At 43.6% G+C, this 533955-nt stretch overlaps 5 protein-coding genes and 1 non-coding gene across 21 annotated transcripts; 2 read left to right on the top strand and 4 right to left on the bottom strand.

The window, feature by feature from the left end:
* Positions 1-2466: 2466 nt before the first annotated feature.
* On the top strand, positions 2467-16899 carry KIAA1191 (KIAA1191 ortholog). 5 transcript variants are annotated; one of them, XM_059060171.2, is made up of 9 exons: positions 2467-2688; positions 3775-3887; positions 4131-4217; positions 6725-6903; positions 10415-10535; positions 12669-12793; positions 14893-14999; positions 15192-15334; positions 15444-16899. In XM_059060171.2, the coding sequence occupies exons 3-9, from the start codon at positions 4190-4192 to the stop codon at positions 15650-15652; spliced, it is 912 nt and encodes a 303-aa protein (XP_058916154.1). In that variant the 5' UTR covers positions 2467-2688; positions 3775-3887; positions 4131-4189; the 3' UTR covers positions 15653-16899. The 5 variants fall into 5 exon arrangements, with proteins under 5 accessions (XP_058916154.1, XP_058916156.1, XP_066888007.1 ...); XM_059060173.2 differs by lacking the exon at positions 4131-4217; XM_067031905.1 differs by lacking the exon at positions 3775-3887 and having other exon boundaries at positions 2479-2688.
* Positions 16900-16993: 94 nt separating this feature from the next.
* Positions 16994-116446, bottom strand: SIMC1 (SUMO interacting motifs containing 1). Its single transcript, XM_059060164.2, has 10 exons — positions 116169-116446; positions 60766-62295; positions 56892-57124; positions 56056-56125; positions 50758-50912; positions 45404-45556; positions 43412-43540; positions 24673-24829; positions 24446-24530; positions 16994-17826 (listed from the first exon to the last, which is right to left on the bottom strand). Exons 1-10 carry the CDS (start codon positions 116295-116297, stop codon positions 17564-17566), a joined length of 2904 nt encoding a protein of 967 aa, XP_058916147.1. The 5' UTR covers positions 116298-116446; the 3' UTR covers positions 16994-17563.
* Positions 116447-197576: 81130 nt separating this feature from the next.
* On the top strand, positions 197577-311416 carry THOC3 (THO complex subunit 3). Of its 5 annotated transcripts, XR_010840283.1 has the most exons (8): positions 197645-197969; positions 198764-198920; positions 200360-200564; positions 203892-204053; positions 204173-204273; positions 222283-222385; positions 290032-290306; positions 311322-311416. XR_010840283.1 is itself a non-coding variant. In XM_059060167.2 (6 exons), the coding sequence occupies exons 1-6, from the start codon at positions 197703-197705 to the stop codon at positions 206871-206873; spliced, it is 1056 nt and encodes a 351-aa protein (XP_058916150.1). In that variant the 5' UTR covers positions 197577-197702; the 3' UTR covers positions 206874-207252. The 5 variants fall into 5 exon arrangements, 1 of the variants encoding a protein (XP_058916150.1); XR_010840286.1 differs by lacking the exons at positions 290032-290306; positions 311322-311416 and adding an exon at positions 263439-263646; XR_010840284.1 differs by lacking the exons at positions 290032-290306; positions 311322-311416 and adding an exon at positions 247437-250067.
* Positions 242914-243020, bottom strand: LOC131756437 (U6 spliceosomal RNA). Its single transcript, XR_009335621.1, has one exon. It is a non-coding gene; the product is annotated as a U6 spliceosomal RNA (small nuclear RNA).
* CPLX2 (complexin 2) lies at positions 291993-416353 on the bottom strand. 4 transcript variants are annotated; one of them, XM_067031903.1, is made up of 6 exons: positions 376178-376433; positions 364695-364775; positions 305507-306240; positions 297244-297362; positions 296930-297105; positions 291993-296170 (listed from the first exon to the last, which is right to left on the bottom strand). In XM_067031903.1, exons 4-6 carry the CDS (start codon positions 297272-297274, stop codon positions 295973-295975), a joined length of 405 nt encoding a protein of 134 aa, XP_066888004.1. In that variant the 5' UTR covers positions 297275-297362; positions 305507-306240; positions 364695-364775; positions 376178-376433; the 3' UTR covers positions 291993-295972. The 4 variants fall into 4 exon arrangements, with proteins under 4 accessions (XP_066888004.1, XP_066888005.1, XP_066888003.1 ...); XM_067031904.1 differs by lacking the exons at positions 305507-306240; positions 376178-376433 and adding an exon at positions 415883-416353; XM_067031902.1 differs by lacking the exon at positions 305507-306240 and having other exon boundaries at positions 376178-376440.
* Positions 416354-428360: 12007 nt separating this feature from the next.
* HRH2 (histamine receptor H2) lies at positions 428361-492868 on the bottom strand. 5 transcript variants are annotated; one of them, XR_010840282.1, is made up of 4 exons: positions 492491-492868; positions 466449-468032; positions 459536-459676; positions 444203-447018 (listed from the first exon to the last, which is right to left on the bottom strand). XR_010840282.1 is itself a non-coding variant. In XM_067031901.1 (3 exons), the coding sequence occupies exons 2-3, from the start codon at positions 467522-467524 to the stop codon at positions 428435-428437; spliced, it is 1083 nt and encodes a 360-aa protein (XP_066888002.1). In that variant the 5' UTR covers positions 467525-468032; positions 492491-492868; the 3' UTR covers positions 428361-428434. The 5 variants fall into 5 exon arrangements, 4 of the variants coding, with proteins under 4 accessions (XP_066888002.1, XP_058916148.1, XP_066888000.1 ...); XM_067031901.1 differs by lacking the exons at positions 444203-447018; positions 459536-459676 and adding an exon at positions 428361-428441; XM_059060165.2 differs by lacking the exon at positions 459536-459676.
* Between the last annotated feature and the right edge of the window lie 41087 nt (positions 492869-533955).

The following is a 533955-nucleotide window of genomic DNA, read 5'->3' as shown; positions in this document are numbered from 1 at the left end:
CTAGAGCCCATGCTCCACAATAAGAGAAGCCACCGCAATGAGAAGCCTGCGCACCGCAACGAAGAGTAGCCCCCACTCGCAGCAACTAGAGAAAGCCCGTGCACAGCAACGAAGACCCAACGCAGACCCCCCCAAAATAAAATAAATAAATAATAAACAAACAAATAAATAAAATATTAAAGAAAATTAGTTTCGTGGTAAGTGTATGCTGTAAACGTACATAAAAAGGCAACCAGATTCCCTGGTCAGCCACACAGAGACCCTTGACTGTTGTCTGCCCCCAGATAAGAACCAACAATCAGACCTCAAAGACCAACCTCCCAAGGATGCTGCCACTCTTGAGGAAATAAAGTGGCTGTGACAATTAAAAGTAGGCTTGGCTAAGAACCAAAACCAGAGGGACTTCCCTGGCCGTCCAGTGGTTAAGACTTCACCTTACAATACAGGGGGTGTGGGTTCCATCCCTGGTCTGGGAGCTGAGATCCCACATGCCTCGTGGCCAAAAAACCAAAACATAAAACAGAAGCAATATTGTAACAAATGCAATAAAGACTTTAAAACAAAGGTAGCCAAAAAACCAAAACATGAAACAGAAGCAATATTGTAACAAATGCAATAAAGACTTTAAAACAAAGAAAGAAAAAAAAAGAACCAAAACCAGAGTCAGAAAAAAGGCACAGAAAAGGCAGTGGAGGGGAACCTCTATTGCCACAAGAGATCCACCCCTGGCGCTGAGAAAAACGGCCTGAGATCAAACAGCTCTGAAGGTGCCCTTCTTGGGCCTCATGGATTCAGCTGCGACTGAATCTTCTTTAGCTATGCAACCAGACCATTTAGAAAAGTAGTTTACCTACAAAGAAGGGTTAGAAGGAAGTCCAGGCTTTAGAAGAATAAGCTCCCTAAATAAAAAATACAGCACCCATTTAAAGGGGAAAACCCGGTAAGCTTGCGAAGGCTAAAAGTTTATAGCTAGTCTGCTCTTTGGGGAAAACAGCAATTTTCTCAAACGGCTACTATCTGCCAACATCATTTCACAGCTTCAGACATCAGTATCACAAGAGTCAGGGATAAAGTTGTCTTAGTTAGAGTCAGTAACTTCCAGGAAAGCCTTCAGTTTTCATTAATTTGGGGATAAGACTGAAACAAGGTGATCCTGTCTTGCAATTTATATAAAGGTGCAAAGTGCTCTTTCCTCCCCTTCTGACTAAGATGTGATGTGTATGCTTTCCTTGTGATGGGAGAGGTCAAGGTGTCAGCTTTGTTCCCACAGAGGGCAAAAATTATGGCATATTTTAAAAGTTGCAAATTTACAAAGTAACACTTTTTTTTTGGAGAATCTATTTTAATTAATTAATTTTTGGCTGCGTTGGGTCTTCGTTGCTGCGTGCGGGCTTTCTCCAGTTACAGCAAGCAGGGGCTACTCTTTGTTGTGGTGTGCCAGCTTCTCATTGCGGTGGCTTCTCTTGTTGTGGAGCATGGGTTCTAGGTGCGCGGACTTCAGTAGTTGTGGCTCATGGGCTCTAGACAGCAGGCTCAGTAGTTGTGGCACACGGACTTATTTGCTCCACAGCATGTGGGATCTTCCTGGACCAGGGCTTGAACCCGTGTCCCCTGCATTGGCAGGCGTATTCTTAACCACTGTGCCACCAAGGAAGCCCCAAAGTAACACTTTTAACATGAAATAAAAAATCACACAGCAATGTAATTGTGCTATTTATAAGCTAATCACAGAATTTAGAAAAGACTCTAATTACTGGCATATTCAAGTTTAAAGGTGCATGAAGAAAGCCTCTCACTCCCGCCAGTAGGCCTGGCCAATGATCAAATGCTGAAATCTAAAGGTCAAACCCAGCCCCAAGCACCTATAGCCCTCTTGAAATGAGCCTTGATGGCAAGCTTTGGACATGTGGATAGATTGTTTTTCAACTTCGTTTACTTCCTCAACTTAATTGCTTTGTCATATTTGTAAACCCTTTAAGGAAAAAAGAAGTCTTCAGGGTATGACACTTGAGCTGGCAACTCTGCAAGTGTCACTTTCCTTAGTGTAAAAGGGAAATAATGTTACGACCACCTTACCTAGCAGAGGCAGGTGCTATTTGCTTCCCCTTTTGGTTCTGCTACTAGTATGAACCCTGCCTAACCTAGCTGCTCCTAGAAGAGGGTCCCTGCTCACTTCATCTCTTCTTAGTAAAAGTGCCTTCGCATCTCTCTGAGCCTCAACCTCCCCTCCGTGAAACGGGTTTGAGGGTGTCACTTTACTATGCCACCTCCATCTGCCCTCAGCCTGTCACAGACCCAGGCATAGAATACTAGTCAAGGGTAGCTTTTCGTCTGGGAGCTGGTAGTTTCCACACACGGAGCTCTGGCCCCACTAACCTGCAGTGCAGGTAAGATCCTAGGGCTTTCCCGACCATGGACTACAACTCCCAGCATGCATTGAGCAACCCCCCCAATCTCGCGTGAAATGGCTCGGCCTCTGGAGACTTTATCGGGAAGGCTGTGGGCCGGCAGGCTGTGGTCCCTCCCTGTTTGGTGTCTGGGGCCTTCTGTGTCGCTACGGGCACAGCGCCGGTCACACCATGGCTGGGGTCCCGAATGCGCCACAGCCTCTCGAGAGACGTGGGTCTTCGGAGCCTCTTTAGTGCCGGAGCTCGGGCCGCAGGCGGCTCCGCGGCGGCGGAAAAACAGGTAACCAGATGAGCCGGACCGGACCCTCCTTGGGGCTCGGTCCTCCGCCGGTAAGGAGGGGCGTGCCCCCGTCCCCTCCACCGAGGTCCTGGCCCGTGCCCTCGTGGTGCCTCTCTCCTCTCCCCTTACTCAGGCTCAGATCTTTGCCGGACCGCTCCGTGCATCTCTCGCCCCGCTTTCTGGGGTCGCCCCTTGGGGTTTCTCTGTGATGATGCCCCCGCAGCCCCGGCACCGGGCTTCGCCTCTACTTTACCAGGCCGGCCTTGTCCTGGACCCTCCATTTCTCGCCCTTACCTCTCAAGCCTCCTACTTGCCTTGCCCCGGGGAACTTTCGGCTTATGCCAGGCCCTGGCCCTAATCGTTTTAATCTTTCTTAGCCTCGCCGGGTGGAAGAGGCCGTTGAGGCAGCCCAGGCGTTTCACATTCTGGTGGCATTGTCCTGTATCTTGTGAAGGAGAAGTCAGAGCTCTGTGGGGGAGGAGGGAGGGGACGAGCACTGGGAAGTGGAAGGGGAGGTGTCTGGTCGGAATGCTGCCTGGACCCCGAGGATGGTTGACTTTGGTTTCTGCGATACTCTTTAATGAGGAACTAACGATTTTGCCTTCTGAGCTTCATCAGGGTAGAGGGGGGAGTGTAGCAAGCTGAAAAGCAAGTAACTTGGCTTTCTCGGAGCTTTGTTTGAACTCCCCTGTAAAATGGAGATGAAACTACCTGCCTTACAGATGGGCCACTTGTCTGTAACTTTGGACAAATCACTTCTGCTTTTTAGTTTCCTTTTCTTTAAATTGGGGGTAAACAATGCCTGCTTTGCAAGGGTTGCTGCAAGGGTTAAAACACAAGATAAGTGTTGTATAAAACCCTTATGAATATCAGTCAGTACTAGCAGCAAGGATTGAATTTACCCACTGTGGTTCCCTAGTCCCTTGCTGTGGGTCAGGTTATTTGGACCCTGAGCCCTAACTTATTTAAAAACGAAATGAGTATAGTATCTCTCGCAAGCTTGTTACAGGAAATACATGAAGGTACAGGAAGGTGTTTGGCAGACTCTGAAGGGCTGTGCCAATGCTGGTTGTTTGTTGTTCTCAGAACCTCTGGAATGGATGGACTCTTCCTGAGCAGCTTTGCTAACTTGCAGCAGCTGAACAATGTTCCTCATTAATATCTGTCTGTCAGCATAATCGTCACATCATTTCACTCTGGTAAGGTGACCTTTTCACAGTGTATGGTGTCTTTGTCATATCACAGGTGTTAAGATCAGTGACAGGTACAGTGAGACCTTTGACTTTATCCTTTTTTTTCTCCCTCGGCATGTTTGTCCCTCTTTTGTGCGTGTTTCAACCTTGTAACCAAGCCATAAAACTCTGTGTGCCTGTCAAAAGAACAGCATTGGAGCTATTCTTTGGTGTTCACTGTAAGAAAATGCCCTTTGTTGTTTTTATTAGGTGGCAGGGACTCAGCTCTGAATTCTGTATAGAAAAAGCACCTGGATCCCAGTCTTTCAATGGCTTCGAGACAACCAGAAGTGCCTGGTAAACTTAATTCTTTTTGGTAAAGTTATGTTTTGCCCTTAACATTTTAAGCTAGACAGAAACTACTTTTTCTGAACCACATATTAATAGTAACTCTCTGCCACCAGGAGAGTATTTAGACTTAATAGATTGGCATCATTTAAATATTATCTTACTAACCACCCAGCCAGGGTGTGAACCCAAAAATCTAACTTGAAAGAGAACAGTTATTTCACTTAAGGGTATGACAGATTTGTCACTTTCCTATGTATCAAATAAAAATTTAGAATAAGCTGCATAGTTCTTAAACCAAAATGATTAAACTCACCCCCTTTTTTTGTGAGGAGGAGATAGGAGGGTGGGAGGAATGAAAGTTTGGCAAAAAGGCACCAGCCTGATTTCAAGGCACATTGAACTTAGTCATGAAAATGCTCACTGCAACATTTAGTGAGTCCTGGGTCTGTACAGGTTGATAATTTCTGGGTTAGTGAAGTCATTGATTCCTCCTTGGACTGTTTTAGTGGCAAGGGCTAGTGATTTTTAAAATCTGAATCACTCAATTTTTGATTCTCAGTAAAGTATAGATGATAGTGCCTGTTTCTCAGGTTTGCTGTGAAGATCAAACATAAAATACATGAAAATGTGAGTTAAAAGTTAACGATGAATATACATCTACTGCCCAGAAAATTTTTTGGTCTCTATTTGTGGGAATTTGTCTCCTAGTAAATATTAGCAGACTTTATTATTATTCTTAGGAAGGCTATTGGGATGGCTCTTGGGATGAGTCTTTAAGATGTTTCTGAAATTGCTCCCGGGTTAAGTGGAGTCATAGGAGTCTCCCTTGTGTCTCCCGATAAGGATCCATCTCTAGTCTCTAACTTCATCAATTTGTGTTTTAGTTTGTCTTTCATTGTCGTTGTGATGACTGTAAACTCCCTGTAAGCATCCTGGCCGCAGGGTTGCATGCATTAGGTTAATGCTTGTTGTGTGGGGAGCATGGAGTGTTGCGTGGAGGGTGTGAGAGCTGGCTGAGATCTGTGTTCCAGCCCCCACCTCACACTTACTAGCAGGGTGTTGCTTAAGATCTATGCCTCAGTTTCCTGAGCTGGAAAAGAATATCTGCTTAATGAGGATTAGGGAAGATGAGGGATGTAAGTTCCTGGCAAGGAAGGGTACTTGGTAATTATTATTTGCTTGTGTGTTTGTTTTAATTGAGATAATTCACATACCATACAATTCAGCCATTTAAAATGAACAGTATAGTGATTTTTAGTATATTCACAAGATTGTGCAACCATCACCACTGTCTAATTCCAGAACATCTTCCTCACCCCCAAAAGAAAACCTTATCCCTTTAGCAGTCACTCTTGTGGCTCCTCCCTCCCCCCAGGTCCTGGCAACTATTAATCCTCTTAATCCTCTTTCTGTTTCTATGGATTTGTTAGTAATTGTTATTAATTAATAATAATAATGGTAACTGCTTGGCCCTCTTGTTGTTTACATGGAATGTCTTTGCTGGTTTTGGACTTATTGCCAAACAGGTTGATGTCTTAGAGAGTGTGATTATGTAATTATAGCAACAGGATAATGCCACACTGAAGGCAGGATCTGGACGTTAGTTCTGCTCTGAAAGGATCAGCAAACAAACAAAATGAACTTTGCTCCCTGGTCTGGCAGAGCTGAGTGTGCCCTTGAGGTGGGGAGCCTGCGTCACTGGGGCATTCCGCCAGTCCGTTCTGGTGGACAGGAATGGCAGGATCAGCTGGCAGTGCTTTGTGAGAACCGTTGTCAGTAGTTTCTGTGATGGAAATTGGCGCTGCCATTTAAGTCATATAGAACATTGGAAACTGTTCTAGATGCTGCTGGACAGCATATTATTTGACATATTTCTTGTCATGGTGCTCTTGTTTTCTTAGGTGAGGTAGTAAAGACAGAGGATTTGCCACCTCTGGGCCTTCATTTCTTCATGTATAAACTGGGAACAAGATTTCATGTTTTTTGTTTTGTTTTGTTTTGGCTATGCGGCTTGTGGGACTTTCGTTCCCCCAACCAGGGATTGAACCCTGGCCCTCAGCAGTGAAAGAGTGGAGTCCTAACCACTAGACTGCCAGGGAATTCCCAAGACTACATATCCTCAGTTTTGCCTGAGTTGAGAGTCTTGGGATTGCCACGGGCTTCTGTGGCCTAAAGAATACAAGCTTTGAAATCAGATTGGTTTGGGTTTTGATTCCTTACTGCACTTTGAAGGTATGTGACCTTGCTCAGGTAAATTGAAATTGAACTTTGGTTTCCTAATCCATAAAAATGGATTAGGGCTGCTGTGTGGGTTAAGTGGAGAATCCAGTGTCAGGCAGAGAGGAAGGAATTTGTAGTTACCTTACCTTGACTGGATTAGCTCTTCCAGAATGAGCTATTCTTGCTCTGTCCCAGAATAAGAGTGTTTCAGAGCTTTCCTGCCTACAGATTAATTTAAAGCTACTGGTATGTTCAGCTGATGAACCCATCCTGACAGGTGTGTCTGTTCTTAGCTCTTGAGCCTAGTGGGCCTCTAGGCAAGATGTCCCTGCCCATCGGGATGTATCGCCGGGCATTCAGCTATGATGATGCCCTCGAGGACCCTACGCCCATGACTCCTCCTCCATCGGACATGGGCAGCATCCCCTGGAAGCCAGTGATTCCAGAGCGCAAGTATCAGCACCTCGCCAAGGTATCTGACCCCGCTGACTGCCGTTGGCAGGCCCAACCCCTTTGTTCTCCTTCCTCTGCTCCAGAAGCGGTCAGCGGCTCCTGACACCCATAGAATTGGGCAGCCACCAATCCCTATATATGTTATGTTTTCTGTAGAGTTGGTAGGCCTTTTTTCCTTTTTAATTCAAAACTAGAATGGCTGTGTCTTCTACCTGAAACACAACCTCCCCATCCCCTCTCCTCCCCGTCCTCCCCACCCTCGTTTCCACAGTATTGAATCCAAGCTCCTTAGTCTTAGTCTGGCTCTGCATGGTCCAGGTCCTGTCTGCGCTCCCTCCCCTCCGAATCCACCCCCCACCCACCGTGATCCAACCATGCAAGTTACCTAAGATTTCTTGTACTTAATAGGGTATTTGATGCCTCTACGTCTTTGCTTCTCGCTGCTCCGATTGTCTGGAATGTTCACAGTCCCCATCCTATCCTCGTACTTCATCTGCCTGACAGATGGCATCCTTTAAGTCTTAGCTCAACCATCTCTTCTGTGATTTTCCTCCATTCTCCCAATAAGACTATCACCCCTCCTTTTGAGGTCTCCAGTGTACTGTGGACCCCTGTTACAATCCCTGTGTTACTTCATTGCCCTCCATTAGCTTCCTGGGGGCAGGGGCCATGTCTGATTCGTACTCCATCTACAGTATCTAGCAAAGGACTTGGCATAAAGTAGATTGCAAAAAGATGCTCATTGAGTGATTAAAAATTGGCTCTTTCCTGAACATATGCTGTGCTTTTCCTCATGCTGTTCCTCCTGCCTGAGATGCCCTTCCCCACTGCCATCCTATGTGAGAGCTGCCTCCTTTGTAAGGCCCTCCTGACATGCACACACGTACCTCGTTACACACTGATCTGCTCTCACAGCCCTTTTGTGCAGTTGGGCTTCATGGGTTCTGACATGCTTGTTGCAGGCTTGTTTCTGAAGCCTGTGCTTCCTGACTGCAGGGACTGTGTCTCTCTCGCCTCTGACTTTCCAACCACCAAGAATGCCAGAAAGGTGGTCCTCTTGCCTGAATAAGCTAGGCCCACCCAGTTCAGATGAATCCTTTTAAGCTACAGCTATAGTTTCACTGCACTTTGAGCTGTGTGACAGCTAGGTCCTGACAGCAAGTACCAGTAAGCAGCTGTCTAAGCAGACATGGGTGTGAGCCACCTAACAGTCTGTTCACCAGCTGTGAGCTTGGGCTTCACCCCTGAGCCACAGTGTCTCTGTGTGAGAGATGAAAATACTTTGTCATGGAGGTGCCATGGGGATTAAATAAAAGAGGACTGGAGGGACTTCCCTGGTGGCGCAGTGGTTGAGAGTCTGCCTGCTGATGTAGGAGACGTGGGTTTGTGCCCTGGTCTGGGAAGATCCCACATGCTGTGGGGCGTCTAGGCCCGTGAGCCATGGCCGCTGAGCCTGCGCGTCCGGAGCCTGTGCTCCATGACAGGAGAGGCCACAACAGTGGAAGGCCCGTGTACCGCAAAAAAGAATCAGTCTGCCATTGCAGTGGACACAGGTTCGAGCCCTGGTCTGGGAAGATCCCACATGCCATGGAGCAACTAAGCCCGTGTGCCACAACTACTGGGCCTGCGCTCTAGAGCCCGAGAGCCACAACTGCTGAGCCCAAGCACCTAGAGCCCGTGCTCTGCAACAAGAGAAGCCACCTCAATGGGAAGCCCGTGCACTGCAATGAAGAGTAGCCCCCGCTAGCCGCAACTAGAGAAAGCCCGCGCGCAGCAATGAAGTCCCAACACAGCCAAAAATAAATAAAATAAATAAATTTATTAAAAAAAAAAAGAGGACTGAAAGGCCTGGCACATATTCGGTGTGGAGCTGATGTTGTGACTCCTGGCTCCCGGCTTACCTTCCCTTGGCAGAGCTGTATGTGATCCTTCCTTTCTAATGAGTGTAGTGTCCCTCCCGCCCCACCCCCCACCCCTGCTGCCCCCATTAAGCTCTCAGAATAGGGTGCTCCTTGCTATGAAAGTGTCCCCTACAGCTCTGGGGGAAGTTCCCTATATCAGTTATCTACTGAAATCTGACCAAGTCAGTTGTTGAGGTGGAAACATTTTGTGTAAAAAGTACTGGCAGTACTATAGGGGGAAACGACCCCAGCAGCCTGCCTGTGATGCCAAAGCAGCAGACTCAAGGGACCGGAGCAGAAAAGAAGCAAGGCTCCTGATAGTGCTTGGGAGGGCAGCCCACCACCCTCTTCATTTATGAAGGCTGCTGCTTGCTTCTCTAAGCAAAGAATGGGCTTCCAGTTTTCTGCTCTGTCCCTGGAACAGCTGACAGTTTGGAACAACTGGCATTTCTAAGGAGAGCTCAACTTGACTCATGACATGCATTCTTTTTGTTTGTTTGTTTGTTTTTGTTTGTTTGTTTTTTGCGGTACGCGGGCCTCTCACCGCTGTGGCCTCTCCCGTTGCGGAGCACAGACTCCGGACGCGCAGGCTCAGCGGCCATGGCTCACGGGCCCAGCCGCTCCGCGGCATGTGGGATCTTCCCGGACCGGGGCACGAACCCGTGTCCCCTGCATCGGCAGGCGGACTCTCAACCACTGCGCCACCAGGGAAGCCCTACATGCATTCTTTTGTTTGTCCTAAACATCCATGCCCTAGGCATCCATGTCCCAATCGTCAGCCGTCTTCCAAGTGAGAAAGCAGAGGTTCAAGTTTTGCTCGAGTACGGTCACAGCTGAAGAGTTTAAATCCTGTTTTGTAACAGGGATACAACATTTCAATACTTCCTTCTTCTCCCCTCCTTTCTGACCATCTATCTTCTCAGTTCCTTTGGAGAAGTAGAGAACAAAGAGTAAACCCAGTCCTCTGCTTCCAGTTAGTCCTGAGCAGGGTGACAGGTGTTTAGATTAAGGAAGGCGGCATGCTCCAGCTCTCTCATGTTAAAGCTGAGGAGCTACGTAGACTTTCTGGTTTGTTTGAAAAGACCGTTATTGAACCCTTAGAACAGCGGTCCTTGAAGTGCGGTCTCAGGGACCAGCAGCATCAGCATCACTTGGTAATTTGTTAGAAACAAAATTCTTGAGCCCTACTGAATCAGCTCTGCGTTGGGGCCCAGCAGTCCGTTTAACAAGCCCTCCAGGGGATTCTGGTGCTTGGCAAAATTTGAGAACCACTTAGCGAATGCAGTGATTAATTAAGCAAAAGCAGGCGTGGTGCTTGGTACACGGTCAATGCTTAGTAATAGTTGTTTCTTCTGTATCCTTAGGGGCATAGTGTGTTTTGGACAGACATAGTCTGGAAAGATAATAGAGCTCAGAGCTTCAAATTCTGGCTCTCCCACTTTTATAAATACAGGCTATTTGTATAATGTCATATCTTTTGTCACTATGGATAATACATACCTAATTGGGTGTGGACGACCAAGCCCCCCTTCACATATTTTCTCCTGTATCTGATTACTCCCAGAGGAGTAAGTTGAGGCGTGTGACTCCCTTGTCTGGCTCAGGTGCCTCCTTGCCCCTCTTGAACAGGTGGAGGAAGGAGAGGCCAGCGTCTCATCCCGTGCCCTGCCATCGGCCATTGATGGTGCGGACAAGGTCCCCGTGGTGAAGGCTAAAGCTACCCATGTCATCATGAGTTCTCTGATCACAAGTAAGCACTCTGCGCTCTCAGAATAGAGTGAACTGGGGGTGGGGAAGAGTTTAGGCTTCCTACAACTAGCTGGGGGGGTTCTGCAGACACACTTGCCTTAACCTGTCCTAACCCAGCCCGGCAGAGGGCAGTCTGGCTGCTGAGTCATCACCAATGTTGAAGCTCCATTTAGGTGGAAGACTTGCCCAACGTTAAGCATCTCAGTTGATTTAGGTGCACTCCCGCTGCTTCGTTGCTACAGCCTTATTTTACCATATCCATCAGCGTGACCTTGGGCAAGTTACTTAACTATTGAGGCTGTTTCCTCCTCCGTGAGGTGGGGAATCTGGCCGGCAGGTGGAGGGGAGGATTAGATGGCACCAGTGCTCAGTGGCCACGAGCCGCTGCTGATACTGTCTCAAGCTCTGCTGGAGGAGGAGGCACACTGAACATCTCCCACTGCCCCTGCGCTTATTTTTTTAAATTAAATGGCTCAAAGTTGTTTCTCTTCCTGGATCTTGAGGCAAGATTGGTGCCTCAAGTGTCTTTGGTCTTAAGAATGTGTGATTTGTGGTCCTGATAAGACTGGAAACAAGAGAGCTTGAATTAAAAAAAGAAAATCTTACAAGTTAACTAAACTTGTTGGTTCCGGAGGGCCCTTCTAGTTGCTTCTAGTGGGAAGTTAACAATTACTAGATATACAGCTCTGCTTGTCAGCAGCAGCCTCTGCCAGGGGCAGGACACGTAGGGGTTCTCTTTAGTTGGCTCAGTTTTGATGTCGGAAGCCCTTGTTTATCTGCTGTGGAGGGCATCAGTTAGTCTTGGTCAATTTCTGAAGAACTCACCCAGGAACCAAAAGTCCAAACTCTTACTTGGACTTTTTCTTATTCACACATAAATGCACTGTGTGAATCAGCAATTACTGCTTGTATTTTGTAAGCTTGAGAATGTGTCCTGGCAGTGTTAGGAAGCTTAGTCATTGTTCTTTTAGAACAGTGTAACTTCTTTATTGAAAATAGAGTTTACTAACAGTATAGAACATTATAGCGCCCCAGTATTTATTACTATCACTCAGATACTTATTTGGCTTAGTCATTTCCACATATATGTGTATTTTTATATAATTGCAGATATAATAGACAAACCATTCTATCAATATTTTTTTCAATTAATATTACGATGAACTTTTCATGTTGCTGTAGTCATAAATTTTTTTAAAAAGCTGCATTTAAAATCCTGGTATTTTAAATACCAGGTACCGTATTAAGTCCTTTCCTGCTTTTAAAATTTTCAGTTGACTACCTGGCAAGACTAAAACACCTTTATACATTTAGTGTGTGTTGAGTGTGTGTGTTTCCTTTGCTTCTATTTCTGTTGGAAATAAACTAGTCCCTTAGAAGGGGAATGACTAAGTCATAAGGGACATCTGACATCTGGACTTTTGGTCCTCAGCTGCCACATTCTTGTACATGGCGGTGTATCACATAGTGTGTGTACAGATTAAGCAAAAATTCCACTGTCAGTCATTCCCAGGTGTAACTGACACTGATGACAAGATAATCGGGTCAGACAGCCCTGATAGTGAGTTGAGTCTGCCTGCTGTGCCAGGCACTGTGGTGGGCAGTTTCACACACAGGAAACATTGGATCAGTAGACCTTGGTTAGTTCAAGGCACATTCTGGTTTGGATCCAGTTGCTACTTTGGTGCCGTCTGGCCTAAATGTGGCCCATTTCTCTTTGGTGGAGATCGTAAAGAGGGTGGTGAGTATCTCTGAGGAAACTTTATATTTGGAGAACTTGCACTGTTTCTGAATGTCAGCTGCCTTCTCCATGTTGCATTTCTGAATACAAAGAAAATGTCCTAGGGTATAAATGAGAGGAAGGTAAGGAGTGTTTCCCTGGAGGTTATCAGGCTGTCCCTTTAGGAGTAACCTGCTCTTTAGCTTGGTGTAAGGGAAGGCTTCTTTCTGCTTAGGCGTCATTTGGGGCTCAGAATTCCTGCTACGATGCCTGTCTGGGAGAGCTCTCCTTCTTCTCGGTTGGCCAGTGTGTATGCCCTTGCTCCCGGGGAGAACAGTGGGTATCTGTGTTCACCTCCCCCAGTTTGTGAGGGGAGAGGGGGATGGGCATGACTGTCATCTCCTCTGTTCCCAGAACAGACCCAGGAGAGCATTCAGCGTTTTGAGCAACAGGCAGGGCTGAGAGATGCTGGCTACACACCCCACAAGGGCCTCACCACCGAGGAGACAAAGTACCTTCGAGTGGCAGAAGCACTCCACGTAAGCTTGTTTCTTAGGAACTTTTAAAAAACAAAACCCGGGGCTTCCCCGGGGCTTCCCTGGTGGCGCAGTGGTTGAGAGTCCGCCTGCCGATGCAGTGGACGCAGGTTCGTGCCCCGGTCCGGGAGGATCCCACGTGCCGCGGAGCGGCTGGGCCCGTGAGCCGTGGCCGCTGAGCCTGCGCGTCCGGAGCCTGTGCTCCGCAACGGGAGAGGCCACAGCGGTGAGAGGCCCGCGTACCGCCAAAAAATAAAAATAAAAAAAATAAAAAAATAAAAAACAAAACCCTCATCTTTCACAGCTTGAGGTGTGGCTGTGGTTTTGAAGTTACCAGCGCAGCTAGTTGGGGGTGTGGAGAGTGGTGGAAAGAGGCTTGAGGGAGGAATTTAGAGCAGGTTTAGTCCCACTTGTGGTCGCACTTTCTAGCTGAAAGCTCCCGGGCTCTTAGCCTCGTAGTTTCTGCTTATCCATCTATAAAGCTTACTGTTTCCCTTACCTCTGGTTCGGAGGGTCAGATGAGATTCTGAGCTTACACAGGTGATATGTGTGCATGTTATGAACAACAAAGCCAGTGTGGGTCACTGTGTACCAGCGTGATCGACTCTGAGGGTGAGAAATGGGAGTCAGGCAACCTCAGCAGAGGGAACGCTGGCTAGAAAGGAATGTTATGCTCTATGTTTAATTTTTAAAAAATTAAAATAAATATAGAATTGGGATGTTTTTGCTTTCATTTTAAAAATTGGAACGAATGGAGAATTTTCAGTAAGGTTAATAAAGACCAAATAATTGTATGAATAAAATAAAATAGTTTCAAATGATTTTCTTTCAGGGAATATCACTTTATACTTAATAGTGCTTTTAAGATTTATCAAGCACTCATGCTCACTTCCATCTTCTTATTAATCCTCTGACATAGATACTATTATCCATGTTTTATAAATGAAGAAACTGAGGTCCAGGGTTATGTATTTAACCAGTCACAGTACCTGAAATCAAGTCTCCTGATGCCCTATTTCCTGTTGGTTTTTCTCCGTATTCCAGAGTTGCCTGAGAATCTGGCTCCCGAAGGGGCTCACAAGGAGGATCATGATATACAATACAAGGAGGAGGAATAGTTGGGGGTTAGTGGCCTGTGGGCAGGGATATGAGACGTTGTGGATGGCTGCATTTTGTAATGAGCATCCCGGATGATGTTTGCACACTAAACTTAAAACCACTGCTGTGGTGGTTCAGGGTTGGCTTGGTGTCCAGCTTAAGCTCTCAGACAAGACAGATCCTTCCGGAGAGGGGCACTGTCAGCCTTTGACACTGAGAACTTTCCAGGGTAGGTGTCAGTCTGAATTCCATTTGCACCGTTCACCCCATATAATGGTGGAACTGAATCTGGCCCACCTTCTGCATCTTGGCTATAGGAGTAGAACATGAGGATGGCTGAAATGCCAGCTCACGTAACTTGATATGTTAAGTGTTGAGAAAATTCATCACGGTCATTTGTTTGAAGTATAGCCTGGGCTGAGCATTGGTGTACTAGACACGGAGCACTGAGACCGTATGGAAGCCTTGACCTAGGAGCAGTGAGAAGTAGGCTTGTCTCCCCTGCTAGACTGCTGGTCTGTCTGTTAGATGTCTGTTTACAATGCTGAGGGCAGCCGGAGTGACTGATTATGGGAGGGAAGGGCTGCACAGAGGGAGCGTTTAGCTGGAGGGGTTAGCGGCTGAGGCTTGGCCCTGAGAGGCTGGGGATGGCGGGGGTGTGCGCGTTAGGAGCGGCAAAGAGGGCAGTTGAGGAAGGCCCGCCACTGGGGTTCTGGCTCATCCACTTATTGGCTGGTCAATGTGGGACATTCGAAAGCTCTGGTGTGGAATTAGTACAGAGATGTTCGAGATATGCTGTAGAATGAATACTTTTTTTTAAAAGATGGAACTCTATCTAGTATGGCAGAATCAAAGGAATATCTTCCTATAATCCAAAACTATTCCACCTATTAATGTTTCCTTTTGCCTGAAGTTAGTGTGAACCAGGTTGTTTATACCCAAGCTTAGCTGTTTTGTCTTTGCTGTGATTTTTAAAAAGCCTCTCTTCTTACCCATCTGAGCAGAAACTAAAACTCCAGAGCGGAGAGATAACAAGAGAGGAGAAGCAGCCGGCCTCCACCCAGTCCACCCCAAGCAGCAGCCCTCACTCGTCCCCTAAGCAGAAGCCCAGGTGAGCCCTTCCTGCACCCCTCACCCCCTAGCAGCCATGGGCTAAAGCAAAGCTAGTGCCACGTCCAACACTGGGAGGTCAGCCTGTGGCTTCCGAGCCAGGAGGGGGAGCTGACAGTCCCTAGTCTTGGCGTGGGACAGTTCTAGAGGTGTAGGAAGAGGATGTGCTATCATTTCATTCTTTCTCTTCCAGAGGCTGGTTCACTTCTGGTTCTTCCACAGCCTTACCTGGCCCCAATCTTAGCACCATGGATTCTGGAAGCGGGGAAAAAGACAGAAGCTCGGCAGATAAATGGAGCCTCTTTGGACCAAGATCCCTCCAGAAGTCTGATTCAGGTAAGGCAGCCCCTTCACAAAAGAGAGCAGTGTGGCGGGCATTTTACCATGTATGTTGGTAGCTGCTTACTAATTTTGAAATCGTTTGCTCTGTGGTTTACTTCTGTAGGAGGTTTTGCCATCCAGGCCTACAAAGGAGCCCAGAAGCCTTCTCCAATGGAACTGATTCGCACGCAGGCCACCCGAATGCCCGAGGATCCAGCAGTGTTCAAGCCACCCAAAATGGACATTCCAGTGATAGAAGGAAAGAAACAGCTGCCGCGGGCCCACAATCTAAAACCGCGGGACTTGAATGTTCTCACACCCACTGGCTTCTAGAGCTCTTTCTGTTCCAGGGACTCTGGAGAGAGGTGTCTTGAGCCCAGCTCCCCTTTACCTTGGCTCTGACATAGGAAAAGTTTTGTTTTCTCTTTTTAAAAATCTCTCATACTGAGGCTAGAGCTAGAGACATAATTGGTTTTTGAGAAACATTAGTGCAAAGCTTGTCCTTGTGTGGAAGAAGCAATTTTGTCCTGCTTTAATTTAAAGTTAGACTAAACCTCAGCAGTGATGTATGGGGACCTCATTACCTATTTTTGTATCATTTACCCTACACAAGAACTTTGATCATTACTTACTAGGTAAATAATATGTGTTGTTCCAAAACCAAGGCTTCTTGATTCCTTTACCACTGTCCATGTGCGCATGGACAAATCACGGCACAGAGGCGTTCACTGACTAGTTTAGATGACTTTGGTCCTCTTGGCTGTGCTGGCACTGAGTGCTCCATCCTTGTCAGTTATGGGGACCCAGGATCTGTTTGAGATCTGGGTATAGTTAAGAGCCAGCCTTGGCAGGGAGCCCCTCTGTTTTCTGCTGAAACTGGAATCTCCCTGCTTTTTGGTAGACCTCATGGATCACTTTATCCTGCAGACAGTTCTTACTGTAGTACCTTTTGGGCCAGTGCTGTTGGAGGGATGCTTCTCTTTTGTGTGTCACAGAACAAACAAACACTAGCCTTACATATCCTTTGTTGCACTTTAAAGTGAGATTAATTTAACTCCCATTTGGTTGAAAACTTCCTAAGGGAGAAAATCCAGTCTACTGGTTTGGTATAGATAAATGGATGTTAAACTTTCTTAAAGGAGGCGGCAACTGCAGTTCAAGTATAGTCTTGTGGTTCATACGAAACTAGTGTCACCCTATTTTGAGTTTCTTGTTCAGGCCAGGGCCTGAAAAATTTTTTCCTGGGAGGTGGAAGAATTAAAAAATTTTCTGTATGCAATCATTTCCCCCCCAAATGAGCCTCATACCTTTATAAACACGTACCTCACTGAGGAAAGGGACGAGGGGAACCACCTTTTCATTTCTCCTCACTGTGTACATGTTCATTCATTGTCTTGAACACTGTCTGAAATTCCTGCTGTCTTGCTTTGGGCAGTATGGTGTCTACACAAGGAGCTGAGCTGACCTTCCCACAGAGATGCCCTGGAGTCTAAAATGATCAGAACAGTTAATTTATTTGTGTCTTCTGTTATGCTTGTATCTCTTAACTTGTTTTGACAATAAAAATCCTTACTACTTTCTCAGATGTGGATGGAACATTTTTTTGCTTCTGTTAAGAGTAGTTATTCCATTCTGCCTGCTCGTAGTCATGAAAGCTAAGCATGATAAACTTGGTATTTTGAAAAACCATTGCCTTTTTATTGTATGCTGTTAACATCAAATTTTTTGTAACACACTCAGTCCTTTTGTTTCTACCCCCTTCATTACATTAGATCTTAACAGACTAGCCACAAAGTCAAATTCATAGGCAATATCACAGGTCCAATATAGGATGTTCGTTTTCCATTAGGGAGAAACAAATATGTCTTTCGAAACAGGTTGTCAGTACCTTGAGTGACATAACATTGATGTCTAGAATTTGTCCAGCACACGCATTCTTTTTTCACATCTCGAAATGTTAAACATATAGTGCATATAGTATTAACCTGTTTCAAAAAAAGTATAGATAAATAATTTATTTAAAAATATATACACCTTATATATTTAAGCCATATCTGAGAACAGGCTAGGATAGGATTATTAAAAAAAAAGATATTTACTAAACAGAAAGTTATTATAGCCTACAGATAAATAAGATAGGTTTGGTCCTATAAGATTTTAAACTACTTTTTATACTTTAGAACTTCCAAGTAGTTTGAGATGGAGTTCAGGAGGTATTCTTGGTGTTCAGTGCTTAGAAGGACCTCAGGGTCTGCTCCAGGCCTGTGGAGAGGCATCTGCGTCGGGGTTCAGGTCTGCGGCATAGAAAAGCAGGAGCTTCAACAGGTGCACCTTGTCTTGGAGCTGCGGGACGAGCGGCTCCCCCAGCATGTGGACCAGGCGGCTACGGAAGGCCTCGATCTGTTTCTCCACGTCCACCACTGTGATGTCATCTCCTTGCTGGGGCTTGGGCTTAATCCTTTTGATTATTAAGTCTTTTCGATCGATCACCGAACTCCGTAAGTGCTCTGCAAGAGGGAAAAAGTCAGCGGAACTGTTCTGAACTGCTTTTTATTCCTTTATGACTTGGGAAGATGAAGTCCAATTTTGGGAGGTAGGGCCTAGGCCAAGACTTGTTGATGAGTTACTAGGATACAAGTCAAAGGGCATGTGAGTATCTGTGGTAACTCCATTTCCAGTCCTTTGTTCTTGGTTCTCTCTGGACCTCAAGTTTTATGTATTAAAAAAAAATGTATTTCAAAGTCATTTTTATTTTTTTCAGAGTAGTACATGCTTTGTTTAAGAAAATCAAATTCTACTCAAAGGCTTTTGTCCCCTGTGACCGTTCTCCCCCAGTAGCTCAGTGAAATAGAGCACATTTCCCTGCTTAAAACCCTCCAGATACTTGCCTTTGCTTTCAGAGGCCAAACTCCACATTGTTCTGTGGCCCAGCCTGCCTGCCAGTCTCCTGTAGTCCTGCTCTCCTTCTTACTACCCGGATCTTACCTCCAGTTCTTGAAACAAGCTCTTCCTGCATCGTGGCGTTTGCACTTGTTCTCTCTACCTGGACTGCTTTTCCCCTAGACCTTTGCATGCTTACCTCCTTCTCATCCTTTGGGACTCGGCTAAGAGGCCCTCCCTGACCAGAGTGAGCTGCTTCCCTCGTTTCCCCAGTGTTCCTCTTTATCACAGCACCTGATTTATTTACTGGGTGGCACTCACCAAAACGGTAATTGTTTTTGTTGGCTTGTTCACTGTCAGGCACTGTCACTGCAGCTAGAACGTCAGTCCATGAGGGCTGGGCCCAAGGCTCTGCCTCTTGACGTCACGCACTGGAAAAGGGGTGTACATCCTCATCTCTTCCATGTTCTTGCTGACCACCAGAGGATAACTAGACAACCCCAATTGTGGGACATTCTACAAAATAACTGCCCTGGACTCTTCAAAAATGTACATATTATGAGAGACAAGTAAAGGCTGGGAGCTGTGTTAGATGACAGGAGACTGAAGAGCATAACAACCAAGTACAATGTGTGATGTTTGAATCCTGGCCCAAGGCAAAACTGAACACCTATAAAGGATATTACTGGCACATATTAGATAATAATCAAGGATAAAATGAGTGGGATGTTGAATAGTGGTTATGTAGGGGAATATTCGTATTCTTAAGCTGAAGTAGTTAAGCATGAAGGATTATGACAGTGCAACTTAGTCTTAACTGGCTCAGCAAAAAAAAAGAAAAAGAAAAAAGCATATAGATGGATCAATAGATAAACCAAATGTGGCAAAATGTTAACAGCTTATGAATCAAGGTAAAGGTTATATTGGTGTGCATCGTACTATGCTTTAAACTTTTCTATAAGTCCAAAAATAAAATACTGTGGGAAAGTACAAAGGTCTAAAGGCATCTCATCCCAAATCCATAACTCAGTCCCAGCAAGGTTCTGGAAGTGTGTGGAATTGAGGGAAAGGAGCTCAAGGTCACATATAAGGCAAATGAAGTGAGAAGAGCCCTGCAGCCCTTCTGACTCCCAGGTGCGCCAGAGGCCACAACAGTATCATTTTCTCCATCTCATTTATAAAATGGGGGTAACGGCACCTTCATTAACAGGGTTATTAGAAGGACTGAACTACAGTGTCCAGAAATTTGGGAAACATAGAATAAACTGAAAAGAAAGTACAATAAATACACTGTAGAGTATCCAAAAAGTCTGGAAACATAGGAGGTGAAGCTGCCTTGAGATGTCATTACAGGGCCCTTTCAACATTCAATCAACAAACATTTACAGTGAGTACCTACTCTGTCTGTGGAACTGGGCTAGACTCTGGGGATGTAGTGGGAACAGAGCCTTGGGCCCAGCCCTCATGGACTGACGTTCTAGCTGCAGTGACAGTGCCTGACAGTGAACAAGCCAACAAAAACAATTATCGTTTTGGTGAGTGCCACCCAGTAAATAAATCAGGTGCTGTGATAAAGAGGAACACTGGGGAAACGAGGGAAGCAGCTCACTCTGGTCAGGGAGGGCCTCTTAGCCGAGTCCCAAAGGATGAGAAGGAGGTAAGCATGCAAAGGTCTAGGGGAAAAGCAGTCCAGGTAGAGAGAACAAGTGCAAACGCCACGATGCAGGAAGAGCTTGTTTCAAGAACTGGAGGTAAGATCCGGGTAGTAAGAAGGAGAGCAGGACTACAGGAGACTGGCAGGCAGGCTGGGCCACAGAACAATGTGGAGTTTGGCCTCTGAAAGCAAAGGCAAGTATCTGGAGGGTTTTAAGCAGGGAAATGTGCTCTATTTCACTGAGCTACTGGGGGAGAACGGTCACAGGGGACAAAAGCCTTTGAGTAGAATTTGATTTTCTTAAACAAAGCATGTACTACTCTGAAAAAAATAAAAATGACTTTGAAAAGATAGAATTGGCTGAATAGAGTGGGATAGGGAACATGTGAGTTAGGAGCAAGAAGAATTTGGAATTTATTAATACAGGAAATTCAAAGATGCAAAGGGCAGTGCCCACCTAACCACCATCCAAGGGGAGGAAGTCTTGGCCAGTGGACTTGAACCATTCTGGTCCAGTTGGCAAGGCCTTGGATTTTATGCTTCAGTAGAGGAGAGTTCTTACATCGGAGGTTCTTGTGATTATTGTGTGAGGTGATTTATGTAAAGGGTTTATTTGGCACAAGGCCTGGCTCAAGATATTCTGGCTGGTAGTATTATTAGTTCTTGGATCAACACTAGGATCATCTAGTATTATTTTATCATCATCATCATCACTACAGGAATCTCCAATCTACCAGTCACACTGAGCCCTTTATCTTCTCTGCAGATCTTCCATTTATGTCCACGTCAGTACTGGCAGAACCCTGGGCGTCACCCTTCAGCCTCGGTCACCCATGCCCTGTCACACTGATCTCCAAAGTGCTTTGATCCGTCACTGCCTTCCCCACTGCACCACCCACACCCTTGTCACCATTATCCCTCCCCTGACCTCTCTGGTCCTCGGCCAAACTATTTATCACACATCAGGCAGAGTGACCTGACTTAAAACCACTTTGATGGGTTCCCTTCACTCTGGAATCAAGGTGAAATTCCTTAACACGAACTCCCTAACAGGAGGGCCCTTCATGCCTGCTCCTGTCTAGTACCGTGGTCTCGTTTCGTGCTATTCCCCCCTTGCTCACTGTATCCTAGTCCTACCAGTTTGCTCTATGTTCCTTGGACTCTTTAAGCAACTTCTTGTCTCAAGGCCCTTGGACATGCTGTTTCTTCTTTCTGGGAAACTTTTCCCTCCCTACTCCCCTGGCTAACACTGGTACTTCATATCTCAGCACAAGTATCACTTCTTCAGGGAGGCCTTCCTGGGTTCCTCCATAAACAGTTCAAGTCCTGTTTTGTGCACTTGCACTTTCCTTCACAGCATTTATTTTCATTGCAATTATATGTTACTTGGGTGGTGGTTTGTTTAGGGTCAATCTCTTTACTAGACAGTTAAGCTCTAGGAGGGCAGGGGCCATGTTGGTCTCATTCATTGAAGTTTTCCCAATGAGCCAGGCACAGAGGAGGCATTCAGTAAAAATTTGTTGCCTGGATGAATGTATGAACTTAACTGATCTTGCCTGAGTCTGCTTTTCTCCCCTCTGTGGACAGGGCTCCTTGCAGGAAGGCTGTGTGTGAGACTCTCCGTGGAGTGAACAGGTGTCTGACTTCCCCATAGCCCTAAGTGGTCCAGCAGAGCGGAATTCAGGAAAAGCATGCATTTCATTCATTTAAATACTATATGTTTAAATTCCTAGAATTCATGGTTTCAAAATATGAGGTTCTAATTATTCATAAGCATCAGGAAAACTCACGGCATATGGCAATTCATAATTTTGCCGAGGCTCAGACTTGAGTTGTATGGTTGTGAAACTGGGGTGTGGGGGATTGATTCTCTCAGCCAGAGAATGTGAGCTCAGCTGACAGCCCAGCATCCACCTCTCAGTGGGGCTACTCTGCCCTCTACAGAAACATTTACAATATGTGGGGCTTCAAGATATACTTCTCCCCAGGGTCAAGGGTAGATACAAAAGTAATTTAACCATGTATAGAGAGTTTAGAAAGTGGGGGGTCGGAAATTCCTTAGAATCTCACCTTCTAATCTCACCCAGTGATTTCATAGAAAATTAATTCCTTCCAGTGTGCTTTCACCATATACAGACTTTGGCAACAGACCTGGCTCTGTATTTACTTTCCTCTCAGCCTTTGTTTTCCCATCTGTGAAAGGGGGATGGTACTCACCTTCACAGGGTTACTGGGTTAGATAAGCCAGTGCATGTGCATTTACCTATGCTCTCTTCCTCTCTTCCTCCATGCTAAGAGGTTCCCATAAACATAGGGCGAGCTTAGGCTCCCCAACCTCTTCCCTTCTTCCCCCACCCTTGGAGTTGGACAACTCCGGCCGACCTCAAAACGCACTCAACAATTGTCCTCAGCCCACTTGAAGAGGACAGAGATGACTAAGGAGCCCTCACAGTAAAATGCCTACTGACAAGGACACTGACCATTTCAGGGAACCATTCAGCTGTGTTCTTTGTAGGACTCTGTTTTCAAACTACTGGTTCTAAATATTTTTTTCTCCTTTGTAACTCCTGGTCTCCAAAGAAGCTGGAAAGGACCTGAAGGATAAAATAGCATCGGAACACACCCTGTTTATTCTTGGTCAATATACACTGGTCTGAGGCCTTCCTCTCCTTTATTCAAGGCAGAAGAATATTCTGTAATAAAAGGAGATCCCATGTCCATCTTAAATCACTATTGCCCATGTCCCAGGTGTGTTCCCTGGGACGCAAAACAGAAATGAACAAGAAGTGTTAAAGGTGAACTTTAAGCAAAACCGAGCTGCTTTAATATTAAACTTTCAGCTAGATCTCCAAAAGAAACAATTACATAAACCTCCATGAGGCATGGAATTTGCCTTTGGGGCTTTGTTCTGAGAAGGAAATGTACCTTTCTTTGAGCGTGTTAAAAAATGCACAAACCACACAATTACATGTCGTGGCCTTGACAACGCTCTCTCTTATGTTTTAGTTACAGGCGCCTGAAACAGAGAAGACCCTTGTAGCCTACTCCTGGCCAGATGACAGGCAGCTAACACTGACTGAGCACTTTCTACTTTTATCTGACGTCCACTAGCAATAAGTCTTGTCAAGTTATGTATTACCATCCCCGTTCTATAGAAGGAAGAAACTGAGGTCTAGAGACATAAAGTTAGCTGCCCAATGCAGAGGAGGTGATGGAGTTGGGATTTAAACCCAGACATTCTGTCTTAAATCCAGTGCTTTTTAAAATGTTTCTGTAACAGCTTCCTCAGTTCCAGGCCCAAGAGGGTGTAAGGACCATCTTATCTTCCCAAGTGCCATTACTGAACTAAAATCAACCTCAATATGATCATGGCAGGTAAATTATGTATGTATGTATGTATGTATGTATGTATGTATGTATGTGTGTGTGTGTGTGTATGCATTTTCCCCCCTTACTTATGGAGAATAAGTTGGACATTGTGCCCCTCAATACTTCAGAATGGATTTCCTAAGACCAAGGATATTTACTTTCATAAGCCAGGATAATTATAAAAAAATATGAAACTTAATATTAACACAATACTATTATATAATCTACTTAAAATTTACCAATTGTCCCAATAATGCACATTATAACTTCTTTGTTCCTGGTTCAGGATCCCATCCAGGATCATGTTTTACGTTTAATATTCATGTGCTTTAGTTTGTTTTTAATCTGGAACAGTTCTTCAGTCTTTCTTTGTTTTTAAGGCATTGTGACTTTTGAAAGTACAGGCCAGCTACTTTGTAAAAGCCCTTCAATCTGGGTTTGTCTGATGCTTCCTTCTGATTAGATTCAGGTCATGAATTTTTGGCAAGACCACTACGTAAGTGATGAGGTGTCCTTCTCAGGGTATCACATCAAGAGGCATGTCAGTTTTCTCCCCTGAAAACTTACAATCTTTCCTTATATAATTAATAATTACATTAGTTTCCCCAGGGACCACATTAATCCTTGGCTAATCAAATCATTCTTATTTGAAGCAGCTATTCCATCATTATCCTTGTCAATATTTGCCCCCTGAGTATTAATTAGTCTAACTTTTCCATATCCTCATGGATCACTGGCTTTGCCTGTGACTAGAGCAGAGCCACTTTCACAGACTTAAGAGTGTCTTACATCTTTTGCAAGATGTACATTTTTACTTCGCCACTGATTTGCTCTGTATTTGCATCATATTGATGGATATTAACAATGTCTGAGTCAGTGAGCAATCAACCCAACAAAGACGCTGCAGTGATAGGCCAGGGAAAGATACCAGGGCCATATCAGGTCATTACTAAATCCTTCTCATGTTAGGATGACTTTTGTTTACCTGCACAGCCTAATAATTGTGAGGACCACTGTAGTATTTGCCATAACAAAAATACTATGTGAATTCTTCTGTTTCACAGCAATGATTCCAGCTATGTCCTTCCTGTTCCTTACAGTTACACCAAGGAACAATGATTTACTGAAGCTAACAAATTAGAGTCCCTTATGTAACTTTAATTCATAATAATGTCCATTGTGAGACTCCCACACCATCTGGTTTGTGACCAAAGGCTCCTTACCTCTTAAAACGTGTTGGTAACTGGATAACAGAAACTGTAGATGCTCAACCAGTTCATCCCATGTCTGCCACTGGGTTTTATCCGACTGCAGAGATAGTAAAAGCAATTGGTAATAAATGCCTTCCTCAGTTAGAGGTTTTGTACAGTTTTCAAGTCACTTTTACATAATGCTCAAGAATTAAGGAAAAGGTGTTCTAGGCCTGGAACTGAAATAGGCAAAAATGTACCTGACACTTGAGCAGTGATGTGGAATTGTTCAGAAAATAGAGGGCCTGGGCCAGAGACAAGGGCAGGCGGGTGGGTGTCTCACAGCTGTGGAGGAATATGATTTCCAGCACTTTGCAGCGCAGAAGGTGGCTCTCCATGGTAGTAAAGAACATCTCTCTGTGTGGAGAAGAGATAGAGAGAGTTCACCATCACAATTATTGTTTCATAGAACATATACCACAATTCTCCCTGAACACTCTAACCTTTGCCCTAATCCAGAGAAAGCTAAGAAGGAATACAGTGAAGGCCTACAACATCACAAAGCTTGAGGACAGGGCAGAAATGGATTTGTTCATGAATTAGCAACTGTCAGAAGAAGGGAAAGTCTTTGATATTTGAAAAAGAATAATTTAGGACACATTAAGAATTATATCATACTGTAACCAAGAGAATTAATCATGAGATTACATATTTCTGAATGGCCATAATGTGCCAGGTACTGTTTGGCAGAAACAAGGAATAATAAGAGAAATAAAAGAGGATATTGCTCTCAAAAATCTGATAGTTGAACAGCGGCAAGAAGCATGCAACCGGAACCTACATAAAACACAGGGCAAGTGTACACGTATGCGAGGTGCCCATGGCGCTCTAGAGACACAGAGAAGAGAGCACACTTGGTCAGGGGGCTGGAAGCAGCCTTTGTATGGAGGAGATGGCACTGCTGATAGTGGTCTAGGAGTAAAGAAGACCCGAGGCAGGAGGCATTTCAGTGCAGGGATAAACATGGGTAAAAACAAAGTAAAAGTCATAGCTGGGGCACTGCAGCCTTCTTAAATTTCAAGTCTAGGACTTAAGAGTCCCAGAGGGACTCTGGCCCTTGACTTTGTCACTCTATGCAGGGCAAGGCTTGGCCAGTGAGGGTGGGTTGGAGCACATTCAGAGGCTTCTGAGCAGGAGAGCTGTAAAACGGGGGCTGTGCTTCAGGAAGGTGAATCAAACTCATTGTTCTAAAAGCAATGTCAGCTTCCAAAAAAAAAGTTATGAATCTCAGATGCACAGGGTGAATCTCTGGACTGCCTGAAGGTTTTTGCCTGAAGGTTTGTTTGGTGGTTCTTGCCAGGTCTGCTTTTCATAGCAGTTCTGAGGAATAGACGGCTCATGAGCAGATAAGGAGATGGCAGCAACAGAGCTAGCTCCAGATCTCAGAGTTCTTTCTTCTACAACTGCCCCTTTGCAGTTTTGCAACATCTGGAAAAATTGGGTGTTCTTTGTGTCACTGTCACTTATAAAAATGATAAATAAAAAAGTATTCATTTTTACTTTCTTTTTTCCCCTTTCCCTTTGCTTCCACAAGGCACATGTATTATTTGTGTAAAAGCAAGGGTAAAAAAGCAGAATAAATACTTTAAAACCTTTGCTTCTTACCATTCAAAAGTTTTTAAAAGTCTGTAATATTTGTGAAAATCCATTTTATCTCTCTCCTTTTAAAAAAATAAATAAGTATATATATATATATATATACATATATTTATTTGTTTATGGTTGTGTTGGGTCTTCTTTGCTGTGTGCGAGGTTTCTCTAGTTGCGGCGAGCGTAGGCTACTCTTCTTGGCGGTATGCAGGCTTTTCATCGCGGTGGCTTCTCTTGCTGCAGAGCACAGGCTCTAGGCACGTGGGCTTCAGTAGTTGTAGCATGTGGGCTTCAGTAGTTGTGGCATGCAGGCTCAATAGTTGTGGCTCATGGGCTCTAGAGCACAGGCTCAGTAGTTGTGGCACACGGGCTTAGTTGTTCTGTGGCATGTGGGATCTTCCCGGACCGGGGCTCGAACCTGTGTCCCCTGCATTGGCAGGCGGATTCTTAACCACTGCACCACCAGGGAAGCCCCATTTTATCTCTTTAATGTGTGTGTGTGTGTGTTTTTAAGTACGATTCTATATCTACTCTGACAAATTTTCTTTTTTAATACAAAGGACTCTAAATTATTACATTTATAAGATATTCTCCCAATTCTTTTAAAGTTTAATTTCTACTCTGTATTTGGCCTATTACTTTCACAAGACAGTTTTCCTATTTAATAACTTTAAATTTCAAACTGTATTTTCTCTTCCAATTTTTATTCCAGGGCCTGCATTTGTCCTGGTCTTATAACCCAAGATGGCAAACCCAGAAATATCCAACGGACAAGAAAGTAATTTTAATGTATTGGACATAGTAGGAAACGGAGATACAATTATCTATAGCAATTCAAATTCAAAATTTAAAAACAAGATACAGAGGAAGGCTAACATCCAGATCCAGCCTTAACAAGTATAGCTGGTATTGTATTTACTCTCCTGTTATCAATAATTATAAACCTGTACAAAATATATGAAATAACTATTTTCAGGCATTGGACAAGCTACAACAAATGACTATTATTCTTGAGAGAAAGGAAACAAAGGTGGTGAACCCCACGTTTACCCCAGATTTCTTGCTGGAGGCATTTTCTAACTAAGGCAGAGGAAAGCGTGGGTCCTAAACAGAAAGCAGTGGGCTTGTTGGGCAGAGCAAACAGAGACTGAAGTTCAGTAAAGCTGAGGTGTCAGAGAAGAGGGAGCTCAAGAAATAATGTGTAAGGGGCCCCCCTTGGCACATGGACAGGGAGAAGATCCAAAAGCCTGGGAGAGAACAGCTAGTGAGGAGCTATGAGCTGACTGGGGATTCGGGAGAGTGCCCAGTGCTGAAAGACATGGGGTTTCAATGAGCTAGATGAGAGATCTCATTGAACATGTTGGACATTCAGGTGCAAACCCAGAAAGACTAAGCTACAAGACTAGTATCTTAAGAAGGGTTGATTTAGAACACCCTTACAAATCCTACCAACAAGCCTTAAAAGGAGAAAGCTAATCTGCCAGTAAATCACTGTCTGCAAGAATGAAACTCAATACTCTTTAAAGGAAGTCAGCAAATTTCAGATTCTCAACAATGTGGCATTCATAATGTTCAGCACACAATAAAAACTTATTAGACAGGGGAAAAAGCAGGAAAATGTGATCCATAACCAGGAGCAAAATGTCCATAGAAACAGGCTAAGAGTTGATACAGATGTTGGAATTAGTAGACAAGGGCTTTAGAACAGCTATTATAAATATGTTCAAAATTAACCAACCAACCAACCAGCCGACCAACCAGCCAACCAACTAACCAAGATATATATAATCAGTGATTAGATGGGGACACTTAGCAAAGAGAAATGGACGCTATAACAATGAACCAAATGGAGACTCGAGAGCTGAAAAACACAATACCTGAAAAAAAAAATCACTGGATAGGCTTAACAACAATTGGGCACCACAAAAGAAAAGATCAGGGAGCATGAAGACTATCCAAAGTGAAAAAGAGAAAAGAAAAGACAAGTCAAAACAAAATAAAACAAAACAACAACAGTAGAAAACACCAGATCCTCAGTGTTCTGTGGAACAGTGTCAAACAGCTTAATGTATATGTACTTGAATTCCCAGAAGATGAAAGTTTGGGGCAAAAAATATAAAAAAATAATGGCCAAGATATTTCAAAAATTGATAAAAAATATCAACTCACAGATTCCAGAATCTCAATAAACCACAAGCAGGATAAAAATAAAGGAAACCACACCTAGTTACAATAATCAAATTTCTGAAAACAAAAAAAAGCAGCCAGAGAAAAAAGACACATGGCATATAAGAGAAGTAAAGTAAGAAATTCTAATGACTTCTCATCAGGAAGCCAGAAGAAAATGGAACATCTTTAAAATAAATTAAAAATACCTATCAATCTAGAACTCATATCAAGTAAAAATACCATTCATATATGAAGGTAAACTAAAAACATTTCCAGATAAACAAAATCTGAGAGAATTCATTATGGTAGGACTGCACTACAAAAAATGTTAAAAGAAGTTAAGTTCTTTAGGTGGAAGAGAAATGATACCAAATGGAACTTGGATCTTCAAGAAAGAAGAATACCCAAAATGGTAGCTATGTGGATCTGATGTGTGTTTTATTTCAGCACCACTAAGTAATTAACTCAATTCTGACACTATTTACCATAGTGTCAGATCCCACACGTTAAGGGTTCAATCCTACAAGACTGCCCTCCCACTCTCTCTTCAGATGCCAATTGGAAAGTCCAGGTTGTTGACCTGTGTGCTTCTGAACCACCTAGCTATAGATCAAAGGTTCCCAGAACCTCATCTTATGTTTGATTAATTTGTTACAGTGGCTCACAGAACTCAGAGAAACACTTTACTTACTAGATTACCAGTTTATTATAAAAGGATATAACTGAAGAACAGCCAAATGGGAGAGATGCATAAGGTATGGGGAAAGGGTGAGGCCCTTCCATGCTCTCTGGGTACATCACTCTACAGGCATCTCCACCTGTTTACCAACCTGGAAGCTCTCTGAACCCAGTCCTTTTGGGTTTTCAAGGAAACTGCATTAGATAGGCATGACTGATTAAATCATGGGCCATTGGTAATTGAACTCAACCTCCAGCCCCTGCCCCTTCCCAGGAGGTGGGGGTGGGGTGGGGGGAGGGCTGGGAGTGGAGGGTTAGAGTCCCAATCCTCTAATTACATGGTTCCCCTGGCAACCAGCTCCTATCCTTAGGTCACCAAATGCTTTCTGAAAGACCCTTCACTAACATAACAAAGATAACTTGATCACTCTTAACACTTAAAAAACTCCAAAAGAGCTCTGTGCCAGGAACAGGATGAAGATCTAATATATATATTTCTTATTACAGGTCATAATATCACAGTTAGGTAGTATAAAGACTTTCCCCCCCTCATCTCTGAATTTCTTTTAAAAACAACTAAATGAAAAAAAACAACTAAATGTTTAAAGCAAAAATATGATCCCATCCTGGAGTAAAATATATGACAACAATAGCACAGAGGATGGGAGTGGGGTAAATGGAAATACACAGTTATAAGGTTCTTACATTACATGTTATGATATAATATTAATTCAAGGCAGACTCTAGTAAGTTAAGAATGCATATTGTAATTCCAAGAGCAACCATTAAAAAAAAGTAAAACATTTGCTGAAAAACCATGTGATAAAATTCAATACCTGCTCATGATAGGAACTGAGAAAACTAGGAATAGAAGGGAACTTCTTCAACTTATTAATGAACATCTACAAAAAAACCTATAGCTGGCATCATAATTATGGTGAACTCAAATTTTAATTAATCAATAATTAATGAACTGAATGCTTTCCCCTAGATCATGAACAAAGGTGTCTGCTTTCATCACTGCTATTCAACATAGTACTGGAAGTTCTAGCCAGTGCAGTAAGGCAATAAAAGGCATATTGATTGGAAATAAAAGAAATAAAACTTCCCCTATTTGCAGATGACATGATTGTCTACACAGACAATCCTAGGGAATCTTTGGCACAAAAGCATTTTCCATAAAAGAAAAAGCTGATAAGCTGGAATTCATTAAAATTTAAAACTTGCTTTTTGAAAGACCTTGTTAAAGAGGATGAAAAGACAAACCACAGAATGGGAGAAAATATTTGCAAACTACAGATCTGAAAAAGGATTGTATCTAGAATATATAAAGACTCTTAAAAGTCAACAGTAGGAGAGCAGAGTCAAGATGGAGATGTGGGAAGACATAGAGTTAGCATCTCCCTGCAACTAGGGAGCCTGCCGGCTGCTGGTGGGGGACTCTGATGCCCAAGGAGATGGGAGGAACCCCAAAGTGAACCCGTAGGATGCAGGGGGACTGATGGGGGAGGAGAAGTGGAGGCCAGACAGGATCGGCACCCCTGAGGCCAGGGAGATCAGGAGAGGCAGGCGGGAGGGACTCTCCAGGAAGAGCGGGAGAGGAGGGAAGGCGATTGCCTGGCCCACTTGTGCCGGGGAGCCTGCTGAGCTCTCAGGCTGGTATACCCCACTCCAAATCCCCATCCAGGCTGCGTGGATCCTGGGGGCATAGGAGGGAGGCAGGGAGATCAGGAGAGGCAGTTGGGAGGAGCCATCTGGGAGGAGTGGGGGAGTAGCGGAGGGCAATTGCCCCTAGGAGGGCAATTGCCCCTATCACTCGGGTACAGGGAGCCTGCTGAGCTCCCAGGCCTGTGCTCCAAAGCCCCCTCCAGGCTGTGTAGGTCCTTGAGGGCATAGGAGGGAGGCGGGGAGATCAGGAGAGGAAGCAGGGAGGGGCCCTCCCAGACTGGAGGAGCAGGAGAGGAGAGGAGGGCGTTTGTCCCACCCACTCGAGCCCAGGAAGCCTGCTGGGCTCCCTGGTGAGGTCTCCTGCCCTCTCAGACCAGGGATGGGGGGAACGCCTGGGCCCCTTCTGTTCCTTGAGCCTAAGCCCCATCCCCCACAGCCCCCAGGGCCTGTTCCAGCCCTGTGGGTCCTGAGCATTGGCCCCACCCACCACATAAACCTTGCTCTTGCTTAGGTCTTGCCCTCTGCAGCCAAGGCCTCCTCCCCCTCCCCCCTTTTTTTTCCTTCCCCTTTTTTACTACTGTGGTATTGTTGTACCTTCTGGTTGTTGATTCATCTATATTTTCATTTTTATATTCTTCCTAACATATCTGTTAGTTTCCTAGTCTAATTTTATTTTTTACTTTGTTATTGTATTTTATTTTTTTGCCACCCCAGGCAGCTTGTGGGATCTTGGTTCATAAGCCCGTCAGGGTAAAGCTGAAGCTCCTGCAGTGGGAGTTCCGAGTCCGAACCACTGGATTAACAGAGAACCTCAGACCCCAGGGAATATTCATTGGGGTGAGGTCTCACAGAGTTCCTCATCTTAGCACCAAGACCCAGCTCTACCCAGTAGCCTACAAATCCCAGTGTTGGAAGCCTCAGGCCAAACAACCAGTAAGACAAGAACAGAGTCCCACTCATAAAAAAAAAAAAAAAAAAAGATGGCAAAATAACATGTCACAGATGAAGGAGCAAGGTAAAAACCTACAAGACCAAAATTATGAAGAGGAAATATGCAATCTACCTGAAAAAGAATTCAGAGTAATGATAGTAATGATGATTCAGAATCTCGGAAATAGAATGGAGGCACAGACTGAGAAAATACAAGAAATGTTTAACAAAGATCTAGAAGAAATAAAGAACAAACAGAGATGAACAACACAATAACTGAAATAAAAAATACAGTAGAAGGAATCAGTAACAGAATAACTGAGGCAGAAGAACGAGTAAGTGAGCTGGAAGACAAAATGGTGGAAATACCTGTTGAGGAGCAGAATAAAGAAAAAATAATGAAAAGAATTGAAGACAATCTCAGAGATCTCTGGGACAACACTAAACACACCAACATTCGAATTATAGGGGTCCCAGAAGAAGAAGAGAAAAAGAAAGGGTCTGAGAAAATATTTGAAGAGATTATAGTTGAAAACTTCCCTAACATGGGAAAGGAAAGAGTCACTTAAGTCCAGGAAGCAAAGAGAGTCCTATACAGGATAAACCCTAGGAAAAACACACCAAGACACATATTATTCAAACTAACAAAAATTAAATTCAAAGAAAAATATTTAAAGCAGCAAGGGAGAACCAAAAAATAACATACAAAGGAATCCCCATAAGGGATTTCTGATTTTTCAGCAGAAACTCTGCAGGCCAGAAGGGAGTGGCAGGATATACTTAAAGTGATGAAAGAGGAAAAACCTACAACCAAGATTACCCTACCCACCAAAGATCTCATTCAGATTCAATGGAGAAGTCAAAAGCTTTTCAGACAAGCAAAAGCTAAGAGAATTCAGCACCACCAAACCAGCTTTTCAACAAATGCTAAAGAAACTTCTCTAAGCGGGAAACAAAAGAGAAGAAAAAGACCCACAGAAACAAACCCAAAACAATTAAGAAAATAGTAATAGGAACATACATATTGATAATAACCTTGATTATTAAATGGATTAAATGCCCCAACCAAAAGACACAGACTGGCTGAATGGATACAAAAACAAGACCCATATATATGCTGCCTACAAGAGACCGACTTCACATCTAGGGACATATACAGACAGAAAGTGAAGGGATGGAAAAAGATATTCCATGCATATGGAAATAAAAAGAAAGCTGGAGTAGCAATACTCATATCAGATAAAATAGACTTTAAAAATAAAGACTGTTACAAGAGATAAGGAGGGACACTACATAATGATCAAAGGATCAATCCAAGAAGAAGATATAACAATTATAAATATATATGCACCCAGCGTAGGAGCACCTCAATACATAAGGCAAATGCTAACAACCATGAAAGGAGAAATCTACAGTAACACAATAATAGTAGGGGACTTTTACACCCCACTTACACCAATGGACAGATCATCCAAACAGAAAATAAATAAGGAAACACAAACTTTAAATGACACAATAGACCAGATCGATCTAACTGATATTTATAGAACATTCCACCCAAACGTGGCAGAATACACTTTCTTCTCAAGTGCACATGGAACATTCTCCAGGATAGATCACATCTTGGGTCACAAATCAAGCCTCGGAAAATTTAAGAAAATTGAAATCATATCAAGCATCTTTTCTGACCACATGCTATGAGAATGGAAATCAATCACAGGAAAAAAAACTGTAAAAAACACAAATACATGGAGGCTAAACAGTGCACTACTAAATAACCAAGAGATCACTGAAGAAATCAAAGAATACATAAAAAAATACATAGGAACAAATGACAATGAAAACATGACAAACCAAAACCTATGGGATGCAGCAAAAGCAGTTCTAGGAGGGAAGTTTATAGCAATACAATCTCACTTCAAGAAACAAGAAAAATCTCAAATAAACAATCTAACTCTACACTTAAAACAGCTAGAGAAAGAAGAACAAAGAAAACCCAAAGTCAGTAGAAGGAAAGAAATCATAAAGATGAGAGCAGAAATAAATGAAATAGAAATGAAGAAAACAATAGCAAAGCTCAATAAAACTAAAAGCTGGTTCTTTGAGAAGATAAACAAAATTGATAAACCCTTAGACAGGCTCATCAAGAAAAAAAGGGAGAGGACTCAAATCAATAAAATTAGAAATGAAAAAGTAGAAATCACAACTGACACTGTAGAAATACAAAGGATTATAAGAGACTACTACAAACAACTATATGCCAATAATGTGGACAACCATGAAGAAATGGACAAATTCTTGGAAAGGTACAATTTTCCAAGACTGAACCAGGAAGAATTAGAAAATATAAACAGACCTATCACAAGTAATGAAATTGAAACTGTAATTAAAAATCTTCCAACAAACAAAAGTCCAGGACCAGATGGCTTCACAGGCAAATTCTATCAAACATTTAGAGAAGAGCTAACACCGAACCTTCTCAAACTCTTCCAAAAAAAATCCTGAACAAAATACTAGTAAACAGAATCCAAAAGCACATTAAAAGGATCATACACCATGATCAAGTGGGATTTATCCCAGGGATGCAAGGATTCTTCAATATACACAAATCAATCAGTATGATACACCAAATTAACAAATTAAGGAATAAAAACCATATGATCATCTCAATAGATGCAGAAAAAGCTTTTGACAAAATTCAACACTGATTTATGATTAAAAAACTCTCCAGAAAATGGGCATAGAGGGAACCTACCTCAACATGATAAAGGCCATATATGACAAACCCACAGCAAGCATCATACTCAATGGTGAAAAACTGAAACATTTCTACTAAGATCAGGAACAAGACAAGGATGTCCACTCTCACCACTCTTATTCAACATAGTTTTGGAAGTCCTAGCCACGGCAATCAAAGAAAAAGAACAAAAGGAATACAAATTGGAAAAGAAGAAGTAAAACTGTCACTGTTTGCCGATGACATGATACTATACATAGAAAATCCTAAAGATGCCACCAGAAAACTACTAGAACTAATCAATGAACTTGGTAAGGTTGCAGGGTACAAAATTAATGCACAGAAATCTCTAGCATTCCTATACACCAACAACGAAAAATCAGAAACAGAAATTAAGGAAACACTTCAATTTACCATTGCAACAAAATGAATAAAATACCTAGGAATAAACCTGCCTAAGGAGGTGAAAGACTTGCATTCAGAAAACTATAAAACACTGATGAAAGAAATCAAAGACAACAGAAACAGATGGAGAAATATACCATGTTCTTGGATTGGAAAAATCAATATCGTGAAAATGACTATACTACCTAAAGCAATCTACAGATTCAATGCAATCCCTATCAAACTACCAATGGCATTCTTCACAGAATTAGAACAAAAAATTTTACAATTCGTATGGAAACACAAAAGACTCTGAATAGCCAAGGAATCTTGAGAAAGAAAAATGGAGTTGGAGGAATCAGGCTCCCTGACTTCAAACTATACTATACAAAGCTACAGTAATCAAGACAGTATGGTACTGGCACAAAAACAGAAATATAGATCAATGGTACAGGATAGAATGCCCATAGATAAACCCACGCACATATGGGCACCTAATTACGACAAAGGAGGCAAGAACATACAATGGAGAAAAGACATCCTCTTCAATAAGTGATGCTGAGAAAACTGGACAGCTACGTGTAAAAGAATGAAATTAGAATACTACCTAACACCATACACAAAAATAAACTCTATATGGATTAAACACTTAAACACAAGGCCAGACACTATAAAACTCTTAGAGGAAAACATAAGAAAAACACTCTTTGACATAAACCACAGCAAGATTTTTTTTGACCCATATCCTAGAGTAACGGAAATAAAAACAAAAATAAACAAATGGGACTTAAACTTAAGAGCTTTTGTACAGCAAAGGAAACCATAACCAAGACAAAAAGACAACCCTCAGAATGGGAGAAAATAATATTTGCAAATGAAACAACAGACAAAGGATTAATCTCCAAAATATACAAACAGCTCATGGAGCTCAATATGAAAAAACCCAAACAATCCGTTAAAAAATGGGTGAAAGACCTAAATAGACATTTCATACAGATGGCCAAGAGGCACATGAAAAGATGCTCAACATCACTAATTATTAGAGAAATGCAAATCAAAACTACAATGAGGTATCACCTCACGCTGGTCAGAATGGCCATTATCAAAAAATCTATAGAAACAATAAATGCTGGAAAGGGTGTGGTGAAAAGGGAATCCTCCTGCACTGTTGGTGGGAATGTAAATCGATACAACCACTATGGAAAACAGTATGCAGGTTCCTTAAAAAACTAAAAAGAGAACTACCATATGACCCAGCAATCCCACTACTGGGCATATACCTTGAGAAAACCGTAATTCAAAAAGAGACATGTACCACAATGTTCACTGCAGCACTATTTACAATAGCCAGGACATGGAACCAACCTAAATGTCCATCAACAGATGAATGGGTAAGGAAGATGTGGCACATATACACAATGCAATATTACTCAGCCATAAAAATAAATGAAATTGAGTTATTTATAGTGAGGTGGATGGGCCTAGAGTCTCTCATACAGAGTGAAGTAAGTCAGAAAGAGAAAAACAGATACCATATGCTAACACATATATATGGAAGCTAAAAAAAAAAAAGGTATTGATGAACCTAGTTGAAGGGCAGGAATAAAGAGATAGACATAGAAAATGGGCTTGAGGACATGGGGTGGAGGGTGAAGTGAGAGTAGCATTGACATATATACACTACCAAATGTAAAATAGTTGACTGGTGGGAAGCAGCAGCGTAGCACAGGGAGATGTCTTGGTGCTTTATGATGACCTAGAGGGGTGATGGGAGGGAGGCTCAACAGGGAGGGGATATGGGGACATGTGTATGCATATGGCTATTCGCTTCATTGTGCAACAGAAACTAACAAAGTATTGTGAAGTAATTATATTCCAATAAAGATCTATAAAAAAAACCAAACTCAGTAAAAAAGCAAACAATCTATTTAGAACATGAGAAAAAAATATTTTAGTGAAGATGTTATACAGATGGTATTAAGCACATGAAAAGATGTTCAACTTCATTAGCCATAAGAGAAATGAAGATGAAAATCACAATGAGAATCCACCACACACCTATCAGAATGGCTAAAATAAAAAACAGTAACAATACCAAATGCTGGCCAGGATGCAGAGAAACTGGATCACTCATATACTGCAAGGGGGAATGTAAAAACGTACAGCCACTCAAGGAAACATTTTGGAAGTTTCTTAAAAAAATTAAATAAGTAACTACTATATAATACAAAAATTGCGCTCCTTGGCATTTATTCCATAGAAATGAAGACTTAGAAATGAAGACTTACATTTATCCAAATATTTGTACATGAATGTTTATAGAAGTTTTATTCATAATAGCCCCAAACTGGAAACAAGACAGATATCCTTCAGGGGGTAAATAGTTAAAAAAAAAAATCAAAGGTACACCCACACTATGGAATACTATTCAGCAATAAAAAATAATCAACTATTGATAGATACAACAACCTGAATGGATTTCCAGAGATTTATGCTAAATGAAAAAGCCAATCCCCAAAGGTTACATACTGTATGATTCCACTTATATAATATCTTGAAACAACAAAACTATAAAAATGAAAAATAGACTAGTAGTTGCCAAGGGTTAAGAAGGGGTGGCAGTGGGAGGGTATAGTTATAAAAGGGCAAAATGAGTAATCCTTATGGCTATGGAAATGTTCTCTATCTTGGCTTCTATCATTCTTTGTTTTTATTTTTAAAAATTTAGAAAATTATTTTATTTATTTTTATTTTTGGCTGCATTGGGTCTTTGTTGCTGCACACAGGCTTTCTCTATTTGCTGTGAGTGGGGGCTACTCTTTGTTGCGGTGCGTGGGCTTCTTATCGTGGTGGCCTCTCTTGTTGCGGAGCATGGGCTCTAGGCACGCAGGCCTCAGCAGTTGTGGCATGCAGGCTCAGTAGTTGTGGCTCATGGGCTTAATTTCCCTGCAGCATGTGGGATCTTCCCGGACTGGGGCTCAAACCTGTGTCCCCTGCATTGGCAGGTGGATTCTTAACCACTGTGCCACCAAGGAAGTCCATTCTTGATATCCTGGTTGTGATACATGCACTAAAGTTTTGCAATATGTTACCATTGGGCAAAATTGTGTAAAGAGGACATGTGATCTCTCTGTATTATTCCTTACAACTGCATAAGAATCTACAACTATGTCAAAATAAAATTTTAAATTAAAAAAGTTAAAAAGCCTAGGAAAGATAAAATGGAATAAAAGAAAATAATTAGTCCAAAAGAAGGCAGAAAAGGAGGTAAAAATGAACAAAGAACAAAAGGGACAAACAGGAAACAAACAGTAAGATGACAGATGTAAAAACCAATAATTAAATTAAATGTAAATGGAACAAATAACTCCAGTTAAAAGGCAGGGATTTTCAGCTGCCTAAAAAAGCAAATCTGCCTATATACTGTTTACAATAAATATAACCTTTTTTTAAAAAAATTTTTTGTTATACTCAGAGAAGAGTTGCAAGAATAGTACAAATAATTCCCAAATACCCTTAGTACTTTTCACTCAGGTTCCCCAAGTGTTAAACATTTACCATATCTTCTTTTTCCTTCTTACTAACTCTGTCTTTCTATTTTTTTCTCTAAACGATTTGATAGTAAGTTGCAGACATGATGCCCATTTATCCCTAAATACTTGCAGTTTATAATTCCTAAAAACAAGGACATTCTCTAAGATAACCATGTACAATGATAAAAAAATCAGAAAATTAATCTTAATGCAATACTATTATATTAATCATAGACTTTAATCAGATTTTTTTTCATTGTCTTAATGATGCTATTAATAGCAAAAGAAAATCCCAGATTATGCATTGCATTCAGTTGCCTGTTTTTTTTTTTTTTTTTTTTTTGCGGTATGCGGGCCTCTCACTGTTGTGGCCTCTCCCGTTGCGGAGCACAGGCCCCGAATGCGCAGGCCCAGCGGCCATGGCTCACGGGCTTAGTTGTTCCGTGGCATGTGGGATCTTCCCGGACCAGGGCACGAACCCGTGTCTCCTGCATCAGCAGGCGGACTCTCAACCACTGCGCCACCAGGGAAGCCCAAGTTGCCTGTTTTTTAATGTCCTTTGATCTGGAACAGTTCCTCAACCTTGCTTTGTCTTTCATGACATTGACAGTTTGGAAAAGTGCAGGTCAGTTTTTTTCATAGAATGTTTCTCATTTGGGATTTCTCTGATATTTTCCCATGATTTGATTGAGGTTATGCATTTTTTGGCAAGAGGACTGCAAAAATGTTGTGTGTATCATATCAAGGGGCATATGATGTCAATTTGTCCCATTGCGGGTGTTAATTTTGATCACTTGACTATGGTAGTATCTCCACAGTAAAGTTATTATTTTTCACTTCATAATTAGTATCTCGTGAGAATATACTTTGAGATTATGCAAATATCTTGGTACTCCACAAACTTTCACAATTTTAGTACACACTCATACCTGAATTTACTCTTATTATGATGGTTGCCAAATGGCATTTTTTCCCCTAATTCATCATTTCTTCTTATATTTATTAGCTGGCTTTCTAATATAAGGAAGAGAGCCTGTTTTCTTCCTTCCTATCAGTATTAGAATCATGGATTCTTATTTTACACAACAATTTATAATGTTTTACTGTCAATATTTATTTGATACTCAAATTATCCCAGATTTAGTCAGTGGAAGCCCTTTAAGCTTCTTTTGACATGTTCTGAACATTCCTTGAACATTTCCTCACTTTTTGGAACAAGATGTTCTAGGCTTATTTTATACTTTTCTTTACCTCAGCTCTGGAATTAGTCATTTCCTTAAAGAACTCTGGTTCCTTTTAGTATAAACTAGTATTTACAAACAAAGATCTGAGTACTAGGTGTACTCATTGCTACTAGGGTGTAATTGTTTCTATGCTCTCTCAGTGGGTAAAGGTAGGAAACAGACGTATGAATTCACACACACACACACACACACACACACACACTCTCTCTCTCTCTCTCTCTCTCTCTACATATATATATGTGTGTGTATATATGTATATAAATAAAACACACTCACACATCTACATTTATTCCTATATCTATCTATATTTATTAGAAACCACAAGTTCATGTTGATACCTCCAATTCCAATCCAGCACCACAGGGTTCCTTCTATCCTTTCCCCTTTTCATATGTGTAACTCTCTTCTCTGACATTGAGAAACTTGGCTCTCATTATCCACAATACATTTATTTGTTTAATCCTAGAATATACATAAGATAGTTTTTGAATTGTTAACTCATACTTTCCGTGAAAAAGAAATTTACTAACTAGAGTTTAATATTTACTTACACTTCATTTTGTCTTTAGCCTGGGGGCGTTTAGTCCAGATACTGTGTTTTACCTTACTTGGACAGACTAGTGGTTTCCAGGGGTTGGAGAAGATGAATAGTTACCTGTAAAAGGGTAGTATAAGGGATCTTTGTGGTGATGGAACAGTTCCATATATCTTGACTGTGCTGGTGGTTATATGAAGCTACAAATGTGATAAAATTACATAGAACTACCCTCAAATGAGTGCAATCTAGGTGAAATGGATGAAATCTGAATATGTTCTGTGGATTATACCAATATCAATTTCCTTTTTGTGATACTGTTATAGTTATGCAAGATGTAATCACTAGGGGAAAGAGGGTGAAGGGTACACAGGACCCCTCTGTACTAGTTTTTGCAACTTCCTGTGAATCTATAATTATTTGAAAATAAGAAGTAAAAAAAAAAGTTGCTTGGGCTTGTCCTCCCTCCCATCCCCCACCCCATGGCCCCAATTATTCATTTAAAACACAGGTTAATTTGTGTCTGTTTGTATTGCATGTTAGGCTCCCATCTAACTTCCTTGCTGATTTATTTTTTTTTTGAGTATATAAAACATTAATATGGTTCTAAATGTCTAAAAGTTATAACTATACAGAGAAGTATATTCAGGGAAGTATTACACTACCAATACTACCATTAAGGTCATTCCAACTCCAGCTCAGCACCTTATCTGCTTTCCAGCCCATTGCCATCTATCTACCCCTGTATGTAAGTAATTTGATTAGTCTGCAGTTTATCTTAACTTGGTTTCTTTTTTTGTAAATTATTATAATCATGTATATTTAAAAATTTCTCCTTCTTAGAAAAAGATATATATATTTATTATGCATACTCTTTTGTATTTTGCTTTGTTTACTTAACAATATATTTTGGAAAACAGATCATAAATATTTTGCTCCTATTTTAAAATTTTACTTTTTTACAGCTACATCTTCACTGTGTAGATGTACCACAGATATTCAACCACTGCCCTATGTATGGGCATTTGGGTTGTATCTAGTATTTTGCAATTACAAACATGATGTTGTGAATATCCTTGTGCATATGTATTTTTATACTGTTAAAAGTGTACCTTCAGGGTAAATTCCTAGACATGAGATTGCTGGGTCAAGATGTACATGTACCTTTAATTTTGTTAGATATTGTAAAATTCCCCTCCATAAGGCTTGTACCATTCTGCAGTCCCACCAGCAATGTATGAGTACCTACCTGCTTTCTCAAATCCTCACTAATAGAGTGTTTTATAGTACTTTAAAATTTTTACTATTTAGATAGGTTAGAAATGGTACCTCAGTGTAGTTTTAATTTAAATTTCTTTAAATATGAATGAGGTTGAACATTATAACAAAATAAAATCACAGATCACCATCTCTAGTAAACATGGATGCAAAAGCCCTTAACAAAATATTAGCAAATTCAATCTGTCAATAAAAAAAGGATAACATATCACAGTCAAGTAGGGTTTTTTATTCTAGGAATGCAAGGTTGTTTTAATGTTAGGAAATTAATCAATGTAATTCATCACATCAATGGAAGAAAGGAGAAAAATTTTGACTATCTCAATAGAGGAAAAAAAATTCACAAATTTTAATAACTATTCTTCACAAAAACACTCAATATATTAGAAATAGAAGGAAGCCTCCTCAATCTGACAAGGGGCACCTATGAAACACCTACAGCTAATACTACTACTAAATGGTCAAAGACTGAATGTTTGCTCCCTAAGATCAGGCATAAGGCAAGGATGTCTGTTCCTATCACTTCTCCAACATTCTATTGAAGGTATTAGCCCATGCAATAGGGTAAGATAAAAAAGCAAAAGGCATACAGATTGGAAAGGAAGAGGTTAAACTGTTTTTATTTGCAGACAAAATATTGTGTATGTAGAAAATTCTAAGGAAACTACAGAAATATTCCTACTAGAATAAATGAATTCAGCAAGGTTGCAGGATTTCTATATGCTATCAATGAGGCACTGGAAAATGATAGGTCACATGGGTTATGCTTTTGTCAAAACTCATGGAAGGATATTTATGTAAATTAGTTTGTATCATTTAATTGCATGTAAATTATACCTAAACTTTTAAAAGTTAAAACAACCAAGATAAAAGTATATAAATTATCTTCTAGTATAATTTGGGGTGGTTGCCAATATGCCCTTTCTGAGAAAGTTTTAAAGTAGGGCCAGGTTTTATTTAAAAATTTTTTGTCTATGTTAAGCCCAAATTTGTTTACAGTTACCCATTCCTTAGATTTCCCATCTCTCACCAGAATTTGGGCATAAATGAATGAATTGTATGGGAGTTGGACCCAAATGAAATATCCCTAACAAAGTGATAGAGCAAGCATGGGATTTATGAATGTTTCCTTTTGGCTGACCACTGTAATGTATTGCCTTCTTTGAACTGACCTTGGATTTAAGAAGTCCTGGGTTTAAATCTGGATTCTGAATGTGATTAACTGTGTAAACTTGGGTTAGTTATTTAACTACTTAGAGTATTTTTCTCATTTGTTAAACAGGAATAACATTATAAAGTTTTATGAAAACATGGGATAATTAACATGACAATGACTGGAACATTGTAGGGACCCAATAAATGTTTGTCTTAATCTTAGCAGGATATTTTAATTAAATCTTTATTACAATTCTATTTGGTATGACATTTTCTTCCAATAGAGGAACCAGAACTATACAAGAATAGTCTTGGCTGTCAACTGGGAGCTTAGGGGATGGGGATGGGAAGCAGACATGGACCTGATGGAGATAATTTCCCCCAAGGGCCACCACCGTACAATGGCTTTCTCATAGTTATTTTCTGTATCAGAAACTGTTCATGAATCCATATTCATTCCAGTTTATTTTTCTTCTTTCAGATTTCTAAAATTACTGGTTCAAAGGAGGAATCACTGGCCCTAGCCAAGAGCTCTATTTCCTTTTCTCTTCCTGATGAAATGCTTTACTAATTAATGCTTAGAGAAACTGAATTCCTTATTCTTAGTATCTGGGCTCATTCTACAGGTGCAACCCTATTCATTCTTGGGTCACCTCTTTTTCCCCTAATATTGGATATGCCTATTTCAATCATCAAGACTTTAGTGAACAGTTATACCAGGCTCTGTGGCTCAGAGAAGATGGTCGTGCCTCACAGTTGAACCTTGAGAGATGAGTAAAGTTATTAGACAGATGGATAAAGTGGGAAAATTTAGGCTCCATTTAAGGTACCCTGCCTCTTCCCAAGAAATTATGCCTTAGTTGCAAATAATAATAACTGGTTGAGAACCTCTTTCTTTCAAAAGGTTAAGGAGACAGGAACTATCCCTCTACCTCTTTTTTCCTAATTTAACTACCATTTGGAATTTTCTTTTGAAATTATGTTCCCAGACCAAAACAAAAACCAAACGAACAACAACAACAAAAAACTAAGACTCACCTCTGACTCCTCTCAGGAATGTCCAGCACAAACCCAAACATCATTTCAGCAATTTTATTGGAGCTGCATGTGGGGGTCCTATCCACCTCTACGGCTATGGACAGCATCCTCTGCAGCTGGCATACAATCCTGAGTCCAGAACACAGAACACAAATGACCGGGAGGGTCTGGCAAAGAGCTACCCTACTGGCTAGGATGAGGTCCCCACCAGTGTACTAAAGGATCTTGTAAAGCACACGCTAGGGTCAGGGAGAACTACTCAAGCATCAGCATGCTTTTATTAGCAATTTTCACCTACCTGAATCCCTTTTGCCAGATCATACTATCTGAACCTCTCAGAACCTGGGGTTGAGCTGTAAAAGCAAGCTGCTTTTAAATTCAAAAAGAGAAACATACAATCTTAAGGATCTAGAGAACTTTAAGGATCACCTAACCTATAACTTCTCTATTTTACAGATGAAGAAACAGGTCCAGAATGACTAACAATTATTTGAATTTCTTTGATAGGAGAAAATACATATTTACCATATAGTCTTCTCCTGTTACTGGTTCCTTTATAATAATCTTTTACTAAGTTCAGTCTCAGAATTTCAACTGGTGAAACGTGACCCTCTCTCTCATCAGACCTAACTGTGGGAGACAGCCAGGCTGATGTGGCAGAAGGAATCTGGGCAACCTCTCAGAAAGTGAGCCTGGCCTTGAAGCTAGCCTTTTCTAACATGCAGTATTATTTGTGAGGGAAGGAAGGGCTCTGTTTTCAGAAAATCTGCAGCCAGTGACACAATAGGTGGAACAGGGACTCTGGCATCAGATTCTGGCTCAGCAATGACAAGCTGATCAATTTTTGACAAAGTATTAAACTGCTTTCAGTCTAAGTTCTCTCATCTCAAAAACGGAGAAATCATACCACCTATTTCATAAAGTTGTGCTGTTTAAGGTATCTGGCAGATAGGCACTCATTAATGGTAAACAGCAGTGCCTACTGTTGTTGTTAAGATCATGATCATTTTTAGGGGGACTCTATTTTATTCTACTAATATCTACTTACAATAAATTTATTACTATTATTATTATTATTATTATATTAGCTTTCATTTAAGGAACAGTGTCTGCTTCTCTCTTGGGTCTATATACTGAGTTCTGAGATAACCCTACTTTACGACCTTCCCCAATCTGCTCAAGCAAATACTTCATTGTTCCAAAACATTCTCCCTTTAGATACAAGATTTTCTCCTAAATTAGTTAAAACCCATAGTACTTATATGAAAATAAGTTCAATGCAACTAGATTATTATATAGAGTTGTGAATTTAGGCACAAATGCTGTATTTGAAATATCAAGTGTGACTGTCATTTTTAACATAATTGACATGGAATAGCAGGTTACTTGTGCAAGGGCAGCTCCAGCCCCCAAATCCTGGCATTTCTCAAAAAATGCCGAGACCACTTTCAATCCCATAAAAAAAATGCCAGGAATCTCTGTCCAGTGTGGTCTGAGGTAACAGGACCTGCCCTGGTCTGAGCCACTGCTGTTGTAACCTGTTGGAACCTGCAGGTTGAACTGCTCTTCTTCTTCCAGGACTGGAGGAGAGACCTAGGTCCTTGAGGACAAGAGGCTGCTGGAACACCCACTACGCATGACTCCTCTTCTGTCAGTGGACAGATGAAGTGGTGAGTAGCTGTAACCCTGTATTGTCTCTTGGAATCTAGGAAAGGGAGGGCACTGTCCTCTGGCTTTTGTTCCACTTCGGCTTTGTGAATATATATTCACTTAGTGAAGTCCTATTCATCTAGGGGGAAAGCATCTGCTTTTGTTTTACCTTTGGAATTAGGAATTTAGCCTTTAGTCAAACTAAGATAGTTTTTAGTAAAAATCAGCCCATGTTATAAGAGCTTGTTAATTTTGGGGAAACTCCTCTTAGGGGGTGGTGCTGTTCTCTAAAACAGTAAATCCCAATAGCCCCAGGAAAGATAACTTCTGCCTGCTCCTTACAGCTGATTGGTGTTCTTTGTCAGGTTAGGCTGGGGAGAAGGGTGGCTACTGCTGGACTTCAAGATTCCTGTTCCTGGAGAGGTTTGATTCTCCTTTGGGGACTGAGTTAATCTGTCTTCAGTTACTGCTTTGACCAACCACTTGATGACATCCCTGCAATGGAAAAAAGATAAGAAAGAAAAAGTTTAATTTATTTATTTTTTAAATTTTTGGCTGTGTTGGGTCTTCGGTTCTGTGCGAGGGCTTTGTCTAGTTGCAGAGAGAGGGGGGCCACTCCTCATCGCAGTGCACGGGCCTCTCACTGTCACGGCCTCTCCCGTTGCAGAGCACAGGCTCCAGATGCGCAGGCTCAGCAGTTGTGGCTCACGGGTCCAGTTGCTCCGCGGCATGTGGGATCTTCCTGGACCGGGGCATGAACCCGTGTCCCCTGCATCGGCAGACGGACTCTCAACCACTGTGCCACCAGGGAAGCCCAAGAAAAAGTTTAAACTTCTGTCATACTATATGGTGCTCAGAACAGCAACTTTAACATGGGCTCCTAGAACTCTAGATTTCCCTAAAGGCAACAGAGAGGGTCCTTAGGCTACTTTCAATATTTAAAAAGTCTAATGGAAACCCTGCATTTAATTGAAGTAAGGTTACAAAAGATAAGTAAAACATCAACATTTTTCTTTAAGTTAGAATTATTGAAAGGTATCTCCAAGGTCAAAGAGCACTATCTGTGGCTTCCTGACCAGGAACATTCCTTGACAAAGTGGAAAGTTGAACTGGATGACTTTGTTGGCTTTCTATTATTAGATGTCAGTAATTAATGCTAAAACCAAGGTTTAGAGTATGTGCAGTGGAGTCAAACCTTACGCAGGGTGTAGGCTCACAAAGTTAGTAAGGTAAAAACATCTCATATAGTCAAAATTACTTTTGATGATTACTTAGGTTACCCAGGTAAAAATGATGGATTGAATATACACATCTAATTTTGTTCCCTCCTAAAATGCCACTAATACTACAGTAAATAATTTTTAAAAAAATCCACAAAGGAGGGAAGAAAAGGAGGGCAGATAATAACAGTAAAAATATGGAAGCTGGAAGGAAAATGAAGTATATTCACAAAAATTCTACAGTAGTGGAAATGAATATGCTACAGTGGATAGGTATGGACAAATCTGAGTACTCTATAATAGTAAGTGAAATATAAAAGTACCAATTGATTACATACAGCATGATACTCTTATATACAGCTAAAAGGAACTAAAATAAAAACTTTACAGGAACACATATAGATGCAATAAAACTATATAAAAAGGAAAGGAACATGATGAACATTCAGGATGCCAATTACTTTGGGTGCAAGAGGTGCAAAAAGTGGGGGATGGGGGATGGATGTAGGTAATTGTCAAGGTCCTAGCCTTTGATTTAAAGGGTTGGGTAAGAGATGCTGATTACAAAATTCAAAGTAACCAATTAACTAAATAAATAAGGCAAATGTCATGTTTAGGTGATGTTTAATCTAAGTCTATGACTTTGGCAAAGGGATAAATTTTAACTGACTTGGCAGAATTGAGAAAGCTGAATCCTAAGCCAGCAGTAGAGAAGAGCAATCCTATTTAATCCTATTTACCAAAAAATGGAAAAAAAAAATCTTCAATAAGTGCTGCAAATGGCAGTATGAGGTTTCCATGAATTTCGGGTAAAAGTGGGTAAATTAAAATAAATATGATGGCTTGTAATCTGTTTAAGAAACTTTTAGATCTTCTCTCCCAATGCTGAAGACTACAGGTTAACTTTGTGGAGAGGTAAAACAGAGGGTCTCTGGACTGGGATACCAGGCACAGCTGGGAGGCAAAGGCATCAAAGCAAAAACAGGGGCTCTAAGTGAACTTATGCATGCTCAATGCAGAGATCCTTGCCACCTTCCCAGAACTCTCTTCCCCAAACCTGGCATCCTAGTCTTTATCCTTCATGTAGGAAATCTGAAGTCTTTTCTGGAAAACTCATCCAGCCCAAGAGGAAAGACCTAAAGACATTGACGAGGTATTTTCTAAGAAACGGGCAGCCAGTTCCACCTACAGGAAACTCAGAAGTGACAAGTCCTCACCTGTACTCAGAGCTTCCAAGAGCTTTGGAGTCACCTTTAAACGTGGATAGATTACAAAAGTTTACCAGACATCTATGGACATATTCTAATATGAGAGATAAACACCAAAAAGCCAAACCAACCCTCCTTTCTCCTCAAAAAAGCAACTTGGAGAAAACAGACATTATACACGGAACTAACAAAAACAAAAGCTATCATTAGTATAATCAAAGATATGAAAAGATACGGATCCATGAAAGAAAAAGACAAGAACAGAATACTATTTATTATTTTTAAAAAGGAACATTTAAAGAAAAAGAGCTCTTGGAAATTAAAAACATGATAACAGGAATGAAAATTCTATTTTCCAAGAATGAAGGATATGAAATGGCCCATTGAATGCCCAGCATACTAGATGAACATAGATCTAAAATAAATATATTGGGCAAAAAGAAGATTCTATAAACAGCCAGAGAGAAAAATCAAGGTACACACAAAGAATCAGTAATCAAAGTAGCTTATGGCTTCTTCATAGCAATTCTGGAAGCAAGAAGACAATCGAAGATTTCCTTTAATATTCTGTAGAAAAGATATTTCTAACCTAAATATCTATACTCACTTATCAATCAACGTGTGGGAAGATAAAGATATTTTCAGACATACAAGATCTCAAAAATTTTACTTCCCACATACCTTTCTAAGAAGCTACTGGAGACTGATCTATCAAAAACATGGGAGTAAACCAAGAAAGAGAAGATATGAAACAGAGATCCAACACTGGAAACAGGTGAAGGGAATTTTTCACATTTATGATAAAGACTGGAAAAGAGGACAACCAATCCAGATTGAAGGAGGTCAAAACGTTCCACCACAGATCTTCAAGAAGAACTTCATAAGACTAACCCAGTGTGAATAAACATCTTGATGGGATATTTAAACCAAACGGCAGAGAATCTGGGGTTGACTTCTGATATGCACAAACAATACGAGGAAACTAAAAATGAGGCAGTTATTAACTCTAAGGAAAACAAAAAAGTTATGAGTGAAAGGAAAAGTAATCACAGTTTAGTACTTGGCTCAACTCTGACTAGCACACATAGTTATAGTGATGGAAACATTGGATACTGATCTAAACAAAATTATGATATAACTCTATTAATGGCATGGGGGCTGGGAAGTGTGTGTGTGTGTGTGTGTGTGTGTGTGTGTGTGTGTGTGTATGTGTGAGAGAGAGAGAGAGAGAGAGAGAGAAAGGGAGAGAGGAGGTAGAGGAAAAAGAGCTAACTCCTCATCTTTCATGTGGGGAGTTAATAGATAATAGCTAATGAAAAATCAACAATTAGCAACACAAGCAGTTTATTTAGCCATAAAGAGGTAAAAATCCAAAGAATCACTTAAATAAAAGAGTTGAAAGTAGTTACCCCTTGGGAAAGGAAAATGTGGGTGAGGGGATCTGGGGACTAGTGTATTTCTTAAATTGTGTAGAACTAGATTACTCTTTGTATGCACAGTTAAAAAAAGAAAAGAAAATCCCTTAAGGGGTCATATGGAGACTGATTTACCATCACTTTCTTTTTAAAAACTTATCTTTGAGGTATAACTTATATAAAGTAAATTGCACACTGGTTTTTGTTTGATGAATTATTTTATTTTAAGAAGGAAATGGAAAATTTTATTTGAGCTAAGTAAGCTGAGGATTATAACCCGGGAACAGCCTCTCAGAAAGCTCTGACAACTGTCCCACCAGTTAGAGGTCAAAGCACAGTTATATACTGTTTGATGAGTTTTGATAAATACATGTACACATCCGTGTAACCACAACCTCAATCTAATAGCCAAATCTTATTGAATCAAATACAGCTGGTTTCCCCTCCAGCTGGAACTGATTTTTTTCATTGATAAAGCACAAAATTGAGTATGTGGCTTGCATTTAGAGGTTACCAATGGCTATCTTTATTTTTAAAAAATTTTTTTGTGGTACGCAGGCCTCTCACTATTGTGGCCTCTCCCATTGCAGAGCACAGGCTCCGGATGCGCAGGCTCAGTGGCCATGGCTCAAGGGCCCAGCCGCTCCACAGCATGTGGGATCTTCCCAGACCAAGGCAAGAACCCATGTCCCCTGCATCAGCAGGCGGATTCTCAACCACTGCGTCACCAGGGAAGCCCACCAATGGCTATCTTTAAACCCAAGAGTTCAGTGTTGGGTATAGTGAGAGGCTCACACAATGAAAGTGAGTAACTTGTCACTGGATTGAGTTGGGTTCATGTCTCCCATCTCCCGATCCAGTGCCTAAGCTCACAAAGCAGAATGGTCAGGAGAGTTGCTCTCACTATTTAAATTGTTATTTTTCAATTTTAAACCCAACTATGCTATCCTGTGCTCTCTGTAGTTTCTCTACTTACTGATTTTCTACCCCCTATAATCATTAACATTTAAACTTTACATAAAATGGCACATCTAGGGAAATGGATATAAGCATGCAAACTAAGGGAGAAAAAGCTGACTGTAACTTAGAGCACAATGAAACATCCCCCTTTTTAAATTAAAGGAGTTATAATAGTTAATATCCCACACTGGCCTGTGAAAACTATTCTTAACAAATATGCAAGAACATATGAGAATGTAAATGTGAGTGAAAAAAATCTCAGTGATGCTCTGAAAAAAGGAATGCTAGTGATAAACATTTCCAAAAGAAGCAAAGCTTGTAGTTCCAGGATGAAAATTCTAGTCTGAGATCCCTACCCTACAAACCACATTTCCCCTCCGTTGGTATAAGGATATGGTAGTTCCCCACTCTGAAGCTTCCAGAAGCTTTGGCCCTGATCCTACAAAAAAAAAAAGTGCTTGCTACCTTACTGTACCTTATTGTCAGCCATGTGACCTATTATCGTAATAGACTTTTCAGAAAGTAATAGTGACAAATGAGATTTATCTTGAGTTACTCAGGGGGATGGAAATAAATTTAGGTTTATAAAAGCTGTGAAAAGTTTTACACAAGTCAAGTTTTCCCCCTGGATCTCACAAGGCCGTCTGAACAATACTGAAATAGACTAAAGGAAGTCTGATGGTCTTCGGAAGAAAACCACACAAGTTATGGCATCTGACACACAGTTGGTACAGAGAGGTTTTCTTCTAGGACTGTTTATAGTTGTAATAACTATCCCTGTTATACTATCTAGCTACTAGAAAATCTCATCTACCTGATGTTCTCCGGACTTGAGTAGCTGCCCACTTACAGCCCCTCTCTCTTGTCATCCCAGGGCTCAGATGGCTGGTTACCTGACATTGTGGGGTTGCTTGTCACAGGATAGCACAGTGCTTGCAATAGATTGCTGCAGGTGCTGTCGCTGCTTCCTCAGGATCTGTTGGAAATCATCTTCCAGGGTCTGTACTACATAACGTAGAAAAAGGACTCGCCCGGGCAGATTTTGTCCCTGGGGGAGAAAAAATGAGGAGTAAGTATTTCCTCTCAATCTCCTGGATGACACTGAGCACTGGGCTCTCATAAATACTAAGTCAAGGGAAGGCCCATGAGTCAATGAGTGTGTATCTAAAAGAGAGGTTTCTGGCAGAGAGCAAGCAGTCTAGGTCATTATGAAAGAGGGCAAACAGGGCAATCCTAGAGCTTGAAGAGTCAGTCTCTTTCTTTCACTGAACCTAACTATCAGTCTCAGGATAAACCCTAAACTGTGGATATCCGAACAGAGAGACAGAAAAATGACTCTGCCAAGCTACTAGATCAAGCAACCATGATGTTTATCTCACTGCTATACTTCTAGTAAGATGAGCTGATGCATATCCTTACTGTGAAAGCAAGTCTGAGCTGGGTTTTCTGTTACAGGTGAAATGATCCTAGCTGTTGAAGCCTAACTGATGCAGGTAAAGAGCATGGGCTTTGGTGGTGCACAGACCTTATTTATTTGTTTGTTTGAAACTCAGCTCCATTCCGTATTTAACTTACCCCTCTGAGTCTCAGTGTCCTTGTGATTTATGTGGTGATAACTAACCTTACCAAAGCCAGCGTAAGTGCCTGTCACACAGCAGGTAAGCATGCACAATTCTTTGGTTTCCCTTTACTGACAAGGAAGGACTTTCTGGCCTTGTGCTATTTGTTTTCTAAATGCCTTATAGTTTTATTGTCCCTCATTTCCTGCATTATTGTCTTTAGTTGATTTTTTCATACTGAAATGTTTACATTCTTTCTCATTTCCTTTTGTGTACATTCTATAGCTACTGTCTTTGTGGTTACCATGGGGATTACATTTAACGTTCTAAAATTATAATACTTTGAATTTATACCAGCTTAACTTCAATAACACACAAAAACTCTGCTCCTTTGCAGCTCTGTTCCCACCCCTTTTAGTTGTTGAAGTCACAAAACTATATCTTCATATATTGTGTGCCCCCAAATAAACTAATAATTCTTTTAAATGCATTAATCTTTTAAATTATGTAGAAAACAAAATGTGGAGTTACAAAGTTACAATACTAGCTTTTAGATTAATACTTTAAAAATGTATTAGTGGGCTTCCCTGGTGGCGCAGTGGTTGAGAGTCCGCCTGCCGATGCAGGGGACACGGGTTCGTGCCCCGATCCGGGAAGATCCCACATGCCGCGGAGCGGCTGGGCCCGTGAGCCATGGCCGCTGAGCCTGCGTGTCCGGAGCCTGTGCTCCGCAAGGGGAGAGGCCACAACAGTGAGAGGCCCGCGTACCGCGAAAAAAAAAAAAAAAAAATGTATTAGTTACTTAATACATTATAGGAAACCTATGTGGAGTTACAAACCACTGTTACAATAATAGCTTTTATAACTGCCCATGTATTTATCTTTATTGACATCTTTATTTCTTCATATGGCTTCAAGTTACTGTTTAGTGTTTCATTTTACCCTGCAGGACTCTCTTTAGCATTTCTTGATGAGCAGGGTTAGTAGTAAATGAACTCCCTCAGCTTTTGTTTATCTGGGAATGTCTTTATTTCTCCCTCATTTTTTTTTAAACAACTTTATTGGAGCATAATTGCTTTACAATGGTGTGTTAGTTTCTGCTGTATAACAAAGTGAATCAGCTATACGTATACTTATATCCTCATATTCCCTCCCTCTTGCATCTCCCTCCCACCCTCCCTATCCCACCCCTCTAGGTGGACATATATATATGTCCATATATGTGTATATATGTCCATGCCACTCTCTCACTTCATCCCAGCTTACCTTTCTCCCTCCCCATGTCCTCAAGTCCATTCTCTACATCTGCGTCTTTATTCCTGTCCTGCCCCTAGGTTCTTCAGAGACATTTTTTTTTTAGATTCCATATATGTTAGCATACGGTATTGTTTTTCTCTTTCTAACTTACTTCACTTTATGTGACAGTCCCTAGGTCCATCTACCTCACTACAAATAACTCAATTTCATTTCTTTCTATGGGTGAGTAATATTCCATTGTATATATGTGCCACATCTTTTTTAACCATTCAACTGTTGATGGACACTTAGGTTGCTTCCATGTCCTAGCTATTATAAATAGACCTGCAATTAACATTGTGGTACATGACTCTTTTTGAATTATGGTTTTCTCAGGGTATATGCCCAGTAGTTTCTCCCTCATTTTTGAAGGACAGTTTTGCTGGATACAGGAATCTTGGTTGACTTTTATTCTTTAGCACTTTGAATATATCGCCCCACTAACTTCTGGCCTCCAGTTTCTAATGAGAAATCTCTGATAATCTTATTGACGATCTTGTATTGATGTGTCACTTCTCTCCTGCTGCTCACCCTCATTTTTGAAGGAAAATTTTGCCAGATATAGTATTATTGGTTGACAGTTCTTTTCTTTTAGAACTTTGAATACATCATCCCATTGCCTTCTGACCTGCAAGGTTTTGCTAAGAATCTGCTGAGAGTCTTATATGAACTCATTTGTATGTGATAATTCACTTTTTTTCTTGCTGCTTTCAAGAAAAACTCTTTGACTTTTGACAGTCTGATTATAATGTGTCTTGGTGTGGGGTCTCTCTGGTTTATTCTCACTGGATCTTTCTTGAATTTGTATGCCCATTTCTTTCCTCAGACTTGGAAAGTTTTGGGTTATTATTTCTTCAAAAAAGCTCTTTGCCCCTTTCTCTCTTCCCTTTCTGGGACTTCCCTAATGTATATATGGTCCATTTAATGGTGTCCCATAGTCCCTTAGGTGCTCATCAATTTTCTTCGTTCTGTTTTCTTTTTGCTCCTCTGTCTCAGTGATTTCAAATGATCTTTCTTCATGTTCATTGATTATTTTTTCTCCTGCCTGACCAAGACTATTGTTGAAGTCCTCTAGTGAAGTTTTCAATTCAGTAACTGTATTTTTCAGCCCCAGAATATATTTGATTATTTTCTACAGTTTTTAAAAATTTAGGGCTTCCCTGGTGGCGCAGTGGTTGAGAATCCACCTGCCGATGCAGGGGACATGGGTTCGCGCCCCGGTCCGGGAAGATCCCACATGTCGCGGAGCGGCTGGACCTGTGAGCCATGGCCGCTAAGCCTGCGCGTCCGGAGCCTGTGCTCCGCAACGGGAGAGGCCACAACAGTGAGAGGCCCGCCTAGCACAAAAAAAAAAAAAAAAAAAAAATTTAATATTCTCATTTTGTTCATGCATTATTTTCTTGCTTCATTTTGTTGTCTATCTGTGTTCTCTTTTAGCTCCTTGAGCAACTTTAAGATAGTTTAAAAAATTTTTTGTCAGTAAGTTGAGAAATTTGTGTTTCTTTAGGGTCAGTTTCTGTAGATTTATTTCATTCTTTTGATTGGGCCACATTTCCCTGCCTCTTTGTATGCCTTGTAATCTTCTTTTGAGATTTAAACATTTGAAAAAAACATCTTTCCCAGTCTTTATCCATTGAGTTCATGCATGGCAAGACCTTCACTAATCAGCTTGGCTAAAGGTTCTGAGACCTCTCAGACCTTTACTGGAGATGTGTTTTCTCTGAGCTTGTCTGTGTGCTTTTATCTGCCTTAATTTCCCAAGTGTCTTGCCCCTACTTCTTCTTGAAAGCCCACAGTCTCTTGCTCCCCCAGTACCTGTTTGTGGAACTGCATACTCTCTGCAGCTCTAAAACGCTGCAGTGCTCACATTTCTTTTCAGCCAGAAAACTAAGCCACTATTCTCAACAGTGATCTGAGTCAGGTAAGACAAACTATCCTCCTAACAAGCCAGAACAGTGGACTCAACGTCCACTCTTCTGTTTCCATCCCAAGGGAGGAGCCAGGGTATGGGAGATTTCCTCCTAGTTGCACTGTACTATGCTGGGTAGAGGGAGGGGCATGGACACAGAAAACACCACAAACTTTCCTACTCCTTTCAATGGAGTACCTTCTTGGTTATGCATTGGCCTGAGTACTACAACTTCTCAATTGGTCTCTAGAGTTTTCACAAAGGTATTCTGGTCCATATATTGTTGTTAACTTGCTGTCTCCATTGGGGAACAAGGGCCTGGAGCTTCCTTGTCTACTATCTTGGTGGTGTTTCCCAGATCATGCTTTCTTAAAGCCCTGTGTTTTTTTGTTCCAATCTGGAGTGATTGCTCTCTAGGTCTACTATTTGCAGTAATCTCAGGACTTCTCTTTCTTACTCTTCTGGATTAGATTTAGTGTTCCCTGGATCCTGTGTCTCCCCCTTTTTTGTTTATTTCCCTATTCTTTGTATGCATATCTTCAAGTAACCTATGAAATGGGGTATGTGGATATTTTTTCAAGTTTGTACATGTCTGGAAATGTCTTTATTCTACACTCACAGTTGACTAATAGTTTGGCTGAGTATAGAGTTCTAAGTTGACAATAATTTGTTCCATCCAAGTGCTTTTGGGTTAGCAGACAGAAAGCTGGCAATTAAGTTTAGGGATCCCTAAAGGTCAGAATGCAGACTTTTTTTCTGGAGCACCAACTCTACACTAGCTGACTTCATTTATGACAGATGGTTCAATTGATTTCTTTTAGACAATGAATCCTCTGATTTTTTGCTTGAAAGGTAGGTAACCTGGCAACTGAGTTTTCTGTACTCAAAAATAGAGAGATTGTCAGTTCCATCTATAAGCTTTCAACAGACTTACAGCTCATATCCCAGACTTACAGCTCATATCCTACTCCAACCTTCTTATATATTGTGTTTCTGAGTCCAAAATTTCTCTGCTCTAAAGGGCAGATTTCCTCCCTCTTTGGCTACAGCCCTTGCTCATGTATTCTAGCCTGTAGCTTTCTCAGCCTAGCTTCGTCAGTCATCACTCTTACATTTCCTTTAGCTCTTCCAATCTTCATTCAAATCTATTGTCTTTCCCCTTATTTTCAGTGCCATAGGTTTATACCTTTCTCTATTCATTTACTGCTATTTTAAATGGAATCTGAAAAAGGAGAGGGATAAGTGAATGTATTCAATCTTGAATGGGAAGACAGCACATACCATTTCAATAGGAATGTTTAGGTAGGGATTGGGGGGAGTAAAAGAAAGGAAAAAGGGCAAAGATGTTACTACCAGATTTACAGTCACTTTTATTTCTAGCTAAAACTTCCTCTGCAAAAGATTTATGCTTGCAATTGCTATGTTACCTCTTCCTCCATGACATAAGTGAGCAGCTTCCAGTCCCACTCCACCGTCTTGGCATTAGCTGGATGTAGCCTGAAAGTAAAGTGACATCAATTAGAATTCTGGAGAGTTTAGTGGAAGAAGGGATGGGATCTCGAAGATGACAGAAGGAAGAAGCCTCTTCTTATCCTCAGTGCTCTTGCCCACCCTTTGATACAATACCATGTCATCTGAGGGTAGTGGAACTTCATTTTTTTTTGGCTACCCAGTATCCACTTGTCTTTTGGGAAGCATTAGTACCCCAATTTTGCCTTGAAGAAATCAACTCTTTATTATTCTTAGCCCACTGGCTTTACCCACTAGGACCCTGGGATGAAGTCTGTAAAGCATGTTAATCTTGATATTCTATTCCTCAGTTCACAATGATTGGCTCAAAGATGGACTCGTGTCTTATGTTATGCCAATTAAAACCTATAAGACTCAATTTCAGAACTCTGTGTGATTATAAAGGAAGTGGACCCTCTCTTGTACTGAGTGTTGTAAAAGCTAGAGGCTGAGAAGGCTACCATGTGAAGCCTAAAAACAGCAAAACAGAGCTGAAAAATGGATCCTGGTAACCATTTTTGAACTGAATTAAGTCACATCTTATTCCTAGGTTTCTAGTAACAGGAGTCATTAAATTATCTTTTACCAGCTATTAAAGCCAGTTTGGATTGAGGTCCCTGTCACTTGCAATACAAATAATACTAATATACTAAGTCACCCTCTCTAATGGTTAGATGAATAAATCTTAGGCAAGAGAAAGTTGTGCCCTGAGTCCAGGTTCCCCAGAAGATTTGCCAAAAGCTAAGGTTCATACTGTTGAATTTTCATGAGAAGCATGTAGGCCTCCTTTAGAACATCCACAGTCTCAGAGCCACTGAGCAGGATTTTCTGGATGATGTGAGCCACAATTTCTCTGGGTGGGTAATGCTGGGGTGACACAAAGTCCATCAAAAACTGCACAGTCCCCAGGGGAAAGTTTTCTTCAATGGTGTTTGTTACCATCCTTAGTCTTCGATGAGGGATAGGTTCTAATTTTTGACCCTTGTTCTGCAGAGATAAAAAGAAATAAATTAGGATGGGTTTCTATAGACATAAAAGCAAGAGGTTCTGGAACAAGTTGAAGACAGGGAAGTTTTCCATGCATTTGAAATATTCATAATTAAAAAATTTGAGACGGGAAAGCCTTATCTAAAAAACTTCTAATGACATGGGAAAATGCTTATATTAAGTTAACAAATAAGAATACAAAGTTCTACATGTAACGTGATTTCATCTGTGTTAAAATATAGCATTAGAAAGGAAAGTACAAAAGATTTAAGAGCTAGCCTAAGTTGATTTTGGAATAAAGGTGATAAGATATTTAGGGGTAGTTATGATATTATATCAGATACTGAAACAAAGAGATGAATAAAGATGCTTTAAATATGTTTTATTGTTAGAAGAAGAATTCCATTTTGTTGATTTTTTTTGAGTCAACAAGTAAATATTAAGTTGCTTCACCCCCCCAACCCCCAAACTGTATGTATATAAAGAATGAAAGAGAATGTATGAAAAGTGGTTTTCTATTATCTGGGTGGTGAAATGATGGATGATTTTTCCTCTATATCTTCTTTTGTATTTTTCAATTTTTCTGTAATAGACACATCATCAGAAGAAAAACGAACATTAAAAAGTCTGATATAATAACAACAATAATTATAATAATAAGTTTTAACATTTAACTTATCCTCACTTAATTCTCTCAACAACTCTAAGAAATACATGTTATTGTTATTCCTATTTTATAGATAAGGAAACTGAGATTTAGAGTGAGAATTTGTCATTCAATAGATCGCAGAAGCTGGTTTCATACAGCGGTATAACTCCATAGCTACCATCTAAACTCAAACTCTCTATAAACAACAAAACCAACAATAATAAATATATTATTATTAAAACCCCCAATTATTAAAAAATTTAAAGTGTCTACACATAAAAAGGCAACCAGGAAGGAAATACACCCGATTATTAACATTAATAAATGCTGACTGATAGCATCATGGGTAATTATTTCTTAAGCAAGCATTATTTTTAAAATCTGAGAATAAGTATTAATTTTAAAACACAAGCCAAACAAAGTTTGATAGTTTATGTATAACAGAAAATCAGTGATGGCTGGAATAGCCCTTCTGGGGAGAGGGCAGTTAGCTTTCTTATGTCTCAGGACACCTGAGGGTAACCCCTGATCTCGCTGATAACTCAGAGGAGTTAAGGCTAATGGCTGGTTAGTGGCAGCATGGACATTGGCTAAGAAGTTCTTGGAAGAATTTACTGTATAGCACAGGGAATTATATCAATATCCTGTAAAAACCTATAATGGAATATAACCTGAAAAAATAATGGAATCACTTTGTTGTAAACCTGAAACTAACATAATATTGTAAATCAACTATATTTTAATAATATAGTTATATATTATTAAATATATATTTAATATAACAAATATATTTATTGGCTATAATAAGTATTATTATAGCCATCCTAGTCGATACAAAGTGGTATCCTATTGTGATTCTGATTAGTCATTAGTTCCCTAATGACTAACGATACAGAAAATCTTTGGAGAAATGTCTATTCAAATCCTTTGCCCATTACTAATATAATACTGTAAATCAACTATGCTTCAATAAAAAAAATGTACTGACCCAAAACCCCAATGAATTAGAATAGAATAGAAAATAAAGTGCATCACACTAAAAAAGAGTTCTGAGGGGAGAATGACTTAGTGAAGAAGTACTTATAAACAGCCCAAAAGTAATCAAAACACACAGAAAAGATTTACAGATGTATTCTAGATGGCTGAGATTCTTTGAGAAGGTAAGAAATAAAGATGAAGAAGAAAAAGCCGCTCTGTGTAGCCTAATTGCCACCTTGTAATCTGAGTTATGTGTACACTAAGGTGGACCTGTATCTACTGATGGCTTCTTTGGTTGTGTAGCACCTACAAAGCACTACAGCTCTGACTAGGTAAAAAACTTTCTCAAGTCCCCCAGGTGCTCAATAATGGAATGATGTATAGCCAATCAGAAGCAAACCCACAGGAAAAAAGACAACGAGCTAGTGCTGGAGAGAGTCATTCAGAAGGAGGAGGCATAAAGCCTACTAGAAGATAGAACAATTAAAACAAGAGAAAAAAATTCACTTTCTAAGGGCAAATCAATGTGAAGGCCTGACACCCACTAAGCTGGATTACGGATTGCTCCAACAGGAGAATGCACCTTTTGAATTCTTGAACAACTTTAAGCCAGTCTTCTTAATGTTGGGAATGTGGTTAGGGATAATGAAAAAAAGCTTCATGTTATGGGACTTAGCCACAATTTTTTTTTCTTACACATCTAGTTTAGTTCTTACAGATCAATGAAAACTAATGGGAAGTAGCATTCCCATTAAAATCTTAAAATTGAGCTGGAGAGGGTGTGGAGAAAAGGGAACCCTCCTACACTGTTGGTAGGAATGTAAACTGGTGCTCCCACTATGGAAAATAGTATGGAGGTTCCTCAAAAAACTAAAAATAGAGCTACCATATGTCCAGCAATCCCACTCCTGGGCATATATCTGGAAAAAGATGAAAACTCTAATTTAAAAAGATACAGGAACTCCATTGTTCATAGTAGCACTATTTACAATAGCCAAGACATGGAAACAACCCAAGTGCCCATCAACAGATGATTGGTTTAAGAAGATGTGGTACACATACACATACACACACACACACACACACACACACACACACACAGTGGAATATTACTCAGCCATAAAAAAGAATGAAATAATGCCATTTGCAGCAACATGGATGGACCTAGAGAATATCATACTAAGTGAAGTAAGTCAGACAGAGAAAGATATTATATAATATCATTTATATGTGGAATCCAAAAAAATAATACCAATGAATATATCTACAAAACAGAAACAGACTTGCAGACATAGAAAACAAACTTATGGGTACCAAAGGGGAAAGGGAGGTGGGGAAGGACAAGTTAGAAGTATGGGGTTAACAGACTCAAACTGCTATACATAAAATAGATCAGCAACAAGGATCTACTGTCTAGCACAGGGAACAATATTCAATATCTTGTAATGACGTGTAATGGAAAATAATCTGAACAAATATATAACTGAAGCACTTTGCTGTATACCTGAAACTAAAACAATATTGTAGATCAACTTCAATTAAAAAAACCTTAAAATTGAATTTCCTCCCCCCAAGTTAGAGAGTAACAATTTTGAAGGTACCAAAGTGTCATGAGTATTATTATCTCTGTGATATGGAAGCTGTAATGAGGGCACCAGGAATTGAAGAAGGAAAGGCAGAGGCATTGAGAAGTATTTGATGAAGGCCTATGATGAGCCAGACACTCCAACAGTTACTTTACATATTATCTCCTTTAATGATACTGTGAGGTATGTTCTTATCTCCATTTTATAGATAGGTAAAGTGACTTCTTCAGTGCCAGATTTTAAGTGTGGGGATGAATTTGAACCCAGATCTGATTCTACACTGAATGGTTCCACAGTGGGAGAAAGATAAAAATGTCTTAACTCAGCTGGGCCTCTCCTCTCATGCATGGACTCCTTGTAGCATACTAAGGTCATGCTAGGCCTATACAAAGGACACCTGATCCCCAGGGGAAGACATGTTAGCTCACCTCTCTTGTGTCTTTATCTGGTATTAGTGTCTGGAAGAAGAGGTGATGCACTGGAGGTCGTAAGAAGTACTTCAGTCTATGCAGGCATGGTCTGTTGTACAACCCACCTTGTGGTGTTCGTGTTTGCACCTGGGCAGATCCGGGGTTGACAGCCTCTGACAGTGATATCTCTTTTCTGGCTGGAGTTTCTGTGACAGAGAGCCAAGGAACTTTCTCTAAGGAAGTTTCAAACTGTGGAGACTGTGGGCTGGGAGAGCAGCTTGGAGAGGATGGAGCTGAGACATCCATAGGGATGTCATGGTTCTGTACATCATTTTGCGGGGAGTCAGGCCTGAGTTTTGGTAAATGAGGCAAGTCTCCAAGTGTGTGTGGCATGTCTTCTGGCAAGCATGACATGTCCCCAGGTGAATGTAGCACATCCCTTGATAAGTGTGGGACTTCTCCAGGTGAATGTGGTACACTTCCTGGTGACGGTGGCATGTCTCTTGGTGACTGTGGTACATTGGCTGGTGACTGTGACACATCTGCTGGTGACTGTAGGACATCTGCTGATGACTGTGACACATCTCTTGGTGACTGGGGCATGTCTCCTGATGACTGTGGCATGTCTCCTGATGATTGTAGCATATCTCCTGGTGACTGTGGCATGTCTTGCAGGTGTGCCACATCTTGTGGATACGTTATGTTTTGAGGTGGGCCTGGTACATCTTGAGGTAGGCCCAGTGAGTCTTGAGGTGGACACAGTGAGTCTTGAGGTGGGCTTTGTGAGTGTTGAAGTTGCCATGATGAGTCTTGAGGTGGATGTGGCATATTCTGCTGAGTGCATGGCACATTCTGAGGGCATGGCACATCTTGAGGAGGGCATGGCCCTTCTTGAGGCAGGTGAGGCAAAGTTTGTAGTTGGCACTGCATGGTTTGTGATGGGCATGACAAGGCTCGCGGTGGGCATGAGGAGGCTCGTGGTGGACATGGTGAGGCTCGCAGTGGGCATGGCAAGGCTCTCAGTGGGCATGGCAAGGCTTGTGGAGGGCAAGGCACATCTTGCTGTGGGCATGGCAAGGGTGCCCTTTGATTGCTACGGCTACCATTATTGCTTGTTGTGGGGAGGGAGTGAATATCTGAAGATAGCTGTAGGTTTGCCAAGAAGCCGAGGTCACCTTTGAATATGGTTGAGCTACAATTCGGCTCTCCTGGATAAACAGAGTCCCCATTGATGGACGTAGGGGGTTGGGGACCTTCAAATGCAGTTTCTTCCAAAAGGTCCAAATCCACAGGATTACTATTAATGATTCTCCGTGCTGCAGGCCGAGAGCTTCTGTCTATCCGCCCTTCCATCACCTCTTTGCTGGAGAGGCTGGCACATGCTTGAAGACTGGCTGGTTCTTTCTGGGAAGGAGCAATAGGTTCTAGAGTCAAGTCAAGAGTGGCAATAGGTCTATTTTCTTCCTCAGATCCTGTTAGGTCAATCACACAGAGTCCATTGCGATCCTTTGCCCTTGGTCTGGTTTCTCTAGTTAAGTCAATGAAGTCCTGTTGAAGAATTGTGAGAAGATAAGAGGTCAAGTAGGGGTCTTAGCTTTATCTAAGAGGACTTAAAGCTTAGCTTTTAAGGATAAACCTATTTTACCTTTTCACTTCACTGACAATTTATATATCTTATATAACATAAGTGTTAGTTTATTTCCTTTGGACAAAATTTTCCTGTCAAAGCTGCCAATTTCTATACCTTCTTAAATTATCCAAATGCCACAAGCACATAACAGAGGACACAGTGGGAAATGTTTTATGATCCAAGGTGGACAGGGGAGTAGTAGAGAAGATTTCAACCTTAAGTCAAAGTAAAAAGCAAACTTTGTTTGGAAAAGCAAATACACAGGATAACCTACAACAGAAGCTAAAGAAGGGAAACTAATATAAGATAATCTACTTTGTGCTAAGAATGTGTTGAGTGGTTTCACACGTCTTTAATTTTCACAATGACCCTGTCAGGAAGGCATTATCATCTCCATTATACAGATGGGGAAACTAGAGTTCAGAGGGGTTAGGTTATTTACCTATGGATTATACAGTTATGTAGCAGAGACAGACATTCAAACCCAGGCCTGTTTCCTTCTTTCCTTGTTAGGGCCTAGGAATGTACAACTTCATTCAATGTATAATCAGCCTATAGTCAGATATGGAGAAGAATACACTAAGGGTTATAAAACTAATCATTGTAAGTGTGAGCCTAAATTAATTACAAAAAAACTCCTATATTCACCCCCATTCCTTGGCAAAATGATTAGGCAGTTCACAAAGCCCGATGATGCCAGCCAGAGGTACTGTAAACAACCTCTGTGTCATGAGCCAGGAACAATATTGCTCTGCCTTCCAGGTGTCTCCTCACTTGGTTGGGTACCATTGCCACTGGTATGTCGGGTACTAATTGCTGGGCTAGCAATGCTCTTGCTGCTACTACAGCTACCGTGCTATTTCTTTTAATAGATGTGATGGTCATCACTGTCAATGGCACCAAAGCAGGACACAGGATTCTGGGTGGGTCAAGTGAGAAGCTGGCATGCATCTCATCTTGGAATAGGGATTGCTTGGTGAAACCTAATGCCTCATTCCTAAGAAGCAGCCATATAGTATCACTGCCTCTCTACTGCTAGCTGAACTAAACATAAATAGCTGCAAAGGTCTGAATTCAACTCCTATTCCATCACCAACTCCTAAAATGCAACATTACCATGTCTCTCTCACTTAAAACCCACCATATGAGCTACAGGATAAAGGGCAAATACTTTAGTAAGACTCATAAAGCCCTTCATAATTCAGCCTCTTCTTGATTACTCTTCCTCCTCATGTGTGCAAATGACACAGAACTACTTCAGATCCCCAAATATGTCATGCTTTCTCAAGTATTTCTATCTTTATGTTTGCTATGTTCTTTCTTTTGTCTGGAGTAATTATTATCCCTTTGATTGTTTGGAAGTTTCTTGTCTTTCAAGACTCAGCACAGATATCACTGCGTGCAAAAATTCTTCCAGATCACTTCTTGTCCCAAGTTAAATTATAGTTTTCTCCCTTATATCCCCAATTCATCTGTACAAACCAAAAAGGTTTATCCCAAAGAATTTGATGTTTTTAAATGATATTGAAAATGGAAATATTTTTTGTCATTTTCCAATTATTCATTACTAGTATATAGAAATGCTGTTGATTTATCTATGTACATTATCCCTGTATCCTCTAAATTCACTTACTAGTTCAAGTAACTTTTTTTGTAGATTCCTTAGGGTTTTCCATATAAGAAATCATGTCTGCAAATAGAGGAGTTTTACTTCTTCCTTTTTAATCTGCATGCCTTTTATTTCTTTTTCTTAACTATTGCAATGGCTAAGGCATCCAGTATAATTCTCAGCAGAAGTGCTGAAAGCAGACATCTGAGACTTTCATCATTAAGTATACATTAGCTGTGTTGTCTTCATAGATGCCCCATATCACGTTGAGAAAGTTCCCTTCTTCTTGTTTTCTCAGAGTTAAAAAATATATATTTATTTATTTTGGCTGCCCCGGGTCTTAGCTGCAACACACATGATCTTTGTTGTGGCATGTTTAGTTGTGGCATGCGGGCTTCTTAGTTGCAGCATGCATGTGGGATCTAGTTCCCTGACCAGGGATTGAACTCGGGCACCCTGCATTGGGAGCATGGAGTTTTACCCACTGGACCACCAGGGAAGTCCCGTTTTCTAAGAGTTTTAATCGGAAATGGTTGTTAAATTTAGTCAAATGATTTTTCTGCACCTGTTGAGATATTTTATGATTTTCCTTTGTACTATTAATATCAAAAATTATATTAATTAACTTTCTAATGTTAAATTAATCCTATGGAAAACTCCACTGGTTATGATGTATTATTTTTTTCTATATTGTTTGTTTTAATATATCAATATTTTGTTAAGAATTTTTGCATATTTATGAGGGATATTAGTTTGTAGTTTTCTATTCTGTAATTTCTTTTACTGGTTTTGCTATCAGAATAAAATTGGCCTCATAAAATGATTGGGAGCTATTCCCACCCCCTCTATTTAGGTTGTGTTGGATTGGTACCATATCTTTCTTCAATGTTTATAGAAATCACCAGTGAAGCTATCTGGGCCTGAAATTTGCTTTGTAGTTAACATTTAGTAGACATAAGGCTATTTACATTTTCTACTTCTTCTTGTGTTAGTTCTGTGACTTATGGAATTTGTTATTAAAATTATTAGCATAAAGTTGTTCACAACAGTCCTTTATTATCTTTTTAATTCTATACTCTGCATAGATTTATCCCCAATTTTATTTTTTTATTCCCAGTATTGGTCATTTGTATACTTTGCATTTTCTCCCCTGATCAGCCTAGCTAGAAGTTTATCAATTTTACTGATCTTTCGAAAGGACCAACTTTTTCATCCATTCCCTTTATTTCTATTGTTATCATTATTATTTCCTTCTATTTACTGTGGATTTAATTTGCCCTTCTTTTTCTAGTTTCTTAATGTGGAAGCTGATACCTTGATTTTCAAAATCTTTCTTTTCTAACATTAGCATTTAAAGCTAAAAATTTCCCTGTAAGTAATGCTTTAGCTTCATCCCACAATCTTTAATACACAGTCATTTTATTTTATTATTATTATTTTTTTTACACAGTCATTTTATTATCATGTAGTTCAAGATTACCTTCACCATGGTCAGAAAACAAACGCTGTAAGATTTCAATCTTTTGAAATACACTGAGACTTATTTTATGTCCTAACACATGGCCTACTTGCTGAATGTTCCTGTACACTTGAAAAAAATGTTCATTCTGCAGCTGTTGTATATAAATGCCAATTAGGTCATGGTTGCTGATAGTAGATTTTGGATCTTTGATTTTCTTCACCTTTGAGGGGATGCAGTTGTGCTATCAAGTACTGACAGAAGTGTATTAAAGTGTCCAGGGGAGAGACCTTCAAGATGTCAGAGGAGTAAGATGTGGAGCTCATCTTCCGCCCCATAAATACATCAGAAATACATCTACATGTAGAACAACTCATACAGAACACCTACTGAACGCTGGCAGAAGATCTCAGACTTCCCAAAAGGCAAGAAACTCCCCATGTACCTGGGTAGGGCAAAAGAAAAAAAGAAAAAACAGAGACAAAAGAATAGGGACAGGACCTGCACCTCTGGGAGGGAGCTATGAAGGAGGAAAAGTATCCACACACTAGGAAGCCCCCTAGGTTTCCCCTAAGAAGCCCCTCACTGGCAGAGATGGGGGGTGGGTGCGGGGGAAGCTTCAGAGCCACAGAGGAGAGTGCAGCAGCAGGGGTGCAGAGGGCAAAGTGGAGAGATTCCCGCACAGAGGATTGGTGCCAACCAGCACTCACCAGCCTGAGAGGCTTGTCTGCTCACCCGCCAGGACAGGTGGGGACTGGGAGCAGAGGCTCCAGCATAGGAGGTCAGATCCCAGGGAGAGGACTGGGGTTGGCTGCGTGAACACAGGCTGAAGGGGGCTAGTGTGCCACAGCTAGCAGGGAGGGAGTCTGGGAAAAAGTCTGGAACTGCCTAAGAGGCAAGAGACCATTGTTTCAGGGTGCACGAGGAGAGGGGATTCAGAGCACCACCTAAATGAGTTCCAGAGATAGGCGTGAGCCGCGGCTATCAGGGTGGACACCAGAGATGGTTATGAAATGCTAAGGTGGCTGCTGCAGCTACCAAGAAGCCTGTGTGCAAGCACAGGTCATTATCTACACCTCCCCTCCAGGGAGCCTGTGCAACCCACCACTGCCAGGGTCCTGTGATCCAGGGACAACTTCCCTGGGAGAACACACGGCAAGTCTCAGGCTGTTGCAACATTATGCCAGCCTCTGCTGCCGCAGGCTCACCCTGCATTCAGTACCCCTCCCTCCCCCAGGCCTGAGTGAGCCAGAGGCTCCTAATCAGCTGCTCCTTTAATCCCATCCTGTCTGGGTGGGAACAGATGCCCTCAGGCGACCTATATGCAGAGGTTGGGCCAATTCCAAAGCTGAACCCCAGCAGCTGTGCGAACAAAGAAGAGAAAGGGAAATTTCTCCCAGCAGCCTCAGGAGCACAGTATTAAATCTCCACAATCAACATGATGTACCCTGCATCTCTGGACTACCTGAATAGACAACGGATCACCCAAAATTGAGATGGTGGATTTTGGAAGCAACTGTAGACTTGGGGTTTGCTTTCTGCATCTAATTTGTTTCTGGTTTTATGTTTATCTTACTTTAGTATTTAGAGTTTACTATCATTGGTAGATTTGTTTATTGGTTTGGTTGCTCTCTTCCTTTTTAAATATATATATATTCTTTTCCTTTTTCTCTTTTCATGAGTGTGTATGTGTATGCTTCTTTGTGTGATTTTGTCTGTATAGCTTTGCTTTCACCATTTGTCCTAGGGTTCTGTCTGTCGGTTCTCTCTTTTTTTTTTTTTGTACAGTTTTTAGCACTTGTTATCATTGGTGGATTTGTTTTTTGGTTTGGTTGCTCTCTTCTTTCTTTCTTTATTACTTTTTAATATTTTTATTTTTAATAATTATTTTTTATTTCAATAACGTTATTTTATTTTATCTCTCTTTCTCTCTCTATCTCTTTCTCCCTTTTCTTCTGAGCCATGTGCCTGACAGAGTCTTGGTGCTCCAGCTGGGTGTCAGGCCTGTGCCTCTGAGGTGGGAGAGCCGAGTTCAGGACATTGGTCCACCTGGCTTGGACCTCCTGGCATCATGTAATATCAAATGGCAAAAGCTCTCCCAGAGATCTCCATCTAAACACTAAGACCCAGCTCCACTCAATGAACAGAGGGCTACAGTGCTGGACACCCTATGACAAACAACTAGCAAGACAGGAACAGGACGCCACCCATTAGCAGAGAGGCTGCTTAAAATCATAACAAGGTCACAGACACCCGAAAACACACCACTGGACATGGTCTTGCCTACCAGAAAGACAAGATCCAGCCTCATGCACCAGAACACAGGCACAAGTCCCCTCCACAAGGAAGCTTACACAACCCACTGAACCAACCTTAGCCACTGGGGGCAGACACCAAAAACAACGGGAACTACAAACCTGTAGCCTGCGAAAAGGAGACACCAAACACGGTAAGTTAAGCAAAATGAGAAGACAGAGAAACACAGCAGATGAAGGAGCAGGGTAAAAACACACCAGACCAAACAAATGAAGAGGAAATAGGCAGTCTACCTGAAAAAGAATTCAGAGTTGTGATCGTAAAGATGATCCAAAATCTTGGAAATAGAACGGAGAAAATACAAGAAACGTTTAACAAGGACCTAGAAGAACTAAAGAGCAAAAAAAGATGAACAACATAATAAATGAAATTTAAAATTCTCTAGAAGGAATCAATAGCAGAATAACTGAGGGAGAAGAATGGATAAGTGACCTGGAAGATAAAATAGAGGAAATAACTACTGCAGAGCAGAATAAAGAAAAAAGAATGAAAAGAATTGAGGACAGTCTCAGAGACCTCTGGGACAACATTAAACGCAACAATATTCAAATCATAGAGGTCCTAGAAGAATAAGAGAAAAAGAAAGGGACTGAGAAAATATTTCAAGAGATTATAGTTGAAAACTTCCCTAATATAGGAAAGGAAAGAGTCAATCAAGTCCAGGAAGCACAGAGAGTACAATACAGGATAAATCCAAGGAGAAACATGCCAAGACACATATTAATCAAAGTATCAAAAATTAAATACAAAGAAAAAATATTAAAAGCAGCAAGTGAAAAGCAACAAATAACATACAAGGGAATCCCCATAAGGTTAAAAGCTGATCTATCAGCAGAAACTCTGCAGGCCAGCAGGGAGTGGCCGGACATATTTAAAGTGATGAAAGGGAAAAACGTACAACCAAGATCACTCTACCCAGCAAGGATCTCATTCAGATCCGATGGAGAAATTAAAACCTTTACAGACAAGCAAAAGCTAAGAAAATTCAGCACCACCAAACCAGCTCTACTACAAGTGCTAAAGGAATTTCTCTAGGCAGGAAACACAAGAGAAGGAAAAGACCTCCAATAACAAACCCAAAACAATTAAGACAATGGTCATAGGAATATACATATCGATAATTACCTTAAATGTAAATGGATTAAATGCTCCCACCAAAAGACACAGACTGGCTGAATGGATACAAAAACAAGACCCATATATATGCTGTCTGCAAGAGACCCACTTCAGACCTAGGGACACATACAGACTGAAAGTGAGGGCCTGGAAAAAGATATTCCATGCAAATGGAAATCAAAGAAGCTGGAGTAGCAATTCTTGTATCAGACAAAATAGACATTAAAATAAAGAATATTACAATAGACAAAAAAGGACACTACATAATGATCAAGGGATCAGTCCAAGAAGAAGATATAACAATTGTCAATATTTATGTACCCAACATAGGAGCACCTCAATACATAAGGCTAATGCTAACAGCCATAAGAGGGGAGATCGACAGTAACACAATCATAGTAGGGGACTTTAACACCCCACTTTCACCAATGGACAGATCATCCAAAATGAAAATAAATAAGGAAACACAGCTTTAAATGATACATTAAACAAGATGGACTTAACTGATATTTATAGGACATTCTATCCAAAAACAAGAGAATACACTTTCTTCTCAAGTGCTCACGGAACATTCTCCAGGATAGATCATATATTGTGTTACAAATCAAGCCTTGGCAAATTTAAGAAAATTGAAATCATATCAAGTATCTTTTCTGACCACAACGCTATGAGACTAGATATCAATTACAGGAAAAGATCTGTAAAAAATGCAAACACGTGGAGGCTAAACAATATACTACTAAATAACCAAAAGATAACTGAAGAAATCAAAGAGGAAATAAAAAAATACCTAGAAACAAATGACAATGAAAACACAATGACCCAAAACCAAGGGGATGCAGTAAAAGCAGTTTTAAGAGGGAAATTTATAGCAATACAATCCTACCACAAGAAAAAAGAAACATCTCAAATAAACAACCTAACCTTACACCTAAAGCAATTAGAGAAAGAAGAACAAAAAAAACCCCCAAAGTTAGCAGAAGGAAAGAAGTCATAAACATCAGAAGATAAATAAATGAAAAGGTAATGAAGGAAACAATAGCAGAGATCAATAAAACAAAAAGCTGGTTCTTTGAGAAGATGAACAAAACCAATAAACCATTAGCAAGACTCATCAAGAAAAAAAGGGCGAAGACTCAAATAAATAGAATTAGAAATGAAAAAGGTGAAGTAACAACTGACACTGAAGAAATACAAAAGATCATGAGAGATTACTACAAGCAACTATATGCCAATAAAATGGACAACCTGGAAGAAATGGATAAATTCTTAGAAAAGCACAACCTTCCTAGACTGAACCAGGAAGAAACAGAAAATATAAACAAACCAATCACAAGCACTGAAATTGAGACTGTGATTAAAAATCTTCCAATAAACAAATGCCCAGGACCAGATGGCTTCAAAGGCGAATTCTATCAAACATTTAGAGAAGAGCTAACACCTATCCTCCTCAAACTCTTCCAAAATATAGCAGAGGGAGGAACATTCCCAAACTCATTTTACAAGGCCACCATCACCCTGATACAAAAGCAGACAAAGATGTCACAAAGAAAGAAAACTACCGGCTAATATCACTGATGAACATAGATGCAAAAATCCTCAACCTAATACTAGCAAACAGAATCCAACAGCACATTAAAAGGATCATACACCATGATCAACTGGGGTTCATCTCAGGAATGCAAGGATTCTTCAATATACACAAATTAATCAGTGTGATAAACCATATTAACAAATTGAAGGACAAAAACCATATGATCATCTCAATAGATGCAGAAAAATCTTTTGACAAAATTCAACACCCATTTTTGATAATAACTCTCCAGAAAGTAGGCATAGAGGGAAACTACCTCAATATAATAAAGTCCATTATATGACAAACCCACAGCCAATATCGTTCTCAATGGTGAAAAACTGAAACCGTTTCCTCTAAGATCAGGAACAAAACAAGGTTGCCCACTCTCACCACTCTTATTCAACATAGTTTTGGAAATTTTTTGCCATAGCAATCAGAGAGGAAAAAGAAATAAAAAGTATCGAAATCAGAAAAGAAGAAGTAAAACTGTCACTGTTTGCAGATGACATGATACTATACGTAGAGAATCCTAAAGATGCTACCACAAAACTACTAGAGCTAATCAATGAATTTGGTAAAGTAGCAGGATACAAAATTAATGCACAGAAATCTCTTGCATCCCTATACGCTAACCACAAAAATTCTGAAAGAGAAATTAAGGAAACACTCCCATTTACCATGCAACAAAAAGAATAAAATACCTAGGAATAAACCTACCTAAGGAGACAAAAGACCTGTATGCAGAAAATTATAAGACACTGATGAAAGAAATGAAAGATGATACAAACAGATGGAGAGATATACCATGTTTTTGGATTGGAAGAATCAACATTGTGAAAATGACTCTACTACCCAAAGCGATCTACAGATTCAATGCAATCCCTATCAAACAACCAATGGCATTTTTCACAAAACTAGAACAAAAAATTTCACAATTTGTACGGAAACACAAAATACCCCGAATAGCCAAAGCAATCATGAGACAAAAACGGAGCTGGAGGAATCAGGTTCCCAGACTTCAGAATATAGTACAAAGCTACAGTAATCAAGGCAGTATGGTACGGGTACAAAAACAGAAATATAGATCAATGGAACAGGATAGAAAGCCCAGAGATAAACCCACACACATATGGTCACCTTATTTTTAATAAAGGAGGCAACAATATACAATGGAGAAAAGACAGCCTCTTCAATGAGTGCTGCTGGGAAAACTGGACAGCTACATGTAAAAGAATGAAATTAGAACACTCCTGGAGACAGCTTAAAGATGGCGGAAGAGTAAGACGCAGAGATCTCCTTTCTCCTCACAGAGACATCAAAAATACATCTACACGTGGAACTTCTCCTATAGAACACCCACCGAACGCTGGCAGAAGACCTCAGACCTCCCAAAAGGCAAGAAACTCCCCACATACCTGGGTAGGGCAAAAGAAAAAAGAATAAACAGAGACAAAGAATAGGGACGGGACCTACACCAGTGGGAGGGAGCCGTGAAAGAGGAAAGACTCCCACACACTAGAAGCCCCTCTGCGGACGGAGACTGCGGGTGGCGGAGGGGGAAGCTCTGGAGCCGCGGAGGACAGCGCAGCCACAGGGTGCGGAGGGCAAAGCGGAGAGATTCCCGCAGAGGATTGGTGCCGACCGGCACTCACCAGCCCGAGAGGCTTGTCTGCTCCCCCACCGGAGCAGGCGGGGGCTGGGAGCTGAGGCTCGGACTTCAGTCGGATACCAGGGAAAGGTCTGGAGTTGGCAGAGTGAAAACAGCCTGAAGGTGTAGAGCACCACGGCTGGCCGGGAGGGAGTCCGGTTGAAGTCTGGAGCTGCCGAAGAGGCAAGAGACCTTTTCTTCCCTCTTTGCTTCCTGGGTGTGAGGACAGGGGATTAAGAGCACCGCGTAAAGGAGCTCGAGAAACGGGCGCGAGCTGCGGCTGTCGGCATGGACAGTAGAGACGGGTGTGGGACGCTAAGTTTGCTGCTGCTGCCACCAAGAGGCCTATGTGCGAGCACAGGTCACTCTCCACACCTCCCCTCCTGGGAGCCCGTGCAGCCCGCCACTGCCAGGGTCCCAGGATTCAGGGACAGTTTCCCCGGGAGAACGTGCGGCGCGCCTTGGGCCTGTGCAGCGTCACGTCAGCCTCTGCTGCCGCGGACTCACCCCGCACCCGTGCCACTCCCTCCCCCCAGCCTGAGTGAGCCGGAGCCCCCGAATCAACTGCTCCTTTAACCCCGTCCTGTCTGAGCGAAGGGCAGGCGCCCTCGGATGACCTACACGCAGAGGTGGGGCCAAGTCCAAAGCTGAACCCCAGGAGCTGTGCGAACAAGGAGGAGAGGGGGAGGTCTCTCCCAGCAGCCTCAAAAGCAGCGGATTAAACCTCCACAATCAACTTTAAGTGCCCTGCATCTGCGGAAAACCTGAATAGACAACGAATCATCCCAAGTTTAGGAGGTGGACTTTGGGAGCAAAATATACTATTATTTCCCACCTTTTTTCTTTTGTGAGTGTGTATGTGTGTGCTGCTGTGTGAGATTTTGTCTGTATAGCTTTGCTTTCACCATTTGTCCTAGGGTTAGACCAACCCATTTTTCTGTTTTTTTTTTAAATAGAAATTTTTCTTCTTAATAATTATTTTTTATTTTAATAACTATACTTTATCCTACTTTATTTTGTCCTCTCCCTTTCTTTCTTCCTTTCTTCCTTCCTTTCTTCCCTCCTTCCTTCCTTCCTCCCTTCTTTCCTCCCTTCCTTCCTCCCTACATCTCTTCCTTCCTCCCTTTCTTCCTCTCCACCTTCCTTCCTTCCTTGCTTTCTTCCTTCCTTCATTTCTTCCTTCCTTGCTTTTCTTTCCTTTCTATTTTTTCTCCCTTTTATTTTGAGCTGTGTGGATTAAAGGCTCTTGGCGCCCCAGCCAGGCACCAGGGCTGTGTCTCTGAGGTGGGAGAACCAACCTCAAGACACTAGTCCACAAGAGACCTCCCAGCTCCACGCAGTATCAAATGGTGAAAATCTCCCAGAGATCTCCATCTCAACACCAAGACCCAGCTTCACTCAAGGACCAGCAATGAACAGTGCTGGACACCCTATGCCCAACAAAGAGGAAGACAGGTCTACAGCCCCATCCATTAGCAGAGAGGCTGCCTAAAATCATAATAAGGCTACCAGCATCCCCAAACACACCACCAGACGTGGACCTGCCCACCAGAAAGACAAGATCCAGCCTCATCCACCAGAACAGAGGCACTAGTCCCCCCAACCAGGAAACCTACTCAACCCACTGAACCAACCTTAGCCACTGGGGACAGCCACCAAAAACAACAGGAACTACGAACCTGCTGCCTGCAAAAAGGAGACCCCAAACACAGTAAGATAAGCAAAATGAGAAGACAGAAACACAGCAGATGAAGGAGCAAGATAAAAACACCAGACCTAACAAATGAAGAGGAAATAGGCAGTCCACCTGAAAAAGAATTCAGAATAATGATAGTAAAGATGATTCAAAATCTTGGAAATAGAATAGACAAATTGCAAGAAACAGTTGACAGGGACCTAGAAGAAATAAAGAGGAAGCAAGCAACGATGACCAACACAATAAATGAAATGAAAAATACTCTAGATGGGATCAATAGCAGAATAACTGAGGCAGAAGGATGGATAAGTGACCTGGAAGATAAAATAGTGGAAATAACTACTGCAGAGCAGAAGAAAGAAAAAAGAATGAAAAGAATTGAGGAAAGTCTCAGAGACCTCTGGGACAACATTAAACGCACCAACATTCGAATTACAAGGGTCCCAGAAGAAGAAGAGAAAAAGAAAGGGACTGAGAAAATATTTGAAGAGATTATAGTTGAAAACTTCCCTAATATAGGAAAGGAAATAGTCAATCAAGTCCAGGAAGCACAGAGAGTCCCATACAGGATAAACCCAAGGATAAACACGCCAAGACACATAATAATCAAACTGTCAAAAATTAAATACAAAGAAAACATATTAAAAGCAGCAAGGGAAAAACAACAAGTAACACACAAGGGAATCCCCATAAGGTTAACATCTGATCTTTCAGCAGAAACTCGACAAGCCAGAAGGGAGTGGCAGGACATATTTAAAGTGATGAAGGAAAAAAACCTACAACCAAGATTACTCTACCCAGCAAGGATCTCATTCAGATCCGATGGAGAAATTAAAACCTTTACAGACAAGCAAAAGCTGAGAGAGTTCAGCACCACCAAACCAGCTTTACAACAAATGCTAAAGGAACTTTTCTAGGCAAGAAACACAAGAGAAGGAAAAGACCTACAAGAACAACCCAAAACAATTAAGTACATGGTAATAGGAACATACATATTGATAATTACCTTAAATGTAAATGGATTAAATGCTCCCACCAAAAGACACAGACTGGCTGAATGGATACAAAAACAAGACCCATATATATGCTGTCTACAAGAGACCCACTTCAGACCTAGGGACACATACAGACTGAAAGTGAGGGCCTGGAAAAAGATATTCCATGCAAATGGAAATCAGAAGAAAGCTGGAGTAGCAATTCTCATATCAGACAAAATGGACTTTAAAAAATATGACAAGAGACAAAGAAGGACACTACATAATGATTAAGGGATCGATCCATGAAGAAGATATAACAATTGTAAATACTTATGCACCCAACATAGGAGCACCTCAATATATAAGGCAAATACAAACAGCCATAAAAGGGGAAATCGACAGTAACACAATCATAGTAGGGGACTTTAACACCCCACTTTCACCAATGGACAGATCATCCAAAATGAAAATAAATAAGGAAACACAAGCTTTAAATGATACATTACACAGATGGACTTAATTGATATTTATAGGACATTCCATCCAAAAGCAACAGAATACACATTTTTCACAAGTGCTCATGGAACATTCTCCAGGATCGATCATATATTGGGTCACAAATCTAGCCTGGGCAAATTTAAGAAAATTGAAATCATATCAAGTATCTTTTCTGACCACAACGCTATGAGACTAGATATCAATTACACGGAAAGGTCTGTAAAAAATACAAACACATGGAGGCTAAACAATACAGTACTTAATAATGAAGTGATCACTGAAGAAATCAAAGAGGAAATCAAAAAATACTTAGAAACAAATGACAATGGAGACACGACAACCCAAAACCTATGGGATACAGCAAAAGCAGTTCTAAGAGGGAAGTTTATAGCAATACAATCCTACCTTAAGAAACAGGAAACATCTCGAATAAACAACCTAACCTTGCACCTAAAGCAATTAGAGAAAGAAGAACAAAAAAACCCCCCAATTTAGCAGAAGGAAAGAAATCATAAAGATCAGATCAGAAATAAATGAAAAAGAAATGAAGGAAACAATAGCAAAGATCAATAAAAGTAAAAGCTGGTTCTTTGAGAAGATAAATAAAATTGATAAACCATTAGCCAGACTCATCAAGAATAAAAGGGAGAAGACTCAAATCAGTAGAATTAGAAATGAAAAAGGAGATGTAACAACTGACACTGCAGAAATACAAGATTATTAGAGATTACTACAAGCAACTCTATGACAATAAAATGGACAACCTGGAAGAAATGGACAAATTCTTAGAAATGCACAACCTGCCGAGACTGAACCAGGAAGAAATAGAAAATATGAACAGACCAATCACAAGCACTGAAATTGAAACTGTGATTAAAAATCTTCCAATAAACAAAAGCCCAGGACCAGATGGCTTCACAGGCGAATTCTATCAAACATTTAGAGAAGAGCTAACACCTATCCTTCTCAAACTCTTCCAACAGATAGCAGAGGGAGGAACACTCCCAAACTCATTCTATGAGGCCACCATCACCCTGATACCAAAACCAGACAAAGACGTCACAAAGAAAGAAAACTACAGGCCAATATCACTGATGAACATAGATGCAAAATTCCTCAACAAAATATTAGCAAACAGAATCCAACAGCACATTAAAAGGATCATACACCATGATCAAGTGGCGTTTATTCCAGGAATGCAAGGATTCTTCAATATACGCAAATCAATCAACATGATATACCATATCAACAAACTGAAGGAGAAAAACCATATGATCATCTCAATAGATGCAGAGAAAGCTTTTGACAAAATTCAACACCCATTTATGATAAAAACCCTGCAGAAAGTAGGCAAAGAGGGAACTTTCCTCAACATAATAAAGGCCATATATGACAAACCCACAGCCAGCATCGTTCTCAATGGTGAAAAACTGAAACCATTTCCACTAAGATCAGGAACAAGACAAGGTTGCCCACTCTCACCACTCTTATTCAACAGTTTTGGAAGTTCTAGCCACAGTAATCAGAGAATAAAAAGAAATAAAAGGAATCCAAATAGGAAAAGAAGAAGTAAAGCTGTCACTGTTTGCAGATTACATGATACTATACATAGAGAATCCTAAGGATGCTACCAGAAAACTACTAGAGCTAATCAATGAATTTGGTAAAGTTGCAGGATACAAAATTAATGCACAGAAATCTCTGGCATTCTTATACACTAATGATGAAAAATCTGAGAGGGAAATTAAGAAAACACTCCCATTTACCATTGCAACAAAAAGAATAAAATATCTAGGAATAAACCTACCTAAGGAGACAAAAGACTTGTATGCAGAAAACTACAAGACACTGATGAAATAAATAGGTGGAGAAATATACCATGTTCTTGGATTGGAAGAATCAACATTGTGAAAATGACTCAACTACCCAAAGCAATCTACAGATTCAATGCTATCCCTATCAAATTACCAATGGCATTTTTTACAGAACTAGAAGCAAAAATTTCACAATTTGTATGGAAACACAAGACCCCGAATAGCCAAAGCAATCTTTTTTTTTTTTTTTTTTTTTTTTTTTTTTTTTTTTTTTGCGGTACGCGGGCCTCTCACTGCTGCGGCCCCTCCCGCCGCGGAGCACAGGCTCCGGACGCGCAGGCCCAGCGGCCATGGCTCACGGGCCCAGCCGCTCCGCGGCACACGGGATCCTCCCGGACCAGGGCACGAACCCGTGTCCCCTGCATCGGCAGGCGGACTCTCAACCACTGCGCCACCAGGGAAGCCCCCAAAGCAATCTTGAGAACGAAAAATGGAGCTGGAGGAATCAGGCTCCCTGACTTCAGATTCTACGACAAGGCTACAGTAATCAAGACAGTATGGTACTGGCACAAAAACAGAAATATAGATCAATGGAACAGGATAGAAAGCCCAGAGATAAACCCACACACATATGGTCACCTTATCTTTGATAAAGGAGGGAAGGATATACAGTGGAGAAAAGACAGCCTCTTCAATAAGTGGTGCTGGGAAAACTGGACAGCTTCATGTAAAAGTATGAAATTAGAACACTCCCTACCACCACACACAAAAATAAACTCAAAATGGGTTAAAGACCTAAATTTAAGGCCAGACATTATCAAACTCTTAGAGGAAAACATAGGCAGAACACTCTATGACATAAATCACAGCAAGATCCTTTTTGACCCATCTCCTAGAGAAATGGAAATAAAAACAAAAATAAACAAATGGGACCTAATGAAACTTAAAAGCTTTTGCACAGCAAAGGAAACCATAAACAAGACAAAAAGACCACTCTCACAATGGGAGAAAATACTTGCAAATGAAGCAACTGACAAAGGATTAATCTCCAAAATTTATAAGCAGCGCATGCAGTTCAATATCCAAAAAACAAACAACCAAATCCAAAAATGCACAGAAGATATAAATAGACATTTCTCCAAAGAAGATATAGATTGCCAGCAAACCCATGAAAGGATGTTCAACAAACCCATGAAAGGATGCATTGCTCAATAATTAGAGAAATGCAAATGAAAACTACGAGGTATCACCTCACACCAGTCAGAATGGCTATCATCAAAAAATCTACAAACAGTAAATGCTGGAGAGTATGTGGAGAAAAGGGAACACTCTTGCACTGTTGGTGGGAATGTAAATTGATATATCCACTATGGAGAGCAGTATGCAGGTTCCTTAAAAAACTACAAATAGAACTACCATACGACCCAGTAATCCCACTACTGGGCATATACCCTGAGAAAACCATAATTCAAAAAGAGTCATGTACCAAAATGTTCATTGCAGCTCTATTTACAATAGCCAGGACATGGAAACAATCTAAGTGTCCATCAACAGATGAATGGATAAAGATGTGGCACATATACATAATGGAATATTACTCAGTCATAAAGAGAAACAAAATTGAGTTATTTGTAGTGAGGTGGATGGTCCTAGAGTCAGTCATGCAGAGTGAAGTAAGTCAGAAGGAGAAAATCAAATACTGTATGCTAACACATATATGGAATGTAAAAACAAACAACAAAATGTTTCTGAAGAACCTAGAGGCAGGACAGGAATAAAGACGCAGGCGTAGAGAATGGACTTGAGGACATGGAGTGGGGGAAGGGTAAGCTGGGATGAAGTGAGAGAGTGGCATGGAATTATATATACTACCAAATGTAAAATAGATAGCTACTGGGAAGCAGCCACATAGCACAGGGAGATCAGCTTGGTGCTTTGTGACCACCTATAGGGGTGGGATAGGGAGGGTGGTAGGGAGAAGCAAGAGGGAGGAGATATGGGGATATATGTATATGTATAGCTCATTCACTTTGTTATAAAGTGGAAATTAACATACCATTGTAAAGCATTGATACTCCAATAAAGATGTTAAAAAAAATAGTGTCCAACTACGATTGCGGCTTTGACCATTTCTCCTTTTCGTTCAGTTAGTTTTTGCTTTGTGTGTTTTGAAATTATGTTTATTAGGTGTATATACACTTATAATTATTATACCTTCTTAATGTATTAACCCATTTATCATTATTAGGATTATCATTTATCCTCTTAGTCTCCAGCAATCCTCCTTGTACTGATGTCTATTTTCCTGTTATTAATAGAGCCACTTTAAATTTCTTATGCATACTGTTTGCATGGTGTATTTCTATCCTTCTGTTCTCCACGTACTTGTATCTTTGTATTTAAAGTGCATCTCATATAAATAGTTCAGTTGTTACTGCTTTTTTGTCTGGTCTGACAACCTCTGCCTTTTGATTCATTTTGGGGTCATTTACACTTAATTGGTGATATATTTGCTTTTATATCTATAATAATGCCATTTATTTCCTATTTTTCCTTTCCTATCTGTTCATTGTTCTTCTGTTCCTCCTTTCCCACCCCACTTTGAATTAATCACATATATTTTTTGGGATTCCATTTTAATTCCTTTATTGGTTTTCTAGCTATATTTTAAAATTATATTTTTAGTGGTTACTCAGATGATTACAGTATACAAATTCAACTAATCCAGTATACTTAGAAAAAATATTAAAATACTTAAGGTAAAAATGTAGGAACCTTAAAAAATATTCCTCTTGCCTTGTGCCCCATTCTTTTTTTGTCATATATATTTTACATATATATATTATGAACTTATCAATATAGGATAACTATTTTTATTTTCAGATATTTGTCTTTTAAGGAAAGTAATAGAAGAAAATATTTTCTTTTTACACACATATTTACAATTTCTAGTTCTCTTCATTCATTTTTGTAGATCCAAGTTTCCATTTGGTGTCATTCCCCTTCAGCTAAAATTTCTTAGTGCAGGTCTGCTAGTGACAAATTCTCTCATTTTCTCTTTATCTCAAAATGTCTTTATTTTGTCCTTTTTTAAAAAAAATTTTTGGCTGCGTTGGCTCTTTGTTGCTGCACGCAGGCTTTCTCTGGTTTCGGTGAGCAGGGGCTACTCTTTGTTGCAGTGCACGGGCTTCTCATTGTGGTGGCTTCTCTTTTTGCGGAGCATGGGCTCTAGGTGCATGGGCTTCAGTAGTTGCAGCATGCAGGCTCAGCAGTTGCAGCATGCGGGCTCAGTAATTGTGGCTTGCAGCCTCTAGAGCACAGGCTCAGTTGCTGTGGCACATGAGCTTAGTTGCTCCACTGCATGTGGGATGATCCTGGACCAGGGATCGAACCCATGTCCCTGCATTGGCAGGCGGATTCTTAACCACTGTGCCACCAGAGAAGTCCTTGTCCTTATTTTTGAAGGACAACTTTCCCATATACAGAATCCTTGGCTAAAGGTTTCTTTTTTTCCATTATTTGGATATAACTGAAATGTCAGTCCAATGTCTTTTAGCCTCCACTTTCTGATAAGAAGTCAGTTGTGTTTTGGGGTTTTTTTTGGCTGCAATTCACGGCTTGTGGGATCTTAGTTCCTCGACTGGAGAATAAACCTGTGAGCCTGGAAGTGAAACTGTGGAATCCTAACCACTGGACCACCAGGGGATTTCATTACTTGTGATTGGTCTGTTTATATTTTCTATTTCTTTCTGGTTCAGTGTTGGAAGGTTATACCTTGCTAAGAATTTGTCCATTTTTTCCAGGTTGTCCATTTTATTGGCATAGAGTTGCTTGTACTGGTCTCATAGGATGCTTTGTATTTCTGTGGTGTCTGTTGTAACTTCTCCTTTTTCATTTCTAATTTTATTGATTTGAGTCTTCTCCCTCTTTTTCTTGATGAGTCTGGCTAATGGTTTATCAATTTTGTTTATCTTCTCAAAGAACCAGCTTTTAGTTTTACTGATCTTTGCTATTGTTTTCTTTGTTTCTATTTCATTTATTTCTGCTCTGATCTTTATGATTTCTTTCCTTCTGCTAAGTTGGGGTTTTGTTTGTTCTTCTTTCTCTAGTTCCTTTAGGTGTAAGGTTAGATTGTTTATTTGAGATTTTTCTTGTTTCTTGAGGTAGGCTTTTACTGCTATAAACTTCCCTCTTAGAACTGCTTTTGCTGCATCCCACAGGTTTTGGATTGTCGTGTTTTCATTGTCATTTTTTTTTTTTTTTTTTTTTTTTTTTTTTTTTTTGCGGTACGTGGGCCTCTCACTGTTGTAGCCTTGCCCATAGCACAGCACAAGCTCAGCGGCCATGGCTCACGGGCATAGCTGCTCCATGGCATGTGGGATCTTCCTGGACTGGGGCATGAACCCATGTCCCTGCATCGGCAGGCAGACTCTCAATCACTGTGCCACCAGGGAAGCCCTCGTTGTCATTTTTTGATTTCCTCTTTGATTTCTTCAGTGATCTCTTGGTTATTTAGTAACGTATTGTTTAGCCTCCATGTGTTTGTGTTCTTTACGTTTTTTCCCGTAACTGATTTCTAATTTCATAGCGTTGTGGTCAGAAAAGATGCTTGATGTGATTTCAATTTTCTTAAATTCACTGAGGCTTGATTTGTGACCCAAGATGTGATCTATCCTGGAGAATGTTCCGTGCACACTTGAGAAGTGTAATCTGCTGTTTTTGGATGGAATGTCCTATAAATATCAATTAAACCTATCTGGTCTATTGTGTCATTTAAAGCTTGTGTTTCCTTATTAATTATCTGTTTGGATGATCTGTCCATTGGTGTGAGGTGTTAAAAGTTCCCCACTATTATTCTGTTACTGTCGATTTCCTTTTATAGCTGGTAGCAGTTGCCTTATGTATTGAGGTGCTCCTATTTGGGTACATATACATTTATTATTGTATATTTAATAATATTGTATTATTATCTTCTTCTTGGACTGATCCCTTGATCATTATGTAGTGTCCTTCCCTGTCTCTTGTAACATTCTTTATTTTAACGTCTATTTTATCTGATATGAATATTGCCACTCCAGCTTTCTTCTGATTTCCATTTGCATGGAATATCTTTTTCCATCCCCACACTTACAGTCTGTATGTGTACCTAGGTCTGAAGTGGGTCTCTTGTAGACAGCATATATATGGGTCTCGTTTTTGTATCTATTCAGCAAGCCTGTGTCTTTTGGTTGGAGCATTTAATCCATTCACGTTTAAGGTAATTATAGATATGTATGTTCCTATTACCATTTTCTTAATTGTTTTGGGTTTATTTTTGTAGGTCCTCTTCTTCTCTTGTGTTTCCCACTTAGAGAAGTTCCTTTAGCATTCGTTGTAGAGCTGGTTTGGTGGTGCTGAATTCTCTTAGCATTTGCTTGTCTGTTAAGCTTTTGATTTCTCCATCGAATCTGAATGAGATCCTTGCTGGGTAGAGTAATCTTGGCTGTAGGTTCTTCCCTTTCATCACCTTAAGTATATCATGCCACTCCCTTCTGGCTTGTAGAGTTTCTGCTGAGAAATCAGCTGTTAACCTTATGGGAGTTCCCTTGTATGTCATTTTTCCATTGCTGCTTTCAATAATCTTTGTCTTTACTTTTTGCCAATTTGATTACTATGTGTCTCGGTGTGTTTCTCCTTGGCTTTATCCTGTATGGGACTCTGGCTTCCTGGACTTGGGTGGCAATTTCCTTTCTCACATTAGAGAAATTTTTGACTATAATCTCTTTAAACATTTTCTCTGGTCCTTTCTCTCTCTCTCTCCTTCTGGGACCCCTATAATGTGAATGTTGTTGCATTTAATGCTGTTCCAGAGGTCTTTTAGGCTGTCTTCATTTCTTTTCATTCTTTTTTCTTTATTCTGTTCCGCAGTAGTGAATTCCACCATTCTGTCTTCCAGGTCACTTTCTTGTTCTTCTGCCTCAGTTATCCTGCTATTGAGTCCTTCTCGTATATTTTTCATTTCAATTACTGTACTGTTCCTGTTTGTTTGTTCTTTAATTCTTCTAGGTCTTTGTTAAACATTTCTTGAATCTTCTTGATCTTTGCCTCCATTCTTTTTCCTACGTCCTGGATCATCTGCACTATCATTATTCTGAATTCCTTTTCTGGAAGGTTGCCTATCTCCACTTCATTTATTGTTTTTCTGGGGTTTTATCTTTTTTCTTCATCTGGTACATAGCCCTCTACCTTTTCATCTTGTCTATCTTGTGAATGTGGTTTTTGTTCCATAGGCTGCAGGATTGTAGTTCTTCTTGCTTCTGCTGTCTGCTCTCTGTTGGATCAGAAGGTGGATTCTTAACCACTGGACCACCAGGGAGGTGCCCCCAAGATTCATCCATGTTGTTATTAGTATTTCATTCCTTTTTGTGGATCTGTTGTATGGCGATAGCACTGTTCTTCATTCATTCACCAGTTGATAGACATTTGGGGTGTTTCCACTTACTGGCTATTATGAATAATACTATGAACATCTGTAGACAAGTTTTTTTGTGTTTTGTGTTTTGTTTTCAGTTTTATTGGGTATATGCCTGGAAATGCAAATGCTAGGTCATCAGGTAAGTTCATGTTTGACTTTATAAGAAACTGCCAAATGTTTTCTACAGTGGCCATATTATTTTACATTACTACCAGCAATGCATGAGTGTTTCAGTTTCTCTGCATCCTTGCCAGCATTTGGAATTGACACCATCTTATTTTGGCCATTCTGATAGGAGTGTAGTGATAGCTCATTATGGTTTTAATTGCGTTTTCTTAATAGCAAATGATGTTGAACAACTTTTCATGAAAATATTTGCTGCACATATATCGTCTGTTTGTCCATATTCTAACTGGAATATTTGTTTTCTTAGTATTAAGGTTAAAGTATACTTTATTTACCTAGATAAAAGTCTTTCTGTGATATATGTTATTTGTAAATCTTTTCTCCTGGTGTATAGTTTGCCTTTTCATTTTAACAGGGTCTTTCACAGAGCAAAGTTTTAATCAATTAATTAAATTTTTACATTTTATTTTTATTTTATATTAGAGTATAATTGATTTACAATGTTGTGTTAGTTTCTGGTGTACAGTGAACTGATTCAGTTATACACATACATATATCCATTCTTTATCAGATTCTTTCCCCATACAGATTATTACAGGATAGTGAGTAGAGTTCCTTGTAGTATGCAGTAGGTCGTTTTTGATTATCTATATTTTCATAATTAATTAATTAATTTTTGGCTGAGTTGAGTCTCTGTTGCTGCGTGTGGGCTTTCTCTAATTGCGGCAAGTGGGGGCTACTGTTGATTGTGGTGTGCAGGCTTCTCATCATTGTAGTGGCTTCTCTTGTTGTGGAGCATGGGCTCTAGGCATGTGGGCTACAGTAGTTGTAGCTCACAGGCTCTAGAGTGCAGGCTCAGTAGTTGTGGCACATGGGATTAGTTGCTCCGCGGCATGTGGGATCTTCCTGAACCAGGGCTCGAATCTGTATCCCCTCCATTGGCAGGTGGATTCTTAACCACTGTGCCCCCAGGGAAGCACTGATTATCTACTTTATATATAGCAGTGTGTATATGTTAATCCCAAACTCCTAATTTATCCCTCCCCACCACCTTTCCCCTTTGATAAACGTAAGTTTGTTTTAGAAGTCTGTGAGTCTGTTTCTGTTTTGTAAATAAGTTCACGTGTAACATTTTTTAGATTCCACAAATAAGTGATATCATATGATATTTGTCTTTCTCTGTCTGACTTTACTTAGTATGATAATCTCTAGGTCCATCCATTTTCCTGCAAATGTCATTATTTCATTCTTTTTAATGGCTGAGTAATATTCCATTGTATATATGTACCACATCTCCTTTATCCATTCCTGTGTCAGTGGACCTTTAGGTTGCTTCCATGTCTTGGTTATTGTAAATAGCGGTGCAATGAACACTGGGGTGTATGCTTTTTTTTTTTTTTTTTTTTTTTTTTTTTGCGATACGCGGGCCTCTCACTGCTGTGGCCTCGCCCAGCCGCTCCGCGGCACGTGGGATCTTCCCAGACCGGGGCACAAACCCACGTCCCCTGCATCAGCAGGCGGACTCTCAACCACTGTGCCACCAGGGAAGCCCCAACATGTATCTTTTTGAAGTATAGTTTTCTCCAGATATATGCCCAGGAGTGGGATTGCTGGAACATATGGTAACTCTATATTTAGTTTTTTAAGGAACATCCATACTGTTCTCCATAATGGTTATACCAATTTACATTCCCACCAACAGAGTAGGAAGGTTCCATTTTCTCCACACCCTCTCTAGCATTTATTATTATTATTTAAATATATTTTTGGCAGCATTGGGTCTTTGTTGCTGCATGTGGTCTTTCTCTAGTTGCAGCAAGTGGGGGCTACTCTGTTGCGGTGCATGGGCTTCTCATTGTGGTGGCTTTTGTCATGGAGCACAGGCTGTAAGAGCATGGGCTTCAGTAGCTGTGGCACGCAGATCAGTAGTTGTGGCTTTTGGGCTCTAGAGTGCAGGTTCAGTAGTTGTGGCACATAGGCTTTGTTGCTCCGTGGCATGTGGCATCTTCCTGAAACAGGGCTCGAACCCATGTCCCCTGAACTGGCAGGTGGATTCTTAAGCACTGCATTAAGTCCCTGCAGCATTTATTGTTTGTAGACTTTTTGATGATGGCCATTCTGACCAGTGTGAGGTGATACCTCATTGTAGTTTTGATTTACATTTCTCTAATAATTAGTGATGTTGAGCATGTTTTCATGTGCTTTTTGGTCATTTGTATGGCTTCTTTGGAGAAATGTCTATTTAGAGCTTCTGCCAATTTTCTGATTGGGTTGTTTCTGTTTTTCATATTGAGCTGCATGAGTGGTTTGTATATTTTAGAGATTGATGCCTTGTTGGTCACTTCATTTCCAAATATTTCTCCCATTCTGTGGGTTGTCTTTTTATTTTGTTTATGGTTTCCGTTGTGCAAAAGCTTTTAAGTTTAATTAGGACCCATTTGTTTACTTTTGTTTTTATTTTCGTTACTCTAGGATGTGGATCCAAAAAGATATTGCCGTGATTTATGTCAAAGAATGCCTTGCCTATGTCTTCCTCTAAGAGTTTTATAGTATCTGGTCTTTACATTTAGGTCTTTAATCCATTTTGAGTTTATTTTTGTGTATGGTGTTAAAGAGTGTTCTAATTTAATTTCTTTACATGTAGCTGTCCAGTTTTTGCAGCACCACTTACTGAAGAGACTGTCTTTTCTCTATTGTATATCCTTGCCTCCTTTGTCATAGATTAGTTGACCATAGGTGTGTGCGTTTATTTCGGGGCTTTCTATCCTGTTCCATTGGTCTATATTTCTGTTTTTGTGCTAGTACCATATTGTCTTGATTACTGTAGCTTTGTAGTATAGTCTGAAGTCAGGGAGTCTGATTCCTCCAGCTCCATTTTTTTCCCTCAAGACTGCTTTGGCTATTCGGGGTCTTTTGTGTTTCCATACAAATTTTAAGATTTTTTGTTCTAGTTCTGTAAAAAATGCGATTGGTAATTTGATAGGGATTGCATTGAATCTGTAGATTGCTTTGGGTGGTATAATCATTTTCACAACGTTGATTCTTCCAATCCAAGAACATGGTATATCTCTCCATCTGTTTGTATCATCTTTAATTTCTTTCATCAGTGTCTTATACTTTTCTGCATACGGGTCTCTTGTCTCCTTAGGTAGGTTTATTCCTATTTTACTCTTTTTGTTGCAATGGTAAATGGGAGTATTTCCTTAATTTTTCTTTCAGATTTTTTGTGGTTAGTGTATAGGAATGCAAGAGATTTCTGTACATTAATTTTGTATCCTGCTACTTCACCAAATTCATTGATTAGCTCTAGTAGTTTTGTGGTAGCATCTTTAGGATTCTCTAGGTATAGTATTATGTCATCTGCAAACAGTGACAGTTTTACTTCTTCTTTTCTGATTTGGATACCTTTTATTTCTTTTTCTTCTCTGATTGCTGTGGCTAGAACTTCCAAAACTATGTTGAATAAGACTGGTGAGAGTGGGCAAACTTGTCTTGTTCCTGATCTTCGAGGAAATGGTTTCAGTTTTTCACCATTGAGAATGATATTGGCTGTGGGTTTGTCATATATGGCCTTTATTATATTGAGGTAGTTTCCCTCTATGCCTACTTTCTGGAGAGTTTTTATCATAACTGGGTGTTGAATTTTGTCAAAAGCCTTTTCTGCATCAATTGAGATGATCATATGGTTTTTGTCCTTCAATTTGTTAATATGGTTTATCACATTGATTGATTTGCATATATTGAAGAATCTGCATTCCTGGGATAAACCTCAGTTGATCGTGGTGTATGATCCTTTTAATGTGCTGTTGGATTCTGTTTGCTAATATTTTGGTGAGGATTTCTGCATCTATGTTCATCAATGATACTGGCCTGTAATTTTCTTTTTTGTGGTATCTTTGTCTGGTTTTGGTATCAAGGTGATGGTGGCCTCATAGAATGAGTTTGGGAGTGTTCCTTCCTGTGCAATTTTTTGGAATAGTTTCAGAAGAATAGGTGTTAACTCCTCTCCAAATGTTTGACAAAATTTGCCTGTGAAGCCATCTGGCCCTGGACTTTTGTTTGTTGGAAGTTTTAAAATCACAGTTTCAATTTCAGTGCTTGTGATTGGTCTCTTCATATTTTCATTTCTTTTTGGTTCAGTCTTGGAAGATTGTACCTTTCTAAGGATTTTTCCATTTCTTCTAGGTTGTCCATTTTATTGGCATACAGTTGTTTGTAGCAGTCTCTATGATCCTTTGCATTTCTGTGGTGTCAGCTTAACTTTTCCTTTTTCATCTCTAATTTTACTGATTTGAGCCCTCTCCCTTTTTTTCTTGATGAGTATGGCTAAAGGTTTATCAATTTTGTTTATTTTTTCAAAGAACCAGCTTTTAGTTTCATTTATCTTTTATATTGTTTTCTTCATCTCTCATTTATTTCTACTCTGATCTTTATCATTTCTTTCCTTTTGCTAACTTTGGGTTTTGTTTGTTCTCCTTTCTCTAGTCGCTTTAGGTGTAAGGTTAGGTTGTTTATTTTAGATTTTTCTTGTTTCCTGAGGTAAGATTGTATTGCTATAAACTTCCCTCTTAGAACTGTTTTCCTGCATCCCATAGGTTCTGGATCATTGTGTTTTTGCTTTCGTCTCTAGGTATTTTTTGATTTCTTCAGTGATGCTTTGGTTGTTTAGTAACATACTGTTTAGTTTTTTACAGTTTTGTGTTTGTGTTTTTTAGTTTATTTTTTCTTATAGTTGATTTCTAATCTCACGGCATTGTTGTCAGAGAAGATGCTCAATGTGATTTCAAGTTTCTTAGATTTACCAAGGCATGCTTTGTGGCCCTACATGTGATCTATCTTGGAGAATGTTTCATGTGCACTTGAGGAGAATGTGTATTTTTCTGTTTTCAGATGGAATGTTCTAGAAATATGAATTAAGTACATCTGGTCTAACGTGTCATTTAAGGCCTGTGTTTACTTATTGATTTTCAGTCTGGATGATCTGTCCATTGATGAAAATGGAGTGTTAAAGTCCCCCGCTATTATTGTGTTACTGTTGATTTCTCCCTTTATGACCATTAGTATTTGCCTTATACATTGCATTGCTCGTATGTTGTGAACACAATTGTTATATCTTATTTACAATTGTTACAACGTCTTCTTGGATCAGTCACTTGATCATTATGTTGTGTTCCTTGTCTCTTGTAAGAGTCTTTATTTTAAAGTCTATTTTGTCTGATATGAGTACTGCTTCTCCAGCTTTTCTAAAATTTCCACTTGCACGGAATACATTTTTCTTCTGCTCACTTTCAATCTGTATGTGTCCCTAGATCTGAAGTGGGTGTCTTGTAGGCAGCATACATATGGGTCTGAGTTTTGTATCCATTCAGCCAGTCTATGTCTTTTGGTTGCAGCATTTAATCCATTTACATTTAAAGTAATTATTGACATGTATGTTCTTATTGCCATTTTGTTAATTGCTTTGGATTTGTTGTTGGTATTTTTTTCTTCCTTTCCTCTTTTGTTTTCTTCTCTTGTGATTTGATGACTACCTTTAGTATTGTGTTTTTTGTGTATCTATTGTAGATTTTTGGCTTGTGGTTACCTGAAGTTTTGATATAGCAGTCTATATATATATATATACAAGATTGTTTTAAGTTGCTGGTCTCTTACAAATGCATTTCTAATATTCTGAGTTTGTACTCTCCTCTTCTCACAATTGCTGGTTTTGATATCACATTTGTGTATGGATGATTTCCTACCTTTACTGTATTACTGGTGAGCTTTTCCATTCATAATTTTCTTGTTTCTAGTTGTGGGGTTTACTTCACCTAGAGAAGTTTCTTTAGCATTTGTTGTAAGGCTGGTTTGGTGGTGCTGAACTCTTGTAGCTTTTGCTTGTCTGTAAAGCATTTGATTTGTCTGTTGAATCTGAATGAAAGCCTTGCTGGATACAGTATTCTTGGTTGTAGGAAAACCTACAACCCTTTCATCACTGTAAATATATCTGGTCTGCAGAGTTTCTCTTGAAAAATCAGCTGATAACCTTATGGGGATTCCCTTGTATGTTATTTGTTGCTTTTCCTTTGTTGCTTTTAATATTTTTTCTTTGTCTTTAATTTTGTCAATTTGATTAACGTGTGTCTTGATGTGTTCCTCCTTGGGTTTATCCTGTATGGGACTCTGCACTTCCTAGACTTGAGTGAGCATTTCGTTTCCCATGTTAGGGAAGTTTTTCAGCTATTATTGCTTCAAATATTTTCTGAGGCCCTTTCTCTATCTCTTCTTCTTGTGAGACGCCTATAATGCAAATGTTGGTGCATTTAATGTTGTCCCAGCAGTTTCTTAGACTGTCCTCATTTTTTTTCATTCTTTTTTCTTTATTCTGTTCTGCAGCAGTGTTTCCACCAATCTGTCTTCCAGCATGCTTATTCGTTCTTCTGCCTCATTTATTCTGCTGATTCCTTCTAGTGTATTTTTCATTTCAGTTATTGTGTTGTTCATCTCTGTTTGCTCTTTAAAGCTTCTAGATCTTTCTTAAACATTTTTTTGTATCCTCTCAGTCTGTGCCTCCATTCTTTTTTGAGATATTGGATCATCTTTACTATTATTACTCTGAATTCTTTTTCACGTAGATTGCCTATCTCCACTTCACTTACTTGTTCTTCTGGGGTTTTATCTTGTTCCTTCATCTGGAACATATTCCTCTGGGGTCTCATTTTCTCTAGCTTTCTGTGTTTGTTGTCTCCATTTCTCAGGCTGTAGGATTGTAGTTCTTGCTTCTGATGTCTTCCCCCTGTTTGGTGAGTTTGGCCTAGGGGCTTGTGCAGGCTGCCTGGTGGGAGAGACTGGTGCCTGCCCCCTGGTGGGTGGAGTTGGGTCTTGTCCCACTGGTGGGAAGGGCCATGTCAAGGGGTGTGTTTATAGGTGGTTGTGGGCTCAGGAAGACTTCAGGCAGCCTGTCTGCTAATGTGTGGGGCTGTGTTTCCACCCTGTTGGTAGTTAGGCCTGAGGTCTCCCAGCACTGGAGCCTGCAGGCTGATGGGTCAGGCCAGGTCTTGGTTCCAGAATGGTGACCTCCAGGAGAGCTCACACCAATGAATAACCCTGGGATCTCTGCCACCAGTGTCCTTGCCCCTGCAGTGAGCCACAGCTGACTCTTGCTTTCCCAGGGGACCCTACAAGGCCTACAGGTAGCTCTGGCCCAGGGTCCTATGGTGTCACTGCTTTGCCCTGGGTCCCAGTGCATGTGAAACCTTGTGTGTGCCCTCCAAGAATGGAGTCTCTGTTTCCCCTGGTCTTGTAGAGCTCCTGCACTCAAGCCCTGCTGGCCTTCAAAGCCAAATGTTCTGGGGGCCTTTCCTCCCAATGCCAGACCCCAAGGCTGGGGAGTCTGACATGGGGCTCAGAACTCTCACTCCTGTGGGAGAACCTCTGTGATATAATTATTTTCCACTTTTTGGTTCACCCACCAGGTAGTATATGATTGCATTGTGAAAGCACCCCTCCTACTGTCTCACTGTGGCTTCTTCTTTGTCTTTGGATGTAGAATATCTTTTTTGGCAGGTTCCAGTCTTTTTTGTCGATGGTTGTTCAGCAGTTTGTTGTGATTTTGGTGTTTTCGTGAGAGAAGGTGAGCTCAAGTCCTTCTATTCTGCCATCTTGTCTCTATTACAGGGAGTTTTTATATTAACAAGTTTTGAGATCTTCAGATTTAATCCAAGAAAGTGGATTAGAAATAGAGTAAAAAAATAAAGATAAAGTAGAAATAGTAACCTAGATGGGCAAAATGGAAGTCAGTCATTAATTCATTCAATCACTCTTTGAGGACAACTGTGTACTAACCATTATTCTAAATGCTTATAGTTGAAAAGAGATACAATCCATTACAACAAAGAAGTTACAGTTTACTGGTGGTAGGATCATGAGAAAGCAAATATTTGGCCCTTTTTCTTTTCCTTGTCCTTAGTCTAGTTTCACTTGCTCATAGGGTGATGCATATAGAGGCCTTGCACCCAGCCCTTGAGACCAGAGTTCCTCCATAGTTTTTATTTTGATGAAGCCCAATTTATCTTTTTTTTTTTCTTTTTTGGATTGTGCCTTTGGTGTAATATCTAAGGACTCTATCTAACCTCAGGTCTCAGCAATTTTCACTTATGTTTTCTTCTATAAGCTTTACATTTTAAATCCATGATCCATTTTGAGTTAATTTTGGTATAAGGTATGATATTTTTATCAAGGTTCTTTTCCTTTTTTTTTTTTTTGCTTTTGAATGTCAATTGTTCCAGCATCATTTGTCAAAAATACTATCCTTCCTCCATTAAATTGCTTCTGCATCTTCATAAAAAAATCAGTTTGCTGTACTTGTGTGGGTCTATCTCAGGACTCTATTCTATTCCATTGATCGATGTGTCAATACCACACTTTTGTGATAACAGTAGTTAAATTGTAAATATTAAAATCCAATAGTTTGATTCCTCCAACTATAGTCTCTTTTTCAAAATTGTTCTGGCTAATTTACTTCCTTTGCCTTTCCACATAAATATTAGGACAAGCTTATCTATGTTTATAAAGAACCATGTTGAGATTTTGGTAGGAATTAAGTTAAATCTATATATCAATTTGAGAGAAATGACATCTTTAGTATGTTGAGTCTTCCAGTCCATGAACACAGTATATATTTTCACTCATTCAGGTCTTCTTTCTTTCAGAAGCAGTTTGTAGTTTTCAGCATATGGATCCTATATATATTTTGTTAAATTTATATCTAAGTATCTCATTTTTGTGGATGTGATTGTAAATGATATTGTGTTTTCAATTTAGGTTTCCAAATGTTTACCGCTAGCATATAGAAATGTGATTAATTTGTGTTGACCTTGTATACAGTGACCTTGCTAACTTATAACCTCACTTATTTGTCCTAGGAGGGTTTCTCTTCCTTCCTTCCTCCCCTCCTCTTATGTTCTTTCTTGTAGATTCCTTAGGATTTTCCATGTAAACAATCATATTATCTGGAAAAAGTTACTTTTATGTCTTCCTTTACAATCCGTGTGCCTTTTATTTCCTTTTCTTGCCTTATTGTGCCAGCTAAGACTTCCAATACCATATTGAATAGGGGTGTAAAGAGCAGACATCCTTGCCTTATTCCAGAAAGCATTCAGTCTTTCATCATTAAGTATGATGTTAGTTCTAATGTTTTGTTTTGGTTTTTGTAGATGTTCTTTATTGGGCTGGGGGAAATTCCCTTCTGTTCTTAGTGTGCTGAGAGTTTGTATGATGAATAAGCAGTGAATTTTGTCAAATGTGTTTTCTGCATCAACTGATATGATCATGTGGCTTTTCTTCTTAAGATTGTTAATAGATTACATTAATTGGTTTTAAAATATTGAGCCAGGGCTTCCCTGGTGGCGCAGTGGTTGAGAATCCGCCTGCCGATGCAGGAGACACGGGTTCGTGCCCTGGTCCGGGAAGATCCCACATGCCGCGGCGCAACTGAGCCCGTGAGCCATGGCCGCTGGGCCTGTGCGTCCGGAGCCTGTGCTCCGCAACGGGAGAGGCCACAACAGTGAGAGGCCCGCATACCGCAAAAAAAAAAAAAAAAAAAAACAAAAAAAAAAAATATTGAGCCAGCCTGGAATTCCCAGAATAAATCCCACTTAATTGTGGTATATTATTCTTTTCATACATTGCTGGGTTTAATTTGCTAATATCTTGCTGAAGATTTTTATATCTATATTCACGAGGAATATTGGTCTATAGTTTTCTTTTTTTTTCTCTTTTTGTACTGTCTTTGGTTTTGATATCAAGGTAACGCTCACCTTATAAAATCAGGGGGGTAGTATTGGTTTTTATTCTGTTTTCTGAAAGTTGTGTAGAATTGGTGCTATTTCCTCTGTAAATGTTTGGTAGAATTTGCTAGTGACAATTTTGGGTCAGGATATTTCTTTTCGGAAAATTTTAAATTACTAATTCATTTTCCACAACAGTTACGGGACTATTCAATTATCTGTTTAGCCTTGGGTGAGTTTGTGATTTTGGAGGGGAATACGTCCATGTTAACTAAAGTTTCAAATTTATATGACTACAGTTGTTTGGAGTAGTATCTTATTATCATTTTAATATCTGTGCGGTCTTTAGGGATATTCCTTTTTTCATTCCTGATACTGGTAGTTTGTTTCATTTGTCATTTTTAATTTATCATTCTTGCTAGAGGTTTATCAATGTTACTGATCTTTTCAAAAGAAATCTTTTAGTTTGATTTTCTCTATTGTCTTTCTGTTATTGATGTCATTGATTTCCACTCTAATATTATTTCCTTCCTTCTGTTTGTTTGGATTTATTTTGTATGTATTTCTTTGTTTAGTTTCTTGAGGTATTAGCTTACATGACTGACTTGAGGTCTTTCTTATATATAGGCACTAAGTGCAATACATTTCCCTCTAAGAACTGCTTTAGCTGTGTCCCAAAGATTTTGATATGTTGTATTTTCATTTTAAATCAGTATAGCACCTTAAAAAAATTTCCCTTAAGATTTCTTCTTTGACCTATACATTATTTAGACATGTGTTAATTTCCAAGTGTTTGGATATTTTCCTGTTATCTTTGTGTTACTGATTTCTAGTTTGATTCCATTATGGTCAGAGGGCATACTTTTTATGATTTCAATTTTTAAAACATCTATAAGGTTTGTTTAATGACTCAAGATGTGGTCTAACTTGGTGAATGTCCCATGTGTGATAGAACAGATGTTACTGGGTGGAGTGCCAACCATCTTTTTAAAGTTTTAATCCAGGTCTTGGCCTAATGATATACTAACTAAGAATGAGAAGAGTGGCTCTGCTCTCTCATGCTAAGAAAGAAACCCTTTAGTTTTCAAATAAGTAGGACCAAACTTTGGAACCTTGGGAAATTTAAAAGTTGCAATAGACCATCAGAGTGCAAAGGATTATAGAGCAGAAGACCCTCCTTTTACACACCAGAGTTCGTGAAATCTCACACAACTCAAGATCAACTCATCTCCAAGACAGTAAGTACAGTATAGGCGCACTTACTTGGGGATTTGGTTCCAAAGAAGGCCAATAATACAAGAATACTGTCTATTTAATATTACTCTTGAAGAGAAGCCAGCATAAAGGGGTTACCACTGGCTAACACTGGATCAATTTGAACAACAAATAAATAGTACTTAAACAAATGATGCTGCAGCAACTGGACATCCATAGGCAAAAATATGAACCTCAATCTAAATCTCAGACCTTATATCAGAATTAACTCAAGACAGATTATAGACTTAAATATAAAATGTAAAACTATAAAACTTTTAGAAAAAAATAAGAGAAAATCTTTGGCCTCTAGGGCCAGGCAATGAGTTTTTAGACAGCACCAGAAACATTACATATAAAAGAAAAAAATGAGTAAGTTAAGACCTAATCAAAATTTAAAACTTTTGCTCTGTGAAAACCTGTGTGAAGAGGATGAAAAGACATGTTATAGACTGGGAGACAATATCTGCAAATCACAGACCCAACAAAGAAATAGTAACTAGAATATATAAGGAGCTCTCACAACTCAACAGTTAAAAAAAAAATTCAAGTAGAAAATGGTTTAGATATGAACAGACATTTCACTGAAGAAGATAGACAGATGGCAAATAAGCACATGGAAGGATATTCAACATCATTAGCCATTAGGGAAATACAAATTAAAATCTCAATGAGAGGGCTTCCCTGGTGGCGCAGTGGTTGGGAGTCCGCCTGCCGATGCAGGGGACACGGGTTTGTACCCCAGTCCGGGAAGATCCCACATGCCACGGAGCGGCTGGGCCCATGGGCCATGGGCGCTGGGCCTACGTGTCCGGAGCCTGTGCTCCACAACGGGAGAGGCCATAACAGTGAGAGGCCCGCGTACCACCCCCCAAAAAAAACCAAAAAAGTGTAGCCCCCACTTGCCGCAACAAGAGAAAGCCCGTGCGCAGCAACAAAGACCCAACGCTGCCAAAAATAAATAAATAAATTTATAAAATCTCAATGAGATATCACCATATAACAGAATGACTAAAATAAAAATAGTGAAAACACCAAATCCGGGTGAGGATGCAGAGAAACTGGATCACTCATACAATGCCAGTGGAACTGTGTGACTTTTTTTTTTTTAATGAAACAACTACCATAGTACCAGCAATCACACTCCTGGACATTTATACTAAAAAAATTAAAAATTCTTCATATAAAAACATGTACATGCATGTTCATAGCAGCTTTATTTGTAACAGCTAAAAACTGCAGTTATCCCCAATGTCCTTCAACAGATGCCTGGTTACACAGACTGGCACATACATACAGTGGGATACTATTCTACAAAAAGGAATGAACTATTGATACACATAATAACTTGGATGAATCTTCCAAGAATCATGATGAGTGAAAAAGCTAATCCCCAATAGTTATATAATACATTATTCTATTTGAATAACATTTTGAAAGGATAAATTTTAAATGAGGGTCAGATTAGTGGTTGCCAGAGTTTAGGGATGTGAGTGGGGTGATGGTGGTGGTGGGGGGAAGGTGAAGGGGGTTATAGAAGGGCAATATAAGGGATCCTTGTGGTATTGGATTGGTTTAATATCTTGATTGTGGTAGTAAATACAAGAACCTACAAAGGTTATAAATCTATAGAACAATACACACAAACACACAAATGAATATAAGTAAAACTGGGGAAATCTCAATAATATAAGCAAATTGTATAAATATCCAGGATGTGATATTACACTATAATTTTGCAAACTGCTACCATTGAAGAAAACTAGGCAAAGTGTACAAGGGATCTCCCTGTATTATTTCTTACAACTGTTTGTGAATCTATAATTATCTCAATAAAAACAAATAAAAAGTAGTAGAAATTATTTAACCAACTGAATAAAATAGAAATCCATTAATTCATACTAATGATAGGTAGACAGGGTGATGGGAAAGAGAAGAAAATATTCTTCTTTACAGTAGAATGCCAACTAATATAATTAGGAAATATAATGCAATCAGGAAATAGAATCACTACTTTACAACCATCATGGTAAGAATTAATTTAGGCAAGAAACATCAATGTATGCTAAAACTAAAGTATAGCAATTTCATGAGGATTAGAACACTTAATAGTTTCAGAGTGTCTCCTTACAAATTTCTTACTAATCAAGAGAAAGACAGCACCTATAAAGTAGAGAAATCTGGCTGATTCTACGTCAGTGAAGTAACCAATGTTAGCATTACCAATAATGAAACAAACAACCTAATGTTCCTCCTGATGAGATGCACTGAGAACATTACTTCTGTTTATCAAAACACAAGGAAATTGTAAGACAAGTCACAAATTAGAAGGTTGTTGGCAGTGACTGGTTTGGGAATACCATATAAAGATGAAAATGGCTAATTAAAGCCACATGCAATAACACTGCTTAATTGTATAAACATAAGATTGAGGAAAAAAGAAAGGCAAAAGAGAATAACATGCAATATGATTCTGTGATATTGGGATCTAATAAGAAATATATATTTGGTTTTTGTTTCTGGTTCCTGATACAGAGCTCCTAAAACCCTTGTAGTTTCCTTAGTGATAGAAGTAAGAGGAGCATCTTTGTTATTAATAAGCCCTTTCAACCATATCTGAGTTTGTTAATGATATGACTGATGGCTGAAAGCCCCTAGGTATTTCAGGGTTGGGGCTAGTTGCTAGAGGAACCAACCATGTAATCAGAGGGTTAGAATTTTCAGCCCCACTTCCTCAGTGTCTAGGGAAGGGAGAGGAACTCAAGATTGAGGTAATCACCAATGGCTAGTGATTTAATCAGGCATATCCACTGTCATGGAGCCTCCATAAAAATCCTAAACAGCAGGGTTTGGAGAGCTTCTGAGTTGGTGAACACATCCATGTGCCAGGAGGGTGGTGTACCCTAAATTACATGGGGACAGAAGCTTCTGCACTTGAGACCCTTCTGAACTTTGCCCTCTGTACTTCTTCATCTGGCTGTTCATTTACATCCTTTATAATAAACTTGTAACAGTAAGTAAAGTGTTTCCCTGAGTTCTGTGAGCCATTATAGCAAATTATCAAACCTTAGAAGGGGGTGGGGGGAATCCCTGATTTGTAGACAAGTTGGAAAGAAGTGAAGGTAACTTGCACTACATGCAACTGGCATCTGAAGAGGGGGGCAGTCTTGTAGGACTGAGCCCTTAACCTGTGGGTTCTGCGATGACTCCAGGTAGTGTCAGAATTGAATGAAATTGTGGGACACCCACTTGGTATCCAGAGAGTTGGAGAATTAACTCCCAATAAACATACTTGAATAAAAATTTTAAAGTCCCTGGAATAAACTTACTGGGAAATTTCAAGACCTATATTAAGAAAACTTAGATTGTCATATATATAGGCTGTTATATATGACCCTCATGGTAACCACAAAGCAAAAACCTATAGTATATACACAAAAGATAATATGAAAGGAATCTAAGCATAACACTAAAGAAAGTCATCAGACAACAGGGGAAGGGAACAAAAGAAAGAACAGAGAAGAACTACAAAACTGCCAGAAAACAATAACAACATGGTAATAAGTACATACCTATCAATAATTAAATGTAAATGGGCTAAATTCTCCAATCAAAAGATATAGAGTGGCTGAGTGGATTAAAAAAAAACCAAAACAAGACCCATCTATATGCTGCCTATAAGACTTACTTCAGATGTAAGGACACATACTGACTAAAAGTGAAGGGATGGAAAAAGATGTTCCACGCAAATGGAAACCAAAAGAAAGCTGGGGTAACTGCACTTATATCAGACAAAATAAACTTTAAAACAGACTGTAATAAAAGACAAAGAAGGGCATTACACATAACGATAAAGTGGTCAATCAAACCAGAGAATATAACATTTGTAAATATTTATGTACCCAACATAGGAGCACCTAAATATATAAAGCAAACATTAACAGATGTAATGGGAGAAACTGACAGCAATGAAAAAAATTGTGATATACTTTAATACCCCACTTACATCAATGGAAAAATCGTTCAGACAGAAAATCAATATGGAACCATTGGCCTTAAAAGACACACTAGACAAGATTAACTTAATAGATATAAACAGAACATTCCAGCCAAAAGCAGCAGAATATACATTCTTCTCTTGTGCATATGGAACATTCTCCAGGATAGGCCATATTTAACAAAATTAAGTCTCAATAAAGTTAAAAAGACTGAAATCACATCAAGCATCTTTTCTAACAACAATGGTATGAAATAAAAAATTAATTACAAGATGAAAACTGGAAAAGTCACAAATACATGGAGATTAAACAACATGCTACTGAACAGCCAATGGGTAAACAAAGAAATCAAAAGATCAATAAAAAAATACCTTGAGACAAATGAAAATGGAAATACAACTTATCAAAATCTATGGGATGCAGCAAAAGAAGTTTTAAGAAGGAAGTTGATAGTGATACAGGCTTACCTCAAGAAACAAGAAAAATCTCAAACACACAATTTAATTTTACACCTAAAGGAACTAGAAAAAGAAGAAATGAAGCCTAAAGTTAGGAGAAGGAAGGAAATAACAAAGATCAGAGTAGACAGAAATGAAATAAAGACTAAAAAGACAACAGAAAAAATCAATGAAACTAAGAGCTGATTCTTTGAAAAGATAAACAAAATTGACAAACCTTTAGCTAGACTCACCAAGAAAAAAATAGAAAGGGCTCAAATAAATAAAATCAGAAATGAAAGAGAAGTTACAACTGATATCACAGAAATACACAGGATCATAAAAGACTACTAAGAGCAATTATATGCTAAAAAATTGGACAACCTAGAAGAAATGGATAAACTCCTAGAAACATACAATCTTCCAAGACTGAATCATGAAAAAATAAAAAGTCTGAATTGACAGATTACTAATAGAGATTGAATCAGTAGTCAAAAAACTGCCCCTCACCCCAAACAAAAGTCCAGGGTCATGGCTTATTTGGTGAACTCTACCAAATATTTAAATAAGATTTAATAACTACCCTTCTCAAACTATTCCAGAATACTGAAGAGGAAGGAATTCTTCCAAACTCATTTTACAAGGTGAGAATGGCCTTGATACCAAAACCAGACAAGAATACCACAAAAAAAGAAAATTTCAGGCCAATATCACTGATGAACATAGATGCAGAAATCCTAGCAAACCGAATCCAACAATACATTAAAAGGATCATACACCATGATCAAGTGGGATTTAGTCCAGGAATGCAAGGATGGTTCACCATCCACAATTCAATTAACATGATATAGCACATTAACAAAGGATAAAAATCATGATTATATCGATAGTTGCAGAAAAAGCATTTGACAAAATTCAGCATCCATTTATGACAAAAACTCTCAATAAAGTGGATAGAGATGGAAACATACCTCAACATGGTAAAGGCCGTATATGATAAGGCCACAGCTAACATCATACTCAATGGTGAAAAGCTGAAAGCTTTTCCTCTGAGATCAGGAATAAGATAAGGATGTCCACTCTTGTCACTTTTATTCCACATAGTATTGGAAGTCTTAGCCAGAGCAATTAGGCAAGACACAGAAATAAATGGCAATATTTGTGGATAATATATAAAGTGTGATAACTCCCCCCCAAAAACTGTAAGAACTAATAAATTCAGGAAAGTTGCAGAGTACAAAATAAATATACAAAAATCTGTTGTATTTCTACACACTAACAATGAACTATCAAAAAAGAAATTAAGAAAACAATCCCATTTACAATTGTATCAAAAAGAATAGAATACCTACAAATAAAATTAACCAAGGAGGTAAAAGACCTACACACTGAAAACTATAAGACACTGATGAAAGAAATTGAAGAAAACACAAATGAATGGAAAGATGTTTCATGCTCATGGTTTGGAACAATTAATATTGTTAAAATGCCCATATTACTCAAAGCAATCTACAGATTCAATGCAATCCCCATCAAAATCCTGATGGCACATTTTACAGAAATAGAACAAAGAATCCTAAAATTTGTGTGGAACCACAAAAGACCCCAAATAGCCAAAGCAGTCTTAAGAAAGAAGAACAAAGCTGAAGGCATTGCACTCCCTGATTTCAAACTCAGTATGATTTTGGCATAAAAACAGACACATGTATCAATTTAAAAAAATAGAGATCCCAGAAACAAACCTACACACATATGGTCAATTAATTTATGAAAGAAGGTAAGACTATACAATGGGGAAGGGACAGTCTCTTTAATAAACAGTGCTAGGAAAACTAGAGAGCCACAAGCAAAAGAATGAAACTAGACTATTGATATTATCTTACACCATACACAGAAATTAACTGAAAATGGATTAGAGACCTGAATGTAAGACTCGAAACCACAGAACTCCTAAAAGAAAACATAGGTGGTAAGCTCCTTGACATTGGTCTTGGTGATTATTTTTGTATCTGATTCCAAAAGCAAAGGCAACAAAAGCAAAAATAAGTGGGACTACATCAAACTAAAAAGCTTCTGCACAGCAAATGAAACCATCAGCAAAATGAAAAGGCAACCTACTGAGAGAAAATATTTGCAAATCATGCATCTGATAAAAGAGTAATATCCAAAATATATAAAGAACTCATATAACTCAATAACAAAAAACCAAATATCTGATTAAGAAATGTGACAGAGGACCTAAATAGACATTTTCCCAGAGAAGACATATAGATGGCCAACAGACACATGAAAAGATGCTCAACATCACTAATCATCAGGGAAATGCAAATCAAAACCACAATGAACTATTACCTCAGTGGCTCTTATCAAAAAGACAGGAGATAACAAGGGTTGGTAAGGATGTAGAGAAAAGGGCACCCTTGTGCACTGTTAGTGGGAATGTAAATTGGTACAACTGCTATGGAAAACAGTATGGAAGTTCCCCCCAAAATTAAAAATAGAACTAACATGTGATCCATCCAGCAATTCTACTTCTGGGTATTTATCTGAAGAAAATGAAAACACTAATTTGAAAAGACATATGCACCACTATGTTCACTGCAGCATTAGTTGCAATAGCCAAGAAATGGAAACAACCTAAGTGTCCATTGATGGATGACCAGATAAATATGTTTTGTGTGTGTGTGTGTGTGTGTCTGTGTAGTATATATATAAATACATATATAGATATACAATAGAATACTACTCAGCCATAAAAAAGTATGAAATTTTGCCATTTGTAACAACATGGATGGACCTAGAGGGTATCATGCTAAGTGAAATAAGTCAGACAGAGAAAGACAAATACCATATGATTTCACTTATATGTGGAATCTATAAAGAAAAACAAACACACAATATGAAATTCACAGGTACAGAGAACAGAATGGTGTTTGCCAGGAGGGTTGTGAGGGTGGGCAAAATGGGTGAACAGGGTCAAGAGGTATAAACTTTCACTTATAAAATAAGTTATGGGGATGTAATGTTTAGCATAGTAATTATATCAATAATATTTTATAATATATTATATGTTATATAATATTAATAATTATAATGTATATAATAATATATCAATAATATTGTAGGGCATATTTGAAAGTTGCCAAGAGAGTAAATCTTAAAAAAATTCTCATCACAAGAAAAAAATTTTCTTTGTAACTCTGTATGGTGAATGGTGGTAACTAGATTTATTAAGGAGGTCATTTTGCAGTGTATACAAATACTGAATCATTATGTTGCACACCTGAAACTAATATAATGGTATATGTCAATTATACCTCAATAAAAAAAATGATGAGGATTTTTAGAAAATGTGACATGACACTAAAGTTCATTGATAATGTGTGAAACTTTGATTAAAAATTAAAAACTTTGTTAATTAACTAGATGGGAGGAATCCTTTCACAATGCATATGCATATCAAATCACCAAGACATACACTTAAAATATCTTACAATTTTGTCAATTATACATCAATAAAGCTAAAATTTAAAATAAATAACTTTTTTAGAAAAAGAGGAATGTGACAAAACCCAGAAAAACTCTGGAATATAATGAGCTGGGGACTAACACTACCCTAATTTTCATTGTATACCATTCTCTAGTATTTGAATTTTTTGGACTGGTACATGTAAGGTTTTTTTAAATTAATAAACTTTATTTATTTATTTATTTATTTATTTATTTATTTTTATTATTTTTTTTTGCGGTATGCGGGCCTCTCACTGTTGTGGCCTCTCCCGCTGCGGAGCACAGGCTCCGGACACGCAGGCCTAGCGGCCATGGCTCACGGGCCCAGCCGCTCCACGGCATGTGGGATCTTCCCGGACCGGGGCACGAACCCGTGTCTCCTGCATCGGCAGGTGGACTCTCAACCACTGCGCCACCAGGGAAGACCAATAAACTTTATTTTTTACAGCAATTTTAGGTTCACAGCAAAATTGAGCAGAAAGTACAGAGTGTTCCCATATATCCCCTCTCCCCACATATACACAACCTCCCCCAATATCAGCATCACGGTGGTATATTAGTTACAACTGATGAACCTACACTGACACATTATCAACACCCAAAGCCCATAGTTTACATTAAGGGTTTACTCTTGGTGCTGTATATTTTATGGGTTTTGACAAATGTATAATGACATGTATCTACTATTGTAGTATCATACAGAATAGTTTCACTGCCTGAAAAATCCCGTGCTTTGCTTATTCAGTTCTCCCTCTCCATTAACCCCTGGCAACCAGTAATCTTTTCACTGTCTCCAGTTTTCACTTTTCCAGAATGTCGCATTGTTGGAATCATACAGTATGTAGTCTTTTCAGATTACATATTACTAAGTGAAAAAAGACATTGAAGTTTACGCCAAGTATTTTCATGGCTTGATAGCTTATTTCTTTTTAGTGCTGAATAATATTCCACTGTCTGGATGTACCACAGTTTACTTATCCATTCACTTATTGAAGGACATCTTAGTTGCTTCCAAGTTTCGGCAATTATGAATGAAGCTGATATAAACAACTGTATTCGGTTTTCTGTGTGGACATAAGTTATAATTCATCTGGGTAAATACCAAGGAGCACAATTGCTGGTTTTTATGGTAAAAACACATTTAGTTTTGTAAACACCTGCCAAACTGTCTTCCAAATTTGCTGTACCATTTTGCATTTCCACCAGTAATGAGTGAGAATTCCATATTCCACATCTTCACCAGCATTTGGTGTTGTCAGTGTTTTGGATTTTGGGTAGTCTAAAACCCAAATGTAGTAATATTTCACTGTTATTTTAATTTGCAATTCTCTAATGGCATATGATGTTGAACATCTTTTCATACACTTACTTGCCATCTGTATACCTTCTTTGATGATGTGTTTATGTCCTTTGTCCATTTTTTAATCAGGTTGTTTTTTTACTTATTGTTGAGTTTTAAGAATTCTTTGCATATTTTCAAAGCAGTCGTTTATCAGATGTGTCTTTTGCAATATTTTCTTCCAGTCTGTGGCTTATCTTCTCATTCTCTTGTCTTTCACAGAGAAGTTTTTAGTAGTAGTGAAGTCCAACTTAGCAATTATTTCTTCCATAGATCATGTCCTTGGTGTTGTATCTAAAACATCACTGCCAAGCCCAAAGTCATCTGGGTTTTCTCCTATGCTATCTTCTGAGAATTTTACAGTTTTGCATCTTATGTTTAGGTCTGTGATCCATTTTGAGTTAATTTTAATGAAGGTTGTATGGTCTGTGTCTAGATTTGTTTGCATGTGAATGTCCAGTTGTTGCAGCACCGTTTGTTGAAAAGACTATCTTTTGCTCCAGTGTATTACTTTAGCTCCTTTGTCAAAGATCAGTTGACTATAGTAATGTGGGTCTATTTCTGGGCTTTTTATTCTGTTCCACTGATCTATTTGTCTATTCTTTCATCAATACCACACTGTTTTGATTACTGTAGTTTGTGGTAAGTCTTGAAGTCAGGTAGTGACAGTCCTCTGACTGTTCTTCTTCAATATTCAGTTGGCTATTGCTTCTCCATATAAACTTTAATCAGTTTACTGATATCCACAAAATAACTTGCTAGGATCTTGATTGGGAGTGCATTGAATCTACAGATCCAGTTCATAAGAACTGACATCCTGACAATATTGAGTCTTCCTTTCTATGAACATGGAAAATATCTCCATTTATTTATTTATTTCTTCTTTGATATATTTTATCAGTTTTATAGTTTTCCTCATATAGATCTTATACATGTTTCATGAGATTTATACTTAAGTATTTCATGTTTTTAGGTTTTAATGTAAATGGTAATGTTTTTAATTTCAAATTCCACTTGTTCACTGCTGTTATACAGGAAAGTGACTTTTGTAAGTTGACCTTGCATCCTACAGTCTTGCTATTATCGCTTATTAGTTTTTGTTGTTGTTGTTAATTATTTTGGATTTTTTCCTACATAGGTGATTATGACGTCTGTGAGTAAAGACAATTTTATTTCTTCTTTCTTAATCTGTATACTTTTTCTTGTCTAATAGCGTTAGTTAGGACTTCCTGTACAATGCTGAAAAGCACTGGTGAGAGAGGATGTCCTTGCCTTGTTCCTGATCTTAGTGGGAAAATTTTAAGTTTCTTACCATTAAGTATGAGAGGTTTTTTTGTAGCTGTTCTTTATCAAGGTGAGGAAGTTTCTTCTTTAATCCTAGTTTGCTGAGGTTTTTTTTTTTTTTTTTTTTTTACCATGAATAGGTGGATTTTGTCAGACGGTTTTTCTGCATCTACTAATATGATCATATGAAGAAAAAATTTCTTCTTTAGCCTGTTGATGTGGTGGATGACATTAGTTGGTTTTCAAATGTTGAACCAGATTTGAATACCTGGAATAAATTCCTCTTGGTCGTGGTGTATAATTCTTTTCATACATTGTTGGCTTCAATTGCTAATATTTTGTTAAGGGTTTTTGCATCTATGTTCAATGAGAGCTACTAGTCTGTAGTTTTCTTTTCTTGTAATGTCTTTGTCTGGTTTTAGGGTATTAGGGTAATACTGGCCTCAGAGAATGAGTTAGGAAGTATTCCCCCTGCTGCTATCTTCTGTAGAGAGCTGGTATAATTTCTTCCTTAAGTGTTTAGAAATGTTTAGTGGAATATACCAGTGAACCCATCTGAGCCTGGTGTTTTCTGATTTGGAAGGTTATTAATTATTGATTCAAGTTCTTTAATAGATATAGGTCTATTCAGATAGTCTATTCATATATCTTTTATAACAAAAATTTAAAGTTTAAAAAGTGTTGGCTATCCCCAAATTACCCTATAAATTTAATAAATTCCAAACAAAATTCCAATGGTATTTTTTAAAGGAATGAATAAGATGATTCAAACATTCCTTTGAAAGAGGAAAGGCTCAAGAATAACTTAAAGGGAAAACAAAAGAAAAATAAGGAGGCTTTGCACTACTAAATATCAAGACAACTTCAGAGCTACAGTAATTAAAATATGTAGAAAAAAGGCCCCGAATTATCTGGAAACTTAGTTTATGACACAGGTAGTTTTATACATAATTCGGTAGGCCATTCAATAGTATTAAATGAGTTAACTCATTATTTGAGAGGAGTTTTTCCTTTCAGCAAAATTCTAGACAATTGAAGTTAGACCATTACATTCGGCACAAATCTAAGAATTTTGATAATATCCAGGTTTGCCAAAGTATAAGAAAACAGGTATTCTTAAACACTGTCCACATAAGAATATATATTACATCCTTTCTGAAGTATAATTTGGTGGTTATATATCAACTAGTGATCTTAGTTGCAAGCAAAAGGATAGCTCCTAGAATCTAGAGAACCTGAGAACCAAGTTTGGAGTCTACACAGCCAAAACTGATGCTCTAAACCACAGTGCACAACTGAATATGCGATTATCACTGTCAGTGGGCACAAACACCACAGCTTCCATGGCCAGCTATACCCTGTACCCTACTGCTACATGTAATTGCCATTGCTGCTGCTGTCTCACCAAAATGGAGTCTACCTTACCCTGCTTTTTCCCATCACCAGCTTCCAATTCAAAGTCTGGAATAAGTACTTCTGACTTGTATAATCTAGGTTCTATGTCTAAGCATTAGGTGCAAGGGAGCCTGGGAATGTGAGTATCTGGCATTTCATCTTTTTTTAAGAGGAAATAGATTGTATCTCCAAGTGGGAGTTTTACAAACATAGTTCTGGGTTTCAGACACTAGGATTGCACATAGAATGACATTATGTCCACAACAGTGGTATACATTAAAATTATAAATACTTATTACTCTTTAACTCCAGAATTCCATTGTAAGGAACTTGTCCTAAAAACATATTATGACAATGCAAGAGAGTTCATCACATCATAGTCTGTAATAGCAAAAAAAAATAAAATCAGGGGCTTCCCTAGTGGCACAGTGGTCGAGAGTCCGCCTGCCAATGCAGGGGACACGGGTTTGTGCCCCGGTCCGGGAAGATCCCACATGCCGCGAAGCGGCTGGGCCTGTGGGCCATGGCCGCTGAGCCTGCACATCCGGAGCCTGTGCTCCGCAGCGGGAGAGGCCACAGCAGTGAGAGGCCTGTGAACCGAAAAAAAAAAAAAAAAAAATTAAAATCAATAAGGGACAGGTTCAGAAAAAACAAATACCATATGCTAACACATATATAGGGAATCTTTAAAAAAAAAAGGTTCTGAAGAAACTAGGGGCAGGATAGGAATAAAAGATGCAGACGTAGAGAATGGACTTGAGGACAGGGGGTGGGGGAAGGGTAAGCTGGGACAAAGTGAGAGAGTGGCATGGACTTATATATATACTACCAAATGTAAAACAGATAGCTAGCGGGAAGCAGCCACACAGCACAGGGAGATCAGCTCGGTGCTTTGTGATCACCTAGAGGGGTGTGATAGGGAGGGTGGGAGGGAGACACAAGTGGGAGGAGATATGGGGGTATATGTATAGATGATTCACTTTGTTATGCAACAGAAACTAACACAACATTGTAAAGCAATTATACTCCAATAAAGATGTTAAAATAAATAAGTAAAAATAAGGGACTGGTTAAATAAATTATGGCATTTTTTTATACGAGAATAACATGCAGCTGATAAAATATTTATTGAATGAATACTCACTGTGTGCCAGGAACCATGTTATGCACTGGGAATACCATGGTAAACAAAGTGGACAATAGTCTGAATGAGGTACCAATATATTTTTTTAATGCCTAAAATATATTAAGTGGTTTAAAAAATTACTATGACTCTGCTGGGAAAAAAATTAAACATTTAGGTATGTTTGTTTACATACACAGAGAAAAGTATTAGTTATCTCTGGAGAGCGGGAATAGACAGGGGTGCGTTCTTTCTGATGTCCTGAGTTTTGTGAACGACACAAATTGTATACCTTAAAAAAAAAAACCCAAGAACCCATTGGAGACTATAGGGTTTCCTCTGGAGTGAAGAAAATGTTCTAAAATCTAAAACAGTGGTGATTGTTAAACTACTCAGGGAATTTTATGGGCAAATTTTATGTATGGTATGGAATTATATCTTAATAAAGCTGTTAAGGGGGAACAGGGCAAGTGATCTGCAGGCTTACATGGGAGCCAACCTTGATTTAAGATCCAAATTATCAATAGTTTGACATCTGATGTTTTAAACTAAAAATGTAGGTGAATTTTGCCTTCTACTCTAAACATATCCATAGTTTTAGTTCCAAAAATCTTTAAAAAAATTAGCTTGGGATGGAATCCATTATTTATCCCCTGGCTCTCCCATTGCAGAGGGTATTTTGACATAACTTATCTCAGGAGGAAAGGATTCCTAAGAAAACCACTAATAAGAATTCTGTTTTTCCCTGAATAAATAATTAATGAGCACCTACTATGTTTGCAGCATTAAGTATGTAGCTGTGTCCAGCAGGGAACTTGCAATTTTTGGGAGAAGGGGTTGAGAAAGAGAAAGTGATTTTAAAAGTATTTTTAAAGTACATGATAGGGTTTAAAAAATAATTTTTGGATTAAAAAACACTGGTGAGTCTATTCTGATAAAAACACACATTTGAAAAATAGAATTATACTTTGCAATTTGCTTTTTTCCACTTAACTATTTCCAGCATCCCCAGAGGATGTTCCTTTGGAAACATGGTGAGAGGTTTGCAAGTTCACTCCAGGATTTTCAAGACTGACACTAGTGGTGATAAATCTGCTCTATCAGTTAGCAACTGGTTGAACCTACCTCGGTTTCCTCATCTATCAAATAGGAATAATAATAGTACCTACACCTCATAGGGTTGCAGTGAAGATTACATGAGTTAATCAGTGCAAAGCACTTAACATGGTGCCTGGCATAAATACCAGCTTTTCTTACTATGTGGTGCTCACCATGATTAACATGGTCAGTTCTATGTACCAAACAGTCACTCTGAATCAAAACACCAGCTCCTTGATGAGAAAGGCACAGGACCCAAACAAAGTGTTAAAGTTTTATTACTGCCAAGAAGGAAATGCTGTAAAATTAAACTGTGCTTCCAATTAGGAAGACAATACTATTAAGATATTCAACTCCTTTAATTAACTTATAAATCTAATGTAGTGGTTCTGAACCAGTGGCAATTTTACCCCCCACAGGAGACATTTAGCAATATCTGGAGACATTTTTGGTAGTCACAAGTGAAGGGGCTGCTGTTACTGGCTGGCATCTAGTGTGTAGAGACCAAAGATGCTACTATACATTCCACAGTGCACAGGACAGCTTCCCACAACAAAGAATTATCTGGCCCAAAGAAACCCTGATCTAATGCAATGCTTGATAAGATGATTCTAAAATTCACTTGGAGGACTAAATGGTCACAACAGGCATGAAATTTGGGGGGAAAAAAAGTGAGAAGAGGTATTTGCTTGAGTAGATACCGAAAAAAATACTATCAAACCACAAAAATAAGACAGTCAAATTCTGACACTGAGAATACACAAATCAATGAAACATAAAAGAAAACACAGAAATAGATCCAAGTGTTTAAAATCATCTGGTATAAAAAAATGTGTTTCAGATAAATGGAGAAAAATAATTATTTAAGAAATGATTTCCAGACAAATGATTAAAATCATATATTTTAAATTCTAATATCCAGAATGTTTCCCTCATACATCTGCAATGAGGATGCATCTAATAGTATATACGTTTCATGCAGTAGTTTCTTTTTTCTTGAAAAGCTGTTCTTAAACTGACAACAAGTCTTAGATTCAGTGTTGTCTTAGAAATAAGGCAATACAGTATATGGAAAATGGTAAGCATACTTCATGCTATATTCAGCATTTCAGATGAATTAAAGAAATAAATGTTAAAAATGAGATGGTCAATGAACAATAATAAGTAAATAATAGGAAAATAATCTCAGGACAGGAAATATCTTTCTAAACATAAAACAAAGAAAAAAATAAAGAAAAAAGATGTACAAATACACAAGTAAAATGTAAAACTTCATTAAATAAAACATCACTAACTACAGACTTCTAAATTTAGTGCAATCCTAATTTTAAAAGTAAAAATTATTTGGAAGTTGACCAAATGATTTTAAAGTTATCTGAAAGAATAAATATGCAAAATTAGCAAGAAAAAATTCTAAAAAAGAAGAGCTATGAAAAGTTTCCTCTGCTTATTATTAAAACAGCATGTAACAAGGTCAGAATACAAAGTCCACAAATGGACACGAAGGTTATTAGTTGATAAAGGTAATATTTCAAACCACTGGGGAAAAAGGACAGATAATTCAATAAATGATGTTGGGACAACTAGCTAACCATCTGGAGAGAAAAATATTAGATTACCATTCTATTCTTTTTTTGAAACTAATTCCAGGTGGATTAATGAAAAAAAAATATTTATAATCTTAGGAGTGAAGAAAGTCTTTCTAAGTATGACAACAAAGACAGAAATCATAAAGGAAAAGGGTGACAGAATTGACTATGTAAAAATTTAAAACCTCTGTAAAGAAAACCAAAGAAATCAAAAGTGAGGAAAAAATGTAACATGTATAACACAGGGGTAGTTTCCTAGTACAAATTTCTACAAACTGTCTGGCTTAAAACAACATCCTCTCACAATTCTGGAGGCTCAGAAGTCCAAAATCAAGGTGTCTGCAGGACCATGCTCTCTCCAAGGCTCTAGGGGTGAATCTGTTCTGGGCCCTTCTCTTAGCTTCTGGTGTCATGAGCAATCCTTTGGTGTTCCTTGATTTGCAGCTGCATAACTCCCATCGTCACATGGTGTTCTTCCTCTGTCGTCACATCTTCTTATAAGGATACTAATCATATCAGACTAAGGGTCCACCCTACTCTCTGTGATCTCATCTTCACTGATTACATCTGCAATGACTCGATTTTCAAATAAGGTCACATTCTGTAGTGGTGGTGGGGACTTCAACACATCTTTTTGGAGGACCAAATCCAACCTATAAAAAGTCTTTACTATGTGAGTAAAACTGACAAATTAGTAAACACACAAACAAACAGAAACCCAATAGGATAAGAACAGGCAATTCACGCACACACCCTATGTGTGTGTGTGTGTATATATATATATATATATATACATACATACATACATATGGAGAGAGAGAGAGAGAGATCTCCAATAAACATGCGGAGGTTGTCCAGCTCTGCTACATGCCAAGCACACACAAACTCTGATCTCCAACCTCACTAGCTGCTCCTCCTCCCCTTGCCTTCCCCAGGCCAGGCACTGTGGCATGCTCTAGGGTTAGATCCTGGATGCTCTTCCTCTTGTAGACTGTCAGCCTAGATGAACTCTTCTAGGTCAATGACTTTACAACCTATGTGCTAATGACACCAAATTAGTCAGCACTTCTCCCCTGGCTTCCAAACTCAGTACAAACCTTATATCTTGCATCTCCAGTTGGCTCTCCCACAGGCATCTTAAATTTAACAGCTTTAAAAGAGAACTCTTGAATCTTTCCTCCAACCCTGTTCCTCCCCAAGTCTTCCTCACTTCAATGACTGACACCAACTTGCATCCAGTTGTTCAGGCCAAAACCAGGGCATCATTTTTGATTTCTCCCTTTACCTCATTAACCACATCCAAGGATCAGGGTTTACTTTATAAACGCCTTCCATATCTCTCCAGTCTTCCAGTTGCACCACCTACAAAGCTACAATGATCTCTGGTCTGGACTATTACTGAAACCTCCAACACTGATCTCCCTGATCCACTTTTGTCCCCTTATAGTAAGGTGAAGCTGGTTTGTTTCAGACAGTTTCAGTGTTCGCCTGTTGCTTGATACCCAGTCCAGTTAGCAACCCCTTTCATTTGCAAAAGGATCCCCATTTGGATGATAAATTATATGGTTACCTTGCCTTACAGTCTTTTCTTCTCAAAGTAGCTAAAGTCACCTTTTAAAAGTATAAATCAGATCATGTTTTTCCCCTGCTAAAAACCCTTCAAGAATTTCTTATAACATAAGAATAAAATCCAAGCTCCTTATTGTGGTCTAGAAGGTCCTATATAACCTAGCCCACCTACTTCTCATCTCTTCCAACTCTGTCCTTCACTCACATTCTAGCCCCACTGGCCTTTTGATTCTTCCAATTAGTCGTGTCCCTTCCAACTTCCAAGCCTTTGTTTTTGCTGCACCCTTTACTGCTACTTTATTCCCCAAGATCTTCTCATAACAAATCTGTCATTTTGTTCTCTTATCAAATATTAACTCTTCAGAAAGGCCTTCTTTGAAGATACAGTAAGCCTTTGTTTTTGCTGCACTCTTTACTGCTACTTTATTCCCCAAGATCTTCTCATAACAAATCTGTCATTTTGTTCTCTTATCAAATATTAACTCTTCAGAAAGGCCTTCTTTGAAGATGCAATCTAACGTTCCCAACCCACCCAAGTTATTCTCTATTATATTGTTCACTTATTTGTTAGTTTATTGCTCTTATTTCCTCACTAGAATGTAGGTCCATTGTCATCTTGTTCACCTTTGGTACCCAAGGTCAGAGCATGTGCTCAATATGTATTTAATGAGAGAATAAATCACAACCCACAACCATAGAAAAAATTAAAATCATGACAGCTCACAGAATCTGGCTATCAAATCAGCAAATATTAAAAGAGCAAAACTTCCTTACATTTCTTCCTAACACTCTGACATTTATTTGATTGTTTATTCTTTGTCTCCCTCTGACTAAAATGAAATCTCCACAAAAACAGGGACTTGGTTTTGTTACACAGCCGTATTCTTAGCAACTACAAGAGTGCCTGGCATATAGTAAGTGTTCAATAAATATTTACATACTGAATAAATTGACAATATCTAGGGGTAGATATTGACTAGGTAGTGGAGAAAGGGGTATGGTGAAAATATAATTGGTGCACGATTTCTGTAGGAAATATGACAATATATATCAAAAACCCTCCAAAGAGGGCATACTCTTAGACTCAGCAATCTCACTTCTAAGAGGAACTTATCCTAAACAAACAAACAAACAAACATACAAAGATTATTTATGAGGAAATTTCTCACTGAGTTGTTTATAATAGAGAAAATTTAGAAATGGCAGCATAATATCTATTTATAGGAAAAGAGAAATATAATTATAAATCTGTACAATGAAATACTTTAAAAATATTGGTGATGTGTATTTATTGATGCAGAAAGAGATAACAAGTACATTAAGAGAAAAGGCAAACTGAAAACAATGAAGTATAGCAAGACTTAATTTTTGCAAAAACATGGGGATGACACATGGCTATGTATGAGTGCACACTGGTATTTACGAATAAAAGTTTAGGCAGGCATACTTCAAAATGTTAACATTGGTTATTTTTGGATAGCGAGATTAAGGGCAATTAAATTTTCTTCTATATACGTTTCTCAATTTTTTGTAATTAGGCCAACCAAAATTATCTGAATATGTTCTGCTTTTATAAGTAGGGGGGGAAAAAAGCAATAAATATTATAAAAAAACACAGACACATTTCATCAACTTACTGAAGACTAAAGCCCAGGTTAAGAGCCAGAAGTTCAGAAACATCAACTTCAGCATTGGAGATGGGTTTCTGATTTCCTGAATTCAAGCAAGTTGTTTCCCCTCAGTCAATATTTGTAAAAAAGAAAAAAAAATTACAAAACTTGTTTCTTTTATTTCATTGCTTGCCAAGGTTGAGAAACAGCACAAAGTGTAGCAAAAGCTATCATTTATGCTGGCATTTTCCTTGCATTGCTTCATTAAAAACCTTCTAATGGTCCTGCCAGGTAGGTATTAATGTTCTCAAATGCAAAAGCTGAGCGAGATAACAGAACTTGCCAAAGCTCACACAGCTGTTGAGGGGGCGGGGGGAGGCGGGGGAGTTCCATATTTAAACAGAGGTTTCTCTGACCTCAGGGCCTTGAGAAAAAGTTGGACAAAGGCGCTTTAGGCTTTATAATCTTGCGCGAGTCTCTCAATGCCTCTGATCTTTTGTGTGGTTATCCTACCACCCTTATCTAACTTGCAAGAAAGATAAAAGGAGAACCAGCCCGGAGTTTTTAGAAAGGTGGAGTAAGTCTCTGGAGAAGCGAGATTTACACTGGGTACTACTCTGGAACTTGCCCTTCATTTCTCTTCAACTCGAAAAGCTCCAAATCAAAATGCTTGGTTGGGTGGTCACAAGGGAGGGGAGGGGGGAAGTTTGAGAGTGCGCCTATGTATGTGTGTGAATGGTCACAACACACGCGACAGACTGGGATAAGGATGACACCTGGGTACCTGAAGAAGGAAGCTGACCCAGGATGAGAGAAGATGGATACCACTTGGGAGCAAAGGACAAAGTTAGTAGGAAGGACAAATTAAAGGGGGATTGAGAGAAGGAGGAATAGGAAAGAGAAGGAACTTGGACGAGATGCAGTTGGGAGTTATTCTGCAGTATTTTTTTTCTTCCACCTCTTTTCTTTCTATATTCTTTCCCTTGATTATCTTAGTCACAATTAGACCTTCAATGCTCCTTTCTGCTTAGATGATTACCAAATCTTTCCAGTCCTGACTTTTCTCCAGAGTTCAAGTCCTCTGCGGTTCAAACTGAATGCAGCATTCTCTCCACCCCAAGCCTGCTCCTACTGTATTCGCTCTCATCATCAAACAACCGTCTGAACTGCTTGCTCTCCCATTCCATCAACCATTCTTTCATCCAACAAATATTTATTGTGGCTCTCGTATGTCCCCCACACTGTCACAGCACTAGGGACATCCATTCACTTCCCAAGTTGGGTCACTTTTACCTTGAAAATCTTTTGTCTGTCCATCTCATCTAAATTCTTTACTGAAATTTATTGAGAATCCCTCTTGCTTGAACCATAGCACTATAAGTTAATTGGTTTTGCATGCCATTTATTCCACAGTGACCTGCTAGATTTAGCACTATACCTGAAGTGGCTCAGTGGAGGCTTAGGGACTACAAACAATGGGAAGGGGATTGGAGAAGCAGAAGCTAGATTTGTCTTGATACAGTATTTGCAAAGGAAGAAAGGGGTTTACAAATAACATCAGTGTGACAATTCTGTTATTTCTGGGGTGTGGCTTTGGGAGGCTGGGAAGACTATTGGAAGTCTGATGCTGGGAGTCTCCTGATAGAAAGCCTTGCCCACCTCCCATCCCTTGAGTACTCAATAGCCACTTGTTGATTATATCACCTTCTATGACAGAAGCCGCAAATGTTGTGTTCTCCATCGCATCCCCAGCTCTTAGAACATCAGGCCCATAGTAGGGGTTCAATAAATATCTGTGGAGGATTCTAGAAAGGCAGGGACCATAGATGTTTATTCACTACCTTAGGAAGGACAAAGAGCCTGAGGGAAAAAGAAATCGTGCAAGATGTTTCCCTCCTTGTTCCTTTAGAGCTTGGTAAATGTTTCCTAAGCGAAATAAACGTCCCTCTTGCACAACTCCAAAATCGGGCCCCTCGCTCGTCTGCCAGGCCCTGGAGCACGGCCACCATCTGGCCCAGGCCCCAGCTTCCCTCCCTCCCCGCCCGGGCTCCTGTTACCTCCCTGCATACATCTGTACCCACCACAAGCCAAACAATTACACGCTCCCGAGTCCCCGCCTCGAAGTCCGGGACTACCCCTAGGACCCCGTGTGCCCCCGGGCCCCCCGGCCGCCACCCCCGCCAAGGCTCAGGGAAGCGCGCGGCCCGGCCTGAGACCGCCGCCCGCTGTGGGTTACTGCACCCTCCGCACCCGGACCTCGTCCATGTGCTCGATGGCCACTCTCCAGCCTAAGCCTGCTCGGGCTTGAGTGCGGAGCCCAGGAGGCCCGGCCTCCCGACCCGGGCCCGCCGCACTCCTCAGGGTAGAACACGCCGGGAAGGCGGCAGGGCAGGAAGCAGTTGCATCTGTGAGGAGCCCACGGGCGGGCGGCGGGACCGCCGGAGCCAGCGGGTCGGGCCGAGGGTGGCCCGAGCGGAGGCGGTTCTCCGGTCGCGGCGGGGCTCGGGGAGAGGCGGCTCGCTCACTCACCACGGTCCGGCGGGGCAGCGCGCCGGTGGTCCGGGACAGGGCCCGGCGGAGCCTCCGCGCCCGGCCCGAGCGGGTCCCCCCGGAGCTCTCGGAGCCGCTGTCGTCCGAGATCACGATGAAGTCCTCCATGGCTGCGGGTCCCGGCCGAGCCAGCGCTCCGGCGGCCGGCGACCCGGGAGGCGGCAGCGGCAGCGGCAACTTCGGCTCCTGCTGCTGAGGCGGCGGCGGCGGCGGCGACGACAACCGAGGCCATCACCACGACGGCCCCGCCCCTTCCCGCCCCGTCGGCCCCCTTCCCGCCCCTCCGGAGCCCCGCCCCCTGGAGGCGGGCGGCGGGCGGCTAGCGGCCGAGTTAGGGCCGCGGTCGCGGTTTTTGACGGTGGCACTCGTTCTCCCTTACCGGAGAGAGAGAGAAAATCAAGTCGCAGCCGGCTTGGGCCTGTGTTGGGGGCGGCCGTACGGGACGCTGAGACTGTGAGGGTTTCCCCTGCTGCTTCTGACTCAAGTGTGAAGTGAGGTGTGAACAGGCCTCTCTGACCCAGACGGCCTCGACATACTCACCCGAAGAGCGTCCCCTGAGGGTGGAACCTGGCCTCGGAGTGGCGGGGCAGAGGGTGCCCCGACTGACTGAGGGTGGGTGAGCTGGCCTCTGACTGAGGGGAGAGAGGCCCCATTTCTTTCTGCACACGTGCAAGTACCTTTGTAGGATCAGTTCCTAGAAGTGGAATTTACTAGGTCGAAGGCTCTGTTTCTGTACCGATAAATGATGCCAAATTACTAAATTGTACCAGTTTGCAGTTTCACCAACAATACATGTCACTCAGGAATTTAAACTGAGATTTAGAGATTTGTTCAGTTGGTAGCAGGATCAGAGACTGAAAAAAATTCACAAAGAGAAGCGATGAAGGAGCAGACCTTATGAATATTTAGATGTTATGAATAAGCAAAAAAGATACACCCAGTGGAGGGAGAAGCGGTAGGTAGTTGGTTGTTGAGCAGGAACGTTAAAATCAGGATAGGATCTGTGTTACAATAAATGGGGTATTGACCAAATCTTGCTGCCCAGGCTCTAGCAATTTGGCAAAATGTATTAACAGAGCCAAAGGAAAATGTGTTTATCGGAAAGGGATTGGTTCCTAAAGGAATGGTTATCAGGTGCTATCTAAGCACTGCTTAGAGCAGCCATTCTCAAACTTTAGTGAGCATCAGAATCACCCAGAAGGCTTGTTAAAACACAGATTGCTGGGCCACACACCAGGGTTTCTTTTGGTCTCTGCTCTTATGATTCTAGGCAAGCTAATGTCACCTCTAGTCTAGTCAGTAGTCATAGTCTCCTATGCAGTCTTCCTGAATCTATTCTTGTCCTATTTCATTCCGTCCTCCACACGCAGCCAGAGTGCTCTTTAAGAAAGTATGTAATGAACCCCTTCAGTGGCTTCCTAATAACACTATGCCTTCGTGTGCTCAGGTTGCCATAACAAAATACCATAGACTGGTGGCTTAAACAACAGAAATTTATTTTCTCACGGTCCTGGAGGCTGGGAATTCCAAGATTAAGGTGCTGACCAATTCAGTTCCCAGTGAAGACTCTTTCCTTGGGTTGCAGATTTCTCAGTATATCTTCAAATGGCCTTTCTCCAGTGGGGTGCGTGCAGGGAGAGGGTGAGGGTGAGGATTAGTGGCCTTCTTGTAAGGGCACTAATCGTAGCATGAGGATACCCTCATGCCCTCATGCCCTAATCTAATCTAACCTTATTTACTTCCCAAAGACCGCATCTCCAGATACCATTACATTGCAGGGTTAGAGTTTCACCATATGAATTTTGGAAGAATACAAACATAACATGCTATGAACTTCTAAATATAAGGACAAATATAAATAATATGTATTTTTTGTAGATTATATTAATGTTATTTTATATAGTAAATATATGGTTACATATAGTAAATATATGATTTCACTGTAAGTAAATTTTACCTTAAAAAAAGAAATGGTAAAAAGTTCTGAGGTTTATCATATGCATGCTATAGTGTTAAGGAGTGAAGTGTAATGAAGTCTGCAAATTACTTTGAAATGCATCAAAAATAAGATGGATAAATGTATAGAAGGATAGATGTGGGTAAAGTAAATATAATAAAACATTAACATTGTCAAATACATGGTAGTTATATGGGTGTTCACTTTTACCTTTTATGTATATTTAGACGGTTTCATATTATGTTGAGAAAAAAATTAAGAAACAATTATAATTTTACCACTATTTTAAAAAATTAAACAAAAGAGATCATAATGAACCCCATGTGCCCATCATCCAGCTTCAAGAATTATCAATCTTGTTCTGTTTATATTCCCATGCACTCTCTCACCTCTACCTTCCTGAATTATTTTAAGGCAAATATCAGATATCACATTGTTTGTTCTGCAAACATTTCAGCATGTATCTTTAAAAGATAAGGAATCTACATTCATCAAATTATTGTTGAGCACATATGCTGTACTCAAGAGATACAATAGTGAACAACATAGACATGGTCTCTGATCCATGGTGCTTATAGTTTATGAGGAAGACAATAAACTAGTAAATAATTATAGATTATGATAAGTATGTAGCCAGTTTGTGAAGACTTCACTTGTGAGATATAAATATGAAGCGATTTAATTTGTTTCCCCTATAACCATTACCACTGTCTTTAGAAATTCACTTAACTCTGTTGAACGGATTCCCTTAAGAATATTCTACTCTGGTCCCATAACTGTGCAGTCACTTTCAGTAACTAATACAGTCCCATTCCAAGGATTATGACTTAGGCCTGCCCATTTAAAATCTTTAATCTCTTATTTAATTCATAAGCTCTTCCCATTCTCCTGGTGCAGGTGGACTTGTGGCTACACCAGTTCTTGGTGGAGGGAGTGGTAATGTCACTCCCTTTCTGCTTGGCTCTGCTCTTAAGTAGGGATGAGGAGGAGGGAGAAAGAATGTTCTCTGCAAGACTGTCCATGAAGAGTTATCAGTTCTTTTTCTTCTGGTTGTTGCTACTTCAGTAACAGTTCTCCCAATGTGTCAGGAGTCCGGATGCCAGCTCTCTTAACTTGGAATGGGCACATCGTTGCTCTCTGGGGCCTACCCTGTGCACTCTCTAATGTAGGAGAGGTCAATCTAAGCCCCTTCTCCCAGACATCCCCACCAGTCCCTGCCAGGGGCAATCTAACACATAGCCTTTTGTTGTTGGGGGATCCTTGTCTGGAGGGGCTTCTTGGGGAGTGCCAGCAAGGGCCTTAAGCCTCAGCCACCTTCTGTGCTCTCCAGTTGACTCACCCATGGAGAATTTACATGCATAACTCAACAAGGAAGGGAATGCAGGCAGCTCCCATCTTGGTGCTCTTCTCTTAGCACCAACTAGCTCTCTCCTCCCTTCCTTCACCACTAGGGGCATGAGGGGCTTATGCAGGGCAATAGTTCTGTGACTTTCAGACAAGTTCTCAGCTTGGGGAGTGGAGAAAGGAGTAGTTTACTGCACTTTAAACTTGTGGGAAGGGAATGGGAGAACAAGATGAATGGCCTCCATCCTCTTTAGCTAGAGAAAACCAATGGATGGTTGCCATCTACAATAAGTAATGTTCATTCATGGATATATGAACAAATTGGAAAAAAATTCAAATCTCTACTTCTGTTGCAGAATTTATGATAAAGTGATTACTATTAGTAACTGACTTTCAAGCACACAAATAGTGATAAGACTTCAGGGTTACAACAGTGTTCCGATTGTATATATCTTTCTCATCAGCCATCCTGCCTGAAACTCAGGAAATATAGGGTCCCGGGTTGTATAATATGAGTACACTTGAAAAGTTCCTGTCCTTATCTGGCAACCCAGACAGATGAATACCGCCCCGAAGTTACCTTTCTTAAAACCGTAAGTAGTGTCACTTATGTTTTCTTGGCCATCCTGTATCTGTCTTGAAATAGGCTGTTTACCCAAGACTTCCAAATTTATGATGATTTTTTTTCAGAAATTAGTATGTATGTGTATTTTTCTTTTTCCTCTGGGTGACTTATATTATTTTTTCCAGATTTATTGAAATATAATTGACATATAACATTGTGTAAGTTTTAGGTGTACAGTGTGATGTTTTTATATATGTATATATTAGGAAATGTTTGCCACAATAAGGTTAGTTAATACATCCTTTATCTCACATAATTACCATTTTGTTGTTGTTGTTATGGTGAGAACAGTAAAGCAACATTTAAGTATATAATACAGTATTATTATATATAGTCATCATGCTGTACATAGATCCCTGGAACTTATTCATCTTATAACTGAAAGTTTGTACCCTTTGACCAACATCTCCCCATTCCCCCCACCAACCCCCAGACCGTGGTAACCACCATTCTACTCTCATTTTCTCTGAGTTTGGTGTTTCTAGATTCCACGTATGAGTGAGATCATATAGTATTTGTCTTTCTCTGTATGAATTATTTCACTTAGGAAAATGCCCTCAAGGTCTAACCATATGGTCGCAAATGGTAGGATTTCTTTCTTTTTTTATGGTTGAATAATATTTGCGTGTATATATTTCAAGGTGACACTTCTTCATAGACTTACTCCCCTCAACTCATACGTAAATTGGGAGGATAATGCAGTCATTTACTCCTCAAATGGATACTCTATTTAATGAGTGCCTACTAGGTGCCAGGCACCTTATTAGGGGCTGGGGATGCAACAGTGAGCTGGACAGCCCTGGCCTCTATCCTCACAGAGCTTAGCAGTGAAGAAGGTATCCCTTGCTTGTGAACGAAGAAAACAAATCCTAATCCCTTACTTTCTTCTTCTAAAATAATTTTTAATTAAACATTTATAGTACATGAAAAAAAAATGTGCAAATGCAAATCAAAACCACAATGAGATAACATTTCACACCCATAGGGTGGCTTATTATTAGAAAAAAAAAAGGAAAAAACAAGTTTTGGCAAGGATGTGGAGAAATTGGAACCCTCGTGCATTGCTGGTAGGAATGTAAAATGGTGCAGCTGCTGGGGAGAACAGTTTGGCAGTTCCTCAAAAAGTTAGAATTACCATATGGTCCAGCAATTTGACTCCTAGGTATTTTCCCAAAAGCCTTGAGAGCAGGGACTCAAACAGATACTTATCCACCAATCTTCAGAGCATTATTCATAATAGCCAAAAGTAGAAATCACCCAAGGGTTCATCAGCAGATGAATGGTATATCCACACAATGGAATTCTATTCAGCCTTAAAAAGGATGGAAATTATGACATATGTTACACCATGGATAAAGGTTGAAGAAACTATGCTAAATATAATAAGCCAGTCACAAAGAGACAAATATTTTATGATTCTACTTATGTGAGTTACCTAGAATAGGTAAATTCATAGAGACAGAAAAATAGAATAGAGGTTATCAGGGGTTGGGGGAAGGGAAATGGGGAGTTATTTAATGGGTACAGAGTTTCTATTTGGGATGATGAAAAAGTTCTAGAAGTTGAGAGTGGTGATGGTTGCATAATATTGTGACTGTACTGTGCCACTGAATTGAACATTAAAAATGGCTGTAATGTAAATTTTAACCACAATAAAAATATGTGAATACTTTCCTTTTATTAAAAAATTCAAACATTATAGACAAGGTGGCCTCTTTGACCACCTCCTCCATCCTGATTCCGGTTCCCCTTCTTCAGTGCTGCTGTGTTTACCCCTCTAGAGATTTTTTTTTTTTTTTTAACATTTACCTATATTCATATGTACTTATTCAAAATGACATGTATTTTCAGCTTTATCCAAAAAGCATGTCTGCTTTAGTATGGAGATTTGAAACCATGATTTGCAGTAAAAATGTTCTACGCAACAGGGCTTCATTACTTATTAATGGGGACTTTTTTAGTGGATATACATCTTTAAAAGGTGTTTTTATTTTTATTTTTTTCATTGTGGCAAGTCAGTGCCTGCAGACCCACTTTTGTTTATGCTAAAGCTGTCCAGCTCAGGTTTCTCTCCTGCCCTAGGGAACACTCTGTTCCCCTTGCTGGATTCTAGGTATAAACTCCCAGTTTTGGGTCACTCCTTGATTTTGCGCTGGACTGCTTTAGTAGGCAGCCTCTCAGTGTGCATAACTTTATTTAAATCATTTTCTTATCCTTTCCCCGTTTCCATTCCAGCTTCTAGTTTGCTGAGATATCAAATAGATGTCAGAGGTTATATTAAAATTTTGTGTTACTATGTTCAAAGATGATGCATCCTCATTTTGAGAAAATTAAGGCATTTTAGAATGGTTACAAAACAGAATGTGTAATAACATTGCACTTTGATAATATCTTTCCAGACATTTCTTAATGTCAATACCCACAGGTGCCAACACACAATTTTATATAAATGGTATCATAGTATGCACATTGTACTGCAATTGGGCTTTCTTAAATTAAAAAAAAAAAGTCCTTACAGTTTTCTCTGTCAGTGAATGTAGATCTACAATATCCATTTTTTGACTCTTGATAATATTTTTAAAATAGTATGAGATTTGCTCTTATTTTATAGAAAAGCACAAAGAAGCAAACATTCTCCCATCTCTGATAGCCTATAGGGAACAGTTTGTTAAATTAAAAGAAACAAATCTATAAGATTAGAAAATTCGTGCTACGAAAAGTTACCAGATAAAAGTGAATGTTGAGAGCCACCCTCCCTTTCCTAGTTCATCTTTCCAAGGCTAAAATGCCTTTCTTAGTTTCTTGTGAATCCTTCAAACATACAAAATTATTGACATATACTTATTTCTATCTTTCTACCTCCTTTTTGTCTGTTTTTAACACAAAAGATCATAGTATACACAGTTATTTACTTTGCTTTTTCATTTAATATGTTATGGGGAAAGTTCCCTAACTGCAAGGTATAAAATATATATATTATAATATATAATATAATATAACATAATGCATATATTTCTGAGCTGCATAAAAAGTCATTTGTTAGAATGTGCCACAATTTATTTAATTAGTTCCCTATCATGGTAATTTTGGTTGTTCCTAGGGTTTTGCTTGTTTGTTTGTTGTGTGGTTTAGATTTTACTCCTAACGGTAGAACTGTGTTGCAAGAATATCTATGTACTTAAGTCTTATCAGCATATCTACAGAGAAAATCCTAAGCATTGAAGACTGGGTTAAAGGATATATGTGTTTTACATGTTGATGGAAATTACCAAATTATTATCCAGAAAGGTTGCACCAAATAACCTGCCAACAAAAGTGTTTGAGTGGGCTTCCCTGGTGGCGCAGTGGTTAAGAACCCGCCTGCCGATGCAGGGGATACGGGTTCGTGCCCCGGTCCAGGAAGATCCCACATGCCGCGGAGCGGCTGGGCCCGTGAGCCATGGCCGCTGAGCCTGTGCATCCGGAGCCTGTGCTCCGCAATGGGAGAGACCACAACAGTGAGAGGCCCACGTACCACAGAAAAAAAAAAAAAAAAAGTGTTTGAGTGCTTGTTTCTGAAACTTCCACAAGCATTGGTTATCAAAAATTTTAGTTGTTGCCAATCAAATACATTAAAATTGGTATCTTGTACTGATTTGCATTTACTTTATTATGAATGAAGTTGAGATACTTAAAAAATTTTCACTGGCCATTTGTAGTTTTTTTCTTGAAATTGTTCATACACATTCACTATTTTTTTTCTCCTGGGCTGTTCATCTTTTGCAATAGCTATCAGTAGAATTTGTATGAATACCTAATGTTTAATGAGCAAAGTATTACATTATTTTATAATTTATTCAACTACCTAATAATGAACACTTAGGATGTTTACAACATCATGCTGCAGTTTCAAGTATTCTTATACTTACATACTTATCTGGACCAAATATCTCTTTAAGTTAGATTTCTAGAAATGGAATTCCTTATTTAAAGCCAAATTCTTTGCCAAAATTTTCAAAACAATTTTCATAGTTTGATGGGGGAATGGTCCAAGTGGGAGAAAAAATGAAACAGGAACTAAATAGTTCCTCCTAATTGCAAGGGTAATCAGCTGTAAATTAGAGTTGAACTATTAGGCTGATTGATGATGTTATCATTCTAGTTGCTTTCATCAGTAAGCTTCTTAAAAATCCTAAACCTCCTTCTCTATTTGTGTGCCCAGGCCTCCTGGGAGTCTGTAAATTCTATGGAGAAAAAAAGAAATAAATTAAACTAACTTTGTAATTTTCAAGTAAACAATAGTATTTAAAAATTGTAGGGCTTCCCTGGTGGCGCAGTGGTTGAGAATCCGCCTGCCGATGCAGGGGACATGGGTTCGTGCCCCGGTCTGGGAAGATCCCACATGCCGCGGAGCGGCTGGGCCCGTGAGCCATGGCCGCTGAGCCTGCGCTCCGCAACGGGAGAGGCCACAACAGTGAGAGGCCCGTGAACCGCAAAAAATAAATAAATAAATAAATTTAAAAAATTAAAAAAAAATTAAAATTGTAAGCACATTCTGAACCATTTTATGGCCATGCCATTTTAACGTTGCCTTTACATTTCTGTTTACAGTTGTCTGAGTTGGTACATGCTATTTGAAGGAACATTTGGCATTATGGTAGTTCATTAATTTAAATTGAATGGAGGAAAGTAGTGGGAGAATTGAGTCAGTTACCTATGGCACTGGTGGACTCCTGGGGAAGCAGAGTTCAAAAGAAGCTGTGCACAAGCAATCTGTTGAATTAGAAGAATATAGGAAACTATTTGGGGGAGGATGAATTACTTAAATCCTGTCTTTGTATCTAACAATTTGTTCATTAGCAGTTAAGTGTAGTAGAAAACATAGAGTGAAGAAATTTTACATTTCTGATTTGAGTAATAATTGGATTAGGTCGCCAATTCAGACCAAATTGTATTAATGACCACAGTGCCAGCCTCAGTTTTATAGGAATTATCAGGATTTTTAATTTTAACTGAATTACAGGATTCCAGGATTACTTGGGTGGGCTGCCTTGAGTTAGTAAAGAAATGAAGTTATTAACACAATTTTGTACAATATAATTATCTGAACAGATGTTTTCTGCATTTGTATTCTTGACAGACAAAATCAAATAGACAAAAATTGGTTTGTTCTCATTTATTGACCAAATATGGATTTATTTGATTGTTATGAGGATACATATCTCTCTATATATAGATATATATACAGACAGACACACATATAAAACATTAATCTATTTTTCTTTTTTCCAATGTTACTTTCTTGAGGAAAGAAAAATCCAAGATGAAACTAACACTTAAGTTTTCCTTTGTCCTTTGTTACCACTACATTCAGTTTTACATACTCATTTGCAATGATATTATGACTAGAGTTTTGATTTCTACATTTCATTTAACATATACCATAACTATTTTTCCATGTTTTAATCTGATTTTATTCTTATTTCCCTTTGCCTTATACACTCTTTCTTGACAACGATCATGTAACCAATGTCATTTGCTCAGGTATATGAGCCCACACATTTTTCTCCATAACCATGTAAACATCTACAAATATATATAGACACATACACACACGTAAATAAATACATAAAAATATATAGAAGATTGTGAATTTGTCATTTGTTTTTACAAAAGTCAGGTCATAAACCATATATATTCCTCAGTTATATCCTTTCTTGCTTAATTCATCAGGGCAGCCCACCAGAGCAGGAGCTATAGATCCAACTTGATTTTTTAATAGCCACATAGTTATCCATATTACACACATATACATTAATTTACTCTTCCTTTATTAGTGGAAATTCAAGTTGTTTTCAAGTTTTTGTCATTACAAACAATGCCACAATAAGTATTCTCATAGATTCATGCTTAGATTGTTAGGACTAGGATTATTAGATCAAAGGATATGTACATATTTTGTTTTTAATATGTAAGGCCATATTACTTACTTTAGAAAGCTGTGTGTGGACCTTATTTGGATCTCGATTCACACAAACTATGAAAATAAATATGAGATTTGTAAAGCAGTTGGAAATTTCAACACTGACTAGATATTTCATTAAATTAAGTAATTTTTTTTATTTTATAAGATGTGATAATGGTAGAGATACAAACTGAAATATTTATGGGTGAAATACTTTCCTTCAGAAAAGTACTGGAGGGAAAGAAGTGGATGAAAGGATGGATGAAATAAGAGTGGCCATGAGTTGATAGTTGTTGAAGCTGGTATGATGGGAGCCTATTATACAATGGTCTTCTTTTATATATGTTTGAAATTTTCCATAATAATACTTTTTAAAAACTTTAACAATTCACACTGTATCTAGTGTGAATGAGAAAACCTATTTCCATACATTTCCCTTAGCACTGGGTGTTACCACTTTTTGTTTTTTAAAATCTCATGTGTGAAAAAAGGTATTTGTTGTTGTAATTTGCATTTACTTTACTATTAGTGAGGTTGATTATCTTGAGAAAGTGTAAAGCTTCCTCATTGGCAGCTAGCATCTGTGCCATGGTATTCCCAAATGAACTTACACAATACTTTCTAGAATATAAGTAATAAGATGTACACAAGGCCACTCTGGAACAAGACAGAGACAAGACCACTTTGCAACGGTAGAAACAATAAAACAGCTTGAGTGACAGCTGCTCTTTTATCAACAAAAATTTTAGCCTTGCTTTAATCCTGCTTACTAGATAAAAATTATGAAGGTATCAAGCCACTAAATTGCCCCAATTTCTTGACAACCTTCAATACGTAACTGGTTTCTACTTCTTAAACTTTTCTAGAATAATCCAGCACAAGTCCAAGTCCTGTGAGAAGTCCCTTCCAATCCTCTTGCTGAGGCCTGTAGTTTCTCTGGAGAACTTTCTCCCTTGTGGCAGCAAGGTAAATGAACCTACTTTTTTCACTATGGATTTGTTCCTGGAGGCCTTTGGTCGGTGGGCTTTAAAACAATCTTTTCAAAGTTTATTGTCCATTTGAATTTCCTCTTCTTTGGGACATTTTCCTGGTTCAGTGGGTAGTTCTGAAATTTTCCCTTTTGTTTGAGAGTCAGTCCCATTGATTATTCTAGGACCCATATGTACTACTTCTTAGTCAGAAGGGGTAAAAAATAAGGATTCTCATTCAGGTTGCATCATTCTATGTTTGATGGCATTAGCAAGAATTTTCAGGATCTTATTAATTCACCAGGAAGTCTGCTGGGAGGTGAGGTTGAAGGTAGGAGCTAAGCTGGACTTCTCTATTTACTCCAGACAATTCTGGTTGTTTTCTTGGCCACCAGTCTTGTTTGGCCAATGTTGATGGCATGTGTGTGTGTGTGTGTGTGTGTGTGTACCATTTATTGCTTGTTTCATTAGGTATTGAAAGAGAAAATTCATCATCTTAACTGAGAAGTCTGATATTTATATTAGATTTTGCTTCATATTTTTACAAGCTCTAATGTGAGATAAAAAAACATTAATACTTCTTTGTTAATTGTTCTTTTATTGATATGAAATATCACTATTTGTCCCTTTTAGTGCTTTTCATCTTGAATTCTACCATTTGTTACATTAACATTGTAACATACATAACACAATCTTTTGTTTGGTATGCTGGGAAAATATTTTGATATTTAAAGCCATGTGTCTTCATCCAATATGTAACTCTTTTTCCATTCAGATGACTAGACTCTTAGTCATCCTTTGGCATAAGGGAGATTGTCACAATAGAACCAGAGTACAAAGAGGCAATTCTTGGCTTGTGAAGTTCCTAGCTGAGGCTCAGGTATAAGATATTCTGAGCAAGTTTCTTCACCCTCATTCAGAGGAGAGAAGAGCCAAGTCCTGTTCTGTTTGCTCTATCAGTTCTGTTTCCTTAAGTGTTACTTCTCTCTTTTGTGAAGTGTAGTGTTTCTTAGTTTTTAAAAAATTTTTATTTATTTATTTATTTGGCTGCGTTGGGTCTTCATTGCTGCGAACGGGTTTTTTTCTAGTTGTGGTGAGCTGGGGCTGCTCTTTGTTGTGGTATGTGGGCTTCTCATCGCCTTGGCTTCTCTTGTTGTGGAGCATGGGCTCTAGGCATGTGGGCTTCAGCAGTTGTGGCATGCAGGCTCAGTTGTTGTGGCTCGTAGGCTCTAGAGTACAGGCTCAGTAGTTGTGGCTCATGGGCTTAGTTGCTCCGCGGCATGTGGGGTCTTCCCAGACCAAGGCTCAAACCTGTGTCCCCTGCTTTGGCAGGCGGATTTTTAACCACTGTGCCATCAGGGAAGTCCCTGTTTCTTAGTTTTGATGTTAGAGTTTCCCTCAAATGTTTTGTCATTCTTGAGTTGGGTGTTCATCTTGATTTTTGAAGTTCCCTATTAGTCTACACATGAATGCTAGATGTGTGTACCTCATCTTGTTGCCAGGAATTTTAGGAGAGTTTGAATTTGCTGCTGGATGGTCTATATATACACCAGGAAACCAGCCTGGATGGTCTATATTAGTGTCCAGTCTTCTGGGACCAGGGACAACCACATTATTACTGTGGGCACTGCAATGCCCTGCATCTCTGGCTCAGCTACTTACACTCACACTCGCTGCTCTTACCAGGAGGCAGAGGTCTCTACTGCCAGTTGCTTTGCAAAAACTGGGGAGGATTATTTTATTAGTTGCTCCAGCTAGGTCTCATTCCTATTTTCCTGTGTCTACTGCCTCTGAAGTTGGAGAACCTTCAAAGCTCTCCAGCTTTGCTTCAGTTTTCTCCACTGGACATTTTAGGTTATGATATTCTCTTTCAATCTGATGCCATTTGCTTTCCATTTTCCAGAGATTTCCTTATAATTCCAGCAGATTAATGTGATTATCAACATCATATCAGCCCTCAACATTTCTGGGTAATTCTCAGTTTGATTTCCTGCTCCCTAGAGTTATTTATTTCATATCTTTTCTATTCTCCTTAAACCTCTGACTATTCCTCTTCCTTCATACCGTCAGAAGACCTTACCGTTTACTGCAGAAAGAAAATTGAATCTATCACATGAGAACTCCCTCATCTTCCCCAAACCAAACTAAAATGCACCCATAACCACCTCTATCCTTCCTGCCCTCCTGCTGCATTAGAAATGCTGTTTCTCATCACATTTAAGGTTAATCTCTATAACTGTGTTCTGGGTCCAACTCCCTCCCATTGTCCTCAAATCCTACACTCTCAACTGCTCTTTCCCTTACCTACATATCCAATTGCTCCTTCACAACTGGGTCCTTCCCATGCACTTAAACCTTACTAAGTATGTCCCATCTTAAAAACAACCATAACCCAAACCTTCTTTTCACCTCACTTTACCCTCTAGCTCCCGTCCTATTTCTTTTCTTTCCTTTACAAACTTCCCTAGAGAGTCATCTACATTAGCAGCTTCCATTTCCTGGACTCACATTCACTTCTCAACCCACTCCTATCTAGCTTCCACCCCTCCATACTCCACAGAAATGGTGCTCCCTCAGATAATCTGACTTCTGTGGTGGTTTTAAAAGATGGCCACAAATTCTCTAATATTCTTCCTTCAAAAGGTAGAGTCTAATTCCCCTCCCCTTAAGTGTGGGTTGTACTATCTGACTTGCTGCTGATGCACAGCATACGCCAGAAGTGATGGCATATGACTTCCGAGGCTGGGTCACAGTGCGGCTTCAACCTCTCTCTCTTGGGTTGTTTGCTCTGGGGAATCCAGCTGTGAATGGGTCATCCTGGAAGGGGATCCTCCAGTCCTGTTAACTCTTCAGATGACCCCAGCCTGTCTGACATCTTGGTTATAGCCTCATGGGAGGCTGAGCCAGAAACACCCAGCTCAGCAGCTCCTGGATTCCTTACTTTCAGAAATTACATGAGTTAACAAACATTTGTTATTGTAAGCTGCTGAAGTTTAGGGTATTGTTAAACAGCAGTGGATAACTAATATAACCTCCATGCTGTTACATATAAAGAATGCTTAATGTTAGTGTCAGGAGCATTTGGCATTGTTGGCCCCTTCCTCTCTGAAACACTCTTCTCTTTGATTTCACGACACTGATGTCTGCAGCTTCTCTGACCCTTCCTTCCCAGAATCCCTTGCAGGCTCTTTCTCCTCTATAAGCAATTAAGTGTTGGGCTCCTTAAAGTTCAGTCCTAGGCTCTCTTCTTTTTTCAATCTAATCTTCCTCCTGGAGAGTTTTCACTCAGCCTCTCAGTAAATATGCAGTTGACATTCAGATTTTTTCATCTAGCGCAGACCTCTTCCCAGAACTATTCGCCTATATATCAAACTGCTTGCTCAGCATTGTCATTGATTATCCCCCAAACACCTCAGTCTCTGTACTCCAAGAACAAACTATCTTTCCCCTCAAAACTTGGTTCTTTTGGGTGGTGGGGAGATGAGTGAAATAGGTGAGGGAAATTAAGAGATACAAACTTCCAGTTACAAAATAAATTGAGTCACAGGGATGAAATGTATAGCATGAGGAATACAGTCAACAATAATATAATATCTTTGTATGGCAACAGATGGTGACTAGACTGACCATGGTGATTATTTTGTAATGTATATAAATACTGACTCACTACGTTGTGAACCAGGGACTAACTTAGTGTTGTAGGTCAATTATACTTCAAACAAACCCATAGAAAAAGAGACCAGATTTGTGGTTACCAAAGGTGAGGGGTGTGGGGAGGGGAGTTGAATGAAGGTGGTCAAAACACACAAACTTCCAGTTATAAGATAAATAAGTACTAGGGATGTAATGTACAGCATGATTAATATAATTAACACTGATATATGTTATACATGAAAGTTGTTAATAGAGTAAATCCTAAGAGTTCTCATCATAAAGAAAAAAATATATAAAAATTTTGTATGTATATGAGATAGTGAATGTTCATTAAACTTATTGTGGTAGTTATTTCATGATGTATGTAGGTCAAATCATTATGCTGTATACCTTAAACTTATACAGTGCTGTATGTCAATTATATCTCAATGAAACTGGAAGGAAAAAAATTAAAAAATAGTAATTGAAAACTAAAAATGAAAACTTGGTTCACTTTCTGTGCATCCTATTTCAGAGAATATCACCACTGCAATCATCTATCCAGTTGATTTGGGCCATCCATGTACCTCCCTCTCCCTAACTACACTTATCTAATCATTTACCAAACCTGTTGATTTTAACTCCTGTATATCTAGTAAATCTATACCATCCAAGCCATCGTTCTTTCTCACCAGGAGTATTACAGGATCCTCCAAACCTATTTCCTTAACGTCTACCCTAGGCTTGTCGCCAGTCTGTTCTCTACACTATTGCCCAAGGGATATTTTCAAATATTTTAAAAAACATGACACAAATCTGGTCATGTTTCCTTTCTGCTTAAAAGTCTTTAATGGTTTCCCATCACTGTTTGGATGAAGCCCTCAAATTCCTAATATGACCTGCTGGTCCTTTCATCCTTTTATCATAGCTTACGTCTCTAGCCTCATTGTGCCCTACTCCCCACTTGCTAAAATTCAGCCATTTTGATCTTTCAGCCCTTCTAATGTGCCATGTTCCCTCTTGCTCCAGGACCTTTGTAGGACTCTCTCTGCAATGTTTTTATCGATGGTAGAAGTCAGCATTACCATCCCTGGGTCAGGCGAGACTCCCCACACTTTCAGTCTATGTTAGATTCTTTTTTAAATCCTCCTGGAGAATTGGGGCCCTTTTCTCTAGAGCGTTACCTCAGTTAATAATTGGGCCAAGAGGTAAGACCCTTTGATTAATATGTGCCCCCACTCCTTCCCTCCGCCCTTTAAATTGTAAGTGCCACGAGAGCACTGAGAGTGCCTAACTTTGTACACTGTTACGGTTCAGTGCCTGGCACAGGGCCCAACGCCTGGTGGGCATTTAATGAACAGCATGGACTGTTCCCTAAAACTTTGGAAGGACTTGCACATAAAATTTTCTGGTCTGGTGCCTTTTTTTAAATTAAAAAAATTGGGTAAAATATGCATAACATAAAATTTGCCATCTTAACCATTTTTAAGTATACGGTTCAGTGGTATTAAATACATTCATAATATTGTGCAACCATCATTACCATTCATCTCCATAACTTTTTTTTTTTGGCCATGCCACGTGGCTTGCGGGATCTTAGTACCCTGGCCAGGGACCAGACCCAGGCCCCTTGCACTGGAAACGCGGAGTCCTAACCACTGGACAGCCAGGGAATTCCCTCCATAACTCTTTTCATCTTGTAAAACTGCATCTTTATACCCATTAAACCATAACTCTCCATTGCCTCCTCCCCCCAGCCCCTGGCACCCACCATTCTACTTAATGTCTCTATGATTTTAACTAACTATCTCATATAAGTGGAATCATACAATATTTATGACTCTTTCTGGGATTGGCTTATTTCACTTAGCCTGATATCCTCCAAGTTCATCCATTTTGTAGCATGTGTCAGAATTTCCTTCCTTTTAAAGGCTGAATAATATTTCATTGTATGTATATACTAAATTTTGCTTATCCATTCATTCGCTGATGGACACTTGAGTTGTGTCCATGTTTTAGCTATATGTTCATAACACTGCTATGAACATAGGTGTACAAATATCTTTTTGGGACCCTGCTTTTAGTTCTTCTGGGTATGTACTCAGAAGTGGAATTGCTATATCATATGGTAATACTTATTTTTTAAATTTTTTGAGGAACTGCCATAGTGTTTTTCATAGTGGCTATACCATTTTACATTCCCAGCAACAGTGCACAAGGATCCCAGTTTCTCCACATTGTTGCCAACATTTGTTATTTTCTGTTTAAAATGGTGTCTCTTAAGCACAAAAATTTTAATGTTGGTGCAGTTTATCGGATTTTTCTTTTATGGATTATGCTTTTTGTATGATATCTAAGGATTCTTTTTCTACCCCAAGATTATGAGGATTTTCTCCTTTTCTAAGAATTTTATAGTTTTAGCTCTTTTTTAGATGTTTGATTCATTTTGAGTTATTTTTTATGAACGATGTAAGTAAGGACCTAAATTCATCTTTTTGCATGTGAATATCCAATTGTTCCAACAGCATTTGTTGAAAATATTCTTTCCCCATTGAATTATTCTGGCACCTTTGTTGAAAATCAACTGACCGCAAATGTAAGAGTTATTTTTGGATTCTCAATTCTGTTCCATTGATTTATATGTCTATATTTATGCCAGTACACTGTCTTGATTTCTGTAGATTTAGAATTCATTTTGAAATTGGTAGCTGTAAGTCCTTTAACTTTGTTCTTTTTCAAAATTATTTTGAAACAATTCTATTCTAGGTCCTTTGAATTTTTATATGAATTTTAGGATCAGATTGTCAATTTCTGCAAAAAAGGCAGCTGGGATTTTGGTAGGATTGCGTTGAATCTATAGATCAATTTAGGGGAGAATTGCCATTTTACAAAGAGTGAGTCTTCTAATGCATGAACATGTAATGTCTCTCCATTTATTAAAATCTTTAATTTCTCTTAGCAATATTTTGTAGTTTTTTTTTCTTCCAGTTTCATTCAGAGATATAAGTGACATACAGCACTGTATAAGTTTAAGGTATACAACATAATGATTTGACTTAAATACATTATATGGCTCTTATGCTTTTTTTTTTGGTTGAATTTATTCCTAAGCATTTTATCTTCTTGATATTGTTGTGAATGGAGTTGTTTTCTTAATTTCATTTTTGGATTGCTCATTGTTAGTCAATAGAAGAGCCATTGATTTTTGTATATTGATCCTGTGACTTTGCTGAAATTATTTATATTCTACTATTTGTTTGTTGACCTGTGTTGTTTTGTTATTTAGTGCTGGTGTTACTAGTTCACTTGGAAGCCCATCTGCTCTGGTCCTGACAAATTTCAGTGCCGTTTCTGTTGTCAGTGATGAACTCCCAGTTGTCTGCAGACTACTCAGCCTGGCCTGGAGCCAATTCAGGGTCAGTTAGGAGGTACAGTTTTTTCATTTTATCCTGCTTTTCATCAGGGTTGAAAACACACAGCCAGGATACCTCCTAACAGTGGAAGGGCTAAGATACTGAAAGATTCAGTGGTTATAACTGAGCAGCAACCCCTCTGGCCCTGTTCCATATTTCAGAAGTCCCAAGATCTGGATCCCCTGGGGACCTGTGGATTTCTGGATCTTGTTCCAAATCCCTACTCCATCCCTGGAGGATGGGGGGCTCTGCCTATTGCTCCAAGTTTGCAGAAGGTGCCTTCTTTTGGTAAGTTATGTTTTCCTGGGGGAAGATAAAGGCTGGATACTTTTCCTGCCTTGTCTCTGACTATTTCAGATGGATTTCCTTTAGAGCTCTATTCTGCAACTAGTGGGCAGGTTTGACTCCTATCTAAGTTGATGCCAGCCTGTGGTTGTTGCTTTTCTTTTCTTTGGGGAACCCTTACTTTTTGGTCACTGGGAGCTGCTGTGACACTTGGGCAGCTTTTTGTTTGGTAATTTAGAAATTGTGCTCTCCGAGGTAAGTAGGCCAGATGGGTAACTGTGGGCCCTCCCAGGGCTGGGTATTAGCATTGCAAATTTGACTTTTCAGTTCTAGTTAGTAAGGTGACACCCAGGGAGAGAAGGAATTGTGCCAACTAAAGGAAGGTTCTTTCTTATTTATAATTTTCCCCACCAGCAGGAGGTTTTCAAAACATACATCTTCTTAGAAGGCTCTGTGCTGTCTAATCATTATCATAATTATTATAATCATAATGTGAATTTAAATTTCAGGGACAATATCAGGTGTGCATAATTTTCTTTATTTTTAATACCTCTTTTCTGTGTGTGAGATAAAACGTAAGACATTAATTTATTTATTTTTTACTTAAAATTTTGATTGAAATATAGTTGATATACAATGTTGTGTTAGTTTCAGGTATACAGCAAAGTGATTCGGTAGAATATATATATGTATATTTTACTTCACCAGCATTAGCATACATGAATTTGTCTCCTTAACACAAGTTTGTTTATGTTATGACAATCACTGCCAGGTAATGAGGGAGCAAAGGGTTTGAAAAGAAAGTGGCAGGTCTCAAGGCAAATTATTTATAAAAATATTTTACATTTTAATAACTAAAAAGTTTTTCATTATAAAGAAAAATTTTAAATACAGAAAGTAGAAGAAAAAAGAGTCACCTATGGTGTCATCATCTAGAGACCACCTGTAGTAATGTGCATTTCTTGTTCTTTTTCCTATGTATAAACCTAAACAAATATATCTCTCATGTAATTTAGGGAATTACCAAAATAATTATGCTTTGCTTTTAATAACTCCTGCCCAAAACAAAGCAGAACTTGAAAATGGAAAAATGGGAGAAGAGTATTCATTTTACAAAAGAATTCCCTCAAACTTATTTTTCAGTGTGGTTCTATTGTTTTTGGAAATGTCATGCTCTTAAAAAATTTCAAATTATACAGAAAAATAAGAGAAAGTAAAACACTTGACATTCCCCTATTTAAAATGAACTACTATTGGGATACAGCTAACCCATTGTTTAGAGATGAATTCATGGCTGTAAATGTCTATGTTGAAAAGAAGAAGGAATGCAAATCAATAACTTAATCTTCTATTTTAAAGAACTGGAAGAAGAGCAAACTTAAACCCAAAGCAAACAGAAGGAAGGAAATATTAATGAGTAGAGTAGTAGTAAATGAAATAGAAAAACAATAGAGAAAATCAAGGAAACAAAAAATTGTCAACAAAGTTGGCAAACTTTTAGCTAGACTGACCAAATGTAAAACAGAGAAGACTCAAGTTACTAAAATCAGGAATAAAAGTGGGGACATTGCTATTGACATTATAAATGAAAAGAATTATAAGGGAATTCTATGAACAACTATATGCCAACAAATTAGATTATGTAGATAAAATGGACAAATTCCTAGAAGCACAAACTACTGAAATTGTCTCAAGAAGAAATAGAAAACCTGAATAGATCTGTAACAACAAAAGGTATTGAATTAGTGATCAAAACCTGTTCACAAAGGGAAGCCCAAGACCATATGGCTTCACTGGTGATTTCTGCCAAACATTTGAAGAAGAGTTAACATCAATTCTTCATAAATTCTTCCAAAAAATTAGAAGGAGAGGGATTATATCCCAACCCTTTCTATGAGGTTAGTATTACCCTAATGCCAAAGCCAGGCACAAACCACGAGAAAACTATAGACCAATATCTCCTATGAATCTAGATGCAAAAATCTTCAGCAAAACACTAGCAAACTGAATACAGCAACATATAAAAAGATTGTATGCCATGACCAAATAGGATTTACCTCAGGAATGTAAGGTTTACTCAACATATGGAATTGAATGTAATACACATGTTAATAGAATGAAAAAAATCCACATGATCATCTCAATAACTTCAGTTAAAGCATTTGATAAAATTCAATACCCTTTTAAGATAAAGACAATAAACTAGGAATAGAAAGCAATTTCCCCAGCCCACAGATAACATCATACTTTATGGTGAAAGATGGATAGCTTTTCCCCTAAGTACAGGAACAAGACAAGAATGTTTGCTCTATTCAAAATTTTACTGGAAATTTTAGCCAAAGCAATAAGGCAAGAAAGTAATAAAAAGTGTCCAGGTTGGAAAGGAAGAAGTAAAACTATTTGCAGATGATATGATCTTTTATACAGAAAATCCTAAGGCATATACCAAAAAAAAAAAAAAGAAAGCTAATAAAGGAGTTCAGCAAGGTTGCAAGATATAAGACCAAGATACCAAAATCAGTTCTGTTTCTATATACTAGCAATGAACAATCCAAAAATCAAAACAGTTCCATTTATAGTAGTATCAAAAATAATAAAATGTGGGCTTCCCTGGTGGTGCAGTGGTTGAGAGTCCACCTGCTGATGCAGGGGATGTGGGTTCATGCCCCGGTCAGGGAAGATCCCACATGCTGTGGAGCGGCTGGGCCCTGAGCCATGGCTGCTGAGCTTGCACATCCGGAGCCTGTGCCCCGCAATGGGAGAGGCCACAACAGTGAGAGGCCCGCGTACCACAAAAAAATAAAATAAAATAAAATAAAATTCTTAGGAATAAATTAAACAGAAAAGTGTAAGACTTGTACACTGAAAACTGCACAACATTTTTTAAAGAAATTAAAGAAGAACTAAATAAAAGGAAAGACATCTTGTATTCATGGATTTGTAAGACAATATTTTTAAGATGGCAGTGATCTTCAAATTGATCCATAGATTCAATGCAATTGCTATCAAAATCCTAGTTACCTTTTTTTTGTAGAAATATACAGTGGATTCTAAAATCTATATGGAAATGCAAGGGACCCATTATAGTCAAAACAATATTGAAAAAGAAGAGCACAGAAAAAATATTTGAAATTTATGGTATGTGAATTTTATCTCAATAAGAAATATAAAGGAAAATGTTAACTACCGTTAAGAATACCATTGTGGTGAGTATTGTCCAGCCATCCAGATCCTTTATGTAACCCTGTGTTCATGTGACACAAGGGTGCTCTCCTGCTGCACTGTGACCTGCTCATCTCCCCTGCAGTATGTCTCAACTTCTCATGGCAATGGCTACTTAGCTCTACTGTCAATTTTAATCGTCATTTAAAATTCTGTTGAACATACTAGAGTATATTTAACTATTCTCAACTAATAGATGGTTTCTAATCTTTGCATATAGTAAAGAATACAGTGATGATTATCCCTTAAGTACTTTTTTTCACATGTTATCATCCTTTTGGGTAAATCATTGAAGTGGTATTGCTAGATTGAGAGGTATTTGCATTTTGTAGAGCAGTGGTCCTCAACCTTTTTGGCACCAGGGACTGGTTTCATGGAAGACGATTTTTCCATGGACGGGGGTGGGGGAGGGGTGGCGGGGGCAGGGGAAAGGGAAAGGGATGGTTCAGGCAGTAATGCGAGCGATGGCGAGCAGCAGATGAAACTTGGCTTGCTCGCCTGCCGCTCACCTCCTGCTGTGCGGCCCGGTTCTAAACAGGCCACGGACCCATACCTGTCCATGGTCCGGGGGGTGGGGACCCCTGTTGTAGAGGACCAAACCACATTGTAGAAAGTTTATTTCAATGTGTCCTTTTAGCACTGGAGCATGAGTTATGTGTTTTTCTCGTGTCATCTTTGTGCAAGTTTAATTATCTACTTCACCTAATACATGTGAAATGTGATTTAATTTACATACAACCCTTCGGGAATATATCAAATATGGACACATTACTTTTTCTAAGTAGTTCAGCATAATACCATTAATATATGATTTTTTTTCCTATAACCTAGGTTAAGAGTCAAAAAAGAAGATCCTCATAGAAGTAAAATACATGAATATCAATCACAGCCTTGTTGAATAGCATAAATAGGAGATAGTCTAAGTTCTCATTAGAAGAGGAATAGGTAAATAAGTTATACTACATCATATGAGGATACCAAAAGAATGAGGAAGAGTTATATGTATTGAGGTGTAAGGTCTGCAAGACATATAGCTGAATGAGAAGAGCAAATAGCAAATCAGTGTATATGATGTGTTCTAATTTAAACCAAAAAACACTAAAACTAAGTGTATAGAAAAATTTCTTCAAGAATATACATCAAACTTAATACATTAGGAGAATGGAGTAGAATAGAGGATGAAAGGTAAATATAATATCTTACTCTTATGTGAATTTTGTGCAGTAAGTATGTCTTCAAATATTACTTTAGGTAACAGAAACAGTATTTGCTCTTTGTAGAATATTTATATATGTTGATAGGTATAAAGAAGAAATTACCTATAGGTTCATAACTCAGAATCATTAAACATTCTAATATATTTTAATATATTTTTTCTATATATGTATTTTTATCATATAGCAGATACAATTTTGGATCCTGCTTTTTTTTTAATTAACAGCATACTATGAGTATTTTTCTACTTTAATCTCAATCATAATCCTAACATTGAAAATCAAAAGCTAAAGAAATAATATCTTGGGGAAAAATTGTATATTTTTTCAATGAGCCAAAGAAGCACAATTTTGGTTAAAAAAAAAGTCTATTTGTGAGGCAGTATGGTTTAGTGGAAAGAATTATGGCTTTGGAGGCAGATAGAACTTAGTTCAGAATGCTGGCTCTACTGCAAGGTATGACCTTAGTTAAGTCACCTATTTATTTATGTAGTGAGGTTAAAATTAATGCCTTACCAAGACACTAATTGAAGAGATCAAAGAAGACCTAAATAAATGCAGAGACATATTGTGTTCATGGATTGGAAGACTCAGTATTGTTAATTCTCCTTAAATTGACTTACTAGAGATTTAATGCAATTCAAATCCAAATCCCAGAAGGCTTCTGTGATAAACTGAATGTTTATGTCCACCCTTCCCACCCCACCCCACCGAAATTCCTAAGTTGAAACCTAATCCCTAAAGTGATGGTATTTGGAGGTGGGGCCTTTGGAAGGTGATTAAGTCATGAGGCAGACCTGTTATGAATGGGGTTAGTGTTCTTATAAAAGAGACTACAGGGAGCAGATTCCAGAGAGCAATCTTGCTCCATCTACCATATGAAGACACAGCAAGGAGACAGTTGTCTATGAACCAGGAAGCAGACTCTCATCAGACACCAAATCTGATGGTACCTTGATCTTGGACTTCCCAGCCTCCAGAACTGTGAGAAATAAACTTCTATTGTTTATAAGCCACCCAGTCTGTGGTACTCTGTTACAGCAGCCTGAACAGACTAAAACAGATTCTTTGTAGATATAGCTTACTCTAAAATTTGTATGGAAAGGAACTAGAAAGCCAAAACAATTTTGAGAAGGAACAGAGTTGGAGGACTTTTACTACCTGACTTTAAGACACACTGTAAAGCTATAGTTGTTAAGATAGTGTGATATTGGTGAAAGGATAGACATATAGACAAATCAAATACATACACAATATAAAATCTAGAAAATAAACCCTCATAAATGGGGTCAACTGACTTTTGATAAAAGTGAAATGGAAATTTTTAACACATAGTGCTGGAAAATCCAAATGCGAAAAGGTGAACGCTTACCTATACTTAATGTTGCATACAAAAACAAACTCCGATTGGATGATAGACCTAAGTGTAAAGCATAAAACCATAAAGCTCTTAGAAGAAAACATAGGAGAAAATTTTTTCCTATTGGCTTAGACAAATACTTCTTAGCTCTGACACCACTGGCATGATCCATAGAGAAAAAAGTTGATATATTAAACCTAGTCAAAAGTAAAAACTTTTGTTCTGCAAAGAACCCTGTTAAGAGAATAGAAAGCCAGCCCCATATTAGGGCACATTACACGTAAGAAAAAAGCACTTGTATCTAAAATATATAAAGAACTCTCAAAACTCAATAGCATTTAACCAAAGAGTTTTAAAAAATGGGCAAAAGATTTGAACAGATTTTTCACCATAGAGGATATAAGGATGGCAAATAAGCAACTGAAAAGATGTTCAACATCATTGGTAATAATTAAAACCACAATGAAATTTTATTATATACCCATTAGACTGGCTAAGTTAAAAAATACGGACAACACCGAGTGCTGATGAGCATGTAGAATAACTAGAACTCTCATTCATTTCTGGTAGGGCTGCAAAATGGTACTGCCACTTTAGAAAATAGCTTGGCAGTTTCTTAAACGAGGTAAACTTACATTTACCATATGGCTTAGCAATTTCACTTCTAAGGATATATCCCAGAGAAATGAAAACTTATGTTTATACAAAGATTTGTGTACATATGGGTATGTGTTTAGTATAACTCATAAGTATAAAAAATGGAAACCACTCAAATGTCTGTAGGTGAATGGATACTGGCACATCCACACAGAGGCATACTACTCAGCAAGAGGAATGAACTGTTAATGCATACAGCAACATGGATGCATTTCGATAACGTTATTTTAAGTGAAAGAACCCTTTCTCAAAAGGTTACATAATATTCCATTTGTATGACAAACTGGAAAAGGAAAAAATACCGGAACAGAGACCAGATCAGTGCTTGCCAGGAGTTAGGGTTGGGTGTTTGAATACAAAGGGTCAAGGGAATTCTTTCCCTAGTTGGAATTATCCTATGTTCTGTATGTGGTGGTGGTTACAATAATGCATGTGTGTTTAAAATCCCATAGAGCAGTACATGGAAAAAAAATTTACTTTTTGTGATTCAAAAAAACCTCTGCCTTGCTGGGTTGTCACTGGCATTCAATAAAGTCTAATCCATCTGACTCCTAAAGGATTCTCATCAAATAGTAGCTGCTGTTACTAGTGGGAGTGTAGAATTAGGGGTTTAGCATGGGCTCTTAAGTTAACCAGCCTGTGTTGAGATCCTGCTCTGCCACCTACTGGCTTTTGACCTCTTTGTGCCTCAGTGTTCCCTCTAAAATGGGGTAGTGATTGAACCTATCCTAAAGGGTTATTAAGCAGAAAATAAGATAATATAGGCAAATATGTAATGAATTTACACGTTTATTATTAACACCATTTATTGGTTTTTCTCTATTGATTTCTGTAGGAGACAACCTGGGAAAGTGCAGTGGGACTCCCTGAACTTATTGTGGGTTGACATCCCAAAGGTCTCTGCTGGCATTTGTCTTTGCTGATCAAGATGGCAAGTAGGACAGCAGTCAGAAAGCAGGAACTATGCAGCTGTTTGGGTGTCTTCATGATTATTGGTAGGATGACCTGGCATAGGGAGAAGGCCCTGGCAGAGAGAGGCCTTCCTTTGTATAATTAGTTTGTCTGTTCTCTTGAAGTTGGTGGGCATCTTAGGTGCTTGTAAATGGGCTGCCTGAGCATGTTTTCCAACAGCAGGAAATTGTGGACTTCCTCTTTCCCCAGCCTGAGGGAGGCCCCTCTTTTGAGATTGGTGGTATAGAGTTACTGTGGGCTGATTGGCTGGCTGCAATATTAGGCTCTGGTCGAGGACCTCTTGAAATTCTATCCCAGAGCTTTGAGAGAGTGGTCTTGTTAGTGCCTCTAACCTTACCTTAGGAGTGACTTTGTTGGCCTTGCTACTGCTTGGATATATCAAAATTCAGTGATGTGGGTAGGGAAGGGTAGGGATGAATGTGGAGTTTTTGAAATCTAATTTTAATTTTAAAATTAACAAAGATTTAGATATAAAAGTCTAAATTTATATATAATATGTATATATGTATATATATATAATTTGAGAATTGAGCATTTAATAAAAGTGACCAAGTTCTAGGAGCTCTAAAATTATGTTATTACAGGGAGATTTTGTGGGTTTGCATTTTTTTTTAAATCTCAGAAACAGAGTTTAAAGATTACTATAATTCTGTCATTCATGTTGTAACCAAGAATTCTGTGAAATACATGAAATATGAAATGCAGTGCATGAGCTACAGCAAGCCTTAAAAGTCATTAGTTATTTACATGTATGTGTATGTATACCTGGCCTCATTCTATAAAGGATTTCTGGGGAATTCCATGGTGGTCCAGTGGTTAGGACTCCACACTTCCACTGTAGGGGTTTGATCCCTGGTCAGGGGACAAAGATCCTGCAAGCTGTGCATGTGGCATGGCCAAAAACAATAATAACAACAACAAAGAAAAAGGATTTGTGGTGGCTTATGACAAACATTGAGAAAAGTACTAAGATATAAATAAGAAAGACAAAATCAAGATAAGACAAATATAAATTAGAATAGAAATTCAAGATTGGGTCAAGCAGAGAAATTGAAGAGAAATATGCAAAAAGTAACGGCTTGCTTAATTGAATGATTGAACTAAACATTCGGCTCTGAGCTTCCTTGGCAAGGTGAGGAAGGGCATAAGCTAACTCTTATTATTAAAAAGAAAAGCACATACCAGCTCCTTAGAGAAAGCAAAGCTTTTGTTAGCTCTTATATCCAAAAGAAATGTCTCACGTAGGAGGTTGTTACATATGAACGACATCATTTTAAGTTTTGAATTTTATTTAATTTATTTTTTTATACAACAGGTTCTTATTAGTCATCACTTTTATACCCATCAGTGTATACATGTCGATCCCAATTGCCCAATTCATCACATCACCACCCCCACCCCCACGCTGCTTTCCCCCCTTGGTGTCCATACGTTTGTTCTCTACTTCTGTGTCTCAATTTCTGCCCTGAAAAAATTGAGTTCATTTGTACCATTTTTCTAGGTTCCACATATATGCGTTAATATACAATATTTCTTTTTCACTTTCTGACTTACTCCACTCTGTATGACAGTCTCTAGATCCATCCACGTCTCAACAAATGACCCAATTTCGTTCCTTTTTATGGCTGAGTAATATTCCATTGTATATATGTACCAAATCTTCTTTATCCATTCGTCTGCTGATGGGCATTTAGGTTGCTTCCATGACCTGGCTATTGTAAATAGTGTGGCAATGAACATTGGGGTGCATGTGTCTTTTTCAATTATGGTTTTCTCTGGGTATATGCCCGTAGTGGGATTGCTGGATCATATGGTAATTCTATTTTTAGTTTTTTAAGGAACCTCCATACTGTTCTCCATAGTGGCTGTATCAGTTTACATTCCCACCAACAGTGCAAGAGGGTTCCCTTTTCTCCACACCCTCTCCAGCATTTGTTGTTTGTAGATTTTCTGATGATGCCCATTCTAACTGGTGTGAGGTGATACCTCATTGTAGTTTTGATTTGCACTTCTCTAATAAGTAGTGATGCTGAGCAGCTTTTTATGTGCTTCTTGGCCATCTGTATGTCTTCTTTGGAGAAATGTCTATTTAGGTCTTTTGCCCATTTTTGGATTGGGTTGTTTGTTTTCTTAATATTGAGCTTCATGAGCTGTTTATATATTTTGGAGACTAATCCTTTGTCCATTGATTCATTTGCAAATATTTTCTCCCATTCTGAGGGTTGTCTTTTCGTCTTGTTTATGGTTTCCTTTGCTGTGCAAAAGCTTTTAAGTTTCATTAGGTCCCATTTGTTTATTTGTGTTTTTGTTTCCATTACTCTAGGAGGTGGATCAAAAAGAGATCTTGCTGTGATTTATGTCAAAGAGTGTTCTTCCTATGTTTTCCTCTAAGAGTTTTATAGTGTCCAGTCTTACACTTAGGTCTCAAATCCATTTTGAGTTTATTTTTGTGTATGGTGTTAGGGAGTGTTCTAATTTCATTCTTTTACATGAAGCTGTCCAGTTTTCCCAGCACCACTTATTGAAGAGACTGTGTTTTCTCCATTGTATATCCTTGCCTCCTTTGTCATAGATTAGTTGACCATAGGTATGTGGGTTTATCTCTGGGCTTTCTGTCTTGTTCCATTGATCTATGTTTCTGTTTTTGTGCCAGTACCATATTGTCTTGATTACTGTAGCTTTGTAGTATAGTCTGAAGTCAGGGAGTCTGATTCCTCCAGCTCCATTTTTTTTCCCTCAAGACTGCTTTGGCTATTCAGGATCTTTTGTGTCTCCATATAAATTTTAAGATTTTTTGTTCTAGTTCTGTAAAAAATGCGATTGGTAATTTGATAGGGATTGCAATGAATCTGTAGATTGCTTTGGGTGGTATAATCATCTTCACAATACTGATTCTTCCAATCCAAGAACATGGTATATCTCTCCATCTGTTGGTGTCATCTTTAATTTCTTTAATCAGTCTTATAGTTTTCTGCATACAGATCTTTTGTCACCCTAGGTAGGCTTATTCCTAGGTATTTTATTCTTTTTGTTGCAGTAAATGGGAGTGTTTCCTTAATTTCTCTTTCAGATTTTTCATCATTAGTGTATAGGAATGAAAGAGATTTCTGTGCATTAATTTTGTATCCTGCAACTTTACCAAATTCATTGATTAGCTCTAGTAGTTTTGTGGTAGCATCTTTAGGATTCTCTATGTATAGTATCATGTCATCTGCAAACAGCTTCTGTTTCCTTATTTGTTTTCATTTTTCATGATCTGTCCATTGGTGTAAGTGAGGTGTTAAAATCCCCCACTATTACTGTGTTACTGTCGATTTCCTCTTTTATAGCTGTTAGCAGTTGCCTTATTGAGGTGCTCCTATGTTGGGTGCATATATATTTACAATTGTTATATCTTCTTCTTGGATTGATCCCTTGATCATTATGTAGTGTCCTTCCTTGTCTCTTGTAACATTCTTTATTTTAAAGTCTATTTTATCTGATAAGAGTATTGCTACTCCAGCTTTCTTTTGATTTCCATTTGCATGGAATACATTTTCCTTCCCTCACTTTCAGTCTGTATGTGTCCCTAGGTCTGAAGTGGGCCTCTTGTAGACAGCATATAGATGGGTCTTGTTTTCATATCCATTCAGCAAGCCTGTGTCTTTGGGTTGGAGCATTTAACCCATTCACGTTTAAGGTAATTATCGATATTTATGTTCCTGTGACCATTTTCTTAATTGTTTTGGGTTTGTTTTTGTAGGTCCTTTACTTCTCTTGTGTTTCCCACTTAGAGAAGTTCCTGTAGCATTTGTTGTAGAGCTGGTTTGTTGGTGATGAATTCTCTTAGCTTTTGCTTGTTTGTAAAGCTTTTGATTTCTCCATCGAATCTGAGTGAGATCCTTGCCGGATAGAGTAATCTTGGTTGTAAGTTCTTTCCATTCATCACTTTAAGTATGTCATGCCACTCCCTTCGTGCTTGTAGAGTTTCTGCTGAGAAATCAGCTGTTAACCTTATAGGGTTCCCTTGTATTTTATTTGTCATTATTTTCCCTTGCTGCTTTCAATCATTTTTCTTTGTCTTTGATTTTTGCCAATTTGATTACTATGTGTCTCAGTGTGTTTCTCCTTGGGTTTATCCTGTATGGGACTCTCTGTGCTTCCTGCACTTGGATGGCTATTTCCTCTCCCATGTTAGGGAAGTTTTCTACTATAATCTCTTCAGATATTTTCTCTGGTCCTTTCTCTCTGTCTTCTCCTTCTGGGACCCCTATAATGTGAATGTTGTTGTGTTTAATGTTGTCCCAGAGGTCTCTTAGGCTGTCTTCATTTCTTTTCATTCTTTTTTCTTTATTAATGGTGAATTCCACCATTCTGTCTTCCAGGTCACTTATCTGTTTTTCTGCCTCAGTTATTCTGCTCTTGATTCCTTCTAGTGTAGTTTTCATTTCAGTTATTATATTGTTTATCTCTGTTTGTTTGTTCTTTAATTCTTCTAGGTCTTTGTTAAACATTTCTTGCCTGTTCTCGATCTTTGCCTCCATTCTTTTTCCAAGGTCCTGGATCATCTTCACTATCATTATTCTGAATTCTTTTTCTGGAAGGTTGCCTATGTCCACTTCATTTAGTTGTTTTTCTGGGGTTTTATCTTGTTCCTTCATCTGGTACATAGCCCTCTGCCTTTTCATCTTGTCTATCTTTCTGTGAATGTTGACCAACATCATTTAAAAAAGTAGTTTGGTGTAGGGGCTTCCCTGGTGGCGCAGTGGTTAAGAATCCACCTGCCACTGCAGGGGACATGGGTTTGAGCCCTGGTTGGGGAAGATCCCACATGCCATGGAGCAACTAAGCCCATGTGCCACACCTACTGAGCCTGCACTCTAGAGCCCATGAGCCACAACTACTGAGCCCATGTGCCACAACTGCTGAAGCCCACATGCCTAGAGCCTGTGCTCTGCAACAAGAGTAGCCACCACAATGAGAAGACTGTGCACTGCAACTAAGAGTAGCCCCCGGTCACTGCAACTAGATAAAACCTGCATGCAGCAACGAAGACCCAACGCAGCCAAAAAAACCAAAAAAAGTATTTTGGTATAAAAAATAAGACAAAACTGAAACATTTCATAAGAGAAACTTTTAGAAAAGTTTGAAAAGGCAGGTAAGCAAATATAAAACAAAAATCATCCATAATCATAGCTCTATCAGATATATTTTGGTGTATATCTTTTCAGGACTTTTTCTGTACTCATATTTGCATATAAAATATGTACTAGTTTAGTTTATCTTCATAAAAATCTTCTGAGGGATAGACAAAGCAAGTATGACATGATATCATGCAAAGTACTCAATACAGTTGTTAGCAATATTGTAGGCAAAATGTAAGCAAAAAGCCAATAAGTGTTAATAGAGCATTTTCATTTATTAGGCTGGTACTTTATATAAAGTAGTGTAATAAGTACTTTATATAAGCTGCTACCTAGTTGTCACAGCAGCTTTCTCTCAAACTGGGTTATTACTATCATTTTATTGTTTCAAGGAAATTAAATAGCTCAAGGTTTTTCAGTGACAGTGTTCAGATCCAGATTCATCTAAAAGCCTATATACCTTCTATTGCAATGAGCTACTCTGTCTCTGTAAGTCTTGCCATTCTCATTTTACAGATTTACATTTTACATGGCTCTGACAATTGGCCTAAGTTAGTGAGAGATGGACCCACATGTTCAGTGTTAGATTCCTGACTTGTGCCTTCCGAGGAACAGCCCCTTCCAACTTCCCTGAAGAATGTTGCAAACCAGCTTGCTACCACTTTGTGTTGGCAGGATATTGCTCTTCAGATGCCTGGGGAGCACTTAAGAGAAAGGTCAATGAGAATAAACTTGGAAGTATTTGCAAGTATCCGTATTCTAATGTTTGCTTGTGGCTCCATTTCTGTGAATATTCCCTTGGCATTGTGACCAAATGCAAATGGTTTGGTCCAGGTATTATCTGACCTATTAACATCCCCTCCCCATCAATATGGGTTCTTTTATTTTCTCCTCTAGATGTGTGAAAAACAAAAGTAGCTAACTTTGCCACTGATCACTTAAACAGGAAGAGGTTCACTACTTTTAACTAAAAGAACAACTATAGCAATAGGAAAATTATTAATACATACATCAGTGAAGAAGGCCTGGCTTGTGGCAGCTTAGCTGATTGGCAAGATCGTGCTCCACCACCATCTTTCCTTGGCTACACAGTCCTAGATGGCTTACTGTCCAGCCCTAGAGAGCAGCTAAGAAAGAGGGTTTTGAGCTTGGGGCTCTGCCAGTGACTTGGACGCAGAACTTTATGGTTTGGTTAGTTTTCTAGTTTTTCTGGTCGCATCTGGCCATTTATTAATTGGTCAGTCCAGGCATATCCTACAGTTTCGCCTCTAAATACCAGTAAATTAGGAGGGGTGGTGAGGTCAGCAAGGGGATAGACTGGAGTTGGCCTGGAAAGGCTGAGAAAGGCTGTGCTGATGGTGCATGGCTGTGTTGACTGGCATTGCAACACAGGCATTGCAACACAGGGCTGAGAAAGAGTTATGATTATAGTATCATCCAAAGAACAGAAGGGGTCTAATGCAACCTGTTCGTTTTTGGTTGTCTTTGTTCCTAGTTTTTTTGCTGATTCCCAAAGTATGTTTGTAGCTTTGGATCTGGGAAGGATGAACTTGTTTATCATGCCAAATATTAAGTTGTGAGGTATATGTGTGTACCTTGTGGGTTATTTCCTTCACCTTAACCTGTGTGGGGATAAGGCTGTGCGGCGGAGGTCCTGGCTGAGGGCCTTGTGTGGGCAAATGGAAGGCTACGGGAGAGAGTCCTGGCCAGAGGCAGTTATATCCAACGAACCAGAAGCAGTTAGATTCAAGGAGCAGGATCAACCAAAAGCAGGCGGAACTCTCTGCAGCAGGAGACTGAAGTACGGAGTACCAGAAGAGGAGTCAGGAACTGGCCAATTCTGGGAGTCCCCAGAGTAGTGTGTGTGTGTGTGTGTGTGTGTGTGTGTGTGTGTGTGTGTGTGATGAGCTGGTTGGGGCGGGATGTGTGGGTGGGCTCAGTTTAGAATGACTAAATGTTTTCTACTCTCCAAGGATTTTAGTCACAAAAGGGACCCTGAAATGTCTACCTTCATTGGAAGGAGAAAAGCCTACAGATGGAATTAAGAGGAAAGCCCTATCTTTAGAAGGAGTAGAGCGCGTACACATGGAAGTGCAGTGCATCCTCAGGAATCCCATATGTAGGTAACGTTGCACCTTCTTCCCTCCCTCCGACACTGTGCTGCACTGGAAATAAGGCGGCTTCACACTTGAGCAGAACGGGATTTGAATCCCGGCTCCAGCAGTGATTGATCTGAACTCACTTTCCTCATTCATAAAGTGGGGATGATTATCCTCTTCTCCTTGGGTCTTTAGGAGAATTAAAAGAGATAAAGAGTTTGTGAAGCATATAGCACAGCACCTGGCACATGGAGATGCTTCATACATCCCTGCCCTGTGAGAAGGACCAAGACTCTGTTTTTTTGACCATGCCACATGGCTTGTGGGATCTTAGCTCCATGACCAGGGATTGAACCTGGGCCCTCGGCAGTGAAAGTGCCAAGTCCTAACCACTGGACTGCCAGGGAATTCCCAGGAGCAGCTTCTAATGAAAACATGGGCTGCCTGCAGAGACAGGCCATGGAGTCCACCAGCTTTCTCAGCTTTAAATGCCACAGCTGAGCTAGCCAGTTCATCATTCCAGGAGTAGGTGCTGTGCAGGGAGGAGACTTATCCATCACACCCTGGGCGTGGTGGGAGGTCCAGAGGAGAAATGTTAGATCTGCTATCTGTGGCATCTGTTGGGGCCCATGATGGATACATGCGCCTGTGAACAAGTGGAGCAGAAGCCAGGACTGTGTGTACGAACGGGGGAAGGAAGAGCAGGAGGCGGGTAAAGCTCTTGTTAGCTGAGGTTTCTGGGAAGGAATTGGATGGAGAGTAGGTGGACGCAGTGTAAGTCTTGAATATAGATGGTGTGAATATCAGGCAGAGGGCGTGGGAGAAGGCGTGCTGCGGATTGGAGCAAAGCCATGGTGGCGGCAGGGTCCTGGGATGTGGAGAGGGTCAGGTGGAATGTGAGATGAGCTTGGGGAGAAAAGGAAGGGAGGATGTCTGGATAATTTCAGTTTGGACTGGTTGGTAGTGTGGCTGGATGAGTAGGGCAGAGTCTGATAGACCTGGGTTGAAATCCCGGTTCTGGAAAAATTTGGCCAAATTACTCACCACCATTATTTTTCTTATCTTTAAAATGTACATAATAATAGTGCAACTTATGATGGCTAAGTTGACATATGTAAGGGATCTGGCACATTGTGGATGTTCAATAAATAGCAGCTTTATTGTTATATAGGTGTTAGTATTATATTTGTGTGCTTTATAAACCTTCTTACTTTATGAGGTTTTCATTGTCCTCTGGGTTAATCACACTGTGTACAAAATGGAGAGTTGCAGAGTTGTCAATAAGATAGTATAGGCTTCAAAAAAAAGTAGGTGGTAATTGGACAAAAGAATATTTAAAACTTATTTTTTTTAGTACCCATTTATGGGACTAAGACCCATTGTTAGCATTTAGGGACACTAACTTGAAAAATATTCAGACGATGATTACAAATTTACTAGCAGTTCATATGTTTGAATTTTTGCTCAAATGGAGCCATAAGCCATGATGCTTAAATGTCATAGCATCCATCACCTCAGTCTTTCACCCCGTGGGAGAAGCAGGCAGAGTGAAAATATGCCCACCTGACCAGCAGTGTCATAGCAACAAAGTCACTGAGTAGAATTTACCTGTCTGAAACATCACCATGTTCCTCTTCTGGTAATTAATTGTTTTTGAGAGGTGCTGTAGCTAAAGGGAACAGTGGTCATTGGAGCCACCTTGAGTTTGCTAAGAACAAGTTGCTAAACTCACCTTTTCCCTTCTTGGTAAAGTTACTAGAATACAGGTCAGGCAATGGTGCAGATACAGCACAGAATCTGTCAAAACATCTCAGGATGTCCTCGAGGACCAAAGGAGATCTGGGCAGGCACAAGCCAATTAGTACCTGGTCATCAACTGTACTGAGGGGGGATTAAAGTCAACTTGGAGAAAAATTTCTCTCCTGAAATGAGATATCAACATGGTGTTTGGGTTGGAGATGACCAGGCCTATGATGATTTATTGGAGATTTATGATAGACTGTGTTTCCAAAATGGCAGCAGAGGTGCTGTGTTCAACACACAGTAGAGGGGAGGCCCTTCTGCCCTCTTTGTAGAAGGAATCTTTGTTCCTTGATCAAATGTCTGAGATTCCTCTGAGTGCTGGGCCTGGTAGAAGAGAGAGAGGGGAAAATCAGATGGCTGTACTTTGGATCCATTTTATAGATGAAAACCGAGGTTCAGGGAGGTTAGAGAACTTGCCCAGGGTGCCCCAGTCAGTATATTAGTTTGAAGGTTATGTTCTTTCACATGTTATGCCCTGCATGTGGGTCCACAATCCCAACTGTTTAGGTTCAGCCCAGTCTAGATGTATCTTCACAACCACACAAACGTAAAGGGTTGGGAGTCTTTCAAGATTGTTATCCATCAAAACAGGGATCTGTCTGGAGCTTCGTGGCAAAATTGTCATGAGGCTGATGGGCAGAAACCAGAGAAGAGAAGGTTTGGCTTAGTGAACTGAAGGGAAATAACACATGAAGGGCAAGAAAATCCATTCACTGAGTCAGTTATCACCCACCCTGTGCCAGGCCTGGGCTTGGTGCTGAGGGTACAGATGTGAAGATCAGCCAGTCTCTGCCCCAGGAACCCACAGCCTGGTGTGGAGATGGTGACAATACAGTGAGTGGTTTCATAGAAGAACTTTCCCCAGATCTCATCTTCCCAGACCATGTCCTTCTCAGCATTCAGGTCTTAGTTCAGAAGGCACTCCCCTTCCCTTAAAAAAATAACAGCTTTATTATGCACATACTGTGTGATGCTGAATGATGGCCCCCAAAGATGTCTACATCCTGATCCCTGGAACTTGTGAGTATGTTACCCTGCCTGGTAAATATGACTTAGGGTGTGTGATTAAATTAATGATTTGGAGATGGAGGTATTATCCTGGATTATTCAGGTGGGTCCAGTGTAATAACAAGGGTACTCATAAGAGGGAGGCAGGAGGATGAGAGAGAAAAAAAGGAAATGTGATGTTGGAACTAGAGGTTTAAGTGACACACTTGGAAGATGCAGTAAGGGGTCAAGAGCCAGGGGATACAGGCAGACTTCAGAAGCTAGAAAAGGCAAGGAAATGGATTCCTCCCTGGGCTTCCAGAAGGAACACAGCCCTGCCAACACCTTGATTTTAGCTTTTGACCTCCAGACTGTAAAGTAATAAATTGGTGTTGTTTAAAGCCACCTGGTTGTGGTAATTTGTCAAAATAGCAATAGGAAACTAATGTGCATGCCACACAATTCATTGGATCTTCATATATTCACAAACTTGTACAACCATTACCACAATCAATTTTAGGACATTTTATCACCCTCCCCCTTGAAAAAGCTTATCCCCATTAGTGGTCACTCCTCTTTTCTGCTTATAGTTGGTCATGTGGCTTTGGTTAAGTTTCCTTACTTGTATGAGCCTCAGTTTTCTCATCTGTAAATGGAATACTACCCAATTCCAAAGGATGTAAGAATTCAGTGAGACCATGTGTGTAAGCATTTAGCACAGTGCCTGCAGCCAGCGTTCAGTATGTTGTGTTATTATTCTTGTAAGTACCAGTGAGGAGGCTGTTGCAGAAGCACAGAGGAGAGCTGAAGGAGGGGCTGGACCAGGCCAGTGGCTGAGGGGTGGAGAGGAGGGGATCTGGTTTCTCTCACATGCTCCAAGCTCTGTGATCCTCCCTCATTGGAGAACAGTTTTACCTTCTTTTAGCGCTTGGAATTCCATTAAAGCCGGCCTGCTGGTCCCTGTCTGGTCACTAGAGGGCAGTAGAGCCAAGGACACATAAGGAAGGCGGCGTTGGTGCTGGTCTGTGCGTTCAGCCTTTATTCCTGTTCTGACGCCTAATTGTGTTATTTGCGTTGGACTGTCCCCTCCCTCCCTCCTTGCTCTGTGTACTTGCTGACATTTTTTTTCCCAAACACTTCACATCTCAGGGCACCTCTGAGTCCCTATGCCATCTGTGGCTTGGGATTAGTCATGGCTGAAGCCTCTTACTTTCTGACAGCTGTGTTTATTTCTCAAGGGCCCAAGTGGCTGCAGAACATGGGGGCCTGTGCACTGCAGCTCAGCAGAGCCTAGGATGAACAACAGTTGCTCTTCTGCCAGTTCAAAACTTGGGGCCTGTTCCATCTTTCATTCGTCCTCTGCAACCCAGGGCATATTATTTTCACCCAAATCACACGGACTAAGATGGTGATGGTGGGCTGTGGTGGGTGTGATTCCCTAAAGAAAATTCAAGTGAGGTCACCAGAGGGAGGAAGAATTGATGTTTATGCAAAATGCACAGATGTCCACTACAGCTACCACATGGGAACAGAATAATCCACCAGTTAACAGTCCTGGCTTGGCATTCCAGTTCCCAGGGATGGAATCCCATTTCCACTGTTAACAAGTTGTGTGACCATGGTTGGGTCACTTCACTTGTCAGTGAGTCTGAGTGTCCCCATCCACAAAATGGGAGTGATGGTCCAGCATTGTGGGCTTCAACCAGTGTGAAAGCACACTGCAAAGGCACCAGGCAGGCACAGCACGTGTTACTACAAGTTGGTGTGGCATGAAGTCTGAAGTCTGTGATGCAGCAAATCAATTTCTGGGTATTTAATCAAAGGAAATGAAAAAGCTAACTCAAAAAAGGCATCTGTACCCCCATGTTCATTGCAGCATTATTTACAATAGCCAGGATATGGAAACAATGTAAGTGTTCATGGATGGGTGAATAGATAAAGAAATCTGGTATATATATATACACCATATATACAATATAATTCAGCCATAGAAAAGAATGAAATATTGCCATTTCCACAACATGGATAGACCTTGAGGGCATTATGCTAAATGAAATAAGTCAGATAGAGGAAGACAAACACCATATGATCTCACTTATATGAGGAATCTAAAAAATAAACCCAAAACCAAGCTTATAGATACAGAGAACAGATTGGTGGTTGCCAGAGGAAGGGGGTGGGGGAGTGGGAGAGATGGCTGAAGGTCAAAATGTACAAATTTTCAGTTATAAAATAAGTGAGTCCTGGAATGTAATGTACAGCATGGTGACTATAGTTAGCAACAGTATATTGCATATTTGAATGTTTCTGAGAGTGGATCTTAAAAGTTCATCACAAGAAAAAAAAACTGTAACTATGTATGGTGACAGATGTTAACTAGACTTATGTGGAGATTATTTTGCAATGTATACACATATTGAATCATTACGCTGTATACCTGAAATCAATATAATGTTATATTATAACATAACAATAACATATATATTATAAAATTATACATAAATAAAAGAAATAAATGAAACCTGAAGTCTCTGGATTGTTACCTGACCAGTTCCAGGGCACCTGTCCAGAGACAGGAAGCCAAACTGCCCTGGGTTCAAGTCCTCAATGTGCCACTTACTACGTTATTCTCCTCTATGAAGTGAAGATCAGCATTACTGCCTCCCAGCGTTATTGGCAGAAGTGATGAGGTGACATATAGACAGTGCCTGGCACATATTGTTCTATAACTAATGATAGATGCATTCTCAGTACAATTATTATCCCAGAGCACACCAGGAGTCCAGGAGAGACTCTGGCAGGACAGACCACATGCTCTGTGAACAAACAACCATCCTTCTGGATATTTGGCCAGCAGCCATGGGCACTGGGAGGCTTTGTGTAGCCTGGCCCTTCCTGCCTTCCTTTCAACTTGGGCTGGGTACAGGCTCATGGAGGTTCATGTTTCTCTTTTAATTACCCCTCAGGCTCTCCTCTCAGCCTGTCTTTCATTTCCACCACAGGCTTTCAGCCAGACAGTTTGAACAGAATCTCATCTGGAGTGTGTTAACTCTTCTCCCCCGTTGCTGGCAGAGATCTGGGATCAGCTCTGCATTAGGACAAACTGTAAGTAAACACACATTTGCTCTAATGTGGCCCCTCCTCCCATTCCATAGCATCATCTTATATTTGCACAGCTTCAAATCAGGGAACACAAGAGTGTTTGGAAAAGACCTTAGAAACCATTTAATCCAGTCTACCCATTTTACAGGAGAGTAAATTGAAGATGTTGAGTTGCTCATGTTCACAGATAACTTGAGGATATGAATAGAGATGGAAATCAGGTCTTCTGACTCTCAGTTCTAAACTCCACAATAACACCGTACCTCAATCTTTCACTCATTCCTTCAAAAAAAAAATGTGTTGAGCAACTAACATCTTATGACTGGTCCTTTTGTGGGCACTAGAGCAACAGCAATAAATAAGAAATGATCTGCTCTTATGCTTATGAACTCTTCGTCTATTTGTCCAACCATCCATCCATTCATCCATCCATCCATCCATCCATCCATCCATCCATCCATCCATCCATCCATTCAGTGCTTCTATTTGTTCATCCATCCATCTCCCTTTTTTCCTGTCCATCTCTCTTTCATCCCTTCATCTTCATTCTTTTGTACATTTGTTTCTGTCCATTCATTTCGCCATTCATCTCACTATCAATTTGTTGGCTAATCTATTCATCTGTTCATTTATCCCCTACCCATCCATCATCTGTTCCTGTTTCCATGAGTCTGTTTCTCTTTCAGTCCACACATTGGTCTCTTCATCCATTCACAATTTCTTGTGTCTATATGGCTCTAGGTTTTTGGCTGGTGCTCAGGACTTAGATAAGTAAGAAGCATTTGTATTCGAGTCTTTGTATGAACATATACCTTCTTGTCTCTTGGTTAAATACCTAGGATTAGAATGGCTAGATCATAGGGTAGACATTTGTTTAACTTTTTAAGAAATTGCTAAAATGTTTTTCATTTAGTTTTTACTCTTTTACATTTCTACCAGTTCCTCCACACCCTTCCCAACTTTTTGCATGGTCACACATTAAATTTTATCCATTGTAATAGGTATGGTTTTAATCTTGTTATTCCCCTAATGACAGATGCTGGTGAGCTCCTTTTCATGTGCTTATTATTTATCCATATATCATTTTGGCAAAGTGTGTGCAAATACTTTGCCCATTTAAAAATTGAATTGTTTGTTTTCTTATTATTGAGTGGTATTTTAAAAAATGTATATATATTCTGCATTGAAGTCCTTTATCAGATATAAACTTTGCAAATATTTTTTTCTCCAGCTGTGGTTTGTCTTTTCATTCTCTTAATAGTATTTTTAAAAGAGCAGAGTACATTAATTTGGGTGAACTCCATTTTATTAATTTATTCTCATATAGATCTTTCTGTATGTGTCATGTAATGAATTTTTGCCTATCATAAGGTCACAAAGATTTTCTGCTATTTTTTTCTATATGTCTTATTGTTTCAGGTTTTACTAGGTGTATGATAGATTCTGAGGTAATTTTTTTTTAATTTCTCTTTTTTTTATTGGAGTAAGTTGCTTTACAATGTTGTGTTGGCAACAGCAAAGTGAATCAGCTACACATATACATACATCCCCTGTTTTTTGGATTTCCTTCCCATTTAGGTCACCATACAGCATTGAGTAGAGTTCCCTGTGCTATACGTTCTCATTGCTTACCTATTTTGTACATAGCATCAATAGTGTATATACGTCAATCCCCATCTCCCAATTCATCCCACCCCTCCTTTCCCCCGTGGTAGCCATACATTTGTTCTCTACGTCTGCGTCTCTATTTCTGCTTTGCAAATAAGACAATCTATACCATTTTTTTAAGATTCCACATATATGTGTTAGTATATGATATTTGTTTTTTTCTTTCTGACTTACTTCACTCTGTATGACAGTCTCTAGGTCCATCCACGTCTCAACAAATGACCCAATTTTGTTCCTTTCAATGGCTGAGTAATATTCCATGGTATATATGCACCACATCTTCTTTATCCATTCCTCTATTGATGGACATTTAGGTTGCTTCCATGTCCTGGCTATTGTAAACAGCGCTGCAGTGAACATTGGGGTGCATGTGTCTTTTTGAATTATGGTTTTCTCTGGCTATATGCCCAGTAGTGGGATTGCTGGGTCATATGGTAATTCTATTTTTAGTTTTTTAAGGACTCTCCATACTGCTCTCCATAGTGGCTGTATCAATTTACATTCCCACCAACAGCACAAGAGGGTTCCCTTTCCTCACACCCTCTCCAGCATTTGTTGTTTGTAGATTTTCTGATGATGCCCATTCTGATCAGTGTGAGGTGATACCTCACTGTAGTTTTGATTTGCCTTTCTCTAACAATTAGTGATGATGAGGATCTTTTCATGTGCCTCTTGGCCATCTGTATGTCTTCTTTGGAGAAATGTCTAATTAGGCCTTCTGCCCATTTTTTGATTGGGTTTTTTGTTCTTATGATATTGAGCTGCATGAGTTGTTTGTATATTTTGGAGATTAATCCTTTGTCAGTTGCTTCATTTGCAAATATTTTCTCCCATTCTGAAGGTTGTCTTTTCGTCTTGTTTATGGTTTCCTTTGTTGTGCAAAAGCTTTTAAGTTTCACTAGGTCCCATTTGTTTATTTTTGTTTTTATTTCTATTACTCTTGTAAGTGGGTCTAAAAGGATCTTGCTGCAATTTATGTCAGAGTGTTCTGCCTATGTTTTCCTCTAAGAGTTTTATAATGTCTGGCCTTACATTTAGGTTTTTAATCCATTTTGAGTTTATTTTTGTGTATGGTGTAGGGAGTGTTCTAATTTCACTCTTTTACATGTAGCTGTCCAGTTTTCCCAACACCACTTATTGAAGAGACTGTGTTTTCTCCATTGTATATTCTTGCCTCCTTTGTCATAGAGTAGGTGACCATATGTGTGTGGGTTTATCTCTGGGCTTTCTGTCCTGTACCATTGATCTATATTTCTGTTTTTGTGCCAGTACCATACTGTCTTGATTACTGTAGCTTTGTAGGACAGTCTGAAGTCAGGGAGCCTGATTCCTCCAGCTCCATTTTTCCTTTTTTAAAAAATAATTTACTTATTATTTATTTTTGGCTGTGCCAGGTCTTAGTCATGGCATGTGGGATCTTCGTTGAGGCATGCGAGATCTTTAGTTGCAGCATGTGCTATCTTTAGTTGCAGCATGTGGGATCTTTAGTTGCAGCATGTGGGCTCTTAGTTGAGGCATGCAGATTTCTTTGTTGTGGCATAAGGACTCTTAGTTGAGGCATGCGGACTTCTTAGTTGCAGCATGCGGACTTAGTTGCGGCATGTGAACTTTTAGTTGTGGCATGCATGCTGGATCTAGTTCCCCAACCAGGGATTGAACCTGGGCACCCTGCATTGGGAGCATGGAGTCTTACCCACTGGACCACCAGGGAAGTCCCCCATTTTTCTTTTTCCAAATTGCTTTGGCTATTTGTGGTCTTTTGTGATTCCATACAAATTGTAAAGTTTTTTGTCCTAGTTCTGTGAAAAATGCCACTGGTAATTTGTTAGGGATTGCATTGAATCTGTAGATTGCTTTGGATAATAGAGTCATTTCCACAATATTGATTCTTCCAATCCAAGAACATGGTATATCTCTCCATCTGTTTGTATCATCATTGATTTCTTTCATTGGTGCCTTATTGTTTTCTGCATACGGTCTTTTGCCTCCTTAGGGAGATTTATTCCTAGGTATTTTATTCTTTTTGTTGCAGTGGTAAATGGGACTGTTTCCTTAATTTCTCTTTCTGATCTTTCATTGTTAGTGTATAGGAATGCAAGAGATTTCTGCTCATTAATTTTGTATCCTGCAACTTTACCAAATTCATTAATTAGCTCTAGTAATTTTCTGGTGGCATCTTTAGATTTTCTATGTATAGTATCATGTCATCTGTGAACAGTGACAGTTTTACTTCTTCCTACACAATTTGGATTCTTTTTTTTTTCTTTTCCTTTTTCCTTTCCAGAGTGGACATCCTTGTCTTGTTCCTGATCTTAGAGGAAATGGTTTCAGTTTTTCACCATTGAGAATGATGTTGGCTGTGGGTTTGTAATATATGGCCTTTATTATGTTGAGGTAACTCTCCTCTATACCCACTTCCTGTAGAGTTCTTATCATAAATGGGTGTTGAATTTTATTGAAAGCTTTTTCTGCATCTATTGAGATTATCATATGGTTTTTATCTTTCATTTTGTTAATATGGAGTATCACATTGATTGATTTGCGTACATTGAAGAATCCTTGCATCCCTGAGATAAATCCCACTTGATCATGCTGTATGATCTTTTTAATGTGTTGTTGGATTAGGTTTGCTAGTATTTTGTTGAGGATTTTTGTGTCTATGTTCATCAGTGATACTGGCCTGTATTTTTCTTTTTTTGTGATATCTCTGTCTGGTTTTAGTATCAGGGTGATGGTAGCTTCATAGAATGAGTTTGGGAGTGTTCCTCCTTCTGCAATTTTTGGAAGAGTTTGAGAAGGACACGTGTTAGCTCTTCTCTAAATGTTTGATAGAATTCACCTGTGAAGCCATCTGGTCCTGGACGTTTGTTTGTTGGAAGATTTTTAATCATGGTTTCAATTTTATTACTTGTGATTGGTCTGTTCATATTTTCTATTTCTTCCTGGTTCAGTCTTGGAAGGTTGTACCTTTCTATGAATTTGTCCATTTCTTCCAGGTTGTCCATTTTTTTGGCATATAGTTGGTTGTAGCTGTCTCTTATGATCCTTTGTATTTCTGTGGTGTCAGTTGTAACTTCTCCTTTTTCATTTCTAATTTTATTGATTTGAGTCCTCTCCCTTTTTTTCTTGATGAGTCTGGCTAAAGGTTTATCAATTTTGTTTATCCTCTCCAAGAACCAGCTTTTAGTTTTATTGATCTTTGCTATTGTTTTCTTAGTTTCTATTTCATTTATTTCTGATCTGATCTTTATGATTTCTTTCCTTCTACTAATTATTTTGTTCTTTTTCTAGTTGCTTTAGGTGTAAGGTTAGGTTGTTTATTTGCAATTTCTCGTATTTCTTGAGGTAGGATTGTATTGCTATAAACTGCCCTTTTAGAACTGCTTTTGTTGTATCCCATAGGTTTTGGGTTGTGTGTTTTCATTGTCATTTGTTTCTAGGTATTTTTTGATATCCTCTTTGATTTCTTCAGTGAGCTCTGGGTTATTTAGTAGCATATTGTTTAGACTACATATGTTTGTGTTTTTTACAGTTTTTTCCCTCTAATTTATTTCTAATCTCATAGCATTGTGGTTGGGAAAGATGCTTGATATGATTTCAATTTTCTTAAATTTATTGAGGCTTGATTCATGACCCAAGATGTGATCTATCCTGGAGAATGTTCCATATGCACTTGAGAAGAAAGTGTATTCTGCTGCTTTCTGATGGAATGTCCTATAAATATCAATTAAGTCTATCTGGTCTAATGTGTCATTTAAGGCTTATGTTTCATTATTAATTTTCTGTCTGGATGATCTATCCATTGGTGTAAGTGGAATGTTAAAGTCCCCCACTATTATTGTGTTACTGTAGATTTCCCCTTTTATGGCTGTTAGCATTTCCCTTATGTATTGAGGTGTTCCTATATTGGGTGCATAAACATTTACAATTGTTATATCTTCTTCTTGGATTGATCCCTTGATCATTATGCAGTGTAATAGTCTTTATTTTAAAGACTCTTGTAATAGTCTTTATTTTAAAGTCTATTTTGTCTGATATGAGTATTGCTACTCCAGCTTTCTTTTGATTTCCATTTGCATGGAATACATTTTCCTTCCCCCCACTTTCAGTCTGTATGTGTCCCTAGGTCTGAAGTGGGTCTCTTTAGACAGCATATATACGAGTCTTGTTTTTGTAAAGCCAGTTTGTGTCTTTTGGTTGGAGCATTTAATCCATTTACCTTTAAAGTACTTATCGATATATATGTTCCTATTACCATTTTCTTAATTTTTGGGTTTGTTTTTGTTGATCTTTTTCTTCTCTTGTGTTTCCTGCCTAGAGAAGTTCCTTTAGCATTTGTTGTAAAGCTGGTTTGGTGGTGCTGAATTGTCTTAGCTTTTGCTTGTCTGTAAAGCTTTTGATTTCTCCATCAAATCTTAATGAGATCCTTGCTGGGTAGTGTAATCTTGGTTGTAGGTTTTCCCCTTTCATCACTTTAAATATATCCTGCCACTCTCTTCTGGCTTATATTCTGCTGAAAAATCAGCTGATAACGTTATGGGGAGTCCCTTGTATGTTATTTGTTGCTTTTGCCTTGCTGCTTTTAATATTTTTTCTTTGTATTTAATTTTTATTAGTTTGATTAATATGTGTCTCAGCCTGTTTCTCCTTGGGTTTATCCTGTGTGGGACTTTCTGCACTTCCTGGACTTGATTGACTATTTCTCTTCCCATGTAAGGGAAGTTTTTGACTATAATCTCTTCAAATATTTTCTCAGACCCTTTCTCTTTCTCTTCTTCTTCTCCTCGGACCCCTATAATTCAAATGTTGGTGCATTTAATGTTGTCCCAGAGGTCTCTGAGACTGTCCTCATTTCTTTTCATTATTTTTTTCTTTTTTTTTTTATTCTGCTCTGTGGAAGTTATTTATAACATTCTATCTTCCAGGTCATTTACCTGTTCTTCCATCTCAGTTATTCTGCTATTGATTTCTACTAGTCAATTTTTAATTTCAGTTATTGTGTTGTTCATCACTGTTTGTTTGTTCTGTAGTTCTTCTAGGTCCTCATTAAACCTTTCTTGTATTTTCTCAGTCCATGCCTCCATTCTCTTTCCAAAATTTTGGATCATCTTTACTATCATAACTCTGAATTCTTTTTCAGGTAGACTGCCTATTTCCTCTTCATTTATTTGGTCTTGTGGGTTTTTACCTTGCTCCTTCATCTGCAACATATTTCTCTGTCTTCTCTTTTTGTCTAACTTACTGTGTTTGAGGTCTCCTTTCTGCAAGCTGCAGGGTCATTTTTCCTCTTGCTTCTTATGTCTGCTCCCAGTGGGTGAGGTTGGTCCAATGGCTTGTGTAGGCTTCCTGGTGGGAGGGACTGGTGCCTGCATTCTGGTGGGTGGATCTGCTACTTGTCCCTCTGATGGGCAGGGCCATGTCAGGTGTTGTGTTTTGGGGTGTTTGTGAGCTTAGTACAGCTTTAGGCAGCCTGTCTGCTTATGGGTGGGTTTGTGTTCCTGTCTTGGTTGTTGTTTGGCATGAGGTGTGGCAGGTGGGTGGAGCTGGGTCTTGGATTTGAGATGGAGACCTTCGGGAGAGCTATCACTGATTAATATTCCCAGGGGCTGGGAATCCTCTGGCGATCCAGCATCCTGGACTCAGCGCTCCCACTCCAGAGGCTCAGGCCTGACCCCTGGCTGGGGATCCAAGACCCCACAAGCCGCATGTCATGACAATAAAGGGATAAAAAAGGGGCAGGGAAGAAAACAAATGAAAACAAACAGAGAAACAAAACCCAAGACAAATAGCAAAGACAGAAACAAACAAACAGCAAAAAAAAAAAATCCCCACAAAAACCAAAACCCCAAATGGTAAAAGCAAAACCAACCAAACAAAAAAGAAAACAAGGAAACACACACACAGACCCAAAAGAAACAAAAACAAAACCAAAGAAAACAAAAAATAAGAGAACAACCAGACAAACAAAAGAACCCAGAAATGAAATCAAAAGATTAAAAACAAAACTAACAAAAATACAAAACACAAAACCAAAGCAAATGCAAGCTAAAGAATAAAGCAAAGAAAACAAAACAAACAAAGAAAAGTGATTGAAAAAAGGAAAAAACACAGAACAATGAAAAAGCAAAGTAGAAATAGAAACAAATAGAAATATAAAAAATATATTGAAAAAATTTAAAAAAGAAAACAAAAAGAAGAAACCCAAACAAACCAAAAATCCCCAAAAAACTAAATAAAATTTAAAATAATTTAAAAAACCGAACCCAACAACAGAAGGAATCAAAACATAATAAAAATAATAGTAATAAAAATATTTTCCTGGGGTCTCAATTGTCAGTGTTCTTGACCCCACTGTGAGCCACAGCCCACCTCCACCTCCCCAGGAGGCCCTCTAATGCCTCTAGGTTGGTCTCTGGACCCGCTTTGGGTACTGTGGGGACAGCTCAGACTCTGATCTGGCGCAACTCCCACATGTGCTTGCCCCCAAAGTCCACAGCTGCCAGAGCTAGACTGGTTTCATTTGTGGGAACACTCGGTGTCCATTCAGATATTCCATAGATGCAGGGCCTACCAAGCTGATCATGGGGATTTAATCTGTGGTTTGTGCAGCTGATGGAAAGATTTTCATTCCTCTTCCTTAGCTGCCCCACTCCTGGGGTTCAGCTGTGGTTTTAGCCCCACCTCTGAGTGTGGGCCAACCCCAGGAGTCTGCTCTGGAGGCTTCCCTGGAGCACTCAGGTCTGCCCCAGTGAAGACAGGGCACGGAGGCAGCACAGCTGCCTGGGTTACAGGAGCCACAGCAGCAACAGGTGCATGGGGAAGCCAGTGGCCGTGGGTGTGAGAGATCCAGCCCTAGTGGGAGCCTATTCTAGTGCTTGGCAGCAGGCGCGGGAGGGCCAACCCTGGTGGGACCCTTTTCTAGCACCTGGGTGGGGGGGTAGGGGCTGGCGTGTGAGGGAAGAGAGGCTGTAATGTCGGCTCCACCCTCTGCACATCATACAACAGTGGCACCTTGCTTCCATGGCAGTCCAGGTTTCCTCCACAGGCATTCCCGGTTGTAGATTTCCTCCCTCCCATTCCCTCAGGCTGTCTTCTTCTCACCCAACAGCAGTTCTCCTCCCAGGTTTGCTTTCCAATCCCCACACTCCAGCTCCTGTGCACACCAGCAGACACACATCCCAGTCCAGGGCATGCAGGGCCATGGCACAGACTGTGTAGTTCTCACTCTATCCTGTCTTTCACAGACTGGCCATTTCACCCTCCTCCAATAGCTTCAGATGCTTCCCTTCTGTCCCACCTGATTTCCCCATTGGTGAGGGGGTTTCCCTGGATGCGGGACCCTCTCCTCTGCTTCAGTTCCCCCCAGGGGCACAGGCCCTGTCCCGCTTCCTCTCCTCTTCTTTCTTCCTTCTTTCTTTCATCTACCTGGTTATGAGGGGATCTTTATTGTCCTTTCCAGTGCCCAAGGTCTTCTGCTAGTGTTCAGCCGGTGTTCTGTGAGATTTGTTCCATCTGTAGATGTATTCTTGATGCGTTTGTGGAGAAAGATGAACTCCATGTCCTCCTACTCCTCTGCCATCTTGAAAACCCCCAAGGTAATTATTGTACATGGTGCAAGGCATGGATCCAACATCGTTTTTTTGCATATGAATATCCAGTTTTTTTACCACCCTTTGCTGAAAGACTGCTTTCTCCACTGAATTGCCTTTGTACCTTTGTTAAAATTACTTGTTAATTCCTATAGCAGTGAGCACACCTAGTGCCCAGATCTTGGTTTTTAATATCATTCTTCAATAAAAGGACACAGGGCTCCTGGGCTGGTTTTAGGACTGTGGCAGGTAATATACAAGATGAACTTAGAGCATTTTGTAGCACCAGAAAGTAAGGAAGTACTGAAAAGAGACAATCCTATATTGATGGGGGTTTGTCCAAAGAACATAACAGCCAACTGACAGAGCTCCCAATGGCCAACTTGAAAAATTTAAGCAACAGTATATAAATAAAGTAGTATTGGATTATAACCCAAAATATAAAATAAATATCCATGAGCCTATACTGATATAAATGACTGAATAAATAAATGGGGGAGAAGAGAAAAATCCCTCTTGCAGAAGAATTCCAAATAATTTATGTATCTATTCCACCTTTAAGGAAGTGGAGCATAACTTCCCACTTATTAAGTGTGGGCTGTGTAGAGTGACATCTTTCTAAAGAGTATAGTATAGAAAGTTGTGGGGGGAGAGAATAATTTTACAGTGGAAAAAAGTGACAGACACTATCTCAGCCGTGTGATCAAAGTTAACTTGAACAGATAAATCATGTTGATAGTATATACCTTTGTTAGGCTATGATGAGAATGGCACTGTATCTCTAAAGTCTTCCTTCTCCAAACACATACTCCAGTCTAATTATAAAAACGTCAGGCGAATCCCAGTTGAGGGATATTCTGCAAAATACTCAACCAGTACTCCTCAAAATTGTCAGGTCGTCAAAAACAAGGAAAGTCTGAGAAAGTGTCACAGCTAAGAGGAGTCTATGGAGACAAAACAAATGTAATGTGCATAGGATACTGGAGCACAAAAAGATGTTGGTTAACACTAAGAAAGTCTGAATAAACTATGGACTTTAGTTAATAACAATGTATCAATATTGGTTCATTGATTATAACAAATATATTATACTAATGTATGATGTTAATAGTAGGGGAAACTTGATGAGGGGCATATGAGAACTTTATGTACATCTCAATTTTTCTTCTAATAATGAAGTCTATATTTAAAAATCCATTGTTTATATATATATATGGATCTCTCTATTCTGTTTTATCGCTCTATTTGCTATTTTTATAGTGATACCACATTGTTTTGATTACTACAGCTTTATAACAAGTCTTGAAATCAGATAGCATTAGCTTTCCAATTTTGTTCTTTTTCAAAGTTGTTTTGGCTACTCTAGCCTTTTTTTTTTCCATTTCATATGCACTATAGAATGAGTTTGTCAATTTTTGCAAAACAGCCTGTTGGATCTTCATTGCTATTGCACTGATCAAATTGGGGAGAATTGACATTTTATCAATATTGGGTTTTCAAATCCCTGCACTATCTCTTTTTTTTAGAATCAATTTTATTTATTTATTTTTGGTTGTGTTGGGTCTTCATTGCTGCATGCGGGCTTTCTCTAGTTGTGGTGAGCGGGGGCTACTCTTCTTTGTGGTACATTGGCTTCTCATTGTGGTGGCTTCTCTTATTGTGGAGCACAGGCTCTAGGTATGTGGGCTTCAGTAGTCGTGGCACGTGGGCTCAGTAGTTGTGGCTTATGGGCTCAGTAGTTGTGGCTTGTGGGCTCTAGAGCCCAGGCTCAGTAGTTGTTGCACATGGGCTTAGTTGCTCCATGGCATGTGGGATCTTCGTGGACCAGGGATTGAACCCATGTCCCCTGCATTGGCAGGTGGATTCTTAACCACTGCACCAGGAGGGAAGTCTCCTTGCATTATCTCTTTATTTATTTAGCTCTTTAATTTTTTTCAGCAACATTTTGTAGTTTTCAGCATACTTATCTTTCCCATCTTTTGTCAGATTTATCCCTAAGAATTTAACATTTTAAATGCTGTATAAAGAGTATTTTAATTTCAGTTCCTGGTTGTTCATTGCCAGTATATAGAAATGCAGTTGAGTTTTGTATATTGATCTTGTGTCCTGCAACCTTGCTAAACTCAGTTACTAGTTCTAGTAGCTTTTTTGTAGGTTCCAGTAAATTTTCTACATAGACAATCATATTGTCTGTGAATAAAGACAGTTTTACTCTTTCCTTTCCAATCTGTATGTCTTTTCTTTGTTTTCCTAGTCTTACTGTACCACCTAGAACTCCAATACAACATTGGATATAGTGAGAGCAGACATTTTTGTCTTGTTCCTGATTTTAGGGGTAAAGTAGCTAGTCTTTCACCGTTAAGTGTGACATTAACTGTAGGTATCCTTAGAAGCCCTTTGTCAGATTCAGGAAGTTCTCTTTAATTTCTAGTTTGCTAAAAGTTTTTATTAGGAATAAATAAATTTTGGATTTTGTTGAATGATTTTTCTGTGTTTATTGAGCCGATTATATGGCCTTTTTTTAATTTAGTTTTTTAATATGGTGAATTATACTGACTAATTTCAAATGTTAAAGCAACCCTGCATTCTTTGGATATATCTCACTTCATCATGAAGTATTATTGTTTTAAAATATTGTTGGATTTGCTGAAATTTTATTTAGAAGTTCTTGCATTTGTATTCATAAGGGATATTGGTCTGCACTGCTCCTTTAATATCTTTTTTCTTTTTTTGTGGTATGTGGGCCTCTCACTGTTGTGGCCTCTCCCACTGTGGAGCACAGGCTCCAGACACGCAGGCTCAGCAGCCATGGCTCACGGGCCCAGCCGTTCTGCGGCATGTGGGATCTTCCTGGACCGGGGCAGGAACCCATATCTCCTGCATCGGCAGGTGGACTCTCAACCAGTGTGCCAACAGGGAAGCCCTGCTCCTTTAATATCTTTGTGTGATTTGCTGTTGGAGTAATGCTTGACTCAAAGAATGAGTTTGGAAATATTTCTTCCTCTTTAATTTTCTAGAAAAGTTTATGTAGAATTAATATTATCTCTTCCTTAGATGTTTGGTAGAATTCACTGAGGAAACCATCTGGGCCAGGAGTTTTCTTTGTGGGAAGACTTTTAGCCAAAAACTCAATTTCTTTAATAGATGGGGGCTATTCTCATTATCTAATCCTTCTTAGGTGAGCTTGGGTAGGTTTTGTCTTTCAGTGAATTTGACTGTTTCATCTAAGTTGTCGCATTTTTATATAGAGTCTTTAGGGGTATCATCTCCAGTATTCCTGACAGTAGTGTGTATCTTCTCTTTTTTCCCAATTAGAATTTCTAAGGGTTTCTCAGTTTAATGGATCTTCTCAATCAGCTCTTGGTTTCATTGATTTTCTCTTTTGCCTTTCTGTTTTCTATTTTAGCAATTTCTGCTTTGATATTTAGTATTTATTTTCTCCTGCTTATTTTGGGTAAGCACTTATTTTTTCTAGTCTCTTAGGTAGAATTTGAGGTCACTCATTTGAGGCCTTGCATCTTTTCTTACTAAAGGCTTTTGGTGCTATAAATTACTCCTTAAATATTGCTTTAGTAGCATACCACAAATTTGGATATATTGTATTTTCATTCAACTTAAAAACTATCTAATTTCCATTCCTATTCCTTTATTATAACCACATGGGTTATTTAGAAGTATTTTATTTATTTTTCTAATATTTGGGGGAATTTCCCTATTTATTTATTTATTTATGCTGCGTCTTAGTTGTGGCATGCAGGATCTTTTAGTCGTGGCATGCAGACTCTTTTTAGTTGTGGCATGTGGACTTCTTAATTGCAGCATGTGGACTTCTTAGTTGCGGCATGTGGGCTTCTTAGTTGCAGCATGTGAACTCTTAGTTGTGGTATGCATGTGGGATCTATTTCCCTGACCAGGGGATTGAACCTGGGTCCCCTGCATTGGGAGTGTGGAATCTTACCCACTGGACCACCAAGGAAGTCCTTCCCTATATTGTTCTGATAATTTATTTCTAATTTGATTCCATTGTGGTCAGAGAGCATACTTTATATATTTGAATCCTTTTAAATCTATTGAGATTTGTTTCATGGCCCAGAATTTGGTACATTTGGTAATGTTTCTCATGCATTCTTCTGTTTTGGGGTGGAGTGTTCTAGAAATTTCAATTAGGTCAAGTTGGTTGATAGTGCTGTTTCAGTATTCTATATTTTGCTCATTTTCTTTATACCTGTTTTATCAATTATTGAGAGAGGGATATTGAAATATTCAGTTATTTTGTGATTTTGGCTGTTTCATCAGGCTTTTCATATATATGTGTGTGTATATATATATATATATTTAAATTAATTAATTATTTATTTTTGGCTGAGTTGGGTCTTCGTTGCTGCACATGGGCTTTCTCTAGTTGCAGCAAGCTGGGCTGCTTTTCATTGTGATGCACGGGCTTCTCATTGAGGTGGCTTCTCTTGTTGTGGAGCACAGGCTCGGCGTGTGGGCTTCAGTAGTTGTGGCTCATGGGCTCTAGAGCACAGGTTTAGTAGTTGTGGCACATGGGCTTAGTTGCTCCATGGCATGTCAGATCTTTCTGGACCAGGGATCGAACCCGTGTCCCCTGCATTGGCAGGCGGATTCTTAACCACTGTGCCACCAGGGAAGTCCCCTTCTTATATTTTGAAGCTCAGTTTTTAGATGTGTATATATTTAAGATTACTATATTCTATTGATTAATTGACCCCTTTATCATAGTCAAATGACCTTCTTTATTCCTGGTAATATTCTTAGCTCTAAAAACTATGTTGTGTGATATTAAAATAATGACTCTTTTGGACTAGTGTTAGCACAATGTATCTTTCTCCATCTTTTTATTCTGGTATGTATATTTGAAGTACATTTCTTATAAGCAGTATAAAACTGAGGTTTTTTTTATATCCAATCTGACAATCTCTGCCTTTTAATTGGGATGCTTAGACTATTTACATTTAATGCGATTATTCATATGGTTAGGACTGAGTCTACCATCTTACTACTATTTTTTTCCTATTTGTTCCATCTGTTGGTCTCTTTTTCTTTAAATGGTTGCTTTAGGGTTTATAGTATACATTTTTAACTTATCACAGTCTACCTGCAAGTGACATTATACCGTTTCATGTATAGTATAAGAATCTTACTGTATTATAGTTCCATTTTTTTCATTCTCAGATGGTATGCTATTATTGCCATATATTTTACTTATACACATATTATAATCCCCACAGTATGTTATTTTTGTTTACATAGTCAATTATCTTTTAAATATATTTGAATAATAAGAAAATAATATATTTACCTATGCAGTTGTCACTTCTGGGGCTCTTCATTCCTTTGTTAAGATCTGCATTTCCAGGGCTTCCCTGGTGGTGCAGTGGTTGAGAGTCCACCTGCTGATGCAGGGGATGCGGGTTTGTGCCCCTGTCCAGGAGGATCCCGCGTGCCGCGGAGTGGCTGGGCCTGTGAGCCACGGCCTCTGAGCCTGCGCATCTGGAGCCTGTGCTCCGCAACAGGGGAGGCTGTGGCAGTGAGAGGCCCGCGTACCACAAAAAAAAAAAAAAAAAAAAAAAGATCTGCATTTCCTTATAGTGTCATTTTGCTTCTGTCTGAAAGACTTCCTTTAGCATTTCTTATAGTACAGATCTGCTGGTACTAAATTATTTCAGCATTTCTTAGTATGATAAAGTCTTTATTTCTCTTTAGATTTGGAAAAGTATTTATAATGGGTATAGAATTCTACATTGACAGGTTTTGTTTCTTTCAGTACCCAAGGATAAGTGTCATTCACTTCTCACTTGCCTTGTTTATGATGACCAATCTGCTGTCATCTTTTTCTTTGTTTCTCTCTCTATAGTGTCTTTTTTCCCCTCTGGCTACTTTAATGTTTTTCTCTTAATTACTGATTTTGCATTATTTATTATCATGTATCTTGGTTTAGTTTTCTTCATTTCTTATGCCTGGGTTTTGTTGATCTTTCTGGATCTATAAATTTCATTGAATTTGAAAAATTTTTAGTTGTTATTTTTCTGTCCTCCTTGATACTTCCTTCAGGTACTCCATTTACATATATACAGTTGGCCTCCATATCTTTAGGTTCTGTGTCTATGGAGTCAACCAGCCATGGACTGACTGTTCAACTGTGGTTGGTTGAATCTGCAGATGCTAAATCTGTGGAAATGGAGGGACAATCGTAAGGGACTCAAGCATCCTGCAGGTGGTTCTGGAACCAATCCCCTGAGGATACTAAAGGGTGACTGTATTAGGCTCCTTGAAGTTGTCACACAGCTTGCTGATGCTCTTAAATATTTTTTCCTCTTTTTGTTTCATTTTGGATATTAAATGTTCCTATGCCTTCAAGTTCACTAATCTTTTCTTCTGTAGTGTCTAATCTGCAATTAATCCTATCTATTGTATTTTTTTGTCTTAGACATTATAGTTTTCATCTTTAGAAGTTCAATTAAAAAGTATCATCCATGTCTTTTCTTAACTTTTTGGGTCTATGGGGTATAGTTATAGTTATAATAACTATTTGATGTTCTTGTCAGCTTATTCTATCATTTTAGGGTCAATGTAGGTTGATCAATTTTTCTCCTCATTATTGGCCATATTTTCCTGCTGCTTTCTATGCTGTTAATCAGATTAGATGCCAGATATTGTGAATTCTATCTTGTTTGTTGCTAGACATTTTAGTTCTCCTATAAATATTAAGCTTTGTTTGGAAATGAAGCTAAGTTACTTAGAAAAACATTGGTCCTTTCAGGTCTTACTTTCAAAATTTGTTAGGTTAGATCAGAGCAGCATTTTTTTTTCTAGGGCTAATCATTCTCCATTACTGAGGTAAGACTTTTTTGCTTACACTACCCAGGGCCCCATGAATTATTAGGTTTTCTGGTCTGGTTGGTAGGATCAGGTAGGTACTCTTCTCAGCCCTCTGTGAACTCAGGCATTATTCTCACTCTTCCTTTTAGATAATTTCTCTCTCATCTCTCGTAGTTTCCTTACGCAGGTAAACTGATCAGTTCTCTGATGAATACCCAAGGCAGACACTCCACAGATAGCTGGAGTTTTCTTTCCAGCTTTGTCCTTTCTGTTATTCTGTCTTGTGAACACTAGCTGTCTTGGTCTCCCCAGCTTCTCAACTCTATCTCCCCACCTCCAGAAGCCTACTACTTCTCCTTGTTTTCTTCTCCCTGTACCTGGACAGTGCTCAAGGCAGTTACCTGGGGCAGTCATAGAGCTCACTTTGACTGTTTTTGGTCTTCCATGGTTCATTACCCTTATTGCCTGAGGTCCACTCTCTTGAAAACTGCTGTTTCATACTTTTTCTGTTTTTCTTTTCAATTGTGTCAGATAGGAGGTTAACTCTGTTCCATTACTCCATCTGGCTAGAAGCAGAAGTGTCCATTACCTTTTTATTCTGTTATTTTTCTTTTAAAACTCACCTTAGAAGCAATCTTCCTCTGTAACAACCAACAGCTCCAGAAAGTGTGTTCCATCATCCTATGACTGCTTTGCTTCTCAAAACAAGCCTATGAGGTGGCGTCAGATCATCCCCACTTTACGTAATGGTATGGGAACCGAGCCTCAGAGAGGTGAAGGGCCTTGTCCAAAGTCACATGGTCTATAAAGAATTAAGCCTATGTCCCTACTGCACTGTGCTGCCCTTGTTGTTCCCAGGAGGGGAAATAGAGCCACATGAAGAAAGGGTTGGCCTTGTTATATATTTTAAAGTATTTTGGGTGGGGAGGGAGATAAATAGGTGGACTCAGATAGTAATATTTTCCAGCTCACAGTGCTAATGAGCCTGGTGCTTAGAGAGGGTCAGGGGTCTCAGTGAGTGGTCTTCCTACTGCACCTGCCCCTGACTCACTTCCAAGGAAGGGAGTATGTCTTCTGTGTAATGCATCCAGCCAGAGAGGAGAATTGGGCTTTTTTCCAGAGCTGTGGAATTGGGGACCTAAAACCCTCAGGGAAAAGAGAAAGTTACTGGCCGCTCAGTGGCAGTGTGTGTGTGTGGGTGAAAGGGAGGCAGGAGCACTAGACAGCTGGGGGTGGACCTGTGGAAGCTGTGGGCTGAGGGCACTGAAGTGGGGGTTGTAGGTGCAGCCAGCTCTCGACCCCTCTCCACCCATCTCCTGGCTTGTATGATCCTCCCTGCTCCCCCCCCCTCTTATGAGTGAGAAATAAAGGTGGGGAATAAAATAATTAAGCCGTGAGTAGGTGAGGTGTTAGGGAGACAGCTTGCCAGGGTGCGCAGCACAGATGACTGGAGGGTGGGGAGGGAGGTGATGGGAGGCAAATGTGCAGATCCGAGCTCTGAGAAACTGGGTGGAGGGGGCTCAGCCTGGGTGCACAGAGTTGCAGGTGGGGACACTGGAGGGTGACACCCCAGGGACAGGTGCTTCCTGGGAAAAAGGTTATATGGTCTTTTCCTGGCCATGGGGAGGCTTTGGAATGTTCTCGGAGAATTTCTTTAAAGTGAGATTTTTCTTAGAATCTTTTAAAGCATGGAGTGGAATGGAATGATAGTTTTCACGTATTCAGTATTATTTTAGGCTCTGAACCCATTTCACATGCATCAACCCATTTCATATCACAATTATCCTATGAGGTAGGTATTATTATTTATTCCATTTCACAGGTACAGAATTCGAGGCTCAGGCAGGTGGTGGCTCACTCAAGCACCCTATAGTCTTTTTTTTAATGAGAGAGATGTGAGGTGCTAGAGCCTCACTGAACAGAACTCATGTGAGGGGGCTTCCCTCAGCTTGACAGATTTGGAGAGGGATGAGAGATGAAAACGAAGTATTGAAGACTGACACCAAATATGGTATTAGGTACTATATCATATATATTCTGGATGTTTTGACTACTCAATAGCAACTTCCCTTCCATGGGAAGCTGGAGCTTCGATTTTTATGTGAATATTCCCAATTTTTAAATGTTGGCATCTAATTAAAAACAACATGTGAGCCCCCAAAATGTTCTTGACTGCAGGTGAAAGGAGTTTTTGGTAATATAGCTCCTATGGTGTGCCAGGCTCTATGCTGGGCCAGAGGGAGCTGAGGACAAGTCAGCCTGGCCTCAGTTCTCCCAGGGCAGCCTGGTTGCAGTTTGTTGTACTGGGATTAGATCTGCATTATTCTTGAACCCCTTGGCCTGACCTGCAGAATGCTTTTTGTTTGGAAATGGAAACAATAAAGTAATTAATGGCATAATTTGTGGCACTCAGAAACTTGGGAAATGTTTCTAGGGCTTTAGTGTTTCCTGAGGGGCTTTCACTGTCCCATTTGATCCATTCTGTTAAATGAGCAATAATTCCACTTTCTGGGTGGGGCAACAAAGGCTTATAGGAAATAAGGGTCTGAGAGTCACATGAACTGGCCTGGGAGCCAGGGCTCATGAGTCTCTTTCCCCCTTGCTACACGGTGGCTCAAGTAGAGACAGGGGATGGGGACTGATGTTATTTGAACACTGGGAGTTCATACTGATCTGATTGGATCTTCCCTCAACCCTGTGAGATCAGCCTCATTCTTTGTAGCAGATTGTTCAAGGCAGTTGGATTACTTACCTGGCAGCTCAGGGCCACATTGTGAGTGTTCTAGCCAGCAAGGTGGGAGCTGTACCGTCTTTATGATCACTGCTACTATAGTCACAAGCCCTCTGAAGATTCAAGGAAAGGGAACAGACTACCTCACAATAGGGAGAGTATCCAAGACACACTGTAAGAAGAACATGAGGGATGGGAGATATGACCTTCTTTGGAAAATGTAACATGCAACAGTGTGCAAAGTTTACCTTGCACTGTGTTCTCCAAAGCAGAGGTTTCCATAAACATTATACTTGAACTTCACATTTTAAATATGTTTAACTATTTAAACATTGTAATAAATGCAACATGAATCCTCAGATATGTTCCATGCTCAATGTTAAAATCTGGAGATGGCCAGCATATTTTTTATGTTGTTAATTCAGTTGTGTGTAGGCTTTACACTAAAGTTTCTCCTCCTATCTCTGTGTAATTAGAGAAAATCCTGAAATTCCAAAGCAAGTCTTAAAATACCAGTAGCATTTCCAACTGCTATTCTTCGTGACCTGGAATTTTCTTAGTATTTCCAAAAGAAAAAAATAAAAGAACTAAATGCAGTGCTGAGGTTGAAACATGACTGCATCTGTCATCCATAATATCTAATTTCTTTTTCTTTTTGATCTATCCAAACAATATCACTGTTCTCAATGATTGACCTTATAATACGTACATGTTATAGAGTTTGCCACAGAGGCACCAAATTTGTGTCATTTTCCTTTTACTGGAAGAGGACAACTACATTTCTCAGAGTCCTTTGCATCTGAATTGAGGCAGGTGACGGATGCTGAGGACCATTAGGATATGGATGGAAGTGGTGTATGCTCTTTCTTCCCCTTCCACAGAGGCCGGGGCTTTATCAAGGCTGTATCACAAGATTGTTGGGGGGATGAGTCACTGGGGGGAATGGAAATCTGCTAAGAAGAGTTCCTTGACCTGCACTAACTGTGGCATGAGCAAGAAACAAACCTTTGTGTGTTAAGCCACTGTAATATTGAGGTGTATTTGTTATCATAGCAGATCCTGGTCTACCCTGACTGAATCAGAATCAAACTTTTGAAATAAAATTTCTAATAAAACATAGGTCTTATCTGTTCTATAAGGGTTCCATACATTATTTATTTCAAAGAAAAACAGCTCTCCTACTCTAAAAGATTTCAAAATCAGTAATGGAACCTCATGTCTGAATCTTACAGGTGGGGAACTCAAGGACCAAATAGGAGAAATACTTTTCTACAGTCACACGGCCATGGCAGGGCTAGAATCCAGCATGAGGACATCTGTAGTTTTAACTGTGTGAGAACATATGGGTGAGGAAACTTCATATCTGCTGCAATTTATTTATTTATTTATTTATTTAGGCTGTGCCGGGTCTTTGTTGCGGCATGCAGACTTCTTAGTCGTGGCATGCATGTGGGATCTAGTTCCCTGACCAGGGACTGAACCCAGGCCCCCTATATTGGGAGCGCAGAGTCTCACCCACTGGACCACCAGGGAAGTCCCTGCTGCAAATATTTTGACATAGATTAATAATGCATCAATAAAGCAACTTTTTCATAACATTTTCTGGTCAGCAGCTCTCAGGGGCATTTTCTCTCTTTATTCTCTACTCCCCAGATTGTCTCTACTCCTGAGTGTTGGAGCCTGTGTTGAAGTTCATCAGATATTCCAGGCAGGGCTTGTCTAGAAGCAGAATATACTACACCAAGGATAGTTTGAGATCAAGTGAGAATAGGACACAGAGACACTCAGAGAGAAAGTCCCTGTGAAGATGTAGACAAAGATTGGAGTTATGCTACTACAAGCCAAGGAAATTTAGAAGCTACCAGAAACTGGGAGAGGCAAGGAAATATTCTTGCCTAGAGCTTGATAGGTACTGGCCCTGCTGACACCTTGATTTCGAACTTCTGGCCTCTAGGACTGAGAAGATAAATTTGTTTTAAGCCATAAAATTTGTGGCAATTTGTTATGGCAGATCTCGGAAACTAATACAGGGTCATACATAAAACACAGCTGCCTTGTCATGAAATACAGCTTGAGGAGGCCCCAAGATCACCTTCCTCAAAGAGAGCAATGCCATGTCTGACAATATTCATGCAGATATTGACTTTATGCTCAAAGATAAATCCTACACACACTTCTTTGGGAAAAGCACCTTGCCCTCAGCTGCCACAAAGTGGTGGACCTGGGTCTGGTTGTGTGTGTGGGGGTGTGGGTATCATGGTGGAGATGACGAGAACATTCTCATTCCTCCTGCTCCTGGTTCATTCTGTCTCCCCGCCAGTAATTTTCCTTATTTCTCACTCACTCTTCTACTGTTTCCCTCATTCTCTCATTTATCCCCAGGCATATTGTGGCTTCACCTTGAACATGCCCACCATTGATATCTGTCTGGGTCATCCTTCATGGAGATCTCATTATGAGTTGAATATTTGTTCCCAAATATAACACTATAGACATTAACGATCCTTGAGTAGCAACTACCCTTTTTCTGGGTACAAGTTTCTGGCTTCTGAACAGGTGTGACACATCCCTGGAGGGAGCAGAATAAAGTGGGCAGTAAGCCCTGCGTCATGCACACCCATGGGGATCCTACCCTGACTGATCTTGCCCAAGTGCCTGTTCAGGGTGTTTTCCAGTTGCTTCTTTACTAGGTTCTCCCTTGGGTGCCTTGATAAGTCACTCTCTGAGTCATTCACCAACTCCCTCTTTCTTCTCTCTCAAAGTCAGTCCCCAAATAGTGTATTGGATAGCTTTGTGAGCCCCTTGATAGATGATCTTTTGGACCCTTCCTCAGAATATACTCTAGTTCCCATCACTAGTTTCTTCCTTATCTGGGCTCCTCACATAGAAACTTCCTGGATTCCCTAATCCAATCTTCCTGAAGTACTTGTTGCTTTAGCCCTTAAAAACAGAGGGCATTGAGTGTTGATGAGACAGGGTTCCAGGCAGGAGTAGAGGCTGGGCCTTGGGGTAGGGTAGGGGCTGATTCTGGGGAAATTGTGGGGATTCTTTAAACTGTGTTTGGTTTTTTTTTGCGGTACGTGGGCCTCTCATTGTTGTGGCCTCTCCTGTTGCGGAGCACAGGCTCCGGACGTGCAGGCTCAGCGGCCATGGCTCACGGGCCCAGCCACTCCGCGGCATGTGGGATCTTCCCGGACTGGGGCACGAACCCGTGTCCCCGGCATCGGCAGGTGGACTCTCAACCACTGCGCCACCAGGGAAGCCCACTGCATTTGGTTTTGAGGGGCAGGGGTATTAGATATTCCATTGGATAGAACAGAGATGCTAATGGGGAACAGCTACCAAAGATCGGGACTGTAGCCATCAGGGACTTGTGCCTAGTGAGGAGATTCTAGAAGACCCAGGCCCCATTTCTGTTGCACATGGTTCCCTAAACCTTTGAAAAATGAGAGCTTGTGATGACTGGGCTCAGGTTTGCCTCCAGTGCTCCAGAATAGCTGGAGGGCTGTGGTTCTTGTTCATTAGCAAGTGATTCTAAGCTATGTTCAGACTTTACAAGTAATTCCTCATTTTTTCTTTCTCCTCCCAAATTTAGAAATCCACTATCTTTAAAACTTGGATCTTCAGATGCTCCTGAAGACAGAAAAGGTGGGGAAAAAGATGCTGTGAGTCTCCAAATAATTGATTATCAGGTCTACCCAGAGGAAGTTGAAGTGAAAGAGGTTCTTGCTGGAGAACAGTGTGAGGAGGTGGGGAGGAACAAGTCCTTGGCAGATGATGGTCACCATGGGAAGGCAAAACAGGCAGGTGTCAGCAGCTCATTCTTGAGAGTGTTGACATAAAGAGGCCAACCAGTAGGTGCTAGCTGGAGATGAACTCTCTGAAATGTTCAAACTGAGAGTTGGGTGGGCTCTGGCAGTGGTAAGAGTAGGGCACTTTAGAGTGGAGGATGCCAAGTGAATGATTCAGTGGGATTCAAGGGGTGGGTCAAATTTGGTGAGATTGCTATAATGAAGCGTGTGGGGTCAGGTGAAGCCATTCTTTTCTTTACTCTGTTTACATGGAAAAACAAAACCAGAATGAACAGCTGGGAATCACACTATCCCCTCTCCAGGCAAGAGGGGATATTCACGAATAATGTGTCTTCTGCATTGAATTCATGTATCACTGTGTTCTTTCCCTGTTATTCATTTTTACAGTGGATAAAAATATTTTCTACTGATGCTTCTTTGAAAAATTCAAATTAAAAAGTATTTTTGATATGTGTTCCTCAATGATCTTTCAGTCAGGTATCTTCTGTTTAAGAAAGGTGCTTATTTTAGTACTAAAGATGCAGTTTGCTCCATCAGGTAGGATTCTTATCCCTGAGGCCAGAGCTGAGTCTTTGGCATCTCTCAGAGACTTTTATAGGATCGGCATGGCTCTGCAGATTTGCCCCAACTCAAAGGCTTGGCCCAGACACCAAGAATCCTTGTGGGAAGGTAACTGAAAAACAAGTATTGTAGGGCTCTGCTCTGCTGTGGGTATCCTGAACTTTAATTATCCAGGTTTTTCTCTGGAGCTCTCTATACAGCCCTCTAGATTTGACTGTCAGCTTTGAATAGAAGCCCTAGTTGCCACTCTACCCCTGGGCCAATCTATCCTGTTCCCTTAGGAGAATGACGATCTAATATTTCTGGAGAATTTCCACCTGAGGTATCTGTCTCTGTAAATGATTTAATAATATGGGAAAAACAGGCAAAACAAGATCAGTCTGTTCTGGAGGCTAGGTCTAGGAACCCGTAACCTGATACATTTCTCTATTTTTCACAAATAATGATAAAAATGGATTCCTCTGGAGAGAGTGGAGAAACAGAAAGAGGATCCCACATCATAGATGATATAGAAAAGTGTCTCAAAAGCTAATCTTGAGCTCAATCCTGGGGCACTAAATTTCCTCAGAAAAAGAAGAGAGATGTCTTCATCATCTGAAGCACACGTCTGCCTCAGGCGACTGGGCACTGAGCATGCTTATTAGTAGAGTTCCAGACCTGCATCACAGAGCTCTGTATGGGACAGTCACAATGGGTTCTTGAGGCTGGGGGTGGGAACACAAGAGGAGGAAGAACCCTTAGTACCTCTCCTCACACTCCAGTCTAGCAGATCCTACCACCCATCCTGGACCAACTGCATCCCCTCACCCTCCTCTGGGCTTTGTTGTTTTCCACTTCGAACCTTTCTGCATATAATAATAATAATTACCTTAGTGCAATTCTCCATTTATTCCCCATATCACCAAAGCTAGGTTCAGCTTTGATCTTACCATTTCCATAGCCTCAAAAGTCTGGAGTTTTCCCAGAAGTTTTTTGTTAATTCTCTGGGATTTACATTCTCAGAATCTCTTCTATTTTCAACTCTGGGTCTGGTTTTGCTTTGCATAAAGCCATGGTACTCAGTTTCCTCCTTCAGATTTCCCCCAAAACACAGACTCTCACAAGAAAGCTTAAGTAAGCAATGTAGTCTCTACTAAAGATATTTCATGGGTGGCAAAAAGGGAGTGTGGTGCCATGGCAAAAAAGGTTTTTTAATTTAAAAAATTGTGGTAAAATATGTATTTACCATCTTACCCATTTGTAAGTGTTCACTTAAGTGGCCTTTAGTCACATTGTTGTGCACGCATCACCAGCACCCATCTCTAAAACTTTTCATCTTGCACAGCTGAAACTCTGCATCCATTAAACAATAACATCCCAATTCTCCCCCTTTCCTCAGCCCCTGGCAACTGCCATTCTATGTTTGTCTGTATGAATTTCACGACTGCAGGAAATTTATATCAGTAGAATCATACAATATTTGTCTTTATGTGACTGGCTTATTTTCACTTAGTATATGTCTTCAGTGTTAACCCAGGTTGTAGCATGTAGAATTTCCTTTTTAAGGCAGAATAATATTCCATTGTATGTATATACCACATTCTGTTTAGCCATTTATCCTTTGATGGACACTGGGTTGCTTCCACTTTTTGGCTACTGTGAATAATGCTACTGTGAACACAGGAGTACAAATATATCTTTGAGACCCTGCTTTCAATTCTTTTGGGTATATGCCCAGAAGTAGAATTGCTGGATAATATGGTAGTTCTATTTTTAACTTTTTGAAGAAATTCCATACTGTTTTTCACAGTGGCTGTACCATTTTACATTCCTACCAACAATGCACAAGGGTTCCAATTTCTCTATATCCTCAAGAATAATGTTGTTTTCTGTTTTTCGTGGTAGTAGCCATCCTAATGAGTGTGAGGTGGTATCTTCATTGTAGGTTTGATTTGCATTTCTCTAATGATTAGTGATGTTGAGCATATTGGCCATTTGTAAATCTTCTTTGGAGAAATATCTATTCAAGTCCTTTGCTCATTTTTAAATTTGGTTGTTTATTTTGTTTGAGTTTTAGGTGTTCTCCTTATGTTCTGAATATTAATCCTTCATAAGATATACAGTGTGCAAAATTTCTCCTATTCTGTGTGTTGCCTTTTTACTCTGTTGATAATGTGTCTTTTGAGGCACAAAATTTAAAAATTTTCATGAGGTCCAATTTGTCTGTCTTTTCTTTTGTTATTGGTGCCTTCGGTGTCATATCTAAGAAATCATTTCCAAGTTTAATGTTATGAAGACTTTGCCCTATATTTTCTTCGGAGTTATAGTTTTAGGTCTTACATGTAGGCCCTTGATCTATTTTGAATTAATTTTTGTATATGGTGTTAGGTAAGGGTACAACCTCATTCTTTTGCATGTAAATATCCAGTTTTCCCAGCACCATTTGTTGAAATGACTGTCCTTTCCCTACTGAATGGTCTTGGCACCCTTATCAAAAAGCATTTGACCATACATGTGAGGGTTTATTTCTGGCCCTTCTAGTCTATTCCATTGGTCTACAAGTCTGTCTTTATGCCAATACTACAATGTTTTGATTTCTGGAGCCTTCTAGTAAGTTTTGAAATCAGGAAGTGTGAGCTCTCCAGTTTTGTTCTTCCTTTTTCAAGATTGTTTTGGCTATTTGGAGTCCCTTGATATTCCATATGAATTTTAGGATGGGATTTTCCATTTCTGTAAAAAACATTATTGGGATTTTGATAGGGATTTCATTGAATTTGTAGATCACTTTGGGTAGTACTGACATCTTAAAAATATCAAATCTTTTTATTCCATGAGCATGGGATGTTTCCATTTATTTATGTCTTCTTTAATTTCTTTCAACAATGATTTGTAGTTTTCATTGTACAAGTCTTTTGCCTTGGTTAATTCCTCAGCATTTAATCTTTTTGAAGCTATGGTAAATGGAATATTTTTGGTAATTTCCTTTTCAGATTGTTCATTGTTAACACATAAAAATGCATCTGATTTTTGTGTGTTGATTTTGTATCCTGAAACTTTGCTGAGTTCACTTATTAATTCTAACAGCTTGTGTGTTTGTGTGTGTGAATGTGTGTGTGTGCATGTGTAACCTTGAGGGTCTTCTACATATAAGATTATGTCATCTGTGAACAGAGATAATTTTACTTCTTTCTTTCCAATTTGGATGCCTTTTATTTCCTTTCCTTGCCTAAGTGGTCTGGCTAGAACTTCCAGTACTATATCTTTAATAGAAATGGTAAAGGTGGGCATCCTTGTCTTGGAAGCTTTCAGTCTTTCACCATTGAATATGATGTTTGCTGTGGGTTTTTCATAGGTGGATTTTATTATTTTGAGGTAGTTTCCTTTTATTCTTAATTGTTGAGCATTTTTAAGAGGTGTTACATTTTGTGGAATGTTTTTTCTGCATCAACTGAGATGATTCTTGTCTTTCATTCTGTTAATCTGGTGTATTACTTGATTGCTTTTCATATGTTGAAATGAATAAATACCACTTCATCATGGTATATAAGCCTGCTAGTGTGTTGTGGAATTTGGTTTGCTAGTATTTTGTTGAAGACTTTTTGTCAGTGTTCATAGGATGTTTGTCTATAGTTTTCTTTTCTTGTAGTATCTTTTTCTGGTTTGGTAGCAGAGTAATATTCGCTTCATAGAATGAGTTAGGAAGTGTTCACTCCTCTTCAGTTTTTGGAAAAATTTTGTGAAGATTGATATTATTGTTTAAATAATTGGTAGAATTTATTTTAGTGAAGTCACCAGGTCCAGGGCTTTTTTTGTTGTTGTTGTTTTTGGGAGATTTTTGATTATGGATTTAATCTCCTTATTAGTTATAGGTCTATTCAGATTTTCTATAACTTTGCAGTTTAGTTTTGGTAGGTTTTGTGTTTCTAGGAATTTGTCCATTTCATCTAGGTTATTCAATTTGTTGGTGTACAATTGCTTATAGTACTATTTTATAATCTTTTTTATTTCCATAAAAGTGGTAGTAATATGCCTACTTTCATTTCTGATTTAATAATTTGAGTCTTCTTTCCTTTTTCTTAATTAATCTAGCTGATAGTTTGTTAAATTTGTGGATCTTTTCAAAGAACCAACTTTTGCTTTAACTGGTTTTCTCTATTATTTTTCTATCCTCTATTTCATTTATCCCTGCACTAATATTTATTATTTAATTCATTCTACTAGCTTTGGGTTCAGTTTCTTCTTCTTTTTCCAGTTCCTTAAGTTGTAAAGTTAGGTTTTGGACCTGAGATCTTGTTTTTTAATGTAAGTGTTTATAGTTATCATTTCCCCCGTAGCACTGCTTTTGCTGCATCTGTAAGTTTGGGTACGTTGTATTTTTGTTTTCATTGGTCTCTATGTATTTTTAAATGTCCCTGTGATTTCTTTGACCCATTAGTTGTCTAAGAGTGTGCTGTTAATTTCCAAAAATTTGTGAATTCTCCAGTTTTACTTTTTTTTAATTAAAAAATTTATTTTAGGTTTTATTTGTTTCTGGCTGTGTTGAGTCTTTGTTACTGTGCTTGGGCTTTCTCTACTTGCGTCCAGTGGAGGCTACTCTTTGTTGCAGTGCATGGGCTTCTCATTGCGGTGGCTTCTCTTGTGGTGGCGCACAGGCTCTAGGTGCGCAGGCTTCAGTAGTTGTGGCACGTGGGCTCAGTAGTGTGGCTCATGGGCTCCAGAGCGCAGGCTCAGTAGTTGCAGCACACAGGCTTTGTTGCTCTGCAGCATGTGGGGTCTTCCTGGACCAGGGCTCAAACCTGTGTCCCCTGCACTGGCAGGCAGATTCTTAACTACTGTGCCACCAGCGAAGTCCCTCCAGTTTTACTTTTGTTATTGATTTCTAACTTCATCCCATTGTGGTTAGAGGAGTCACTTTGTATGACATCTGTCTTTAAAAATCAATTATAACTTAATTTGTGGTCTAATATATGGTCTGTCCTGGAAGATGTCCCATGTGTACTTGAGAAGAAAGTGAACGGTGTTCTTGTTGAGTAGCGTTCTGTGTATGTCTGGTAGATTTAGTTGGTCAGTTGTGTTGTTTAAGTCTTCTATTTCCTTATCTTTTGTCTGGTTGTTCATTTCATTATTGAGAGTGTGGTATTGAAGTCTCCAACTATTCATGGAAAGCTGTTCATTTCTCCCTTCAGTTCCTTCAGTTTTTTTCTTTATATATTTTGATGGTCTGTCATTAGATGCATAAATGTTTAATTGTTATGTCTTCTAGCTGTATTCTAGCTATCTATCATTTATTAATATAATGTCCTTCTTTGTCTCTTATAACCTTTTAAAAAAATTTAAAGTCTATTTTGTCTGATATTAATATAACCACCCTTGCTTTCTTCTGGTTATTATTTGAATGGACTATCTTTTTACATCCTTTCATTTTCAATGTATTTTTGTCTTTGGATCTAAAGTATCTTATAGACAGCATACAGTTGGCTCATGTATTTTTATCCATTTTGCCAATCATTTTCTTTTGATTGGAGAGTTTAATCCATTTGTATTTAAAGCAATTACTTAGAAGGAGGGATTACTTCTGTCATTGTGCTATTTATTTTCTATATGCTTTATGCCTTTTTTATCTCTCATTTCCTGCATTACTGTCTTCTTTTGTGTTTAGATGATTTTTGCAATGAAAATTTTAAATTCCTTTCTAATTTTCTTCTTTTTATTGGTTTTAAAAAATTTTTATTGGAGTATAGTTGCTTTACAATATTGTGTTAGTTTATAATGTACAGCAAAGTGAATCAGTTATATGTATACATATATCCCCTCTCTTTTGGATTTCTTTCTCATTTAGGTCACCACAGAGCACTGAGTAGAGTTCCCTGTGCTATGCAGTAGGCTCTCATTAGTTATCTATTTTATACATAGTAGTGTATATATGTCAATCCCAATCTCCCAATTCATCCCAGCCACTGCCCTTTCCCTCTTGGTATCCATACATTTGTTCTCTATGTCTGTGTCTCTATTTCTGCTTTGTAAATAAGATTGTCTATACCAATTTTTCCAGATTCCACATATATGCATTAATATACGATATTTGTTTTAAAAGAAAGTATTTTTGGTCTGAATTATTCAGCTTGGCTTTTGATGAAACTCAGCTGGATAATTAAACAAGTCTTCCTTTGACTAGTCCTATATTGGCCTAAGTTTTAGGTCTGGGATGTGAAATGTTGGCACTGGGAAAGTCAGTAAGCAGTCAAGCCCACCTCATCTGAAGGAGACTCTGGGGGTGTAAAACTTAAGGAGGCACTATTCTCAAGATGGGGTAAATACACTCAGCCCTGAGCAGTCCTCTTTAAATTTTGCGTCCTAGTCACCTCACTTGCCTCACCCTTGTTCTGGTCCTGAAACTGATGCCCCAAAAGGCCAAGTTCACCTGACTAGGTGGCATCAGAGCTGGAACTAACATAGATCCTCTAACACCTGATCTGGCACCTTCCCCATATAGTGGGCTCCCTCCAGCTTTGCCTATCCTTCTGAGGAAAGACCTTTAAAGCTAAGCAGGAAGTTTTCTGCACAGCTGGGCCAGTGGTCCTCAATCTACGTGGTATCTTAGATTTCCTGAGGGAGTTTTAAATATTCTAAGTCCCCCTCTCTGAGATTTTAAATCAGTTATTCTGGGATGGGCCCTCGAAACATTTTTGTTTATTTACTTTTTTAAAAAACATCTTTATTGGAGTATAATTGCTTTATAATGTTGTGCTAGTTTCTGCTATATAACAAAGTGAATCAGCTATATGTACACATGTATCTCCATATCCCCTCCCTCTTGTGTCTCCCTCCCACACTCCCTATCCCACCCCTCTAGATGCTCACAAAGCACCGAGCTGATCTTCCGGTGCTATGCAGCTGCTTCCCACTAGCTATCTATTATACATTTGGTAGTGTATATATGTCCATGCCACTCTCTCACTTCATCCCAGCTTACCCTTCCCCCTCCCCATGTCCTCAAGTCCATTCTCTACATCTGTGTCTTTATTACTCTTCTGCACCTAGGTTCATCAGAACTTTTTTTTTTTAGATTCCATATATATGTGTTAGCATATGGTATTTGTTTTTTGCTTTCTGACTTACTTCACCCTGTATGACAGACTCTAGGTCCATCCACCTCACTACAAATAACTCAATTTCATTTCTTTTTATGGCTGAGTAATATTCCATTGTATATATATACCACATCTTTTTTATCCATTCCTCCGTTGATGAACATTTAGGTTGCTTCCATGTCCTGGCTATTGTAAATAGTGCTGCAATGAACATTGGGGTGCAGGTATCACTTGGAATTATTGTTTTCTCTGGGTATATGCCCAGTAGTGGGATTGCTGGATCATATGGTAGTTCTATTTTTAGTTTTTTAAGAACCTCCATTATGTTCTCCATAGTGGCTGTATCAATTTACATTCCCACCAACAGTGCAAGAGTGTTCCCTTTTCTCCACACTCTCTCCAGCATTTATTGTTGGTAGATTTTTTGATGATGGCCATTCTGACCAGTGTGAGGTGATACCTCATTGTAGTTTTGATTTGCATTTCTCTAATGATTAGTGATGTTGAGCATCCTTTCATGTGTTTGTTGGCAATCTGTATATCTTCTTTGGAGAAATGTCTATTTAGGTCTTCTGCCCATTTTTGGATTTGGTTGTTCATTTTTTTGATATTGAGCTGCATGAGCTGCTTGTATATTTTGGCAATTAATCCTTTGTCAGTTGTTGTGTTTGCAAATATTTTCTCCCATTCTGAGAGTTGCCTTTTCCTCTGTTTATGGTTTCCTTTGCTGTGCAAAAGCTTTTAAGTTTCATTAGGTCCCATTTGTTTATTTTTGTTTTTATTTCCATTTCTCTAGGAGGTGGGTCAAAAAGGATCTTCCTGTGATTTATGTCATAGAGTGTTCTGCTATGTTTTCTTCTAAGAGTTTTATAGTATCTAGCCTTACATTTAGGTCTTCAATCCATTTTGAGGTTATTTTTGTGTATGGTGTTAGGAAGTGTTCTAATTTCATTCTTTTACATGTAGTTGTCCAGTTTTCCCAGCACCACTCATTGAAGAGGCTGTCTTTTCTCCATTGTATATTCTTGCCTCCTTTATCAAAGATAAGGTGACAATATGTGCATGGGTTTATCTCTCGGCTTTCTATCCTGTTCCATTGATCTATATTTCTGTTTTTGTGCCAGTACCATACTGTCTTAATTACTGTAGCTTTGTAGTATAGTCTGGGGTCAGGGAGCCTGATTCCTCCAGCTTCATTTTTCTTTCTCAAGATTGCTTTAGCTATTCCGGGTCTTTTGTGTTTCCATCCAAATTGTGAAACTTTGTGTTCTAGTTCTGTAAAAAATGACATTGGTAGTTTGATAGGGATTGTATTGAATCTGTAGATTGCTTTGGGTAGTAGAGTCATTTTCACACTGTTGATTCTTCCAATCCAAGAACATGGTATATCTCTCCATCTGTCTGTATCATCTTTAATTTCTTTCAACAGTGTCTTATAGTTTTCTGCATACAGGTCTTTTGTCTCCTTAGGTAGGTTTATTCCTAGGTATTTTATTCTTTTTGTTGCAGTGGTAAATGTGATTGTTTCCTTAATTTCTCTATCAGATTTTTTGTTGTTAGTGTATAGGAATGCAAGAGATTTCTGTGCATTAATTTTGTAACCTGCTACTTTACCAAATTCATTGATTAGCTCTAGTAGTTTTGTGGTAGCATCTTTAGGATTCTCCATGTATATTATCATGTCATCTGCAAACAGTAACAGTTTTACTTCTTCTTTTCTGATTTGGATAACTTTTATTTCTTTTTCTTCTCTGATTGCTGTGGTTAGAACTTCCAAAACTATGTTGAATAAGAGTGGTGAGAGTGGACAAACTTGTCTTGTTCCTGATCTTCGAGGAAATGGTTTCAGTTTTTCACCATTGAGAATGATATTGGCTGTGGGTTTGTCATATATGGCCCTTATTATATTGAGGTAGTTTCCCTTTATGCCTACTTTCTGGAGAGTTTTTATCATAACTGGGTGTTGAATTTTGTCAAAAGCTTTTTCTGCATCAATTGAGATGATCATATGGTTTTTGTCCTTCAATTTGTTAATATGGTTTATCACACTGATTGATTTGCATATATTGAAGAATCCTTGCATTCCTGGGATAAACCCCAGTTCATCATGATGTATGATCCTTTTAATGTGTTGTTGGATTCTGTTTGCTAGTATTTTTGTTGAGGAATTTTGCATCTATATTCATCAGTGATACTGGCCGATAGTTTTCATTTTTTGTGACATGTTTTTCTGGTTTTGGTATCAGGGTGATGGTGGCCTTGTAGAATGGGTTTGGGAGTGTTCCTCCCTCTGCTATATTTTGGATGAGTTTGAGAAGGATAGGTGTTAGCTCTACTCTAAATGTTTGATGGAATTCGGCTGTGAAACCATCTGGTCCTGGACTTTTGTTTGTTGGACGATTTTTAGTCACAGTCTCAATTTCAGTGCTTGATTGTTCTGTTTATATTTTCTGTTTCTTCCTGGTTCAGTCTTGGAAGGTTGTGCTTTTCTAAGAATTTGTTCATTTCTTCCAGGTTGTCCATTTTATTGGCATATAGTTGCTTGTAGTAATCTCTCATGATCCTTTGTATTTCTGTAGTGTCAGTTGTTACTTCTCCTTTTTCATTTCTAATTCTGTTGTTTGAGTCTTCCCCCTTTTTTGTTGATGAGTCTGGCTAATGGATTATCAATTTTGTTTATCTTTTCAAAGAACCAGCTTTTAGTTTTATTGATCTTTGCTATTGTTTCCTTCATTCCCTTTTCATTTATTTATATTCTGATGTTTATGACTTCTTTCCTTCTGCTAACTTTGGGGGGGTTTGTTCTGCTTTCTCTAATTGCTTTAGGTGTAAGGTTAGGTTGTTTGTTTGAGATTTTTCTTGTTTCTTGAGGTAGTACTGTATTGCTATAAACTTCCCTCTTAGAACTGCTTTTGCTACATCCTATAGGTTTTGTGTCATCATGTTTTTATTGTCAGTTGCTTCTAGGTATTTTTTGATTTCCTCTTTGATTTCTTCAGTGATCTCTTGGTTATTTAATAGTGTATTGTTTAGCCTCCATGTGTTTGTATTTTTTACAGTTTTTTTTCCTGTAATTGCTAGCCTCATAGCATTGCATTCAGAAAAGATACTTGATATGATTTCAATGTTCTTAAATTTACCAAGGCTTGATTTGTGACCCAGGATATGGTCTATCCTGGAGAATGTTCCATGAGCACTTGAGAAGAAAGTGTATTCTGTTGTTTTTGGATGGAATGTCCTCTAAATATCAATTAAGTCCCTCTTGTCTAATGTGTCATTTAAAGCTACTGTTTCCTTATTTATTTTCATTTTGGATGATCTGTCCATTGGTGAAAGTGGGGTCTTAAAGTCCCCTACTATTATTGTGTTACTGTTGATTTCCTCTTTTGTGGCTGTTAGCATCTGCCTTATGTATTGAGGTGCTCCTATGTTGGGTGCATAAATATTTACAATTGTTATATCTTCTTCTTGGATTGGTCCTTTGATCATTATGCAGTGTAATAGTCTTTATTTTAAAGTCTATTTTGTCTGATATGAGAATTGCTACTCCAGCTTTCTTTTGATTTCCATTTGCATGGAATATCTTTTTACATCCCCTCACTTTCAGTCTGTATGTGTCCCTAGGTCTGAAGTGGGTCTCTTGTAGACAGTATATATACAGGTCTTGTTTTTGTATGCATTCAGCCAGTCTGTGTCTTTTGTTAGGAGCATTTAATCCATTTACATTTAAGGTAATTATTGATATGTATGTTCCTACTACTCTTTTCTTAATTGTTTTGGGTTTGTTTTTGTAGGTCTTTTCCTTCTCTTGTGTTTCCTGCCTAGAGAAGTTCCTTTAGCATTTGTTGTAGAGCTGGTTTGGTGGTGCTGAATTCTATTGGCTTTTGCTTGTCTGTAAAGGTTTTAATTTCTCTGTCATATCTGAATGAGATCCTTGCTGGGTAGAGTAATCTTGTTTGTAGGTTTTCCCCTTTCATTACTTTAAATATGTCCTGCCATCCCTTTCTGGCTTGCAGCTTTTTTGCTGTAAGATCAGCTGTTAATGTTATGGGGATTCCCTTGTATGTTATTTGTTGCTTTTGCCTTGCTTCTTTTAATATTTTTCTTTGTATTTAATTTTTGATAGTTTGGTTAATATATTTCTTGGCATGTTTCTCCTTGGATTTATCTTGTATGGGACTCTCTGAAGTTCCTGGACTTGATTTACTATTTCCTTTTCCATGTTAGTGAAGTTTTCAACTCTAATCTCTTCAAATATTTTCTCAGGCCCCTTTTTTTTCTTTTTCTTCTGGGACCCCTATAATTCGAATGTTGGTGTGTTTAATGTTGTCCCAGAGGTCTCTGAGACCATCCTCGATTCTTTTTATTCTTTTTTTCTTTATTCTGCCCTGTGGCAGTTATTTCCACTATTTTATCTTCCAGGTCACTTATCCATTCTTCTGCCTCAGTTATTCTGCTATTGATTCCTTCTAAAGAATGTTAAATTTCATTTATTGTGTTGTTCATCATTGTTTGTTTGGTCTTTAGTTCTTCTAGGTCCTTGGTAAAGTTTCTTGTATGTTCTCCATTCTATTTCCAAGACTTTGGATCATCTTTAGTATCATTACTCTCAATTCTTTTTCAGGTAGACTGCCTATTTCCTCTTCATTTGTTTGGTCTGGTGGGTTTTTACCTTGCTCCTTCGTCTGTTGCATATTTCTCTGTCTTCTCATTTTGTTGAACTTACTGTGTTTGGGGTCTCCTTTTTGCAGGCTACAGGTTCATAGTTCCCCTTGTTTTTGGTGTCTGTTACCAGTGGGTAAGGTTGATTTAGTGGCTTGTGCAGGCTTCCTGGTGGAAGGGACTGGTGCCTATGTTTTGGTGGGTGGGGCTGGATCTAGTCTTTCTTGTGGGCAAGGCCATGTCTGGACGTGTGTTTTGGGGTGTCTGTGAACTTAGTATGATTTTAGGCAGCTAGTGGGTGGGGTTGCGTTCCTGTTTTGCTAGTTGTTTGGCATGAGGCGTACAGCAATGGAGCTTGCTCGCCATTGGGTGGAGCTGGGTCTTAGTGTTGAGATGGAGATCCCTGGAAGAGTGCTCACAGATAGATATTCCATGGGGCCAGGAGTTCTCTGACAGTCCCATGTCCTGAACTCGGCTCTCCCACCTCAGAGGCTCAGGCCTTACACCAGGTCGGAGCACCAAGACCCTGTTAGCCACACGGCTTTTATTCTCTTGCTTAAAGACCTCTTAGCTCATTGGCAGGTTGAGTTCCCAGGGAAGCAGAATGATGCAAAGACCAGCATGTGGGATGTTTATTGGGGAGGATCTTGGAATTAACACCTTTTATTAACCAATGGCTGGAGTCCTCTGGGCAGACAGACACAGGCACACAGCAATCTTCTCCCACACAAGCCTGGAATGGCAACAGTGTGCTGCTGCCTCTCATGCCCTTTCTGGCCCCTCACCCCATCCCTGCAGCCTCCTCCAGCTTTGGGGAACGTCTGCATGTTCTCTCCATGTGTGAGCCCCGGGCAGTTTTAATTTTCTTTCTTTCTTTTTTATTGATTTGGCATATCTTATAGCTATTTTCTTTGTGGGTACTGTGGGGATTACATTTAAAATCCTAAAGTTATAACACACTAATTTGAATTTATACCAGTTTATCCTCAATAGCATACAAAAACTTTCTCCTTTATCAGCTTCGTTCTCATCCCTTTTAGTTGTTGATGTTACAAAATTACATCTTTATACATCATATGCCCCAAAACATAAACTAATACTTCTTTTAAGTGCATTAGTCTCTTAAATTATGTAGAAAACTCTACGTGGAGTTACAAACGTTACAATATTAGCTTTTAGACTTATAATTTTAAAAAATGTACCAGTCTCTTAAATCATGTAGAAAACAAAATATGGAGTTGCAAACTATTGTTACAATAATAGCTTTTATAGTTGCCCATGTATAGATCTTTATTGAGATCTTTATTTCTTCATATGGTTTTGTGTTCTTTTCTATTGTTCTTTCCTTTCATCCTGTAGGATTTTCCTGAAAATATCTTGCAGGGAAGGTCTAGTGGTAGCAAATTCTTTCAGCTTTTGCTTATCTAGGAATGTCTTAATTTCTCCACCACTTTCAAGGACGGTTTTACTAGGTGTAGGATTCTTTGTTGACAGTTTTTTGTTTGTTTTAGCACTTTGAACATATTGGCCCTCTGTCTTCTGGCGTATAAATTTCTGACGAGAAACCTGCTTATAATCTTATTGACAATCCCTTTTATGTGATGAGTTGCTTTTCTCTTGAAGATTTCAATGATTCTCTTAAAATTTTTTTATTGAAGTATAGTTGATCTACAGTGTTTCATGTACAGCAAAGTGAATCAGTTTCATATATATATGTACTCTTTAAAAAAATTTATTTATTTATTTATTTATGGCTGCATTGGGTCTTTGTTGTTGTGTGCTGGCTTTCTCTAGTTGCAGCGAGCGGGGGCTACTCTTTGCTGTGGTGTGCAGGCTTCTCATTGTGGTTGCTTCTTTTGTTGTGGAGCATGGGCTCTAGGTGATTGGGCTTCAGTAGTTGTGGCATGCGGGCTCAGTAGCTATGGCTCGTGGGCTCTAGAGCACAGGTTCTGTAGTTGTGGTTCATGGGCTTAGCTGTTCCGTGGCATGTGGGATCTTCCTGGAGCAGGGCTTGAACCTGTGTCCCCTGCACTGGCAGGTGGATTCTTAACCACTGCGCCACCAGGGAAGCCCCTATATATGTACTCTTTTTAAAAAAGACTGTTTCCATTTAGGTTATTACAAGATATTGAATGTAGTTCCCTGTACTATACAGTAGGTCCTTGTTGTTTATCTATTTTATATATGGTAGTGTGTATCTGTTAATCCCCAATTCGTAATTTATCCCTCCCCCGCCATTTGTTTTATCCATCTTGGCATTTGAAAGTTTGATTATAATCTATCTCAGTGTGGGTGTCTTTGAGTTCATCTTACTTGGAATTTGTTGAGCTTCTTGGATATTTATCTTTCATTGAATTTGGGAAATTTCCAGTCATTATTTATTCAAATACTTTATCTGCCCCTTTATCTCTTTCTTCTCCCTCTGGTACCCTCCCCCCCCCCACCAAACAACACATACGTTGGTACACTTGATAGTGTCCCACAGGTTCCTCAGGCTCTGTTCATTTTTCTTCAATCTTTTTTCCCCCCTGTTACTCAGATTTGATAATTTCCATAATCTTATCTTCAGGTTCACCAATTCTTTCTCCTGCCTGCTCAATATTCCTTTGAATCCCTATAGTGAATTTTTCATTTCAGCTGTTGTACTTTTCAGTTCCAAAATTTCTTTTTGGTTTCTTTTTTAGGTTTTCTATATCTTTATTGATATTTCCATTTTGTTCTCATATTGTTTTCCTCTTGGCTTTGTCCATATCTTCCTTTAATTCTTCAAGCATTTTTAAGACAGTTGTTTGAAGTCTTTTTCTAGTATATCTGCTATCAGATCTTTTTAGGAACAGTTTCTATTGATGCTTCTATTTTTCTTTGAATGGGCTAACTTTTTGGTTTCTTTGTATGGCTTGTGATTTTTTTTTCTTGAAAATTGGAAAATTTGAATCTAATAATGTGGTAATTCTAGAAATCAGATCTTCCCTCTTTCCCAGGATTTTCTGGTTTTTGTCATTGTTTTTACCCATTATTTCTGTTTTTGATTGTTGTAGGCTCTCCCTGTGCAGATGATCAGCCTGAAGTATAAATAAGATCTTCTCAGGTCTTTTCTGAGTCTTTCCCTGAGCACAACATTTACATTTCAATTTTCCCTGTATATGCAGTTGTTTTAGAATGTCCTAGTCTTTTTATGTCTGGCTCCCAAAAAGGGAAAAAGAAAAATGAAAGGAGGGAAAAAAAAGGCACTGGTCTTTTAAATCCCCTGGAAGTCACTTCACCCAGAGGGGGTTGGGCTTACAACAGGCAGGGAGGGAGGTATAGGAACAATGGCTGCCTGCCTTTTTTGTCTGTACCGCTGTGATCAGAAGCAGACATCAGCAATCAGAGCACAGATCCCTGATATTTAGAGGACAGGGTCCTTTGTGCTCACCCTGACTCTAATAAGTTGTGTGCAGGTTGTTCCAGGAACACATGGCACAGCTACATGCCATGGGGCTGGAGATGGGGGATGCATACATAGCTACTACTGTGCTAAGAGCTGAAATTGAAATTAACTGGAATTTACTGTCCAAGCCTTCTCCTGGAAGTTGCAAGCCTTCAGTAATCTCCAGAGTTCCAAAACAGTTACATCAGACAGATTCTTCTAGTGCAACTGTTGTCTATGTGGGGAGACGGATTCGTGATTCTTTCTACTCTGCTGTCTTCTCAGAATCCTCCCTAAACAGTTCTCACAATAAGTAATGAGGTCACTTTTTTAGGTGGGGGGATCTGCTTTAGTTTCCAATATTACCTAGGTAATATGATAGAAATGTAATACCTTTATAATTAAAATTCTAAGCTGCTAAAATCAAGCTCTGTATCCTTTCCTTAGTTTGAGTTCCTCAATTCTCTGACCTTTGTAATGAGTCTACCTTGTCCAGGAGACCTAAACCTCTCCCACCCCATAATGGTCTTTTTGATGTGTCAGCTTGGCTAGGCTACAGTCCCCAGTTAGTCAATCAAACACTAATCTAGATACTTCCATGAAAGTATTTTATAGATGTGATCCATAATCAGTTGACTTTAAATAAAAGAGATTATTTTACATAATCTGGGTGGGCCTGAGTCAATCAGTCGAAAGGCCTTTAAGGCAGCACTCAGACTTCCCTGAGGGAACAAATCCCACCTGTGGAAAGTACCTTCAGCCAGTGCCTGAGAGTTCCAGCCTGTCCATTCTGATGGCCTGCTCTATGGATTTCAGACTTGCCTACCTAACCCCCACAGTGGTATAAAATAACTCCTTGCAATAAATCTCCATAATATATATCTTTCACAAGTTTACTTCTCTGGTTAAACTGATACACACCTATACGTTGAAGATTTGCCAGAAGTGACATGCTCCTTCCTGTTTTCTTTTGCAACAGCAGCTTCTCCAAAGTCCCCCACCAACAAAGGACTTATACTTCAAGCCCCCCTCCTTCCTTATCTACTGTTCCTTCACTGTAGGATGTCTCCCTCAGCCCCTGAAAATTCCCTCTACACATCCTGGCATTTCTGGAATTATTATTTTTGACCTGATTCTGCCCTGAATGACTCAAGTTCCTATGACACCCATATATAAAAACATCCTGCAGAGTCTGAGCAAAGATCAGCTCCTAAAGAGAATTTCTGGGTTGCAGAAGGGACTATAACAATGGTCCATCGACTATATTTTTCAAAAAATGTGAAGATCATAATAGCATGGAAATGCTGAGGAATTTTTATAGATTCAAGGAGACTAAGGAGACATGATACAGTATAAAATCCTAGACTAGATCTTGTACTGGAGGAAGAAAAATGCTCTAAGGATATTAGTGGGTAAACTGACACAATTGAAATACAGACAGTAGATTAAATTCTATTTTACTGTTCAAATTACCAAAGCTTATAACTATGCTAGGGATAGGAAACAGAATATCCTTATTCTTTGGAAATACTCATTGAAATATTTAGGTGTAAAGAATAATGTTGTATGCAACTAACTCAAACATTTAGGCAAAAGAGTAATACATGTATGTATAGACACAGCAAATGGAACAAAATGCATGGGGAATAACAGCACTGTTACTACTCTTGCAACTTTTCTGTAAATTTGTTAGTTTTTCCAAAGAAAAAGTTTTTTAAAAAATGGCCCATGCCTCTGTTCCCCTAAATTTTATCTGTCTGAGACTCTCTGACTTCAGTCTGATAGTCCCCAGAAATGTGCTATTACAACTGTCTCAGTGAAGAGCAGTGGGATACACTTATCACTACTGAGGTTCTAACATTTGTGTTTACAGCATATAGAAAAAGAACTCAGGGAAAATTAAATAAAAAACACATAACATACAAAAATATAGACTTAATACAGAAATTCAAAGAATTACATTTATAACCTAGAGGTTTCAGATACTAAGAATCAGAGTGTAGAATTTGAAGTCAGTACCTCTAATACCAGCCATGTGACCTGGAGCAGGACATTTTACCTCTTCGTTCTTCAGTGTCCTTATCTGGGACCAAGAGATATAAATTCTCAGTGTATGTAGGGAAAAAAAATATGCGAGCATATGAAGAAGATTCCTGAAAGTGAAAGCTAAGGAGGGAAAACTAGATACCAAATAATCTCCCACCCCAAGATGTCAGTGATGTCATCAATATTCTTTGGAGTCTAAAAAGCTTTGAAGTCTCCAAGAATTTCTAGTTTTAAAGGGGTAGGGAAGTGAATTCGGGAAAGAAAAGGGCCTCATTTCCTAAGGCCCCTCTCAGAACCTTGTGCTTTATATGTGGACTCAGTATTTAGGACCTTGTGACACTCTCCCATGCAGCTGGTGGAAATGTAGATTGTTAGAACTTCTTCAGGTGTTTTGGCAATATTTATTCAAATAAAAAAGTGCCTATGTGCACAATGAAGTTTGTATAGGGATGTTCACTGCAGTATTGTCCTAAAAGCAAATCATGGACACAAAATGTCCACCAAAGGGATCAGTCAAATAAACTATTATGCATCTATATCATTAAAGACTGCATCCATGAAAAGAATGAGACATATGCATATACTGAAAAGAAATGATTTCTTACAGGTGTTTACCATAGAAAACAAGTTGTGGGGCTTCCCTGGTGGCGCAGTGGTTGAGAGTCCACCTGCCGATGCAGGGGACACGGGTTCGTGCCCCGGTCCGGGAAGATCCCACATGCCGCGGAGCGGCTGGGCCCGTGAGCCATGGCCGCTGAGCCTGCGCGTCCGGAGCCTGTGCTCCGCAACGGGAGAGGCCACAACAGTGAGAGGCCCGCGTACTACAGCAAAAAAAAAAACCAAAAAAACAAGTTGTGTAAGGAATGCTACCATTTTGAGGGGTGGGGTAGGATACACACACACCTATCTACCTCTCCCAAGGAGCTTATTTACTCTTAAACTATCTCTGGAAGGCCACAAAAGAAATTAACAATATTTTTTGGAAGGTATGGGTGTGAAGTGTAGGGAATAGTCTAAAGGGCATGACACAGGCAGACATTTACTACTTTTCACTAAAAAAACCAAAAAAACAAGTTGTGTAAGGAATGCTACTAGTAGGATACACACACACCTATCTACCTCTCCCAAGGAGCTTATTTACTCTTAAACTATCTCTGGAAGGCCACAAAAGAAATTAACAATATTTTTTGGAAGGTATGGGTGTGAAGTGTAGGGAATAGTCTAAAGGGCATGACACAGGCAGACATTTACTACTTTTCACTCTGTATCTTATATATTTTTGCATATATAATTATGTGAATATAGCCCCTTCTAAAAACAAAGAATTTGTATATTTAAAAACATCACCGGGCTTCCCTGGTGGCGCAGTGGTTGAGAGTCTGCCTGCGGATGCAGGAGACACGGGTTCGTGCCCCGGTCCGGGAAGATCCCACATGCAGCGGAGCAACTGGGCCCGTGAGCCATGGCCGCTCAGCCTGCGCGACCGGAGCCTGTGCTCCGCGACGGGAGATGAGAGGCCCGCGTACCGCAAAAAAAAAAAAAAAACAACATCCCCAAACCCCTTCTCAACACCTCCACCTCTCTTTCCTCCCCCCACTCCTCCTCCCCCTCCCCCTCCCCCTCCTCCCCCTCCCCCCCTCCTCCCCCCTCCTCCCCCCTCCTCCTCCCCCCTCCTCCCCCCTCCTCCTCCCCCCTCCTCCCCCTCCTCCTCCCCCCTCCTCCCCCCTCCTCCTCCCCCTCCCCCTCCTCCCCCTCCCCCCTCCTCCCCCTTCCTCCCCCCTCCTCCCCCCTCCTCCCCCCACCCCCCTCCCCCCCTCCTCCCCCCTCCTCCTCCCGCCTCTCCTCCTCCTCCCCCCTCTCCTCCTCCTCCCCCCTCTCCTCCTCCTCCCCCCTCTCCTCCTCCTCCCCCCTCTCCTCCTCCTCCCCTCCTCCTCCTTCTTCCTCCCGCCCCCACAAACTCCTAGTCCTTTACCCGGGACAAATTCACCAGCTGATCCTTCTCCAGCAAGAAACTGAGAGCCTTCAGCTCTAAGGGAGGTGGATGACAGGTGGGGAGCAACCCTAGAAAAAAGGTGTTTCTGACTGACGGCGAACGGAGGTTTAGAAGAATTGCGTTGGTTTATTTCTTCGATTAAACAGGGATAAAATATATATATACCAAGTAGTAGGTAAGGGGAAAATAAAGACCCTAAAAACCTAACCGTTATTTGTAAAGGAAACTTAAAGTGGAACCATGACTATTTGAAAAGGCAAAGGCGGGCGCGCGCTGCAGGCTGGGACTTGTAGTCCCTTCTGGGTGGTCCACAGTGCGGCTGCGCGGAAGAGTGGGCGCTCTCCTGCGCGCATGCGTGCGGCGGCGGCGGCGGCGGCGGCGGCAGGGCAGAGTCAACCCGGTCGGTGCCCGGGAGTTCGGCATGGCGATCCCCGCGGCGTCCATGGGGCCCTCGGCGCTGGGCCAGAGCGGTCCTGGCTCGATGGCTCCCTGGTGCTCAGTGACCAGCGGCCCGACGCGCTACGTGCTCGGGATGCAGGAGCTGTTCCGCGGCCACAGCAAGACGCGCGAGTTTCCGGCGCACAGCGCCAAGGTGCACTCGGTGGCCTGGAGCTGCGACGGGCGTCGCCTGGCCTCGGGGTCCTTCGACAAGACGGCCAGCGTCTTCCTGCTGGAGAAGGACCGGTTGGTGAGCCGCTAGAGGAGGCCCAGGCTAGGGAGAAGGGCTGTGGTAAAGCGAGGTGTGGTGGCAAGGAGAGAACGGGGTAGAGGAGTGTGGAGGTGAGGAGAGGGGAGGAGGGTGAAGGGGTGTGGAGATGAGGGGCGTGTGTGATGCGAGACAGAGGAGTGTGAGGGTGAGGAGGGGGTGAACAGGCTGGGGTGGTAGGGGGTGAAAATGGGGATGATGGAGAGGAGGACTGGTGGTTAGGGGAGGTGGCGGTGTGTAGGGAGTGTAGTTGTAAGGAGGTGTGATGATGAACGGGGAGTCGCGGTGCGGGCATAGTGAAGAGCAGGGGTGAGGAGGATGGATGGATGGGCGGTGAGGAGGATGGTGGGGGTGTGGGAGAGTGGTAGGAGGAATTGTGTGGTTCGGGGGGGGCTAGGGGCAGTGGTGGTGGGCTCACTGGTGGTAAGGAGGGCCTCTCTGAAAATGATAGGGCCTCCGTGGCAATGAGCAGGTGGGTTGGGACCCCTTGGTGGCAGAGTAAGGGTAGAAAACCAGAAGGAAGGAGGAAGGCCAGGGAGAGCAAAAGAGTAAGGGCATTGATGTGGAACCCATCCTCAGAACAGTTCAGACTGATTGGGGAGGAAAGGAGGGAGGATATTGGAAAGAGTTTGGGGGAAGAGGCTTGGAAGGATTCGACTCTCTAATTACACAAACTTTTGTTGGTCACAAGATAGCTCGGTTTAAATAAGGTTAAGAAGTTACATGGGGAGGCAGGTACATATGGGTGAAGTGACATCTGTATTCTGTTCTTTTAGGTCAAAGAGAACAATTATCGGGGACATGGGGATAGTGTGGACCAGCTCTGTTGGCATCCAAGTAATCCTGATCTCTTTGTTACTGCATCTGGAGACAAAACCATTCGCATCTGGGATGTGAGGACTACAAAATGCATTGCCACTGTGAACACTAAAGGTGACCATTCAGAGAGTGGGCACTAGGAAGATAAGCCACTTATAGTCATTCAACAAGCATTTTTCAAGTATCTTCTTTGTGCATGACCCCGTAGGTATGGGACATCATGAGCTGAATAAGACAGTTTCCAGCTCCAAGGATCTTAGGGTTTAGTGCAGGGAGAGAGACATGTGTATATAAAAAAAAAATTAACGTAATATGACATGGTTATCCTATAACCGAGAGGTCTACAAAGTGGATACCCAGAATGGAAATGTTTAAGTCTGCCTGGGGGAGATAGGGAGGGCCTCACAGAATTTGAGCAAACTCTTAGGGTAGCCATATAGATTTAGTGGTCAGGGTGCATTGGGTGGGCAGCTCTAGCAGGGAACAGCATGTGCAAAGGAATGGAGAATTTGGGAAACTGCTGATAGGCTAGAATGGCTGATCTTGGAATAAATGGCTTTGATGGTCTGGGAGAAAATGACCTGGAAGTTGTGCAGTACATTTACAGACTGTTCTTCACCACATATTACCTTATAAACCTTGAGGCCCTTTATTAAATTTTATTGACTAAGATGTTATTGATTATAAGATGCATCAGTATTTTATGGACCATTAGGAAAGAAAATAAAGTTTTATTTATCATATAGTCATGATATGCCGAAAATTTTGAGATGTATCCTGATGCATTCTAAGATACATTATAGGTAATAAAGTGTGAAAAAATATGTATCTTAGAATCAGTAAAGTTGATGAAATTTTTAATTGATGTATTCAGTGTGGGCTACTGGACTTTGTTGGCAAGACTTGTACCTGGAGGTGGAATGATGTGGTTTCCCCAACTAGACAGCTGGTGATATGTGAGTGATTTAGGTGGTATATGGATGAACATTAAAAACTGATTGTGTATATATTTTAATGCCTACTAGAAAAAAAGAACTAGCTCATAGAATTTATTGCTGAAGTGAAGCTATTTAAGTAAAAATTTGGGGAGTCAATTTTAATAAAAATCTTGAATGAAGAAAAGTATAGCTGTTACATGGATAGTACAAAAATTATGAAAATGGCATGTGAATGACTGGACTTTGGGAAGTGCTGGTGTAAGTGCTGGTGTAAGAGTGCTGGTGTAAGAGAGTTAGAGGCTTTGGTGTCGAGTCTGGGTTTAGATCTTGGCTCTGTTAACTTCACAGCTTTGACACTGGCTCATTTCTTTTCCATTTTTTCATCTGTAAAATGGGGGAAAAAATGTCCCTTAGAGAAACGTGAGAACTAGAGGGGGAAATTTGTAGGTGAATGTGCTGGGCTCCCAGTTGATCTGTAAGTGGTAGTTCCCTTCTGTTGACAAGGACCTTAGTGAATGAGCTCTGGTGATAGCTCTAGTTTTTCTATGATAACAAAATAAACTTCTGGAGGATTATGGGCTAACATTATCTTGCTGATTATATGTGGGTTCCCAGGGGAGAACATCAATATCTGCTGGAGTCCCGATGGACAGACCATTGCTGTAGGCAACAAGGATGATGTGGTGACGTTCATTGATGCCAAGACACATCGTTCCAAAGCGGAGGAGCAGTTCAAGTTTGAGGTCAATGAAATCTCCTGGAACAATGACAATAACATGTTCTTCCTGACAAATGGCAATGGTTGTATCAACATACTCAGGTGAGGGGGTTCTAGCTTAAGGGACTGTCATATCTTTTTGCACTGGGTGCTGTGGTGGATACCAAGGTGAATTAGATATGAGTCTATCCTGAAGGACCCAAATGGACTAATACAGTTGACCTTTGAACAACATGGATTTGAACTGCTCAGGTCCACTTATATGTGGATTTTTTTCAAGAGCAAATATTACAGTCTACCTGATCCGGGGTTGGTTGAATCTGGGATGTGGAACCTTGGATACAGAGGAACTGTGGATACGGAGGACCAACTAAGTTATATGTAGATTTTTGACTGTGCAGAGAATTGGCACCCCTAATGTTCTTGTTCAAGGTTCAACTGTAGTAATAAAGAATTCTAACCTCTCTTGAGCACCTTTGAACAAGGCACCTTATATTTTACTGAGTCCTCAGAGAAATCCTAGGGAGTCGATGGTGTGCTTCCCATTTCACAGATGAGGATCAGGGACTCAGAGTCACTAGTCAGCTGGTGAGCACTAGAACTGGATTCACTTGGAATTATAGCTAATTCATACCCTTAAAGTCTCCACTTAAATATCACTTCCCCTCCAGGGAAGCCATCTTCACCCCCAAGGTTAGAAACTTATCTTGTGTACTTCCTGTTGGAAGCATTTCTTATTCTACATTATAATTGCATGTTTACTTCTCTGTATCTTCCATTAGACTGTAAACTCCAAGAAGGTAGGGACTGTATTTAACTTGTTTACTGTTGAATCCCTAGTGCCTAGCCCAGTATCTGCTACACAAAATTAGGATCTGTGAATATTCTCTAAATGAATGAAACTATGGAATTGAAATTGAGATCTGTCTGATTCTGTTCTTTCTGTTATCTTGGGTGAGCAATGCAAGGCAGAATGAAATAGGCTCTGTGTGAGAGGCTGGGAGTTTGCTGTAGAATCCCAAGGAAAGAAACTTATATTGATTGTGGGAGTTGGGGGTTGAAGGAGGCAGCTTCTGAGCTTGACCGTGAAAGATTAGTTGAATTTTAAGAATCAGCAAAAGGGAACTGCACAATGGACAAAACAAGTGAGAATTAGCATGATTTATTTAGAGAGTAGTTGGTAGATCAGGGTTGCTGGGAGTGGTGGCAGATAAGGCGTCTGAAGAGAGATATCCTGAAACGGGAAGATAAAGCTGAAGTATAATTTGAGACCAGGTTATTTGGGTCTGGAATTCTATGCATAGCAACTTGAACTTTATTCTGTAGGCAGTGGTTTTTTTTTTAAGCTTTTTTATTAGAAAATAAAACATATAGAAAACCACAAAATATAAATGTATAGCTTAATGAACTATTATATGCTTAACACCTGTGTAACCCCACCAGGTCAAGATATAGTACTTTGCTGGCCACCTCAGAAGTCTTGCCATGGGCTTTGTCCTTCCTAATCAAAACTCCCTCCCCCCAATACACTGTCTTGATTTTTATAATATTTCTTTGTAGTTTTAGCCACCAAGTGTGCATCTCTAGATACTCTAATTTTGCCCACTTAAAAAAGTTTGATATGCCTTTTAAGTCAGCTAAACTGCGGAGTCCCCCTCCATCCCTTTCTTTTACTTATTAGAACTTAGCTGTTGAAAAAGCAGGCTGTTAACCTGTGGAGCTTGTCCCAGTCTGGATTTTGCTGATTCCAAATGCTTGCTTATTTGTTGGAATTTAAGAGACATTTCCTCTCATCTGTTTGGTTACCCAGGAATATAGTTCATTTAGAGAAGGTAGGATAAATGCTTGATTCTTTCCTTTTGTCATTAGGTAATGAATTAGTTCTCTATCACCTCCAAAGATGATCAGCTAGGGTTTTTTAAATAAAAAAGAATCATTGTGGACTTAAGGATTTAAGCGTGGTAGAAGTGTTTCAGTTTATTGTAATCATTATCCTTATTGAAGCTCAAATTATCTTATTTTTGGCAAGTGGGATCCTCTTCAAATTGGTTCCTGAGTCTTTTTTTTTTTTGACATAATCCTATTAGTCTTCAGTTTCTTGCTTTCTGGTATGACAAGATATGCCAGGTTCATCTTGTATTTTTCCTGCCTCAATTCTTTAATCAGAAAATTCTCAGAATTCCTGGATTCTTTTACTAGAAAATAATATTGGAGCTAGGAATGTCCATATTGTTGGGTTGACTGTTTCTAGACCTTTCCAGTGGACAGAGTTAAGAAGTATATATATTGTATATACCATAAAGATAAAATACTTTGTGAATTGATACTGATAACTTCCAGTTAAAATCTCTTTCCTTCCAAACTGAGTGTTCTGGTTCTCAGAGATGCAGGGGATAATAGAATTTGAATATCCCGTGGTTGCTTATTACTTTCATCCCTTGTTACACATACAGATATTTCAGAGTAACAATACTAGCACCACCACCACCAATCTGATTGCTTAAAATAGTAAATTTTGCTTTTTGAATATGCTTTCCTCATTCTTCCTCCATTAAAAATAATAGTTAATACTATATATTGTCAGATTATACAGCTATTACATATTATACCTTAAACATATAATTTCCACAAGAAGCTACATATTTAATGCTCATTACCAGCCTGGTAAGTCTGGTACATCTCTAGTCATTGATTGTCAAAACTCATTTTCCAGTTTTGATTCCTCAGGAAGAGTTCAGGGGAACAAGATTCCCTGAGTTCATACTTATTATAGCTTATATACTTCTAAAACTTTAAGATACTTTATTATATTGTGCTTATTTATTATTATTATTATTTTTTGCGGTACGCGGGCCTCTCACTGTTGTGGCCTCTCCCGTTGAGGGGTACAGGCTCTGGATGCACAGGCTCAGCGGCCATGGCTCACGGGCCCAGCCACTCCACGGCACATGGGATCCTCCCGGACCGGGGCACGAACCCGTGTCCCCTGCATCGGCAGGCAGACTCTCAACCACTGCGCCACCTGGGAAGCCCTGTGCTTATTATTTGAACTTTTTATAATTAATAGTTTTGCTAGATTTAAAAATTTCAATTCATATATTCTTGCTGGTGTATCTTAAGTATGTTACTCCATTTTCTTTCCGCATAAAGTGTTAACTGTCAAAAAGTCTGATGGCAATCTAATTTAAAGTCCAGTAATTTTACTACCATACATCTTCATGTTGGTTAGTCTGGGTTCATATTCTCAGGTATGTGGTGTTTCAGTATATTGTTTGACATCTTTTTATTTCAGGAAAGTTGTTTTGAAATTCCAGTCTTTGATATTTGTTCTGTTGTCTTACTTCCATTTTCTTCTTAGTGTTTCCTCTTAACATCTTAGTACCATGGTCCTCTTCCCCCAGTTTGATTGCTGTCTTTCTTGTTTCTCAGCTACCCAGAGCTGAAGCCTGTGCAGTCTATCAACGCCCATCCATCCAACTGCATCTGTATCAAGTTTGACCCCATGGGGAAGTATTTTGCTACAGGAAGCGCAGATGCTTTGGTCAGCCTCTGGGATGTAGATGAGTTAGTGTGTGTTCGGTGCTTTTCCAGGTAAGCAACTCTGCCAGCACTTTCCTTGTTAGATAAATTCGTTTTATGTCATGTTGGGTGAAACTGGGCCCTTCTCTCACTGGGTTATTTTAATGTCTCCTCTGTCTACTCTGTTATAGGCTGGATTGGCCTGTGAGGACCCTCAGTTTTAGCCATGATGGGAAAATGCTGGCGTCGGCATCGGAAGATCATTTCATCGACATTGCTGAAGTAGAGACAGGTAACTATACCCTCAGTACCTTAATGAGACTCCTCTGTCTTTCATTTCTGGCCTTCAGGCCTTCTCCTGTCATGTGTTTTCATCTCTGCTCATTACTACTTTGCCAGCATTAGCATAAATGGGTATTAGCATAAATGCCAGCATTAGCACAAACTCCTTAAGGCAAGTTTGTTTATTATGACTATTGTAGTCAGGTAATGGAGGGAGCAAAGAGTTAGGAAAGAAAGGGGCAGGTCTGAAAGAGAGTGATTAAAGAAAATATTTTGCATTTTATTCAGTTTTAATTCTTCCATTATAGCAGAATTTTTAAAATACAGAAATGGAGAAGAATGAATGAATAAATAGATGGATGAATGAATGAATGAATGATCCCACCCTTTAAATACAACCTCTTTTAGCATTGCGGGATATTTCTATCTTTTGCCTATATGTGGACTTAAAAAATACATATATACATTTTATAATTTAAGAAATTATTAAAATAGATGTGATTTGTTTTAAAAAGCAACAAAACAGAACTTGAAAATAGAAAAATGAGAGGTGAGTATTCATTTTACAAAAGAATTTCTCCAGATTTATTTTTTAACGTAGCTTTATTGTTTTTGGAAATACATGATACTTTATTAAAAGAATTCAAACTATATAGAAAACTTCAAAGAAAGTAAAAAGCTTGACATTCCACGATTTAAAGAGTGCCACTCTTGATAGCATTTTGGTGAGCATTGTCCAGCCATCCAGACATGCAGCTCCTTCATGTCCCCTCGTGTTCATGTGATGGAGGAATGCTCTCCTGCTGCTCCGGGGCCCTCCCTCCTCACCTGTAGGATCTTACAGCTTTTACATGGCGGTGGCTGTTGAGCTCTACTGCTGTTTTTAATGGGATTTAGAATTCCATTGGTTATACCAGTATATACCTAAGCTACCCCACTCTTAGATGGCTTCTGGTCTTTACACCATTATAAATGATTCTTTGATGAGTACCATTTTACTTATGTAGTCATCCTTTTGGGTAAACCATTGAATTGGGATTGCTGAGTCCAAACTGCTCACATCTTGTCAGGAACCAAACTTCCTTACAGAAGGGTTATTGCAGTGTTTACTCTCAGCAGCGACGCATGCATGGAATTAAAGGCCGAAAGGGAAATGGAAGGGGAGTAGCAGCCTCCGACACCATTTTTTATGTCTGTGTAACACAGAAATTTGCTCAGACATGTGGCTACAGATTGCCAGATCCTAGCATTATGAAGAGCAGTTAACTGTCCCTGAAATAGATTACTTAAAGAAAAGAAACAACTATATACAAAGCAGAAACAGACTCACGGACATAGAAAACAAACTTATGGTTTGCTAAAGGGGAAAGGGAGTCGGGGGAGGGATAAATTAGGAGTATGGGATTAACAGATACAAAATACTCTATGTAAAATAAATAAGCAACATGGATTCACTGTGTACTGCAGGGAACTATATTCAATACCTTGTAATAACTTGTAATGGAAAGTGATCTGACAAAAAAAGAAACAAAACAAAACAAAACTAAATCACTTTGCTGTACATGCTCTACACCTGAAACTAACACAGTATTGTAAATCAACTATACTTCAATAAAAAAATCTTTTTCTTCATACACACACATATGTATATATGCATATGTGTGTATATATTTATATATATATATATATAAACAGCTTTATTCAAATACAGTTCACATACCATATAGTTGATGAGTTTGAAGTGTATAATTCAGTGTATCATGCATTTTTAAATCAGCACCACACTGTGCACGTTTTACTACATTAATCTTAACTCTAAGGTTGAAAAAAAGTTAAGCAGGACTAAAAAAAAATGGCTTTGGAAAAATTATGTTTAATTTCCACAAGTAGGAAGAAAAAATTTTTGGAAAAAGAAATCTCTTTGCAGGTCATTGTGGTTTAGTAGAAAGATCTGTGGCTTTGGAAACAGGCTGACTTCCTGTTTCTTCCTGAAACTTCCTGAAACTCTGCTGTTTCCCTTTTTTTTTTCCCTGCTGCTTCCTTGAGGTGTGACTTAACTGTTCAGTCACCTGTTTCTTTATAAAATGGAGTTTAAAATCATTACTTGCCTTGCTGGATTGTCATTATACTTTATTAAGATAAAGTATAATCCATCTGATTCATAAGGGGTGCTCAATAAACAGCTGCTGTTGTTTTTTCAGGAAGGGTGGAATTGGGTTCAGAGCACAAGCTCTTAAGTTAACTGGCCTGCGTTCACATCCTGCTCTGCCACCCACTGCCTCGTGACCCCTCTGCGCCTCAGTGTTCTCTGCAAAATAGGGTAGTAATTGTACTTATCCTATAGGGTTATTAAGCAGGTTAAATGATTTGATGTAGGTAAGTACTTAATGAGTATGGTCTCTTATTATTAATGTATTGATTGGTTTCTCTATATTGATTTTTATAGGAGACAAGCTGTGGGAGGTACAGTGTGAGTCCCCTACCTTCACCGTGGCTTGGCACCCTAAAAGGCCTCTGCTGGCATTTGCCTGTGATGACAAAGATGGCAAATATGACAGCAGTCGGGAAGCTGGAACTGTGAAACTTTTTGGGCTTCCTAATGATTCATGATAGGGGGACCTGATGTATGGAGGAAGCCCAGGCAGAGGCTTCCATTATATAGTTAGTTTGGTCTGTTCTCTTGGAGTTGGTGGGCACCTTAAGTATTTATAAATTGGTATAAATTATACAAGTCTTTTGTCAGGCTGCCCATTCCAGTTTACTTCGTATTTGTTATGGTAGCTGTTCCCGTTCCTTGCCCCCTGCAGGAGGGCTCTGCAGTGATGACACCAGCATACCTTGTCCTGTGAGGACCTCCTGTCTTTCTGCCTTTGGGGATATGGTGGACTTTGTTGGGCTTGCTTCTGCTTGCCACCGAGTTTGAAGGGGTGGGTGAGGAAGGGTGAGACGGGGATGGAGATTTTTTATAATAAAAAAGAAATACATTTACTGTTGAGAATTGAGCATTTAATAAAACTGACTTTTTAATTATGGGACTTCTAGGACTTTAAAAATTATGGTAACATTATCATTATTTTCTTATTTTTAAAAAAATTTTATTTTACTTATTTTTTTATACAGCAGGTTCTTAGTTATCCATTTTATACATATTAGTGTATACATGTCAGTCCCAATCTCCCAATTCATCACAAGACCACCCCCTGCCACTTTGCCCCTTTGGTGTCCATATGTTTGTTCTCTACATCTGTGTCTCAATTTCTGCCCTGCAAACCGGTTCATCTGTACCATATTTCTAGGTTCCACATATCTGCGTTAATATACAATATTTGTTTTTCTCTTTCTGACTTACTTCACTCTGTATGACAGTCTCTATATCCATCCACGTCTCTACAGATAACCCAATTTCATTCCTTTTTATGGCTGAGTAATATTCTATTGTATATATGTACCACATCTTCTTTATCCATTTGTCTGTCGATGGGCATTTAGGTTGCTTCCATGACCTGGCTATTGTAAATAGTGCTGCAGTGAACATTGGGGTGCATGTGTCTTTTTGAATTATGGTTTTCTCTGGCTATATGCCCAGTAGTGGGATTACTGGGTTGTATGGTAGTTCTATTTTTAGTTTTTTAAGGAACCTGCATACTGTTCTCCATAGTGGCTGTATCAAGTTACATTCCCACCAACAGTTCAAGAGGGTTCCCTTTTCTCCACACCCTCTCCAGCGTTTTGTTTTTTGTAGATTTTTGGATGATGCCCATTGTAAATAGTGTGAGGTGATAACTCATTGTAGTTTTGATTTGCATTTCTCCAGTAATTAATGATGTTGAGCAGCTTTTCATATGCTTCTTGGCCATCTGTATGTCTTCTTTGGAGAAATGTCTATTTAGGTCTTTTGCCCATTTTTGGATTGTGTTGTTTGTTTTTTTAATATTGAGCTGCATGGGCTGTTTATATATTTTGGAGATTAATCCTTTGTCTTTTGATTCATTTGCAAATATTTTCTCCCATTCTGAGGGTTGTCTTTTCGTCTTGTTTGTAGTTTCCTTTGCTGTGCAAAAGCTTTGAAGTTTCATTAGGTCCCATTTGTTTATTTTTGTTTTTATTTCCATTACTCTAGGAAGTGGATCAAAAAAGATCTTGCTGTGATTTATGTCAAAGTTCTTCCTATGTTTTCCTCTAAGAGTTTTACAGTGTCCAGTCTTACATTTAGGTCTCTAATGCATATTTTTTTCTTTTTTTTTTTGCAGTATGTTGGCCTCTCACTGTTGTGGCCTCTCCCGTTGCAGAGCACAGGCTCTGGATGCACAGGCTCAGCAGCCATGGCTCATGGGCCTAGCCGCTCCGCGGCATGCGGGATCTTCCTGGACCAGGGCATGAACCCGTGTCCCCTGCATCAGCAGGCGGACTTTCAACCACTGCGGCACCAGGGAAGGCCTCTAATGCATTTTGAGTTTAGTTTTGTGTATGGTGTTAGGGAGTATTCTAAATTCATTCTTTTACATATAGGTGTCCAGTTTTCCCCCACCACGTATTGAAGAAACTGTCTTTTATCCATTGTATATCCTTGCCTCCTTTGTCATAGATTAGTTGACCATAGGTGCATGGGTTTATCACTGGGATTTCTATCCTGTTCCGTTGATCTATGTTTCTGTTTTTGTGCCAGTACCATATTGTCTTGATTACTGTAGCTTTGTAGTATAGTCTGAAGTCAGGGAGTCTGATTCCTCCAGCTCCATTATTTTCCCTCAAGACCGCCTTAGCTATTTGGGGTCTTTTGTGTCTCCATACAAATTTTAAGATTTTTTGTTCTAGTTCTGTAAAAAATGCCATTGGTAATTTGATAGGGATTGCATTGGATCTGTAGATTCTTTTGGGTAGTATAGTCATTTTCACAATATTGATTCTTCCAATCCAAGAACATGGTATATCTCTCCATCTGTTGGTATAATCTTTAATTTCTTTCATCAGTGTCTTATCGTTTTCTGCATACAGATCTTTTTTCTCCTTAGGTAGGTTTATTCCTAGGTATTTTATTCTTTTTGTTGCAATGGTGAATGGGAGAGTTTCCTTAATTTCTCTTTCAGATTTTTCGTCATTACTGTATAAGAATGCAAGAGATTTCTGTGCATTAATTTTGTATCCTGCAAATTTACCAAATTCATTGATTAGCTCTAGTAGTTTTCTGGTGGCATCTTTAGGATTCTCTATGTATAGTATCATGTCATCTGTAAACAGTGACAGTTTTTTTACTTCTTTTCCAATTTGTATTCTTTTTTTTGAATTTTATTTATTTTTTTATACAGCAAGTTCTTATTAGTCATCAATTTTATACACATCAGTGTATGCATGTCAATCCCAATGGCCCAATTCATCACACCTCCACCCCCACACACCCAGCAAATTTGTATTCCTTTTATTTCTTTTTCTTCTCTGGCTGCCATGGCTAGGACTTCCAAAACTATGTTGAATAAAAGTGGTGAGTGGACATCTTTGTCTTGTTCCTGATCTTAGTTTTTCTCCATTGAGAATGATGTTTGCTATGGGTTTGTTGTATGTGGCCTTTATTATGTTGAGGTAGGTTCCCTCTATGCCCACTTTCTGGAGAGTTTTTATCATAAATGGGTATTGAATTTTGTCAAAAGCTTTTTCTGCATCTATTGAGATGATCATATGGTTTTTCTTCAGTTTGTTAGTATGGTGTATCACATTGATTGATTTGCATATATTGAAGAATCCTTGCATCCCTGGGATAAATCCCACTTGATCATGGTGTATGATCCTTTTAATGTCTTATTGGATTCTATTTGCTAGTATTTTGTTGAGGATTTTTGCATCTATATTAATCAGTGATATTGGTCTGTAATTTTCTTTTTTTGTAGTATCTTTGTCTGGTTTTGGTATAAGGGTGATGGTGGCCTCATAGAATGAGTTTGGGAGTGTTCTTTCCTCTGCAATTTTTTGGAAGAGTTTGAGATGGATGGGTGTTAGCTCTTCTCTAAGTGTTTGATAGAATTCACCTGTGAAGCCATCTGTTCCTGGACTTTTGTTTGTTGGAAGATTTTTAATCACAGTTTCAATTTCATTACTTGTGATTGGTCTGTTCATATTTTCTATTTCTTCCTGGTTCAGTCTTGGAAGGTTATACCTTTCTAAGAATTTGTCCATTTCTTCCAGGTTGTCCATTTCATTGGCATAGAGTTGCTTGTAGTAGTCTCTTTGGATGCTTAGTATTTTTGCAGTGTCTGTTGTAACTTCTCCTTTTTCATTTCTAATTTTAATGATTTGAGTCCTCTCCCTCTTTTTCTTGATGAGTCTGGCTAATGGTTTATCAATTTTGTTTATCTTCTCAAAGAACCAACTTTTAGTTTTATTGACCTTTGCTTTTGTTTTCTTTGTTTCTATTTCATTTATTTCTGCTCTGATCTTTATGATTTCTTTACTTCTACTAACTTTGGGCTTTGTTCTTCATTCTCTAGTTCTTTTAGGTGTAAAGTTAGACTGTTTATTTGAGGTGTTTGTTGTTTTTTGAGTTAGGATTGTATAGTTATAAACTTCCCTCTTGGAACTGCTTTTGCTGCATCCCATAGGTTTTGGATTGTTGTGTTTTAATTGTCATTTGTCTCTAGGTATTTTTTTGATATCCTCTTTGATTTCTTCAGTGATCTCTTAGCTATTTAGTAACGTATTGTTTAGCCTCCATGTGTTTGTGTTTTTTACATTTTTCCTGTAATTGATTTCTAATCTCATAGTGTTGTGGTCAGAAAAGATGCTTGATATGATTTCAGTTTTCTTAAATTTACTGAGGCTTGCTTTGTGACCCAAGATGTGGTCTGTTCTGGAGAATGTTCCATGCACACTTGAGAAGAAAGTGTAATCTGCTGTTTTTGGATGGAATGTCCTGTAAATATCAATTAAATCTATCTGGCCTGTTGTGTCATTTTAAGGTTGTGTTTTCTTATTAATTTTCTGTTTGGATGATCTGTCCATTGGTGTAAGTGAGGTGTTAAAGTCCCCCACTATTACTGTGTTACTGTCGATTTCCTCTTTTATAGCTGTTAGCAGTTGCCTTATGTATTGAGGTGCTCCTATGTTGGGTGCATATATATTTATAATTGTTATATCTTCTTGGATTGATCCCTTGTTAATTACGTAGTGTCCTTCCTTGTCTCTTGTAACATTCTTTATTTTAAAGTCTATTTTATCTGATATGAGTATTGCTATCCCAGCTTTCTTTTGATTTCCATTTGCATGGAATATCTTTTTCCATCCCCTCACTTACAGTCTGTATGTGTCCCTAGGTCTGAAGTGGGTCTCTTGTAGACAGCATATATATGGGTCTCATTTTTGTATCTACTCAGCGAGCCTGTGTCTTTTGGTTTGAGCATTTAATCCATTCACGTTTAAGGTAATTATCAATATGTATGTTCCTATTACCATTTTGTTAATTGTTTTGGGCTTGTTTTTGTAGGTCCTTTTCTTCTCTTGTGTTTCCTACTTAGAGAAGTTCCTTTAACATTTGTTGTAGAGCTGCTTTCGTGGTGCTGAATTCTCTTAGCTTTTGTTTGTCTGTAAAGCTTTTGATTTCTCCATCAAATCTGAATGAGATGCTTGCTGGGTAGAGTACTCTTGGATGTAGGTTCTTCCCTTTCATCACTTTAAATATGTCATGCCACTCCCTTCTGGCTTGTACAGTTTCTGCTGAGAAATCAGCTGTTAACCTTATGGGAGTTCCCTTGTATGTTATTTGTCATTTTTCCATTTCTGCTTTCAATAACTTTTCTTTGTCTTTAATTTTTGCCAATTTGATTACTATGCATCTTGGCGTGTTTCTCCTTGGGTTTATCCTGTATGGGACTCTCTGCTCTTTCTGGACTTGGGTGGCTATTTCCTTTCCCATGTTACGGAAGTTTTCGACTATAATCTCTTCAAATATTTTCTCGGATCCTTTATCTCTTCTCCTTCTGGGACCCCTATAATGCGAATGTTGTTGCATTTATTATTGTCCCAGAGGTCTCTTAGAGTGTCTTCATTTCTTTTCATTCTTTTTTCTTTTCTGTTCCACAGCAGTGAATTCCACCATTCTGTCTTCCAGGTCACTTATCCATTCTTCTGCCTCAGTTATTCTGCTATTGATTCCTTCTAGTATATTTTGCATTTCAGTTATTGTATTGTTCATCTCTGTTTGTTTGTCTTTAATTCTTCTAGGTCTTTGTTAAACATATCTGGCATCTTCTCAGTCTTTGCCTCCATTCTTTTTCTGAGGTCCTAGATCATCTTCACTATCATTATTCTGAGTTCTTTTTCTGGAGGGTTGCCTATCTCCATTTAGTTGGTTTTCTGGGGTTTTCTTTTGTTCCTTCATCTGGTACATAGCCCTCTGCCTTTTCATATTGTCTTGTCTTTCTGTGAATGTGGTTTTTGTTCCACAGGCTGCATGATTGTAGTTCTTCTTGCTTCTGCTGTCTGCCCTCTGGTGGATCTTTCTTATGTTATTTTAGGGAGGTGTTGTAGTTCTACATTTAAAAAGAAATTTCAGATAGAATTTAAAGTTTGTAATTCTATCATTTAATGTCCTAACCAAGAACTCTGTGAAATGCAGCATGAAATGCATGGACAGTAGCACTTTGATGACTCTGAGTCATCAGTTGTTTATGTTACATGTGTCTGGCCTCATTCTACAAAGATTTGTAGGCCACAACTTTATAATAAACATTGAGAAAAGTAGTAAAATATAAATAAATACAAAATCAGGATAGAACATGTAAATTAGAATAGGAAGTCAAGATGGGGAATTAAAATAGAAATATGCAAAGAATAAGGACCTAAATTGAATGACTGAACTAAAATGTTGGCTCTGTACTCCCTGGTGGCTAAGTGGAGAAGGGGCTAAGTCAGGTAATTCTTATTAAAATAAGCACATGGCAGCTCCTCAGGGAAGGCAAAGCTTTTATTAGCTCTGACCTCCAAAAGAAATGGCTCATATAGGGGGTTGTTACCTGTGAGCAATATCTTAATTTCATTGTATTTTAATGTATTTTGGCATTAAAAAGGAAAAACCAAATCAAAGTATACCTCAGTAAGTGATGTTTGTAGAAAATTTTGGAAAAAGCAGTTAAGCAAAAAGAGCTCATATTCCTAACACCAGGAGATAATCATTTTTGTGTATATCTTTCTAGGAATTTTCCTATGCTCTTATTTTTATATAAAAACATGTTTATCTTTATAAAAGTCTTGAAGGGTAGACAAATCAAGTATGACAAGATAGGGACTTCCCTGGCAGTCCAGTGGTTAAGACTTCTCCTTCCAATGTAGGGGGTGTAGGTTTGATCCCTGGTCCGGGAGCCAAGATCCCACATACCTCAGGGCCAAAAAACCAAAACATAAAAAAAACAGAAGCAATATTGTAACAAATTCAATAAAGACTTTAAAAATGGTCCACATCAAAAAAAAAATGACAAGATAAAGCATACATGGTACTCAGCACCATGTTTGGCAGTATATAAAACACTAACTCAATACGTGTTTTTAATTATTGGATATTCCCTGTGTGTTTGGTACTATAATGAGCACTTCACTCAATTTTTGCAATAGCCTTCTGAGGTTGGGTATTATTACCATTTTACTACCTCAGGGAGTAAAACTCAGTGTTACTCATTAAGTGACCATATTGAGATCTAGGTTTGCTTAAAGGCCCATATGCCTTCAATTGCAATGGCTATTCTATTTCCATTTGCCCTTCCCATTTTACAGATGAGTAAACCTTGGCTCTAAGAAGTTAACTCTTGGCCCAGGTTAGTGAGTGATCGATTGAGCCCCACCAGCAGGCCCAGTAGTGTTTCCTGCAGCCCAGAACAGCCTCTGCTTCCACCTTCCCTGTAGAATGGTGTTTTTAGTTGCAAACCAACTTGCCACCTCATTATGTAAGAAGTTCAGTGTTGTTCATGTCACTGGGAGTAAACTTTAGTGCATTGTTTCTTGTTTTTGCAATTATCTGTCATTCCTGTGGTTGCTGCTGTGTTTCTCTGTGTATCCCCACTTAGCGCTGGAACCACGTGCTACGGGTTTGGTCTAGATCCTTGATATTTGATCAGTTCTCTCTTCCACCCATGTGGATTTTTCCCTCTGGGTTTGTGTAAAGTAATGATCCACTCAACTTACCACTTGTACACGAAAAGATTTGATGCTTTCAGCTAGTGGGACACTTGTGGCAACAGGAAGACGCATCTCTGTGAGGGAAGAACTTCAGCTTATGGCAGACATCACTGACTGTCAAGGCCTAGCTGACACCTCTGTGCCTTGGCTTCAGAGCTGTGGAGGGGCTCGGAAGTCTGGTGCCTCCTGGAAAAATGACATATGTCCCAGATTTGGGATCCCTATGGTTTGAGTGAATTTTCTAGTTAGAGAAGGAAGAATGCCACACAGAATCGTATCTGATGATTCGGTCAGTCCAGGCAAGTGATATAGTTACTACACTAGCAAGCCAGAAGTGAAGGGTGACGTCAGCTCAGAGCTAGACTTTGGTTGGCAGGGAAAGTTGGATTTGCTGTGCTGATGACCCATTGCTGAGTTGACTAGAATGACAGATCAGGTTAAGATTATGGTGTCTCTATGCTGAGATCCTGGATTCTGTACAGCATGAGATGCAGGGAAAGATGAAACCTACCAAGTGTTAAGCTTGCGTGAGTTGTATGTGTGTGCCTTGAGGGTTGTTCCCTCCACCCTAATATGTTAGGGTAAGGCTGTGCAGAAGTGGTGGGTTGTGTGATGGTGTGTGTGTGTGTGTGTGATGGTGTGTGTGTGTGTGTGTGTGGTGGTCAGGGGGGAATGGGGAGGTTCCTGGCAGAGTGTTGGGAGGCTAGAGCAGGGAGTCCTGGTTAGACCCAAGGAGCAGGTGAAGGCAGGAACGGGCCATGCTTTCCTTGTTCAGGAGACTGAGGTGTGGAGTACCAGAGGGTGGATCAGGAAGAGGCTGATTCTAGGAGTTCCCAGAGAGAGAGAGAGAGAGAGAGAGAGAGAGAGAGAGAGTGTGTGTGTGTGTGTGTGTGTGTGTGTGAGAGAGATGGGCTGGTTGGGGGGGCTTAGTTGAGAAAGACCAGGAATAACTTCCGGGTCATTCCCCTTACACCCTTAAGCCCTTTTATCTTCAAAGGTGTTTGTTTTCTACTCTCCAAGAATTTTAGTCACGAAAGGGATCCTGAAACGTCTACCTTCGTTGGAGGGAGAAAAGCCCACAGATGGAATTAAGAGGAAAGCCCTATCTTTAGAAGGAGTAGAGCGCGTACACATGGAAGTGCAGTGCACCCTCAGGAATCCCATATGTAGGTAATGTTGCACCTTCTTTCCTGCCTCTGACACTGTTCTGCACTGGAAATAAGGCTGCTTCACACTTGAGCAGAACGGGATTTGAATCCCGGCTCCAGCAGTGATTGATCTGAACTCACTTTCCTTATCCATAAAGTGGGGATGATTAATCCTCTACTCCTTGGGTCTTTAGGAGAATTAAAAGAGATTAAAGGGTTTGTGAAGTGTCTAGCACAGCACCTGGCACATAGAGATGCTTCATACACCACTGACACGTGAGGAGGAGTAGCTTCTAATGAAAACATGGGCTGCCTGCAGAGACAGGCCATGGAGTCCACCAGCTTTCTCAGCTTTAAATGCCACAGCTGAGCTAGCCAGTTCATCATTCCAGGAGTAGGTGCTGTGCAGGGAGGAGACTTATCCATCACACCCTGGGCATGGTGGGAGGTCCAGAGGAGAAATGTTAGATCTGCTATCTGTGGCATCTGTTGGGGCCCATGATGGATACGTGTGCCTGTGAACAAGTGGAGCAGAAGCCAGGACTGTGTGTACGAACGGGGGAAGGAAGAGCAGGAGGCAGGTAAAGCTCTTGTTAGCTGAGGTTTCTGGGAAGGGATTGGATGGAGAGTAGGTGGACGCAGTGCAAGTCTTGAATATGGAGGGTGTGAATATCAGGCAGAGGGCGTGGGAGAAGGCGTGCTGCAGATTGGAGCAAAGCCAAGGTGGCGGCAGGGTCCTGGGATGTGGAGAGGGTCAGGTGGAATGTGAGATGAGCTTGGGGAGAAAAGGAAGGGAGGGTGTCTGGATAATTTCAGTTTGGACTGGTTGGTAGTGTGGCTGGATGAGTAGGGCAGAGTCTGATAGAGGTGGAAATCCTTGTTCTGCCACCACTAACTGGGAGACTTTGGTCAAATTGCTTTGCCTCCATAACTTTGGTTTGCTTATCTTTGTAATGTCCATAATGGCAGTACAGCTTATGAAGGGTAAATAAATTAGCATGTGTCAAATGCCTGGCACATTGTGGATGTTCAGTAAGTAGCTACTGTTGCTATGTAGGTGTTAATACCACATCTGTGTGCTATATAAACCCTCGTACCTAACAAAGCTTTCCTTGTCTCCTAAGCTCGTCACATTTTGTGCAAAAAAGTGGAGGTTGGATTGGCTGGAATTTGGAGAAAATGAATATTTAACACATTTTAAAAACCCATTTTGGGGGACTTTCCTCATGGTGCAGTGGTTAAGACTCCGTGCTCCCAATGCAGGGGGCCTGAGTTCGATCCCCGGTATGGGAACTAGATGCCACATGCATGCCACAACTAATAGTTTGCATTCCACAACTAAGGAGCTTGTGAGCCACAACTGGGGAGCCCGCCTGCCACAACTAAGACCCACAACCAAAAAAAAAACAAACCCATTTTTGAACTACAGCCCTTTGTTAATGTTTAGGGACACTAAGCTGAGAAGTATTCAGCCAGTGTTTGCAAATTTACTAGCAGTTCACATGTTTGAAATTGTTGCTGACATGGAACCACAAGCTGTTGAACTTCAAGGAATCCAGCATTTTTGTCTTTTATTCTTTAGGGAGAAGCAGGCAGAGCATGAAAGCATGCTCATCTGACCAGCACTGTCATAGCACAGAGTCACTGGGTAGAACTTGCCCTGACTGGAATGCAGTCGGACATCACTGGGGTCCCCGTGGATTTGCCAGGAACAAGTTGCTAAACTCATCTTGTTTCCCTTTTCCTTCTTGGTAAAGTTACTACAGGTCAGGCAATGGCACAGATACAGCAAAGAATCTGTCAAAATATCTCAGGTTGTCTTTGAGGACCAAAGGAGACAGGGCAGGGCACAGACCAATTTGTACCTGGTCATCAACTGTACCCAGAGTGGGATTAAAGTCAACTTGGAGAAAAGTTTCTTTCCTGAAATGAGATATCACCATGGGGTTCGGGTTGAAGATGGCCAGGCCTATGATGATTTACCGGGTGTTTATGATAGACTGTGTCTCCAAAATGGCAGCTGAGGTGCTGTGTTAAACATGTAGTAGAGGAGAGGCCCTCTTGTACACTTTGTAGAAAGGAATCTTTGTTGGATTGACCAAATGTCTGAGCTTCCTCTGAGTGCTGGACCTTGTACAAGGGAGTAGGAAAAATCAGACAACTGTACCTTGGACCCATTTTTACAGATGAAAACTGAGGTTCAGGGAGGTTAGGGAACTTGCCTACGGTCACTCGGTCAGTATATTAGTTTGAAGCCCATATTCTTCCACTGTGTTATACCCTGCATATGGGTCCAGCATCCCAAGTGTTTAGGTTCAGCCCAGTCTAGATGTACCTTCACAACCACACAGATGAAAAGGTTTGGGATTCTTTGAAGATTGTTATCAACATTGGGATCCGTCTGGAGCTTCATCGCATAGTTGTCATGATGCTGATGGACAGAAACCAGAGAAGACAAGATTTGGCTTAATGAACTGAAGGGAATAACACATGAAGGACAAGAAGATTCGTTCACTGAGACACTCAACATCCACCCTGTGCCACGCCTGGGCTTGGTGCTGAGGGTACATATAGCGTGTTAAAACACACATTCCTAGCTCCCATCTCCAGAGTTTTTAGTTCCCTATAAGGGGTCAGGGTTCTGAGAATTTGAGTTTCTGACATTCCTAGGGGATGCTGCTGCTGCTATTGAAGCCATTATATATAATATATATGTAGGGCCTGGCCCAGGGTGCTGCTGAGTTTAAAGTTTAGATCTTCCACATATAGTTGGCCATATGGCCTTGCCTAAGTTCTCTAACCCGTGTGAGCCTCAGTTTCCTCATCTGTAAATGGGATACTACCCAATTCCAAAGGTGGTTGTAAGAATTCAGTGAGACAATGTATGCAAGTACTTAGCACAGTGCCTGCAGTCAGCGTTCAGTAGGTTGTTTTTATTATTTTTATTAATACCAGTGAGGAGGGTGTTGCAGAAGCACAAGAGAGAGCTGAAGGAGGGGCTGGACCAAGCCAGTGGCTGAGGGGTAGAAAGGAGGCGTTCTTTCAGAGGCTCCAAGCCCTGTGTTCTTGGACTTGGCTCTAGGTTAAAACCTGCCTGCTGGTCCCTGTCTGGCCACTAGGGGGCAGTGGAGCCAAGGCTGCAAAAGGAAGGCAGAAGGGTGGCGCGGATCTGTGCATGCAGCCTTTATTCCTATCCTGAAGCCTAATTGTGTATTTATTTGCACTGCACTGTCTCCTGCCTCCTTGCTCTGTGTACTTGCTGACGTTTTTGGAAAACACTTTGCATCGCAGGGCACCTCTCAGTGGCTGCTTGTCTTGTGGCCTGGGATTAGCCATGGCTGAAGCATCCCACATTCTGGCAGCTGTGTTTATTTCTCAAGGGCACAGGCAGAGCAGAACATGGAGGGCTGTGCCCTGCAGCTCAGCAGAGCCTAGTTTGAACCGCCGTTGCTCTTCTGCCAGTTCAAAACTTGGGGCCTGTTCCATCTTGCTTTTCTCCCCCACTCCCCAGCCCTTGCCTGCACCCTTTGATCCTGTGAGTGGAGAAATAAAGGGAATTCCAAATCTTTAATCCATTTTGAAGGCTGGTAAACGGCACTGGTTGAATCATTTCAGAGATATGTGGGTGCTCTTTCAAGGTCATAGAATGTAGTGAGGGAAGGAAAAATACTGGAAGCATGTTTATAATATTAGAAGGTGTACCTTGTGCCAAGCCCTGTCCATTGATGAATTGCTTTATTCCATGAGGATCACAAAAGGTACCAGTGACAGCAGCTTGCACTTACTGACTGTGAGCCAGGCCCTGTGCTAACTGATTTTCACATATCAGCTCTTTCAACCCTAATAACTGTGCATGAGGTGTTATTCATTCTGAAGAAACTGAGACTTGGAGAACTTACAATAGGATACATGGGGCCAAAGATTGGTGCTGGTGGAAATTGAAACCAGTGTGTCTAACTCCAAAATCCAAACTCTTTCTGTCAGCAGTGTCGGGCACTGTCAATTCTACTTTTAACCCAGCTCTTTCCAGAAGTGGGGTATATAGACCTTAGGAAGGAGAAGGCCAGGCTTATGACAAAACAGCCTTTTAAGTACTCATGACCCCACAGCATAGTGGACCAGTTAAGAGCATGGATTTGGGACCAGATTGCCTGAGTTCAGATCCTGGCTCTGTCACCTACCATCTCTGTGACCTTGATTGGGCAAGTTCTTTGACATCTGAGTCTTAGTTTCCTCATTTGTAAAATGGGTATAATGATAATAGCTACCATACTATCTTGCTCTGAGGGTTAAATGAATTAATACATGTAAGTGCTTAGATCATTGCCTGGCACAAAGTAATAGCTCAGTAAGTGTTGGCTCTTATTATCATCATCATTTTTAACCATCATGCTGCAGTCACCTCTGTATTCTCAGTACCTGGCATATACTAGGGGTCGACAAATGTTTGTTGAATGAAATGAGCCCTTGGATCGAGGAAAATATTTTCTGAGCCCTGGAGGGTGCCAGGTGCTGGCTTGATACATAAATGACTCCATTTTGAACCCTGTCCTCAGGACTTCTCAGTGGAATAGGAGAGGTCAGGGTGTTAATTTACTGCACAAGGCAGATATATTCCATGGAGGTCCTGATGGAGCTGAGAGCATCTTTGGAGTGGGGAGGAGGCTGGGGGCCAGTTTCAGAGGAGTCAGGCTTTGAATTAGGCCTTGAAAGATGGTGGAGGAGAAGGATGGAAGGGTGGGGTGGGCTGGAGAATTCGGACTTCTTGGGTCCAATATGCCTCCAACTTCAACAAAGGACCATTGAATCAAGTTGGAGTCTCACTCATCCAACAAGTATTCATCAGGCGTGGTTGGAATCGGGCACTGAGATACAGTGATGGCTTTCAGACAGTCTCTGCCCTCAAGTGACCTGGGTCTAATGGGTGAACAGCCAAGGAAACAAATGAGGAAAATTTAGTCTGATGATGGACCAGTATTGACTTGGAGGCTCTTAGGCGTGAGTGAAAGACACTCGGCTCTGACTGCTTTAAGTAGAAAAGAAATTCTCGTTGGACATCTTTGGTCATATGTATTCACTGTGGCCAGAGGGGATCATCTGTCCACCCTGCATGGAGTGGGGAGAGTACAGGGCATATCAGTGCTGCCCAAATCACATGGACTGAGGTGGTGATGGTGGGTTGTGGTGGGTGTGATTCCCCAAAGAAAATTCAGATGAAGTCAACAGAGGGAGGAAGAATTGATGTTTATGCAAAATGCACAGATGTCCAGTACAGCTACCGCATGGGAACAGAATAATCCACCAGTTAACAGTCCTGGCTTGACACTCCAGTTCCCAGGGATGGAATCCCAGTTCCACCATTTACAAGTTGTGTGACCTTGACTGGGTCACTTCACTTGTCAGTCGGAGTCTCAATGTCCCCATCTACAAAATGGGAGTGATGGTCCAGCATTGTGGGCTTGAACCAGTGGGAAAGCACACTGCAAAGGCACCAGGCAGTTACCAGCATGTGTCACTGCAACTTGGTGTGGCATGAAGTCTGAAGTCTGTGATCCAGCAAATCAGCTTCTGGGTATTTAATATAAGGAAATGAAAACACTAACTCAAAAAGGCACCTGTACCCCATGTTCACTGCAGCATTTTTTACAATAGCCAAGATATGGAAACAACCTAAGTGTTCACTGATGGATGAATAGATAAAGAAATGTGGTGTATATATACACCATATATACAATATAATTCAGCCATAGAAAAGAATGAAATATGCCATTTCCACAACATGGATGGACCTTGAGGGCATTATGCTAAATGAAATAAGTCAGATAGAGGAAGACAAACACTGTATGATCTCACTTATATGAGGAATCTAAAAAATAAACCCCAAACCAAGCTTATAGATACAGAGAACAGATTGGTGGTTGCCAGAGGAAGGGGGTGGGGGAGTGGGAGAGATGGCTGAAGGTCAAAATGTACAAACTTTCAGTTATAAAATAAGTGAGTCCTGGAATGTAATGTACAGCATGGTGACTATAGTTAGCAACAGTGTATTGCATATTTGAATGTTTCTAAGAGAGTGGCTCTCAAAAGTTCATCACAAGAAAAAAATTGTAACTATGTATGGTGGCAGATGTTAACTAGACTTATTGTGAAGATCAATTTGCAATGTATACAAATATTGAATCATTATGTTTTACACCTGAAATCAATACAATGTTATATGTCAATTATACCTTAATTTTAAAAGGTAAATGAAATCTGAAGTCTCTGGATTGTTACCTGACCAATTCCAGGGCACCTGTCCAGAGACAAGCAGCCAAACCGCCCTGGGTTCAAGTCCTCAATCTGCCACTTACTACGTTATTCTCCATGAAGTAAAGATTAGTGTTACTGGGAGAAGTGATGAGGTGATATATAGACAGTGCCTGGCACATATTGTTCTATAACTAATGATAGATGCATTCTCAGTACAATTATTACCTCAGAGCACACCAGGAGTCCAGGAGAGACTCTGGCAGGACAGACCACATGCTCTGTGAACAAACAACCATCCTTCTGGATATTTGGCCAGCAGCCAAGGGCACTGGGAGGCTTTGTGCAGCCTGACACTTTCCACCTTCCTTTCAACTTGGGCTGGGTACAGGCTCATGGAGGTTCATGTTTCTCTTTTAATTACCCCTCAGGCTCTCCTCTCAGCCTGTCTTTCATTTCCACCACAGGCTTTCAGCCAGACAGTTTGAACAGAATCTCATCTGGAGTGTGTTAACTCTTCTCCCCCGTTGCTGGCAGAGATCTGGGATCAGCTCTGCATTAGGACAAACTGTAAGTAAACACACATTTGCTCTAATGTGGCCCCTCCTCCCATTCCATAGCATCATCTTATATTTGCACAGCTTCAAATCAGGGAACACAAAAGTGTTTGGAAAAGACCTTAGAAATCATTTAATCCAGTCTACCCATTTTGCAGGAGAGCAAATTGAAGATGTTAAGTTGCTCATCTTCACATAGATGACTTCAAGATATGAATAGAGATGGAAATCAGGTCTTCTGACTCTTAGTCCAAAACTTTTACCACAATAACCTGGTCCTTCAATCATTCATTCTCTCCTTCAGTAACATATATTGAATATCTATTACTATGTTCCAGACCCTATATTCTGGACACTGTGAAAATGAGTTGAATAAGAAACAATCTCTGCCCTTGTACTGCTTATGATCTCTTCATCCATCCATCCATCCATCCATCCATGCATCCTCTATTCATCTTTCCATCAGTCTACTTCTCTCTCCATCCATCCATGAATACATCTTCTTATTTCTTTATCCATTCATTTAGCCATCAATGCCTCTATAAAGCCCCAGGTCCTGGGCTGGTGCTAGGGACCAAAATAAGTAAAAATTTTGCTCTTGAGGCTTTCACCTATTGTGGAGGAAGACACATAGAAAGCTGCCTCTAAGGTATGTATAAAGGGCTCTGTTTGTACACAAAAGGAGACTTTCTGTTCTGCCTATTTCTGAGAAGGCATCATTCTGAGGGTGGAAAAAGAGCTGCACTTTGGATAGGAGTCTCCAGTAGGGAAGACAGGAAAGAAGCTTCTGGGCCAAAGGAACAACAGCAAAGGCATGAGGATGCCTGGAGGGTTTAGGAGGGAGAGGAATTCCTTTCTTCTTTTTTTTAAAATCTAGGTTATCTAATTTTCTTTAACATCTTTATTGGAGTATAATTGCTTTACAATGGTGTGTTAGTTTCTGCTTTACAACAAAGTGAATCAGTTATACATATACATATGTTCCCATATCTCTTCCCTCTTGCATCTCCCTACCTCCCTCCCTCCCTATCTCACCCCTCTAGGTGGTCACAGAGCACTGAGCTGATCTCCCTGTGCTATGTGGCTGCTTCCCACTAGCTATCCACCCTACATTTGGTAGTGTATATATGTCCATGCCACTCTCTGACATCCTCTCTTGACTATTAGCCAGCTAGTTCACTCCTAGAAGGAGTCATTTTATTTGATTATTTGATGACTCCTTCTAGGAGTGAACTGGCTGGCTAATAGTCAAGAGAGGATGTCAAAGCTTCTTTTAAAAGGACCTTGAATACCATACCTGGAGCCAGAATGTCACCCTTTGGGCATTTGGAAACCACTGCATTTTGTTTTTTGTTTTGTTTTGTTTTGTTTTTTGCATATGGATATCCAGTTGTTACAGCACCACTTGTTGAGACGGCTATCTTTTCTACACTACATTTCCTTTTCACCTTTGTCAAAAACCCATATATGCGTGGGCCAATTTCTCAGCACTCTCTGCTGTTCCTCTGATCTATGTGGCTACTTTGATGCTGATACTACACTGTCCTGATTAGTATAGGTTTATAATAATTCTTGAAATCAGGTGGTCTTAGCCCTCCAACTTTGTTCTTCTTTTTCAGAGTTGTGTGTGTGGATTCTAGCTCCTTTGCATTCCCCATATGAATTTCAGAACCAGCTAGCCTGTTTGTACAAAAAGCTTTCTGATATTTTGATGTGGATTGTGTTGAATGTATGGATCAATTTGGGGAGAACTGACATGTTAATAATATTGAGTACTCTGACCCAACAACAAGGTATACATCTAGGTTTACTATTTTTCCCTTTAGTACTTTAAATGTGTTGCCCCATAGTCTGTCTTCTTGCCTGCATTGTTGCTGATGAGAAGTCTGTGTTATTCTTATCTTTGTTCTTCTGTATGCAACATGCTTTTTCTCTCTCTGTTTTCAGATTTTCTCTTGTTTACTGGTTTTGAGCAATTTTATTATGATATGTCCTGGTGTAGTTTTCTTGCTGTTTCTAGTTCTTGGCGTTTGTTGAGCTTCTTGAATCTGTGGGCTTATATTCTCATCAAATTTAGAACATTTTGGATGTCATTTTTTTAACTATTTTTCTGTCCACCCCCTTCTTCACAAACTCCAGCTGCATATATATTAGGGCTTTTTCAGTCGTTCCATAGTTTACTAGTACTTTTTTAATTATTGAAATTTATTTTTTCTCTGTGTGTTTTAATTTCAGGCATATTTGCTTCTGCGATAACTAATTTGCTGTTAATCCCACCCAGTATATTTTTCATCTCAGACATTGTAATTTTCATCTCTAAAAATTCCCTAAAAATTGGGGTCTTTTAAAAAATATATCTTCCATGGCTCCAGTTAACGTTTTGGAATATGGAATGTTTTAAATATATAATATAATATATTATAATGTAGTATTATATTAAAATATATATTATAATGCAATTATTATACTATATTAAAATATATTAATTGTTTTAATGTCTTTGCTAATTCTAATAGCTGTGTCAATTCTAGGTTGGTTTTAATTGATTTTTCTCCTTATTTTGGGTCATATTTTCCTGCCTCTTTTCATGCCTATTAACGTCTTGTTAGATGTCAAACACTGTGAAGTTTACCTTGTTGGTTGCTGGCTATATTAATATTTCTAAAAATATTCTTGAGCTTTACTTTGGAAAGCAGCTAAATTAGTAGTTTATTTTTTGTATCTTGCTTTCAAGATTTGCTAATGGGAGCAGAGCATGTAGAGTGAAGGGTTAATCATTCCTCATTATGAAGGCAAGACTGTGAGTGTTCTACCCGGGCTCTGTAGTCTGGCTGGTAGGAACAGGTCCTCCCATCCCCATGTGAGGACTGGGACCTGTCCCTCTAATCCTCTGGATGTGCTTTCCTGGGCCTCAGGTAGTTTTCTCATGCAAGCAGTGCTTGCCTGCACTGCTCTGCACGCTGCAAAAGGCTCCAGGGACGTCCAGAGTTCTCTTTCTGGGTTCTCTCTCCTTTCGGGTATTCTGCACTGCATACTGAAGACACCCTAGTCTCTCCCAGCTCTCAGCTTTGTCTCCTCAACTCAAGTTGTTTACCAACCTCTGCCTTCCTTCCCACTCTCTGCACCAGAGCCTGGATTCTGTCTCCAGGCAGTGAGGTAGGGCAATCGTAGGGCTCACTTCATTCGTTTTCTACCTCTCACAGGAATCATTATCCCTTGTTGCCTTACGCCCACTGTCTTGAAAACTGTTGTTCCATGTTTTTTGTTTTTCAGGGGGTTTTATTTTTTGGTTGTGTCAGATGCGATAGTAAATCTGTTCCATTCTTCATCTTGCTGGAAGCAGAAGTGTCCTTTACCTTTTTATTCTATTATGTTTCTTTCAAAACCCTCCTTTGAAGCAAGCTTCCTTTGTAACAACCAACAGCTTGACAAAGTGTGTTCCCATCATCCTATGATTGCTTTGCTCCTCAAAGCAAGCCTGTGAGATGGGTGTCAGATCATCCCCATTTTACAGATAAGGGAACTGAGCCTCAGAGAGGTGAAGAAACTTGTCCAAAGTCACACAGTCTATAAAGGATTAAGCCACATCCCCGCTACACTGTGCTGCCCTTGTAGTTCCCAGGAGGGGAAAGAGACACATGAAGTAAGGCTTGGTATTGTTATATTTTTTAAAGTATTTTTGGGGAAAAGGGAATAAATAGGTGGGCTCAAGGTCACAGGACTAAAGAGCCTGGAGCAGGAGAGGGTCACGGGTTTCAGTGCGTGGTTTTCCTACAGCACCCTCCCCCAACCCACTTCAGAGAATGGGAATGTGTCTTCCAGCTAATGCATCCTGCCGGACAGAATTGGGCTTTTTGCTGGAGTTGAGGGTCTGGAATTTAGGCTGACTTTATGAGGAACCTTGGGAAGTGGAGGGGGAGGGGAAAGAGGTGGGGACTAGAGAGTACTTGTTACTCGGTGTGAAGGTGATGGGAGAGGGGTGGGGAGAAAGAGGGGGGCACCAGAGGGCCAGAGGGTGGATTATGGGAGTTGTGGGTAGAGGAGGACATGGCACCAGGGGGCAGGGACTAGTTCCAGCCAGTTCCTGAGGTCTCCTGTCTTGTGTGATTCTCCCTGCTCCCACCTTCCTAACTGAGTGAGAAATAAAGGTGGGGAATAAAATAATGAAGCCGTGAGTAGGTGAGGTGTTAGGGAGACAGCTTGCCAGGGTGGGCAGCACAGATGACTGGAGGGTGGGGAGGGAGGTGGTGGGAGGCAAATGTGCAGATCCGAGCTCGAGAAACTGGGTGGAGGGGGCTCAGCCTGGGTGTGCAGAGTTGCAGGTGGGGACACTGGAGGGTGACACACCAGGGACAGGTGCTTCCTGGGAAAAAAGTGATATGGTCTTTTCCTGGCCGTGGGGGAGGCTTTGGAACATTCTTGGACAATTTATTTTTAGTGAGATTCCCTTTTGACTGTTTTGTTTAAAAGTACGGAATGGAACGTAGTAGTTACCATTTATTAAGTGCCTATTGTATGCTCAGAACTGTTTTACATGCATCAACTCAGTTCCCATCATACACAATTACTTTCTGAGATAGGGACTGTTACTAACCCCATCTGACAGGTGAGGAATCTGAGTCTCAGGGACGTGGTGGCACACCCAAAACACCTTCTGCTCTGATCTATTTATTCTAAATGAGAGAGATGTACATGGGGAGCCAGAACTTGCTTAGACAGAACTCACCCAAGGGTTTTTGTTTTATTTTTTTCTGAGATCTCTTCAGTTTGGCAGATTTGGAGCAGGATGGGGTAGGGGTTGGGAAAGAAATAAGCTATTACAGACACACTGCCAAAGAGGAAAGGAAACCTCATGTACGTTGTCACAACAACCCTGCCTTGTAATTACCTTTGAGAGGACTCCTGTTATCTTGTCTACCCAAGCAGGTGCTGTAAATCTAGCACCCTCCCTGGCCGGGGTGGGTGTTTGTTGCCAAGCATGTATCCCATCTCTCTGGCCACAGTGATTGTGCCAAGCATGAGCATGTGACCCGAACCAGGGCGATCACTTCTTTTCCTGGGATTAAAAAAAAACTGGAGCTAACAGCCCTGTTTACCCCCTTAGTATAGTGTAACTATCATCTGAAAGACACATTCTTCACCCTGAGAACTGAAAGAATTAGACAGACATGCAGATAGAAACAGGAAAATAGGAGGTCCTATTGACATTTTTTTCCCTTTCTTTGTTCCCAAAGCCCTGATTTTCATTTAGAGAGCTATGTGGCTCTGGAAACACCAAGTGCCCCCACCGCATGACTCCAGAGGGGGCCACTTGGCCTGGATTAGGCCACTCAGCACATTCCATTCCCCCACTATAGAAATTGCCAGAGATGGGCAGTACCAAAGCTGGTTCAGTCAGAATGAATTAAGGACCTTAACTAAATGCTGGGGCACAGTTTCTCTTTCCTATTGGATAAGAACTAGGAAGCATATAGCTTCCTAGTGAGTGTCCATCTTGGGCTCAGCAAGTAAGCCAGTCCTGGGACGAGGTTGACAATTATGGAGGAGGTATGAGCAAAGACTCTGGATCTAGTTAGTGGATCAGTTCCTCCCTGAAGCCAGCCCTCCCTATGGATTCTATAGATTGGGGAGCCATAAGTCTCCTCAGTGGTTTAAGATGTCACCACAAGATTCTCAACTGACAAGTTACTCTTGGTGCTACTTGAATCCTGGTTCTAGTCAGCTCAGAAGCTGGTTCCATGGATTCTTCCCTGGCCACTGTCTTCTTAGATGAACGATTATACTTCATATTTTGCTTCTTTCTTAAAAAATTAAATTATTTAAAAACGTTTTTAATAGAAACTTAAAAACATATACAAAAGTAGACAGAATAGTATAATGCATACATTCTCAACCAGGATGAAGAGGAGGGTCAAAAGGTGGCAAAAATTGGTTCTTAGGGAGGGGATGAATAAATCTGAACTATTGCAATGTGTGGTCCTCCAAAGGGCCCTGCACATAAACAGATACACAGTACATCCTTGATACTGAAATTTCAGGGATGGAGGAGTGATTAGAAAATGTCTAAAAAGGCTTTTAGGGGGATGATAATGAAAAACTAGGTTGAGAAACACAGGCATAATGAACCATTATTTGGCTTTGATAGTTGTCAATTCATGGTTACTCTTGTTTCAATTATTCCCCTCCTGTAATATTTTGAAGCAAATCTCAGACATCATGTGATTTTATCCATAAGTATTTCAGTATGAATCTCTAAGAGATTCTAAAAAATGTAAACACATTATTATTATACTTAAAAAATTAAAAATTCTTTCTTAATATCATGAAATATCCACTCAGTGTTCACATTTCTAATTGGATATCTGCATCAGCCCCAAATCAGGATTATTATAATTAGTTGATAGATCTCTTTGGTTTATTTAACATAAGGTTCCTTGTGGTTCTCTTTCTTTTTTCTTGCAATTTATTAGTTGAAGAAACTGGGCAATTTACCTGTAGAGTTTTTCACAATCTGCATTTTGTGGATTGTGTTCTTCTGGTGTCATTTAATATGTTTCACTCTGACTTAATTTGTTAATCAGTTTGAGGTATGTTTTTTATATAGTAAACTGCACAATTTAATGTATGTAATTCTGTAATCTTTGACATATGTATATACCCTTGAAACTATTACCACAATCAAGATAGTGAACATATACCCATTGTCCCCAAAGGATATATGGGGACATATGTATGTCCTCTTGACCCTTTGTAATCACTCCCTCTTAGAAGTCTCCCTCTCCTAAGCAATACCATTCTGATTTATGTCTCTATAATTTAGCTTGTACATCCTAGAGCTTTAGATAGATAGAATCATATAGTATGTACTCTTTTGTCTGGCTTCTTTCACACAACATAATTATTTTGAGATTCATATATGTTGTTGCTTATATAGAAGGTTCATTTCCTTTTATTGTTGACTAGTGTGCCATTACATGGGTATATCACTATTTGTTTGTGGATGGCTTGTTAATGGCCATTTGCATTGTTTCCAGTTTTTGGCTATGACAAGCAAGGCTGCTGTGAACATTTGTGTATATGCCTTTGTATGGATATATATATATTTCATTTTCTCTTGAGTGGAAACAACTTTGAATGGAATGGCTGGATCATATGGTAAGTGTATGTTTAACTTCGCCAGCTTGAGGGTTCCAGTTCCTCCACATCTCCGTCAACACTTGTTATAGTCAATCTTTTTAGTTTAAGCCATTCTAAAGCATGTCTCATTGTGGTTTTAATTAACATTTTCTCTAATGACTTATGATGTAGAGCATCTCTTCATGTGCTTACTTGTCATCTGTGTATCTTCTTTGGTGAACAGTCTGTTCAAATGTCTTGCCCATGTTTTTAAAAATTGAGCTGTTTTCTTATTGTTGAGTTTTGAGGGTCCTTTATCAAATATATATTGGCAAATATTTTCTCCCTGTGTATGTATAGCTTGTTTCATTTTCTTAAAAGTGTCTTTCAAAGAGCAGAAATGTTTACTTTTGATACAGTTCAATTTACCAATTTGTTATTTTATAGATCATACTTTTGATGTCAGATCTAAGAAGTCTTTGTGTAACTCAAGGCCACAAGGATTTTTTCCTATGTTTTCTTCTAGATGTTTTGCAGTTTTAGGGTTTACATTTAGATTTATGATCCATTTTTGAGTTAATTTTTTTTTGATAAGTAAGAAGTGGATTTATTTAGAGAGATACACATTCCATAGAAGAATGCAGACCATCTCAAAAGGCAAGAGTGGCCTCAGGGCCTGGGCTCATCTGGGAAAGTGAGAGAGGCCAAGGGAGAAACACACTCCACAGACAGATTGTGGGCCATCTCAGAGGTGAGAGGCCTGAGTTAATTTTTGTAGATGGTGACAAGCATAGATACAAGTTTGTTTTTTTGCATATGGATATCCAGTTGCTCCAGCACCATTTGTTGAGAAGACTGTCTTTTCTCCATGGCATTCTTTGCATCTTTGTCAAAAACCCATGTATGTGTGGGTCAATTTCTTAACTCTATCCTCTGTTTTATTGATCTTTGTGGCTACCTTCATGCTGATACCCCACAGTCTTGATTAATGTAGCTTTATAACAATTCTTGAAATCAGATGGTCTTAGCTCTCCAACTTTGTTCTTCCTTTTCAGGTATGTGTGTGTGTGTGTGTGTGTGTGTGTGTGTGTGTGTGTGTGTGTATGTGTGTATGTGAATTCTAGCTCCTTTACATTTCCATATGACTTTTAGAATTCCTTAACCAAATTTGTACAAAAAACCTTCCTGATGTTTTCACTTGGATTGTGTTGAATATGTGGATCAAACTGGGAAGAATTGACATGTTAAAGTATTGAGTGTTCTGACCCAATAACAAGGTGTACCATTCCATTTACTTTGGTCTTTTAGAGGTTCTTCAGCAATGTTTCAGTTTTTGGTGTACAGGTCTTGTACATCTTTGGTCAGAATTTACCCTAAGTATATCACATTTTTATGCTATTTTATTTTTTATTTTCTTAGGTTTGATTTTTTTATGGTGGTAACATACACATAATATAGAATCTACCATTTTAAACATTTTAAGTGGGATTAAGTACATTCACAATGTTGTGTAACCATCACCACCATTGATTTCAAGAACTTACTCATTATCCCAGATAGGAATTATTTACTCATTAAATAATAACTCCCCATAAGCTATTTTAAATGGTATTTAAAATTTTTTATTGTTTCTGGTATATAGAAATACAATTGCTTTAGTATATTAATCTAGTGTCCTGCAGCTCTGCCTAAATCACTCATTAGTTCTAGTACATTTTTTGCAGATTTCCTTGAATTTTCCACATAGATAAATAAAGACAGTTTTACTTCTTCTTCTCCAATCTGGATGTTCTTTATGTATTATTCTTGCTTTATTGCACTGGCTACAAGCTCCACAACAGTGTTTAATAGATGTAGTGAGAGCAGATACACTTCTTTTATTCCTGATCTTAGGAGGAAAGCATTCAGTCTTTCACAATTAAGTGTGATGTTAGTTGGAGTTTTTTTCAGATGCTTTTTATTAGATTGAGTAAATTTCTTTACATTCCTACTTTTCTGAGAGTTTTTTAAAAATAAGAAATGGGTATTGAATATTTTTGAATGCTTTTTGTATCTATGTAAATGACCTATGGTTTCCATTTTTTAGTTTGTTAATATTGTGAATTACATTGACTGGTTTTTTAAGCATTAAACCAACCTTGAATTCCTGGCATAAAATCCATTTGGTCATAATATATTATCCATTTAGTATATTGTTAGATTAAAATTGCTAAAATTTGTTTAGACTCTTAAAAAACCTGTGTTTATGAGCATTATCAGTCTATAGTTTCTTTTCTCATAATGTCTTTTTCTGGTCTTGGTGTCTGGTAATGCTTGCTTCATGGAATGAATTGGAAAACATTGATCTTCTTTAATTTTTTGGAAAAGTTTGTATAGAACTGTATTTTTTTCCCTTAAATGTTTGATAACATTCACAAGTGAAGCCCTGTGGACCTACCTCCCTATGGGAGGTAGTCTCTTAACTGTTTTCTTGAGTTTTTGTGGTTGTGTCCTTCAATGAATTTGTCTATTTCATTTACGTTTTCAGATTTATTGCCATAAAATGTTCATAATATTCTCCTATCATTTCAATATTTATAGAATCTATAATAATCTCACCTTTCTCTTTTTTGACTTTGGTAAGTTTTTAAATTTATTTTTTCCCTAATCCATCTGGCTAGAAGTTATCAATTTTGTTGATCTCAAACAACTAGTTTATTATTTTATCATTTTTCTCTATTACTTTTCCATTTTGTAGATCATTGATTTCCACTCTTTATTATTTCATTTTTTCTGCTTATTTTGGGTTTAATTTCTCTTCTTATTCTAATTTTATACTAGGGGAAGTTGAAGTCACTGATTTAAAGCCTTTTTTATTTCCTAACATAGTCATTTAGTGCTATAAATTTCCCACCAAATATTGCTTTAGCAGACTTGCACAGATTTTGCTATGTTGTATTTTCATTTTCATTCAGTTCAAAATACTTTCTAAAGTCTTTTCTATTTCTTCTTTGATCCGTGGGTTACTTAGAAGTGGGATATTTAGTTTCCAAATATTTGGGGTTTTCCCAGAGATCTTTTTATAACTGATTTTTAATTTAATTCTATTTTGGTGACAAGACACACTTTTTATAGATTGATTCCCTTTAAATTTATTGAAACTTGTTTATGGCCCAGAATGTGGTCTATCTTGGGAAATGTTCCATGTGCACTTAAGAAGAATGTGTATTCTCCTGTTTTTGGATGGAATGTTCTGTAAATGTCAATCAGGTCAAGTTGTTAGTGTTGTTCAAGTCTTCTGTATTCTTGCTGATTTTCAGTCTAGCTGTTCCATTAATTATTGAGAGATTTACAATTTCTGACTAAGATTGTAGATTTGTTTATTTCTCCTTTCAGTGCTATCAGTTTTCATTTTATGTATTTTAAAACTCTGATATTAGGTACATAATTGTTTGAGGTAGTTATGTTCTTTTGATTAATTGGCTCCTTTATTATGAAATGGTATTTTGCTCTTGTAATATTCTTTGCTATGAAATCCACTTTGTCTAATATTAATATAGTCTAATATTAATATAGCCACTTCAGCTATCTTTTGACCATGTGTTAGCATGCTATATCTTTTCCTATCTTACTACTCTTAATTTACTCGTGTCTTCATATTTATTCATTTATTTTTTTAAACATCTTTATTGGAGTATAATTGCTTTACAATGGTGTGTCAGTTTCTGCTTTATAACAAAGTGAATCAGTTATACATATACATATGTCCCCATATCTCTTCCCTCTTGCAACTCCCTCCTTCCCACCCTCCTTATCTCACCCCTCTAGGTGGTCACAAAGCACTGAGCTGATCTCCCTATGCTGTGTAGCTGCTTCCCAGTAGCTATCTATTTTATGTTTGGTAGTGTATATATGTCCATGCCACTCTCTCACTTTGTCCCAGTTTACCCTTCTCCCTCCCCATATGCTCAAATCCATTCTCTAGTAGGTCTGCGTCTTTATTCCCGTCTTGCCTGTAGGTTCTTCAAGACCATTTTTTTTTTTTTTTAGATTCCATATATATGTGTCAGCATATGGTATTTGTTTTTCTCTTTCTGACTTACTTCACTCTGTATGACAGACTCTAGGCCCATCCACCTCACTACAAATAACTCAATTTCATTTCTTTTTATGTCTGAGAAATATTCCATTGTATATATGTGCCACATCTTCTTTATCCATTCATCTGTTGATGGACACTTAGGTTGCTTCCATATCCTGGCTTTTGTAAATAGAGCTACAATGAACATTTTGGTACATGACTCTTTTTGAATTATGGTTTTCTCAGGGTATATGCCCAGTAGTGGGATTGCTGGGTCATATGGTAGTTCTACTTTTAGTTTTTTAAGGAACCTCCTTACTGTTCTCCATAGTGGCTGTATCAGTTTACATTCCCACCAACAGAGCAAGAGGGTTCCCTTTTCTCCACACCCTCTCCAGCATTTATTGTTTGTAGATTTTCTGATGATGGCCATTCTGACCGGTGTGAGATGGTATCTCATTGTAGTTTTGATTTGCATTTCTCTAATGATTAATGATGTTGAGCATTCTTTCATGTGTTCGTTGGCAATCTGTATATCTTCTTTGGAGAAATGTCTATTTAGTTCTTCTGCCCATTTTTGGATTGGGTTTTTCATTTTTTTGCTATTGAGCTGCTTGTAAATTTTGGAGATTTATCCTTTGTCAGTTGCTTCATTTGCAAATATTTTCTCCCATTCTGAGCGTTGTTTTTTCATCTTGTTTATGGTTTCCTTTGCTGTGCAAAAGCTTTTAAGTTTCATTAGGTCCCATTTGTTTGTTTTTGTTTTTATTTCCATTTCTCTAGGAGGTGGGTGAAAAAGGATTTTGCTGTGATTTATGTCATAGAGCGTTCTGCCTATGTTTTCCTCTAAGAGTTTGATAGTGTCTGGCCTTACATTTAGGTCTCTAATGCATTTTGAGTTTATTTTTGTGTATGGTGTTAGGGAGTGTTCTAATTTCATTCTTTTACATGAAGCTGTCCAGTTTTCCCAACACCAATTATTGAAGAGGCTGTCTTTTCTCCACTGTATATTCTTGCCTCCTTTATCAAAGATAAGGTGACCATATGTGTGTGGGTTTATCTCTGGGTTTTCTATCCTGTTCCATTGATCTATATTTCTGTTTTTGTGCCAGTACCATACTGTCTTTTTTTTTTTTTTTTTTTTGCATTTTGCATTTTTTTTCACAACACACACACACACACACACACACACACACACACACACTGTATTTTATTTTTACAAGAGATAAATAAACTGACACCAAGCACTGTAAAGGGATGACCACAACAAAAGCAACAATGATTGCAATTACCAAACATGAAACACACTCATACTATGTCATAATATTGACATTCAGTCCAGTAATCCTCCACTGTAACAGCTCCTTTACTTTGCAGTGAAAATTGATTTGTATATTTTTTGCCTCTGAGTCCTTGTGGGATTTTTTTGTTTTATTCAAACAGAGAGTTACAAAAATTATAATCATCCTCATCAGTTCACTCAGTCCCTTGTAATTAATTTTTTTATCTTGATCTTTTGTTAACACTTTTATGGATTCATCAGTTTTCCATTAGAGTTCTGAAAATGCTTATTCATTCAGTTCAGCAGTATAGTCAGTTACCAGAAACCTGTACTTGTCAGTCTTTTCTATGAATTCCTTGAAGATGAAACCCTTTTATAGGAACATTTTTGCAAAAGCATCAGAGTACACCCAGAACTGTCTCTAAATGACAAAATACTTAAAAATGACCATGGTTAAAGATTTGATGAAAGTTCATAATAATGCAATTGAAAAGGAAATTTAGTTATTTCTGAGATATACATTTTAAAGTAATAACTAGAATTATGACATAACATTATACCAGAACATATAAGATTTTTAGAAATTTCATGTAATGTCTGAAACATTTATATTAACATATTTCCATACAAATAACCCAAAGAAAGTTTAGTATTAGTTGTTTTTTTTGTTTGTTTTTTTATACTGCAGTTTCTTATTAGGCATCAATTTTATACACATCAGTGTATACATGTCAATACCAATCGCCCACTTCATCACACCACCATCCCCACTCGACTGCTGTTTTCCTCCCTTGGTGTCCATACATTTGTTCTCTACATCTGTGTCTCAACTTCTGCCCTGCAAACTGGTTCTTCTGTACGATTTTTCTAGGTTCCACATACATGCATTAATATACAATATTTGTTTTTCTCTTTCTGACTTACTTCACTCTGTATGACAGTCTATAGATCCATCCACATCTCAACAAATGACCCAATTTTGTTCCTTTTTATGGCTGAGTAATATTCCATCACATATATGTACCACAACTTCTTTATCCATTCGTCTGTCGATGGGCATTTAGGTTGCTTCCATGACCTGCCTATTGTAAATAGTGCTGCAATGAACATTGGGGTGCATGTGTCTTTTTGAATTATGATTTTCTCTGGGTATATGCCCAGTAGTGGGATTGCTGGATTATATGGTAATTCTATTTTTAGTTTTTTAAGGAACCTGCATACTGTTCTCCATAGTGGCTGTATCAATTGACATTCTCACCAACAGTGCAAGAGGGCTCCCTTTTCTTCACACCCTCTCCAGCATTTGTCATTTGTAGATTTTCTGATGATGCCCATTCTAACTGTTGTGAGGTGATACCTCATTGTTGTTTTGATTTGCACTTCTCTAATAATTAGTGATGTTGAGCAGCTTTTCATGTGCTTCTTGGCCATCTGTATGTCTTCTTTGGAGAAATGTCTTTTTAGGTCTTCTGCCCATTTTTGGATTGGATTGCTAGCTTCTTTAATATTGAGCTGTATGGGCTGTTTATATATTTTGGAGATTAATCCTTTGTCCGTTGATTCGTTTATGAATATTTTCTCCCATTCTGAGGGATGTCTTTTCGTCTTGTTTATGTTTTCCTTTGCTGTGCAAAAGCTTTTAAGTTTTGTTAGGTCCCATTTGTTTATTTTTGTTTTTGTTTCCATTACTCTAGGAGGTGGATCAAAAAAGATCTTGCTGTGATTTATGTCAAAGTGTTCTGCCTATGTTTTCCTCTGAGAGTTTTATAGTGTCCAGTCTTACATTTAGGTCTCTAATGCATTTTGAGTTTATTTTTGTATATGGTGTTAAGAAGTGTTCTAATTTCATTCTTTTACATGTAGCTGTCCAGTTTTCCCAGCACCACTTATTGAAGAGACTGTCTTTTCTCCATTGTATATCTTTGCCTCCTTTGTCATAGATTAGTTGACCATAGGTGCATGGGTTTATCTCTGGGCTTTCTATCTTGTTCCATTAATCTGTGTTTCTGTTTTTGTGCCAGTACCATACTGTCTTGATTACTGTAGCTTTGTAGTATAGTCTGTAGTCAGGGCGCCTGATTCCTCCAGCTCTGCTTTCCTTTCTCAATATTGCTTTGGCTATTCGGGGTATTTTGTGTTTCCATACAAATTGTGAAATGTTTTTGTTCTAGTTCTGTGAAAAATGCCATTGGTAGTTTGATAGGGATTGCATTGAATCTGTAGATTGCTTTGGGTAGTATAGTCATTTTCACAATGTTGATTCTTCCAATCCAAGAACATGGTATATCTCTCCATCTATTTGTATCATCTTTAATTTCTCTCATCAGTGTCTTATAATTTTCTGCATACAGGTCTTTTGTCTCCTTAGGTAGGTTTATTCCTAGATATTTTATTCTTTTTGTTTCAGTGGTAAATGGGAGTGTTTCCTTAATTTCTCTTTCAGATTTTTCATCATTAGTGTATAAGAATGCAAGAGATTTCTGTGCATTAATTGTATCCTGCTACTTTACCAAATTCATTGATTAGCTCTAGTAGTTTCCTGGTAGCATCTTTAGGATTCTCTGTGTATAGTATCATGTCATCTGCAAACAGTGACAGCTTTACTTCTTCTTTTCCGATCTGGATTCCTCTTATTTCTTTTTCTTCTCTGATTGCTGTGGCTAAGACGTCCAAAACTATGTTGAATAATAGTGATGAGAGTAGGCAAACTTGTCTTGCTCCTGATTGTAGTGGAAATTGGTTTCAGTTTTTCACCATTGAGGACGATGTTGGCTGTGGGTTTGTCATATATGGCCTTTATTATGTTGAGGTAAATTCCCTCTATGCCTACTTTCTGGAGGGTTTTTATCATAAATTGGTGTTGAATTTTGTCAAAAGCTTTCTTTGCATCTATTGAGATGATCATATGATTCTTCTCCTTCATTTTGTTAATATGATGTATCACTTTGATTGATTTGCATATATTGAAGAATCCTTGCATTCCTGGGATAAACCCCACTTGATCATGGTGTATGATCCTTTTCACGTGCTGTTGGATTCTGTTTACTAGTATTTTGTTGAGGATTTTTGCATCTATGTTCATCAGTGATATTGGCCGGTAGTTTTCTTTCTTTGTGACATCTTTGTCTGGTTTTGGTATTAGGGTGATGGTGGCCTTGTATTCGTGTTTAAAGTGTGTTTTTTTGTAGATAGTATATATAGTCTAGTCTGTCTTTTTACAAAATGGAATCTGATAATCCCTGAATTTTAATTTTAGACCACTTACATTTAATGTTATTATTAATATGGTTACATGTGAGTGATTATTAATATGGTTACATGTGAGTTCATCATCTTGCTATTTGCGTTCTGTTTTTCATCTGTTCTTTTTTTCCCTTTTTCATTTTTGTTTTCTGACTTCTTTTGGATAAATTTTAAAATAATTCACTAATGTGAATGAATGAATTATATCATTCACATTAGTTGGCTATTAGCTATACATTTTGTTTTGTTACTTCAGTGGTTGTTTTAGGGTGTATAATACACATCTTTAACTTACCACAGTCTATCTTCAAGTACTATTACAGCACTTCATGTATAGTATAAAAAGTTTACAGTAATGTTCTTCCATTTTTTCTCTCCTATTCTTTATGTTATTATTATCATGCATCTTACTTTACTTATGTTTTAAACTCCAGAATATATTATTATTACTGTTTAAATAGTAAAATATCTATTAAGGATTTTCAAAAAATAAGAAAAAAATCTTTTGTACTTACCCATATATAGTTATCATTTCTGTTGCTCTTCATTCCTTTGTGTAGATTCAGATTTCCATCTGGTATTATTTCTCCCTGCCTAAAAGTCTTCCTTTAACTTTTCTTGTAGTGTAGGCATGCTGGGATGAATTCCTTCAGCCTTTGTCTTTAATTCATCTTAGCTTTTGAAAAATATTTTCACTGGGTATAGACAGGGTTTTCCACGAGTGCTTTAATGATGTTGCTCTGCTGTCTTCCTAATTGCCTTAATTTTGATTAGAAATCTGTGTCATCTTATATTTGTTCCTCTCAACATGACATGCCTTTTTTTCCTCTAGTTGCTTTAAATAGTTCTCTTGTTTACTGGTTTTGATAAATTTTATTATAATGTGCATTGGTGCAGTTTTCTTCAGAGGTGGTGAGTGTGTGTGGTTTGTGTGTGTGTGTGTGTGTGTGTGTGTGTGTGTGTGTGTGTGTGTGTGTTTGAGCTCTTTGAGCCTCCTGGATCTGTGGTTTTACAGTTTTTATCAAGTTTGGAAAAAATTGATTGTTGTTTCTTCAAAAATTTTTTTCCTGTTTCCTCTCACCCTCCAATCCTTTGGTGACTTAACTTATATGCATATTAGCCCTCTAGACCTATTCATGTTATCTACTTCTGTTTGAGTGAGTTAAGGTTGATTGTGTCTTTCAAGGAATTGGTGCATTTCATCTGGGTTGTCAGATTTGTGGGCACAGATTTGCTGATACTCTTAATTTTTTCCCCCTTTTCTTTCTGTGTTTTCTTTTGAGTAGTTTCTATTGCAGTGTCTTCAAGTTTACTAATCTTTTCTTCTGAAATATTTTATTTGCTGTTAATCCTATCCTGTGTGTTTTTAAAATCTCAAACATTGTAATTTTTATTTCTAGAAGTTTGACTTAGGTATTTTTTAAAATATCTTCTGTATCTCTACTTTTTGAAATGTGAAGTACAGTTGTAATAACTTGTATTATATTTCTTTGCTAATACTTTTATGTATTTCTTTTATATAACTTTTAATGTATTTATTTGTATTAGTATCAGTTCTTGGTCAGTTTTGATATATTAACTGTTCTCCTCATTATGGTTTGTGTTTTCCTGCCGCTTTGCATGTTGGGTGCTGGATATTTTTGTATACCTATAAATCTTCTTAATCTTTGATATGGAATGCAGTTACCTTACTCAGAGACAGCTTGATCTTTTTTGTTCTTGCTTTTATGATTTATTAGGAAGGTCTACAGCAATGCTTAATCTAGGATGAGTTGTTCTCCATAACTGAGGGAAGACCATTATGATTGCTCTACCTAATGCTCCATGTGAATATTTAGGCAAGAGGCATTATACCCAGCCTTTCATGATTTCCAGGCCCTGTTCATTCCCATCATTTAAAATGGTTCTTCCCACAGCAGCAGGTATTTTCCTTGTATGTATGAGCTGATCACTACTCTGTTGTGTACTTGAGGGGGATCCTCTGCATATATGTGGTGTTCTTTCTCTGGGAAGCTCTCTCTTCTCTGATACTTTAGTCTAGCAGCTCTAGCTGCCTTGGTCTCCCTGGACTGACAGTTCTATCTCCTCAACTCAGAGAGTCAGCTGGGGTTGGCTTTAGTTACCCCTTCCTGTGCCATGGCCTGGAGTCTCTCTCGATTCAAAACACAATAAGCTGGGACACTCATAGGGCTCATCTTGTTTATTTCCAGTCTCTCAGAAATCACTGTCCTTTGTCACCTGATATCCAGTGCCTTAAAAACTGTTGTTTTATATATTTTTTTCAAAATTTGTATTTAAGTTAAAATTTTTAATTGTAGTAAAATATATAACATAAAACTTGCCATCTGAACTATTTTTAAGTGTATAGTACAGTAATGTTAAGGACATTCACATCATTGTGCAACAGATCTCCAGAACTATTTATATATTGCCAAACATAAACTCGATATTTGTTAAAAAATAACTCTTCGTTCTCCCCTTCTCCCACCCCCTGATAACCATTGTTCTACTTCCCATCTCTATGAATTTGACTACTCTAAGTTCCCCATAAAAGTAAAATCATACAGTATTTGTACTTTTGTGACTGGCTTATTTCATTTAGCATAATGTCCTCTAGGTTCATCATGTTGTAGCAAGTGTCAGAATTTCTCTCCTATTTAAGGCAAAATAATATTCTATTTTATGTCTACAGTACATTTTCTTTATCCATTCATCTGTCAATGGACACTTGGGTTGTTTCTACCTTTTGGCTATTGCAAATAATGTTACTGTGAACATGAGTATACAAATATCTCCTCGAGACACTGCTTTCAATTCTTTTGGGTATATACCCAGAAGTGAAATTGCTGGATCATATGGTAGTTCTATTTTTAATTTTTAAGAAACCACAATGCTGTTTTCCATAGCAACTATACCACTTTATACTCCCACCAACAGTACACAAGGGTTCCAATTTCTCCATATTCTCACCAACATTTGTAATTTTCTATATTTTTTTATAGTAGTCATCCTAAGAGGTATGAGGTGGTATCTCATTGTGGTTTTAATTTTCATTTCCCTACTGATTAGTGATATTGAACATCTTTTCATGTGCTCATTGGCCATTTGTATATCTTCTTTGGAGAAATGTCTGTTTAAGGATATAGTTCCTCCTGTCCTCAGATTCAACCAACTGTGGATCATATAGTACTGTAGTATTTACTATTGAAAAAAAAATCTGTATAAGTGGACCTATACACTTCAAGCCTGTGTTGTTCAAATGTCAACTATTTTAGTATGCTCAGACCATGATAACAAAATACCACAGACTGGGTGGCTTAAACAGCAGAAATTTATTTTCTCACAGTTCTGGAGGCTGGAAGTCTAAGATCAAAGTGCTGGAAAATTTAGTTTCTGGTGAGGACTCTCTTCTTGACTTGTATACAGTCACCTTCTCACTGTGTCCTCACATGGCTTTTCCTCTGTGTATATCCTCTTCTTATGATACCAGTTGTATTGGATCAAGGCTCCACCTTATGACCTCATTTAACCTTAATTATTTCCATTTTAGAATATAATCACATTGGAGGTTAAGGCTTCGCATATGAATTTTGAGAGGGCACAGTTCAGTCCATAACAAAGTTTTTGTTCATTTTAAAAATGTTTTTTTTTTTAAACTGGAGTATAGCTGCTTTACAATATTGTGCTAGTTTATACCGCACAGCAAAGTTAATCAGCTCTACATTTACATATATCTCCTCTTTTTTGGATTTCCTTCTCATGTAGGTCACTACAGAGCACTGAGTAGAGTTCCCTGTGCTATACAGTAGGATCTCATTAGTTATCTATTTTATACATAGTATCAATAGTGTATATATGTCAGTCCCAATCTCCCAATTCATCCCACCCCCCTTCCCCCTTGGTATCCATACGTTTGTTCTCTGTGTCTATTTCTGCTTTGTAAATAACATCGTCTATATCAATTTTTTTCAGATTCCACCTATATGTGTTAATATATGATATTTGTTTTTCTCTTTCTGACTTACTTCACTTCGTATGACAGTCTCTAGATCCATCATGTCTCTCCAAATGACCCAATTTCGTTCCTTTTTATGGCTGAGTAATATTCCATTGTATAGATGTGCCAGATCTTCTTTATCCATTCCTCTGTTGATGGACATTTAGTTTGCTTCCATGTCCTGGCTATCATAAATAGTGCTGCAATGAACATTGGAATGCATCTGTCTTTTTGAATTATGGCTTTCTCTGGGTATATGACCAGTAGTGGGATTACTGGGTCATATGGTATTTCTATTTTTAGTTTTTTAAGGAATCTCCATACTGTTCTTCATAGTGGCTGTATCAATTTACATTCCCACCAACAATGCATGAGGGTTCCCTTTTCTCCACACCCTCTCCAGCATTTATTGTTTGTAGATTTTTTGATGGTGGCCATTCTGACTGGTGTGACGTGATACCTCATTGTAGTTTTGATTTGCATTTCTCTAATAATTAGTGATGTTGAGCATCTTTTCATGTTGGTCATCTGTGTGTCTTCTTTGGAGAAGTGTCTATTTAGGTCTTCTGCCCATTTGTTGATTGGGTTGTTTGGTTTTTTGATATTGAGCTGCATGAGCTGTTTGTATATTTTGGAGATTAATCCTTTGTCAGTTGCTTCATTTGCAAATATTTTCTCCCATTCTGAGGGTTGTCTTTTCATCTTGTTTATGGTTTCCTTTGCTGTGGAAAGGCTTTTAAGTTTAATTAGGTCCTATTTGTTTAGTTTTGTTTTTATTCCCATTCCTCTAGGAAGTCAGTCAAAAAAGATCTTGCTGTGATTTATATCAAAGAGTGTTCTGCCAAAAATATGGAAAGCTTCACAAATTTGCATGTCAGCCTTGCACAGGGGCCATGCTAGTCTTCTCTGTATCATTCCAATTTTAGTATATGTGCTGCTGAAACGAACACTAAAATGCGTTGTTTTATTTTTTGTTGTTGACATGTAGGAGTTCTTTATATATTCTGGATATTAATGTCTTGTAATATATATGATTTACAAACATTTCCTCCCATTCTGTAGGTTGCCTTTCAGTCTGCTGATTGTGTCCTTTGATGCATAGAATTTTAAACTTTTGGTGTCATTCAGTTTACCTATTTTTACTTTTGTTGCCCGTGCTTTTGGTATTATATCCAAGAAATCATTGCCAAATCCAATGTCATTAAGCTTTCCCTCTATGTTTTCTTCTAAGAGTTTCTTCCTTTTTTTAAAAAATGTGGCTATCCAATTTTACCATTTTTTTGTTGAAAAGACTGTTATTTCCCCACTGAATGATCTTGGCACCCTTGTCAAAGATTATTTGACCATATATATGAGGATTTATTTCTGGACTCTCTATTCCATTGGTCTATATGTCTGTCTTTATGCCAGTACTACACTGTTTTGATTGATTTATATTTGTAGTAAGTTTTGAAATCAGGAAGTGTGAATTCTCCACCTTGTTCTTCCTTTTCAAGATTGTTTTGACTATTTGGAACTCCTTGAGATTCTATATGAATTTTAGGATGGATTTTTCTGTTTCTATAAAAAAGTCTTTGGGATTTTGATAGAGAAGCATTGAATCTACAAATCACCATTGGTAGTATTCTTAACAATATTAAGTCTTCTAATCCATGAGCATGAGATGTCTTTACATTTTTTTGTGTCTTCTTTTGTTTCTTTGAGCAATATTTAGTAGTTTTCAGTGTACCAGTCTTTTGCCTCCTTGGTTAAATTTATTCCTATGTATTTTACTCTTCTTAATGCAATTATAAATGGAATTGTTTTTTAAATTTCCTTTTCAGAATGTTGATTGTTAATTTATTGAAATGCAACTGATTTTTGTGTGTTGATTTTGTATCCTACACCTTTGTTGAGTTCATTTACTTGTTTTGTTTACTAGTTTTCTTGTGGAATCTTTCGGCTTTCCTATGTATAAGATCATGTTATCTGTGAACAGAGATGATTTTACTTCTTCCTTTCCAATTTGGATGCCTTTTGTTTCTTTTTCTTACCTAATTGCTTTGGCTAGGATTTCTAGTACTATGTTAGAAGTGGCAAAAGTGGGCATGCTTATCTTGTTCCTGATCATAGAGGAAAATGTTTCATATATTTTTAATGTTTTGGGGGGTTGTTTTTGTTGAGAGGCCAGGCTGGGTCCTATTACTCCATCTTGTCCAGGAGCAGAAATTCTTAAAGTTTTTATTGTGAAAAATGTCAAAGATATAGAATAGTTGAAAGAATGATACAATGATTACTTATATACCTGCCATCTAGATTCAATAACTGTCAGTCTTTTTGTTGTGTGTGTATATTTATGTGTATATATGCCATGTATGTATATTTTCTGAACAATTTGAAACCAAATTGTAGAGACATCATGGCACATCACTCCTAAATACATTAGAATGAAACTCTTAAAAATAAAGAGATATTCCTGCATAATCACAGCACCATTATCACACCTAAGAATATTAAATCATTTTCTATTATCATCTGTATTAGTTATGCACTGCTGTATAACACATTACTCCAAATCATAGCAACTTAGAACAACAAACATTTATCTCACAGTTTCTGAATGTTAGAAATTTGAGAGCAGATTAGCTGGGTGATTCTGGTTCAGAGTTTCTCATGAGGTTGCAGTAAATCTGTTGGTTGAAGTCATCTCAAGACTTGAATAAAGCTGAAGGATCCACTTTCAAGCTCATTCCATGGTCTGGATGCTTCAGGTCCTAGCTTCATTGCTCTATGCATAGGCTACCTGAATGTTCTCATGGCATGTAATTAGCTTTGCCCAAAACAAGGGATCTTAGAGCGGGAGAGTGAGAAAGAATGCCCAGGATGGAAGCTGTAATCTTTTATTTATTTATTTATTTATTTATTGCAGTACATGGACTTCTCACTGTTGTGGCTTCTCCCATTGCGGAGCACAGGCTCTGGACACGCAGGCTCAGCAGCTATGGCTCACGGGCCTAGCCGCTCCATGGCATGTGGGATCTTCCCAGACTGAGGCATGAACCTGCGTCCCCTGCATTGGCAGGTGGATTCTCAACCACTGCACCACCAGGGAAGCCCGGAAGCTGTAATCTTTTATAACCTAATGGTGGCAGTGACATACCATCACTTCTGCAGTATGGTATTAGAGACCAGACCAACCCTAGCATAAGGTAGAAGGGGACTTCATTAGGGCTTCCTAATTAGGGTATGGAGGCAGGGGTCACTGTGATCCATCTTGGAGGCTGGCTACCTTATCATCTAATATCCAATCTGTATTCAAACTTCTCCATGTAGCCTATATATTTATTTTTGGCTACATTGGATCTTTGTTGCTGTGCACAGGCTTTCTCTAGTTGCGGCAAGTGGGGGCTACTCTTTGTTGCGGTGCACGGGCTTCTCATTTTGGTGGCTTCTCTTGTTGTAGAGCACGGTCTCTAGGTGCGCGGGCTTCAGTAATTGTGGCATGTGGGCTCAGTAGTTGTGATTTGCAGGCTCTAGAGCGCAGGCTTAGTAGTTGTGTCGCATGGGCTTAGTTGCTCCGCGGCATGTGGGATTTTCATGGACTAGGGCTTGAACCTGTGTCCCCTGCATTGGCAGGCGGATTCTTAACCACTGCACCACAAGGGAAGCCCTAGACTATTTTTTAAAAACCAGGATCCACTGCACTTGGTTGTCATATATCTTTAATTTTTAAAATCTAGAACATTAACTTTCTGAAGAGGCCAGGCTAGTTATCTGTCTTCCAAAATATCCCACAATTTAGGTTTGCTGATTGTTTTCTTATTTGACTTATTCCTGTCTCTCCTGTATTCCCTACAGACTGGAAGCTCAGTCTAAAGGCTTATTAGCGTCATGTTAAATAGTCTAGAAAGAAGACTTGATGGTTTAAGCTGTGCACTTCTTTCAAAAGTCCTATTATTATAATAATGGCAGGAAGTCCTACTATTAGTGGTACTAAGTTTTATCATTTGATTCCGACTTTGTCTTAAACTGACTTTCAACCAATCCACCTGTTGTAATTGCCACCTTTGTGTCCCTCTTAGAGGTACTTGGTGCCTTCAATTCATGAGTCTTTCTGGAGATTTACGGTTCTAACTGGCCACCTTCCTCCACAACTGAGGGGAAGCTGTTTCCTCTGGTCTGCTCAGACAGTTATCATCAATCCACTTTCTTTCCAGTATCCATAATTTTATTGCTGTTATTTCCTTTTCTGTTCTCTTAGTCATTGTGAGTGAATGCTCTTTAAAGCCTTCTTTATCAATCTACTATGTCAGACCAGAAGTTCATCTTTGCTCAAGCTTGTCAGCTTAGGTTTTTGTCACTTTAAGTAGAGTTCTAACCAATAAAATTATTATTTCTCTTTGCAGACAAAGGATCTGAGGCCCAGAGTGGGTATTTCACATGCTCAAAGTCACACAGCTAGTGGTTGGGGTGATGTCAGGATTGGATCTCATATTTGTCTGATTCCACAGCCATTGTTCTTCCCCAGGCCCTTCTACATACCCCACACCCAGTCCTACTGCTTCTAGCAATTAGACATTTTAGTAAATAAAAAGTTAATAAAATTTGGGGGAACTGAATTCTGGTAGCTAAACATTTATACAAAAGTCTGACAAAAATCAGAAGTCAATCTATTTTGTCCAGTAGGGGTGGGAGGTAGATAGTCCTTTACACTGACTGGAAGACTCCTGTCTGCATCTGAGGCCTCCCCTTTCCTAGAATGATGCAGTAAGTGAGCCATGGAGAATCATAGTGAAGTGTCTTAGTACCCAAAAATTCAATCTGGGAGGTTGTTATGGGCTGAATTGTGGCCTCCCCAAATCTATGTATTGAAGCCCTAACTCCTAGTACCTCAGACTGGAGATAGGGCCTTTTAAAGAGGTAATTAAGGTACAAAAAGATCATATAAGTGGACCTAATCCAATATGACCGGTATCCTTTTAAGAAAAGAAAATGAGAACACAGACAATGAGAAACACCAGACAACATGTGCACGCAGAGGGAAGACCTCACTGAGGGCTGCCATCTGCAAGCCAAGGAGAGAGGCTCAGAGGAAACCAAACCTGATGGCACTTGATCTTGAACTTCTAGCTTCCAGAACTGTGAGGAAAAAAATTTCTCTTGTTTAAGCCACACAGTCTGTGGTCTAAAACAGACGGGCAGTTGTTAATTTCTTAGCTTCCTCCTTTCATAACAGAAATATTGGTGCTGTGTTAGTCCAGGTCAATGCTATCTTTTGTAACAAACATCCCCCAAATATATAGTAGGTCACATAAAATCAAAGTTTATTTTTGTTCAAAATAGATATTTCTGATGGGTGTGCATTTCTCCTTCAATTGATGATGCAGGGACTCAGATTCCTGCCATTCTGTGACTCCACCATCTTTAAAGCTTGACCTCCAATATGCTCATCTGCATCAGGCCACAGAAGAGGAAGAATGGAAGAGGATGCAGGGAAGGGTATTATGGGTGGTGCTGGAGGTGACATGCATCACTTCTGCTCACATTCTCCTTTCACCAGAACTCAGTCACTTGGTTGCATGGAGCTGCCTGGGACATGTAGCCTAGCTATGGGACCAGGAGGAAGAAGACAAGCCTTGGGGAAAACCAACAAGTTTTTGCCACAAGTATAAGTCATAAATAATGATCCTTCCCTCATCATATTATTCCAATCAGACAGGCTACTCTGAATAATTCTTTAAGCCCATATTTTCAAATATGACTACCTGGCTCCAAGTTTTTTAGGAAACTGCCTTTAGTTCTATGGCTTCTCAGAGACCGTCTACAGAACCAAAGCAAACCAAAACCTTACATTGACTCTCATTCCATTCTTGAGTCAGGGTGGCATTTTCTGGATTCATTGACCAAGATCTATGAAGGCTTAGTGAAAAGCCTGTGAGGAAGGTCTTCTAGGCAGGCTCCATTTTAGAGACGTGGAGATGTGGAGAGGAGGTGAAGTCATGTGGTTGCACACATCAGAGTCCAGATTTGAAACCAGCTCTGATTGGCTCAGAGTCTTTGTACCAGAGTGTAGTTGCAGTGACTCTTGCTTTCAATAAGTGGGAGCCATTGTTAGAGGTTTTAATCTGTCTTCGGTTAACAGGAATTTTTGGTTGAGTCTCAATTCTGCTCTTATTATCTATCTTATTATCTATCTTATTGTCTTGTATCTCTTCTCTAAGCTTTGTGGTCTTGGGTGGGTTTCTTTGTTGTTTGGAGACTTTTTGCATGATATGGGAATGATAATACCTAACTCACAGAGCTTTCTTATGGGCTAAAGAAGATGGTACTTGTGAATGGGCTTTCTATAGTGCTCCGAGGATGTAAAACAGGGGACTTGGCTCACATGCCTGTTGATTTGAGGCTGGAGGTGGACATGTATGCAGTGTAAGAATAGGAACTGTGGGGCCTGCAGGGACTGGAGGACACGTGACAGGTACCATTGAAAGAGACAAGGGGCAGCTGCAATTCATCCCCAGCTGACTGTCTCCACATGTGGGAACTAGACCTCAGGGTGTAAATCATCTGTTTTCCAAGAGATGCCCAATACCTCAATTTGTTTATGAACTCTTTTGACTTTCAAATGTTGGCGTCTTATTAAAAAAGAAACCCTGTGAACCAAACAAGTTCTTGACTTCAAGCGAGAGGAGATTTTGGTCATGGAGCTCCTACAGTGTGCCAGGCTCTGTGCAGGAGACTAAGCAAGTCAGACTGACCCCCCCAGGGAGGCTGTAAACCAGCGGTGAGAGCAGCCTTCTGTATGGGAAGGTGGCACTATAATAGGATTTGGTGTAATGGGATTTGACCCACATTATCTTTGAGCTCCATAGCCCTAGGTCTGCAGAACACTCTTTGTAGCTGAAATTGAAACAGTATAGCAATTTGCAGCACTCGGAGGGAGTGTCTTGGGAAAAGTGTCCAGGGCTTTAGTGTTTCCTGAGGCTTTCACTATCTCACTTGATCCATTCTGTTAAATGAGTGATAATACAACTTTCCTGGTGGGGCAACCAAGGCTTATAGGAAATAAGGGTCTGAGAGTCACATGAGCTGGCCTGGCACCGAGGCCACACAGTGGCTCAGGTAGAGACTGGGGAAAGGAACGGACAAGAGTTGAACACTGGGTGTTCGTACTGAGTTGACTGGATCTTCCCTCAACCCTGTGAGATCAGCCTCATTATCCCCACTTTAGAGCAGTGACTGAGGCTCAGAGGACTGAGGTGACTCATCCAGAGACACAAGCCAGGATGCTCAGGAAAGGTACGAGAGTGTCCATGAGCTCCTTGAAGTCATCTGCAAAATATTTCATGTTTGCACTTTTGTCTGTTTCTTAGGGGAAAGGGCTAAAACCTTCAATAGATATTTGAAGGGGTCAGTGATTCTAAAATGATAAAGAGCCACTAATTTAAGCCAAGGTCTTTCTGACTCCAAGGCCTGTACCCTGAGATCCCTCCTTAAGATACTGGTTAAAAGAATATTCTTTAAAGTCCAACTGAGGGACTTCCCTGGTGGCGCAGTGGATAAGAATCTGCCTGCCAATGCAGGGGACACAGGTTCGGTCCCTGGTCCGGGAAGATCCCACATGCCATGGAGCAACTAAGCCTGTGCACCACAACTACTGAGCCTGTGCTCTAGAGCCTGCAAGCCACAACTACTGAAACCCACGTGCCACAACTACTGAGGCCCGAGCTCACCAACAAGAGAAGCCATCGCAGTGGGAAGCCTGTGCACCTCAACAAAGAGTAGCCCTCACTCTTCACAACAGGAGAAAGCCCATGCACAGCAACAAAGACCCAATGCAGCCAAAAAAAATTTTTTTTTAATTAAAAAAAAATAGTCCAACTGATATAAGCTCTGGGTCTGGGTCCCAGCTCTACCACTTACTAGCTACAAGACCTCATTTCCTCATCTGTAAGACTGGGATTCATTTATTCCAAAAATATTTTATCAAGCTTCTGAGAACACAGAAGTGAACAATGTCCCTGAGGTCATTGATCTTATATTGTGGTGAGGGTATAAAAATAGCAAACAAATAGATATATGTAAGGTGGTGCTAAGTGCTATGGAGAAAAACGAAGTGGGGTAAGGGAGTCAGGTGTGCTGTGGGGTAGGGTTGGGTAGTGGTCAGGGAAGCTCCTCTGATGACCGTCTAAGCAGAGACCTGAATGAAGGGAGTGTCACATGGCTATCGAAGGGAGAGCCTTCCATGCAAAGGGGGAAAGAATGAATTGCCACATGTGGGGGAAGATGAAGAAGTCTCTGTGGCCCACAGGATAAAGGCTGAGATCCTTAAATTGACATTCAAAGCTTTCCTCAATCTGGTCACAGGTAATTTTCTGATCCTCCTCTGGGTTTCCTTCCTCATCCCTCATGGGTTTGCTTGAGCTTTTTTCTTATTAGCCAGTTCATTAAACATACATTCATTAATACCCACTCTGTGTCAGGACCCTACGGATGCAAAGGAGCTCCCTGTCTGGTGAGGGAGGGCAATAAGGACATGGCTAATTCCTTATATGCCATGAGGCAGGGCCACCAAGGGGCTGAAGGAGCACAGGAGAAGGGGTAACTGGCTCTGACCAAGAGAGGGGAGGTCTGTATAAGACTTCAGTGCAGAGGTAACAAAAACCTATCTTCAGGGTTCAGACAGGTGAATGGGTCCAGCTAACTTGGTAGGAACTAGGGAGATCTGGACAAAAAATACACTACCTAAAGGGGGTTATTGATTGTGACTTTTCAGGAGTGTGGGTTCAATGTTGATAGAAATTACTTTTTCTTTTTTTCAATCAAAGCATAATTTACATACAGTAAAATTCATCCTTTATAGTGTATAATTGAGTTTTGACAAAAATTATACAGTTATATATCCACCACCACCACAATCAAAATATAGAACAGTTCTGTCACCCCTCAGATGTTCTCCATGACTTTTGTAATCAACCCTTCTCCCCACCCTTAGCACCAAGAAACTACTGATCTGTTTTCTGTCCCTAAAATTTTGCCTTTGTGAGAATGCCATATAAATATAATCCTAACATTTAGCCTTTTGAGCCTGGCTTCTTTCATTTAGCATAGTGTATTTAAATTATATCTGTATGGAGAGGGAGATCAAGATAGTGGAGTAGAAGGATATTGAGTTCATATCCCCCTGTGAACACATAAAAAATACATCTGTACGTGCAGCAACTCTCACTGAAAACAACTTAGAGACTGGCAGAAAGGTTCTTCAACAACTAAAGCTGTAAAGAAGGATCCACAAAGAGTTGGGTAGGAAGGGAGGAGAAGTGATAGGATTAGGACCTGCACCCCTATCAGGGAACCCAGAAGAGGAGGGGGATATCATGGACTTGGGGATCCTCCCTGGGGAGTGAGGAGTTCAAGCCACATATTGGGTACCCCAGTCCTGGAGCCTGACACCAGGAAGACGAGTCCCGTTAGCTGGTTTGAAATCAGTGGAACTTACTGGAGGGCTATACTCTGCTTGTGAAGAGCTCATGCACATGCTTGCTTACTCCAGGGAACAGTGCGGAGGAAGCAGATTGAAAACTGCCTGAGGCTCTGGCTGGTTTCCTGCAACCGCCCCAGCACGCACCCCAGCCTGCATCAGGCGTCTGCTCCTGCCACTCTTGCTCTGATGCTGCTCTCCACTGGGGCGGAGATGCTGTTGCCAAGGAGAGTGCACACACTTAAACAGAATGGATATAAAACTCTTAGAGGAAAGCATAGGCAGTACACTTTTTGACATAAATAGCAGCAAGATCTTTTTTGACCCACCTCCTAGAGGGATGGGAATAAAAACAAAAACAAACAAATAGGACCTAATTAAACTTAAAAGCTTTTCCACGGCAAAGGAAACCATAAACAAGATGAAAAGACAACCCTCAGAATGGGAGAAAATATTTGCAAATGAAGCAACTGACAAGGGAATAATCTCCAAAATATACAAACAGCTCATGCAGCTCAATATCAAAAAACCAAACAACCCAATCAACAAATGGGCAGAAGACCTAAATAGACATTTTTTCAAAAAAGGCATACAGATGGCCAACAAACACATGAAAAGATGCTCAACATCACTAATTATTAGAGAAATGCAAATCAAAACTACAATGAGGTATCACCTCACACCAGTCAGAATGGCCACCATCAAAAAAAATCTACAAAAAATAAATGCTAGAGAGGGTGTGAAGAAAAGGGAACCCTCATGCATTGTTGGTGGGAATGTAAATTGATACAGCCACTATGGAGAACAGTATGGAGGTTCCTTTAAAAATTAAAAATAAGGGGCTTCCCTGGTGGTACAGTGGTTGGGAGTCCGCCTGCCGATGCAGGGGACGCAGGTTCGTGCCCCGGTCCGGGAAGATCCCACATGCCGCCGAGCGGCTGGGCCTGTGAGCCATGGCCGCTGAGGCTGCGCATCCGGAGCCTGCGCGTCCGGAGCCTGCGCTCCACAGCGGGAGAGGCCACAACAGTGAGAGGCCCGTGTACTACAAAAAAAATAAATACATAAAAATAAAAATAAAAATACCATGTGACCCAGCAATCACACTCCTGGGCGTATACCCAGAGAAAACCATACTTCCAAAAGGTACATGCATCCCAGTGTTCATTGCAGCACTATTTATGATAGCCAAGTCATGGAAGCAACCTAAATGTCCATTAACAGAGGAATGGATAAAGAAGATGTGGTACATATATACAATGGAATATTACTCAGCCATAAAAATGAACAAAATTGTGCAATTTGCAGAGACGTAGATGGACCTAGAGACTGTCACACATAATGAAGTAAGTCAGAAAGGGAAAAACAAATATCGTATAATATCACTTATATGTGGAATCTAGAAAAATGATACAGATGAACTTATGTGCAAAGCAGAAATAGAGACACAGACATAGAAAACGGATGTATGAATACTGGGGAGGGAGGATGAATTGGGAGATTGGGATTGACATATATACACTACTATGTATAAATAGATAACTAATGAGAACCTACTGTATTGCACAGGGGACTCTACTCAATGCTCTGTGGTGACCTAAATGGGAAGGAAATACAAAAAAGAGGGGATATTTGTATATGTATAGCTGATTCACTTTGTTGTACAACAGAAATTAACATTGTGAAGCAACTATACTCCAATAAAATTTTTTTTTAAAAAATAAAGAGAATGGAGCCACCTGGGACCTGACCCAGCCTCTGAACGGGGTAAAGGCAGCCATTACCAGCATGTGCATGAAAACAACAGATTGAAAACGGTCTGGGGCTCTGACTGGCTTGCTGGGACTGTCCCAGTGCATACGCCAGCCTGCATCAGGCACTGATTCCTGTCCCTCTTGCTCTGGCACTGATCTCCACTGTGGTGGAGGCTGCCATTGTCAAGGAGAATGTGCACACTTAGAGGAAACAGAAGCAGCTCAGACTTTTCCCATAGGGCTTCTGCTCCAAAGCCTTGGGCCCTGAACCCCCCTATGATAGGGAGGTGACTGCCATTGAGCAGAGGAGAAGCTCTGGCTCATACTTGGCTATGGCTCTAGCCCCTCCATCTCCAGCCCTACCTCCCACTAAGGTGTAGCATACTTACACCTGTGGCATACTCTCCAGCATACTCCAGGAGAAGATGTGACCCATGCTCACTTCAGATACATCTCTCCCAACAAAGCCATTGGACACACACAGACTGCATAAGGATGCTCCCACACAAAGACACCCCAAGACAAGGATAGGTAATTGTTTCACCTAATTTCATAGAGCAGAGAGAAAGTCAAATGAGAAAACAGAGGAATATGTTTTCAAATGAAAGATCAGTAAAAACACCCTGAAAAAAATCCCTAATGAAACAGATAAATAAATTAGTAGATAAAGAGTTCAAAGCAATAGTAATAAGAAAGCTAACTGAACTTGGGAAAAGAATAGATGAACACAGTGAGAATTTTAACAAGGAACCAGAAAATATAAAGAAGAACCAGTCAAAGCTGAATCATACAATAACTGAGATGAAAAATACACTAGATGGAATTAACAGCAGACTAGGTGATACAGAAGAACGCATAAGTGACCTAGAAGATAGAATAATGGAAATCATCCAATCAGAACAGGAGAAAGAAAAACAAATTTTAAAAATGAGGAGAGTTTAAAGTACCTCTGAGAAAACATCAAGCATGCTAACAGCATTATATGGGTCCCAGAAGGAGAGGAGAAAGAGGAAGGGGTAGAAAAAGTATTTGATGAAATTATGGCTGAAAACTTCCTGAAGCTGAAGAAAGAAACAGATTTCCAGGTAGAGGAATCACAGAGTCCCAGACAAGATGAACCCAGAGAGACTTGCACCAAGACATGTCATAATTAAAATGGCAAAAGTTAAAGAGTGAATTTTAAAGACAACAAGAGAAAAACGAAGAGTCATATACAAGGGAACCCCCCATAAGGCTATCAGTTGATTTTTCTTCAGGAACTTTGCAGACCAGAAGGGAGTGGCATGATATATTGAAAGTGTGAAAGGGAAACGCCTACAACCTAGGATACTGTACCCAGCAAAGTTATCATTTAGAATTAAAGGAGAGGTAAGAGAACTTCTCAGACAAGCAAAAACTAAAAGAGTTCATCAATACTAAGCTGACCTTACAAGAAGTATTAAAGGGTATTCTTTAAGTGGAAAAGAAAAGGTTCAACAAGAAGTAAGAATTTATAGGAAAGGAAAATTTCACTAGTCAAGGAAAATATATAGTAAAGGCTGTGGATCAACCTCTTAAATAAGCTAGTACAAAGATTAAAAGACAAGAATTGTAAAATCAACTATAACTACAATAAACAGTTAAGGGATAGCCATGAAGATGTAAAATATGACATCAAAAACACAAAATATGGGTGAGGGGAGTAAAAAATGTAGATCTTTTAGAATGTGTTTGAACTTAAATGACTACCAGTTTAAAATAAGTAGATATAGGTCAACATACATGAACCCCATGGTAATCACAAATCAAAACCTGCAATAGATACACAAAACCTAGAGAGAAAGGAACACAAGCATAACACTAAAGAAATCATCAGACCACAAGGGAAGAGACTAAAAGAAGAAAAGAACAGAGAAGAACTACAAAGATAATCAGAAAACAAGTAACAAAATGGCAATAGATATATACCAATCAATAATCACTTTAAATGTCAGTGGAATAATGCTCCAATTAAAAGACATAGGGTGGCTGATTAGATTAAAAAACAAGATTCATCTATATAATGCTTACAGGAGACTTTCTTCAGAGCTAAAGATACAGAGAGACTGAAAGGGAGGGAATGGAAAAAGACATTCCATGCAAATGAAAATGACAAGAAAGCAGGTGTAGCAATACTCTCATCAGACAAAGTAGTCTTTAAAACAAAGTCTATAACAAAAGACTAAGAATGGCATTATATAATGATAGATAGATCATTCCAAGAAGAGGATATAACATTTATTAACATATATGCATCTAATATAGGAGTACCTCAATATGTAAAGCAGATACTAACAGACATAAAGAGAGAAATTGACAATAATACAACAGTAGGGAATTTTAACACCCCACTTACATCAATGGACAGATACCCAGACAGAAAATAAACAAGGAAACAGTGGCCTTAATTGACACATTAGATCAGTTGAACTTAATAGATATCTACAGAACTTTCCATCCCCAAACAGCAGAATACACATTCTTTCCAAGTGCACATGGTATGTTCTCCAGGAGAGGTCACATCGTAGGCCACAAAGCAAGTCTGAACAAAGTTAAGAAGATAAAAATCATATCAATGAAACTAGAAATTAATTACATGAAGAAAAATGGGAAAAACACAAACCTGTGGAGACTAAACAACATGCTACTGAAAAACCAAAAGGTCAATGATGAATTCAAAGAGGAAATCCAAAAATCTCTGGAGACAAAAGAAAGCAAAAACACAATGATCCAAAATCTATGGAACACAGCAAAAGAAGTTCTAAGAGGGTGGTTTATAGAGATATAGGCCTACCTCAAGAAACTAGAAAAATCTCAAATGACAAACCTTTTATCTAAAAGGAATTAGAACAAGAACAAACAAAGTTCAAAGTCAGCAGAAGGAAGGAAATAATAATTATCAGTGTGGAAAAAAATAAAATAGAGACAAAAAATAGAAAATATCAGTGAAACCAAGAGCTATTTTTTTAAAAAAGATAAACAAAATTGGGCTTCCCTGGTGGCGCAGTGGTTGGGAGTCCGCCTGCCGATGCAGGAGACACGGGTTCGTGCCCTGGTCCGGGAAGATCCCACATGCCGCGGAGCAGCTGGGCCCGTGAGCCATGGCCGCTGAGCCTGCGCGTCCGCAGCCTGTGCTCCGCAATGGGAGAGGCCACAACAGTGAGAGGCCCGCATACCGCAAAAAAAAAAAATAAAAAATAAAAATAAAAAATAAAAATAAATTGATGTCTTTAACCAGACTCATTAAGGAAAAAAGAGAGAGTACTCAAATAAATAGAATAAGAAATGAAAGAGGAGAAATTACAGCTGATATCACAGAGATATGAACAATCATAAGAGAATACTATGAACAGTTATATACCAAAAAATTGGACAACTTAGAAGAAATGGATAAATTCCTAGAAACATACAATCTTCCAACACTGAATCAGGAAGAAATAGATTATCTGAACAGACTGACCATTAGTAGTGAAATTGAATCAGTAATCAAAAAAACTCTCAGCAAATAAAAGTGCAGTAACAGATGGCTTCACAGTGGAATTCTACCAAACATATAAGGAAGAGTTAATATCTATCCTTCTCAAACTATTCCAAAAAGTTGAAGAGGAAGGAACACTCCCAAATTCATTCTAGGAGGCCACTATTACCCTGATACCAAAACCAGACAAAGACACCACAAGAAAAAGAAAATTATAGGCCAATATTTCCAATGACTATATATACAAACATCCTGAACAAAATATTAGCAAATCGAATTCAACAATATATAAAAAGCATCATACACCAATGCACCATGATCAAGTGGGATTTATTCCAGGGATGCAAGGATGGTTCAATATCCACAGATCAATCAATGTGATACACCACATTAATAAAACGAAGGATAAAAATCACATGATCATCTCAATAGATGCAGAAAAAGCATTTGACAAAATTCAGCATCATTCATGATAAAAACTCTCATCAAATTTGGTATAGAAGGAGCGTATCTCAACATAGTAAAGGCCATTTATGACAAACCCACAGCTAACATCATACTCAATGGTGAAATGCTGAAAGCATTCTCTTTAAAATCAGGAATGAGACAAGGATGTCCACTCTCACCATTTCTATTTAGCATAGTACTCAAAGCTCTATCCACAGCAATCAGGTAAGAAAAAGAAATAGAGGCATCCAAATTGGAAGGAGGAAGTAAAACTGTCACTATTTGCAGATGATAATATATATGTAGGAAACCTTAGTCTCCACCAAAAAATTCTTAGAACTAATAAGTGAATTCAGTAAATTTCAGGAAATGAGATTAATATACAAAAATCTGTTGCTTTTCTCTACATTAATAATGAACTATCAGAAAGAGAAAGCAAGAAAAAAATCCCATTTAAACTTGCATCAAAAAGAGTAAAGTACCTAGAAATAAACTTAACCTAGGAGGTGAAAGACATATACTCTGAAAAAATATTTAAAAACTGATGAAGGAAATTGAAGATGATACAAAGAAATAGAAACATATCATGTGTTCATGGATTGGAAGAATTAATATTGTTTAAATGTATATACTACCCAAAGGAGTCTGCAGTTTTAATGCAATCCCTATCAAAATACACATGACATTTTTCACATAACTAGAACAAATAATTCTAAAATTTATATGGAGCCATAAAAGACTGAACAGCCAAAGCAATATTGAGAAAAAAGAACAAAGCTGGAGGTATCAGCAGTCTTTAGACTATACTATAAAGCTACAGTAATCAAAACAGCATGGTACTGGCACAACATAGACACATAGGTCAATGGAAGAGAATAGAGAGCCCAGAAATAAACCCACACAAGTATGATCAATTAATCTATGATAAAGGCAAAAATATACAATGGGGAAAAGACAATCTCTTCAATACGTGGTGCTGGGAAAACTGGACAGCTACATGTAAAAGAATGAAATTAGAACATTTTCTCACACCATATACAAAATAAAACTCCAAATGGATTAAAGACCAAAATGAATTGAAGACCTAAACCATAAAACTCTTAGAAGAAAATGTAGGCAGAACACTCTTTGACATAAATTGTAGCAATATATTTTGGATCTGTCTACTCAGGCAAAGAATACAAAAGCAAAAATAAACAAATGGGACTTTATTAAACTTAAAAGCTTTTACATAGCAAAGGAAACCATCAAGAAAACAAAAGGACAACCTACTGAAGGAGAAAATATTTGCAAATTATATGACTGATAAGGAGTTAATATCCAAAATATATAAACCACTTATATAACTCAATATTAAAAAAAAAACAACCTAATTAAGAATGGGCAGAAGATCTGACATTTTTCCAAAGAAGGTGACATACAGATAGCTAATGGGCACATGAAAAGATGCTCAACATTGCTAGTCATGAGGGAAATTCAAATCAAAATTACAATGAGATTTCCCTCACACCTGTCAGAGTGGTCTGTGGGCTGTGGTCAAAAAGACCACAAATAACAAATGTTGGAGAGAATGTGGAGAGAAGGGAACCCTTACAGTACACTGTTGGTGGGAATGTAAATTGATGCAGCCACTATGGAAAACAGTATGGAAGTTACTCAAAAAACTAAAAGTAGAACTACCATATGATCCAGCAATTCCACAACTGGATATATATCCAAAGAAAATTTAAAAACTAATTTGGAAAGATATCTGCACCCCAATGTTCATAGCAGCATTATTTACAATAGTCAAGATATGGAAATAACCTAAGCATCCATCGACAGATGAATGGATAAAGGAGATGTGGTATACATATACAATGGAATATTACTCAGCCATAAAAAATAATAAATTTTGCCATTTGCAACAACGTGGATGAACCTGGAGGGTATTATGTTTAGTGAAATAAGTTAGACAGAGAAAGATAAGTACTGTATGTTAACACTTACATGTGGAATCTAAAAAATAAAACAAATGAACAACTGTAAGAAAATGGAAACACTCACACATATATAGAGAAACCTAGTGGTTGCCAGTGGGGAGAGGGTTGAGAAGAGGGGCAAGATAGGGGTTGGGGATTAAGAGGTACAAACTACTATATATGAAATAAATAATATACAAGGATATATTGTTCAGGTCAGGGAATATAGCCAATATTTTATAACTTTAAATGGAATATAATCTATAAAAATATTGAATCACTATGTTGTACACCTGAAACTAGTAAAATATTTTAAATCAACTATACTGCAATAAAAAGTTGATAAATCGTTATTTCTAAAAGCTAAAATAAATGCTAATATCTAAAAAAATGAGTCCATTTAGTGAGCAAATAAGACTATCTCTGCTAAAAACTAATGTAAAAATATTTTAATTATTGCAGTAGCAAAGAGATTCAGGAATTTAGCCTATGGCTAATAGCTGTGGATTCAAGGAAAAATCTGTTTTGCCTTGCTGTACTAGGGTAAAAAATGGTTATGCATGTGTGTTTTTATATATAAAGTGTTATGTAACCAAAAAATTATATCTCTGTGTATTACTCATTTCTTTTATTTCTGAGTAGTATCTCATTGAATGGATGTACCACAGTTTGTTTATCCATTCCGAAGTTGAGGGACATTAGGACTATTTTCCAGTTTTTGGTGATTACAAAAAAGGCACTATAAATATTTGTGTGCAAGTTTTTATTTGTGAATATGGGTTTTCATTTCACTTGGGTAAATATGTAGAAGTGAGATTGCTGGGTCACATGATAAGTGTATGTTTAATATGAGAAACTTCCAAATTGTTTTCCAAAGTGGCTGTTTGTCTCATTTTGCATTCCCACCACAAGCAATGCCTGGGTCTTCCAGTTACTTGGTATCTTTGTCAGCACCTGATATTGTCACTACTAAAAAACAAACAAACATTCAAATAGGTGTGTAGTGGTATTTCACTGTGGGTTTTTTTTTTTTTTTTTTTTTTGTGGTACGCGGGCCTCTTACGTTGTGGCCTCTCCCGTTGTGGAGCGCAGGCTCCAGACGCGCAGGCTCAGCGGCCATGGCTCACGGGCCCAGCCGCTCTGCAGCATATGGGATCTTCCTGGACCGGGGGACGAACCCGTGTCCCCTGCATCGGCAGGCAGACTCTCAACCACTGCGCCACCAGGGAAGCCCCTCACTGTGGTTTTAATTTGCATTTTGTAATGACTAATTATGTTGAGCATCTTTTCATGTGCTTATTAACCATCTGTATATCTTCTTTGGTGAATTGTCTACTCAAATATTTTGTCCGTTAAAAATTTTTTTCTCATTGCTCTGTTTTTAGAGTTGCTTCTTTGAATAACTGTTTTATTTGAAATATAATTTGCACACCATAAATTCACTCATTTAAAGTATACAATTCAATGATTTTTAGTATATTCAAAGAACTGTGTAACCATCGACACAGTCAACTTTCAGACATTTTCACCACCTCAAAAAGAAACCTCATACCTTTATCTATCACTCCCTACCCCCCATCACCAATTCTCCCTCCCTGCCCTAAGCAATCCCTAACCTACTTTCTATCTGCGTGGATTTGCCTGTTCTGGACATTTCATATAAATGGAATCATATAATCTGTGGCCTTAAAGATTTCGGGGTTCTTTACATGGTCAAGATACAAACTGTTCTAAGTCAAATATTTGATTTGCAAACATGTTCTCTCAAGTATGCAGTCTTTTAATTCTCTTAACAGTATCTTTGAAGAGCAGAAATTCTTAATTTTGATGGTGTCCAGTTTATCAACTTTTTCTTGTATTGGTCAATCTTTTAGTGTTGTAGCTACGACATCTTTGCCCAACCCATGATCACAAAGATTTTCTCATGTTTTCTTGTAGGAATTTTTTCTTCTAAAGAGAGACTAGAAATCTGTTTTTTTTGTGTGAAATATCTCAATTTGTAAGTGTTTTTAAAATAAAATATGTTGGGCTTCCCTGGTGGGGCAGTGGTTGGGAGTCCATCTGCCAATGCAGGGGACACGGGTTCGGGCCCTGGTCTGGGATGATCCCACATGCCATGGAGCAGCTGGGCCCGTGAGCCATAGCTGCTGAGCCTGCGCTCTGGAGCCAATGAGCCACAGCTAATGAGCCCACATGCCACATCTGCTGAGGCCTGGGTTCCTGGAGCCCATGCTCTGCAATGGAAGAGGCCACTGTGGTGACAGGCCCGCGCACTGCGGCGAGGAGTGGCCCCTCACTCACCGCAACTGGAAAGGGCCTGCGTGCAGCAACAAAGACCCAATGCAGCCAAAAATAAATACATAAAATAAATAAATTTATTTTAAAAATAAATAAATAATAAAATATGTGTATGGGCTAGAAAAGGACCACAGCCTTCCAGTTTTCATATATTGGGATCCTCTGCACAGTTGAAAATCAGCTTATAACTTATAGTCAACCCTATGTTTCTACAGTTCCTCTGTATCTGCAGTTTCCCATCCGTGGATTCACCCAGTGTGGATCGTGTAGTATTGTAGTATTTACTACTAAAAAAAGCCTACGTGTAAGTAGACCTCTGCAGTTCAAACCCATGCTGTTCAAGGGTCAACTGTATTGTACGCAAAATTGATTTCATTTGGCGCTTTTTTTTTTTTTTTTTTTTTTTTTTTTTGTGGTACGTGGGCCTCTCACTGTTGTGGCCTCTCCCGTTGCGGAGCACAGGCTCCGGACTCGCAGGCTCAGCGGCCATGGCTCATGGGCCCAGCCGCTCTGCAGCATGTGGGATCCTCCCAGACCGGGGCATGAACCCCCCGTGTCCCTTGCATCGGCAGGCAGACTCCCAACCACTGCACCACCAGGGAAGCCCTCATTTGGCTATTTTTGATCTGTTAAAACAGGAGTTTCATATGTTTCAACTTAATGCTCTTTGCAGGTTGTTAAATTATAGACAACTGAGTCACAGATGTCTGCATGGTACAGTGACACATCTTGGTTTGTCCTTTCACTTTTTAAAAAAATTTTTTATTTCTCTAGCCAAGTGCCTTGATTAGCCAAGGCATTCCATGACAGATGAGAAAACCAAAGCCTAATGAAGTGAAGCATCTTGCCAGAGGACAGCCAGCAGGGCTCCACTTAGGTGCATGCATTATAAATCTCACATGTCACCTGGCACTGTGTTCTCCAAAGCAGAGGCCTCCACAAATATAATACTTGAACTTCACATTTTAATTATGTTTAATTATTTAAACTTTGTAATCAATGCAACAAAACCCCTCAGATATGTTGCATGCTAAATATTAATATTTCAGAGACAACCAGCATAGTTTCTTATGCTCTCAGTTACCTGGGTTGTGTGCAAGCTTGACACTAAATTTCTCCTTCTGTCTCTGTTTGTGTAATTACAGAGAATACTGGAATTGCAAAGCAAACTTTTAAATGTCACTGGCATTTCCACCTCGTATTCCTTGCAACCTGGGATTGTCTTGATATTTACAATTTTAAAAAAGGATAGGACTTTAAAAAGTCAGTGCTGAGGGTGAAACATGACTGCATCTGTCATCCATATCAAATATCTAATTTCCTATTCTTTTTGATCCATTAAAACGTCATTGTTCTCAGTGATTGACCTTATAATAAGTAAATGTTACAGTTTGTGGCAGAGGTACCAAAAGTTTTATCATTTTCCTTTTCTTGGTAAAGGAAGATTGCATTTCCCAGAGTTCCTTGCATCTGAATTGAGGCAGATGACTGGATGCTGAGGACCACTGGGGTGTGGGTGGAAGTGGTATACACTATTTCTTCCCCTTCCACAGAGGCCAGGGCTTTAGCATGGTGGAATCGTAAGATGGTGGTGGGGAGGGATGTGAGTCACTGGCTCAGGGATATGGAAATATGCCAAGAGGCAGATTTTTGATCTATAAAAGATCAAAATCAGTGATTGAGTTTAATACCTAAATTTTACAGGTGAGGAACTAAAGGGCCAGAGAGAAGCATGACTTGTCCAGGGTCACACAGACGAGGCAAGGCTAGAATCCAGTGTAGTGACATCTGTAATTTTAGTCTCCCCTTTCTTTTAGTAATGGCAGTCAAATTTTCCCACTCTCATACTCTGGTCATATGCTTCATACAGGACTCATCCCATCCCTCATCTTATGTAATCTTCATATGCTTCATACAGGACTCATCCCATCCCTCATCTTATGTAATCTATCACTCAGGCCTCCATGATTAACTTGGTGATGGACATATGACCCAGTCTGGACCAGTCAAAACTGATTCCTGGATTTTTGCTAGAGCTGCTGGAAAATAGTCACTCTTCATGGGTTATTGAACCAACAGGGTATGTCTTGAGCTGCTGAGGGCCATCTTAGTATATCTAGGTTGAGAATGAAGGTAACACAGGGGAAAGCAGAACTGAAAGATGAAGAGAGAGAGATGAGGTTTGATGATGTTGTTTGAGCACCTGAATCCGGCCATGTCTGAAGCCCAAGCTTTTATTCATGAACCAATAAATTTCCTTTTTGTGTTTATGCCAGTTTTGATTGATTTTCTGTCAATTGCTCCTGAAATTACTATGACTTATACAAACTGTTTTGTGCTTTCTTCAGTAACGAACAGGAATTACTGTATTTTTCTATTTTACTGATATGAAAATGGAGACCCAGTCCATTTGTAATCAGGTGCTTCACGTCTCATAAGATTCAAAGCTTGTTTGCTCCCTTTTGTCTTGGGAATGCCACACACAGGCACTCTTTGTTGCTTCCAGCCCCTGCCTGGGCATGGACATACTTTATCCTGCTTCACGAGAGGTTGTTGAACACAATATCTACCACAGAGTAGGTGCCAAAACACTGTTGAACTGAAACAAAGAGAGAACACCCCCCACCAAAAAAGTCTACAAAGTGTATGAAAAGGCGGTTCACAGAAAAAACACAAATGACAAGCACACGCCTGAAAGATGTCTAACCTCACTAATAATTAAGAAATAGAAATAATAATGAGGTACCACTTTTCACCCATGAGTTTGTCAAGGAGCTAAAGGTTGCCTCATACCTGGGGATGGGCAAATAGGCACTTTCCTGAGCTGATGATGGTTGGGTAGGACAGCACAACCTTTTTGGAGGGTAATTTAACAATTCTGTTAAATGTGAGCATGCACAAGCCACTTGGTCTCCTGCTTGAAATTTATTCTACATATCAACTCCAGCAAGTATGCAAAGATGCAGGTAGAAGGACATTTCAGTACAGTATTATCTGTACTAGCAACAAACTGGAAACAAATGCCCATCAAAAGGAGACTGTGTAATGAATCACAGTATATCCAAACTACAGAATAAATTTCAGCAGCTGAGAAGCACAAGGTGGCCCTGGGTGTGTGGGTGTGGAAAGGTGTCCTGGGCATACATGTAGGCAGAGGTGAGCAGGATGTGCTGCATGATGCTATTTATGCTGAAACAAAGATGAAATCTTACCCAAGTTAAGATGAGGTTCAGTTGGCAAGCAGGATCAGAGGGTCAGGGGACTTTTAATTTCAACAGATTCACTCTTCTTTACAATTTTTTTTTTTTTGTGTGTGTGTGTGTGTGTGTGTGATACGCGGGCCTCTCACTGTTCTGGCCTTTCCCGTTGAGGAGCACAGGATCCGGACGCACAAGCTCAGCAGCCATGGCTCACGGGCCCAGCCGCTCCGCGGCATGTGGGATCTTCCCTGACCGGGGCACGAACCCGTGTCCCCTGAATCGGCAGGCAGATTCTCAACCACTGTGCCACCAGGGAAGCCCCTACAATTTGGTTTTTTTAAAATTATGATCATCTTAAAAAATGATACAAATGAACTTATTTACAAAACAGAAACAGACTCAGACTTAGAGAATGAATTTATGGATAGACTGGGAGTTTGGGATTGACATATACACACTACTATATTTAAAATAGGTAAACAAGAACCTAGTGTAAAATAAACAAACAAATAAATAACCAAAAAAATTATGAACATATATTTCCTTACAGTTTACTCATTTGAATACCTAATAATGCGTGAGGTAAAAGCATTCAAAAGGCACAAAGAGGAGGGGTACAATTTTCTGGTTTCCCTCTCCCCTACCTGATGTAGAATTAATGTATCCGCAGCATTGTATTCAGAAGGAGGAGAGGGAGCAGAAATGAGTGAGAAGGGTGGAGGGCGTTGGCTGCTACTCTATGGCCAGACGTAGCAGTGGGCTGCCCTTCCTGCAGTCTCTGTCCTTGGCTTCCTGGCGTCAGGCTTCCTGAGACACCACTGAAGCACAGGCAAAGTCCTTCAGGGATGCCCCAGTTGTGGGTCTTCCAGGTCTGGGTCCTGCACCCCAGCGCCCCAGATAGTGAGACACTGGGGTCGACTGATGCTGGCCCCTTTCCTGCCAGCTCCCTTCGGGCCAGGTCTGCCTGGCAGATGCCCAAATACTCATTAGGAGAGATGGGGCTGTAGGCAAATATTTATCCCTGTACAGCTGCAGGCTGAGCCGAGGAGGCAGGTGTGGGGCAGAGTCCTGTTTACCCAGCGCTGAGCCGGGCGGGCGCTGCCTGTTTGCTGAGCTCCCTTCCTGGCCTAGTTCAGGTGCCCGGGAGGAAGCTGGGCAGCAGAGGATGTGCCAGGCAGGGAGTTAGGGGAGCCTTCTGGCCACCAAGCCCTGCATGGGCCTCAGTATAAAAGCCTGACTCCTGAACTGGTCCACCGGGTTGTATGAGGCTGGCCTCTTCCTCTCCGCTCTCCTCTGGAGGTTCCCTAGGGGTGGGTCCTTCTTACTCACCTCTGACCCCGGCTGACTCCTGCTCATTCTTGGGTCTCCCTGGCCACCTCCCGCCCCAGAGTGGTGGCCCTCTTAGTAGTGGTTATGTTTAGCCGTTGCCATGGCCCCGCAGCTCGTGGAAATCACATATTCATTTCCCCACACATTCCTGGTTAATGTTCGTTGTCTCTGCTAGATGCCAGAAGAGCAGGGGTGGGGACAGATGTTCCCATTTCCCCAGCACCTTCCATTGGGTCTGACACCTAGTAGGTGCTCACCAAATATTTGTTAAGTGTGAGTCTGAGTGAAGCCAGGCAGAGAGAACTGCACAGCCAAAGGCATAGAGGTGGGATGGAAGGGTTGAAAGCGGCTCATGAGGAGTGAAGAGACTGGAGGCTGGAAAGTTACATGGGGGACTCTGAAAGGTCTTGAATGCCATGCCAACGCGTTTGGTTTTATCTAGTCAGAAATGGGAAATTGTTGGAAGGAAAAGGCGATGTAAATAATACAACAAATGAGGAAATGATAAACTATATCTTTCGAGTTGAGCGGTATTAATTCTGAAACTCTTATGATGGCCAACAAGGCCCTATATCCTCTGCATCACCACTGTACCCCCTTTCTTATCATTCTCCCCTCACTCACTCTAGCCACACTGGCCTTGCTATTTCTTGAACACCAAACGTATATTGCTGCCCAGAGCCTTTGCACTTGCTGTTTCCTTGGTGTGGAATGCATTTCCTTTTGATATCATGATTTACGTTCAAACTTTGTTTAAAACTCAGCCTCCAAGTCACCTTACCAGAGAAGCCTTCCATGACACTATAGACAAGAGTCTCACTCCCCACTGCCCTTATCCTGCTTTGTTTTCCTCTGTAACACTTATATCTGTTTATCTATTGTCTGTCTCCTCTACAAGGATGTTGGCTCCAAGAAGGCAGGAGTGTCATCTCTTTTGTTCACTCCTGTATTTTCTAAGACTAGAACATGTACCTTTAGGCATTATGAATGCTTGTTGAATGAATGAATGAATGAATATGTAATATTAAGCCAAGCCACCCGGGTCCTGTAATGATGCTGACCGTTGCTTCCCTGCACCTAGCCGTTTCCTGTTTCCAAAGCCCTCACACAGCCATTAGCCATTAGCTCCTTTGATTTGCACTTCAGCCAGGTGGGGAGCACTGGGCAGGGATTATTATCTGCCTCAAAAAATGATTATCTATAGCACAAAAATATCACAATCACATGGACAGAAACCAGAATGAAATGCCCGCAGGCTCATGACTTAGATAAATCAATTTTTAAAATTTGATGTGCAAGAATCGTGGCAAAGAGGAAAGAGTCTTCATTTCAAGGCTGGTCTTCCTTGCCTTTGATTCCCAGCTCGGCTGTGTACTTACTCTGTGACCTGGGACGAATCAAGTCCCTCCTCTGAGGTTTGGCTACCCCTTCTGTGAAAGGGAGACAAGATAACTTCAAATAGGTATAGTGCAGAGGCATTTGAACATGGGCATTCCCTGGGTCACACTGTCCTCTGTGCATCCTTTTTGGTAGCTGTATAATATTCCACTGAGTGGAGTCACAGGGCTTTGCTTCATCAGTTGACTATTGCTGTGTGTGGTGACAGTAGCTGCCGGTCATTGAGCGCTGGGTCCTGCTGGGTGCCAGGCTGAGCACTGCACCTTCATGAGCTCATTCACTCCCTGCAGCTCAGGTAGCTGCTGTTTACTCTCCCATTATGCAGAGGTTAAGTGGCTTGCCCGAGGCCACCTGGCCCCTAAATGTGGGAATTGGAATTGGAAGCCAAGCTGTCAAATCTAAGAGCTTTAAACTAACTGTGTTCTCCTGGGATCTTTGCTCCCATTTCTCAGATGAGGAAAATTAGACTCAGGAAGGCCAACACTTGCCCCCAGGCAACACTGGCCAGGGCTGGGATGAGGCAGAAGCCCAATCTTCTGCTCCCACCGTGGGCTCTTTTGCATCCTGGGGCAGGGCCCACATGTCTCATTCCTCCTGAACTGGGGACATTAAGTACCCAGGGAGGGAGTAGCCTTCTAGTTTATGCCCCATAACTGGCTGCAGGCTTAAGAACCTGTCTCTGGTGAGCAGAGGAAACCTGTTTCTACTCTGGAAACAACACTTCTCTCCCTTCCCCTCTCCTTTCTTCCCTTTCCCCCTCCCCTCCCCTCCCCTCCCTCTGAGAGCTCTGCACAAATTAATCAGCAGACATCCGAGGCTCCAGCTGGGACAAAGTGGGCCGGATTCATTAGCATAGAATGATATTAATATCAAAAAAATATTAACACAAATGTGGTGATTCAGGGCAGGTGCCTGCGTCGGCCTGGCTCTGAAGCTGGTGCAGCCCAAGGAACCATGGTAAGAAGCCAAAGGGAACCATGTAGATGTGGAAAACCAGGCCAGGTCCCCTGGAAGCCTGGTGGGAAGACCGGAGAAAAGCCACAGGGTCTGTTCTCTCATGCAGTCTGACTTGTCCTCCCTTCCTGCTCAGGGGGCCTCCATGATTGTGCAAAAACACACATCCAGGGAACAGAACGCCCCTTCCCCGATGGTCATCGTAACCTGGGGCCAGTTGGAGAGGTAGAGCCATGCATCCCAGACCCGCCTCCTCTCACCCCTCGCGGTGTGACCTGCAAACGGATCCATCTCTTTGGGGCTCAGTGTCTCCATCTGGACCAGGAGGTCATAACAGCTGCCTCTTAGGGCTGCTGAGAGGATGGTGACATGGATGTGCTTTGTGGGATGCGAACCAGAAAGAGGAACGGCATATTCACCTCTCCCTCCTGCTCCTCCTTCATCCTTCTTTCCTCAGCAGCGCTAAACAGCAGGACTCTTTACCTTTTAGGGAGGATAGGGCTCAAAGCAGCCCCTACAGAGAGCCTTAGACTAGAATTCTCTTTGTTTCCTAAGCTATTTAATTCTTTACCCACTCACCAATGCACTTCATTCATTCATTCACATTTACTGAGCACCTCCCATGTGCTAGCCTTGACCAGGCACTGGGGATCAAAAGGGGAATGGGACATGATTCCCACCTTGGTGGGTTCCCTAGACTAGTGGGGATGCCTGTAAGGGGAGAGATAATGGCTCTAATATAGGGTAAGGAGAGCTGTTGATTTCAGGGACTCTGCAGCCTGGATTTTCTCCAGATATTTCAAATCTACTGTCTCATGGTCCTCATTACCATGTGGCTCACCCCTGTCACATTTTTTTTTTAATTTAGGAAATGTGGCCAACGTACCTGCAGTTCTTTGGAGCTGTGGGAATGTATCAATCAGGACGGGCTGGATTGTGCTGTGACAACGGGCAGCCCCGGCCACGGGGAGCGCAGGCGAGGGGTGGCGCTCCCTGCCTGGAGCCTCCACGTGTGGTCAGGAGAGCCTGGCAGAGGAGAGGCCCAGCGGGTGTCCCTGCAATTTGAGGAGGAGTCGCCAGGCCGCCTGGGGGTGGGACCACAAGGACATCATTCATTCCAAAAGTAGTTACTGAGGACCTACGACGTGCCAGGCACAGTGCTAAGTGTGGGGATACAGTTGTGCACAAAACAGACAAATTCTTTGCCTTTGAGGAGATGACTTTCTGGTGGGAGGGGACACGGGCTGTGGAGAAAGATATAAGGCAGAGCACCGATGGTGCTCACTATTTGGTATCGGGTGGTCAGGCCGGGCCTTGGTGACAGGTTCCATCTGAGCAGAGACCAGAGGAGACAGGGAGGTGGGCCAAAAGGTGATTTAGGGGAAAACTCTGTAGGCGGAGGGTACCGTCCCTGAGGCAGAAGAAACGCATGAGGGGCCCTGGGGAAAGCCAGCCAGAGCTGCAGGGGAGGGTGGGGGTGATGCAGGGGGGAAGGGGGAGGGTGGCGGAGGGGCGTGGAGGTGGGTTCAGATCATTCCTGGCCTTTATGTCTGGCTGCTGGAAAAATACAGGACACCCAGTTAAATTTGAATTTCAGATAAACAATAAATAATTACAAATGTTTGTTTTGGCTGCCTTGGGTCTTCGTTGCTGTGTGTGGGCTTTCTCTAGCTGTGGCAAGCGGGGGCTACTCTTCATTGCAGTGCGCGGGCTTCTCATTGCGGTGGATTCTCTTGTTGTGGAGCACGGGCTCTAGGTGCATGGGTTTCAGTAGTTGTGGCTCACGGGCTCTAGAATGCAGGCTGAGTAGCTGTGGCACACGGGCTTAGTTGCTCTGCAGCATGTGGGATCTTCCCGGACCAGGGCTCGAACTTGTGTCCCCTGCATTGGCAGGTGGATTCTTAACCACTGCACCACCAGGGCAGTCCCAATAATTTTTTAATATAAGTAAGTCCCGGGAAAATTTTTCCTTTCTCTGAAATTCAAATTTAACTGCGTGTCCTGTTTTTTTTTTTTTTTTTTGCTAAATTTGGCCACCCTTACTGTGGGCCACTGTAAGACTTTAGCTTGACTCTGAGATGGAACCTGTGGGAATGTTTGGAACAGAGGAGGGACAGGACGTGTCCAGTTTTAAAAGGATACCCTGGGGGCTATGTTGTGACCAGACTGAGGTGGACAGGTGTAGAAGCCAAGGGACCTGTCGAAGGTGAGATGGGACGGCAGTGTGGAGTTGCTGAGGGCGAGTCCAGATGAGTTTGGAAGATAGAGCTGGCCCATTTGCTGATGGGTTGGTTGGGGGATGGGAGAGGAGGAGAGGAGTCAAAGGGGACTCCAGGGCTTTTGGCCTGAGCAACTGGAAACATTGAGATGATAGCAGGAGGAAGGTGGGTGCATGTGTGTGCATGTGTGTCTGTGCATGCATGAGTGTGCATTTGTGTGCATATGTGTTGAGTGGGTGTGTGTGCATGTTTGGACACGTTGTTGAGATGCCTACTTGACAACCAAGGTGAGACATCAAGTTAAGAGGTTGGACTCATGGGCGTGGCATGCAGGAGAAGATGCCATTCATTTGTCACCAGCATAGGTATCATTCAAGGCCATGCCCTTGACTGAAATCACTGAGGCGTACTGTAGACAGAAGCGACCCTACAACAGGCACCTGCAAAGGCCTGGAGGCTTGAGAGTCTGGGGTGCGCTCGGGGCACTGGGAGGGGTTGAGCACTGATGGCTGGGCCAAGTTGGGGAAAATGAGGTTGGCATGGTCTCGAGGACCAGAAGCCAGGGAGGGTTCTAATCAGGAGATCACTGTGGTCAGACCTGTGTGTTACAGGGAGGGACCTTTTCGGGGCAGGACAGAGCTGGACAGAGGGGCCGGAGGGCAGTGAGGAGACTGGGGTGCCAGCCCTGGCAAGAAGTGGTGAGGCCTGACCCAGGAGAGCAGCTGGGGGGCTGCAGAAGCGAGGGCTGGCTTGTTGGGACTGAAGGGGCGGGGTGGCAGGCTGGATGTGGGGAGTAGGAAGATGTGTGTCCAGAGCCTTGGGGTGCTGTCACAGGGATGTGGGGGGCAGGAAGGGGAGCACAGAACCTCCCCCCTCCCCAGCACCCCATGGCCCCTGTGCTTGTTAGCAAGGAACACTCCTCAGAGGGAACATGTGTGCTGTTATTTTTAGGTTGATTATCCACATGTCTTGAAGCATTTGTTTGCCAGTCCTGGGTAAACAAAAGCCATTTGTCAAAATGAGATGTTCTAGCCTCTCCGCCCCTCCGCAGGCCAGTTGCCCGCTGTGAATTCCTGTTGCATCAGCAGTGAGGCTAATTAGCTCCTCCGCTTCACGGAGAGGTGTCTGCCTGCCAGGAGCCGTGCAAACCTGGAAGCTCCACAATATTGATGGTGCATCCTTATTGGAGTTGAGGAAACTGAGCCTGAACATCTGCCCTCCCCCAACCCCTGAGTGGGACTCAGCAATACCACCAGTCACCATGCAGCAGCTTAGGTAATCAGACTGACATTCCTAGTATGGAGCCCAAATCTGGATGCTGTGAATTCCATGAAGAGGCCTATTCGGTGTCTCCCCTTCTGGCTGCTGCACGTGTGGACTTTTTGGGTCTCTGGATAAAAGAGACCTGATGCTCTAGAGGAAGGAGCACCGGCTTTGGGCCAGGACGGCAGTCCTGCCGTGTGTCTCTGCCGCTCGAGTTCAGGGAATGACCTTGGGCTGGTCTCTGTGATGCAGCATGCAGGGGGGTTGTTAGGCAATGCTCTTGTGATCAATGTCTTTGGAAGGGAGGACAGACACAGGACTGGGAAAAAGGGGATGCCGACCTATGATACCATCTCGATGGAAGCTCAGAGGGAGTTCTGAGGACAGGATGGAGTTTCAGGGGTCCTGAGTTGAGGCAAAAGTGCTGGGCCTTTGCACCTGTGTGTCGATCGGTCATTGCATGTAGGTCCCCCCACCCTGAGAATGAAGTGGGAGGGGCTGACAACCATCTGCCAGTGGCTGCCCACTGCCGGGTGATAAGTCCTCTATCCCTGCAGGGAGACCTCGGAGGTACCTGAAAGAGCCCGCTGCAGGCCAGTCCTGGACAACTTCTGGGAGATGCTCCTCTGGGGGGGAATTTGAAGGGAGAGGCTAGTAGATGAACTACAGCTCCCTCGCTGAAGCTTTTGTGGTCTCAGGGCTGCAACTGACACTCCTCAGCAGCCCCCTCCACTAACCCTCACTCTCAGGTCTCATCTCTGCAGGGACTGAGACCCTAGTCAGCCTGCTCTTTGCAGGCTGGGGTGGCTGCACCTGTCAATCTACTGTCCAAATGGACAAGGAAGCACCAAGGGGACTACCTAGGTGTCAACATATTCTTCCTTGTCCCCAGATGTGACTGCCTTCTGATGACCAAGATCAGTTGCTCTGGCCAGGATGGGGACTCCTCTTCTTGCTTGCTGGTCCCCTGACACAAGGAGCCTGAAGTGCCAAAGAGGCAGCTGTAGCTTACAGTTTAAGGGACTCTTGCTGTGTCCACTGGCAGAAGTGTCCTCCCTTTGGAAACGAGGGTGTCCAAACCCACAGAACTCAGAGCTGAGGGATGGAGAGCACAGATTCCCTAAGTGGGTCACTGGGAGTGATGGGAAGTAGGGCCTCTTTGGCCTCCACCCCTTGGTTCTTAGACCCATGTGTCCTACCCACAGGGGATGCAGTATTATACAAGGGATTTGATTTAAAGTGATACTGCATCTCGGAGGATGGTGCCAAAGCCTCATGAAGTATTGTCTTTGAGTTGGCTTTTCCGCTGCGTCCACGCTGTTACACTGCTCCATCTGGCCGCAGCTTTTGGGTGGTGGTGTGTGTGATGTTACCTGTGGATCCCATGGTCGTGGGCCAGCCCACTCCCACAACTCCCAGGTTATCGCTGTTAAGGTGGGTTGTTTGGTCTGATGTGATGTTACGTGGGTTCACGTGCCACTGGATCAAATATTTCATAAGCCCTTGGGTAGAGAGCCGTGGGCAGGAAAGACAAGTCTATGCCTGAAACATATCTCTATTCCTGGTCTTTCCAGAGTGGAGGGGTCCAAGGTAGTCATTTGCCACATACTGACCCAAACCAATCTAGGGTTTTGTCCTCCTCTTTAGCTGGTGGCACAAGATCCCTGATATGGTGGTTTATGAGAACTGAGGGTGCTGGTACAATAGTGGTGGATGACAGGGGTCTTTCTACCTGTTGTATAGCTTGCCGTGAACTCAAACCCTGCTCATGTTCAGTTCATTATGTGCCCACTTTCTGAGTTGGTGGGTCTGACAGACCCAGCTCATGAGGGGCAGTTCTGGCCACGTGATCACTTGGTGTCTCATGATTGGGTGCCCTGTTTTTCGGGAGCACACTATGACCTGTTTTTCAAAAGGTGTATAAGTCTTTGCTATAAATTATACATTTGCTTAAAAGTCCCTAAGGTCTCCATTGTGGTTCTCTCCTTGGAGTTTGCCATACTTCATGTGGCAGCCTTTCCTATATGCTAAGTTGGATGGCCCAAGCAATAAGGCTGAAGATACCAGCAGCTGGAAACTTCTGTGAAGTACTTTCTTGCTCTGGGCCTTGGCAGCCCTTCATGTCACTGGCATATAGGATTGGAGCAGTACTCCCAGCTAATGGAATATGCTGTTGCCTCCAGACACATCCATCAGGTGTTGTATTTTCTTCGTTATGATGGGAGACAAAAGGTGAAATAATTTGTCTTTATTGTGGAGGTATACCCCAGTATTTACCAGACCACTAGATTCCCAGAAATTTTACTGATGTGGTGGGCCCCTGGATCTTTATTAGTTTTCTTTCTCACCCTCTGGCCTCCAGTATGCTGGCACCTCTTGTTCATCAGCCCTGTCAGCATGATGTGGTCTGTGTAATGGATCAATGTGACATTCTGCAGCATGGCTGAATGGTCCTGATCTCCTTGGACCACGAGGACAGAGCCCTGGTGAAAGTAGTGAATGTGTATTGTCATCTGTTCCTTGTAAATGTGTACTCTTCCTGACTCTCTTTCTTGATTGGGATAGAAGAGAATGCATTTAGCAAATGAATGGCTTCATAATCTGTACCCGAGTTCATATTAATCTGCTCTAGCAGCCACGTCACACCTGGCAAGGCACCTGCAATTGGGAATGCCACTTTTTGCATTTCTGGTAGTCTATGGTTTCCACGGGGGCCAGACCGGTGAGTTACATGGAATGAAGATAAGAATTACTACCCTGCATCCTTTAGATCTTTTTGAATGGCACTAATCTTTGTCATCCCCTGGGGATGAGATACTGTTTTTGATTTACTCTTTTAGCCAGAAGGGGCAGTTCCCATCATGACAGCTCTTACCTCATAGGATAAGAAGGGGGTGTGTGCCAATTACTAAATATGTCTCTTCTAATTTTGCATTTGGAGACCATTGCGGGGGGATGCAGTTGGACCTGTTGTGAGCTGGTCCTGGGCTAGAACTCCATTTATCACCTGGCCACCTTAGTAGGGAGCATGATGATGCTTAGTTTCCCAGGTATCAGTGTGAATTTCAGTTCTGTGTCCAACTGTCCTAGAAATTCTTGGGTAAACCTTTTCCCCAACATTCAGTTATCTGAGTAACTTTGGGGAAGGACTGGGGTCCTTCCTCCTGGGGACATGGGCTTTCTTTCAGCTGATGGGTTCCAGGTCCAAAAATCTGCTCAGGTGTGAAACTGGGGAAAGGATTATTATTTTTTATTGGGGTGACTATTGTCAGCCTCCTGACCACCCATCCCTGATTTTTTTTGAAGTTGCAGATGTACCCTTGTTGGCTGCCCATCTGTGTTGCCCTAGGGATGCCGTGTTCTAGTAACGCCATAAATCTCTGCAGGCCAGGCTCCCCTGTCTGCCTCTCTACCTTAACACTCCTCACAAAATTGCCTCTTCCTGCCTTTGGATAGCTTCTCTTTTTGCAGGTTCCTATCATCCCCATCACTGTGAGCAAGCCCAGTTATGTAACAGCATCACCTATCACCAGCCCCATCCTACACGGAAGAGCCATCATAGAACTTCCAAGTGATGCAGGAGGTCTCTCACCAGCACACTCCTCACAACCTGGCTGAGCAGTGTGTCCTCTGGGTACCGGGTGTAACACCAGCCTCTGGAGGTGGGGCGGGGTTTCCAGTCTTACATAGTACATCTCCTCTGGCGTGCCCACTTCTCTGAGCCTTTCAATCCCTTCTTCCCCCATCTGCCATGGCACTTCTCATGGCCACTACTTCTTCCGTGCTTCTAGGAGCCATCGCAGTAGTGAGTGTGTATCATCTTCTGGGGGACTTGTGAGGGTGTTAAATCTGCGTCCTGGGAGAGGGCTCCCAAATTGATAAACACTCCCTTTATCCAACCTTATGGTCTGGCCCTCTTTTTTTTTTTTTTTCAGTACATCGGCCTCTCACTGTTGTGGCTTCTCCTGTTGCGGAGCACAGGCTCCGGACGCGCAGGCTCAGCGGCCATGGCTCACGGGCCCAGCCGCTCCGCGGCACGTGGGATCCTCCCAGACTGGGGCACGAACCCGTGTCCCCTGCATCGGCAGGCGGACTCTCAACCACTGCGCCACCAGGGAAGCCCAGGTCTGGGCCTCTTGATCAAACACCCTTTGTCCAAATCCTCCTTTGAGGTATAATGCCTATCTTTCCATATCAGGCCCAACATGCCCAGGGCTAGTTTCTGTTGTGACTTAACCCTAATTACTGGCCCAATGGCAGCAGGAGAAGTGGGGAGGATCCTGAGTGTGGACATGGCTTCTGCAGTCTTTGAGAAAGGAGGGAGTGCTAGCCCCCAGTGGGGTGTTGGATGGGAGCGGGTGGGAGGGGCAGGCCCTCTGCAGGCTTAGAGGGTTCAGGGGAATCTGAAGAATCAGTTCAGATGTCCCGATCCCATGTGTCATGGCTCCACTCTTTCCTAACTGGGACTCTGACTTTGGCATAGCAGACCTACCTTGGCTGAAGTCAAACATTCTTTGGAACCTGAGATAAGTTTTCACTTTCTCTGTTCTGCTGTTGAGGGAGATGACAGTCTTTCTAAATGCCAGTAGAAGGGCCTCTGGCTTTCCCATTTAGCTTAAAAAAAATTTTTTTTTAACGTCTTTATTGGAGTATAATTGCTTTACAACGGTGTGTTAGTTTCTGCTTTAAAACAAAGTGAATCAGCTATACATATACACATGTCTCCATATCTCTTCCCTCTTGCATCTCCCTCCCTCCCACCCTCCCTATCCCACCCCTCTAGGTGGTCACAATGCACCGAGATGATCTCCCTGTGCTATGCGGCTGCTTCTCACTAGCTATCTATTTTACGTTTGGTAATGTATATATGGAATCTAAGAAAAAAAAAAAGGTCATGAAGAACCTAGGGGTAAGACAGGAATAAAGACACAGACCTACTAGAGAATGGACTTGAGGATATAGGAAGGGGGAAGGGTAAGCTGTGACAAAGTGAGAGAGTGGCATGGATATATATATACTCCCATTTAGCTTTTAATTTCTGATTAACCACACTGTGCTCTTTGTTATCTTTTTCCAGATCAATTGGGTTTAACAGCCACCCATTTCAATTGTCCTAATAATTACTGTTTCCACCATATTTCTCAAATGTATCACACCAGTTAATGAATTCTCTTTCCCAGGCTGCCATCTTAATTTATCACCCAGGCCAGAGGCTATCTGTGGGGCGGGTTGGCGCTGCCAGCTGGGTAGCAGGTGATTCAGCTCTGAACTCTCATCCCAGTGTCTGCTTTCCTGACCCACTTTTGGTACCAACTGTATGTAACAACTTGGGCTCTCCAAAAGCAGATTCTGTGACAGAATTCAGTATGTAGGATATTTAATTAGAATTATTCTTAGAATCAACACCTGCGGAAGGGAAGGGACAGACGCAGGATTGGGCAGAGAGGGAAGTCGGGTTGCCATACTCTGCCAATCAAAGCCTCAGCTGACCCTGGGGTGAGTTCTGTAGGTGGTATGTGCTGAATACCTTTAGAGCTGTCTTGAGTTGGGGCAAAAGGGCCTGCCTTTTATACCCCCATGTTGATCAGTCACTGGATGTGGGAAGCCCTGGGAACAGGGTGTCACCTTAGGTGAGAAGACCCTCTTCTGAGGCAATCCCTGAAGGTGCTGATAGCTGAAGGCTGTCTGATGGTAGCACTTTCTGCAGCTGGAGTAATAGGTCCTTTATTCTCAAAGGGGTACCTGAGTATTCTATCACAGTATCCACCCCAAGGAGTTCACTTATTTGTAAAATAAAGATGAAAAAGTCCTTAGCTGGTGTTTGGCTAATTGATAAGGACTCTGTAAAATATCCCATACCTTATAGGTGGTTATTTGAGGATATTTACAAATGATAAAACTTCAACTCAAAATAATTTAAGTAATAAAAGACATGCACTGTTCACATAATTAGGAAGATGGCATAGACTTCAGGAATGGATGGATCCAGGAGCTCAAAGGATGTTATCAGGATGGGTCTTAATCTCTCTTCCACACTCACATACCTGTCTCTCCATCTCAAAGTCCTGATTTCCTCTGTGTTGGCTTCAGTCTGAGGCAGTCTGGCCTTGTGGAGCTACAGATGGCCCCCAACAGCTCCAGGCCCACATCCTGCCAGTTCGGCAACATTGGCAGTCAAACACCCCCACCCCCATCCCACCCAGTGATGAATAGTTCTAGGGTAAATCCCAGAGCCGACACGCATTGGCCGGGCCTGGGTCATGTGCCCATCCCTAGAGCTAGGGGGATGAGGGCAGCCCCTCTCGACGGGAAGTTGGGGAGAGGAGGTTTCCCAAAGGAAAACTGAGAAACTGTGAGCAAAATAAAAGGGAGATGTTAGTTAAAAACAAAAACATAAACAGGTATCCATGCCCTCTCCACCTGGGAAGATCTTTTTCATTCTATCTAGAGGATGAAGGGCATCCGACTGGTCTTGCTTATGTAGGGGCTTGTGCTGAGTCCAAGAATGTCTCACATGGGAAACGTGTGTGTGGCTGCCTGGCCCACTCGCCATGATTCTGGGAAATATCAGGCTGGATCCAGGGGACTGAGGCTGAATGCGGGTGGATTGAGAGGCCACCTCCAACTCCAATTTGTCTCTAAATCATTCTTTCTGACAGTCTGGCATCCTATTCAGTACACATTTTTTAGCATCTGCTTTTCCTAGCCCCAGTGCTGAGCCCTGGTGGGGGTGGCTGATGGCCCCTCTCCAGTGAGAGGCCAGGGGTGGTTGAGGAGCCAGCCCCATTGTGTTCACGGGACAAGGTAGCACAGAACTGGATGGCTGAGGGGAGTCAGGCCCAGGAGCCCCGAGCCTACCTTGCCCTTGGGTATGCTCTCTTTGGCTGGCAAATGTTTTAAAACATGTATTTACATTACCATTACTGTATTATTTCATCAAACGTACTATAATACTGATTGCAAGGTGTGCTTCTATTTGATGTGTCATTAAGGAAGAAAAGCTCACAAACGCTGACATACCAGCAATTGCAAGATGAACCCCAACTTCAGTGATTTTACCATGTGAAAATATGTGCTGTATTGATGAAATACAGTAATTACCAACATTTAAAAATGGGTCTATTTTGCATTAAACTCCTGTATTCTGTTTTCTTCTGAATAATTGCAAACTCCAGTAATGCAGGGCCCACATCTTTGCATGGCAACAGTCAGCTGGAGATGAGTGGGGCTTTCCTCTTTTGATATTTAACAATTTTTATTTGTTTATTTTAAATAGACAATACATTCTTAGAGTTATGAAATCAAAACAGTACAAAACAGAATAGAATGAAAAGTCTAAACTCCCACACCTGTCACCATCCACTGTTCTCAACCCCTCACCACAAATAAAGCCTTGTATTAGATTCTCGTGTATCCTTCCAGTTTTGTTAAAGGAATACATACAATAAGAATTAGATATTCTTTTGACTCTCATTTATAATAGGTTCTGCCTTTGCTTTAGATCACTTAATAATGTATCCAGCAGATATTTCCAAATCTGTAGAGAGACGCTGGCCACCCACAGGGACCGGTTCTCCATAACTGAAGTCTCCCTGCCACTAGCTTTCTTCTTTACATACCCAGTGGGCCCCTGGGGCATTAGAGTTCACTATCCTCAGTCTGTCCTGAGAACACTCAGTGAATGTCAGGGCCAAGCAGGTTGGGAGAAAAATGGCTAGATAAACAGGAGTTTTTCTTGGTGGTCAGCATGTGCGTGGATGTTTCCGTCTGGTGTAGAGGCTCTAGGGTGAGTGGATAGGGATGCAGGGATGCACAAGGTCCAGGAGTTCAGAGTCTTGTTGGAGATGGGGAGAGGAGAATAGAATGAAGCAAAATGGACAATGATACAACCAGAATGGAGGGTATGATCATGGGTAAGTTAATTAAACTCTGAGTTTCTGATGTCTTATTTGCAAAATAGGGATATTTTAGTCCCCATCCTTTAGGATTATTGTGCAGGTTACATGCAACAGCACAATGCATGGCATATAGTAAGCACTCAATACGTATTATCTCTGTGCAGGCAGAGTGGAGGGAATGATAAGACTGCTTGGAGGTGACAATAAGTGGGGTTTTGAAGGCTAAGTAGGAGTTCACAAGGTGGACATAGTACATTCTAACCAAAGAAATAGTATGGGGTCTCCTGGCTTGCCTTCAGGTATTAACTCCATTTCAAGAAGAATATAACTGCCTCTCATACAGAAGATGTGGCCTACCCGAGGTTAAGCACGCAGGAATGCAGAGCTGGATCCCACACCCAGTTCTGTCTGACACTGAGCCTGATGGTCAATGCTCATTTCAAAATGTGAGTGCTGTCACTCCCAAGACTCATTCATGTTGCAACTCAGAGTTTATAAGTTTGGTTGCTGTGGGATGTGGGGAGGCCTTGCTCTCTGAAGGAAGGGAAATTGCCTTAAGGGCTCGAACCAGTGTCTCTCACCTTAGCTCAGCTCTGAGCTCCTCTATGTGAGCTGCCCTCCCAGGCAGGTTTTCCTCAATAGGTGGTAAATGGCTGCTGGCAGCTCAAGGCTCTTACTGGGCCAGCTCAGCCACAGCACAGGAGAGATGGAGCCTCTTTCCTGGTGGTTCCAGGTAAAGCCCCAGGTAGGGTTCTCACTGGTCAGACCTGGGTCACAGGCCATTGCCAAGTCAATCATTGTGCCTAGGGGAATGGGGCAGACACTGGTCAGACACGGGTCACATGACCACCCCTGAACCAATCAAATGGCCAGAGGGTGTGGCCCTCTCACAGATCAGATCTGGGCATCCAGAACTACAGGAGCTGAGCGTGCAGGAGGAGTGGTTCTCCAAAGTAACATTGGGGTCCTGCACCCAGAGGAAGGGGAGATGACTTGCAAGCAAACTTAGTGGGAATTCCTCACAGAACCCCAGGGGAGCTCACAGACTGGTTTGTGGAGACAGACCTGTCCATGGGTCTCGTATGACCCAGGCTGAGGGAAGTTGGGTGGTCAGGAAAGCCCTTGAAGTCCCTTAGGGAAGGTAATCAGGGTCCCGGCAGCACACCTGGGGGTACCATAGCCCTTGCTAGTGTACTGGCACGGTCACAGTCAGCCCCGTGGATGGGGTGGGTAGCATCCTATTTCCTCCCCACACTGTCCGGATTATAGTTTGGAGTAAGGAGGTTTAATGGAAGGATCTGAGCTTCTATGACCTCTGGACCTAACCATCGACTCCGCCTGATGAAGCCCTCCAGGGATTTGCAGTTGTAAAGCAAGAGGAGGAAAAGGGCTTTCCGAATTAGCACCAACCCCTAGAGGGATGGGAACCAGCCTAGGGGAAGCCAGAGAGGGGAGTCCAGTCCCGAAGCATCCAATGACCCTTTGTACAGAGAAACCTATGTTTCCAGGGCAACAGCCACATCCTGATTGGACAGCTGACCTTGCCACAGAGTGCAATTTGAAACATTCTGGCATATAATTTATTGCAAACATTCTGTGCCCCAGGCCCTGTGTCAAGTGTTTTACATATATGACCTCCTTTCATCCGTCCTGCATAGAGGGGTATCATTGTCCCCATTTTACATACTAGAGATCCAAGGCTCCAAGAAGTTAGGAAGCTTCTCCCAAAGTCACACACTGGGAGGCAGAGACATCCATTTAATGTCCAAGCCCTGGATCTTCCAAGCTGGGACTCCTTAGGTGCTGGGGGCCAAAGACCCATTTATAGCCCAATGCCCCCAGAAACGTGGCAGGTGAGCTGTGCTGCCTGTTTCCTGAAGCCAGGCAGCAAATATTCTGAGGACACTCAAGCATGAGGCAGGGACTTTCTGGCTCCAGGATCCCCTGCCCCAGACAGTTTCCTCATTTTGAGGCCTCTCCTGGAGCCTGGAGCTCCCTTTGTCACTAAAGCCTGGCAATTTGGGGCCCAGATAGAGACCCCCAGGCCTGAGTGCTTCAGTGGGCAAGTGGGAGGTTTGACAGGAGGGGTGGTAGTAGGCTGGGGCTCAGAGCCTCAGGCCAGGGAGGAGGCGGGAGACAGCTTCATTAGTCTGTCCCCAGGGGACTTGGCAGCCAGTGATTAAATGCTCGCTAAGATGGAGAGCTTGGTGGAGGAGGGAAGAAAGCATCCGTGGGAGTTGTGGGAGGTAGGATGAGGTTGCCTCTGCCTCTGTCCAGACCAGGGAACCCCTTCTTCTCATTATATGAGAGTAAGGCTGAGGTTGGGGGTTCTCCAGCCTCTAAACCTGTCACCATGGTACCAGCACTTCCTTGGCAGCAGGGATGGTGTCCTGAGCATACTTGGATGCAGGCCGGGAGGTGGATTGACCCCAGATCTGGACCCTAGGCCTCTCCAAGGTGCACTGCCATCCTGTGGGCTCCTTGGCTGCCATGATGGCTGGGCTGGGGGCTGTAGTGTCCACTGGACTCTCAGTCCCTGTCCCACCTGTCTCTGAGCATCCTGCCAATTCTCTTTGTAGTCTTGAGGCGTCTTCCTGCTCCCATATTGTAGAGAACTCTGTTAAGTGACTGAGTTGCCCAGGCCTCTGCTTGCTCCCTTCCCACAATTCCCTTGGGCTGTTGGCTTGTAGGGCCTTGAAGTTCATCTGTGCTGACTCAAATGTCCCCCTGCCACCTCAGACTCTGCTGAGCAGCTGCCTCCTGGACATCTCCTGGGGCTACTTCCAGGTTCCACTGACTCTACCTCTTATCATCAACCCTTTCAAGCCTGCTCTGCCTCTGTGGCACCCCATCCTGGAGAAGGGCTCGCATTAGAGCAGACAAAGAAATGCAGAGTCATTCCTAACTCCATTCCTTCCTGGACCTGCCATCAGCAAGCCACACATAGCCTGTTCCATTCTTCATTAGCTCTCCAGTGTCTCCTTCTCTGATCCCTTCCCCATGGCTGTGCCCTAGTTCACACACCCTTCCTTCTTTCCTGGAGTGTCCACGTTGGTCTCTGAGCCTCTGGTTGATCCTCCATGCCACCTGTCCATATCTGTCTCCTGCTTAAAATTCTCAGTGGCTCCCCACACTTGTGGATTAAGTCTATATTCATCCTGGCATTCTGGGCTCTATATGGCCCAGCCCCTAGTGCAGCCTCTGCTTCCATACCCCTCCAACCCTTTGAATACTCCAGGTCCCACTATGTGCCATGTTTCCTCACACTCTGAGCCTTTGATTCTGCTGTTCCATCTGCCAGGAATGCCTTTTCCTGCTAAGCTTTTGACTCCTCCAGGAAATGCTCTGAGCATGTCCCTTCTCCCAATCTTCAGCAGGTTTAGGTGCCTCTACTGTGAGGTCTCGTAGCATCCACACACTTCTTCATCATGGCATTCAGCACTGCCCATCAGAGTTGACTACAGATATGTCCCCTGCCCCCTGCTGGGCTGCGGGGGCCTGGAAGGCTGGGGTCAAGTGTCTGGTTGGTCTTGCTGTTCCCAGCATCCAGCTTAGAGTCAGGCGTATGGTAAATGCTCAACCAGGGCTACAGGAAGACATGGAATGTTGACCAATCTCTCTAATGCAACATCAGGGTCCTTTGATGTGTGTATTAGTTTCCTATCACCCCAAACTTAGTGGCTTAAACAACACACATTTATTCTCCTACAGTTCTGGAGATCAGAAATCCAATGGGGCTCAGCCTTACTGGGCCAACATCAAAATGTGGACAGGGCTAGGTTCCTTCTGGATGCCCTAGGGGAGAATCCATTTCCTTGCCTTTCCCAGAGTCTAGGACCTTTTCCGCTTTCCTTGGCTTGTGGTCACTTTCTTCACCTTCAAAGCCAGTAATGTTAGGCTGAGTCTTTCTCATGCTACTGTGTCTCTGGTTCTCCCTTCTGCCTCCCTCTTCTTTAAGGACCCTGGTGATTACATTGAGCCCAACTGGATAATCCAGGATTATCTCCCATTTTCAGGTCAGATCATTAGCAATCTTAATTTCACCTGCAGGATTAATTCTTCTTTGCTGTCTAAAGTAACAACATATTCACAGGTTCCAGGATGTGGACATCTTTTGGGGGGAGCACTGTTCTGCCCCTCACAATGTGGAGGAAGGGAGAAGCAGTACCATGTGCATTTACGGGCCATGCTCTGTGGAACTCTAAGAGTTGGGGAGACCAAGAGCAAAGGGCAGGTGGGGTCAGAAAGCAGGTGATTTGATGCAGATAAGAGAGTTGCTGGGAGAGCCAGAAAGGGATTCCTGTCTGTAGTGGTCGGGCTTGCAAGTAACAGAACCCCAACCCAAACTGGTTTTAAGCACAAGGGGTATTTATTGACTCATGAAGCTAAAAAAGAAGCATAGGTAGGAATTCCTCTAGATATGGCTTGGTAGGGGGTCAGAGGGTATCCCCGCAACTCCATTTCTCTTCATCTCTCAAATCTCCTCTCCATCCCATGATGGCTTAGTCCTCAGCCCACATGAGATGACCACACGGCAGCAGTCACTCCTGCCCCGTAGTCCCCAGGTTCAAGTGTACCAGAGAAGCTGCCGGGTCTCAGCCTTGCCTTGCCTGGCTCCTGAGTCTAGCCCACAACTGATCACAGGGCCATGGGAATACTTGGTACTGCGTGGATTGGATTTGACCAAAATCCTGGGTAGAGAACAGGGGAAAAGTGGGGTCCCAAAGGAAATTCCGGGAGCTGTTTTACCAGATGAGTGATACTCCCTACTCTCTGTGAGGGAGGGAGGACAGAGAGAGCACTGGATTGAGAGGAGGCCTGGGTTCCCATTCTGGTTCTGCTGTGGACTCACTGTGTGACCTTGAGCAAGTTACTTATTAACTTCTCTGGACCTGGCTGTAAAATGAGGGGGTGAGGTGGGATGCTCTCTAAGGGACCATCCAGCATCAACAACCTTACCACTTGGGGGCCTTTCCCACCTGTTTAGTCCATCTGTTTTCTTGTGCCTCTAGATTCTAGTAGTAAGAATCCTTAGAAAACCCGGTGGGTTTTTTGTAGGGAAAGTTTCGGAGAGTAGGGCTAAGTCTGGGGTCAGTAGCAGGGCTAGAGAGGCTTAATTTTCCACATGAAGTACTGGGTTCATGGAAGAATTTGGGGCCTGAACAAATGGCCAGGGACTACTAAGATTTAGGGCTTGTCTGCCACTGGGGTTAAACCTCAGCCTGTGTCTGGTGTCAGAGCTTAGTGTGTGGCCAGGGTTGGGGTCATTGTGAGCGTTGGGTTCAATTATAGCTGAGGTGGAGACTCTGTCTGGGTTTGGCTGAGGGTCAGAAGCTGGTCAGCAGTAGACAGGGTAGCTGCTATAAGCTGGTGTGTGGGTGACCCAGGTGTCATACAAAGGTGACGTTGGCCACATGTCACCTTTCAAGCATTTATTCTCATCTAGCATATTATATATTTTCCTTATTCTTTTGTTTCTTATCTGCCTCTTTGACCAGAATATCAACTCCATGAGGGCCGTAACTTTGTCCCTTGTGGTGTCTCCAGCTGCTAGAACAGTGCCTGGCACATTGTAGGTGCTCAATAAACAACTGGCGAGTGACTGAATGAATGTGGAGGGACATGCATCTAGGTGAAGCCACTGCTGTGTGCATGAGACTTGCAGTTCCCCCAACTCTGCTGCCCATTAGAACCACGAGGAGAACTTATAAGAACCCCAATATCCAGGGTGCACCCCTTACCAATTGGATCAGAATGTCTGGAGGACTGAGCCAGGCACTGGCATTTTTTTAAGGATCCCCAGGTAGTTGCACTTTCTGCAAAATTTGAGAGCCATTCACTGCATTAGACCACATGCAGCGTGGATGTGTGTGTGTGAGGGGGTGGGGCGGGGGGTACATGCCTCCTTGTGAGGACACACACAAGCAGCCCGAACACAGGCAGGAGGAGGGAGGGGGACCAGAGACGAGCTGCAGTGAGGCTCAGGTTCTGGGTGGTAGGATGGAGACTTTTTGTCCTAGATCTCTATCACAGTCTCCCGACACCCGCCTTGTAGGTGATTACTTTGCTATCACAGAATGGATTTTGGCTGCGAGTCAAGAAGAGCTCTCGCTTCCCAGCTAAATGATGGCAAATCAATTTGAGGTCTCGGCTGGAGCTTCTGATTAGGGCTGGCACCAGGGAGCCTCTGGCTGTCAGAGCCACTGCAGGGCTCAGCTAGGCCTTTGGGAGGAGGTGACAGGCAAGACCCAGGGGGCAGCCTTGGGGTCCACGAGCCCAATCTTCTCTTGGGGGGCAGGGGAAGCCTAGATGGGGCTGCTGTCCAGATCTGGGAGTGCAATCTCCATTTATTTAAAGTAATAATATTGGAAGAATTAGTCATCATTTATTGAGAACTTGTTATGTGCTGGGTATTTTAATACATTTGTTGCAATTGCTGGGCAGTGCAGATATTATTATCTTTTTGTATGGAAGCCCTGAGGGGTAAAATAATGTGCTCAAGGTTAAATGACTTCAACATTACAAGCCAGGCTTGAAACCAGGACTGAAGGGAAAAATCCAAATGTTTGTTCACAGTGCTTTGCTATGTGTTGGTGTGTGTCTGGACTCTGAGCTCCAGTGACCATGAAAGATTCAGGTTGGAAAAGCAGTGCCTAGTCCAGTGTTTGGCCATGGGGAGGCCCTTGGGAAGAGTTTGCTGAGTGGATGGGTAAATGAAGGAGTGTTGGTTGACTGCCGGCTGAAGGTGGGCTGGGGTATGCATTGTGAAGTAGGCATCCTTCAAGATGCACACACCACCTCCCCACCCCAGCCTCCAATGATCTTTCCTCCTGGTACCCATGTCCTGTGTAGTGTCCTCCCACATTGAATCAGAGCTAGTTTGTGTGACCAACAGAATATTGAAGAAGTGATGGTGGGTGACTTCTGAGGCTAGGTCATGAAAGACGTTGCAGCTTCCACCTTGCTCTCATGGATTACTCACTCTGGGGGAGGCTGGCTGCCATATTGTGAAGACACTCAAGAAGCCCTCAGGAGAGGTCCACCTGGAAAGGGAGCCTCCTGCCAGCAGCCAGCACCAGCTTGCCAGCAATGTGACGGAGCCATCTTGGAGGTGGTTCTTCCAGCCCCAGTCAAGACTTCAAATGAGACTGCAGCCCCAGCTGACATCTTGACTGCAGTTTCACTGGAGACCTCAATCCAGAGCTACCCAGCCAAGCCACTCCAGAATTACTGACCCACAGAAACTGTGAGAGAAAAGAAATGTTCATTGCTTTAACCACTAAGTTTGGGGTAATCTGTTATGCAAATTACCCATATTGCTAAGTGTCTTTTGAGCTGAAGAGAGCTTCCTGGAAAAGACAGTTACTCCCTTCTGCCTCCCTTCTCACTTGTGACCCTTGCCTCTCAGATTGTCTTGTGTTACAGTGAAAAGACATGAGACAGATTTGGTTTTAAATCCAGGCTTCCCAATTTACTTTTTGGATGACTTGAGATTTTTTATGGAATTAATTCTTCTCCTTCTCCTTTCCATGTCATTTCCCTCCTTTCCTCTCCTTATTTCCTCTTCTTATTTGTCTTCATCAGTCTGCCCATAGTAATAGTAGCATTTTGTAGTAATGGCTGTCACTTTTTAGGTACCTGCTACATGCCAGGCACTGTACCAGGGGACCTACAGACATTATTTTATTTAATTCCCTCAGAATTACCTCCTGGTGGTGGTAATGGGGTTAAGCATTATTATACTCAATATATATATATTTTTAAAAAGATAAGGAAACCAAAGTTCAGACAAATTGAGCCATCTGCCCAAGACCAGACAGAAAGAATCAGGATTCAAAGCCATGTTTGTCTGAAAAACCAAAGCCTATGCCTATTCCCATTATAAGCCTCTACTTCTGAGCCTCAGTGTTCTCATGAGTAAAATGGGCATAATCCTGACCTCAGAGATTCCTGTCAGGATGAGCAGAGGTGGTGCCTTTAAAGCAATCAGCCCTGTGGATGGCATGTAGCAGGGGCTTAGTAAGTGGAAGCTCCCTCCCCATGCCCCCTTGAACTTTAAGGTAGGCTGCCTTGACCCTTCTGTAGACAAGGTCATGCCAAGAGCCTCTTACTATGAGAGCAGTGGGGAGTTAATGTGGCTGGAGACCACTGGGCCTGTCCCAGGACAGGATGGATACCCTGGACCTGGTGTCCAAGGAGGTGGTAATATTAGCCCTAGCCCCACCCACTCAGCCTGTACCATGTGCCTGTACTACTCAGCTCTGTGCTTGGAGTGGGGAAGGGCCCTGCCCGAGCTCACACAGAGAGGAAGGAAGGGCAGGAGTCTGCATTCATAGCCAGGGCACTATGGAGAGGCCAGTGTGTAGAGACAGCTCCAGCTGGAGGATACCAGCTAAGAAAACATTGCCCTTGGAGGGTATCGAATCACCTCTCAGATCAGGCAAGAAACCCCAATTAATTACAAGTGCTAAGTGAGTGGTCTAGAAGCAGAGTTTTGCAGTCAATTAATGGGATGCCGAGGAGGCTTCATTAACCCCCTGCCTCCTGGCAGCTGTCAGTTTTGGAGAAAGAAGGGACCTGTCCCACTGTAAGGAGCTCTCCCACACTACGGGGAATGCAAGCAGAGTGCCCTCTACCAGAGATGGCACAGGAGGGACTCCTGAGTTCCATGGGAGGATGGATTTGACTTTAAATCCTCTTCCCATTCCAGGTTTCTTGATTTCGTGTAACTTTGATCCCTGTGGTGAAGTAAATGGTCAAAACGTCACCCCATTTGAGGGCTATCCCACTGAGCACATGGTCTGTGCTTCTCCTGCCCTCCAGACTCCCTACTGGACTCTCCGCAGGCGCCTCAAACCCAGAAGCCCTAGACCAAAGTCATTATCTTCCTCCAAATCTATCTCCTACCAATGTTCTAGATCTTGGAGAATAGAACCACACAATATGGAGACACAGGCATTGGCTTACACCCCTCCTTCCTCCATACCCCTCACATCCAATCCTCAAGTCCTGATAATTTGCCCTCCTATATGGCCTTCTGATCTGCCCACTTCTCCGCCCTCCTTTGCCACTGCCTGAGGTCAGTCCTCACCATCTCTGACCTCGACATTGCACCAGCTCCTCCCTGGGCTCCCAGTTCATCCTCCTCACAGCCCGAATGACCTTCCTCGACCTGCACATCTGATCGTGTCACACTTTGCTCAAGACCTTCAGGAAGAGCCCAAGCTCCACTGTGTGATATCCCCCCCAGCCCCCACCCCAGTGGACATCCCCAGGCTCTCAGCTTTTCACCAAGAACTCAAGTTCCTGCAGACATCCCCCACCTCTTCCTCCCCTACTCCCACCACCCATGTCAGACTATGCCAGCTCCTCTGCCTTGAGTGCCCTCCTTCTCTACCAGGTTGACTCCTCTTCATTTAAGACTCATCTCAGATGCCACCTCTTCCAGGGTGCCTTCCTCAAGTGCCCCGAGTTTGCCTGTATCACTGCACATGGTGAGATGGGTAACTGGTCTGTTTACTTGCCTGGGTAGATTCCTGGATGGAAGGGGCTGTTGAGTGGTATTCTTGGTGCCTAGTACAGTGCCTAGCAAGTGGTAGGAACTCAGTAAGTATGATTTAACTGACTTTTAGGAGAAGACATTCAGGACCCAAAGTGAGAGGATGCTGGCATTTCCCACCAGGGCACTTTGAGGTGCTACTGAGTGTAAAGGAGAAGAGACGGGGACAGCAAGGAATCATCTGAGTGCCTGGGGCTCAGTTGTTTACTGAGGAGGGACCTGGACCTTGGGAGGACAGTGGTTAGCATGCTGGTGGAGCACACAGATGGACTCCCAGGGAAGCCTGAAGCCCTCATCAGCCCTTTTTCTCCAATTCCCAGCCTAGGAAGACCCTTGGAGCCCAACCTCCAGCTCCGGGAATGGCCTCAGTCTTGCAGAAGCCCTAGGGGAGCCTGCCCAGCTCAGAGACACTTCCGCCACCATCTGGGCCTGAAGAGGTTTGAGGTCTGGCTCCACTGAGGCCCTGCTCAACTCCTATTCCTTTGTAAGGAAGGAGTTGCCTCAGCCTCTCTGGGGGCAGACTCTAAGATGGCCCCAGCGATCCCTGTCCTAGTATTTGCACCCTCGTGTAATCTTCTCCCTGTAACTGTAGTTGGGGCCTGTGACTTTTAACCAATAGAATATGGCAAAGGTGATGGTCTTTCACTTCCAGGATCAGGTTACATAACACTTCTATCTTACTAACCAATGCTCTCTATTGCCTTTCTGGTTTACACGCTTCGATGAAACAGGTGTGATGTTGTGAGCTGCCCTAATGGAGGGGCAAACATGGCAAAGAATGGAGGACAGCCTCTGGACAACAGCCAGCCAGGAGATGAGGCCCTCAATCCAACAGGAACTAAATCTCGCCAGCAAACACATAAGCTTGGAAGTGGTCCTTGCTCAGCTGAACCTTCAGATGAGACCTCAGCCCTGGCCTGCACCTTGACTGCAGCCTGGTTAGAGATCTTGAAGCAGAGGACCCAGCCCAACTGTTCTTGGACACCTGGCCCACAGAAACTGTGAGGTAATAAACTTGTGTTGTTTTATGCCACTAAGTTTGTGGTCATTTGTTATGCAGCAGTAGATAAATAACTAATGCAGCCTCCCATTGCACACTCCAAGAGTCCAGGGGACATGCTACCCCCATAGTGGACTAGCCCAGGATCCTGGGAGGATCTGGTAGAACAGGCAAGAGAGGTGATGTCAGTGCATAGAAGAGGGAGGGGTCCGGTTTTCCTCTCTTGCACTGTTCAGTAAGTGCAGAGAGCTAAGGGAAAAGTGGCTGTGGCCACCAAGTAAAGGAGATGGAGATTGATCATGTGGCTGAGTCAGCACTGGGGTTCCTGAGCACCCAGTGTAGGCTAGATTCTGTGGTAGATGCTGGGAGGCATTGGGGTACCAGCCAGCTCTGCCCTTATAGAGTTCCCAAGTTAGTGAGAGAGATGTGCAGGGACCTCAATTAGAGCAGAATTTGCACAGTGCCTCCATTCATTGAATGCTTGGCACATGGTGCTAAGAGCATGCGGGCAGCACCCCATCCATTCCTCACAACCACAGTGGAGGGCAGAGCAATTCTTATCCCATTTTGCTCACAAGAAAACACTCACAGGGGTTACATGGCTTCTTCAAGATCACTCTGCTAGGTGACAGAACCCACCAGCAAACCCACTGCTGTCTGAGCATTCAGCCATCATGCTCTGTGTTGTGCGAACGCAGCAACAAACTCTGCTGTGGACAGGGGGACAGGGCTATGTCAGGGTGGGCTTCACGCAGCAGGTGACATTGGAGCTGGATCTTGAGAAGTTGGGAGTACACCAGAAAGGGGAAGAGTACCTTTCATTTCAGGCAGGGAGGACAGAATAGGCAAACACAAAACAGCATGGTATGTGTGGGGACTGGGGGAGCTTGGAGCAGAGTTAGGTGGGCTTGGACCTAGCCAGCTGGGGTCATATCACACAGGCCCTTTTTGACAATTTTGATGTTGTCCTATAAGCCATTGAAGGGTGTTGGGCAGGGAAGTGGCATGGTTAAGTTTGAATTTTAGATAAGTCTTTTAGGTGGGGTGGGGTGGTGGGGAGAGGATGGGTGGAAGGAAAGAGATACAGGCTAGGAGAGCAGTGTGTGGGGAGTGAGAGGTGCCTATGCAAGCAGAGAGAAGAGGCCTAGTTTAAGGCATGGTGATGGTGGGGGGCAGCCGAGTGTAATCTATTCTTCTTTGACTCCTCAACAAGGTCTGGGATGTGTCTGTGTCCAGGAACAATGCATCCTCTCTCTGTGTCCCCAGACTCCTGCACACAGACTAGCAGAGGTAGGAACTCCATCAATGTTGGAGGGACAACCAATGACAGACCTTTGCCTACCCATGTGACTTGACTCTGTGCCAGGATGCCACACTCACGGGGTTTGGGGGAAGGGTGGCCAGAGACAGGTTGTGGGGTGTTACAATCAGGCTGGACTACCAGTTACTGGGATTGTCAGTTGGCTTTGAAGGGCAGGACGTGAGTGGCCCTGAATCTCTGGGGCCAGTCCTAACTCTAGCCTTGGCTGGTTTCTGGGGTCATTGCCAGAGTGTCCTGGCCAGAAGCAAGGGTAAAACTGAAGGTTTTCTGGGACCTTTTGAGCTCTGTGGGTTGACCCCCCTCCTCTCAGCTGGCATCCCATGTAGCTCTGGCAGTGCCGATGGACAGAAGAGGACAGACAGACCGAGAGCTGCTGTACAAGGTCTTTTCTTTGTTGTCATGGTTGGTTTGGTACATCTTAGCATCTGCGTCATACAAAGGGGGAGCAACAGCCATGGCTTTTGGTCAGGTGCAGGGGGGCATGGGGGTTGCCCCTCCCCTCCCCCCAGGCACTGACACATTTAAAGGAAGCAGAGCAACAAGGACACAGCACAGTGGGAAATGGATTCCCACACGCAAGCAGGATGGTCGTCCTCACCTGGGTCTCACTAGGACCCCCATCCCCACCCGAGGGCCAGCAGGAGCACCTCTCATTCTCTTTCCAGTGAAGAGGGTGGGGCACAGGAGTGGGGAGGAGAGCAGGGGACTTGTGGGGGGAGTCATGTCCTCAGGCTTGAGAGATGTCCCGTCATCTGAGCCAGTCTGACCCCCAGCCCCCTGTGCAGTCAAGGGTTTAAGGAACCTAGAAGGATGGAGCAGTTGGGTAGTGGTGGTGGGCAACCCTGCTGGCTGGGTGCCAGGAGCTCCCGGGGCTGGTGGTTCACCCCATTTTACTCTAGCTCTGAGCCTTTGAGGAGGTTGCTTTGTCCACCAGCTGTCCCACCTGAGAGGGTCCTGGGCTGAAGAACTTCTGTTCTGTTTCTATTTCCCTTTCTCTCTCTCTGGCTCTCTCCCTCTCTCACAGCTGGGAGGGTCTCTTGACCTCCTGCTTGCCTTTGGAGGAGACCCCCTTGTAGTTAAGGACACTTTCTGGACCTGGAGCAGAGGATGTACCTGTGTGGAAATTCTGGACATTGCCAGTGCCTAGCACAGGAGATCCAGAGAAGCACTTCCCTTCTCTCTGGTGGTCAGCTCCCAGGCACACAGCACAGCAGTGGCCGTCCCTGGCAAGCGGGCATTTTGTTCTGTCTTCACCCACATGCAATGATTGTTTCTTCCTGTTCTCCTAGCTGGGGGATGTCTCCCTTGTATGTTGTGTGTGCGCATGCTGAATTCTGGGGCCACTCCCTCCCTGCCCCACCACCTAAGTGTGTCACATGCACACTGCCCCATTTGTGTGTGACACATTCTTCCCCCTCCCGTCAGTGGGCCTTATACACCTCCCACCCCAGGTACTTCATGTGACCATCCCTTCCCTGCTAGAGCACCTCACAAATATTTTGTGCTCCCACAAGTGTGTTTGCACATGACATCCTCTCGGGGCCACAGATTAGCCTTTCTCCACAATAAGGTCTGTGTCAGGAATGATGGTCATCATGTTCCCCTGGACTTAAGAGTTATGGTGGTATGCCCCAGGCAGAAATTCTCCCCCTGTCCCTGCCTCCAGGAAAACCTCCAGTCGTCCTGCTCAGAAGCAGGCTGGAGGAGTCTAAAGGAGTCCAGGATGTGCACCAGACTAAGCCAGCCAGCCTGGAAGGCACTGTCATATGGGAAAAGCCCTGAGCCTGCTCTGGGGGTGCAGAGGGGCTGTGAAGACTGTGAGGGATGCCGCTTGGGGATCTGGGGTTCCTCAGGCCTGCCTGGGATGTCTTGCATGGCTAGGTTCCCCTGCTCATCTGAAGCTCCTTGGGCCTTGGTCTTCACTGTCCCTCTGGCACTCTCAGTGCCCTGGCACCACCTTTGAGGTCTGCAGGCCCCTGTCAAGAGGGAGACCTTTCTGAACACTTGGGATTAACCCCTGTGTCCAGGTAGGACCTACACACAGGGTCTGGGGAGGCCTGGGGCCCAGGACTGGGCCCTGCCTGTTTCTGCCCCAGGACCCCAGGGCTCCTGAGAATGACCATCCTGCCCAGGATAACAGATACAAACAGACAAGCAGACAACAGGGGTGCAAGGTGGCTCCCCATCACAGAAACAGGCACAGACACAGACACAGGCCCCCTGGGGGGACGGGACACAGGGGCACAGGGGAGGGGATGTGGGCGGGGGAGAAGGGCAAGTCCAGGGAGCTGGAGCTGCTGAGGCCCTGCTCCCCAAAGAAGGGACAGACCAGGGGACTTTTCTAGTTCTCTAAACATATGGATTGTTTTGTCTCATCTTTAAAGTATTGCAGTCTAACTGATATGGCTTTAACTATTGGAAACAGACAGAGAAGACCCATGTCTCTCTCTGAAATAAAAGCATAAATTCACTAAAATGGAAAACCTGCAGAATGCAAACTGGGGCCAATGGGGCAGGGGCTTCGGGGCAGGCAAGTCGCCCCATCCCTGTCCCCTGCTTTTGGGGTAGGCCCTGGTGGGGGCCCAGCATGGCTTCTTGGTGCACTGCCTGGGTCTGTCCCAGTGGACTTCTGAGGACTTCAGGCAGGAACCCCCCAAGGGCAGGAGGACTCTCGGCCAAGGACAAGGTCTCCTCTTGGATGTGGCCATCTGTGACTAGTGGTTTGGGGGCCAAGAGGGGTCATCTTACCTATGTTCCTTCTCCCCAAGCACACGTCCTGCACACAGCCTTTTCAGAGCCAAACAAATGCACACAACAGTCTCAGCATATCTGACAACTCTCTCAAACACATACCTCTACAACATCTAACACATTCTCATCACTCCTGACATACATGCTATTTTTGAAAACAAATGCAGATACTAGCTAACACATGAAAGCTCTAACACACATATGAGATGGTTAGTACACACATATGACACAATCTCAACTCATACATACCACCTCAAACAAGCATACATACACAAGGCTGCCTAACATACATCACACAGGGATGATGACTAACACACACACACAATCTCAAGACACTCTAATCATAGGCTTATATGTATAATCTCTGGACATACAATTGCTGATGCAGTCTCTGCCATGCACATTCATGCATGCCTGGACAAATGCTTTCCTCTCTCATTTGCTCCATGGCTTCCCAGTTCTCACACAACTTACTGAGAAGGAGACCTTGACAATTTGGGGTGAGGGGAACAAATGCCAGTCTTACACATCCCAGAGGAGAGTTTGGTCTTGGCCAATAGATGAAAGAACAGATGCCTTCTGTCAACTGGGAACTGGCTTTTCCCAAAAAGTTTGGGGCTTTGGCCAGGAAGGGTCCTCCTATGGACCGTGGGGCCCTGGAAGCACATGAACAGGACAAGGTGAGGAAGAGGGGTGGATAAGAATGGGGGCAGCTTGGCTGCACCAATGGGGGAGTCCCATGGCATGGGCCATTGCTGCCCAATGGCTCCAAGTATTTTCTGGGGGGCCTGGGCAGCCCCTTGGCTGGGCAAGCTGGGCCCAGCCTGGCAGTGGGGCTCCAGGACCTAAGTGGAGTTGGGGGGAGAAACAAGGGGCTGCCCTACCCTGGGGCCCCTCCATAGATGAGTTAAAGTCCATAGAGGATCCATTTGGAGGGACTGGCTTGGCAGGGGCTAGGCCTCTTCAGGTGGGGGTTGGGAGAGGAATGCTCCTAGACTGGGTATCATCAGAGGGAGGAAAGAAGGAGAGCCCCAGCCTCCTGCCCAGACCCAGGTCTGGCCAGAACAGAAGAGGCCAGCCTCAGGCTAGGCCCTAAAAGGACAGACTTACCCTGACTCCCTTCCTCAGAGCCAGGCCACTCAACGCCCCTGCCCTGACCTGGAGGCCCACTGGGGTTTAGAGGCCGAAGGTCAGCATGCTGGGCAGGGCTGGAATGTGTCATTACTTTGGCTGGCTGGGGACAGTGGTCCTCCTGGCAGTGGGGCGCATGAAGGAATGTATGGGGATTACCACACTGGCACAGACCTTAGGCTTCTGGAGGGGGCCCCCAGTGCTTCCTGCACTGGGTTCAATACCCCCTGCTGGAGAAAAGCTGTCTTCTTCATTTTAAGCAACTTGGGAGTGAGGTGGAGGCTGGATACCCTGGGATGAAGGGAGTGTGAAGAGTGCTGAGGGGGAGGAGCCCCTGGCCAGGGAAGGGGGACAGAGGCCAACTGAGGTTTTCCCCTTCAGAACTGAGACTTGAATGAATAAAAAGAAAAGAAAAAACCAAAACAAAAAAATAGTAACAAGTGGAGTGGGGATATGGTGGGAGGGCCGGTTACTTCTTGAACATGTCCTGCAGTGGCCCGGGCAGGTATTTGAGCACCGTGTCCAGGATGCTCTCCTCCTCCTCCTCCTCCTCGTCCCCGCAGCCTGCCGGGATGGCCTTCTTGGGCCGGGTCAGGCTCCCTTCGCAGGGCTGCTCCAGGGCTGCCTTCTCCTCAGCCTCCTTCTCCTCCTTCTTCTTCAGCCCATACTGGGGAGGGGAAGGGTGGAGAGGAGCATGAACAGGGCAAGGAGAGAGCTGGATCTCAAGGTCATGCACATGTGGCTGAGGCAGCTCATGGGAACTCCCTGTGAGCCCATGGGTCCTCTCATCTGTAAAATGGGGATAAGGGCACCTTCCTTGTGGGATTGTGCTCGTTTTCAGTTGGTATTCAATAAAAGAGAGATGGTGCATGGGGTTTCCTTTAAAATTAATACCTGCCCACATAATTTCTTGGCTCTTTTGAAATCCTCCAAGATCTGAAAACTGAATGTTCTCCCACATGCTTTGGGCCAAATTTTGGTGACAAAACTTGACTTGAACTGATGGAAGGCTACTTATAGCCTTGATTTATTGCAGTGTGAGCAGACAAGTATTGAACTGTTTGGCATAGGGTGGCAGCTGGAAAATCACTGGGAGTGACACATAACAGTGCTCAGGGCACTATAGTACTTTCCAAAAATCCCCAAATTCTGGGTTCCAAACTTGTCTGGTCTCCAGGATTTCGGGTACAAGGTTGTGGACCTGTAGCAGCAAACATTAGGGAGCACATACTATATCCACTACCTTTTTAAATCCCCATAACGGTCCTTGAGGGAGGTGTTCCTTGACACGCATTTTTCTGATGAAAAGAGTGAGACTCAGAGAGAACTAGGTCTAAGGTGACAGCTGGGGTTTAAGGGAGCCCGAGGTTTTGGGAGACCCTTTTAACCCCCTACATTCCAGGATGGGCAAGAGGGTGGTGCTGACCTTGTCTCGTATCTGCTGCCGGACCTTCTCACGCTCAGCCTCCATGCGTGCGTGCTTGGCTTTGCGCTCCTCTTCTTGCTGCCGCAGTGCCTCCTGCCGCTCCTCCTCCTTCTTCTGTGCGTCAGGGTCCTTCTCCTCCTCTCCGCCCAGCATCTTCCCCATGTCCTTGGTGGCCCCTGTGGGGGATGGGTTGGGGAGGAAGAGGACAGGGTCATGGAGGCAAGGCTGGGGATGGGGGGGCCTGGTGTGCTGAGGCCCCTCCCACCTGGGTCTGGACTGGGTAGTGGGCATGGGGTGCAGGGCTAGGGCCTCACCTCCAAGGGCCTGCTTCATGACGAAGTCCATGCCTACAACTCTGTTTAGTGTGCCCTAGCCAGCAGCCAAATTTGCATGCAGCACTTCAGGCAGGCCTGGCTTGGGGAGATGTGGCAACCTGCAAAAAGAAGAGTTGGGGGTTAGATGGGAGAAGCTTCTGCACGGGCAGGGCAGTGGAGTTGGTCAAACGACTGGTCACCCTGGTTCAGGCATCAGGTACCATCAGCCAGAGGCCAAGACCCAGTGCCTGGTACTGCACGGAAAGGGATGGAAAAGGGCTGTTTCCTGAGCACTTGTTATGTGTCAGGCACATATGTACTGCCAAATGGCTTCTGATCCCTACTTTAAAACCTTCATCTTGACCATGTTGCTTTAATTTGATCAAAGCCAGGAATGTTGGAAAAAGCCCGGAATTTAGATAGAGGCAGAGCTGGGTTCTAATGCCACCCTAACTCCTTATTTGCCACGTGACTTCCACGCAACTTATCCAATCTCCTTGATCCCCAGTTTTCTCCTCTATAAGATAGAGATGGCCATGCCTCCTTTCTCAGGGATACTGTGGAGACTGGAGGGAATTCCAGCCTGGGCCACTGCATCAAGCCCTAGAAGGAGTGAGCTTGCACTCAGGGCCCCAGCAAATAAGAGGTAGGTGAAAAACTGAAAACAGCCAGCTTACATGAACATATCCAGACTTCTGAAATTAGACAGATGGAGAAATAAGTTATTTTTATTGCATAATACATGTAAGTTTTATGTTTTATAGCTTAATATTGATTTTTATTTTGAATTACACAGAGGGGGTTGGAGACACAATAATCTTCTTGGGGCTAAGGGCCTTTAAAGTACCAAGCACTGGGCCTCATAACCACTCAGCTTATGTTTGTCCTCCTTTACCTCTCCCTAAATCACCGACTTTCAGTTTTTATTATATTTTTATTGTTATTTTTTTGCCTCAGAAGATTTTCTCCAAACAAAATCTTAATGGGAATATCAATATGCAAAATACATAAAAATGGAACTGTTCCAACCATAGTGGGAGGGGAAGGGTAGTGGGCCTGGAGCCTCCCTCTATATTTGGCCTCCTTCTTACCCCATTCTTCTCGCATCCCTGAGAATTTGAACCCAGATGCTCTAACTCTTAGAGACTTCCTTTTTATTTTAAACATTCAGTTTCACTGGTGCTTTCATAGGCAAAGCCACCGCAAATCCTTTTCAGGTATGGAGGGGGATATCCATGGGGATGGGGATATAACAGCCAAAGTGTCATGTACCTTGATGGTCAACTTGGGCCAGGCCTACTCCCCCAGGTCCTTCATACTACATAGACTTGGGGTCTTTTTGATTTGGTAGGAGGATAAAGGGGTCCTGGGAAATGGTGGCAGAGGAGTCAGGCTGGATATTGCAACCAAGTTGAGTTCAAGGTCACTGGCTATTCATTGATGATGGATTTTCCTCATTTCTTTCAAAATGAGAAAACATATTGGCAGACTGAGATCTTTTCATACCATGGGGCCTGAGAGTTTGAGGACTTCCACATGATCAGATCACCTGATAGGTTGTTTTGAGGAAAGTCATGATAGAGTAGAAGACCATCCACAGGGACTTTGGTGTCAGACACACCTGGTTTGAAATCTTGGCCCCAATCCTCACTGGCTGTGACTCCCTGGGAAAGCTTCAGTTTGCTCCCTACAAAATGAGGGAGTATTAAGTCTACCCTGTACTGATGTTTGAAGGGGAAGAGAAGATACTGGTCAGGTGCCTGATGTGTAGCAGGTGCTAGTTAATGTCAGCCATTGCTGACTGCATGTTTATGAGGACATGCCAGAAAGGAACAGGATTTCCAGGAAATGCAGAAGGAACCACCCTGATCTCAAATTCTGAGTTTGAAGGTGGCTCAGCTCAGTCAATCAAGATATTTTTATTTGACTAAAAACGTTGTAAAGAGACAGCATTTCTAAGAACAGGAAAAGAATAATAGCCAAATGATTTCAGGAACTCTTGTGTTCCTCCGCTGTGTTTACATTTAGCTGAAGAAATTGCCAGGTGGTGGTGGAGGATGCAGGACTCTAATTTGAGATGCTTCAAATTGGTCCACAGGGCACCTAACTTACTGCTCTGGCAAGTGTCTCTCCTGAACCAGATGATCTTCTGGGCCCTTTTCCCAGCTCTTCTTCTGAAGCAGTTCTGCAGCATTTGAACTGCTAGCCACCCCACTGTATCCTCCAACCTCTCTCCTTTCTTGCTTCTGTGACTCAGTTCTTTCCTCTCCCCCATCTCCCACTGCTCCTTCTCCCCTCCCTTCCTTTGCTGCTGCTTTTTTTCCTCTTGCCTCTTCAGAAGTGTGTTCTCCAGGACTCTGACCTCAGTCCTTATCTCCTTTTCATCTCTAATCTTTCCCTGGGAGAACTCACCCTTTCCAGGGGTTTTATGACCGCTAACACTGATGACAGCTAGATGTCTTATCTGAGCACCAGACCCCTATATTCATTCATCTAATAAGTATTAGTTGAGCACCTACTATGTGTCAGGCAGTGTGTTAGGCACTGGGGATATAACAGTGAACATGACAGACAAAGTCCTGTGCTCATCCAGATTACATTCTGGGAGTGTGTGTACTGTGAGTGTGTGTGTGAAACAGGCAATAAATAAGTCAAGAAATACACTTACCTCCCTCTTGCCTGCCTCCCCCTGGATGTCCCACGGCACCACTCAAACTCAACATGCCACTAGCTATCTATTTTACGTTTGGTAGTGTATATATGTCCATGCCACTCTCTCACTTTGTCACAGCTTACCCTTCCCCATCCCCATATCCTCAAGTCCATTCTCTAGTAGGTCTGTGTCTTTATTCCCATCTTACCCTTAGGTTCTTCATGACCTTTTTTTTTCTTAGATTCCATATATATGTGTTAGCATATGGTATTTGTTTTTCTCCTTCTGACTTACTTCACTCTGTGTGACAGACTCTAGGTCCATCCACCTCACTACAAATAACTCAATTTCCTTTCTTTTTATGGCTGAGTAATATTCCATTGTATATATGTGCCACATCTTCTTTATCCATTCATCTGATGATGGACACTTAGGTTACTTCCATCTCCTGGCTATTGTAAATAGAGCTGCAATAAAATAGATAGCTAGTGAGAGGCAGCCGCATAGCACAGAGAGATCAGCTCAGTGCTTTGTGACCACCTAGAGGGGTGGGATAGGGAGGGTGGGAGGGAGAGAGATGCAAGAGGGAAGAGATATGGGAACATATGTCTATGTATAACTGATTCACTTTGTTGTAAAGCAGAAACTAACACACCATTGTAAAGCAATTATATTCCAATAAAGATGTTAAAAAAAAGCAAAAACAAAAACTCAACATACCACCTCTCTGTCACCAAACCACCTCCTTCTCCAGACTCCTCTGCTTCCTGTATTCATTCAGAAAACTTTGATCACCAACCCCAAGCCCCTGCATGCAAAGTAATCTACTCAAGGGCTGAGTCTTCTCCATGTTTACATCCTGTCACTCCAGGTGCCTCTTACTCCCAGCCTGCTGGGATTACTTAGCCAAACTTCTTGGGTCTCCCAAGGTCCTGCTGCTGACTCCCAGCACGGCCCTTTTAGGTGCTAAGCAATTTCTTCACCCTGTCCTAACCGATTTCTTAATGCCCAACCTACTCCTACCCCATCCCTCTCAGCAGGTGATTTCCTTCTCACTTTATGTAGTGTGGTGCAGCGAAGGCTCGTGAGTTCTGCTGTCAGGCACATCTGACTCAGATCCTGAATCTGCTGCTTTTTAGCTGCATGATAGTGAGTAGTTGACTTAACCTCTCTGAGTCTCGTTCTTCTTTATAGAGCGAGGATTATAATACCATTTTGAAGGCTTAGAAATAATCTATGAAATGTATTTTGCATGTGATGCGGGCTCAGTAAATGGTTGTTATCATTATCAAAACAATGAACTCCCCTCCTAACTCCCAAGGAAGAGGTCTCCCTCCTTCCGCCTGAAGCCAATCCATCTGCCTGAGCTCCAGATTTTCCCTCTTTACACCTTCTCCTTGATCCATTTTTTACTCCCCCTTTCTCACACCTTCAATCTCTTCTCCATACATCTCTTTTATCCCCTTCCTTCTCCAGCTCCTGCTCTGAACCCTATCTTTCTCTTAATCTCTGCCCTCTAGCTTCATGATCAAGTAGTTTTCACTTGGTGTCATCACTTCCTCACCTCCTAGTCAAACCCTTTGGTCCTGTGAGATCGGAGAGTTGCAGCCCCTGCACTGCTGCTGAAGCTTCCATAATCAGAGTTACCAGAGTCCTCCTAATCACCAGACCCAGGAATGTTTTCACAGCCCTCCTTCTCCTCCTTCTCCATCCCTCTGTAGTATCAGATGCTGAGGAAGACCCCTTACCTCCCTCTCACCCACCCTGCTTTTTCTCAGCCTTCTTGAATTTCCTGAATTCCATGACACAGCACTCTTGTGGCCATCATCTTTCTTCTCAGATGGTCTTCTTTCTATCTTTTGTTGACTCCCCCTCCCACTGTCTACCTGGGAAATCTCACCTACCCTTATTGGTTTATGCTCTTCTTCAGTCACAGACCTCTCACTCTCTCTGTCCCCAAACCTGCACATTTAACTCTTTGCTGGATATTCTTAAATTCATTCTATCCAAAGATCAATGTCATCATTTCCTCCCCTCCCCACCAACCACCTTTTCCTTCAGCATTCCTTCTTCCAATTGCCTCAGTGGAAAACTCCACAGTCAGGGAATTCTTCATTCATTCATTCATTCATTCACTCACACTACAAATTTTCTCTGGGCATCTACTCTCTGCCAGGCATTGTTCTGAGTGCTGGGGCTGTGGCAGGGAACAAGGGAGTCATAGCATTTGTTCTCACAGCATTCAGTCAGCTGGGGAGGTAGACGCTGGACAAAAACCACACAAGGAATTGGCAAGTTATAATTGGGACGGGGTGCTGAGGAAGAAGCCCAGAGATTATAGCTCCACAGTGTTTCCTGCATCCACACATCCCCTCTCCTATGGCTGCTAATGCCTTGGTTCAGGGCCTCAAGGTTCTGAATTTTTGCATAACCTCTAACTCTGTCCCTCCCCTACCTTACATCTATCCTCCACAAGGCTGTCCGATTAATCTTCCTAAAGGGCAGATCTGCTCATGCAAACACATCCTGCAGTGGCTCCCCATGGCCTGGTTAAACCAACTAGAGTCCGTGTGCTGACCTTCAAGTCCTGCAGAGTCTAACATCTGCCTCCTCACCATTCATTTCCCATCCCTTGTACGTGGCTCTTTATCAGCTATACCTCCACACATATTCTTTCCAAAAACTCCTGGGTATCTATTCATGCTATTTCTACATCCTTGGAACCTCTTAACCTCATCTCTGCCAGTTCAGTTCCTGGCCCCACTACTTACTAAGTGACCTTGAGCAAATGACTTAATCTTTTCTCATCTGCAAGATGGAGACAATGACGTCTATACCCAATGCATGTTGTAAGCATTAAATGAAATAATGCAAATGTGATCAGCCCAGCATTTGGCACATAGTAGGTGCTCAGTACATACTCGCTGTCATTGTCATCACCATCATCATCAGCAGCAGCAGCATTAATTTTCAAAGGTCCACTTCATACATCACTCCTCCCATGAAATCTCTCCTCGGTGAGATGTGATGGAGTGTTCCTCCTCTGAGACCCATGGCACTTTCTAGGGCAGCCCTGCCTGCCTCCAGCTCATGCACTCTGTCCAGCTATGTGTCTTTCCCTTCCCAGTCACTCCGAACTCTTCCCAGGGCAGGGCTTGTATCTTGTGCTTTCTCCTGTCCCAGCATCTACAACATCTCTTAGCTCAGGGTAGAGCCTCAGGACATATTTGCTGGATTGAATTTAATGTGTGTCAGCGAGTATGCTCCTGCGTGTCTAACTCTGAACTTAGGCATCGTTGTGATTCTGCGTGAGCGTGTGTGCAGGCGTGTGTGTAGATATTTTGCCATATGCCTGTAGGTCCAGCAGGTTGCGTGCAGTTGAGGATTTTGGCCAGACCGCCAGGAGGCGCTCCTCAGCGGGTCTGCGGGAAGACTTGGTCTGTCCCTGCACGGGAAGGGTGGTGGTGGTGCTGGTGGTAGTGGGGACGTTAGGCTGGGGGAGGGGACACAAGGAGGGGTGGGGGAGGGGTGCTACTGCAGCACCAGGCTTCCTTGCCTTTAGCGTGCCCGGGATGCGCCTTCGGCTTCCCCTCTCAGGCTCCCTCCTAACCCATCCTAACCCGAAGGCAGCTGAGGCACTTCCTCAGGCTTGGCCATCAGAGCCCCAGGTGGTTTTCAGGACTGGACCCCGCCATCTGACAAGCAGACTCGGGCACCTGCAGGGTTTGTCCTTGTGGCTGTTTATCTGTTGTCTTTTTTTTTTTTTTTTAATAGCTCATGTCCAGGCCATATTCACTGCAAGTCAGTTCAACACTCATTTGCCTTTTGAGGGGGACCCTAGGCTAATTGCGGTGCAGTGACAGGGGATGTCCCTCTACTCCCCCCACCCCCCATGCCTCTAGAAGGGAGAAGCACTGGGGGAGGGAAAGGAGCAGTGGAGGATGGGAGTGGGTAAGGAACTGGCTCCTGCAGAAAAGCGGAAGCGGGGTTTCGTATTCTCCCGGCAGAAGAGGGGGACAGGAATCCTGGCGTCCCTCTATCGGTTCCCCCACCGAGATCAACGTAGCCGGCAGTTCTGCCTCGAGCTCACGGTTGGCCACTGACAGCACCCCTCCCCCCCAACACTTAGAGCTCCAACCTTCAAGACCTGGCCTGGTCTCAAACTTTGCTGAGGGAGGGGGCAGAGCGGGGCCGGCGAGGGCGTAGAACTGATCGTTCCTAATGACCCCAGGCAGCTGACAGGTGCAGCCCAAACCTCGGCTCCTCCTCCTCCCATGACAAATAGAGTCCTCTTGGTCCCCCACCCCCAGTCAACATTTAGGTTCTCCTCCTCTGCACCTTCGGTTTGTCCGCCCCACTCCCGCCGCCCTCTGACTCACTCCGGTACCCGAACTGTACCCCTCAGGGGCGGCTCCCTCTCCCTAGGCGAAGAGGGCCCTGGCAGGCTCCAGGTTAACCACAACCTGAAGTAGCTTAGATCGACGTCCCCCCATCCCTACCCCAAGAGCTCGAAGTTGTTCTCTAGGTTCAGACTTGAGTCTCCCGCCGCCCTCGGGGCGGTCCTGGCTCCCCGGGAGCCGGGCAGCTTCGTTGGGGCTTCTGCCCGAGGGTCTCCAGCTCGGGGGCCCACCCCTCCTTCCCAGTTGGCTTCCGCTTCCCTCCCTCCCCTCCGCCTGCTCGCTTCCCCCTTGCGGGGAGCTGTCCTTTCAGCACCACGGAGAGCGCGCCCTGGAGAGTCCCTGCTGCTGCCGCGCAGCCTCCCTTTCTCGCGCCCGGGCAGTCTTGGGGAGCTGTGCCCCCGAAAACCATACCCTGCAGCTTCCCGGGCTGCGCGGCGGCCTGGAGGCGAGAACCCAGACCCTGTTGCCCACAGCCCGGCTCCGCCCTCCCGGCCCGTGGCCAGCACCGACCTGGAGGTCCTCGCAAACGTCTGAGCCACTGCAGGGCTCCGGCCGAACTCCACGAGGCGGTTCCTCCTGCTATTCCAGCTTCCTCTGCCGCCTCGTGCAACTCCGCCCGGTGAGCTGGGGCCGCGGCTATTGCCTCGGGTGGCTGCCGGAGGCGCCCTCCAATCGCGCCCGTCAGCCAGACCCTGACGCTCTACCTCTCCCCTTCCAGATGGGAAATTCAAATCTCTCTCTCTCTCTCTCTCTCTCTCTCTCTCTCTCTCTCTCTCTCTCTCTCTCTCTCTCTCGGTCTCTCCCTCCCTCCCCCCTCCCTCCCCCCTCTCCTCTTCCTCCTCCTTTCTCCCCATTTCTCTCCTCCCTCCCCCTCCCTCCCTTTCTCCGTCTCTCCCTCCCTCCCTCCCTATTTCCCTCTCTCCCTCTTCCGCCTCCCCCCTCCGTTTCCCTTTCCCTTCCTCCCTCCTTTCCCCTCTCTTGAAAAAAAAAAAATCTCCACTCCCTTTCCTCCTCCACCTTTTCTTGTATCTTCTCCTCCAGACACCCCCAGCAATCACCCCTGCAGCTGCGTATCCTGGCCACAGCTCTTAGGACCGAAAGCTTGCTGCTTCAATGTTCCGAGGGGCAGTGCGGGTCAGAGGATGGAGGGAGGGTTTTGGTTTTTTTTTAAAAAGCAGAAATACAAGATCGGCCGCTCAGGAAAGCCCACCTTGATTCCTCCAGGCAGAACTGATCACATTCTCCTCAGAGCTCCTGCCACCCTCAGGCATACCCCTGTTTCAGGGTCCCCTGTTCCTCTGTTTGCATGCCTCTTGCTTGTGAGCTCCTACAGGATGACAGGACCACCGTCAGATCATCTTTGCAGCCCCTCAGTATCCTGTCCTTCCACATGAGCACTCAGAAAACATTGATGCATCATGTGGGTAAGGCCTTCCTAGGGGGTAAGGAACATTCCACGTGGACCCAGAGGGAGAAGACTGCTGTAAAATTGCTGTGGACCTTGGGCGAGTCACTTGCAAGGCCCTTCTAGATCTGATATCCTGTGAAGAATAGGGAATTCTTTGGCAAAACTTATTCTAGAAGGCCATTTTTTCTCTCCTTTGCCCTGGGAAGAAAGGGGACCACCAAGAGGCAGGGCAACATCTACCCCTCACCCCAGCCTTCCCTCCTCTGTTCACACTCATTTTTCATTTCATGACTCTCTCCTAATGAGCCTCTCCATTCTGATTGCCATCTTTTTGGCTCTAAAATGCTTCCTTTAATCCAGCCCAATGTGTAGGAAAATGGCTTCAGGGAGGAGGAGCCTTGCACCAGGCCTTTGAAAGATTTGCAGGAGTTTATGCATCAATCAGGGGTTATGTCAGAGTGGAGATGACTCCTGCTTCTGTAAGGCGATGGCTTCCTTCCAAGAAGGGATCGGCAAGAGCTGCAGAAGGACAGGATCTGAGAAAGGAAGGAGGCATGATTTTATTCCAACAAGGGGGGACTATTCCTTTATACATGTTCACAGCAGAGGTCTCAAAATGGGGGACTCCCCACAAATCAGAAGCCATTGGTGGACCCACCTTCCTCATCTAGAGAGTCACCTTCTGAAGCTCATCTCTGTTTTCCCCTTACAGGCTGTGGGGCTGGGTGTAAGGGAGTCCCTTCCTTTATGGCTGAGTTTTCCATTCTGTGTTGTGTTGGCCTGTCAGCTCATTTTTAATTTTCCTTCCCTTTCCAGAGGCAGACACTAATGGAAGGGGAAGAGGGGAGGCTGTTTGATTAGAGTGACTTAGAATTGCCACTAATGCCTGAGGGGAGTTCTGGGAAGGGAGATCTGACATCCTGTCATTTCAAGAGTCATAGTCCTCCTCTTTCCTCCTCCCTCCTCTTCCCTGTTCTCCTAGAACAGAAGCTCAGTGAGTGGGACCTGGCTGGCAGCACTCTAGTTACAATTGGGGTTTTTCCACAATGGGCATTGCCTTTGACATGGATGTTGACTAAGCTGGGCTAAAAATCCAACTTAGACTTCAGAAAAATACTAAGCTCAGTTCTGGACACAACACTTTAAGATGGACTTTAGTAGGCTCAAGTATGGTTAGAAAAGAAGGAAGTGGTTTGGTGGTGGGTGTCTGGAAATCGAGTTCAATGAGGGATGCTGGAAGGATTTAAGGATGTTTTACCTGGAGGAGAGAATGCTGAAGGGGGATTAGCCCTTGAAGGACTGACAAGACTTGTTCAATTTGTAATTCCAGCATTTAGCATGGTGCCTGGCAAAGCAGGAGCTAAAGAAAGCTTGTTGAATGAATAAATGACCATTGCAAGGAAAGAAAAGTACTACTGTTTTTACTAGTGTTGAAGACAGAATTGGGGCAATGGAGGAAAGGTAAAGGAAGGCAGACAGAAGCTCTAAGAGGAAGAACCTTCTACCAGCTGGAGCTGTCCTACCATAGTAAGGACTGCTTCATGTAAGATGCTGAGTTCCCTACCCCTGGAAGATGGCAGTTGGGTGGTAAGTGACAGCTAAAGCACCCTTTGAACCCCAGTTTCTATGAGCCTATTAAGAACTGCATGAGCTGACATGAGTCATGTCTAGCTGCAGAAAATCTTACTGGTGAATAAAAGGACAGCTCAGTCATGTTTTGGTGGCTTTATCCTTTGAACAATTAGGGTATGACATGAGCCACTGACGCTTCCTGTCAAAAAAGGTGGTGAAAAGATGAATACTTGTTCCTGTTCAATGTTACCAGCCTGGACATGGTTCCCAAATACTGTTTTATAACTGCAGAAATGTTGCTAAATATTATAAACATTTCTTACTGATTATAATATTACTAATCATACAACTATCAGGCCTCCATTATGTCTCAGGTGCTCACTTTGGTGCTTTGCATAAATTACATTGTCTCCTTTAGTTCACATAAACCCCTATTTTCAAGATGGGGAAGGCAAGGCCCAGGGAGATACAGTGAGTCTTTGGCAGATCCAGGATTCCAGCCCATGTCTGCATGACACCGAGCTCTGGGGTCCTTCCACCAGGCTGGGCTGCTTCTCTTCTGACACATCCCACAGCCTATGGAAATGTAACTTTTACTCTGCTGATATATTTTTTTACATTGACATTTATCATCTTCCCTGTTCTCCAGTTTCTCACTTGAAAAAAAAAAAAACCTGCCATGAATTCACACTCAGATTGGGGTCTTCATGTCATGTGGGTTGTCAGCATTTCCTTCATCTCCTGCATCTCTAATCCAGCCTGCTGCAAGTCCCCGCCCTCCATGTTGAGCCTTGGTCCTTGCAGACCCTGCTTTGTAGACAGCTTCTAAGACTCACCTGGTAAAATATGAATGTGGCTCTGCTTAAGGTGTCTTACCCTGGCTGGTGCTGAATTTCCACTTTTATTGATGAGCGCTGTGGGCTGGGGCAGGGGGCCAGATTTGAACAGATTTTGAAAATGATACGTACATGCCTTGAATGTTCACTAAGAAGCCAGTCAAGAGAGCTAAAGTCAGTGCTTTGTGTGAGGATTGAGTGTGTGAGGAATGACAACTGTCACAGACTATAAATGTGATCAGTGAGCATGGCTCTTGTCCAAAGGTCAGCCCATTTCTTCCCTGCAGCTGCCTCCATCCAAAGGGCACGCTGGCTGCCATGTGGGAGATGAGGAAGAGCTTGCTGGCTGGCCCTGACCTCAACTAGGAGTTGAGCTGGTCAGTGCAGAGAGACATCTGAATGCTCCAGATGCTGACTCCACATCCTGTCATTCTAGCTTGAGCCTGCAGGGGCAGAGTTGGTCTTGGTTTGTGGGGGTGGCTGTGTGCCAGAGGCAGAAACAGAACTATGGGGGTGGTGCAGAGGGAAGGGCTCTAGACCACCTTGCTCATCTGATGAGTGCCTCCCCTCTTGTCACTAAAAAGGCTATGGTGCCATCAGTGTCAGGTTGTGAGGTCAGGGTCCCAGTCTCTCTCCTTCAACATGCAGTGACACAGTGTAAAGGCAAACCACTGGTGTTCAAAGGTGACTTTGTGTGTGTGCCACCTCTGGGGGCCGTGCAGGTGGGAGTGGGCAGCATCTGTGTGGAGGGATACAGGTTCTAGTAGGGCAAATGTGGGTGTGACACCATGTGACTCTCAGTGTGTGGTGGTGTATCCCTCCCGATATGAAGTGACTCTGGTGTGAGTGTGTTATTGGGTGTAGAGCTAAGTAGGTTGTTGTTACAGTGGAATATGTTAATGGCGTTGTGTGATGGTTTGGGTGTAAGGCATGGGTACTATATGCAGCTCTGCAGGTTGTGCAGTGTACAACCACAGAGGGTGCCATTTACTTAGACTGTGCCAGATGCAAAAATTCTGGGGACATAGCACCATTTCTGTGTAGTAGTGTATATCCTAAGTGTTGCTGTCAATGAGAGATGACACATAGTGTGTTAGCATCAATTTGAAATGGTGCCATCATTAGTGGTAAGGGTGCAGGTATAAGTGTGTCACAATGGGCTGGCACATGTGTCACTGTCACTGTGTGGGGCAGAAGGGGTTTGTATGCGCAGCCAGAAGTGTGTCATCACCACTGTGCAGACATACAGGCTAAATGTATCACCAAGACTTACTGACCCTTTCTTTTCCATTCTCCGCCCCCCCGACCCCGCCAGAGAAATGCTTGGTAACCCAACCTGCCCCATCTGGGAAGCTGGAGAACTTTGGATTCTCCATTCTCCACTTTTGTTTTCAGAAAGAGGGTCCCAGGTTCCTCATCTGAATCCTGATTCATTGGTGGTACATGGAGTGTATATGGGAACCTCCTGAGGAAACCCTCTCTATTCCAGACCCAACTCAGAGCCCCTCCCCAGCCCAGCATCTGCCTACAAGCTCCTTAGAGGTCCTCTGCTACCCTTCATCCCATCCCTACCCTCCAAGATCCAAGCACTCATTAGCATGTCAAGGCAGTCCTCTTTCAGCCCACACACTGTACCCTGCGATATCCCCACACAGTTAGCTCCCTCTCAGCCTGAGTTTTCCTGAAACCTTACATTTTCATGTCTGCCAAACCAGTCTGCAGTTCCCCTACCATCCGACACAGGCATGGGGAGGATGTTTTGGGGATAAATCCTTCCTCCCTTGCTACTGGTTCTTTTTCGAGCTCTCTGCTGTGATTTCTGCCTCCCTCCTCCAATCTCAGCCCTTCCAACTCTCCAGGACATGGTTGGATCTCCCTGTCCATCTGGAATTCCTCCTGATGACCCCAGATGCTCATGTCACCCCAGAGCCAGCCAATGCACCTCACCAAGCCTCTTCATTTGAGTCCTAGCACTGGACTTGCTCAGGCAAATCGGTGCATCAACGTTTCCTCTGTGCCTTCAGGAAATCCCCCTTCTAGAATGTCCCTCCAACCTCATGACACTTGGTCTTTTTTCCCCCTTCCCCATGTGAAACACTTGCTCAGAAAGATAGTCTATACACCTTGGAATCTTGTCCTTACGCATATGGAAACAGAGTAAGAGCTCCAGAATGCTAGAATCATAAGCAAAAGACCATTTTAGAATCACATTTAGAATCACAGAATCTAGAATGACAGGCTCTCTAAACACTGTATGTCCAAGAGTGACCCCCTCCTACTCAGATCCACTGGGGTTGGGGGAACATGTTAAAAAGATTGCAGACTCTTGGGGCTCATTCCACGTGGATAGACCAAAATCTTGGAGATGGGAGCCCAGAAATTTGCATTGGTTACCAAGACCCCAGGTGTTTTGGATACACCCACTAGTTGAAAAACCCTTGTCTTGGGTCAATAGAATCTGAGAATCATAGGACCCTGGTCTTGTAGGAAAAAATACTTAATCATGGAATCATATACTATTTTAGGACTAATAGAAGTTTAGATTCAACTAATTATACACATTCACTCACAACTTTAGAATCTTAAATCCTATGAATCTTAACGTCTAGAATTGTGGAGTTAGAAGTGATCCTGCCGTGTAATTTTGTTCCTGTTCTAGGAAGAACTTTTCTTTTTTGGTCTTGCCGCACCTTTTGGAATGGAAGGTTTTTTCCCTTGTCCCTTGCAGGGCTGCCTCCATGGAGTTGCCTACATTTGTGAAGATAAATGTTCTTTCCATCTCAGTGCAAAGGCAGCCAGCAGAACCCCTGCATTTATGGAGCAAGTAAGCTGGAAATGACTTCTACTTTCCATTTAAGACCAGCACATCCTGGCCCACAAAACCGATTTTGCTCTTTAATAAAGTGAATCTGAGGGGACAATATTGCTGTTTTACTAAAGCAGGCATAGCTGAGGAACATGGACAACAAATTTTAATAAGCTCATGGAGGTTCTGGTCAAGGAAATGAAAGACAGAAAGTGCCAAGAGGCAGCAGAATTCTGTCTTGGAGATTGACAGGCATGCACGTGGGGTGCGTGCGTGCATGCGTGTGTGTGCGTGCGTGCGTGTGTGTGTGTGTGTGTCTGGGGAGGAGTTGAGTGAAGGGAGGAGATGAAACATGCATAAAAAGTCAGCACTGAAAAGGTATATTTCTGGTCATCTAATCCAGTGTCTTCAACTTACAAATGAAGAAACAGAAGCCCAGAAATGGGAAGGGACTTTCTCAATGCCACACAGCAAGTTAATGAAACTCCTAATTCCTGGGTAAGTGTTCCTTCCCAGTTGTAACTCAGCATTACATTCTTAAAACACATCCGGTATGCCAAGCACTGTTCTAGGGATGCTATAGATCTCAGCCCTTTCAGCTCATGACAATCCTATGTGGTAGATCTCCTTTCACTCAAATCTTCATTTATCAAACATGTGTGGCAAGCCTATGACACACCGGGCACTGTCCTAGGCAGACAAAGATGTATAAGAACTTTCGGAGTTTCTCTTCCCCCTCTTTATTCCACAGTAAGAGAGGAGAATACTCCACAGAGAGATAACACATGGACCAATTCACACACTCAAGATCCTTTCAGATCAGTGCCTCTGATTTGAAGCACTCAGGAGTGAGTGGGGAGAGATACCCACCAACAGTCAATGATAATACAACACACTAAGTGCTATCCTAGTGAAGAGGCAGCTCTGAGGAGGAGAATCAAAAACACACAGCTTGTAAGCCAGATGGGATTGGAAGTCCAAAGCAGGGAAGGGACAGGGAGGTTGGCTCTGGGGCTGCCAGAGTCATCTCAGAGGCACTGTGGAGGAGACAGCAATGAGCTCTGGTCACACAGAGACATGGGTGAAATCTTAGCAGCTCTCTGCCCCTTCCAGATAGTGTGGTTTTTCTCTGAGACTCAGCTTCCTCCTCAGTGAAATGGGTCAATGATCCCAACCGACCAGGGTGATTGTGAGGCTCAGATAAAACAATGTTTAGGGAATCACAGCACAATCTCAGCAAGTGTTAATCCTCTTTCCCTCCAACACCTGAGCAAGGCGGGGATTCTGGAGTTTGGGGCTGTGCGATCATTAGACAAAGCCTACTTTTATGATCTTTTTGCCAGAGAACTCTGCCTCCTGAGTCCCCTGAGTTCATTTAAGTTGGAGTGAGAAAGAAGAATTTGAAGTTTAGAGGAAACTAGGGGTGGGCGATGTTTCTTCTACTTCCTTACCCCCTCTTTGGGCTTCCTCCCTTCCTCTCCACCACACAGGGGACTGGAGTATCATGTCCCCAAATAGGAATCGCCTGAAGGAAGTCCAGAGGGAGCTTAGATTCCGGCCTGAGAACAAGAGGACTTTTTTCTACCCACAAATCTAAAAATGGCTGGTCTGTGCCACTCAACCTCCCGTTGTTTCTTTCTGGCAGAAAAAAACAAAATAAAACAAAACCACCTTTTATTTGGCAAACAAACAAGGTGTTGGAGAGGTGCTGGGAAGATGAAACCAGGGAAAAGCTGAAAGGTTTGAAGAGGAAGGAATTTTCATCTACTGAGCCTCTCACTGTGGTAGGTGATTCATATCTTTATCTGATTTGATCCCTACACCAACACGTCCCTTACCCTAAATGTCATCATCTCCACTTTATATTCAGACAGCGATATTCACACTCAGAGAGGTTAAGGGCTTTGTTCAGGGTAACACAGCTGAGAAGTGGCGGCATCAGCAGCTTTGGAACTTGGTATGTCTCTACAGGTGGCCACATTCTTAGAGGGGGATTAGGTGGGTTGCTGGCAGCCAAGCCGGGATCTGCAGCTTTGGGGCAACTGGTCCCAGAGTGTAGGTGACCCTGCTAGGGCACCTATATGGGGACCTTGCCACAAGCTGGTCCTTAATGGGGCTGGGTGTTCCAAGTCTGAGGTGATCAAAAGTGATGGTGGCTGTAGGTCAGGGCCCTGGAACTCTGCCCTAAGGATTTAAATTAAAAAAATCCCTCTCTGTCACAGTCCTTTGCTCATTTCCATTTAGTTCGCTTCAACCTGACTCTTTTTTTTTTTTTCCCCCCTCTCACTGCTGGGACCTCTCCCGTTGCCGAGCTCCAGAAGCGCAGGCTCAGCGGCCACGGCTCACGGGCCCAGCCGCTCCGCGGCATGTGGGGTCTTCCCAGACCGTGGCACGAACCCGTGTCCCCTGCATTGGCAGGCAGACTGTCAACCACTGCGCTACCAGGGAAGCCGTCAAGCTGACTCTTAACACCAGCCATCTAACCATGGCTCCTGCTTCTGCTCTTGCCTTCAGATTGACTTTCTAACTGGTTTCCACATCTGTAGGAGAATCATAGCTTTCTAAAACACGGGTCCAATTGCATCACTCTCCTCCTTGAAACACATGGTGGTCACAGCTTATTTTGCCACCTTAGCACCCACTCCCTCCTGTGGCGTCAGCTTTGGAGGAGCCAACCTGTGTATTTCATTTGGAGCCATGGATGGGTCACATGACCTGGGCTAAGCCAATCAGCACTTAGGTCTCCCTGGTTCTCCAGATCAGTTCAGGGGTAGTCACATGACCCAAATCAGACCAGTCAGGGCCAGAGAGACTCAATTCTGGGACTTCTGTTTGAGCTAAGGAAAATGGACTCTCTTTTTAGCTTCACTGGGCTATGAATTGGGTTTCCCAGGAGCTACCATACAGAGCCTCAGAATGGGGAGAGCAAGTAGAGCCAAGAAAGGGAGAGGGAGAAACCCTAGCCTGGTGACATTGTTTCCACCTTGGATCAAGCTGTGCCTACAGCTCTCCTAGGTCTTGTCATTTTTATGAGCCAATAACCACTCCTTCCATTTTGTTGTCCTTAAAGCTGCTTTAAGTGGCTTTAGTTTTGTCTTTTCTCACAAGCAAAAGGATCTTAACTGACACAAAAAGAAAGTGCAAATCCTTTATATTGGCCCTTAAGGCCCTCCAGGACCAGAACCAGAACCGCTCTCTCCAATTCCATTAATAGCCACCTATGCTCCATCATGCTGCCACCTGGTGTTTCTGCACCTTTGCCCATACTGGTGGCTCCCAGAGGAGCTTTGCCTGCTCTGTTTTACTTTGACCATCATGGCTCAGCTAAAGTATAAAGGAATCCCTTCTGGGAAGCAGGGCTGAGTCAGGGGTGTCCTATATGCTCCCACATGGACCTCTCATTGTAGCACCATTGAAACGAAATTTTACACTTGACATTGGCTTTGTTGTCTGACTTTCTCCCTAGATTTTGAATCCTTTGAGGAAGGGGACTCACTGAACATGAGGAATTCATTCACTCAGCAAATATGTTCTAAGCTTCTACTACAGGTCAGGGACTCCTCTAGGTCCTGGGGATACAATGGAGAGAAAAACCCCTGCAAATTTCTGTCTTGTGTGATGGGTGAAGCAGATGCTGCTCCAGGAAACACACAGGGAGCTGGGTTGTTTCAGAAGGTGGTAGGGCTATGATGTAGTAAGACAAGGGGAGGTCTGCTCCTGTTTCTGAGCTCAGAGCCTAGAGGAGGACCAGGCTCAAAGCAGGCCCTCAGGAAGTGGTCTTTTCATGAATGAATACAGAACATCCTGAGACGCCCTGGTGCCCCTCAGTCTTCCTTTATGATGACCACTCAGAACGCTACCAGAACCTCTTTATTAGTGATTTATTCCCCACTTCCAGCCTACACCCCCTCTGGGGGTGTAGGTGGGGATCACAGCTATATAAATGACATTTTTTGTATGTGTGACACTCACTTTCCCAATGGGAGTTAAACAAAGCAACATTCTCAGTGACTTCATGGTGCGGCTCCATCCGTGTCTTGGTCTAGCGTCAGCAAGCAGTGTGCTCCTCTGCCTGACTTAGATCAAGGCTCTGCTTGGCCTTCATCTTTCCAGGCCTCACTCTGTCGTCTCCCTCCACAATCCTGTCCCCAGCCCTTTGATCATCTCTGTGACTCTCCTCTGGGCTTTATCTGGCTCCATTAAGATGATGAAACTTCTTCCTGCTGTGTCACTCCTGTGCTCAGAAACCTTTAATGACTCACTATTGCCTACAGCAAGTCCAGACCCATGAGGGCCTCCCTTGGTCTGCCTTCTACCTCCTCTGCCAGCCTGTTTACCATGATTCCTCTCCTACAGAGCACTCACTGTTCTGGTGCACTCCACGCCTCTGATGTTCATTTTGTTCCTCTATTAATTTATACATCCTTGGTTGTCTCCTCCTACTGGAGTGTAAGCTGCTTGAGGGCGAGGACTGTGTCTTGCTCATCCCTGAATCTCCAACATCAAACAGTGAACTTCCTCACTGTGGATGCTCAATGACTATTTCCAGAGGCAAAACTTGTGCATTGCATAGCCCTACCTTCTGGGGGTTGAAATGGTCGTGGGCCTTAAGGTCCCCATCTCAGGTCCGGGAACTTGGAGACCTAGGCTCCTTCCTGGGCCACAGACCACAATTATAGTGCTGGCATCCTCCTTTAAATCTTGTACTTGCATCCCCCCTTTTTTTTGCATTTCTTTGTCCATACCCCAAGATTTCCTTCCATGCTTTGGCCCCATCACTATGGTATTTTGTCATTGGGATGTTTTTGGTGTTATTTGCTGTGCTGACACACATTTTGGCCTGTTTAGTAACTCTTTGGCATCTCTTTCTCCCCCGCTTTTAGGCATTATGGTCTGGGTGGGGCTGACTCCACATCCCACTTCCATGGGTGAGCGTTAGACCCACAGCTGGCCAATCAGATGACTATTAGCTCTGGACACTGTGATTAGCTCAGGTTTGGCACGTGACACAAGTTAAGCCAATGAGAGTTAGCCCTAGGACTTTAGCTGAAACCAATGAGAAATAGGCTTTCTATTTCTATGGGATTTGTAAGGCTGGCAGAAAGTGGGACTGAGCAGCTGGACCTTTTTGTCACCACCCAGAGAGAGCCTGCTTGAGGGCGATGCCAACACAGGGTAGAGCAGAGCCAAGAGAAGGGAAGGAGACAAATTCCTGATGACAGTGTTTGAGTGTCCAGATCCCAATGTGCTTTTAAGCATCACCTGCTCATGTACTTTTCCATTATGTGACCAGTAAATACCATCTTTCTACTTAAGTTGCTTTGAATGAGGTTTCTACCTTTGTCAACTGCGAAAGACCTGCTGGAATCTGTAACGTTGGAGCTGTATGTCCCCTCCTTCAGAAAACTTCTAATCAAGCAGGCTCTGACCCTGAAAGGACCCTCTGTTTAATATTCTCACATTCCAAAAAGGAGCGGATCATCCTGGTCCCAGTTTTCTGTTTCTATGACACCGCCTCACCTGTGCAACAAGGTCCCCACGGTAATGTTGACTTAAGTGAGAGAAGGAGCTCACATTGTGGGTCCTTGCTCAAAACTTTGCCAAAGCTCAAACTTCATATCCACAGATCCCAGTTCATACATCCACATCCCCTCAAACATGCACATATTTTTGGCCAAGAGCTCTGCAATTTCACCCTTGAGTGGCATCAGCATTCTTGGGTGGGTGCCATCCCTTTCTGGTGATTTGTCTGCATCTCGTTTGTCAATTGGAGTTGGAACATTTGTCCGACAGAGCAGTGCCTTTGGCACCTCTACTTCCAAAAAGCAATTTGGGAGCAAGAATTTCCCTGAGGTTCTCCTTAGTCAAGTCTGAGGCCGAGGCTCTCTCAGATGTTCCGGATTTCTCCTTTTCATCTCTGAGCTCTCTCCCAGAACTGTGATCATTGAGCATCTTGCCGGTCTTTTATCTGACCTCTTTCCATTTGATGGATTTGAAAGACCTCTGATTCTTGTTCCCACAGTCCTTCTCAGGGTGACTTTTAGGGTGTCTTTGGACTGCATCATTTCAAGGCCTCACTGCCCTGGGTAAGCTTCCTGATTCTAAGTCATCAGTTTTTAAAGGTTTTCCAAAAGATGCCCTTTTCCTTGCAATGCCTCTAGGACATCTCTCTTTAGCTTGTTGTTTTATTTTGTTTTGTTTCTGACTGTAATGGTCAGACCACACTGGGATGTGGCTGGAAGAGGGAGATACTATGCAAGGTTGATGAGGCTCATGGAGGGCTCTACCATCTTGATGATGCCACCAACTGAATATGCGGCTTCCAGGGTCACTGTGGCAGGAAGGGAGAGCTGGAGTATCACAGAGGTCCCCACGGCCCCAGCTGGGAAGTCATCTTGTGGGCTAGCTCCTGGTTGCTCCTCTAGATCCATTCTTCCCCTCCCCACCCAGCTCTGGGCCCAGGAGGCTCATTGATATGGACCAATCAACAGGCTCCCTTTGCCCTTGGGCTTCTGGTTGGGTTTTATCAATGGGAGTTACTGGCAGGGATTAGAGGCCGGAAAAGAGCAAAATGAGAGTGTCCCTTGGCTGAAGGCCACTGCTTCTGTTAAGCGATCCTTTCCACATATGTACCCTCTCCAGGCTTGGCAACTATTCCCTCCTTGCCCTTCAGGCTTAGAGGTGGTGATGGCTACCCACCAAAGCTGGCCCCGGGGAGTTGCACTGTCCCTGTGGGACCTTCCTGTCCTCCCCGCACCTTCATGAAGCTCTCCTCAAATGGCCTACGTGAAGTGTTCCCTGTTTCTGGCCAGTATTCTCACTGCTATCAACACTTCTGCTCACCATTCATTGGCCAAACCTAGTACCTTGGACTCACTTCAAGGAACTGGGAAGTGTGGTGCTACTTGTGCTTGTGGATAGAGGTAAGCAGGGTGTGGGTGTGCTCTGGCCACCTCCAACTCAGGCACACAGCTCCCAGGCCTTGGCATGGAGCATTCTGGGATCCTGGTAAGTGAGTTCCCACACCTCTTAGGGAGTACTGCCCTTCACATCATCTCTCCCAGGGCATGGCAGCATGGAAGGAACTGGGTTCTTATCCCGACTGTGGACTTTGGGCAAGTCAACCTCAGTCAACCTCCCTCTCTCCTGCAGCAACCCACACTGCATCCTGTAAATAACTGCATGTTCCCAACACCTCTCCTCCTTCTCCTTGGAAACCTGCTCTCTCTTTGGATTTGGGCTGCCGCTTGTTAGATTCCCGGCATGGTTCAGTGCTGAGTGTGGCGGAAGCTGCGACGTTGCGTCTCAAGGCCTGGAGCAGGGCCCCCGGTTTCTTCCTTCACTAGCTGTGTGACCTTGGGCAAGTCACTTCACCTCTCTGAGCCTCAGTTTCCTCACCTGAAGCTTGGGGCAGGGGATGGTAACTAGTGTCGTGATGGAGGTTAATTGAGGACCTGTAAACAAGGGTCCAGCTGAGTGTGGGACATGCTCAGCGTGCTTTGTGAAAGTAAGTTTCCTCTTTTCTTCCTACTCTCATCAGTTTTTCCTCCTAGACGTTTCAGGGAGGGGATGGCAGCGTCCTTACACTGGGACACCTGCAGGATCAGGCAGGTGACAGACAGGGGATGCTGCTAAACCCCTTGGAAATGGGCTGGGAAGAAGCTGGCTTCCTGAGCAGACCTCCACAGAGACTGTAACCTGGGGGTAGGCTGGTCACTGGGAGGACATGGGTGGTCCAGGGGTCTCTGATGCCTCCTCCTAAGAGCTCCCTCCAACTCAGGGCTGGCCGCAGACCCCACCAGACTGCAGTATCTACTCAGATTTCCTGCTGCCCCAAAGTTTCATATTTCCATCTAATTTCACCAAGTGGAAGGGAGAAGTTGAATGTGGCCTTTCACTGTCTTTTGGTGGATGTTCTGGAAGAGGTGAGAAGGGGCTTTACCTGTGGAGAGGTATAAATCAACATGACCCCTGAGGTTCAGACCCTGTGGAATGATGGTAATAATAGGAGCTAACCTGACTGAGCTACAGTGTGCTAGCCGCCATTCCACATACTTTACACATACTACCTTGTTTATGCTGCACAACAACCTTATGAGGTATTACTGTTATGCCCATTTCACAGATGAGGAAAGAGGCAGAGAGAGGACACGAAACTCGTCAAGGTCATGCAGATGGAAGGTGCCATTCAGCATCTGCATCCAACCTATCTGGTCCTGGAGTCTGTACTCCCCTCTCTGCTCTTCTGGGACCAGGATGTCTGCCTGGGAGATGGGGCTCATTCTATGGCTGGTTCAGGCTGAGGAGACACTGAGTAATTATTGAGCACTGTCAGTGTGTCACCGACTGCTGCAGCATGGCCACCCTGTGTCTCTGTTTATTTGCTATGGTAGACATGGGCTATCTTAGCTTGTCCTGTAGCTTTGATTCCGTTCAGCATCTTAGCATTCCTTTGAGGATCCACCCTTCTCTTGTTCTCTGGCCATGTGGTTTGAATGGAGTCCTCCTGTCCTCTTTCCCTCAAGCTCTAGGGATTGGTACATAACCCAAGCATAGGATTTAGGGATGGATATGTGACTCAAGATGGTCCAGGGACACTCAGTCCTGAAGTTTGTTTTGGAAATATTAGAAAAATTCTCCTCTGTTGGAGTTACTGAGCTGAGAAAATGTAAGCCTGGAGCTTCAGGGTCTTGGTGCAGAAAGAGCCTGCCTAAGGGAGAAGCCAAGCCAGAGAGAAACAGAACTGACAGAGAGAGAGAGAGAGAGAGAGAGAGAGAGAGAGAGAGAGAGCTCTCATGATATTGCATGACTCCTGGATCTAGCCCTTCCTGAAATCCTCAAACCACCCTTGAATTGTTCAGTTACATGAACTAATACAGTCCTTTTTTGCCCTTAAACAACTTTAATTTTTCTATCATTTTCTGTCTCTAAAATTGGATTGACTGGCATTGTGCTAACTACTCCATGTATGTTATTACATTTAATCCAATGATGTAGTTGGCATGGTGCCCATTATGCAGATGAAGGAACTGAGGCTCAGGGAGATTTATTTTATTGGCTTAGGTGTCACAGCTAGTACGTGGCAGAGCTGGGATTAGGCCCCAGGCATTTTGACTCTAAACTGCACCTTGATCACTTTGCCTTATGGTAGAAGGCTGGTTTTACCCCCTAAATATCTCTTGTAATCTCTACTCTCCAGGTCTCATCCAACTGCCCTCCCCACTTCTCCTCTGATCCCCTTTAATCCCCACTTCCTCTGGGAAAGAAGCCTTCCCCATCTACACCCTCAGACTAAGCTCTGTTTCCTGGTAGAAATTTTTATGGCACAATGTACTTGTTCTTCTTAGCTCCACTGAACTTCAATAATGATTTGTTCCAGGTTTATCTCTTCTACTGGGTGGGGGTCCCACGGGGGCAGAGATGATGTCTGTTTGGCCATTGCTGCAGTGTCGATGCCTGGCACAGTGCCTGGCCCGTGGAGGGCACCTGGTAAATGTTTACTGAATAAATGAATTGTGCAATTTTTTTCACTCTCACTGTGGCCGTGGATCATTGTGCACCTGTTTGACTGCAGTGATGTATCATTCTGACATTGCAAAATTCACTCGCTCTGCTCTATTATAGGGTACCTGTGATTTTGGATGCTTACTTATCTTTGTGTACATACTAGACAGTGCGTCCTTTGAAAACTGGGGCAGTGTCTCTGACCATCATCCCTCGAATAGTAGTAATAATAATAACAACAACAATACAAGGAATAATACTAATAATGAGCACTTACTATCTACTAGGCACAGCCCTGAGGCTTTAACATGCATTGTCTCATTTAATCCTTACATCAACTGTATGTGTATACTATTATGACCCCACTATACTTAAGGGCAAACTAAAGCTCAGAGAAGTTATACGGCCTCTTTTGCTTCTCTAGTTTGAGTTGAGGTTAGGTCTCATGCAATCAAAAGAGCACTTGTTCTCCTAGTGACTTTAATGGGGGAATGTGGGCTGGGTTGGAAAACAGCAAGAGTAGCAGAAAGGCTGAAGTGGAGCTAAAAGGTCAACCCAGCAGATGGAGGCCTGGCTGTGCCCTCTTGAAAGGAAAAGCATCTTCACTGTGAAGGTCTAGAGAGGGATGAGCAGTGAGTTGAGAGGGAGACTCTGAGGGCAGGGAAGTGAGGGTGGGGGGAAGGCTCAGGTGTGCCGTAGTAATTGCACCAGTCTAAGCTGGAGAACCTGGATTCCTCCCCTGGCCCCAGCACTTCCTGGCTGTGTGACCTGGGGCAAGGCACTGCACCTCTCTGAGCCCACATTGCAGGGCTGATGCCGGCCTTGACATAACATCTGGAAATCGCCTAGCCAGTGCCTAACACAAAATAACAGAATAACCATGTATGGGGTGCAAGCCACGTGCCAGGGCTTCTATAAATTCTTCACCTGGCTGAATTCAGGTGACCCTCCCAAGAACCCTAGGAAGTGGACCCTGTGACGATCCCATTCTGCAGAAGAGGGGCTGGGCCGGCAGTGCAGCCACTTGCTCAGGGTCACCCAGCACGGGCGAGTCAGCTGGACCTAAGCTCTGGCTGTGTGTTTCCAGAACCTCTCTTTACCACTCTGCTCTCTTCAAGAAGGTTGAACTTGGATCTCGGTGGGAGAAGGGGTCAGGTGGACAGTTGCTTGCTTTGTACTTTTGCCTCTTTGAAGTTCCAAGTTTCTCTTTTCATGGTTCTTCCCTTGAGGGCCAATTTCCCTTCTCCCCAGTGCATCTCGGGGGCAGCAGACAGACATCTGTCAGCAAACCTGCGCTGGCCTGTGCTGGCACTGGGGCCCAGGACAAAGAAGGACAAAGAAGACCTCATGCTCAGCGGGAGGAGGGGTGCTGGAGCCGGTTTCTCAGGGGTCCCACCAGTGAGTTCTGATGACACCGTGTGGAGCTGGTGCCAGGCCCGGCCCAGAGGTGAGGAGCCCGCCTGTGCCAGCCTCTCTCCCTGGAGTAGAACCTTCACGGGTTAGTCACATCTACATACCACCTCTGCTATTTACTTAACATCACTCTCTAATTCCACTCACTTGCAAAAATAAAACCCTTCATTACATTTATTTTAAAAGGAAACCTCATCTTGCCTCTTCACACCGGAAAACCAGTGCCACTTGCAGAGGGGTAATAGTACACATACACGCAACGAAAAGGAACCATGTGTGGGCGTCCAGCTCTGTCCAGCTCTGTGCTCTGGGGGCCTGGAGCTGCCTGAGTCTGAGGTCAATGAAAGGGAGGGGCTGATATAGGAGAGTTGTAAAGACTCAGCCTGAGACTGTCTCACAGGCTCAATAGAAACATTGAAAGAGAACTGCAAAGGAGAAATAAACTCAGTGAAGGACTTGTTCTTTAAACTGGTACCTACCGAAGTACCTGCAGTCACTGAGGGACCCAGACTTCCATGCCATGGAAAACACCGGCAGACACCTTAACCAGCCACCCTGCTTCCTCTGGAACACACGCGCTTCCCCTCCGTCCTGAGCCCTCCTTGGCCTCAGCTCCTGCAGCACCGAGGAAGCAAAGACCTTGCAGCACGGTTGCCGGATGCAAGACCCCAGGTTGAAACTGCTTTCCTTATAGCCAACCAGGAAGGCACTTTGTCTCTCTGATCCTCAGTTTCCCCATCCAGAAAATGGGGATAACAATTCCTATTTCCAGGACTGTTTGGGTGATTAAAATGAGATGCTCTCTGTTGGAGTGACTTTGCATGGTGCCCATCACATTGAACAGGGACTCAGGTGACATGCCTTCCTGCCCTTTGATCTTGATCCAGTGAAATTTAGAAACTATGCAGCCACCTTTGCCTCAATTCCTCTCCCAGGCTCTTTCTTTTCACCAGAGACTCTGACAGCCTTGGACTCAGATCTTATCTCCTTCATCCCCTGCAGGGTCAGGTCACCTCTCTGAGTCTCAGTTTGCTCATCTTTAAAATGGGAACAAGAGCAGCCACCTCATCAAGTTGGTGTATGGGCAAGAAAACACTGTCACTGGCAAAGTTTTGTACGTGTGGAAAGACTTATTTTTATGATTTGGGACCCCCTGGGATGGGGGGCGGGTTGTTGGAGTGTTCCTGAGGTTGGACTGCCCATACCCATGGGGGAAATTATCTGAGTTTGATCCCACACAAAAGACTTCCTGAGTTCATGACAGGCAGAGAGCTGATGCCTCTGTTGAGGGGAATGTCGTGAGCTCCAGCTGAGGCAGCTTCTGTTTTTAGCTGGAACCGTTGCTGCTGAGTTCCCACCCCCATCCCCCCATGTGGGAAAAAGGAACGTGGTGCAGAAATAGCCCGTCCCAGGGGCTGCCCATGAGAAGGGCTTATTTTGACTCAGGATGCTGTAGAAGCTGTGGCAGTCTTGTCAAAATACATCTGCCTCTTCCCGAGCGGCCCATGGATCCTCAGACTTGTGCCAGGACCGAAGCGCGGCTGCCAGACGGGCACATCTGGAACCGGGCCCCTGGGAGCTAAGGACAGGCCTTTCTTTGCTCCCAACAATAACCACCTCCCAAGCACCAGAAGTAAAAAATAGATATCTGTCAGTGGCATGAAGGAACCCACCTGGGTCTCGAGGTTTATTTATCTCAGTGACCCCCGTGGCTTGTACAGGGCCTGGCAGGGCCTGGGAAGTGGATGAAGGAGAGTCAACAGGCTTTCCTCTGTGGACCTCGCAGAGGAAGCTAAAAATGGGAGTTGTTATACCCATTTCACAGGTGGGAAACCTGAGGCCTAGGCCATGAAGTGTCTTCTTGTGATGAGATCTCACTCCAGCCCTGTGTTTCCTCTTCTCCAAACCTTCCTCTGCACCATGAACTGCTCTTGTCTCTGCCAAGGGTGCCCTTCCTCCTCTTACGATGGCTCATGACCCAGGACACATGCCTCCTTCTCTGGGCAGAGTTGGTCCCTGCCCCATCGGAACTTTGTGCAGGCTGCCAGGTAGCTCTTATTTGCCTGTCTGGTGACTCTGCATAGCCACTCATCTCAGAGAGGGCAGAGTCCCCTCTGTGGCACTGGGCTGAGCCTGGCCTGCCCAGGATGGGCCTGACAAATGTTTACTGAGGGAATGAATGGCGTTGGAGTGTTTCATCCAGGGGCTCCCCACTTAAACCACAGGGGGTTGACTGAGTACTCAGTTATGGAAGAGAGGATGTAGGACCTCCTTCCGGCTCCCTAACCTGAGGGTAGCTTCAGGGAGACAAGAAAACAGGCTCATGGCTTTAGAGTGGTACAGCCACCAACCCACAGGCTCTTCGCATGCAAGGTGCCTCAAACTGGACTCCTTCATCTCCCATCAGAATTGTCATAGGTGGCAGCTCTGCCATCTCCCTGGTTCCTCAAGCCCAAAGCCTTGGTCAGCGTGAATGTCCAGGTCCAAGTCCGGACTACTCACCCCATGCCATCTCTTGCCTCCCTCCATCCATCCATCCATCCCTCCCTGTGAATTCCTCAGGCCTTATCAGCTCCCCCTGCACCACGGCCCAGCCTCCTAAGGTGTTTCCTCACCTCTGCCTGACTCCCTCAGCATCATTTTCATTCACATCCCTTTCGTGAGGCTGACTCATAGCTCCTCTGTGGGCTCGGCTCTGACCACGCAGAGCTGACCCTGCTCGAAACAGTTGGCAACTCACTCCTTTCTCCACTGGCATTTTTCAAGTGGATTGTGCAGGTGTTAACAGGGGTTCTGTGAGTAAGGCAGCCCTTGGGAAAGTGGGTTGGGACTGCTGGGCTAAATGAAGTCAAACAGATTTTTCCCTGCAGGAATTTTCAGGGCCTTTGAGGTGCTATTTGGATTATGATTCTCAGAGAGGTGGCATAGCGTGTGGCATTTCTAGAGCTTATTTGATCATGGACCTTTTCAGTGTGGAACGTCAAGGCAAGGGGTGTTTTGGGGCACGTGCTTTGGGAAATGCTGCTGTGTTGGCTGGAGCCTAAGTGCCTTGCCTTGGTGGTCAAGGTCCTCCACAGCACAACCCAAGCCTACCTTTCCAACTGCTGCTCTGGCCCAGTCCACTAACATCCAGAAAATTCCAGCCAAAGAGAACCTCCGGATGTTCCTTGTGCCTCTGCTGTGGCTTCCTTGCCTCTGTCTGCTACCCACTCGTCCACCTGCTGGGTCACTCTTTCCATCCATCCAGACCCGCCTTTTCTTCAAGGCCCAGCCCAAATGTCAGCTCTGCCCAAGTCTTCCCGAGTGATGCAGCATGGGAGACCTCTCGCCCACCTCTGGCCCCATGGCAGCAAATCTTTCTGCCCTTATCATTCTGAGTGTGACGTTATTATAGGGAAATCTTTGGATCCCCTCGAATTTTTGCTTAAAAAAAATATGCAAACTTGAGTTTTTTATTCAGCATCAGTGCAGTTCTCTCATGATGAGTATCTGATGTATCTTTTTTTTTTTTTTTTTTTTTTTTTGTGGTATGTGGGCCTCTCACTGTTGTGGCCTCTCCCATTGCGGAGCACAGGCTCTGGACGCTGCTCCGCGGCACGTGGGATCCTCCCGGACCGGGGCACGAACCCGTGTCCCCTGCATCGGCAGGCGGACTCTCAACCACTGCGCCACCAGGGAAGCCTTCTGACGTATCTTACTGCGGTGGTTGTGGCCGCTGCATAGACAGTGCATCCCCCAAGGGTAACATGTGTGTATGTGGGGCGCTGGGAATCCCTGATTCATGTGGCAAATGGAAGGCATGCAAAGCCACGCTTCTGATGCTCAGAGTCACAGGTTCATGCCCCCTAAAGGGATGATTTTATTAATAGTCCAGGAGGGGCTAACGTTTACTGAGAGGGCACTACAGGGCACTGTAGTTGGTGCTTTACACATGTCACGTCACCTAATGGCCAGAATGGTGCCAGGAGGGAGCTCCCAGGAGGAGTGGAGACGTCGAGTGGTTGAGGGACCTGCACGAGGTACACAGTTGGAAAGAGATAACGCGGAGACGTGAACCCGGCCCAGGGCAGCACCAAAGCCCGGCTTCTCCTATAAGGTCTCCAATCGGGACCCACGTCACAGGACTCCTCCTCCAGGAGCCTTCCCTCATCTCACAGATCAGGCTCCCCACACTCAGCCAGAGCCTCTGCTCATGTGTTATCTCCCACACCAGGCTGGGAGCCCCTCAAGGTCAAGTCTTCTTTGTCTTTGCACCTCCAACCTCTAGAATGGGGTTAGTCTGCATGGCATGAGGTCGTGTGCATGAGGTGAGGGATAAATATGTCCAGGCCTAAGGAAGATTCTGGGCTTTTGTGGGAATAGTCCTAGGAAGATATAGGCTGAGGTCCGTTGCTCTGAAACTCACCATCATGCATTCCTATGGAATCAGCAAGTCCACCCTTCCCCTCTGGCTCAAGGGTGGCTGGCCTGCCCGATGACTAAGAACATCACCTCGAGCTGCATACAGCCAACTGGAGGTGGCTAGTGGCATCGGACAGCTCAGCCCTATCCAAACGAGCAAACTGACTAACTGGTATTCTCTGTTGGTACCTGCTGAAACGTGGATGTGGTTACAGCATGCACAGCAACACTGGTTGGCATTAAAACACACCAACACAGTCTTCCTGGTATGCGGAGGAATCCTGAGAAAATGCAAATTAGATCATTGCCTGCCTCTGTTTAAAACCTTCCATTAGCAGCCGCATGGCACAGGGAGATCAGCTCGGTGCTTTGTGACCACCTAGAGGGGCGGGATAGGGAGGGTGGGAGGGAGGGAGGTTCAAGAGGGAAGAGATATGGGAACATATGTCTATGTATAACTGATTCACTTTGTTGTAAAGCAGAAACTAACACACCATTGTAAAGCAATTATGCTCCAATAAAGATGTTAAAACAAACAAACAAACAAAAAACCCTCCATTAGCTTGGAACAAAACCACCGTTTCCAGCTCTCCAAGACCCCATGTGAGTGGGCCCTCTTCTCTCTGACTGCTTGCCACCACTGTCCCCTCGCTAGCTCCACTGCAGTCATACAGACTCTTTGTCTTCCTTGGGCTGCCAAGCTTGGTGCTGCCCCAGGACTTTTGCACTTGCTGTTCCTTCTGCCTAGGACATCTTTCCCCCACATCCTTACCTGGTTGCCTCCTTCTAGGTATTCATATTTGTCTCAAACATCGCCTCCTTAAAGAGACTGCCCCTCTTTTACTCTATCTAAATTCTATTTAAATGAGAATGTCACTTCCTATCTCTGTTTAATGGTCTTCATGGCACCTGCCAGTGTCTGAAATGATTTTATCTTTATTTGTTTTAGTACATTTGTTTATGTGTTTGCTTGTCTCTCCAGCTAGAATAAAATCTCCACGAGGGCAGGAACCTCATCCGTTCTGTTCGCTGCTGTGTCCCGCCGCCTGTATCACCCACTGTCGACACGAGGACAATCAGGAGACAGCGGGGCAGTTTAGAATGTGGACTCTGGGGCTGACAGCCAGGGTGCAAATCCCAGCCCTGCCATTTACTGGCAGATGACATCCCCACTTTATAGATGAGGAAACTGAGGCATGAGGAGGTTGAGTAACCTGTACCCAAAGCACCCAGGTAGCCCTGGGTAGGGGTCATGGGCCCCATTAGCTGAGGGGCCTGGACAGCATGAGGTAGAAGCTGGTGGTCTGGGGAGTTTGAAGCCTGTGTCCTTACCCTGCTGCCTGTGGCCCCCTTGAGTCACAGCCTCCTTTACCCACCGTCCACCTTGTCACCAGGCCACTACTAAGTGACCAGAACCTCTGCACCAGGCTGGACTGCTGTCCCAGCTCCCTAGCTGGACTTTGGTCCCTCTAGTACCCTCACCCCCAGCCCCAGATCTGATCAGTGGCACCCCACTGAACAGAAGCTCTCAGGAGCTCCTCCCTACTTTCCACATAAAATCCTACCTCTTCCACACGGTGGACAAGGATCTCTGCCATCTGGTCCCTGTGACCCTCTAGGATCTTACACTACACCCCACCACCTCTCCTTTAGTTACACTGAACTACCTACAATTTCCTGAAAACACCCCATTCAATCTTGCCTCTGTGTCTGGGCACCTGCCTCTCCCTTTGCCTGGGACGCCTTTGTCACCTGGCTCTTACACCCCTGGACGACTCAACTCAGCACCACTTCATCAGGGCACACTTCCTGACCAATGGGCATATCAGCCCATCAACAGCAATCTGTCCATTCTGTCTTTGGGCCCTGACACTCCTCCCTCTTCCTTGCCCATCTCTGTACCTGGCTCCTGTGGCCCCCAGCTCTCCAAGCAGGCTTGGTGGGCTCCGGGGAGCCTTCCTGAGTTCGCCGGCTGGATGAGGCACCCCTGTCTCTTGCAGCCGGCTGTGTGTCTCCATTGCGCACTTACTATCCTGCAGCTTCCTACATCTACCACTGGACTATGGGTTGTTTGAGGGCAGGGATCTGTCTAAATGTCGCTTGGTCTCCAGGACCATACCCAGGACCTGGCACTAAGCAAGCACTGAAGACAGTTTGTTGAATGAATAAGCAGTGATCATTAGATCATCAGCCCTGTGAGGCAGCTGCCAGGTGGGGGCTGGAAGCAGCACCGACAGCACCACTGGCCAGAAAGCTCATTGACAGCAAGAAGACCTCAGCCTCCCAGGGCACCGCCATCCACGGGGATGGGAGGTCCCAGTCAGGGCCAGCAGCACCCTCTCCTCCACGGTGGTTGCCTGTGCCCTTCTCTTTCCCCTGCTGACGAGTGGGACCTGGGGAAGCCAGGCTTAACTCCGTCATGATTGGTACCAAGTAATGGGGCCCGTCTGGGTCTGGGCAACTTTTGTATCTGCTGGCTTGTGCCCCTCCTGTGGTGGAGGGCCTCAGGGTGAGCAAGGCTTCCCAGTCTGTCTAACCCTGCCCTGGACTGAGGTGAGGACAGAGAATGCCTATCTGAGGCTCCGACAGGTTTCCAGGTACTGGCCCATTTTCCCCCGGAGTCTCTGTGACTCTGCGTGGAGGGGCACTGGACTCGGTGTCCTATTGCCCTGCGTTCAAATCCCAGCTCCCCAGCTTCAGCTGCAGCTCTGAGCTGGACCGACATGGGAAAAGGTGATGTGCAAGAAAGTGCTTTATCATTGCCAAGGGGCTAATGCAGCTCAGAAGTGGAGCCAGTTGGAGTTTCCGTGGAGCATGCCCTCGGCCCTGGGGCCATAAATGCAATCTGGGTGGGAGAAGAGGAAGCCCCCTGCCCTAGCCCTGCTTCTCAAACTGCCTCGGATGCTGGAGGGCTGCGAGAGAGGGGGGCCTCATTTATACGCATTTTCCAGGCACAAATGCCGCTCGCACTCCTCCACACAGCTCTTCCAATCAAACCTGTGCTGTGTTGCCAGAAGAATCTTCCTAAAATACTCACATCATATCACTCCCCTGCTCAGAAGCTTCCTGCGGTGGTCCCACGTTGCCTAGGATGAGCCCATCTCCTCCGCCGGCACCCAAAGCCCCCTCCAGCCCCGCATCTCTCTGTTTCTGTACTCAGGGTCCTGTCTGGAGTCTCCTTTTGTTTCTCTAGATTCATCTCAATGTCCCCCAAGATAAGAAGTACCGTCCCCATGTTGTACACAAGGAAGATGAGGCTCAGAGAGGTGGACTGATTTGCTTTGCCCTTTCTATCTCTTGGGAGCTGGAAGATCCCTCAGAGATCATTAAATCCACCCTGTTTTCCTTTTGCAGATGAGGGAGTTGAGCTTCAGAGGAGGGAATGCCCTGCCCAAGGTCACACAGTTAGAGGTGGGCAGAGAAGCCTGGAGCTTGAGTCTTCGGGCTCCTCACGCAGCCCTGTGGCCTGGTTACACCGTCGCAGGGCTGACCGATGCTCCCTTGAGCCCCTGAGAACCCAAGGGGTGGAGAATTGGTGTGTCGTGCTTGTCCTGTAGAGTCACAGATTGGGATTCTGGGGGCACAGAATGGCTTGTGCTGGGCCCTGTACCCACCCCTGGGGAGGACTGGCCTGGCACCAGGCTGAGGTGGGCATGGGGTGTGGTCAGCAGTGAGTAGCTGCAAGGCAAGCCTCAAAGGGAAGGGAGGAGAAAGACACAGGAGCCACGTGGCAGGAGGATTGCTGTCCATGATTAAAGTCTGGTCCCAGTGATTTTAGGAGGGGGAGGGGTGGGCGAGGAGACGGGCCATTGTATCACTCAGACTGAAGAGGATGTAGCCACAAGTGGCTCCCTTCACCTGTGACTCGGACCACCCATTCCGAGTTCTCTCCCCGTCCTGGGGTCCTGAGAAGATCTCTGGCCTTAGAGGGTCAAAGTCACCCTTCTGTCGGTGCAAGTCATGCCTCTGTCACTTGACAACCACGTATGGTCACATGGTCATACAACCATGTGACCTTGGACATACATCTATCCATTCATCCCACAAATATTTCCTGGGCTCTCATTCTGTGCCAGGCAGTGTGTCAGGCCCTACCGGTGAGAGCCTTGCCCTTAGGAGTCTCTCAGATTAGCAGGGGCAACAGACAATGCCTAAACAAACAAAAGTCAAGGTAATTTCAGACAGTGATATATGCTCTGAAGAAAATTAACACAGGGGTGTGGGGAGGGGCCGTGAGAAGGGTTATTCTAGAGAGATCAGCCCTCCTTGAGGAGGTGACATTTGCACGATGTGATAATCTGCCAAGAGGAGGAAAAGGCAGGTGCAAAGGCCCTGGGGCAGGAATGAGCTTGGTGCTTTGGAGCAGTAGACAGAAGACCAGTGTGGCTGGAGCTGGGGTAGTAGGGGGAGAGTTGGGGAAACAAGCCATGAGAAGCCAGCAAGGGCCTGGCCATGCAAGGCCAGGAGGGTCCCAGAGAGGACTGTGGATTTTAGTGTGAGAGTAGTGGATCCCTGTAGGGTTATAAGCAGGGGAGGGACAGGTTTGATTGCCTTTTAAGGAGAATTCTCTGGCTTCTGTGTGGAGAACAGTTCAGGGCAGGGGCCTGAAAGCGAGGAGGTGGGTTAGAAGGCTGTTGCTGTTTCCTGGGAGAGACAGACAGTGAAGGTGTTGAGAAATGTTTGGCCTCTTAAGATTTATGGTCCAGAAAAGGGATCTGCTATTGCCTCTCACATGGGGTGGTTAACAAGTTAAAATGAGAAAACATTCAGGAGAGTGAGCCACTGGTGTGAATCTGCAGCCACACACAGTCATGGGCGCTGGCAAGGCCTCCGGGAGTCACAGGTCAGGTTTGCCTGGGGTTTCCCTCTCTAAGAACTGATCATTTTAGGGGATGTTTTAGGCAGAAGGGTGTCTGGAAGCTCACAACAGACACAAGCTCACCTTGTCTCTGTGTCTGTGCCAGTCTCTTCCATCTTTCCCCAGGGGCTCCTGCATTGAAACAATGTTTAGGGTATAATCCAGCCCCCAAATAGAGACTCATCTTCTCAGCACCTGCAGCTGATAAACACCCCATTTGGTCGTCCTCAATGTCCTACATAATGTGGTCCCTTCTGTCCTCTGTAAATGAACTTTTCTACTCCCCCTTTTATATTCATTCACTTTATTTCAGCCTCATGGGGTATCATTCCATTTCTCCAAGTATGACAACTTCATGCCTGCCTCAGGGCCTTTGCATTTGCTGTTCTCTCTGCTTGAGCTGTTCTCCTTTTTCATCACATGGCTGGTGGCTTCTCATTCACCTGGCAAGACAATTTCAGGCCAACCCCTCAGAGGCGGTCTCTGATTTTTCCTACCAAACAAGCTACCATCCTAGTCATGGGTGATAATTTGTCTATTTTATTTTTCAAGAAGCACTTATTGTCAAATGGGACCATCATCTGCGTGCTTGTGGACAGTCTTCTTCCACTAGACCGGAGCCCCTTGGGGCAGGCCTTTGTCTGGCTCTGGTGGCCTCCGTAACCCCAGTGCCTAGTACATAGCAGCAGCTTAATAAAGGTTTGTTGAATGAATAAATGACCAATTCTGTGAGAGAGACACTCACTTTCCTGATGAAGAAAACAGAAGCTTCTTGCCTTTCTGAGCACCCCATTTCTTTCTTTTTTTTTTTTTTTGAGCAGCAGATATTTTATTTCATGTTAAAGAAAATTCAAAATAAGAAATCTTTTTTTATATGACCCAGGATTATCTGAGTACCTGTATAATCTGACTTAAAAAAAAAATTACAGGAATTTTTTGTTTGGTTATTATTAATTCACTATTTTCTTTTTTAAAAATTGAAGTATATTTACAATGTTGTGTTAGTTTCTGGTGTACAATAAAGTAATTGAGTTATACATATATAAATATTCTTTTTTAAAAATTAACTAATTTTTATCTTTGGCTGCTTTGGGTCTCCGTTGCTGCACGTGGGCTTTCTCTAGTAGAGCGGCGAGCGGGGGCTACTCTTCTTCGTGGTGCATGGGCTTCTCATTGCAGTGGCTTCTCCTGTTGCAGAGCATGGGATCTAGGCACGCAGGCTTCAGTAGTTGTGGCACGTGGGCTCTAGAGCGTAGGATCAGTAGTTGTGGTGCACGGGCTTAGTTGCTCCGTGGCAAGTGGGATCTTCCCGGACCAGGGATTGAACCCATGTGCCCTACATTGGCAGGCGGATTCTTAACCACTGCGCAACCAGAGAAGTCCCTATATATACATATTCTTTTCCATACTCTTTTCCATTATGGTTTATTACAGGATAGTAAATATAGTTGCCTGTGCTTGGACCTTGTTATTTATCTTGGGCACCCCCATTTCTATTGGTGCTCCTTCCCCACCCCCACTGCCGCCTTCCCACTAAGATTTAAAATTGTGACACCACCATTGGCTATGTTGTTGCTCCTTGCCCCGCCCGGACCTCCAGCTGGCCACTAATAACTGCCATTTGGACAGTGCTTTCAGTCTGCAAAACTCTCCCAAGATAGCACTGCACGTAAACCCACACCTCCTTTTAACAAGGCTCATTAACCTTGTCCTACAGACAAGGAAACCGAGGGCAAGAGCGATGCTGACTGTGCCACACCAGGCAAGACCTCAAGGGAGGACACAGTAAAACAGACCTCTTGTGTGAGGAGCAGTGAATGGAGATCTCAGGGATAGAGGGCGGGTGGAGCCCTCTGTTGCTCTGTGTTTCCTGCAAACCCTCTCATTGCTGGTTTGCCCAGAGGCGCCCTATAATTTTGAAGGGTTATTGCTGGGCCCTGCAGAGGCAGCCACCCCCGTCTTGCTCTCTTGATCTCTCATTAACCCCTTGCTGGTGAGGAGTGACCTCCTTCTTCCCCTTAAAGACTTCTTCAATTCTTTAGGTGACAGATTTAGGCAGGGAAACCTGAGTGCCTTCATTACAAAAATGTGAACAGACAGGAGGTGGCATGTGTGCTGTAGTGAGGATGTGTGTGCACATGCATGTGTGTGCCTGGGTGTGTGCTTGTGTAGGTGCGCATGACTCTATAAGTGCATGTGTGTGACAGTACACAGTAAGCACGTATGTGTGTGTGTGTGTGTGTGTGTGAGAGAGAGAGAGAGAGAGAGAGAGAGAGAGAGAGAGAGAGAGAGGGCAGGACAGAGAGAGAGAACACAGTGTATGCTCCTGGAGGCCACTGTTTACAGTTCAGGGCTTATCTGGCTGATACTCTAGGGCCTCATCAGGAGCCGAGGAAGGTCAGGCTGTCATAGAGATATGTACCTCTGAGCTTGGCGCCTCCTCCCAAAGCTCCCGAGAAAGGCAGAGATGGAGAGGGAGACTTGGAGGAGGCTGTGAGCCAGGGCTGGCTTGTCGTCCGTCTGACCAGCTGCCCCTGCCCGACTGACTCAGAGACTGCCTGCCAGACAGTGATGCTATCTGCCCAGCCCATTGACCTCCCCGGTCGCTGGCTGGCTGACCCTGCTGGGCTGGCAACTCGCCTCTCTCAGCAGCCCATTCTCTGGGAAGCCCGGTTCAGTCATAGCTCAGCCTGTGGGCTTTTTGCTGTTTGGAGCTATGACTCCTGATTCCCTGAATGCAATAAGGAGAAGGGTCTTTAGACCTTCAGACCTACTGTTTCCCCAGGGCCTCTGGCCCTCATTTCTGGGGTCTCTGGTCTTACTTTCCTCAGTTTCCTCCTCTGTGAAATGGTTGTCACAAGTCAGATGTACAGTGAGAGAGTCTAAGAAAGGCAGAGCTAGCAGATGCCTGGGCTCGGAAAAGCTGCCTCAATCCCCAGAAGGCCAGAGCCACGCTGGGGCACTGCAGAGCCATCTGGCAATTGCAGGTGGGCAAGCAGGGCCACTGAGGCCAAGGGCCAAGAGGGGCCAGAGGAGCAGAGCTGGGGAACGAGGGAGCACCGACCCCACGGCCATCCTTCCATACACACTGAGTGTTGGAAGAGATGTCAGGTCGGCAGGATGCCTTGTGGCTTCCCATGAACTTGGGGAGGAAGACAGTCAGGTCATGGGGGTCCCTTTGTGACAGCAGCTGAGAGGGGAACGCAGAGGAAGAGCTTAAGGTTTGGAGTCAGGCTTTGTCCAGATCTCTGTGACCTTGAGAAGGTCCCATCCCTTCTCTTGGTTTCCTTTTCCGTAAGCTGAGGTAATAACAGCTTCTTGGCTGTATTGTTGGGAGCATTGATTCATTGAACATGGATATGTATGTGAAGTGCCTAGCACATATAGGTGCTAAATAAGCAGCAACTGTGGGGGTGGTCGAGGAAATGACGACGAGGGGCACAGGAGGCCTGCTTCTCTCGATTGTAATGTGGCCCTGTGGTGCCATCCTGCAAGGCAGCCCCAGCATCGTCCCCTCTGGGCAGCCTGCACGGCCACTTCCCCCCCCCCCCCAGCTCCCAGAATGCCCTGTGTCCCCTCCTTCCCACCACTTCCTGTGAGACAATTATTATCAGTTTGGACCTCTATCTTCTCCATAATTCCCCGAGCTCCTGGAAAGGGGAGAAAAGTGGAGGAATGCCTGTGGCTGACTGAAAGGTGTGGATCTGTCTGCTGCACTGAGCAGTGAGCACTGGAAGGGCAAGGTCAAGGGGAAGGTCATCAAATTTATTCAGCTCCTACTAGGTGTTCTACCTACTTCATCTCATTTCTCACTAAAACCTTGCAAGGTAGGTATCATACCCCCATTTTGCTGATGAGAAAGTTGAGGCTCAGAGAGAAGGGAGACTAGTCTGAGGTCACTCACAGCTGGGCAGGAGGGGACCTGGATTCTCACTCAGTCTGTGCTTCTAATCACCATGCCATTCCGGTCTAAGGCAAAGAAGGGAGCCCCCTTGACAGCCCACACCATGCCCCTGAGGCACCATGGCTCTTGGACGTGTCTGAGAGCCACCTCTGCAGTAGAGGTGCCCTTGTGTCCCTGCTGAGCCGGGACCTCAATCCTCTGGTGCTGCAAGGGGCAGAGGTGGGGTTGGGAGGAGGAGGCTTGGAGTACCTGGAAGCTAGGGATCAGAAGTCGGGGTTTTGTCTGAAGCAGGAACAGACAGGCACACAGCGTTTCCATGCCCCAGTTGTTTCCACCTGTAGGTTCAGGCTGTGTGTTCCTGGTGTGTGTCTCCTGTGTGTATGTGCCGTCTCCATGCATGTATGTGACTGCTCCCTGGGCGGTCCTCTGTGTGTCACTGTGTTTGTACCAACATAAACACGTGGGTAAGCCTATGTGCACCTGCTGGGGGTTTCCACAAGGCATGCACCTGTGTAGCCATGGGTTCTGACTGTACGTCTGAGTGTTTGTATCCGTGTAAAACTTTGCAGTTTGGGGGTTATGTTTGGCCATGTGGGGGGCTGGGGCATAGGGTGAGAAGCTTTCCAAGGCATGGGGACTCCCAGCAGCCACTGTCTGAGTCTCATCGTCCCCCTCAAGCTCTCTGCTTCTTGAATCATTCATACGATAAAATGCAATACTTTCCTCATCTCTACCTTCAAACAACCTCTCTAGTTAGAGAGTCCTCAGTTCGAGTCCCAGCTCTACCATCTGCAGTGCGGGAGGCTGGTAAGTTACCCACTTTCCCAGGCCCTGGTTTCCTCTGTCAAACTGTAGTGACGACCAGAGATGACACCCTTGTGTCTAGAGCAGAGGAGGTTCTTTGAGCTCAACGTGCTATAGAAAGAAGTCTTGTCACACCACGTGTGTGGAAGCAGGGGATATTTCTGAGACATCATTGCAAGATAATCTCCTTGCTTCCTGGCCACGCTCAACCTTCTCTCTGGCACCAACTAGAAAGAAGTGGCGAGACCCTCTCAGCCCTGCTGTGTCTCGGAATAACTGCACATCTTGTCATTGGGACAGCATGGCTTGTGCGGGCTTTCTCGATTTAGCCCTGCCATGAATTGTGCTGATTTTTCACCCTGCATGGAAGGTTAGACATTAAGCTCTTAAACTAAAGAGAGAGGCATCTCCTATTTTTAAATGAATGGAATACACAGAATTTTTGAAGTTACAGCCTTGATAAATTAAGGTGGGAGTTTGTTTTGCGGATCTTATGACCTTCTCAAGTAGGGTTCACCTGGTGGTGAAGTTGGACATTGTAACCCAGCTCTATTCTATCTTGTTAAATACTCAGGAGAAAAGATTCAGACTAAAATATGTTTTTTGTGTGCCTCCACTGAGCCAAGCACTGCTCTGGGTTTGTCTCCATGTGGTATCATTCTTCTGGTCAGATGGCAACCCCATTTTATAGACGAAGCAACCAGCCTGCTAGGGGTCATTTGCTGTTAAGCGATAGAGTCTGAATTTAAGTCCTGGTCTCCTGACTGCAAGTCATCTCCACAAAGATGGTTATTTTTCAACCTCTTTTAAAGAAATGGAATCCTTTTTTCAGATAAATTTGAAAATAGATAAGAAGTTTGGAATGCAGCTGTGCTGGCTGGGGTGATGGGGGGCCTGGAGACCCCTGCATGGGTCCCTTCTCACCCCTGAGTTAGCCCCCAAGGCCTCTTGTGGAATATTGGGGTTTCAAAGAACACAGCTGGAAAACCACGTGGCCCCAGCCTCTGACTCCACAAGAAAGGCCTGGCTCTGGAAGCCCTGGGGAAGTGTAAAGGTGACTGATAAAAGAGGGGAGATGTGGAAAATGCTAGAAGCAGCCATCTCCTACCTGGGAACGTGAGGGTGGAGAGCTGCTGTTGCCCTGGATTTCCCAGGATACGTTAGGGTGTTCCCAACCACAACAAAATTCCTGGACCCATGATTCTGTCCACTGTGGCCACTGCCTCCAGTTTGGAAACATATCTCTTATTTCTTGACGAACGTTGCAAGAAAAATAGGAGTCACTTTGAAACAGGAGGGAAAGGGACAAGGCACAGTATTTAAAAGAATGACATAGCCCTTGAGGATACGACATAAACTGGTTAGAACAAACTAGGTCCAAGATGGTGGAAGATTCAACTTCCAGTGGACCTTGAGCCTCATTATATGCTCATTGTAATACATTAGCATATGCAAAATGCCACACCCACCGGCATCATGACAGTTCTGGGGCCAACCATAAAAGGCCAAAAAGTGGACGGTGGCCCAATTCCTGGAAATCTCCACCCCTTCTCCAAAACAGTTGGAACAATCCTCCCACTTATTAGCCTATGAAATTACCCAGCCCATAAAAACTAACCACCCTGTAGTTCAGGGCCGCTATCGCCTTTTGAGAGGGACGGCATTCTGTCCATGGAATGTGTATCTCTCTAAATAAATCCACTTCTTACCTATCACTTTGTCTCTCACTAACTTTTCTATGGCAAGACATAAAGAAGCTGAGCTTCAGTAAGTTCTGACACCAGGTGAGCAATTTTAATTAAAAAACAGTGGGTTCAAGTTCCAGTCTTGGCTGGGTTCAAATCCCATCTGAGTTGTGCAGTTTCAACTTTATCACCCAGAAAAATTTTGAGGTGTATCATGGTTTTAAAAATGCATTGACAAATTGTTTCCTAACAACTTCACTATCACCAGCTATAATTATCTTGCTTGATCTGTCTCCCCAGCCAGACTGTGGGCCATGAGTGAGCAGGAACCTTGACTGTCACGTTCAGTGTGGACTCCCAGGGCCTGGCCTGTGGCTGGCATTTGGTGGGTGCTCACTAAACATTGGTGAATGACTGACTGAAACAAAAGGGAACATTATTCCCATTTTACAGATAAAGAAACCACAGCTCAGAGAGGTTAATGGGCTGCCTGTGATTAAGCAGCTGGTAGACAGCCAAGCCAATTTGGATCCAGCTTCGGCTTTATTGTTAGCTGTGGAGCAACAATGAATTGGATGAATTTATTCACCCACCCCCGTCCTGCTGAGTAGAGATGGAGGTTCACTCTTGCCCAGTGAGCCCTGAAGCCACCCTCCAGCCTCCTGGTCCAGGTCCCATCAGCCTGTCTGACGAATGGGGACATACAGACAGAATTTCTCTGGGGCCTGGGGCGGATTAATCAGCAATTAGCGTGCAGAACATTTTCCAGACAAATGTTAAGTATTATTAGTATTTAAATTTAGTTTCATCTTCCCCTGCATCCCGACAAAAGGGAACAGATGGCCCTGCCTCCAGGTGGAGAGGGGGAGGGCGGGGCTGCTCTGCACGCGAGAAGTTTTCAGCTCTCTGCCTTCCAATTAGCCCCTGCCTGATGTGGGAGCCCAGGGCATCGCGCTGTGGGTAGCAGGGAGGTCTTTCTTCTAAAAGCTGAGCAAAGGTCATGGGAAAGCAGGGCTTGGGGTCTGAATTTTCCCTCCTAGCTGCCTGACCTTGGCCAGGTCAAAGCTCCTCTCCAAGCCTCAGAACAATGCTATCTGCTTTGCAGGTTTGGAGTGGGGAGTGAATGAGACCCATCGTGAAAAAGCGCTGGCTCTGGCACTTGGGCCCTGTAGGCACACAATGAACCATGGTCCCCTTCTCCTCGACTCCTTTAGGACCCCAAGCTTGGGTCTGGTTTCCTCTGGAGAGGTTTTCTGAGAATTGAAAAACCCTGGGACATGATATCTTGGAGATCTGAACACAATCTATGGCTCCACAACTTTTGGGTTCTCCTCCAGCCTGGACCATGTTCCTTATCTGTAAAATGGGCATGACGCTGGCATCTGCTCTTCTGCCTTGCAGGATGGAGATCAGCTGAGACAGTGGCTTCGTGAACTCTAAAGGGCGGTACATATGGGAATGATTGCTACTGTTTGCTTCCTGTTTTCTGCCCCAGGTCTCTGTCTTTCGGGCTGTGAAGGACAGTAGTAGGAGGTAGGAGGCTTGGACAAAATCCACATGTAACTCACCCTGGCTGAATCCCACTTCTGGGCTACATCTCTCTACCTGCCCTATTCATTTAGGAGAACAGAACCCAGAACACAAGTGTTCACAAGTGGGCTGTGGTTTCCAAGTTGCAGGAGAATGATCTGAGCAGGAAAACCAGTGCAGCCAAGAAGGCTGTACCATTCAAGTTTTCCTCGGGGCTAGAAAAGATGCCTGAAATATCTGGGGTGCAGAGGGACCCACAGGGCAGACTGGTGATGTGCAGTGAGAATGGGCTTTAGAGATACCAGGACTCAAATCTAGAATCTTCCTCTTCTAATATCTGGGCCCCTAGGTATGGGGTCTCCAAGCCTCCATTTCGTGATCTGTAAAATGGGAACGATAATACCCTCCTAGAAGGGCCACAGCAAGGATCAAATTAAATGAGAGAAAATATGGAACCCAAAGCTGGAATGCCTCATGGGATGACTCTGAGCTTTCTCAAAAAAGAATAGAAAGGGAAAGAAGTTGTCATTTGGTACATTGTCTTTACCTACCATTATCTTTACCTCCCTATCTCCTGTGCCCCTTCTGATAACAGCCCCTTGCTATATTCTCTAGGGAACTACCATAGCCCTGCTGTCCACCCAAGTCTAGCCCATCAGATCACTGCATTCCTCTAGTTTAGGGAGGCCATGTGACCGAAACCAAGCCAATCTGAATGAAACCTAGGACTTTTGTGGACACTATGAGGAAAGAGGTCCTGCCTTTCCAGCTGACTTGGAGCTGACGGAAAAACACTTGGTATTAATGGCAATATTTTGCAACCTGAATTCTTGTTTTGGGCTGCACCAGGCTCTGACAATTGTTATATGATCTAAACTTATGTGTCATGGTTTTGTGTTTTTACTTTTTAAAAAAATCAACAGGGCTTCCCTGGTGGCGCAGTGGTTGAGAGTCCGCCTGACGATGCAGGGGACACGGGTTCGTGCCCTGGGCCGGGAAGATTCCCACATGCCGTGGAGCGGCTAGGCCCGTGAGCCTGCGCGTCTGGACATAATATAGTTAACTTCGATCTTATCTCAAAGCGGATATGCCCTGCTTAATTTTCAACTTCTTCTTTCACTCTGTGGCGTCCCAGATTGACCCCTTGGTCCTGCCTCCTGGTCTTTGCCTATGTTGTTGCCTCTACCTGGAACTCTCTTCCCAGACCCTGCCCTAGCTTATGTACTGGGATGTCACCTCTGCAAAACTTTTTTTTATTTCCCAGGCTGAGCTAGCTGACTGTCCTGGCTACCCTCAACCCCTGTGCCTTCCCCCACCCAAGCACAAATAATATTATTTTGAACTTGTCTATGTCTATCTCTGTCACAGATGGTGAAGTCCTTGAGGGCAGACCCTTCATATGCTCAGTTCATTGTTAGGTTCCAGCTCTGAGCACAGAGGCTGGCACATGGGCCCTTGATAGAGATACTTGTTGAATGAATGAACATTTATCGCTATTCATGACCACATGAATAGATCCCATTTTATAGATCACGGCAATAATAACACGTACATGTGCATACCTCTGAACAGTTTACAAGCAGTTTTCACATGCATTGTCTCATCTGACTCTTCAGAGAATTCTGTGTAGTTGGTGTCATTGCCTGATTTTATATTTGTGTAGACACTGGGGCCCAGAGGGGTGTAATGACTTGCCAAGCTATGTAAGTAGCAAAAATGCCTTTGAAAGGCGGGTCTTCCTGGCTCCAGACCCAGCGATTCCCCCTCCATCTCAGTTACATGCCAAGATGCTGTTGGTTTGGAAAAAGTTTTAGGATTTACCCCTAAGTGAAATCTTGTGCTGAAACTGTGGCCAGTGAGGGTGCTCCAGGGAGGAGTGCTGATCTGTGATGGGGGCTGGAGCCAGGTACACTGCAGAAGCCTGGGCTTCTAGGTTTGATGAGTCCACAGCTCACCAGGAAAGGAGACATGATACAGGAAAACTGGAGCAGGCACCAGAAGGCAGGCAGCAGCCCAGCCCAGGGTCTGAGTAGGGTTTCCAAAGAAGGGGATGGCTATGCCAGGGTGGGGTACAGACAGTCCCCTCCAGTATGGGGACCAACTGACTTTGGAGGTGGAATCAGCTATCCCCTCTTTGGTCTCCCATCCCCACCCCAGATTCTTGTTGCCAAACCCTTTCAGACCACACCCATCTAAGGAATGTTAAACCAAGGCTTCTAAGAGACCACGGGGTTGAACTTGGGCTTTGGGGCTAGAAGCTTTGTTCTATCCCTTACCATTCCTTCCTATTCCCATTTGCCTGCCTCACTTTGACTCATCCTCAGGTCTCAGTTTAGATGTCCCCTCCTCCAGGAAGCCTTCCCTAATTCTTCATGTTGGAAAAGGAGTCCCTCATGTGCTCCTATGTTTCCCCTCCATGCTTATTTTTATCACAGGCTTGAGCACCCTAGAGTCTCATTGTGTCTTCATGTTTCTTGACTGTGATTATTTGAGGGTGAGGGCTGTGTTTTGTTCACCTCCACATAGGCAGAGCTTCTCATCTATGAAATGGTGGTGGCAAATCCTAATCACAGGGCAGATTGTGAAGTTTCAGTCATAAAAAAGATTTTGAAAACCCGCAAAGCATTATGGCTGACATGCAGTCTAGTCATTTTTTTCTTAGCTAATGTTATGGAGAGCTTACTCCAAGTAAGCAGAATGCTGAGAGTTTCTTGTGTGTGGCCTTACTGGGTCCTCTCAGTGCGTACTTCCTTTCTTGGTCTAAGAAGTGAAGAGTTCTGGGCAGAGATGCTTTCTTAGAAGGCATGGAAGACTAGGAGGTCCAGCCATGTCCCCTGAGTCCTCCCCCTGTACTCTGACTTCAAAACTGCTGCGCCCACATTGGCTCCTTGGAGGGGGCATGTTCAATCCCACTTTCTTTGAGCCCAAGGGCAAGCAAGCCCCCTACTGCCCGGGGCCCTACTGCTGACTTAAGTGGCACTTCCAAAAGTGAAACAGGAGGGAAGGGGGCAGGGCACAGCCTTTAAAAGAATAACATTGCTATAGGACATGACAAAAACTGGTTAGAACTAACTAGATCCAAGATGGCAGAAGATTTGACTTCCAGTGGGCCTTGAGCCTCATTATATGCTCATTGTAATACATTAGCATAAGCTAAGTGACACACCCACCATGTGTGTCACTGCCATGACAGTTCTGAGGTCGACCATCAGAGATCAGAAAGTGGGTGGTGGCCCAATTCCTAGAACTCCCTGCCCCATCCCCCAAATAGTTGGAATACTCCTCCCACTCATTAGCATATGAAATTATCCACCCCTATAAAAACTGACAACCCCATACCCTGGTACCACTCTCACCTTCTGAGATGGCCCACACTCTGTCTGTGTTTCTCTCTAAATAAATCCACTTCTTACCTATCATTTTGTCTCTCACTGAATTCTTTCTGCGACGAGACGTCAAGAACCTGAGCTTCATTAAGTCCTGAGACCAGGTGCATGATGTCAATTAAAAGACCGTGGGTTCAAGTCCCAATCTGGGTTTAGGCTGGGTTCGAGTCCCAGTGCATGGGTTCAAGTCCCAGTCTGAGTTGCACAGTTTCAAAAGGAACATAGCTGAAAGCTTACGGGACCCAGTAAAGAGATGGCTGCAAATGAAAGAACAGCAGAAACAGCAGTTTCCAAAGCCCATGTTCCTCGTTATGCAGGCAGTCAGCTGGGCCTGGCAGAAAGAACCCAGACTCTAGAGTCCCACAGACCTGGCTTGACTTTGCACACTATGCGCAACCTCAAATAAATCATTTCATCTCTCTGAGCCTCAACTTTCTTTTAGAGAAATGGGGCCATCAGGACCTAAGTTTCTGTGTTGTTGTGGGGACTCAACAACACAGCATAGCGAGGCCCTCAGTGAGCTTCCTTCCTTTTCCACATGGTCTTCTCATCCCTTACTGCACTGAGCACAGGACCAAGCACATAGAAAATAAGGAGCTGCGGTTCGTTGACTGTTAACTACTCCCATCTCCTGCTCTTAGAGACTGGGACTGTGCTCAATTCCCATCTGTATCTCCCATACCACTTTCAGGGCCAGGTACTTTTTGGTGCCCAGGACACGTTTGCTGAAGGAATGAGTAAGTTCCAGATGGTGGAGATAACAGGAACAGAGACAAGAGACATGGAGGGCAGACTAATCAGATGGTTAGCGTAGACCAGGAAGGAGCTGGATCCTGCTAGAATAAAGTATCAGGAAGTAGATAAGATACCTGTGCGTAAGCTGTGCCCCAAGCTTGGAATGCCCGTTCTCTTCAATGTCTGACATACTTGCTGACATACCACATTGTCCCAATGTCACCTCCTCACTAGCTTTGTTCAACCCTCTGGGCTGAATCACTTGCCCTTGTCTCTGTGCAGAATCCTTCAGGAATCTGTTCATGCCTCAAGTAAGCACTTGTAACTTCAGGTCATAGTTTTGGGTTTACCTGCCTGACCCCCTGCAGACTCCTTGAGGGCAGGCCCCATCCAGCCTCTCTTGGCATCTCTCAGGGTTCAGTAGCCAGTCGCTCAGCTCAAGCTCTTTCCCCACAGCAAAGGTGTATTATACTAGTGAATGTTCTACTCAGAGCCCGGAATAGATGTACTTGTGTCTGGGTACCTCTTCCTTCTCGGCAGCCAATTCAAAGCCCAGTGGAGATGATGGACTCAGTTGGCCCTTACTTGCATGGAGGCAGGGAGGGAGGAGCTGTTGACCTTGGAAATGAAGCATGTATGGAGTGTCTGGGTAGATGGGTTTTGACAGCCAAGAAAGGACCCGGGTTCCAGTCCTCTCTGCTGCTGCCTGACCTCAGGAAAGTCCCTTCCCTTCTCTGAACTTTGATTTCTCCTTTTGTGACTTGAAGGGTGGGGAAGAAGTGACTGAGCTCTAGAGATAGCTTATGTTCCTCCAGCATCTAAAGTTATATATATTTACCTCCTGGGCTTCCTGGAGACTGACAGACACACATAAGCACTCATTTGTATACACACCTACACACAGAAACAAACAGACACAGCCTACTCAGACACACATACACACAGTGACATCAACATACTGATCTTCAGAAGCACAGAGACACCCATGTGCCTAAATGTCACACTTGCACAGGACACAGAGACACCACCCTCAGAGACACAAGACCTGACTTTACAGTACTCAACAGACACAAAACCTCATTGACACCTACGAGTGTGTGAGCACATGCCCACTTCCTTTGGGGAATCTAAGGCCCCTTCCAGCTGGTAGGGTGGGGGTGATTTGAATTTGACACACATCTCTTCCCCTGGCAGGTGACATGTCCCCCTTCCCTCTCTCCCAGGCCTGGGCCAGGTGGAGGAGCTGCCGGCCTCTTGGCTGATCAGTGAGCAGGATAAATGTCGCTCCTGGCCAACAGGAGTGAGGATAGGGTTGGGGACCCCTCTCCCAGGTTACTGCCTACGGATGCTGCTTTTAAAAATAGCTTCCTGCTCTTTCCAGGAAAGCTCTGGGGCATAAGGGCTCCAGAGACTGGATTTTATTTGTTCCTCGCCTGCCTGTGGCGCTGTGTGCAAAGGTACACCCAAGAGACCTCCGGCATGTCTGCCCAGTCTTCCTGGTCACGCCCTGTGGCAAAGAGGCAAAGGCTGAGGGTGTTTGGATGGCTGGGGGGTAGGGTGTGCTTCACGGTTAAACTTCGCCTTCCTGGAGGAAGGCCACTGGCTCAGCGGCCCTGGGTGGGCCGTCACGCACCTCCTGGGGGCAGCATGACGTAGTGGTTTATACCTGGGTTCTGCCCACTCCCTGGCTTTGTGACATGGGGCAAATCACCTCTCTCTCTCATGAGCTGTGAAAATTAAGCCACAGCATATAGGTCCAGTCCTTTCTCCCCTGTTTGGTTGCTTCCCTCGCCACTTCACTCCCCGCCGAGGCTCTGAATTATCTCTGTGGGTTCTGGGCAGTCAACATCAGAGTGTTAAGGGTCTGGGCCTCATTCGCAGCACTGTGCCTTCCTGACCGTGTGCCCTTGGGCATAAGATGCAGCCTCTCATTTCTTCATCTGTACAGAGGGACCTCTATTGTCCACGTCTCAGGGTCATCTCAGGGTGGACAGGCCTTGGAAAATACTCTGTCAGCCTGTATATGGCCCGAAGACATCATCCCCATCCAGATGGAGACCTGGGAGTGAGGAGACTTTGGACCATGGAATCCTAGAATGTTAGTGTTGGAGGGACTAAGTCGGCCCAGAGAAGGCAAGTGGCCGCTCCAAAAGGCCCAGCAGAATTCAGAGGGCAGGTGTTGCTCCAGGCCCAACTAATCCTCACCATCCTTTGGCAAACACTGACAGTGGGATTTGAGGTTCTGATCTGTCTCTTACCAACTCTCCTGGCAAAGGGGCACTTTCCTAGGAGGAGCTGATGCCTCCTTCTGGAGGGTGAGCTTATGAGCATCCTTGGGGAGGGAACATGGTGCGGGGACAGGTGGGCCTCGTCCGGTGCCCTCTCCACTGCTTATTTGCTGGCTGGCCTCTGACAGTTGGCAGCTTTGCTGAGTTTCAGATTCCCAACAAACTGGGGAGAGTAATGCCTCCCTTGCCGGGCTGTCGTAAAAATCAAACGAGAGAAGACTTAAGACGGCTCATGAAAAGACAGAATGAACGTTCCACCTCCATGATGTTGATTTCTGCATCAGCCTCTGCTGTCCTTTACCTGACCGGGTGGGGCAAGGCCAACGCCCAAGATTGTCTGTGGATTGAGGGTCAATCCTGGGACAGAGAGATGCTGCAGTGCTAGAGGCCAAGTCAGGTGTATTGGGGTTGCATCCTGCCCCAGTGGCTGGTTTCCTTCCCCAGACCTGCCTGTCCCCGTGGCTATGAATCACAGCATTTCTAGGAACAGAAGCTGCCTCACACCAGTAGGTTTGCTGGCCTGCTTTTCTCAGGCACTAGGAGCCTTGGAATATACATGGAACAGAAACTGCCTGAGTGTGCAGAGGCAGATGTGACGATAAGGGGTTATCTAGGTCACTGAAGCTCAGAGAGGGGCAGGGCCTCACCCAAGGCCACACAGCAAGACAATGACTGAGCTAGAACTCAACCCATGGTTCAGGAATCTCCCGGTTGGAAGAGGTTGAGATCATTTTGTTCAACTTCCCATCCAAAAGTCCCTGCTTACATGACTCCAGGGATGAGGAGCTCACTACCTTATATGGCAGCTTATTCATTTTGTGATGGGTGTGGTCCTTAGATATTTCTCATTCACATTAGCTAAAAATTTTTTCCCAATCACTTGAACCTCTGCCCTCAGGATCAACATGCATTACTTCCACAGGTAGCTACTTGACAATAGAGATCACATACCACCAGTATTATGTTGTCTGGACTCCAGTTTTGCCCCTGTTCTAACAGGACAGACCTTTATCCTCTTAGTCCATGAAGGGACCACACACCTTCTCAGGGCTCATATTCAGATTTCCAAAGAAAAAAGTCATGAAAACACCAGAGGCTGCCTCCATGAGGATGTTCAATAAATGTAATAACAATTAGATTTTTTTTTTATTAGTGAAGACAAAATTGACTCAGAAGTAAAAGGGGAATTTTAAAGGTCTTTTCAATTTGTGATTTTCATGTGAGGCAGTTAATCTAAAAGCAAATAAAAGCATCCAAGTGCCAGAAAAAATATGCAGTGAAATGTAATTTTTGGAGGGTAAGTCTGACTCTACTGAATTATCAGAGAACTATACCTAAAATAGACTATGAACTCCCTGGGGAAGAGTCTGAGTCTTTCCATCACTTAGAGCTGGCCAGGACACACAGGAAGCCAATAACTACATGAATGAATAGTTTCAGTTGGTTGTTATTTTGAATGTGCAAAAGGTCAAGTGCATCTCCTTGCTCATTCATCTCCTAGACCTTAGAGATGTATTGAGCAGGCCTGGGTACAAGACCATAATATGGATGCCAAACTCTGGAAAGCATTGTGGCCCTTCTGGATAGCTCCAGGCCTCTATGGAAAGGAGATCAAGAGGATAGCTGGTGGTTTTGTATTCTAAGCATCCATTTCCCTTTTTTTCAGTAAGGAACCTCCATTTCCTTTGGGGGAGCTTTCCTTCCCCAACCTCCTTCCACGTGGTTTAGGTGGGCTGAGCCCCCAGCCTGAGACTCCAGTAGACGGCACTTGACCAGGGTTTGGCCAATCTTCTTTGGCCATTCTTCTGGGCTACAGTGATTGGTTCAAGGATGGGCATGTGACCCATAAGAGGCCAATGAGACCCAGCTCTGGAACTTTTGTTGGAGCTGTTGGGAAGCCTCCTTCTATGGCAGGTTGCTAAGCTAGTGGGATCTAAGTCTGGAGCTGCAGGGGAGCTGAACACAGAGGAAAGCAGGGCCAAGATGTGGAGAGAAACTGAGCTCTGCTCTCATCATTTGAGTTGCCTGATTCAGTTGTGGTGGAAACCAATCATCCCTTGAACTTCTCATCTCATATGCCAATAAATTGCCCTTTTTGCTAAAGTCACTTTTTTTTCTTTTGTCTTTTTTTTTGATGTGGACTGTTTTTAAAGTCTTTATTGAATTTGTTACCATATTGCTTCTGTTTTATGTTTTGGTTTTTTGGCCCTGAGGCATGTGGGATCTTGGCTCCCTGACCAGGGATCAAATCCACACCCCCTGCATTGGAAGGCAAAGTCTTAACCACTGGACCTCCAGGGAAGTCCCCTTTTTTCTTTTTTAAGTTAATAAACTTTATTTTTTAGAGCACTTTTAGGTTCACAACAAAATTGAATGGAGAGGATTGAGTTCCCATATACTCCCTGCCCCACACATGCACAGCCTCCTTCATTATCAGCATCCCCCACCACAGTGGTACATTTGTTACAATAGATGACCCTACATTGACACATCATTGTCACCCAACATCCATAGTTTACGTTAGGGTTCACTCATGGTGTTGTACATTCTATGGGTTTTGACAAATGTATAAAGACATGTATCCACTATTATAATATAAACAGAATGAATACACTGTCCTATATATTCTTCATGCTTTGCCTATTCATCCCCCCTTCCCCCTAACCACTGGAAACCACTAATCTTTTTACTGTCTCCATAGTTTCATTTTTCCCAGAATGTCATATGGTAGGAATCATATAGTAGCTAAAGTCACATTGAATTGAGTTTCTTTCACTTGAAACTGGAAGTGTGTTGACCAGTAGGAGAGTACAAGTGGTAAACTTCCTTTTCAGTTTTGGAAAACAGCTGACAGAAAGCCATCCTTCTCCAAGCTTCCCTGGGAACCTGAGTTGGCCTGGACAATGGTTGGCGAAGCAAAGTAGAAGGGCAGGTAGAGTCCAAAAAGTAGGCCCCCTTCCTGAGAGATTCCTTCTTGTCTTTCATCCCCACATCCAATTGGCCATCAAATTCAATCCATTCACCCACCACAAAACCTCTCCAGCCTAGTTCAAGGCCCCTCTGATTTTTGCATAACTGTCACTCGTGTTTTGGTACATCTGCCTCCGGTTTTGTTCTTGTGAATCTTTTTTCTACAAATAAAGAGATCTTTCTTAGATGTTAGTCTGACCATGGACACTCTTGTGCAATGGCTTTCCATGACCAAAGCCTGGAGTCCACTGGTAATGGCATTCAAGACCTTTCACTGTCTGACCCAACCAAGCCTTTCTTTTGTCCATCCCCTTCCATTTGTTCAACCTAGAATCCTCCTTAAAATGCTTTCACATGGTCCTATCTTTCCATCTGTCCCACTGTCTGAAGTTGCCTTTTTTTTGTGTGTGTGTGGTATGCGGGCCTCTCACTGTTGTGGCCTCTCCCTTTGCGGAGCGCAGGCTCCAGACGCACAGGCTCAGCGGCCATGGCTCACGGGCCCAGCCGCTCTGTGGCATGTGGGATCTTCCCGGACCGGGGCACGAACCCGCGTCCCCTGCATCGGCAGGCGGATTCTCAACCACTGCGCCACCAGGGAAGCCCCTGAAGTTGCCTTTTATACCAGGTTCAGCATAAAGGTCGATCTTTATTCTGAGCTTCAGAAGCTTCCCCACGCTTCTCTCCCCACTCAAGTCAGCCGCACGCATTCCTGGGCTCCCACACCCTGCACATACTTCTATCACAATCCATAAATTGCCTGGTGGTCCTAGCTTGTCTTGGTGTCCATCTCTCCATCTAGGCTGGGAGCTCCTTCAGGGCAGAGCCAGGTCCCATTCATCCCTGAGTCCTCAACACCCAGCTCACTCCTGGCACAGGGAGGAGCCTCACAAACCTCTGATACATTGCATAATGCCCAAGGAATTCTTAGTGTTCCATCCTACTTATCATGTTTCTTGAACTTTATCATTTAAAACCATTTCAGGGTGGGAGGGACGGACGAGGGAGTCAATAACTCAACCTCTACCTTGTCCAGGGGAACAATTATGACAGGTCCGGGAGGTCACCCTCTTCACCTTTATTAGACTGCCTTGGGGAATAAATGGGGTTTCCAGGAGGGTAGGGGGCATTTTTAAGACATCTCGACCTGATGTCCCAAAACCAGACGTGGAAACAGATGGCGATGACCAGAGGAGCATTCACACAGGAGGGAGAGAGCCTAGTTCTACCCTTGGCTCTTGTCTTAGAATTATTGAACCAGAAGAGGACAGTACATTTAATTGATAACAGAGAGAGAACAGGGCAATGCTTTCCTAATCCCCAGCCCAGAAGATCCCCAAAGACATAAGCAATCATATCTCTCACCCTGGCTTCTGCCAACTCGGAGGATTTTTAACAAAAAAAAAGGGAGGAGGAAGGGAGAGGAGGCCATTTCCAAATGCTGTACCCCAAGCTCTGTGCTGGAATCTTGAACCCTCATCATCTTTTCTTACTTTCCACAATCACCCAAGGAATAAGATGCTATCCTATTTCCCCAGGTAAGGAAATGGAGGCTCAGAGAGGTAGATCATTAGCCAAATACACATGGCTGGTAAGTGGTGAGCAGAACTTCAGATCCAATCTGAATGACTGCCTCGTTTCCCCCTAGCCAGGCCAGTGAGGCAGAAAGAGTGTGAGTTTCACAGTCAGTGGACGAACCTACTGGAATACTGATCTTTCACTTTCCAGCCAAGCGGATTATGCAACCCACAGAGCCGCTTCGCTTCCATGCTCAGTTTCATCATATGCACAACGGGGCATGGTAATCCCACCTCTCAGGACCATTGTGTGAGAACAAAGTAGGAGAATATACCTACTGGGTTAAGCGCATAGTAGGGGTGCAGTGAAGGTGCTGGCTATGGGGCTTTCTCCCCCTGCCATCTTTCCTTTCAGATCCCTATCTCATTGCCAAGTTCTAAGCCAGCTGAAACTGGAGAGGTCGGGCCTCAGCCTCCAGTTCCCACTGATCCTGTGACCTCAGGCAAGTCCATTCACCTTTCTGGGTCTGTTTTCTCTTCTGTGAAATAAGAGTGCTGGGCAGAATCCCCGTTCCCCAGTCTAGGGTTTTCCAAAGACAGTAATGAATGGGGGATGGGGAGAGAAGGCATTTTTCCAGCAGCAAGGTGGGCCTGGCTAACAATGTTGTCGTATTTCTTAGCTTTGGGTTGGAGTGATACCACCTCGTGACTTACCTCTCGCTGAACAAAACTCTGAGTGGCAATTAAGTGTGTTGGATTAATAAAAAATGGGGGAAATGAATTAATCATGACTTAAATGCAGTGTGTTTGGGAAACAGAATCTTTAAAAACTCAAATCTACTGGGACCAGGAGGGGTTAAAAAAAAGTGTCCTTGATGGTGACAGGTTGAGGACCCCTGGGGTAGATGTCTGGGGTAGAGGTCTGTGGGGCTGGGGTCTGTGGGTGCTGCCGCTAGGGACCAGAGACTTGGTCCCTTTAAGGCTCTTCTCCCCTCCACCAAACCCCAGGCCTTGTGGAGGAGGACATGCATTATTGAAAGCGCATTTCAATACCTATTCACTCTCCTCCTCCTCCTGTGGGTGGCAATCACAGTTTACATAATCTGTCTCTCTGTCCTCCCAGGCAGCTGCTCCCTTCTGGCTGAGCGGTTTGAGGAGGGGGAGGGAGGGGAGAAAGGAGAGATGTTAATTCTGTGCTGCCACTTCAAGTAGTGGCCGGCTTGCCTTGGAATGAAGGAATGAGAGCAGACATTGACACCACACAGCCCTGAGTTCTAGTGTCACTTATGTGATGTGTGACCTTGGATGCACCATTTGCCTCCTCTCTGGTGATCTTGATCCACTTCCGTGGCCTCCATGACAGTCTCCATGCTAATAGCTCTCAAACCTCTATTTCCAGCCCAGACCTCTCTCCTGAACTCCAACTTCATCTGTCAACAGCTTGAGGGACATCTCTTTGTGCTCACAGGCAGCCTAGGCTTAGCACATCCTAAAATGGTCTTACCAGTTTTCTCCTAAACCATTCATTCATTCATCCATCTAACCAATCATCTATCCATCCATCCTCTCATCCATCCACCCATCCATTCATCCAACCACTCGTTCATTTATTCCCTTCAACCGTCCATCCATTATTCATTCATCTAACCATCTAATCATCCATCCATCATATTACATTCAACCACTCATCCATCCATCCATCCACCGTTTACTAAGTGTCTAACATTTGTCAACATGAGGGCTACAGCAAGACTGGCACCGTGTTTTTCTTCCCAATACTTAGAGTACTGTGAAGGAGACAGACAAGTAAATAGAAAGTTATAATAAATGTGATGAGCATGATGATAAGGGAAGTGTAAGGTGCTGCAGGAGCACAGGGGTGGTGGTGGTGGTGGTGGTACCCAATACAGCCTTGGGGGATCAGAGAAGACTTTTTGGAGGAGATGACAACTAGGCTGAGACCTGAGAGATAAGAAGGAGTAAATCTTCTTTTCCTCTGTGTTCTTTGTCTCTATTACCTAAGTGAATTGACACCCTGTACCCATTACCCCTCCTACTTGTAACAGTGTTACAGCATCTCTTGGGAGGACCTACTCCCTTCCCACTTGTGGTCCTTATGGATTGGGTGGGAGGATCACGTCATCACCAGCTCCAGGGGTCAGCATGTGACCCAGCCCTGGCTATAGGTATGGGTTAGGAATCGGTTCACTTAGATTCAATCCCAGAACTTTGCCGGAACCATTGGGAATGGGGTATCCTATTTCCATTGGAGTCACTCAGCTGGTGGAAGGGTTGTTGCTGTGTTGCCAACTCTGAGGGGGAATGCCTGCTTGAGAGTGATGCCAATGTACTGGAGAGCAGAATCGGGAGATGTAGAAAGAGTCTTGAGGTCATCATTTGAAACCTAGATCCAGGTGTGCCTGATGCAAGCCTTGTCAGACTTTTCTTTTGTTTTACTTTAAGCCATTTTGAGTTGGGTTTCTGTAGCTTGCAGTCAGAAGAGCCCTCATTAATAGTAAAGAGCCTCATTAACAGTAGGAAAGCATTTTCACATCCTTTGTCTTATTTGATTTTCACAACAGCCCTAGGAGGCTGTTTACAAATGATGAAATGAAAGCTCAGAATGTTGAGTCAGTGAGACTCAGACCTGGGTCTTTCAGACACAAAGTCCATACTATATTCAGGATTCCTTGGAGATTAAATAATAAGGATGCCGGAGAGTAGGATTTTGATTTGAGAGGAGAGGGAACTGAGCAACTAGTCTGTGGGAGATGACCTTCCTCCCCATGGTCAGCCTACTTTCCATGGCATGACCATGTTTTAAGGTCTGACTAAAAAGTCACCTCCTCCATGAAGTCCCCAGGAACCCCTCTCCTTGATGCTCTTCAGCTCCCATCAGTGTCTCCTTTATAACATCGGTCACTTTCAGTCTCCCCATTTCACTTATTAAAGCACATGACTCATCTCCCTTCCAGGGAAGTCTGTGCTTTACTCATCTTTGATTAGACCCAAGCTCCTTGTTCCATGCCTGGCACCCAGCAGGGGCTCAATGCATTTTTAAAAAATCAGTATTTGCAGTAAATTAATGCCCAGATAAGCAGTACATTTAGGATGTGAATTAGAGTGACAGGGAGATAGAGGGGAAAATTGAAATGAGACAGAGACAAACACACAGAGAAAGAATGAGTCAGTGAAAGGGTAAAAGACAGAGAGAAGGGACAGCCTGAGAAGGAGAGATGGAGAGAGAGTCCTGGGTGTGGAGATCTGGGAGGGTCTGCTGGCCTTGACTGGGGCTCAGTTGGCCTTACCTCTGTTGCTTTGTTGGGGGATCCATCTGGAAAGGACTCAGTTGGCTCTGAATCCAGTAGAGTTGGCGGGATAAATCTATGGGATGGGTAGGGAAAAGCTGGTGGATCGAGAAAGAGTTCCTGTGACCCCTCTCCCTGCCGCTGGGGGACAGGAGAGGCAGAGGATTGTGAGGAGCAGGCAGGTTCGGTAATGAGGGAGGGAAGGGGGCAAAGTAGTTGGGGGTCAGCAGCAGCTAGGACCTCCTGGTGCTACATGTAAGGACCTCCCCCCAGTGGTGGCTGCGGTGTGACCCTTCCCTCCAGGAGTTGAGTTTGGAGCCGAAACCAGAGCAGGGCATACCGTTGCAGGCAGCAGGCCTGTGACTTTCCCCACTCTGCTCTGGGACTGAGTGGTTACCCAGCTGGCCTTCTCCATCAAAGCTTCCCCTTCCCATCTCCAAGGCCCTGGGCACCATCTGAAGCGATCCTATTTACCGTATCCATCTGCTTTTTATTATCCATCTCTCCTCCTGCAGGGGAAACTACCTGAGGAGAGACACCTTGTGGGTGCCCCAGTGCCTAGCACGGTGCCTGGAATGCTCACTATGAATGGAAGGACAGGCAGGATGGCACTGCGTGGCGTGTGTGTGGTGGGGTGGGAGGGTTGCTTAGAGGTGGCATTGACAAAACACTTTACCAAACAAAGCTCCCCAAATAAAGGCGTCTGGGCTCTGAGATGAGAGCCCTTGAGAAGAGAAAGGCCCTTCTAGGGCTAACTGTGTGGCTGTCAGCCTGAGTGTGGGCAGCTGTGGGGAGATGGAGCTCCTGGAGGGAGGGACACTCTTCCTGCCCCTGCTACACCTGTTCTCCAGCAGTGAGGAAACTCTCCAGGGGCCAGCTGTGGCTGCATGAGACAAAAGGATGCTCCCCCTCCTAATCAGGGAGGCAGGAGCCAAAAGGACTGGGCTCTGGGCAGGATGGGGAGCTCCACCCCCAGTCCTGGAAGGGTCAAGGGAAGGAACAAGCATATGTCACCTTAACCAGGGGCCACCTTGTGCCAGTCAGGGAGTTGGCTCTCTGACTCCTCTCCACAAGGCTCTGAGGAAGGGATTACTGAAACAGACAAAAGCCTCAGACCCAGGGAGGTAAAATGACTGGTCTTGGGCCACACAGTGAGCAGTGGCTGGCCGGGATCTGACGCAGGTTGGCCTGATTCCTCCCTTCACATTACTGGGCATCCAACACAATATTGGGGTTGGCGGGCACTAGGCTTCTGATGACTGCTCATCTCTGCTGGACTTTTGGGGAGATGTGAGGGGGAAGGAAGAGCGGAAAGGGACAGAGAATTTTCTCTTGTGGGAAATTAGTGAGATAGATGTCTTTGTAATTGTTTCTTTACCTTTTTTTCTGTTTCTTTCTATTCTATTTTTTTCCCACAGCTTCCTGTTCTGGTCTGAGACTGTTGAGGAAATGAACTGAGGGTCTGAGGCCACCACTGTGAGATCTTGGGCAAGTCATGCCCCTCTGTAAGCCCAGTCACCTCATCTGTGAGATGTTGATAACAATTTTGACCTCTCAAGGAGGCTATGAGCATTTAAAGAGGCAGAGGAAGTAGAGGAAGCCCAGCACCTAAGTGAGATGCCATTGGTATTAGCCAGAGGTTCCAGAGAACCTACTTCTACTATACCAGTTGCCCCACTTGGCCACCCGAGATGACTTTCTGAAATGAAATGTAGACTTTGTCTCTCCCCTCCCAGGGACTTGAACAAATACTTAGGAAAGATGATGTCCAAATGGGCAGTAAGCATATGAAAAGGTATTCAACCTCACTAATCATCAGAGAAATGCAAATTACATCCACCATTTTAACCATGTATGATCACCAGAATGGTTAAAATGGAAAAGCCAGAAAACGTCAAATGTTGGTGAGGATATAGAGCTACTGGAACTTTCATACAGTATAGTAGGGAGTGTAAATTGGGACTACCATTTTGGAAAAAACATTTGTTCTCCCCTGGGAACCTGCATCCCCTATGATGCATTGATTCTACTCCTTGGCATAAACCCAACAGAAATGTATATAAATGTTCATCCAAAGACATGTACAAGAATCCTCATGGTAGCACTTTTCATAAGAGTCCCAAGCTGAACACAACCCCAGTGTCCATCAGCACTAGAATGATGAATGGATTTTGGCACAGATGCACAATGGAATAAAATTTAGCAATGAGAATGAACACCATGAAGGAATGCAACATGATACAACAATAGGAAAGAATCTCAACCATAATGTTGATTGAAAGAAGTCAGACAAAAACACTGCATGATTTCATTTACATGAAGTTCAAAAACAAGTCAACTAATCAATGTGATTAGAAGTCATGATGGTGGTTCCTTTGGGAGGACGCTGACTGGGAGGGGAGCAAAAAGGGCTTTGTGTAATGCTGGTAAGTTTCTGCTTCTTGGTTGGTTACAGGGGTATGTTCACTTTGTGAAAATTTATTGAGCTGTAAATATATGATATGACCACTTTTATGAATGTAAATTGTATTTCAATAACAATTTTCTGCAAACCCTCCCACTTTTCCTTGGCTCCCTCCTGGTCCGGGGCAGGGTCTCAGCTCTGTGGCTGTCACTGAAGGCGGTCTGCTGCCTGCTCTGGCCACCCCATCATCACTCTTTGCCTTAAGTAATAAAGGACAGTGGGTAGGTCTTTCCATAGGCCAACCTGTTTCTCATCTTTGTGTCTTTGCCCTTGTTGCCCCTTTGCCTGGCATCCTTTCTCCCCATTTTTGTCCACCTCTTCATCCTTTCCTAAACACCCCATCCCCAGGTGGGCTAGGTACCCTTCCTCTGAGCTCTCACAGTCTCCGCCCCACACTTCTCTTTATCTCAGCAACCCCCATATGGTTTTAATAATATTATCACATGCCTGCCCCACTTCCCGAAGATCAGGGCCAATGGCTGATTCATGTCTCTGACCCCGGTGCTCAGCATGGGGCCTACCTCTGTGGACAAACAGTAAATGTTTGCAGAATAAATTATTTTGGAGCACTTATTCTGAGTTCCTATTTGCTCCCCTGCAGCTTCCCTCATCTCATCTCAGGCTGGATCCCCATCATTGCCCTGTGACAGTCTTCCAGAGACTTTCTTCTCTGGAATCCTGTCTCCCATGTGATGGGTTTCTGTGTCCTCTCTCTGTAAACAGGAAATGGACACATATTCCCCTACTCTGAGCCCCTCACTGCCTTCATTCTCACCACACTCAATTTCCCCAGATAGCTCCTGGGGGCCGAGGCAGTGATAAGTCATCCAGAGACGGGAGTTAGGCCAGGCACCTTTCCCTCAAACTCTAGTCCCCAGGGACATCATATCCTCTCATGACAAACACCATTGGAGTGGTTCAAAAATGGAGCAGGATGCTTGGGGGTTGTGGGCAGGGGGTTGGTGTATAGTGAGCTTCTTGTCACCAGAGACATGCAAATGGGAACAGGCTGACTGCACTCAGGAGTGCTATTGGTGGGAGGTTAGATTCAGTCCCTCCAACCCAGTGGGGAAAACGAAATGATGTCAGTTGAGGTACTACTGAGCACCAGGCCCCTTACACGTGTAACCTCATAGACTGTGCACAGCTGTTCTGGGAGGAAGGTGCTATTGTCCCCATTTTAGAGATGATGAAACTGAGGTTCAGAGAAGTGAAGAGTCTTGCTAGGAGTTTGACTTATTAGGAAAGAGCTGGAATTTGAACCCAGGTCTTTCTGGTTCCCAAGCTTGCTCTCTTTCTAGAGCATGTCTACCATTTTGTGATTCCATTCCAAGGAAACATCTGCGGATGCATTGTGCCCAGCCTGTAGAAGGCATGATGTGTGCCTCTGAGCCTCTGGGTGTGCCTACTGACTCACCCTGGCTGAGTTTCTGGCCAAGGGTGACAGCGAAGGTCGGGATTCTTGAATGCATTGGCATTTAATCACAAAAGAGAGACCCTCTGAGCAGCTGCAATCATTCCCAGGCCCTCATGGATCTCAAATGAGATACCAAAGAGCCAATGTGATTTCACTATAAATGGTTTGCTCATTGTCATTTGACCCCTATTTTCCATCAGTTTGATTTTCTTTTCCGGGTGTTTAATGATTGGAAGAAGTGAGAAAATGTAGAAAGCTCAATTAATGAAATTCTCTCCCTACTTCTTTCCTACTTTTCTGGATGTCACAAATTAAAAGGTTCTTCCATGCGCTGACTGTAAGAGTTCCACTGTTTCCTGTGAATGATGGGCCCTGGCTGTGTTCCACACATATTTCCAGGCCCTTATAGTGAGACAGGTCATGGGACTAGTTCTGGCCAATGGCTGTGAAGAGAGCCAATGAATGTCACTTCTAGGCTGAGGTATACAAGAGTGGATGTGAGTTCTCCCTGGCTCTCTTCTCCTGCTCCCTAATGATGGAGCTAGCCTGGATCTCTGAGTCACCGTTTGGAAGGAAGCTGCCTGGAGAGCTGCTGCTCCCACAGCAGACTTCACATGAGAGAGAAACAAGCCTTTGCTGTATTAAGCCACAGAGATTCCAGGAGTGATTTCTTACCATTGAAAAACCTAGCCACCTTGACAAATGCAGTCCCCATAGCTCCCCCTTCAGCAATGCCACAGCACCTTGTATGTGTCAGGCACTGTGCTGGGAAGAGACATAAGACATGGTGGGTGTCCTCATCCTTGAGGAGACAGCAGATGAAAACAAATGAATTTTTATAATGCAGAGTGTCAGTACTGTGACAGGAAAAAATAAAGGGTCTATAGGTGGCTCAAGAAAGGGTAGCAAGGTAGAGGGAGGGGCAAGTCACAGAAGGCTTCCCAGCTGAGAAGTGACTTCTTAGTTGGGTTGTAGTGGATGAACAGAAGTTAGTCCAATGGCCACAAACTGGTGGTTTATACTGTTTGGTCAGCACAATATTTAAAATGTTTTTCTGGTAGTTACCAATATTTAAAAAGGAGGAATCTCATGAAATTCTGGATTTGGGGCTTCACTTAAAAAAATCAGGATATTAATCAACACTGGGTGGGTCCATGTACTTGAATGGCGACAACTGGCTGGAGCTGGCAGTGACATCCCCTTTAGACAGGCACGCATATTCCAGGTCACCTCAGTTACTTTCATGCATTTGTTCTCTGCCAGCCAGCAGACAGTTGGGCCTGCAACCCCTGGGTGAGCAATTCTCATTAGACTTTCTCAGCCCAGCAGATCCTTTTTGGCTATAAAAAGGCTGAAGACCCATGGACCAGGCTTGTCCAGCCACTTCCCTTTCGCAGACCATGAGAGGATCCAGGAGCCCCTAGCGAAGCATGAGAGGCCCCTGCCTCAGCTGACTACTGGCCCCAGAGTGGGATGGACCCTGGTCCAGCCAAAGGTGGGAGAAAGGAAGCCCCAGTCATGATCCCAGAGAGTCATGTCCAGGGGATCACATAGCCTGCACCTCCCTGCCTCTTCCCAGATCCTTATAGTAGACATTTGTTGGTTTTGGCTGCTCAGAATCCATTCCTCTTCCTTTTAGTAACAGCTCCTTGATTTTCTTTCTGGGAACCACCCCTTCCTCAGTGTTCAAACTTGGAGGGAATCAAATTAAGCCTCCATGCTCTCTATTGGCCAAGAGGAGGACAAAGGACACATGCCAGTCTAGCTGGTTCTCAGCCTGGGGCTGTGAATCACGAGAAGACTGAGGCAAAGAGGAAAAAACAGATGTGGCTGATGTATCCCAAAGAGGAACTTTGAAAAAAAAAATGGCCTCAGTTCCTGCTCCCAAACTCCTGGTCTGTTCTGGTTCCTCTCCTTTTCTGAGCCTGACCACCAGCCTGCCTTTTGATTCTGGGTGCTATGTGGTAACCTTTTGAAAACCCCTGCTTCTGCTTGAATGGGGCAGATTTGGTTTCTGTTGCTTGCTACCAACACACCCTAACTCATACACAGCCCCTCTCAAAGGCTGGTGTGACTAGTCTGTGTTCACACCAGATTCTGTGGAGTCAGACCTTGCCTGTTCCTGATCCTCAGCTCCTTCCTCCCTCCCTCTCTGCTGGAACCACTGGCTCATCCTCTGCAGGCCCAACCTCACTGGAAACCAGAGGCCTGGGATCTCTTCCAGACCCACCCTCTGGGGGCAGATCTGACTATACTGACTGCTGGCCTGTGGCTGCCCTGGTCCCTGGACCTCCAGCTCATTCTGGGAGCTCAGGGTCTGGGAGCCCAGCAATCTGACTCTTTCTTAGGATGGGGCCTTGTTTGCCCTCCCCAGGACAAAACTTGCCCCAAAGCTTGTGGCTGCGTCGGGAGACATCCTGCTTGTGGGCCCAGCATGGGCTCTCTAGAGCTGTGCCTCTGCCAGGATGGATTTCCTCTTGGTCAAGGACCACCTTTATCTGTTTCTATGTATATATCCTGCTTGTCCTATTATTCACTTTATACTGAACACTCACTTTTTGACCTTTAATACATATATTTGAAAAGGGAACATGAGATCATTCTCATGAACAGAACACCTGTATCGTGTTCTATACATGGAAGGTAATGATAAAAATAAATACATGGAAAATACAACATTGTTATTCATTTTTAGCTACTCTTGCCACCTGAAGGCTGGGCTTCTGTGTTGAAAAGGAAGATCAGCAAGTATTAGAGAGGCCTCAAGGAGATGCTAACCTCCAACTGAGACTTTCTCCTTGATGGAATCAACCAAAAAAGGAAGTAACTCTCTCCCACTGGTATTTGACTTGTTCCTGAATAACTCTTCAAGTGATCTCATGGACCACTCATGGTTGGTGTCTGTGGATGATGCTTCAGCAGCCTCTGCCTGCTTCAAGATCCTGTGGCCAGCTGGCTGCCACGACCTGACCACTGCTCCCCTCCTGGACTTGACCACTGCTGTCTGCCCCAAATTGACCACTGCTACCTGCCCCATGCCCACCACACACTGTATTCCAGACTGACCAGGCCTGGGCATCTACTATGCCACAGTGGATGAGCTTGATTCTAGGCTCAGCCATCCTAGCAAGTTAAAATGGAGAGAAGGGTATAAGAACTAAACTTTTTGAGCCCTTCCTTAATGACGGACACTGTGAGAGGTGTTTTACATAGGTTATCTCAATTTTTCCCACATTTCAGTGATTCATGTACCACCTTCATGATTTCTGCTGTATTAGTACTATTCATTTACTTAGTGCTTTTCTTTAAATCGATTTGCCTTTCAAAAAGCACAGACTTTTATTTTAAAAGGAAATGCTATATTATTTCCATAAATCATGGAGTCTAATGTGCTGCTTATGTTTTTCTAACATGCATCAATTGTGAGCTATTAAAATAATAAATGTTCATCCATATACCACCTAAAACTATTGTGCACACCATCAATCACACACATGCCAGCCTTTGGGAAATACTGTAGCATCTTAGTTAATGCTCACACATCGCTGGAAGGATGGTTTATAGATGAGAATGTGGAGGCTCAAAGGGGTCCCCTCCTGAAGTCCCATAGGTGGAAAGGCTTGGGGCTGAGATTTGAATGCAGACAGCCTAACTCCAGATGTCTAGGCTATTTCAACACTAGTGCTTTCCAAATGCATTTTTTCAACCCAAAGATTTCTTTAAAAATGAAAATGTGTGTGGAAAATCCAATACATAAAAGAGATAAAATTGCAACTTTTAAATTTAAACGGGATTGTTTGGGGGGAACTTCTCTTGTTCAAACTCATCCTATGATGGCCCCTGAGAGCCTGTCTCAGAAGTCTGGGACTCTGGGGAACATTATTTTAAACCTGCACTCCACCACCCTGTCTTGACTCGATTTAGTCCAATTTTCCCTGTAAGCCACATTGCTGAGGGGCAACTTTTGAATCTATGCTATCTTTCCTGGCTAGACATCCTTACTTTGGACTTTTGCCACCTTGAAATCTTGAAATTTTCCATCTTTCCCTCTTGAAATCTTCCACTGGCATTGTAAGCCTTACTCTGACCTAATTATTCATTCACTGAACACTGATGTCTAACCTGTACCCAGAGTTTTTGGCACAGGGAGGACTGAGAAGAATAGATCTAGTGCCTCTGATGGGTTCCCAAGCTAGTGTGGGAGATGGATACACACGGACACAGCTGAATACAATAAAGGTTTGAGCAGCCACTGCTCACCTGAATCTCATTTAAACCCTCCGTTCTTTTTTCTCTGGAATGCCTGGTTGTATCCTGTGATGGGCAGTGACTGAGATGGAGTCAGCAAAGTGAGCCCCAGTGGTGCTGACTGACCTCAGTATTGTGATGCCACAGGTCTTGTCTGATTCCCCACTATGGTTCCTGGATCACTGTTCCCTTTAGCAACCACTATCTGATGAATGTCTAGAGTTAGAATCATACCTCACTCAGACCCCTAAGCCCTCACTCCAACAGGAGGACCAGTTTATGACTGTGCTAGCATCTGCTAGTATGGGGCTCTGTCTAACTCCTGGCCTCTGCCTGCCTTCTTCCCTCATGGTGGAGTTTATTTGACCCCCTCAAACTAGAGGCCATCTCCCACTGAAGTGGGTACCCCCAAAGGTCCTTCATTTGCCAGGAAGAGATGAATCTGTTGTCCTAAAAATATGGAAAGATCCCCACAGAGTTCCAATAAGTTTTAAAGATTCCTAAAGGAAATTCAGCCTTATGGTGTCCCTTGACCAAGCCAAGACTGCTACACTTTTCTCTCAGTCTTGGCTCTGGTCCTGGTCCTCTCTGAGATGCCTTCATCTTTGGAAGGCTCTGAATGTTCCCAGAACATCACAAGGGTCTCCCCTGTGCTGTGGGACCAGGTCTAATTTAAGCTCGAGTTCTAGGAAGCTTCTCCCTTGGTAGATCCTAGAGTTGGGTCCATTAGCAAACTCAAAACACTCAAGTTAATTCAAGTCAAGTCAACAAGTCAATTCTACTCAGCTCAACTCAGCCCAACTCAATGCATATTTACTGCATATCTCTTTGTCTATTCCTTATTACCCTGAGCCAGGCTCTGGTTTGGGTAAAGTTAGAATCTGACAATTAACGAGGCACAGCATTTATTCTCAAGGGGTTTTCTATTTTGAACCTAGATTTAACACTCAAATTTTCCCCGAGCTGAGAGAATCCCTTCCACAAGGGACCACAGAAAGAACATCCCTTTCTGGCTTGGAGACAGCAGCTTACTCCCTGGGGTCTGTTTCACAAGACTTCTCAAACTACTCTCCTGAACTTCTCTGACTTCAAGACTTCAGACTGCAGCATTAGTTGGTCTCTCACCCTTCAGGATATGACAAGTCATAAGGGTCCTGAGTAATTCATTCATTCACAAACATATTGAGCACTTATATGTATGTGCAAGATACCTTACAGACATTATATCATTCAATTCTCACAGCAATCACTATGGATGCAGAACCATTAAGAGGTCAGCTAGGATGTAACCCAAGCCTAATTCCAAAGCCCAGGCCCCTTCCATCTCATCCCACTGTCTCTTAGAACAACTGAATAGAATCCATAATAATGGATAGAGATCACCATAATAACAGATAAAGATGGATAATAATATCCATATCTCTATCCATAATAATGGATAGAGATCACTTTAACAAACACATTCTATAGGGAGGGAAAGAGTAGATTAATGAATATTTTATGTAAGGCGAAATCCCATTTGACCAGTTTAGCAGAATTCTTTCAGAAGTGAACTATATACGGAGATAAAGGGTGACTTTCACAAAAAGCCTTTGTTAAGTTTCCATCCCAAAGCCTGTTAATAAAATTGATTCATTATAGAATTGGGCAGAGATGGGTGGTGAGTGGGAGGGAGTCTATTTTTGCATGGATAGAGAACTGGCTTAGAGAAAAGAAAGAGAGGGTGTAGATAAATGGGTGCTTTTTCAAATAGAGAACTAGGGTTCCCCAGGAATTGGTACTGTGTTTAGTTTTATATAACACCCAGCGCACAAGCTTTGAGAAACTAGTGTGTGCAGGTCCTGCATTAAGCATGGGGGATACCCAAACAAGCCAGACTCAGCTCCGCTCCTAGAAGAGCCCAGGGAAGGTAGTGCTCAGGGACAGCTCCAAGCTTACAGAGAACAGAAGCTCCTGAGGGGCTGAAATGGCATGACACTGGAGAGAAACTAAAGAAGGTTGCTGGGGGTTGGGAGAGAGCCCCAGATAGCAATCAGAAAATTTGAGATCTGGGACCAGATCTGCTATTGGCTTGTGTGTGACACTAAACAACTTCTTTCCCTCTCTAAGTCTCAGTTTTCTCTCCTATACAATTAAGAAATTGGACTAGATGATCTTAAAGGGTGTGGGGTTCTGGATGAAGGACAATGACTTGAAATAGGATCTGATTATGAGAAAGTCTTCATATACTGTGGCCAAAATATCTCCTTCTGTCCCTGAACTGTGATGGGAGACCACTCTCTCTCTCTGTCTCTCTTATTTGTGAACAGTGAGGATGAGGCAAAGAGCCATGAGGTCTGTGATGCTGGGGCTCTGAGCCCAGCCTGGAATCCCTCAGTGGCATTCTCTGCGAGTGACTCAGCATCATAAATAGCTCCCATCTGGATGAGCAACGATATCTATAGCGATCGGGCGATCTCTATATCCACACACACTCTCTCTGTGCAAATATGTGGCTCACTGTATGCTAAATACGAGGTGGCCTGGAGACGTTCCTCCTCTTAAAAGACTATTTGGTATGAAACTCAAGACTGTTTATTTAAAGAAACAAGTTTACAACTATGCACGTTGGATTACTGGTAGTGGGTGGTGGGGAAGAGGCGATGTGGACGGATGAAGGGATGCTGGGTGTGATCCAAGCTTGGGGGCCACCTAGAAGAGTAACCAAGGCTGACTGGTCCACCTTTCATCTTTTTGTCTGCAGCGGGGTGGGGGGGTAATGAGCATCACACTTGAGATGTTTGAGATCCTGGGGTAGGGGTGCGGAAGAGAATGTTGAGCTCATCAATGCAGAAAGCCACAGCTCAGCAGAAAAGCATAGGAACTGGGAGTGAGAGGAGAATGAGCTTCCAGCCCTGCTCTGCCCTGCCATTGATCTTGGGCAATTCATTAATTCACTCATTCGTTCATCGAACAAATACCAACCACCTACAAGGTGCATAGACCTCTTGGGGATAGAGACAAGAAAAATTGGGTTGGAATTCAGGCTTAGCCACCTTCCAGCTGTATGTCTTCGGGCAAGTTGTTTCCCCTCTCTGTGCTTCAGTTTCCTCATCAGTAAACTGGGCATCCATCCCTCAGGTCTTTTGGGGAGCATCATTGAATAAGGTAGCACGCACAGGGAAGGGTTTCTCTGTTGTAACACCAGCTAACGCCGTTCTAACAAGTTGCCAGATTGACCCCTCTCATTCCCACTTAGGAGTGCTCTTGGCGACTGCAAAGGGGAAGTGATATCATGGCCCCCTTCTCCAGGAGTGAGGGGCGCTCTGAACACTGCCCATGGGTGTGACCCTGGGTGGTACCCTTACCTTTGCCTCCTGGCCGAGCTCTGATGGGGGAGCCTTCAGTTACTGAGCAGAACAGGTAGCATGCCAGAGACGTACAACTTCCTGGGGGAAGAAGAGAGGGTGTTAAGGGCTGAGGGGATAGAGCTGCGGGGGGAGTGGCTTCCTGAACCCCAGACCCCCTGAGGGCATGCCCTCGACTCTGTTGAGGCCACACTGATCCTCTGGATTCCAGCCAAGGGCTGGGCAGGATGGGGCCCTGCTTGGCATGAGACCCAACCCCTGGGCCCACCTCACCTACTCCTGACAGCAGTTGCCAATCTTGGTCACTGGTTCAGGCAATGCTTCTATGGTACCACTGACCACACTGTTTTCTGCCTTAACTGTGATCTCTGACTGGTGTCAATGGATGAGATTTACTGTCAGTCATATCTGGGTTTGAATTCTTCTTTTGGGGAAATCCATTACATTCCTTGAGCCTCAATTTCCTCATGTATAAAATGGGGCTACTAATAGCACCAGCCTCATAATTAAGCACCATCTAAGTGCGTGTTATTATTATTGGTGGTGGTGTTAAATAAGATAATGTCTGTGAAGATTTCTATTATATGGTAGCCTCTCAAATCCTAGTTACCGTCCTCTGCTTTCTCCTAGGTGGCACCAAGCATTCCGGAAAAGGCAATGGGTACCCAGTAAATATTTGTGGACCGAGCAGTGCTTGACAAATTTGCTACATTTGCTTTCACACAGTTAGGAAGAATGAGGTCAGTGTTTCACTCGCATTTTATACATGAGAACACAAGTGCTGAGAGGGGAAATGATCTGCTCAGTTTCCCACGGGGGTGAGTGTGGAGCCAGATGAGCACCCACAGCCCCACTCTTTCTACCCTGCTGCAGTCAGCTCCTCTCCTGGCTGGACGCCAAGGCCTCAGAAACTGCAGGGACCTGCAATGTTTTCTCGGGGACCTGAGCACCACCTGTCACCTCCGCCTCGAATATTTCCTCTTCCTTCCATAACCATGGTCTTGCTCACTGTGACTCACGAGGTGGAGATCCCAATCTCATCAGCGGAGGTGGGGACTGGGGCTTTGCCCCAGGTCAGGGATTCCAACAGATCAGCTGCCTCAAGGTCCTTTACATTACTGGTGGTCTTCTGGGACCACCCTGGGTGACACAGCACCTAACCCCTCGGGCTCAACTGCTCCGTAACACAATGCTTCACCTCCGCCCCCCAATCCCTCTACTAAGATAGGAGATCAGTGAGGCAGGGCTCCACTGCTGGTTCCCCGGAGTCTGGCACTTAGCAGGACTTGACAAGTATCTGTTGAGTGAGTGAATGAATGAGTACATAAGAGGCTGAATGACTGTGCCAGGCCATGTTCTAAATGCTGGTGACACAGCAGTGGAAAGGGCAGGCGTGCTCCCTGCTCTGAGGGAGCTGACAGTATTTGAATTTAAAGTTAGCAACTGGATTGGAATCAGGGCAGAGTGACTGTTTCCAGACAGGCAATGGGGGGAGGTGGGGAGGAAGAGGGTATGCAGGTGGAGCCTGCTGGCTACCAGGAACATCCCTGAGCAAATGGCAGCCTCCCTGGGCTCAGGCAAGGGCCTGCGTACTGTCAGGAGGCTGACCTTCACTGGCAGTTTGGGATTAGCAGATGCAAACTATTTCATTTAGAATGGATACACAACAAGGTCCTACTGTATAGCACAGGGAACTCTATCCAATCGCCTGGGATAAACCATAATGGAAAAGAATATAAAAAGGAATGTATATATGTGTATAACTGAGTCACTTTGCTGTACAGCAGAAATTAACACAACATTGTAAATCAACTATACTTCAATTAAAAAAAAAAGGCAAGGAAAGAAAGGTAGATGTTGCAATTAAGTATTTCGTGTCTACCTACTGCTGAGTCCCAAAGAGCTAGTATGTTGCCTGGCACATAGTAGGTACTTAATAAATTTTGTTCAGTGAATGAGCATGTTGGAATGACACAGGTCTAGGGGCTTGTGGGAGTCAAGAGTGTTAACTATCAGAATTATTACGACTTACACTTGAATGGGGCTTTGCTCTTTCTGGAGCCCTTTCAAGCCGTGGTGATTATTCGCACTGAGCAGGTGAGGGACCCATGTGGCATACGTTCACGAGTGAGCCCTTTGTGCTGGCGCTAGTGGTATTGACGTAAACAACAGCACAGTGACAGCAGTTTCAGTGTACTTGTGTTGTGTTAAGCTCTTCACATCCAAAATCTCTAATACTCCATTAGCCTAGCAAGGCCAGCGTCATAATCCCCATCACACAGAGGAGGGCACAGAGGCTCAGAGAAGTCTTGATTTTGCACAGTTGGAACATGGGTTAACTCTAGGAGTGAGATGTAAAAACCTCTTAGCCTAATGGGGACGCAAACAGGAAAGTGGATAGTTAAAATATGATGTGACACCCAGCTGAAGGTGGGTTGGCCAGAGGTGCCTCACTGCCAGGAAGCAGCAGGATGGGCTTCTCTGAGAGGGTGAGTCTGGAGCTGAGGTTTAGAGGAGAGTGGAACAGGACGGGTCTCCCAGGTGGAGGGAACAGCATCTGCAAAGGCGTGGAGTGAGCATGGTCTACCCAGGCACTTGGAGGATTAGGTTTGGCCAGAGCCTTGGGGAAAAAGATGAGGCTGGGTGTTTGTTGGGACGAGTTTTGGGGTCTAAATTTAGCAGGGTGTGGGCTTCACCCCAAGCGTGATGGAGGGCACTGCAGGGCTTGGCATTGTGCTCTAGAGAGCTCCTTCTGGAGCCAGAGTTGACAGGGTTAAGGGGCATGGGAGGAGTAAGCCCCAGGACTTGTGTTTGATGAGGTACAGGATAAAGGGAGAAACGACCTGGCCTCCTGGCTTGGGTGGTGTGTCGAGGGTAGAGATGAGGGGTTGTCTGTGAGAGTCAACCCTGCCATTGGCTGACCCACCCTGTAGAGTTAGAGGTCCTCCCCCAGCTCCAAGAAGAGCACTGTCAGGTCTTGGTCTCTGGCCCAGCACCAGCCCCAGCTGAGCCCTCCTCTGCCACCTGACTGCTCCCAAATTCTGTCCTAGCAACTTTGCAGGCTTCACCTTGGCAACTCCAGCCTCTGTACTCTCGTCCTCTGATTGGGCTGGAGTGGTAGGAGCTGGGACACCTCCTGTCCACTAGACCTGCCCAGGGAACTAGCCCTGCCCCCCTGGCCGCCAGCACACTTGGGTTAATCAGGTGGAGGCAGGCCTATCAGATGAGGGACGTGGGTCTGGATATTGGACAGGACCCTGGACTGGGAACCTTGTGAGCTGGGTTCTGACCCCAGAGCTGGTGCTCTGTCGGAGTGACCTGGGTCAAGGCTCTTCCCTTCCCTGGGCCTTAGTTTTCCCTTTGGTAAAATAAGGAGATTGGACAGCACCATCTCTAGAGTCTAATCTTGTCTTATTCCAGTTATTCTAGTTTTTAATCTTTTCCATGGTTATTGGTTGGATGCTCTGTTGCTGGCATGGATTTTAGTGTTAGACTCCAGGGATTTAAATCCTGGTTTACATGGACAAGTCACTGCACACTTCTGAGCCTAGATTATTTTCCTCTGTAAAGTAAATAAATCTCATGCTACCTCACCCAAAAGGGCTGAGAGTCAGGTGAAGTGGTATGAATGAAAGTACTTTGTAAATGGCAAAGAGCTATACAAATGTTACCTATCTCATCTCATGAGCTGTGCGCAGTAATGGCATATTGAACCCCACTTTCCTCCCCCTCCCACCACCAGCAACAGGAGCAAGCATTTAGTGAACACCTACTGTGTGCCAAGCATTGTTCTGGTCTTCAGCACGACAATCATTAAGATACTTGCTATTATTATTCCCATTTTCCAGGTAAATGGAGGGCCTACATGGTTATGTATGGAAGGAGCTCAGCCAGACTCCCTGGCTTCAAAACTTGACCGTTTAAAATTTAACGAGGTGACCACATCAGGATCTCTTCTCTCCATCTTGGGATTTTCCTCTTGCCTGAAGTCAGGGTCTACTCAGGGTCTGGTGGGTAGAGGAGCAGCCCTATCATTTATTGAGCACCTTCCATGTGCCAAGAATTGACCACCTTCTCAGGCTTTCAGGAGTATGCCAATCCCCTGGGAGTCTTGTTAAAATGCAGATTCTGATTCAGTGGGTCTGGGAAGCAGCTGCCATTCTCCATTCCTAATAAGCTCCCAGGAGATGCTGACTTTTCTGGTCTGTGGACCACACTTTGAATAGTTAGATCCTAGAGGACTTTAAATATTATCTTATTGAATCCTGGGGACCAGGTCTTATTGGCCCCAGGGTCACAGACGGGGAACCGGAGGCTTGAGAGGCAATGTGCCTTACTCAGGGTCCCACCACGTACAAGGCATGGGTTTGAACTGCTTGACATTATGTAGTGCCCTGGGGTTGTAGGCCTAGCATTGCCTCCTAGCTGTGTGGTCCCTGCTTGGGCTTCTGGCTCCACAACTGAGGCTAGCAATGATCTCTGAGGTCCCTGCTAAGAACTGTTTCTTTCAGTTCATCATGAACAGACCAGCTCTGGGTGCTGGCTCCCAGTGGGAACAGGGCCCTGGCTGAGGAAGTGTCCCTGCAAGGGACACAACATCTCAGGATCAGGATTAGATCCTGCACACGAATGACTCACCCCTCAACCTGACTCTTTTGGAATCTTATCTTTAGTTGAAAATATTTTGTACTTTATTCATCATGGATTTTTTGCATTCGTTTTATTAAAGATATTGCACAAGATGTTATTTGTCTTGATGACTGAGTTTCTAAGCACCCCCTTACATTTTGCTCCTGAGGCCGGTGCCTCTCCCACCTGCCTCACTCCAGTCCAGGCTGGCCCTGTATCTTCTCCCTCCCTCTCCTGCCTCATGGCATTAGGATGCTGCCTGCGAGGCACTGTGGTGCCCACCCGACAGCCAGCCAGCTGATGGATTTATTTCCCAGCGGGGGAATGCATCACTTTGCTTGCCCTTTGGCTGACCTGCTCTGGAGATGGCAGCAGGGACTGTGGGCCTGAAGGGGTCCAGGAGATCACTCCGATGTGGGCTTTGCCACATCAGGTCCCTTACTGGTGGGGTGATGGAGGGAACTGACTCAGAATTTAGATTCTGTCACCCCTCTGCTTCAACAAGTCTTCAAGGCCCTGCCTGCTCTGGCCCTGGTCAACCTCTCTGTCCTCTTCTCTACCACCCTCCCCCTCACTTACTAGGTTTCTGTTCTGTGACTTCGTCAGGCTTATTCCTACTCCAGGACCTTTGCACTTTCTGCCTGGACATTTGTTTCATGGCCAGCTGCTTCTCCCCATCCAGATGTCAGCTTCAATGCCCCTTCCTTCAAGTCTCCTCTGCTTGCCTTATGTAAGTAGCCCCCACCCTCCTTAGCACATTCCGTCTTTTATTTCCTTCTAGCACTTATATAACTTGGTGGAATTATATTTGTTTTCTTGCTTGTTTCCTGTCTCCCCACTAGAATGTGAGCTCTGCAAGAGATGGGACTGTATCTTATCTATCTTTTTCTTCATTGTCTCTCCAGCTCTTGCAATAGTTATTGGCCCATCATAGGTGCTCAGTGAGTATTGAGGAATCAGTGAGCCATACCCTGAGCTTCAGTTTCCACATTTGTGAAATGAGGTAACAAGCCTAACCCCACATTGTCAGAATCAAAAGAAAATGACCCAGGCGGGCCAGCTGTATTATCCCCATTTTACACCTGATGAACCTGAAGCTCAGAGAAGTGCAGGGACTTGCCCAAGATCACCCAGCTTGGAAGTGCAGGGGTTAGGATTCTCTCCAATTTGGAGAAGTGCCTCGTCCCATGCCTGGCTCGGAGTAGGCGGTCAGCAACGTGAGAGCTGGATCTGAGTGCCTCTGAGTCTCTTGTCATCTGCTGCTTGAACTGCAAGACCCTACTTGCCTGCCCGGCTGTCACAGCTGACAAGTCAGAGACAGGAATTCTAATGGCTGGTTTTTGTGGAACACAAAGTCCTGCCTCTTGCCAACGGAGACATACATTTTCTCCTCATTGGCAATTACCACGCTGAATGTCTGGGGAACAGTTCTCATCTCCAGGCACTTTACCAAGATTAACTTCTGAACCCTATGCAGCAATGCTTGCTGCTGCTTGAGGGGGCACCTGGGGGAGTGTGGGCGGCAGTGTCTCTGTCACAGGAGAAGCTGGGGTTTGGAAGGTCCCCAGTCAACATCTCCAGGAATTTGATCTATTTTTCTGAGAGCAGTTTCTCCGCTGTCCAAAATGCACTGATCTTCTTGAGGATTCAAGGATTCTGACTTTCCCTGACTTATTTGGTCCTTGATTCAGCAATGCATCCATAAATATTTACTGAGAATATCCCAGGCATTCATCTAACCCCGAGGCTGCAATGGGGGAACAAAATATATACTGCCCTTGCCCTCCTACAATAATGGATCTGTAGGGGAGACAGATGACAGTGTCCGGTAACTGGTTGTGTGACTCTGGGTAGATACTTTTTCTCTCTGGGTCTTTGGGTTTTAGCTTATTCACTACCCCTAATCCCCATGCTTAAGAGCCTTTGATGGCCCATCGTTGCAAAAAAAAGCAAGACGGGTATCTCTGGCCTATCTTCAAGGCGCCTCAGCGCTGGACTCTAGTCTCCCTTCCTCAGCACATGCTCCCTGCTCCCCCACCCCCATTCTGCTCCAGTTTTATTTAACCAACACTCATTTGTCACTTTCTAAGTGCCAGGTGCTGTCTAAATGCTTCACAGATTTTAAGTTGTTTAATCCTCACAGAAACACCTTGAAATGCGTTGTCATTCTCAACATCTCCATTTTAAAGATGAGGACATTGAGACACACAGAGGTAGATAACTTGCTTAAGTGCACGCAGCTGCTAAACGATATGGCTGGGATTTGGACACAGGCAGCCCGGCTCCCACTCCATGCACTCCACTGCTGCTATGTTACCTCTCCGTCTGTGTTGGACACCAGCCCTACTACTCTCCTTTTCTAGATACAATTCAACAGCCATCGCCCACTTCCAGGAAGCCTTCCCTGATGCCTCCCAGGCTGAATGAATTCTTCTTGTCTTGGTTCCCACAACGCCTTGCACGTCTCTCCCCACAGCAGCCCTTCCCGTGGAATAGTGTTGTTCTGGTTTGTGTATTGTCTTCTCTGCTGGATGCTGAACACCTCAGTGGGGGAGGCTGCATCTCACACTTCCTACCTGCTCTTGCCCAGCCCAGCATCCACATATCATCCACTCTCCCTGCAGCAACCAGAGGCAGTTTTCAAAACAAACCAGTTTATATCAGTCCCCTGCTTAATTAACCCATCCAGTGACAATCCATTGCATTTAGAAGGCTTTGCATGGTCTGGTCCCTGCCTTCTCCCCGCCCTCATCTGCTGCCACTGTCCTCACTCGCTCTGCTCCAGTCACACTGGCCTCCTCTCTGTCCCCGAACAGTCCAGGCTCTCAATAGTGCCTCTGACAGAGCTATTTCCTCTGCCTGGAATGTTTCACCCTACATCCACACATGACTGACTTTTTGTAATTTGGACCTCAGTTCCACGTCACCATTGCAGACAGACTTCCTCTATTGTTTTTGTTTGTTGACTTAAATGTTTTCATATTTGGGCTTCCCTGGTGGCGCAGGGGTTGAGAGGTCACCTGCCGATGCAGGGGACGCGGGTTCGTGCCCCGGTCCGGGAAGATCCCACATACCGCGGAGCGGCTGGGCCCGTGAGCCATGGCCGCTGAGCCTGCGCGTCCGGAGCCTGTGCTCCGCAAAGGGAGAGGCCACAACAGTGAGAGGCCCGCGTACCGCAAAAAAACAAGCAAACAAAAAACCAAAAAAACCCCAAAAATAAATGTTTCCATATTTGCCTTTTAATTGTTGTTAATGACTGTGTCTACTGCAAGTCTGTAAACCCCATGAGAGCAGGGGTCTGGGGTGTCTTGTTCAGCACCTGGAACAGTACCTGACGTCATAGCCACTCAATGAGTAAGTGTTGAAGGAAGATTAGATGCTCTCCAAGGTCCCTTTGGGATCCTACAATTCGACTAGGCCCAGATAATATAATATAATTTATCTAAATTGGTCTCATCTCAGGCTAAAAGCTGAGATAATTTCACAAGCTGAAATTCACTACCTTTATTACCTTCCTATGTCTTACCTGCAATCATACTCTCAGAAATAAGGCCATTTTATTGACTATTCTCTACTGACTTCTCTTTATCAGGGATGCTTAGAACTTCTTACACACGTTTTAATTTGTCCCCCTAAGACTCAATGAAACTTGTAAGATATTGTCCTCACCATTTTGCAGGCAGGGATATCCCTGAAAAGCAAAAATGCTGACTTGAGAAGTGCCCAGAGCCCAATGGGAGCACACACACCTGTCACGGCCATCACATTTCATTAGTAACAGGAGATACATCATGCTCCAGGAAGGCACAAGAGCTCTGAGTCCTGCCAGGGCCTGGGCCTCATTTAACACCTCAAAGGAGTTGCAGACTGTAGCCTAGAAGGACGTGCAGCCAAATTCAGGGCAAATGGGAAAAGAGAGGCTTCACATGCTTCTGGTTAAGTCTGACTACAGAGCCATTGCTAATGTACAGCAGCCAGAATAGAGGTACCACCATCCTCAACTTTCTCCAAAAGGATATAGAAGGGAAATTTGTCAGGGTACCTCAGAGACCAACTGCCACACATCTTCATCCTCTTGAGAATCAGGAAGGACCCTTCCCGCCCCACTTTTATCTCTTCCTTCCAGCTTCTTTGAGATGGGGGAAGGAAATGGCATCCCAAGTGTAGGGGCTAAGAAAGTCTAAAATTTAATCTTCCAGGCAAAATGGTGACCTGAATAGAACAGTTGATTATAAGCTCAAAGTCTTGGCTCTGTCTCGGGCCTGTGGAAATTTGGATATATTCCTCCCCATCTCTGACCACTGTCTTCCTCATCTGTAAAATGTAGTAGCTGTTGGGTTGGATGATTTCCAAATCAATGATTTCCATGACTTCACACTTTCTATATTCATGAGCTTATGATTCAGATTACTTTTCTTTTTCTTTATGGGGCTCAATTTGTCTTTTGATCAGCCTTGCCACTAGCCACTGGCCTCTAACCACAGTGTAGGTAGTGGAGATCATTCTGGCTTGGTAAAATCTGTTGGGGATTGACGTACCCTTTGCTTTTTCTGAAATAGTTTCTCTAATGCCTGTGGCTTATCACCATAGTGTGGCCTCTCTCAAAACTTTCTGCTAAGGACAGGAATGTTCAGAATATATTGAAGAGAGAAAGTCATGATTTGAGTTAGTGACTTCCAAGGTGAAATGGCATTCGAATGCCAGAGGTTGTTATTAATGTTAAAAATCCTTTTGCAAGAAATGATACGATGTCTTGGGTTTGCTTCAAAATAAGTCTCTCTCTCTGTGTGTGTACGTGTATGTGTGCTGAGAGTGAGTGTGAGTATAGATGAAACAAAATTGGCCAACGGTTGAAGCTGAATGATGGGTACATGGGGGTTTATTATACTATTCTTTCTATTTAAAAAAATGTGTTTGAAATATTTCATCACAAAAGGCCCTTTGGAGACTGACTCCAGCTTTCTCTCCACTCTCATTTCATAGTCCCCATCCTGAGGACCCTCTGGCACAGTGATATCACCCTGGTGGCTGTGATTTCACACTTCTAGGCATTTATACACAGTTCCATCTATCCAAGGTAGTATTCTTCCTTCCCTCACAGTTAATCACTCCTGCCTCTGTGATCTCACAGCCTTGTATACTCACCTTGATCATAGCACGTATCACATCATATTGCAGTTGTTTTCTTTTCTGTTTCCTGTGCTGGTCTGTGTCCTTTTCAGGACACTTCTCTATCTCCCCAGTTCACAGCCAGTGCACATGAGAGTCCTCAGAACATGTTTACAGCGAGAATAATAACAGGAACGGTAGCTAATATTTTTGAGCACTTATTATTTGCCAGGCACTACCCTAATTGCACTACATAGGTATTTCGTTAAATCCTCACTACAAGTGGATACTATTAACCTGTCTTCTCAGAAGGTCGCTCTCCCAAGGTCACATGCCAGTAAGTGATAGAGCTGAGATTTGGACTCAGAACTAAAACTACTCTGCACTTCTCTACACATCTGGGATTTTTAAGACTTATCTATGAATCTTACATAACAGGGTTTTGGGAGCCTGAACTTTAGGTTCAATTCTGCTACTAAATTGCTGAGTGACCTTGGGCAAACTACCTCTGCCCCCTAAACTCAGTCTTCCCATGTCCCGGTGAGACTATCAGTGAGCGAGAGGATCACGTGATCCAAGGGCCCTCCCAGTTTCAGCTAGCAGAGAAAACGTTTCCTCTTTCCACGTTTGTTCTCCTGCCTCTGAACTGGCCTCCCTGTTTGGGAACCTCCCAGCTTCTCAACCTCTTTTCTTGCTACTTGCAGCCTCCCAGAGCCAAGCCGTGTCCACAACCTGTTGCCCAGGTCCCCTCCTTCTCCCTTCCTTCTTTGCGGGCTTCACTCTGGAGTTGGGGACTGAACCCTAGGCAGGAGGGAGGGGTAGTATGTAGCTGCCGGCTTCGTGAGGCTTCCCCGTGGTTTCTCGGCCACCTCCCCCCACGGAAACTCAGGCTCACACTTTCTAGGGATGTTCCAGGGACAACCAGAGTCAGTGATTGCAGCTGCCAGCCTCAGGCATCTGTGTTAGGTTCTCCTAAGGAAGTCCGTGGTCCTGAGCTATGGGTGGGGGCTTGGAGGAAAAAGGGGGCGGCGCACTCCTTCCTCCTAGCCTAGGCCTAGCCTGCCCAACTGCAGCCCGGGACCCTTCCGTGCCTGTCTCCCCTCCCACCCTCTTTCCGACTTCCAGCTGGGACCCGCCATTGCACGGCCAGGCCTTGGTGAACTGCAGACCTAAGCCAGAGACGCGCGAATGTGACTAGGCCCCTCCTCCCCAGCTCGCCCCTGACACTGCTCTGGGGGAAGTCGAAATCCCCCCATCGAGTCAACCACCCACTCCCAAGGAGCGCGGGAGGCTCCAGCCCCTTGTCTTTGTTCGCGGCTCGCTGGGAAGCCGGAGCCCGGAAAGACCTCTCCGCCGCCACGGTGCTGACGCGGGGAGCGGAGCCAGAGGGGGCCAGGGACTGTCCTCCGCTGCCGTGGTACTGAGCCAGAACCGAAAGAGGAGAGGAGCCGCCCGGGCGGCCGCTGTCTGCCTGTGCAAGTGCTGACCCGGGGAGGGTACCACGCTGGGAGCGAGAGCTGTCCCTGAGGTGGTGCTAAAGCGATATGGAGCCTGGGGTTCCCTCCTCCTCGCCCCGGAAGAGCCGGCGGCAGCTGAGAGCTACTGGGAGAAGGAAGGAGGGCGGAGGAAGCCGCCCTCAGGGAGCTCCGCAGCGCGGGGCCTATGGCTAGGGTCCCTCTGGCGAACCTGCTCCAGCGGAGGCGGTGGCGGCTCAGCGACAGAGAGCGAGCGCGCGTTCTACGAACCTGTTGGAGGCTGCAGCTCCTCCGCGGCCGACCAGGGCGCCCGGGACCGAGATTCTGGCGCTTCTCTCCCTCGCCCACTTCCTAGGCTTCTCCGCAGAGGCGCTCCCTCCTGCCCGGGCTAGCACAAGTGCACGCAGGGGCCGCCGAGCCCCTCTTCGATCCGCCCCGAATGTCAGTCGGGCTGCAGGGCATAGAGCCGAGAGGCCTTCCCGAAGGGCAGACCCGCTCCCAGGGAGACCCAAGCTTCCTGAGAAAGGAGGCGGGGGCTGGCGACGGGGACGAGAGAGGGCGCCAGCAGAGGTGTCAGAAACCAAGAGGGAGGCATGGGGGAGTTCCCCATACAGTCATTTCTGCCCTGAAGTTTGGGGGCTAACAGGGTCCTGTTACTTAAGGGACAAAGGACATCCTGCCTTGGAAATATCTCTCCCTCCCTCTCCATTTCTGTGACCAGTGACCAAATGCAGATCTTGTACTTGCTCTGTTGCAAACTCCACTCAGTGGTCCAACTGCCTCTAGTACCTAACTCCAGTCCATCATCTATCATTCCCTAGGGAGAGCTTTCTAAACCTTCCATATATATCGTGTATCTATAATAAAATGCAAGCTCTTTGGTGTGCCATTTAAAGATCCTTTACCAGGAAGACCCAGGGCCTCCTTTCCAACTGTGTTCCCATCAGGACAAATGACCACTCCTTCTGAACAGGCTCACCCCAGTGCCTTAGAACCAGCTGCTCCTTTGGGCTGGAACATTCTTCCCCCTTACTACTTATGCTTTATTTGCAAGTAAAGGTATCTTCATTTTCAATGAAAATTTCCCTAATCCCTAAGGCACAATCACTCTCTTTTCTAAGCTCCCTCAGCCTCTAAATTCCTTTACTAGACTACTTGTCACATTGTTTTGTAATTACTTACATATCTATATCCTCTGTTACCAGGCTCATAAAAACTGGTTCCATGTATTATCTTTGTATCTCCATCTCCGAGCACAATAGAACTGTTGAATTGTTGAATTACGTATGCTGAGTGAATGTACACGTGAGAAACAGAAGTCACAGTAACTTCCTTTCCTTCATGTGATTGCTCATTTGAATATATATGCATATATATTCAATATATATTCAACATATAATTCATTCAACATATGAATGTATATTCAAATGAGCAAGGAAAGGAAGATATTTATTTATTTTAAAAAATCACAGCCTGCAAAGCCCCACATGGCAGCCTTCCATCAACTCTCCCTTGACTCAGTAATTCCACCTACAGTGACTTCCATTTTGTACCAAGCTGCTTTTTTTTTTTTTTTTTTTTTAAATTTACTTATTTATTTTTGGCTGCATTGGGTCTTCGTTGCTGCCCGCGGGCTTTCTCTAGCTGCGGCAAGCGGGGGCTACTCTGCATTGTGGTGCACGGGCTTCTCATTGTGTTGGCTTCTCTTGTTGCAGAGCACGGGCTCTAGGCACTGGGGCTTCAGTAGTTGTGGCTTGCAGGCTTCAGTAGTTTTGACTCACAGACTCTAGAGCACAGGCTCAGTAGTTGTGGTGCACAGGCTTAGTTGCTCTGCGGCATGTGGGATCTTCCTGGACCAGGGCTTGAACCCGTGTCCCCTGCATTGGCAGACGGATTCTTAACCACTGAGCCACCAGGGAAGTCCCCCAAGCTGCTTTAAAAAAAATTTTTTTTTTCCTGTTTTTTCTGTTTGGGATCCTCATAACCTTGATCTTCACGTGGATGAATCTTCCTTGTCCTTTGGGTTTCAGCTCAAACGTCACCTCCTAAAGAGGCCTTTTCTGGCCATCTAATGTTTGCTTTCTGAATTACTCTTTAACATTGTCTATTTCATTTTTCTTAGGAATTATTACTCTCTAAAATTTGTATGTTTTCTTGCTGATCATTGACTTTCCCTCAACTGGGATTGAAACTCTCATCGTGGATGTCTTACTTCATGCAGTATTCTCAGGGGTTAGCATTCTGAGGGGCACTTACCTCACCCCAATGCATCTATAGTCACTTTCCCCTCAGAAAGGTTTGAGCTATTGTGCAGGTCATTGTGCAAACTTCTATTAGGTGTAAATCAACTGAGAATGTTTAAGGAAAGAAGGTCACACTGATATTCCATAGAACGGGGAAGAAGAGGAAGTGGAGGGCCATAGATATGTGGCTGTGAGATGACAGGCCTGAATCACAGCCCCCTTTCACCACAACAACTCCCTTCTCCATACCATAGAAAGCACTTTCACATCCGAAGTCCCATTTGATATTCATAACAGTCTTATCTGGCAGGTATTATTCTCCCCAACATCAAAAATATCTGAAGCCAAAAAAGCAAGACTCACTTGACCAAGATCACACAGCTTGTAAGTGGCGATGCTATTCCTGCTACTGTGCTATGTACTGGGGATCTAGAACTAAGACATGGCTTCTGCCCTCCGGGATTTCACATTAGTAAGACATGGCACAGAAACAATGGATCATAGTACAATTTTATGAATACTCAGCAGTGGTTCTCAACCTGGAGATGGATGGGTTGGAAAAGAAATGGATATGCTGTCAGGGTCAGAATAAACTGACATTCTTTTCAATAGCAACTTCACTTTCTCCAGCCCTTCCCAGGTATCAGGCACTGTACTAAGTGTTTGATACAATGTTGTCTCAACTTATCATTCCTGCCTATTTCTATCCCCATTTTTCAGAGCTAACAGAACCTTAGGGAGGTTAAGTAACTTGGCCAAGGTCATGAGTCTGGTAAACAGCTGAGCTGGAACTTAACCTGAGTTTGTTTGACTCAAAGCCCGAGTTCTTAACCATTATGCACCCCAGACCTACTGAATCTTAATGTCTGGTGAGCAGGGACGGGCCTGGGATTTGAAGATAATTCTTAGATCATTCTGTTATATCTTCACCCCTTTGAGAAACACTCATGTAGAGAGTACTGCAGAAAGAGAGGAAGGAGGGATAAAAACTATCTGTGGGGAGAAATTACAGGAGGTTGAAGTTGGATCTTGAAGGGTTAAGTGGGAGTTTCGAGGCAGACAGAACATAGAGTACTTCAGGAAGAGGGAATGGAATATTCAAGGTCCTTGAGGCATGGAAATTAAGGGACGGTTAGTGATTTGGTGTGAATGGAGAGTATGGCTGGTGTAAGGGATGAGAGATGGGAAATGAGTCTGGAATTCAGTTTGGACTTGGCTGTATGCCTTTATCCTACAGGTAGTGGAGAACAATTTAAAGGCAAGAACTCTGCTTTAACAACTGCCATCATCACCTTGATCATCTCACAAGAGCAACATTGGATAAGCCCTTTACAATTTGCAAAGTGCTTTCTACTAACAGAAATATTGCTCTAGAGTGATGTGAACCTGACGCTCCATGAGGGCACCATATTTGGGGGCTTTTCTTACTGTTCCCTAGCACCTAGCAGAGAAGCTGGTACAATGTCGGAGCTCAGTAAGTACATGTTGAAGAGGAAGAAATTGGAGGAATCTAGTTTAGAGGTTACTGCAATAATTCAAGTAAAAGAGAAGGGATGAGAAGCATCACTTAATCCAAGAGTGCAGAATTCTTTGAACTACTGACTCTGGAAAGTTAGAACCTATGGCCCCCTACCCCTGAACACCTTGAAAAGGCTGGAATTTAGTTATCCAAAATGGTTGCTGAAATAATTGCAACAATTTCCCTTTCCAACATACAGAAAAGTACACTGGCATCTAGGTGACCAGCACACAGCCAAGCCAGGATTTCCTCTGTTGTATGCACTTTATGTCTTTTGGCTCCTGAAATTTGGTCCTGATGGTCTCTGTTATGTGGCAATAACATTACGTGCCATCATTTGTTTCAGTGTTTTGAAGGGCAATCACCATGATAATGAAACTCAGTCTTGGCTCAAGAACTAAAATCTATTTACCTTCTGTTTCTCCACCCCTCTGGGAAGTCCACATGGACCCTGATAATGGCTAACTTACAGACCACTGACTTATATTAGGCCCCTTTCTAGCCCTTGACATATATTAACCCTGTGAGGTAGGTATGACTCATCCCCACTTTACAGATGAAGAATAAAGAAGTTAAGAGATTTGCCTGACAGAGGCAGACTTCAAACCCTGGCTGTTTGGCTTGAGTCTGCAGGCTCCAACACTATACCTGACTTCCTCCCATTCTGTTTCCTCCCAGACCTGTGTAAACCTGGCAAATAATTTAATCTCTGAGACCCCCAGTTTCCTCTTCTGTAAATTGGGGATAAAAATAGCTACTAAGGAAGGTTGGGGGGGGGGAATAAATGAGGTAATACATGAAGACATCTAAATGGTGCTGTTTCCTTTCCTGGACTTCCTCATCTGGACCAGGGGTTCTGCATCTGCCCAGCTGCTTGGGTCACTGGCCACTGTTGAATTCTTCCTTTTCCTCAGCATCCAATCCATCAGCAAATGATTTAAGCTCTTCCACCAAAATACATCCTAAATTAGTCTACTTCTTTCCATCTCCACCACATCGCATCCCATCCACACCATCATCATCTTCTGCCTGGGCTACTACAACAGCCTCTTAACTGATCTCCCTGGCTCCATTCTTGCTCCCCAAAGTGATTTTTAAAACATATATCCCATACAGAAAAGAGCACAAATCATGAAAACAGTTTGATTAATTACCACAAAGTGATCATAACTGTGCAACCAGCACCCAGATAGTGAAAGGGAACATTATAAGTCCCCTTCGTGGCATCCCAGTTATTTCTCCCTTACTCTGACTCATAGGTGACCACAATTCTGACTTCTGACACTACAGATGAGTGTTGCTGACTTATAAAAAACCATACGCCATGTGTTTTGTGTTCGGCATCTTTTGCTCAATATCATGTTTGTGAAATTCATTCACGTCGTTGCCTTTATCAGCAATGTGCTGCTTTTCATCACTGCGTAGTATTCCACTATATGACTATATCTCAATTTGTTGATGGATTTTTGAGTGGTTTTCAAATTTTGCATAGATCTTTTTGATACATATAAGTTTTATTAATAGTCCCATGAATGAAATAAATGGATGAGGTGTGTATATATTCAACTTTAGTAGATATTTCCATACAGTTCTCCAAAGTTGGGATACAAATTTATACCTTATAAGCTGTGTATGAGAGTTCTGGTTGCTCCACATCTCCACCAACCCTTGGCATTGTCAATCTACTTTTACTTTTATCCATTCTATGTATGTAATGAGTATGTAGTGGTTTTAATTTGAATTTATCTGATGGCTAATGAAGTACTTATCCACATGTTTAATGACTATTTAGAAAATTTCTTTTGTAAAGTGCTTGTTCATATCTTTTATCAATTTTTCTATTGTGATATCTGCTTTTTCCTTATTGATTTGTAGGAACTCTTTATATATTCTGGGCAAGAATCCTTTAAGGCTAGGTATATTGCAAATATCTTCTCCCAGCTTGTGGCTTGCTTTTGGCAAACAAAAGTTGTTAACTTTATTGTAGTTCAATTTATCAGTTTTTCCTTTACAGTTAATGATTTTTGTGTTCTGTTTAAGAAATTTTTGTCTATCCAAGGTCATGAAAACATTCTCCTTGTTATCTTTTAGAATCTTTATTGCTTCAGCTTTTATATTTAGACTTACAATCCACATAGGATTGATTTTAGTGCATGGTAGGAAGTAGGGTTTAAGATTAATTTTTTTTTGACTGTATGTCTACCCTATTGACACAGCACCATTTATTGAAAGAAAGATCATTTTTCCTTGCACTGCTCTGCATGCTGTCTTTGTCATAAATCAAGTGTTCATATTTGTTTGGGTCCGATGTGGCTTTTAAAAGTATGGAACAGATCAAGTTATTAGCCTCCTACACGTCTAATACATATTTCCTATTGAAGTCAGAATAAAACCCAAACTTCCTATCATAGGCTTTAAGGTTTCACATTGTCTGGCCCCACTTTTCTTTCAGATCCTGTTATTCCACCACTTATTCTCTTGCTCTTGAGTATTCCTCAATATTCAGGCATTTGTACAAATGTTTTCTCTGGGAAGTTTTAGCTGCCTACATTCTCTAAAATAGCCCCTCTTATCCCAAGTTACACTCTATATGATTATCTTGTTTTGCTTTTGATAACACTTATTGCTCTTAGAAACGTTAATTTTTTTTTTGTTTCTCTCACCAGAATGTAATCTCCATGAGAGCAAGTCAATTACTTTTATCTTTGAGCCCACAGTGCTGGAGAAACTGGCTCAATGGATGTCTGTTGATTCAGTGAGAAAGACGCTTTCTCCGCTCTATTTTTCATGTCATCCAACTCTTGTGTCAGTGCAGTGCACAGCATCTCAAAAGTTGTAGCATTGAGTGACACACTGAATAGGTAGGCTGAAAATTTCCAACATTATCAATTTTATACCTTATTTATTTTCCTATTTTTATTGATGTTCTTAAAATCCCAGGCATCATTATTTCATCAAATCAATTTGTATTAATTTTTGAGGGGAAAAGAAGGAACATTGATATTTCTTGAACACTTATTATATCTCATTCAATCCAAAACAGCCATTTGAAGGGAAGTGTTATCACCCCCAGTTCACAGATGAAGAAACAGGGACTCAGAGAGACAAGTATAGTAAGTGCTCATAAAAATAGTTTAATCAGATTGCATAAAAGTTACTCTAATGAAGTCACTTCAAGCCCATATCAGAATATTCCACAGACTTCATGGCACATGCAAATGAGGCATTTAGCAGAGCATTTAAATTTGGTTTTGGGGAATCGAACTTGGGTTCTAAGCCTGGTCTTACTCCTCACCAAATCTGTGACATTGGGCAAGCCACATAAACCAAATTTCCTCATATGTAAAGAGACAATAAAATAGAATCTATTTTTTAAGATTATTGAGAGGATTAAATGGTAATATGCCTGTAAAGTGCTTGTATATAAAAGAGCTCAGTAAATGTTGACTGCTATTATTATTGTTGTTGTTTTGAATAGTAATTCAGTTTGCTCTTTCAAGGTGTTGCTGAGGAGTTGCAACAGGAGATAAGATGCTTAGAAGTAATTCATGTAGAATTAAGATGTATGTAAAATCCTTCAAACCAGAACTTTGAGAGTAATCTTCTTCTGGTGGGGAAGAACATTCTGAGCATGTCTCTGCTTGCTCATACAGATAAATGTAATAGGCTCAGAGAGGTGAATTGACTTGTCCAAGGTCACAGAGCTTGGATCCAAACCCAAACCCATTTGACTCTCAAGCTTTGGTACAATTCAAGTCACAAAGGTACTTGGTCCCCTCCCCTGGCTTCTGAAATCACAGCCCCTCTCCTCTCCATTGTGTCTGCCATAAGGATAGAGAAAATCCAGAGATAACCCCAAGCCTCATTTGAGCTAATAATCACATCCATTTATCTCCCCACCAAGCTACTTATTGCAGTGGTGGATAACGGTCCACCTGATCAGGGTCAGCAACTTCTCTGGCACTGCCTGGTTGAGGGTAGAGAATGTTCTAATGACTGGGTGGGAGTCAGAGTCCTACAGAGAAAACAGCAGATAATTAGATCCTGACTCACTGGATAGGGGTGGCATCCAGGGGCTGAGGACAGCATTATCCATAGCTCTCTGGGGCAACTGAGAGACTACTTCATGAGTGTTTACTCAGTCTCAGAGACCAGAGAGGAAGGACTCTCTGAGCTTCATTTTCCCTATCTGCAAAATGGAGATAAAGTCATCTATGTTGCAGGGTCCTTGTGAAAATTCAATGATATATTGTATGTGTTAAAATGGCCTGTTTCTAGCTCAATGTCAGCTGAGGCTACAAAGTCCAGAAATAAAATATAGGTGACAAGCACCCCCAGGCAACATGAGGTGCCCGTCCACCCATGAAAGATATACTAACCGATTCTGAAACAAGTTTGGCCATAGTTATGGGCATAAAAAGGTTGAAGTTAAAAGGGAGGAAGAAAGAGGGTTTCTTCAGAGTTAGTGGTGTTCTGAGTACTACCCCATCCTCCCACTGCCATGGGGGAGAAAGAGGAGCACCTTAAGAGTAAGAAGGGCTCTGCAGAGATTCACCTGGAGAGTCTCATCTGGGTCTCCTGACATCAGAAGGCACTTAGGCTGATATCATCCATGTCTGGAAAACCCTAAAGGCCAAAGAGTATGGCTAGATGGCTGTATTGATAGCATTCATTATTTCAACAAATATTTACTGAGCACCGACCATGTGCCAAGAGTAGTTCCAGCTTCTTAAAATTCATCAGTGAACAAAACAGATATAATCTCTGCCTTTGAAGTGCTCACCTTTTCAAGGGCAGGGTGATACACAATAAACATACAAATGAGTAAGACATTTGTTGTGAACATTGTTATGGAAAAACTTTAAGCAGAGATGGAACTGGGGAGAGCTGGGGATGTTAATATTTTTTCTGGTGGGTCAGATAAGGCCTCACTGATAAGGTGCTATTTAAGCAACAGCTTGAGGAAAGCAAGGGAACAAGCACTGTGGGCATAGAACAGGGACTGCAAAGGCCCTGGGGTGGGAGTGTGCCTGGCATATCTGAGGAATGGGAATCCAGTTGGAGATCCAGTTGGCTAGATTAGGGTGAGCAAGGGGAAAGTGGTTGGAGGGGAGGTAAGAGTAATAGAGGTGGGGGAGCTTGATTGTTATGCTGAGGACTTTGGGTTTAAGTAGATGTTCCATAGACATTGGATGAAGAAAGGCAAGAACAGAAGAAAGGACTTGGAGTCCAATGGAGTATCCAAACAAGTAGGGAATCTGAAACAGTAATGCTGTCAAGGAGCCTTAGGGCGGGACACATTATCCCCTAGACTCACAGATGGTGAAATTCAGAGTTTTCAGAATGCTGAACATAAAACTGGCTGTCCTAGTAGATATATTTGTGTACTGAGTGGGGGACCAAAAACTTAGGCCTGGACCACGTTTTGCCATTTAGGGGCTGGTTTGAATTTGGTTTTCTAGAAACTTATCTTGTAAGAAGTCAGTGGCATTATCATAAAAAAATAGAGAATTTAGGAGTTCAAGTCACATCTCCACTGCTGACCTGTCATATGTTCTTGGCATGAATGTCAGTTTGCTCATATGGACAACAGGGTTGCTAGTATTTACCTTTCAGAAGAAGAGGAAGTGTGAGGCTCCAAGGAGGTAATGGATGAAATGTGAAAAGGTGTGCAGACACAAATTGTTATCACCACCTTGGGGGCAGTTAAGTACCTTTAACACACCCTCCATCCAGGAAGTATGGAGAACTTGTGGTCTGGAGTCAATTTTTAGCCTTCCAACATCCATTTTCCCCATCATAAGAGTAGCTTTCATTTCTCATCTTGTCTCTCATCAGTGTCTTTCATCTCCCTGGTCACAGAAGTTACACAAGGGTCAGCCAGTGAAATAATCGAAGTCAGCCAACCAGGGCCAATAAGACTCAATATTTTTTCTCTTGTTCAGCAACTTCTAAGCCCCTGCCCACACCACCTCCCCACCCCGTGCCTTTTATTTATTCCTGGAATATTTTAAAGCAAGTCCTAGAATCTTATCATTTGACTTAGTATGTACCTCTTACCAATAAAAATTTTTTCTTCCTTTTAAGTATAACCATAATGCCATTATCAAGACTAATAAAATTAACAATAATTTTATAAAGTTTTTTGACAATAGCAGACTGAGGCATTGTCTAGGGCTTCCAAATAAAATCACTGGTGGTTAGGAAGCCTGTAAAGAAGTGCTGATACAAGGGACAGAATTAAATGGTACCATTAGAAATTATATTGTAAAAGAATATTAATTAATATGAGGAAAAGTTCAAAGTATATATAGTAAACATTTTGTTAAGTATAAACCATGTATAACATTTTTGTTGTGTACAAACATATATATATAATCTATATCTCTTTCTACATAGTGCATATATATATATCTTTTTTAAAGGTGAAGAAACATATATGTCCAGGATTCTCTGAGAGGTGGGACAAGTGTTTATTTTTGCTTTACATCCCTTTATGCTTTTCAGTGTGTGTGTGTGTGTGTGTGTGTGTGTGTGTGTGTGTGTGTACATGTATGTATTGGGGACCAGGGGGCAGGAATAATGTTGGGGGAAGGATTATGGTCTCTCTGATGGGGCTGAATTAATATAATAATAAAGACTCATTTCTGAGACTTGTATAGAGCTGTTGGTGAGTGAATTTAGTAATTTTTGGAGATACTGACAGATATCCTCTGACAAGAGAGGAGTCAGCTTTAGGATGAAGATACTATTGCAGAAGACAGAGAGGAGAGATGGAATGAAATTGGATTCTTTGTGGCATCACTTGAGAGTCTGAACCAAGCCTTATCTGAAGCTAGGCCAACCTCTGCCCTTTTTGGTTACGTGAGACAAAAAATTTTCTTTATAGTTTAAACCAGTTTGAGTTGGAGGTTCTGATACTTTCAACATAAGGAATTCTAACCACTATACAGTGGGTTATGAGCCCCCAATGTCTGATGAAAAAAGGTTGGATTTGGAAATTCCTAATGTGAAGTCCCATTCACAAGATTCCTGTCCCAAGATCTAGCCCCAAGGCAAGTCGTTTGTCAATCTCAATTTTCCTTGAGAACGCATGGTTAACTGCTACCTCTTTCTCTTGGTGATAAGTGGGGCCAATCTGGCAGAAATGTCAGCATTGTGAACTGGCATTGGGGACTGGATGGAATTGGTCTGGGTCATTCCCTGGAAGAGGCTGGTATAATCCTAGTAGACACCTGGAATGAAGAGGAGAGCTTAGGACAGCACAGAGAAGAGGGTGAAGAAAGACAAAGAACTGAAGAGGTGGAGACAAATGGAAAAGCAGAGCCGGAGGCAGGGTATGAGGTAGTGCGGGGCATGGTGGGGTTGTGGAAAGAGACAGCTGTCCCTGATGTCCTTTCACAGTGGGTACAAGGAGGTGGGCATCTACTGAAGGAGGGGCAGGCTGGAAGTGGGAGGATATCCTGGAAGACTGGGGTCTTCTTGTGCTAAGGAAAATGCAAGTCTGGTAGCCAAGGGACACAACAATAACATGGTATGGGCAAGGCAGTTGAAGAGGATCTCTTGGTTTCCCAAGAATAATTGGGGACCAGAAAAAAAATATCCCATTCAATATGAATCACTTAAAGTAGGACTACCATTTTGTAGTAAATACAGGTTAATAGATTTGATTTGGACTTTGTCAAGAGTTTAAAAATGAAATAAAATTAACAAGAGCTTATATTTAGAAAAACATAGGTCATAATGGAAGCTACGTGTTGATTTTAAGGACAAACAAGAATTGAATCAAGTGCTGAATTTAAGGGTGTTTTTTTTTTCAGTAAAACTGGACAGCTCATTACAACCTTCTTTATTTTTCACTTGACTTTTGCAGTACATTTATCAAGAGGCTTATTTTTTAACAAATATTCATAGATTAAAAAAATATTCCCAAGGGTGTCTCTTAATACTTTGATATCAAAATTATTCTCTTTTGAAGTGCCTTTGCATCCATTTGCACGGTGTTCCAGTTACTTTTGCTACATAATAAACCACTTCAAAACTTAGTGATTTGATAAGAAACAATCATCTATTTAGGTCACTAATCTGCAATTTGGGCAGGGTTTGTGGGGAAGGCTGGTCTCTGCTCCATGTGGCATTAGCTGGGGATACTTGACTGGGGCTGGTGACTTCATCCCCGAGATTGCTCCCTCACATGGCTGGCAAGTTGGTGCTGATGGTCAGTTGGGAGCTCAGCTGGGATTGAGAACTGTTGGTGCCCCAATATCTCTCTACTTGACCCTGCCACAGGCTGGTCAGCCTTCCCCTTGTCTAGATTCCAAAAGTGAGCATCTCAATAGAACCAGGCAGAAGCTGCATGCCTTTTCTAATCTAGCTTCAAATGTCAAATGGTGCCACTTTTGCTGTCCTCTCTTGGTCAACCAATTACCAAGTTTGGCCTTGATTCAAGGGGAATGGACATAATAGACCCAACTCTCGATGGGAGGAATGTCAGAGAATTTGGGGGCCATGTTTTAAAACCACCGTGGTCTGCTCCCTAATCAGAAACTATTTATGTTTTTCCCATATGCAAATTACCTTCATCCTACTAGTACTTTCCCTAAATCTCATCAGTTATGTTGTCAGGTGCAGGCTCAAGGTTTAGAATCATGTCATCTAAATCAGGTTCAGGTGTGGATGAGGCTCCTCAGCTGCAGTGTCTTCGTACAGTTCCTCGAGGGCCATTCCTCTTGATCTAGAAACTGGTGAACTAAACAGACAAGTTATATGCCTCCTCCTCCAACCCATATGATGAGGCAAGCACAGTATAATTGCTATAAACGCTTCCACTGGGAAAGGGAGAACACAAGCCAGCCCCTTTTCATCAACCCACATCCCATATGAAGCAATGGGGTAACTGAGACAGAAGATGCGACCCTGCTAAAGTAACTTTTGGCTCCACTTTGGAGGTGTTTATTTTGAGGTCCCATGCCTTAATCTTTGTTTGGAAGGCTTTGGTTTTTTGTTACTTTATACACATCCAGCCAACCAAAGCTTAGAAGTTTCTTCCCAGACCAGTGTTCCCAACATTCTGAACAACTTTGTTGAATACCCACCCCCCTTTTCTATCATCCCTTCAGCAAAGATAAAGCAAATATCAAGATTACACGAATCTTATCTATGGGGACAAAACATGGGTCATGCACTATAGATTTTTTTTAAAAATTTTACTTGGAAATTATTTCAAGCTTACAGAAAAATAGCAAGAGGAGTACCAAGAAACTCAATATACGCTTTACCCAGACTCAAGATAAAGAATTTCAACTAATTGTCTCCCAACTCTGAAGGAGAGTTGAAGTGAAAGGAGATGGCAGGATGTCTCTGAGAATAGAGGCAAAGCTTGGGCTCACCTCCAGGTACAATTTGAGCACAACTCTTTAAAATATCCAATAATGGACGTAATCTGACTGCTGGTGAGCAATATTCCCCCTTCCTTAATGGTAATAAGATCCCAAATTTCCAGACATGTGGTTTGATTGGGATTGACCCCACCACAGTTCTCTTAAACCAAGCAAGCATGGGCTTTGTACTTAAGCTGACCCAATCAGAATTAATCTGTTAGAATTATGCTAGGAATTCTGTGACAAAGAGCTGTTCTTTCCTGTTGCCCATAAAAGTGGAACATATAGCCCAGGAAACTACTTGAATCTACCTTGGGAATACTAGGGTAACAGCTTTGGGATGAAGTCAACAATGTAGAAGATAGAGCTTACAGAGGGAAAGAAACCAGATCCTTGGTAATGTGACTGAGCTGCTGGATCTAGCTTTGCCTGAAGCCTGAAATACTGCTGAATTTTTTAAACACTCATCAGCCAATAAATTCCTTTTATTTTTAAAAGTCAATTTGAATGAGGTTTTCTGTTATTTGTAACCAAAAGTTTGCTGATGTACTCATCCAATGCAGATTGTCAGTCAGGAACTCAGGATATAGGATCAAGGATAAATTCCAGTGATGAAAACAAGTCCTAATGTTGGGGGGAGAATTGTGGTACTGTGTGTGATGTGATTTAGAGAATGGGGCTGGGGTTCTTTCAAACTTCCTGATTTGTCCAGAATTGGAACAGAACTGAGTCCGTAGAGTGGTGGTAAGTGGGCCTCAGCTATGAGGATATAAGGAGAGTAAAAGCTGGTATCTGACGCTGGGTGAGAGCAGAGACCACATCTGGAGCAGATCCATCTCAGAACATGGAGAAAGATGAAGGCAGGAGCTGGACAGTTTCAGAGGGCAGGCAAGCAGGGGAGTCTTGAGTTCTCAGAAACCCTGTCTGAGTGCCAAGAGCCTTCTTCTAGGTACACAACAGTTGTAGAAGAGGCTACATGTGGAGCAGTGGCTCACAGGAACACACAGGTATGAGTTATTACGTTCCTGTGAGGATGACAGTGATGACAAAAATGTTAATAATGACAGTGATAATAATAATGATGTTGATGAGAATGAAAACTGACCCCATTTGGTGAAAATTAACAAAGCCTACACATGTTTATTGGTCTGTTGTTTTGACATGTCCAGTATCATTCCACCTTTTATCTATAGTAGCATCTTGATTTTCCTTTGGATACCTTTTTTCTCCATGATCAGTCCTTGTTAACTGGGTGGAGTTGAGCCAACCCGGAATCCAGGGTTTCAAACCTGGACACACTACTTAAACTTGGCTGATGGGAATATGGTATTTCCCTGGCTACAGTGATTGGTTGAGGAGTAGACATTTAACCTAAAATGTGCCAAGCAAACCCCAAAAAGGCCAATCTCAAGACTATTGGTAAAGAAACACTCTCTTTCTGCTGGTAGAATATAAGTCTAGAGCTGCTTCAAGAGAAAGTTTATCTGAAAATAAAGCAATTTTGGAGGACAGTAGAAGAGAGATAGAGAGAGAGGGATAGAAACATGAGAGAGATAGAGACAGAGACAGAGAGAGATTTCTGATGATGTCATTTGAGAACATGGCTTCTGAAGTTAGATGTACTCTTAAACTTTTCAGTTACACCTTGAACCAATAAATGCCTCCTTGTTTTTTCCCCTTAAGTTGGAATTCAATGAATATCTGTCATTTCCAATCAAGAGTTCTAATAGTGTATCTCTTACACAGTCCGTACAATAACCCTGTGAGGTAGATATATTAATATATGTGAGACATAATATTGTCCCTTTTACAGATAAGAAAGCAAGCTCAAAGTGAAAAGTGCCTGCCTCTACCTGCAGAGCTTGTAGAGGGCCAAGTTCACTGAAAATCAAACGTTTTTCTGGCTCCAGGTTCAGTGAGATGCACATTCCATGCCCTGGATGATTTCCACGTTCCTTCCCAGCTCTCAGATTCTATTTCTCTGTCCTCACGGCCTCAGAGTTGGACAGGTGCCTGGTCAGGGGCAGCAGGTAGTGGACCAGCTGCTGCCTGGGTCAGGAGCCCAGCATGTTCTCAAGGACACAGATGGGCTGGAAGCCTTGTGCATGGGCAGGGAGCCTGAGGCGGGGGTGGATGCTGGTTCCTGGAGAAAAAGCTCATTCCAGACTCACTGATGCTGTGCTCTAAGCCCACAGGGTACCGGCTTGGTACAACTATTCTCTATGTGCCCAGTGCCCAGCGTGCGATGTCTGTTTAACTCAGCCCTTGAGAGCTCTTATGCAACTGGGGAAAACCCCCTTGGTGATTGTGACTGTCTCCTTGGATGTGTGTGTGTAGTAGGGAGAAACATGGCAAACTCTGGAAGCTCATCCTAAATGTTTAGCACCCAGGGGAGCCCTGGAAAATCTTGTGGAACTGAGCTGAATAAATATCTTAAACCCCTTGGAGTCACTAGACCCACCACTCTAGAATTACAACTCTTTGATTTCTATAGGATTAATAAAATAATAGATGCCATTTTCTAGATTACAATTAAAATACTGCTACTAATTACTAGTTAGCACCATTTATTGAACAACTACTATGTGCTCGGTATTAGCTTGGGGCTTTACATTCGTGATCTCATTTGATTCCCAATACAATCCATGAAGATGTATTTTATTTATTTCCACTTGATAGATGAAGAAATAGAGGTTCAGAGACATGAAATCACACATATGCAGAGCCTCATGAAATGCATATCAACAGAGCTAGGAATTTCGACCCAGATCAGGATGATCTCACAACCATGGCTTTTCCCACTGTACCTGTTCTGCTGCCAATTACTGGATTGAGCAATCAAATATCCTCAAGGCAGAGCGTGGCTTTCACTTGATTTAAGCAGCTAGAACAGATCCGTTTCTAAGATGCCATCTCTTCCGTAGGTCTGAATGTCTCTGAAAATCTTCTGGCTGCCTCTCAAGCTTATTAAATGGTCAACACAGAAGCGTTCATCTTTCTTTCTTTTTTTTTTTTTTTTTTTTTTTTTTTTGCGGTATGCGGGCCTCTCACTGCTGTGGCCTCTCCCGTTGCGGAGCACAGGCTCTGGACGCGCAGGCTCAGCGGCCATGGCTCACGGGCCCAGCCGCTCTGCGGCATGTGTGATCTTCCTGGACCCGGCCACAAACCCGTGTCCCTTGCATCGGCAGGTGGACTCACCAGGGAAGCCCGCGTTCATCTTTCTGACTGCAAACCTGCTCCTCCTCTTGTCTTCCTCATCTTACTGGGGTCAGGGTGGTGACGGTTGGTCAAGACAGAAACCTGGATATCATCAGAGATTTTTCTTTTTCATTCCTCATGTCCAATCCATTGTTAGGTCTGGTGTGGTCCCCCCACCCCCACCTTCTTCCCCGTGTTAGTTTAAGCCTCATCATCTCTTGCCCTGGTGACTGCAGCAGCCTCCTCCGTGGTCTCCCTGCCTCCTTTCTTCTCCAATTCTCCATTCTCTATGTCAACTGCTCAAGTGACCATTCTTTAGCACAGATTCAACCTCAATCAATCCTCATTGCTTGGAAGATGAAGTCCAAATGCCTTAGCCTGGTATCTAAGACCTTCACAGACTGATGCCTGCCCACTTCCCAGACTCCTCTTCTACCAGATCCTCTTCTCTCTCCATCCTCTCACAACATATGCTCTTACGACTTCCTGTCACCAGTGTGAGACAGGAGACAAGAGAGGAGAGCCCTGAAAGTGAGAGAAGAAGAGATGGCTGTGACAATGAGCTGTCCATGTCTGGCACAGAGGCCCTACCCAGTAGTAAAAATAGGCTGTTCAGTGTTTGTAGGGTCTTGCTAGTTCTTTCCTTCCTTTTGGGAGGAGAAGCGGGGACGAGGAGCAGGCCAGAGCGCGGGCAGGTCCCCACCCTACATGGACACTGTGGGAAGGAGCTCAGGAGTATAAAATAGTCTCCATCTGGCTTCCGCTTAACCGTCTGCCTCCATAAATGACTCTTCCCTATTCCCTGAAGCTGGTGGTGGGCGAAAGCCAAGACCCATAGCTTGCTCTTCACTTGAGTTGACACAAGTCTTTATGCTCTGCCAGTTGAGCTGCCGTGTAGCAGGAATCATTTGTTACCTTGAAATAACTCATGTTTATGGAGTGTTTCCAAAGCATTCAACTTAGCTTTCATAGGAATGACCATTTTCTCTTTTGTGCACTCATACTTTCTCAGTTCACATCCTATTTAACTAAATAACATAGTTACAATAAGGAGTTCAGTACAAGTAAAATATAGGGAAGGAAGTTCCATTTCTATGAGAAGTAAGTTGAATGAAGTTGAATGACTCCATAAAGGTCAGTTGCTAAGAAAATTTTTTGTCCAGTTATGTGTGGGTGAGAGACCTGTAAAGTATCAGGAAAATAAGGAAAATAAGCATAAAAATCCAGAAGGTGTCGGCACTCAGTTTGCTTTTTCTTCTTTCATTTTGAGGGTGCCTGAAGTATAAATGTTAGACATATTATGGCTATGGTTTATGGAGAAAGAGATGCAGAATTCCATCAACAGACTGTTCTTTTTTTTTTTAAGACGTCTTTTTTTTTTTTTAAAGAAGATGTTGGGGGTAGGAGTTCATTAATTTATTTGTATTTATTTTTGCTGTGTTGGGTCTTCGTTTCTGTGCGACGGCTTTATCTAGTAGTGGCAAGTGGGGGCCACTCTTCATCGCGGTGCGCGGGCCCCTCACTAACGCGGCCTCTCTTGTTGCGGAGCACAGGTTCCAGACGCGCAGGCTCAGTAGTTGTGGCTCACAGGCCTAGTTGCTCCGCGGCATGTGGGATCTTCCCAGACCAGGGCTCGAACCCGTGTCCCCTGCATTAGCAGACAGATTCTCAACCACTGCGCCACCAGGGAAGCCCAACAGACTATTCTTAAAGGCCTCAGGCTTCCATCTAAATATGTTCAGATACATGTACAGTTACGTGCTTTGAGTTAGAACAAGATGTTTAGGCAGTAGTATGGGTCTGAGTATTTGAGTCCTGAGCACCCCCCCATTCATATGTTGAAATTCTAATACCCAGTGTGATGGTATTAGAAAGTGGGGCCTTTCGACAGTGATTAGGTCATGAGGGTGGAGCCCTCATGAATGGAATTAGTGTTCTTATAAAAGAGATGCCAGAGAGCTCCCAGCCCCTTCTACCATGTAAGGACACAGCTGGAAGGTGCGGCTATGATCCAGGAAAGGAGCCTTCACCAGAACATGACTATGCTGATGCTATGATCTTGCACTTCCCAGCCTCCAGAACTGTGAGAAATAAACTTCTGTTGTTTATAAGCTATCCGATGAGGTATTTTGTTATACCAACCTGAACAGACTAAGACAGGCAGCAGATATTTTGTTGTTTAAATTATTTCCTGCTTTAATGGACTTTTTTGATTAACCAGTCAACTCCCAGCCCCAGCTGTGTGAATTCAGTTATAATCACCATACACAGTGCAGGGAGCTTAGAAGTTGGGAGACCAGATAATAGATAGACATAGATACAGAGATAGAAAAGTAGAAATACAGACACAGATATAGAGTGATACATACACAATCACCATTCTTCCATACCCAGCTCGTGAGAATGCTCTGTGTAGTGCTTCCTGCCCCCTCCCCAGGCAAAGTCATTCACTGTGTCATTTGTGCTCTGTTTCACATTCCACATTGCATGGCACCTACTTCTTTTGTGTTTTGGATAGTCAGAGATAAACTTGATGAAGTAGAAGGAGCCCAAGTTTTGAGACCAGACAGACTTGGGTTTGAATTTCCATTCTATCCCTTCCTGGCTGTGTGACCTGGGGCAATACTCACAACCCCTCTGAACCTGAGCTGTGACCTTCAACGGGGGCACGTATAAAGAGCCAAATAAATAAATGGCAATTGTTATAATTCTTATTTGTTATGGGACATCCTCCTGTTTTGTACACTTCTGTTGTATCATTTTTCTCTGGAGCTCCCCAAGTGCATGACAGTGTCCTATTCAACTTTGTATTCTTAGTGTCCCTCGATCAGAGTAAGAATCCACTGAGTTTGTAGAATTAAATCACCTTGTACTTCTTTGATGTTAATAATATTTGAATCATCATCAGAGGACTTATGGTGCTTCCTTGAAAGTTTCAAGGGGGATGAGGGGAAGGAAAGAGGAGTCAGAGTTGGGAGGAAGGCAGAGGGAGAGAAGGAGAGATGCAGGACCTGGGGGGTCTGAACTGGCCTCTCCCACCCCACCTTGTGGCCTCATTAGCTGCCAGTGACCAGGTGGAAGGCCTGTGGCAGGTTCCTGGGATGCTGGAGCAGGCTGATGGAGACGAAGCTGCTCTGTCGGCCAGAATATCAGGTTCTGTCAGTCACTCAGGTCCCTCTGGGTGGGAATGAAGCTGCTGCCAGGAGCCCCAGGGGAGGCAATAACAGATGAACTGATGGGGGCAGGGAGGGAATGATGGCATTTTCTGAGGCCTCACTGTGTCTTTGGCACGGTGCTGGGCACTTTTACACCCATCCTCATTTCCTGCTCATGTCGACCCCAAGGAGTGAAGCAGTAATTATATTGCCAAGTTAAAAAAGAAAAAATGAAGCCTAGAGAAGCTAAGTGTACCAGCCACGGTCACACAGCTATGAAGAGGGTTTGAAACCAGATCAACCTGAAACTGTGTACTAGACTTTTTTTTCCTTTTTTTTTAAACAAGGTGACTTCCAGTCCATTCTTCTTGGGCAGAGCTGACCAAGAGCACAGGATCCTGTGGAATAAACAACCTTAGGGTTCTTGTCAGGATCTTCACTGACATAGAGTCAGGACCCCAGTGCAGAGGTCCAAGCCCTGCCATTTCCTGGCTTTTTGACCTGGTCAAGCTTTTTCACCTCCCTGAGCCGCACTTCCATCACCTGCAAAAAGGGGCAATAATACATATCCTGACTACCAAGTGGACACGTTGGGAAGATGGAAAATATGAATAACAGTTATGGTGTACTTGTCCTGTGTCAGGTACTGTGACAAGCCCCTGCATGTGTTATCGCATTTAAACTTCTCGGAGGCCTAGGGCTAGAGGTTATTGTTAGCCGCATCTAAAGAACGTGAAAAATGAGACTTTGAAATGTTATATAACCTTCTCCCCAGTCACACAGAGTTGGAGCCAGGCTGCATTGCAGACCACCTGCTGCAGAGCCTGAATGCTTGCCCTTCCCTAAAATGTGTGTAAAATAGCTTTTTCGAATGTAAAAGAAGAACAGAAATCTATTACTTATTAAAGTTATAATGTAGCAGGTCTTCTGTTTATGGCTTCACCTACATCTTTTCACATACTCCCCAACTGCCCTGGAAATCAAGGCCCAGCACACTGTGGCTCAGAGAGGCTAATTCACCTGTTCAAGGTCACACAGCCAAAACAGAGATGAAAACCAGGTGTGCCTGACCCCCAAACTCTAGGGATGATGCTACTGTTGTAGATAATGATGCAGTTGACCTGGTCCTGGGATGACTGGAATCCAGAAGGAGGGCCCAAGGTGAAGCCTTCAGCTCCTTGAGTGCCTGGGATGAGGTCATGTCCTCAGAGGCACTCCTGTGCTTCCGCCTGGAGATATCTCTCTTGATGTTGCTGTTTTGTTTTCCTTTTAATAGTTTCACTCATGTTTCAGCTAGGCTTTTCTGTCCTGAGGCGCTTTAATCACCAAGGGCCCTGTTCCAAACATGCCATGCATAACTAATGAAGGAAATAAAGAATGCCTGCTGCTTCCACAACAGAGCTGAGCCAGGGGCCAGGTGCAGTGGGGGATGCAGGGTGCTGGGAAGTTGCAGAGATCTCTGGGGTTAGAGCCTGACTCTGCCTCTGTTCTGCTGCGTGACCTCTGACCGGCCTCTTAAGCTCTCTGTATTTCAATTTCCTAATTTGACTAATGGGGATGAAGGCTTCTTGGCAATCCTCACAGAGATGGCCAAATCAAATGGTTGTGCAGAAACGTTTGGGGAAATGTGAGCAGGTGAACAAGGCAGGCTGAGGAGTGATGATGATGATTCTTTACTACCTGTGCAGTTTAGCTGGATGACCTTCCATCTGTTCCTCACTATAGCCCAGCCAGAAAGCACCAGGAGTCCTGGTTTACCGAGGCTCAGAGGGGGAGGGTCCAGCGCAACACCCCAGAGCTGGGATCACCGAGCACACCCTCTTGTCTCCTAAGCCGGTGCTTTTTACCTCTAGGATGAAACTCACCTGTAGGATGAGCAGGTGCCCCAGGCTGTTCTTCATAAGCCCAGCAATTCCCCGGGGAGGAGATTTTTCCTTTGATCAGAAACCCAAAGACCTGTAAAGCTCCTGCCCGCTCAAGAGATAAACAAGGGCTTGCCAGCTGGAGTGGAAGGGGGCCTGGTGCCTCTCTGGGCTCCACACGCGCAAACCAGACATCCTCAGAGACACTCAGGGTGGACGGAGGTAGGGCGTGGTCTCAGAGAGAAGCGTGCTAAAGCTAGGCCGACTGTGAAAAGAGCAAGGGCCACCCAGGGCCTGGAGGTGGGGGGACAGGCGTGGGACAGGAGAGCATCCCTGCGACAGTGGTAGACGTTGGGGTCCTTCAGTCACCCAGCAACCTCCCCATGTTGTCAGGATTGCAGGCTCTGGTGGCCGGTGGGACTGAATCCTAGTCTTGTCACTTCCCAGCTGTGATCGTGAGCAAGTGACCTAATCTTTCCCAGCTTCTCTTTCCTCTTGATGATACTCTTGCCTCATAGGTTGGTCTCAGAGGTAGAGTGGACATATATATATATATGTATGTATAAGGCTTGGTGCCATGCCTGACAAGCTGTGAGCACTCAAGGAATTTCAGCGGATATTAATGTTTGCAGAAGTAGAGTCTGAATGTCCTCCCATCCATACACTGGTCCATCTGTCCTTCTGCTCATTTGTCCTTCCATCTATCGGTAAGTCCATCCATCCATCTATTCTTCATTCTTTCATCCATATATTCAGTGAGCTTTCACTGAGCCCTGCCCATGTTCTAGGTCTTATCACTGCCAACCACTGGGGTTCTGAGATTAAAAACAAAATCAAACAGAATGAAATCACACAGTTCTTGTGCCCCGGGAGCTCGTAGTTGAGTTTCAGGGATTCATATGTGTGTCAGATCAGGGCCTTGTCAGGAACAGTTCGAGAACTGTTGAGGGCTCAGTGAAGGGAGGATTCACAGGGTGGGGACCAGGTTAAGGTGCTAACAAGAGATGGTGTAGAACCAGGGGAGTCGTTACCAGCCTCAGGGGACAGAGGATGAGAGGGAGGAGTGGTTACTGGAGCCCTGCCAGAGCTGTGTCCCTAGGAAAAGAAACTCAGGCACTGCCAAAGTGGGGGGGCCAGCAGGGAGAAAGCCGGAGACGCAACACCCACCTCACTCTCCTTCCCACTCCATCCTTAGCTGGTGCCTCATATTTGCTGAACCAACCAGATTCAGAGGGCGAAGGAACCCAGCTGAGAGCAAGGTGGCAAGGGGTGGATGGGAAGGGGCAGTCAATTTGGAATATCCACCATGCTCTGTAAACAGCCAGGCATGGTGTGTGCGTCTTGCATGGAGGGATGGTTCTGTGGCGTCACAGCAGAAAGCCCTTTAAATGCTGGTGGGAGGTGATGAGGGCTTCCTGGAGGACAGGACACTGGAGTTGAGGGATAAGTAAGAGTTTTCCAGGCAGAGGAGAGGCAGACAGCATCCTGATAGAGAGCTGCCTGAGCATGGAGGTCTGGACGCAAAGCATGGAGAATGGAAGTCATGGTGAAAAGTGCCAGCATGGGGGGCGGGGTGCAAGAGGAGGAGGGAAAACAGAGGCTCTCTGGGGACAGGGGGTGCTTGCTGGTGGTCCCAGAGCAGGGAGGGGAAGGGCTGGGATTAGATTCAAATCCCAAGGGCTCCCCAGGTCTCTTCTCTCTAGGACTGCATTTCCCAGCTAGAGCAATTTATTTTATTTTATTATTTTTTTTGCGGTACGCGGGCCTCTCACTGTTGTGGCCTCTCCCGTTGCGGAGCACAGGCTCCAGACGCGCAGGCTCAGCGGCCAGGGTTCACGGGCCCAGCCGCTCCGCGGCATGTGGGATCTTCCCGGACCGGGGCACGAACCCGCGTCCCCTGCATCGGCAGGTGGACTCTCAACCACTGCGCCACCAGGGAAGCCCTAGAGCAATTTTTGAAAAATTAATTTTTAATGACACGAGTAAGCCCTGAATATATTCTCTTGGTCAAAAATGAAAGCACTACGGATCCATCACTACTGCTGCACTGTGTGCCCCACGGCCAGGGTTTGATCTGTGACTTCCAGTCCTTTGTTTAGCAGTTCTCAACCTGGGGCAATTTTGCTTTCCAATGACATTTGGCAATGTCTGGAGACATTTTTGATTGTCACAACTGGGTGTTGATGCTACTGGCATCTAGTGGATAGAGGCCAGGGATGCCACTAAACATCCTACAATGACAGGACAGCCTTACACAATGAAGAATTATCTAGCACAAAATGTCAGTAGTGCTGACGTTGAGAAATGCTGGTCTAGGCTATTTCTTAACTTGATCTTTCACTATTGTCACCCTGAAGAGTTTTTCTCTCTCTCTCTCTTTTTTTTCCTAAACATTAAAACAAATACTAAACACGTCTCCCCTCCCCCATGAAGTATTTTAATACTGTAGATATATTGTTTATCTCCTATGTACTCTATGTATATCTGTGCTTTATATACAAGAAGGGTAAAATTTCTTAGCCTCCCCCAAATTAATTTTCGACCCCTTCTTGGTAATATTACCATCCTTGAGAATGCAGGGTGTGTGTATTTACACAGCAGCCACACTCTTTGTGTGTATGCATTTTATTTTATCTTATTTTATTTTATTTGTGTGTGTGTGCATTTTAATATAAACGGTACCGTGTTATATAAAGAGTTCTGCAACATAGCTTTTCAGGTCAGAGAGAATTTTTTTCTTTTTCCTTTGGGTTCTGCATAATATTCCATTTTATGGAGCTGACATTATAGACAACCATTCTCCTTCTTAAGAACATGAAAGCTGTTTCCAGTTTTTCCCCGAGAATACAAGCAATGCTGCAAACAATTATTTTTAAATTAAACTGTTTATTTTGAGATAATTGTGGATTGACATACACTTGTAAGAAATGATTCAGAGAGATCCCATGTACCCTTTACCCAGTTTCCCCCATGGAAACGTCTTGCAAAATTATAATACAATATCAAAACCAATATATTAATGATGATACAACTGAACTACAGAACATTCCATTACCATAGGGTGATGTGTATATATATTATATTACATTAAATGGTATATATAATGGTGTTATATATAATTTACATAATCTCAGAACTTCTCAAATATATATATATATATGTGTGTATATATATAATACGTATATACTTTTCCTCGCTAGATACTAGTCCTTATTGGATACATAGTTTACAATATTTTATCCTAGTGTGTAGCTTGTCTTTCATCCTATTGACAGGGTCTTTCACAGAGAAAATTTTTTAAAAAATTTTAATAAGATCCATCCAATTTATCAATCTTTTCTTTTATGGATTAGATTTTTGGCATCAGATCTAAGAACCCTTTGCTGGGCTCTAGACCCTGAAGATTTTCTCCTATTTTTTTTTTCAAAAAGTTTTATAGTTTTACATTTAATATTTAAATCCATGACCTGTTTTGAGCTAATTTTTATATAAGATGTGAGGTTTAGGCTGAGTTTTTTTCCCTATGGATGTTCAATTGCTTTGGTATCATTTGTTGAAATCAACTGAATTGCTTTTGCACCTCTGTCAAAAATCAATTGACTGAGGGCTTCCCTGGTGGTGCAGTGGTTGAGAGTCCGCCTGCCGATGCAGGGGACACGGGTTCGTGCCCCAGTCTGGGAAGATCCCATATGCCGCGGAGCGGCTGGGCCCGTAAACCCTGGCTGCTGAGCCTGCGCGTCCAGAGCCTGTGCTCTGCAATGGGAGAGGCCACAACAGTGAGAGATCTGGGTACTGGGAAAAAAAAAATCAATTGACTGTATTTGTGTGGTTCTATTTCTGGGTTCTCTATTCTGTTCCATTGATCTATGTGTCTATACCTCCACCAATAGCATATGGTCTTGATTACTGTAGTTATATAATAAGTCTTTAAATAAGGTAGAATGATTTCTCCCACTTTATTCTCCTTTTAAAAAATTGCATTAGCTAATTCAATTCCTTTGCCTTTACACATAAATTTAAAATAATCTACTCTATAGCCAGAAGAAACATTGCTTGGATTTTTATAGTAATTTTGTTAAACCTGTATATTAATTTTGGGGAAAATTGACCTATTATGTTAAGTCTTCCAATCCATGAACAGAGTATGTCTTTCCATTTATTTAGATCTCTGATTTATTTCATCAACATTTTATAGTTTTCAGCATACATTTTATAGTTTTCCCATACATATTTTGTTATATTTATACTTAAATATTTCTCCGTTTTGAGTGTTTCTAAATGGCACTGTTTTTAACTTTTGCTTCCACGTGTGCATTGCTATTATATAAAAATACAACTGATTTTTGTATGTTTATCTTGTATACTGTAATCTTGCTGAATTCACTTATACTTACTAAGGTTTAGGTTTGTTTTTTGGAGGTTTTTTTGTTTGTTTGTTTGTATGTTTTAGATTCCTTGGAATTTTTTTTTTTTTTTTTTTTTTTTTTTGCAGTACGCGGGCTTCTCACCGCCGTGGCCTCTCCCGTTGCGGAGCACAGGCTCCGGTCGCGCAGGCCCAGCGGCCATGGCTCACGGGCCCAGCCGCTCCGCGGCATGTGGGATCCTCCCGGATCGGGGCACGAACCCGTGTCCCCTGCATCGGCAGGCGGACTCTCAACCACTGCGCCACCAGGGAAGCCCCTTGAAATTTTTTAAAATGTAAAATCATAATCATGTCATCTGCAAATACTGACAGTATTATATATTACTTTCTGGACTGTATGTCTTTTATTTCCTTATTTTACCTTATCGCACTGGCTAAAACTTCCAGTGCAGTGCTGAATAAGAGGTAAGAGATCAGACATCCTTGTCTTGTTTTTAATCTTAGGGGGAAAACATATACTGGGATTTCACCCTTAAGTATAGTGTTAGCTGTTGATTACGTGTAGATCCTTTTATCAAGTTGAGGGTGTTCCCCCCTTTCCTATTTTTCTGGGAGTTCTCAACATGAATGGGTGTTGAATTTTGTCAAACACCTTTTTTGCATCAATTGGTATATCCTGTGATTTTTCTTCTTTAGGCAATTAAAACAGGTTTCAGTAATTGTTTTTCAAATATTGACCAATATTTGGTTATGGTAAATAATTCTTTTCATATGCTGCAAATTCTATTTGCTAATATTTTGTTAAGCTTTTTGTGTCTATATTTTAAAAAATTTTTGGTACTATCTTTATCTGATTTTGGTATAAGGATAATAGTAGATTCATAAAATGACTTCAGGACTTTTTCCTCTTTTTCGATTTTCCGGAAGAGATTGTGGAGAATTGATGTTAATTCTTTAAACGTTTGGTAGAATTCTCCAGTGATCCAGGCCTGGAGATTCCATGTTTGGACATTCTAAAATTAAATTATGAATTTAATATCCTTAATAGTTTTAGGGTTATTCAAATGATCTATTTAATATTTGGTGAGTTGGGTGTAGTGTGTGCTTTTCAAGGAATTAATCCATTTTATCGGAGTTGTCAATTTATGTGTGTAGAGTTGTTGTGGTATTCCCTTATTATCCCTTTTTTCTTTTTTTTTGCAGTACGAGGGCCTCTCACCACTGTGGCCTCCCCTCCTGTGGATCACAGGCTCCGGACGCAAAGGCTCAGCGGCCATGGCTCACGGGCCTAGCTGCTCCATGGCATGTGGGATCTTCCCGGACCGGGCCACGAACCCGTGTCCCCTGCATCAGCAGGTGGACTCTCAACCACTGTGCCACCAGGGAAGCCCTCTTATTATTCTTTTGATGCCTGCAGGGTCTGTAGTGATATCCCTGGCTTCATTCCTCATTCTCTCTTCTTCCCTTTGTTAGTTGTGCCAGAAGTTTGTCAATTTTATTGATCTTTTCAAGGAGCCAGTTCTTTCTTTCATTGATTTTTCTCCATTGTTTTACTGTTTTCAAGTATAGTTATTTCTTCTCTTCCCTTATTATTTCCTTCTGTCTACTTGCTTTGGATTTATTTTGCTCTCCTTTTTCTAAGTTCTTGAGGTGGAAACTTTGATTATTGATCTGAGACTTTTCTTCTTTTCCAATGTATGCATTTAGTGCTATAAATTTCTGTCTTAGCACTGCCTTAGTTTTGCCACAAATTTTGATATACCCTATTTCCATTTTCACTTAGCTCAGGGTACTTTTTGATACCTCCTGAGACTATCTCTTTGACTCATGAATTATTTGGAAGCATGTTTTTAAGTTTCCAAATATTTAGAGATTTTTCTGTTATCTTTCTGTTATTGATTTCTAGTTTTACTTCATTGTGTTTGACGAGCATACTCTGTGTGATTTCAGTTGTTTTAAATCTGTTGAGATTGGTTTTTTTGTCTGTTTGCTTTTTTTTTTTTTTTTTTGGTTTTTAATGGCCAAGACTATGGTTTATCTGTGTATATCCAGCGGGCACTTGAAAAGAATGTGTATTCTGCTGTTGTTGAGTAGAGTGTTCTATAAATGTCAGTTAGATCCAGTTTGTTGTTTTTGTTAAGCTCTTTAATATTCTTGCTGATTTTCTATCTAATTGTTATGTCTAATAGCTTTCTCAGTTATTGAGAGAGGTTGTTAAAGTCTCCAAATATATATTCGGATTTGTCTTTTTAATTTTTTTCCTTTCAGTTCTATCAGGTTTTGCTTCATCTATTTTGCAGCTGTGTTTTTTGGTGCATACACATTTAAAATTGCTATCTTCTTGGTGGACTGACTTTTTAAATCACTATATAATGTCCTTCTCTGTTTCGGGTAATTTTCTTTGTTCTGAAGCCACTTTATCTGATATTACTATCACCATTCCCAATTAATTTAGAAAACTTTTTCTGGGACTCCAGTGATGTAAATGTTAGATATTTGTTATAGTCCCATATGTCCCCAAGTTTCCTTTAATTATATTTTCAATCTATTTTCTCTCCATTGTTCAGATTGGGTAATTTCTATTGTCCTATACTGAGGTTCTCTGATTGTTTCTTCTGTTGTCTAATTCTACTGCTAAACACATTCATAGGGTTGGTTTTTTTTTTTTATTTAATTATTGTATTTTTCAGTTCTGAAATTTCCATTTGATTCTTTTTTTCATGCTTATCTACCCTTTGCTGAGCCTCACTATTTCTCTTCTCAACTTTCTATTTTTTAATTTGCTTCAAGCATATTCATGATTCCTTGTTGAAGCATATTTAGGATGGCTGTTTTAAGATCCTTGTCATACATCTCTAACGTCTTTGTCATGTCAGTGTTAGTATCTGTTGACGCCTTTTCTTGTTCAGTTTGAGATCTTCCTAGTTCTTGGTATGAAAAATGATTTGATTGAAACCTAGACATTTTGAGTATTATGTTACGAGACTCTGCATCTTATTTAAGCCTTCTATTTTAGCTGGATTCTTTTGAATCTCTGGCAAGGGTAGGTGGGTGCTATTCTGTTGTTGCCAGATGGGGATGGAAGTCCAGATTTCCCATCTGGCCCCCTTTGATACCCAGGTGGTGGGAACTCCTCATTACTGCTGGCTGGGTGTAGGAGTTCCAGCTCCCCATGTGGCCTCCACTGACACCTCCCTGGTTAGGAGGGGTAGGAGTGCCTTATTACTGCTCCCAGTGTGGCCTTCATGACACCATGGGTGGAGGGTGGGCTCATTTCTGCTCTCTGCTTGGTTTTCTTAGACATCAACTGGGGTTGATGGGGTGGGGGATTGGGGCACATTCTTAGAGCCTGATGAGGATGTAGTTCTAGGCTCCCTGACTGGTCTTTGATGGTACGGGTGAGGGTGGGACAATGGTTTTTCTGGAATAGAGTGGTTATTGTCTAAAAGTTTTGTGTCTTTCTTGGTTGCCCCTTTCCCAGTCCATTGGCTAGAGAAAGCAGGCTTTTGTTTAGAGTTTTTGTCTATGCCTGTTGGCATTTCTTGGTTTCTGGCTTCTTTGGCTCTAATTCTGGGATGAATGAGGCAAACAACAGCAACAACAACAACAAAACCCAAAACCAAACCAAAACAAAGCAAAAAACCCCAGGGACCTCATCAGTGTGTTGTTCCTTGGATTCTGAGGTCCCCAGCCATTTGCCTTCTCTCACCTTTCAGAGTCTTTTAATATTTGTTTTATATATTACATCCAGGGTTTTTACTTGTACTTAGCAGGAGGAATAGGGAAAGTACATCTATTCCATCTTCCTGGAAGTAGGAGTCCTCTTTTGTTGATTTATTTCTTAACATTCCTCTTTATGCAGACATAAGGATTGTGTGTGTGTGTGTGTGTGTGTGTGTGTGTGTGTGTAGCTACTAAAGAGTGAAATTGCATGGTCAGGGGTTGTGTGTGTTTTAAGTTTAGAATTATCCTCTAAGATGCTGTGCTCATTCACATTCCCACTAGCCGGGTATGCGTGTACCCCTTTCCTCCCATACTCTTGCAATATTCACAGTTGTCAAACTTTAGAAATTTTACCGACTTGGGTGAAAAAATAACATCTCACTACTTTACTCTGCAATTTCTTTGATTACTAGTGAGGGTAAATATCCTTTTCATAGACTTATTGACTGATTACATGGATTTTACATTCTAAGAAGGGAGAGAGACAAAAAGCGAGCAAGCATAGTAACCAGGTAATTTCAGAGAGTGATAAGTATTACAAAGAAAATAAAACAGGGTAGTGGATAAGAGTATAGGAGGTTCAAGAAATTTGGGCGTCTCAAGGAAAAAGATGTGACCATGAGAGGTAGTAACATGGTGCTTAGACAGGGCTGCATACTGGGGGGAGTCTCTCATAGCAGGAGTCTATCCAGAGGCTTATGGCAAGGAGGTCACATCCAGAAGGGGACTTCTGGGGGGCCAGAGATGAGGTTTTATGTCTAGGTGGTGTCACTCAGCATCATGGTGGGGAACTCCTGGGTCAGGGCCCTCTGAAGAGCAATAGTAGCTTAGGGTCTTTTGTTTGTGTTTTGTTTTTGGCCACACCATGCTGACATGCAGGATCTCAGTTCCCCAATCAGGGATGGAACTCGCACCCCCTTTTGTGGAAGCACGGAGTTTTAACCACTGGACCACCAGGGAAGTCCCACAGCTTATGTCTTAGTAAATCTTATCAATGGCCAGCAGATGTTGGGTGTAGTTTTGTGGAGTATGCAAAGCAGGAAGGCTCTAAATGACTAAAAATCTGCTTGTTGGTATTTTAAAATAAGTAGATGTATAAAAATTTGACTTTGGTGGGCTTTCAAGCTGACAGGGGTCTCGAAGAAATAACATAGGGGCCAGTATACAGTAGCCAATCTTTGGCTCATTTAAATAACACAGAGTTATGGGGGTCAGAGGACTACTTTAGATGGGGCAGTCAGGGGAAGCTTTTCTGAAGAGGGGACACTTGAGCTGACACCTGCGGAATGAGGAGGCAGTTGTGACAAGACACAAAGGCCTTGGAAGTAGGAAAAAACTTAGCATCTGTGTTCAGAAGACAGGACAAAGCCAGAGGGGCTGGAGCTGCGTGAACAAAGATGGGCCCATGATCAATGAGATGAGGTGGGAGGACAGAACAGGGGATAGGAGACGCTGGTATGAGTGGATAAGGATGAGTGGATTTCTATTTTAAGCCTAGTACAAAGCCTTTGGAGGACTTTGATTAATTTTTTAAACATTCTGGTTTATATTTGGAAAAGAAATCAGGCTGTCATGTGGAGGGAGGAAGGGGGGTGGCAAGGGCAGCAGGGAGACCAATGAGGAAGCTCTAGACGATAGAAGATGGAGGCTTGAATTGGGAGGTGGTGTGGAAATGGAGCGAAGTGAGCAGATGTCGGGGAGCGGTTTGAAGCCAGAAGCCTTGGTGATAGGTGGGATGGGGAGATGTGAAGAATGGAGATAACCAAGGATGATCGGGGGTTGGGGGATAGGGTTCCATTTCCTGAGATGGAGTAGTCCAGGAGAGGAGAGAGTTTGGAGGAAATCAAGAGTTGTCAGTATGAGTTTCATCCTCCTTGCTGTGTGGTTGCTGGAGGGCAAGAGGATTCTTAACTGGGCTGTCGGCTCTATAGATGACCTATTTTTGCGTGTGGATTTAACTGGGGCCTCCTCACTGTGTGCAGAAAACTCCAGAGGACTCTGTGTAGCCAACCAAGAAAATGAGATACCAGACATTAAACTGTTATTTAATCAAGGAGCAAAAGGAAATTCGGAATTAGCCTCTGGTGACTGCATATGAATTACAGTTCCATTTAAATGGCTTCTTCCTAAATGCAGGGTGGTGGAGGGGCGGGTGGGATAGGGGAGAGAAAAGGCAGTGGCAAGTGTCTCGCACCATGCAGGGCATCCCCTCATCTTCCTCCTCCCAGCAAGCCCATCATGTTTGTTCTGTCTTCCCCATCTTACAGGTGGAAAATCTGAGTCTCGGATGGGGAAGTGACTTGTCCAGGGTCTCACAGCCTGTAAGCAGCAGAACCAGATCAGAATTCTGCTGTTTGGTCTCCAGAGCCTCTTGCTCTATTTTGCTGTCCTTATCATGTACCCACTATTCTATATTCCTCATTTTCTTTAAATTGGCTTAAATTAGAATACAAACCCCCAACCCATGTGACAGACCAGAGGGTCAGTGTCAGCCATTAGGGGAGCAGCCTGCCCCCTGTTTAAGGCAAAGGCCATACATTCTTAGGTCTTGCCAAAGCTTCCAAGGGGTATCCTCTGTCACTGGGCATCAGCAGTGCCCATCAGTCACCATGGAGATGTTCCCAGTCCTGGCTCCAGCAGAACTGGTGGTTCTGTGGTTTCTCTGCTGCCCTTGGGACTCAAGGAGCTTTGTCAAGGTGGGACCCTGTCCAGGCTGGGGAAGCGTCTCCCACTCCTCTCTTGTCAACTTCAATAAATTCTCCCTTCTCTTCACTGAAGACCTTAGCAGCCTTGCCTTCCTGCCCTGCCTCGGCCTCCCTGTGTGTCAAGGAGCACAAAGTCACCAACTTGTTTGAGATGCAGGAAGAGAAAAACCACTATAAGCGGAGAGCTCAAATGATTGTCTCCATCAATTATCCTGGAACATTTCTTTTCACCTCCCTTGGGCTGGGTCCTGTCCCAGATTCTGGGTGGAGCATGTTGAAACATGTCAGAACAGCCAACCCTGACAGCAGGCTAGGAGGCATATTTTTATTTTTTAACATTTTATCATGGACGTTTCAAACTTATACAGGAGTAAAGAAATAGTGTCATGAACACTTATGTAGCCATCACACCAGTTTCAACTGCTCCTGGCCATTCTTGTTTAGATTAAACAAGAGGTATAGATTATACCTCTACCCATGCTCTCTCTTCCATATGATCTTGAAGCAAATCCCAGACATTTTATCATTTTACCTATAAATATTTTATTTCATGTCTTTAAGAGGTAATTATATATATTTATATTTTTTTATACCAAAGTATAATTGCTTTACAATATTATATTAGTTTTAGGTGTATAAAATAAGTAAGCAGCAAGGGCAGATTTTTTTAAGGAAGAAAAACTTTCCAGCTGAAAACCTTTGCTTATATGAAAATGGAAGACCCTGATCCCCAGAGGTACGAGAGATTCTAAGATCTTCATTCCACTGTGCAGGTCAGTCAAGTCCTGTCCCCTCACTGTTTCCCTTTCCTCATCAGCAAAATGCAAATGAGAGTCCCCACTTTACAGATGAGAAAACTGAGGCCCAGAGAGGAAATAGGATTTTTCCAAAGTGACCAGATTTTATAGTACTTGGGCTAGCTAGAGACAAGGGGTCACTTAAGCAGGCTAATACTTTTGGTTCCTTCAAATGAGTATTTTCTAAATACTTGGTCAACATTTATTTAGAGATGAGGCTGGGAACTGCACAGAGAAGGATGAAGAAAGGGGACCCTGGTGGTTGACTCAGCCTGTCCTTCACTCTTGCAATTCCATTCTGGTCCCAACTTGCATAACCCACCCAGCAGAACCAAAATTCTGCAGTTACCCTGCCCCTCTCCTTTGAAGGCAGTTTAGCAACCATCTGTTATCCAGTTTGCCCTGGGGTCTCACTCTTGCCCCAGCTTCTTCAGTGATTCCTTCCGATCCCACAGGGTTTTCTCACTGAGATGAGTAGGGGTGACGCAAATGACAGAAAACCCAACTCAGTTATCTCAGCAAAAGGGGAAATGTATTGGTTGATATACATATAAGTCCAATAGGGTCTCCTTCAGGATTGGTTGGATCCAGGGGAAATCTGTCATCCTCCCCTTTCTGGCTTGCTTTCCCTGATGTTGGCTCCCTTCTCAGGCAGGATCTGCCTTCTAGTGCAGCATGGTGGCCTACTTCTGGCTTACATCATGTCCTTTCATCAGCTCAGCAGAAGGGAGAGATTCTCTTTCCTGGCTCTCATTGGCTCATTTTGGGTCATGTGCCTATGCCTGAGCCAATCACCATGGCCTGGAGTTGAGCTATCCTTGTTGGATTAGATCCAGATCATCTGGTGGTGGGTCAGCCTCTCCCAAACCCCGGTGGAGTGAGACTAGAGGAGTTTTGGTTCCCAGAGGAGAATCAGTAGTTGACTGAGGAAGAGGGATGGATGCTGAGCAGCAAGTAATGGATTTCCACTCTCCAGTTATATTTCTAAGGATATTAAATGTCTCTTAGTTGAGCCCTGGGCAACCACCAGCTGCTCTGTCATTTACTGCAGCATCAGTTGCGTCAGAGCTCTAATTAGAGGCAGGGACTCCCAGCTCTCAGACCATGCTCTTCATGTCATTTCCCTCCCACTTTCTGCAGATGTGGTCAGAGGCAAACTCCCCCACCCCAGGCATCCCTGGGCAGTGCCATCTGGGGCAGGCCTGCCTCTCATCTTGGCCAAAAGCAACTCTCAGCCCCTTAGTTCGAGAATCAGGGAGTTGTTTCCTATTGGCCCTGCCATCTGATTTGCTATGACCTTGAGCATGCTCTTCACATCTCTGAGCCTCAGTGGTATATTTTAAAACACCTGTAAAATGGAGCTAATGGTGATACTCACCCCCCAGGGCTGTGAGAGGCCAAAATGACCTTGTGATTTGTAAATGAGTGTATAAATGGAAAGAATCATACTAACCATTACTATTGCTACCTGCTTCTTCCTCTGGGGAAATATTTTTTTCTTCAGCCTACCCCTTTTTCCTCCGTTCCCCCCAGGGAAGCAGCAACTTGCGCATGGCTTTGATTGAGATGAGTTTTGATGGCTTGGAAGCTTTCAGAGCCTCCCACTCTTCCTCCTCCCATCCTGCTGAGCTGACAATTTCGTATGACATCAATTCCTCTGACAGCCGTGTAAACAGATGGTGGTCCCCGCTGCCCAGGGTGCTGGGGAGCGATACCATGGTAACCTGCTAAACTGTGACAGGTGCCAGGACGCTGGGAAATCCAGTACCTTCAGACACACACGCACATGGCTCCGGCAGCAGGCCCCGGGTTGTGGGTATATCTCAGACACAGGGAGTCAGGAACGGCCCATGTGGCAGCAAGGTCATGGGCTCGAGGGCGGACCTTGTCCCTTCCTAGCCATATGATCATGGCTGAATTGCTTCCTCTCTCCTGGCCCATGCGGGATAATTAGCCTCATCCCAGAGTAGCAAGCGTATGGATCTGAACGTGCCTAACTCTGGGATGGATACATTGCTGGTGACCAATAAACTTTTGTTGAATGAATAAACAAATGGGTGAAAGAGACCCAGAGGATCAACTCCCTAGAAGCTGGTTGGAAATGGCGCCCCTTGCAGGTCCTGGTTGGAAAAGCGCAAAGTGTGTGAATATCTGGGATCTGGCCCCCACCAGCTCCTTCTCTGAATGGTTGGGACCCAGTGCTTTGCAAGTGGTGGGATCTCCATTCCCAAGTGCCCCCAGGGCAGGGAGGGTAAGTTAGCACTCCCAGCTGGCACACTGGTGATTGGCCTGAGAGGGTCTGAGTTTATGGATTCCTAGCTTTTCATAACTCTGCCTAATTGCCTCAGTTTCCCAAATTGTCCTCTCATCCCTGCTGGGCTTGGAGCTCTGCTTTAAACTGTGGGCTACTCCAAGCTCAGAGAGGGGCAGTGACTTGACTAAGGCTACACAGCTAGCCATACAAATCACCAGAGCCTGGGGAGCCTCTCTCATTCTGCAGCCAGGCTTTGTATGGAAGGGTCCTCCCCAGCCTCCCATCAGCCCTATGAGCCCTGTTCTTTCACATGGCTGCCCCAGACCATCCCCATTCCCTCTTCTTTCTCATCGTCCTCCTCTTATTCCACATGCCTCGTGGCTGGGTTTGTCCCCTGTCTGAAAGGTACGTATCAAAATGAAGCAGAGCTCAAGCTCACCGTCAGGCTCTCTGCCACTGACCAGCTAGATGTGGCCTTGGGTAAGTGACTTCAACTTTGGAAGTCAGCTCCTTCATATGTCAATGGAGAAAGATGATTTAATAGATGGATTAAATGAGATAATATCTGCAAAATGCATGGAAGAGTGCCTGACATGTAGCAACTTTTCAATAAATGTAGTGATTCGATATTATGAAGACAAGATCTCTCTTCCCTATGGAAAGGTTGCTTTCCACCAATGGGATTGACTTCAAGCAGGATGAAGAGTGGCAAAAGCACAGGGGTGGGAGACAGCAGGATGTAGGTCAAGCTGTGTGACCTTGGACAAGCATTTACCTTCTCTGAGCTTCTGTAAAATGGGGCCAATGATCCCTACCTACAGAGCTGTTGGGATTGGATGGGTACCTGGAGCAGAGCCTGGCAGAGCAGGTGCTCAGTACATGCTAACGTGATGCTGATTGTGATACATTCTCCTGGAACAAGGGTTATTTTGATGCCACTGACTGCCGAGATCATCCAAGGCCGGGATTCTTCATACTGCGTTCCTGGAAGGTGGCAGCATGACCTCTGCTTGCCTACCTCTAGTGACAGGCAACTCATTCCTGTCTAGTTGGACAGTTCTGCTAGAAGCTGAACTTCTATGGAGTTCAAATTTGCCTTCGTGTGGGCTTCCTCTCTGCGGTCTCTAGTTCTGCCCTTGGGGCCACCAAAACCAGCTTTCCCTCCACTCTCTTGGGGCTCAGCAGCCTGCTCCTCTGAGCCAACAAGAACCAGAATGGAGGAGATGCCCAAGCAGATGGCCCATGGCATCCCCTTCTCTTCCCTCCCCCACCCCCCGAAAAGCTTTCTGACCTTGTTGGCCAGGCTGGAAGGTTTGAGAGCTGGCAGGCAAGTAGGAGAGATGGTCCTTGGGCACGCTAAATGGGCTGAATGCCAGGGTGGCCCCGTGGTGGAGGACCAAACACGGCAGGGCCCAGGATGGAGGCCAGAGTGTGCGCTGCCGTCTCACGGGCCCAGGTGTGAGTCCAGCTCCCTTAGTTATGACTGGGTTGGCGGGTGTGTGACAACAATTCCTGCCTCATTGGGTTTTCCCAAGAATTAAACGGTTAGAGATATTTTAATGTCTAACGTGATTTTCGGAATCTGCTAATAATCATTTTTTTTGGACCCCCTAATCAGTGAATGGGTTAATCTGCTCCAGAGAAAAGCTTCAAATGAGCCAAGCTTTTAAACATTCATTACTCTTTCAGCTTCAAAGATTTTTTTTAAAAAATTATTTTATGCTTCTTTTAAAATTCATCAGCTTGGGGGCAAGCTAGTTGCCTTAATAACAGCACTAAGGAAACGTTGATAAAGTTGTCCCAGTAACAGTCCTCCAGGAGGGAGGCAGCATCCAAACAGTCTCTGGAGCCTTCCAGGCTTCCCTTTAGGTCTTCAAATGAGGCTGGACACCTCTAGACCCTCTTGCATGGCTGTGTTAGCCACCCTGATGTCATATGGCTCCCATCTTCCCTACAGGAGGCAGGGCAATTAAAAGGAAGGCAAGCTAAGACCCCAAAGAAAGGAGGAAGTAGGTCATAACCCACCCTACTTGTGTTCCAGGTTTTGGTAAAATTCAAGGCTTAGACTATTTACTTTTCCCACTTTTGTTCTCATTTCCATCACACGTTATTATACTCACTTACAGACATAATGGAAACAGAGACAGGGGAGCACACAGATGGGAGAGGAAAGGACTTTCAATCCTTCCTTTTCATTCTGGTCCTGAACAAGTTATGGAATCCTGAGCTTGGAAGAAAACTAAAAGGTTCTTCAACTGAGCTGGCTGCCTAGGAGAGAGATGTGATGGTTCGAGTGTTTGTTTCCCCCGCCCCAAATTTGTATGTTTAAATCCTGATCCCCAAGGTGATGGAATTGGGAGGGGGAAGTGATTAGATCATGAGGGTGGAGCCCTCATGACTGGGATCAGTGCCCTTATAAGAGAAGCCCCAGAGCGCTCCCTAGCCCTGTCTGCCATGTGAAGACACAATGAGAAGTCTGTGACCTGGAAGAGGGCCCTCCCTTGACCATGCTGGCACCCTGATCTCAGACTTTCAGCCTCAAGAACTGTGAGAAATAAATTTCTGATGCTTATAAGCCACTCAGTCTGTGGTGTTTTGTTATAGCGATTTTAATGGACTAACATGATTGCAAGAAGGATCCCTGGAAGGATGTGGGCATCCAAGGCCCCTTGCACACTTCCTTCGTGGTGGAGCTCATTACCTAGCAAAAAGGCTCAGGAAAGGGGAAAGACCTCTGAAGTAAGAGTGAAGAAATATGAATTCTAGTCTTGCCTGCACTGCTGAGTGGCTACATTATTTGGACAAGGTGCTTCCTCTCTCTGGGTCTCCATTTCCTCACATGTCAAATCAGAGGTTTGGACTAGCTGACAACAATAATAATCTAGAAGTCATCACTGTTTGGGTGCTTTGTGTGCACTAGATTCTGAGTTAAGTGTATGACATAAATGATCCATCTTCACTCTCCCAACAACTCTAAGTTTCTTTGGAGAATCTGAGTGTCAGTAAAGATCATATTAAATCTTAGGTCTTTTGTGTATCTGAAAATTATTCCAACAATGCTTTTACATATTTGCAGACATCAGCCTCTTGATAAAGAACAAGGAATTTCCAATTAGATATGTATCAGGATTAGGTGTTACTGCATGTAACAGAAATCCCAAAAGTAACGGGCTTAAACACACAAGGGTTTACTCTATTGCAAGTAAAGTTAGAGTGCAGGGCTGGTATGGAAGCTCCAGAAATTCACCAAGCACCCAGCTTCTATCTTTGTGCTCTGTTGTACAGAACTTCCATCCTCAAGGATATCAGGTGATCCAAGAAGACTCCTGGAGCTCCAACCATCACAGCTCCCCTGGAGGCAGCAGGAAGAGGAACAGAGGAAAGGCAGAAAAGAATGTACTTTGGATGAATCAGCTTTCTTGGGACAGCCTTCCTGGAATGCTCAAAATTCACTTTCTTTTTCACATCATTGGCCAGAACTTAGTCATGTGGTCACACCTACCTGCATGGGGAGGGTAGGAAATGTAGTCTTTTAACTGGGCACGTTGCTACCCTGAATAAAATCTTTGCTTGTAAGGAAGAAGAGAGGAAGGGACACTGGCTGACAAATGGAAGTCTCTGTTACAGATGCTTATGTGCAAAGGACTGTCTGAATAATCACAGACCAAGTGGACCATTTGGTAGGTGTATTGATGTAGCAGTTTGAACCTGGAACATAAACTACCAATGTTGGTACCAGTTAGGAATCTTTTGGTTGTGAGAGAAACCCCATCTCCAACTGACTTAAACAAGGACATTTATAAGGCCACATATTTTACTTCCAGAGGTAGGGTTAGCTTCAGGGTTGGTTGATTCAGCAACTCAACAACATCATCAAACCTGGGGTCTGTCCATCCATCTCTTCTCTTGTACAGGTGCTAGCTTTATCAGAGGCAACTGGCTACAGTGGTTCCAGAGATCACATCGAGACCCAATAATAGCCAAGCAAAGACAAGAGAACATCATTTCCAGTGACTTTCTCTTAGGAGCTACAAAATGTTCTCAAAAGCCTCTCATGCCTCATCTAAGCAGTGATGACTTCTAGATTATTATTTTTATCAGTTAGTCCAACCCTCTGGACAAATCATTGGCAAGGGGAAGGAGCAATTAAACCATGTCTGGAGCTGGGATCAGCTTTCCTGAAGCTTGTGGTTACTTGGGGGAGTAGTAGATACCTTAACAAAATTGGTGTTTTGTACACAGGGGCCAAAGGAGGAAGCATGCTAGTAGGCAGCAAACAGTGTTCACTACAGTTTGGATACAGGTACTATCATCTCCATCTTGCAAAAATGGGATAGAGGCTCAGAGAGGTAAAGTAGCTTGTTTGAAGTTAAACAGCCAATGAGGAGCAGAGATAGAGCCTGAGTCAGGGAAGGTCATCCCAGCTTTAACATGCTTAGTATACTGCTCTGCAACCAGAGAATGGGGGCGGGTTCCTCAGAAATCAACTGTATCCGTGCTTCCCAAACTTCAGCCATTTGTCTACCACCTCTGTGATGTTTTTCTCATATTTACTTATATCTGCACAATGATTTACTCAATATTTTTATTTAAATAATACCACCTTTATACTTTTTCTTCACGTAAACTCACAATTTTTACAATTGCATTTAAAAAGGAAACTAACACACTGACATAAATAGAAAACTAGTACTGCTTGCTAGAAATAGAAGGTAAATTAGAAAAAGAAACACAGTTGAAAATAACACTCATATCTATTCTAGAGAGATGCCTTACCTGATAGAGATACTGAGCTCAAGGTCTGCTCTGTTTCTGTTATGAAGAATGACCAGGAGTGAGGAAAGCATTGAAGACTTAACCAGCACCAAGTTGAGGCTTCCTCCTTGATGAAATGACTTAAGGAGAATGGAAAACAGCAGCGCTTTGCTATGATGCAATTCAATGCCATGCAAGTCTCCTCCACATACTTGGGAAATCATCCCACATACCATTCTTTGAGAAACCTCAACTTAGATTGCAGCCTGATGGGTTAGCGACTGCCACATTACACTCGACAACAAGATCTCAAGGGGCATAAAACAATAGCACTCATTCTCAGAGATCTGTGGTTTAGCTGGTGCTCAGCCAATCCAGGCAGGAATTGATTAAGTGACTCTTCTGTCTAGCTGGGAACAGGGTTGGCAAAATTTTTCTGTAACAAGTCAGAAAGTAAACATGTTAGACTTTGTGGACCACACAGTCTCTCTTGCAATGACTCAGCACTGCTGTAATGGTGTGAAAGCAGCACAGCCACGACATAAATAAACATTCAGGAGTGTGTTTCAATAAAGTTTTATTTATGAACACAGACATTTGAATTTTACATAACTTTCACATGCCACATAATAGTATTCTTCTTTTGATTTTTTTCAACTGTTGAAAAATGTAAAAACATCCTTAGCTCTAGGGCCAAATCAAAACAGGTGATGGACAGGATTTGACCTGAAGACCGTAGTTTGTTCACCCCTGGTCTAAAACAAAAGCTGCTACTGCTTCTGCCATGGCTGGCTTCCTGGGTGTATGACCTGTAAAACTGCACAGGGCCATGCACATAGAAATGATTGATCTTGAGATTATTTATACTTTTTGAATAAGAGACCCTGCATTTTCATTTTACAGTGGGACCTGCAAAATTATGTAGCCAGTCGTGGCTCTGCTCACATGTGGGACGTGGAGAATTATCCCCCAGCAGTGGCCTCACTGATGCAAACTTTCCTTGTGGTGATGGCAGAACTGCAAGAAGCTTCGTGGAAATGCCTGGGTCTGTTAATGTTTAAGCTTGGAACAGGCTCATTGTCACTTCTGTCCACATGTTTTGGTCAAAGCAAGTCATATGGTCAAGCCCAAAAATCAAAGAAAGGGGAAATACACCTGGTTCTTTTAATGAGAAGGACTAATCATATGAAAAAGAACTTGAATGCAAGAAGAATTGAAGAATTGGGGCCAATAATCTACCACCAAGCCTAGACGAGTATGTTAATCATTCTGGTTGTTTGCACACTTCAGTATCAATGAACTCGTTACCCAGTCCTTATGTCTGTAAGTTTTATTAGTCCCCTGCTCCATCAGCCCAGGCAGAGGCAAGGACAAAAGATCTGTGTGTGTCCTGAGGTTGATTTCAGGGAGCAGCCATACACAAATAGACTTTCTTCCCTGTCTATGGGAGCAGGGAGACAAACAGCACAGACCTGATTCAATTTGTGTAGAAACAAGGGACTAAAACTAGCTGGCATTTTGAATGTATGAGCCAGCATGCCAATCTCCTCCCACAAGACTTAGCAAGCTCCCGTTCCTGGAAGAGTCCTCTTGGGGCTCTCAGTATCTTGGATAGCACGTTTGTGCTGAAAAACTGGAGAAGAAAAACGATTGGCTCGCATTCTACTTGGGGAATTCTTTCCAGGTTTTAAACACTTTTGAATAAACAGAATGAGTCCACAAATATATATCTGATCATACCACTCCCCTGCTTAAAGTCCTTTCCTGGTTCTCACTGCCCACGCTTGGCTTTACATCATGGCCCTCTGTGACATGGCCACCACCCGCCTACACAACTGCATTTCCTTCCACAACCTGCTGAGTTCGAACATCTGGACATACTGGCCATCTTCCACCTATAGGTCTTTGCACCCATTGTCACAACCCTGGAGGTCACCAGTGTGATAAACCATCTCAAATACCTTTAAAAAGGAAAGGAAAAATTATTGGCTTGTGTAATTGAATATCTCATGGTGGAGGGAGCTTCAGTCATGCAGAGGTGCTTAAATAATGCCTTTAAGGGCTTCCCTGGTGGCGCAGTGGTTGAGAATCCGCCTGCCGATGCAGGAGACACGGGTTCGTTCCCTGGTCCGGGAAGATCCCACATGCCGCGGAGCAACTAAGCCCGTGAGCCATGGCCGCTAGGCCTGCGCGTCCGGAGCCTGTGCTCCGCAACGGGAGAGGCCACAACAGTGAGAGGCCCGCATACCACCAAAAAAAAAAAAAAAAAAAAAAAAAAATAATGCCTTTAAGAATATGCTTTCCTCTGTGTTGGCTTCCCTCAGGCAGGCACTCCCGTCACAGTGATCAGTAGCAGCTCCAGGGGAAAACAAAAGTCTCTTTTCAAGACATTCCGGCAAAAGTCCCAGGACTGACTCTCATTGGCTGATAGGATCATGTGTCCATTATTAAGCCAATGACATGGGGAGCTGGAGTGTACTAATTAATTGGCCAGTTTCAGAGCCTGTGCCTGTTCACACCTTCCCTGACTTCTGCATGCCCCTGGCTTTCTTCCCACATGGCCTTCAACTGCTGCACCTGTGCATGCCCCCTCAGATCAGCTACTGGTGTGCACACCTTGGTACATACTCCATCTCCATGAAAAACCCATTAATTACACTTGTGATTTTATGAGTTTGATAGCTTGACCAAAGACCTGAGGGTTATGGAGGAATCATATGGCTCATAGCAGAGCCTTCTGCCTTTAGACAGGCTCCCCTTCCAAGAACACCTTTCTCTCCAGTGTGGCACTCCCCTGGGCCCAGCCTTGACTCCTCCTGTCCCCCTGCAAGGGGACAGCCCTGCCAGTCCAGTCTGCACTTACCTGCCTGCCCTCCCCACCCCCCGCCACTGACCCCTTTTCCAAATTCTGATAAATAATTTACATGGTGGCAGTTCTAATAGTCTGTTGCTCTCTCTCTCCTCTCTGCAGGGTCTGAGCTCCCTGAGGGCAGGGCTGTGTCCAGGTCATCTCTTCGTCTCCACTGCTTAAGACAGGGCATGGCACTGACTAGGTGCTCAGTGGAGGCTGAATTCAAAAACTGCTTTCAACAAAAGGTTGCATTTTTAAAAATCAGAAAGAATTTCTTTGGTTCTGCTGGAAGCACAGAGAGTGTGGGTGAGTGATGGTTTCAGCAGAAATGCCACGGGACATGCTGGTTCTCAATTATTTATGGGGCCAAGGAGACGTGTTCCCAGAGCACCGTGGTATATTCTGAGGATGCCAGGGCAGAATGTGAGTGACTTTGCTCCTTAGCATCCCTGCAACTGTATTCTGCAGATGCCGGGGAGGGGGCTTTTAGCTTCTTTTTGCAGCCAAAAAGAACTATCTCTTTTGGAGCTGAGTTCTGCTCCTGCCTGGTTACTGCTTCTCAGTGTGCTGGCAAGGGTGGTGAGGTGAGAGGTGGACAGTCTCTGGAGGCAGACAGGTCTGGGTTCAAGTCCTGCTCTGCCCTGGGTCACTCTGCACTTCCCCCTCTTTGGGCTGCCATTTTCTCATCTGTGCAATGGAGACCAGCACTACTTCCCTGCTAGAGAACTGGGGCATCAGGAAAACTCACAGCCCAACGCTGGATGCAACAGTAGACGCCCATTCGATCGTAGTCCCATGCTCTGTGCTGGCTAAGCTGGGTCCAGCTTGACCCTGTGTGGCTCTGAGTTCTTTGAGTCTCCCATCGGTTCAGTTTCTGGATGGAATTTTGAAAGAGATTTACAGAAGATTTGCCTTTCATTTGAACCAGTGGGTAGAGGTTGTATAATGATCTGCAAGGGATTTCTCCTTGTTGATGGAAGGAAGAGTCAAAGGGTTTTCAGGCAAGACTGTTAGTGCCTTTCTCCAGAGCAGAGAGTATGTCAGTTCCAAAGACAGGAGTTGTGCTGGTCCTGGGCCAGAGGATGTGCTGGTCCTATAGGACATACACAGGCTCTGCAGTCAGACAGTCTTGAACCTTTATCTTGTCCTTTGGAGACCCCAGAAGCAGCTGGGGCTGGAGGCCGTCTCTGGAGCCCTGTTCCCATTGGTGCTGGCCTGGATTTTCACCATGGAATGATTTCCACTTTAGGGTACTTTCTATGGTGTTCATATGATGAGCAACAGAGCCTGTGACCACAGAGCCATCCTGGGGTCCTGTGCTCCATAGTTTCTTAATAAGTTATTGTTGAATGCTTTATTTGATGAGGAAATAGCCTTGGACTTGGCATGGAATGGAGCTTAGTGCAAATTTTATGTTTGCTTGGCTCAGTGTCGATTCCCTCTGAACATTATTTTCTTCATTTGTGAAACTGGGTATATAACCACCGACTGTGCTGGGTGTTTGAACACAATCACAGTTGAAGAAGGACCTAACACATAGTTAGCACTCAACCCATGATGGCTTCTCTCTCTGAGTGCCCTGCTGCCTTCTTCAGAATTTCAGAAGTCTCCACTTTTCCCTTTATGCTTCCCTAAATAAATAATTTCCTCCTTAAGTACTGCCTTCTACATAAATAAAACTCTCTTATTTAATTTGATTGTTTTCCTGTTTGTTTAATTACTACCATTAAGACGTTAGTGCTCTCTTGTATTCTCTCATGGCAAATGTGATATTTTAGCTCCTCTTCGGGTTACTGTACTTGTCAAGTTTCTGCTGTTGCTAGTATCAGAAACTTGATTCAATGTGGCTTAAGGAAAAGAGGACATTTATTGGTTTCTGTAACTACATATACTAGAGGGTTGCTTAAGCCAAAGACAAGGCTGCATTCAATCAATCAGACAATGGACCAGGATGCAGTGTCCGTTTCTTGGCTCTGCTCTCTGTGTTGCCCTCACTCTTGGGTAGACCAGCATTTTGCTTCCGTCCTCTTCTCTCAACAGCTCCATTGAAAGAGGTTTCCTTTCCCGTTAGAGACATCAAGAGTCTTGGGTCTGGGTCCGAACCCTGCAGCTGGGGAACTGTGACATGCTGGCCAGCCCTGCTGGGTTCTGTGCCTGCAGCTGGGGGTGATGGCTGAGCCCCGTCCTAACCTCATGGGCTGTGAGAGGCATGGGGTGAGTCCCAGAGGTAAATCAGGACGGGGCTCTGCTATCTGAGGCCGGAGGAATAGCAAGCAGTAGGATTCTTTTCATTTCTATTTCACAAGTGAAGAAACATCCTGTGTCTGTGAGCAGCTAGTTCAACCCACTCTGATAAGCTTACCTCCTCTGCAAGATGGGGCCTGGGTATAAAATAGTCAACTTATAAAGCCCTTTTTTGGGAACCAGCTTGTCTGTGTTGACTTCCACCTCTGTCCGGGGCTCTATTTGGGGCCTGGTGGCAGAGGCGCTCTGATGGGAGTGGGCAGGGTGTTGTCACGACCTTGTTGAGGGGGGTTCTTGATGATCTCATGCAAGACCACCGTCCTGGGTCTTTGTTCCCTCATCTGTGAAATAGAAGCAATCACTTCGTCCTCCCAGAGGTGTTTACAGGATTTGCCAAGGTGACGAGCTCTTCGTAAGTGCTCTGTGAACACAGGGTGGACTCTGAACCCATGTGACCTTAGGCAAGTCGCTTCAGCTCGTTGAGCATCTTTGCTTGAGAATGAGATCATAACCCTGCATCCAGGGTCAGGCATGCAGGAGGCACTCAGTAAGCATCTGGAGACTGAAAGGAGATAGAACTTTGTAAATGACAAATACCCACCAGGTGCCAGATAGGCATTTTCATCGGTACAGTCTCACAGTTACTAAGCTATTTAGATGAGGAAACTGAGGCTCAGAGAGGCAAACTGACTTCTCTAAGATCACACAGCTGAGGGGCAGAGCCAGGCTTTGGGCTCATGTTCTTGCCACTGTTTGCTTCTTGTATATAGATCTCACCCTCTGGACCTGGCTAAGAGGCCACTTCTCATGCAATCTCCCCAGGGATCCCCAGCTGGGTTAGGACCTCTCCTTCGTTCCCCACCCCCTGCCTCCCTGCTCCCTAAGGCCCTCCATCACAGCCCTTACTCCCTGGAGTTGTAACTATTTATGTGTCCGTCTTCCCCCACTGGACCAGGGATCAAGCCTGATGTGCCTGATAGCCCCTGGTCCCTGATATGCTGCTGGGAGTGAAGATGGAGCTGGTAAGAAGAGAGTGTCTGGTATCACCCCCAGGTCTCCCTGTTGGACCTTGAGCAGAGTCCTGAACCTCGCTGAGCCTCAGTTTTCTATTCTGGGAAATGGGAATAACAGGACCTTCTTAGCTGTGTTGTCGTCAGGATAGAAGTAGTATGACAGTAGTAACAAACATTATTTGAGGGCTTACTCATTCTGTTCTTTTATTCCAACAATCTTTTAAGGCAGACAGTAGAACAATGCTTATTTTATAGATAAGAAACAGACCGAGAGAGGAGAACTGATTTGCCCGGAGTTGCACTGCTGGAACCTACAACACGCACAGTGGGAGCTCAGTAAGTGAGATCTATAATAATGATAAATGTTCGTGGCATTACTGAACGGAGGCGCTCCATACTTCCTCCCTTACCACCGTGGGTCCCTTGGCTCTTGTTAAATACCAAAGTCACCCAGGGTAGGTTACTGGGCTGTGACTAGCTAGGGAGGAGAGCATGGCTCCTTACACAAGGGCTGCCGTGGCTTCTGGAAGGAGGGTGGTTTGGGACAGAACAGAGGTCTTGCCCAGCCAGCCCCGAGAAGCTACGGGGCTCACAAAATCTGATGTTCTTATCTGGAGAAATCACTGCGTTCCCTCCTCCATCCCAAATTTTCATTGCATCTTTTCCTCTTAGCCGCATCCTCCTCCTTCTGTGGGAAGAGAGGCAGCAGCCATACGTGTTCTTTCAGGAGTAGTCTCTGACATTGCTGGAGCATTGCTGGAGCCTGTGCTCCCCTTAAGGAAGGAGGGGCAGAGAGAGACACAGCATAGGGTGGCTCGGCATTGAACAGGCTGGATTCAAATCTCCGCTCTGATATTCACTGGCTGTGTGACCTTGGCCTCGTCCCATTTCCTCCTTGAAGGTGGGAGCAGTCACCACCCTGTCTCAATGGGTAAAGTGAATGAGGTGTCAGTAAAATGCCCTCAGAGCCTAGGTGCTCAGAGATGCTTTTTCCTTCTTCCTCCTCCTCCCCTTCCTTCCTGAGACATTTCCTGAGATCCTGCCAGGTACCAGATGTAGCAGAGGGTGGGGACTCTTTGCAATCTCCCTCCTGGCTTGGCTAAGGTCATGCACTTAGCTGGGTGAGGCTGGAAACTCTGGAGGTTCTGGAACCTTGTTTCCTGCCCTCAGAGCTGCATGATACGTCAGGGATGCCTCAGGGAAGAGCCATAGACATTTGGAGAAGAGGGAGGGAACTATGGAAATATTGGGGGGGGGGCAGGAGTGGTGGGGAACTTGAGAGACTGTCCCAGTGCACAGCCAACAAGTGCTGAGACTGGGACCATCACTGGGAGTGGAGGGGCAGTGGGGAGAGGTGCCCAGTCAGGTTTTCCCAGAGAACTGGGGGAAAAGTAAGTTTAAGGAGCAGACTTGGAGCCACTGTCCAGCAAGAAGATGATTTTCCAGAGAAGTGGTAAACTCACTGTCTCTGAAAGCATTCAAATAGATACCCATGACTGTTGGGCAGAGACATGGAAGGGCTAGGACACCAGGAACCTCAAGGACCCTTCCTGATTCTCTCTCTAGGGGGTGCCAGATGATCTGACTGTTATTCTGTTGGGTGACCTTGGCCTTGCCGAGAAGACCCCAGGGTGAGAAGCCTTGAGCTGGCTTTTGGGGCCCTGTCAAGGACGAGACACAGCAACCCTTGGTAAGGGGCAATAACTCTTCCCTTTCCCTGATCTCAAGGATGGCAGCTGTTGACTCTCCCCCAGCGTAGCATCTGGTTCTGGTAGATTTTCATGTTCCAGGAGCTGAGAGTAGCCAGAGAACAGATGGGCAGCTCATTACCTAAGGGTGAAAGGACAGGGAAGGTCCAGGGGGCTCTGGGAAGGCCCTTGGGTGAGGTGGCCACCTGGAAGAGGTCAGGATCCTATGGGAAGCATTCCAACCAGGACCAGGTGAGCTGGTAGTGTGAAGAATCAGGGACAGCTTCCTTGGAAATGTGGCATGAAACAGAGTCTTGAAGGATGGGGAAGATTGAGGAGAAGGGGAGAGACATTGCCCGTAGCCCCTAGACCTGAAACCAGTGCCAGAGGCTGGCTTTGTCAACATCCATTTCGTTGCCACTGCTAGAAATAGGATTAAGCCCAAATGGGATTTTGTTGTTGTTGTTATTGTTCATATAATTGAGAAGCTGGCTTCAGGCATAGCTAGATCCAGATTCTCAAGCAATGTTATGGTCTGTTTCCATTACTTGTCTTCTTTCTCCATGTACTTCCTCAGAGGAGTTGGCCAAAGATGGCCCCAAGCAGCAGTTTATTCCCCAGTCACTCCAGAATAACTTTCAAGAAAGTTCTGGTTTGGGGCACTCCTGCCCCTGAACCAGGCATGAAAGGCTCTGATTGGCTTCAGCTGGGTCATGACCCAACCCCCGGGGTTAAGAATGTGCAGAAGTATTTCCATAAGGAAAGTTGGGGTGCAGTTACCAGAAGAGGGAGAGTGGATGTAGGACAAGGCAAAAACAAATGTCCATGGACAGGGCCTGATCCTGCCAATGGGCTTTCTGCTGGGATGGCTGCCACCTTTCCTTCTGACTTCTGAATACGCCTGGCTTCCTTGGCACTGCTCTTTGGCCCCCTGCACCGATGTTCCTTTTCTCATCTGAGCATCCTCTTGGTGACCATTATAACCCCCCAAGATGTCTACATCCTAATCCCTGGAACTTGTGACCTTATATAGCAAAAGGGACTTGGCAGATATGATTAAGTTAAGGATCCTGAAATGAGGAGATGGTCCTGGATTATCTGATTGGTGTCCATGTAATCCCCTAATTATGTAAGTTTGCTTATAAGTGAAAGAAGGAAGCAGGAGAGGCCGAGGAGGGGATATGAAGGCAGAAGCAGAGATGGGAGGGATGCAGCTGTAGGCTGGGGACCATGAGCCAGGGAATGTGGGCTGACTCTAGAAGCGGGAAAGGCAGGGAACTAGATCCTGCCCTGGAGCTTCCTTGAGACCCACTTTGGACATCTGACCCCCCAGAATGGTCCAATAATACATTTGTGTTGTTTGAAGTCATTAAGCTTGTGATAATTTGTTACAGCAGCCATAGAAAACTAATACACCCCTCAGAGCCTGGTATCTCACCTTCTGAATCTCTTACTCCACTCTGGTTTCCCTCCCTCCCCCAAAGATAGAACCGTCTCCCAGGGACTCACTGTGGAAGGAAAGTTAGGATTCCGGTCTGTTCTTCTCAACCGGCCCCACACCACCTGGCAGGCTGGGCCATTCTGTGGACTGTCATCCTTCATTGGGACAATGGCCACACATCTTGCAGGTCTCAGCTTAAATGTCATCTCCATGGAGTCCTTCAGCATGTTTTCAGCCTCCTTCCTTGCACACGCCCCATCAGCTTGATCATATTGGGGTATAACTACACATTTTTTTAAGTCTCTCCATTAAGCTTTGAGCTCATTGAGGACACTGATGGTGTCTGATTCATCAATGTATTGCTGACTTCCCTCACAGGGCCTGCACAATAGTAGGTGCAAAGTAAATATTTGTTGAATGAATGAATGACAAGAGATGCACCACTAGGCAAGTGAGGTAGGTCAGAGAGAAACCTCCCAAAGATGGGGTTGGACTTGACTGCTGCTTATTTGCAGAAAAATCCACTTTCTTCCTGGTTCTTGCCTCCCATGTAGTTAGCTGTGGCTATGGGTTAAGTTCTGAGTTCTGGCCCATGAAATGCATTGGGTTCCCTTTTGGGCCTGAGGCTTTTAAGGAACAGGTGTGTCCCTCCTCATTTTCTCCCCCTTCTAAAGCTGAAGGAGATGGGGACAAGGCTCTTGTTTCAAGGGGACATGGCTACAAGTGGAGCCTTCTCCCTTATCACGATGAAGAAGAAACCCCTACTGACTAGGAATACAGGCTCAGGACTGTCATGCGAATTCTGATGTGTAGAGACCTTATTTACTTGGATCTATGTTTCAGGAGCTTGTATTACTCTAATTAATATGTAAATTGGTACCTTGAAGTGAGGGTGTTGCCATAACAACAAACCTAAAGTATATGGCACAGCCCAGGGCTGGGCAGTGGGTAGGGAGGACATAGAGACCTCAGGCAGGAAGGCTGGGGATTCGTGGCCTGCAGTTGAGAACATCTAATGAAGCATTGCTTAAAATGGGCCATGGACATGGTCATTGTGGGAGAAGGGGTAAAGAGCCTGAAAGCTAGTGGGCACTCATTTCTTTCTGCTGCCCATAGCAAGGTATTACAAGAAAGACACAAGCTCAGGTGAGAACTGTCCATCTGTGAGCCGAAATAAAAGCAAATAGAGCTCAGGAATGTGGGACCACTCTGGGTTGGTTGCATTTTTTCTGACTTGGACATTGTGTGAACAAAAAATAAACTTCTGCTGTGTTTGAGCCTTCTTATACCCCTGGGTCTATTTTTGTTGCTAGCATTACCTAACTACACAGGTGGGATTGGTGAGTACCACCTTTGGGTATAAACGGGACCCTTGACAGACATACATACACACCCATCCATCCATTCATCCGTCCATCCATCCATCCATTCATCCGTCCATCCATCCATCCATACACGGCAAGGATGAGACTTCTCCCAGGATGGCTCCCCAGGAATCTGTGGCATGCGTCTGCAAGCAGAAGGCTGGACTCAAGACGGTTGCAGGATTCCCAATAAGCCAGTTGCAAAGTCCAGAGAGAGACAGAAAGGGCTCTGTTCATCCCCCATATAAAAGGCCCTGGGCTTTTCCCACTGAAAACAAGAACCAGTTCCTGCGTAATCAAACGCAAAGGCAAAAGTAAGAACTTGGAAATAAACAATTTGGGAAGTATTTTGTATTTGCTTAGTTCTACAATTGACAAAGTTCTCCCACATCTGTAATCTCATTTGATGCTTCCACCAAACCTATAAGGAAGGTGTTATTCACATTTTTCAGATGAAGAAACTGAAGCTTCTTCAGACATAGAAAATAAACTTATGGCTACCAAAGGGGGAAGTGGGGAGGGATAGATTAGGAGTTTGGGATTAACAGATACATACTACTATATATAAAATAAATAAACAACAAGGACCTACTAGATAGCACAGGGAATCAATATCTTATAATAACATAATGGAAAAGAATCTGAAAAAGAAAAAAAATATATATATATATATGTGTGTGTGTGACTGAATCACTTTGCTGTACACCTGAAACTAACACATTGTAAATCAACTATACTGCAATTTAAAAAAAGGAAGCTTAAAGATTAGTGGCAGCTAATGAGCAAGGGGGCTCACTCAAGGCCAGCTTCCCATCTCTAGAAGTTTGCTGTTTAATGGGTGAGATGTGGAAGGGCTTCTATTTCACTGGGGCCAGGTGAGTGTGGGAGTGTGTGTGAGTGGAGGTGGTAAATGACACTGGAATCCTGGCATCTCTGTAGGCCTTAGTGACCCCATGAATCAGGATTCTGCTGGACAGAGGGGCCATGGCAGGCAGGTCTGCTTGCCCAGAAAGATCTTTACCGATGATACCACTGAGGCGCAGAGAAGCCAGGGGCCTGTGTGAGGTTGCCCAGCAAATGGCAGGCAAGCTGCGAGGAACACCCAGGACTGTCTGCACCGAGGGCCTCTCTCTCTCTTTCTGCCCTGTCCTCCGTGGGCCTTGCCCCCTCAGCTGGCTCTCAGACACTCGGAAGGGGGAATCTTGCCTGCTCCCCCAGCACCCCAACTTTCCACGTTCCACGCTGCAGCCTGGGCCCAGGGACAGGAGAGGGAGTTTTGGATTGTGTTGTAGACTTTCACTGGTCTATAGCCTCCCTGCCCCCCTGAGCTGGCGGACTCAGCGGGGCAGACTGGGGGACTTGCCCCTCCTGAGCTCTGTGTGGGGTTGTTCTGGGGCTGCCCATCAAAATGCATGTGTTCTCCAGGCCACGCCAGGCCGGGGAGAGGGCATTACTCCAGGGGGTTTGAATCACAGGGAGAGACCCCCAGAGATCCTTCATCTCAGTGGTGGCAGCCTGGCAGACAATAGATGAGTTCTCTCCATCTGGGGCCCCCAGAGCTGCTCCGGCATTTGCTCATCTCCATCCTCCAGAATTTCCTTCATTTTTGTGAGCTGACATCCTTCCAATAGATTCAGTTCCCTCAAGTCAGGGTTAAGGGCTTGCAGCCAAGCACTGCTGATGATGCAGACAGAAACCCTAACGGACAGTGGGAGAGAAAGTATTTCCCAAAGCCTTACTCACAGCAATGCAGTGCACACTGTGCACACTGATTGAGCACTGACTGTGTGCTAGCTCCTGTGCTGAGCACTAGGGTTCTTCTTCTCCTTTGTAGTCCAGAGAATTCACAGTCCGTGGGCAGGGGAAGAAGATAGACCAGTGTCCGTGCTCTGCGGTGCCTGCCATCTCCAGTGTAATAAACTCCCAACTGTTAATTCAATTGGCACCCCGAAGGGTTTGCTTCTGTTTCCTCTCATTTCCTGTAAAAAAAAAAATCAATAAACTGTTCATGATGTCCTTAATGGAGACTAAATCGGAGCTTTTTATAACCTTGTTATGGGTTGGCATTTTCAACATTTTCCTCTTAAAGTTAAAGTTGGGTTAATGTGCCATCATCTGGGAATCAGACAGTGGACTGAGACTATTGGTGAATGATGAATTAACCAATCATCAATCTGTGTTTGGCGGTTGACCGTTTCCGGGGACTCCCAAGGACATAACAACAACCCTGAAGTGGAGAAGACGGAGGCTCAGAGACGGGAAGGAACTTGCCTAAATTCACACAGCCAGGATGAAAATGGTAGCGCTTGGGTTTGATCCTAGATCTGCCTGACTCTGCTTTTCTTGTTAAACAGTGCAGATGAGTAGCTGGAACTCAGAGCTGCAGGATGACGGGGCTGGGCGGAAATGCTTTCTTCAGGGAGAAAGAAGCCTTAGGGAACGGCACTCGCAGGTGCTGCTGGATGAACATCTATGTTCCCGCACTGCCCCCTGGTGGCCTCCCCATGCCTGGCCTCCGGGGTCTGGGAGTATTGAGCCTGAGAATTTCAGGCTGGTTGCAGCTGTGGGTGGGTTCCAGGAGACCTTCCTGATGGAGCAGGCCCTGCTTTTGGAAAGCTGAATGTATAAGTCTTCTAGAACAGATTAGAGATGTTCATGTATTTAGGTATTTGTGGGAAAAGTTTTCATCCATTAAATCATTCAACAAGTCTCCAGAGACACCTGGATGCCCCAAGCCAAGATGCTGATGACTTGGCCCAGCCCTTGCCTTCAGGGAGCCCCCAGCCTAGTGGGAGGGTAGAACCCTCTGAGAGACACCCACGATGCAGGGAGATGTGGGCACTGTGAAGTCACACCCAAGAGCATCCTGGGAGCCCTAAACTGGGCAGGAATGGGGAGTGGAGGGAGGGGCCAGGGAAAGGCTGGTCAAAGAAGGTAGCAGGTGGAGTGAGTGTCAGAGGGGAGCTGGGGTCAGACGGGTCCAGAAGAGACAGGCAAGTCAGCTGTGATGCAATGGCCCAAAGCTTCGGCGGTCCTCCTTTTCCAGGGAATTCATGTTGCATTCATCATTTTGTGTTCTTTACTTTTAGGAGACCCCCGTCCTCCCAGATTGAGTAAGCTTCAGGAGCTCCACCAAACCTGGAGGAACCAAGATGGCAGCGGGGGCAGCAGCAGAGGATAAAGAGGATAAAGTGACAGAGGCAGAGAGCTGCAGGTTGGCCAGCCGGGAAGTGTGGATTCTGTCCTAAGGGCAATGGGGTCCCATTAAAAGGCTGGAACAGGAGAGTGCTCAGGCCACTCCTGAGTCTGAACGTTTTCTGCAGAACAAGGAGCTCTCCCAGGGCAACCCCCAGACCCAGGCAAGAGGGAACCCTGCCATGGTCCCCATGCTTTGAAAGACCCTGTCCTGGCCCTCCAGCTGGGCCACTCCCCATGGGCGAGGAGTCCATGGGCCCTGGAGGATGTGCCACCTGGAGCCCACTGCTCACCCCTCTTCCTGATCGCATCCTGGGGATCTGGGACCTGATTCCAGGATCTGTGCTGGCCTTGCCCCAGCTCCAGCCTCCCAAGGGTGGACCATACCGATGGTATGTGCATGGCTAGGCCCAAGGATGGCTATTTTGGGGGTGTGGAGGGGTAGTTGGAGGAGGCCTAATATAGAGCAGCAGGCAGCTGGACCTGCTGTTAGGTAGGGGAGGAAGCCACCTCTGTGGCCTCTCTTCATTGACCTTCATACTCTCCACAGTGATCTATGAGCTCCTGCACTGTGCCCAATGCTGGGCTCACCCAGGGCCGGGCCAGGCTGGGCTTCCTGGGTGGGATGTGCTCTGCAGGCCTGGGGGTTGCTGGCGGGAAGTGCCAAGAATGGGTCCTGCAGGGGGGTTGTGGAAGCCAGAGGCCGGGGGCTGCACACAAGCAGGAGGGGTATTCCAAGAGGAGCCAGGCTGGGAACAAACTCTAGGCCAGACAGGGGAGACAGAGCCCCAGGGCTGACTGTGTCTAGTGTACAGACCCATGGGGAGGGAAGGGCAAGGGAGAGGGCCAGGACCCAGATGCCAGCACAGAGAACCCTCTGCTCATATTTGGTGCTTGTGTGTAGCACAGGAGTAGCTCAAGTGGCTTAAGAGCCCAGGGCTGGGGCAGAAACCCATGGGGAGAGGCCACTCTAGGCTGTGGAGCCTTATCTGGGGGTGGCCTATCTCTGGCCATCTGGTCTCTGGGACACAGGCCAGAACTCCCACTTCTCCAGGAATGGGATTTCCACGGTGTCTGTAGCCCCCAAGAGGCAGCAGGAATCTCCCCAAAGGTGGGGAGGAGGTGCTTCTCTGGCCCAGCCTGGTAATTAGATCCTTCAATTGCAATTACTTTTGCAATTAGCTCAGCTGGTAATTGGAACTGGAGGTGGTAATTTCTGTCCTTCATGGAAGCTCCCTCTGAATTGGGCTTTGCTTATCTGTCCAGGGTACAGGGTGGTGCTCTGGGAGCCCTAGGCTCTGCAGTGGGAGCCATACACACTCAGCCCAGGGCTTTGGGGTTCTGCCAGAGCTCCTGGGGTGGGACATTTTGGACACAGCAAGGGGGTGCTTTGTGTTCTCCCCTTGAGTGCAGGAGAACACTCTGGCTTAGTGACTTGCTTCTAACCAACAGACTATGACAAAGGTGATGGGTTCCACTTCCATAATAGTTTACAAAACTATCCATGACGGTTTCATGGCTTGCTAGCAGACTCTCTTTCTTGCCTCTGGCTTGCATGCTTTGATGAAGTCAGCTGCCATGTGGGGGAGGCCCATGTGGCAAGGAACTGATCCAAGGTCTTTGAGGAACAGAATGCTACCCACCACCACCACTGAGTGAACCTAGTCAGGCCTTCGGATGAGACTGTAGCCCCTGGGCTGACACACCTTAGTTGCAGCCTCCTGAGACTGTGAAGCAGAAAAGTCAACTTAGCAGGTCCCAGATTGCTGATGCTAGACACTGTGAGATAATAAATGTGTGCTGTTTTAAGTTGCTAAGTTTGGGGGTCATTTGTAATACAGCAATAGGTAACCAGTACACAGACAGACTATTAAAATTACATACGTTCTATCCTTTGACCTTGACAAAGTATACTTTAAAAACTACCTGGAAGGTCAGGTTCAAATCTAGAATCTTTAGACTCCTTGGAGATCTGTACCAGAACATGATGGGAGAGAACTTGGCATGAAGCCACCCCTCCTCTCTTCCACCTTGGCTCCATCCCCTATATCCCAGGTTTTGTAACATACTCAAGGGTTAAAACCCCATACATCTCCACCTGCAAATAGCCACCCAGGGCCCAGCCATGCATATAGTGCTTAGTCTGCCCTCTCGAGGTTAGATCTGGCGCAAGGGCTGCACAGGACCTAGAACTGGGCTTTAGCACCATGTGGCTGCAGAAATCCAAGGATCTAATTCCTCTAAGTGTGCTTTACAAGGCAGGAGTGGGTTCCTGTGAACACATCCTCTTGGCCCGACAGACTCATGACCCCGGGAGGTGCAGCTGGAGGGCCAAAGAAGGATTTTCCAAAGCACAGGAACCACAGTGGGGGCCCTCTTGCTTGGCATCCATGGGTGATCTTGGGAGAGACCCTCATTCCAACCTTCTCAGATGGGTGAAGTCCCCCCCGGGGATACACCTGAGCAAAAGCCACCCCAGAGAGACAGGAATGAAAGGTAGGATAGAGGTCATGAAAAAATGCCAGCCCAGGGTCAGAGCTGGTGCCACACATCTGTTCCCTCCTCCCTGATTCAATATTCATCGGGATCCACTCTGTGCCAAGCTCTTGCCAGGCCCAGGCAACTACGGATTTGAAGGGCACAGCCCCTGCCTTCTCAGTGAACCAGGGAAGACATAACTTGAAGCAGATCCACTCCTGCTCCCCAAGCTTGCATATGGGTTCTTGAAAAGCTGTGCCCAGCAGAGGTTTTGGTTCGACAGGCCCTCATTCAGTGAGAATTCACTGAGTACCTATTACATGCTGGGAGCTGGGTATTAGGCAGGAAAGGATTTATCAGCACAGGGGTTATTAGAAAGCTCACAGATTTGTGGCAGAACTGGCTGGCCGGAGCTGTGACTGTGTCCCGGCCACCAGCTTGATGCACTGCTGCCTGAACCCACCACTTTCTGCACAAAGCTTCTTTTTATTTTATTTATTTATTTATTTTAAAATCTTTTTTGGAGTATAATTGCTTTACAATGGTGTGTTAGTTTCTGCTTTATAACAAAGTGAATCAGTTATACATAGACATATATCCCCATATCTCCTCCCTCTTGCATCTCCCTCCCACCCTCCCTATCCCACCCCTCTAGGTGGTCACAGAGCACTGAGCTGATCTCCCTGTGCTATGCGGCTTCTTCCCACTAACTATCTATTTTACGTTTGATAGTGTATATATGTCCATGCCACTCTCTCACTTTGTCCCAGCTTATCCTTCCCCCTCCCCGTATCCTCAAGTCCATTCTCTAGTAGGTCTGTGTCTTTATTCCCAACAGAGCGTCTTTTTAAATCAAAGGCTCTTACTGCCTTTGATCGGGAAATTCGAAGTCACATGTCTGCATCCGAGGGGCCGAGGAGGCTGGCAAAGGCAGATGTTTGCATTCTCCATTGGGCAGGAGAAATTCACAGCAGAGGATACTACAAAAAAAGGGAGGGGGTGCTCACAGGTTTGGGCAGCCATGATTGATAGCTGCCTGCCAGGGCAAGAAATAGACTAAATAGACGGAAGAACAAGTTTAGCAGGAGCGAACCCAGCAGCCTTAACTCAGCAATGTGCAAAAGTGAAACATTTACATTTTCTCCTAATAGCATGTCACTTTTGTTTTTGCAGACCACTGGTTGGGAGGAGAAGGATTGATCTGATCTTGCCAAATACAGGATTTCAATCCTTTCCAATTCTTTGCAAGTCACATTCTATTTAAACGTTGGTTAAATATTTAAACAGCTCCAGGAGTGCTCCTATGGCAGTTGCTGCAGTTTATAACCTTCAGCTCAGCACTTCCTGCCCTTCTCACTGGTTCATCACCCTCCCCCGGGTAGCTTCTGCCTCATATTATTCCAGAATATAAAAATAAGACTGCAAAATGAAAACTAATCAATGTTTATATTTAAACATATTCTGCAAGCAGTAATATTATGCCAGCTGGTGAACTGCAATTGAATTCAACACTAATAGAGTCATTTAAGATGGGGTCTGAAAACATCTTCATATGTTGATAAGATGTGGAGTAAGTCTCCCAGGTTAGTATATCTTCATCATTCATCAAACTACAGAATTATTGAAAACCTAGAAACTTTTACTACCTTCAATTGGTGACATGTGAAATAGTTATTTACTTTAAAATTGTGGGACTTATAAAGCAAATATTTACTAGGTACCAAGTAGGTGCTGGGTACTGTGTAGACATTGTCTCATTCAATCATGACCTGATCCTTACACTAATGGCCACTCCCATTTTACAGATAGGGAAACTGAGGTACAAATGAGTAAGTGACAAGCCCCAAAGTTTCCTTAGGACTTGAACTGGAGCAGGAATTCAGATCTTAAGGTTTTGAGGCTGAGAGAGGAGTGGGGTTCTTCTTAGTAAAAACATTGAAATCCATGGCTTACATATTTGCTTTCTCTTCCTATCTTGGGTCAAAATAGAATTTGGCTTTGTCAACAGTGACAAAAAATTGTGGTCTGGTGGGCCAGACCACAATTTCAGAGAAGTGAGAATGGGAGCCTTAACCTCCACTCCATGGCTATTAAGAGTGATTTTGGTGTTGTTCAGTTTCTTGTACTTGAAACAGATGGTAATGCTATTTTATAATGTTACTTTCTGTCCATGGTGAATCAAAATTGATACTTCTAGATTATCAAACATGGAAATGAGAATCTTTAAAAAAAATTAGTTGATGACCCGACCTTGTGGACGTGAGGACATGAAATCCCTGTTGAGACCTCTTCTTTGCCCCTAAGGGTTACCATGGTTACCAGTGGTGAATGGATTACCCAGAAGACAGCTCAAAACCAGAATATTCTTAGTATTTCTTAGTGCCAGGTCCTCACGGCCTGCAGCAAAGATTCTATGAAGCCAAATCAGTTGGATGGCTGTTGTCACCAGGTAGTAGAAGGAGCCTCCTATTAGTATGCTTTCCCATGAAGTTTGGTGGGTTATGCAGAGGGGGAGGTGGATTTTGTTGTCAGGATGGACAGCTGACGTGCATCACGACCCCAGCCTAACCCAGAGGCCCTGAAACATGGCAACTGACAGAGAGAGATGACATAGTGGCCTGGAGATGTAGGAAGTCACAGGAGGGCATAAACTGTGCCCACCCTCTCCCACCAGATCCTGGGGATCCCAGGTGGGTTTGGCATGAGGAGCTGGGTTTCTGTAGCCTAGAATGAATCTCATCTTAGAAATAGGGCGGGTGGGACCAACTGTCCCTCTAAGAGATGGTCTCCAAGTACATAGCTATTCTTATTTCCATTTTACAGTTGGTGAAACTGGCACACAGAATATGCCTTCCTCTTTTGTCTTGAGGGATTCCTGACAATAGAAGTTGTGACCACGGAGAATATCCCATATTAAAAATAATTTCTATATAATCATGAGTTGAGGTTATCTATGAGTGATAAGCTATACTTTATATAGACATTTAAAATATTGTATTTTGTCGATATTTAACTTAGCATTTATTGATTCTTTAATTTACTTTTTTTTTTTTTCATATTTTGGAGGCTCTGGATTTTTTTCAGGTCCCAAATGCCTTTGTACATCTTGGAAGCGCTTGTGCTCATGGTGTCCAATGGATAGAATGACACTTCCAGCAGCATTAATGCTCACTGGCTGTGGTTAGAAACCTAACATTTTGTTAAAGTATAATTTTCAAAAGATTAAAATCATGACATACAAATGTATAGTCAACATGTGACAGATTAATTTAACCCATTAATGAGGGAACAAGAAGGAAGGTAGAATCAGCTCAAAGAAGTATCTGAGAAGCAGCTATATATCCGGAAAGGAATAATCTTTTTTTTTTTTTTTTTTTTTCCTTTTTACGGTACGCGGGCCTCTCACTGTTGTGGCCTCTCCCATTGCGGAGCACAGGCACTGGACGTGCAGGCTCAGTGGCCATGGCTCCTGGGCCCAGCCGCTCCGCAGCATGTGGGATCTTCCCAGACCGGGGCATGAACCTGTGTCCCCTGCATCGGCAGGCGGACTCTCAACCACTGCGCCACCAGGGAAGCCCAAGGAATAATCGTGAAATTGCTAAATCAGACACAAAACCGGCTGGTGTCCCACAGAACAATAAACCATAACCTTTGGCCTTATCTTTTCTACTGCACAGAAATCCTTTGCATTTCTCTTGCTCCAAAAGAAAATTATTTGCAACTTAGCACTCTTAAATAAGTTATGTAACTTTGCAGAGTCTGGTCCCTAATCAATAGTAAATAGTAAATCAAACAAAGGGATGTTCCCCTAGAGAATCAAGAAATCCTGGTCAGGCCTGCTAAGTACACTCCCATATGACATTCAAAGGACATGTTGTCACCCTTTAACTTTATTCCCAAGTTTTGAATGAATTTTCTTAACAGTAGAAAAGGGGTTTCCTGAGCAAGTCTTTGCCATGGTCAGGGCTGGACCTAGATGAGTGGGTACCCGGGCAGGTAAAATAGTTTGGCACCCCTTCAGATCTATGTCTTTCAATCTCTGTTCCACGTTTATGCAGATGGGTTAGGGGAAAACTGATTTTTCTGTTAGTAAAAACTACATACAGGAAGAAAGTCATTTACTCCTTCATGTCCATCATCCCAGCAGAGTCAGTTCTGAAAGTATTCAATTAAACATTTCCTTTTTTTGTGTGTGTGATCATGGTTCCTTTGGGGAGTATCTAAATCAAATAACTTAGTGGGAGGTAGAGCAAAGAGTTTTAATTTTAGGTAATACATTTTTTTTTATTGGTAAGTAGTGTGATTTTTATTGGTAAGCAGCAGAAATGACTGAGTTTCTAAATTTCAGCAGATATCACTGTGGACTCCAAGTGTTCTCCAACTGCATGTGTATACTGCAAAATGTCCAAAATAGGCAAATGCATAGAGAACAGAAAGGAGATGATTAGTGGTTGTCAGAACTGGAGGAGTGACTGCCAGTGGGCATGGGATTTCTTTTGGGATGATGAAAATGTTCTGGAATTAGACAGTGGTGATGGTTGCACAACTTTGTGAATATACTAAGAAGTACTGAATTGTGTATTTTAAAAGGGTGGATGTTATAGTATGTGAATCATATCTCAATTTAAAAAATTGAAAACCCAGAGAAGGATCAGCACAGCAAGAGATTTTTTTTTTTAATTCCAAAAGAGGATGACATTTACTTTGTTGCAAGTGTAGGGGTCAATGCACATTTTGCCGTCTAAGAGAAAAGAATGGTCTGGATATCAGAGTGAACATATTTGAGGTTTATTTCCATGGTGTTTCAGAGCTCCCTACCCTGACTGCCTGGCTCAAACCATAGTTCGGCTTGGGCTGAGCCTGTCTTTAGTGACCTGTTTCAGTGGAGACAGGCTCTAAGAACTGAGAGGACCCTCTCATCTCCTCTTCCCACATGTAATATGAGTCTAAACTCTTTCAGACCATTTGAAACACCTGCTTCGATCCACCTGGTGCTTTAGCATTTTATGTTTGTGAGGCCTGCTCTTCAAATTAGAAATTTCATCATGTTTTGTCTAGCATTATGAGGCAGCCGTTTTTTGGAGGGTGTAACCATGAGAAAAATCCACTTCAAATAATTGTCTCAGTGTATTCATCAATGATTTTATTCATCATATCTCTTAAACCTGCAAGGTAGATTTTATGAACACTGTGTAACCAAAATGACATCGGAGGTCGCCAGATCCCTTGCAATCTGGACAAGGTTGGTTTGATCCCACTCATTCACCACCCTCTAAGAAGTCCACAGCCCTCCCCAAGACTCTGGTGACTTCCCAAAGGTCTCAGGCTCTCATATTCTTACAGTCTCCTCTGCCTCTGGGTACCTACCTCCTCTAGGGTCCCTTCTGTTATGTTCTACATGGAACCAGGTGTGAAACTCCACTCCCTTCCCAGATTCCCCCCAAGAGCCACTCATATGAAATATGCACATGGACAGTGGACTCTTCTGGAGATCTTTTTGGAGGAGGAGGGGTGGAGAAGGGTTTACATCACATTAATGCTCACAAAAACAACATGAACACTAGGCATTCCCTTTTCCTTGAAGTGTCATTTTGGGAATGTGTATGATTCCCATCTTGGTGGCTCTTGTCTCTTTCCTCTTTTCCCATCCCTCCTCTTCACCATCTGCCACCCCAGACTGTGCCTCAGAAACTCCAAATTCTTCTCCCATCATTTTGTAAATACATGTGTTTTCAGATTCATCCAGAGGCTAAACAGAAAAAAGGGGACTCAGTTAACAATAAAGGGCCCTTCTCTTAAATAGGCCAGTTAGGTTAGAAATAGCATAATGGAAAATGTATGCAGCACCACCATTTCATGGATGAGGAAATGAGGGTCCAAAAGGACTGCATCTGTCTCTCTCATGGTCCTGTCTGGCTCAGCCCACTAGATCAGATGCACACTGGATCCCAGGGAGAAGGGCTTGAAGTAAACTCAGAATGATCTTCATCCCTAAATCTCTATGAGATATTGGGTACCCAGGGCAGCCCTGACTTGTTCTCACATCCTGGACTGAGCTCCAAGGGTGGTGGGGGATTTCCCCAACTTTGGGGAAGGGGTGGCTTGCCAGGTCTCAGCATTTGGAAGGCTCAGAACTGACAAAGCAAGAATGCACAGCCATTCAGGGTAGGGTGTGTACATCTCATGGCTGGAACCTACGACCAGATGGGAACACCAAGGGACAGCATGGCTTAGATCAGGCAGTGTTGTGAATGCTAAGCCAAGTAGCCTGGTCTGTATCCACAGGTTGATGAAAGCCACACAGGTGCTTAAGCACAAGAGTGCCGAGAATGATTTGCCTTTTAGCAGTAACAATGGTTGACATTTATTGAGCATGTATTAGTATCTAAGTTCTTTTACTGCATTGTTCTAAGCACCTTGCAAGCATGATCTCCAACAACCCTGGTGTGCAAGGAGGTAAAGTAACTTGTTCACACAACCAGATTTCAAACCCAGACGGAGACCATGATCTACTAACACTTTGTGGGTGTGCAACGAGGTGGCTGGACATATTAGAGGAGGAGAGAAGTGAGACTTCTCTCACTTCTCACAAAGCTAGTTGGAACCCAAGAAAGCACAGCCAGGCCTGATCCAGGCTGCTGGCCATGGAAATAGGAGGAGAGAGCACATCAAAGACCTTTTTGGAGGACCAGGAGGCTTTTGGGATCTCTCAAGCACTGCAGAGAAACCTTTTTCAAGACAGAAGCAATTCACATTCTCTCCAGGATTTTTCTCCTCTGCTCTCTCCTCACCCTCATCACCTCACCCAGAGGGAGAAGGGAAGCAGGAAGGACTGGGAGTGTGGGTGGTGGGGATATCCTCAGTAATGTCTGCTCTGAGTGGGAAGCCACATGCCATATCCCTGCTCTTTCCCCCAAGGTTTCCTGCAGAGAAACAGGGCACTTCTCATGTATCTGAGGCCAAGAACTGGGACTTCTGGTCAAATGTAGCCTGTGAAAAGTCTTGGTTTTGCCTGTACAGTGTTTTTAAAAAAATTTGCCATCTTTTCAAAGATCTTTCTGTCTGTCTGTCTATCTATCTATCTATCAATCCATCATCTATCTGTCTCTCTCTTATTTATCTATCTTTCTATTATCTATCCATCTATCTATTCATTCATTTATTCTAACACTTCTGTGATATTTATTATGTGCCCAGCACTTTTCTGAGATCTTTACATATATTAATTCATTGAAAATTACTAATAGAAATCCAGATTTATGGCTTCTCTTAAAAAATAGAATCAGGCCCCACATCCCCAAAAAGTAACATCACTGTGCACAGAGTTGCTGCAGCCCCTTTCAGCTGGGGTGTTACTCAGAATGTATATAATTAGTATGGCAGGGGCATAGACCAACTGCAGGAATGTTGGTCAAAAACCACCAGTGTGCCCTTTTCTGTTATCTTACACCAGTGAACTTAGGTGGTGCCTCTGGGCATCCGGGTCTGGGAACCCCTGGGATGAGTGAGATGTGTCCTGTGACAGAGGCATGCACCAGGGAGAAAGTGATAAGCTATTCTAAGAAGGGGCAGGGATAGTTTTGAAATGGAGGTGATGCCCAAGCTGAAATTTGAAGTATGGCTAAGGGAAATTCTTCAGGTTGGGAAGGGAATTCTGCAGGGGACATAGTCATAGAGTGAGATTTTGTAAGAGGCTAGGGCCTTGGGCTGGATGGGGAGGGTGGAGCATAGGGAGAGAGGTACAAGATGAGCCTGGACAACTAGGCAGAGCCAGACCATAGTGTGGCCCTGAATGCCCTGCTCAAGCGATGATAATTTGAGGGAGCAGTAGAAATGGTGGTGGTGGAGCACTGAAGGGTTTTCAGCCAGGCAATACCAAGGCCCAGATTTGAGTCTTAAAGATCTGGCTGTAGGCCAGGGTAACGAACGAGCATAAGGTATGTAGGAGGTTGGAAGCAACTGTAATATTGAGGAGTAGGAGTTTTAGGGAGCTCCAGGGAATTTCCAATCACTTGGGAGACCCAGGTCTCCTCCATCCTGAGGATGTCGAGCTCTGGAGTCAGGCAGACTTCAGTTCCCACCCAGGCTCTGCCATTGTAGTGCATTAGATGGTCATCCAGTAACATTTATCCCTCACTCCACCTCAATTCCGTGGGAGGGGTAGGTATACTCACTCTGTCCTTGACTTGCCCATGAGACTTACTTTGGTTAATGGTATGTTTGCAGGCAAGATGCTCAGGAACCTGAAATGCACTTGTGTTCCTGGGCTTGCTCTCCTGTGTCCCTGCCATTTTTGTGAGAAGAACATGCCTGGGTCGGCCTGCTGGTCCCAAGAGAAAAAGAGAGACTTATGGGGAAAAGCTGAACAACCCAAGCAGAGCCCATCCTTGTTAGACAGCCGACAGCTTCATGAGTTATATAAATGTTACTGTCATGTGCTGAGAATGTTTGTGGATGTTTGTTACGTAGCACTACTGCGGCTCTTGTGAACTGATACAACCTCTCTCCAGTGGTGTGGCTTCGGCATGGCTGTCCTCCACTGAAGAGACCCCAAGGAGGAAGTCAAGGCTTGGTAGAGCTCGTGGGAAACCTGGGGCAAACCCAATGGGGCCTCTGAAAATTTCTTCGACCTAAATGACCTGCCTGCACTGACTGGAGGTAGGGCATCTCTAGGAGGAATATTCTAATTTCTCAGAGATGAAAGAAGCCAGAGGGCATGGTAGAAGAGGCACAAGTGGATGGTGGGGCTTTGGGGAGCCAGGCCCCTCCTAGTGTTATTGGTGGGAGCTTGAACTAGCTGTGCCTCTCTGGAGGGCTATTCAGCAACACACATGCTCCATATCCACAGTTACACTTGTAGGTATGCTAAACACACGTGCACAGACAGACGGACACACACACACACCACCCCCAATAACAACAGAACCCACTTGCAGGTGTGCACAAGGAAACATTGTTTCAGATGGTCAGCATATTATTATTTTTTAAATTGAAGTATAGTTGATTTACAGTGTTGTGTTAGTTTCAGGTGCACAGAAAAGTGATTCAAATGAACTTACTTACAAAACAGAAGCACCACTCACAGACATAGAAAACAAATTTACGGGTTACCAAAAGGGAAAGGGTCAGGCAAGGGATTAATAAGGAGTTTGGGATTAACAGATACAAACTACCATATATAAAATAGATAAACAGCAAGGATCTATTGTATAGCACAGGGAGCTATATTCAATATCTTGTAATAACCTATAATGGAGAAGCATATTATTATTTAAATAGCTAGAAATTAGAAGCGATTCAGATGTCCATGGCTAGGGGAGACAGCTAAATGAACTGTGGGTACTGATACCATGGGACAAAATAACGAGGGAGCCCTTTATGTGCTAATATGGTTGAACCTTGAAGACAGATTATTGAGTTCAGTTCTTGAGGTGCAGTATAACATTTATGTTGAAAACCAAGCAAAACTGAACCAAACACTGTACAGCAAACTTGTTAGTAGTTGTTGCCTTGGAAATCCCTAGAGGAAAAGGATGGGGAGAGGTGGCCTAAGGAACTCTGGCTTTCTCTGTAATGTCACAATTTTGAAAAGAGGCTGTGTCTGATTATTGCTTAATCCTTACAAATTAATTTCCTAATATGAATGATTTTAACAATATCTGGACTTTGGAGACAAGTAGGTCTGGGCTGGAAACCATGTCACTTGGATTTTTAACTTGGGGTGAGCTCTGTCCCTGTTCAGGCCCCAGGTGGTGGGGATGCTAACCTCTGCCTGTGCCCAGTGGAAAAACTGGACCAGTGCCTGTGGAGGGGCTGATGTAACGTCTAGATGCTTGAAAGGGCTTGTAATTGTCAGTTGAAAGTGAAGGACAGGTTTATCAGGGAATAGCACAGCCCAGGCATGTCCCTCTGGGGCTCTATTTCCTTGGGAATCCTGCCAGGTCCACCGGGCACATGAGAGCCTTCGCAAAGCCCCAGGGAGTAAGGGTCGAGGCCCAGCCAGGCCAGTGCTCTGACTCACATGGTGGCATCTCAGGGTGTGAGAAACATGTTGTTCTGAGTGACCCTGAATGGGGAGGTTAGGGTCATGGTGCAATGCCCTCCAAAATCACAAAATTATGAGCCTCGTAGGGCTGCTGGCAAGGCGAAGGGAGCCTTTTCCCAGTCACCCTGTGGGCTGTTGGTGACCATTGAGGGCTCCTGAATTATCACTGGAATGCTTGGAATTCTGGTGGCATTTGGGAATTGGGGTGGGAGAAGTGTGTTCTAGGCTGTGATTCCTTGCTTCAGTGACCTGGAAAGAGCCCCCTAAAATGGACAATGAAGACGATAAACTCTCCCCCAAAGCTCCAGATGGAGTCTGATCAGCCAAGTGTTGACTATCAGTGGTTTAGCTGAGACGAGATGCCAAGTGGATTCCCTCCATCCTGGCTCCGAGCATTCCCACCACCTGCCACGCTTCTACCCTGCATTTAAACACAGCCCGATGTGCACCAGGAATGTTTCCTCTTAGAAGTTCATGCTTCTTTGGTCCACATCCTTCCACACTCACACACACACACACACACACACACACACACAACTCCCACACTTTCCACCCCGAGCGACCCCAGCACTAGCCCCCATGTCCCATTCCTTCTCTGATGCCCTGGTGATGCCTGTCTCTCTGGAGGGCATGGAGGGTCTGATTCCTTTGGGTTCCCAGCCTGTAGCCTGAAGTCTGCTGTAGGGTCTGGAGTACATCCTAGTAAGATGCAGCCGTCAACCCACCCCTGCAATGGAGCTGCCTGCACTCACTCTGCCTTTACCCCCTGCCCCCTCAGTGGATTTCCCCAGACTGGACTCTGAAAGATCTTTTTATAGTACAGACTTCATCATTTTAGTCCCCTCTTGATGAGAGCCTTTCAAAGCCTTCCCATTACTCACAGGACGAGACAACGTTCCGTAGTGCAGCTCCCTCTAGAACTTCTCTGCTCCAAGACTCCTGAGGTAGCCCCTTGTACCCAGCTGGGCCTACTTCCCCTCCTCCTGTCCCTCCTCCCTTGGCCTACTTAGCAACAATGGTTTTGCTCCTCCTCTGCTTCCCACTGGTGGAAGCTGAACCTGTTGGAACAGGATTCTGGAAATTGTGGTTCCCAGGCTTCCAGCCCTGGCTGGGTGCCTATATAGTGCCCCGATATTCACTGCACGCACAGTTATCATTCAGGGGACACTTCCCCATGCTTTTTATACCATCTACATAGAACTGCTTGACATCATCTAATGACTCCATCGGTCTACTTCTTTCATCTTCCCCAAAGACCTCTTAACATGCTTTGTCTTCCCTGCCCTGAAATATATCAAAATCCATTTCTGGCAGATCAGCTCCTGTAAGCTTTGATTGTGATGACTCACGATCTCGTCTCTGCCTCCTGTGGAATTTCATCAAGGTGTGTCTTGGTGCATCCTTCTGCAAGGCCCGAAGTTCAGGATTTCATAGCCTCCTACAGCCTCCTCCTTCCACCCCAGGGGACACTGCTCACCGCCGACACTGCAGTTGTCAAATGGTGACCTTGACACTGGTCAACTCCCTCCATTTTCCAAACCCTTTCATGGGTGCCTTTGGGAATCATTCCTTGCACAGAATTGATGAATTTTTTCCTTGACCTGGTTTTTTACTTACACTTCACCCACCTACTCTTGACTGTGGAAGACTTCCCCGATTGACAAGTTTTCCATTTTAAAGATGTCTTTTTCTCCCACATACCAAAAGCATCTCTGGATCTGACAATTTCTAAAATACTCCATTCCACAAACACTTACTGAGTGCCTACCATGTACCTGGCTCACTCGGTGAGCAGGAAGGAGATCTGATTGCTCTGGTCAGCCTGCCCCCCATTTCTAACAGGGCATTTCAAGATGAGACCTAATTACCTGAAAACTCTTTTACCTTTTAAGGCAATTTCACAGTTGGCCTTTACCCCAACATTTTATGATAATTCTTTTTCTAAATCAAGACACACCATATGATGAAGTTTGGGGAGTATTTCCTCACCAGGAAGTTAAAAAATAAAACCGCAAGGCAGCATCTGTTTTGATAGCTTTATTGGAACACGATGGTAACACAAAACATGGATTTGGGGGCCCACCACAGATGCTTCTCCTCTAGGGAGCATGCGCTCCACTTCTGCAGCCAGCAGGGGCTGCAGGAGGCCCCCAGGAGGGCAGGGGCAGCTACAGCCAGACCTGCAGTGGCAAGTGGCATGTGAGCACCTTGACCTCAGCCCTAACCAGCTGAGTCTGAGATCAGCCAGACCAGTCTTATGCTCCATCTACTTGGCCATGACTTAGAGATTCACCTGTCTCAGACTCCTGGGGAAATTTCCAAGAAGGGGATTCTGGGGTTTCCAGAAGGAGTCCAGCCAAGAGACTGAGGACCTCTGGGGGCCATAGGGGCAAATCGTGCCTTCAGGTGTATGACAGATAAACTGCTTAAAGCTCCTACTATATAGGCCAAACAGTCTTCTAAGGGCTAGACTTACAATGGCCAACGGAAACAGGCAGGACTCATGACCTCCTGAGTAGGGGAGATGGACAGGGGTCAGGGAACCACACAGATGACTGTAAATGACAACCATGCCCATGGCTTCCAAGGACAGTTCTGTGGGTATGACTGACCCAATAGGGACGGTCAAAGAAGACTCTCTCAAGAAGCGATGTTTTGGCTGAGATCCTGTGGCTGAAAGGACAAGAGGAGCTTTTCAAGTCATGGAAACAGCTCTGTGTGTGGCCTGGTAGCTGGAAGGAGCAGTGAGATAAACAAACCCAAAGGAGAAGCCCGGTAGAGTTGGGTTGAAGAGATGGAAGGGAGCTTGGGGCAAGAGGAGGCTGGAAGGCATGTCGGAGCCCACCATGCGGGGCCTGAGGGCTGTGGGCAAGATGGTTTTCTGTACGGGTTTGCATTTTGCACAGCCCAGTGTGGCCGTGGGGTGGAGGGTGGGCTTGGGGGAGGCCAGTGGGGAATACAGGAAGCTGTTTCAATTGTCCTGATGGAGGGGATATGGCAATGGGACTGAGTGATGACAGGGCAGGTGGAGAGAACCAGGTAAACGTGGATACAAGTGGGAGCTAGGATACAAGAGGATGGACCATGCGGAGCCAGGAGAAAGTTGATGCCAAGATTGACCTTTGAAGCCAATGGCAGGGCTTCTGTCCGAGAAGGGGGACCCTGGGAGAGGAGCAGGTGCAGGGAGATGGTCAGGATGCAGTTGTGGACATCCTCATGGTGAGCTTGAAAGTCTGTCAAAGGCTCCCAGAAGGAGCCTGGGCTCCTCACACTCCTGTGTGAGTAATCTCCTTAGAGATAGGTCTCTTGGTACCTTCAGAGGGTGGAGACGAGCCCACAGAGGGCGAGAAATGGCAATGAGAGGAGAAGACTCAGGGCTGAGCCTGGGGAACAGCACATGTGGTGGCTGGGGAGAGAACGGTGGGCTGAAAGAGGGACTGAAAAGGCATGGGTGGATGGGGAGGGGGACCACACGGGGGTTCTTGGAACCAAGGGAAGAGTGGGCTCAGGGTGGGGCAGCAGTTAGCGAGGAGAGCCCAGGAACACCCTCATCTCTCTGGGGCTGCCACTTCCTTCACTTCCTTAGACCTCTTCAACAACCCTGAAAATAAGAAAGGGGAGCGTAGCCCCTGGGACAGAGGCGGAAAGAGCCGCTCCAAGGTGTCCGCCGCCACTCCCAAGGTCCCGCATCCAGCAGAGGGCACAGCGGGGCCAACTTCCCCACCCCTGCCTGTCATGTCCTCACCACCCCACCTCTCCCTGTCCCTCCCTGTGGCCCCGCACACTTTCCCCAGCAAGTCTGCTCCATGCCACTCCTTGTTGATGGAAAGCACCAGAGAGGGTCAGAACTGCAGCATGAAGGGACCCCCCAGGCTCCGGGTCTGAGCCTCGCTAGCAGGAGGGTCTGCTGAGTCAAGGAAATATCGTGGCCTCTCCTGAGAGGCAGTGTAGTGTAATGTCAAGAGCATGGGCTTCTACCCATCCTCCCATTTGTCTATTCGTCTGTTTGTTCCTTCCTTCCTTTAGCAGCTATTCTCAAGTGCCTCCTATGTGCCAGACACACTTTCTAGCTGAGTGGCCCTTTACTTCTCTGAGCCTCAGTCTCCATTCCTGTAAAGACAGGTCAACCATCCCTGCCACGTGTAACGAGGATGACGTGAGCTCATGCGGGTGAAGTACTCGGCACACAGTAGGTGTTCATTAAAGGCTAATGTCCTTCCTTTCCCTTCCCTTCTCTCCCTGCATCCCGCAGAACCCATGAGGGAGTGAGAGGCCAATGCTTCATGGCAACAACCCTCTGCCATGCTCAGAGGGCAGGCGTGTGTCTGCACATACACCTCCGTGTATGCACCTGTGTGAACATCCCCCAAAGTCCCACCGTCTCTGCCTGTGACTCAGGGCCAGCACCAACGTGAGCTTTGAACCCATGGGATTCAGCAGACCCAGACCCAGGGGAGTCTGAATGCAGAGCAACCTGCTCCATCCTAGGCCAGAGGACCCCAGCACCCACCATGTGCTCTGGGCGTCCGCAGACTCAGGCTAGGGTGTGCTCTCGGTGGTTTGGGGGGGCTGCTGGATCGTTAGTGGCTCCAGGAGTCAAATTTTGGTGACCAGAAGCAGGATCTTCAGCGTTCTGGCGCTGGGTCTAGACAGCCTCAGAGGGCAGCATCCTCACCGATTCCTGGGCCAGTGTCCTTAGCAGCTCCTCAGACTGTGGCTCTCCCGGCTGCTCCTCCAAGGGGCCTCCCACGTGTCTCTGGAGGAACCTATGCGCCCACAGGCTCTTGCAGCAGCTCAGAAGATTGCTGGAGCACAGGGTGCAGGACATCCCTGGCTTCCTGGGGAGACACAAGCATAGGTTAGGGCTGAGGTGACCACCGAGCAAGGCCAGTATGGCCAGACCTAGCCTCTGGTCTTTGCTTCTTCTAAGCTGGGAGCTGAGAAGGGTGGGGTGGTATGGGGCGGGGAACCTCCCACGTGCAACAGGGACTTGTTCCCTCAACCCACAATGCGGAGCATTCAGGATACTTGCTTTCAAACCCCAAATCAACTTCTAACATGCTGTATACCCTTGGTCAAGTTACTTAACCTCTCTGAACCTTAAGTGAAGGTAAAAATTAGGATTGAAAGGATTAAGTGTTATAAAATATGTTTTAAAGTATCCCACACATTGCCTGGCTCATGGTAGGAGCCCAATGAATGTTTGCTATTTCTGTGTCTGAATAAAATAATTCCTGAACACCTACATCATGTTTTGCATGAGTTGGGGGAAGGCTGAGAGAAGAAGACACAAAGATTTATTCAGCCTTGCATTAAAATCAGTTGTGAGGGTTTCCCTGGTGGCGCAGTGGTTGAGAGTCCGCCTGCCGATGCAGGGGATACAGGTTTGTGCCCCGGTCCCGTCCGGGAGGATCTCACATGCCGCAGAGCAGCTGGGCCCATGAGCCATGGCCACTGGGCCTGCGCATCCAGAGCCTGTGCTCCCCAACGGGAGGGGCCCCGGTGCTGAGAGGCCCGCGTATGGCAAAAAAAAAAAAAAAAAAAAAAAAAAAAATCAGTTGTGAATGCGTCTGTCTCTCCATTAGAATGTGTGGTCCCTGAAGGCAAGGTGCTTGTCTTTCAAACCCCTCCTAAGTGGCCGCCGGCACATAGTAGGTCCTCATTTATGTCCATTGAGTCAAGCTGATTGACGGTCACTGAAGGTAAGTTAGCCAAACAATTGGGAGGAAAGTTTTTAACACAGTATTTGACATACATTTTCAGAAAGATGAAGACTTCCCCCATATCTGGGTATACAAAATTCCTTTGCCCTGTTGCCTGCTAAGATGTGGACAGCTGACCTGCTTTTTCCTTCCAATACTTTCAGTGAGTAAGAATTCCTTCATCGTTTTTATTTCAAGCCTTCTGAGGTCAGGAGAAAAAGCCTCAGTGTGGAGGGCCTGTGTTTTTAGTACTCAACACGCAGGTCCCTGTATAACCTGGAGTGGGGGCAGGCTCAGAGCTTTAATCAGGCAATGGGATCTGGCCAACCTTGGGTGGCATTGTTTTGTGTCATTGTTTCTATGATCACAAGTACTTTCCGTTTTCCACAAGTGATACTGCATTTCTGTTTATGGTGATGATATAAAGTCTTATAAATATATTTCAGTGAAAACAGCCAGGTGGTGTAGAGATTTAAGGGTATATTATGCAGTTGGGAGAGGACTATGGGCTGCACAGGGAAGGGGATTTGCAAAGCAACTGTGGTTTGAGAAGTGTCCTTGCAAGTCCTGGCCCATCCTGTCTCATGCTTGGCCCTAATGCAGGAGAAGCTAAACATTTCTTGGTGTCCCTAGACACTTTGCCTGGGGTCTCTGCAGCTCCAGGGCAGGACAAAATCTAGCTTTAGCTCTGTCTAAGGCAATGGATGTTACGTAGCTTCTTGTTTCCCTGCCTAGACTGGAGCAGTAGCTTTCTTCGTCCAGTTTCAGGCTGGAAGTTAGCCCTTGCTTGGTCCTGAGACTCACTGCGAGTCCTCCGGATGTCCCATGAAACTCATGCCTGGTCTCAGCTCTAGCCATCATCTGTTAAGGTATTCTGGCCACCACAGGAATCGAACTCACTCCCTTCCACATGGAGAGAGAGAAAAGCATCATGCTTCCCCTTAGAGTCCATCAGAGGGAAGGAGTAGATTTGGATACCTGCCTTTGTAAAGGTTTTGTGAACAACGACACAGCCAACACCCACAGCCAACACCCAAGCTTCCTTCGATGCATGGTATGTTCTGGCTTAGCCAGTGCTGGAGGCCTTGCATGGCCTAAGCTCTCTCGTGGGTTTGGCCAGCCCCACCGTCCCCAGAACACCTGCCCTTACCTGGACCTCCAGGTCACACCCCTGCACTTCAGAGGCTCCGGTTCTTCTCCATGCCAGCAGTGTACATATTTGACCAAGTAGGCAGGTATCTACCCTTGGATTAACATTCCAGATGGAGCCTGAAGTGTGATAAAGTGACTTTCACGTAGATTAGTGAAATTATCAAAGACAAGCTAGCTCTAGGCTAGGAAATTACCTCCCTTCTTCTAAAACGCTGTATCATTTAAAATAATATTATTCTGGAAGTATCACATGTTCATAGTAAAAAATTCAGAACATAGAGACTAACAAAAAGAAGAAAATAAACATCTCAGATAACTCCTCTACTCAGACATATCTTTTTGCTACATGGAGATTGTGTCATAAAATATGTTTATATGAAATACATCAAAGAGGCTATGTAAAAAACACATATGTGTGGCTTAAAATATTAAATAATATTAAAATGAATACAAGTGTAACCACCTCTCAGGTTAAGAAATAGAATTTACCAGCCCCTGATTTGTTTCAGCAAATATGTATGTACCCCTGAATAATATACTGTGTTGTCCTGCCAGCATTTTACTTTTTTATAAATGGAATCATGTTTTAGGATTTTTTTCTGTAGCTTCCTTTTTTTAGTTGTTGTTTAACATTATACTTTTGAGATTAAACACTGTGAATGTGTGAACCTGTAGTTCATTTTCACAATCATAAGGTATTCCATTATGGGAAGATACTCCAATTTATTTATCCATTCACCTGCTGGTAGACATCTGGGTTGTTTCTCGTTTTTATCTTCTCCCTTCTCATGCTTGTTGTTTTGGGTTTTTTTGGTACGCGGGCCTCTCACTGTTGTGGCCTCTCCCGTTGCAGAGCACAGGCTCCGGACGCACAGGCTCAGCAGCCATAGCTCACGGGCCCAGCCGCTCCGCAGCATGTGGGATCTTCCCGGACCGGGGCACGAACCTGTGTCTCCTGCATTGGCAGGTGGACTCTCAACCACTGCGCCACCAGGGAAGCCCTCATACTTGTTTTTGAATCTACACTCTACTGGCGTCATCAAATAGACAGGAGAGTTTCAGCAGGACTGGAACGATTTGTTCCTTGAGTGTTTGGTAGAACCCCTTGGCAAAACCAAGTACTACTGGTGTTTCGTTCACTTTCTTTATTTTTTAATGGTTATAGGACCATTCGGGTTTTCTATTTCTTCCCAAGTCAGTTTTGGCAAGTTCTGTTGCTAGGAATTCGTGCACTGCATCTGAATTTTCCCTTGTTCAGGGCATAAAATTGACCACAATGTCCTTATCATCTTTCTTAATCTCTGTAAAATCTATAATAATATCTCCCTTTTAGTCTTAATATTGTTTGCTTATGATGTTAATGATTAATTTCTCTTTGTAGTTTTGTCAATGTTACTTTGTCAGTTTTACTTTTTGAAGCTGGTTTATTTGGTACATACAAGTTTAGAATTCTTATCCTTCTAGTGAATTGAATCTTTTTTCAAAAGATGGTGACTCTTTACCTTTAGTAATACTTTTTTCTGACAGTTCACTTTGTCTGATATTAATATAGCTACCCAGATTTCTTTTGGTTAGTATTTGCCTAGTATATCTTATTTTTCTTTCCTTATACTTTCAACATTTTTGTTTCCTTAAGTCTATCTCTTGTAAAAATATTTGTTTGGGTTTAAAAAAAATCAAATCTGACAATCTCCATTTTTTTAATTGGCCCAGGTTATGCCATTTACATGTCCTGTGATTACTGATATATTTTGACTAATTTCTTCAGTGTGATTTTGTGTTCTACATTTGTCCCATCTTTTCTAAAATTTCCTGTCTTTTTTTTTTTTGCTTTGTTTTAAACTGCCTTTTTTCTCCTTCTCTTTCCTCCTTACCATATGGAATTTCCATCCTCTTATTAAAATTTTTTGCCATGCACATTTAACTTAATAATGTCTAGTGGTATGGAGCCCTTCCTCCTTTACTTAGCTTGCCATCCATGCCAAATGTAAGTTGGGATGACACACTAAGCTGGAGTCCTACACTGTGTAGACTTTATTACATTACACACATCTAGAGATACTTGTACGTTTAATATTCCTGGACTCCCTTATGGCCCATCTTTGCCCTGAGCTCTGACACTTGAGGCTCGGAGATGTAAATGGGGTTCTAGGAGAGCACATAATAGGTTGTCTGCCATTCGCTAAGTGCTTATGGTAAACATCTTATTTTTACCTTCCCATCGTCAATTCCCCTTCTCTTGGTAATAACACCTTGATTCTTCTTTGGGATCCAAACTTCCCTACTCTTTGTCCATGTGGCTGAGGTGAGATTTACCTTATTCATTGCACTGGCTCCAGGTCTGGGTGCAGAGGTAGAGACAGGACCCCATCCAGCCAATGAAACTTAAGCCTAAAACTTTCTGTTGGAACAGGAGGAAAGGGGAATATTTTCCACTGGGGCTACTAAGATGGTAAGATGTAAGCTTGGAGCTCCTGGTGGCCCCATGGGGAGACTCACTGAAAATGAAGGCAACACAGGGTGAAACTGAGTTGAAAGCTGGAGAAAGACAAATTTATGATGACATTTGAGCTCCTGAATCCAACTTGAAGCTACTCTTGATTTCTTCAGTTCTATAAGCTAATACCCTACCTCCACCAATCCCAGCCTCCTTTAACTGGGTTTCTGCTACTGGCAGTTAATAGTGTCCTAATAGCATTCTTAAATAAATGTTCTTTGAATATCTTTTCACATGAGGGTGCTATAATATGTTCAGCCACTAGGGGTCAGGACCCAGTTTCAGTGAGAAGCCTTGCTCAGTCTCGCTCTGAACCTCGGTTTTCTCATCTGTGAAATATGTTAATAATATCAAGCTCACAGGACTATTGTAAGGACTACAGATAATGACTGTCAGTGACCTTTTCCATTGCCATCTACTGCTTATAGTACAAATTATCACACAGAACCACCGCATGCACACATTACTCTGCTCTGTCTTGTACTTGCACCTATACACGTCATCCCCATTGCTTGAAATTCCTTTACCTTCTTTGCTGTGCACTTTGAAGTGTTTCAAGGTTCTGTTCAGGCATCACCTCCTCTGGGAAGCTGTCTCTGAGGTCTCCCAGGATTACTGATTCTCTCCTGGCTCCTACAGCCCCTCCGCTGAGACACTTACCTCCTTGGGTTAACCATCAGTTTACCTGTCTATCTCCCAGACTAAAGGCAAGTGTTGGATCTTTCATCATCGACCCCACTGTCCAAGTTTATAGCAGGTGTTCAATCGTGTGTGCGAACTAATGAATGAAAAACCCAGCCACTCTCATTATCGATAGTGATTCTCCCGTTTTCTGACTTCCCAATTTCACAGATCAACAGAAGCAGAAACACTTCCCCCGGCTGTGGAGCAGCCCTTACCCCTCTGTGTGGTGTCTCACGCTGGCTTTATTTCTATATCTACCTTCCCACTCCTACCAGCCCAGAAGAGCATTGTGAGCCAGGACCTTGGCACAGACAGTGAGGCATGGTGACCCTTTCAGCAAGTACCTGCTGAGCACCAGCTCTGCGTTGGGATGATTGGGACAAAATGTGAGATTTAGAACCAGGAGTCATGCATTCAGTTTGCGGCTTCCTCACCCCCCTGCTGTCGGGTCTCAGACAACTCCACCTCCCTGTCGAAGCCCATCTCCTCATCTGTAAAATGAGCATAATCCCAGGGGAAGTGCTATAGAAGCCAGGAGAAGTAATGGGAGAAGAGAAATGTTTAGAAATTCCAGAAGATACCCCCTTTCTCCCTCCTCCTTGGTTTCCCGTGATGGGTACAGCCATTGGCTGCTTTTCCCTAAGGGTCACCAAGAACTGGCACTTGAGGGGCTGCGTGTTGAAGGCTGGGCTGATCCCTGAACCCAGACCCTTGCTTATCCTGCACCCAAGCATCTGGGGGAATTGCCACACCCAGAAGGGCAGTTTCACGTATATCCTGGGAACTGGGTCAGTGCAAGGTACCCTCTCCTTTTTGAGGAAAGGGAAGTGGAGGAGCTTAGAAAGGGGAAGTGGCCCTCTAGTGCCCTGGGAGTCAGCCACAACCCACCAAGTGTCTGTCCCCTTGCCTTACGCTTTTGCCAAAATCAGGGGTGACCCTCTTCTCCAAGCAGACCTAATTTCTGGTTGTCCTAAAGTAAGCTATGAGGTGGAAATTTCAGGATGCCAAGTTACCCAGAGGCCACTCATATGAGTGTTATCTTCAAATAACTTTGTTTTCTACCACAAACCAGTACTACCCAGTATTTGGCCGAAATGACCAAACTTCAGCCCTCCGCTCATGAAAGAAATGATATTTTTCAGGGCCTTCTCATACTTTTCTGGAAGTAAACACAGAGGGTTTGCCTGCATCAACGTCTGCTTTGAAGGGTGGAGGGCCGGGGCAGGATGATGGGCGCCCATGGCCAAGTCCATAGATGGAGCTCTCTTTCTGTCCTTCAAGCTGGGCAAAGGCTTCCTGCAGGAGTTTTGCAAAAACAGTGTTCATTTTCATGACAAATAAGGTGGGAGAAGCATGCACCCACCACTGGGAGAGCCAAGGCCTCAGGGCATGGGTCTGGCAGTTTCCATGGGGTCCTCTTTAAGGCCCTCAGTCAATAGTCACGTTGAGCGCTTACTGTGTGTTTGGGGTGCCTTGGGGGCCCCACCACCCACTTCTTTACAGATGAGGGAACTGGCTCTTCGTGGGATTAAGTGACCTGCCTGACCAAGGTCACACCAGTCCGTGGAGGAACAGGGCTCTGTGCCTCGTCTGCTAGGTCCAAAGCCTGTGCTCTGAGCCCTAAGAGCAATCAAATGACAGCCACCATGCACGGAGCTCCTGCTGCACGCCAGGCCTGGTTCTGGGCGTTTTGTAAATATTAGTTCGACCTCAAGGGGTAGGTACTGTTAGTCCCCCTATTTGATGGAGGAGGAAACTAAGGCACAGAGAGGTTAGGAAACCTGCCCGAGGACACATAGCTGGTGAGGAGTGTTGGGCATGTTATAGCACGCTGGGCTTGCTGCTTGAAGGAGAAGTGAAGGCGTTGCACGGCTTACTTCCACTCAACCCTTCCTTTGCCTCCGTGTCACCCACTTTTTGCTGATGAAAGAGAAGGCAGAATAATAAAATGTTGAGAGTGATCATGGGTCAGGCACTTAACGTTGAACTCTCACAATATGCATGTGATATATATGATAGAATTATGATATTCTTATCTCCAACAGATGAGGAAGTCTGAGCCCAAAGAACTTTAGTTCACCTGCACAGCAAATAAGTGGTGGAGGATTGAAAGAGCCCAGCTTGGCCCACCTGCAAAGCTGGAGATTCCCTGCCCCCACCTCCCCTCCCCATCCAATGCGTGTGGACTCTGGGCCATGCTCATATCTCCCCAGTCCCAAGGGAGATCTTGTGTTCACCCTGCCCAGCTGCTCCAACCCTAAGTAACCCCTATTTGAGACTGGCTGGCTTGCCCAATCCTCTCCCTGAAACTCTGGAATGTTTTTTAAAACCGAAGGAAACCCCCAAAACCCTGCCCACTCGCGCCAGTGGGTGCTCACGGAAAAAGAACCCACAGTGCCCGAGGCAACTCTCAAAGTCATGTCCTATCACTCACTCCATCCCACCCCTCTGAGGCAGGCGGAAGGTCACACCCATTTCATAGATGGGAAATTGAGGCTCAAAGAGGCTGCCATTTGCCCAAGGTCATCCAGGTGGGTCGGGATCTGCCTCCTGGGCTCAGCTCCTGGCATCACTATGCCAGTTCTTTTGACTGAAGACTTATTTGCTCTGTAGTCTCTGAACAGCTCAGGCCCTGGACGTGGGCTCACCTCTCTGATGGCTCCTCCTTAGCCCCTTCTTCTCCCTCTTCCCTGTCCCTCTGTCCATCCTTAAATGCCAGAGACCCTTTCTCTTTGCCAGCTATACCTCTGCCCTAGTCAGCCCCCCTCACAGCCCTTCTAGGACCCTCTCCCTGTGTGGCATCCAGGAAGGGATGCCTTCAGAGGTGGCTGGTGGGCCCCCGTACAGCCAGTCTAGAAAACAATTAAGCAAAGTGTAACAAAAGGCCTCAAATATCCCTCTCCTTTCACCAGTAATTCCGGTTCCAGAAATTCCGTTTCTGGGGAAATAATTTGAAAGAAACAGAATGTTCTCTGCATGGAGATGTTCATCACAGGATTGCTTATAAGAGCAAAAATAACGTCGAGACAAGGGCAAAATACAACAATAGGGGAACATTTTAGTCAATCTCGAGGCTCCTCATGGAGCCCCATGCCTGCCAGGGAACTGCTGTGGCTGACACTGTTCTCGGGCCTGTATATCTATTCTCTCCTCGAACCCTTGCAACGAGCTTTTGAAGTGGGTACTAGCAACATCCCCATTTACAGATGAAGAAATGGAGGCACGGAGAGGTAACGTGTCCAAGGTCAATCAGCTCCCAGGCCGTCTGACCCTACCAGGCTCAAGCATTCCCAGGGCAGTGGTGGTTACTAGTCACCATCTCCAGCTAGTTAGGTGTTGAACGTGGGCCAGTGTGTCAGGTGTGTGGTGCGTCACTGGTGGGGTAGGAGAGGATACTAATTTGAGATGTAGTGGGCTTGTCCCCATTGCCAGTGCCCCCCCCCCCCCCCCCCCCCCGCCATTCAGGCAGTGACTCAGGACAGAAGCAGAAACAATGGTGAGAGAGTTCAAAGGCATTTGGCTTTCAGGAGCCTGTGAGAGCAGTTCCCCACCACCCAGAGAGGAAGGTGGGGCAGGAGGCTGAGTTAGCTGCTAGAGTGGGCCCTGCCCCCAGCCTCTCCTTTGGGGGTCAGAATGCTCACTGGAGGTGAGGTGAGGGTCTGAAAGTAGAGGGGCTTGTGTCCTACTTCCTAGGACAAGGTGGGGGGGCCTGCAGACATGGCCGTGAGGAGGCTTCACGGAGCTCTGTACCCCAGGTCCTCTGCTTTCACATGGGGTACAAGAGGCCCCTAAAATCTCCCAGACCTACAGCGAGCCCTAGCTTGTGGCTGGGCCTTGGGGCTTGCCTGCTGGGGGATTCCTGGGGGCCTGGGGCCCTGTAGCGGAGGCCGAGGCCCTTGGGAGGCTGTGGCTCTTCCTCAGCAACCCAGGGAAGGCCTGGAGCAAGCCAGCTGTGTCCCCAGGGCCCAGGCTTGGCATGGGCACCATGGATGGAGAAGGAAGCCATGGGGGCCAGACAGCCTCCGGGGAACTTAGCTTTTGCCCTGGGGGGAAGGAGGGGGCAGTGGAGAGACTCTTGTATTGACTGGGTTCAACTTCCAAAGTCACCATGTTTACAGATGGAAGTGCCTGAGAGCCCCTGGCCTGGAAAATGTACGTTTTTCCACCATCCGTGAAGTGGTGGCCTGTGGGCATCCAGACCAGAATGAAGCAAAGAATCTTACACCTGAGCGGACTCAGCGCTCTGCTCTAAGCTTCCGTCCCAAGCCAAGCATTACCGCCCTTGGTCCTCTTCCCAGCCCTGGGAGGGAGGGGCTGGAATGATCAGTCCTACTTTTCCGACGGGGACAAAGATTTAGAAAAGGAAGTACCTGCCAATCAGTCGCCTTCCCATCATCTGTGAATCCTCGGCCCCTCTCTCCCCTCCCCGTCCCTCCTTTCCTCCCCCACTTCCAGCTTCCTCTGCCTAGGATGGCACCTCTAACCTCTGCCCTTCAGCTTAGAAAACTCCTGCTTGTCCCTCAGGAGTCAGCTGAGCCGTCACCCCTTCCAGGAGGCTTTGCCCAATTCCTGGGCCACCCCAGGGCCCTCTTGGCCCCCATACCTGCCAGGTCCCAGCACTTATCCCACATGTTTGTACCCTAACAGCTCATCTCATAGATCCATTAGTCGCCCCCTTTACCCCTCTCCCCACACCCTACGGGGCAGGGGCACTGAAGAACGACTGAGTGAATGAATCAGTAAGACTCAGCAGCCCCTGACGCAGAGCTTAGGATCTCCACATGTGGATCCTCTTGTCACCATGATATTAGGACCGCATCTCTCATGAGTGACAGAAAGGGAGTACGGAGCGTGACTTCAGGGCTTGCGTAAGATGGCCACAGGAATGGAGTTTCTCTTTGACTTTCAAGTTCCATTTCAACGATGATGAAGTTTTTATAAATAGTCTGCGTTTCCCAAGTCAGTGTGGAAAAGGGAAGTTCCCCCAAATCCCCTGGGTGCTGGGGAATGCCCTGCTGCCCACCCAGAGCATCTGTCCCTGGGTGACATTGGCATGTGCTCAGTCCCAGAATGAGGAAGGCCTGAGTCTCACTCACCCGCCTGTGAGTCCCAAAGCCTGTGGCCCTCCCTGCAAGCTGCAACCTTCTGCACAATCAGATGTGGACAAGCAGAGCCACAAGCAACTTTTGGGAGCTGGGACAAACTCCCCTGTCCCCCACCTCCCTGCCCAGAGATAGGCAGGGAGGGAATGGTCCCCACTTCTCAGGGGAGCCTCAGGCTGGGAGAAGAAGACATAAAGATTTATTCAGCCTTGCATTAAAAGGACACCCTAGGGCTTCCCTGGTGGGGCAGTGGTTGAGAATCCGCCTGCCAATGCAGGGGACACGGGTTCGAGCCCTGGCCCGGGCAGATCCCACATGCCGCGGAGCAACTAAGCCCGTGCGCCACAGCTACTGAAGCCCGAACACCGTGCTCTGCAATAAGAGAAGCCACTGCAATGAGAAGCCCGCATACCGCAACGAAGACCCAATGCAGTCAAATATTTAAAAAAATAAATTTATTTAAAAATAAAAAAGGACACCCTAAAATACCCATTGGGTCTCAGGCACACCCCGTCCCTGTCCCCTGACACTACCACAAACAGCTGCTGTAGGTTTAATGAACACAGCATCACCCTAAAACAGAGAGCCCTGTGACTCACTGCTGTTTCTTTAAGAGCAGTGACATCTGCTAGAAGCCTTAGCTCTCTTTGACAGATGAGAAAACTGGGGCTCAGAGAGGGATGTTATCTCCTAAAGGCCATACAGCCTGTCAGTGGCAGAGGCAGTGAGGATCCCTGGTCCCCTGTCTGCCAGGCTGGTTCTCTCTAGGAGCTCTGTCCTGCACCCAATCTGCATCCCTACCTGCCTATGACCCCTGCACTCAAAGCTCAGGTTGCGACAAGGACATGTTTTACTGAATTTGCCTGCATACTCAGGGTGATTCATTAGTATGAAAAACAGGTTCCTCCTCGTCCTTGCCAGAAGATTTTTGACACAAACACAGTTGGGGGTTTGGCATAATTTCTCTCTCTTGTTAAGCATTTATACATAATTAGTGTTGGAATGGTCTCCTGAGATGGATCCAAGACCCCCATTTTCAGAGGAGGGACACAAGGCTCAGGGTCAGGGTCCAAACTGAGGGATTCAGTGGCACAGCTGAGACACAAGTCCACAGAGCCTGCCATGGACTTTTCAGCTGCTCTTTTACAGAGGGGCCACAGGAGGGAAGGAGGGAAGAGAGGGAAGGAAGGAAGAGAGGGAAGGAAGGAGGGAGGGGGGAAGGAAGAAATAAAGGGAAAAGAAAGGAAGAAAGAAAAATTACCCCTTACAAGCATCTACCTTGTTTTGGGAGCTTTGCACAAATCGGTGCTAAGCCTCATCACAATCCTCACAGGGAGGTATTTTTATCCCTATTTTACAGATGAGCAAGCTGAGGCTCAGAGAGGGCAAGCCACCTGCCTAAAGTCAAGGAGCCAGCAAGTGCTGGGGCTGGAAATGGCACCCTTTTCTTTCCCCTACACCAGTGGTTGGCAGACGATAGCCTGTGAGCCAAATTCGGCCCACCACCTATTTTGTTGAAACGGTTGAAAAAAAAAGTGACTAGAAGAATAACATTTTGTGACTGGTGAAAATGATATGGAACTCCAATTTTGGTGCCCAAATAAAGGTTTATTGGAAGACAGCCACCCCCATTCATTTGAGTTTTGTCTGGGGCTGCTTTTGTGCCATACCACCAGGGTTGAGTAGTGGTGATGGAGAACATAGGCGCCGCAAAGCTAACTTATTTACTATCTGGCCCTTTGCAGAAGAGGCTTGCAGAGCCCTGCCCTCCACCCTGCCGTCTCCCAGGGGTCTGGAAGGTCTGCAGGGCCTCCCTGTAGTTGCGTGGGCTGTTCTCTGCACAAGAGCATCGGGGCTGAAATCCAGACCTCTTTCTGCTTGCCAAGCTGTGTGGCCTGGGGCTGGGTCCCCTGGAGAAAGGGCTTTCTCTTAATTTGTTCACCTAGAGTGTTCACCTTTTTCTCATGGGTACGAAGCTACTAGCAGCGGCCCCGAAGGCATGGTTCCCCTTTCCTCCCCTTCACAGCCCCTGGGAAGGCAGCTCCATAGCAGTCCTGTCAGATCTGCGGCACAAGGAGCCAGAAGGGAAGGTGGGGAAAGGGCAGGGGCAGGGGTCTGTGCAAAGCCAGGGAGGGAGGGAGGCTGGCGGGGCACTGGCAGGGCCTCCAGCTCGCTTCAAAGGCACTATCACCAGGGAGGTAAAGGAGGGGTTCTCTACCTTTCAGGTGACTCCTGGCGGGGGGCCACGATTTATTCTCCTTGACTTTTTGAGGTTGTAAAAGGCTTCCCACCTCCTTTCTCTGCTCTTCCCCTGACTTCCTCTCCAGGGCTGGGAAGGGGGTCTCACCCCCCAAACTCTCTGAAGAGATAGAAGATGAAAAGCGTTAATACCTTGTTGCAGCCCACGGCTCTGCCCACCGCTGTGTAGAGTGCAGGCCCCGCAGGTCTGAGAACGGCCTTTCCGAGCCCATCCAGGCGGGAGGTGGGGACGTGGGCCACCTGTGGGTCAAGGATGCAGCCTCCCGCCCCCCTCCCCAAGGGCCTACCAACCCCCGAGAGCTGCCATAAAGCCCGAGCACTCGGTGAGGGAGAAACGGGACCATGGACACAGAAGGGAATGGGGGAAGGCAGGGAAAGAAAACACAAAACAGAACGGAAAAAGGAAAGGAAGCAAGAACAGACAGCAAATAAAGAAAGAACCTCAACAGCATTATGCTAAGTGAAACAGCCAGGCACAAAAGCACACGGATTATCTGAAATGTCCAGAATAGGCACACCCATAGAGATAGAAAGTAGATTTGTGGTTGTCTGGGGAATGCAGAGATCGGGAGGTTGATAGCTGAAGGCTACAGGGTTTCTTTGGGGTGATGAAAATGTTCTAAAATTGATTGTGGTGATGGCTACACAACTCTGTGAACAGACCAAAAACTGGTGAACTGTACACTTGAAATGAGTGAATCGTATTGCATGTGGAGTATATCTCAATAAAACTGTTATAAAAAAGAAAGATAGAAAATGACAGGAAAGAGACAAAATGAAAAGAAAGAAAAAGAGAAACAGATGGATGGCAAAGACGGAAAATTCATGTCTGTTAAGTCTGTTAAAGCATCTGCCACCTGCCAGGAACTGTGCTAAGTGCCTGTATCCCTCCTGACTCCATTTTATCCTCACAATTCTGCAGAGTAGGTCTGATAATTATCATAGTTTTATAGGTAAGGAAAGTTCAGCTCAGACTGTCAAGGACTTGTCTAACATCACCCAACCCCTAACTAGCGGGGGACCAGGGCTCATACCAGGCTCCTTAACTTCCACACGGAGGCAAGAAGACACCCCAGTAGCCTTGTGGTGTGACCGCCAGGCACATAGGGCAGAGGTGACAAAGCAGCAGCCAGCACGATGCCAGTGTGCAGGGGGCAGCCAGGCCCCTTACCTGGGAGTAGGGTGGGGGCTGGGAAGTGGTGGGGGAGAAGGGAGGGGGACGAGCTGCTCTGGGCGCCTCCGCAAAGAGTGCTCAGAAAGGCCCCTTAAGAGATGCTGGAATCAATGTGCCAAAAAGTTAAACTCTTTCAGGACCCAAATGATACAAATAAACAAGTCTGGGCTCTTGAAGGGGTAAATTATGCAAAACTTCCATTCTGAGCAAAGCTGCTTCTTAAGTGTGTGTACATCAGTCATGTAACCTTTTTACTGCTAAGGGAATTGCAGCCTCCTCTGCCAGACCAGGCTGGACTTTGAGCGGAAGATAAAGCCACTTCCACCCTCCCCCAGCCCCCAAACTCTGGCCAAATGGGGACTTGGCGTGGAGACGCAATTGACTGCATCCAGGTTGTCTGAACTCTGGATTCCCACCCCAACTCTGGGATCCCTTCATCTCTCCTGGGAGGCACGGTGAGAGGTGTGACTCTTTCCACCCGCAGACTCTATGATTTAGAGAGGCCGGTGGATTCCTCTGTGAGGCCCGCTGCTGACACCACTACTTGGAGGGAGGCCCACAGTGATGTCCAAGTTAGAAAAGGGAACCAGGCATTTCTGAGTTCCCACTGTGTTCCTGGAACTTGGCATTTCGAGACTTGGTTCCCTGATCTCTAAAGCGACTGGTGGTATTAGTCACTTCTCAGGGCTCTTGGGGACCTAGAACGAGATATTCATGCATTCATTCATTCACTTATTCATTCGACAGATATTACGGGACATCCTGTACCAGGCACTGTGCTAGGTGTTAGACGGGGACCAACAGAGACGTGAGCCTGCCCTCAGGGAGCGTGCGGTCTTGGGGAGCAGACACAGAACAGAGAGGATGTCCCAAGAGGGGTAAGAAGACTGCCTTGGGCTGAGAGGAGGGTGCGTGGGTTGGGACGAGGCATGGCCTGGGAACAGGACCGAGGGGCCCAGAGGAGGAGTTAGTGCAGTGGAAAGAGTCGGGCAGGGCAGGGCCTTGTTGGTCAGGATAAGAACTCTGTATCATAGTCCAAGAGCACCAGAAGGGCAGAGCAGGGGCCCATTCCCAGCTGGAGGAAATGCTCTCTCACTGGCAGCAGAAGAAGGGAGGGCCCTGGCAATGCTGGCAAGAGGCCTGTGAGGGGAGAGAGCTGGCAACGGGGGGGCACCCGTGGCTCCTGGCCTCCCTTTGCACCTCTTCTTCCTGAGCTCTGACTCCAAAGTCCAGCCCCTGGGGGTGGGGGGTGACAGCCGCAAGCACAGGGCCTCTGCAGAGAGGAGGAAGTGCCCGCCTGCCCGCCCCGGAGAGAGAGACGGCTGGTGCTCAGGAGTCTTATCTCCCTGCCCGGGGAGATTACACAGGGCAAGGGAATGTATGGGGAAAGACCCAAGAGCCCTGGGCAGGGGTCCAGAGATATAGGGTCTACTCCCTGCCCCAACCCCAGCTTGCTCTGGGCCTCAGGTCACTTGCCTCCCTGGGCCTTAGTTTCCCCATCTGCTGTCTATGGGAGTAGCACTCAGAGCATGGGCTAAATTCAAGTCCATTCAGCATTTCCTCATGGAAAGAGCCTGGCTTTGGGGTCAGGCGGGCTTGGGCTGGAATCCTAGCTCTGCCACGGATGGATGAGGCTGTGTGGCCCGATGTCAGCTACTTTGCTCCCAGAAGACTGCTGCTGGATGGGGGCCCACATTTTGAGAACCACTGCCCTAGAATAACATCCCTCTGGGAGAAGGGCCTCTGCTTGGCTCACTGCTACACCCCCAACAGTGCTGGCGTGTAGCAAATTCTTGGTGAGTGCTTGTGAATGAATGAACTCTGAGTGGGGTTTTTTTGGTGGGGGCAGAAGGGGCTGGAGGGTGGGTGTGGGCCTGGGGATGGTGTCAGGAGGTGGTCAGGGACCAAATCATGAAGGGTCTCTAATGCTAAGCCAGGGAGCTGGGACTTGTGGTAGCTGAACGTGGACCTCAGATGTCTACATCGCTGGAACCTGAGAACGTTATCTTATATGGCAAAAAGGACTTTGCAGATGTGATTAAGTTAAGGACTTTGGGATGGGGAGGTTATCCAGGATTATCCCAGTGGGCCCTAAATGTAATCACAAGTGCCCTTATTAAAAGAAGGAGGCAGAGGGAGATTTGGCTACCGAAGAGGGGAAAGAGATGGGACCATGGAGGCGAGAGGTCAGAGTGATGTGAGGAAGGGGCCGCAAGCCAAGGAGTGCGGGTGGCCCCCAGAAGCGGGAAAAGGCAAGGAGACGGATTCTCCTCTGAAGCCTCCAGAAGGAACCAGCCCTACCAACATCTTGATCTCAGTCTCTTGATCTCCCAAACTGTCAGAAAAGAAATCTGTCTCGTTTCCAGTCACCAAGTTCACCTTCATTTGTTACAGCAGCCCTACCTTGGAAACGAATGCAGGCCTGTACTCAGTAGAAGCAGCGGGGGTTACTGAGCAGGGTCAGTGGAGAAGAAGGGGTGAGGTTGGGAGCTGGGGTCAGAGAAGGGTAGAGGTGACGAGGGGCGGGGTAAGGGTGGACAGAGCATCCAGCTGGGGAGATGGCTGCTGGCCGGCCTCAGGGCAGGGAGGACCAGACAGCTCAGCCACTCTCTCCTGGAGTCTCCCCTTGCGTGACTGTGCCGCCCCCACCCCCGAACCCCCTGCAACCTCCGCCATCACCAACCAAGGGCAGACACCTGGCCCCTTGGCAGGGATAAGGGCTCTCTGTCAGGTCAATGCTGGGTTTTGTTCCCAGATGGGGAGCAGGAAGGACACACTATCGGTCATCAGGGAAGCTGGGAGCCAACCTTATGGAGGGCCACCCAAGTCCCCAGTCGCCCTGGCAGCCTCTACTGGAAAATCAAACTCGGGCTGTGCCTGGCTTCCTGGATCCCCATCCCCCCAACCATAGTATGAGGCCCTCCAACTGGTTCCCCATCCTCCTCTGCCGGACCCCTCTGTTCCGCGGCTGCTGTGTGTGACCCAGGCAGGCACGGCCTCTCAGCTGGCCTTGGTGGCCAGGGTGGCTGTGATGATCAGGAGAGGAGGTAGACGCTCCCTGCCGCAGCGTGCCTGGCACCCAGAGGGCAGCTGGTAATGGGGCTGCTGTTTCCGTTTTTGCTCAGCTCTTGGCTTCGGCTGCATCACTAGCTTGTGTCCCTTGAACAGCTGACTTAAGTTCTCTGAGCCTCAGTTTCCCCATCTGTAAAGTGGAAACTAAACAAGCATCAACTGCACAGGGTCGTGTGGAGAATGAAATGAGGCCCCGGGTCTAAAGGATCCAGCACCACCCTGGAGGAACGGGTCTTTCCCCTCCGCATTTGAGGCTCAGCTCAGAGGTCTGCTCCCGGGGACGGGCTCTTTGGGCCAGGTGCTGCCTCCTCCGGCTGCCCTGCGCACTGGGTTTCAAGCCTGGGCACGTGCTGCTCTGAACCGTGGCCAGTCTGTTCCTCAACCAGACAGGTGGTGAAGGTGGTGGCATGAGATGGGGGGCTGGCTTTATTTCCCTTTGCACCCTAGAACCCGGTACAGGGGTGGGGATAAGATGCCGTCACAGAAAGATTAATACATAGAAATAGTGGCAAACCTAAAACTGGTACCTAGTGGGTGTTCAGTGAGGGCTGGCCATTGCTGATGAGTGCCTGCGGCGTGTCTCCCTAAGGATTGGAGGTAAAGGCAGCCTATTAACACCGGTCCCACAGGTAAGAGCAGTAGAAAGTGGGACGGCAACCAGAATGAACAGTGTCAATGGCCTTCTCTAGAGTCCACACTCCGTGCTTCGTGCTTTGTTTATTTTGTGAACTAAATTTGCTTTGTACCAGAGTATGCTTCCTGAATGAGGCAGTGTGGAAGGACAGGGTCATTATCTATCAAGGCCAGACGTGGAAGCCTCTGCATTTTGGAGAAATGCCTTTGGGTGGCTTGGAGGATGGATTTGAGAGGGAGAGTCTAGACGCAGGGAGGCCTGGAGGAGGCTGGTTGCAGGAGCAATGAAGCTTGTTCCAGAAGGATAGCAGTGGATGGGTGGAGGGCCCAGGACCCAAGTCTATGGGGGGACACTCCACACCTGGCTCCTGCAAGGACCAGAGGGACACAAGGCCGAGGGGTCCAGGTGGGCAGTTTCACCCCCACAATGCTCCACGGGGACCAGCACCCAGAGGGTGTGAGTGTGCAGAGTCCATCTAAGCTTTTCTCAACTCCGATGCTCAAAGGTCGAGACGGGACAAATGTCCTAACGGGGGTCATAGAGCCTGTTGGCGCCCCTTAGCACATGTGTGCTTCAGGTGGCTCTGGGAGGTGACAAGGGCAGGCTGCTTGAGGACAGACCCCACGTTCTACGAGATGAGGAAACTGAGGCCCAAGACGGGCAGAGGCTCGCTCAAGCCACAGAGCTGAGACCGAGGCTGTACAGTTGACTTGCCATACCTGTCCCTCAAAACAGATGCCAAAATGTCACTTCTGCATCCCTGGTGCTCAGCACTGTTCCTGGAATGTGATAGGAAGTTGACAAATGTTTGTGAATGAATGGATGGATGGATGGATGGATGGATGAATGGATGAGTCAGTCACACAGACCAGCATTCTGGGGGGCAGAGGCATGGTCTGTGGGAAGACAAAGGAAAGTGACATTTATTGAGCATTTGTATGTGTCAGATGTTCTACCAGCATCCTTTCATTTATTCCTCTCAACAGCTAGATAGAGCTTGCTCAGACCTATAAACCTTCTCTCCATGTGTGAGCTTCCTCAGGCCACTCAAGTCTTTGGTGAGGTACCCCTTAATACCTTGCATGGGCTTTGTCAGCAGTGAGTTGATCTCTGTGTCATTCTGATCCTGTTTATCTTTTCAGCCTGGGTACCTCTCGGGGGTGGAGTCCTGGGGCATCCTCTCTCTTGCATCTCCTGCATCCCAGACATCCAGTGGTCTACAAGACTATTTTTTAATAGCCTCCTAGATTTTGCTCTGTTCTCTTCTCTCTCGTGGACCAGTAGCACATCTCCCTTCACCACTGTCCCCATCTCATTCTTCTGGTCCCTGTCTTAGGGGACAACCAGAGCCCTCTTTCCAAAGTACAGAGATGCTTGGGTTATACCCATCCTTGCTTCTAATCCTTCCATCTTCCCCTAAGACCTACAGTACAATGTCCAAGCCTGGCTTTCAAGGCTTTGCCTTCCCAACTTGGTCAGTCCTTTTTCTCCTCCCATTTGAGTACCCCCAAAGTAAGAGCTGATGTGTAAAAGGTGCTCAGTGATGGTGGGCTGAGTGGGGTCTCTGATTTAACCCTCAGGGAGCAGCATTATTACATGGCCATTTGAGGGCTGTCCTGAAAGATTTAGGTGAACACTTATGACCATTAACTAAGTGGCCGAGTTGGACCTCAAACTTAGGACTCCTGATTGTAAGGACAAGGTAGCTAGAAAAAAGGTCCACCAGTTCTGAGTCAGGGGAGCTCTATGCAGATCCCCGCTGTGTGGCCCTGGCCCAGTTCTCTGTGATTTGACTCGCTCCTTTTAAAAATGGAGGTAAAAAGTTCTATCTCAGGGGGTGTTTGGGAGGATGGAATAACACGAGGTTTGCAAAATGCTCATGAAGAATTCCCAGCACATAACATCCAAAGCAGCACCTCGCGAACAGCTGTTACCATGCATCGGACCCCGTCCCTGTGCCCCGTCCAACGCACAAACTGCTAGGGCAGTTACCTGTCTGTGGCTCCCTGGGGGGCTGTGACCTCTGTCCCACTCCACACCTGGAGCCTCAGGGGTCTCTCTTCCTGCCACCTGGGTCCTTGGCTTGGAATCCTCATCAGCTGCGAGCTGTTGGACTTCAGAGAAGTTCTGTGGGTGTTGTGGTCGGTGGGGCTGCAGCCGAAGAGCTGCTGGTATGCCGTGCGGAAGTCTCTATTCAGTGCAGCGTACAGGATGGGGTTCAGGGCTGAGTTGGCATAGCCCAGCCACAGAACCACGGCTTCGAAGGTCTCGTTGATGGCATTATCCCCTTTTAGCCCACGGTAAACAAACACGGTGAAGTAGGGGAACCAGCAGATGATGAAGGCCCCCATCACGGCTGCCAGGGTCACTGTGGCTTTGTGTTCCCTGATGGTGGCTGCCCTCCAGGAGACGACGTTATGGATCCTCTTGGCCTGATCCCACGCGATCTTGAAGATGCGGTAGTAGGTGATGCACATGACCAACAGAGGCAGGTAGAAGGTGACCAGCCCGTCCACCAGGCCATACACCAAGTTGACCTGGACTTTGCACTTTGGGATGGTGTGATTGGCAATGCTGGTCTCAGTCCTGCTGTTCCAACCCAGGTGGATAGACAGGAAGGATAGGGTGATGGAGATGACCCAAATTAAGACCAGGGAGATGGTGACACGGACAGGGGTGACCAGCATGGGGTAGCGCAGGGGATCTGTGACGGCGCAGTACCGGTCGAGGCTGATCATGAAGAGGTTGAGGATGGAGGCCGTGCAGAGCATGACGTCTAGGCTGGTATAGATATTGCAGAAGACCTTGCCGAAGCTCCACCTGCAGGACAGCTGGTGGAAGGCCGAAAAGGGCAGCACCAGGAGGCCGAGGAGCAGGTCAGTGATGGCCAAGGACACGATGAAGCAGTTGGTCAGACTGCGGAGCCGCCGGTTCAAGCCCACCGCCAGGCAGACGACTACATTGCCGGCGATGGTGATGAGAATGAGGAGGGTGAGGACCACGCTGACGGTGATCTTCAATGCAGCAGGGTCCAGACAAATGGAAGAGGTCGTGCCATTGGACGCCATCCTGGGACCCTTTGGCTCCTTCCCCTGCCTCCGGCCCCTGGTTGCTTCTCTTCCAGCTCCCCAAAGGGTCAATTGTTAACCACTGGGCTCCAAGCTGCCCCACAGAGCCAAGAGAAGTGTCCAAATGTGGAGAGGCGGCAATGACCGACCCAGTGCTGTTTTTCTAGAGATAAATAAAGCTGTCTCTTAGGAGGTGTTGGGCATGAGTATGAAGGAAGATGAGGGAAAGCTAGTCCTTGAAGCGAGGTTCCTGGTTCAAACCCCAGTTCTCAAATGACCCCTTGGCAGAGCCGGCTTCCTCCTGGGACTGAACAGATCTCCACTCTCCAGGTTTTGCATAGAGACTGATGCACTGCGGCATGAGTCTGGAGGTGGCTTGGGTTTTATTTGGGAGGCATCATGTGGAGACATGGCTGCAGCCTTCTCCATAGCGGGCGGCTGCTCCCATCCACGTGACGGGGGTCTAGCGCTGTTGCCTCTCCCTCTGGAGTCCACTGGAGAGTGTGAGCTGGAAATGCAAAGATTGAGTGTTGAGCATGTTGAAACCAGACCGAGAGTGTGACCTGATTCAAGACGAACCCTTCTAGACCTTGACCTTCCTTCGAGACACCAGGAGGCATGGGACCAGTCTGGCACCACTCCTTAGAATGGACAGAAACAATCAAGGTACATAGCGGGAGGAGGATGGGAGACAGGATGCAAGGGACTGGACCACCAAGTCATCATGTGAGATACAGTTGGAGGGGCTCAGGTTGTTTATACTAGAGAAAGAAAGATTCTAGACCCAGACTCTAAGCTCCATGAAAACAGGGGCTGTATCTGCTTGTTCACTGCTAGTTCCCAGTGCCTGGCCCCACCGGTAGGCATTAAGCCTATGATGAATAAATGATAAAATGAATGAAAAAATAAGCAAATGTAATACGTTTACTCTGATAAAGTGTCGAAAACAGTGTTCCACACTCTCATTTTACAAAACGTCACCATACTCTAAATGCGGAGCCAAAAGACTTTTTCAGGAAAGGGCCAGGTAGCGAATATTTTCTCTTTGCATTCTTCAAGGTCTCTGCTGCAATGACTCAACTCTTGTTTAGTGTGAAAGCACCTCCACAGACAATGTGCAGATGAGTGATCGTGGCTGTGCTCCAAGAAGACTTTACTACGGACACTGACATTTGAATTTTACATCATTTTCACGTGTTGCAAAATATTCTTCTTCTTTTATTTTTTTTCTCAGACTCTTTAAAACAATTTCCAAGCTAAAAATGTAAATGCTATTCTTAGATCATGGGCTGCACAAAACCAGGAAGAGGACCAGATCTAGCTTGCTGTTGTAGTCTGCCAACTGCAGCCCCTCTCCACACCCGCTCTTAACATCTCTCTAAACTTCACTTTCCAGGTCAGCTGGTGCAGAGCTCATTCAGTCTTTCTAATGGCTGCATAACAGTCCCCAGGATGGCTGGCTGTGGTTTATTTATCATCATTCTATCACAGGTATTTCGGTTGTTTCTAGTTCCTTCCTTCCTCCTTCCTTATTACCTCCTGTCTCATGGCAAACATCACTTCAACAGAATGGCTGCACATGCAATGCTTCTTGGTTAAATCTCAGGTTAAATTCCTTCCTACTGGTGATATTCTATGATTCCAATTGATGCAAAACAAGCTAAGGCCCTGTTGGATTCCTGGACCCTTTATCTCAAGCTGATCCTGGTTTTCCAGAGAGCAGCCAGCAGGCAATGTCCTGGGATCCGGGAGTGTGCAGAAAATCAAGCTGACAGAGGAACCCCTCTCAGAAACAAGCTCACTACCATCTGACATAAATTAAGCCTCTCCTAGGCTCTTGCCTGGAGGGGTTTTGCAACCTGAATACGAGAGGCATCATTTAGTCATAACCACTGTGTTGGTGCAGGGGTCACGGCTCCTGGTCACCTTCTGCCAACTCTAGCAGGCTGGGCTAGAGCGGTGGTTCCTTTTTTCTTGGAGTTTCAAATAAGAACCACCCCTGTCATGTTTCTGTCTTACAGCCTAAGTCCCACAATTTTCCAGTGACCTTTGTGAAGGCAGGAGCTTTTGCCGATCTGTGGGTAGAATGATGGCCCTAGAGGGTCCAGGCACCCCAAGATCACTGTTCATTGTCACTATCACAGTTAATATAAAAAACACTTTCTTGAACTTTCCTTTCAAATGTTAAAAGCAATGACATGCTTATTGCAGTAAACCAAGGGTCCTGAGGTATACAGGAAGGGCCAACTATTTGGGCCATCACATACCCAAGCCCTCACGCCAGGGAGGTGACTGTTGCTCACCATTTGGTGTGATGGAGACCATACATTCTTTCTCTGAGGCTCTGCATGTACCAGACACATGTAGGACACTGTTTTATACACACTGTACACATTGCACTGCTACTGCTTTTCCTCATTTCTTTTAAAATTCCTATTATATAACGGACACCCCTCTGGATCACTTAGATCTAACTCATTCTTTTGGGAACCTAGGCTGTGGCAATACAACCACCACCTTGAGAAGAGCCATGAAGAAGGACGTCTGCGTCAGCAGGTGTGCAAGTGGCAAACAACGGGAGACAACCTGAGTGTCCGTCAGCAGGGGAATGGTTCAACCAAGGATGGCACATCTGTACTGTAGAAGAGTCCTGGGCAAGGTGATGTCATACATATTAAATGAAATATCATCTCATGCTCACAATGACCCCCAAGTGAGGGGAATCACTGTCTCTATTTAACAGTTGAGGAGAGCAAGGCTTGGAGAGGCCAAGTGACGTCTCACCCCTAGTAAGTGTCCAGAGAGCCTGGATTCAAACTCAGCTCACACCCTTCCAGCCTGCCTTCATGCCCGTTCTTGCATCAGACTTCAACTTGTCCTTCTAAGTGGATCTCACCAAACAGCCCTATAATTGTCCCCCTAACTCTGCTGTTCAGGCAACCAGGATTTTGCCCAAATGCAGCACGTCTCTTCCCTCCTGCCTTTGCCTCTGCTGTCTCCTTCACCTGGAGTCCCGTTCTTCCCTGTCTTCAGTCAACTACTCCCTTTTCAAGGCCTGGCTCAAACACGTTCCCCGCCCCCCCCCATCTGAAAGTACAGCATTCTTTTGAAATCTTTAGAAAGCTGAAATGGCGTAAAGCAAAGAAGTTATCTTAGGACACATCTTGCCAACGGATGCACAAAATAAATCGAGGTAAAGCACAGATGCTCAGACAGTTCACAGCTATGGGGGCTCGATGCTGAGATGCTGAATGTGGTTCCTGGGGAAGGAGCCTGCGGGGGGCACCCTATGCTCGGGGTGCAGGCTGCCTCTATAATGGCTTACCGCAAGACAAACCTGAACGCTATTTTTGTTTTTCACTTTTTTTCATGAAAGCAAAAATCCTCCTTAGGTTTCTTTCAGTTAGCAAAAACAGGTACTAATGTAGGTCTTTTGTGAAAGAGAAGTGGGGTAAAGTGAACTTTCAAAAAGCAGGGGCACCCTGAACCCGTCCTGAATGCCTGCAGGCAGAGGCACCCTCTCCTGCACTTTGTACTGAGTTATACTGCTGGTACTTGCATTGTTAATATGGCTCTGTGTCTGTCCGCAAGCAGGTCATGGATCTGGACCACCTCTCTCCACCTTCCATCCACCTATCCATCTGTCCTGTCCATCCATCCATCCAGCAAACATTTCTTGTCATCTAAGGGAGAGGTCCAGGGTACACAGAGTGTGTGTGTGTGTGTGTGTGTGTGTGTGTGTGTGTGTGTGTGTGTGAGAAAATGATATGGAATTCATGAAAACCGGCTTCAGCCACTTCCTCTCCCCATCTCGCAGGTTGACCACAGATGCTGCAGTTCTATGTGTCACACTGCTTCCTCTGACATCATCTCATCTTTGCCTTAAGGGCCTCGGAAAAGGCACTTTCTGGAGAATTTGCTCATGGGTTGCTGTGCCCCTCACTGCTCCCTGGGGAGGCTTCTGACCTTCACCTACAGTCATCACCTAGCAAATGTGGCCGTAACAAAAGGCAGGGCCCCGCTCAGTCTGACTCATCTCATCAAGTGCCTCTGGGAGGCCACGGTGGCCAATTGGCCCTGAAGAGCAGTCCCAGCTGAGTATGTTAAATGCACTCAATGTGCTCACAGGTGTGTATTAAACCCACTGTGCTGGGCTCTGCCCAGGGAAGTCTGCTTTGATCACTTCCCATTACCAGCCTTGGTTGTCTCTAAGTATAGATAGATCTTTGATGTGACATTTAAGGTTCTTCGTGACCTGGTTCTGTCTTCTCTCTTTAGCCTTAGCTCCTGCTGTCAAGTGCCCTTTAGTTGGACAACACTTTGAGAAACGGCTCTGGTGGCATTTAATTCCTCCTGGGTTTGAAAGTCCTAGGCCCATTCTGACTCTGTGCCTTTGCACATGCTATTCCCATTGCCTGGAGTGCACTTCCTCCCTTCCATGCCTGGGGAACTCTCACTCTTCCTTCAAGACTTGGCTTCCTCTGTCACCTCCTCCAGGAAGTCTTCCAGAGGTACTTGCTCCATCCCCTCTCACTTTTACCTCCCACTTATAACCACCTCTGGCAGAGGCTTGTGATTTCTGGGGTGCACAGGAAGGAGGGGTTCTTTAACCCCAGTGGGTAGAATTCTGAGTTTCCAGGGCCCTAGGAAAATTCTCCTCTGAGTGTGGCCCTTGGTGATTCCCCATCAGAATGTGTCTCCCTAGGAATGAGTTGTGGTGGGTGGACTCCATAATATCATTACCCTCCTCAATCCTCCCCTGTGGCAGCAAAGAAAATGGGGGCTTGAAGGGTTGAAGGTCACCCCACCAGCAGAGGTACAGCCCAAAGGCCAACCGGGTCTGCCTGATGCCCCAATTTCCCTCTCACTGCTCCTCACCCACAAAATCCCAGAAGAGATGCCACTGGTGGTATGTTCTGTTTGCCAACAGAGGGGCGAGGTCATCTAGAAGATTAACTAGTCTAGGAGCTGGAGTCTCCTCCCATCAAATTGTATCAAACCAAGTCCAACACTTTTCTCTTTTCATTAGGAAGTAAAATGAAGCTCCCCTTTTCTGTTACCCCAGGCACAGCCAGTGGGGGAGTAGCCAGCAATTTGGGGGAATCAGTTAAGGCTCCTTTGGGTTTCTCACTTGACCTTGAAGATGAATCTGATTTTCCAGGCAATCATTTACAATTGTTTTCTTTAAACGATATTCAGCAGGCAACCGCTGTGTGCCAGGCACCTTCTGGGGGAGCCGGTGGGCAAGTCTGCGGAATAGGTCGTTTGATCCTTATTCTGCAAAAACTGACACTCAGAGAAGTGAAGGGAGCCCCAGGGGCTGAAAGGCAAGGACTTTGACATTGGACAGATCTGGGTTTTAATGCCAGTGGTGTCATTTAATAGCTTTGTGACCTCAGACACAAGACTGCAACTTCTCCGAGCCTTAGTTTTCTCATTTGTAAAATGGGGATAATAATATGTCCTTCTTCACTTGGTGGATGTGAAAATGCAGAGAGTAAAGGTCTGTAAAACACTTAGTACCTGGCACATGGCAGGTTACATTATACATAATAATAGTATAAGATTATTATTTCATAATAATAAATATTATTTTTTATTATTATCTAAAGCGGCACAACCAGGAAATAGCATTCACGCATGCTCCATATATTTATGGAGTGCTGTTCAGGGGCAGACACTGTGCTGGGTGCTGGGGTACAGAGGTGAGCCTGGCAGACACATCTTGGAGCTTCTACGATAGCTTGGTGTGGGGCAAACGTGAAGTAACTCACGGCAGAACTGCTGATTTAACTGCAGTGTGTTGACAGTTATATAAAGGGGCAGCATACAGGAATATGTATTGTGGGGACCTGACTTGGTCTGGGGGATATGTGAGTTGAGATCTGTACAGACAGGAAAAAGGTAACTCAGTGAAAGTGGGGAACAAGCAGATTCCACAGAGAACAGCCCCTATAAAAACTTGGAGGCAGAGAGATGGTGGATTTTAACCACAGAACCACGGGAAGCCTCGGGGGTGGAGGGGGGAGTGTGAGTGGAGGGTGATGTGACTGGAAGGCAGAAGGCGGTTCCACGTCCAGCTGTCCTGCTGGGACATCAGGCGCTGTGGGGGCGGCAGCGGAGGTAGGCCCAGCTGTGCCCTGTTGGCCCCTCCCAGTTACCGCCACAGGTAATGAGATGCTGGTGGCACTGGGCCCCCGGCAGGCAGTTCCTCAGCCTTATGAGCCGTACTGTCTCAGAACGCTCCCCCTGTCACTGGCCGTTTTGAATGTCCTGGGTACCTGGTGCCGAGGGCATCAGCGAGTGACTGCAGCATCAGACCCTCGGGAGCTCTGCCCCTGGCAGGAGTCCCAAAGGGGCCTGAGAGGCGGGAGTTATGCCAGCGGGGTGACTTGCATTCTTTAAGGAGGGAAGACGAGCCTTCCAAGCCCCACAGTGGCCGCACATGGGGTGCTGACCCACGTGACTGAGGCCCAGACGGTGGCTGCAGCTCCACTTCCGAAAGGCTGACAGCACTTTGGGGTTCCTTCTTACCTTCACACAGGAGCCCAGGGCATGATGTGGGCCCAGGGCCGGGAGACTAACCTAAAGGACGAGGGGGGTCCCAGCCCCCGGTGGTTCAGACACAGCCTAGCTGTGAGTAGCAGGGGCCGTGATGGGGGCAGCAAGAGGGTGTGCGAACTGGGAGGAATGAGGTCTGATGCTGTGGGTGGTGGCCGGTGACAGCTGGGGGCACATGTCTGTGCAGAAGGCAACGTTTTACCTGGCCTGGAAAACTCCATGAATATTAAAAACAGACCACTGACCCAGCAGTTGCACTTCTGGGTATTTGTCGTGTGACCTGGGAATGGTGTGAAATTGCCTGTGGTGACAGTAGGCAGTGCAGTCATCAAAAGGACTGTTGCACTGGTTTGTTGTAATTTTTAGATTCCACATACAAGTGATATCATACAGTATTTGTCTTTCTCTGTCTGACTTATTTCACGTAGCATGATACCCTCCAAGTCCATCCAGCTTGCTGCAAATGGCAATAGTTCGTTCTTTGCTATGGCTGGGTACCATTCCGTTGTATACATATATACCACATCTTCTTTATCCATTCACCTGCTGATGGACACTTAGGTTGCTTCCATACCTTGGCTATTGTAAATAGAGCTGCTATGAACATTGGGGTGCATGTGTCTTTTCAAATTAGCGGTTTTGTTGTTTTCAGATATATACCCAAGAGTGGAATTGCTGGGTCATATGGTAGTTCTTTTTATAGTTTTTTGAGAAACCTCCATACTATTTTCCACAAAAAGAAGCAGACTCAGATATAGAGAACAAACTGGTGGTTACCAGTAGGGAGAGGGAATGGGGGAGGGGTGATATAGGGGTAGGGTATTAAGAGGTACAAACTATTATGTATAAAGTAAGCTACAAGGATATATTGTACAACACAGGGAATATAGCCAATATTTTATAATACCTATAAATGGAGTTTGATCAAAAAATTGTGAATTACTATATTGTATACCTGTAACTTACATCACATTATACATCAACTATACGTCAATAAAAAATAAATAAAAATTAGAATGAAAAAAAAAGACTGTCGCAGGCTTTCAGGCTGATGTGGGATGGATTCCACATGTGTGGAATGTGACATGAGAAAGGGGGAACGTGTGTGTGCACTCGTGCATTGACACACAGACTGGCCCAGGAAGGGCACATGTGAAAAGGGACTGATTGCTTCCAGGGAGGGATATGGGGGCTGGGCAAAGAGTGGGGGGAAGACTTCTTTCGCCATATGTCCTTTGGGACCTTTTGAATCTTCTTACCTGGGGTAGATGTCCCCTATTGCCAAACTAACATCCAGGCCACACGGTTTGGTGGGTGGAGAAGTGAAGAGGGAAGGCACACGGAGTAGAGGGAACAGCAGCAAAGGAAAGGCAGCTCAGGTGACGCTTAGGAGTGGGACCTGGTTGACCAGGGCTCCAGGCCAGGCCTGGCACTCGGTCTTCTCAGTCAGGAGCCCCTTAAGAGTAAGTCCACCGCTCCAAGCTCATCACCCTCAGGGACCTCTCTCCCCGCAATCACTGCGCCGGCCTTGGGCTGGTCAGGCCAGGCCCCTCCAATGCTTCTCCTGTTGTTTGCATAAAGATGCCAGTGCCTGCCAAGCCCTGGCCCTGCATGATCTGGCCTTTGCCAACCTCTCCAGCTGATTCTCAGGGTGGGGGTGGAAATGTAGCTGTGGATGGCGTGCTAAGGAGTTTGGATTCAGTTTTGAAGGCAATAGGCAGCCCTGAAGGTTCAATCAACAGGCCCGAGGTTGCCCAGGGAACTGGTAGCATCTGGGACCCCAGATCTCTGGATCCCAGTCAGCCGTCAATCAATGAGGCCTCTCTCACTCTCTCACACATCTGTAGGATGCTTACTTCATAACACGCCTGGGGCTCTCTGCTCCCTGAACATCCTCTCACTTATGCTTTATTGCAACATCCTGTGGCAAGAGATCTTTTCCTCATTTTACAAATGCAGAAACCCAGGCTCGGAAAAGTTAAGTTGCCCAAAGTCTCAACATCACCAAGTGGAAATGTCAGTATTTGAACCCCAGTCTGTCTGATTCCAGAATCCCTGTTCTTAGTTGTTACTATTTCACTTTTCCTACAGAGAAAGAAACTACCCTTAGGGCTTCTCAAAGAGACGGCATGAGTGCCTGGGCATTTACAGCAGAAAATACTTCTACTTTTGCAATACCATTCCAGGGTGTCTTTGATCTTTGTGGTTGCAGATTTCTAACTCTTTCCCCACAGTGGGCTGGACCGTTGGTAAAAGCCTCTTAAGGCAGTAACAGATTTCTGGTTGAGGATGTTCATTAGAGAGAAAGGCCCTGGGCTCCTGGTGGTCTGAGTTTTGGTCCCGCTCTTTCATTTCTTCTGAGCCACGAGGCGCCAGAAGCCAGGATTGTTTTCACTTCTGTTCTCAAGCTCATCTTGTCCCAAGCACTTGCAGCCCCCTGGGGGGGGGAGGTCCCCTCTGCACAGCCTGAGAGGTGAACAGACCCAAATATTGTCTGGAATTTGGGGTGGGTTCTGTAACCGTGGCTGAAGAGCTCCACCCACCCCTTTGATGTGTGTCTACCAGCCCAGAAAGGGGTGGTGGCATCAAAGTGGACATTTTCTTATGATGAATGTTATCACTCAAGCATCACAGTGAGGGGGAAGGTGACCTGGACCAGAGGCCAGGACACTGACTTTTTCCATTTACTGAGCACCCAAAGATAATTTAATATCTTTGTGAGGCAGAGATTATCATTATTCCCATTTGACAGATGGTGAAACAGGTTCAGAGAGGTTAAGTCACTTGTCCAAGGGCACACAGCTGGTAAAGAGGCAGGCAGGGCTTTGACTGACTCCATAGTCTCTGAGTGTCCAAGCCAACCACCCTTCCAAGACGTGCACCTAATCCAGTTCATTCACTGACTATTTGTGTGACCAGTTCTTTTTGTGGTGTTTTCTTTTCAGTGAAAGACCTCAGGCCATTTACCTGGCTTCTGCCAATGGTTGATGTGGGAACCTGAAGCCACATCTAGTGACAACAAATTCCCTTGGTCACTGCTTGTTTAAGAGTCTTTATTTCTCCTTCATATTTTTTTTCAATTTGGGTGAAAGGCACATAACGTAAAATCAAAGTGTACAATTTAGTAGCATTCAGTCCATTCACAATGTCGTGTAAGTACCATCTCTATTTGGTTTTGAAACATTTTCATCACCCCAAAAGGAAACTCCATGGCCATTAAGCAATCACTCCCTCTCCCTGGTCCCTGGCAACCACCAACCTACTTTCTGGCTCCATAGATTTGACTATTCTGGACATTGTGGGCACAAAGTGCATGTTACTTGGGACTGAGGGAGGATCCCTGAGTCTCTTATCTAGCCTCTGCCTCCCCTTCATCCACTTGGGGGATCAGGCTACATATTCAAGCATCGTCCTGGACTCCTGTCTTTCCTTCATCCCCAGCATCCAACCCATCAGCAAGCCCAGTGGATCCTGCCTCTGAAATACCTACATCTTGGATGCGGCTACTTTCCTTGGTTGCTGCCATCCTGGTCCTAGTCCAAGCCAGCACCATCTCTTGCCTGGACTTTTGGATCCTGCAACTCCCTTCAGTCCCCAGCACCACCCTCCTGCTTCTGTCATGCCCACACTGTCCCTTACATATTCCCTTTGGCTCACAAGGCCCCATAGAATCTTTGCCCCACCTCTCTGACCTCCTACCTTACCCTCAAGACTCAGTGGCTACCTGGCCACAGTGTCCCTGCCCCAGTGCCTTGGACATACGGCACTCTCCTCCTTGGGGCTCTGCCTGTGATCTGCTGCCGATGTGGACGTTGGCACCTTGGAGCAAAAATCAGTTCTGTGGAGAGGGTCCTCCTTGACCCCCAAAGCAGCTCCTTTGACCTTCCATCACATCCTTGCCATTTGGCTTTCTGCAGAGACAATTTTTCTTGGCTTTTTTTCTTGCTTCCCTATTTGTTCCCTATATCTGTCTCCCAAGTGGAATGTCGGCATCGTAAGGACCAGGATCAATTTTTTGTTCCTGGACAGGCACTTAGTGGGGCTCTTAATTTATTAAATAAATTAATATTTATTGGATTGACTGATGCATACTGAAAACAACCATCATAATATAATATCCTATTTATGGGGTGCTTGGAAAGTGTAAGCAATGTTCTAAGTATTTTATATTATCCAATTTAATCTCTCTGCAACAACCCTCTAACATGGACACCATTACTTATCTCCATTTTATAGATGAGAAAATTGAGGTTTATGGTGTTTTGTAACTTGGCCAAAGCCCACGGCCAGCAGTGGGCTGGCAAGTGTGGGAAAGACCTGGGGTGGACTTTTCAGGGCAGGGGTTTGACAGTGCCAAATGAAAATTCTGCCTTGGTTCTTCTGGGGGAGGTGAGACCCTGGATCGCCAATGTTTGCAGGGGGGTCTGAATCTCTGCCACCCAGGGGCAAAACTCCCCAGGGGGTAGGGGAGGGATGGAGAGGGCACTGGGCTGAGAATTTGGACCCTGAGTTTGAGTCCCTGGTGTGACCCTGACTTGCCATGTTACCTCCCACTAGTTTAGTACCCCCAGTTTCCTCAGCAAAAAAGCTTAGAACATTTCAAAGGTTTCCTCCAGCAACTTGATGTGTGTGTGCGTGTGTCTGGAGGGTGTGGGAGGGAAGGAATCCGGAGCCCCAGAAATAATAAAATAGGAGGGCTCTGGGTAGAAACAAAACTCAGTGTTCATCTGGTGTTCAGTAACCCCTCCTATAGCATCCCAGAGAGGCGGTCATCCTTGATTGCCTTGCATACTTCCAACGATGGGGGGCTTACTATCTTACAAGTTATTTGCCAGTCAGTCATGGCCATTTAAAAACCTTATAGAGCCCTATGTATTCTTTTTTCTGGAGGCATACCCCATACTGCATAATAAATGCATTGTAATATCCATAGAACACATTCCATAGAAAATAGGATTCATATTTAGCTGTTTAGTATAATGAGCTGCCACTGACTAGCTGTCATAAGTTTCCAATTAAACAATTAGTACTTGAAATTTTGTGGGGTCTTTTTTGTATTTTAGATCTGGTGTGTGTGTGTGTGTGTGTGTGTGTGTGTGTGTGTGAGAGAGAGAGAGAGAGAGAGAGTTTGCAGACATTTTTGTAGGCTCCCGAAAAGCTCCAAAGCCCCAGAGAACAAATCTAAGTCCCTTCCACTGGGCAGCCCCACAGAGCTCCTGAGTTGTTGCTTCTCTATGGATACAAAAGCCCTCAGGCCCTCCAACTGGACACATCACTGCCATCGTCACTGCCAGTATTGCCCTCACCAAAATCACTACCATCATCACCACCACCACCTCCATCACCACCAGTGGCGGAACAGAGCTAGGCACCAGAACCACCCCCAGCAACATCATAGCTTCCTTTCTCTCTGTTCTTCTTTCCCCCAAACTCACTCCAGAAAGGTGTTGCCCTTCCAGCAGGGTACAGCTTGCTCTTACAAGGAGAAAGTCCTGAAGCCGGCTGGGTCACCTTAAAGATATCCACAGCAAACAGCTAACGCTTGCCAGGAACATTCACACACACTGGTTATCTTATGTAATCCTCTTTGCCCTCCCCCACTTTCCGTGGCCCCTCCACATGTCCATTACCTCATCCTGAGTCCTGCCGGAGAACTCTGTGGAGCCACCAGGGCAGGGTCACTATTACTCCAGTTGGCAAAGATGCCACAGAGAGGCCGAATGCCTGGGCCGAGGCCACACCGCTGGTCAGAGGTGGGAAGAGCCCTCTCGGTTTCCAATTGCCAACAGTGTACCCTGTCCTAAGCCTCCTTTGTTTCCCAAACCTCATGCGTTCAGGTACCAACTCTATGATTTTTGCCAAACCCACAAAATACCATTTCTATTTTGTACTTAACATTTTTCTTTAAAGTGATGGAATTAATTGCAAAAGGAATTGTTTTACCATTACAGTAACCACCAGGATCCCTTTCCCTCAAATAGATTACCCTGAAAATAAAGGCAGTGGAAACACAGACAATGCTGTTAAATTCCGTGTAGCTACCGCTGCCTGAAAAGCCCGCCTAACCCTCTCCTAATTAGAAAGGCTGTGCTATAAGGTATTCAAGACAGATTAGCACCTAACTGATAACTTTCTTTGACACAAAAAGGAAAGCCTGAAGGAGAACCGAAAAGCAAAACCCATTCACTGTATGATTGGATGATTGTTGTTATCTGTGCCACTGACCACCCAAGTCCACTTCAGGACCCCCAGGACTGCCTGCCCCACATTTAAGGGTGTATTTTGCTCATGCCAGGAAGCCAACACCATGTAGTGGAAAGGAATCCGGAACCAGTCGGAGGCTCAGTTTTCCCACCTGTAAATGGGCATAAAACCACAGCATGCGATGCTGGGAAGATGAAATGTGAAGGTAAGGTGATGGCTAGAGATGTGATGGCTCCTCAGTAAATGTCCCTCCCCTCCCCATGGCCGTTCTCTGGTCTTCTTGTCCTCCTCTCCTGCGAGAGAAGGCACCCAAGTAAACACATCTTCATCTGGAAGAGTCTGAGTACAGGGGCGGCTCCCAGAGTCTGAGTTTGGGGCAGAAGGCTCCTCCTCCCAGCACACCCCTCACCCCACCCCCATCTCAGCCTCCAGGACCCTGATGAAAATCAGGTCTTTTCCAGCAGCTGCTGCGGGTTCAAATCCCAGCTCTGCTACTTGCCAGGGAGGCACTGTTAGCTGGGTGGCTCTGCCTCGAGCCTCACTTTCTCTTCCTGAGAAGTGGGGATAATAATCCCAACTACACAAGGGTGTCGAGAGGCTTGTGGGGGTTAAGAGCAACGTGCTCCTAGAACCAGCCACCTGGGTCCTATTCTGGCCGCACTGCTTCTCTCTGCAGGCATAGGGAACAACAGCTTGCATTCTTCCCACCTCAGGTGCCTCACCTGGCAGAATGGAAATAACAATAATCCTCACATTATCTGACTGTTGTGAGGAGTAACTGGGCAAATGTGTGTGAAGCCCCAGCGCTTACCAAGCCCTCAGCGGGTGTGAACGCTCTACGGATGCACAAGCACTCAGCACAATGCTGGGCCCAGAACCCGCCTTCCTGCAGCTGCGCACTGGCCGCCTGGTCCCTTCTCCTTCCAGGACCTCAGCCACATCGCCTCCCTCAGCTATGCTCTCCCAGCCCCCCAGCCACCAGTCCTGGCTACTCAGCTTCTGCTCTAGATGCCAGGCTTTCTGAAGGTGCTCACTCAAGACAACTCCAAAGACATACAAAACTGTAGGTTTCACTATTATTTACGATAGGTGAATACTGCAAATGACTTTTACACGGTCAAAACTAGAAGGACTGGGCTTCCCTGGTGGCGCAGTGGTTGAGAATCCGCCTGCCGATGCAGGAGACACGGGTTCGTGCCCCGGTCCGGGAAGATCCCACATGCCGCGGAGCGGCTGGGCCCGTGAGCCATGGCCGCTGCGCCTGCGCGTCCGGAGCCTGTGCTCTGCAACGGGAGAGGCCACAGCGGTGAGAGGCCCGCAAAAAAAAAAAAAAAAAAAAAAACTAGAAGGACAGTTGAGTAAATTATGCCGTAATGGAATTACTAGAGCTGTTGCTCTCACATTTTGGAAACTATGAAATAAGGGAAAATGCTTACATTTAAGTAGTAAAACAACAGGATTCAGATTGTATATAGAGGGTGACTAACTACAAACACCTGCCCTGTTAACCTGCAGGGGAGAAACACAACAAATAAAATGTATGTGTAGAAGGGTAGGCTGAATGGTAATAGTGATTTTCTTTGGATGGTAGTACAATGATTTGTTACTGTTTTCTTCTACATCTCCTCATTCAAAATCTTCTACACTAAGAATTAATTCTACAGGGACTAAAACTCAACACGAAGATGCAAAATTGTGTATAATATGCTCCCCTTATGTCAAAGGTGAGAATACATACGTACATAGACATGTGTTTATATATGAAGTGTATATGTTTTTGGATAAAGAACATCTGAAAAGATACATCACAACAAAATAACAAAATTGACCCCCTCTTTTGGGCAGGGCAGACAGGGCCAGGGTGGAGGGGGCCTTTGTATATTGTAACACCACGTGACTTTGTATGTTGTACTTCTGAACCATATCAGTGTTTTATTTAATCAAAAAGTGAAAAGAAAAAGCCCTAACTATCTAATAAACCTTTAGAAAAAGGCAGTATTTCCCCAAATGGGGACAGGGTGCTACTTAAACAAAGGAATCTGTGCTGGGAATGAATCAGCAAATCAAGTCAGCTGGGGTCTTACCGTGGACTTGACTGAGCTCACGGCCATGTGCTGTGACTGACAGGGGCTACGGATTGCAGGGCTTCCAAAAAGTAAGGTCCTAGAACCCGCTCTCTGCTGCCCCCCACCCAGCCCTATTTTTACCATGGAGCCTCCCCTGAGAATGATGCTCCTAGGACCCGTTGAGGGAATGCAGGGCAAGGGAAAGGCACTAAGGAAGAGAAAGTTAGAAGGCTGGTTCTGCCTCCCAGATCCAAAGGCCTCCTGACCCAGGCAGGCTGTGTGTGAGCCGTCTGCACCCTCTGTGGGACTGTGTGGGTGCGGGCATGGTGACCCAGAGAGAGGATGCATGCTTGGGCGAGAGGGGTGGCCACTGTGACCACTATGGGCCCAGTGCACCCCCAGTCACCACATTCTGCAAGAGAAGCTGGAAATCTGGCTTTTATGTGAACTCTTCTGGCTTTAAAATAAAATATCCAAACTTTTCAATGAAACCTCATTTTTAAATGTTGGCTCTTTTTTGATTTTTTTTTTTTTTTTTTTTTTTTTTTTTTGTGGTACGCGGGCCTCTCACTGTTGTGGCCTCTCCCATTGCGGAGCACAGGCTCCGGATGCGCAGGCTCAGTGGCCATGGCTCACGGGCCCAGCCGCTCCGCGGCACGTAGGATCTTCCCAGACCGGGGCACGTAGGATCTTCCCAGACCGGGGCACGAACCCGTGTCCCCTGCATCGGCAAGCAGATTCTCAACCACTGCGCCACCAGGGAAGCCCTATGTTGGCTCTTTCTTAAAAAAATATATCTCAGAGTTCCCTGAGCATGTCCTCCACCAGCAACCGTCTATGATATTGGCACGCTCCTGGTATTCTCGGAGAGCAAGGTCAGCCCCCAGGATTTCCTTGCTTCTCTAACCACCCTCCCGCCTTTCATTATGCCTTTGAGAATCCTGCCCTAGACCAAATTCATTGGTCAGTTGTTCGGGGGGAGTCTGCCTTCTTCCTGGTTGAAGATCAGGCTGACGTTTACCCATCTCTGCGCTGGAAGTCTGGTAAGGAGTCCAGGAGAGGGGTGACTAACCCTAGCAAGGGGCTTTCTCGGGGGTAGTGAGCGCTCTGCATCTGGAAGTGATGGTTTAATAGTGCTGTAGCCGGCACTTCTGCTCCGGCATCTAACAGCCTCCTGATGCCAGAGTCTCTGCCCCTTCTGCCCTCCCCCGCCTCAGTTTCCTCTCCCCTCCTATCATGCCCTCTGTGTTCCAGTCAACCAGAAAGCCTCACCCTTTCCTTAACTCTTGACATTCTCACACCTCCGTGCCTTTGTACATCTTGACCCCTGGGTCTGGATCACCCTCTCTCGAGGCCTCTATCCTGTCTCTCAGCCACCCAGAAAATGCCACACTCATACACCAGCTCCCGCAGCTCCCGTGCCTCCTCCGTCATAGCTGGAACCCTGGGAGGCTGGCATCAGCTCTTCCTGTGTCGTTCATTATTTAGACTCGCCCATCTCCTTCACGTGCTTTTACCGCCCAAACAGCTTTTGAATCTGTTGTCTTCTCTCCAGCTGCAGCATTTCAGGCTTCATCCCTGCTCACCTGGACAAGAGCAAGGGCATCCCGATTAGGTGCCTGGCCTCCCGCTCTCTCCTCAGCCCCACCTGCCTCCGTGCTGTCTGGAGAAAGGGCATTTTCAAAAGTGCAACCTGATCGCCTCTATCCTCAGCCTAAAATCTCTGCGTGACTCCTGCAGCCTACAGGGCAAAGTCCAAACTCCTCAGCTTAGCATTGCAGGATTTTCATGATCAGGGCCCTGGCAAATCGAATCCTCCCTTACCTCCTTCCACTGTCCCTGGCGCCTCAGGCAAAACCTAATTTTCTGAATGCCCTGAGCACACCTGGAGGTTTCGCAGCTATGTCTCTGCACACCTGTTTCTCCACCTTTAATACCTGGACACTCTCTGTCTACCTGCTGCACTCCATTCCACCCGAACACCCAGCTCTGCGAAGCCTCCCCTGATTCCCTCAGGGCAGTGGGTAATGGAGTCTCTGAGGTTTGCTCATGGCTTCAGGGCTGCATCTGTCCCACTGTGGGTTACACGTCTGCCTTCCCCACTACACTGGAATCTTTTGGCAGGTGTCACATTCATCCATCTCTCTGCCTTTGGCACACTGTCCAGGACTAGGCACAAGCAGGCCCCCGGGACCGAATGGCTCTAGTGCTCAGAGAGGGTTTGGAAGTTAGATTATTCTCATGGGAAAAGTGGGTGACTCCAGAGCTGAAAGTGGCCAAGGTGGAGACCTTGTTGGAGCTGTTGACAATTCTTCCTGCTGTTCCTAGAGGCTGGGCACCAGGTCCAGGCTGTCACATGCTCCTAGAGACTGTCCCCACGGGGCTGGCGATAATCAGTCACGCCACCTGCTCCGTTCCGATCCATGACCAACTTGGCTCCAGCCGTCTCTCTCTCTCACTGCCACGGCGCCAAGCCTGCACCCTCCTGGCAGTACTGTCACAGGGAAGCTGGCATCGAAGAAGGGCAGAGCTGAGAAGGCCCTATGAGATCAGCCAATATGGCCCCCTCTGGTTTTCAGATGGGGCAGCTAGGACCCAGAGAGGGGCAGCCACTTGCCCAGGGTCACACAGGAGGCCAGTTCCTCTGGATCTTATCAGATAGTAAAAAGAACGATCAAAAGAAACCTTGAGATGTGCTAGAAAGGGCCTAGGGGTGGAGGGAGCCCCTTGAGAGAACAGTGAAGCCCTTTCTGAGGCTGACCCCAGAGCTGCTATGCAAATGATGACCTGGGCAGAGGAAACGACCAACCTTTCAACCAACCGTGCAAAGGTCTTGCATGGGGACCAGCTTGCTGCTTTGAGGCCAGCGTGGCCAGAGCAGAGTGAGTGAGGGGAGATGCAGTAGAAGGTGGGGACAAGGCCCAGTCCTGTAAGGCCTGTACACCTTAATGGGGTTTGCATTTTGGTCTAAGTAAGGGAAGGACGCAACCAAGTTTCAAAAGATGATTCTGATCTGAATAGATAGTGCTGCAAACAAGATAAACAAATGGCCAATAAGCACCCGAAAAGATGTTCAAATTCATTAGCCATCAGGGGAATGCAAATCAAAACCACAATGATATCGCTTCACACCCACTAGGATGGCTAGAATCCAAAAGTCAGATCGTAAGCATTGGTGAGGTTGTGGAGAAACTGGAAACCTCAGACTCTGCTGGTGGGAATGTAAAATGGTAACAGTGCTTTGGAAAACACTCTGACGGGTCCTCAAAGGATTAAACATAGAGTTATCAAATGACCTAATAATTCTACTTTTAGGCATATACCCCAAAGAAATGAAAATTTATGTCCTGACAAAACCTGTACACAAATGTTCAGAGCAATATTATTCATAATAGCCAAAAAAGTGGAAACAGCCCAAATAGCCATCAACTGATGAATGGATAAACGAAATGCGGTATATCTATACAATGGAATATTATTTGGGTCATAAAAAAACAATGAAGTACTGACACACGCTACAACACAGATGAACCTTGAGGACATTATGCTAAGCAAAATAAGCCAGACACAGAAGGCCACACACTGTATGATTCCGTTGGTATGAAATGTCCAGAATAGGCACATCTACAAAGAGAGAAAGTAGATCAGTGGTTGGGTGGGAGCAGGGGTGGATAGGGATTGACAGCCAATGTTTACAAAGTTTCTTTTTGGGGTGATGAAAATGTTCTGGAATTAGATAGCAGTAATGGTTGTACAATTCTGTGAATATACCCAAAGCAACTGACTTGTATAATTTAAGGGGGTGAATTTTATGGCATGTGATTTATATCTCTATACAGCTTTTATGTTTTAAAAAAGGAGACCACTCTGGTTGGTGGTGGGGGCAGAGTGGCAGCAGGAAGGCCAGACAGCCAGTAATACAATCACAGGCTCAAAGGAGGCACTTAGTAAATATCCATGGATGCTGTTTCCTGTTCAGGAAGGCCCTTCTCTTCTGAGCCAGGCTTTCTCAGCTCAGCATTGTTGACATTTTGAACAGGTTCATTCTTTGTTATGGGGGCATTGTGGGATGTTTAGCAGCACACCTGCCCTCTACCCACTAGATGTCAGCACAGCCCCCCACCCCAGTTGTAACAATCAAAAATATCTCCAGACATTGACAAATGTCCCTGGGGACCAAACTGTGCCCCGTTGAGAACCACTGTTCTAACCTCTCTTACTCACTTGGTGCATTCCTGCTTATCCTTCCAGAAGCATTTTAGGTATCATCTTGTCTGGGGAGCCTTCACCCTTCGTCCTCTGAGGTCCCACAGTTTCCTAAGCAACTCCACCTGCATGAAAGCCCTGAGGACACTGTTTACACACCACTCTTCCCCACACCCGTGTAGGGAGGGCACCTTATGTACCTCTGGGTCTCCAGCATCCAGCACGAGGCCTGGCACTTTAGAGGTCACTGCTGTGCCATTTCTTTTCTTTAAAAAAATATAATAATTTAATTATTTTTTCCTTTTTTTTGGCCATGCCATGCAGCTTGTGGGATCTATTTTTTTTTGACATTAAAAATATTTTTTAAAATTATAGTTGATTTACAATGTTGTGTTAATTTCTACTGTACAGCAAAGTGATTCAGTTATATATACACATACATTCTTTTTCATATTATTTTCCATTATGGTTTATCACAAGATATGAATATAATTCCCTGTGCTATACGGTAGGACCTTGTTGTTTATCCATTCTATATACAATAGTTTGCATCTGCTAACCCCAAACTCCCACTCCATCCTCTCCCCATGCCCCCAGCAACCACAAGTCTGTTCCCTATGTCTGTGAATCTGTTTCTTTTTCATAGATACATTCATTTATGACATATTTTAGATTCCACATATAAGTGATATCATGTGGTATTTGTCTTTCTCTGTCTGCCTTACTTCACTTAGTATGATAATCTCTAGTTGCATCCATGTTGCTTCAAATGGCATTATTTTGTTCTTTTTATGGCTGAGTAGTATTCCATTGTATATATGTACCACATCTTCTTTATCCATTCATCTGTCGATGGACATTTAGGTTGGCTAATTACAAATAGTGCAATGAACATTGGGGTGAATGTATCTTTTCAAATTATAGTTTCCTCCAGATATATGCCCAGAAATGGGATTGCAGGATCATATGGCAACTTTATTTTTAGTTTTTTGGGGAACCTCCATACTGTTTCCCATAGTGGCTATGCCAATTTACATTCCCACCAACAGTGTAGGAGGGTTCCCTTTTCTCCACACCCTCTCCAGCATTTGTTATTTGTGGACTTTTTTTTTTTTTTTTTTTTTTTTTTTTTTGCGGTATGCGGGCCTCTCACTGTTGTGGCCTCTCCCATTGCGGAGCACAGGCTCCGGACGCGCAGGCCCAGCGGCCATGGCTCACGGGCCCAGCCGCTCCGCGGCATGTGGGATCCCCCCGGACCAGGGCACGAACCCATGTCCCCCGCATCGGCAGGCGGACTCCCAACCACTGCGCCACCAGGGAAGCCCTTGTGGACTTTTTAATGATGGCCATTCTGAGTGGTGAGAGGTGGTACCTCACTGTAGTTTTGACTTGCATTTCTCTAGTAATTAGTGATGTTGAGCATCTTTTCATATGCCTGCTGGCCATCTGTATGTCTTCTTTGTAGAAATGTCTATTTAGGTCTTCTGCCCATTTTTTGACTGGATTTAAAAAAAAATAAATTTATTATTTATTTTTGGCTGCATTGGGTCTTCGTTGCTGCACATGGGCTTTCTCTAGTTGTGGCGAGCAGGGGCTACTCTTTGTTGCAGTGTGCGGGCTTCTTGTTGCGGTGGCTCCTCTTGTTAAGGAGCATGGGATCTAGGCACACAGGCTTCAGTAGTTGTGGCACGCGGGCTCAGTAGTTGTGGCTCGCAGGCTCTAGAGTGCAGGCTCAGTAGTTGTGGTGCACGGGCTTAGTTGCTCCATGGCATGTGGGATGTTCCCAGACCAGATAAAACCCACGTCCCCTGCATTGGCAGGTGGATTCTTAACCACCGAACCACCAGGGAAGTCCAGGTTGTATTTTGTTATTGAGTTGTATGAGCTGTTTGTATATTTTGGAAATTAAGTCCTTGTCGGTTGCATCATTTGCAAATATTTTCTCCTAGTCTGTAAGTTTGGACATATTTTTAAGATAAAGCCAATAGTATTTGATGATGGATTGCATGTGATATATGAGAAAAAGAGAACTTTTAAGGATGGCTCCAGGAACCATACTCAACATCCTGTAACAACGCACAATGGAAAAGAATCTGAAAAAGAACACATGTACATATAGGTATCTGAACCACTTTGCTGCACACCTGAAACCAACACAACGCTGCAAATCGACGATACTTCAACTTAAAAAATTGATTAAAATTTTTTTAAAATAAATAAAATAAAGAAAAAAGAAAAGGATGGTTCCGGGATTTTCAGTCTGGGCAACCAAAAGGATGGAGTTGCCAATGAATTGAGATGAATAAGAGAGCAGGTAGGTCAGACTTTGGGGAAGGACAGGAGTTCCATTTCTGACATGCTAAGTATCAGTCAGAGTTCTTCAGAGAAGAGAAACAGAACCATTAGTATATATATATAATATATATATATATTATATATACATACACACATATATATAATATGTTATTTATATATATAATATATATTTTCTCATGGCTGAGTAGGTATTCCACTGTATGTATGTACCACATCTTCTTTATCCATTCATCTGTTGATGGACATTTAGGTTGCTTCCATGTCTTGGCTATTGTAAATAGTGCTGTTATGAACATTGGTGTTGATGCTGCCATCTTTATTTATTTATTATTTATTTCCATGACCAGGGATCGAACCCGGGCCCCCACAGTGAAAGTGCCAAGTCCTAACCACTGGACCACCAGGGAATTCCCTGAGCCATTTCTTTACCTGTAAAGTGCAGAGATGCATTCCTTCCCCCAGGGTTTCTGTGATAGGTACTAAAATGTCAGCCAATGGAGTCTGTTGACACTTCCTGACTCTGGCTAGGAGTGTAGACTCTGAATTTATATGGCCTGGGCTTGAATCCTGTGTGACATTAGGCAAGTGGCTGAAGGTTTCTGACTCTTGGTATCTTCTCTGTAAAATGGGCTATTGATAGTACCTGCCTCATAGGGTTATCACGAGCACACAGTAAGAACATAACCAATGCCAGATATTAGTGATATTAAAATTTTAGTATTCCGTCTTCCTTCTAAGGTGCCTGCCAGACCTCAACACAGAGGTGTCCTTATTACTGACAAGCATCCATGCGCCAGCCCTATCCTGGGTGTTGGCCAGGAGGAGGTGGCAGAGGGTGGGGTATATTGTCATTAGAAGCCAGGCAGTTATATGTCTGCTAATTATTATAGTATATGCTCATTGCATAAAATCTGGAAAGTTCAAAAATTATAAAGAAAGAATAAATCCCCCACTGGCAAACACAGTTAACACCATTTGACTTATCTCCTTCCAGTCTTTTTTACGTGCTTGTCACCAATTTGTGACTATGCCATTTATACGCATATGCATAAGCATAAGCATGTCCCCATCCATTAAAAACTGTCCATTTTTCATAGAGAAGAGACTGGTGGTGGCCAAGGGGGAGAGGGTTGGGGGAGGGATGGAGTGGGAGGTTGGCGTTAGTAGATGTAAGCTGTTATATATAGAACGGAAAAGCAACAAGGTCCTATTGTATAGCACAGAGAACTATATTCAATAGCCTATGATAAACCATAATGGAAAAGAATATTAAGAAAAGAATGTATATATATATGTATATGTATAACTGAATCACTTTGCCGTATGGCAGAAATTAACACAACATTGTAAATCAACTATAATTTTAAAAAAAAGAATTTAGGCTTTTAGTCTGAGATGGGTGACCATTCAAGTTTGTTTTTTATTTTAATATTGTGGTAAAATAGACATAACATAAAATTTATCATTAAAAAAAAGAACTGTCCATTTTTAGTAGCCACATGGCTGTCTCATAGTTTACTTAATTGATCTCCTACTCTCAGACATTTAGGTGCTCTCTGATTGTTGATGAATATCTTTCCAATTGAAAGAGCCTTTGTCCATATTTCCATTGTTTTGTTCGGATGTCCTCCTCTTCTCTTAAAACATTTTTGGCAAAGGAACCTCTCCAGCCTGCTGGGACACCCATTTTCCCATAGCAAGGAGTCCATTTTCCCATCACCAGAGACTTTTTCCCCGAAGCTGAGCTAAATCCTTGGGATTGGGACATAATCCTGTTTCCCTTTCTCTGGAGGCCTTAGTGGAGATTGACAACAGCTGGCCTTCTTTTCTCGTTGGACACATCAACTGGTAGGGTCAGTTGCGTTAGTCGTCAGGGGAGGATGCAGAAATTGTTCTTGCAGCCCAGAGAAGTCTAGGCTGAGGTTAATTGAGGTGAGGTGAACTGGGACAAGGTGGCAGAGGAAGGAAGAGAAGTTGGTGGGCTGGAGTGAGTCAGCCTGGTGTCGGCTTCCTATGTGGTGTTGAGTCGTGACCTCCCTTGCTTCCAGACCCCTAGAGAAATCACCTGGCAAAGGCAACCCCCACCCCACTGCCAGCCTTCAGACTCACTTTCTCCAGTGATTATGTAGCAGCTCTTCCTATTACATGTTTAACAAGAAACCAGCCAACAAGAAACCAACTAACCAGGAACACCATTCACAGTCATATTTTGGAGGTGGTTGGGTCCTATGAGAAGTACTCTACAGTCAGGCAGAACTGGGGCCAATCCCAGGGCAGGCACATCCCACCAGTGTGACCCTGTGGAAATCACAGACCCTGTGAGCCTTGATTTTCTTACCTGTAAATTGGGGTTTAATGGTGCTGGCTTCCATGATTATTGTGATGACTACAGCCAATACTGTATACATAATGCTTTGAGTACCAGGCCTTCACGGGGCAGGTGCAAGAGAAGTGTTCTTTTCTCATTCTATTCAATCTCCTCATATCTCAAGCTAGAGATGTCAATAAATCTAATTTACTAATTGCCTTTCATAACCTCCAGTAACAGGAAACTCATGAATAGAGAGAAATTCATAACTTTCTATCACAAATAAGGAAACTGAGGCTTGGAGAGATTCAACCAGGAGTCTTTACTGGACATAAGCTGTCATCTCAAAGATTTCATGTCTAAAAGAACCACCAGGATGTATGTCTGGGTTGGGGAGTGGGACCCCTGACATCACCGCCCCCCATTCTCTGGGCCCTGCTTCATGCCCAGCTGGACCACTAACCATCTCTGGCAAAGGAGACCAGAGAGGACCTGGCACGTACAAATGAGTTCCCAGGAGGCAACCAGCACCAGGACTCTGGCCACACGAGTTAGGATATGACAGCTGCCATTGGGGAATACCACAACCCCACGTACTTTCCTACCCCCACCTCCTTATCCTCACTTCAAAGGCGGCGTTAGCATGGCCCTTTTCATGGGGGAGGAAACTGAGGCTCCCACGCTCAAGGTCAGCTGTACTACTTAAGCGGCACAATTGGATTTCCAAGCCGCTAAGCCGAGGCCACTTGCCTGGCTCATCCTGGAAGCTCCCGCTCCCGAGCATCGGGCATCCAGGAGGACGAAGGCTGCCTGAGGAGCTAGGGGCCTCCTCCCCGCCCACCCCCTGCCCCTTACCTGCTTTCCTTAAGCAGAAAGTCGTGCCCTGTGCCCACAGACACATGGCCCTGAGAAAATGCCAGCGCCCAGACCCGGGAACAAAACAGGGGCTATTTCGGCGAAAGTGGATTTTCCAAATCCACCCCCAAAGGGGTTTGAGCGCACATCCACCCGACCCCGCGCCCAGAGCACTGCCGCAGGCCGACCAGGGTTGCATCCCGCGCTCGCAAGGCGTCCCTGGGCGCCACCCCCCGCCCCCGCCCCCGCGAGTCACAGAAGGTAACTGAGGCCCGCCAGCAGAGCGACTTTCCCAAGGTCAGGCACAGTCAGCGCGCGGAGGGGCCAGGGTTCAAACCCGGCGGCGGAGAACCGGGAGCAGCCGCCCAAGGCGGCCCCCCTTCTCACCAGCGCCCGCCAGGGGACCCCACCCCGAGCTCAGGCCCCGCGGGGAGGCGGCGGCGGCGCTACCTGCAGCTGCTGCCGCTGAAGTGGCTCCGCTCCGGCTCGCCTCCGTCCAGCGCCCGCGCCGGCTGCGCTCCGGCCAGGGATGGAGCTGGCGGTGCGCCCCGCCCGCGCCCTGCGCCTCGCACCCACTTCCTCGTCTCCGCCTCCAGCTCGCTCCTCCTGGCTTCCAACCGCTCCTTCACTTCCTTCCCTCTCCAAGTCTTTCTCTCCCCCTCTCTCCTCTCTTTCTCCCACTCAGTGCGCGCGACGCACACACACTCACATTCTCTCTTCCTTGGCTTTTCTCCCTCTCCACACGCTCCCCAAATTCTCTCTTTTCCTTTCTCCGGGACCTTCTTTCCTTCTCTCTCTGGCTCTGACACTTTCCCTCTCGTCTTTCTTTCTGTCAGGCTGCCCCCTCTTTCTCTGGCTTTTCCCCCACTCCCTCCCGCCCACTCCCCGCACTCCCCCCACTGCCTGGCCTGGGAGCCAGCTTCCAGCTGTGCAGTAACCGGCTGAGTGGAAGGGGACTTCCCTCTGTGGCCCAGCGCTGGCTTCTGCCCATAGCTGGAGGGCCTGCCCTAGGAGGGCTAGACCCACGGGATCAGGTGGCACCCCTTCCCTTGGGTGCCCAGCTCCTAGCCACCTGGAATCAAGCTAGAAGAGGGAGAAAGAACTAGTTTCAAGGGAAAATTCTGGATAATTCTGGGATCTGAAGTCTGGAAAGACAGAGGGCCAGAGGCGTAAGGCACAGAGAAATCAGTTCAGGGGTTATTAATTAAAAAAAAAAAAAAATCAGTGGAGTTTCAGAAACTCCCAGAGTGGATTTGCTCTAGTTCAAGTGATAGATGGAGAGAGAGAAGAGGTAGGGAGGAGGGTCTTGGGAAAAGGGGCTCTTGGGGTAGGGAAAATAACACCCACCTTCCAGATGAAAACATGGAGGCTCAATGGGAGAAACTCTCTCTTACATATCAAGATGTCAAGGTTGCTGTGCTAACCACGCAGACCTCGGTGGAGCGGAGCCTGGGTGGGCAGGATGGTGAGGGTGGTGCCAGGCCTGGCTTGCTAACCCAGAGTAATGGAGGCAGGTGGTCAGATGGGCTGCCCCATATGATACCTGGAGGGGAGTTTCAGAAGAAGCTTGACAAGGGAGAGGGAAAGGGAGCTGGTTCTGCTGAGTGTCAGTTTCAGGCATGTGCTACTGAAGATTGACACACCATCCTAAGTCATTCTGTCACTGTGGGCCCACCCTGTGCTATGTGTGTGCTGAGATGCAGAGACTAAGGTCACAGTTCCCTGGACCTCTGAGGTCACAGCTTCTAGGAGGCTGTTGAAGGCTGTGCATCCAGGTCACCAGCATCTTAGAATGACAGCAAGAGCCTCCGAGCTGGTCTCGCAGCCTCTACTCTTATTCACCAGCAATTCACAAGGCAATGTAGGTCATCTCAGAAAAGTATAAATCAGATCATGCCTCTCCACTCCCCTGATGAAAACCCTTTCAGGACTTCTTGTTGTAGTTAGAATTAAATCCAAGCTTCTTCTCACCATCAATGTGATCTGGCCACGGCCCACCTCTCTGAGCTCATGTCTCACCATTCTCCTCCTCCCTCTGTGTGCCTCAGAGGCAGTAGCTTCCCCCTTGCGCCCAGAACAGGCCAAGCTGGACCACACGACAGGCCATCTGCACTGGCTGTTCCCTCTGCTGGGAATGCTCTTCTCCACATCTTCCCATGGCTGCCCAAATATTAAAGAGGCCACAAAGCCTGATCATCTTACCTAAAGCAGTCACCTCCACGCCACTGGGTTTTTCCTATCATCCCTTTTTTATTGTAATGAAAAAACTTATCACTGTCTAAAATTATTTTTTTTATTTGTTTATGTATTTATTGCCTGCTTTAACGCACCAGAATGGAACGAGTGAAGGAGCAAGAACCTTGTTTGTATTATTCCTTGTGTCTCCTCAGAGCCTGGAGCAGTCATAAATGATCAAAAAGTGTTGGTCAAACGAGTGAATGAATAGATGTTATAATGAAGAGGTTTAGAAAAAGGAAAAGTTGGTTGACCCTGCCAAAGGAAAGACAAAAATTGTCTTCAGAGAGGAGTGGTTTTCAAGGCAGATCTTAAAAGGAAAACAACATTTCACAGTGAAAGGGCCACAGAGGCAGAGGAAAGAGCATGGAGAGCAGCACAAGGCATCCGACAGCCTGGGGCATTCATGGAGTGCAGACTGGCAGGCCGGCAGGAATCAGACCGTGGGGGGCTTATAAGGACACAGGTAGGACTTTGGAGCAATGGGAGGCTATGGCAGGTGATTGCACTGGGTGGCTGGAAGGGCCGGGATGTACATCCTGGAGAAGAAAGGGCTCCAATGACCTTTTTCTCTCTGCTCTGTGGGCAGAGGAAGCAGATAGACAGCAGCACTTGGACCAACAGTAGAAATAGAATGAGACAGAGTCTGGCTCTGTGAAGGATATTTCTTTTTAAAGGATCTGAAGAGGAAAATGGGCTCCATGCGGATGAGATTATTGTCCACCCATATTCAGTGTCCCTCCCAGGAGAGGAGGAAATGTCTGTGACCTGATTGGCCACTGATGGATGTGGATTTGTGTCACTTCTGTGCAGAGGCTCTGGGCCAGTGGGTCCTTGTCATTTCCCTTTCCTGAGTGTCACGAGACTGGCTCTGTTCAGGAGATATGCCAGGAAGAGGTTGCTCCCATACTTTGGGTCCCAGAGTGAAGTCTCAGAAGCCCAACCAGCCCCTGGTGGACACGTAATGTGAGTGAGAGATAAATTTGATTTAGGTCATTTAGATTTGTGGAGTCACAGGTAATCATGGTCCCTTGGTCTTCCTTGCTGAGTCAGAGCTTCAGTCAAGCTGGTTCCAGCACTTACTATCTGTGACAGAGTTTCAAAGATGGCCACAACATGGCCCTGGCTCCTTTGCAATGTGACAGCACCTCCCACTGAGAGTGGAGTCTATGTCCTTTCCCCTAGTTTGGACCTGCCTCTGATGGCTAGAACCCAGAGCAAGTAACGCTGTGCCATTTCCGAGTCTAGGCCTTAAGAGGCCTTGGTGCTTCAGATTTTACTCTCTTGGGATAATGCCCTGAGGCCACCAGGCTGCAAAGACATCTGAAGGACCATATGGAGGAAGAGGGCCAGCTGTCCCCGCTCTTATAGCCATATGGGTGAGCTCAGGCAAGCCCAGCAGAAGACCCACCCAGCCAACCCACAGAACTGAGGGAAATGACATATTCTTGTTGTTTTATACCAGTAAGCTCTGGGGTGGTTTATTACAAAGCAATGAATAACTAGATAAGGGGCCTTGGGAGTGAATTTGCATCTCTAAGCCCACTTAGGAAATAGGCTTTTTTTAAAAAAAAAAAAAAAAATTAAAGAACATTCAGTTTTATTAGTTAACATGTGTGAAGTTCACACATAGTCTAAATAAAACCTTTCAAAATCCACTGTAGGATCCTTAATCAAAATACAGATTACAAGCATTCAGAAACATTCTTGTTCTTCTGATATAATGGTCTGAGAATTACAGTTTTTATGGTTTACAGAACTGAGGCTAATCACTTAGAAAAAAATGGATGGACATTAATTTTATGACCTTTTACTGAAGGGTTACCTGTACATTTCTTTGATATCTGTAAAGATGTCTTTATTTCAATCATGTCAACTCACCATTAAATAAGCATAACAGTAACTTCTGCCTCAAAGGGGTTGGATGAAGCTCACATGAAAAAAGAAATGAATATTAAATTCATTCATTCTTTCAACACATGATACTGGACCTACAATGTGTCAGGCACTGAGTTAACTCTGGGATACAGTGATGAACAAGATAGACAAAGATCTGACATGCTAGAAGGCATAAAAAGACAATGAACAAGCCACAGAATTTTAGCTAAAGAGAATTGCTATGAGAAAAGCAAAGCAGGGTAATGTAGTTGAACATGACTGGGGGTGGTACTTTGTTTAAGACAGTTGGAGAAAGTTTTTCTGAGCTTGTGACATTTGAACTGAGCCAGGATTATGAAGATAAGGAGGAGAAGTGTCCTGTATAGAAGGAGCAGTAGGTGCAAATGCCCCAATGTAGGGACACGCTTGGCCTTGGCAAGGAACACGAAGAAGTTCATCATGGCTGAGTGTAGGAGGGGGAGGGAACGTGGTTGGAAATGGTATTGGTGCAAGGTCATGATGAGGCATGTGGATTTCATCCTAAATGAAATGGAGTCACTGGAGGGTTTTAATAGAGAACTGACACCCTTCATTCATACACTGTAAAGTGAGGCAATCCATGGTTGGCCACCCAACAGATTGGGATGACATTTGCAAACTGTTCCAGTTCTGAAAGTTTCCAGTTCTGTACTAAAAATCTGAAGCCCTTTGGAAGCTAAGCACTTTGATCATAGAAGACGTCATCATTATTACTGGTAGGCTGCTTACCATGCAAGAGGGCTTTGGGATCTGATGGCCTCAAATTCCTCCTTGCTCTGAATAGGTAAGAACCATCTATCAAAAGAAGCCAGAAGAACTTTCTCATTCTGAGGAAACCCAAATCACTATTTGACCAAAATAGAAAAAAAAAAAAAAAAAAGAAGAAGAGAGAGAGAGATTACTCATCTTTGGATGAGTAATCTCTGCCGAGTCTGACAGCTTAAAATTGAAAAAAAAAAAAAGTTTGCGGCAATTAACATAACGAATGACATGGTATAGCGATAATATTTACTGAAGTGGTCTGCAGAAAATTTCAATGAAACCCACTGGTTTTGTCATCAGTTATTTCTTGCCTCCGTCTTGTGCTCTGAGGTGGCTCTGGGTTTGTGGTAGGGCACCTTAGACTGGTTGGGATGCGTGGGGTGCATTTCCTGACTGTGATGTGCTCTGAGTCTTGGGAGAAGCATCAGAAAGGTCTCAGGGCTGGAGTCTCCAGACAGATGCAGCTGTTTCCCACCCCACTGGGGCTACTCCAAGGAGCCCAACTTGGCTGTTTTCCCTGTGACTTTAAGATTGCATGCTGCTCCAGTTCTGGCTCACAAGATAGGAGGTAACACAATTTGTTGAGCAGCTACCGTCTTCTGTATACTCTGCTGTGTTCTTTGTATAACACATCATCTCAAATAATTCTCACCACAGCCCTGTGAGGTAAATACTATTATTTCCCCCAGGTTGCAGATGAGGAAACTGAGGCTCAGAAAATCAGAGTTTTCTCCAAGGTCCTGTAGTTAGCTGGGGGATTCATCTGACTACCTCCAAAGCCCCTGCTTTTAAATAGTCTGCTCTCTAGCCCACTCCACTAGAAAATACACTGTTCCATGGGAATCCAAAGGAGGAGATGATGCATTCATCCTGGGTCTCTAAGCAGCCAGCCCACCCTGTGGATTTTGGACTCGTCAGCCTCCTTAATGGCATGAGCCAATTCCTTAAAATAATTCTCTTTCTCTCTCTATCCACATTCTATTGGTTCTGTTCTCTGAAGAACCCTGACTAATGCACAGAATAGGAGCTATTAGCCATGTCTTAAAGCAAGGATGGGAGACAATATTTAGAGCAGCTGGAGGATGTGTTGGTGGACACAGGCAGCCCCAAACTGAGGACTCCTGGAATAAAGGAGAAGCCAGGTCTGGGAATCGTGCTAGGCTGATCCTCTGGGAGCCTGGCCAGGTCATTAATCAGAGTCCTGGGAGGCAAGGAATTTGGAGGTGAGACTGGGGCCCAGCTTAAGAAGTCTTAGGCAGCTTGTCCCTGGTCCAGGTAGGGGCAGAGAGCAGAGAGCTGTCGTCTACCACAGTGATTTCCACCCCTGATTTCTCCTTGCTTTACCTACCTTAAAGCCTGGAAAGTCCAAGACTTGCTTTGCCAGCCTCCATTATAGATAGAGACTACCATGTGACCCAGTTTGGCCAATGAGACAAAGGGGAAATCTTTGGGGCAGGGGTGGGAAATTTCCCACCTGTAACAGGAAAGAGGGATGGAAGGCACACCTTCTCCTGCTGCCCTGCCTGCTTTTTCTGGTACTTCCTTCTTTGGATTGTGCAGATGAGGCAGCCATGTTGTGACCATGAGGGGAAAAGAACGGAAGAAATGGACTCAGAACCCACACACTGTAGGGCTCCTGCACCAGCCCCGGAAACACCAACCTGAAGTAATGAAGCACCCACTGTGATTCAGGGTTTTTACAATTTACAGCTGAACACATCTTGCTTCAAGGAGGAAATATACACATGAACAGAAAATGTGATCCCATCCTCAATTTGCTCCTCTTTGAGAATATGGTGACTCAATTTTCCTCTGTTGGGGCATGCTTTTTTTTTTTAGTTTTTTTAAATGTATTTCATTGAAGTATAGTTGATTTACAATGTTGTGTTAATTTCTGCTGTACAGCAAGGTGATTCAGTTATACATATATATACACACATTCTATACATATATATACACATTCTTTTTCATATTATTTTCCATTATGATTTATCACAGGATATTGAATATAGTTCCTTGTGCTATACAGTAGGACCTGTTGTTTATCCATTCTATACATAATAGTTTGCATCTGCTAATCCCAAATTCCCAGTCGATCCCTCCACCATGCCAGGCATTGATAGTTTTTAAATCTCCCCCCGTAATTCCAACATGAAGGTAAGTTTGAGAACCTGTGTCTGACCAGTCCTTCTCAAGCTCTAATATTCATACAAACCACCTAGGGATCTTGTTAAAATGTAGATTCGAATTAAGTAGGAGTGAGATCTGAGAGTCTGCATTTCTAAAAGCTCGCAGGTGGTGCTGATGATGTTGGTCCATAGCTCACACTGGATTAACAAGGTCCCAGGGACTTCCCTGCTGGCGCAGTGGATAAGACTCTCTGCTCCCAATGCAGGGGGTCTGGGTTCGATCCGTGGTCAGGGAACTAGATCCGGCAACTAAGGCAATTTTCCTCTGTTAGGGCATTCTTCCTTTTTCCTCTCCACCTGTTCCCCTGCCAAGCTTAGGTATTAACTTTCTCTGGAAGTTCAGCTTCAAGTTCCCAGTCTGGATCTCATGCCCCTCCATGAAGCCTTCTTCACCTGATGCTCCTTCACTATCATAGCACACGTCATATGGTCTTCCAATGGCCTCTTTCCACCAGGGGACGCTTTGTGGGGCCAGGAAGAAAGGGAAACGGGAGAAAGCCAGTGACATTTGTCCTGCTTTTGGACTTCCACTTATGTCTCATTTGTCCAGACCTATCACATGGCCATCCCTAGCTGAGACCTTGGAAAGTGACCATGTCACCCTTCCAGCCTCTATGTGGACAGCAGGCAAAGGAGAAGAGGGCTGGGAATGGAAGTGTTGGGTTGGCCATTAAGCAGTATCTCCCACACATGACAAAATATATATTTTAAAGTTCTTTGATATTTTAACTGTATATTATTATTGTTTTTCAAAATGGAAATACTTTCATTATTATTATTATTTTGATTCTCAAAGCAATAAACTTGTTTTAAAAATTCAAACCATATGGCCTTCATGAGTTTCCCAAAATCTTATTCCCCGAGATAAGCTTATGAGTAGTTTGATCTATATCTCATTCCAGACTTTTAGCTATTCATACAAATGTTTTTAGACATTTATTTGTAAATAAATGTCTAAAGTAGATGTTCTGCCATCTACTTTTTTAAATTATTTATTTATTATTTTTAAAAATTTATTTATTTTATTTATTTTTGGCTGCATTGGGTCTTTGTTGCTGCACGCAGGCTTTCTCTAGTTGCAGTGAGCGGGGGCTACTCTTTGTTGTGATGCGCAGGCTTCTCATTGCGGTAGCTTCTCTTGTTGCAGAGCACGGGCTTTAGGTGCGCAGGCCTCAGTAGTTGCGGCACGCAAGCTCAGTAGTTGTGGCTCATGGGCTCCAGAGCGCAGGATCAGCAGTTGTGGCACATGGGCTTAGCTGCTCCACGGCATGTGGGATCTTCCCGGAACAGGGCTCAAACCCATGTCCCATGCATTGGCAGGCAGATTCCCAACCACTGCACCACCAGGGAAGTGCCATCTACTTTTTTTTAAACACAAGAGTAACATGGACATTTCCCCATATTTATGCAAATATATCTAGTGTAACTCTTTTGAAAAGTGATAGTTTCTGTATCCGTGATCTACTGCTGTGCAACTAATGACCACAAACCTACTGGCTCAAAACAACACACATTTATCATCGTACAGTTTCTGTGAGTCAGGAGTCTGGGTGCAGCTTAGCTGGGTCTTCTCTTCAAGGTCTCTTACTAGACAGTAGCCAAGCTATAAGCTGGGTTGGGTTCTCTTCTGAAGGCTTGAGAGGGGGAAGGATCTGATTTCAAGTTTATTTACAGTGTTGTTAACAGGATTTGGTTCCTTTTGGGTTGATGGCCTGAGCTCCCCAGTGACTGTTGGCCTGAAGCTATCCTCAGTTCCTTGTCATACGGCCCTCCCCAACACAGCAACTAGTTTTCTCAAAGCAGAGAGGCAGAAAATCTGTTAGCAGGACAGAAGTCAGGATCTTTTGTAATCCAATCACAGAGTGATACCCACTCAACTTTGAGGTGTTCTATTGGTTAGAAGCAAGAACTACGGGTCCTGCCCATGTTAAAGAGGAGGACATTAAACAACGGTGTGAATACCAGGAACCAGGCATCACAGGGCCACTGTCTGACGTTCTGTCCCACTTATTTAATGATTCTCCTATTGATGGACACCTAGGTTGTTTCTAGTTTTCTCACCAATACCAACAATGTCATCATCCTTGAACTTGCATCTTCCTAAACTGGTCCAATAGTTTCTTTGGAAAATTCTTCAAGGTGGAATCTCTAAATCTAAGAGCAAATAGATTCATGGGTAAGTGCTCCCCCAAAGGTCGACCAAATGTATGCTTTCAGCCCTGTGTGAATGTTGACTCTTCTCACCCCCATCACCAACACTGAGCATTTAACAATCTGTTAAATATTTTTCAATACGATAGGTGAAAATTGATATCTCTGTGTTCTAGTTTGCAATTCTTTGTTTCTCAGTAAGGTTGGGTATATTTTCTTATGTTATCGGCTACTTGTTTTGGTCAGGTTTTTTTGGTTACCAGGAACAAAAAGCTATTTGAACTCACTTAAGTTTAAAAAAAAAAAAAAGAGACTGTTTTTTGTAAGAACACAGCAAGACCATAAACAAATCACTACCTTGCCTTATGGGAAGCTAAAATCACCCATCCCCACTCCCTGCAGCTACTTCATTCACTGATCACCCTCTGGGGACCAGGAGGGGTCTCTGCTTCTCTCCACCCATCAGCTCCTCTCTCTTCTCCTTCTTTACTGACAGCTCCTCCACTTAGAGGAGAAATCTTCCTCATTGCTTTCTATTAGTTTCCAAAGAAAACATACTTGTTATGAAATTGTAATTAATAGAGATGTGCCTAAAGTCAAATGTAATAGTGTCATCTCCACCCCAATCCATTCTCTCACAGCTGTGGACATTCACAATTTGATGTATATCCTTCTAGGTTTTTTTTTTTTGTTTTTTTTTGTGTTTTTGCTCTATGAATGATGATTGATGATAGCTCCCACCTACTGAACATTTAGTATGTTCCTAGCATTGTTCTAAGATATCATATGTTTTAATACTCATAAGACAACCATTTGAAGATGATTCAGTTATTCCTTATTTTATAGATGAGGAAACTGAGGTCAAGTAATTTGTCCAAGGCCATACGGCTAATATGTCAGAGCCGGGATTCCAACCCAGGCAATGTGAATCTGAAACACATACACATACACACACCACAAATTTTTAAATAGTGTTTTTAATATAGTTTAAAATATCACATTTCATTTCCTGCATTTTTTCATGTATACGTAGATTGAACCTAATTCTTATTAATTCCCAAGTGACATTGCATTATATGGAAGGGGCAGTGTGTGGAGAAGCAACATGCCCGATACTCTTTGATTCTCTCTACTTCCAGTGTTGCCTGTTTGTGTCCTTTGCCCGTTTTTCTGTTAGGTGCTTTTCTTTCCCTTATGGACTTCCAAGAGCTCCTTGAATATCAAGTGTCGTCCGTCAAATATGTTGTGAATATATTTTCTCATTTTGTTCTTCGTCTCTGTGCTTTGTGCTATAAAGAAGTTTTAAATCACGATGTGATTATATGTGTTGATCTTTTCTTTTATCATTACTGACCTTCATTCATGTCATGCTGGGAAACACCTTTCTCAACTCAAAATTATAAACCTTTTCCCCCTTTATTTTCTCTCTTTCTTTCATAGCTTTTGTCCTACATTTAAAGATCCGATCCATTTCCCTTTACTTTCTCTATTGCTTTTATGGCTTTTGCCTTACATTTAAATAGCTAATCCATTTCAAATGTGTTTTTAAAATCAAGTTAATCTTCTCTCAAATAATTATTCCAACACAGTCGGTTGACTAAGCCACGCTTTCATACTGATCTGAGTTGTCCTGATGTCTTATCACATCACTGTGTGTAAGGGTCCCGAGCAGTGACATTGGAGTTGGACAGACTTGGATTCTGAGTCCCACTCTGCTACCCACTGGCTGTGTGACCTTCAGCAGGTTAAGGTCTCTGGGCTTACGTTTCCTGATGTGTAAAGTGGAGATCATCAGGATTCCTGATTCACAGGACTGCTGGGGGATTCAATGATGCAGCACATTCAGAACACTCAATAAACATCTTCAGGGTTATTATTTCCCAAGTCCCTGCCTCTCGCTTTTCAAGAGCCTATATCTGGGCCCTCACTGTTTCTGTCTGCTTCTGCCCCAGAGACACACCACTTACACGCCCCTAGCTCTATAGCTTATTTTAGTACCTACTAGACTGTAAGCTTCTTGAGGACAAAGATGGTGTCTATATCTTCAGACCTGTATAATAGGTTCTCAATAGATATCCACTGAAAGAATGAATGAGTAGTATGTATGAGCTCCCCTCCTTCTTTCAACTCTTGAACATTTTCTTGGCTACTCTTGAGCATGTTTTTCTTCAAACTGATTTTAATTAATCTGCCAAGATCTTCTCCCAAGCATTAATGGGATTTTTATTGGCATTACAACAAATTAATGGGGTAATTTGAGGAGCATCAACCTTACAACCTCAGGAACAAGATCTACGCTCCCTCATCCCAGCTGCTCTTTGTGGAGCTTTGCTAAGCTGTATTGGTCATGCCTGCTTGCCTGTAGGTTTATTCCTGTCTATTTTTGCCATTTCTCTTGTTCTTTTGAAGCCATCTCTTGTCTATTGTAGTGACTGAGCGCCTAGGATCTCTGGTTGGATTCCCTCCTGCTGGCATCCGTGGCTCTGGTGTCCAGCAGATCTGAGTGCAAATCCACTTAATAAGGGTGTGACCTTGAGAAATCACCCACCACCCTGAGTCTCAGTTTCCCAGTCTTCTCCACAGGCTCACTGTGAAGATTAAGATATTGTAGGTGGGCTTCCCTGGTGGCGCAGTGGTTGAGAGTCCGCCTGCCGATGCAGGAGACACGGGTTCGTGCCCTGGTCCGGGAGGATCCCACATGCCGCGGAGCGGCTGGGCCCGTGAGCCATGGCCGCTGGGCCTGTGCGTCCGGAGCCTGTGCTCCGCAGCGGGAGAGGCCACAACAGTGAGAGGCCCGCATACCGCAAAAAAAAAAAAAAAAAAAAAGATATTGTAGGTGAAGCCTTTAGGATGCTGCTAGGTAATGTGCAAATATGCAATTAATATCTGCTATTATGATTACTTAGTAATTTTAATAACAAATATTTTATAACTCTAAGCAATGTACTATCATGCTGGGTGTTTTATTATTACTGTATACAAAAAATATTTCTAATCCCTCCCCCTACCTCACCTCTGGTAGCTGGGAGGCCTTTCTCTTCACTAAGCATGTGTGTCAAGTACTCAGTCTAATGACCTTTCAGATTCTTGAAGGTGATCCTGATGTGGAGATGCTGGAAGAGTGACATTGCTCTGCCTAAGACCTGATGGAGACTGGAGCTGCGAGATAGGAAATCTTGAGAGGGATGAGGAAGATATACGAGGAATATTCTGGGGAGTGAGAGAGAGAGACCAGGGGATGGGAGAGGAGGCCAGAGAAGAAGTATCAAAAGTCAAGGGGATTTGGGAGGGTAATCTCACCTCTTCCTATCTCCTCCACTCCTACTCACAACCATGGCTACCATGTGTGGCTTGTTTTTTTCTAACACCACCAAGCATTTCTCTGACACCAGCTGGGAGTCCTACAGTTCAACTCAATTCTGACCCTATCTACCTGGATGTGGCATCAGATCCCACATCAGTCCTGCAAGACTGTCCTGCTGCCCCACTTCAGATGCCAATCACAAATCCAAGTTGTCACTCCTGCTGTAGATTAGAGGTTCCCATGACCTTGCATTTGATTACTTTCCTAGAGTGGCTCACAGAACTCAGAGAAACGTTTTACTTACTAGATCTCCAGTTAATTATGAAAGGACATAACTCAGAAACAGCCAGATGGAAGAGATGCACAGGGAAATGTAAGGGAAAGGGCGCAGAACTTGCATGCCCTCCAGGAGTGCAGCACTCTCCCCAAATCTCCACGCATTCGCCAACCCAGGAGTTCTACAAATCCAGTCCTTCGGGGTTTTTATGAAAGACTCATTACAAATAAGAAAGATTGATTAAATCGTGACCTTTGGCAATTGATCTAACATCCCATTCATCTTCCCTTCCCAGAGGTGGGCGGGAACTGAAGGTTCCAAACTTTTAATCATGTTGGTTCCCCTGGCAACCAGCCCCCCCGACCCCCTTAGGCGCTTTCCAGAACTCACCTGGTTAACATAAATTCAGGTGTGGTTGAAAGCGTTTTGTTATGAATATCAAGACACTTTTGTTGCTTTTAACACCTAGGAAATTCCAAGGGTGTTAGGGCTGTGTGCCAGAAATTAGGACAAAGACCAAATATATATTTCTTATTATAAAGCACAAGATCTTAATGGCCAAGCAAGGAAGTTTTGAGCCTCCTCCTCCCTGGCCCAGACATCTGTCTGGCTCTCTCCATGCGTCCTTGAGCCTCCAGACAGAGCAACTGGACCTAGCTCTGAGTTGCATCTGCCTATAATGGGTCCCTTGAAGGCCCCTCAGGCCCCCTGGCCCTGCAGAGACCTGAGCCCACCAGGAAGCTATGAGCTCCCTCCCACTCCCAAGGGCAGGGGTGGGGGCTTGGGTGGGGAGCCGGAGAGGGGAACTGGCTCACTGGTCCTGGGCCTGACCTGGCTGCAGAGTCTCTGCCCAGGGGGACCTACAGCCTGTAGACGTGGGTATGGGGAGGGAGGCCAGAGGCTTGTTCCCTGCACCAGAGCCCTCCCCAGTGGCTGCTCCTCCAAGCTGGGCACCATTTCCCCAGCTCAGTGAGTTTACCAGCGTTGGAAGACTTTAACTACCACCACCCCTCCTCCCCTTCCTCTACGCAGCCCCACTTCCATCCCTGACCCTGCGCTTTCATCCACCCAGTCTGAAATTCAGCTTCGAGTCCCTCTGATGACACAGCTTATTTCCTACTAACACCATGTCTGAATAAGTGTATTTTCTTATTGTTGGGCCCCAAGTGATTTTCCTGACATAACTCCTACAGGGCACATGCATTAGGAAATGTCCTGGCAGAAAACGGGTGGCACACTCTGATTGGGTCATTTCAGGAATGAGGCAGAGGGGCTTTTTACAAAGGAGATGGCAGGGTGCACGGAAGCCATGAAAGATGGTGTGGCACCTTCAGCTGGCCACAGCTCGGCATCTTTACCTCCAGGGCTGAAGGGACAAGAGAGCTAGCAGGTTTTAGCACCGGGACATGGGGGTGGGGGGAAGACCTGCCTAGAAGGAGCTGCATCCTTGGGTGGAAGGCAGCAACTGTGCCCTTGGGACCCCACAGTGGAAAAGTGGAGGATACAGACGCAACCTCACTCTCCCCTCCCTCCAGACAGCACTGCCTCCAGACAGCATTGGCTGAGCACAATGAGATGCCAGGGGGCAACGGAGCTCTTTGAAACAGTGGGCCTCTGGGGTAGAGAGAGGGTCTGGAGGGCCAGGGGGAAGTTGGCCGTCACAGCTGGGAAGCACACGTCAGTCTCCAGGAGAGTAATGGCAAACACACAGCACTGCCCACTTGCCAGCCTCTTTGTAAGGACTCCATTTGTTTTTATGTATTTAATCACCACTACAGTCCTCTGAGGTACGTGCTATCATTGTCAGCATCTCTCATAGGGAAACTAGGCTCAGAGAGGTCAGGTACTTGCCTGGGGTCAGCCAGCTACCAAGAGGCAGGCTGCGACCTGGATCCAGGCAGTTCAGCCCAGACACAACACTGTACTGTCCCCCTACTCCCACATCAGGGACCCCAGGGGAGCTGCCTTCCAATGAATGCCTCTGCACTGTGAAATGCACTAGGGTTGGGATGGACCCAAATGTGAAGGCAGTTCCCCTAGTGAGATAAGCTCTTACTCAAGAACTTTACTCAGGGGTGAGCCGATGGCAAAGTATCAAGCTGGCAGCAAATGAAAAGAGCAATCAGGTTGTCTGCATCAGATGATGACCTGCAGTCCCCTGTGTGTGTTTAAATCAGCATTTCAGCTCCTAGTCCCAGTGAGAGCCCTGGACCCAAACCCTCCGCTGTGAAGTTGTCCTGTATCTCTGGACCAGATGGGTGGCCAGATTCCCCGTGTGAGTCCCAGCTCCATCACTTACCAGCTGGGTCTGGGTTTCCATAACAAAATACCAAAGACAGCTGATATAACAAACATTTATTTCTCACAGTTTTGGAGCCAGAAGTTGGAGATCAAGGCATTGGCAGGGCTGGTTCCTCCTGAGCCCTGTGAAGGAGAATCTGTTCATGCCATTCTCCTTGCCTCTGGTGGACTCATCCATTCCTCAGCTTGTAGATGGTGATCTCCCTGTGTCTGCTTCCCTCTGTATGCATTTCTGTGTCCAAATTTCCCCCTTTTATAGAGACAACAGTCACCTTGGCCTAGGTCCCATCCTAGTGACTTCATCTTGATCATGTGCAAAGATCCTATTTCCAAACAAGTTCCCATTCACAGGCACTGGAGGTTAACAGCAACTTTTGGGGGGGAACACAATTCATTCCAGCCACCTTAAGAGCTGAGACATTTATTCAGTCCTTCATTCATTCCCTCTATAACTCTAATGAGCATCTAATGTGTACCGTGTCCTGCATGTTGGAGAGGCAAAGACATGAGGACCAATTCCCTGGTGTCAATATGCTTGAAACCCAGAGAGGTAAACCCATAAACAGGGGAGTTCCCTGGTAGCGCAGTGGTTAAGAATCCGCCTGCCAATGCAGGGGACACGGGTTCGAGCCCTGGTCCTGGAAGATCCCACATGCCACGGAGCAGCTAAGCCCGTGCGTCACAACTACTGAGCCTGTGCTCTAGAGCCCACGAGCCACAACTACTGAGTCTGCGTGCTGCAGCTACTGAAGCCTGCACGCCTAGAGCCCGTGCTCCACAACAAGAGAAGCCACTGCAATGAGAAGCCTGCGCACCACAATGAAGACCCAACGCAGCCTAAATAAATAAATAATAAGTAAATAAATAAATAAATAATAAATAAATAAAGAATTCTGTGCTTAAAAAACAAAACAAAACACCAAAAACCCCATAAACAGGTGACAGGAAGGAAGAGATAGGAGGGGTAATTGGCCAGGGAGAGGGTGTGGGGAGGGCGCAGGGGATGATCCTGAGACTGGTTCTGGTAAACAAACCTTCAATGGATCCATTTGCATTTATTGTCCAAGACACTGGCCTCGTGTTTGCCAGGCATTCGATGGGGGGGGGGGGGGTGCTTCCTTTTTCCTTATTTTGCAGGGAGCTTAAAAAAAAAAAAAAGACTTCCAAATCTATTCCAAACTGACCCTCCCAATAAATTCCTTAAAAAATTCTCTCAAAACCTGAATCTGGTGCCTGGGTTTTTCAGAATCTCTTTTCCCACATTCTAATCCTGCCCCATGTCTTGCCAGGAAAAGCATAAGCTCCCCTGATTCTACTCCAGCCCAGCTCCAAAAAGACGGGGACTTGCCTACCAACCCTCAGCCAGAATTCTCCGGCACAAAGGAATGCTTCTGCCCAGAGAGCCCGTAGTTTTAGTTGGAGTCCTCTGAAAGACACTAGGGTAAAAAATGTCCTATTTTGAGTATTTACTATCTGCCCCAATTGAGCTAACTTAACCTATATACGTTCATTTTACTGTCATAAATAATCATCCCTCATTTGCAAGTGAGGAAATTGGAGCTTGGAGAGGAGAAGGGCCTTGCTTATAGTTACAAGCAAGGCAACCCTAAACAGCTGCTCAGGCTGTGCACTGCACAACTCCAGGTGGTGACATTCATAAACTATGTGAATTAGCTGGGAAGAGACAGTGCCAAGACTTGAACTAAGATCTTACTGGCTCCCCAGCCCATGCTCTCAATCACTATGCTACATGCCTTTTTAGAAAAGAAATACTGGGAGGGACTCCAGAGACTACCTTTCCCACAGGTTGCAAACTGGGGAGGTAAGAGTCAGGTCCAGCCTGTTTCATCTGTCTGGCACATTGCAGTTGATATTGACAAATTAGAAGATTTCACATAAAAATCCAGATTTTTTGTCTTCTCCTAAAATGTCAGATATTGGGCTCATTCTTACAAAGGGGCATTGGATGGAACTGAGTAATGTCTCTCTCTTTCTGCAGAGCATGAGTTCCTTATTTCACTGAAGTTCCCACACATCCTTTGGTCTCAGACACCTGCCCGTCTCACTCATGTACATCACCTCTCCGGCCCCCGCAGGCACTGGACTATGTGACTTTTGCTGCAAGTATCTAACATACATACACGAGTCCTTGCCTGCTAGGTACTCACCAAACAAAACATGCCACCCTGCCATCACTTCCTCCCCTGCATGTCCTTCTCCCTTTCTCCCCTGAGAAAGGGGAGAAACTCCTACTCATTCTTTGAGGTTTGGCTGTCGCACCTTGAAGAAGCCTCCTTCCATCAGCACCTCTGATTGCCCCTCAAGAATTATGATGAGCTATTTACTTGTCCACTCTCTGGATGATGGGCTTCCTGAGGACCCAGAGAGCCTCTTTGATCTCCGCCTCCCCAGTGCCCAGCATGTCTGGCCCAGAGTTTACGTGACTCTAATCAGCATTTATTCCCTTCTGTCTCTCTTTCCCTCTTCTCCCTACAGGCAGAAAAACTGAAGATCAGAAAGGACATGTGATTTGTCCCAAATCACATAACACAGACCATTCGTAGAGCAGAAAGAGCCCTTGGTGACTATGTATTCCCACTCTCCTGTTTCCTAGAGTGGCAAGTGTAGGGAAGCAGGAGCTGGCTCAAGGCCCCACAACTGGTCTCCTAACTTCTAGTTTGGGGCTCACAATCTCTTTTGCCTCAATCAAATTCCGGCTCATGTCTTGCCCATAACATAAGTCTGATCTCCCGTGTCTGATTCTACCCCATCCCAGCTCCAAAGTGTAGGGTCTTCCCTTCCAAACTCAGCACAGAGGACACTTCTTCCCCGGGGGGTCCTCAGATTCAACTCGCCATAGGGGTCAACACCTACTAAGCTGTTAGTGACATTCCTCTTAAGTTCTATTTCCTAGCAGAGTCAGGGAGTTTCTCTGGATTTCCAGAATGTTTAATAACATAGCTGGGCAAGCAAGGACAGTGGGGACCATTGGCATTTTGCAATCCTCTGAGCTAAAAGACAGAACGCTGTCTGTCTCCATCTATTTCAGAGTTGCTGACAAGAACGCAGAGGGGGGCTTCCCTGGTGGTGCAGTGGTTGAGAATCTGCCTGCTAATGCAGGGGACACGGGTTCGTGCCCCGGTTCGGGAGGATCCCACATGCCGCAGAGTGGCTGGGCCCGTGAGCCTTGGCCGCTGAGCCTGCGCGTCTGGAGCCTGTGCTCCGCAACGGGAGAGGCCACAGCAGTGAGAGGCCCGCGCACCGCGATGAAGAGTGTCCCCCGCTTGCCACAACCAGAGAAAGCCCTTGCACAAGAAACAAAGTCCCAACACAGCCCAAAATAAATGAATAAATAAATAAATAGTTTTTAAAAAACAGAACGCAGAAGAAAAGCTCAGTTCCAGGGTGAACTGTGGGTGTCACCCTGACCCCAACCACAAGGCTATCCTTATTAGTAGAGCACTGATTCTGGTCCCAGGACCTCAAACACTGCTGAATTCCCCTGTATGAAGGCTATTCATAGACCCTGAGAAGTCTCAGCTTGCAAGCAGCCAGCCAAGGCCTGCCCATTCCCTTCCCGCATGGGCTGCAACTTCCTTCTGGGGCCAGCGTTCCAGATTGCAACTTGCACTATTCCTCTTGCTGTCTTTCCTTTGGTGATGAACAGTCTTCTAGTCCTCACTTGATTCTGTTCACCATTCACTGAGCTCTTCTCAGACTTTTGGTTGGAGGCAGGGTGAGGTCTCTGCCCTCACGGAGCTTATGGTCCTGTGGGGAAGACAGAAAATAAGCAAAGAGTTACCATAAAGCAAATAAATAATACAAATAAATACAATACAGCAAAATAGTTACAGTGTGTGGTGAGATACCATGATAAAGGAACATGTGATGAGGAGTATTGAAAACATGGAAGTAACATAGATGTTGCCATCCAAACAGTACACTGTGATGCAGCTGTTAAAGAGAGTGTCGATAGCCCTCATGACCAGAATGGAAAGGTCCTGAAGATAGGCTGTTGTCAAAGACCCCCATCCAAAGACCACCAGGAGCACACCTGTAATCATAAGGTAGCTTTGTTTGTCTTGCAGCAGCAAGGAGTATCACCCAGAGGAACCACAAGGCGGGGGGGGGGGGGGATTGACAAGGTTTCTTAGAGACTTTGGCCTTGGATGATTCTAAGGTGGGATTAAGGAAGCATGTGCTGCATTGGATATGGTCAGGGAGAAAGGGCAGTTTGGTCATTGGGTATCTTAAAGCACTTCATCTTGGAGGAGGCAGTAAAAAAGCAGGAATCATTCACATCAGTCAAATCAGTTATTTTTGTGGCTCTGAATGGCTTTTTCTCTGCTGTGTTCAAAACACAGACGCAGCATGGCCCAGGCTGAGCCCCACACCATTGGGACTAGATTTGTATTCTGTGAGCATTGAGTATCGCTTATATTCAGATGGAAACATCAGGGTCTGGCTGACAGCAGAGCCATTTTTTACTTTCTCATTGATAAAAGAAAAAAACGGATTTCTAAATTTGGAAAAGTATACACACACACACGTATATAAGTATAATGTGTTTATATGACAGAAATTAAATAAATGATTTATTAATAGTGCTTTTTTGTAGTTGACAGGCCTTTGTGGTATTTTTAAGGTCTGGAAATGTCACATAAAAATAAGAAATTCTGGCTTCTACTGAATTAAAATGGGAAGATTTGCAACAATGCACTTAAACGAATTTCTTTTCTAAAACAAATCATATCAAGGTCTTTTGAAAAGGAAGGTACTGGAACCCCCAAACCCTGGTCTCTGATATTTAAAATTAGGAAATTTCATTGGGATGCACCTGATCTGAATCTGCTAGTCATACCCAGAGAAGAACTCATCAGTAAGGAAAGGAAAGTCTGGGTTTATTGGAGGAGCAACATTCATATGGCTGAAAACCCCTCTGGACCCAACTACTTTCTGAAGCTTGGGATGGTGCTTCAGAAAGAAGAACTGAGTGTAGGATGCTCCCCAGGGGAGCTGAAATTTGGTGCCAAGCAGAGGCACATCTGCAGCATCAACAGGGAGGGTCAGAGCAGCCAGGGTGAGCTGCTATGGTAGATGTGGCCACAGGACTGTGAAAGACCAGTGTTCAACAGCGACACCTTGTGGCAAAACAGAAGCAGCAACACTGGTGGATGATTTAATGCTCCCTCTTCTCTCCCATGATGTTTAGAAGCAGGACTGCACTCCACCTTTGGACCAAGAAAGACTTCAGAGTTCCTGAACAACTCAAAGAGTGAGGGAAGGCCTGTAAGGTCAAGCTGGTGTTCATGTGCATAGTGGAAAAATAAAAGAGAGAGGCTTTAATCTGGTAAATAGTACCAGGCATAATAGTAGAAAAGGATGCGTCAGAAGGCCAGGCAGCCTCCAGTAAGCAGACCCCATGAGGTCACTAAGTGGATAGCTGGGATCTCAGGATTTGCATCCTGTTCTCCTGCCCAGCAAGTGGACAGTTCATCTAAGTTCTGTGACAAGCGCTCAGCTGACTTTTCTCTGGTGTGGTCAGTCCTGGCCTCTTTCCTGAATGAGAAGGCCCTACACGACTGGGCCTCACCTTCCTCTCTGACTTCACCTCATAGCACTTGGCTTCTTCCTCACTATGCTCCAGCCACACTGGCTGTTTCATGAACACACTGTGCACATTCTACCTCAGGGCCTTTGCACTTGCTGCTTTCTTGGCCTGATCACTTTATATGACTGGACACTTCTCATCATTCAGGCTCCCCCTGACCACTCTGTCTCAATGAATATTAGCTCTCCCTTCCCATCACTCTCTATCCCATTAGCCTGTTTTATTTTCTTCATGGTGTATGTCACTCTCTGAAATGGACCTATTTACCCATTTTTTTGCTCATTTATTTCACGTTTTGCTCTTTTTTTCTGTGGAATCCAGGTCCATGTTTGTCTGGCTCATTCATCGACAAATTGCCAGTGTGTAGAACAATGCCTGGCACATATTAAGAGTTCCATAACTGTTTGTTGAATAAATGGTGACTACTTTTAGCCTTTCACTGGAGACCAGTTCACAACCACCTGACTCTGATTGACCTGTGGAAGGAGGCATGGCAGCCGTGCTGCGCTGGATGAAGCCCTGAACTTGGAGTTCACTCCATCTCTGCCATTTTTTATCTGAATGCTTTGATGACTTTTTTCTCTTCTCTAAAAAGTGTGTAATGAGTTAACCATACAGGCTATGAACTCACTTTTAGGGGGAGGGTAAGTCCATTTTTGGTGTGTTTGTGAAATCTGAAGGGGATGGAGAACATGAGTTAGCAGCTTCCAGAAGCAGACAGAGAGAAAGCTGAAAAAGTACATTTTTCAAAAACCTCCAAGGGCTAAGAACCTGACTGGCCTCACCTTCCTTGAAGCCTGAGGCCGGCTTCATGCCAGTGGACAGCTTGGGGAATGGTGGGAGGGTCCAGCACTGATGGTCCCCCAGGAGCAGAAGTGGGGACAGTGCCACGTGTGAGCAGAGCTGAGCAAGGCAGGGAGTTCCCAGGGGCAGGACACCCCAGGAGGTGGGGAGGGAGGCTGTGGATGTTCAGAAGATGTAGAGTCCCTGTGGTCTCCCAAATTTTACTTTCTGTCTGTTCTGGAAGCCTGGTTTATCTGCCCTGGGCAGAATTAGCTGCTCCTTCTCCAGTTCTCCTGCTGAAAATGGCCCACACATCTGTGAATGCCATCATCTGGTTGTATTGATTTTTTTAAATTAATTAATTAATTAATTATACCTTTGCCTGCGTTGGGTCTTCGTTGCTGCATGCAGGCTTTCTCTAGCTGTGGCAAGCGGGAGCTACTCTTCGTTGCGGTGCGCTGGCTTCTTGTTGCGGTGGCTTCTCTTGCTGTGGAGCACAGGCTCTAGGCACGTGGGCTTCAGTAGCTGTGGCACACGGCTCAGTAGTTGTGGCTTGCGGGCTCTAGAGCACAGGCTCAGTAGTTGTGGCGCACGGGAGTAGTTGCTCTGTGGCATGTGGGATCTTCCCAGACCAGGGCTCTAACCCGTATCCCCTGCATTGGCAGGTGGATTCTTAACCACTGCGCCACCAGGGAAGCCCAGTATTGATATTTTTATGAATGTGCTTGCTTCTGTTCTAAACTCTAAACTTCTTGGAATTAAGGAAACATGAGTTTTCAGCTTTTGTTCAAAGGCAGTATCAGGCAGGACTCCCTCTCCAGTGTTCCCACTGAAAATGCCCACACATTGTTGACAGCAATTATCAGGTCGATTGGAATTGTTTATTCATATGGATGCCCCTCTGTTGGCAGGGGTCATAAATCTTCATCTTGTGTGGCCAGCTCTCAGCACATAGAATGGACACTCAGCAATGGTTTGCTGAATGATAAAATAAGAATCCAGATTGCCTGGTGGCATTCCCATTCCGAAGTGCATTCTATGGATGGACACACAATCATCGCTCCGCTTGTGAAATCTAGATTAGAAGGACTTACAGCCAGGATGGGGTTTTGTCTCTTTCAAAAAACTTATTATCTTTCTTTTGGACAGTAAGAGTCAACAGAAGGATGACATGGGAAGATGATCATCTCTTGAGTTCTTACCTTCACACCCTCACAACAGCGTTTTCTCTGATTGACAGGGGGACCCACTAAAGCTCATAGCAGGATTTGAACCCAGGTCCAGGGAGGGCAGAGCCAGACACTGTTGATGCATTAGGCTACCTGAGGGGCAATAATGAAGCAACTCTGATTCAGTGACAGCAGGCTCGAATGGTCTGCTCTCCTCCAATGCATGTGGGAGAATGTTGTTCAAGCCCTTGGCTAGGAACCTAGCAGAGCCAAGATTCCTGCAAGGGAGGACGATTGGAGGGGGGCGCGAAGCGGGGGGCGCTGTTTGGGTGCCTGGTGGGAAACTGCTGGGCACAGGTTGTTCTGCAGAAGGGCACAGCTTCTGGAGGCTTCTAATAACTAGCTAATGATTGATGTGGCTGCCAGGGTCCCAGACTAACAGGCAACAGGCCTCCCTGTGACCTTACCCGCTGATCTTATCTGCGGCAGGAGGGCACCAGCCACACAATGGCATTCCCTCTGGGACACATGTAAAAGGCAGTCTTAGGGGGCCCGGTCCAGCAAGAAGACACCACCACCACCCCAGTCCAGTCGCTGTCTGTGCTGTCCTTGATGAGCAAATGGCCCGTCATCTCCCAGTGGCAATCCACAGCCAGTGTCTGTGATGACAGCACGTCCGCCTTGCTCTCCCTGGCCTCCACGTCCCCTGGCTTCGCTGCAGCCTTTCCTCTCATCCCTGGAGAGGTCCCCGAAGCTCAAATCAAATCTGTTCCATCTCCCATTAGAGCCACTCCAAGGCCTTTCAGGCTTTTGCTAGGATCTCCTTCCTGGACCCGTGCTCTTCCACTCTTCCCCAACCCTGCCAGGTGGGAACTTTTGACAATGTCATGGGCTGAGTTCCTTGTCATTGTGAATATTCAAGCCAAGGCTGGTAGAGGTGTCTCTTTGTGACTCTGGGGCCTGTAGTTCTAGGATGCCCCTTATTTCTGATAAGCCCTGCAGAAGGAACAGTGTGGGCCCTGGTGTTGGCCCGCCTCTCTTTGGAAGCAGTGCAGTAGTGGGCAAACCGTTCATTCATCTCCCTGGGCCTCCATCTTCTCATCTGTACAATGGGGTGTTGACACCCACCTCAGAGGATTATTGTGAGGATGAAGCAAGTGGAGGTTTGTAAAACCCCTCACGCTGTGCCTGGCATACTCATGGCAGTTGTTGTGGGCCCCAGGTAGGTCTGCCACCTGTGCAGGAGCCCTGGCCATGGACCTGAACTGAAGCACTTGAGGGTGGACAGGAAGCCCATTGCCCACTGGGAGGGCAACTCGAGTGTCTGCTTATCTCTCCCTTATTTCTATATTCCTTAAATGTGGATTTCGTGTTCCCCAAACAAGAACAGCAAGTGCAAATGTCCTGGGGCAGGAATGAGCATGAGGAGTTCCCAGAAGAAAGAAGGCCACATAGTGGGAAAGCAGTGAGAGAGAGAACAAGAAGATAGGTGGGCAGGAGAGCTGCCATGTTTTGCACTGAAGCTTCTAGTGCAAAGCCCCTCCTCACCCATCTCCCACCTCCCCAAATTCAGAAGAGACTGCTTGGCTCTGAATTCCTTCCGTATCTGAGTTGCACTCTCTCACGAACATCACATGCTTTCTGATCTGGAAGTTATTCCTGAGCTTGCCTGACTCTGAGAGCCCCCAGAGGGCATAACAAGGGTTATATTTTCATCCCTGTGTCTCAGGGCCCAGAGACAGCTTGGCACGGGAAAGGTCTCAAGAGTGGCCGAGTGATTGAATCAGCTGCTATAGCAGGGCAGAGCATGTTAATAATGTAGGAATTGTATCAAGAAGCACTAATGTTCCAGCTCTACTGTGAATCTTATACCACCCAAGCAATCAGAGCATCAGGCTATGTGTGGCCGATGAGAAACTCCTAGCATTAGTATGCTTTCTCAGAGTTGGGTTATCAAATCCCCCATTTCAGAAACTTTGATAGACATTGGGGATTGCCTTCCCCATGGTCATTGCCCCTCTTCCTTGCTAATGAAACCCCAGTTTTATACAACTGACAACATGTCTAACTCCACAGGATGAAGCATGGTTTGTCTAAGCTGATCATGTGATCTGGTAATCTACTCCTGTGTAACAAGTTACCCCAAACATTACCAGTTTGAAACAACAAATCATCTTATATCTCACATGGTTTCTGTGGGCTCAGGAATTTAGGAAAGCCTTGGCTGGCTTGTTCTGGCAGTTGCAGTCACAATGTGGCTGGAGCACTTGGGGCTGGCCAAGTATCTCTCTCTCTTCACATAGGCCCTCTCCATGTGGAATCTCTGTGATGGCTAATTGGGCCTCCTCACAATATGGCAGCCTCAAGATAAGACTTATATGACAGCTAAGGATTCCAGCACATGTGCTCCAGTGAAGTGGGTAGAAAATGAATCTCCTTTTATGATCTAGCCTCCGAAGTCACATGGTGTCATTTATGCCATATTTTATTGGTCAGGAAGTTCTTAAGGTTGGCTCAAATTTAAGGGGACCCCACCTCTTGATGAGAAGAGTGACAAAAATATGCAGATATCCTTGAAAACTGCCACATCATGTCATCTCTACTCTCTTTTGCCAGTGATTGTTTTAGGATTGTTTATGTGATCTATTTCTGGCCAATGAGACATACAGGAAAGTCTACTGGAAGTTTCTGGGGAATTTTTTTCCTGCATAATAAAAGAGGATAAGCTCTTTATGGCCATCTCCCTTCCTTCCTTCTTAGGATACATCTGTGATGTTTGGAACTGTGGCAGTTGTACTGTTAGCATGAGGGAAGATACTACGGATAGAATGATAGGGATAGAATGGGAAATTAGGAAGCATGTGGGTCCTTGATGACACGGTTGAGCTACTACCTCTACCTTGGAATCACTTATGATCAGATTTCTTGATATGTGAAAGTAATAAACCCCCACTGTACAAGCACCTTTGCCTGTACTTTCTGTTTCTTGCCCCTGAACGCATCCCTTGCTGGCTAGTGTGGTGATGAAACGCACAGGCTTTGAAACAAGAACTTTCTGTGCTTAAAGTCTACGTCTTCTTTTAGCCACTGTGTGACCTTGGGCAAACCACTTCACCTCTCTGAGCCTCTGCTTCCTTACTGAGAAATGAAGGGAATAACTCTGACTACCTCACTGAGATGTCGGGAGGATTACCGAGATCATGTATATAACAAACAATGTAGAATCTGACGCATAGTCCGTGCTCGGTAAATTGTAGCTAAGGATATGCAGTGATTTTAAACCCAAGTGGCAGGACCGATGACCTGCATTATCCCCACAATTCTGTGAGGTAGGTGTTTACATCTCCGTTTTGGAGAGACGGAAAATGAGGGTCAGGAAGGTGAAGTGCTTTGCCATAAGTCACATGGCTGGCTGGTCGGGAGTGGAGCCAGGGTTTCCAGGTCTGACTAAGTCTGTCTGAGCCTTCTCTAGTTGGATGTGTCATAATGACTCTTACTAAACCTTCGTTTCCCTAGAGAACCAGCCTGTCGAGATGATCTCTGGGACCTGTAGCTTCTCCACGATTCGTGCTTCCCAGTGTCACCCTCTCTCAACTATCCACTCCTGTGAATTCTACCTCCCAAAGCTGCCTTCTCTCCTCCCGCAAGGCCAACCCCCCATCACTGGGGTCACCGCAGTGTCCTATGTCTTCCCATGTCCTATCGTGGTCCCTCAAGTCCAGGGGACTCTTTTCAAACCACAATCAGCTTACATCCCTCCAGTGAATCTCATCGCTCCTGGAGCAAAGTGCAAACTCCCCATGAGGCCTGCCAGGCCTGCACCCCTGCTGAGCTCTGCAGACACCCCCCATTGCTGTCAAAGCCTTGCCACTGCTGCTCTGCTCAGAAGCCCTTCCCCAGGCACCCACCTCCTTCAGGTCTCACTTCCACCTGCTCCTCCTGTCTCTGTCTCCTGTCCCGTAACTTTATACCACGGAACTTTTCAGTGTGTGCCTCTACATTCGATTTCTGAGTATTTTCAAGCCTCACCTAAGCTGTGAGCCCCATGTGAGCAGCGAGGCAGTGCGGACTAGTGGTTAGGAGGACAGGCTCTGGATTCACACCAAGTTCATATCTCAGTTTGCTGCTCCTTGTGGTCCGTCCCATGGGCAAGTTTTGCAGCTTCTTTCTGCCTTATTTTCCTAGTCTGAGAAAGGGGGTGAGGGGCGGAGCCATCACACCGGGTTGCTATGAAAATTAAATGAAGCAAATCCGTGTAATCTTATTAGAGCAGAGCCTGGGTCCTGGGCAGTGCTCAATAAATACAAGCAACTTATTTCTCCTGTTCTGTCGGCTGCACAATCCTTCCCCTCCCGGCTGACATGGAGAGCCCCCAGGAAATGCTCAGTAAGAACCTGCTGGCTGAGGAGCAAACGGCTCCTCTCTCTTGCTCCCATCATTGTCCTGTGAGGTGGGAGGCTGGATTATTGTCCCTGTTTTGCCAAGAAGGAAACAGAGGCACGGAGTGGTCGAGCAGGATGTCTCGGGCATACAGCAAGTCAGGGGTGGAGACAGGGGTCATGCTCAAGGCTCTTGACTTCCAGATCTCTGTCCACCATCCATTCAGGGGATGGATGAGGCCCTGGAGAAAGCCGGCTGGGTTGTCAGCAGCAGAGCACAAGGGACTTGGCCTGTCTCCTCCTCCACAGGTCAAAGCTGGAGCTTCGATGCTTATCAAGATGTCCCTTCCCTCCAGTCCTTGCTGGGCGCAGAGCCAGCTGAGTGATTAGGAGGCCTCTAGCAGATGTCCTTGAGGACACAGAGGCCGGGCAGGGGGAGAGTACAGGCCTCAGATCAGGAAGCATACCACAGCTGAGAGCCGGATCCCTGCCATTATCTGAGCACCCACTGTGTGCCCAGCCCGGTGCTAAGGGTACCTGCCTAGGCTGTGCACCAGCCTCCCCTCCTACATGGAGTGAGCTTCTAAAATACAGATCTAACCTCATCTCTCCTCTGCCCACAACTCTTTCAGGGCTCCCACCACCCCGATCCCTTGGCCTGGCATTCAAGGCCCTTGCCCTTACTCGCATCTCTCTGAAACTTTCTCTTTTATTCATCCACTGGTTTCTTGTCTGTCTCCCTCCCGGCCACTTTAAGCTCTGCCTCTTGGTCGCTGTTGCACCTGTAGCGTCTCGCACATCGCCTGGAATCTTTTGGTGCTCAGTGGATAGTCCTTAAATGGAGGAATAAATGAAGGAATGAAGAATGATCTGTCCCCAGCTACCTTTCCACCCACATCTCCTAACAGTATCCTCACCCTGTCCCCATCCTAGATTTTATGTTCCAACAATACAAAGCCCTTTGCAGCTCCTGGACGATGGCCTTTCATGCCTCTATGCCTTTGCACATACCATTTTCTGCCTGCAATACCCTCCTTTTTTAGCTTCCTGACTCCTATCTATTCATCAGGGCTCAGCCCTTTCTTGAGTTTTTCTTGCCCTGTCTCCAACTTCCAGGTTCCTCCCTCTTATTCTTCCATGGCCTCTTTCATACTGTTTGGGAATTAATGATACCCTGGACCACGAGCTCCTTAAAGACGCCATGTCTGATTCATCTCCTTAACCCCAGAACCTAGCCAGGTCCTCGGACATGGCATACACTTAGTAAACACGTGCTGAAAGATGAATTAATTTAATCCTCACACACCCTAGGAGTTGGGGATCCTTTGTGTTTGGGAGATATGCTTACCGCTGGTCATCAGCAAAATCTGTCTGATCCCAGGCATTGGAGCTGGGTGGTCCATACCTTAGGCCATGGAATCCAATAGACCTGGGTGTAAATCTTGGCTCTGCCATGTACCAACTGTGACACAGGGACAGGTCTCCATTTTTCCACTTGTAAAATGGGGATAACAGTAGGATCTCCTTCACAGCAAAGTTGAGAGATTTCACTGAGACAATATGTCTGCTGCTATTTTTGCTGTCATCGTTATCTTGGCTCCACGTCTTCCACTCCATTCTGCTAACCAACTTGGTTACAGATACATGGACTAAACTTTGCCAGAAAATAGAAAGTGACAGCACTGGCAGATGGTTTTTGACCATTGACTGCCAAGGTAAAAGTCAGTGACATTTGAGATAAGCTCTGTCTCTAGCTTTGATTTGAGGGCTGGGAAATTAGGATCTCTGATCCCGGGGTGGGGTTGGGGGTGGGCAGTTGGGAGAAGTAACTGCAGGGCTTATCTCAGCCTACAATGAACAGCCCCAGTGGCCAGACCACTAGGACCTGTAAGCAAGGAGGCTCCACTGTGAAACAGCATAAATGGGACCCACCTCACTTATCAAAACCAAAGGGCTCACCAAGCCAAACAGAGGCCCTTGGTGGGATCCAGAAACTGATTAGCCATCACCTGCTCCGTGGCTGGAGTTTTCACATACATGAGCTTTCTTGATTTTCCCCACCTCTCAGTGAGTCAAAGAGCCTGTGGAGAGATTTGGGCTCTTGCCAAACAGCACATAGACAGCCGCCAGCAATCCCTGCAGGTATGTGGGAGCCAGGTAAAGACTATGGGCCAGTAGCTTGTGAACGGAAGTGATGTCGGTCACTTCTGGGCCAAGACAACTGAGAGCCAGTGTACCTCCGCCACCCCTTCTATTGCCTCTGCCCTGGTGACCCTGGAGACCACGTGCTCTAGATGATGTAGTTATAGGACAGAACAGTGCTGTGAGTGAGGTCATGAGTGAGAAAGAACCTCTGTTATGTGAGGATGCATTTGTTACTGCAGCAAATCCTAGCCAAATCCTGACCAATGGATAATTATTTTTCTCTTTTCCAGATGAGGAAAGGTAACCTTCTGGAAGTGAAGTGACTTGGTCAAGGTCACGCAACTAAGAAATGGCAAAGCTGGGAATGTGCTGCTGGCAATTGGACTTAAGTCTTTTTAGGACTCATTTCAAGCCAGAATTCTAGGCTCCTCTTGAAGGCTAGGCAAGCTCAGGGTCTAAGGTAGGGATGAGCTATGAAAGTACAGCAAGAGTTCTTGGGCAGTGGTTGGGTGAGATGGGGATGGTTGGGTGAGATGGGGAATCTGGGCAGATCTAGGAGATGATATGAGCAAGTGAGGGTTTCCAGTCTCAGCTGAGGAAGTCGGGTTCAAGCCTGAAGTTCAGGATCCAGGTCAGAAGGAGATTTAGGGAAGGTCTGTGGGTACCTAAAGGTGAGCAGAATGAGTCCATATATGGTTGAAAGATGAGCTCAGCCCCTGCAGAGGTCATTTCCAGGGGCAACATGTCTCCCAGGTTGAGAACAATAAGTGCAGAGCCTGGAAATTCAATCAAAGCTTTGGGGAGTCTTCCCCAGGGAGATGTGGTATAATAAAGAATATATCTGGGGCTTCCCTGGTGGCTCAGTGGTTGAGAATCTGCCTGCTAATGCAGGGGACATGGGTTCGAGCCCTGGTCTGGGAAGATCCCACATGCCGCGGAGCAAGTAGGCCCGTGAGCCACAACTACTGAGCCTGCGCGTCTGGAGCCTGTGCTCCGCAGCAAGAGAGGCTGCGATAGTGAGAGGCCTGCGCACTGCGATGAAGAGTGGCCCCCGCTTGCCACAACTAGAGAAAGCCCTCGCACAGAAACGAAGACCCAGCACAGCAAAAATAAATTAATTAATTAATAAACTCCTACCCCCAACATCTAAAAAGAAAAAAAGAATATATCTGGTTTTCATCCTGGCATGGAGATCTAAAAACCTTTAGAATTTCCTGAGTGATAGGAGTGTCTTTGTTGTGCTAGTGAGGAGACCCACGGTGGAACCATAGATGGCTTCAGGATGGGGGCTGGTCACCAGAAAGACCAACCCTGTGATTAGAAGGTTGGAACTTTGGGCCAACTTGACTCCCAGGGAGGGGAGGGGGTTGGAGACTGAGTTCAGTTATGTGACCAATGATTTACTCAATCATGCCTACCTAAAAACTCTGACACCATGGCATGGTGGAGCTTCCTGGTTGGTGAACACATTGATGTACCAGGAGGGTGATGTGTCTTAATTCCACAAACAGAGGGCAAAGAAGCTCTGCATCCCTCTCTTCAGACCTCATCCTATGTGTCTCTTCTGGCCGGTGCTGAACTGTATCTTCTAAAATAAAACTGTAATCATAAGTATAGCACTTTCAGTGAGTTCTGTGAATCATTCTAAAGAATTACCAAGTCTGTGGGAGCCATGGGAACCTGGAAATTTATAGTCAGCCAGTCAGAAGTGTGGGTGGCTCCTGAGACTGGTGGCTGGCATGTCAAGTGGAGAGTCTTGTGGTGGAGCTCTTAGACGTTCATGGGGTATGATGCTAGCTCCAGGATATCCAGCTGGCCTCAGAGAATTGGTGTCAGCATATAAATGGGGCCACAAGTATTAGTTCAAGTGGAGGAAGAGTTTGAACAGAAAGGCTGTGTGCAAGAAGCCCAGAGAAAGGGATTCAGTGTGTCAGACTACCCACCCAAAGATGCCAGGATCCACTCCTTTTGGTGGGTCTTCCATTGGAGATGGAAAAGACTTATGCTGAAAAACCCCAGCCACTGGGACCAACCAATCACTCTTTGTTTTTTGTTTTTTTTAAATAAGATGATCCTCACGATTACCATCATCACAGTTATCATTGTCACCTCATCATCTTTCTCACCCCTTCATCTTCACTATCACCATTACCATCACCATCAGCAACATCATCACCAACACAGGGCATGGATTAACTCAACGGATGGATGTAAAGTGGCAGTTGACCAATTTTCTGCAAAAAAAAAATTGCCGGTAATAAATGTTCTCAGCTTCGGGCTTCCCTGGTGGCGCAGTGGTTGAGAGTCCGCCTGCCGATGCAGGGGACACGGGTTCGTGCCCCGGTCCGGGAAGATCCCACATGCCGCGGAGCAGCTGGGCCCGTGAGCCATGGCCGCTGAGCCTGTGCTCCGCAACGGGAGAGGCCACAACAGTGAGAGGCCCACGTACCGCAAAAAATAAATAAATAAATAAATAAATAATGTTCTCAGCTTTGTGAGCCATAGAGTCTCTGTCACAGCTTCTCAACTGCTTTTGTAGTGCACAAGTAGCAATAGACAATATGTATTTACAAAAACAGGCAGTATGCTGATTTGGCCTGTGGACCACGGTTTGCTGACTTCTGATGAAAAGCGCCTAGCCAGGGCCAGGCACACACAGCACTGTGTATGATTTTCATGGTCCCTAGGAACTTGTGCCTTGTGGGTCTGTTCTACCATAACAGAATTTTGTGGATCCTAGAAATGTCTTTTTTTTAATACGAAAATATTTTTTATTTTTTTGTCATGATTTTAAAATAAATTAAATGATTTTCATGGCACACTAAAAGTATTGTGGGCCCTACGTGCTGTGCCCATGTGCCTGATGGACGGGTCTGCACTTGACTCACTATTACTAACATCGATTGTGTGCTTACCATGTGGGAGCCTCTGCTGAATGCTTGCCGTACATCCCATGGCAGCCGAAGACATAGAAACTATAATTATCCCCATTTTATAGATGAAGAACCTGGGGGCAGGAAAAGTGAAATGATTTCTCTGATAAATGCCAGGGAGGGTCCACCAGGATCTAACGCCCACTTGGCCTCACTGCAAAGCCTGAGCACATAGTTACCTCCAAGTGGCAGCTGCCCCCTTGTCTAACTCCAGGCTGTAATGGACTAAACCTTTGTGCCTCCCCACCACCCCAAATTCATATGTTGAAGCCTTAACCCCCAGTGTGGCTGTATTTGGAGATGGGAACTCTAAGGAAGTAAATGAGGTCATAAAGGAGGGACCCTGATCTGATAAAATTAGTTTCCTCATAAGAAGAGACATCAGAGAGATTCTCCTCTCTCTCTTTCCCATACCCTTTCTCTTTTGCACAAGAAAGGTCGTGTGAGCACACAGTGAGGTAGTGGCTGTTTGAAAGCCAGGAAGAAAGGTCTCACCAGAATCTGACCATGCTAGTTCCTTGATCTTGGATCAAGCCTCCAGAACCAAGAGAAAATAAATTGGGGTGGTTTAAGCCACCCACTCTGATACCTTCTTATTGAACCTCAAGACAATAAAGACACAGTCCCACTCATCAAAGAAAAGGGGGTGGGAAGGGGAATCTCATTTATTGAGTGTCTGCTGTCTGCCAAGTGCTGACTAATCCATCAGGCACATAGACACAGCGTCTATGGCCCACAATACCTTTAGTGTCTATAAAAATAGTTTATTTTAAAATCATAAGAAAAAAAAATTGCTTTAAAAAAAAGGAGGGCTTCCCTGGTGGCGCAGTGGTTGAGAATCCGCCTGCCGATGCAGGGGTCACGGGTTCGTGCCCTGGTCCGGGAAGATCCCACATGCCGCGGAGCAACTAAGCCCATGAGCCATGGCCGCTAGGCCTGCGCGTCCGGAGCCTGTGCTCCGCAACGGGAGAGGCCACAGCAGTGAGAGGCCCGCATACCACAAAAAAAAAAAAAAAAAAAAAAAAAAAAAAAAAAGGAAATTTCTATTATGGTGGAAGAGACCCACAAAAGCAAAAGTTCCTTGGGCCCGTGAAAGTCATACACAGCTCTGTGTGTGCTCAGCCTTGGCTAGGCACTTTGTAACAGCAAACCATGGCCCGTGGGCCAAGCAACCTGCTGCCTGTTTTTGTAAATACACGTTGCTTATGGCTACTACAAAAGCAGTTGAGAAGCTGTGACAGAGACTGTACGGCCCACAAAGCTGAGAACATTTATTACCTGGCCCTTTGCAGAAAAAATTGGCCAACTCCTGCTTTATGTCCATCAGTTGAGAATCCATGTCCTGTGAGGCTCAGGATTTTATCCTAACTTTTCTAGGTAAGGAAACTGAGGCTGAGTGTGTCAAAATGACTTTTGCTAAAGATGCCACAGACTTCCAATGAGCAGTCTGTGACTTCACAGAAAGCCCATGTGCTTTCTACTACAAGTCACCAGCTGGGATGTTCGATCTGCTTCCTTCCTACAATTTCCTTCTCTTCCCCCTGCATGTACGAAATGAATCTGCAACATTTAACCAACACTTGTTACCACAATTAGTTTCAATTCAATCAGTGTTTTCTGTGCCAAGCCTTTGCTGTGTTTGGTGCCATCAATATAAAGATGTGCATGACATATTCTTTAGAGGATAGCGTCTGGCAGTGACTACAGTGTGAGTGTGAGTGAGCTAGAGTGACCCTGGGCAAGGGATTTCCCCACTCTGAGCCTCCGTTTGGTGGTGTAGTTGTTAAGAGTGGGGCCCTGCTCCTACACTGTTAGTGGGAATGTAAATTGGTGCAGTCACTATGGAGAACAGTATGGAGGTCCCTTAAAAAACTAAAAATAGAGTTACCATATGATCTATGGGATGATCCAGCAATCCCACTCCTAGGCATATATTTGGAAAAGACAAAAACTCTAATTAGAAAAGACACATAAACCCCAATGTTCATAGTATCACTATTTACAATAGCCAAGATATGGGAGCAACCTAAGTGTCTAACAACAGATGAATGGATAAAGATGATGTGAGATACACACACACACACACACACACACACACACACACACACACACACACACACACAATGGAATACTACTCAGCCATAAAAAAGAATGAAATTTTGCTAACTGCAGCAACATGGATGGACCTAAAGATTATCATACTAAGTAAACTAAGTCAGACAGAGAAAGACAAATATTATATGATATCACTTATATGTGGAATCTAAAAAAATGATACAAATGAACTTATTTACAAAACAGAAATAGACTCATAAACATAGAAAACAAACTTACAGTTACCAAAGGGGAAAGTGGGGGGAGGGATACATTAGGAGTTCGGGATTAACAGACATAACAGATATATAAAATAGATAAATGGCAAGGACCTACTGTACAGCACAGGAAAACTACATTTGATATCTTAAAATAACCTCTAATGGAAAAGAATCTGAAAAAGAACAGGTATATGAATAGATATATGTAACCAAATCATTTTGCTGTACGCCTGAAACTAACACAACATTGTAAAACAACTATACGTTAATTTTAAGAAAAAAAAAATGAGTGGGGCTCTGGAGGTAACAGATGTGAGTGTGAACCCTAACCAGTAGCTAAATCTCTTTGCCTATGACCCCTTTTAGAAATTGGGGCTCTAATAACTCTTACCTCATATGGTTGCTGTGAGAAGCAAAAAAGTTAAACATGTAAATGCCTTAGGACAGTGTCTGGCACAGAGTGAAAGCCTGATGATTATTAGCTATATTGTTGTTGTTGTAATTATTGTTATTATTATGCACCAGGAACACTCAGATTACTGGGTGTGGTGAAAAAGCCTCACACCAGAGTCGACTTGCTATGTGACCTTAGCTCGGTAGTTTTTCTCTCCAGGCCTCAGTTTCCCACCTGCTCTTCAAGGTTCCACCCAGCATTAATTTTCCCCTTTTCTGGAGCTTTCTCACAGCTCTCTTCCTTCTAAGCCTTTTTTCCTTCAGGGCCTGCCCAGGGGTGGTGCTCACCCCTGGCTCCACTGCCCAAGTGGTGAAGGTCACCTTTGCCTGCCCATTGAAGGCTCAGATAGGGAGTTCCTGGGAAAGGTCAGAATCCAGGACCAGAGCCTATCATAGCCCAGAGAGGTAAACAGGGAAGGAAATGAGAAGAACAAGTTATTGCTTTCTTAGCTCCTAGGTGTGTCTGTTTGCCCAGAGTATTAAGACAGGCCTAAAGGGAGAAAACAGAGCTCCTGGGAGATGAATTCTTCACTTGACACAAAAGGCGACCCCAGAAGAGCAAGGGTTTTACATCTCACAGGTGTACAGCACCCTACAGTTTACACAGCACATTTGGGGCCAGGATGCGTCCTTCTTCTTGTAACTTCCTCCAAGATGTTACTCCTCAGTTGGAACAAAATCCAAACCCTGTTACCTGGCTTCCTGACCTCAGCACCTTCCTCCTGCCTTCCCACCCCTCGCTCACCACTCACCAGCCACGCTGGCCTCCTGGCTGTTTTTCTGAGAAACCAAGTTTATTCCCATCATTTTTGCTGTTATTTCTGCCTGGAATGTTCTCTGCTGTTCCTTTAATGTCTTGCTCCTTTCTAATTCTCAGCTGGAACGTCACTTTTTCTGGGAGAACTGCTTTCTCTGGCTGCCCTTAAAAGCAGCCTTCCCCAGAAACCCTTGGGCTTGTTTTTTGGGGCACTTTTACTCTGGGAGTCTCCTATTTGCTTACGTGTTTATTGTCTGTGAGCTCTGTGAGGCCAGAGGCCTTGTCCATCTTATCCCTGCTGCATCCACGGGCCAGGGCAGTGCCTGGAGCCCAGGATGTTCTCACTGATACCTGCTGAAGGACTGAATGAGTGACATTCACAGACATCTTAGCCCTGGACCTTTCATTTTCTATGAGAGGAAGATGAAGACCTGGGAGGAGAAATGATACTGAGAGTATTTTTGAGGTAGCTGGTAGCATCACTCAGGATCTGGGCCAGGTTGCTGAGAGGTTGAGGAAAGAGTACAGGCTTTGGAAAACATACGTGGATTTGAGGCCTTGCTCTATGGCTTACTAGTTGTGTGACCTTGGGCAAGTGACTCAATCTCTCTGAGCCTCTTCTTCTTTATCTATAAAATTGTTCCCTGAGCAACATTCTGCAAAATGAATCTGATGAGTGAGTGTGAGTGCTTTGTGTGCTGCTGGGGGTGTGGGGACACTCTTCTTGTTTGTCCCTCACCCTGTGCTGCCTTCCCAGGCCTGGACCAAAAGGGTGTTAAGTACAGCAGACCCCACACCTGCCTAAAAACCAACTTACAGCTCCACCGGGGGACGGGAAGGACCAACCCTCCACCTACCCCTTGGGAACACATTTGAGTCTTCTTGAAGTTTGCAGGACTGTGGCTTTTAAGAAAATATAGAAAACTCTGGGCTGTTTTCATTCATTCATTCATTCATTCATTCATTCACATATTAATACTTCTAATTGTGGTTAAAATACACATAACATAAAATTTAACATCTTTGGGCTTCCCTGGCAGCGCAGTGGTTGAGAATCCGCCTGCCGATGCAGGGGACACAGGTTCGTGCCCCGGTCTGGGAAGATCCCACATGTCGCGGAGCGGCTGGGCCCGTGAGCCATGGCCGCTGAGCCTGTGGGTCCGGGGCCTGTGCTCCGCAACGGGAGAGGCCACAACAGTGAGAGGCCCGCGTACCGCAAAAAAAAAAAAAAAAAAAAAGTGCATTCACATTGTTGTGCTACCATCACCACTATCCATCCACAGAACTTTTTTACCTTGAAAAACTGAAATTCTGTACCCGTTCAACAATAACTCCCCATTTCTCCCTTCTCCAGCCCCTGGAAACCACCATTCTACTTTCTGTCTTTAGGAATTTGACTACTCCACCTCATATAAGTGGATTCATGCAGTATTTGTCTTTTTGTAACTGGTTTATTTCAATTAGTATAATGTTTTCAAGTTCCTTCCATGTTGTAGCATATGTCAGAATTTCTTCTAAGACTGAATTCCATTGTATGTATACACCACATTTTGCTTATCCATCTATCCATCAATGGGCATTTGAGTTTCTTCTACCTTCTGGCTACTGTAAATATTGCTGCTGTGATTTTTAGCTGTACAAATATCTCTTTGTTCCTGCTTTCAGTTCTTGTGGGTATATACTCAGAAGTGAAATTGCTAGATCATATGGTAATTCTATTTTAATGTTTTAAGGAACCACCACACTGTTTTCCACAGCATCTGTACCATTTGACACTCCCACCAACAGTTTCAATTTCTCCACATCTTTGCTGATACTTGTTATTTATTTTTGATAGTAGTCATCCTAATGGATGTGAAGTGGTGTCTCATTGTGGATTTGATTTGCATTTCCCTAATGATTAGTGATGCTGAGCATATTTTCATGTGCTTTTTGGCCATTTGTGTATCTTCTTTTTTTAATATATTCTTTTATCTTTTATTTACTGTGAATTCTTTTTTTCCCTTTTTTTACAACACATTGAAATGACTTATTTATTTTATAACTGGAGGACATTTATACCACTTGACCCTCTTCATTTTCTCCACCCTTTCATCCCCCTCCCCTCGGCAACCATCATTCTGTTTTCTGTATCTATGAGTTTTGTTTTCTTTTGTTTGTTTGATTTTTTAGAGTCCACATATAAGAGAGATCGTACAGTATTCATCTTTCTCTGCCTGACTTATTTCATGCAGCATAATATTCTCAAGGTGCATCCATGCTATAGCAAATTGCAAGATTTCATTCTATGATATCTTTTTTGAGGGAATGTCTGTTCAAGTCCTTTGCCCACTTTTTAATTGGGCTGTTGGTTTTTTTGAGGTTGAGGTATATTAGTTCTCCATATATTCTGATATTAAGCCTTTATCTGATACAAGATTTGCAATTGTTTTCTCCTGTTGGGTTGCCTTTTCACTCTGTGGATTGTGTACTTTAACGTGCAAAAGTTTTAAATTTTGATATAGTCCAATATATCTATTTTTACCTTTGTTGTCTGTGCCTTTGGTGTCATAACCCAAGAAATCATTCCAAATCCAACACCATAAAAATTTGCCCTGTTTCATTCGAAGAGTTTTATGGTCCTGAGCTATTTTCAAGGCCAGGGAAAAAGACAAGATCCAGCCTCATCCACCAGAACAGAGGCACCAGTCCCCTCCACCAGGAAGCCTGCACAACCCAGGGAACCAACCTTAGCCACTGGGGACAGACACCAAAAACAATGGGAACTACGAACCTGTAGCCTGTGCAAAGGAGACCCCAAACAGAGTAAGTTAAGCAAAATGAGAAGACAGAGAAACACACAGCAGATGAAGGAGCAAGGCAAAAACCCACCAGAACAAACAAATGAAGAGGAAATAGGTACTCTACCTGAAAAAGAATTCAGAGTAATGTTAGTAAATATGATCCAAAATCTTGGAAATAGAATGGATAAAATACAAGAAAAGTTTAACAAGGACTTAGAAGAACTAAAGAGCAAACAAACAGTGATGAACAACACAATAAATGAAATTAAAAATTCTCTGGAAGGGATCAATAGCAGAATAACTGAGGCAGAAGAACGGATAAGTGACCTGGAAGATAAAATAGTGGAAATAACTACCACACAGAAGAATAAGGAAAAAAGAATCAAAACAATTGAGGACAGTCTCAGAGACCTCTGGGACAACATTAAATGCACCAACATTTGAATTATAAGGGTCCCAGAAGACGAAGAGAAAAAGAAAGGGACTGAGAAAATATTTGAAGAGATTATAGTTGAAAACTTCCCTAATATGGGAAAGGAAATAGTCAATCAAGTCCAGGAAGCACAGAGTCCCATACAAGATAAATCCAAGGAGAAGCATGCCAAGACACATATTAATCAAACTAATAAAAATTAAATACAAAGAAAAAATATTAAAAGCAGCAAGAGAAAAGCAACAAATGACATACAAAGGAATCCCCATAATGTTAACAGCTGGTCTTTCAGAAGAAACTCTGCAAGCCAGAAGGGAGTGGTAGGACATATTTAAAGTGATGAAAAGGAAAAACCTACAAGCAAGATTACTCTACCCAGCAAGGATCTCATTCAGATTTGATGGAGGAATTAAAACCTTTACAGACAAGCAAAAGCTAAAAGAATTCAGCACCACCAAACCAGCTTTGCAACAAATGCTAAAGGAACTTCTCTAAGGGGGAAACACAAGAGAAGGAAAAGACCTACAATAACAAACCCCCTAAAATTAAGAAAATGATAATAAGAACATAAATATAGATAACTACCTTAAATGTAAACGGATTAAATGCTCCAACCAGAAAACACAGACTGGCTGAATGGATACAAAAATAAGACTCATATATATGCCACTTCAGACCTAGGGACACATACAGACTGAAAGTGAGGGGATGGAAAAAGATATTCCATGCAAATGGGAATCAAAAGAAAGCTGGAGTAGCAATTCTCATATCAGACAAAATAGACTTTAAAAGAAAGACTGTTACAAGAGGCAAAGAAGGACACTACATAACGATCAAGGGATCAATCCAAGAAGAAGATATAACAATTGTAAATGTTTATGCACCCAACATGGGAGCACCTCAATATATAAGGCAAATGTTAACAGCCATAAAAGGGGAAATTAGCAGTAACACATTCATAGTAAGGGACTTTAACACTCCACTTTCACCAATGGACAGATCATCCAAAATGAAAATAAATAAGGAAACACAAGCTTTAAATGGTACATTAGACAAGATGGACTTAAATGATATTTATGGAACATTCCATCAAAAAACAACAGAATGCACTTTCTTCTCAAGTGCTCATGGGACATTCTCCAGGATAGATCATTCTTGTGTCACAAATCAAGCCTTGGTAAATTTAAGAAAATTGAAATTGTATCAAGTATCTTTTTCGACCACAACACTATGAGACTAGATAGAAATTACAGGAAAAAATCTGTAAAAAAAATACAGACACATGGAGGTGTGAATACAATACAATACAATACAATACTAAAAAACAAGATCACTGAAAAAAATCAAAGAGGAAATCAAAAAATACCTAGAAACAAATGATAATGAAAACACAACCAACTAAAACCTATGGGATGCAGCAAAAGCAGTTCTAAGAAGGAAGTTTATAGCAATAAAATCCTACCTCAAAAACCAAGAAACATCTCAAATAAACAATCTAACCTTACATCTAAAGCAATTAGAGAAAGAAGAACAAAAATCCCCTAAAGTTAGCAGAAGGAAAGAAATCAAAAAGATCAGATGAGAAGTAAATGAAAAAGAAATGAAGGAAACAATAGCAAAGATCAATAAAACTAAAACCTGGTTCTTTGAGAAGATAAACAAAATTGATAAGCCATTAGCCAGACTCATCAAGAAAAAAAGGTAGAAAACAAATCAGTAGAATTAGAAATGAAAAAGGAGAAGTAACAACTGACACTGCAGAAATACAAAGGATCATGAGAGATTACTACAAGCAACTCTATGCCAATAAAATGGACAAACTGGAAGAAATGGACAAATTCCTAGAAAAGCACAACCTTCCAGCACTGAACCAGAAAGAAATAGAAAATATAAACAGCCCAATCAAAAGTAATGAAATTGAAACTGTGATTAAAAATCTTCCAACAAACAAAAGCCCAGGACCAGATGGCTCACAGGCGAATTCTATCAAACATTTAGAGCATAGTTAACAACAATCTTTCTCAAACTCTTCCAAAATATAGCAGAGGGAGGAAGACTCCCAAACTCATTCTATGAGGCCACAATCACTCTGATGCCAAAACCAGACAAAGACGTCACAAAGAAAGAAAACTACAGGCCAATATCACTGATGAACATAGATGCAAAAATCCTCCACAAAATACTAGCAAAAAATGCTAGTAAAAGGATCACACACCATGATCAATTGGAGTTTATCCCAGCAATGCAAGGATTCTTCAATAAATGCAAATCAATCAATGTGATAAATCATATTAACAAATTGAAGAAGAAAAACTATATGATCATCTCAATAGATGCAGAAAAAGCTTTTGACAAAATTCAACACCAATTTATGATAATAACCCTGCAGAAGGTAGGCATAGAGGGAACTTACTTCAACATAATAAAGGCCATATACGACAAACCCATAGCCAACATTATTCTCAATGGTGAAAAATGGAAACCATTTCCTCTAAGATCAGGAACAAGACAAGGTTGTCCACTCTCACCACTATTGTTCAACTTAGTTTTGGAAGTTTTAGCCACAGCAATCAGAGAAGAAAAAGAAATAAAAGGAATCCAAATTGGAAAAGAAGAAGTAAAGCTGTCACTGTTTGCACATAACATGATACTATACATAGAGAATCTTAAAGACTCTACCAGAAAACTACTAGAGCTAATCAATGAATTTGGTAAAGTAGCAGGCTACAAAATTAATGCACAGAAATCTCTTGCATTCCTATACACTAATGCTGAAAAATCTGAAAGGGAAATTAAGGAAACACTCCCATTTACCATTGCAACAAAAAGAATAAAATACCTAGGAATAAACCTACCTAGGGAGACCAGAGACCTGTATGCAGAAAACTATAAGACACTGAGGAAAGAAATTGAAGATGATACAAACAGATGGAGAGATATACCATGCTCTTGACTGGAAGAATCAACATTGTGAAAATGACTATACTACCCAAAGCAATCTACAGATTCAATGCAATC

Source organism: Kogia breviceps, chromosome 4, assembly GCF_026419965.1.
Source record: "Kogia breviceps isolate mKogBre1 chromosome 4, mKogBre1 haplotype 1, whole genome shotgun sequence".
NCBI lineage: Eukaryota > Metazoa > Chordata > Mammalia > Artiodactyla > Physeteridae > Kogia > Kogia breviceps.
This window is presented reverse-complemented; position numbering and strand designations above follow the sequence as displayed.

Bases quoted from the DNA above. Each gene is read 5' to 3' on its own strand.
- KIAA1191 (XM_059060171.2), top strand. From the start codon at position 4,190: ATGGCTTCGAGACAACCAGAAGTGCCTG. The intron at 6,904-10,414 runs GTATCTGACCCC...CCTCTTGAACAG, and splicing joins AGTATCAGCACCTCGCCAAG to GTGGAGGAAGGAGAGGCCAG. The intron at 10,536-12,668 runs GTAAGCACTCTG...CTCTGTTCCCAG, and splicing joins CATGAGTTCTCTGATCACAA to AACAGACCCAGGAGAGCATT.
- SIMC1 (XM_059060164.2), bottom strand. From the start codon at position 116,297: ATGGAGGACTTCATCGTGATCTCGGACGACAGCGGCTCCGAGAGCTCC. The intron at 50,913-56,055 runs GTAACATAGCAA...TTTCTCCCCCAG, and splicing joins CTTATGTCATGGAGGAAGAG to GGACAAAATCTGCCCGGGCG. The intron at 17,827-24,445 runs GTAAGGAGCCTT...TCCCTCTTGCAG, and splicing joins TTACCAACACGTTTTAAGAG to AGCACTTACGGAGTTCGGTG.
- THOC3 (XM_059060167.2), top strand. From the start codon at position 197,703: ATGGCGATCCCCGCGGCGTCCATGGGGCCCTCGGCGCTGGGCCAGAGC. The intron at 204,054-204,172 runs GTAAGCAACTCT...ACTCTGTTATAG, and splicing joins TGTGTTCGGTGCTTTTCCAG to GCTGGATTGGCCTGTGAGGA. The intron at 204,274-206,709 runs GTAACTATACCC...TGATTTTTATAG, and splicing joins CATTGCTGAAGTAGAGACAG to GAGACAAGCTGTGGGAGGTA.
- CPLX2 (XM_067031904.1), bottom strand. From the start codon at position 297,274: ATGGACTTCGTCATGAAGCAGGCCCTTGGAG. The intron at 297,106-297,243 runs GTGAGGCCCTAG...CATCCCCCACAG, and splicing joins CATGAAGCAGGCCCTTGGAG to GGGCCACCAAGGACATGGGG. The intron at 296,171-296,929 runs GTCAGCACCACC...TCCCCTCCCCAG, and splicing joins GGCAGCAGATACGAGACAAG to TATGGGCTGAAGAAGAAGGA.
- HRH2 (XM_059060165.2), bottom strand. From the start codon at position 467,524: ATGGCGTCCAATGGCACGACCTCTTCCATTTGTCTGGACCCTGCTGCA. The intron at 447,019-466,448 runs GTAACTGCCCTA...GTGTCTCCCCAG, and splicing joins CCCCAGGGAGCCACAGACAG to GAAGCCAGGGATGTCCTGCA.